This window comes from Nylanderia fulva, unplaced genomic scaffold, assembly GCF_048542155.1.
Source record: "Nylanderia fulva isolate GAGA-0341 unplaced genomic scaffold, ASM4854215v1 Scaffold61, whole genome shotgun sequence".
Taxonomy (NCBI): domain Eukaryota; kingdom Metazoa; phylum Arthropoda; class Insecta; order Hymenoptera; family Formicidae; genus Nylanderia; species Nylanderia fulva.
In genome coordinates, this window is record NW_028190710.1 from 81,442 (window position 1) to 658,157 (window position 576,716).

Sequence of the window (576,716 nt, forward strand, 5' to 3'; positions counted from 1 at the left end):
TGCCACCGATCCCCGGTCGACCGCATGACGCTTTTCTTGGTCAAAATGTTTTTACCCCACCCCGTCTAATATCGACCATTTGATTCGACGAGCTATCCTTGCCATACGTATACCCTAACTGTTTTTACCCCACCCCGTCCAATATCGACCATTTGATTCGACGAGCTATCCTTGCCATACGTATACCCGTACCCCCATACCGTACCCTACGCAACTTTAGCTTAAATACCTCATCTAATCCTTAGACTAGTAAGATCTCGTTTAGCTCAACATACTAGGACCCTGCTCGGAAACACGAAGGCCCCAGGTTCAAATCCAGAGGAAATCAGAAAAAATAAAAAAAAAATAAAAAAAATTCTCATCCCCACCTTTCGGGGCCAAGTCGCCATTTTTTTTCCCCCAACACCCTCTCCCCCTACACCCACACTCGGAAAAACCAGACGCCGGTGATGGGGGAAAGATAAGATAAGACTCGGCGCCAGACGGGTCGGTGGTGAGGGTTTGTTATGACGGGCCATAGTGCCCACTATACTACTGGTACCACACCTGTAATGTGGACTAATCACACAACAGTGATTGTGTCTAATTACCTATTCAGACTTGATAGAAAAACTCGAATCATTAAAATGCGGTACAGAATTGATACTAGATTTGACATGGAATTTGCAAAAAATGTAGCTGAAAATATCACGTTGTTTTTTGAAAATGAATGGAAACATTCAAACCATATTTCGATGATGGATCATCTTGCAATTCCAAATTTCCATGACAAAGTTTTCCGACTTGTTCTTTATAGATAAGTACAAATGCTTAATATTACATTAAAAATAAAATTATATTAGTATGTAAAATTATAAAATTTAAATATAGGTATATCTTTTGTTTTGGTAAATGTTAAAAATAAGGAATAGCGAAAATAAACAATTTTAATAGAATTAAGTTTATTCATATTATTAAAAAATCAAAGTTTACTCTTTTAATACGTACATAAAGAGGAAAGTATGTATGCTAAATCATACCCCACAAGATAGATGTTAAAACTGCAATCAAGTTATAAAAGAAATAACATTTTTTTATTTATTTCAAACTATTGTTCTTTGTGAACAATATACTCATTAACAGAAATTTATCGTTGTTTCATTTTGTAAATTAAACATAAAAAAAAATTATTTTATACGATTTACAATAGTGATTTGTTAAATTATATCCATGAGTTTGTAAATCATACATCTAACAATAAAATGTTAATATCCTAACAAAAATATAGTTTTATTTTTTATAAAAGTTCTCAGTCTTAACATTTAAATATAATTTTCAGGGAAACAGATATCATCTACGATAAAAATTTATATCCTGTTGCTCACAAAATCCAAGTAGCTCAATTAGTAGGACATGAAGTGGCACAGCAATGGTTTTATAATCTGAACAAACCGTTTCCGTCAATTTTTTGGTTTAATAAAGGTTTAACTACGTTGCTTGCAACGTATGCTGTCAATAAGGTTATTCTATTTTCAACGCTATCTCGCTCCCATTTTCTCGCAAACGATAACAAGCTTTAATTTATATTGCAAGATTTTCGTATATCAAACTCTTTTTAGAAAATGTACATAAACTCTTTGTAAATTGTCTTAGAAACATTTAACATTATATAAAATATTAAACTGTTATTTAAAAAGTACTTTTTCACATACATATAATTATAATGTAAAGTATTAGAAATGTTTTTATTTTTTAATACCACTTAGATATTCTTAAACTTTTATGAAATCTAAAATAAAATAAATTAATCAAAACAAAAACTAGTACACACAATATTTATGTAAATATATATGATAAGGAGAACTCTGCAATATAATATCGTGAGATAATAATTTTAAACCTATATAATATTTGCTAATTATATATGTACAAAATTTTAAACTTGTTATTATATTTATTCGTATATCAAGGTATTTTTGATTTATTAATTTACTAGCAACAATAAAATTATTAACTATTATTTATGCGTTTTTAAAAATAAGAAAGTGTGTCTTTTTAACATAGAAGTAACGCTAATAATATTAGTATTTGTTTCTTTTGCAAGTAATTTCAGAGTGATTATATTGATATAGTAATTTTTTTTATAGATTTATCCAGATTATTGAATAATAAATTTATTTGTTGTTCAAAATCAACATTATTCTTTTCATTTGGATGGTGCTTATAGTATGTGGAATTCTACTGCAGAAGATATGAGTTTACCCAACCTTACAAAACTACATTCATTAGTATTTATACATCATATTGAATATTAATAAGCTTAAAAACCTTGACTTTTGTATTTATCAAAGTAGAATATGCAAAATAAAATAGATTATTCATTCAATTTGAATTAACACATTGCATGCGGTATCAAAGTTTAACGGATATTATTAGAATTTTGAATTTAAATAGGTCAAAATAGATATAATGCGACACAAATATTTTAATGCTACGAAGCAGCTTCTATTGTATTGCAAGAAAATGTATTTAAATAAATGTAAGATTTAAATAAATCAAAGTTCAACGGATATTATTAGAATTTTAAATTTAAATAGGTCAAAATAGATATAATGCAACACAAATATTTTAATGCTGCAAAGCAGCTTCTATTGTATTGCAAGAAAATGTATTTAAATAAATGTAAGACTATACTTCCATAAAAAAACTTACCTTTTTTAAAAAAAGGTAAAAAAGCACCAAGTAAAAATATTATATAAAAAAACAATGTTATTTTTTAATTACTAAGAAATTGTCCCACAAAAAATTGTTCTACAAAATTCAATTATATAAAAAATTCTACAAAATAATTATGACATCAAAAAACTGCGCCAAATAAAAATTAAAGTATATAAATAAAGTTTTATTATTTTAAATATTTAAAAAAGCTACTCAGCCATATATTTTGTATTACTTTTGCAGATTCTAATTTTGCAGATCTGATCTGAAAAATTTATCACAGAATCATCTATGTATTTTTATGTATGATGTTATCATCTATATAGTCAAAACGATTTAGATCTTGTATTAAAAATTAATGTCATTTTAATGTCGAACTTAAAAATTTTAAGTCTTGGTAGTATACACGCCGGCGAATAAGCATCATTTAGAGTATAAGCAGAGAAAGGTATAAAATCGAAGGTTTACCAAAACTTAAAAATTTTAAGTCTTGGTAATACACCGAGAATAATACGTGCCTTGTGCAGGATTTATTTCCAACAAAAACTTAGTTTCGTTGGAAATGTACGCAGCAACATTCGCGTATGGCTCTTTACTCCTTTCTTGCGCTTTTAGATTTATATTTAATATATACAGAGCCGTAATTTAATCTTAGTTGTTAATCATTGCAAACCCATGTAGAATTCTATGAAAAATTAATCATTGCAAACCCATGTAGAATTCTATGCAAAATAAATCATTGTAAACCTATGTAGAGAATTATATGAAAAATTATTCATTGTAAAGCCATGTAGAATCTTACTACAAAAGTAATAACATAAAAAAATTGCACCAAGTGAAAGTAGAGACTTGTAGCAGTGGAACATTAAAATTGCAAACATATATAGAGTCGTACAATGAACTAGTAAAAATTTAAAATTGCGCAAATAAATAAAAATTTTTACAAAAAATTAATATTTAAAAACTTATGCAAATTTATAATTAATATAAAATAAAAAAAATAAAATTTTTGTTAAAAAACTTGGCGCACTGCTAAATAATATTCTAATAATATTAAAATTAAATTATTTGTTACTTTAAAACTTATTGCAATTAAAATATATTTTAATATATATTGCAATTTTAATTTTCATCTGGTACAAGTTTCTACTTTCACTTGGCACAATATTTTTTATATCATTACTTTTGTAGTAAAATTCTACATGAGTTTACAATGGATAATTTTTTATACAATTCTCTACATAAGTTTACAATGGTTTATTTTGCATAGAATTCTACATGGGTTTGCAATGATTAATTTTTCATAGAATTCTACATGAGTTGGCCATGATTAATTTTTCATAGGATTCTACATAGGTTTGAAATGAGTAATTTTTTGTTACTGGCCGTTAACTGGGCGCCGTTAACTGGGCGCCTTTTTTTACCTTTTTTTTAAAGATAAGTTTTTAGAGATTATATCATTCATTGTATATGATAAACATCTAAATAAATGAGCGAAGAACCCGTCACCACTTCTGTCATATTTCAAATCAAAATACGACGGTCCTCTTTGCTTACTATAGATAAAAATAACTATCTTGTACAACCATTTTTATTAAAAATATTTTTAAAAGTCTTAGGATTTTACAATTAGTCTTAGGGTTTGCAATGGGTAATTTTTTGTTACTAGCATGCCGTTAACTGGGCGCCTTTTTTTAACCTTTTTTAAGGGATTACACAAATGTAAATATGAATATGTATTTATATTTGTATTTATACACTTATATACGATTTTACGACATTATTATGTATAAAGATATATCTAGAGAGAACGCATTCTTTATAAAAATGATTAAATTTTTGAAGTTTATTTATATCATTAGACAAAATTCATATATACTTCTTTGGACAAATGTTGGTGCAGGTTTTAAGATAATAAAATGTACTTATGTATATAATGTATATGTACATATGTATATAAAGATGTGGCCTGTACACATTTGTGTTTTCATTTTTATTCTATTATTTCTCACGAACAAATATAACTAGTTTTGTTTAATTAATACATTGTGCCAAAGATCAGATAATCTTTATGACGAGATTGTAATTAATTTTCTGCAAACCTATCAGTCCCAACTGCCATACATCTGTATGTGAGAATTGTGGCCTGTACACTTTCGTGTTTTTATTTTTATTTTATTATTTCTTACGTACAAATATAACTAGTTTTGTTTAGTTAATACATTGTGCCAAAGAGTCACAACTTTATAACGATTAATTTCCTAGTGCTTGTAATCAAATGATATATATCCATTATTATTTTTGTGATTCACATATTTTATGAGATGTACTATTGATCAAAAAGTCATTTTATTTTATGTCATAATTCGAGTACTATACTACAATTCTACTCCATAAAATATTGTACATGCGAAGGAAGTACATTATCCTTGTTATAATATCGATTTTTACCGAGGTAAGAGTTGTGCGATGTATAAGACTATGATATCTTTTTTGTATTAAATGAGTCTGACGATGAAAATAAAATAGCTAATTCACAAAATATTCTATTCTGCTGATTTTTTATTATTGTTTCACTGCAGATTGGCAAGATTTATGAGACAGTTCCTCGAAATTAAACAACTTTATATTTTATTTTAAAACAACAATCTTATATATCTATCTATTGCATTAATGTTTGTTGTAGATTTTAGAATTATAGAATATGTTAATATTTTCTGGTTATAAGATTGTTGTTTTAAAATAAAATATAAATTTGTTGATAAACTTGTTGATAAATAAATACTTGCAAAACATCAATGTGTATGTATATGACTAATAAATGACTAATATTTATGTATACATGACTAATATATATGTACTAGCTTTTCGGACCGCGCTTCGCGCGGTCCTCAAAGCTTTTCTATTCGGACCGCGCTTCGCGCGATCCTCATATAGCCTATATTGAATCCGTTTTAACACAAAAAATTAAATTTAACGTATAAGACGGGCAACAAGAGCCAAATCGCGGATGACAATGCGTTATCCTAACGAAACTAAATAATTTTTCGTTAGAATTAAATACCGGTGCACAAGGCACCAAATTTTTACTTGGACACGGCCAAGATTTTAAATATGAAATAATCTCATATTTTGAGATTTAATTTCAATACCCCTTTTAACCCCCCCACGGAAAATAAATAAATGAATGCAAGAGAAAAATATAGATCCGAAAATCGCTGAATCGGGAAACGAACCCGAGACCTTTCGCTTGCCGGGCGACTGCTCTTCCAGCTGAGCTATTCAGATCTTTTCGATTCTATACTTTTCTCTGTTATATATATTAATGTTGGTAAACAAATGCATTTTTTAAGCCAGCGTGTATCAATATAAGAGTTTTAACAAGGCTCTGTAATATAAATATAAATTTAACGTATAAGACAGGCAACAAGAGCCAAATCGCGGATGACAATGCGTTATCCTAACGAAACTAAATAATTTTTCGTTAGAATTAAATACCGGTGCACAAGGCACCAAATTTTTACTTGGACACGGCCAAGATTTTAAATATGAAATAATCTCATATTTTGAGATTTAATTTCAATACCCCTTTTAACCCCCCCACGGAAAATAAATAAATGAATGCAAGAGAAAAATATAGATCCGAAAATCGCTGAATCGGGAAGCTTCCGATTCGGCGCGTTCCTTCTTCTGGAGAGTACGCCGCATCTCCAACATCAGGCCCTTGTTCACTAGATAAGACTCTTCGCCGAGTGAAGGTATGTCCTGTTTAGCATAGACGTCATGCTTTATTTCGTCTACACGCTCAGCCAAGATATCATTCATCGCATCGAACTTCTCCCACAGTTTGTCGAGATTCAGAAGCCGGGCTTCCACTGCACCGAGTGTGATGTTGGCCTCGCCGAGCTTACGAAGGTTATCGTATGCGCGCGAAATCTTGCCATATAGCGCGGTGGCGTTGGTAATTATAGTCGTTGTGTCTGCCATCTCTGACACTGTCTTATTTTCAGATGCACTGTTCACCTACACTGAAAAACTCTACGCTTCCGTGGCACCGGATTCACAGGAGGTTCTGGAGGATCCGGCTCGAAGGACCAAAATAATGTGCGCGACGGAAGGCAGGATAAGGATGTCGGAAGCGAGAAGACGGCGAAGCACGACACTCGACACACACGTATCGTTTGATATAACTATATTTTAAACTAAAACGAAGAAAAATACAAATACTGAAAACCGCACAGAATTTACAAAAAAGTTAACTGATTAGGAGAATCCAAAAGAAATAGCCAAGTCGGTAATTAATAATTAAACGTTCCGCAAGCAACGGTAATTCAACGTGGTAAAGAGAAAAAGACAAGCGATCTTTTTCAAACAGTAGCAACACACTCTTGACGCGACGAGCAATCGGAAAAGAGCGTCGCGATCACGAGAGAGGAGGTTTTTATAGGCCCGTGTTTCTAGAATAGTCGAGAATAATCCTCTTTATTCTATCGTTTGGCTGAGGTCGAAAGAGCGTTTTGTGTAATTATTTACTTTTAGAAAAATAATCTTTTTGTTGTTATCGGAACTAAAGTGTATCTCCTCTCGCGCGACCGCGGTGTTTACAATTATCGGTGATTTAACGTAAGCGCTTTCTTTTCGCAGGCGCGGGGTATACGTATACCTGTGCGGCCGAGCGCTATTTTAAAGAATATTAATAAAAAATGATGCATGATGCATGTTGCATGTCACGATTGCATGAGTTTTTAAAGCAATAATGTTCTTAAGTCTTTTCAGTTTGCAATTAGCCGTTCGAACACTCAATTTTTTTTATTTCTAATGTACCCACCGCTAACCCGCTATTATTAGCTCTCATACAATGTCATAATTCTTCAATTTACAAAATTTCCCTGTATATTACATTTTTTGTAAAACATTTTTCACTTTCTTCAATTAAATGTCCTTGATTGCAACATTCATCAATTTTAATTTTTACACTTTCTCTTTTTGTTGCTCTAGAAAATGCCACATAAAGTTGACCATGAGCAAATACAGGATGTGGCAAATAAATTCTAATTTTTTCTAAACTTTGTCCTTGTGATTTATTTATTGTCATAGCAAATGACACTCGAATAGGAAACTGTCTTTGTTTAAACTTAAATGGCAGTTCCAAATCATTTGTAATTAAATCTATCCTCGGAATCATAACAATTTGTCCTCGAGCAGGACCTGTTATAACTTCTACATAAATTATATTATTTTTCAAATTAGTTATAATAAATCTTGTACCATTACAAAGTCCTTTTCTAGTATTTAAATTTCTTAATAAGATTACTGTAGCACCAACTTTTATTTTAAGCCGATGAACTGGCATTCCAGAAGGTGTCAGTGAGTTTAGAAACTCAGTTGGAAAATTTAATTGCTCCTGTGGATCATCACTTACAATACAGTCAATAGAGAGATACTCCTTTTCTTCTCCTTCCATTAGACAAAGAATTTCATCATTAATTTTGAAAGTATCCTCATTTTTAGGACAAAGAATCGCTCGATCTTGATTTTCTCTATTCCTTTTCATGGTAATTCTATCACCAAAAATCTCATTAATAAGAGATTCTTTTGATATAAAATCTTGTGGAATTTTAATCGTGTCTAGATTTAGTCCATCTGTATTTGATAATTTACCATCTCCGAGTTGCATTAACCAATTTGCAAATTCTTTTTCTTCCGCAGTTCTCATATTTTGCTGTAATTTAACCTTAATTACATTCCTCCATATAGGGTTGTATTTTACAGTCGATTCAATTATCGCTGTTTTGTGTACATGAGGTACTACTAAAAATAGATAAATTAATAGATTAATCATTTTCTCTCTCTCTCTCTTTCTCTTTAACACACATAAACACACATGTCTATCTTTTTCTCTCTCTTTCTCTTTTACTATCTCTTCCCCCTCTCTCTCTCCCCCTCTCCCCCTTTCTCACTCTCTCTCTCTTTCTTTAAGACACGCTTCTCTCTCTCTCTCTCTTTAAGACACTCTCTCTCTCTTTAAGAGACACGCTCTCTCTCTCTCTTTAAGACACACGCTCTCTCTCTCTTTCTCTCTTTAAAACACACGCTCTTTCTCTCTCTCTCTCTCTCTCTCTCTCTCTCTCTCTCTCTCTCTCTCTCTCTAAGACACGCGCTCTCTCTCTTTCTCTCTCTCTTTAAGACACGCTCTCTCTCTCTTTCTCTCTCTTTCTCTCTCTCCCTCTTTCTTTTTTTAAGACACACGCTCTCTCTCTCTCTCTTTCTTTAAGACACACGCTCTCTCTCTCTCTCTCTCTCTCTCTCTCTAAGACACGCGCTCTCTCTCTTTCTCTCTCTCTTTAAGACACACGCTCTCTCTCTCTCTTTCTCTCTCTTTCTCTCTCTCCCTCTTTCTTTCTTCTTCTTTAAGACACACGCTCTCTCTCTCTCTCTTTCTTTAAGACACACGCTCTCTCTCTCTCTCTTTCTTTAAGACACACGCTCTCTCTCTCTCTCTAAAATTAAAATCTACTTACATTATGCTGATTTGAACTGCATGCATGCATTTTCGCTGCTCTCTTTAGTCTTACATAGTAAATTAAAGATTAAAGCATTTTCGATCTCGTCACATTTTTCTTTTTAAAAGCCAAAGCCACATGTGTGAATCTGCTTCGGTTCTCTTTACATCCTTCCGCTCGTCGCCTCTCCCTTCTACTCCTATCTCTTTTTGACACCTTTCTCTCCTTTTAAACAAATCGTCTTCTTTAGAGACGGCGGCTTCTTTAGGACCGCTCTCTCTCTTTCTCTCTTTGAAAACAATTTCCTTTCTGTTCTCATTTCTCTAAAATCGTCCTTCTTGTCCATTCTTGTCGAAGAGCGCTCTCTCTCTTTTTTCTCTTTAAGAAACGCCTCTCCTTTCTCAACAATTTCACTCTTTCCTTGTCGTTTGACAAAGCTCTCTCTCTCCTCTCTTTAAGAACACAACTCTCTTCCTCATGCATTTCTCTCCTCTCGAAAAATGCACTACTTCTTGTCCTCTTTAGAAACGCGTCCTACATTTCGATAGTCCTCCCTCATTCTTTTACATGTTGGTTAAGCCGTATTATGTGTCACATTGATTTAAAAAAAGTTTAAGGAAATGTTTGTATAAAATAAGAATATTGAATTTAAATGTTACTATGGCCAAGGCATACAAATTAAAGGTTTATTTACACGAATTGCACACATAATCACAAACACGTACACAAATTTTTTTTAAATTACTTCTTGGTGTGACCAAGTCAATAAATGCGTATGCACATGGGTGCATGAGTGGATAAATAGGATGATATAAATTTGTTAAAATCATAGTAGCCATCCCCGACAAAGTTTAAGTACAAATTTCAAAAAAATCTGTGAATAAATGTGTGAATGCGTGGGTGGAGGTGTAACACTTGAAAAAACCACATCGTCACCATCTCCACAAAATTTGCAACATTTTGGTACCAATTTAAGAAAAATCGGTTCATAAATATGCGATTGCGTAAGTGGGTGCGTGGGTGGAGGCGTAAACTTAAAGAAATAAAACAGCAGTTTTCTCAGAAAAATTTGCAACATTTTGGTATCAATTTTGTAAAAATTGGTCCATAAATGCGCATGCATTTGTGTGAATGCGAGGGCGGGTGCGTGGGTTGAAATGTAACACTTGAATAAACCGCATCGTCGCCATCTCCAAAAAATTTGCAACATTTTGGTACCAATTTAAAAAAAAATCGGTTCATAAATATACATTTGCGTGGGTGGGTGTGTGGGTGGAGGCGTAAACTTAAAAAAATAAAACAACAGTTTTCTCAGAAAAATTTGCAACATTTTGGTACTAATTTCGTGAAAAATGGTCCATAAATGCGCATGCGTGTGGGTGAATGCGTGGGTGGGTGCGTGGGTGGGGGTGTAACACTTGAAAAAACCGCATCGTCGCTATCTCCAAACAATTTGCAACATTTTGATACCATGTGTTCAGAAATATTGCAAAAAAAGAAACATACCCTCCTCTGAAGAAAAAAAAAATTAAAAAATTAAAAAAAAAACCCACAGCAGTCACCCCCGAAAAATTTGCAACATTTTGGTACCAGTTTCACGAAAATCGGTCCACAAATGCGGAAGTAGTTCGCGTACATACATACAGACAGACGGTGCTTATATATAAAGATATATTAGTCATATACATATACATTAATATTTTGCAAGTATTTATTTGTCACTTACAATATCCTTATGACGAGATAAATGCATTTGAATCACATGTCAATTTTGTAATTAATTTTCTGCAAACCTAAAGTATAAAAACGCTCAGTTTGTGCGGAAAACAAAATGTTTAATTTTGTTCATTTATTTATAATAAAACTTCTAAATATTTAATTAGAATGAGTCAACAACATATACCTGAAATTATAGAAATTTGATGAGATTTGTGTTTCTCTTTTGCAATTCGTTCAACTTCCTTCATCAACAGTGTTAGAATTTATCATTTTATAACTCAATTAATTCATGGGTAGTGCTTCTTGTTAATGCTGTGTTGGGTGCTGCTCCCTTTTTTTATTGTATTATTTGGTACTAACATAAGTCTTTGTCTTGTATGTCTGCTCGTTTGTTTATCTCAGATTATATATCTTGTCTCTGAACAAAGTGTCGTTTATCCATTCATTCCACATTCTGCATGATATACCTGCAACAGGTTATGGGCTCAGTCTCGGTAGATACCGGGAATATAATTTAAGTCAAAGAAAAATATACAATTTATCTATTTTTCTGTGGTCTGTTGTTTTTTTGTACGTATCCGTCGAAAGCATGGCGACAGAACCGGCTTCTCGGTCGCTTTTGCGAAGCTCAAAGGACAAGAAAATTATATTAACTGGAAATTCCAAATGAAGAATTATTTGCGGCATGACAATTTGTGAAGTGCTATCAGTGGATACGTCGAAGGAAATAGAACGACAGCCGAAGAAAAATTACGAAGAGATGAGAAAGCTCTCTCGAAGATTAATCTCAAGATTGATCAATGCTGCTTTTCATACCTTATAACGTGTGAAACTGCTAAGCAGGCATGGAATGCACTTGAAAATGCATTTGAAGATAAGGGACTCAATCGACGTGTGGGACTTCTTCGTAGTCTATGTTCCGTAAGATTGGAAAATTTTACTTCAATAGAAACCTATGTCAATGAAGTTATGTCGCTCGCTGAAAAACTTCGTGTTGTAGATAAACCGGTTGATGAATTTCTAGGAGCTATTATGTTACTAGGTCTCCCTGACACATCAATCAATCAACCTATGTGCATGGCACTTGAACATTTAGATGCGGATATCACTAGTGATTTAGTTAAAACTAAACTGTTACAGGACACTAATTGGAATAAAACAAATCCACAAACTGCGATGTTCTCATATAAACAAAAAAAGGAATTTTAACCCAAATAAATCTAAGCCAAAGAAACCTTTTTGTTGGAATTGTCATAAAGCTAGACATTACAAATCTGACTGTATAAAACGTATACAAAATACTGAAACCAAGGCTTCATCGGAGAAGAAATGTTTAGATAAATCTATTGAAAAGGACAAAAAGAACGAAAAAAAAAAGGATTACATTGGTCAAAAAAATTATCGCAACACGCAATTAATATCAAAATTTTGCGTAAATTCAAATAAGCAAATCTCCGCAAAAAATTATCGTATTAAAAATTTTTTTTGTTTTAAAGGATGAAGTCTCTACTTTAAGAAACTTTCGTTTGATTTTGATTTCATCCTCTTCTCCTCTTTCCACTCTTTCAAAAAGTAAGGTGTTTTTTTTCAAAAAATTGCAAAATTTGACGAACTCTACAAAGTAAAATAAATTTTTTTCGCAAATCTTATTATTTGCACATTTTTGTAAAATATGAACTTTTTCGTACAAATTAAAAAAAGCAAAGTTTGTACGATTTTTTTGGGCAGAGTTACGGCATATCAAAGTTATCTATGCATTTTTGTACAATTATCACCAGCATCAGCGATACCAGACGCGCACCAACGATGATTGCACGACAAATTGCTAATGAAGATCTCTCTCACAGGATCAGTGATTACACAATTAGAAGACGTTTACGTGAACGTGGTTTAAGATCGCAACTTCGACATTTTCCTCTTCTAATGTATGAAAAAAATGCATACTTCAAAATTCATACATTTGGAAAAAAAATGTTGAACTCACGATCTTAAACCACGTCTTTTAATTTTTTGATTACTGATTCTGTGAGGGAAATCTTCATTACCAATTTGTCGCGCAACCATCGTTAGTGCGCGTCGGGTATCGCTAATATTGGTAATAATTGCACAAAAATGCATAAATAACTTTGATATGCTGTAACTCTGCCAAAAAAGTCGTAAGAACTTTGCTTTTTTTAATTTGTAGGAAAAAGTCCATATTTTACGAAAATTTGGATAAGATTTGCGAAAAAAATTTATTTTACTCCGTAGAGTTTGCGAAATTTTGATATTAATTGCGTGTTGCGATAACTTTTTTGACCAATGTATATATATATAAAATATATTATTCTGTTTTTTAAAAAGGGCATATTATCAAGATTCAACTAATATGCATTCTTTAGAAAGGGATTCGATAGAAAGGGAACGAGATTCAACTAACATGCCTTTAGGGAATAATAAATATTATAAAGTGCGTATTCTCTTGCAAATTGCTTTCGAGAGTAGTTCTTGAAGAGTGATTTTTGCAAATAGGCATATACCCTTTTAAATATTTGAAGAGTATGTTTATTTGCAAGATACATTCTGCGAGAGCAACGATAAAGGTGGACACCCCATTACATATATATATATATATATATATATATATATATATATATATGTATGGTGGCGCGGGCGCGTATCCTGAAAATAGCCCGGGCATATATTCTGGTGCAGGTACGTATCCTGTAAGCCCGGAGGATATATATCCTGGTGCAGATACGTATCTTGCAGCAGCGGGCACATATTCTAGCGCGGAAGCATATCCTACTGCGCCAGGCACATATCCCGGTGCCGGCACGTATTTTGCGGCACATATTCTGGCACGGGAGCGTATCCTGCTGCGCTAGTTATATATCCCGGCGCGGGAACGTATTATGTGGGTTCGGGTTCACGGTTTTTCATTCTCTTCCGCTCCCGATTTACCGCTTGCCGTACGACTTTATTTATGCGCTGCAAAATGAAACTAGTTAGATATTTTTACACACACACACACACACTCTCTCCCCTCTCTCTTTCCCTTCCACCCTCTCTCTCTCGCACCACACACACACACACACACACACACACACACGCGCGCGCTTGCACGCATGCACGCATATAGACACGCACACTGTCGTGACTCGACCTCGTAAATTTCTTTTAAACAATAATAATATAATAACAATAAAAAAGAGATTAATAATATAATTAGGAAATATTAACAAAAATACTAATAAACAAAATAAGTAAAGTAGGTAAGAGCAAGCGAAGAAAGCGAGTAGCGCGAAAGCGACCTCGATACTAGCCGGACTCCAAGAAGTACGAGTAAGCAAACATCAAAAGAAGAATACGGCATGCTGAGGCTGCAACGCCCTAAATTAAAGCAAATATAAGGAGATTGACAACGATCAACAGGGGTCCGATCTTAGAACGTGCCACGCGCAGTGGTCCGCGCATTGCCAAATTATACTATTATTAGAATAAAATGTTGTTACTTTGAACTCGCGAATGTCTACTTAGTACGTAGATCCTAACCCTTTGAGCGTGACGATCCTCTACCTAAACGTTTCTACCTTCGGCGACGGGCACAACATAATTTGGTGCAGCGGTGAGATCCTCGACGCCAGCACGGGTAAGACCTCGAGAAAAATAAAAGGATGTTACGTCCCGTACGCAATCGCGGCGTGTTATTCACGAAGGGTATATCTCGCGTTACACGTGTTCGGATTGTTGCGTGAGACAACGTCCTATTTAAAAGTTTCCGGGGATACTCACAACGAAGGGTTTTCACAATAATTTGTTAATAAATCCAACAGCGAAACAATAAAATAATTCAATGATCTAATTAGAGTCCCAGAATTATATTGAATTATAAAAATATATGTATAGAAATGTGGATATATTAAATAGACTTACTACTTATTGTGAGCGTTGATTCTTAATTTTTAGCATGATGGAACTTCGGTTGGCTGCAGGTGGCTTGGTGGTCCGTTGGTTCGTCGGACAACCACTTATTGCGCACAAAAGCACTAATAAAGCACTAATAGAGTACTAATTACAATAGTTTCGCCGGAGAAAAAGGTAGTGAGTGCTCCGTGGCAAAGTTCGTGCTCATATCCCGTTTTTTGGTTCATGCTCTCCATTTTATCCTCTTAACAAGATCCTGCAAATGAAAATCCGTAAACGCAATTTTTAATATTTTTACTTTCTCCTACCGCGGGGTGAATTCCAAAGATCGACGAATCGGAAATTTTATTACAAGGATCTTTGAATCGGAGTTTGTTTCCAAAAAGCGGGGATGTCTCATAGATTGAGTATCGCCGGTGGTGTTTGTTGTTAGATTTCCTCGGCGTATATCGCTATGTTTGGCGGTTATTAATGATGTCTTTTTATTGACTGGGTTGCCTATTTATTACTTGTTTGGCAAGGATCGACGGGTCTTAATGTGGTCTAATCTTATTTTTTTGAGAAAAATTTGCTTCCGGTGCGTTATCGCCGTGTTTTCTCAATTTGTACACAAGAATTTTTGCTTTTGCTCTGCACGTTTTATTTACTAATTTATATAAATACTATATATTTTTCTCTCGCTTTCCTCGCTTTCGTCACTTTTAGCTCTGTCTTCATATTTTACAATTTATATTTGTTGGGCCTTCACGATATATCCGGCTGTGTTGGCACGTTTACGATTTTTATCATATGCGCTATTCAGATTATCATTTCCTTCATTTTTATTTATCTAACAATAAATTCTATTCTGGTCGTGAGAAAGAAAAGAATCGTGAAGTCCACAGAACGTAACAAAAGCTTAATTTTTTAAATTGCGCGTGTATATACATAATAATATTTATAACTATAAAACATGTAATATTGAAGTTTTTATTATTTATTTATTTTTGAACCTCATTTTTCATACATCTTTATTTGTTAATAATTTTTTAATAAGCAATGAGTAAGCGATAAGAATAACGGATAAAATCTTTTGAATATTATTTAGAATCACGACATTGAGAATATATTTCAAAGAAATCTGAATTGTATATTGCAATAAATGAATATTTATTCTAATTTATTTTGCAAGAAAAAAATTTACCTATAATTCTTTGTTTTATTTAGAGAAAAAGTATTAATAATATTTCTCTTTCCCCCTCTCTTTCCCTCTCTCTTTCCCCCTCTCTTTTCCCCTCTCTTTCCCCCTCTCTTTCCCCCTTCTTTCCCCTCTCTTTCCCCCTCTTTTTCTTTTTCCCCCTCTATATATAAATAATATCAATAGTATTTAACTCTCGCTGTTGGGTACCGGTTTCATAGTCTTTTGTTATTATCGCTCGTTATTGTAGATTATTTGTCCATCTTTACAATATACATATCTACAGCCAGCACAAGCGACGACGAAACTACCACCGCAAAAAGTAATTGTCGCATATTGGTGAGAAAAGAATCATATTTAACCATATCTTATCTTACTTATCTGTTGTCTCGATGAAAGAAATAATTTAGCCTTCCGAATCAACTACGACTGTGTATGAGGAAAGAGATAAGTTGATACGTTCTATAATATATTATTTCCATTATGCTTATGTATTAGCCTGGTTTTCAACTCCTTGATATAATTGCAATCGCACTTTTTGTCACTAGCAATGAATAACGGCAAATTAATACTCATAATAAACGAATACTTCCGGGCTTTTAAACCTGATGAAGAAAAACATCGTGTTTGTGAAAATTTTAAATATAATAATAATAATATCGCCTTACTATATTATGAAGTAAGACAATCTTTCACGTTGTGACATCATGATTCATTTATCCGTATAATTTCTTAATCTTTGTTTTCTGTATGCGCTGAAGAAGGCTCAAAGAAAGAGCGGAAATCGCGTCTAGATTTTTATAATCAACTTATATGTATACGTAAAAAAGACATCACAAATGTTAAAAAAAGCGCTAAGTATATCTTTCGTCAAAAAATTAACATAAATAGTTTATAACAAAAATTATTAAAATTTTTTTTTTCAAAAATTATATTTATAAATTAAATTTTATATCTTTAATAATAACACAAAAAAAGTTTAAAATATTTGCATCAAAAAATAGTGAAATAAAAAATTATGCCAAGTAAGTCAAAATTATTATTCTTTTAAAGTTTATAACCATCAAAAATATTTAATCTTTTCAAAAATTACATATGTAATCAAAATAATTCTTTACAAAAATTATTTAAAAATTATATTTATAAATTATAAATCTAAATCAAGGAAGGCATAAAGAGCCATACGCGGATGTTGCTGCGTACATTTTCAACGAAACTAATTGTAAGTTTTTGTTGTGTGTGTGTGTGGAAACAAAGCGTGCGCAAAGCACGTATTATTCTCGCTGTACCAACCAAGACTTAAAAATTGAAATAATCTCTTTAATAAGATTTAATTTCAAAAACCCCCTAACCCACCAGCGGAAATAATTAAATAAATGTAAGAGAAAAATATAAATCCGAAAGTCGCTGAATCGGGAATTGAACCCGAGACTTTTCGCTTGCCGGGCGACTGCTCTTCCATCTGAGCTATTCAGACCCTTCGATTCTATACCCTTCTCTGCTTACATATACTCTATAACGCCTATTCGCCGGCGTGTGTATAAACAACCTAAGGTTCAATAACGGCTCTGTAATATAAATATATATCTAAATCATAAGGAAGGCGTAAAGAGCCATACGCGGATGTTTTCTACGTACATTTACAACGAAACTAAATTTTCGTTAGAAACAAAGCGTGCGCAAGGCACGTATTATTCTCGGTGTACCAACCAAGATTTTAAAATGCAGCATTTCAGTCTCGGGTTCGAATCCCGATTCAGCGACTTTCGGATCTATATTTTTCTCTTACATTTATTTAATTATTTCCGCAAGGGGGTTAGGGGGTTTCTGAAATTAAATCTCAAGTAAGAGATTATTTCAATTTTTAAAGTCTTGGTTGGTACACCGAGAATAATACGTGCCTTGCGCACGCTTTGTTTCCAACGAAAATTTAATTTCGTTGTAAATATACGTAGAAAACATCCGCGTATGATTCTTTACGCCTTTCTTATGATTTAGATTTATATTTATATTACAGAGCTGTTATTGAACCTTAGTTTGTTTATAAATTATAATTTATCTTTATTAATAACACAAAAAATTTTTAAATATTTGCGCTGTTTTGCAAAAGGCTATTTTAAGGCTAGTTGAATGCGTTATTATACTACTATATAAAACATTATAAAAGTTACAGCGCTAAGTTTTTTGCTTAATTTTAATTAAATTTGTTTCTTTTATTTTTTAACTTTTATTTTTTAAAACATTATATCTTCCTAAATTTACTTGGTGTGATTTTTTATTTCAATACTTTGGTGCGAATATTTAAAAAATTTTTGTGTTATTAATGAAGATAGAATATAATTTATTGTTCGAGCGCGAACCCGTGAAATTGGAATCACCCGGTATATTTCGTTAAATTTGAAGCAATCATAACCGGTGGAATTTATAAGGTTGTAGGTATTATCTAAGTGAAACAGTGATCGAGTATTTCTTGCGCAGTCATTTCCGCAAATTGTTTGGCTAATTCTAAGAACCTGCCCAACACTCTTCAACGATTACACGTTTTTTTGACAACCCAAACAGCTGACAAGACGAGGCAAACGCTGGGCCTGTTTGTAAACTGAATGCGCGTTGAAAATCGATGCGTGTGTTCTGTCCTCTCGCTGGAACAGCTGGTCGTATATTTTTAAAAAACGAAAAGTCGAAAAACGCGCGTGCGACTAACAAAGGTCGAACAACAATTATCTTTTGTGATCGAGCAATTCAGCTGATTATAAAACCGTCCGTCGCTCGCGCCAGGTGAAATTATTCGCGCATAGCTTTTTGCGCCCTGCGTGTATATTACTGAGAAGTCGCTCACTTCGGGATTTAAAACTGCATTGAGGTTGCTCGTCTCTCCACACGCGCTTTCGCGATTTAAGTCATTTTTTTGTATTTTATTTTTTGTTGTGCGAAATAAACGCTTGTTACTTTTTTGTCCGATAACCGTGTGTGAATGATTTACATTCCATCTTTCTCTCTCATTATCGCGCGCGTACTACTTTCAATTCGCTCTAGTCGCAACATTTATAAATATAATTTTTAAATAATTTTTGTAATACATTATTTAAATATTAAATAATTTTTGTAATACATTATTTAAATATTAAATAATTTTTGTAAAAAATTATTTTGGTTACATATAAAAAAGTAAAAATAAATCTTTAAATTGTTTTATTATTTTGGAAAAAATATATTAATCATTGCTTTTATTAAGGGTAATTCCTTCTTAATTTTCAAGCAGGAAATGAGAATATTATCTTGTAAAATTTGAAATAATCATAGTTATGATACTTGTAAATTTTATTATTTAAATCGATTTTTTAATTTTTTATAGTTTTAATTTTTATCACGTTTTCATAATTAATGTGATAATTTTTCTTATATAATTATATATTCGAAAAACGTAAGCTATTCGAAAATATTATTTTTTAGTGTTTTATTTCTTGCTCAAAAAATTTACATTTTAAATCTGAAATAAATGTAGACATACTTTGATAGTTGATTGTCACTAATCTTAAAAATTATTGTTTTCATATATAATATTAAATTAGATTATCGAATTATATTACAATATATCAAAAAGAGTTCTTAAATTAAAATAATTCAAAACAAAGCATATGTAATGTGTGCTACATTAAAATTTTAAATACTTCAGGTAAATATTTAAAAAAATATGGGGGGAGGGAGAGAGAGAGAGAAAGAGAGAGAGAGAGAGAGAGAGAGAGAGAGAGAGAGAGAGAGAACATGAAAGAACACGGGTAAATTCAGAAAGACATAAGATTCGTATCATTGCATTGAATGCAGCATTTCAGTATATCATCTGTTAATTTGCATATATAAAGTTTAATTTGAAACCAATTTTTAGAAAAGTTGCAACATTCTATTAAGATAACCTATATTTACTGATTTAGAGATCTTCATAAATGGAAATGGCAGTTAATATTTTGAATACGAATCCTGAAATAAATGTCAAGGATATTTTTCAAAATAAAGAATTTTCAAGCATCACAAAGGTTACAAATGATAAAAACGATATGCAGAATCAAAAGAAGACACATGTAAATTTTGAAGGACTATTCACGTTCAAGACTGACTTGAAGTGGTTTAATATCATATATATTATTATTTTACATACTGGCATGTTGTATGGCTTTTTAACTTTTAATTGGTTCGAAGATATCAGAACAACTTTTTGGAGTAAGTATTTTTTAGAAAATTGTTAATTTCATTATTTCGTGTCTTTAATTTATAAAGAATAAAAAATTAATTAATTTTTTTCTGAATAGAACTAATGATTTTTTTACATACTATTTTGTATTTAAATATTTAGAAATAGTTTACAAATATATGTAAATGCTTCACATTTACATTAATTTAATTGGAATATTATCTAGCTTTTAATAAGGATAGGATAGTTGCGAAAATCAGCAATGATTAACCAGAAATTAATTAAATAGACTTTAATAATAAAATAAAAGCGCGATGAAAGCTTGGCAGCTTTCATTTCTAATACATAATTTTGATTTTATTGTTGCGCAAACACTGCGTCAATCGCAACAAGACAACTAAATTATCACAAAGCACATAAGAAAAATAATTTGGTCTATATACATACAGGGTGTTCTATTTTAATTACCACAAGTGAATATGTTAAAAAATATACAAGATATTGGAAAATGTTTTATATAAAAGATTTCGAAGTAGAAGACGTCTTATCGTTGTATTGGAAAATGTTTTATATAAAAGATTTCGAAGTAGAAGACGTCCTTATCTTTGTAACGAAGCACCTTTCCGTACTCCCCACGGATCCGGCTCGTCGGTGCAGGATTCGGGAAAGGGGAGACTCAGATTTACAAGACACACGTTTGCCGCTGGTAAAAGTAGAGTTTATTATTCGGGGCCACCTTCCTGTGGTTTCTCCCGTGATTCAAACCATTATCACAGCACAGTATAAATCGGACGAAACGCGACCAGATGATACAGACCGTACACGACTTATTGCGAGGATTTACAGATAGAAATATACGGACGAGACCGACCAGATTATAACGGCGCGGACACGACTTATCTGCTAGGATTGACTGATGAACTTACGAGACGAGACGGCGACCGATTATACGGACGCGGACACGACTTATGCTTAGGATTGACTGATATAAAATATTCGGACGAGACGCGACCAGATATAGCGGAACGCGGACCCGACTTATTGCTAGAGTTTCCACGCGACACGCGTACGGCGCCCTGAGAAGGGCGAATCTCCGTCGGGGCGCCGGTGACTTTCAGTAGGACCCGGTGATCGAGGAACTCGGCCTGCACGACGGACGCTCGTCGTCCGGGTGATTTACGGACAGGACCCGGTGACCGAGACGCTCGGCCTGCACGACGATAACGCTCGTCGCCGGGGTGAGTTACGGACAGGACCCGGTGACCGAGAAAGCTCGGCTGCACATACAGAACGCTCGGCGGCCGGGTGAGTTACGGACCAGGACCCTGTTACCGAGAACGCTCGGCCTGCACTACGAGAACGCTCGTCGGGCCGGGTGCTTTACGACAGGACCCGTGACCGAGGACGCCTCGGCCTGCACGACGAGAACGCTCGTCGCCCCGGGGTGAGTTACGACCAGGACCCGGTGACCGAGAACGCTCGGCCTGCACGACGATAAAGCTCTTCGGCCGGGGTGAGTGTGGATGTGGGAGTTTGAGGAGTGATCCCTGATTACGCTCGAGGACCAGGACGGGACTGGTGTCGAGGTACTCGGCTGCGCATCTCTTATATACCCGTCGGCCACCCCACTCTAAGACTAGCTTGGAGGGGGGTCGAGTGACGGGTGGGGGCTAAAGGCGAGATTCCCCAACTATTCGTGTGGTGGCCCCCGAAAGGGGCCGTTTACACGAGCGCGGGCAGACTAGTGACGGCTAATCGGGTCGTCACAAATCACCCTCCTTTTCTAGGGGGGGGGTGGCTATTCGACGGATCGTTCGCGGTCTTCCTCGTCGGTCGAATCTGATGATCCACCGGCCCGTCGGGTTGCGTACCTTATACCGCCGTGAGATGGTGGCGGCGTGGTACGGTATGTCGACGGTTTGGCCATCCCCCAGAGTGACCTGGATGGGTCGTGGCGGTCCCGGGCGGTGGTGCTGGCGCTGGTGGGGCCTGGCCGGTTGGAGGTCGGCGTGGTGCCGGTTGGGGTGGCTCTCCCTGGCTGGTGGCGCGACAAGGGATCGCACCTGTTGGCCTGTGTTGGCGCGATGCGCTGGCTGGTCCGCTTCGTCAGGAGTCGCTGACTGGCGCGTGGTGGCTGGCGATGCGACAGCGGATGGCGTGTGTCGGCGGGTGCCGGTTGAGGGAACCGATCGGTTCGCGGATGGTCGAGCGGGCTGGCGTGCGCTGGCCGGTGTCGTCGTGGGGCCTGGTGACGCCGGCGACGGTGGAGGCCGGGGAGTCGGAGAGGACCGGTGGTCGTCGATGCCGGGTGTTCACCGGGATAGGTCGGCGTCTACCCGGGGGAGGCGGAGGTGCCTCCAAGAGCACCAAATTCCGACGTCGCTGCTCGGCGTCGGACCGCTGGATGTGGGTCCCTATTCCCGGTACTGGCCGGGTGGTTTGCCCGGAAACGGGCAGATTTCGTCCGGAAACGGACGGATTTTCTTTTGAGCGCTGGTTTGCTTCTTCGCTTGGTGTTTCCATCGTGACGGGATGAGTTCTGACCCAAGGGTGCCCGTTCTTTATACCCCTCGGTGATCGGGACGCGGACCATGAAGAGTGCCGCTCCCGGTGCGGGACCGGGTGGCAAAAGCGCGGACCATGAAGAGTGCCGCTCTCGGTTCGGGACCGGGTGGCGAAGCGCGGACCATGAAGAATGTCGTTCCCGGTATTCGGGCCAAAGATTTTTCGACAAGACGCGGACCATGAAGAGTGCCGCTCCACGTATTTTGATTCGAAACCGCGAACATGCCTAACGGTTGACCGGCGGCGTTAATCGGCGCGCGTGGCTCGGGTATCGGACTAGGGTTCGGTCGCAGGACGCGGTTCGGAGGCGGATTTCAAGTCCCTCACGTGGACGTGCCGATGCCATCGACCTCGGTCGTCCTTCAGGTCCACGATGACGGGGGAGATGATGCGTCTGATCGTCAACGGGCCACCAAATCTTGGTGCTAGTTTGGCATTAAAGCCGCGCTCTTTGTTCGATAACGGGTGCTCCTTTTTCCATACTCGGTCTCCAACTTGTGGACGCCAGTCGCGTCGACGTAAATCGTAGTTTCGCTGTTGATGTTGGAAGGCGCGGGCCAGGTTGATTCTGACAATTTCGTAGGCGTCTTCGAGTCGACGTCGAACTGTTTCAGGAGCGTTGCTGGTCGTTGCCGGGCGGCGGGTCGTCGGGATGCGGTGATTGTAACTCCCGGCCGTACATCAGAAAGGCCGGGGTGTATCCCGTGGATTCTTGTCGTGCGGTATTGAAAGCGAACTGGAGCTGGGGAATGTGTTCATCCCAACGGCGATGTCGGCCTTCCACATATTGCGCCACCATGGTCTTTATGGTGCGGTTGGCTCGCTCGACCGGGTTGCACTGCGGTGCGTAGGCGGGGGCGGTTCTATGCTTGATCCCGAAGGATCGTAGTAATCCCTCGAGCTGGTGCGATCTCAACTGAGTCCCGTTATCAGAGACGATGATGTCCGGGCAGCCGTGACGATATATAATACGTCCAGCTACTTCTCGTGTGACGTTGGCGGGCCGGTGGCTTGGCGGAGCGGCGTCATCTCTATCCATTTGGAGAATCGATCCTGCATGGTCAGCAGCCAGGTATGGCCACTGGTCGATCGTGGCAATGGTCCGACCAGATCAATGGAGACCTGTTGCCACGGGTTGCGTGACGTTGGTGGCTCGAAGTTTCCCGGCCGGCAAGGTTTGTGCGGCCTTGTGGATGGCGCAGTTTCGGCAGTCACGGACGTATCGAGTGACGTCGCGGAACATTCCTGGCCAATAATATAAGCGCGCTACTCGTGCGATGGTCTTCGCAATGCCAAAGTGTCCGGCGGTCGGGTCGTCATGCAGTCGGTGCAGTATTTCCGCGCGCTGGGGTTTCGGGACGCACTGTTTCCATTGCTCCTCGCTTGGCGAGTCGTGGAAGTTGAGATCATGCAGGATGTGTCGATGCAACTGTCGGTTCTGGATGCGGTAGTCCGCATGTTCGGGCCGGGTGTTGTTGTACCTGGTGATAAAGGCGGCGGTACCATTGACAGTCTGGAGCGGCTTGTATGACACAGGCCTTGGGTTGACGAGAGAGAGCGTCGGCCACGACGTTCAGTTTTCCTTTACGATACCGGATGTCATAGTCGTACTGCTGAAGCTCGAATACCCATCTCCCTAGGCGACCGGTGGGAGCTTCCAGTCTCTGCAGCCATCGAAGCGACTGGTGATCGGTGACAACCGTGAAGTGATAACCCTCCAGATAGTCGCGCATTCGGCGGATTCCCCACACTACCGCCAGACATTCTAGCTCTGTAGCGCTGTAGTTCCTTTTCTGCGCTATTTAGTGTACGGCTGGCGTAGGCAATGACGCGTTCGCCTTCGGATAGTTCTTGGGTGAGCACGGCACCTAGCCCACACGTGCTGGCGTCGGTCTGGAGGGTGAATGGTCGGCTGAAATCGGGACAAGCAAGAACTGGTGCGGTGGTGAGCGCCCGCTTCAGCTCGTCGAAAGCCTTTTCTTCTTCTGGTCCCCCACGCAAAACGTGCTCTTTTTTGGGTCAAGCGTGTCAACGGTGCGGCGGTGGTGGAGAAGTCTGGTACAAAACGGCGGTACCAGGAGGCGACGCCGAGGAATTGGCGCACTTGACGTACGGTTGTCGGGGGTCGTCCACGCGGCTACCGCGCTGACCTTGTCTGGGTCCGTCGAATGCCCGTCTTTGTCTACTATATGCCCCAAATATTTGAGACGGCTGCAACAGAAGTGGCACTTCTGTGGGTTAAGGCGGAAGGCGCGCTTGTCTCAACCGTCTGAAGACCTCGGCCAAATGTTCCATATGGGTCTCCAGTGACGAGCTGACTACGATGATGTCGTCGAGGTAGACCAATACGTGTGGCTTCGAGTTCCGGGCCGAGGACACTATCCAGCAACCGCTGGAACGTGGCCGGTGCTGACTGTAACCCAAAAGGCATGACTTTAAATTGGTAGAGTCCTCGCCCAGGAATTGTAAAGGCGGTGGCTGGACGGCTGACCGGATCTAGTGGCACCTGCCAATATCCGTCCTTTAAGTCGAGTGTTGAAAGTACTGGGCCCCTCGGAGCGTATCGAGGGTAGCGAGGATGTGCGGCAGTGGGTAGGGCGTCTTTGTCGGAGGCTTGATTCACTTGCGGAAATCGATACAAAATCGGTGTCCTCCATCCTTCTTCTTGACGAGGACTACGGGGGAACTCCAGGCGCTGTTGGACGGTTCGATCACTCCGGCTTCCAACATTTTATTCACCTCGCTATCAATGACGGCCTGCATGGCCGGATTACGGGGTCGGTATCTCTGCTTTATTGGGGCTCCAGGCCGCAATCTGATCTGGTGTTTGGTGCGATCGGTGGGCCCCTGCACGGACTCAAATAACCGGAGTTCGGTATCCAAGAACTGCCGGAAACGCTGGTCTTCCTCTGTGAGCGTGGGGAGATTCCGGCGACAGTTTGCCGTAGACAGACGCCACCTGGGCCGGAGCCGTCCTCCCTGGTCGGTTGGATGGGGGAGGCGGCAGCGTAATGCGTAACCGAGCCCATAGGTCGACTCCGATTAGTAACCTCGCTGCTGAGGTTATCCAGGACCTGGAAGCGGTGGCGGACAGAGCGAGGGCCGACTCGGATGGCGAAGCGGATCGAACCGGAGGTGGGTGCCTTGGAGCCGTCGGCTAAGTTGACCGGTTCTTCGGACGGCTGGATCTGGAGGCCGCGATCAGACAAGCGTTTGGCCATGGCGGCGTTCACAAACGACACTTCGGATCCGGAATCGAGAAGTGCCCAGGTGTTGAATCGGTGAATCTGGGACTGGTAAATGCGGCCGCGGTGTGTACTCTATCTGGACGCGGGTCGGACGATGGCCGCCTCGTTTCCGACCCGCCGGTCGTTTTCCGTCGGAGGGTGGCAGTCTCGCGTTAGGACGCCATCCTTCCCGCACTGCGAGCAGAACTTCCGTGCTGGGCGGCGACAGTCGAGTCGTGTGTGCCCTCGCTGTTTGCATCGCCAACAGCAACTCGCCCGGTCATAGGTAGTGGCGGCAAGATTCGCCTCGGTGGACCGTAATGTTTCGCGGCGTTGTTCTTGGCGACGCCGGTGGATTTCCTCCCACTCGGCGGCACGACTGCATAGCGCGGAAACGGAGTGCAGTTCGTCCAATCGAACGTATAGCTGGAGTTCCGGGTCGGCGTTTTCGTATAATTGCTCGAGCCGTTCCTGGCTAGTGTAGCCGCCAGCCCGACGCATCATTGTCTGTACGGCGGTAGCGTATCGCGTAAACGCCTCTCCTGGCTTCTGTCGCCGGCCTTGTATTTCCCGTCGTAATTGTCGTTTGTACCCGGGTGATAGATACTGGGCCAAGAAATCCTTTCGGAACCCGGCCCATGTGGACCACTGTTCTCTGGTGTTTCGCCACCACAGAAGGGCGTCGCCCTTTAACAGCTCGGACAGACCGGTGAGAAGATTGTGGTCTTCCAGACCATAGGCCACACGGAGTTTCCTCCAGATGCTCGAGGAAAGCGAGGGGGTCCTTACCATCAAAATGGCATCCCCATTTGCGTATCTGGTTGAGGGCCTTAGCCGGGTCGGCTTCTGGTGGTTCGGGGGTTCCGCGTGCACTCCGGTAACGTTCTTCGCGGCTAAGCGGCGCGTGGAGCGTTTCGGCCGCTCCGGTGTTTGGCTGATTGGGCCATTACGTGGTCTCTTATGCGGCGGCGGAGGTCGATTAATCTCCCTTCTGGGTCTAGATCGCGGGTGGCGAGGTATCGGACGGCTTCCTCTTTATCTAGGCGGTAGATCCACCCAAGCATGTGGATTGCAAACCGGAGTCTCAGACGGTCGAGTCAGGTCCCTGTTCGGGCGCCATGTAACGAAGCACCTTTCCCGACGCCACGGATCGGCTCGTCGGTGCCAGGATTCGGGAAGAGGGGAGACTCAGATTTACAATGACACACGGTTGCTCTGGTAAAAGTAGAGTTTATTCGGGGCCACCTTCCTGTGGTTCTCCCGTGATTCAAACCATTATACACAGCACAGTATAATCGGACGAAACGCGACCAGATGATACAGACGCGTACAACGACTTATTGCTAGGATTGACAGATAGAAATATTACGGACGAGACGCGACCAGATTATACGGACGCGGACACGACTTATTGCTAGGATTGACGGATAGAAATATTACGGACGAGACGCGACCAGATTATACGGACGCGGACAACGACTTATTGCTAGGATTGACGGATAGAAATATTACGGACGAGACGCGACCAGATTATACGGACGCGGACACGACTTATTGCTAGAGTTTCCAACGCGGACACGCGTACGGGCGCCCTGAGAGGGCGATCTCCGTCGGGCGCCGGTGACTTTCAGGTAGGACCCGGTGATCGAGGACGCTCGGCCTGCACGACGAGAACGCTCGTCGGCCGGGGTGATTTACGGACAGGACCCGGTGACCGAGGACGCTCGGCCTGCACGACGAGAACGCTCGTCGGCCGGGGTGAGTTACGGACAGGACCCGGTGACCGAGAACGCTCGGCCTGCACGACGAGAACGCTCGTCGGCCGGGGTGAGTTACGGGACAGGACCCGGTGACCGAGAACGCTCGGCCTGCACGACGAGAACGCTCGTCGGCCGGGGTGCTTTACGGACAGGACCCGGTGACCGAGGACGCTCGGCCTGCACGACGAGAACGCTCGTCGCCCGGGGTGAGTTACGACAGGACCCGGTGACCGAGAACGCTCGGCCTGCACGACGAGAACGCTCGTCGGCCGGGGTGAGTTGGAGTGTGGGAGTTGAGGAGTGATCCCTGAGTACGCTCGAGGGACCAGGACGGGACTGGTGTCGAAGTCTCGGCTGCGCCGCTCTTTATACCCGTCGGCCACCCCACTCTAAGACTAGCTTGGAGGGGGTCGAGTGACGGGTGGGGGCGAAAAGGCGGATTCCCAACGTATTCGTGTGGTGGGCCCCGAAAGGGGCCGTTTACACGAGCGCGGGCGACTAGTGACGGCTAATCGGGTCGTCCACAATCGTAAGCATAATTTTATTCCAAGCAGAGACATTGGGATTTCGAAGTATTACTTTTTTTTAAACGAAATCATAATTTTTTATAAATTTAACGTATAAGACGGGCAACAAGAGCCAAATCGCGGATGACAATGCGTTATCCTAACGAAACTAAATAATTTTTCGTTAGAATTAAATACCGGTGCACAAGGCACCAAATTTTTACTTGGACACGGCCAAGATTTTAAATATGAAATAATCTCATATTTTGAGATTTAATTTCAATACCCCTTTAACCCCCCTACGGAAAATAAATAAATGAATGCAAGAGAAAAATATAGATCCGAAAATCGCTGAATCGGGAATCGAACCCGAGACCTTTCGCTTGCCGGGCGACTGCTCTTCCAGCTGAGCTATTCAGATCCTTTCGATTCTATACTTTTCTCTGTTATATATATTAATGTTGGTAAACAAACGCATTTTTTAAGCCAGCGTGTATCAAATATAAGAGTTTTAACAAGGCTCTGTAATATAAATATAAATTTAACGTATAAGACGGGCAACAAGAGCCAAATCGCGGATGACAATGCGTTATCCTAACGAAACTAAATAATTTTTCGTTAGAATTAAATACCGGTGCACAAGGCACCAAATTTTTACTTGGACACGGCCAAGATTTTAAATATGAAATAATCTCATATTTTGAGATTTAATTTCAATACCCCTTTAACCCCCCTACGGAAAATAAATAAATGAATGCAAGAGAAAAATATAGATCCGAAAATCGCTGAATCGGGAATCGAACCCGAGACCTTTCGCTTGCCGGGCGACTGCTCTTCCAGCTGAGCTATTCAGATCCTTTCGATTCTATACTTTTCTCTGTTATATATATTAATGTTGGTAAACAAACGCATTTTTTAAGCCAGCGTGTATCAAATATAAGAGTTTTAACAAGGCTCTGTAATATAAATATAAATTTAACGTATAAGACGGGCAACAAGAGCCAAATCGCGGATGACAATGCGTTATCCTAACGAAACTAATTAATTTTTCGTTAGAATTAAATACCGGTGCACAAGGCACCAAATTTTTACTTGGACACGGCCAAGATTTTAAATATGAAATAATCTCATATTTTGAGATTTAATTTCAATACCCCTTTAACCCCCCTACGGAAAATAAATAAATGAATGCAAGAGAAAAATATAGATCCGAAAATCGCTGAATCGGGAATCGAACCCGAGACCTTTCGCTTGCCGGGCGACTGCTCTTCCAGCTGAGCTATTCAGATCCTTTCGATTCTATACTTTTCTCTGTTATATATATTAATGTTGGTAAACAAACGCATTTTTTAAGCCAGCGTGTATCAAATATAAGAGTTTTAACAAGGCTCTGTAATATAAATATAAATTTAACGTATAAGACGGGCAACAAGAGCCAAATCGCGGATGACATTGCGTTATCCTAACGAAACTAAATAATTTTTCGTTAGAATTATATACCGGTGCACAAGGCACCAACTATATAACTATATAATAGTTTTAAAATGCTTGTGTCATATTGTACATTATTATATACATAATATTATATTTAAAATTATGTTTTTTAATAATATCATTCAATATTAATGTTATATGGTTACAAATATTTTATTCTAATATATAACATTTATTTTAAGGAAAGTTTGCTTACTATTACGTCGCAAACAAATTCAGTTTGAATAATCACTCACTCGTCAACATTGTTATTGGATATATAGCTAGTTGCTTAAAATCTTTGTTAATGAATGCAATTATGTTGACCTTATATATATATTTTACATGTCAATAATTTAAAAAGGTAAAACATATATATATAGTTAGAAAAATTTAATTATATATTTCAAAAAGATATATATTTTTTATCTTATCTAAAAATAGAATATAATTGATAAATAGTTATATAACTTTAATAATACCTTTTAAATATTATAAACATTTCGCACAAATTAAACCATATTTTTGCATACATGTATGTATATTTGAACATATGTATACGTACATAAATAAACGCTCACGTCTATAAATAAATTTGTATGTATGTTTGTTTCATAGAAAAAGAAAATTTTAAGAATGTATTGAGAAGTAATAAAAAAATATAATGATTTTTATATACATTTATAATATAAACTAAGAAATATATATTTAACGATTTTTAGAATCGCATAAAGTTGGGATTAATCGGGGTACTTAAAAGAATCAAATATGAAGAAATTGATGATAGTAACGACCCTAAAACATGTTTACGACAAGAAGCTGCAAGATGAGCATGTTTTCTCGGTGACATCGCTTGTAAGAAAGAGGCCAACATTAAATTAAAACAACATTGCGAACAATCTAAAACATACAGGTAAATATTATTATATACTTTTACGCTTTCTTAATTAAATTTTCTTATTGATATTCTCTATAATGTTCAAATGGTTTAATCAAGAGATCTATATGCTAATTTTTAATAGGAAAATTTAATTTTCTTTTTATTTCAGACTTATGCCATGGTAAATGGAATGGACATATTGTAAAGATTGATGATAACTACCGAAAAAGAGAATACTTGGGAAATTGTGTATGTGATAGGTTTGGAAAAAAAATGACACTAAATTTTTAGAATACTTGGCTTGCACTGAAGATACTAATCGCATCAAATCGTATTTAACATTAAAACAAAGTATTTCTACAGAAGATAATATCCAAATTCTTTTAACAGTTTCTTATATATTATTACAAAGCATGCGAAGGATCAAACTATACTGGAGCACTTATTAAGTTATTTTAAAGAAATAAAACCAAAGTAATGTGCTATATTTTATAAATATTTTGTAAAAAAGTTTTTATTTGTATTATATATACATCTGTTTTATCGGTTTTAGACTTGTTATTATACCTGCAGCATTAATTATTATTATTAATAACGTATATTCCGTAAATCAAACTAAGGTAAAAATTTTACATGTTTATAAATGTATACAAAATGTAATAATAATGCAATATTAATAATTATTATATAATGTTTAAAATAATTTTAATAGTGTTATAATGTTACCAAAAACGTTATTTATTAATACCTAATGTTAAAAAAATAAAACATTTTAGTTAATAGAAGAATACGTTGAAAGATGGAAGACGGACTTAGCAGACATAATTAATATAATGAATAATACAAAAGATTTATTTAGCAGTTATCACTTAGAAAAGGTAATTTAATAATTATTATTATGGAAAGCAAAAGAAAAAAATATTGTTCTCTCTTATTAATCTCAAAACATTAATTTTATATTTTTTTATTTATTATATAAACGGTATATTGATTTCATTGTTTTTATATATTAGGATATAGATTTAGATTATATATTAGGAAAGCATCCGTTTAATCAATGATAGAAATAAAAAAATTGCAGCTATGCATAGGTGAATGTATTTTACATGAATAATTTTTTATATTGTATGTACTATTTCTTTTACTCTGCTTCAATTATTGTTTATATAGATGCGTTACTATTCGATGCCTCTATATTTACTAAATTTTATGACCGTTTGCCTCAAGTTTTTCATATTTTTGCAAACTTGCTTGAAGTAGTTAAACTATATATTATACTAGTATAATTACAAGAAAATAACCATATAATATTACAATAAGTTTACTGTTAGATATAATATAATAATACAAATGAATAAATATATAAAAAATATATAAATATATAATATGCTTGTTAATGTTAAATGCACCTAAATATATTATCTATTTATTTTGAATATATTTATTGTGCGAGGTTAATTCGCCGGCCTCGAGCACGCCGAACCCGAGGGAAGAAAAACGCCGAATTACAATCGGGTGACGAGTACCCGATTGGCGGTATCAGATGTATATACGAATAATTCGGTATCCAGAGGACAGAAAAAGTTAATATTCGAAAGGTAACTAACGGTATTTGAATATCGGTATTCACGACAATTCTAAATATTCAGGTGCCAGGCGCGATTCCGCGTGTCACGGTATCAAAATTCGTTCAGAAAGCGTAAATTCTCCAGCTACGCCCTGCTCAGCAGAGGAGCGCGGTTCACAGATATTGTTTTCAGAGATTCTGGAAAGGAGATTTTAATTAGAACACAGAGATTGGGCTAATAAAATATATAACAATGTATTTTAAACAATATTAAGACAATTACATAGACACATTACATACAGTGGATAATAAAAGTAAGATACAGTAATATAACATTGGATACATCGTACGAAACGGCGGATATAAGGACGAATAGTCCTCCGGTACTTTACGAACATCTCTCTATGGACATTTCCCCTAGGCAATGACGAGACTCCTCAAAACCCGGTATTATAATCGGCCGCGTGGTAAACACGGCCGGGCTCCTTTGCAACACGCGGATAACGCGTGATCAGATCGGAATGCGGCGCGTGCGCGGACCCATATAGATCTGTGGATTACGAAAATCGATACAATACATAAACTTCGCAAATATTCATTATATATATAATTACCATATTCACTATCGAAAACAATACACGTTACTCGGCGCAGATTCGCCAGTAAGTCTTAATGTGACAATTTTTCAAATGTTACGCGACCAAAATCGTTATAAAGACGATATCGGGAGATCACACGATAATTTCGCGAATCTCGGATGACTCCCGCAGAGTAACTTAACGCACGATAAACTTTACTCGCGAAGAGCGGCCTCGCGTAAATTTCGATATCTTACGCCCCTAAATCCCATAAACGATACAGTATACAAACATAAAATAAAGTAATTAGTATTATTAATATTTTTATAAATATTTTTTAATTATAATAATTACTGTAGTCTTACTTTAAACAAGATATAACAATTGTGCGCTGCTAGTTTAAAAGTGTCTTACTTATCGAAATAGTTTATACATATAATGTATATCAAAAAATGTCTCGTTTTTATAAGTAGAGTCATATTTAAATTGTAACTTAAAATCAATATAAAACAAAATATATAATATTTAGATTGTAACTTAAAATAATATAAAACATATTATTTTATTTCCAACAATACAAAACTGTATAAAATAATTCTCATATCCCAAATTAATGTTATTCTTAAGCGAAACGGGAACAACTCGTTTTCCAAAAATCGTCTGAAGCCAGTGTCTGATCTTGACAGGATAAAAGGACTAATTACAAAATCATTTATTGTGCGCGACGGAAAGCAGGATAGGAAGGTCGGAAGCGAAAAGACAGCGAAGCACTGCACTCGACACACGCGTAACGTGAACAAAAAATATATTTACACTACGAACAACAAAAATTACAATTGTTTAAACCGCACAGAAATTGCCAGAGAATTAACTGATAAGAATAAACCAAAAGAAATAGCCGAGTCGATAATTAATAACTAAATGTTCCGCAAGCAACTGTAATTAGACACGAAAAAAGACAAGCGATCTTTTTCGTAAAGTAGAAGCACACTCTTGACGCGACAAGTAATCGGAAAAGAACGCCGCGGTCACGAGAGAGGAGGTTTATATAGGCCCGTATTTCTGGAATATTCGAGAACAATTTTCTTTAGTTTATCGTTCGGCTGAGGGCGAAAGAGCGTTTAGTGTAATTATTTACTTTCCAGCACATCGTAGTTTTGTTATTATACGAACTAAAATGTATCTCCTCTCGCGCGACCGAGGTGTTTACAATTATATGTGATTTGACGTAAGCGCTTCCTTTTCGCAGGCGCGGGGTATACGTATACCTGTGCGGCCGAGCGCTATTTGAAAATAATATCAATATAAAATTAAGCATGATGCATGTTGCATGTAAAATGAGAAAACTGCATGAATTTGAATATTTGATGCAATAATGTTTTAATACTTTTCAGCTTTCTTTAGACGTTCGATTTTCGAACATTTATCAACATATGGTTACATGAATTTTTTAAATTATATAATAAAAGGTTGAATGAACTCCTTTACGGAATAAAATCGAAGGTTGCCGAATATCGAACGACAAAAACAAGCGATGAGAATACCCGCGCGAGGGTTTCGGCGAAAGAAGAACGCAGAATTCGTAAAACGCTCATCGAAGACACATGTACTACATAAGACTATCAGAAATACAGTCCACTTTAATGTAATTTGTCAATTTTCTAAAGCCAATTTCATTCCTACTATTATCGATTTGATACAAACTAAGCATTATATTGTTTGCGCCCTAAATACTGCGCTGGCTCTTACTTGCCTTTTTTACCTCTTGATCTATAGTTAAGATTTTTGTTTAATTGTTTTATTATAAAACTTATTTGAAAAATACTTTTAAGAGCATGTTACTTTTTAGGCAGATAATAATTTTAGTTATACTGGTTGTTCTTTCAACATTAATATTTTTTTAAAGCATAAATATTTACGTAAATATTTTAATAACCTTATTAAATTTATACATATATGTTAAATACTGAAAAGATATGTGTTTAGATGTATTACATACTATATACTCAACAATTACAATACTTGCTTTTATTTGTTAACTGTAAAAATTTTAACGTTTAAAAAATGCGATATTTTGTTTTATTAATTATTATTAGAAACAGAGCTAGAAAGATTAATTTTATGTTTTTCGAAAGTGATATAAATTTGTAAATAATACATATTTATTTAATTAATACTAGACATATTTATTTGATTAATTGGTCAGAAATTGAATATGTTTAATTAAGACAACTGTTACAAATGCCAACACACACACACACACACACACACAAATATACATATAACGACCTCAGAAGTTTTGTTGACCTAACACATATTTATCGCGATGACACATACAGAGAATCGGTTAGTCTTTCGTGGTCTTTCGAACCATATCGTGGTAGATATAATAATTGTAATAAAGTGTATGTGAACATTTTATATTCTTCGAACATTGGATGCTGCTAAAGCATTAATTTGTTACAGTTAATTAAAAAAAATAAATTTATATCAATATACTTCTGCAATCAACATACTGTTTCGAAATATTGGGTAAGTCAAAATAAGTTAAAAATATAGAAACATATATTTGTCTGCAAATATCAAAAAAATTTAATCATACAATGTAACGAAATTTTAAAGAATTTCCAACATATAAGCATAAAGAGAACAGCTTTATTCAAAATTATCTTTAAATTTTAATTCAGAGATAATTTCAAATAATGTCAATATTATAATCTTTTACGAATTGTAATGTTGAAATAATCTTGGACCCACAAAAATTTAATATAGAACAAATTATTTCTGAAACTAAAAAATATATTACAATTTACATAACAGATAATAAATATTATAACAAACACTTTTAATTGTCCTCTCATTACTAAATTATTAAAATTCTGTTTTCTAAAATTTGTACTTATTTTTTATAATAAAATGATTTTTAAGTTGTGCTAATATTGAGTAAAATAACTATGAAACAATAAAGAAGAATTCAATATTAATTTTTGTTATTAAAGATTATGTATATAATTAAGAAAAATAAAAAAGGGAACAATTGCTTTCTATCATCATAATAAATGTAGTGTATTATAAAAAAAGTGAACAAATTTTTATAAGTTAGAAATAAATATAAATATAACACTTAGAAATACGTAGAATTATATCAACCATATGTATATATATAATATTAATGTTAGAATATAAAGACTTATAGTATATAATATATATATATATATATATATATATATATATATATATATATACCATATATATATAAAATTATATTTTTGAAAATTGTGCAAATGGAAATTTGCACACCGCTTCCTCACCATATAATGTTTCACTAATTAGGATGTTTTTTTTATTTCACAATTTTAATACTTTTTGTATTTATTTCTTGTTTATATACAAGAAAGATTTAAAAAGATATCAAAGCTATACTTATTTCTTTATTTATGTTTTGTCTAAAGTTGTGTTTTACAGATCGAAAATAAACATTCCTTTTCTCCGACATGATGATATTTCTAAAACTATTATTAAGCGGAACTATTATTAGCGGATTAATATTTATCGCTGCGACGACTTCTGTTCGTAATGAATCTTTATGCTATCAACCACCAAAATATATAAAACCAATGCATTATGATATCAAACTCATATCATATATCCAAAGAAATATTTTCTACGGAGAATACAATATCAGCATTCTTAACCAAACGCAACACATATATTTATCTTCAGTAAAACTATGTATTGAAAATATAGTTTTATTTACAAATTTAGAAAAACATCATAAGAATGATAAAGATACAATTTATAAACCGACATATAATATTACAAAAGACACAATTGATATTTTCTTTATGAATGAGTTATCACCAGGAAATTACACTTTAAATATAAAATATTTGGGTACTGCTGATGAAGGCTTCAGAATTTTCGACGTGAAAAAAAAATATGCGTAAGTAAATAACTAATGTTAATTAAAAAGAGTACAATATGCAAGTACATAAGACATTGTAAATAATATACTATTTATGTATTAAATGTTTCAATAATTATTATACATCGCGGAATTCAAATCTAAGGATGAACAATCGTTACCTTTATTATTATATACAATAGTAATATGTAATAAAGTCATAAAATATAATGTGTTGACGCATATATAACATTTATACATTTTTTAATTCCCAATATTTTTGTTTGTCAAAAAAATTTCATTAATTTATGTTCTTCGAAATGTAGGTGGGTAGGTGCTCCGCATCTCCAGATAATAGACGCCCGACCAGTGTTTCCATGTTGGCATTCACGTGATTTATTGTTAAAAACAACCTTTAGCATTTCTTTAGGATGTCAGCATTGCACAACTTTGTCAAATATGCCATTGAGAAAGGCGGGAACAGATGAGTACGATGTGAAATGGAAACACTTCCATATTACACCTGTAATGTGGACTCATCACGCAACAATGATTGTGTCTAATTACTTATCACATCTTGATAATACAATCATTACAATGTGGTGCAGAATTGATACTGTACGTCACATGGAATTTGCAAGTAATGTAGCTAAAAATATCACGTTGCTTTTTAAAAATACATGGAAACGTTCGAAAAATATTTTGTACATGACTCATGTTGCAATTCCAAATTTCCATGACAAAGGCACAACAGTTTTCGGACTTGTTCTTTATAGGTGAGTACAAATGCTTCAAATTACATTAAAAATAAAATTATATTTGTATGCAAAATTATAAAATTTAAAAACAAGTATATCTTTTATTTCTGTAAACGTTTAGAAGTATAAGAAATTACGAAAACAAACAGTTTCAGTAGAATTGAGTTTATTCATATTATTACAAAGATAAAGTTTACCGTTTTAATACGTACATAAAAAGTAAAGTATACATATATGTGTGTGTGCTACATTGTACCCCCTCAGATATGTTAAAACTGTAATAAAATTATAAAAAAATGACATTTTTCTATTTATTTCAAACTATTGTTCTTTGTCAACAATATATACATTAATAGAAATTTATCGTTGCTTTATATTGTAAATTAAAAAATAAAATTATTTAGTACGATTTACAATATTAATTTGCTAAATTGTACCAATGAGTTTGTATATTGTACATCTAACAATTAAATTAAAATATTGTAACAAAAATAAAATTGTATTTTCTATAAAAGTTTTCAATCTTAACATTTAATTATAACTTTCAGGGAAACCGATATCATCTACGATAAAAATGTATATCCTATTGCTCAGAAAATCGAAGTAGTTCAATTAGTAGGACGTAAAGTGACACAAGAATGGTTTTATGATGTGATGAACAATGCGTCAGGGTCGGATTTTTGGTTTAATAAAGGTCTTGCAACATTGCTTGCAACATATGCTGTCAATGAGGTACTTTAGTTTAAATATTTTCAACACTATCTCGCTCCCACCTTCTCGCAAACGATACAATACTTAAGTATTCAGATTGCAAGGTTTTCTTAAATCAAACCCTTTTTAAAAAATCTATATGGATTCTCTGTCAATTATCTTAAAATTACATTATTTAAATTAATTAATTGTTTATTAAAAAATACCTTTTTAACATACATGTAACTATAATTTAATTATTAAAAATTTAATAAAATAAAATGCTACTGTATAATAATTTTTTAACACCACTTTATTAGAATTATAAATTTCTATGTAATCTAAAATAAAATAAATCAATCAAAGACTAGTACACACATGATACTTATTTAAATAAATTTGATAAAGAGAAGTCTGCAATATGATATCATGAGACAATAATTTAAAAAATATGTAATATTTGCAAATTATATTAATACAAAATTTTAAATTTTATTATTATATTTGTTTTAATGTGAGTTTTTCAAAATGAGAAAGTGTTTCGTTTTAACAAAGAAGTAACGTTAATAATATTAGTATTTGTTTGTAATGCAAATATCTTCAGATTGGTTATGTCGATATATATTAATTATTTTCTTCTGTAGACTTATCCAGATTATCAAATAATAAATTTATTTGTTGTTCAAAATCAACATTATTCTCTTAATTTGGATGATGATCATATGTGGCCTTCTACTTCACAAAATGACAGTTTATTGAAATATCGCCAATCTATCAGAGGTATAACGTAATATAATAGAATAGTCCGCGTAAATTTTTAACTACTAATATTATTTATAAAATATCTGTTAAGTTGGAATTAATTCTTTATCTGGATTTTAATTAAATATCATTTTTATAAAAATACACACATACGCGCACACACGCACACACACACGCACACACACACGCACACATACACGCACACACACGCACACACACACATACACACACACAAACACACACGCACACACAGTGTCCGGCAATCGCGGCACATATGTAATTAGAGAAAGTTATAATTGAATGGTCCTTTGAAGTTTTTTTATATATATTTATAATATATCTAATTTGTAATTTGATGTAAATTGTAGCACCTTTTATACTGCGTATGATGCAACATGTCTTGACCGAAGAAATATTTTGGAAAAGCGTTCGCTTATATGTAAATAGCACGTGAGTAATTTAATATAAAATATAATATTAAAAAAATAAAATTGTGTAATATAAATAATGTTTAATAATAGAAGTTTTATAAAATGTTCCTTATTTTTTGACTTCTGACATTATTTCCTAATGCTTTTTTTTATTATAGTATAACAATTCCGCTATTTTCTAAAGCTGCTACTAGATTTATTTTTAATTTCATTATTTTTCCCATAAAAACCGTTTTTGTAAAAAGAAATTGTTGTTTTATCGTTGTCACCTTTTTATATACATACACATTGTTATTTTACTTGGTAATTATAGAGATATAGGGAGCCACCTCCGATTTCTGTGATCTTGACATATGTTGTCAATGTCACTGTCGTGAGTAAGTATAAAAAGGTTTTAAGCGTTGCTCATTGTTTATAAAAAAGTTATTAACAAAAAAAGTTTTTTAAATATAACAGTTATTCTGACCATAAAGGCAAAAGAATATTTATATAAATATCAGAAACATTGTTTAAAATTCATTCTTCGGACATATGTTGGTAAAAGGTTAGTTTTTGAATAGGCTTTCCTCTTCCCGGCGCAGCTCCAGGCTCCTTCTTGACCCACGCGTTTACTTCATTATGCATCCAAACATATAATACATTTAAATATATATGTCATAAATATTAGTAATATTTAGTAAACTTGTCTTTTAATAGCTTTTTTATAAACAATGAGCGACGCTTAAAATCAATTTGATACTTTTATTACTCAGGACAATGACCTTGACAACATATGCCAAGGTCATCGAAATCGGAGGTGGCTCCCTATATCTTAATAAGTAGCATTTCTTTATCGTTTTTAATTCTTATAATTTCTTTTGTTTTTTAATTGCATTTTGTGCTACATTTGTTTTTAACCTTATTTAACAGATTTTTAAATATCTAAAACACTAATATTTCATTTCCATTACACTTCTATTTTTATTTTGGTCTCTCGTAAATCGATCTCTTTTATATTATTTCTTTTAATTTCGTTTTGTCTTCAACTTCTTATTTGTTTTATTTCTTAACTATTCTATAACTCTCTCAATACTTTGCACAAATATAATCTATGTTAATGCTAAAAATACCTAAAAAAATTAATAAAATTATTAAATTTTATTAAAAATTACGTTATATTCTTTATAATATAAATATAAGATATATAAATATATAAATAGAAGAGCAATTTCATATTTTGCTTTTTACAATTAGTATTTATTAAAATTTTATATAATATTAACATTACACAGACAATTTTAACATATTTCTTTTTTATGTATATTTTACATAATTTGTGAATTTAGACGACCACATGATCTAGACTTTTTGAATTTTATAAAACAAGCTGCTTTAACAAAAAATCTAAATATTGTTCCACAACTAACAAGAATGGTAGATTGGGCTTTGGAAAAGTATTTTCCTCTCATTAAAGTAGTACGAAATTATCATGATATTATAAGCGAAGCAAATGTATCGCTACAATATATCGACACATTAAATATCGACTGCCTTCCTGTAACTTTTACTACGGAAATGTCTCTCGATTTTAATAATTTTATTCATAATATGGTATGCGTGTCAAGGGATTTAAAATTATCATTACCAATATCACTTAAGAAGTATGATTGGGTAATATTCAATATACAACAAATTGGTAAATATCAATCAATGGACTTATCATAACATATATTTCTCGTTTTTATTTTACACACACATAATTGACATTATTTCATATTTTTATCTATTTTACTCATTGTCCTATAAAAATCTGAAATATTCATTAAATAACTATATAATAGTTTTAAAATGCTTTGTGTCATATTTTGCAATATTATATACATAATATTATATTTAAAATATACGTTTTCTAAATAATATCATTCAATATTAATATCATATTTTTACAAATATTTTTTTTTTCTTATAATAGCAAAAATTATTAAAAAGATAATTATATTTATAAAATTTATTTTATTTTATTACAACAATATCTTGCACAGTTTCATTTTTTCTACTATTTCAAGTATTAGGATGACACTTTTATAATTAATTTTCTACATATATTTTCATTTTATTTATATTAAATTTTTAGTACGTTCTTCATTTATAAATGATATAAACAAAAGTATGAAATGGAAATATTTGAAAATATATTCTGATAAAATTATTCGAAACAATAAAAATTGATCAAATTTATTTACTACTTGACAGGATATTATCGCGTGAACTATGATGATGAGAATTGGCAAAGAATTTCGAATTACCTAAACTCTGATGATTACACGAAAATTCATGTTCTTAATCGTGCCCAAATTATCGATGATGCATTTCATTTAATGATAACAGGCCAACTCAATTTCTCTATATTCTTGAATCTCACATCATATCTGCATCAAGAAAAAGATTATATAGCATGGTATCCTATGTTCAAAGCTCTGGAATACATATTTAGTACTTTTCCTGTAGCCATGCTGGAAGATGGTACTTGGAGTTTTAAGGTAAATATATTAATAGATTTCAATAAAAATATTATATTACAGATATTTGCATATATACACTTATTAACTACAAAAAGTTTAAATACTCAGAAAAATATATACCGCAATGATAAACGAATGTTTTGCTTATTGTTACGTCGCAAACAAATGCGTAAACAAATTCAGTTTGAATAATCACTCACTCGAAAAATGGTCCCAAAAGTGTATGATTTTCACTATTGCCAATATTATTGGTATAGGTATAACATTGTTATTAGATACATAGCTAGGTGCTTAAAATCTTTGTCAATGAATGCAATTATATTGGACTTATATATAAATATTACATATTAGTAATTAAAAAAAAAAGTAAAGCACACATATATATAGTTAGAAAAATTTAATTATATATTTGGAATCTTATTTTACACAACAATTAAATAATTAAATTATAAAGCGTCGTCTTTATTCTATTTAGCAAAATTCGATTTAATACAGCTCTTATACAATTTATTAAAAAATACCTTTTTAACATACATGTAACTATAATTTAATTATTAAAAATTTAATAAAATAAAATGCTACTGTTATAATAATTTTTTAACACCACTTTATTAGAATTATAAATTTCTATGTAATCTAAAATAAAATAAATCAATCAAAGACTAGTACACACATGATACTTATTTAAATAAATTTGATAAAGAGAAGTCTGCAATATGATATCATGAGACAATAATTTAAAAAATATGTAATATTTGCAAATTATATTAATACAAAATTTAAATTTTATTATTATATTTGTTTTAATGTGAGTTTTTCAAAATGAGAAAGTGTTTCGTTTTAACAAAGAAGTAACGTTAATAATATTAGTATTTGTTTGTAATGCAAATATCTTCAGATTGGTTATGTCGATATATATTAATTATTTTCTTCTGTAGACTTATCCAGATTATCAAATAATAAATTTATTTGTTGTTCAAAATCAACATTATTCTCTTAATTTGGATGATGATCATATGTGGCCTTCTACTTCACAAAATGACAGTTTATTGAAATATCGCCAATCTACGCACACACACACATACACACACACGCACACACAGTGTCCGGCAATCGCGGCACATATGTAATTAGAGAAAGTTATAATTGAATGGTCCTTTGAAGTTTTTTTATATATATTTATAATATATCTAATTTGTACTTTGATGTAAATTGTAGCACCTTTTATACTGCGTATGATGCAACATGTCTTGACCGAAGAAATATTTTGGAAAAGCGTTCGCTTATATGTAAATAGCACGTGAGTAATTTAATATAAAATATAATATTAAAAAAATAAAATTGTGTAATATAAATAATGTTTAATAATAGAAGTTTTATAAAATGTTCCTTATTTTTGACTTCTGACATTATTTCCTAATGCTTTTTTTTATTATAGTATAACAATTCCGCTATTTTCTAAAGCTGCTACTAGATTTATTTTTAATTTCATTATTTTTCTCATAAAAACCGTTTTTGTAAAAAGAAATTGTTGTTTTATCGTTGTCACCTTTTTATATACATACACATTGTTATTTTACTTGGTAATTATAGAGATATAGGGAGCCACCTCCGATTTCTGTGATCTTGACATATGTTGTCAATGTCACTGTCGTGAGTAAGTATAAAAAGGTTTTAAGCGTTGCTCATTGTTTATAAAAAAGTTATTAACAAAAAAAGTTTTTTAAATATAACAGTTATTCTGACCATAAAGGCAAAAGAATATTTATATAAATATCAGAAACATTGTTTAAAATTCATTCTTCGGACATATGTTGGTAAAAGGTTAGTTTTTGAATAGGCTTTCCTCTTCCCGGCGCAGCTCCAGGCTCCTTCTTGACCCACGCGTTTACTTCATTATGCATCCAAACATATAATACATTTAAATATATATGTCATAAATATTAGTAATATTTAGTAAACTTGTCTTTTAATAGCTTTTTTATAAACAATGAGCGACGCTTAAAATCAATTTGATACTTTTATTACTCAGGACAATGACCTTGACAACATATGCCAAGGTCATCGAAATCGGAGGTGGCTCCCTATATCTTAATAAGTAGCATTTCTTTATATCGTTTTTAATTCTTATAATTTCTTTTGTTTTTTAATTGCATTTTGTGCTACATTTGTTTTTAACCTTATTTAACAGATTTTTAAATATCTAAAACACTAATATTTCATTTCCATTACACTTCTATTTTTATTTTGGTCTCTCGTAAATCGATCTCTTTTATATTATTTCTTTTAATTTCGTTTTGTCTTCAACTTCTTATTTGTTTTATTTCTTAACTATTCTATAACTCTCTCAATACTTTGCACAAATATAATCTATGTTAATGCTAAAAATACCTAAAAAAATTAATAAAATTATTAAATTTTATTAAAAATTACGTTATATTCTTTATAATATAAATATAAGATATATAAATATATAAATAGAAGAGCAATTTCATATTTTGCTTTTTACAATTAGTATTTATTAAAATTTTATATAATATTAACATTACACAGACAATTTTAACATATTTCTTTTTTATGTATATTTTACATAATTTGTGAATTTAGACGACCACATGATCTAGACTTTTTGAATTTTATAAAACAAGCTGCTTTAACAAAAAATCTAAATATTGTTCCACAACTAACAAGAATGGTAGATTGGGCTTTGGAAAAGTATTTTCCTCTCATTAAAGTAGTACGAAATTATCATGATATTATAAGCGAAGCAAATGTATCGCTACAATATATCGACACATTAAATATCGACTGCCTTCCTGTAACTTTTACTACGGAAATGTCTCTCGATTTTAATAATTTTATTCATAATATGGTATGCGTGTCAAGGGATTTAAAATTATCATTACCAATATCACTTAAGAAGTATGATTGGGTAATATTCAATATACAACAAATTGGTAAATATCAATCAATGGACTTATCATAACATATATTTCTCGTTTTTATTTTACACACACATAATTGACATTATTTCATATTTTTATCTATTTTACTCATTGTCCTATAAAAATCTGAAATATTCATTAAATAACTATATAATAGTTTTAAAATGCTTTGTGTCATATTTTGCAATATTATATACATAATATTATATTTAAAATATACGTTTTCTAAATAATATCATTCAATATTAATATCATATTTTTACAAATATTTTTTTTTTCTTATAATAGCAAAAATTATTAAAAAGATAATTATATTTATAAAATTTATTTTATTTTATTACAACAATATCTTGCACAGTTTCATTTTTTCTACTATTTCAAGTATTAGGATGACACTTTTATAATTAATTTTCTACATATATTTTCATTTTATTTATATTAAATTTTTAGTACGTTCTTCATTTATAAATGATATAAACAAAAGTATGAAATGGAAATATTTGAAAATATATTCTGATAAAATTATTCGAAACAATAAAAATTGATCAAATTTATTTACTACTTGACAGGATATTATCGCGTGAACTATGATGATGAGAATTGGCAAAGAATTTCGAATTACCTAAACTTTGATGATTACACGAAAATTCATGTTCTTAATCGTGCCCAAATTATCGATGATGCATTTCATTTAATGATAACAGGCCAACTCAATTTCTCTATATTCTTGAATCTCACATCATATCTGCATCAAGAAAAAGATTATATAGCATGGTATCCTATGTTCAAAGCTCTGGAATACATATTTAGTACTTTTCCTGTAGCCATGCTGGAAGATGGTACTTGGAGTTTTAAGGTAAATATATTCATAGATTTCAATAAAAATATTATATTACAGATATTTGCATATATACACTTATTAACTACAAAAAGTTTAAATACTCAGAAAAATATATACCGCAATGATAAACGAATGTTTTGCTTATTGTTACGTCGCAAACAAATGCGTAAACAAATTCAGTTTGAATAATCACTCACTCGAAAAATGGTCCCAAAAGTGTATGATTTTCACTATTGCCAATATTATTGGTATAGGTATAACATTGTTATTAGATACATAGCTAGGTGCTTAAAATCTTTGTCAATGAATGCAATTATATTGGACTTATATATAAATATTACATATTAGTAATTAAAAAAAAAAGTAAAGCACACATATATATAGTTAGAAAAATTTAATTATATATTTGGAATCTTATTTTACACAACAATTAAATAATTAAATTATAAAGCGTCGTCTTTATTCTATTTAGCAAAATTCGATTTAATACAGCTCTTATACAATTTATTCGCGGGCGGCGGTGTGCCTAACGTTCGCTCGAAGATTTTTCACGCGCGTCTATATTCTTTCGCGGACTCTTATCGTCTGACTTTTCTTTCGCCAACGCTCGCCAAAACGGTTCCGCGTCTCGATCTCGAAAAATCCGCCAGCCAATCCGGCAAAGACACGCTTGCCTCCTTGTTTGGGATTTTAGCCGTTGCGAGACAAACAAGAGCACGAGTCTCTTTGAAAACAAAACATTCGGCTTATCCAAATACTGACATAAATCAATCATTTACCCTGACAGGGACGTCCGAACACGCTCAATAAGAAAAATAAATTAAACATATAATAATACGAGATAAATTCGGATTTTCGATTCCTACAACTTGGCCATCCTGCGCTAATATCTGCCCTCAGATATTATCTGTCTCTTCGTCTACGCAACGTTTAAGATATTCGGCCGCTGCGGACGTCTCGTAGGGCCCTTCATGCTCACCCACCTTCTCGACGATGTAGCGGTCATTCCTTAATGTTTTCTTTATCCGGTACGGTCCTAAGTACTTGGCTGCAAACTTCAGCCCAGGGTTGGCCTGCGTTCTTTTGATAGCGACAAGATCACCGATCGCATAAGTCCTAGCTTCTTTCCTTTTTTCATTAAAGCCTCGCCTATTTTCTCGCTGTATTTGTTGGATAGCATTCTTGGCTCGATCCCTTATCTCGTCGCGACTCTCCTCGAACATCGAAATCAATTCTCTCTCTACCAATTCGCGGATAGAGACGTCGTCATTCATTCGTATATCGGCCCCGAAAAGTAATCGAAAGGGCGTTGTCCCTATACTTCTATGCGGCGTAGCCGCGATTTAAGTATTTCTGCGCTAAGTCTAGATATCTGTGCTAGTTCTCGGGTTGAGGAGCGGATAACTTCGTTAACAGCGGGATTAATGTCCGGTTGACTCTTTCGACCTGCCCATTCGCCCTCGGCATTCCCGTCGTGGTGAGGACGTGTTTCACTCTCTCCGCTCTACTCTCGGAAGTCATTCGAGGTAAATGCCGAACCGCGATCCGATATAATTCTTCTCGAATTTCCAAAGACGTGCGACTGCTTTGTCAAGTACGTCAAAACTTCCGCCGCGCTCGCCGTTCTAACCGCGTAAAGCCACACGAATTTGGTGAAAGCGTCCACCACTGCCAGCACGTAACGATAACGCTTACGCATCGAGGGGAGCGGTCCCAAATGATCGAAGTGAAAAGTGTCTAAGGGAGCCTCACCCTTCTCAATAGGGTGTAACAATCCTTCTTTTTTACTGCACTTTCTCTCGGCTAAAATGCACGCTACGCAATTTTTTTACAATTTTGTCTACTCTCGCTTTCAAATCCGGTATCTAATATTCTCGCGCAACTATACGCTCCGTCTTACTCGCCGACATATGACCTCTGTCAAGCACATAACGTATTATTTGCGAGTGCATCGATCGTGGGACTACAATTTGTTCTTCTTTGTTAGTTAATTTACATAAAATTCCCGTCCGCAATGCAAAAACGTCTATTTTTCTTGTTTCCGCCAATTCTATTATTTCTTGCAAACGAACGTTGTTACGCCGACCCTTCCGAATTTGCGCCGCTACGCTGCGCTGTCCTCACGCTCGGCCAGCATACACGTCGGCATCGGATTTCTACTCAGGGCATCGACGTGAGTCATCGACTTTCCCGGACAATGTTCAATCGAGTAGCTAAAATCCTCGAGTTATAACGCCCATCTAGTCACGCGCACGCATAAATCCTTCTTGCTCATCGTCAGACTGAACGCTTTACAGTCGGTTATTATTTTAAAACATATCCCTATCAGATATACGCGGAACTTCTTCAAAGCTTTAATAATTGCAAGCACCTTGAGCTCGTAATTACTGTATTTTTCTTCTGCCGCAGTGGTACGGCCGCTCGCATAATACACGGGATGTAATAAATTGTCGCCGCCATATTGCAATAAGATAACACCGTATCCGTATTTAAACGCATCGGTATAGAGCTCGGTGGTCGCATTTACATTATAGATTTTTAAGACGGGCTTATTCGCCAAGGCAGCCTTCAGCTCAACAAACGCGTTTTTCTCCCCTGCTTCAAAACAAATAGCATTATTTTTTCTCAGCAAATTAGTTAAGGGCCTTGCGATCGACGAATAATTGCAAATAAATTTTTTGAAGTAACCCGATAATCCTAAGAAGCTCTGGACTTTCTCTCTCTCTCTCTCTCTCTCTCTCTCTCTCTCTCTCTCTCTCTCTCTCTCTCTCTCTCTCTCTCTCTCTCTCTCTCGAAGGAGCTCCGCCTCTCGCCGCGCCATTGCGAGCTCTCGCTCCAGGAGTTCCCGCTCTCTCCTGAGCATCTCCAGCTCTCGTCGCGTCATCTCCGTCTCACTCATGGCCGAGGCGCGAGATACGTCTGCCTCTCTCTCTCCGTCATGCGACAGATTGTTCTGCACCACGTCCGTTTCGCGAAGCCAACCACCCGCAGGATCCGCCACCGTCATCCGGTTTATCAACTCGTTTTTGCACCCGGTCGTGCTTAGTCCCAAGGTCTTCAATTTGTCCTTTAGCGTCTGGACTGTAAAATCGGCAGAATTTCTCGTTGCACTCATCACCCTTCCGTCGACTCACACGTTAAACGTGTTTAATAAATGCAAGAGAAAAATATAGATCCGAAAGTCGCTGAATCGGGAATCGAACCCGAGACCTTTCGCTTGCCGGGCGACTGCTCTTCCAACTGAGCTATTCAGATCCTTTCGATTCTATACTTTTCTCTGATATATATAATAATGTTGATAAACAAACGCCTTTAAGCCAGCGTGTATCGCTGGATCTATATTTTTCTCTTGCATTTATTTATTTCCGTAGGGGGGTTAAAGGATTATTGAAATTAAATCTCAAATATATGAGATTATTTTATATTTTAAAATCTTGACAGTGACCAAGTAGAATTTGGTGCCTTGTGCACAGATATTTAATTCTAACGAAAAAAATTTAGTTTCGTTGGGATAACGCACTGTCTTCCGCGATCGGCTCTTATCGCCTGTCTTATACTTTAAATTTATAATTAAAATTGTCTACAATAATTGGCGCTTTCCAAGAGGGTGGGTTTTCCTCGGGAAAACCATAAAAGAGAGCTCACACCCGAAATTCGCGCCTTATCGTATTCCACCGTGAACCGCATATCGCTAGTCCGCTTATCGCTAAACCGCCGAAAATTATTTGACGACCGCCGCTTATTCTTTGTGATTACGAGTACATCTTCTGAAACTGATCAAAATTCTGTGTTAATTTTCTTGTGCGTGTATTTTGTCGAATAGTGTGTATTGTCAATAATTAAACGCTCTTTGATACAACGGGTGACTTATCTATTTAACGCGACCATTTCTTACGCGAGGCACGTTGTCGAACATATTTCTGGTCCTTCAAGCCGGATCCGTCGCACCAGCATCCGCAAGTTCGTGAACATGACTCTTCGTGCAGTTTAGTGAGTGCTCGTAGATCATCATGGATGTAAACACGTTGATCAATTGCCAACGCGAGATCCAGGTCCCCATTTCGCGCTCCGTAGAATATTTGAAGAAGTTGGGCACCACCAACATCACCGCCAGTGCCGTCGCTACACGCACCAGGATCCTGGATCAACTGTGGACGAAGTTCGAAGCACAGCATGATCTTATTCGCGCGGCCCTGAAAGAGAAATTCTGTGAGAGCGACTACTTCAAGTCAGAGTTGCACGGAGACACCGAAAACCTCTACGTGACAGCGAAGTACATTGGATGGCTATGCCGAACACTTCCAGAAGCCAAACGTACCTCCATCAGTCGATGCCACATCAAAGTCTTCACTGCCACGCATCAAGTTGCCGCCGTTCTCTGGCGCCTACGCCGACTGGCCATCCTTTCGAGATCTCTTCCTTTCCGTGGTGAGCAGTAATGCGATCTCTAACATCGAGCGTCTTTACCACCTCCGCTCATGTCTGACAGGGCAAGCTGAAAGGTTAATAAAATCACTACCTGTCACCAGTGACAACTATGATCGCGCTTGAGCGATCTTGGACAAGCACTACAACAATAAGAGAGAATTAATCCGCTCCAACTTTGCCACGTTCACCGCCGTACCAAAGATGAAGGGAGATACCGTCGAGGAGCTGAGCCGCATCCACAACGCTGTCACCGCCGCCGTCAATGCACAGGAGAGTATCGGACGTCCAATCAACACTCACGGGATGGACCTGTTCAACCACCTGGTCATCGAACTGTTCGACGCACGCACTCGCCTCGAATGGGAGTCAGCCACGTCAGACTCCACCGAACCACCACAGAACGAGGCACTTCTCGACTTGATAAGTCGACGGATTCTAACACTCAACGCCGCACGACCGAAGAGTGTCACCAAAGGCTCCGGAGAGGCATCACGAGTCGTCAAAGCATACGTCACAAAGCACCAAGGCACGGATTCACCACAATGTGCACTGTGTCGTGAAAAGCACACACTGATGACCTGTAAGGGGTTCAAGGCCAAGACCGCGGCCGAGCGGAAAACGTTTGTTGAGATCAACAGACTTTGTTTTAACTGTCTGGGCAATCACTTCCTATCACGGTGTCAATCTAAGAAGAACTGCCTAACTTGCAACGCACGACACCACACCATGTTGCACGGAGCACCCACGTCAACGCCGTCAGCTGAGGCTACCACACTCACCACCACACTGGCCACTGCACGGCAACCCGAGGACCACAAGGCCGTCCTTTTCGCAACCGCTCGCGTCAAGGTCGCTGATCGATACGGATCATCACACGCTGTTCGAGTCCTGATCGACCAGTGCTTCGAGGTGTCCATCATCTCCGAGGCCCTAGCTCAGCGTCTCCGTTTGCCTCGAGCTTCCACGGATTTATCCATCTTCGGCATCGGAGGGACTCGTTCTGGATCAGCTCGTGGCAAGGTCACACTGCACATCACGTCAGACGTGACCAACGCCGAGCTCCGCGTGGTGGCCTTTGTGATGCCTCACATCTCGCTGTAACAAGACTCAGTTCATCGCGAAGACCGCAGCTGGTCTCATATCCAAAGACTCCAACTGGCCGACCCGCGCTTCCTGGACGACGATCCTGCGGAGCTACATCTTGGAGCAGAGGTCTACTCCCTGATTCTTGAGGAAGGCCTTCGCAAGGATGGATCACGAATGCCGATCGCCCAGCAGACCAGTCTAGGATGGATCCTGTCCGGGGACTACGACGCAGCAGCAACCGATGGACATCGCCGCACGTTCCAGTGCACCGCCGATGACGACGCTGACCTGGTTCGACGATTTTGGGAGCAGGAGCGCGAGCCAGTAGCTGGTGCCCCGCTCACCTCCGACGAAGCCAGATGCGAGGACTTCTTTGTGCGCACATTTACACGCACGTCCAGCGGCAGATACATGGTGAGGCTGCCATTTGCTTCACCGTCGACACCGCTCAGCAAAACTCGTCGACCAGCAGAGCGCCTCTTGGAAACGATGGAGAAGAAAGGCGTACACGATTCTCGGTTCGGTGACCTCTACTGAGACTTCATGCAAGAGTACGAGGACCTGCAACACATGAAGAAAGTTAGCACGCCTACAACCGCTTCCAGTCCCAAGTGCTACTTACCACATCACGGGGTCCTCAAGGAATCAAGCACTACCACTGTAACGGCGTGGCCGTTACTAACGCCTCGCGGGCCGATCACCCGCCCGCCACTTGAGGCTATGGCGCCTAAGGCGCCCCTAAACACAAAAACATAAGCGATACACGGGTCACCCTACCCCAGGGGCGCCCCACTACAACCCCCAGAGGCGCCCCACTACGACGCCGGCATTACCCCCACCACAGCCTCGATGTAGAGTGGGGGAACCGCCGGCAGGGTATATAAGCCGGCTCGACGGATGAGCCGGCACCAGTCCTGTTCCGGACCTCCTAGCCAGGCAACGGGCTTCTCGTTGTTACGCCGGGTTTCTCGGTTTCTGGCCTCCTACCTTTAGTATCGGGCAACGGGTTTCTCGTTGTTACGCCGGGTTTCCCGGTTTCCGGTCTCTTCCTGCTATACACCGGGTGACGGGTTTCTCGTCATTACGCCGGGTTTCCCGGTTTCCGGTCTCTTCCTGCTACACGCCGGGCAACGGGTTTCTCGTTGTTACGCCGGGTTTCCCGGTTTCCGGTCTCTTCCTGCTACACGCCGGGCAACGGGTTTCTCGTTGTTACGCCGGGTTTCCCGGTTTCCGGTCTCTTCCTGCTACACGCCGGGCAACGGGTTTCTCGTTGTTACGCCAGGTTTCCCGGTTTCCGGTCTCTTCCTGCTATACACCGGGTGACGGGTTTCTCGTCATTACGCCGGGTTTCCCGGTTTCCGGTTTCTTCCTGCTATAAGCTATACGCCTCCGTACACCATATCTCTAAGTTATACCGGGTAATTTGTAAATCTTTTCCGGACACCGCTACAGGCTACACGCCTCCGCATTTTGTTTATACCGAGTAGTCAATAAGTTTCTCTATTTAAGGCTTTATGCCAACAAACATTTTGTTTATACCGAGTAGTCAATAAGTTTCTCTATTTAGGCTTTATGCCAACAAACATTTTGTTTATTTGTTTCTTTTTGAATAAACCAAAGCATTGTTAATAAGGAATAAGCGAGTCTGAATCTCCCCCTTCCTCCCGAATCCTGGAACCGGCGAGCCGATCCGCGGCGTCGGGAAAGGTGAACCGTTACATGGCGCCCGAACAGGGACCTGCCCAGTGGAGATCCCGACTCGCTTAAGCCTATCCAGATGCCCGCGTGGGTAAATCAATTATCAAAATCCGAAGCTATTGCCTTGGCCAAAAGACACGGAATCGATAGCCAAGGAACTTTAGACGAGGTCCGCCGACGCCTCCGCCGATTTGTCGGGCAAAACCCCGCGCTATTTCGAACTCACCTACCTGTGCCCACTATCAACGTCGAAATGGCCACCGGAAGCCCAACCAAAGACGAAGAAGCTACCACCCCGACACCTGTTGAACCGGCCAGGATCATGGATCAGATCCGAAAATGGGAGTGCCACTTCGAGGGCAAGGACCCTCTGGCATTCCTCGAGCGTACGGAAGAGCTGTGCCTGGGCTACGGCTACACCGACGCCCAGATGCTGTTAGGGCTACCCGAACTCTTACGGGGAGACGCCCTACTGTGGTATCGCAACATCCGCGATACCATAGCCAGCTGGGCCGACTTTCGCCAAGCTGTCCGCCAGCAATACCTGCCAAGCGGGTATGAGAGACAGATGAAAAGGACGATCCAGGGACGTCAACAACGCCCTAAAGAGTTCTTCCAAAAGTACGCCACCGAGGTTTTGACCATGATGCGGCGCGCCGGAGGATATTCACCCCTAGACCAACTGGAACAGCTGTACGAAAACATGGATCCGGAGTACCAATTGTACATCCGTCGGGCGGACGTGCTCAGCGTCGGGGATCTGAGCATCCAAGCCACCGAATACGAAGAGGCCGACCGCCGGAGACAGGAACGACGAAGGGACGTGCCGCAAAGCCACACCCCGGTCGTAGCTTCTGCGGTCTACAGTCGGGAGGAATGTTGCTGGAGGTGCAAGCAACGAGGACATACACGCCTGCACTGCCAGCGACCTCCGAAGAAATTCTGCTCGAGATGTGGCAAGGACGGGGTCCTCACCCGTGACTGTCACCCCCCGACGGGAAACGGGGTGCGGGCCGGAGACGTCGCGGCCGTCGTCCAGCCCGACTCGGCCTAAAATACAACCCGAGACCGCACCTCCGGATCCAGATCGCCGGACAACATTTGTGGGGCCTCCTCGATTCCGGCTCAGAGATCTCATTCGTAAACGCTGAAACGGCCCGCCGAATCAACCGCACACCGTCTAGCCCAGATCTCAAGGCAGCCCAGATACGCCTGGCCGACGGGACGCAAGTCCCCATTGCCGAGACCATCGAAGCAACGGTCAGGTTACGAGAAAAATCGTACCGCCACCGCTTCTCCGTACTACCACAACTAGACAACGCCGTACTAATAGGCATAAACCTCTGGGCGAAATTAGGAGTCGAGCTGCGCCCGCCGCCCAGACCTGTCACCGAGACAACAACCAAAGATGGAATCGCGACAGCCAGTATCAGCCCAGGAACTACCAGCGAGGCGCTAAGGCTACAGGCCTTTCTAAATAACGAACTTCCAAAGTTCGAATCGGTCCGCGGCCCGACCGACAAAGCCACGCACCAAATTCGGCTAAAACCGGGGCCGCCCATTAAACAACGATATCGGCCCCGTAATCCGGCCATGCAGGCCGTGATCGACCAAGAGGTCCAAAAGATGGAAGCCGAAGGAGTCATCGAGCCCTCCACCAGCGCCTGGAGCTCTCCGATAGTGCTGGCAAAGAAGAAAGACGGGACCTACCGATTTTGTATAGACTTCCGCCGATTAAACGCGGCCTCCGAGAAAGATGCATACCCGCTGCCTCACATTGCCGCCACCTTGGATAAGCTACGAGGCGCACACTACTTGTCCACGTTGGACCTACGCAGCGGGTATTGGCAAGTGCCACTAACTCCGGAGAGCCGCCCCGCAACCGCCTTCACGGTGCCAGGGAGAGGGCTGATGCAGTTCCGCGTCATGCCATTCGGACTGCATTCAGCACCGGCCACCTTCCAACGGCTGCTCGACACCGTGCTAGGACCCGAATTAGAGCCACACGTCCTCGTCTACTTGGACGACATAGTTGTCGCATCCCGTACTTTCGAGGAGCACCTAGGCCACTTGGCCGAAGTCTTTCGCCGCCTCCGTGACGCCCGACTTCGTCTCAACCCAGAAAAGTGTCACTTCTGCCGGCCAAGTCTCCGGTACCTCGGACACGTTATCGATCGGCACGGAATCCGGACGGACCCAGAGAAAGTGCGAGCCATTACCGATTGGCCTGCCCCCACGACCCTCCGCAGGGTTCGGCAATTTCTGGGGGTAGCGTCATGGTACCGCCGATTCATCGCTGACTTCTCCACTATCGCCGCCCCTCTCACTCGACTCACTAAAAAGAGAGCGCGCTGGACCTGGGCAAAAGAAGAAGAAACCGCGTTCCGGAAACTAAAACAGGCCTTAACCACTGCACCTGTCCTCGCCTGTCCAGATTTTGCGCGACCATTTCTACTACAAACCGACGCCAGCGCCCACGGGTTAGGGGCCGTATTAACCCAACACCTCGGCGAAGGAGAGCGGGTTATCGCGTACGCCAGCCGGACCCTCAACGCAGCCGAGAAGAATTATAGCGCTACCGAACTAGAGTGCTTGGCTGTCGTGTGGGGTATACGCCGGATGCGGGATTACCTCGAGGGCTACCGATTCACCGTCGTGACCGACCACCAAGCTTTAAAGTGGTTACAACACATCGAGGCCCCTACCGGACGACTAGCCCGCTGGATGTTCGAATTACAACAACATGATTTCGACATCCAGTACCGGCGCGGGACACTTAACCAGGTGGCAGATGCCCTCTCCCGCCTCCCGGAAGCTTTGGCGGTAACCCGGCCGAAATGCCGGTGGTACCACCGTAAACTAGCCGAAGTACGGAGACATCCGACCGATCACCCGGACTATAAAATCCAGGATCAACGATTGTACAGGCATATACTCCACGATCTGGACTTCCGGGAAACACCAGCCGAAGAGCAATGGAAGCAGTGCGTGCCTACAGACCAACGACCCGCCCTGCTTCAGCGAATGCACGACGACCCGGCCGCCGGGCACCTGGGCATTTCCAAAACATTGGCTCGGGTGGCCCAGCTATATTACTGGCCCGGCATGTTTCGGGAGATTGCCCGGTACGTCCGAGGGTGCGCTAATTGTGCGCGGCACAAGGCCAGTCAACGACGACCGGCTGGACGGATGATGGCCACCCCCGTCCGCGCACCATGGGAACAAGCCGCCGTAGACCTGATCGGTCCCCTGCCTCGATCCACTAGCGGCCATACCTGGCTATTAACCATACAAGACCGGTTCAGTAAGTGGATCGAGATGGTCCCGCTTAGAAAAGCCACCGCCGTAGCCGTAGCCCGAGCACTCACCGACCGCCTGATATACCGGCACGGGTGTCCGGTCGCCCTGGTGTCCGATAACGGGACTCAGTTCGTCGCGCAACGCATTAAGGCCTTGCTAGCCTCCTACGGGATACAACATCGGACATCCCCCGTGTACACTCCGCAATGCAATCCGGTAGAGCGAGCGAACCGTACGGTTAAAACAATGATCAGCCAGTACGTAGGCCGGCGGCACAAAGACTGGGACGAGCGAATCCCCGCCTTACAGTTCGCCATCAACACCGCCCGACATGAGGCCACCGGATACACTCCGGCCTACATCCTGCACGGCCGAGAGCTCGCCCGCCCACATCCAGAGGATCGACCAGGAACCGCACCAGCACCAGGACCAAGCACCCGCCAGACCCAGTTGGAGGACGCCTACAAGGTGGTCCGAATCCACCTCGCCCGGGCCTTCCAGCGGCAAGAGAAGCCGTACAACCTACGGCGACGAGACTGGCGACCGCAGCTGGGCGAACGCGTCTGGAAACGCGACCGCCCCCTGTCCAGCAAGGCCAACGCGTTCAACGCCAAGCTGGCCCCGAAGTACAGCGGACCGATGACTGTCCGGAGGATCGTATCCCCCGTAATCGTTGACCTCAAGGACGCCCGAGGACGATGGCACCGCCACATCCATGTGCAGGACCTCAAGGCGGCATCCGAGGAAGAGGACGAGGAAACCATCGGGGCGTAGGACAGGGCCAGCCGCCGTGATTCCTCCAGCGCCATACCGCCCACGCCACTCGAAAGTTCCGAGCCACCTTCCCTACTGGACGGTGGATAATACGGTTCGACCGTTTCGGCCGACCACGTACGATCCGCCGTCTAGAGAGGGGGTAGTGTAACGGCGTGGCCGTTACTAACGCCTCGCGGGCCGATCACCCGCCCGCCACTTGAGGCTATGGCGCCTAAGGCGCCCCTAAACACAAAAACATAAGCGATACACGGGTCACCCTACCCCAGGGGCGCCCCACTACAACCCCCAGAGGCGCCCCAATACGACGCCGGCATTACCCCCACCACAGCCTCGATGTAGAGTGGGGGAACCGCCGGCAGGGTATATAAGCCGGCTCGACGGATGAGCCGGCACCAGTCCTGTTCCGGACCTCCTAGCCAGGCAACGGGCTTCTCGTTGTTACGCCGGGTTTCTCGGTTTCTGGCCTCCTACCTTAAGTATCGGGCAACGGGTTTCTCGTTGTTACGCCGGGTTTCCCGGTTTCCGGTCTCTTCCTGCTATACACCGGGTGACGGGTTTCTCGTCATTACGCCGGGTTTCCCGGTTTCCGGTCTCTTCCTGCTACACGCCGGGCAACGGGTTTCTCGTTGTTACGCCGGGTTTCCCGGTTTCCGGTCTCTTCCTGCTACACGCCGGGCAACGGGTTTCTCGTTGTTACGCCGGGTTTCCCGGTTTCCGGTCTCTTCCTGCTACACGCCGGGCAACGGGTTTCTCGTTGTTACGCCGGGTTTCCCGGTTTCCGGTCTCTTCCTGCTATACACCGGGTGACGGGTTTCTCGTCATTACGCCGGGTTTCCCGGTTTCCGGTTTCTTCCTGCTATAAGCTATACGCCTCCGTACACCATATCTCTAAGTTATACCGGGTAATTTGTAAATCTTTTCCGGACACCGCTACAGGCTACACGCCTCCGCATTTTGTTTATACCGAGTAGTCAATAAGTTTCTCTATTTAAGGCTTTATGCCAACAAACATTTTGTTTATACCAAGTAGTCAATAAGTTTCTCTATTTAAGCTTTATGCCAACAAACATTTTGTTTATTTGTTTCTTTTTGAATAAACCAAAGCATTGTTAATAAGGAATAAGCGAGTCTGAATCTCCCCCTTCCTCCCGAATCCTGGAACCGGCGAGCCGATCCGCGGCGTCGGGAAAGGTGAACCGTTACACCACAAAGCTCCGGGTCGTGTTCAACGGCTCCCAACGCACACGGTCCGGAGAGTCGCTGAAGGCACGTTATCAAACACAGCTCTTATACAATTTATTCGCGGGCGGCGGTGTACCTAACGTTTGCTCGAAGATTTTTCACGCGCGTTTATATTCTTTTGCGGACTCTTATCGTCTGACTCCTCTTTCACCAACGCTCGCCAAAATGGTTCCGCGTCTCGATCTCGAAAAATCCGCCGGCCAATCCGGCGAAGACACGCTTACCTCCTTGTTTGGGATTTTAGTCCGTTGCGAGACAAACAAGAGCACGAGTCTCTTTGAAAACAAGACATTTGGCTTATCCAAATACTGACATAAATCAATCATTTACCCTGACAGGGACGTCCAAACACGCTCAATAAGAAAAATAAATTAAACATATAATAATACGAGATAAATTCGGATTTTCGATTCCTACATATTTCAAAAAAATATATATAGGTATTTTTTACCTTATTTAAAAATAAAATATAATTGATAAATAGTTATATAACTTTAATAATATCTTTTAAATATTATTGTATAAACATTTCGCACAAATTAAACCATATTTTTGCATACATGTATGTATATATGAACATATGTACGTACATAAATAAACGCTCACGGTTATAAATAAATTTGTATGTATATTTGTCTCACAAAAAAAAATATTTTTAATAATGCATTGGGAAATAATAGAAAAATATAATGATTTTTATATACATTTAGAATATAAACAAAGAAATATATATTTAACGATTTTTAGAATTGCATAAAGTTGGCATTAATCAAGGTACTTGAAAGAATCAAATATGAAGAAATTGATGATACAGACCAACTTAGAATATGTTTACGACAAGAAGCTGCAAGATGGGCATGTTTTCTCGGTGACATTACTTGTAAGAAAATAGCCAACATAAAATTAAAACAACATTGCGAACAACCTAAAACATACAGGTAAATATTATTATATACTTTTACGCTTTCTTAATTAAATTTTCTTATTGATATCCTTTATAATGTTTAAATGGTTTAATCAAGAGATCTATATGCTAATTTTTAATAGGAAAATTTAATTTTCTTTTTATTTCAGACTTATGCCATGGTGAAAGGAATGGACATATTGTAAAGGTTTGATGATAACTGCCGAAAAAGAGAATACTTGGGAAATTGTGTATGTGATAGGTTTGGAAAAAAAAGACACTAAATTTTTAGAATACTTGGCTTGCACTGAAGATACTAATCGCATCAAATCGTATTTAACATTAAAACAAAATATTTCTACACAAAATAAATATCCAAATTTTTTAACAGTTTCTTACATATTATTACAAAGCATGCGAAGAATCAAACTATACTGGAGCATTTATTAAATTATTTTCAAGAAAAAAAACCAAAGTAATGTGCCATATTTTTATAAATATTTTGTACAAAAGTTTTGATGTGTATTATATATACATCTGTTTTATCGGTTTTAGACCTGTTACTATACCTGCAGCATTAATTATTATTATTATTAACGTATATTCCGTAAATCAAACTAAGGTAAAAATTTACATGTTTCTAATGTTTACAAAATGTGATAATAATGCAATATTAATAATTATTATATAATGTTTAAAATAATTTTGATAATGTTATAATGTTACAAAAACGTTATTTATTAATAATGTTAAAAAATAAAATATTTTAGTTAATAGAAGAATTCGTTGAAAGATGGAAGACGGACTTAGCAGACATAATTAATATAATTAATAAAACAACAAATTTATTTATTAGTTGTCACGTAGAAAAGGTAAATTTAATAAATATTACGAGTAAATTATGAGTTGCCAGTGAATTAAAAATATAAAATGTGTTAAACCGACCACAACTGATCGTTTTGACGATTATGTTAAACGAACAGGATTTAGATTATTAAACTTTGAAATTAAAGATCTAAATTGTAAGTTAAAGTATTTACATTCAAAATTACATTTCATCGTAGAAAGGTTATATGGCAGTTTACCACGGTTTTTAATTGATAGATTCTTTGAATCTAATTATCATAAACTACGTAATTTTAATCGAACAAAAAAGTATAATGCTATAAAAAAGTTTAATAATTTAATTCGAAGCAATAGAGTTAATGTTAACTTTTTTAGTATGATTGACAGATCAAAATGGGTTAGAAACTTTAGTAATACAGTTATTCCTGAAAATACTCTAGATTTTTTAAGCTTAAGTGAGAAATTTGGCATGCCCGTTTTACAGAATAACAAAATTGACCGCATTAATACTGTTTTAGATGTTATTAATAATTTAGAAACTAATTGTTTTAAAATCCCTAAGGACTTATTAAAATCAACTTGAAACGAAGTTACAAAAGCGATACATGGATTTCTCAGTAGAAAGAAACACACTAGCTTCATAGATAGACACATCATTAATATCTCGAAGGAATGTAATATGTTTATACGCGACAATGATGATATTTTAATTACAAAAGCGGATAAAGGACAAACGACGGTAATTTTGGATAGGAAAGATTATATTGAAAAAATGAATGTTTTTCTTAACGATCAATCAACTTATAATAAACTGAAAAAAGATCCGATTAAAAAACTATTTAATAGAATAAATTCTTTAATTAAATCATGGCGTGATAATAAATTGATTGACGACGTAACATATAAAAGACTTAACACCACTAACGGTAATCTTCCACGTGCATACGGTTTACCGAAAATACATAAAGTTAATGTTCCTTTACGAATTATTGTCTCGTCAATTAGGAGTCCAGCTTACAATATAGTGTTGGCGCAGGATAATGGGGAGCACGAAATTGCTTGAAGAATTAATCAATAGTCCGATCGTATAAGTAACAAACTTTATTAGACCTTTGGTGAACGTGTATATATCACGACGACTCTCGGACAAGAATGGGGAGAGTGATCGAGAATCATGACCAATATAAATGGAACAGCAAAAGCGCGTCAGCACGGACAAACGAATAAACATATTTTGTACTGAAACGCGCGAAGAACGAAAACAATATATAATCAGAATAGGATACAATATAATAGAAAGAGAATGCGAATCTCAACATATAGCACGTTTTTTGCACGATATTTTAGAAAAGTCAGTCTTGAAATCTGCTTCCCACATTAAAAATGGTTGGAATTTTGTGAATAAAATTAAAAACTTTAATATTGACGATAGTGAAATGTTGATTTCACTTGATGTTACTTCTTTGTTCACAAATATTCCTACAGACTTAGTTTTAAAATCAATTGAAAAACGTTGGACGGACATTTCTGGTAACACCAGTTTTAGCTCACAATTTTTATATGGAGTTGAAGTTCTTTTAGAGTCTACAAGTTTTTGTTTTAATGATCAATTTTACGAACAGATTCATGGTACCTGAATGAGCTCCCCCCCTTTCACCTATTTTGGCTGATTTAGTTATGGACAATCTCGAAACGAAATGTTTAAACGCTTTACAATGTAAGGTTTCAGTTTATTATAGGTATGTTGATGACATTTTTGCAATAATTCCACGTTCTGAGATTGATAATATCCTGACTACATTCAATAATTATCATCAACGTTTACAATTTACTTATGAGATTGAAACAAATAATATGATGAATTTTCTAAACACAACGGTTATTAGAAACAACGGGAAACTTTTAACAAATAGGTACCAGAAACCCACATCTTCTGGTAGACATTTAAACTTTTATTCGAATCACCCATTTAAGTATAAAATTATTAATAACTTAGTTGATCATGCTATTTTGTTATCTGATGATAGTTTCCATAATAAAAACTTATATATAGTCAAAAGAATTTTATCTAATAATTGTTTTCCCAACGCAATTATAGAACGTTTTTTACACAAGAGAGTTTGTTTTCTTAAAAAATCCTACGTCGTGGGGGATAAATACAAAATAATAAAGAATTTGATATTTCAAATTGTATTCCAATGCCGTATATCAAGAATTTTAGTAATACTATCGAGCGATCTATTGTAAAAGCAGGCTTAAATGTTATCTATACGATACCAAAGAAATTAGATTATGTAATAAAAAGAGGAAAAGACAAACTTCCCAAAGCGGAGATGACTGAGGTTGTTTATAGACTTGACTGCAATGACTGCAACGCTACATACATCGGACAGACTAAAAGACATTTAAATACTCGTATAAAGGAACACATGAATAACATAAAAGTGCACAATAATAACCATAACATAATAAGCAAACATAGAAGTGAATTTTTACACGACTTTAAATGGACAACCTTTAATATTTTACATCGGGAAATACATATGAGAAAAAGAGAGTTAGCAGAAATGTTTTACATTAAAAAATTTAACAACACGATCAACCTTCAGAAAGACACAGAGAATTTAAATCCTATATAGTATATATGATTTGGTTATTAAGGCTGCTTAGTTAGTTCGTTTTCCAATATAACGACGTTAATGTCCAACAAACATAGGATGAACTTTAGTATGAATTTTATTATGTAGAAGTTTGTCAATTTATTTCTTAGCAGGTATGTTTTTATTTAATTTATTTATATACATTAGTTTACGCTATTTTTCATTTTTTAAAAATGTGTTTCTTATTATTAATTTATCAACATTTATAATTATTACTTTTTGATTGTAGACTTGATAAGGACCTGAACTAAGGTTAAAACGTTGTCTGAATTTTGAATAAATAACTAAATAATAACATTACCAGTTGTGGTCGGTTTATTAACACATTTTATATTTTTAATAAATATTATTATGGAAAGCGAAAGAAAAAAAATTTTGTTCTATCTTATTAATCTCGAAATATTAGTTTTATATTTTTTTATTTATTATATAAACAGTATATTGATTTCATTATGCAATTCATTGTTTTTATATATTAGGATCTCGCAACGCAGAATTTTGACAGAATTAAAAGGAAGATATTAATTCGCAACAATCAAATCAACAGACAGATACAATTTTATGAAAGCATCCGTTTTAATCAATGATGGAAATAAAAAAATTGCAGCTATGCATAGGTGAATGTATTTCACATGAATAATTTTTTATATTGTATGTACTATTTCTTTTACTGCTTCAATTACTGTTTATATAGATGCGTTACTATTCGATGCCTCTATATTTACTAAATTTTATGACCGTTTGCCTCAAGTTTTTCATATTTTTGCAAACTTGCTTGAAGTAGTTAAACTATATATTATACTAGTATAATCACAAGAAAATAACCATATAATATTACAATAAATTTTACTGTTAGATATAATATAATAATACAAATTAATAAATATATAAATAATATATAAATATATAAATATGCTTGTTAAATGTTAAATACACCTAAATATATTATCTATTTATTTTAAATTATATGTACTGTGCGACGTTAATTCGCCTGCCTCGAGCAAGTCGACCAAAACAGAAAAAGGTAATATTCGAAAGGTAACTAACGGTATCCGAATATCGGTATTTACGACAATTCTAAAAATTTGGGCGCCAGGAGCGATTCCGCGCGCCACGGTATCAGAATTCGTTCAGAAAGCGTAAATTCTCCAGCTACGCCCTGCTGAGTATTTGGCAGAGGGACGCGGTTCACAAATATTGTTTTCAGAAATTCGGGAAAGGAGATTTTATTATTAATTAGAACACAGAGATTGGATTAATATAATATATAACAATGTATTTAACAATATTAAGACGATTACATAGACGTATTACATACAGTGGACAATATAAATTAAAATATAATAATATAACATTAGCTACATCGGCGGATATAAGGACGAATAGTCCTCCGGTATTTTACGAACATCTCTCTAGAGACCATGTCTAGAGACATTTCCCCTAGACAATATCAAGATTCCTCAAAACCCGGTATTATAATCAGCCGCGTGATAAACACGGCTGGCCTTCTTCGCGACACGCGGATAACGCGTGATCTTACGCCCCTAAATCCCATAAACGATACAATATACAAACATAAAATAAAGTATTATTAATAATAAGTATTATTAATATTTTTATAAATATTTTTTAATTATAATAATTTCTCTAGTCTTACTTTAAACGAGATATAACAATTGTGCGCTGCTAGTTTAAAAGTGTGTCTTACTTATCGAAATAGTTTATACATATAATATCAAAAAATGTTTTGTTTTTATAAGTAGAGTCATATTTAGATTATAACTTAAAATCAATATAAAACATATTATTTATTTCCAGCAATATGAAACTGTATAAAATAATCCCACACTGTATAAAATAATTTCCCACATCTCAAAATAATTTTATTCTCAAGCAAAACGGGGACAATTTGTTTTCCAAAAATCGTCTAAAGGCAGTGTCTGGTTTTGACAGGATAAAAGGATTAATTACAAAATCATTTATCAACATATGATTATATGCATTTTTTTAAATGATATAATTAAAGGTTGAATGAGCTCCTGAAAATAACGAATCTTTTTATGTTATATTCTAAATCTGTGGAAAATTATATTTCTCTATAAATATTATTCTATAATTATTTTATATATTTTTAATTTTCAATTTTTGCTATTTTTGCGCCGATAATTTAACCTTTCACAATAAAATTTAACCCTTCTATATATTTCGCTTCTTGAGGTCTAAGTTAATTTTTATTGTAAATTCGGTCGAAGGACACCTCATCTAGAGATTGTCTGTTATAAACAACACATCGCTATTTCATCTACATACTTAATTATATTTCCAATATGTACATCTTGAGTGCGAAAGTGCTTTTTTGCTGCTGTAAATAATTTGAATTATTATTACAACAGAAGAGAGAGTCAGATCTTTGTGGGTTCCGCATACTTATTTCTGTCTCACACATAGTTACACATTCTCTGGCTTATCAACTGCGGAGTTGGATATCTGTGTATATTTGTGTAACTATCGACTGTAGTACGTATGAGGGTAACATGACTGCTCAGGATACCCATAAATTTTTACTGTGCTTTCAATATCAGAATTATTATGCGCGATTTATTTAACGTATTCCTGATTCGTACTATGCGCTGAAGATGGTTTAAAAATAGACAACAACGTTTGCTTTTTATTTATAAACATTTGATATTGTTCTAATTAAATTATATATTTTTCAACTAAGCATTATATTGTTTGCGCCCTAAATATTGCGCTGGCTCTTACTTGCCTTTTTTACTTCTTAATCTATAATTAAGACTTTTGTTTAATTGTTTTGTTATAAAACTTGTTAGAAAAGTACTTTTAAGAGCATGTTACTTTTTAGGCAGTTAATAATTTTAGTTATACTGGTTGTTCTTTCAACATTAATATTTTTTTTAAAGCATAAATATTTACGCAAATATAATAACCTTATTAAATTTATACATATATGTTAAATACTGAAAAGATATGTGTTTAAATGCGTTACATACTATTTACTCAACAACTACAATACATGCTTCTATTTGTTAACTGTTGTGTAAAAAAAATTTTAACGTTTAAAAAATGCAACATTTTGTTTCATTAATTATTATTAGAAACAGAGCTAGAAAGACTGATTTTATGTTTTTCGAAATAAATGATATAAATTTGTAAATAATACATATTTATTTAATTAATTGGCCAAAAATTGAATATATTTAATTAATACAACTGTTACAAATGCCGATACACACACACACACACACACACACACAAATATACATATAATGACCTCAGAAGTTTTGTTGACTTAACACAACATATTTATCACGATGACACGTATAGAGAATCAGTCAGTCTTTCGTGGTCTTTCGAGCCATCGTGGTAGATATAATTGTAATAAAGTGTGCTAACATATTTTATATTCTTCCAACATTGCATACTGCTAAAGCATTAATTTGTTGCAATTAATTAAAAAATAAATTTATATCAATATACTTTTGCAATTAACATATTGGACCGAAATATTGGGTAAGTCAAAATGATTTAATAATATAGAAACATATATTTGTCTACAAATACAATAAAATTTAATCATACAGTACAACGGAATTTTAAAGAATTTCCTACATATAAGCATAAAGAGAACAGTTTTATTCAAAATTATCTTTAAATTTTAATTCAGAGATAATTTCAAATAATGTCGATATTATAATCTTTTACGAATTGTAATGTTGAAATAAGCTTGTACCCACAAAAGTTTAATATCGAATAAATTATTTCTGAAATAAAAAAAATACTACAATTTACATAACAGATAATAAATATTATAACAAACACTTTTAATTGTTCTTTCATTACTAGATTATTAAAATTCTGTTTTCTAAAATATGTCGTATTCATATTTTTATAATATTGTACTTGTATTTTTTATAAAAAAATATCTGTGTATTTTAATATTTAAAATAATTTTTAAATTATGCTAATACTGAGTAAAATAACTATAACAATAAAGAAGAATCAAATATTAATTTTTGTTGTTAAAGATAATTATGTATATAATTAAGAAAAATAAAAAAAGAGACCATAATTGCTTTCAATCATCAAGATAAGTGTAATGTATTATAAAAAATGTGAACAAATTAATTTTGTTAAATGAGAAATAAATATAAATATAACACTTAGAAATAAATAGTATTATATTACTCATATAAGTTAGAAATAGAATATTTTACGTAATATTTTTACGTAGAATTATATATTTTACGTTAAATGTTTTACATAAAATATTTTATAAAAAATAGTCAAAACGCATAAGTTAATAATAAATTAAAAAAGCATAAACAATATAATTTATATCGATTTAATAAGGTACTTCATTAAAGTTGAAACATTTTCAGATATTTGAATTAAATTTAATGATTAAAATTTAATTTTTACTTTTATAATTAAACACAATAATGTTACATGTATATTGATGATGAGAGTATATAAAAAATTATTATCTCCATTAGAAAGATTTAATAAAATAAACATTAATAAAGATTATAGCTTTAGAACTTAATAACAAAATAAAGCTATGATGAGAAATTGAGTCAATGCAATTAAACATTATAATAATGATTTAATAATTATAAATTATAGAGTAAAATATGATAGAACATTCTAGTGGTCAATCGAATGAAGAAATCCATAATGTTATAGATTTGAAGCAATTGTTAACACATCTATTTTGATGCGTTCAATCTGATATATATAAAAAAAAACCATTATGTACGGGATGTCCCAGAACTAGTAAACCTGTTTTTATGTTGATTATTTTATTCTCAGTGATTGTCCGTTTAGAGTTTATAATACATAATTTAAGAGAAGAGATAATACAGACCTTTAACGGAAAATATTAATAAACATGTTCTCTCTCTTTCTGTATATCACCGCTGTTTAGTCTTTCTTAATGTTACTGCCTTCTTATTTCGAATAAGCACACAGGTTTATATTCATGTAAAAATAGCTGGTCTTGTGTTTATAAATGTAATTTGCTTCAAGCAAATAATACATCATATATGTATAAACAACTAATATATCATATATATACTATAAATCGTTATATTCTAACTTTTATATTTTATTATTATATAATTTTTTGACAATGAAAATAGTTATTTATTGAAAATATACATGTTGTCAATTTAATTTTTGTATATTACTGACAATTACAATATGTGCAACACTTAAATACACACACACACACACACACACACACACACACACGCGCGCGCGCGCGCGCGCGCGTATTTTTTAAATAAAATCATATGTATACATATTTTAATTTAAATATATTAAGGCTCACAAAATCAATAAAATTTGGATAAATAAATGTGCTATTGAGCAAAGCGCTGTTGATTGAGCATTAACTTAAACATTGAATTTTATTCAAAAAACATCGTAAAACGTTTCAACCCTTACTAGGTCCTCTTCAGTTACATACAATTCTATGGAAAACGGAATATATTATAAGATTAATTTCTACATTTCAAGTGAAATTCACCTACTATTACATTAAATTTCAAAAACCTACATTACATATATCAAACGGACTTACATTAAATATTTCAGCTTGTACATGAAAACCGTGTATATTTCATTTTGAGTTTGAATGTCTCGAGATGTGTGTACTTTGTAATATCTTAATTTATTCAAACAATTAGCTTCCATATTAGATTATTAACATATTTTATCTATAGAAAACAACGTGTATTATTTCATGTGATGCAAGGAATTTTTTCAATGTAAACCTTTAACTCTTTACTCACTTAAACTGCTGTTTGTTAATGACGCTCCCAACCATCCTATTCCTGTTGTGTCTAGTTTAAAATTAGGTTGGGCGAGGACAGGTAACTTATATTTATATTTTTTCGTTTTAATTATTCTAAGAAAAAAAGAGAAAGGAGAAAGAGACGTCGTCATGTCTTATTCTCTCTCCAAATATTCTATAATCTGTAAATAACATTCTGGTGGTTTATCCGTGTCAGTTTGTTTATTTATACCATTTTCTTGTTTTTTTATATGTATCATTTCAGATGTCAGTCTCATGTAATATGTAGGTTCTTCATCTAAAATTTTTATGTTGTCCCAATCGAAATTATGATTGTATTTGCTCCTGTGTTTGTTAATCACTGACTCTTGGTTATTATTTTTTTATGCTCTTTTATTCTGGTTGCTAATTGTCGTTTGGTTTACCCTACGTATGTAGCATCACGTTCCAAACATTTTAATTTATATACCACATTATTATGCGCGAATTTGTTGATGCTATCCTCTTTTATGTGCTTTTATATATTTATTCAATTTGTCAGTTGAATAAAAGGCTATGCAAAAATTGAATTTTTGTGTGCATTGTTTGATCTGTTTAAAATGTGAATCTGAAAATGGGGTTACAAAGTATGTTACATTATTATTTTTACGTTTGTGAAGAAACGAATAAATTGGTTTGTCAAATAAATATTTAAGTCTCGTATTAATAATAATATAAATATGAAATTTTTAAATCGGTCAATAGAACCCAAGCGCGAAAAATTAATTCTTTGGAATTGTATCTCTTGGTTTGAGATTACTAAGTTCCATATAAATTAATCTCGAACTTACATATGGAGAAAAATATAGATCCGAAAAGTTGCTGAAGCGGGAATCGAACTCGCGTATTTCACTTTCCAGGCGACTGCTCTTACCAACAAAGCTATTCAGACCCTTTCGATTCTATATTTTTCATTTGCCTTTTTAGTAGATGTTAGTAAATCGTATTAATGTTATTAAATATAAAATCTAACGAATAAGAATTTTCCATCAAAATGTTAATTATATTAGTAATGTTCTTTTGGTAAAAACTTGGGTGTGAGAGTAAAAAAAACTTTATCTATCAGTCCATATACTATGATTTTTTTCTGTGAATACGAATGGTTCGAATAAAAATTTAAAAATCTTCCCGAAAAAGTCGGTTTTTTGAACCAGTCAAAAATTCTTTATAATGAGCGTGACATCTTTCTCCTTTCTCCTTTTTCCTTAAAATAATTAAGACGAAAATATATAAATATAAGTTACCTATCCTCACCCAACTTAATTTCAAACTAGAACAGGAACAGGATGGTTGGGAGCGTCATTAACGAACAGCAGTTTAAGTGAGTAAAGAGTTAAAGGTTCACATTGAAAAAACTCCTTGCATCACATGAAATAATACACGTTGTTTTCTATATGTAAAATATATGTTAATAATCTAATTGGAAGTTAATTGTTTGAATAAATTAAGATATCACAATGTACACACATCTCGAGACATTCAAATTCAAAATGAAATATACACGATATCATGTCCAAACTGAAATATTTAATGTAAGTCCGTTTGGCATATGTAATGTAGGTTTTTGAAATTTAATGTAATAGTAGGTGAATTTCACTTGAAATGTAGAAATTAATCTTATAATATATTCCGTTTTCCGTAGAATTGTACATAACGAAGAGGACCCGTAGAATTGTACATAACGAAGAGGAGTAAGGGTCGAAACGTTTTACGATGTTTTTTGAATAAAATTTAATATTTAAGTTAACACTCAAACAACAGCGCTTTGCTCAATAGCACATTTATTTATCCAAAATATATAATTTTATTTAAAAAAAATTGTGCAAATAGAAATTTGCACCTTGCTTCCTAACTATATCATATTTTACTAATTAAGATGGTTTTCTAATTAATAATTTTTATATACTTCTTCTATTTATTTTCTTGTTTATATACAAGAATGATTTAAAAATGCATCAAAGCTATATTTAATTTCTCTATTTATATTTTGTCCACAGTGTGTTTTACAGATCTGAAATAAATATTCCTTTTTGCGGACATAATGATATTTTTAAAACTATTATTAAGTAGCGGATTAATTTTTATCGCTGCGACGGCTTTCACTCGTAATGAATCTTTATGCTATCAACCATCAGAATATGTAATACCAAAGCATTACAATATCATGCTTTCAACATTTATTGAAGGAAATATTTTCTATGTGGAATATAATATCAGCATAAACATTTTGAAGAAAACGCAACACATATATTTACATTCAGAACAATTATGTATTAACAATATAGTTTTATTTACAAATTTGGCAAAATATCATGAAAATAATATTATTTATAAACCGACATATAATATTAAACAAGACACAATTGATATTTCCTTTATGGATGAGTTATCACCAGGAAATTACATTTTAAATATAAAATATTTGGGTACTGCTGCTCGAGGCTTCAAAACATTCGACGTCAAAAAAACTGTGTAAGTAAATTACTAATATCAATTAATATAAAAAAGTACAATATATTAATAAAAAGAGTAAAATATTAATAAAAAGAGTACAATATGCAATTACATAAGACATTCTAATTAATATACTATTTTGTAATTAATATACTATTATGTATTAAATGTCCCAAAAATTATTATATATCACGGAATTTAAATCTAAAGGCAAACAATCTTTATATTTATTATTATAATAATCTTTATATTTATTATTATAATAATATATATAATAGAGACATAAAATAATATGCATTGATGCATATGACATTTATGCAGTTTTCAATTCCCAATATCTTTATGCTTGTCAAAAATATTTCGTTAATTTATGTTCTTTGAAATGTAGTTGGATAGCTACTACGCATTTCCAGATAATAAGCGCCCGACGATCGTTTCCATGTCGGGATCAACAGAATTTTTGTTAGAAGCAACCTTTAACATTTCTATAGGATGTAAGCAATGCACGGCTTTGTCAAATATGCCATTGCAAAATACGGAAAAAAATGAGAACATTTTATGGAGACACTTTGATACCACACCTGTAATGTCGCCATATCTTGCAACAATGATTGTTTCTAATTACCTATTCCTACATGATCACATAACTGAAATCATTAACATGTGGTGCAGAGACGAATCTCGATTTCACATAAAATTTGCAGTACATGTAGCTGATCTTATCACGTGGTTTCTTGACTATGAATGGAGATATTGGTACACATTGAAATCAAAGGTGGATCATGTTGCAATTCCAAATTTCCATGACAAAGACATGATAGTTTTCGGACTTGTTCTTTATAGGTGAGTACAAGTGCTTCAAATTGCATTAAAAATAAAATTATATTTGTATGCAAAATTATAAAATTTAAAAACATGTATATCTTTTGTTTCTGTAAACGTTTAAGTTTAAAGTATAAGGAATTGCGAAAACAACCACTTTTAGTGTAGAATTAAGGTTATTCATATTATTACAAAGTTAAAATTTACTGTTTTAATACATATGCATAAAGAGTAAAATATGTGTGCTAAATTATATACCCTAAGGTAGATGTTAAAACTGTAATAAAGCTATAAAAGAAATGACATTTTTTATTTATTTTAAACTATTGTTTTTTGTCGAACGATATACACATAAATAGATCGTTGTTCCATATTGTAAATTAGAAAATATTATTTGATACGATTTACAATACTAATTTGCTAAATTGTACCCATGAGTTTGTAGATCGTACATCTAACAATTAAATTAAAATATTGTAACAAAAATAAAGTTGTATTTTCTCTAAAAGTTCTCAATTTTAACATTTAATTATAACTTTCAGGGAAACAGATATCATCTACGATGAAAATTTATATCCTATTGCTCAGAAAATCGAAGTAGCTCAATTAGTAGGACGTAAAGTGACACAGCAATGGTTTAATAACATGATGAACAATCCATTAATATCGGATTTTTGGTTTAAAAATGGTCTTATTACATTGTTTGCAACGTATGCTGTCAGTGAGGTTATTCTAAATATTTTCAATGCTATCTCGCACCGACATTTTCGCAAACAATACAATACTTAAGCATTCATATTCCAAGATTTTCTTAAGTCAAATCCTTTTTTATAAAATCTATACGCATCGCTTACCTTAAAAGCATTTAGCAATATATAAAATAATCAAATGTTTTTTAAAAAATACTTTTTCTCACACATTTACATACATATACTTATAATTCAATTTATTAAAATTTTTTATTTTTTAACACTTTATTAGATATTTTTAATTCTTTATGAGAAATCTAAATAAAATAAACTAATCAGAAACTAGTACACATAATATTTATTTAAATAAATTTGATAAAGAGAAATCTGCAATATAATATCATGAGACAATATAATTAAAAAATATGTAATATTTGCTAATTATATTAATACAAAAAATTATAGATTTCATTATTATATTTATTTCAATGTGTGTTTTTCAAAACGAGGAAATGTTTTGTTTTAATAATGAAGTAACGTCAATGTATATATATAATATTAGTATTTGTATTTAATGCAAGTATCTTCGCGGAACGGTTATATCGATATATTAATTATTTTTTTCTATAGACTTTTCGAGATTATCGAATAATGAATTTATTTGTTGTTCAAAATCAACATTACTCTTTCAATTTGGATGGTGATTATTATATGTGGCCTACACAAGTCAACAGTTCATTGGAAATTCCCAATTCTATCAGAGGTATACGTAATACAATATAACTAGCTTTTTCGGCCCTTTCATTTTACAAAACTTTGTACATTTACTTTGTATAAATTTACTTTGTATAAATTTGTCGTAAAAGATTTCGGAGATTTTCTTTAATGTTGCAAATTTTTATACCAATTACGTGAAAATCGATCTTGAGTGCGTGAGTGGGTGGGGGTGTAAAACTAAAAGAAACCACCATCGTCGTCATCCCCAAAAATTTTCAAGATTTTGGTACCGAAAATAAATCAATATTTATGTGAGTGCGTGGGTGCAAGTTTAACATACAAAAATTTTTTTTAAATATGATTTCTCGATATTTTGGAACATTCGAAACACACTGGCATAGAAATCTGCAAAAAATATTTTTTCGCGAAAACATAGCCTCTTTTATGTTAAAAAAATTAAAAAATTAAAGAACCACCATCTCATCGCACTCCCTAAAAAATTTGCAACTTATATATGTAGATATAAATATATAACCAATTTCAAAAAAATTAATCAATAATTGTATGAAAGCGTGGGTGGATGCGTGCGTGGGATAAAAAACCACACAGCAGTTTTCTCTGAAAAATTTGCAACATTTTGCTAGAAATTTCGTGAAAATCGGTCCATAAATGCGCATGCGCGTGGGTGGATGAACGGATGGGTGCGTGGGTGGAGGTGTAACACTTGAAAAAACCGCATTGTCGTCATCTCCAAAAAATTTGCAACATTTTAGTGCCAATTCAAAAAAAAAATGGTCCATAAATATGCAATTGCGTGGGTGGGTGCGTGGGTGGAGGCGTAAAACTTACAAAAAATCACCATCGTCACACTCCCCGGAAAATTTGCGAAATTTTGGTACCAATTTGATGAAAATCAGTCCACAAATGTGGAAGTAGTTCACGGTCAGACAGACAGACAGACGGACGGTGCTTATATATATAAATAGTCCGCGTAAATTTTTAACTATTAATGTTTTAAAATGTTTAAAATTAAAAGATAATTAATTCTTGATCTGGCTTTAGAGTTAAATATTATTTTTACAAAAGTATACATAACACGCGCGCATGCGCGCGCGTGCACACACACACACACATACGCACACACGTATGTACGAGTGTGCGTATTTATATGCATATCCTTCAATTAATATTTAAAGTATTTATACATATAAACAATATATATGTGTGCGTGTATGTAATTTGCAACTAGCAGCCACAGATTTCCATAGAAACCATACGGTTTTTTTGCAAAAATATTGATTTTTCTCATTATTTTATATACAACATTATCAGGCAAGATCAACGAAAAATTAATATTTTGTGAGACATTTACGTTTATGTAAAATAATGTGTCAAAGATATAAAACCCATACAACACCGTTAGATTGCAAAAACATTACAACAATCTTTCACCGCAATATTGCAATATTGCAAATTTACTGCAAAATGTTGCTTCATCATTGCTGTTGAATTGCAGCAATGTTAAAATGTCCGCTTTTTGGAAGATAATAAAATTATTGATTATCGTTAACATTTTTTATTGTACAATATTGCAAAAAATTATTTTATTACAGTATTATACCCAGTAAATACCAAGTTACAGTTATATAACTGTTAGTTGTAATTTTCCACTCAACAATATAATTGTTATAATACACGTATTATATTTTTGAGTGGAAAATTACAACTAACAATTATATAGCTGTAACTTGGTGTTTGCTGGGTATATGTATATATATTACAATATATAAATTATAGAATTTGGATTACATGCAATATTTCCGAAATATTAATGTCATGTTGCTACAAGTGTGCTGGAATTTTGTGCACCTATATCTCTGCAATGTCTTTATAATGTTGCATTGCAACTTGCAACATTGCAACGTTGCTGCAATATAATTGCAATAATCTGTGCTGTATGGGAATATCTAGTAAAATATACTCTTTATGATTATCTTATCCTTACAACATATTGTTGTGATAATGAATATTGAGAGATATTGAATTATAAAAAAATTAAGATAGATACATTTAAAAAGACAGAAATAATCTTCAAATGACTTGAACAATCATCCTTTAGGAAAAAGTCAGTAGTGTTCACTTGTTTTTTGTAAGATATTATACAACTTCTATCTAAAACGTTTTTCCTTAAAATAAATTGTTTAAAAAATCTATGTATAGATATTTTAAAATGAAATAGTTTGTAAATGTAACATGCGCGCGCGCATACACACGCTCACGCTCACGCGCGACGCTCGCACGCACACACGCGCGCGCGCGCAACGTCACGCAATGAACACGCACACGCAAACATACTCTCGCAAACGAACACGCACACGCTCACACACAAAGTGTTCAGTAATAGTCGCACATATGTAGGTAGAGGGAATTAATTAAATAATCCTTTAAAGTTTTGCTATCTTTGTAAAAAAAAAAGAATTAACGGACAATTGATAAAATAGAATGATAAACGGTGCGGCAATAAAAACCATTTCACTCTTATGCGATTACTACTCTGTATACATTTACAATATAATTCTCCTTTAAAAAATCACTATGTTTACAAGTAACCATTATAGTAAATATATATTTGTAATATATTTAATTCATAATTTTGATGTAAATTGTAGCACCCTTTATACTACGTATGATGCAACACATTCTCACCGAAGAAATTTTTCATAGATTCATAGGTTTATATGCATATAACATGTGAGTAATACAATATAGAATATAATATCAAAAAGATAAATATATACAACAAATAATGTAAAATAATAGAAGTTTTATATAATGTCCCTTATTTCCTTTCGTTTTTTCTGACGTTATTTTATAATGTCTTTTTCTTAGTGTTACAATTCCGCTATTCTTCTAGATCTTCTACTAGAATTATTTTTAATTTCATTACTCTTCCTATGAAAACCGTTTCTGGAGAAAGTAATTGTTGTTTTTCCATTATTACTTTATTATATATACATATTCATTGTTTTTTAATTTTTGTTTCATGATTTGTTATTCTTTAAAGTAATTTTTGAAATAATTTTTATTCTCTTTATTTATTTCCTATATTTCATTATATCGTCTATAATTCTTATATCTGTTTTTTTAATTGCATTTTGTGCTACATTTATTTTCTAATCTTATTTAACAGGTTTTGAAATATGTAGCATTTAAATCACTTTTCTATTACTTTCTCTATTTTTATTTCCTTCTCTCGTAAACCGATCTCTTTTATATTATTTTTCTTATTCTTTTTGTTTTCAACTTCTTATTTGTTCTATTTTTATTTGGTTATTTTTTTATATTTGGTTTCTTCTTTTAATCATTTTATACTCTCTCAATACTTTGCTCAAATATAATCTGTATTAATGCTAATAATACCTAAAAAATTAAATAAAATTATTAAATTTTATTTAAAATTGTGTTATATTATTTATTATTAGAATATAAATATAAGATGTATAAATATATATATAAAAATGCAATTTTATAAAATGCTTCTTAGTATTTGTTGAAGTCTTTTATAATATTAACATTATATACAGACAATTTTAACATATTTGTAATGTTTTTTATATATTTTACATACTTTGTGAATTTAGCCAATCACATGATATAGGCTTTGTAAATCTTACAAAAGTTGTTACTTCAACAATGAATCCAAATATTACTCAACAACTAACAAGAATAGAAGATTGGGCTTTGGAAAAACATTGTCCCGTGATTAAAGCAGTACGAAATTATCATGATAGAAAGATAATAAGCAAAGTAAATGTATCGATACAGTATATCGACACATTAAAAATTGGCTGCATTCCTGTAACTTTTACTACGGAAGCGTCTCTCGATTTTAACAATTTTACTCATCATATGGTATGCGTGTCAAAAGATTTAAAATTATGATTACCATTTAAAAAGAATGGTTGGATGATATTCAATATACAACAAATTGGTAAATATCGACCAATGGACCTATTATGACATATTTTACGTTTTTATTTTACACACACATAATAGACATTGTTTTATATTTTTATCTATTTTATTCATTGTCCTATAAAAATCTGAAATATTCATTAAATAACTATAATAGTTTAAAAATGCTTTTTGTCATATTCTGCATTATTATGTCCATAATATTATATTTAAAATGTACGTAGATGTTTTCTATAAATATTATTATTCAATATTAATGTTATATTTTTACAAATATATTTTATTCTAATAATAGCAAAAATTATTAAAAGGATAATTATATTTATAAAATTTATTTTATTTTATGATATACAACAATATCTTGCACAGTTTCATTTTTTTACTATTTCAAGTATTAAAATGACATTTTTATAATTAATTTTTTATATATATTATCATTTTATTTATATTCAATTTTTGGTACGTTTTTCATTTATAATTTATATAAACAAAATTATAAAACAAAAATATTTGAAAATGTATTCTGATAAAATTATTCAAAACAATAAAAATTGATAAAATTTTTTTACTATTTGACAGGATATTATCGCGTTAACTATGATGATGAGAATTGGCGAAGAATTTCAAATTATCTAAACTCTGATAATTACACGAAAATTCATGTTCTTAATCGTGCCCAAATTATCGATGATGCATTTCATTTAATGATAACAGGTCAACTCAATTCATCTATATTCTGGGATATCATATTGTATCTGAAACGAGAAGAAGATTATATAGCTTGGTATCCTATGTTTAAAGCTATGGAATACGTATATGGTACTCATCGTGCATGGAGAAACATGGAGGGATATATTACGGTAAATATTAATAAATTTCAATGAAAATATTACATTTTAAATAAAAATAGTAATTAGCTCTGTTAAACTTAATAATTGTAAACAAAGAAGGGCTATAAGAGCTATTAAACATAATACAGTTGTCAGATGATATTAATAAAATTCATTTAAACGAAATAATAAATACATTAGAAATAAACATTTATGCGAACGTTTCGGCTGACATTTCAAGCCTTCTTTCAGCGCAATACAAATATTTTAATATAAATTGAATTGTAATATTAAAACATTATAGACGGGTAATTAACAATGTCAAGATAATAAATATATAAAAAGTCAGTTTTTTGTCTCGTTACATATGTTGCTAAACAAGTCATCGTGTATGACAACCACCATTACTGATACATACTGAGTTCGAGCGACCGTACCATGCAATCACTTATGAGTATAGACTTCCTGATTTACTGGTCAAGGAAGATATTTTGATTGAATCCTCATGATGAAATGTTGTTAAACATTAAATTGAAATTCAAACAAATTGGTGATAATTTTACAACAGTTTTAAGTATCAGATTCGACGTCTTTTTAACAAAGTTTTTTACTGAAGACAAAACAGAACGTTTAACCGTCACAACTCTCAGATCTCAAATGATTACATTTTAAATATTTGCATATACATTCATTGATCACAAATAATTTAAATACTTAGAAAAATATTTCCAGCAACGATAAGATTTTACATACTATTACGTCGCAAACAAATGTGCAAACAAATTTAGTTTGAATAATGACTTGAATAATCACTCGAAGAACTGTCCAAAAAGTCTATGATTTTCACTACTCTACATATTATTATATATAACATTGTTATCGATATGTAGTAAGGTGCTTAATCTTTGTCAATGAATGCAATTATATTGGCTTTACATCAATTTTACATGTTAGTAATTAAAAAAAAATTAAACATATATATTGAGTTGGAAAAATTTAATTATATATATTTTAAAACGATATATTAATTTTATATCTTATTTAAAAATAAAATATGATTAATAAATAGTTATGAAACTTTAATATCTATTAAATATTATAAATATTTCGCACAAATTAAACCATATTTTTGCGTACATGTATAATACATATATATATTTGCACGTATATGTATATGTACGTGAATAGATAAACGTTAGCGTCTATGGCTTAAGTGAATTTGTATGTATGTTTGTTTCCTAGAAAGAGAAAATTTTAAGAATCTATTGGAAAATAATTAAAAAAATATAATAATTTTTAAATACATTTATAATATGAACAAATAAATGTATATTTAACAATTTTTAGACGAGAGTAAAATACATTTTACGCGCGCTACTTGAAAGAATCAAATATGAAGAAATTGATGATAGAGACCAACTTAGAATATGTTTACGACAAGAAGCTGCAAGATGGGCATGTTTTCTCGATGACCTCAATTGTAAGGAAGTAGCCAACAGAAAATTAGAACATCATCTCCTAGATCCTACAAAACACAAGTAAATATTTCGATATGTATATATTTTTTTAGCCTTTCTTAATCAAATTCTCTTGTATCGCCTATAATGTTCAAATGATTTGATCAAAAGATCCGTATGCTAATCTTCAATTAAAAAATTTAATTTTTTACTATGTTTTAGACTTTTGCCATGGTGGAAAGAATGGACATATTGTAAAGGTTTGATGATAGCCACGAACGAGACTTGGCAATCTGTGTACAATATAGGATTAAACAAATCTGACACTAAATTTTTAGAATACTTGGCTTGCACTAAAGATGATAATATGATTAAAAACTATTTAAGATATCAATCTATTAGCAAAAAAGAAAGTCAATATTTTCTTAATAGTTTCTTATATATTATTACGAAGCATTCGAAGAATTTAACTATTCTGCCGTACATATTAGATAATTTGTTGAACATAAGACCAAAGTAATGTGACATATTTTTATAAATATTTTGTACAAAAATTTATTGTGTTTTATATATACATTTGTTTTTTTGTTTTTAGACATGTTGATATAACTGCAGCATTAATTATTATTATTAATAACGTATATTCCGTAAAACTAATTCAGGTAAAAATTTTACATATTTATATATGTATACAAAATGTAATAATAATGCAATGTTAATAATTATTATTTAATTATAATGTTTAAATAATATTTATAATGTTATAATAATGTTAAAAAATAATACATTTTAGGAAATAAACGAACACGTTAAATTTTTTAAGGTCTATGCAAAGACATTATTTGATGAAATAAGAGAAATGGTAAATTTAATAAATATTATTATGAAAATTGAAAGAAAAATAAATATTGTTCTATCTTGCTTATTAACTTTTGCGTATTAATTTTATATTTGTTTTGTTTATTATATAAACAGTATATTGATTTTATTGTGCAAATTTTTGTTTATATCTATTAGGATTCCATAATGCTGAATTCTGACAAAGCTGAAAGCAAGATATCAATTCGCAAAAGTCAAATCGAAAGACAGAGACAGTATCTTAGGTTTTTCTTAATGTTTAAATAATTTTTAATTATATTATCATCGTCAGTCTTGATGTGAAATTAAAAAAATTGCAGCTTTGCATGCATGGATATACTTTATATGAATAATTTTTTTCTATTGTATGTATTATTTATTTTACTGCTTTAACTATTATTGTTTATTTAAATGTATTACTATTCGATGCCTCTGTATTTACTAAACTTCGTGACTTAATTAATAAAAAATTTTTCATTTTTTTTTTTTTTTTGCGAACTTATATGTTCAACGATATATTATTACCTGTGTTGTCACAAGAAAGTAGCCATGTAATATTACAATAAATTTTACCGTTAGATATAATATAATAATATAAATATATAAATATATAAATAATATGAATATATAATAATGCTTGTTAAATGATAAATGCACCTAAATATATTATCTAAATATTTTGAATTATATATTGTTTTGTTTTTAATTTAATAAAATTATATGTTTACGCACACACATACACACAAAAATACATATATGTATATATATATATATATATATATATATATATATATATATATATTTAAATATATATATATGTGTGTATATAACAAATTATTATTTAAATATTATAAAAATTTACAGCTAACATATTTATGTTTATATGTATTATTAAATTTGTTATTATCTATGGTATATATGTACATGTAATCACGCGCGCGCGCTCGTGTGTGTGTGTGTGTGTGTGTGTCGATGTATATAAATATTACAAACCCATGTAGAATCCTATGAAAAATTAATCATTGCAAACCCATGTAGAATCCTAGGCAAAATTAACCATTGCAAACCCATGTAGAATCGTACCCATTGCAAACCTATGTAGAATCCTATGAAAAATTAACCATTGCAAACTCATGTAGAATCCTATGAAAAATTAACCATTGCAAACCCATGTAGAATTGTATTAAAAATTATCCATTGCAAACTTATGTAGGATCCTACATTGCAAACCCATGTACAATAGAATTGTATGAAAAATTATCGATTATAAACTTATGTACAATCGTAACAAAAGTAATGAAATAAAAAAAAAATTGCGCCAAGTGAAAGTAGAAACTTGTACCAGTGGAAAATTAAAGTTGCAGACATATATAGAGTCGTATAATGAATCAGTAAAAATTTAAATTTGCAAATGTAGAATCGTACCATAAAAAAACTTATCTTTTAAAAAAAAGATAAACAAGATACCAAGTCCATGCGCCATGTGAAAAAGAAATAAAAAAATTTTAGTTAAAAAAACTGGGCGCGCTGCTAAGTTTCAAAATTACAATGCACCTTAAAGTAACATTAATTAATTTAAACACAAAACATATTTTAACTGTAATGAGTTTAAAAGTAACAATTTAATTTTAATATTGTTAGAATATTATTTAGCAGCGCTCCCAGTTTTTTTAACTAAAATTTTTTTATTTCTTTTTCACATGGCGCATGGACTTGGCATCTTGTTTATCTTTTTTTTTAAAAGATAAGTTTTTTTATGGTACGATTCTACATTTGCAAATTTAAATTTTTACTGATTCATTATACGACTCTATATATGTCTGCAACTTTAATTTTCCACTGGTACAAGTTTCTACTTTCACTTGGCGCAATTTTTTTTTTATTTCATTACTTTTGTTACGATTGTACATAAGTTTATAATCGATAATTTTTCATACAATTCTATTGTACATGGGTTTGCAATGTAGGATTCTACATAAGTTTGCAATGGATAATTTTTAATACAATTCTACATGGGTTTGCAATGGTTAATTTTTCATAGGATTCTACATGAGTTTGCAATGGTTAATTTTTCATAGGATTCTACATAGGTTTGCAATGGGTACGATTCTACATGGGTTTGCAATGGTTAATTTTGCCTAGGATTCTACATGGGTTTGCAATGATTAATTTTTCATAGGATTCTACATGGGTTTGCAATAGGATAGGATTCTACATGGGTTTGCAATGGATAATTTTTGTTAATGGCGTGCCCTTAACTGGTCGCCTTTTTTTACCTTTTTTTAAAGGTGAGTTTTTAGAGATTATATCATTCATTTTTGTATATTTTTATGACCGGAATAGAACAATTATTAAACATGTTTATCTAAACTTCTTTGCTTAAAATGATGTGTACAATCATATCCTAGAATCCTGATTATTCCTCCTAAAGCACCCTATTTATATAAATTTACCCATATGTGTGTGTGTGTGTGTGTGTGTGTGTGTGTGTACTAATGTCGAGCATTTTTTATACATTTTCTATTAAATTTAGATAAAAGTTGCAGGATTTCGAAAAAGAAAAAGTTGACACAGACTTTTTCCTAAACGGCGATTTTCAAGGTTATTTAAAGGTCACTTATATTTTCAAAATAGAATTACCTTAATTTTTCTCATATAAATCGATTCCTCGCAATATTTACTATAAAAAGTTGTAAAGGTATAATTTTTACATAATCTTACATAAACTTCGAAATATTACAAATATTTTATTTTATGAAATATTTCAGTTTATGTAAAATTATGTTAACTATCTTTTAAATTATTCACTTTTAGCCATCTTACCCTTACAACCTTTTATAGTGAATATTGCAACAAATTGGTTATATATATAATATATATATAACATCAGTTATTATTAATTGATGTTTACATTTATTTTTAGACTTACTAGAGCTCAAATGCTCCACATTTTTTGCAAAAACTGTTTATTCTACAGATTTCAAATATGCTTTTAAATGATGATTGAATATTTCCTTTTTTTAATTATTTTTATTATTATTTTTCAATCTCAATCAACTTTTATAACTTTATGCCAGCACGATACAAATACATGTGTCTTTATTTTTTTTATTATTTTCATTATTATTTTTCAATCTCAATCAACTTCTATAACCTTATGCCAGCAGGATACAAATACATGTATGTCTTTATTATTGTATCAACTCTTGTCTTTTCCATGTAACCATGTCTTCATAGTTTGAATTATCCCTTCATCTTCTCAATCTTTCGCAGAGATTTAATTAATTAAATACACTTCACACGAAATAAAGTTTGCTGGAAGATATACAGCAAACGATAACTGTAAAAACATGATTACGTGGAAAGAACAAGAGTTGGTACAGTAAAGGCAAGTAAGTAAGTACATGTAATGTATCGTATTGGCATAACGCTATATCCGCGGAGCAGATAATGTGGCTGTAGAGGTAGTCTGCAGTGCAGCTAATGTGGACGTAGATGTTGATTGAGATAATTGTCTAATATAAAATAGAATTTAAAAATTTAGTTTAAAAAGCTGTTGCATATATAAATAAAGTTTATTTTTTCTAAATTTGGAATATGTTTAATTAATTAATTTTTTAAGTCTATGTTTAATAAATTTTTTAAGTCTGTATTCAATAATTTTATTCATTTGATAAATACATGTATGTCTTTATTTTGATATGTTTAATATAATTAGAAATTCATTATTAATTAGATATGTAAACTATAAATTCATATATAATATTTGAAAATATATGTGAATATTTAAATTTTTATCTTCTCCTTCCTCTCCTTCAATCTCTTTAATAGCAATATGTGTATGTGTGTACACGCGCGCACATTTGTACGTATTTATTTAATTATTGGATAGTTGAGAATACTTAATTGATAAAAAATTATGACAATAATAATCCTTGTTTTTTTTCTTATTATTTACTCAGATTTTTTTGTCTATCTTATAAGATAAACACTTTAGAGATTGAATATTTCAAGTAAACTAATTGTAAGTAAATTTCACATTAATGCATATAGATGTTTAATCATGAATGTACTAAATAAGTACACAAGACGAACAGTGAGTGAGTGAGTGAGAATGAGAGAGAGTGTGTGTGTGTGCGTGTGTGTGTGAGAAAGAGAGGAGAGAGAGAGAGAGAGAGAGAGAGAGAGAGAGAGAGTTAGCCAACATAACCCCGCACGCTGCCGATCATGAATGTACTAAATAAGTACACAAAACGAACAGTGAGTGAGTGAGTGAGAATGAGAGAGTGTGTGTGTGTGTGCGTGTGTGTGTGAGAAAGAGAGAGAGAGAGAGAGAGAGAGAGAGAGAGAGAGTTAGCCAACATAACCCCGCACGCTGCCGATATGGCGGAGCGCCACTATCGCCATCTGTTGTAAAACGTGCGAGATGGACAAAATTACCACTACATGCATCTTGCATGTGTTGTGTACGTGTGATATATGTGTGCGCATGTGTTGTATACGTGTGAATACGTGTAGCACGATACTACTATGTATGCGTGGTCGATGATGATAATGATGATGATAATGATGATAATGATGATAATGATGACGGGGACGTTTCTTAATAGAAATTTTTCATATTTCGACTTTGCATTTATATATCTCTGCTTACAAATCACGTAGAGCAGAAATAAAGACACTTTTATTATATAATTCGAACTCAATCTATCGATTAAGTCTAGTATAAACTCGATTGCTTCAGCCATTATTGAGGATTCGAAATATTATAAAGACTCAAATGTCCGACTCGCGTTAAGATACACGGTGTCTCCGCTACGCCCTTAACTGGTCGCGAGACACTACCGTGTCTCTTGATAATGTAGAGATGAAGCAATCGAAATAAAGACTCTCTTGTGTACTTGAAGTAATTATTTAATTTAATGTTACTGGCATGAAAATCGTGCGAGAACTGTGTCGTCTGACTGTTTCCCGGTTTATTTATATCTTTCCGTTCGCGCCTTTGAATTCGTCTCGAACCTAGATCATCTCTTTGTTTTCTCGAGCTCGCCAGGTTAATCGTACAGTTTATTTTCAAGTTCGTCTTTTCGCAAAATACACAGGTCGACTTACAATGTTTTGTTTATTTATCGCTTATACTGACAGTATTTGTCTTAAGCAAATAGTCGGTTAAGAAAACACTTTTATAATCTCTTCAATCTTACCTATATTTGTGCGCTATAAAAATTTACGAAATAAATTTATTCTTACACTCGGCCGTTCTGACAATTGAATCTGTCCTCAGATTTCGTCCTGAATATCATCATCGTCGCAAAAATCGTCACTCGTTAGCCACGGTTTCATATAATCGGCTGTTGTTGAGGATTCGATTGGTCCCTCGTGATCGCCTACTTTCCTAACTATATATCTATCGTTTCGCAAAGTTTTAATTATCTGATACGGTCCTAGAAATTTAGCAGCGCATTTCAAACCTGGCCCTTACTGCGTTCTCTTAATAGCTACCAGATCATCTTCACAGTATTGTCTCGCCTTTTTACGACGCTTATCATAATTTCGCCTGTTTTCTTCTTGCACGCGCGCTATAGATTCTCGCGCCTGCTCTCTCAATTTATCTTGATCAATTTGGAATGTCGCTTCCATCTCCTCCTCAATAAAGTTTTTTATTTCGGGATTATCTCTCAGTCTCATGTATGTACCGAACATAAGTTGAAACGGAGTTTTACTCGTGCTACGACTCGGTACCGCGTTTAAGTATTGCTGCGTTTTATTTACATACTTATGCCACTCGGCCGGCTTCGAGGCGGTCAATTTTGTTAATATCGGTATTAGCGATCGATTTATTCTTTCGACTTGTCCGTTGGCTCGAGGAACGCCTGTAGTAATTAGTATATGCTCGATATTTTCCTTTCTACAGTATTCGCGAAAATCATTTGAAGTAAAGGCAGTTCCTCGATCCGAAATTATTCTTCTCGGATTTCCAAAATTAACTGCTAATTCATTTAATTTGTTTATTACTTTTATCGCACCGGTCGATCGCGTCCCAAAAAGCCAAACAAACTTAGAGAATGCGTCCACCACAACAAAAATATAACAATATCTTTTTTTTGTCGACGGAAACTGTCCCAAGTGATCTATATGATACGTCTCAAGAGGTATATGATCTTTAGGTATCGGGTTTAGACAGCCGTCGAGTTTACCTGTCTTTCTGTTCGCCAATATACAACTCACGCAGTTTTGAATAATTTTTTCGACTTTAGTTCGCATATTAGGAAACCAATAATTTTGTTTAATTAATGCTTCTGTTTTCTCGACCGCAAAGTGAAGTGCGCTTGTATGCACTTAGGCACAATTAATTGTAGATCACCTTTTGTTTCTTTAAATAACAGCCCGCCTCGCACAACATAGTCAACGCTCTGTCCTTTGTCAGCTAACGTATACATATCTCGCACATTTGCGTCCTCTTTCTGCGCTTTACGAATTCTCGCAGTCATACCTTCCTCCGATTCGTTTACTAACAAGCTACAAGGCAAAGGATTTCGACTTAATGTATCAACGTGAGACATGCTTTTTCCCGGACGATGTACGATCGTATAATTAAATTCCTCGAGTAATAGCGCCCATCTGGCGACACGCACGCACAAATCTTTTTTTTTTTTTCATCGTCAACGCAAATGCTTGACAATTTGTCACAATTTTAAAATTAATTCCTAACAAATAAACTCTAAATTTTCGTAACGCCTTTATTATTGCTAGTGCTTCTAGCTCATAACTCGTATATTTTGCTTCGACGTCAGTTGTTTTTCCGCTCGCATAATAAATCGGGTGTAACGCACCATTGTCATCGCATTTTTGAAATAAGATAGCGCCAAAACCGTACATAGACGCATCGGTGTGCACTTCAGTTTTCGCTTTTTGTTTGTACAGTTTCAGCACCGGTTTCTCGCTTAATATAAATTTTAATCTATTGAAAGCCTCCTTTTTCTTTGTGCCAAACTCGAATTTCGCGTTCGCTTTCAGTAAATTGCTCAACGATCTAGCTATTAGCGCGTAATTTTTTATGAATTTTCTAAAGTATCCGGTCAGTCCTAAAAAACTTTGAATTTGTTTTAGCGTCTCTAGCGTGTTTTAGGTTGTGGGAATTTCATTACCGCTTTCATTTTATTCTCAGTCGGGCGTATCGAACCATTCTCTATAATGTGTCCCAAAAATTCGACTTCAGTACGTAAAAATTTACACTTCTTCCAATTAATATTTAACCCAAAACTCTCGGCGACACACAAAACTTTCTCAAGGCCCAATAGTGCGGTTTCAAAATTCGAAGACGGAATAATCAGGTTGTCCACTTAAGTTTCAAAACCACGCCATTTTTAATTAGTTCTCTATAAATTTAGTTTATGAACCTCTGGAACACCGCCGGGGAATTACATAAACCGAAGGGTACAAAAAGAAATTCGTACTGTCCGTCGGGAACCACGAATGAAGTGTACTTTCTACTTCCTTTCTCTATCGGCACGTAAAAGAATCCGTTTTTCAGATCAATTGTGCTAAATATCGACGCTCCTTGCAATGCATCTAACTGATCATCTATTAATGAAAGTGGATAGCGGTCTTTAATTATCTTTTTGTTTAATTGTCTGTAATCAATACACAACCTCGTCTCTCCCGTTTTTTTACTAGTACCACCGGACTCACGTAATCTGAAAGCGAAGGTTGTATAAAACCTGCAGTCAACCATTCATTTATGTGTGCCTTAACCTTTTCTTTTTCTAACGGAGACAAACGCTTAGGTCTCATGTAAACAGGTTCGTCATCCCTAAGCACGATAGTCATCTCGAATTCGGTTTTATTTCTTTTATTAGGATTATATTTCTTAATCATCTCGCTCACATTTTCTCTGCGCTCATTGCTCAAGTGAGATAAATCAATATCACTAGACTCGCTTGACAATTCGATTTTAAATATCTCGGGGAGATTATTTGTCGCTCGGATCTCCGCACGCGGTTTTCGCATTGTGATCTTTCCCTTTTCGATATATAAATTTACTTTGTCCAACAGATCGATTCCCAAGAGCAGATTGTATTGCAACAAATTATTTGGCACCACCGACAAGTTTATTACAAAACATTCGCCGTCAATCTTAATTTCGCTATCGAATTAGCCTATTGTCTTAAAGTTTAGCGCGCCTATTCCGCGAAACACAATTGCTCGCTGTGTCAAATTCGGCGATCCTACTTTTACGTACTGATCTTCGCGAATTAATGACAGATCGCTGCCTGTATCGATTAGCACGACTAGCTTTTCATTATTAATATTTACATCTTTAAAATATTTACGTTCCGTTTTCAAAATATCGGACATATTTTTAACTTCGTTTAATTTAGTATTTTTCACAATTCGCCGCAATATAACCAAATTCTCTACATTCAAAACACAGCGTATCTTTCGCTTTGGATGGACAATCTGCTGCACGATGTCCTTGCGCTCCGGGTTGATTTTTCCCGCGCAGCGACACTCTCTCGAACGCTCCGAGTAGCGCCTTCTTCGTTCGCAGTTGTTGCACTCGAGCCTGGTCCCGTAAAGCTGGATCTGAAATTCCTTCGATCACGTACTCCACCAATTCGCCTTTCTTCATCTTAATACGGTTGCCCAGGATGACCTTCTGGTGCAAATATTCGTGAAAGGTTTCGTCTCTTCGCCAAACACGCTGCTCAAACTGTCTCCTCATATATACTTTTCCCGGCTCATGGAAGAACATATTTTTCAACTCGTGCAACAGCTCGTCAACGTCGATCTCAGTATATGTCGGATTAGAATGGAGCCATTCTTGTGCCTTGCCTTTCAGCCTCGCTCCGATCAAAATTCTTGTCAGATCGTTCGTCAAATTATATGCGTTCCTCAAGGATCTGACGCGCTTTTTCCAGGACTCGAACATGTTGCTGTCGCCCTCAAAGTGTCCCAGCAAACCCGCGACTGCATTTATATTTGTTGCGCTCGACTCGTGGGAGATTGCCGGACTCCTCGTCACCAAGTCGTCTCTCTCGCTGTCCTCATTTTGTGCCCGTCTCAATAGCTCGTTCTCCTGCCGTATCAGCTGCAGTTCACGCTCCATCAATTGTTTCTCTCTCCGGCACAGCTCCATTTCTCGCCGCAAATACTCGACATCACGTCCACCGGCACTCATAATAAATAAATACATATATATAAAATATGTTTGTATAAGAATTAGTAATGTTTGCGTTATATGTAAACTAATTATATGTGTTATATGTTCAATACTTAAATACTTTTTTTTACATTTAATATGTTGTTATATAAAATTTGTAATTGATTAGCATTTCTTAATTTATAATAAATTACATAACACAAGTTCTCCCTTTTCCCTTCTACCACCTCCCCCCCTCCCACTTTGCTCTTCTCTTTACTCTCTTTCTTACGTAAATCCACATTCTAATTTCACAAAGTTATTTATATACAATATTAATCTTATTGATAAATATAAATATTAATATTTTTAATAAACTTAAAATGCTGCAAGATGTGTCAATCTAAATTGTAAATTACAATTATATTTAAAAAAAATATAAGCATAGATAAAAAGTATAAATTAAAAACCTTTTGTCTTCAAATTCATGTTTACAATAATTGCGCGTTTAACATATATTTCTTCCAATCAATACGACGAATTTTCTATTATTTATCGCTTTTTACTACTTTTAAACGATAAATGTCGGATCTGCTTTAGCAACGTAAAATGTGTACAACAGTGTTGCAACATATAAACACAAAATTCGAAAAAGATATCCGTCATACTATGTACAATCAAAAAGCTATAAATATTTCTTGAAAGCAAATAGCTCATCAATTAGAAGATAAAAAGGCAGCTACTATTGTATAACACATGCTCATACGTATGTACATATAATATTTTGTGTATATCTTATACCCTAAAAAAATTACCTTTTTAAAAAAAGGTAAAAAAAGATGTTAAGTCCGCGCAATTATATTGGCTTTACATCAATTTTACATGTTAGTAATTAAAAAAAAATTAAACATATATTGTATATAGTTGAAAAAATTCAATTATATACATATGTATATACATATGAACGTGTATACATACGTGTGAATATATTAATGTATATATAAAAAGTAATTGTTTAATTTAATATATGTTTAATATTTCAAATATTATTACAAATGTTATTACAATGATACTATATAAACATAAAATAAAGTATTTAGTAGGTATTATTAGTATTTTCATAAGTATTTTTTAATTATAAAAATTACATTAGTTTTACTTTAAACGAAATATAACAATCGTGCGCTGCTACTTCCAAAGCTAATCTTACTTATCAAAATAGTTTATACATATAACATGTCAAAAAATGTCTTGTTTTATAAGTAGAGTCATATTTAGATTGTGACTTAAAGTCAATATAAAACATATTATTGTTTATTTCCAGCAATATGAAACTGTATAAAATAATTCTCATATCTCAAAATAATTTCATTCTGAAGCAAAACTTGGACAATTCGTTTTCCAAAAATCGTCTGAAAGCAGTATCTGGTCTTGACAGGATAAAAAATCATTTACAAAGTCATTTATGAACATATGATTATATGAAATTTTATATTATATAATAAAAGGTTGAATGAGCTCCTTAAAGTAACGAATTTTTTTATATTATATTCTGAATTTATGGAAAATTATATTGTTTTATAAATATTTTTATAATTAAGATTTTTGTTTAATTGTTTTGTTATAAAACTTTTTTTGAAAAGTATTTTTAAGAAAACGTTACTTTTTAAGCAGTTAATTTTTGTTATACTGCTTGTCCTTTCGACATTAATATGTGTTTTTCAAAAGCATAAGTATTTACGAAAATATTTTAATAATTTTATTAAATTTATACATATATTAAATACTGAAAAGATATGTGTTTAAAAGTATTACATACTATTTACTCAACAATTATAATACTTGCTTCTATTTGCTAATTGTAAAAATTTTAACGTTTAAAAAATGCGACATTTTGTTTCATTAATTACTATTAGAAACAGAGCTAGAAAGACTGATTTCATGTTTTTCGAAATAAGTGATATAAATGGCACACACACACACACAAATATACATATAACGATCTCAGAAATTTTGTTGACCTAACACAACATATTTATCACGATGACACGTATACAGAATCAGTCAGTCTTTCGTGGTCTTTCGAACCATATCGTAGTAGACATAATAATTGTAATAAAGTGTGTGTGAACATTTTATATTCTTCGAACATTGGATACTGCTAAAGCATTAATTTGTTACAGTTAATTAAAAAAATAAATTTATATCAATATACTTTTGCAATTAACATATTGTTTCGAAATATTGGGTAAGTCAAAATAAGTTAAAAATATAAAAACATATATTTGTCTACAAATAAAAAAAAATTAATCATACGGTGTAACGGAATTTTAAAGAACTTCCAACATATAAGCATAAAGAGAACAGTTTTATTCAAAATGATTTTTAAATTTTAATTCAGAGATAATTTCAAAATGTCGCATTTTTTAAACGTTAAAATTTTTACGTTTAGCAAATAGAAGCAAGTATTGTAATTGTTGAGTAAATAGTATGTAACACTTCTAAACACATATCTTTTCAATATTTAATATGTGTATAAATTTAATCAAGTTATTAAAATATTTGCGTAAATATTATAATGTCAATATTACAATATTTTACAAATTGTAATGTTGAAATAATCTTGGACCAACAAAAGTTTAAAATCGAACAAATTATTTCTGAAACTAAAAAATATTACAATTTACATATGTACTTATTGTTTATAAAAAAATATTTGTGTGTATTTTAATATTTAAAGTGATTTTAAAGTTGTGCTGATATTGAGTAAAATACAATAACAATAAAGAAGAATTAAATATTATTTTTTATTGTTAAAGATTATGTATACAATTGAAAAAAATAAAAAAAGGAACAATTGCTTTCAATCATATTATATAAATGTGACGTATAAAAAATGTGAACAAATTAATTTTTTTAAGTCAGAAATAAATATACATATAACACTTAAAAATACGTAGAATTATATCAACCATATAAAGTATTACAAATATAAGCGGCTAATAAGAGCAGATTCAACATCAAAGTTAAACAACTAATTTATTACATCTAATCCATGTATACTAATACAAACAATACAGTTTAAATTAAAACTATAAAAATAGACTCGAAAATTGAAACAGATTAGGAAGCGAACGTTTCGATCCAATTTTTCGGATCTTCTTTAGCGCAGTATAAAAAACAAAATTAAATTCAACAAAGTCTAAATGTTTTTAACGTATAAACGTCTAATAAACATATTTAAACGCCGTTACATCAGTAAACGAAATAAAACGTCGTAAGATTAATATGTGACTCTCGCTAAGCTATCACATTTACGTTACTGTGGGAAGCGATCCTCTCTAGTTTTCTGACTACGAGGTTGGCAGGTGTTAGAATATAAAATATTAAACGCATCCTATAAATTAAAATAATTTTCTCAATACACCTCAATAATTATAAGATCCAAAGTCAAGTGCGTTATAAAACAATAATCTAACATATGGTATAAAAAAATGCTAATAAAAACTTACATGTATTTATGATGTGACAATATTTTAATTGTAACAGTAACAACGGTAACGCTAGTGAAATCCTCATGTCAGTAGAACGGCTCAGAGGAAACTAAAGCTCAGTTGGAAACGAAAAGTAACAAACAATTATAATTATTTTATATTTGTTATTTAACCTTAGAGTTTAGGTAATCTCTCTATAGCTTCAATATAAATATCGGATAGATTTTCAGTATCAGTCTGTAAATTGAGACTATTATTTTGTCTTTTTATGTATATCATTTCTGATACTGATCTTTTTCCGTAATAAATTTCTTTATCTAAAATATTAATGTTGTCCCAATCAAATTCATAGTTAAAATTAACGCGGTGGTCCGTTATTACTGATTTAGTATTAATATTTCTAACAATGTGTTTCCTATGTTCAGAAATTCTTGTGATCAGTCTTCTACTAGTCTGGCCCACGTAAGAAGCGTCGCAGTTTGAACAATTAATTTTGTAAACAACGTTTGTATTATTCATTGTAGAAATAGTATCTTTATGTACTCGTATGTATTTATTTAATTTATTAAAACTAAAGAAGGATAATTTAATATTCATGTTCCTAATAATATTTCTAAATTGTTCCGTCAATCCGGGTAAAAATGGAATAGTGAAAAAATTAATAAACGTTGGTTAATAGTATTAAAGATCACGTCAAGCGGATAACAGTTTTCTAAAAGTATGTTGACAACGGTAACGAGATTTTTATAATGAAATCGTGGATGTGACAATAAAATTGTTCTATCCACTAGACCGTATATAGTTCCTCTCTTTTGACACAAAGGATGCTGAGACAAGTAGTGTAAATATCTCCCCGAGAATGTCGGCTTGTGATACCAATCAGTGATTATCTTGTTGTTTTCTAAAATTAGTGTCAAATCTAAACAGTTTATTTTATTATTATCGTCAGTTTCCAGAGTGAATTGGAGTCTATTGTGATAAGAATTAAAAGTCATAAGTGTGTGGTCAATTAAAGTCAATGGAACAGTCAATACAATGTCGTCAACATATCTAAAGTAAATCGGGAGTGTGAATTTTAATAATCGTAATGATTTATTCTCAAGATCTTGTAAAACTAAATCTGCAATCACTGGTGAGAGAGGAGAACCCATGGGCGTTCCAAAGGTTTGGCGGTAGATAACGTTATTAAAAATAAAAAAGGTAGAATTTAAAACTAAGCTTATTCCATTTAAAAATTCTGATTTTGATAAGTCACAATTCTTAGAAATAAATTCCCATCTGGAGGAAATACTTTCAAGAGCCAAATCAATAGGAACGTTAGTGAATTTTAAGACTATTAAGAATAGAACTTAGAGATGTATATATGTCTACTAGAACGGCTCAAAATCAAATATATAGATTCTCAATAGATCTTTATAATAACATTCCAAACATGGGTTTGCAATGTAGGATTCTACATAAGTTTGCAATGGATAATTTTTAATACAATTCTACATGGGTTTGCAATGGTTAATTTTTCATAGGATTCTACATGAGTTTGCAATGGTTAATTTTTCATAGGATTCTACATAGGTTTGCAATGGTTAATTTTGCCTAGGATTTTACATGGGTTTGCAATAATTAATTTTTCATAGGATTCTACATGGGTTTGCAATAGGATAGGATTCTACATGGGTTTGCAATGGATAATTTTTGTTAATGGCGTGCCCTTAAACTGGTCGCCTTTTTTTACCTTTTTTTAAAGGTGAGTTTTTAGAGATTATATCATTCATTTTTGTATATTTTTATGACCGGAATAGAACAATTATTAAACATGTTTATCTAAACTTCTTTGCTTAAAATGATGTGTACAATCATATCCTAGAATCCTGATCATTCCTCCTAAAGCACCCTATTTATATAAATTTACCCATATGTGTGTGTGTGTGTGTGTGTATGTGTGTGTGTGTGTGTATATATGTGTGTGTGTGTGTGTACTAATGTCGAGCATTTTTTATACATTTTCTATTAAATTTAGATAAAAGTTGCAGGATTTCGAAAAAGAAAAAGTTGACACAGACTTTTTCCTAAACGGCGATTTTCAAGGTTATTTAAAGGTCACTTATATTTTCAAAATAGAATTACCTTAATTTTTCTCATATAAATCGATTTAACTCGCAATATTTACTATAAAAAGTTGTAAAGGTATAATTTTTACATAATCTTACATAAACTTCGAAATATTACAAATATTTTATTTTATGAAATATTTCAGTTTATGTAAAATTATGTTAACTATCTTTTAAATTATTCACTTTTAGCCATCTTACCCTTACAACCTTTTATAGTGAATATTGCAACAAATTGGTTTATATATATAATATATATATAACATCAGTTATTATTAATTGATGTTTACATTTATTTTTAGACTTACTAGAGCTCAAATGCTCCACATTTTTTGCAAAAACTGTTTATTCTACAGATTTCAAATATGCTTTTAAATGATGATTGAATATTTCCTTTTTTTAATTATTTTTATTATTATTTTTCAATCTCAATCAACTTTTATAACTTTATGCCAGCACGATACAAATACATGTGTCTTTATTTTTTTTATTATTTTCATTATTATTTTTCAATCTCAATCAACTTCTATAACCTTATGCCAGCAGGATACAAATACATGTATGTCTTTATTATTGTATCAACTCTTGTCTTTTCCATGTAACCATGTCTTTATAGTTTGAATTATCCCTTCATCTTCTCAATCTTTCGCAGAGATTTAATTAATTAAATACACTTCACACGAAATAAAGTTTGCTGGAAGATATACAGCAAACGATAACTGTAAAAGCATGATTACGTGGAAAGAACAAGAGTTGGTACAGTAAAGGCAAGTAAGTAAGTACATGTAATGTATCGTATTGGCATAACGCTATATCCGCGGAGCAGATAATGTGGCTGTAGAGGTAGTCTGCAGTGCAGCTAATGTGGACGTAGATGTTGATCGAGATAATTGTCTAATATAAAATAGAATTTAAAAATTTAGTTTAAAAAGCTGTTGCATATATAAATAAAGTTTATTTTTTCTAAATTTGGAATATGTTTAATTAATTAATTAAAAAATTTTAGTTAAAAAAACTGGGAGCGCTGCTAAATAATATTCTAACAATATTAAAATTAAATTGTTACTTTTAAACTCATTACAGTTAAAATATGTTTTGTGTTTAAATTAATTAATGTTACTTTAAGGTGCATTGTAATTTTGAAACTTAGCAGCGCGCCCAGTTTTTTTAACTAAAATTTTTTTATTTCTTTTTCACATGGCGCATGGACTTGGCATCTTGTTTATCTTTTTTTTTAAAAGATAAGTTTTTTTATGGTACGATTCTACATTTGCAAATTTAAATTTTTACTGATTCATTATACGACTCTATATATGTCTGCAACTTTAATTTTCCACTGGTACAAGTTTCTACTTTCACTTGGCGCAATTTTTTTTTTATTTCATTACTTTTGTTACGATTGTACATGGGTTTATAATCGATAATTTTTCATACAATTCTATTGTACATGGGTTTGCAATGTAGGATTCTACATAAGTTTGCAATGGATAATTTTTAATACAATTCTACATGGGTTTGCAATGGTTAATTTTTTATAGGATTCTACATAGGTTTGCAATGGGTACGATTCTACATGGGTTTGCAATGGTTAATTTTGCTTAGGATTCTACATGGGTTTGCAATGATTAATTTTTCATAGGATTCTACATGGGTTTGCAATAGGATAGGATTCTACATGGGTTTGCAATGGATAATTTTTGTTAATGGCGTGCCCTTAACTGGTCGCCTTTTTTTACCTTTTTTTAAAGGTGAGTTTTTAGAGATTATAATGATGACGGGGACGTTTCTTAATAGAAATTTTTCATATTTCGACTTTGCATTTATATATCTCTGCTTACAAATCACGTAGAGCAGAAATAAAGACACTTTTATTATATAATTCGAACTCAATCTATCGATTAAGTCTAGTATAAACTCGATTGCTTCAGCCATTATTGAGGATTCGATATATTATAAAGACTCAAATGTCCGACTCGCGTTAAGATACACGGTGTCTCCGCTACGCCCTTAACTGGTCGCGAGACACTACCGTGTCTCTTGATAGCTTAGCGAGAGTCACATATTAATCTTACGACGTTTTATTTCGTTTACTGATGTAACGGCGTTTAAATATGTTTATTAGACGTTTATACGTTAAAAACATTTAGACTTTGTTGAATTTAATTTTGTTTTTTATACTGCGCTAAAGAAGATCCGAAAAATTGGATCGAAACGTTCGCTTCCTAATCTGTTTCAATTTTCGAGTCTATTTTTATAGTTTTAATTTAAACTGTATTGTTTGTATTAGTATACATGGATTAGATGTAATAAATTAGTTGTTTAACTTTGATGTTGAATCTGCTCTTATTAGCCGCTTATATTTGTAATACTTTATTTGAATTAAAGAGCATTTAATTATTATATTGTCAACCATATAAGTTAGAAATAAAATACCAAATATTTTACGTAAAATTTTTCACATAAAATATTTTATAAAAAACAGTCAAAACGCATAAGTTAATATTAAATTAAACAATAGTATATCAATATATCAATATAGTACATAAACAAATAATTTATATCAATTTAATAAGGTACTCCATTAAAGTTGGAACGTGTGTTTTCAGATATTTGAATTAAATTTAATTATCAAAATTTAAGTTTTATTTTTACAATTAAACACAATATATAATGTTACATGTATATTGATGATGAGAATACATAAAAAAATATCATCTTAGTTAGAATGATATTTGATAAAATATACATTGATGAGGATTATAGCTTTAATACTTAATAATAAAATAAAGCTATGATGAGAAATGGAGTCAATGTAATTAAACATTATAATAATGATTTAACAATTATAAATTATAGAGTAAAATAAGATAGAACATTCTAGTTGTCAATTGAATAAAGAAATCTATAATATTATAGATTTGAAGCAATAATTAACACATTTATTTTGATGCGTTCAATTTGAAATATCTGAAAGAACTTCCTACCCCCAGGATGTCCCAGAAGTAGTATACCTGTTAATAGTAGTTTCCAAGGATTATTTGAAGTCTATTTTTCTTCCGCGAAAATGTCGAGAAAGGTTAATATATTTTGCATAGTCCCAAATTTGCCATCATCTATCTTTGCAGTCAAGTCTTAATTTAAAATTCTATTGAAAATATAGTCTACTTGAATTTCATTGACGAATGTGTTTTGTTAATATTTTTATAACGCTTAGTTTATGAAAACACATTTAATTTTGTTCGTTTATAATTCGAAAATTATTGATACTTCGACATTTTCGTTTAAGAAAAATCGTCTCCAAATGATCTTAGTTATCTGCTATTAACAGGTTTACTGTTAGTTCTGGGACACCATATACATATGTATATAATATGTATTATCAAAAATTTCAAGTAATTGATACAATATAATAAATTGATTTTATGTTGGTTTTATACACAGTGATTCCGTTAGAGTTTATAATACACAATTTAAGAAAATGTGATAACACAGACCTTTAAAGAAAAATAATAAAATCTCTCTCCCTCTCTCTCTCTCTTTCTCTCTCTCTCTCTCTCTCTGTGTGTGTGTGTGTGTGTGTGTGTGTGTGTGTCACCGCCGCTGTTCAATCTTTCTTAACGCTACTGTCTTTTTATTTCGAATAAACACACAGGCTTATATTTATGTACAAATAACTGGCCTTGTGTTTATAAATGTAATTTGCTTCAAACAACTAATATATAAAATATATATTAATATATATATATATATATATATATATATATATATATACGAGGGCAGTCCGATAAGTACTTAGCCTCATCGCCCGATGGTGCCAGTATCGCAAGAGAGTTTTACTATCGTGTAGTACATTCTCGTAGAGGACTACTGTCAAAATTTCAGCCGAATCGGACTCGTAATTTTGTTTTGACCGCGTGTGGAAAGCGGGCGTATCTGCGGATTTTAGAAAAATGGAAAAAGAGCAATATTGGTCGGTGATTCGATTCTTGTTTTTGGAAAGGAAATCGCGCAGCGAAATCAAAGATGTCGAAATGAAGAATCTTTGATTTCGCTGCGCGATTTCCCTTCCAAAAACAAGAATCGAATCACCAACCGATATTGCTCTTTTTCCATTTTTCTAAAATCTGTGGACACGCCCGCTTCCACACGCGATCAAAACAAAATTACGAGTATATATATATATATATAATATATACTATATATATAATATATACTATAAATCTTTATATTCCAATATTAATATTCTATAAATTTTAAAACGTATATAATTTTTAACAATGAAAATAATTAATTAAATAATGTTTCGCTAATTAGGATGTTTTTTATTTTATAATTTTAATACTTTTTGTATTTATTTCTTGTTTATATACAAGAAAGATGTAAAAAGATATCAAAGCTATACTTATTTCTCTATTTATGTTTTGTCTAAAGTGTGTTTTACAGGTCGAAAATAAATATTCCTTTTCTCCGACATGATGATATTTCTAAAACTATTATTAAGCGGAACTATTATTAGCGGATTAATATTAATCACTGCGATGACTTCTGTTCGTAATGAATCTTTATGCTATCAACCACCAAAATATATAAAACCAATGCATTACGATGTCAAGCTCATATCATATATTGAAGAAAATATTTTCTACGGAGAATCCAATATCAGCATAAGCATTCTTAACCAAACGCAACACATATATTTATCTTCAGTCAAACTATGTATTGAAAATATAGTTTTATTTACAAATTTAGAAAAACATCATAAGAATGATAAAGATACAATTTATAAACCAACATATAATATTACAAAAGACACAATTGATATTTTCTTTATAAATAATTTATCACCAGGAAATTACACTTTAAATATAAAATATTTGGGTACTGCTTATCAAGGCTTCAGAATTTTCGACATAAAACAAAAATATGTGTAAGTAAATAACTAATGTTAATTAAAAAGAGTACAATATGCAAGTACATAAGACATTGTAAATAATATACTATTTATGTATTAAATGTTTCAATAATTATTATACATCGCGGAATTCAAATCTAAGGGTAAACAATTGTTACGTTTATTATTATATAATAATATGTAATAGAGTCATAAAATATAATGTGTTGACGCATATATAACATTTATACATTTTTTAATTCCCAATATTTTTATATTTGTTAAAAAAGTTTCATTAATTTATATATTCTTCGAAATGTAGGTGGGTAAGTCCTTCGCACTTCCAGATAATAGACGCCCGACTAGTGTTTCCATGTTGGCATTCACTTAATTCATTGTTAGAAGCAACCTTTAACATTTCTTTAGGATGTCAGAATTGCACAAGTTTGTCAAATGTGCCATTGAGAAATACGGAAAGAGATGAGTACAATTTAGAATGGAAACACTACGATACCACACCTGTAATGTTGATTCCTTACGCAACAATAATTGTGTCTAATTACTTATCCCGTCTTGATTACGAAACTCGAAACATTCATATGTGGGGCAAATTTGAATCTAAATTTCACATGGAATTTGCAATAAATGCAATTGAAAATATCACATTGTTTTTAAAAAATGAATGGAAACGTTCGAAAAATATTTTGTACATGATTCATGTTGCAATTCCAAATTTCCATGACAAAGGCATAATAGTTTTCGGGCTTGTTCTTTATAGGTGAGTACAAATGCTTCAAATTACATTAAAAATAAAATTATATTTGAATGCAAAATTATAAAATTTAAAAACAAGTATATCTTTTATTTCTGTAAACGTTCAGAAGTATAAGAAATTACGAAAACAAACAGTTTCAGTAGAATTGAGTTTATTCATATTATTACAAAGATAAAGTTTACCGTTTTAATACGTACATAAAAGGTAAAGTATACATATATGTGTGTGTGCTACATTGTACCCCCTCAGATATGTTAAAACTGTAATAAAATTATAAAAGAAATGACATTTTTCTATTTATTTCAAACTATTGTTCTTTGTCAACAATATATACATTAATAGAAATTTATCGTTGCTTCATATTGTAAATTAAAAAATAAAATTATTTAGTACGATTTACAATATTAATTTGCTAAATTGTACCAATGAGTTTGTATATCGTACATCTAACAATTAAATTAAAATATTGTAACAAAAATAAAATTGTATTTTCTATAAAAGTTTTCAATCTTAACATTTAATTATAACTTTCAGGGAAACAGATATCATCTACGATAAAAATGTATATCCTATTGCTCAGAAAATCGAAGTAGTTCAATTAGTAGGACGTAAAGTGACACAAGAATGGTTTTATGATGTGATGAACAATGCGTCAGGGTCGGATTTTTGGTTTAATAAAGGTCTTATTACATTCCTTGCAACGTGTGCTATCAATAAGGTACGTTATTCTAAATATTTTCAACGCTATCTCGCTCCCACCTTCTCGCAAACAATAAAATACTAAAGTATTCATATTGCAAGATTTTCTTAAATCAAACCCTTTTTAAAAAATCTATACGCATTTTTTGTGAATTATTTTAAAAACATATTTAGCATTATTTGAAATAATTAACTGTTTTTTAAAAAATACTTTTTTCACATGTTTACATACATAAAATTATAATTTATATTCTTGAAAATTTTATGATAAAAAATGCTATTGTTAAAATGGTTTTTTAACACTTCTTTATTAGATATTTTTAAATTTTTATGTAATGTAAAATAAAATAAATCAATTAAAACTAGTACACACATGATATTTATTTAAATAAATTTGATAAAGAGAAGTCTGCAATATAATATCATGAGACAATAATTTAAAAAATATGTAATATTTGCTAATTATATTAACACAAAATTTTAGATTTTTCTATTATATTTGTTTTAATGTGAGTTTTTCAAAATGAGAAAGTGTTTCGTTTTAACAAAGAAGTAACGTTAATAAGATTAGTATTTGTTTTTAATGCAAGTATCTTCAGAACGGTTATATCGATATACATTAATTATTTTTTTCTGTAGATTTATCCAGATTATTCAATAACAAATTTATTTGTCGTTCAAAATCAACATTACTCTCTTAATTTAGATAGTGATCATATGAGGCCTTCTACTTCACAAGATGACAATTTATTGAAATATCGTCAATCTATCAGAGGTATAACATAAAATATAATAAAATGGTCCGCGTAAATTTTTAACTATTAATATTATAAAATATGCGTTAAGTTGGAAGATAATTAATTCTTTATCTGGATTTTAATTAAATATTATTTTGTATTACACGTGCAGGCAAAGTGGCACTTTGTGTGCGTGTTTTCTGTGCGGAAAGCGGCCGATTTCCTACGCCGTCATCTAGCGGCGACGCGGTGAGTGAATAAGCCGCATTCAAAGCCATTGCCTACGGCTGAGCCGCGTTCAAAGGCTATTCCCGCACTGTGCTGTCGCAAGATAGCGGCGTGCGATCGGCCACCTCGCGCACAGAAAACGCGCACAAAGCCACTTTGCCTACACTTATACAAAATATCGTGTGTATCAAGTGCGGATTGACAATTGTTCACTCGTGTGGGGTGGTCGCACTCGCCTTCGGCTCGTGCGTCCATCCCCCGCACTTGTGACCAATTGTCAACTTTCCGCACTTGATACACAATATACTATTATAAAAGGACAACAAAACGCGCGCGCACACACACGTACACACACACGCGCACGCACACGCACACGCTAACACGCAGCGTCCGCCGATAGCCGCATAAATGTAATTAGAGAGAAATAATTGTATTGTTCTTTAAAGTTTTGCTATCTTCGTAAGCATTAACTTATGAATAAAATGACAAACGGTGCGGCAATGAAAATCATTTCACTCTTACGCGATTATTACTTTGTATACATATACATAATTCTTTTTTTTTTAAATTACTATGTTTACAATAACTAACCATTGTAGTAATATAAGTTTGATGTAAATCGTAGCACCCTTTATACTGCGCATGATGCAACATGTCTTGACCGAAGAAATATTTTGGAAATGCATTCGCTCATTTGTAAATAGCACGTGAGTAATTCAATATAAAATATAATATCAAAAAAGTTAAAATTGTGTAACATAAATAATGTTTAATAATAGAAGTTTTATAAACTTTTCCATTTAAATGTATATGTATTATATGTTTGAACGCGTAATAAAATAATCGCGTGTGTCAAGAAGGAGCCATAGGGCTCCGCTGGGCGGCTAACAAGCTCTGTTCCTCCCCCTGTACCGCAACCCCACTCAAAAACTAACCCTAACCAACCTATGTTTAAAATTAAATCTTCGACATGACATCTTGACCCACGCGTTTACTTTATTACGCGTCCAATCATATAATACATTTAAATATATATGTCATAAATATTATAATTAGTTTTATTTAGTAAACTTCTCTTTTAATAACTTTTTTATAAACAATGAGCGACGCTTAAAATCTTTTGATACTTATTACTCAGGACAATGACCTTGACAACATATGCCAAGGTCATCGAAATCGGAGGTGGCTCCCTATATCTCAATAAGTAGCATTTCTTTATATCGTTTTTAATTCTTATAATTTCTTTTGTTTTTTAATTGCATTTTGTACTACATTTGTTTTTAACCTTATTTAACAGAATTTTAAATATCTAAAACACTAATATCTCTCATTTCCATTACATCTCTATTTTTATTTTGGTCACTCGTAAATCGATCTCCTTTATATTATTTCTTTTAATTTCGTTTTGTCTTCAACTTCTTATTTGTTTTATTTCTTAACTATTCTATGACTCTTTCAATACTTTGCACAAATATAATCTATGTTAATGCTAAAAATACCTAAAAAAATTAATAAAATTATTAAATTTTATTAAAAATTACGTTATATTCTTTATAATATAAATATAAGATATATAAATATATAGATAGAAGTGCAATTTCATATTTTGCTTCTTACAATTAGTATTTATTAAAATTTTATATAATATTAACATTATACAGACAATTTTAACATATTTCTTTTTTATGTATATTTTACATACTTTGTGAATTTAGCCGACCACATAATCTAGACTTTTTGAATTTTACGAGACATGCTGCTTTAACAAAAAATCTAAAGATTGCTCCACAACTAACAAGAATGGTAGATTGGGCTTTGGAAAAGTATTTTCCTCTCATTAAAGTAGTACGAAATTATCATGATATTTCGAGCGAAGCAAAGGTATCGATACAATATATCGACACATTAAATATCGACTGCCTTCCTGTAACTTTTACTACGGAAATATCTCTCGATTTTAACAATTTTATTCATTATATGGTATGCGTGTCAAAAGATTTAAAATTATCATTACCAATATCACTTAAAAAGTATGATTGGATAATATTCAATATACAACAAATTGGTAAATATCAATCAATGGACTTATCATAACATATTTCTCGTTTTTATTTTACACACACATAATTGACATTATTTTATATTTTTATCTATTTTATTTATTGTCCTATAAAAATCTGAAATATTCATTAAATAACTATATAATAGGTTTGAAATGCTTTGTGTCATATTTTGCAATATTATATACATAATATTATATTTAAAATATACGTTTTCTAAATAATATCATTCAATATTAATGTTATATTTTTACAAATATTCTTTTTTGTAATAATAGCAAAAATTATTAAAAAGATGATTATATTTATAAAATTTATTTTATTTTATTACAACAATATCTTGCACAGTTTCATTTTTTCTACTATTTCAAGTATTAGGATGACACTTTTATAATTAATTTTCTACATATATTTTCATTTTATTTATATTAAATTTTTAGTACGTTCTTCATTTATAAATTATATAAACAAAAGTATGAAACGGAAATATTTAAAAATATATTCTGATAAAATTATTCGAAACAATAAAAATTGATCAAATTTATTTACTACTTGACAGGATATTATCGCGTGAACTATGATGATGAGAATTGGCAAAGAATTTCGAATTACCTAAACTCTGATGATTACACGAAAATTCATGTTCTTAATCGTGCCCAAATTATCGATGCTGCATTTCATTTAATGATAACAGGCCAACTCAATTTCTCTATATTCTTGAATCTCACCTCATATCTGCATCAAGAAAAAGATTATATAGCATGGTATCCTATGTTCAAAGCTCTGGAATACATATTTAGTACTTTTCCTGTAGCCATGCTGGAAAATGGTACTTGTAGTTTTACGGTAAATATATTAATAGATTTCAATAAATATATTATATTTTAGATATTTGCATATATACACTTATTAACTACAAAAAGTTTAAATACTCAGAAAAATATATACCGCAATGATAAACGAATGTTTTGCTTATTGTTACGTCGCAAACAAATGCGTAAACAAATTCAGTTTGAATAATCACTCACTCGAAAAATGGTCCCAAAAGTGTATGATTTTCACTATTGCCAATATTATTGGTATAGGTATAACATTGTTATTAGATACATAGCTAGGTGCTTAAAATCTTTGTCAATGAATGCAATTATATTGGACTTATATATAAATATTACATATTAGTAATTAAAAAAAAAAAGTAAAGCATATATATAGTTAGAAAAATTTAATTATATATTTGGAATCTTATTTTAACAACAATTAAATAATTAAATTATAAAGCGTCGTCTTTATTCTATTTAGCAAAATTCGATTTAATACAGCTCTTATACAATTTATTTGCGGGCGGCGGTGTGCCTAACGTTCGCTCGAAGATTTTTCACGCGCGTCTATATTCTTTCGCGGACTCTTATCGTCTGACTCCTCTTTCGCCAACGCTCGCCAAAACGGTTCCGCGTCTCAATCTCGAAAAATGCGCCAGCCAATCCGGCAAAGACACGCTTACCTCCTTGTTTGGGATTTTAGCCGTTGCGAGACAAACAAGAGCACGAGTCTCTTTGAAAACAAGACATTTGGCTTATCCAAATACTGACATAAATCAATCATTTACCCTGACAGGGACGTCCAAACACGCTCAATAAGAAAAATAAATTAAACATATAATAATACGAGATAAATTCGGATTTTCGATTCCTACATATTTCAAAAAGATATATATAGGTATTTTTTACCTTATTTAAAAATAAAATATAATTGATAAATAGTTATATAACTTTAATAATATCTTTTAAATATTATTGTATAAACATTTCGCACAAATTAAACCATATTTTTACATACATGTATGTATATTTGAACATATGTACGTACATAAATAAACGCTCACGGCTATAAATAAATTTGTATGTATATTTGTCTCATAAAAAAAAAATATTTTTAATAATGCATTGGAAAATAATAGAAAAATATAATGATTTTTATATACATTTATAATATAAACAAAGAAATATATATTTAACGATTTTTAGAATTGCATAAAGTTGGCATTAATCAGGGTACTTGAAAGAATCAAATATGAAGAAATTAATGATACAGACCAACTTAGAATATGTTTACGACAAGAAGCTGCAAGATGGGCATGTTTTCTCGGTGACATTACTTGTATGAAAGTAGCCAACATGAAATTAAAACAACATTGCGAACAACCTAAAACATACAGGTAAATATTATTATATACTTTTACGCTTTCTTAATTAAATTTTCTTATTGATATCCTCTATAATGTTCAAATGGTTTAATCGAGAGATCTATATGCTAATTTTTAATAGGAAAATTTAATTTTCTTTTTATTTCAGACTTATGCCATGGTGGAAGGAATGGACATATTGTAAAGGTTTGATGATAACTCCCGAAAAAGAGAATACTTGGGAAATTGTGTATGTGATAGGTTTGAAAAAAAATGACACTAAATTTTTAGAATACTTGGCTTGCACTGAAGATACTAATCGCATCAAATCATATTTAACATTAAAACAAAGTATTTCTACACAAAATAAATATCCAAATTTTTTTAACAGTTTCTTACATATTATTACAAAGCATGCGAAGAATCAAAATATACTGGAGCATTTATTAAGTTATTTTAAAGAAAAAAAACCAAAGTAATGTGCCATATTTTTATAAATATTTTGTACAAAAGTTTTGATGTGTATTATATATACATCTGTTTTATCGGTTTTAGACTTGTTACTATACCTGCAGCATTAATTATTATTATTAATAACGTATATTCCGTAAATCAAACTAAGGTAAAAATTTACATGTTTATAATGTTCACAAAATATGATAATAATGCAATATTAATAATTATTATATAATGTTTAAAATAATTTTGATAATGTTATAATGTTACAAAAACGTTATTTATTAATAATGTTAAAAAAATAAAACATTTTAGTTAATAGAAGAATTCGTTGAAAGATGGAAAACGGACTTAGCAGACATAATTAATATAATTAATAATACAACAAATTTATTTATTAGTTGTCACGTAGAAAAGGTAAATCTAATAAATATTACGAGTAATTTATGAGTCGCCAGTGAATTAAAAATATAAAATGTGTTAAACCGACCACAACCGATCGTTTTGACGATTATGTTAAACAAACAAAATTTAGATTATTAAACTTTGAAATTAAAGATCTAAATTGTAACTTAAAATATTTACATTCAATGTTACATTTTATCGAAGAAAGATTATATGGCAGTTTACCACGGTTTTTAATTGATAGATTCTTTGAATCTAATCATCATAAACTACGTAATTTTAATCAAACAAAAAAGTATAATGCTATAAAAAAGTTTAATAATTTAATTCGAAGCAATAGAGTTAATGTTAACCCTTTTAGTATGATTGACAGATCAAAATGGGTTAGAAACTTTAGTAATACAGTTATTCCTGAAAATACTCTAGATTTTTTAAGCTTAGGTGAGAAATTTGGCATGCCTGTTTTACAGAATAACAAAGTTGACCGCATTAATACTGTTTTAGATGTTACTAATAATTTAGAAACTAATTGTTTTAAAATCCCTAAGGACTTATTAAAATCAACTCGAAACGAAGTTACAAAAGCGGTAATGGATTTCTCAGTAGAAAGAAACACACTAGCTTCATAGATAGACACATCATTAATATCTCGAAGGAATGTAATAAGTTTATACGCGACAATGATGATATTTTAATTACAAAAGCGGATAAAGGACAAACGACGGTAATTTTAGATAGGAAAGATTATATTGAAAAAATGAATGTTTCTCTTAACGATCAATCAACTTATAATAAACTGAAAAAAGATCCGATTAAAAAACTATCTAATAGAATGAATTCTTTAATTAAATCATGGCGTGATAATAAATTGATTGACGACGTAACATATAAAAGACTTAACACCACTAACGGTAATCTTCCACGTGCATACGGTTTACCGAAAATACATAAAGTTAATGTTCCTTTACGAATTATTGTCTCGTCAATTGGGAGTCCAGCTTACAATATAGTGTTGGCGCAGGATAATGGGGAGCACGAAATTGCTTGAAGAATTAATCAATAGTCCGATCGTATAAGTAACAAACTTTATTAGACCTTTGGTGAACGTGTATATATCACGACGACTTTCGGACAAGAATGGGGAGAGTAATTGAGAATCATGACCATATAAATGGAAGAGCAAAAGCGCGTCAGCACGGACAAACGAGTAAACATATTTTGTACTGAAACGCGCGAAGATCGAAAACAATATATAATCAGAATAGGATACAATATAATAGAAAGAGAATGCGAATCTCAACATATAGCACGTTTTTTGCACGATATTTTAGAAAAGTCAGTCTTGAAACCTGCTTCCCACATTAAAAATGGTTGGAATTTTGTGAATAAAATTAAGAACTTTAATATTGACGATAGTGAAATGTTGATTTCACTTGATGTTACTTCTTTGTTCACAAATATTCCTACAGACTTAGTTTTAAAATCAATTGAAAAACGTTGGACGGACATTTCTGGTAACACCAGTTTTAGCTCACAATTTTTATATGGAGTTGAAGTTCTTTTAGAGTCTACAAGTTTTTGTTTTAATGATCAATTTTACGAACAGATTCATGGTACCTGAATGAGCTCCCCCCCCTTTCACCTATTTTGGCTGATTTAGTTATGGACAATCTCGAAACGAAATGTTTAAACGCTTTACAATGTAAGGTTTCAGTTTATTATAGGTATGTTGATGACATTTTTGCAATAATTCCACGTTCTGAGATTGATAATATCCTGACTACATTCAATAATTATCATCAACGTTTACAATTTACTTATGAGATTGAAACAAATAATATGATGAATTTTCTAAACACAACGGTTATTAGAAACAACGGGAAACTTTTAACAAATAGGTACCAGAAACCCACATCTTCTGGTAGACATTTAAACTTTTATTCGAATCACCCATTTAAGTATAAAATTATTAATAACTTAGTTGATCATGCTATTTTGTTATCTGATGATAGTTTCCATAATAAAAACTTATATATAGTCAAAAGAATTTTATCTAATAATTGTTTTCCCAACGCAATTATAGGAACGTTTTTTACACAAGAGAGTTTGTTTTCTTAAAAAATCCTACGTCGTGGGGGATAAATACAAAATAATAAAGAATTTGATATTTCAAATTGTATTCCAATGCCGTATATCAAGAATTTTAGTAATACTATCGAGCGATCTATTGTAAAAGCAGGCTTAAATGTTATCTATACGATACCAAAGAAATTAGATTATGTAATAAAAAGAGGAAAAGACAAACTTCCCAAAGCGGAGATGACTGAGGTTGTTTATAGACTTGACTGCAATGACTGCAACGCTACATACATCGGACAGACTAAAAGACATTTAAATACTCGTATAAAGGAACACATGAATAACATAAAAGTGCACAATAATAACCATAACGTAATAAGCAAACATAGAAGTGAATTTTTACACGACTTTAAATGGACAACCTTTAATATTTTACATCGGGAAATACATACGAGAAAAAGAGAGTTAGCAGAAATGTTCTACATTAAAAAATTTAACAACACGATCAACCTTCAGAAAGACACAGAGAATTTAAATCTTATATAGTATATATGATTTGGTTATTAAGACTGCTTAGTTAGTTTGTTTTCTAATATCACGACGTTAATGTCCAACAAACATAGGATGAATTTTAGTATGAATTTTATTTTGTAGAAGTTTGTCAATTTATTTCTTAGCAGGTATGTTTTTATTTAATTTATTTATATACATTGGTTTACGCAATTTATCATTTTTTAAAAATGTGTTTCTTATTATTAATTTATCAACATTTATAATTGTTACTTTTTGATTGTAGACTTGATAAGGACCTGAACTAAGGTTAAAACGTTGTGTCTGAATTTTGAATAAATAACTAAATAATAACATTGCCAGTTGTGGTCGGTTTATTAACACATTTTATATTTTTAATAAATATTATTATGGAAAGCGAAAGAAAAAAAATTTTGTTCTATCTTATTAATCTCGAAATATTAATTTTATATTTTTTTATTTATTATATAAACAGTATATTGATTTCATTATGCAATTCATTGTTTTTATATATTAGGATCTCGCAACGCAGAATTTTGACAGAATTAAAAGGAAGATATTAATTCGCAACAATCAAATCAACAGACAGATACAATTTTATGAAAGCATCCGTTTTAATCAATGATAGAAATAAAAAAATTGCAGCTATGCATAGGTGAATGTATTTCACATGAATAATTTTTTATATTGTATGTACTATTTCTTTTACTGCTTCAATTATTGTTTATATAGATGCGTTACTATTCGATGCCTCTATATTTACTAAATTTTATGACCGTTTGCCTCAAGTTTTTTATATTTTTGCAAATTTGCTTGAAGTAGTTAAACTATATATTATACTAGTATAATCACAAAAAAATAACCATATAATATTACAATAAATTTTACTGTTAAATATAATATAATAATACAAATTAATCAATATATAAATAATATATAAATATATAAATATGCTTGTTAAATGTTAAATACACCTAAATATATTATCTATTTATTTTAAATTATATGTTCTGTGCGACGTTAATTCGCCGGCCTCGAGCAAGTCGGCCAGAACAGAAAAAGGTAATATTCGAAAGGTAACTAACGGTATCCGAATATCGGTATTTACGACAATTCTAAAAATTTGGGCGCCAGGAGCGATTCCGCGCGCCACGGTATCAGAATTCGTTCAGAAATCGTAAATTCTCCGGCTACGCCCTGCTGAGTATTTGGCAGAGGGCCGCGGTTCACGAATATTGTTTTCAGAGATTCTGGAAAGGAGATTTTAATTAGAACACAGAGATTGGGCTAATAAAATATATAACAATGTATTTTAACAATATTAAGACAATTACGTAGACACATTACATACAGTGGACAATATAAAGATATAATATAATATAACATTAGATACATCGTACGAAACGGCGGATATAAGGACGAATAGTCCTCCGGTACTTTACGAACATCTCTCTATGGGCATTTCCCCTAGGCAATGACGAGACTTCTCAAAACCCGATATTATAATCGGCCGCGTGATAAACACGGCCGGGCTTTTTCGCGTCACGCGAATAATGCGTGATCGGATCGGAATGCGGCGCGCGCGCGGAACCATAGACCCGTGGATTACGAAAATCGATACAATACATAAACTTCGCAAATTCTCATTATGCCGGAGGTCTCGTCCGGATGAAATACAATGTAGTCGTGCCTTTAGCGCGCATCCACAACAACGTTCAGATTTCGAAACATCCGATCGTAGTAGGCGCCGGGCGTACATAACAACGGGTTTCAAAGTTCAAATCTAAAAACAAATCGCAAGAAAACATAGGGGAGGGAAAAAGATTTTAACAAAGGGAGGGAGGTTCATCCGGACGAGACCCCCCGCATAATTATGATCGAACTTCACTTGGTAAGTTTGTTTAATCATTAAATTATGCCGGGGGTCTCGCCCGGATAAAATACCCGGATAATATCTGAAAAAAACTGGTGTTTTATATAAATAAACATTACAAGAGAGACCAGCAGATGCAGTCATAAAAGAAAATATATTTAAAAAACGTGAACAAGTACAAAGTTAATTTAATATAATTGCATTTGAAAACGCGTCGGGGTTAACAATTGGTCAATGGTTATAAAATTTAGCGAAAATTTGAGAATCGGCGGACCAACCCGCCATTCTCTTAATTAAGTCTATAGAAATGCCTTTTTTGGCCGTGAAAGAAGTCGATGCATGACGTGTGCTATGAGCTGAGAAAGAATTATTAACCCCACAGTCGATTAAAGTCTCGCGAATCCATCTACTAATGATTTGTATCCCAACAGATTTGTGAAGAATTTTGAAGGAGATGAAAAGAGAGTCAGAATCTTTTGAACGAAGTTCAACTGTTCGGTATAAGTAATGTTCTAGTAAACCAACAATGCAAAGATTAATACGCTCATTAAAACGCGAGAAAGACAAAAGAGGTTGAAAATGATCCGGAGCGGAAGTCTTAATACGATCTGGAACTCTGATAACCATCTTATTGACGGAAAAGGAAATAAAAGGAATTAGCGAGAGTTTGACAGCATTGTCCCGAACCGAGAGCGAGGAGAAGGATCAGTTTCTTGATGATTTTTTCAAGAGAAAGGTCTTCGTGAGGGAAAAGAGACCCGAGTTTTGAAATGACGAGTGCAGGATTCCAAATAAAATCGTAACGAGGTTTAGGAAGTTTTAAAACACTCACGCCTTTACAAAAGCATCTGATTAAAGGGTCATTTCCGATCGCGTTATGAGATATCAAAGAGATAGCTGATCTCGCAGTATTAAGGATGGAGAAAGAACCTGCGACATTTAATACATTTGAAAGAAAAGAAAGAACATCGCTTGACTTCGGAGAAAAAATTGAAACTTGATGTATTTGGCAAAAATTCCACCAATCATGAAGAGATCGTGAATATTGTTTCAGAATTGATGAGGCGAGGGATGCTAATAATGCGTCTAACAATGAATCCGGTACTTTGCGGTTTCTAAACGCTTCCCTGATAATTTCGATGCTCCCAGGAAAAGTGTCTTGTAGGAGGGATGATGGTTCCTAAGAGGAGAAGAAAGAAGAGATTTAGAAGGATGTAATATAAGAAGTTCTAAAGCTAAAAAGCGTTGAAAGAGAGGGAACCAAGATTGTGAAGGCCACCAGGGGACAATCAAAATTCCTTCCGCTTCATTATTAATAATCCGTAAAACTTTCGGTATAAGAATGAAAGGAGGGAAAGCATAGAACTAAAAATTTTCCTAAGATAAAGTAAAAGCATCGACGGCAAAGAAGCCTGGGTCTGGAATCCAGAAGACGTACAGATCGTACTTAGCATTGAGAAGCGAAGCAAAAAAATCAACGTCGAAAAGACCAAATTTTTCCAAGATAAAGTTAAAAACCTTGGGAAAAAGTGATCATTCCGTGTCAGCATCAGGACGACGGGACTCATAATCAGTAATAACATTTTCACCCGAAGCGATGTTAGAAGCATAAAGAAAAATGTTTCTATTTTCACTGAGGTTATAGATTTAATCTGACAACACTGGCCTCAATTAGCGTTGTTAATATATATTTATTTTGACGTTTCGACCATGTGAGTTGTGGTCTTTTTCAAAAATACAATTAGAACTTTCTAAAACATATAAATACAATCAGACACTTTAATTAAAACGAAACGGGAACTGCAAATTTGAGACTTACAATGAGTTACAGCATTTTGTCTTTAAGATATAAGAGCTAATTATGATTCGGAGAGAATTAGCTTATGTCACAATAATAAAATTACATATCGAGTTACGTTTTTGTCTTCATACTTTGACAGAACACACTGTACTAAAATTAATAACATCGCCAAGGTAAATATGTCGAAGGTTACATCAATTTCTAAACAAACAATCATACGTAGTGCTAAAACTTTCTGTGTCTTTTTGTAAATTAATTGTGGAATTTAATTTCTTAATAAAATACATCTCGGCAATTTCCCTTTTTTCTTCTATTATTTTCTTTATGCAGGACAGAAGGATTTTTCATTCCTGGCGAACGAAATTAATTTTTATCGTTTCTATTTTTACACCATTGCCAAATATCTCTGGAGATGGATGAAAAAAGTCGATGTTGAACTGAACCAAAACGATTAATATATGAGAGAGTTGTTGTGTTGTCAATCCTAAGAAGTATTTCACAATTAAGTAGATTAGCTGCAAAACATTTGAGAGCGAAAAAAGCCGCTTTGAGTCCAAAAGCGTTAATATGAAGAGCTTTGTCATCTTCAGACCACCAGCCATGTGAGCGTAAAGATCCGCAAGAGGCACCCCAGCCTGTTAAAGAAGTATCAGAAAAAATTTCTAAAGAGAATCGACCCGTGCATATAACATTAGCTTGAAGTGGGTTAGATAAAACACTGCGCAACCACTGAAAATCCTCTTGAAGAAAAGGCGGGATGAAAAAATTTGCAGAGAAAATACCATTCGATTTTAACAAAGCAAGATATTTAACTCTTTCAAATAATTTAGTGTAAATGAATCTGTAACGAACGGCTGGATAAGTTGAGACAAGTGAGCCAATTATTCCTGCAAAATCTCGAATAGAACAATGAGATTTTGAAGAAAAATCAAGGATTATCTTGAGAAGTTTTGAAGCCGAGGTATTTTCTTCTTTTAGATGATATTAACTTTGATTTACTGAAATTAATTATAAAGCTGTTCGATACACGAACTATATAATTTACGCCGAACACCGCTCGCGATGATATCACTGTTTTCGTTTTCGTCTCATCTCGGTCAAATTCGGCGTATTCCGAAAAACACGGACGAGTGGGAAAATGAGCCTCGATGATCTCCATCGACGTGTCCGTGAAAACACTTCGTTTCAAACAGTCGCGCGAATAACAAATAAAACAGTCACAATAGGCGAGCGAAAGAACGACATTGTACATCGATCTACTCGGCACCGTAACAATAAATCTCGATCTTGAGAATTAAAATTAATTGCATGTGTTACGTGGATTCCCCGTCACATCACAGTTGGGCGAGACGATACGATTAAAATCATTACGGACAGCAAATTACTCGCATCACACATACGAGATCACATAATATTTCGTACAAATTATTGGTCCTTCGAGCCGGATATATATATTATTCTGAAAAGACGGTGTATACGAGTGATAAGGTCGAAGCAAAGGTGCAACGGGCACGAGGAAGTTCGTTCGTCTACAAGGCAGACAATTTGACTAGGAAGGAAGTAAATAAGGCGCGTGCTGCCGGGCGTCGGGTTGCATTGCGATACATATTCGCGGATCGCTGAGGACGATTCCGGATTCGGAGCAGCATCCCGAGCAGTAACGTGGCACATAGACGCAAGTAAGGTGACGACGTGACTGGTAAGTCTGTTTATCTGCACCAATCAATTATTACGTATTCAAGTTTGGATCACGCGATTTTGAAATTATGCCTCTCGGTCATAGCCCAGCGGCGGGCTCGTCCAGCGCAGAGACGCCTCGTGCATCGTCTAATTTAGCCGATTACAAACGACGGCGCGGAATGGTTAAAGGCTCATGCACGCGTATGGAGACTTTTTTAAACAATATAGTCACATTAACCGACGATACCCGAGCGCAGGTAGAAATTCGTCAAACCCGTCTAGAATCGTTCTGGGAGGATTATTGTAAAATACAAACGCAAATTGAAATGATCGACGCGGAGGAGTCAAACGATAGAATCGAGTTCGAAGATTCATTTTATGCATTATGTGCGCGATTTCGCCGACTTTTACAATGCGACAATCAATCGAGCGCGCGAAGAGGTTCCACGCAGAGTTCGACAAGAGTCGAGAGCGAGGCTATATCTCATGTACGATTACCAAAAATTAATTTGCCAATTTTTTTCGGGAAAATACGAAGATTGGTTTCCGTTTCGAGATACTTTTATAACGATAATTCAAAATAACACGTCGTTGAGCGATGTTCAACGGTTTCAATATTTACGGGCATCGTTAACGGACAAGGCACTCGACATTGTGAAACCTTTAGAAATTTCTGGAAACAATTATGACCTTGCGTGGAGCCTCTTAAAAGAACGATACGATAACAAACGCGTGATTATACAAACTCATGTGCGGGCAATATTTGAATTGCCAGTTATAACAAAGGAAAATGCGATCGACCTTCGGCAATTAGCTGACGGGGCATCGATACATATTCGCGCGTTAACGGCATTAAATTGTAATGCCGATAAATGGGATGCTTTGCTTATTCATATTATAACGTCTAAATTAGACGCAATTACGTCGCGTGAGTGGCATGCTTCGTTGCAGGGCTCTGAATTGCCCACATTTAAGGAGCTAATTACCTTTCTTTCACATCGCAGTCAGATTCTGGAGGAATCCGCGAGAAAGAGTTCGATCTCGTCCGTTCGCTCCGACTCTCGATCGCAATCGCGTTCTAACGTTGGACGTCAAGCATTGCACACGACTGTCGAGAGGGGCAAGTGCAATTATTGCGCCGGCGAGCATTTAATTTATTTTTGCAAGGAATTCTTGAAACTGCCAATCAGCCAGCGAATCGCGGAAATGCGTAGCAGGAGAATGTGCCTCAACTGTTTGCGTAGTCAAAATCACATTGCAACCAAATGCCCTTCTGGCAGTTGCAGAACGTGCAATTTAAAACATAATACGTTATTGCATATACCCAAGAATGAGAGAGAGATAAATAACGCGGGCGCGTCGTCGGTGCCGATCGACTCGTCGCCGATCGCGGACGGGCGATCGGCCGTCGCGACTCACAGCGCGGTCAAGCGAAGCGATACGGAGGTGTTGCTCTCGACGGCGATCGTTTATTTATACGATGCGAACGGTGCTCGCAGGACATGCCGTGCTCTGTTGGACTCAGGGTCACAGGTGAATTTCGTGACAGCCAAATATGTAAGGTTGTTGGGTTTAAAACCGCAATCCGTAAATTTCTCGGTGTCAGGCATATACGGTGACACATCTATTTCGAACGAAAACGTAGACATCAAACTACAATCGCGATTCAATTCATTCGCGGCTGAGATCGAGTGCATCGTGGCGGAGCGAATCATAAGGGACAAGCTTCCGTTAAACACTATTAAACGTGAAAAATTCAAACTGCCTTCCAGCGTCGAGTTGGCGGATCCGCGATTCAACGTGTCGTCGGACGTCGACTTGTTAATAGGCGCCGATCTATTTTGGCGATTGTTGTGCGTGGGGCAGATTCAGGCGACTTCCGGGTATCCGATCCTTCAAAAAACACGTTTGGGGTGGATTGTGGGCGGACGCGCACGCGTCGGTGCATCGCGACCGGAGACTGGGCTGCACTCGTTTCACGTATCAATTAGCAATTTAAAACTTCACGAACAAATCGAACGATTTTGGCGGATCGAGGAGTTAGGCGATTCGAGTCATTACACCAAGGACGAGCGCGCATGTGAAACCCATTTCATAAACAACGTGTCAAACAATAACAAGGGCAGATACATCGTGACGCTGCCCATCAAAAACGATATTTTGCAAAGGCTGGGAGACTCGCGCGAAATAGCAATGAAGCGATTCCTCGGTCTTGAAAGGCGACTTCATCGTGACTCAAATATGAGGACTTCATATGTTCAATTTTTACGCGAATATTTAGCCTTGGGACACATGCGACTCGTACCCGCACATGCGGTCGATAGGGAATCCGTTTATCTGCCTCATCATGGGGTGTTTAAGGGGATCGGCCGGAATGCAAAGTTACGTGTGGTTTTTGACGCATCGTGCAAAACCACGTCGGGAATTTCTCTGAATGACGCCTTGATGATAGGTCCTACGGTTCAGCAGGATTTAATATCAATTATCACTCGTTTCCGCACGTTCGCGTACGTCTTTACTGCAGACATAGTTCAAATGTATCGACAGATACTTATCCATGAGTCACAGCTACATCTGCAACGAATATTGTGGCGCGAGAACTCGAATTCGCCGGTCGGTACTTACGAGTTGCTTACCGTTACTTACGGCACGAGCTCGGCGCCGTTTCTCGCAACGAGATGCCTTCAACATTTGGCACAAAAACATGCCCTCGATTATCCTGCGGGGGCGCAATGCGTTCTTCGGGATTTTTATGTAGATGATTTACTCGCGGGCGCCAATACATTGTCCGAAGCGGAGCGCATTCGTGACGAGGTGATAGCCTTATTAAAGCGCGGACAGTTTGAGCTCGGCAAATGGTCATCGAATTGCCAAGAACTGTTACAGGGCATTAGTGACACAACGAGTGCGGAGGTGTTATTAGGCGATGAATCGAGCTCAAAAATATTGGGAGTCGCATGGGATCCGTCCAGCGACGGATTTCGCTTCGGATACAATTGCGGCGCACCGACGAGTAGCATAACGAAACGGACGATCTTGTCGGAAATCGCGAGTCTTTTCGACCCTTTGGGTTTATTAGGGCCACTGACAGTTGTGGCAAAAATGATTATGCAAGATACGTGGCAGTCTAACGTCGGGTGGGACGAGTCGTTGCCGCAGGATTTGCATCATCGATGGCTGAACGTAAAGCAACAATTGACGCGCCTTTGCAAATTGCGTGTGCCGCGTTTTGTCGGATTTCGAGCGGACACGCACAGATCACAGGTACACGGCTTTTGTGACGCAAGCGAGCGTGCATACGGCGCGTGCGTATACATAAGAACGCGCGATTCCGACAGATACCGGGTGGAACTTTTAATTTCTAAATCACGAATAGCACCAATTAGAGCAGTTACCGCGACTAGAATTAAATGCCGCGTTATTGCTATCACATTTAATCGAGAAAATTCGCGCATCGATTGATTTATCGAAATTAGAGATAATTTTATGGACGGATTCCACAATTACTATTCAATGGATATCGTCGCCGTCGCGTAAATGGAACGCTTTCGTGGCCAATCGCGTCGGTGAAATTCAGCGCCTTACCAGGAGATCGAGTTGGCGGCACGTGCCGTCCGCTCACAATCCCGCGGATATATTATCGCGCGGCGTCGACCTGGCGGGCTTAATGCAATCGACAATTTGGTGGAACGGACCTGCATTCCTGCAGTTAACTGAGGAACATTGGCCGGTCAAATTATGTGTCGACTTGTCGGGCGAGTTACCGGAACAAAAAAGGGTAACCGCAGCGGTGATAGCCATACAACAATCGATCGTACTAAATTTGTTGGACAAACATGCCACTTTAGACAGGGCATTGCGAATCATCGCTTACTGCCTGAGAATAGCGCGTTCGCGTACGATCAAATATCAAACAACGTTTATTTCGCACCACGAAATAACAGCAGCTCTGCGAGTCGCGGTGAGATGCGTACAGAGACATGCCTTTTCAAGAGAGCATAAACAGTTGACCGAGGGTCGGAGCGTTGACGGCGGAAGTCGCATTCTGTCATTGACTCCGTTTATGGATGAACACGGGATCATTAGAGTGGGGGGCCGAATAAGCAATGCAGCATTGCCATACGACGCGCGGCATCCCATGCTATTGCCGAAGAGTCATCGATTGACGACCTTGATCATACAGCGAGAGCATGTAAAAAATTTGCATTCAGGCCTACAGGCCACAATGCATGCGATGCGTCGACGATTTTGGCCTCTGGCGGCGCGTTCGGCTGTTCGAAAAACAATTTACAATTGCGTAACCTGCTTCAAGTGTAAGCCGGTTGTATCGCAAGCATTAATGGCAGATTTGCCCGCGCAACGCGTGACGGCTTCGAGACCGTTCACGCATAGCGGCGTAGACTATGCCGGGCCCATACTCTTAAAAGAGGGCAAGAGACGTAATGCCAAATTACACAAGGCATATATATCGGTATTCGTTTGTTTCTCGACCAGGGCCGTACACCTCGAAATTGTAACCGATTTAACATCGGAAGCGTTCCTTGGCGCCTTTAAACGCTTCATATCACGTAGAGGCAAACCGGCGTGCGTATATTCAGATAACGGCACTACGTTTGTCGGCGCGCGCAAACAAATAAAGGAGCTGTATGACTTGATTAACGACAACGACACGCAGCTTGCAATGCGGCGTTTCATGCGTGATAACGAAATCAATTGGCATTTTATACCACCCCACGCTCCACATGTCGGGGGCCTGTGGGAGGCGGCCGTAAAGTCGGCGAAATTTCACATTAACCGAATAATAGGTAACGCGAATCTCACATATGAAGAGATGCAAACCGTGTTATGCGAGATAGAAGCGGTTTTGAATTCGCGACCGTTGACGCCGTTAAGCGAGGATCCAAACGATCGGCATTGTATTACGCCGGGACATTTCTTGATTGGTGCAGCGCTAAACAGTTTCCCAGTTGCAGATCTTACGAAGGAAAATCCGAGCCGACTACTGCGATGGCAACGCGTAGAACAGCTTCGGCAACATTTTTGGAAACGTTGGAGCGCCGAATATCTACACACTCTAATCGAGCGACAAAAATGGAAAGCTAGCAAGGGCCAGCAATTGAAAATCGGTCAGCTCGCCATGGTACAGCAACCAGGCTTGGGACCGCTGCAGTGGTTAACAGGCAGGGTGCAACAACTTCATCCGGGCCCTGACGGTATCGCGAGGACGGCCACATTAAGGACCGCAAAGGGTCAATTAACAAGGCCGCTAACGAAGCTAGCTATCCTTCCGATAGACGAGGCATCTGCCGATTAAACGCGTGTTACATATTGTAAAATTTTAATCATGATTTATTTGATCAATTTTGACTTCGAGTAGATCGATCGCGAGTTAATGAAGACAACAATGTATTGAGACAATTTGACGAGCCAAATTTGTTTATTGTAAATTATGATGTGCGAGTGTGTCATTTCAAGTTCTATTTATGTTGCTATTTATTCTTTATTTATATTTCAATTTAGGACACCACATGTGCATCGAGAATAATAATTTACGTGTTGAAGGCATGCCCTTCAAGGGGGGCGGGATGTTCGATACACGAACTATATAATTTACGCCGAACACCGCTCGCGATGATATCACTGTTTTCGTTTTCGTCTCATCTCGGTCAAATTCGGCGTATTCCGAAAAACACGGACGAGTGGGAAAATGAGCCTCGATGATCTCCATCGACGTGTCCGTGAAAACACTTCGTCTCAAACAGTCGCGCGAATAACAAATAAAACAGTCACAATAGGCGAGCGAAAGAACGACATTGTACATCGATCTACTCGGCACCGTAACAATAAATCTCGATCTTGAGAATTAAAATTAATTGCATGTGTTACGTGGATTCCCCGTCACATCACAGTTGGGCGAGACGATACGATTAAAATCATTACGGACAGCAAATTACTCGCATCACACATACGAGATCACATAATATTTCGTACAAAAGCCTAAGGCAGACAATAAGTTAATATGAGCCTGAACATTATCACTACAAGAATCTATAGACGATCTTAAAAGCAAAAAGTCGTTCAAATAAATGATGGATTCATAACCTTCTTCTCGAAGAAAAGAAGTGACTGAACGCAGAATTTTGGTAAAAATAAATGGTGCAGTGGAGAGACCGAAGGGAAATACTGCAAACTCGTAGATTAACACGCGCCTGGAATCTAAGAAACTTCCTGTGAGAGATGTGTATTGGAACTAGTAAATACGTATCTTCGATGTCTAATATGTGTCTTCGCGAATTTCCCGCTTTCCGCGCCGAAGGTGTGCCGTCGGCCACTTACATCGGCCCTATTTCTCGGATCATTATCTATCCGACTGTATAAAATAATAAACGGTTACAATGTATATCGTTGAAAATGACATTTAAAATTCATAAAGAAGAAATTTATGAGCAATAATAAATTTGGAATGCAAAATTAATTCATTTTTATACTATTCATAAAATATTGCAGAATATTTCTTATTTTCGAATTTTATTTATCCGAATATTTATCTGTCCGATTTCTTCAATTAATTCAATATCTAAATTCCTTGTGTTGGGATCGTATCAGAATAGTTAAACTCATCAAAATAATTATAACATATTTAACTGTAATAGCCGCTTTTTGCATGCGCTTTATAATTCTCATAACTATATTTAATAATAATGTAGACAGCGCATCTTGCGTCGCATAGCGGCAAATGAATAAGAAACTATTACAAGATAATATTGGAGTATATTTTGCAATGTCTCCAATAAAATATTAAATTCATAATATTTGCACAATGTTGCTTCAATATTTATAATGACACAATGAAATGAAATATTTATGCAATATTTTAGCAATATTCGTGCTGTAAGAGTATTACTATATAATTTGAATAGAATACAAATATAATTTGGTGGACATCCCGTGGACGTCCAAATATTAATCACTGATGGATGTCCGAAATCGGATATAAAGTGGACGTTCATTTCATGTCCATGGATGTGCAGAGGTAAAATGGATATAAAATGAACGTGCAATATAGTACATCTTATATATAATGACAATCAAAAGAAAAAATGAAAAAAGGATTTACAGATATATATATTCTTATATGTTTACTAATATGGCTATATTTAAATTTGTTTAATATATGTATATTTAACTCAAAAAAACGGTATTTTACTTATTTCTTAAAAACAATATTTATTTATTTTACTCGTTTTTTTAACAAATAGAGTAAAAGCAAAATTCGAAATTGAGCAAAATTATTATTGAAACTCATTACTAATATTTAATATTTATAAATATAAAGAAATTTTATTTAATATCAATAACAGTTACGCAATTATAGTTTTTGTCATTTATGCTGACGAGTTTATGTCATAAATTAAATACTTTTTATGTGCATGTATACTAAAACGCGAAACAATTTCCTAAAATAAAATTAATTAAGCAATTTTTTGACAATTATAGTAGTAGTTGAGTCTACACTGTTTGAATCTAACTTTCAAGACTTGCCACATAGTAGTCACTAAATTCGAAACAGCTCAAGTAGAACAGAAAATCAAAATCATAATATCATTTTGACGTCATATGATCAAATTTGGAGTTCAAATTTAGTTAAGATGACGTCAAATTGACATTATTTTTCTGTTCTACTTGGGATATACTTTCATTTGACTACAATATATATAATAATAACACAGAACAAGTATTTTTGCGAAGCGGTATGTATTTAGATTATTATATCTATTCGATAAGTCGACTGCTGAAACGTGATTTTAAAGAAACTTTAAACTCACCAATTTTATTCCTCTTTTCACGACCCATTTCAGTTTTTTGAAACCACTCTTTTACCTAACTTTTCTTTACCCTAAACTAAAGACAATTATTTTATCAGAATCATAACATGCATATACATATATATAAGCGATTACACATACACACTCACGCACACATATACACACGCCTATACACGCACACGCGCCCACGCATATATGCGCGCGCGCACACAAACTCACATAAAGATAACACATCAAAACATATTGTTTAATATTAATATGAAATAAAAATTTATTGAAAAATTAATTAAAGTAATTATAGATAAATTTGCAAACAATATATGATCATGGAAATAATATAATAAATAACGTGCTTTAAATAATCGATCTAAATAGAGATGCCAGAAAAATATATACATACATATATATTAGGAATATAAGAATATTCAATAAATAACTTGATTAAGAAATAAACATAATTTATTCACATGTAAGTAAGAATGCAATCTACATCCATAATGTATAACTATACATATATACTATATAAGTCCGCACAATAGTAGAAGTAACAGATATTAGAAACATATCTCAAGAGGTATTACTTATTGAATTCATTTAAAGATCTGACAGTACAATATCTGCTATATCTGACCATAAAACAAGGAAAATATGGAGGAGATTAATATAATAGGATACGAAGAATGTTTCTATATAATCTAAATCATCTAAAAGACATCATTTTATCTTTAAACAATTTTAAGATCTAATAAAATATATATACATTCTGTAATCCTTTTTTCCATATTACATTAAAAAGAAATATAAAGTATATATATTATATAATATAACTCTGTATATATAGACACAAAAATCTCATTATTTAAAGACATGAGTTAAATCTCCATAATAACATACAACGCAATGTTCAGGTGTCATGTACCTATATACATTAAAAATAACACAACTTGTTTAAAATTTATATAATCAACTATCATATTATATATTAACAATGAATAAGTGGACATCAACATTTTGAAACTCGTCCATTAGAATATCTAAAATTTCAAAAAATTTGACCTATATTACGACATAGTCAATTGATCCCTATTAATTATCGTGTTTTTGTTAATTATATTGATAATATCGTGATATCGCAATCATAATAAGTCTTTATAAACAACAGAATAAATGATATCATGCTTATTGGCAGGTACAAATTTTAATTTGCACATACATTTTTTGGCCGCAAATTGACATTAACAATGTCATTACACATAAATCATATTATATAAATTTCAGTAATTTTTATAGAATTGAAAGTTTTTGAGCGCGTTATTGCAAAATTAAATTATTCACTTTTGCTAAGATATATATATATATATATATATATATATATATATATATATATATGTTTTGAACAATTTGTGTGTGTGTTTGTGTATTTTATTAAACCTATTTACATATACGAAGTAAGAAATAATCGATTATGTGTATAATCACAAAGAATGCGATACCGAGAATTATTTTCAAATAAACAAAGATATACATAATATCCATACACATACACATGTATATATATTAAAATTAAATATATATAATACAGAAAGTTTGTACATAGTTTTACAAATGTATTTATAAACATATTTTTAATTATATATTTTATTTTAAAAAATCTTTATAATTTACGAAAACAAAATTCGTATAAACACAACCATATGGCTTTAATAACATAAAATAGAAATATATATAAAGTTCGTAACTGTTGTAAAGTGTTGATACTATAATTTATTTAATGTATCTTTTATTTAATATATCCACACATGGATATATATAAATATTATAATAATATAGCTAAAACATAATGGATTGATCCCATAAAAAAAGAATATTCTAAAACACATTAGAATATTACTTTATGACATTTTAAAATTTCCAACAAGTGGAAATTTTAAATATAATTTGTTTTTTTATATTAATCTCTTTTATATGGATACGCTTAATTCTTCTATTTGTGTAACAATTTATACATTGGTAAACAATGCAATTTACGATACATACAGATTCCTTTATGGCTAACTGATAAACTGGGTTGAGAGCTTATATGATAGAAAGGAGAATGATAATGTTTAATGCCCTAGGTGTATTTTACTTTCATTAAAATTAGGAACAAAACCGTAAAAATGCCTCGGGTTATCCACTCGATACATTTTCGTGTCTTTAAATGCGTGTTTAGAACACATGATGATCGCTACATACATATTATATCTTGGAGTATCAAACTGAGATTCGTCCGGAATAAGACGCAAACTGCAAAAGATGTGCCTTAAGTTTACGTAGATATATTATGTAAAACTGCAGAGGCAGAATTCAAAAGTCCCAGTCGCTGCTTTTGCTTTCGTTGCTCCGTCATCTTTTAAAACAAAATAAAACAAAAAATATATGATATATATATATATATATATATATATATATATATATTGTATATAAATTATAGAAAAATATATAAATATATAAATATTATATAAAAATATATATGTAATATATTAAATTTGTATTTGAATATTGCTTAAATAATTTTTTGTTAATGTAAGAAATAAAATTTAAAGAATATTTTCACAATTGACGTACCTGATCACGAAGCTCCATCAGTTGTTGCGACAAACATTTAACTAACTGCTGCGTAGATTCTAATTGCGATTGTAAACTTCTCAATTCCACTTGCTCACCTTCACCTTCGTCCGCTGCCAGTGATTTGGCCCGCAATCTCGGGAACCATTCCAGATTTCGATCCTGTGAAAGTACATAGAGCTTAAAGACATAAGCATCGCCCAAATTTTTCAAGCTCTATGAACTATTACCTTAACCATAGAGTAAACGTATGATTCCGGCCCTGTAAATTCTGTCGGATCCTTCACCTTCACTAACACAATGAAGTAGAGATAATGCCACATATTATGCTCATGCTTTATGTGTTCCTCAAAGGAAACTGTTTTGTTATCGAAAGCCGATCTATTCAAACCTATAAAAAAATAGAGAATATTTAAATACCTGTAAGATATATCCTATATGATATGCGAAAAAAATAAAAGTATAAAAAATGCAAAACAAATAATATAATATAATAAAATAGATACTTGCCGCAAATGAAACAAGTATTTTTCAAAATCAATTCCTTCTGCTGCTTCTCTGATCTAAGATCCGCAAATGTATCGATAATCACACCAAAGATGAGATTCAAAACGATAATTATTACAATGAAGAAGAATAGCAAATCATAGACAACTCTTGCAACAAATAAAGGTTCCTAAAAGATAATAAAATTATTGCATATAAAATAAATATATATTTCATTATATTTTTGCAATAATCCCGTATACTTACAACGCTGGATGGTGCTCGTAAAATATCCCCGATACCACCACCATTCCTCAATCCTTGATTTAACGTGGTGACTATACACATAATGAGTGAATCACAAGTACGTTCCTTTAATTCTCCGCCGACGCTTATCACTTCAGCTTTACTTTCTTGTTCATTTGCTGAATTATTAGAAGAATTATTTCACAATAAATATTATTTTTACATATTCAAAGAAAAAAGTATATCAATTGCGATATATCTACCTTCACGAGCATATTGTGATATAGTTTCTGTTACTTCGCACTTTTCCTTGTCACCAATGCTACAAGTATCTGCAACTTTCTGTTCAATGGAAGCTATAAATCGAATAAATATTGTTATTATATTTATTAAAATTAAGAAAAGATTTATATAAATTTATGTATCATACCAAAGGATTAAACTTACATATAATTTCCTCATCCACAGGAACGAGGAAATCGTCTTTAAAGAACATAAAACCAATGATGGAAAACATGTACACTAAAATCAAAGCTAAGACAGCAGTGAGTATGATAGATCTTCCATTTCGAGTTACAGATTTTATTACATTGAGCAAAGTCTCCTCGCGGTAAACCACATCAAAGAGCTAAAAGAAAACGACAATGTTACAATTTGAAAAAGAGTAAAAAAAAACAATTCATTAAATTTTTTGTCACTTACTAAAACTGAATAGAAAAATGGATGCATAAAAATCCCCAGAACGCAGAATATTAAATACAATATGTGATATAAAAATTCGATATTAGTTATTATTTGCTCTACACTTTTAGTCAGGGTACCCTGATTACCCATAATACTTATAAGATGTACACTTTTTAATGTAATCTGCAATACAAGTAATACATATTTAAAAATAGATATTTAAAATCACTATATATATATACACATATAAGCTTTATTATATTTACCGTAACAAAACCGAGCAACCATAACGTTGGTTCTGGACCTACAGAGAAAATCAATCGCAATATCGTTGATGCAACTAACGTACGTATACCGGATTCCCTTGGTAAAGTAATAACGATAGCAGCAGATGCAAGCATAACTGTCCAAATTAAAGCTGATAAATGATAACTGAGTTCTACAAATAGAGAACAAATAAGTATCGTGTTATGTATCGAGACAATTTAAGAAATTCAACTCTCTTAATTGCAAACTCACTAGGCACAGAATCCACAAACGGATAGAAAAAGGCTACGATCAGATTTATAAGAACGGCACAATTGAATAAAATGTTACTCCATAATGACATATAACTGCTCATCCAAAACAACATTGATTGCCCTGTAAGTTACAATCGATTTATTATTAGGAATGTTATTACTATCTAAATTTATATGTTTTAATCAATAGACATACCTCTAAGCTTTTTTTGCCATTTCATCTCATTAAACATGTCTTCTGTCCTTTCGAAGAAATCGGAAACTTTCGACCCTTGATCATCTCGTTCCGTAGTGTTCAGTACTCTTATTTTTGTATCGACAGTTATAAGTTCGCAGATCTCCGGAATCGGAAAGACAATTTGTTCGAGTGTTCTATCGTGTCTCACAATCTAAAACGTAAAAATATTTTATTGATCTTTCTCTCTCTTTCTCTTTAAAAATTAAAACTATTTTAATTTATATATACAAAACTATAGTACCTCTATTTGAGCTGTATGAGATGCATAGTATTGTAACGCTTTATTAATTTTTGGATCCGCATTATTCTGCTCCGATGGTTTCAGTATCACTGCCAGTTCTTTATTGTGCTGCGCTAATTGATGGCACAAGATGTAAATATTATGTCCAACCTGAAAAAAAATAAAGTAGATGATCTTTTTAAATTTACTAAAATCGCAAAAAAATCAATAAAATATCTGCGTTACACATTTCCTCACCTCTTTGGGCGATACTCCTTCCTCTCCGTTTGTCGAGGTGTCGTCGACGTCGCCGGTGTCATCCAGCGATTCCTGATGGAAAGCCTTGCACGCCACATCAACGAGCTGTTTCGGATTCATATTGTACATGATCCTCTCGGCGTTTTCGCTGTCACCTCTGCTCTCCATAATCGCCAGCAGTAATTTACTTGCATTATTCTTTAATTCCAATACCAGATCCATTCTGGTCTTTTCCAAAGGATTGATATCGTTCAGTATCAATGCCGTTATAATATCTAAACCGTTGGACTCATGCGTGGCGATGCAGTTTTGATTATCGTGACACGGTCCTTGACAGTATTCCGTCAATGTTTCCAAAGTTTGATTGATCAGCGCTACATTGTACTCGTTGATGTACAAGCCAAGGAGACCCAATCCACCGGTGGTAGAACCGCAAATGCAGTCCAAAAACATGAGCGTCTCAGACACCAGATTGAAATTTGTCTTATTATTTTGATTCCGTAGGAAATTCTACATGTGAGAGCAATGAAAATAATTTATTAAAATATCAGAATGTATCAGAATACTAAACATATAAATTTCGGATGGACGTTAGCACCTGTAATTCTCTGTTGTGATTCTCGCAAAGTAGCTGCAAGAAGCGTAGAATCGGTTGCATCACCAAAACTTTAGGGCTCAATTGACCCTCGTCCTTCTCGGTGTCGGACGCGTTGCCGCTTTTGTTTCTGTCCAACTTTTCAGCCATATCCTCCAATACATTATTAGCTGCGTCTTCGCCAGGCGCAAGACCGTTCTGCATGTATGCTTGTGCATTGGACACCTGATTCAATTCCTCGCGAAGCTCTTCGGTTATCACCATTCCATTGGGCTTCCCTATACATAAAATGCTTATGCAATGAAAATCTATGGCGTATAATTTTAACTCATTAACTTATACATATCCTTAAATCGACGACCCTAACAGCACATATATCCCGAAGACGTTCAGAGAACATCCTGAGGATGTTCGAATATATCCTGGATATCCTCTGAATATCTTTCGAATATATTGTTCTATTGAGTATATTAAATTAAAGGAAACGTAATAGTTTGCAATAATTTATTTTATCTTATACCTGAGCTGCGTTTTCGCGACAGCTTGTCTACCTCTTTACCATCTTTATCCTCGTGTGCTTTAACCGCCATATCAGATGTATTTACTGTCACGGTGGATTTAATCTCTTGCTGAGAATCCTTCATTTTATCGTAAAATACCTAGGGAAAGAATAAAACCATGAACTCATCGCTGTATATATTCAGTGTTTGCTGTTATCTAAATAAAATTACATAGATGATCATCTAAATAATACTTTGGCGTTATCTTATCTTTATATAGATAATAAAAATATGTGTTATCCATATTTGTATCTTAAATTTAAAAAAGTATTATCTTTACTAAATTATCTAGAATAATTTTCAGATAATTTTGGTTTAGAATCATAGTACATAAAAATACTTAAATAATAGGACTTAAATAGTAAGTGATAAAAATTTATAAATAAAAATATGAATACATATATTTTTATATCTATTTACATTTTTTTTATAACTGTGTTTACATAAGCAGTCTTAAAAATTATTATCTAGAAAATTATCTAGACGAATCACCATATCATTTTATCTTTTATCCAAATATATTTAAAACAAAATTATCTTTATCTTATCTAAGATGAATTTACACATTTTTATCTCATCTTTATCTAATTAATTTTAAAATCATCTAAGCACAACACTACATATATTTGTTTATATCATAGTAATGAGATATTACCTTGAAAAACGATTGACTCAAATCGCCGCCCATCAGTTTATTAAACATACTCTTTTGTATGATGGGATTGCCACCTTCTAATAAGGCGATACCCAATTCCACAGCTTCTACGAATATACTCGGGGAATGCACACTCTTAATCACCAATTCTACCACTAAATCCGAAGTTCCCTCGCGATCAAGATGGGTTTGCACTTCGTGTAATGTTCTGCCAGCTCGGCTTAATATCTTTGCTGTAAATTAGCAATCCACTTCCCTTTGTAAGACATTCCGAAACTAATAAAATCTATCTGATAAATAAATATTTTATGACATTTTTTTTACCTCCTGGACCATGGGTGATAGTCGCGCTACGGGATACTCCGATATCGACATTTTCCGGTTTTTGTATAAAACCTTTGCCAAAGTAACGCGCCAGAAGATTATTTCTCAATACATCTCCCTGCGGAAAAAGGGGATACTTTACGTCAACATTCCACTGTATATTTGAAATTAAAATGATGTACCAATACATATAGTGCACAACATTAATAAAAAAAAGGAAAGTTTTTTAGTACACATTACAGATATTCTCTTTATATATTCACAAACATATTTTATCATAAATATGAAATATGTATAAATTTCAATCATTATTTACATAATCAGTGCTTCAATGTGCTTAAAAGTGGATAAGAAATACTAGTGCAATTTAGGATGCGTGTAGAAAATTTCCATATATTATTGATGTAAAATTTGTATTATATAACCCGAAAAAAGAAATATATGATAATTAAAGTGCAACATGTGAGAGAGGATAAAAATGAAGTTAACGTGTATATTAATATTGTTGAATAATGCAAACCACCATTCACATATTTGTACATTAATAATTGGTAAAAATCATATAGAGATCGAAGATTTCGATACAAGTTAAATTTATGTTTAGATAGATAATAGTTTATATATAATATAAAGGTGTAAGAGATTATATATAAAGGTGTAAAGCACGCAAAGATGAATAATAGCAGCACACATATTTTGGATATTATACATACGATAATAATTCAATACATTATAATAAGTTTACCAGGGAATTAATTGATTTGCAAAGGGACACAGAAAACTTAAATGATATGTAACATATGATACTATTTTGAATTTATTTTAGATATCGGTATTTATTTTATTAATTTTTAATTTCTCCTTTTTATTTTATTTTCGTTTTTATCTAAATAGAGTTTATATATAATTTGTTTTTATCACCTATGAAGTGTTTTAGAACTGTCCTTTTGTTTATATATTTTTTGCTTATTTAATTTTTTTATTTGGTCGACTTGTATTTCTCTTTTTAATTGTATTATTTATTCGAGATATTGTCTTTGTTCGTTTTAATTTAATGTTATATGTCAGAGTGAGCACTTCGGTTCGTTTATTATTGATATCTTGTCATGTTCTGATCGTTTACAAAAAAACGGACATTATGATCATTTAGTTTTTACCACTTACTTGTAACAGGTATTTTTTAACACTATTATATGTATGATTTTCCGTATTCGATTTTTACTATCATTTTAATTATTTTAACTGAGATTTATAATTTAATTTATAGCCTGAAGAGGACCCAATTCGGGGTCGAAACGTTGCGTCTTTTTCAATAAAATATTTTTCACCTTAGCCAGTGTTGGTCAATTAATTCCCTGATATCTTTATTTCAATATTTCAATCGGATCACTTTTTTATTATAATAAGTGTCGATACCTCTATTATGAAATGTTTAATATAATTCAATATACTAACAATATATCTAACAATAACATTCATGTTATTGGAAAGGAAAAACCAAGGAAAATAAAATTCACAATATTCAAAATATCACACATTTACGATTCCAATCTAAGATAATTAAAAATGAAATATATGAGATGTGTATGTGTGTATATATATAAGTAAGAGTAATCATATCATTAGAGTCAATGTGTATTCATTATAAGATGTTAAAATCTATATTATATTGTATTGGTACATCTTACTATATAATTTATATACAATTAAATCTATTTCTATGTATAAAAACTTTATTATATTTTCATTCTTCTATAATAAAAGATTAAGAAATACAATATATATATATATATATATATATATATATATAGTTATATATTATTTTCTCAAAATAAAGTTTTATATATGAATATATATATATATATATATATATATATTTTTATATATAAAAATGTCTTATATTTAAAAGTAAAATATTGCAAACGAGATGAAAAATGACAGTAAGAGATAAATGGATATATAATAAGAAACGATGATAAATAAACGTGCATAAATTAAGCGACATGCATGAAAGATCTACACAACGTACATTATATTCTCTACTTTACGGAATTTTACCACACCATTTACGACTTGATATGTGTATATATAACATGTAATGAACAATCACTTAGTCAACAACTTATTGTCATCACAAACTCAAACAGTTAATCAAATATAATTATTAGCAGTATTTATTATTTCATTAGCTCTATAAGATGAAAGGTAAATTATGAGATTTGTTATGATTTGCACATCACCGAGAAGTGTTTAAAATGAGTTAATTAGATTCTTTTTTTTTCTGGTGAATAACTACCCTAGATGTATTTTTCCTTATTTTTAAAAATGCATTTAATATGTCGTAGTGGTGTTAGAAGTATTATTTCTTGTTCGCGCGTCCTAAATTACATCTCGCAATATCATCATTCTTTCTTTTTCAGCATATTAAAATAATTTCGTTTCATATACGTTGTGCCCACTTTTTTCTATCTACTTTAATTTTTACCGGCTCTTGCTGAGTTATTTGTCGATTCTCAGACTGATCATTGGAATCTGTTCCAACTTGTGACTCGCTCTTCGTTTCAGACTCCTTCTCTTCCGAGATACCTTCGTTCTTCATTCGCAGCATGAAAACATCTTTACCTACAGATCTATTCTACCAGATCTACTCACCCGCAGCTAAGACTTTGTGTGGCGTATATTGAGAAATCTTATTAACTTTTACATTATTCTCTCGTAATTATGCAACAAGCCAAATAAATATTTAATCGCGTATTTAATCATCTAATGTGCTTGTGAACTCTCAGGCATTCAGCTTCATTACAAAGAGTAACGCGTCGTAAATTCACATATTTAAATATTATTTAAGCAAAGTAAAAAATTTTTTAATTTTATAAGTGAGTATCAAATCATCTTCTCTCGGAATACAACAATGTGTTTGTATTCCGAGATACTTTTTATATTATTTAGATAAACCTATCTATGTATACATATATAAAGAACTGAATGCCTTTTTTTCGCGATGCTGTGTTATCTTCCTTAATATGAAAAATGATTTATATAACTACATGCAAGACATGATTGTACGACGCTCACCTTTTCTCCGTACTCAGGATCGATAGCCATCATTTCTCGAAGTGTCCTCAAAACTTTCACGCATAATTTCTCTTCCGTTTCTTCTAACAGCTTTTCAGTATGCTTAATTAATCTGCAAAACAAGGATACATAAATATATTTGTATTATACTAAATTACTAAAATTAAAAATTAAGAATTTTACCTTTTTATAAAGCCACCATTTTCGCATCTCTTTCTGGCATCAGTTGCTGCAGGAAACAGTAATTCCGGTCGATAGAGAATATCGACTAATAAGGATAATTCGGACTGTACTAATGGCTTCAATTGTTCCTCTAATAGACATACTATGTCTTGCAGACCTTCGATAATACTTCGATCTAAACGCATAAGCTAGACCAAAACATAAATGGTTAGTAAATTGGACTATATCTTTAAAGACTCAAGTTGTCTTGTATATACAAAAGAGTTTTCGTACAATCTACACTATGGAAATTTTTTTTAAACTAATTTACGATTTCCAAAAATTTAAATAATGCAATCTCCAAATATAAAATGTCTATATATCTCGCATGACGTATTTCTAATATTCAATAATGTATTACACATTAAAATAATTGATTTCCTACTTGTAATTACTCTAATTAGATATTACTAGTTAAATAAATTCTTATTTTATATTTAGATGTAATTAAATTGTAATTATACATTTTGTATCTAATGTATTGTATATATAGCTATGTCAAACAATTAATTTACGTCTTCAGAAGTACATGAAGTCCATATGTAAATCTATATGTAACATAGTATACTAATATATTAACAATTACACGCTATATACATATAGAAATTCTAGACTAATAAATATGCTAAACTTTTGTGAGTGACTTTTACCTCATTATTAGAGCCTTCCATACAAAGTAAGTCACTCTATGCATTTAAGTAAATTTATTACACAATTGCTCTTTCGTGGAACTTAAATGTGAGTATATAATTATTATGATCTATTCGATAATGAATAATAAATTACAAATTACCTGGCTTTGACTACGTTCTATTTTTGGTTGTTTAGCAGCTTGTAGCCATTTGCTAGTCTGTCTGCTGAGCATAGCTGCTTTGTTGAACATAGAAGCTACTTGGCTTTCCAAATCAGTTGGTATAGCGATACCTCTTCCTTTAGCTAAAATCAAGAGAGAAAATTTTATTCAAATAAAAATTAACACTAATTTCTAAAAAATAAGTTTCTTCTTTTACAAGTTCAAAAAATACTACCCACCTACATCCGATAATGTTCGTATACAATTCTCGACGTTAAATCTTTGTCCAGCGTTTAACCATGCACATTGTGATACTTTAAAAGCTGCATGAAGCAACTGAACAAATATGGGTTGCCTTGTCTGTTTCATGAAAAAATAAATGCGAAAATATTTATTAAAGAGTTATACATATTATAATAGCAAAATAAAAAAAATTATATACATATATGGGTTACTTATAAAAGATTTTTCTTAAATATTTAATCATATTTAAATTCTGCAGAAACATGATAGTATATAATATGAATTATTGTATAAAACAAATTATTTTAAATTTAAATTGCTATGTCTCGTTATTTTATAATTATTTACATATCCAGAAAATTTTAGTTACCATCATTATAAATCCTAATTTCTTAATTGTTATTTACATTTAACAATTACTATTATATTATACCCTTACATTAAAAACGTCTTGTATAAAGTATAACACACTCACTGCCAGACAGTCTGAATAGAGAAACATTATATACATGCCATATATAAATTGCAAACTTTTCTTTATAAGTTAGGAGAATTTGGAAAACACATAGATAGAATAAGATAAAATATATTTTGAGAATAACAAGTGGGTATATAATAATCATAATTAACATCGAGAAATGTAGTTTACAAAAATGGTCACATTCAACAATGACAATGAATGTGTTAATTATATGCAAAGACATATGTGGTATGTATAAAGAAGAGAATGCAGTTTGTATTTACAACATCAATCACTTTGTGCTGCTAAAGTATTTCTAGCTAACATCATCTATATATATATATAATTTGTGAATATAATTTAATAGTTTTATATTCTTTCTTCCCTTAAAAACAAATTATTATGAGTTTTACAATTAAGTGTAAGTCACTTTCTCAATTCCATAAAATATTTTTCATAGCATTATACATGGTTTGTCCGGAAAATAAGTGTACTGATTTTTTCCCGCCGCTCCAGGCGCGCCCAGCACCGCTCTGACGGGCTGGGAGTGAAGGGGGGTATGTTGACAAGCGACGCTGAAAACGGCAGCCGGCTCTGAGCTGTGGTGTAGTGAGGAGCTCCGTTAACGCGAACCTCTACGCTCGACCCACGTCACGGAACGCGATGCCGAAGTTTTTGGAGCAGCGTTATTCCATCAAATTTGCGGTAAAGCTTGGGAAATCGCCTACCGAAACTGTCGGTATGATTAACCAGGCTTACGGGGAGTCAGCCATGTCCAGAAACATGATCTTTCAGTGGCACAAGATGTTCGTGGAGGGCAGAGAAGAGGTCGACGACGAACCACGGCCTGGACGCCCATCAACGACACTCACCGACGAAAATGTGCAAAAAATTCGCGATAAACTGAACTCTGATCGTCGTCTTAGTGTTCGGATGATAGCAGAGGAGTGTAATATGCCAAAAACAATAGTGCACGAGATTATTAGGGACCAATTAGGCATGCGTCTCACACCGCGCTTGTCGTGTCGGAGTTCTTGACCAAGCACGGCGTGGTAACGCTGCCGCACCCGCCCTACAGCCCGGACTTGGCACCACCGGACTTCTTTCTGTTCCCCAAGATAAAGAGGAGTTTGAAAGGAACGCGTTACGGGACTTTGGACGCCGTCAAAGAGGCCGTGACGACGTGTCTTCGAGAGGTCCCCGATGATGCCTTCGCGAGAGCGTTCCAGGAATGGGAACGCCGCTGGGACAAGTGTATCGATTCACAAGGGTCCTATTTTGAGGAATATTAGCTTAAAGTATGGAAAAGTACAATAAATTTTTTTTCCCGAGCTCAGTACACTTATTTTCCGGACAAACCATGTATATGACTGTGATATTATATTGCAATCACACATATACATAACATATATATATATATATATATATATATATATATATATATATATATATAAAGTAACATTATATTTATTTAAAATAATACAAATTTTATTTTTCAAGAAAAAAATACATAATTTAGTTATCAAAAATGATTTTTACATGTCTCCAAAAAGATATTGAACATGTAAAAATAATGTCAAAATCTTTGAAATCTTTGCTCTCCTACAAAATCATGTTTTTCGATCTTTATCTTTACGCCTTTTCTTGAAAATCATTAAATCCGATTATTTTTTAATTTTTTATTTTTTAAATTAAAATCATCGATTAGAAACTGAGAAAACTTTTATTAAAATTTAAACTAATTATAATTCAGAAAAATATCAGTGTGGAAAACATCAATTAAAATGTGTCGCCAAACATATAAGAAAAAGAATGAAAAAAATTATTCAAATACATTAACTCAGTACTGAGAAAAAAAGGAACATAAAGATTAAAAAATTTTGCCGTATGATCTCGTAACTGCACTCGCCCCCTTAAAAGAAAAAAAATCCTAGCATTCGATACTCACATAGCCAGAAAGATTATTATCTGTATTCCGATCGCACTCCTTGATGTTCCAATACAGTCTAGCCTCGTGCAGATGTTTCTATTAGTAAACCAACCCACCACCATATAGACCGATAGCACCCATAGACCCAATAAACCAATGTTGTTGAATCAAAGAAGACCAGGTGTTGCATGCCAAAAACACAGAACATGCCGCTGATGCAATCAGCAATGACCAAGCACACATCATACAATTAAAATAATTGATATCTATTGTATTCGTTAATCTAATTGCTCTCTCGCTCTCTCTCTCTCGCTCTCTCTCTCTCTCTCTCTCTCTCTCTCTCTCTCTCTCTCTCTCTCTCTCTCTCTCTCTCTCTCTCTCTCTCTCTCTCGCTCTCTCTCTCTCTCTCTCTCTCTCTCTCTCTCTCCTCCTCTCTTTCGTTATGTATATATATGTATGTGTGTGATATGTACTTGGTTAATAAGTGAACTTAATTAAATGTGTTTACATGCAAAGCGAGATTATTAAATAAATACCAATTGTATTTTACATATATATTGTAATTAGAATGTATATATTTACTATCTTATAATTGTGCCATCTTGTTTAATAACTCCTTTAATTTAAAAAAGCGTAAAATATATAAATATATTTATATAATTTTATTTTACATTCTGTAGCAAATATTTCATTATGCCAATTCAATCGTTATATTTAATTTTTATATCATTCATACATTAACACAGAAATATAAACTTTTTTTATTATATAAGATTTCCAGTATGTTTTTTCTTTTATAACATTAATTTTGATAAATTTTAGAGAATTTTGTAACAATAATACAATAAATATTAAAACTTTAAAATAAAGATTTTTTAACAGTTGTACTGTTATAATAAATAATTATAATAAAAATTGACAAAAATAATGAAATACTCCCTAAATATGTATAATATGAAATATATTAACTGCAAGCAAATATCTCTTGAATACACGTTCCTCTTCTATAAAAGATTGTTATAATCGAAATAAATAAGATTAAATTAATCCAGTTTTATGAATAAAACTTGTGCAAGAAAATTTCCACCAAGAAAATTTAAGTGCGAAAACAACACCACAATAAATCTTATTAATCGATATTAATTTTGAATAGTTAAATAAGCGTGAATCCCAAATTTCGCTCAAAATGAATAAATTTGTATTTAATGTAGTGTTAAACAATATTTTATATAAAATATGTTATCCCATCAAATAATATATATATATATATTTGTCGAAAAAAATTTAATACATGTATACCGAGAAGATTTAACATGTAGATTAATTAGATTAAAAAGAGGAGACATAAGTATGTGTCTGAGTGTATATATACACTATGAAAGAAAATATTTTTTTTTCTTATATAATGTAACGAATGAAGACATTACCTGCACGGTGGTGCTTTGATCGGAAAATGGACTGCTGAAAAATGTAGATATAATGTTCATTAGACAACTCGTCACGTAAGTCTCTAAGGCTGTATCCGCGTGATTTCGATCGTGGGTAGACGTGGCAATTAAACCCATATCAACTATAAAAGATTTTTCAAACAAGGACCACATATGATTTGAAGTGTAAATTTCCTTCATCTCAACTTCTGTATCGATGTAACAGTGATTGAGAAAATTGATGTATGCCTCCTTCACCTGAGTTATAAAATATGCCAATGTAATTTCCTATATCTATTTTAATAAAATAGAATATATTTAAAATTCAACAGTAGATTCACCTCAGGTATACAGTCTGGATGTGATACCACAGCAACGATGTCGTCTAGAGGTAAGAGACTGTGACATTTAATTTCAGTATTGACATTCTTGCCCATCGTGCAGCAAGCTAAAAGTTTTACTAATTCTACATGATACCTAAAATACGATAGTTTCTGTGTATATTTTCATTTCAGAAAGTCTTGTCAAATATTCAAATAAATTGATAAAAGATACCATACAATGTATAATACATATATCTCATGTTGAAATAACTTACTGAAGTGGACTACTCTCATCCATACGATGTCTTTCAGATCGCATCATTTCCACAAAATGATTAAAGGAGGCTCTATCATTATAAAAGATTAAAACATCTTCTCCTGATTGAACCATCTAGAACAAAAATGAAGATAAATAGAAGAATATTCCACAAGAGTTATGTATATATATATATATATATATATAGTATATCTTACCTCCTGCATCACCATCTCTTGACATTTTCGAATAAACTGATTTTCAGCTTTCACTATAGTTTGCAAAAATTTCAAATATTGCACATGCTTTCCATGCGTTTCTATGCAATGTACAAAGTGCTGTATGACTTTTGCACTGACTTCGTTGCAGAGAACAGAATTATCTTGGAAGATACTGCATACTGTTTGCGCTTCTCTTATACCAGGGTTCAAGAACAGATCCAACTGCTTGTGCAGAAGAACCTGATTTTGTTGATTGGACAGGCAAAAGTTTTGCAGAAAATCGTGCGCCAAACGCATCAACTCGTTCATTCTGATATCTTCCTTGGCATCAAACGGAACTTGCAACAGATCTAAAACGACAGTGTGTACCCCGACATTGCGCAGAAGTCTCTGTTCATGTTTGCGTGCCTTCACCTGACCGCCCGGCAGATTTTGAATGCACAATTTATTCATTCTTATTAAAATCTGCTGAATTTTTTTGTATTCCTCAGCTTGCTCGGGATGCAACGGTGGACCGATGTCCAAATCAATAGCAGAACCTTTAAAAGAGACAATTAACTGTTATTATTTACTTCATATTATATATATATATATATATATATATATATATATATATATATATATATAATATCAGCGTCATTTCTTTTAAATAAGGACCTAATGTATAATATGGTTACTAACAACTTTTTCATGTTAAAGCGATATAATTATTGAGACGGAAAAATTTTGAGAAGGACCCCCCACAACCCGTATAGTCGAAACGGAAATACATCAATATCTATTAGTAATTGCCAGTGTGTCGAATTAATTTTTAAAACCTTTCATTATTTACTTCATCTCGTTTAAAAAGTATTCATACAAAACAATAAAATAATTGACTTGTATATAATTTTAATCACCTTGTTTATCCGTTAGAGATAATAAAGGTGGTTTACGAGAAATTATGCTTTCATCCTCCTCTTCTTTACTTTTCTTTTTCTTATTTCCATGTTCCTCTGTCGCCTTAGATTTATACACCCAAAGTTCAGATTTCTCGACAGACTGGCGTAAAACATCTAAGTCCGCTTTTATCTGTTTGTAAGATTCTACATCGCTATCCGAAACCAAGAGCTGCACCTGTTAATCAATCACAATCATCAAGTATCAGTAAAATCTTACCTTTGACAATATGTTTTAGGATACTGAATATATAAGAAAGGAATCTCACCTGTTTAAATGCTTGTAAAACTTCTTGTCTTTGGCTAAAATGCCTAAACAATAAATGTAAGGCTCCGGAAACTAACGGAGGATAATCGTGCATCGCTAGATGCAGCAGCACACGTAAAAATGTTCTGCCTCCTTGACCATCTAAATCTAGTGCCGCACATTCTTCGCTAAAAGGATACAATTTCTCTAAGATACTAGCTCCTATATAACACATTCAAAAATATATTACCTGCTCCCAAATATCCCTTCCGCTTGTGTACCAATTGCTTCTAAATCAATAGTCTTCTGTCCTAAAATCACATCTCCAGTCTTCTCGGAAGCAGCCGTCTCGTCAAACTCTCGTTTAAATATGCTCAATAGACAAGAAATTCTATAATCCAATCGCACATCCAGAATAAACTGCAGAATCTCGATTATCTTGAGCTTCGTGTCCATCACCAAGGGATATTCCTTCTTCATTAATGGCTTTGGTCTTGGAGAAGAACTGGGTAGTACTTGACCGGCTGGTCCTAATGTTAAATTTGTCATCACAGCACCCATGTCACCGATGCATCTAAGAATGCCTCCTTCAGCTATTTGAACATACCACAACAAATAAAAAAATTCGTATTAAAAGCCAATAAATTTAAAAAAATAGTTCAACACATATGCAATATATATTTATGTATATCATATAGTTAAATCATATTGTGCAGCAAGCAAATTTAATTCGTGTTAAAAAAATATTTTTATATTAAAATGACATATTATAAACTAATATATAAAATAGCATGATTCTCTGTTTATTTATGCCTTTATTTATTTTGCTATTTACTGTGTAAAAGATAAAAAAAATTAACTTCGAAATTGCTAAATAAAACAATACTTATAAACATTCAATAATTAAGGATATTACATATATTGTATGTTAAATTTTTGTATTTTTATGTTCACATTTTTTAAAATACTGGTTTCTATAAGAAATTATGGTTAAACAATGTTTAAGCAACAAAAAGCTTTTATAAACCTACATTGTACAATGCATAAAATGACATGCTATATCTTCTTAATATCCATTCCACACATCACACAATTTAAATAGCTTTTAACAAGCTTTCTAATAGGATATTACCTGCCTCCTCAGGATCCACCGTATCAGCTGTGATGAAATATTTACAAGAGTAAATTTATTAGTTTCAAACATTTATTTCTCTCACTCTACATATGTTATAAATAATTTAACATATAATTGCGCAAAAAGATATTTTATTTTTAAAGGAGTTTTCCTAAAGCACGAATCATATATGTATATATGTATATCAATATATATTACAGCCCCATGAAAGAAAATGTTATATATACAAATTTCCAAAAGCAAAGCTTGAAATCAAAATAAGTTATCCGTACAAAAAATGTTTAAAAATAAGAAGAGGAAATTTATTACATCAATATATTATATAATAATGTAAAAAAGTAAATCAACCTTTATTACAATTATAGATTACTACCATGCGCGCGAAATGTATATATATAGATGAAGTGAAATGACTCCACTACAAAATGTTACTCTAGGGTTCATTAAAATTTAATCAGTAAAAATATAAGACATAGTTTGTAGATTATGTCTCATATAAAGTGAAAAATGAAAAAATAAAGAAATTAAACTTACAATCAATATCTCCCGTAGGTATTTTTCCATCGGTGGATTCATTTTCCGATATACAATCCAAGATACTAAGCAATGTCTTCGTTAAACTCAGTAAATCGTTAAAACTGTAGAATCCAAAGTAAATTAGATCACGTGCTAATTTAACAACCTACAAACAGTATATAAAAACGAATAAATATAATTTATTCTGTATATTTAGAGAACAGAAAAACACAAAAGAGAAAACGATTGTATACCTCAAACGTGAGCTTATTCTGTTCTTGATCTCCAAAGGACCACATTTTCGCAACAACATTACAGAGATAATCTTCAACAAACATAATTGTAGAACTAAATTTAGTACGAACAGCCTCTTTATTTTGGTCCGGCATTCTATTCGTGTCATAACTAAAATTGCAAAAAAAATGATTTTTTAAGTATTTTTCTTGTATATCCTGCTGATGCATCTTTTATATGTTTACATACTCGTTTATGCTCATTTTTGACGGAATTTCAGACCAAAGACGAGCATATTTAACAGGGGTTACTTGTTCTTGCGGATCTCTGTCTACGTGAAGATGTAGCATAAGTCGGCAAAATGATGCGCGTAATTCGTATGGTACTGTTTCGTCTTCCATACATCTGTAAGAAATGCAAGATACAATTTACAAATAATTCTCAAAAACGTTAAGGATAAGCGCACAATGCTTACTTAAGTATAAGATCAATGTCCAAATGTGGTGACAGATTATTTAGCGCTAAATATTGCCTATTCAAACACATATTACTAAAGAGATTTAATTGGTGTCTATAATAGTCTAATATTGCAGCGTCTACATTTCCCGCTTTCCCTCCTCTGGACAGCTCACTCAAAGACATTGATTTCTGCATTAAACGTCACATTAATTTGTGTAATACATATTATAATTTCAATAACCTATTATTAAAAATGTACTAACAGTTCTATTATTCCATTCTAATAGAACTTCAAATTCTTCTATGACGGTAATTCTTGGTTCGGCATTTTCTTGTTTCTCATCAATATCTTCAACTTCTACCTGGGTCTTCACCATTCTAAAATAAATGAAAATGTATTAGAAAGATTAACATCGTTTACGCGCCTTATCATTTATCACTTACTTTGTTTCTAACAAAATATCCTTGTTCTTTTCGCTAAGCACACTTTTGCAAATTAATTCTTGTGTTACAGCTATTGCTTTTTTATTAGAAATACATAAATCCGACAAATAATCCAGAAATCTCGACTCCCAATTACGCATATTTTTTCTGACAAGACCGACAAACGTTTCAATTTCAGCAGCTGTTATATGTTTCTCCAGCAATTTTCTATTATTGTGTAAAAGTGCGGTGATGGTATCTTCCGCTAATATATCATAGCCAATTTGTTTTTGCATAAATGCAAAATATTTAGCAATGTATTCCTGTACGTGTGTGAAACAACGATATAATATTTCAACAAAATAATTGTAAATACATATATATTTATATATATATACAAAATATATATTATATCATTTAATAGTACGATACCTGATTCTTTCTATAATCTTGCTGAGAAAGCCTGAGAATTCGATAGCACAAACGAAACATATACTTGTATGGCGCATGTCTTGGATCGTTAAGCTCGTCTATCCTGAGAAACGGTCCTTCACCCTCTGTAGTTTCCAAAGACGGAGCCTGTAATAATTAAATCTGTATTTTTTGAAGACGTTCCTCGCGAAAGTCTATCTGTGCGCGATCAACACATCACGAATACCTGCAATATTTTGAACAACTGTCCAAGGATGTACTGCTCGCGCAATAATTTCTGACGATCCCTCACAGCATTCGTAACGATTAACTCCAACGCCTCAGATTTGTTCTGTTCATTCTCTAAACCAGCTATAAAGTATACAATATCCTGTAGCAAGCTGGTGACAGCTCTTCGTTCGTTATGCGAAATGGTTCCCTTCTCCAGCTTGCTGTTCATAGCCGTCAACACTTTGCAGGCGTCGTTTGCAAAATCCAAATCGCGCACTTCGACCGGCGACACGGATCTCAAAGCGAAGGCCTCCTTATCCTCTTTACTGATTGCACAACCGACCTTTAAAAAGTAATTAAATGACCAAATAAAACACATTTATTCAATATTTTCTCAATCAACCTCCCCTCATAATTTCCATTCATTTTTCTAATGCACAAATTATAATCATTAAAATATGCTACAATACCTTCGACATCACAGGTTTCTCGTCATCCTTATCGATCGGTACGCTTGTTGAATGGACCCAAGTATTTGTGCATATGTGGTGTAATCTAACAAAGGACGATTGCGGAACTAGACTATCTCCTCTAGTTAAAGTTGTAGGATCCAGTTCAAATAATGAGCTAATCTCGTTGCTGTGCGGCACCGACACTAATCTGAAGACCGGTCCAGGTGGATCTGTATTAAATCATCAATATAAATAATCGATTTGTTTTTATTTCATTAATCACAAACGCTAGGCGCAAATGTTTAGTCATTATAAATTATAATCAATCATTTTCCTTAATATAATATTGAAAATCTAATCCTTAAAATATTAATTTTGAAATATTTGTATATCATACCACGCTTCCCTTTTACAGGTTCCGGTGGTTCATCCGCATCAATCTCAGCAGCGAGATATTGGCCAGTCGCTAGGTGTTTAAATCTGAAAATTGAATTCCAGTGGCCAGCGCCTCCTCTGCACGGATCGTGTTGTACCACCTAGTCATCGACAAATAAACGAAGATGATTATATATTTACATGAGAAGATATGGCAAAAGCGTCAAAATATGCCGAAGAATGTTTTCCGCACAATAAAAACTCGAAAAAAAGAAATCTCGCAACCTCTCATGCGTAATGTGTTGTATACATATATAAATAAATTTTAATAATTACATAAAAAGTTAGATAACTCACCTCAACTTCCCACAAGGCCTTGCTGCTGGTGGCCGCGGTAGCGCTGGTTCTGCCAGTCGTCCGCAAAAACACGTGCTGCTTCTTTTTGTACTCGTCCATCGTCAGAAACTTTTCCTGCTCAGCGTGAAACAGTCGCACGACATCGCCACCCTTGAGGATCTCTTCTTGGTTCTCTCGGTGTTCCATAAAGAGGGTCACCTTCCAGGAAGTGGACGAGTTCACGACGTTCACTTCCTTGCAGCCAGGATTGTCGCTCAGTTCGTAATTAGCAGCCACGTGAAGGCCTTGCCGACCCGCGTTTACCGGTTCCATGATCACCTTGTCGCCGACGACGACGCTGTCGCCGTCGCTTCGCAGCTTGTAGAACGGCATTATGTAAAGCCATGAGCCCTCGTTGCCGTTCGCGTCCAGGTAAACCCTCATCGCGTTCTTCTCCAGCAACGCCGGCAGCCTCTTGTTTACCGTCAGATATTTGTTGGACTTGAGATGTAATAACTGCATAAAAAAATCAATGAAAACATCAGTACATGACACGTAATCATGTGTGTGTGTGTAATATAATCGGAGTTGAGAAAGTCATTTTGTAAAAGTATCTAGTTACAGTTTTTTTCACTGAAAAGTAACTAATTACAGTTAACAGTTACCGACTCTGAAAAATAACTTATTGTTACAGTTATTATAACTCAAAAAGTAACGAATCGTTACTTTTTTTTGCAATGAGTATATATCATATTTTAAATTAAATATAATAATTTTATGTATCTCAAGCTTTACTAAATTATATATTACATATTTGATTACGTACTATATTATTTTATACGCAATAAGTTGCAACTGTTTTAAATTTAAAATGAAAATACATTTAATATATTAAAATATAATTTAATACATATATTAAATATATTAAATTAATATATTATATTAATAATTTGTAATTAAATTAACTTCTTCTAACACAATAATTAATATTATTTACATAGAATAAAAATTAGAATTCAGATTTTTCAGTAAAAAAATTCAGAAAATTTCAAATAGTCGTAACTTTCCGAAAAATTGTTAGACCTAAATTTTAAATAAACTAACGATTAAAAAGTAACTATATTAAATTAGTTACTAGTTATAAAAAAACTGTAACTATATAATTGTATAAGTTAAGTTACAGTTATAGATGCAGAAAAAGGAACAAAGTTAAGTTATAAATGATATAAACTATGAAGTCACCAGATGATAATTAAAAAATGGTAGTAATTCAATCGACCAATTCTGGCAAATAATTAAATTTATTGTATTTTCACAACGTTTCGGCCCTTATCAAATGCTATGTTCTTAAATCACAACTTTTTTAAAAACAAAAATTCGATCTTAAAATATAACATTATATAATAACATGATAGTATAATACGAAATAACTATGTTAAGTTATAGTTATCAAAAAAATTTAACTATAACTATACTTCGTTACAAGAAACGAGTTACTTCTCAATATAATTTATACATGCGCACAACAATATGAGTTAATTATTTCTACGTTAATTATTTTTATTAGAATTGACATCATAAAACATATATGCAACATATGTACGCGATATGTATAACCCGAATGTATTATTATGTGATATATATTTTATGTCAGCTCTATCTTTATAAACACATGGAATATATGATATTAGAATAACACACGAGCGCCATTCTTCAATTTTATATAGATTAATTTAAAAAAAAATGATAAAATTAAAAAAAATAATATAAAGTTTATTTAAACTCGATTAATATTTTTTGACAGAAATCAGCTGATAACTGTCAAAAAATATTAATCAAATTTAAAGTAGTATAACATATTATTTAAAACTTTGGATATTTTATATAAGTCGTTAATAGAAAATTATATAGATTTGTTTTTTGACAAAACTAACAATTATTTATTCCTTTAAAAATACGATGTTTCAACCATAGAGTTGTGGTTCTTTTCAAGTAAAATACAAATTACGATAATAATACAAACGCTTTTTCATATGTATAATCAATAAGTCAAAAAAGAGAACATCATGTTACTATGAAGAATTATCAGAAAATAATCGTGAAACCGCTAAATTATGTTTAACAAGTCGTCTATCATAATTTAGCAGTTTCACGATTATTTTCTGACGATTCTTTGTAGTAACATAATGTTCTCTCTTTTTTATTTATTGACGAATTACTACATATGAAAAAGCGTCCGCATTAATGTAATTTGTATTTTATTTGAAAATGACCACAACCACATGGTCGAAACGTCATATTTTTTAAAGAAATAAATAATTGTTAGTTTGGTCAAAAAATCAAAGTTTATATATTATTTAAAATATGTTATGTTAATTTTTAAACATATTACTATTTTAAAATACAATTAGTAAGTTAACGCTTTAATCAGTTGAGTTCCGTAAAAAAATAGTAATAAAGCGTTAATTTGCCAATTAAATTTTAAAATAATAATATGTAAAAAATATTAAAATAATAATATGTTGTAAATAATATCTTATAATACTTTATCCACGATTAATATTTTTTGACAGAAATCAGCTGATAACTGTCAAAAAAAAAAATATTATCGAAATTAAAATATTATATTAATCAGCATCGCTGAAAAGCAACAATACCGTTCCTTTAAAAAAAATGTAAATTGAGATAATATTACATAATAATTTAATAAAAATTTATACACAATACATCAACTGAACGTATATAAAACATATGCGCTTTAATTCAATAAAATCTATATATTATAGCAGATATTAATTGAACATAATTATCGAGAATATAATCTGTAATTTATAATATACCAATATATATATATATATATATATATATATATATATATATATAATATATATAAAATACGTAGAATACAATCTATATGTTCAATTTACGATGACGTTGTTTAATTTATCAAAGATTACAAGGTGCTACAGTTTTTTTTAATTTTCTCGCAACAATGGCACACTACTAAAGAAGAAAAATTGAACTATTTGCGAGAAACTTAGCGTTTATAGCGCTTGCTTCTATTTTTCGACACGGCAACGATATCGCGGAGGAAGGAAAACTTGTTAATTGGCAAGCACTTATCGCGTTCTCTATACAAGGCAGATAACTATGCCAATACGGATGGATGTACCAGACAGTTTTTATGATCGCTTTGCGAAAAAAGAAGGCGTTAAAGGGAAAATTACTCCCCTAGCGGTATTGATAAATCTATTATTAATCACATACCCTTTTTACTGTTATAAGAATATGCGGTCAAGCATAAGACGTTCAAGATATACTTCAGTAAAATAATAATGTCACTTGGAAGTGATTATATGTAAAGATAGAAAAATATATATAATAGTCTTTTCTCTTCTTACCTGTATGACATTGCCGTACGAAACCACGGTGCCCAATAGTTTTTTGTTTTCAGTCTCATTTTGCTTTTTCTCAATTTCAGCCGCATGCTAAGCTCGAAATAAATTAATTATATAATTATTTCATTAAACTAATTTATATGTGTAACATATTCAAATATACAAATATGAAATATTATAATATTATTTATTTTTCGAAAACAACACTTTCATCTCCCCTGCTCATTCCCTGCTCTCTCTCTCTCTCTCTCTCTCTCTCTCTCTCTCTCTCTCTCTCTCTCTCTCTCCCCTCTCCCCCCCCCCCTCTCTCTCTCTCTCTCTCTCTTGCCTTTCGTTAACCGAAAATAATAAATTCTGATTAAATAATATTCATATAATATGAAAAACAAGTTTGGATATTTTCTACTTTTAAATACATACATTTTTTTGTAAATATATTTATATTATATATATTATATTTTTTATTTTTTGTTATAAAAATGGACCAATTGTAAGAGTATTTTCTTATGTGTAATCTAAAGTGACAGAATCGATTAAAAAGTATATTATTCTTACAACTCACATGAAGCCTTTTAAGTAGTATAGCGTCTGTACCCGAACTTGCGCTTTGTTTTGCTGCCTTCCAGAATTGCTTTTGAGCAGAATATCGGTTCATAGGACATATTTTGAAGAGGCAATCTAAAAATCAATACGATTGCTATCGTTCAATATTGTTACAGTATATATATACTTATGTTAACATTACCCACTTTATAATTATTCGCGGAATAATATTTAATTGAGAAATATATCTAATACAAAAATTGTCAGTAAACTCGACATAATTTACTTCATAATAAGAGTCAACAAAAAGAGCATAAATTATTTGAAAAGATATAAACCTCTTACCTCTGAATTTTTTCGGAGGATTTGATAAATCTCCAGCTTCGGGACATACTACACATCTGTCGTCGACCAATCTGGAAATAATACGCATTGTCATAATAAAAATGGTATATTAAACATTAAACAACGAATAAAACATTATTATAAAATTCCACAGCGTCAATTATTTCTTATAAAAATATACGTTTCTCACAGAAGCCATATATCATATTCTACTACCAAAAAATGTTTTTTCATTATTTATTATATAAAAAAAAACATTCTTTATCTATATATATATTTAATATATATTATTTTCGTTCCTTTTATTTTTTGTGCAATGACTAGTGTAATTATATCGCCCTGCACATTATACGTGTCACGTAACATTAATAATACATGAAGTTTCGGAGTGATACAGATACAATAGCCGCATCTCTGGCTTTGCAGCTATATGCAATGCCGACATTACGGGCGAACCATCATTAAATAACCATGGTCCAAGGGAAGAGAAACGACAGGATGTGGGTCGATAGCTAGTCCCTTGTCTTGCCCTGGCAGCTTTAAAGCATTGCGTAAAAGGGAAAAATAGCTTTCATCTTGTAATTACCACAAGAATTGCTTAGAAACCTCACTACTATAAAAGCGTTATATGAAATGAGATGTCTGATAAAATGAGATATATTTTAGCTATATTTTTTATTGAATTTTTCCTTCCTATATTTTTATTGAACTTTTCTTTCCTGTCATAAAATCTTATCAAATTTGTTTCATGATATATGAAACCGCATATATGCATCATCACACGGTATTAATCCTGTTTTTTATATTATGCCATATATCATATATCTCGATTTTGTGTAGCGTCAGATATACGTTTTATTCAGAAAAAAAAGTACGATATAAATGTCAAAGTAGAATGTGGCTTCAGCAGACAAAAGACTCCATCACAACTCGGTAGACAACCAGGCAAGCTATTGATCCATCTATTTCGTATTAATGGAGCACGTAAAGATAATCCCTTGTCTCTTGCATAATATAATTACGTCTTACCGGCAGAAACCCAAGTTCGGCTAATTAGAAACCTTGTTGAATTAAACTTGTCTTAAATTCTGCTGTTACACAAAACCGTTACACATTAACATTACAAAGAAATTACAGCATAGAAAGCGTAACTTGTACGAGTAGTTAGCACGTGTTCGGATTGCGGCTCAATCTCGAGTGCAAATCGAGATATCGTCGCTCCGTTATCTGGGCTCACAACACAAGCCAATAATTAAGATAACGAGAGGCAAGTTAAATATTACACGCCGATTAATATATTATTAATTAAATACCTATTATAATATGTAGATCATATATCTCTAAAAAGTGTGTTTCCAGAATGTAAATTGTGGACTTTATCATCCAGTTTAAATTACCGTTAGATTAATCATTTGCGCCGTTCGTTGTATTCGCATTAATTTCATAAATTATTGACAAATTGCATTTTTTCCATGTCACTAAGAATTAACTATTTGTTAATCACTATTATGCACATATGGACACAAGTACTTTCCCGACTTGCTATAACAAGATTGAGATTAAGCTTCTTTCCGCAAAGGTAAGCTCTCTACATATTGTAGAGGAGAACGTTAGTCACACCTTATTCAAGTTACAATCCACATGAGGATGCATTAGAAACTATTTTCCTCGTTATATTAATAAGAAAAATAGATAAATAATATATATATATATATATATATATATATATATAATAATTCAAAACTTTAAAAAATATAATAAAAATATCTTTTAAACAAAATTTGTGTACCAAAACATGATGTAGATTTTTTACGAAGAACCGCAAATAATTTCACATCTCGGTATCAGTCTTATTTTAGGAAAGCATCAATGTAATGCAAATTTCATTATACGTGCTTTTACGTGCGCGCCTCTCTTTCTACAGTAAATTAATAATAAACCTAATAATCACGAGTGCAGAGAGAAAGAGGACAAAACCTCGCTTCCGACGAGTGTATAAAATTTCTAAAAGAAACTATTATTTCACGATTTTCTCAAATTATTTGTTCAAATTACAACGTAGAATAATTGCGCGAACGGTCGTGTTGCGATTCGTGTAGCTTCTCCAATTAATCGGGAGCGATTTTTCCCATTCGGAGTGTATGTACAATCAACCCTTTCGATCCCTTCACGCTCCGCGAATATATCGGATGTCGCGATGATGAAATAGCGAGGCTGCCAAAACAATAGATCAATCGTATACGATAAACTTCCCGAGTATTCGTGCCATCGAACGAAGCCGTTTCCATCGAATGTGTGCAAACACGAGATATATAGAGGACTCGTGTGAGCGCGATCGTGCGTGCCTGCGGTCGCAAATACGCGTGTAGTTGGCATGATTAACGGCGGCGCTTTGCATCGCCGTGATTAACGACGCTTTGCGTTTCTGGAGCCGCCGCGCCGCGAGGAAGAAAATACGAATTTGCTTCGCCTTACGTAATGAGTCAAATAGCGCGAGAGATATTCAGCACTCTTCCCCTTTAATCTTTTGCGCGAGTAAAAAATTATATAATACATGGAGAGAATTTGAAAATCATGACAATCGTGGGATGATATGTGGTATTGGAAAAAAAATTTTTTATAAGTTTTCTGTAAATAAAAATAAAAAATATTATTATTTACATAGTACAATTATAATCGAACATATTTTATATCTTATTGTGTAAATATTAATATTTTTTATTGTGTGGCAAATATTAATCAGAAAAACTCATAAAATTCTTCCAATATATATCATATATTTTTCCATGATTTTTAGGGTAAATTCTAAAAGAAAACTCCCTCTGTGTATTTATTGTTTCTTTCGAGAAGAAAGCGCAGCTTTGAAATTGAATTACAATAATGGAAAAATTTAAATTTGACAATCGTGGGACAATATATTAGTATTGGAAAAAAAATTTTTAATAGTAAAAATAATTGAATATATTTTATATCTTTTATTGTGGCAAATATTAATCAGAGAAACTCTTACAAAAATTCTTCCAATATCATATTGTCCCATTACCATGATTTTTAGGGTAAATTCTAAAAGAAAATTCTCTCTGTCTATTTGTCTCTTTCGAGAAAAAAGCGTGGCTTTGAAATTGAATCACAATAATGGAAAAATAAAAATTTCTTATTCTATATCTAATTTTTTAAATTATATAATAGATCTCTTAAAATCTTAAAGCAATCTAAGGAATACAAATCGTGGTTAGATTAGACATTAATGGTTATTAGGTTTGGCATTAAATATGTGCATTATTATTGTTGCATTTGTATGCGACACAGAAATATATATAAGTTCCAACGGTGTATTCTTTCTTTGTTACTTTGTCATTTTCTTCAAGAAATCTATTTTCGCGGAATATTGCGAATATTAATATACTGTATGGAAATAACCGTCGGCCTTGAAATATCGTACTGCAATTCAAACAGAGTCTACGTAAACGATAACATTTAAGTTGTAAGAGAGACACCGTACTTTAAATGGAAGAATAATATTTGACGTATCACGGAAAAGCGAAAAATATGACGAAAATAGTTCATTTCAGCCGAGACGGAACACCATCGAAAAGGATATAATTCAAGATATTATTTAGATCGGAAGACGCACTGTATGACGGCTATAGGACGGCAAAATCCGATATTGTTATTTCTAGCGACATCGTGTCACCGTTGCTGCTCTGCATCGTGCGCAGCTGGGATTACAAGAGGATCGTGTAGTTGTTACTGTGTTTGTTGTTGGAGTATCAGAAATGAAGCGGAAGGCGAGCAAGTCGAGCGTGCACGAAAAATTGCAAATATAAAAATATAAACTCTTTAGAGAGGCGGCCGATATAAAATTCTCATATTTTTATCTATCAAAGCAATTAACAGATGTGAAAGAATAGGAAATTTAAAGCGGCGCGATCTAAGTCATTTCTTTTTCACGGGCGGCAAAAATAGATTTTTTTTCTGTCGTGTAATCAAAATCGCGATTTGGGATAATATTTAGAGCAGACGAAAATATATTCGCGATGGATTTTAGCCCGTTTATTATTAACAATTTCAGCGCATAATGTTCGATAATAATAAACGAGTAATATTGCCTGGAACGTGATTCAGATTTCTATCATGATGCACATATACGTAATATATGCGTAACGCAATCAATTTCTACCTAAATTATACGTTCGGCGTACATTTGCGTGCAATTAGAAATTATGATGTGATCCGCATTAAAGGAGATGCTGACCATGACTGTTTTACCGACTTTGAGTTCAAGGGCTTTTCTTTTTATTGGCTGTACATATTAAAAAATCCTTCTCCATGATTAAAGTACTGATAATAATAAACGGGAAACGCTGTAATTTCGTATAAAAAAACAATAATAGTTACAAAATTACAGTTTTTCGTCCTCTTGCATCAACTCATAACAATACTTATTTAATACAAAAGTTCAGCAGTTTATTTGTGCACAAAATATGGCGCTTCCAATAGAGATGACATGAAAGAATAATACAGAAGTAATAAAAATGAGATTAAAAACCTGTATCAAAAGATTCGTACTCGAATTAATTATGTATGTATATTTGCGTGCGGAATCAATGTCAAGGCATACAACAGCAAAAATTAATTGCAGGACAACGCTCCCCATTCATTATTATCAGTACTTTCATTGTAGAGAATTTTTCAATCTGTATATTCAATAAAAAGTGAACCTAACCTAACTTAAAGTTGGTAAAACAGAACTACGGCAGCATCCCCTTAAGCCGGCGACAGATGTCTCTCTTTTCATCGCATATCGGAGCAACAACAAAAAATCTCAATAATATAAAATTTTAATAGCATATTTACAGCGTGTTTACGCCATAATGCGTAATAATTATTATGCGTGAAATAAATGTTAAAATATTTGCACGAGCGAGGAGAATTAAATGCGTGAATCGCGTGATCGATAGAAAATTTCTTCTTAGAATTTATCTATCACAAATCGCGAGACAATATGGTATTGGAAGAATTTTATAAGTTTCTCTGATTAAGTATATTCGATGTGTAAAATCAACTGTGAATTTATTACAACCCACGAAGAACAAGTTTTGCGCAGTTCGCAATTATTTTCGCCCCATTACTCGCACGGGCGCGCATTAATTATGGCCCTTTCATCCGCAGCAAGTTACCGTGTTATCGGTCGTTCCGTTAATGACAAGCGCGCGCGGAATTGAGATGTCGTATCGAGATCGAATCGTGTTGCTCTACATCCGACAACGACGTTGAAATCAGCCGCAATGGCGACGCAACAAGACAAATTACACATATCATCGTTTCCTGCATTCGCCTGTGATCAATCTCAAACAAACGCCGCAAATTTATCGTATAGAGTTTAGACGACAATAGCAGGGATCATCATACAGAGAATGCAGAATGTATAATACATAGAGAGAATTTCCTCTTAGAATATACCTTGATACTCGTGGGGCAATAATATGGTATTGGAAGAATTTTGTAAGAGTTTCTCTGATTAATATTTATAATACTACAATAAAAATAATATTATGTATATGTACATAGTAAATTATATTTAATTATACACGCAGAAAATTTCTTCTTAGAATTTATCCTACAAATCACGAGACAATATGGTATTGGAAGAATTTTATAAGAGTTTCTCTGATTAATATTTACTACAATAAAAAATAATATGTATGTACATAATGAATTATATTTAATTATATAAAACATACGCAGAGAAAATTTCCTCTTAGAATTTATCCTGCAAATCGTGAGACAATATGATATTGGAAGAATTTTATGGAAGTTTTTCTGATTAAAATATTTACTACAATATAAAAATATGAATATCTATCACAATAAGATATAAAATATGTTCAATTAATTTTACTATGTATATTTTACTATTAATATTTTTTTATTGTGATAAATATTAATCAGAGAAACTTATATAAAATTCTTTCAATATTATATTGTGCTACAAGTATCATGATTTTCAAGGTAAATTCTAAGAGCAAATTCTTTCCGTGTACATAAAAAACAACATAATCCTTATAATTTAGAAAATCATTAATAGTATCTCATTATAGCGTCTCTTATTAATTTATCACGCGGTTCTTTTCTTCTGCAGAGGTAATACTATGAAATTATTAATCTAGTAGCAAAATATTGACTTGTGTAACAGTTGCACATGAATATATGCAACAACATAACTGCAAAAAGAATGCTGGTATTATACGAATCAATGTCACAGAATTATTGTCCCGATAGTGTATGATTATTGATTTATGATACTTATGATGTGCGTTAAAAAGCGCAGCAACTAGTTCTGGAACAAACTGGTTCATAAACAGTAAAGTGACAATATGAATTAATGATCGTCACAAATTCATCCGGCGTCATTCAGTTTGCGTTGCTCGATTAATATCTAGAATCTAGGAATTATCATCTGCTCGTACGATAAAATGTATAACAAGCGCATCACGTTTAAAAAAAGGTGTAATTCTAACGAATATAAAATGATGTAAAGACGAAGTAAACATGCAAACATCATCTTTACAAATTGGTCTTGCATAATCCACAGTGTACTTGGTAATTTTTATGCTAGAGATGACGAGCCGATTTGCAGTTTGTAAAAATCTATACGATTCCACCGCGTTCGTCAGAATAAAAAAGTATTTATCCGTGTAAAGTATAATCGCGTAATAATATCAATAAATGTCTTTATAAATTGATCACGCGTAAAATGTTGATACACTCATGAATTTTTTATATATGTCCCATAGCCGAATATATATGCTAACTCAAAGACACAAAGAGCATTTTCTTTCAGAATATACCCTGCAAATCATGTTAATCGTAAAACAATTGGAAGAATTTTTGTAAGAATTTTTCTGATTAATATTTACCACAATAAAAATATTAACATCTACCACAAGATAAGATAAAATATAATATGTTCGCTTAATTTTACTATGTAACATGGTAAAATTTACTTTGTACATATTATTTTTTATTGTGGTAAATATTAAATTCTAAGAGAAAATTCCCTCCGTGTAATTGATAAAAATAGCGATCGAGTGTATCCTGCAGAGCTCTAGATCGTTCTCGTACCTTGGACGCGAAATTTTGATGAAATTCCGACCTGTTTTGTGACCGGAGAATAAGGACAATCTCATCACAGCTATAATCGCGCTTCTGAAAATAGTCCCGTCATCAACGTCGTTAAGTAAGTATATATCGTGGACGGCCGCGATATATACTCACATCATTATTATATCAATGATTTCGTGCGCCGACGCATTTATCGAGCCACAAATTAGAGGCTTTTCATTAGCATGCACCGAATCATGCAGATTCCAAAATTCACTTTCTTTCTCTCTCTCTCTCTCTCTCTCTCTCTCTCTCTCTCTCTCTCTCTCTCTCTTTCTCTCTCGTCAATTTTTGTATCCACATGTATGTTGCAACAGAATGCGGTAATTAGAGAAGTGAAAGGTGGCACGCAATCGCGTCCCTCGTTACATGTTTGCGTACGCCACGCAATCTTAATCGTGATAAATCTAAACGTTTAAGGGGACTTGAAAAGCCGCAGTCAATGGAAATATCCTCATAAAACTTTAAGCGTATAAGATATACGGGTACAATCTGCTTTGTATAGCTGAGAGAGCTGAAAGGATATAAATCAAAATCGTTTCTTTAGAACGAGAGCCAAAAATCAGAGCTACATTTTCACGATATTTTATAAATATGGATAAATTTCAGCCAAAAAGTTGTACATAAAATAACTTGTAATTTCTGTTTTAAAAATATGAATGATCTCTGCCAAAAGAAATTGCGACAACTCTTATTTACTGATATGTAACATCGATTCACTGTATACCGCATTTTTTCCTAACTATCGTATTTACAGCTTTCATAGTTAATCATGGGTTTATAAAACTTTCTGTTTTTCTAATTTTACGAAAACATAAATACGTCAAAACCGAGTTTGCTTCCATTTGTTTCTCAAGTGTCTCATATTAGAAAACATAGCACAAAAACCAGATGACTGTACTCTAAGTCTGCTCCCAGCCATCTCTAACAAAACATTTCTGATCCGATATGATCAGTTGCAATCTTACTCGAGTATCAGAACAAGCATTCATTCACGAGAACAGACTGGGCGAAACGTGCGTGACCTATTTCTAGGCAGCGTCGAAATTCGCTTAATAGATGGGTTCCTGCTGCTCCTTTCGCGGATCGTCGAAAGAAAGAGAGAGAGGAATATTTACGCAATGTTCCTCAGCATCAAACGGCCACGTGAACGATAAAGTGTAATAGTCCAGTAAAATTAGACTTGAAAAGGGCAAACCTTCATAAATATTACGATCAAACTGAATTTTTGTGGAGACTTTCATTTCGATGTTCTAATGAAATCCTGAAAAATACCCTTAATTTCATCCAGAGCGTTTTTTATGGAGGGTAAAAGGGGGTAATTTTTTGCCATTATCTCGAAAAAATCAATTTTTCAAGAAAAATAGTTATTATAAAAATTGTAGCTCATAAAATTCTCTTAAAAAAAAAGTCAATATACTTTTTTTCGTACAACTAATTGTTCTTGAGTAAAACGGTAGAGTTGGAATGTCTGTAGTTCGTAAAAAATACGTACTCCTTTCCACACCACCGCGGGAGTATTTTTATTTTCTTTTAATTCGCTCTATATCTTCGAAACAGTTAATTCCACGAAAAAAAGTATAATGACCTTTTTTGTAGGAAATTTTATGAACTACAATTTTGATAATAACTATTTTTCTCGAAAAATTGATAGTTTTCGAGATAATGGCAAAAAAACTAAAATTTACCTTTTATCCCCCATAAAAAAACGCTCTGGATGAAATTAAGGTGACTCTTCAGGATTTCATTAGAACGTCGAAATAAAAGTCTCCACAAAAATTCAGCTTGATCGTAATTTTGATGAAGTCAAAGTCTAATTTTACTGGACTATAAAGAGCGAGACTTCTGAAAACGCGCGCGAACAGCGACGAATTACGAGGTTCGTGGGGTCCCTGAACGATGGACCCCTGACCGCTTTACGTAGCATCCGAAAATATATACCGTGGTTTCGAAAACACGCGACGCTTTCTCATGCATGATCAGTCATACAAAAGGCTGTGCCTCCTTTTTTCTCTTATTTCTTTTTCTCGTCGCAGATTTTTTACGCAGGTCACGACTTTCCTTTCACGATCCGTCAAATTCTATAAACACTGACTGATAAACTCCGAATTTAAACGGTGCTCGACACGTTAACGCAGTCTGCTATCTATTCGTTGACCCTATTTGTTTTGCATAGAGAGAACATTCGTGAAATTATTATCAATCGAAAGACGACAACAAAATCTTCTTTCAAAACCAGATAAGCGCGTATCAATAATATGCAACAATAACAGGAATAAAAAGAAAATAAAAAATAGAAGCGATGCCGCATCGATATCACGGGTTAAAGGTTGTGTTAACACATTTGGTTGATCCGTTTTGTCATGCATATATGCATGTGTCAACATACATAAATAATCCTCTGTGGAAATAAATAAACATTTATATAAATTCTCTCGCAGAACACAGCAGATATTCTTTAATAGGATACCTTTTTTACTAGCCATTCGCACATTAATTCGAAAAGAACAATAAAGGAATAATAAAAAAATATCGCCCATTTTAAAACGCTGCTAAAGTTAAGATTACTCTTTTTATGATCAACTAGTGGCGCTGATGGAGTTAAAATGCTCCAACTTTACAAATGTTTATGTCGCCGGTATATGTATGCGGAATCGCTTTTTTAGCCACTAAAAAAGCAATTTTCCGGTATGCTTTTAAACAAGCGGAGTAATAACCATATATCAGAGAAAAAAAAACACATCGCAAAAACTACACCATACACCGGAAAGATAGTCATTATATATATTCACAATTAGCAATCAATGCGAACATCATCAATTATTTGCGCTCTTCGTCATTTATTTATGCGTATTTCATAATCAAAATAAGATCGAGACTATCAAAGATATTTTAACGCCACGTATAGCTTTTGAGAAAAATTTGCGCAGTTGAGTACGCGAGATCGACGACAATGTTGCATTATACAAAGAGAGAGAGAGAGAGAGAGAGAGAGATCTCGCCTTATTACCTGATAGCCGTGTGATGTCGTCGGGTTCATCAGTGCGAGTGTAATATACATCTACATACACGAGCAGCCATGACGGTAACAACGTTGCTAAAGTCGGGTGAAATAATTGCTCATCGATCGCGAGTCTTATACGCAGGTGCGAATTTAATAATACGCCTGCCTGCGAAACTCATATTGACGTAGGACCTTGGTGCGGCATTCGCTTTAACGTCGTTCTCCTCAATAAGAGACTGCAATACGGAAGAAACTTTAAACGCGGATCTCTTAGCAAGAAAGATGAAACTTCTCTACACGCGATGTATATAGTTATATCCAGTAAAATTAGACTTTGACTTTATAAAATTAGGATCAAGCTAATAAATTTTTATGGAGACCTTTATTTCGATGTTCTAATAAAATCCTGAAAAATACCCTTAATTACATCCAGAGCGCTTTTTTTATGGAGAGTAAAAGGGAGTAAATTTTAGTTTTTGCCATTAAGCTCGAAAATTGTCAATTTTTCGAGAAAAATAGTTATTATCAACATTGTAGCTCATAAAATTCTCTACAAAAAAGGCATGATACTTTTTTTCATACAACTAACCGTTTTTTAATAAAACGGTAGAGTTGCAATGTCTGTAGTTCGTAAAAAATACGTACTCCTTTCCACACCAGCGTGGGGATATTTTTACTTTTTTAAATTCGCTCTATATCTTTGAAACGGTTAATTCCACGAAAAAAAGTATAATGATCTTTTTTGTAGGAAATTTTATGAGCTACAGTTTTGATAATAACTATTTTTCTCGAAAAATTGATAGTTTTTGAGATAATGTCAAATAACTAAAATTTACCCCCCATAAAAACACTCTGGATCAAATTAAGGCTACTTTTCAGAGTTTCATTAGAACATTAAAATAAAGGTCTCTACAAAAATTCAGCTTGATCCTAATTTTTATGAAGTTTTGCCCTTTTCAAGTTCTAATTTTACTGGAGTATTAATGTTACAAAGCTCCGTGCAATCGCATCTGCAGCTGAAACACTCTCGCTAAAAACGTCAAATTGTAATTAAAAGTTGGCGCGCCTTTTAACGTCGTAAATTATGGGAAAAAAACTTGGAAACAGCCTGATACATAATCTCCCCCTCTTCCGATAAAAATAAAATTTCCGCACGATTTAAAATAAAATTCATACTATATATTCATCCTACTTGTACAAATTTCATGAAATTTCATACGTGAAATATTACTTACAAGCAATGTAAGTTTAATTAACAAAATGCACATAAATGTCATAGATATTTTTTACGGGTATTCTTTTAACTACAATTTCTTTAAGAAATTAAATACTTCTTTGGTCAAAATTTTATAATAAATGAGTCGAAACTTGTTGCAATTTTCTAAAATTGAGAGAACAGAAAATGTAGGTCACATTACAAATAATTTATATAATTACTCTCAGATTAAAAAAGATCTTTCTTCTATTCAACCTGACAATTGACTAAAATATGTATATAATATACATATAAACAGAGTTTTCGTTGTTTCAAAATAGTGCATGACAGAAAAACAAGAGTAAACAAATATAATCTGCTTCTAATACATTTGTTACGTGAAAAAAAAGTACTTTGATACAAATCTATCTGGTGCAAACTTTTGCAAAGCTATTATATCGTTAAAACCCGCACAATCTAAACACGAAACGCGACAAACTATATGTAACATAATAAATAACTGTGTAAACATTATTGTTTTCACAAGGATAATGTATGTAATACTATGAAACATTTATGTAATAAAAAAAGTAGAAGCAAGAATTTTCTTTAAATCAATAATAAACTTCACATATCAAAGAACGCATGTTAATGCTATGCAATTGATTCGTAGCTTAATTTTAAGAGAATGTAAATTTTTTCTTTCTTTCCTATCTCATCTATTATATTGTACATACATAATCTTAAAAAAAGTAAATAGCCTTCATACATTTATAAAAATCAGACACGATATTAATAAACATCTTTAAATAATCCGATATTATTTCATGAGGAAACATCTACATAAAGCATTGATATTCAATGCTAATAATTATTTTTGTAAAATATCAATTTATACATATTCAATAGTTTTAATGAGCAGTAATATAAATAAACATTAAAAATCATGCAAATAAAATAACTTTGATTTAAAGCTAATATATATGCTGATATGGAATAGATATAAAAAAAAACTACGGAAATCATAGTCAGTAGCCTCGGACAGAGGATGCAAACAGTCCTACATAGATAAATATCTAAAGTCGAAACTCGTTGAACGAGATGTAAACAGGATCGAGATGCTGCAAGAATCTGTCTTGAAGCTACCTGATGCTGTAAATTATTGAGATAGGCTTTGACAAAAAACACTTGGATCTATATCTTAAAAAATATAACAGCGCTTGTTACAATCTGATTACTAATTATGAGTAAACTAAAATTTCTACTATTTCATTATATTATGTTCTTGCACTAACATATATATAATATTCATGAAAGATATATTTATAAAAAAAAATTAATTTCTTCACTCAAAAAAAATTTTACGGAAAATTCACGAAAAATTATTAAAAATTTTACAATAACCTATTTAATGTATATAAAGTATTGACAATTTAAATTATATCAACAATTTTATATTTTACATCCGTCGTATATGTAAAATGTAAATATAAATTTTTCATTAAAAGCTCTCAACGAGAGAGCTATTGAAAAGTTATTTTTGACTGATACGATTCGTTGTAACTATACGCGTTTAAAATTTAAAAAAAAAAAAAAACGAAAAAATTTGCCACTATATTTTCTCAAAAGAGAAAGTGAAATAAAATATACTTTTCATGGTTAAAGAAGCTGTCACATTCTGGCACAATTAAATGACAACTGTACCAAGAAATGATATTCATCGCTCATGTTTCACTTACCCCAATGTGGAAAGGAATCCGGACACATTTCCCTCGGCGTAGAGGCTGACGATGTCGCCGAGGTGAAGAAAGCTCGCAGATCCTAAAAGCTCGCCCATCTCGATGCCGTTTTAGTCTCCCTTCCTCAAGGTCGGAGAAACTACTGTGTTGGCCACTTTAGCCGAGTGAATTATTCATGGCTATACCTGAAAGTATAAAATAAACAACCATTATAGAGAAAACCAACAGAACGGGTGCTATATATTGTATAATGAAATCGCTTCTGATAGAATTATATAATAAAAGATACATGCTTCCCTCTTTTTATTTCGCAACGCTTATATAGCCGATAAAATAGTAGTAACGAAAATATATAATACTATATAACTGCAACTGTTAGATCTGTTGAGAATTATTCGTAGGAACTAGTTACTTTCGTGAAAATAGTTTTTAGAATTTATATCATGGAAAATACCACGTTAATATTAATGACACGATAAAATAAATGTTAAAAAAGGACAATATTTTTATAAAAATATATTTCCCTTATTACAATCTATTTCTCTCTCATTAAAACAAAAAATTTTAATAACGTAAACTTTAATAAACATTAAACTTTAGTAGCTTTAAATTGCACACGTTCGTGAAAGATATTTTTATTATAAATGTGCATTCCGCACTCCTTGGTTTGCTTAAAAAAAACGTACATTTACATTTTTAGTTCAAAGAAAAAAAATATGCTCGAACACGATTCATCATAATGTCAATGCCAAAAATGCAAAAATATGGTATGCAGCGTAAACAAAATAACTAAATATTTTTCAAACATTCTACAATATTTCAGTTGTACAAATAATCTTTCATCTCGCAATAAACGCAATTCATCGAGGAAAGAATATTATTAAGAAATTTTGTTATGTTAATCATTTCAGATATAGAAAAATAATATGCAAGCTGAATCATACAGATGCAACAGGAGAACGAGACTTAATTGCTCAATGGTGCGCCAATGTAAATTGCTAGATGAAGTTATCTATCTATCTATCTAATAGATCCGAGACGGAAGGACAAACAAATCGCGAGACTTTTTTCTTTCCTCTGTCGTCAATGTAAAGTAGAAATATTTCTCACGCGATAAATATCAGTCGCATGAGAAAAATATTTCTTTACCATGCGTAGTAATTAAAAACTATTTTATTAGCAATTAAAAACTATTTATTTCCTGCAAATATTCTCCACGACAGTCATGAATTTTCATCGTATCTTAATCTTCATATCTTTATGGCAAATATTTTAATATGCGAGCTACATCTGCACATACCTGATTCTTATCTTATGTTTCTATAGACCGCGAGTTTTATATGAGATAAATAATATTTTAAATATCGAGTCATCTACTCAGCGCTTAATAATAAAGATCTTAATTTCAATTTTCATAATCGCAAGTCTTTAATTAAACTGCAAAATCTTTAATAATCTCTTTAATTATCTGCAAAATCAAATCCTTTCGATTTATCGAAAATTAATTGTAAAACCATCTTATGTGAAATACTATCAATGTCACAATCGTCTAGAAATAATCTACCGACAAATCGCGTGATACAGCTTCTCGATAAATTCATTTACTTCGATCGATTGTCTTCAACAAGAAAGACTTTGTCCGAGCTCTACCCTTTAAATTAAATTGACCCTTAACCTTAGCATCCATGTAAACAACCATAAGGCACTACCAGGTTCGCTTTTACGGAAAAAGTCGATTAAACAAGTCCTGACACTGTGTGTAATAATCATTTGGCGTAACTAAAATGTAATTTAAATTATATAAAATAAAGAAAGAAAATGGTAAACTAAAAATCCGAGTAAAAATCATAACTATTGATTATTTGACTACTGTATTTTTTTATTTTACATTGGAAAAGAAAATATCTTGTTTGGACAAACAACCGATTTGTTGCAAACAAGATATTTGTTGCAATAAAAGAAATTCTGATAGATTCAACCAGTAATTCTGTTTCGTCCATTCTCGAACAGAATTTTTGTTAATGCGACAAATTTTTTTCCAGTGTAAGATTTCTATATCCGGTATTTATTACATTTATCTCTGCATAAATATAATTTTATTCGTATTATTAAAAAATAAAAACTCATCGAATAATAATGTTCAAGTAAGTAAAACATATAACATTTCAATTTAAAACTCTAAAAGTTCAATGGAAATATATCCAACGTAGTATATTTTTAAAATGCGACATAATATGTTCAAACTCTTACAAAAAAGAACTATCGATTGCTTTTATGTAACTATACGCTTATCTCACAGTTTACCTCTTTCACAGACATACATGCTATTTTTGGATCTCATTCATAGAAAAATCACAAAGAAGAATCACACGCATGTTTTTTTGCTGATGAGTTTTTCAGTCACAAAATAAATAAATACTTACTGAAAAAAAATTAATAAACATCAAAATATACCGAGAAATTCTTTCAATGCGAGAGTTATTCGTACTTCTGAAGAAATTGAATTCCTTTTTGCTGTTAATTTGTATTAAAATTTATCGAATTTAATATTAAAAAAAATTAAGTACTTTCTGATCTTGTATTACATGGTATACACATTGTTGAATATTTGAACATCTCATCCTAAAAGGGTGACTCTTAAAAGAAATATATAAGATGCAACGAGATGAACCAACAAAATTAATTTTAAGTCTTGGTAGTATACCGAGAATAATACGTGCTTTGTGCACGATTTATTTCCAACGAATACTTATTTTTCGTTGGAAATGTACGCAGCAACATCCGCGTATGGCTCTTTACGCCTTTCTTACGATTTAGATTTATATTTAAAATTAATTTTGTACTAAAATATAAAAAAGTCTTAAGAACTTACATTAATAAATAATTAATAATATTCTTGAATATTTTGTAGATACTAATAATTGAAATTTATAAAATTCAAATTTTTAAACACAAAAATCTGAAGAGTTAACTCATCTAATCTATAATCATTTTATATCATTATATATAATTATACATATATAATTGGAAAATTCATATTAAATATATTTTTTGTATATATCCACTTAAAATACTTGTGTACATTTGTATAGTACGTTTATATAAATCCTCCAAATTATTATATAAATAGTTATATATATTCAATTTCCAATTTTTGCATAAAAATTATGAAACATAAATAGCAGATATGTGTTGGCTTTTATCAAGAAATGGAACGTTTAAAAAGCGGCACCATATAACAAATATAAGAACAAATTGCCTCACGCGAGATATCACGTAATAAGTGATTTAGATAATTCTACAGTTGATATATATATATATATATATATATATATATATATATATATAATTCATATATACTAGAACGTAATTATACGAGACATTTTGTTAAAGCATCACATTATTGATAATCGCGCTATGCAGTGCGTGATCTATCTTCTACTGCGTAAAAAAGTTATCATTAAAGATTCTGCATTGCAGGCACATTAAAATATTATTAAAACAATAGTCGCCATGCATGCATACAGATAATATTACACATATCACATGATACACGAGAATCCCTTTAGTTCCAACGATATAACATGCTATTGTTCATTTTAACAGAAATTCTTTCCATAAATGTGGAAAGTTTCTGCTTTATTATTTATATATACATACATATATATATATATATATATATATATATATGTGTGTGTGTGTGTGTGTATGTATATATATATATGTATATATATATATATATATATACAGGGTGTCTGATATAAAGTGTCATACCGAAAATATACAAGTGGATCTTGTTATTTAGAGACGATTTTTTTTCAGAGAAAGGAGGTAGGCTATCTATATTTTTGAATGTTCCCAATTTTTGCCATTATGTATCTTTATAACTAAACCTTAAATTAAAATTTTATTAAAGTAAACTCTACTTGAAATTAATCGAAGAATGTGGTTTTGTTAATATTTTATTTGCACAAGACTTAGTTTGCGAAAAAACCCTTTATTTTCAATCGCTTACAACTCGAAAATTATTGAGGCCTCAATATTTTTGCCGAAGAAAAATTGTCTCTAAATAACAAACTCTATTTATATATTTTCAATGTGACACTTTATATCAAACATCCTGTATATATATGTGTGTGTGTGTGTGTATGCAAAAAAAATTTTATTTTTATTTTAATTTTTAATTTCTTTGATAGAAACAAAATTTTGATTTTATACAATATCCTTTCACATTATCTAATTATGTAGATTGTATTATTAAGCAATATTCCGCAATGATATTGCGTTATTAATTATTATTACAAACTAATTTCAACTAAGTTATCAATTTTTCCCTCCCAATTTTAATATTTAATTTGTAATTAAATATTAAAATGAATATGTATTATAATCAGTTTTCACACAGAGATTTCTCATTTAAGAGTATGAATTTAATTTTTCACATTTATGCATATTATATCCGCAAAAGTATCAAAATAATTAAACAAATTGTGTAATGCAACGAAAAAGCGAGCAAAGATGTTTGCTCCATTTTCGCATCAAACAATATAACCGTCCGACAATAAACTGCCAATTGACTATCAATATCGTCTAATGAAACCGTATCGTTACATCGCGATATGAGAGGACATGCTGCAATTCTATCCACTCTACTATTATTCATTGAACAAAACGTTGCTATTAAACGATATCTAATACGATCTCAAATACACACAGTATGTTATTACATATAGCGCCCACATAAGAATCATCGTATAATTCTTCTTCGACATAATCGTGTAATTCTTCTTTATACAAGGAAAAATATATCAACTACCATAGCTAAATTTTTATAAGTACACTGAAAAAAAATTTGTTAAATTAACAAATATTTAGTTCAATACGTTTAAATTTGAAACAAATAAATATTTATGTTTTGAAAAGGATTTTCTTATATCAAATACATATTTTTCATATCAAATAAATATTATTAATTTCAAATAAATGATTTATTTGAACGTATTGAACTAAATACTTATAAGAATTAACTAAATTTTTTTTCAGTTTATCCCTACATTACACTTGAAGTTTAGTTATCATGCCTAAATTATAGTTGTGGTAGTTAATATTTTTTCTGTGTTGTTTTCATATTATTGTAAAAAAAACTTTGTATTTTAGCGCGATAGAACGTTTATTAATTATGAAGATAGCTAATGCAATTTTCTGCTCAAGATTATGATATTTTAATATTATAAGTCTAAAAGCGTTAAATCAAGAGATTCGCTAAAATAAATTAAACAGCTATTAAATATTCTGAGAAGCTGTCCGCAAAATGTCATAATTAAACATTGCCTCGTTATACGAAAGATCGACAAACTAATTGAAATATTAAATATTAAATAAATTAATAATAGCTTTCATCAATATTGAAAGAAGTAAGACTTTATATAGCTGCATATATTTTTCACACGACCCACGAGACTTGCTATCGGTTTCTTTCCTTTCTATCGGAATGGAGCAAACTTATGTATCGGTCGTTACGGACAAGTGCAACTAGCTTATATCCTGATTTATATATACAATGCGCCAACCGAGGCTGAGATTCAACTTGACGCCTATGATGCACCTTGACCTCAGATTGTTGTGTGCCCTCAAAAGCCATGCGCGGTGTTCAATTTCACGTGCAAGGGGCAGAGGAGATATCGGGTTTTCATGAATTACGCAACCGAGACTCTCGCGGAACGAGGAGACGGAATGTCACAATATAGTGTTCGTGTTACGAGACCAGCAGTTTCATCCTTGCGACGATCCTCACCGGGATTGGTTTATATTTCTCTCCGTCACGATTCCCCAAAGATCGACACGACTAGAAAAAAATATATATATGTTTTATATATGGTATAAAAACCTAATTTTCGAATTTCGCGCAAATAATTTATTCTACATTAAGATAAAGATATCGATGTCGACATCAAATCTGCTACATTATGCATCCGGATACATTATGCATATGGACAAGAATAATCATGTGCATATCTCGGAAAAAAACTCGCTTTTTTTACTTCTTCTACATTATCTCTGAAATTATTAGTTTCGAGTAAATAATTAAAAATATTGCCGCGTTATGAAATTAAAAAATGCTAATACAGAAAACGATACCGAAATGTGCCTGATAACTTTTGAAAAAGTTAACTTTATATTCCTCAAATTATACAGGGTGTCCAGAAAAAGGGCGTAATACTTCGGGAGATGATTTGGGACCCAAAAAGAAGAAAAAAAAGTTATATAAACATAGGTCCGGAAATAAATCGTTTTCGAGTTATAGCCACTTTTATTTAATTTTTTTTTAATTTTATTTTCTAATATTTTTTAATTTTTCGATATTTGTAAATACGATTACATAATTTTTAAAAATCAAGGATAAACATGAATAAATATTTAAATCAAATTAAATAAGATGTTAAAAATGGCCACCTTCAACACGAATGCAGGCTCTTATTCTTCTATCAAAGGAATTCCGAACTCTTTGAAAAACATTTGGATCCTTCCTTATTCCTTCGAATTCATGAATTATTCTTTGTCTTAAGTCAGCAGTATTATTGGGAAAATTATTTAATTTGATTTAAAATTGAAAAAAATTAAAAAATAAAATTTTTTAAAATTAAATAAAAGTGGCCTATAACTCGGAAACGACTTATTTCCGGATCTATGTTTATATAACTTTTTTTCTTCTTTTTGGGTTCCGAAACACCTCCCGAAGTATTGCGGGCAATGTTCTGGACACCCTGTATATATATTTATACGAAAAGTATATCTTTTGAACATTTAAGATTTATATCAATCGTAAAATAAAATCAACCTCGAAACTATAATATACGAAAATGTGCTACATTAAAAATATTTTCAAGCGATAAAATACATTAAAACCATCTCATTTTCATGTTATAAATTACATTTTTCACATCGCATTTTGCACATTATTTCCTGCTTGTTTATAAAATTGCACATAACACAAATAAATGTATGTAAGTATTTTAAGCGCGTTGAATCGCGAAACATTACCTTAAAATTGTTGTATTTTAATATTATTCAATAAGATTGATTTACATTTGTTCTACAACTATAATATAACTATTATTATTATTATTATTATTATTATTATTATTATTATTATATGTAATTACAAAAATAATATTTCTAGCACACAAATATTGCAAACATAATAGTTAATTGATAGGATATAATTTTTTTTAGTCGAAGAAAATTTATATATTGTAATATAAAAACATAGAGAATCTAACGATCCTTCGCTGGGTTATGACGTTTAATGTTTCGCATTTTTCAATTAATTGACATGTATAATTTCAAAAGATGTTACTGACAACTATTGTATAATGATGTTTTAATTTTAACTTCATTCATTTTGTTTCACTTGAAAAGGACCACAATCGTATGGTCGAAACGTCGTGATAAACTATTTACTTGCTAGTTTGATCGATTATTTTTTCCACTCCTATTTAAATACAATAGTGACTGTTATTAATAAATGGAAATTTATATATAATTTTCAATTGAAAAAAGAAGAGCTTTTTAGCGAATCTGATACTAATCTTGATCATGGTAGTGATATTTAATAATCAGTTTTACTGCAAAGTGTTTGACCAAAACACTTTTACGTTACCTTTTATAGCTCGCCTTATCTGAATCCGGATATGAAAAGGAGGAAGCAATGCACTATTCGCGCGCAATGTCATTAACCCTTAGGGAAAGAGAGGGATTTATCGAGCACGTTTGACCCATACCGGTTGGTCAATAAAGTATTATATCCGTTTTACGGAGAACTCGTGTCATGATGAAAACCCATCGAACCGTCGTCCCGGATACATTCAATCGATACTCGAAGACTCCAGAATCAGCAAATAATAAATAATAAATTTGAATACTCTTCGATGACTTTTTCATTCAATACAAATCTTATCGCGAGAAAATATTTGAAAAAAGTTGCAATACGATTACTTTTACAATATTTATTTTTTGTAATCATATCTTTCATTAAAGTACAGAAAACAGAATAATAAATATAATCAAAGAAATATTGCTTTTACTAAAATTTAAATTTGTAAGTAAAATTTTTTGTAAAAACAAATTAATTAAGTGCATTTAATCTATATTATATTACAATAAATATATTAAGACAAACAGAAAGAGAGCTTTGTATTTTGCGCATAATGTGGTAATGAACAATTATGTCATCTACAAAGATATGGTATACATTATCTCTGTTAATGTCAGTTGATTTAGCACTAATGAAGAAGGACAATCTCGTAATTGATGCAATACGCGTAATTGTGTTCTATTAACTAACAATAGCAAGATTTTAGATTTAGACCTCATTGAAACATACATAGGTATCGAACACACGATTTTTATCAAATAAAAAAAATATATAACATATAAAAAAACAGGATAATTTAATTATATTTATTTTTATTTATTATTTATATTTTATTTATTAAATATTATTTATATTTATCAAATACACTTTTATATTTATTAAATTCAATTTGCATGCTTTTATCCACTTTTATGCTCCGATTTCTAATATTTTTCGAAAAATAAACGTCAAAGAAAAAATCAACCTTCCACTCTGTTTTGTGTACGTTCAGCGTTAAATGTGACTGGCCCAATCATATAGTTTTCATTGACGTGTTATCAATAGGAAATACATATACATGCGCAAGAGCCACTATATCAGCGAAATTCACAACTAAGCATTCGAAGCGCTGAATATGAAATATAAATATTTGTTACTACACAAGCAGAGTGAGAATTTCACATACGTGTCAAATTCGGGCTGTTACGTGCTCAAGAATCACGTACGTGATAATGAACATGCCGAAAATACTATCGATAAACGTGGAAAGTCGGAAATGCACGCATGTGAAAGAAATATAATTCTCTATTCTGTCTTTCTCTTCTTATCGCACACTTTAATTTCCAAGGTTAATTCCGTTATATAACAGTTATAAGACATTTCAAGAATGTTTCCTCAAACAAGACATGAATTTCTAAATTCTATTTGAAAGTTCAGAAATTTTATAAAAGCACACCGAGAAAAAATTGTTGACTTGACTAAACCGTTTTCAACTAAATAATATTTTGTTAATTAAACATATAAAAATATTTAAATTAAAATATAACATATATTAAATTTAACAAAACATGTATTTGACTTAAATACTAATATATGTTCGGTTGACAAAATAGTAAATACAGATTTTAAACAATTATTGGTCATTGCAAAAATTTAAAAATGGTATGTCAATTTTCAAAAAATGTCAAGATTTAATCGATTATGTAGTCGATTTCTTCGTCTTGCAAAAAGCAAAATATATCGCGATTTCTATGTCTAGATGGGAGAGAGAAAGACAGTTTCGATATAGAAAATTTAAAAATAAAAATAGGAGGAAAAAAAGAGAAAGAGAGAGTGGATTCGTGTCACGAAAGGATGCCTTCCTGGCTTTCGATAATCGAGATTCGATCTTCTGCGCGTTTAGAGATTACTCACATATTGCAACGGAAGATCCGATTCGGAGTCTTCGAGCAAGCATCGACGAAAGAGCCGCCGGCGCGTATCTCATTAACGATAGAAATAATCACAATCGAAAGGCAGTCATTCGTTCCAGCACAGCCGCCAGAGAGTGGAAAACACACACACACACACACACACACAGCATCCTCTTTCTCTCCCTCTCTCTCTTTCTCGCCGGACAGCTGAATAAAGCAACTTCAGCGCGCATAAACGCCCGCGTAAAAATACTCTGCGATTATTTCCGCCGTAAAATCCCAGCCTCGCTTCCGCTTAACATTCGCGGAAGAGAGAAAGAAGAATAATCTTGCGACGTTGTCTCGAGGACGCGACGAAGTCGACTCTACAAAAGTCAAGGCCTGCACACTCGCGAATATCGCGAATCTCGCTCACTCGCTCGCTCGCTCGCTCGCGCGCGCGCGCGCGCGCGAGCGAGGAAGAGGTAAAAAAGGAGAGAAAATAAAAAAGTGTTTACTCACTTCCTCGCGGTGGCGGCGGCGGCGACGGCCGCAGGCTCCTCGCCCAGCTCCGCGCGCTGTCGCGATGAATCGAGATATATCGTTCCCGGAACAGGAGTCCGCACGGTCCGACCGTTCGGCTCGTATATGCACGTATGAGTGAAAACGCCGGTGCACTTCCGTCTCTTGATATGCTCGTGCCGAGGAGATGCAGCTCCTCTTCGCGCGAGGACTGTCGACGACAACGACGGGCGTATATAATTTTTTTTTCGTGTAATAATACGTGTAGAACGCGCGGGAAAGTGCGTGCGTGCGTGAGCGTATATATGATGATAAGTTAACGCGAGAGAGACAAATCGAGACGTTCGACGCGGCAGATTTTTACGTACTGTGAAGTGTCGTGACGTGCGTATACATATGTATATATATATATATATATATATATATATATATATATGTATGTGTATGTGTTTGTGCGTGTGTGTGTGTGTGTGTCTATCTCCCTCGGCGTCGATCCTGCATGCCTCGGCGCGGACAGCAACCGACCAAGTGTCACTGGCACGTACGCGATCGAAACAACGAGTGTTTGACACGCGCGACGCTCGAACACGTCCACACCGCTCGGTGGTCCCGACACGACTGCCGCCGCGCGCGCGCGGGGCGCGAGCGCGTCCGCGGTGAGGCGCGAAATTCATCTGTCGGTCACCCGAGCGCGCCGCCGCGTCCCGCCGGCAATTCGATTTTCATTTACAATCGCGACTGATAAGTCACGGAAATGTCGTGATGGCGGAATAATCGTGTGTATTATATAAGTGAAAACCAGTTCCAAGCTGCTCCTCCCTGATGTAAACATTCAAAATAAACGGCATATAAAAAATACATATATACATATTGCTCTCTTGCATAAAAGTATGCGAAACACATATGATAAATATTAATAAATATTTGTAAATACAAGAATTATTTAAATAAAAGAGAATATATACAAATACATGAGAATTGCGTATTTCATTAACTTGTATGAAAGAAATAACAGATACAATAATATAAATAAATATTTGTCGATAATATAGAGATCTTTAGAATACAGGTATATACATTTTAAATAAGCGTATAAGATCTTTCACAATCATTGTATATTTTTTTTTTTAATTAAATTAAATCACTTTAATCGTATCATAAATGAATTCCATAAATAAATATTAAAATAAAAATACAAATGTCAAATTCGTCATAATTCCAAATAAATTGTAAAAAAGCGATTGATCTATAGTGACAGAGAAATATGTACACACATATATTATAAAAGTGCATACACACACAAATTATGACAGAAAAGTTATTTTAAACATCTCAAACATAATATAATCAATGTCACATGCGTGGATTCTTCAATAACACACTCGGACAATATTTTTTGGTTCTTTTCATTTTATTGTACCAAAAAATTGCATCTTGTTCAATCATCGTTAATTCAATATAATATATATTTATATATATATATATATATTTATATTTGTTATATCTTATTTATATATAATAAATATTTGTAATAGCGTAATGTTCATTGTTTGTCATTGTTTTATTGTGTTCATGAACCATGAAAACGTGGATTCAGCGAGTTCGTAATCATCGTCATGTGCTAACACTAGAAAGACGTTCTGTGTGATTGGTCAGATTTGGAAAATCTGTTTATTAAAACGATCTGATATGTGTCAGATCGTCGAATTGTTTTGTCTCATCCTTGTTTTTTTTTTCAGAGAAAGGCCGGATTATTCGAGATAGATTCTATTCTCTCGGCATACTCGTCGTCAACATTTTTGTTTCTAACAATACCAGCATCTTACATAGACGATTCATACATCGAAATAATAGATACCTAAGAAAATTACATCTAGCTTTTGAGGAGCCCGTTCCCTTAAATTCGTCCTTTAGAATTTTTTTCATTGGATCGGTATGAATTAAACCAAAGTCAATCGCTTTTTTAATTTCGAAAAGATAGATCTATACTTGGAATTATTAAATAATTGTGTATTATTATTTCTCTTCCAGCACTTCAAAAATAATCATCTCTTAATTAAAAAATATGTTTCATATTAAATCTTGAATTTAAATTTATTAAAATTAATTTTTAAAGTCCCACTTTATTTTGTACCACATTTTTGGACCGTTGATTATTTAAATCTTTTATTTTTGTAATCTTTCGCGCACATACTTTGAAACTAATAAAAAAATGCATCATACATGTCTGTCTGAATTATTCTAACTTGTTGCGAATGCAAATCTAAACTCCACTTTTTGACGTCACTGCGACGAAATCGCATTATGAAAGTAAAAAAAGTCTATCAAACAATTTTATTGCATACATTTACTTTATGAGATGCTAATATCATTTCTAAGCTATCTCGCTTTCTTCGATTCATTATGACTAATTCAAGGGTGGCGGGTCCTTCACGAGCCGAAGCAGCGCAGCTAATTACCATATGTATACCGTAAGAAAATATATGTACCTCTACAGACACCAATAATTCGATCTTCACGATTGTACATGGAACATAGAAACGGTTCCCGAACAAATCCTTCGAACAAGTGTTCCAAACTCCACCGTCATCGTCATCATCATCATCATCATCTACGTTAGTTTATAAAGCTTTACTTTGCCAATGTTAATTAACGGATATCTCGTCGATTCCCCGTAAACCCTGCAGTACAGCAGTCTTTGTGCCAATTTTTTTTCTCGAGAGCTTTTTAACAGCTAATAACTCGAACACATTATGAGATATATATTTTTCTCTGTTGCTTTTTTTCTCAATACTGTTCGGCAAGAATTTTCTTTAGCAGCTCTCCGGTCACGCTCTTCATGATATCGTCGTCAATAGGTATGGCAGTGACTAGGAACCACTGGGGAAAATGTTAAACGTTACTGCAGAGTTAATGACGATCGTCGTCACTACCACAACTCCTTAACTTTTTTTTTATATGTCGCTACATGTATTACGTTTGAAAAGGATCTGTGTGCTACCAGCGATATCGAAGTCTATATCAAAAGAATCCGTCTCACTGTAAGCTGATCGATTGAAGGATCGCAAACGCATTTTCGGAATCCTTCAATCTTTGAAATTCTTTGCAGCGCGCACCAAACAACGTTTTTCTTTCTTTCTTACAAAATTGTACAATAATTGTAATAATATATATCTGGCCTAAATACGTTATTTCAATCTGTGGAATATTTTTTATATAATTTTGATTTTTTTTTTCTCGACAATACAACATTTAATTCGGTTTATGTCTTGTCCGCCAATTTGTCGCTTTAATAATTTTCTTATATCTGCGTATAATTTCCATGAACACACTTGATTATATTTCTCATTATATTTCTAATTTTTCTAATTAGACAATTAAAAAACATATACGTTGCAGTGCGGACCGCTAAGAAAATATCCCGTCCTGTAATTATAAATGTTTCCGCCTCATCAGTCTCTCTATCACCATAGTTGAAATATTAAGTTCTCATTTCCAGATGCATAAGCGAGCGTAAACTTTTTTGTTCGGGAGAGTATATTGTTTCGTTCGTCTCACAGAATGGTTAATTACATATCGTATTTCGCGGTCTCCCGTTCGCAATTTTGCTTCTTCGCGGCGAAATAATTTTCCCTCTACGTGTGTGAGCGTAAAATCCCGCAATAATTTATTTCGTTCGAATGTAAAAAATGTTTCTCTCGATAATGGTCTCGCTTATCTACGTGGAAATTGTTTAGGTATGTTCTCGCACAATCGATGAGTAATATAAAGCGGTGTAATAACACACGTGAAAATCGTCCATTGCATTGCAAACGCCGATATTGCTAAAAAACAATAGCTTATTATTGATAATACGTAATATTTTAAAAATTCGACGAATAACAGAATAGGTATTACACGAAATTATAGTTGCTCTAATTTCATAATTGCATCAACAGATGTTAAAAAAAAAAGAAATAAATCAATAAAACACGTAATGTTGAAATATATGGTACTTAAAACACCATTTTTACTCGTGTTTTCCACACTGTTTAATTATCTCACTATCGATTCGTGGCGATATCGACGTCCACGCCGTCTAATTTGCAAATGCATACTGCTAGATCATTCCCCTTATCGCTGAATCTAAGTCGGGAGATTGGAGAATTAATTGGGTTTGTGCAGTCCCACTTTCGGCTGGATAGAATAGATAGAGAAACGAATTGCCATCACACGGTCGCGAATATTAAATAATTTGCCAAGTGATAAATATATAACTGCATCATCGTGTCGTTGTCGGACGACTAGTTTTTCCGATCGTCACGATCGGTTTAATGTAACAAGATTGTATCATCTTTATTACAACTTTAATCAACCTTCATTATTGCAAACGCGTCTGACGCTCGTGCTAATCCTAGGCACGCTCGATAACATTGATTGAGATATAATTACGAGATATAAGTAGCAAAAATATTGCTGTTTTCTTGTCCACCGATGAAGAGTACCCATACAGCACACAAGTTTGCAGCAATATTGCACATTGCATAGCAATATTGTATAGGCATGAATTTGCAATATAGTTTAAACAACGTTGCAGCAACATTTCAGAAATATTATGAAAATAATATTCACGCAAAAAATATTAGGTACAGAACATTCATCCAATCATGTATATTTAACACATTTCCAATAATCCAATAGTAATATTACATATTTATTTATTGCATTATTGCTGCAATGTTATAGAACAATATTGCTGAAAGCGGACATTTTACAGTTGCTGCAACCTTGCAGCAAGATTGCTGCAACATTTCACAACGTTTATGCAATGTTGTAATATTGCAATGAAATGTTGCCACAATGCTGCTGCAATCTTGTTGCGCTGTATGGGATATATCTGAAAGCGAAAAGGAACATGCGCGCACAAACTCCTCTCGATTTATCTAATTTAAATAAGAAACGGCAACTCAAGGAAGTGTATTCCGCCGGCGGAACACCACCACGAGAATAACAGCTGTTTATTTGTCCTTTTTCACGATGCAATGGAATCTTGTGAACGAATATTTTCATCGATATTTAATAGTACTTAAAGGAGTTTCTTTGATAAGCGCTCTATATCTCGACCTCTCTCTATCTCTCACATTCTACATTATTTCAAAATGAAAAAAGACACTGAATTAAAAATGTCCCGTACAGTGAAAAACCCGACTATATGTTCTATCTTCGACACATCGAATATCTTTTTTCTTTCTTCATTCTTTTTTATATTGAAGTTGCAGCTCCAAATATAATTGTCACAAAAATCGTAGACAATATAGGCTATATAATTGTAGCGCGACACTTTTTGATAATTCTATTTAGATAACGTATTTCACACTGTACATATATGTATATTATATTTGTTGGATGTTTAAACTGAATCGAGCAAAACGAATCCCTCGCCCTTCGAATTATTGACATAACTTTGGCAAATACGTGGCATCACTCGTCGCCGGTTGCTCTCTATATCGGAAAATTGTCATCCATAAAAGATACTTACGCATTTTTGCGAGCAAGATTTACATCATTTTGCAATACTAAGAACACATATGCAAAGAGCCAATCAATTACAATAATCGTAGTTTCAAATTCTCTCGTTTCAATTCTCTAGAGCTAAAAATTATATTTCCTGTACGTAACAACTCCTTTGCATCCTTTAAATGTACAATTATTCATGTATTCAGAAAATATTCGACGTATCCTACAGAGTTAAAAGATCGATATAAACTATGTAAGGATTGCTTATATGATTATAAAAATAAATGATATATATATATATATATATATATATATATATATATATATATATGATGTATATAATTACAAAGGAATAATTAAATGGTGATGAAATTCGACATATGAGATAAAGGGCATGCAATATATCGCTATATTATATCATTGCAATACATATGTATAAAAATATACCTTTAGACATTAACTGTTACAGAAAAATTTGAACACAATAGAGGCAATGGATCTTGGTATTAAAATAAAATATTAGTAAGTATTGATCTACGCATTAACTTGATTAAGCCAATATCAGTTTATATACGCCGCAGAATATTCTTCATCTTCGTTATAATAATAATAAGCGAAACAAAAATAAAAAAGAATAAAACGCGATAAGATATGAGTTGACACAAGGAAAAACAAACAACACTTGCAAAAAAAAAATAAAAAAATGATTATTGAAATTCTTTCGCTTACTTGAACAATTTGTTAGTAAAATCATACATAATATATAAAAAGTTATGCAAATATGATTGATAATTATATGTATAATATATATATTTATGCGTATAAAACTAGTCAATAATTCTATATGTTACATGTACAATTAGCAACGATGTGAGATCTGAGAGCACGACTTCAAAATCAATCGACTATGTGAAACGCACATTCTACACGATGATATTTAATTTTTGATCGACAAAATCTAACAGTAATATTGTCGATGAGATCGGCCACATTAATGAAATGCGCGTGTTATAATGCTATTAGCTAACTTATAAAAATAAAATAGAAGAGATGCGTATTTATATGCGAAGAAATACAGCGTGAATAAAAAAAAATAACAGAGGTCTTCATTCTCTAAGTACGACTGATAATTTACCCTGCTAAGAGTATTCACACCCTAAATAAAAGCTGTACATTTTCTGTCATACATTCAAATAACGCATATGCTTTGTTGATTGCACACCGAGTTTCAAAGTTTAACGAAACTAATTTAGACGAAGAGCGTGATATATAACTGTATAAAATGAAAAACAATTGAGACGAATTTTTAAAGAAGATATCGTACTGTACATAATTGCACGGACTAAAAAAAAGACATTTAATAAATTATATAAAAATCGTATCTAATTTCAATTAATCTCTTTAGCAGTGTTTTTACTTTGCAAACGGAACCTGGCCGTGTATGTGTTGATGTAAAAATATATCTTAATTAATCGTAACGACGCTAAGGATAAATATATACATTTCTTTTCTATATAAATTGTATATTCTTCTCGGCGCTTAAAACAAAAAAACATTCTTTAAAGAAATATGAATGCAACTGTTGCATAAACTTTATCAGCGTGATGAACAAAGTTGTGAGTTTTTATATCGAGAGAGAGAGAAGCTTTTACATATTATATTTAAATTGCAAATATATGCTATTGACTGAAAAACACTGGAACTTTCATTTTACTATATACATTTAAATTTAATTGTTGTCATTACCGCATTTATGATCGATGTGCTTGCAATGTATTTATAGCGAAATTTAAATTATTAGATATCAATTCGATCAAAAGGAAGAATGTGAAAGTAACCAAAGTTTCTGAAAATCAATAATTTTATCAATGAAATGTTTCTTATGCTTTCTTACATTTTCTCATTTCGGTTCAATCGTCCTATACATTTTAATTATCATCGATTTATTGAAGCTAATTATTACAGTAATTGCTTTCAATATATTTATCCTTAATTTCGAAAGTAAACACATATTATATTAGTGTGCAATGCTTTAAATAATGAATTTTATTCACAGATTTATTAAATGCTCGTATGCACTCATATATTCCAATGCAATTTTTCACGAGAGACCCATTATAATAAGGCACGCTTTTCTGCCTGAGAAGGCACTGAAATATAAACGTCTATACTTACGTATAGTTGTAATCGCATTGCATACATCATTGCGTAAATCATGCAAAGGAGGGAGATCAATTTGAAACGAGATACTATTGATCGAAGATTATTGTGCATCAAAGTTTGTACAATTTTATATTCTCGTAAACTTTTACAATTTTCCTACACTGCCAAACAATTCTTCACTCTACTTGGTTCTTTTTGAAAGCTCAAAAATTCGCTGATATATATATTGTCAATCATAAAAAAAATAAATTCTGTTGTTTCTTTCCTCGCGTGCTTTCCATCTCTCATACAGAGTTGTTTTCCTTACCTCAGCGATGTTACAACCACAAGTTTTTTGTTTTCCGAACAGAAGTTCCCTGAGATCTTTGATTTCATTTTCTTTTAAGTTCTAATGTTCGAAATAAAACGTAAACTGCATAGCAAACGGAAATAATGACAATTAAATAGATATTCTTTCTTTTCTTTTTTCTCTTTAACGCAAGGATGTTTCCAATTTTCGTTGTTCGAAAAGCAAAGTATTCTCTAGATTATTATAACAAACCAATTCAGTTTTAATGTATATACGTCCTTCTATTAATAACATTAATCTATATATAATGAAATCTATAATAATTCAATTAACAATGATTAAAATAATACAAATTGACTTAAAAATGTTCGCGAGCGATCGTTGAATCGCGTCCGAATTCGCACCCATCGGAATCGACTGCAATCTAGTAAAATTCACTTCCAAAGAACGGACACATCGATGAGGACGGTCCTCCTCCTGCAGGCTCATTCGTCTGCGTCTCTTCCGCATTTTGCCCGCCCGATGCGCGCAGTTCGAGACAGGACGCCGAGGATGCTTGAAACGTATTCAGAGTCTCGTTTGCACTCATTCTCCCGGGATAGTTCCACGATCGCGCAGTCTTCAACGGCGGCTGCATTATCCCGACATCGTTCGCGTCACGGTCGTGCGGCCGTTTGCGTGGCAGATTCGATCTTTTTCCCGCCGACGACGACGACGACGATGACGAAGACGACGTAGCGATCGGTCGCTGATGCGCAGCCCTACGAGGGAAACGTTTTGGGAATGGATGGCAGGAAAAAGGAAGACGGTGCTAGTACCCATACTCCATCACATTTTATGTGTCTCACTGTTGCTTAAATAAAAGACCTGCCTTGACGGAGAACCGTAAAAATTGACATTGACATCGACTTTTTTTTTAATCCATCGATCGCGAGGAAAAAGAAAACTATTGCAAAGATAAGTTTTTAAACTCTCCTTTAAATAATTTAATTGAGGAATATAATGATTATTGAGGAATACATATTAGTGTATTCCTCAAACTTAAAAAAATGCAGAGAATAAATAACGACTAATAGTGATTTTCTTTTGCAAAAATATAATTTTCTTTTTTTTTTTTTTTTTTTTTTTCAAATGGATGCTAATGCAGTCTAAAGTAGCAGCAAAGGAGTCGTTAGCCGTGGAGAAGATGCGATCGCTGTATGGATCAAATCGGCTCGTTGTTAAAATTTCTCGTTAAAATTTCTCGACGCATCTCTCCGGTGCGGGTTCTGGTATATCTATCTGAGGAGGAGAGAGAGGAGAGCGAGAGGAGCTAGAAGAGAGCGTAGAGCGAGACGAGAGAGAGACGGGGCAGAGAGAAAGCTGATCGAGCTACTCTCTATCTCTCTCCTGCTCGCTGCTTCTCCCTCTGAGGGATATCTCTCTCTCCTCTCTCTCTCTCTCTAGTCTCGCTCTATCTATACTCTCTCTCTGACTCCCTCTCTCATCTCTCTCTCTCTCTCTCCTCTCTCTCTCTCTCTCTCTCTTTTTCGACATATTTTCGAAATATCACAACAATGAGCACGCCTGCGGCACTCGGAAGAAGAAACGAGAAATAAATAAGGGCGAGAGAATCTTGAAAACAAGGGAAACGTAACCGGATGAATATATTCTGTGTAACTCTTGGTCGTACGATAACGTTACTGATTTCGGTCGCTTCTCGCAATCACACAGAAACGCATCGTAGATACATGGTAGATGACGCATTGTCCGATCGATGCCGAAACATTGTACGAGCAATTTCGAGAATCCAAATTGTGAACCTCAAACTGACAGACCCGTAAATCCGAGCAATGAGTTCTCTCTCTCTATTTTTCTCTTTTTCATTTATTTACCTTCTTTCTTCTTCTTTTTGGAGGACAAGAGCATTGATTCTGTATTGCAAAAACAAAATTTCGTTCATGCTGACAGATTGTTTCAACCATGATGATGGTAACGCGTTCATCCATGGAACGCGCTACCATCATCATAGTCGTCAATCTATCGGCAGAAACGAAATTTTGACTTATCATTTTTGTTGAATGCAATAAACGAACGGAACCAACTCAAGAGAACTCAGACGATCATAAGAGATATCGCCATCGTGATCGAAAAACGCCCCTCGATGCGCGTTCGATGTTAAGAAAAGCGCACAATACACAACCACCCCGCATACGCGATTCTCCGTTTTTACCTCGTTCGCTTCTGTCGCTTTCATCACTCTCGTAGAGAGTTGGGGATCTCCCTTTGTTTGGGAGACACGAGCTACGCCGGCTACAAACGAGCGACGGACGACGAGAGCAACGACAAGTAATAAGGGCTCGTCACCGTCACCAAAAGTGAGGCTCGGAGTCTCGGGTGTAAGCATCTATTTGGTAGTAGGACGACCGATCGGGGATCTTACAAGGAATCGAGATGATTAAGGATATGGGTACGGATGGTAATATATTTGGTTACAACTCCATGTCCTGCGCCTCGTCCTCGCTGAAGTCGCTCATCGAGGACTCGCTGTCGGAGGACATCCCGTTGCCGGTGCCGCCGTTCTCCTGGTCCCTCAGCGCCTCCTCCGTCGCGTACTTCCTGACGTAATCTGTCGAGATAGAAGGCAGAAGAACGGGAAATTGCATTGCGATGTTCTGCAGAGTTTTACTTTGAAGAGAAAGAGACGCAAGCTCTGATCAGCAGCGATCGTCAAACTCTTCTATCGCGGAGAATCAACTTATTAAGGCAATATACTCACCTGCTACTTTCTTCTTGTACTCTTCTGGTTTGTGAAGGTACATCGCGGCAGCGTCGCCGTTCAGGGGATCGATTGGGTTGGGATATGTTAACAACTGAGGCAGGAAAGACTCGAAAATATTCGACAGGTCTGAAACAATAAAAGAGCATGTCAGTATAATCCTTCGTAATTTCGTATAAACTTTTTTTCGTTCTCCACAAAGCGGATATACAAAGATTCATTTTTTACATTTCTTGCCAAGCTCAATTTATAATATACAGTACCCTCCACAAGTCTGGAAACATCTTACATTTTACAGTTAAACAATTTCATGGCAGCGATCTGTCATAAACAAAAATGTCATTTAATTATCTTACGATTTATTCATACACAAAATCTGTACAAATCGCTGCCATACGATTGTTTAACTGTAAAATGTAAAGTGTTTCCAAACTTGTAGTGGGTGCTGTATATAAATATTAAATATATACCTACATCTTGCTGAACACATAGAAACAATGTATATCTCTCTCGACATTACGTCTGGATTAAATTAATTCTTGTATGAAAGTTAAGTAGACGGTGAAGCGGAAATTGCGCAGATACTTCTATTTAAGGATTTCGTGCAGCAAAATTTTACGAGGCTAAACGAATATACGTACCGTAAAGGGCAGTCCAAGCCTGGTTTATAACGTCTAGACACACCGTGCCTGAGACTTCATCAATGTTGGGATGGTAGACTTTGTTCATGAAACCAATCGAAGGTGACTTGAAGGGATAATGCTCCGGCAGATGAACCCTTACCTTCCAAATTCCACCTTCATATGGTGCTGAAACGTGATAATAGCACAGTATCGTTAATTATTATTATAATAATTCTCCGTTTCTTTACGTTTTAACGACATATGTCGACGAACAAAATACTCTCGTCGTAATTAAAATATCAGCTGAAAGAATTGAACGTGTGTGATCTCGCGAAATATATTTTGATTAAAAGCGCACAAATAGTGTGTATATAATTATGGATTAAAATTTATAGTGTTCATATATAATGTATATGTGGCGAATAATAAATTATAATAATCTCAGATTTGCTTTTTGTGCCGGTGTTGCTAATTATTGTTGCATCATTATTATTATTACTTTTGATTCAAACACGAAAATAAAACGCATAAAACGCATAAAACGCGCATACGCACGTAGAATTTCAGCTCGCTCGTTAATTGTTTACCCGAATTTCATGCGCGAGCTGTCAAACTAGACAAAAATCAAACAACGAAATAACAGAGAGCCGTAGTCTCGAAAAGCGGTCATGTCTTCGTTGGAGAATCGTACACGGAGAGAATTTTTGCGTTATATTTTACAGCAAAATTCACTACAAATTTTATCATGTTTGGTAATAAGTGAAAAATTATCATGCTGCGCATTAAAATTATCATAAACTGAATTGAAAATGCTGGTATTGCAAAATATTTTATGTTTATCACTTAATATATTTTAAAATTATTGAAATTTTATTAAATATTTTAATCAAACATATTTTATATCTACTTATAGAGCTCTCATAACCGAGATTATCTTTCATTAAATTTTAGTAGAACCATAAAAATAGTTTTATTTAATTCAATCAATTTTATTTTAATTTTTTTGTATCGTGATAAATATTAATCGGAGAAACTCTGATAAAACTCTTCAAATACCATATATGTCCCGTGATTACCATAAATTTCAGGATGGATTCTAAGAGAAAATTCCCTCTGCATATATAGAGGCGAATAATCGAAACGTCAAAATAATTCGTGAAAATTCGCGAGTTTCGAGACGCGTCGATTGCGCGCACGCATATAATCATTCCTCAGCGCGATGATTCGACTTCCAGAAGAGGAAAAAATCTCAATGTTAGCTGCGACCGCGATTTCGCAGCAATTGCACGTACAGTTATCGGCGATACACGATTGCAGGACACAGGACGATCATAGCGAGAACGCGCTATCTCATAATTCGCGATAGATCCGCGAAACTGGAACGTCCAACGGTAAAGCCACTCTCCGGAATACTCCTTTCGTCCGAAAAGAAGAAAATAATATCTGCAGCAACGCGAAGAGGAACCGTCCATTGTCGTCGAAGAGTCGAAACGCAGCTGTTTTCGATCAAAAGTTCGCCAAGAGCTTTCTATCCTGACAAAGTAAGCTTCGCGAAGCTTCGCATGGAGTTTTATAGATCTCTTTGGTATCTCTTAACTCACGGCAATGAGACTTTTAAAGAGCGTACTTCTCCCTTTTGTCTTAAATAAAATACGCTCTATCTGTGTTCTTTGCGATCCAAGGTGTTTTTCCCCCAATTTAAATTGCAATTGGAATCGGATTATTAAAAAATTATCTGCGCGTCGTAAGCTGCAATTATCGATCTCTGATTATTCATATTAAATTATATTCTTTCATTCAAGGAAATAAAATAAAGTTGGATAAATATATAAAGAGCTTTTCATTGTATCTACAATGCAGTGTGAAAATAGAACAATTCGCAATTCAATTGACTTATCGATTAGACTTGACGAATTCGATACTTGACATTTGTAAAAATATTTGCACACAAGTCACGCGTTGTAAAAAGAAAGGAAAAAAGTCTTTAAAAGAGAAAACGATTAACGATTATTCGATTTTTCTACTCGACACAACAAAAAATAGCAAAGTCGAATTGTATATGTATAATCAATATAATTAATTAACAAGAATGCATAATTAATAATTGATAGAACACAGGACGATAATGAGAGCTGAAATCAAAAGATAAAATAAATGTTATCAAGCAAAGTATAGAAATAAATTGTGTATGCCACAAACATATAAATTAATTAATCGAATAAAAAATATAGAAATTGGGATTCCCTTTGCAGTATATTCATCCCGTCCGCAGATATTTAATTATTTCACAGAAATTGTAACACACGTTGATGTATTGCCTCGGCAAACTGCGCATATCGGAAAACGGAAAAATTAAATCGTACCCCGGAGTTTCAATTCCCATTTCAATAAAAAGCTAAATAGAGTAAGACAACTTGTACATACGAAATTTCGTAAAACTTAAAAAATAAAAATTTAACAAATATATATATATATATATATTTTTTTTTATTTATATATCCTTTGATTTCGTGTCGATTCCAATTCTCGTATATCCAATAATTCTCTCTCCATAATTTATAAATATTTCGTTGAAATTTTAGATAAGGAACATTCCATACATATGCACATTTGGAATTTAAATCACAATCCGAAACCTCATTAATCAACATGTCTTGGCATAAAGATGCACAACGATGAACGACAAATCCACTATTTACGCATGTCCACGCATTCTTCTCTCCCTTTTTTTTTTTTTTTTTTTTTTTTTTTTTGCGGTCATGTCCGACTGATTTTTGCCTTCGAAACACGGGAGTTAAACACGCGTGCCTCGGGAAATGTGATTCACCTGTGCGTAGACGCACGTACGTACTCATCGCGTGTGCACGTGTGCATTCACGCTTCCTGTTGCCTCGTCATTCTAATGCAAAAAGTTTCCATACTTCTTTAAATGCCTCTACTTAGAAAACTATTATATTCTGTAAGAAAAAGGGAACGAGAATAATTTCCCAAACAGTACGCGTGAATTATACTGCGAGTCAGCATTTTCTCATAATTTGCAACATTAATAACGTTTAAAACCCTATAAAAAGAAATGAGATCCACGACAGCTTGGGAAAAGTCTACCAGTTGAATGACCGGTTCAGGAATGCATGCATCTTTGACTCTCTCATTTTCTCAATCGAATATTCGTACGAAAACATAAACAGGTATCCATTTTACGCTCCATGAATGCATTATTCTTTTTTTATTCTTTTATCGATCAATGTTCATCTAACGTTAGCGACAAATCAAATGAAAGACCATGTCCGCTTGTGTTTGAAACAATCAAGAGAGAAAACGCTGAAAAAAATATCATTTTTCTGCTGAAAACGTGTGAGAAAATTTTTTCCAAAATAGATAGAACGTCTAAAAAAAATTATTTCTCTCTTTAAATAAAAAATGGCACTCAAATAAATGGTTTAAATAAAGAACTTCGAAAATTTCCCGATAAAAAAGTTACAACACGAGAATATTTCTGTTACTATTCGCGAGCAAATAAAAATTTACGAGCAATAAGTGAAAATCAATCAAGCACGGACGAGCGAGTCCAAGTATGGACGGTTGAAATTGAACAGAGGGAACATAAATTTTTGAAAGATGCAGAATGCAGATTCTGCACATTTGTGCATGCAAGTTCATCGCGCGTGTACAATGCGAGAGAGTTCGCGTCTCATCGGTATGCCGGGCTTACAAAGTGAGTTTTATTTCTATCTAGAGACGCGTGTTATCCACGTGCAGCAACTGGCAACAACAAAAAAATCGCAAACAAGGCAGTCCATTTTCGCTCGTTGCGAATTGCATGCATATATCTCTAAACCCAGGAACAATGCAAGTTTACATTATTCCGCAGCGCACGCGATGTATTTTGCGCAAAAGCTCTTGTGTACAAGCGCGTTTTCGGCTTTTATCCGCCGGAATAGCATTAATCCATGGTCTGTAATGAGTAGAAACCAAGCTCGTTATTGCTTCCATCCAGGTGTCACGACCAAATAAAAATACCGAAAGCTTAAAATTGTATTTAAAAAAAGGAGGTAACGGGATTCCTTCTATTACGAAAAATTAAACTTGCTATTGAGGATTAACATGTCCTCAATAAAAACATCGCACCATATTATGAGTTTATCGGTTAAAGGATTTATTTTATCCGGAATAACAGTGTCTAGTAAAATTTGAAAATAAAATTTAAGGACATTTCCAGAACATTTCAAGAAAATTTGCACGATTTACCAATAGTATATGATAAAAATGTACAAGAAATCGAAAACTTTTCTTGATCAAATCGATATAATTGCGCATGTTAATGAAAATTAATATATGTATTACAAATATTACTTATATTATATTTGAACACTTAACATCCATAAATAACTCATGAATAATGCACATATTTTTGGACTCCTAAATAAAAAATGTATTGTATTATTTACAAAAATGAAATATTTTTTACTCGAATAGAGTCTCAACTGCTCTTTTAGTTGAATGTTAGACGCAACGAAAAAATCAATGATCTACGAAAAATTTAAATACAATTCCATTTAAATACATTTTCAATTTTTTTAAAGAACAAATAAAATTCCAAAACATTTCAACACTGGAAAAAAAATTTTGTTATATTAACAAAAATTCTGTTCAAAAATTGACGAAACAGAAATTGTATTGGTTAAATCGACTATAATTCCTTTTAATGCAACAAGAATCTTGTTTACAAATCAGTTGTTTGTGCTAACTAAGATTCTTGTTACATTAAGACTCCTGGATACCTATCTCGGCCATCCTGGATTGTGACGTCAGAAGCGAGAAAATACACCATAAAAATTCTTGCAATGTACGTGAAAATAAAAATGCTTTTCAATAAAATAGCGGTTGAAATGGATAGAACAGACTTATAAAATAAGCCGAAAACTCCTTTTGCTTGGGTAATCAATAAATAACATGTATATGTCAAATGAAATTGAGCCTAACCAAGGACGAAAATCAGCTGTTTGACAGGTATTGAAAAAAAATTAATATTGGCTTTCACATATTAAATTATGCCAAAATGAGAGTCTTCGGTATATTTTAACACAACGACAATTATTTTAAACACAAAAACACTGCACTAAAACGAAAAATAACACTGTACGTCGCAAGAATCTTTTGGCTTGCTAAAATGTCATTTATGCTTATTTACTAATAAACAAAATCATTATTTATTAATTATATTATTTTCGTTCATTTTGTATATCTTTTATCGATAAATCAATATAAAGATTTTCATTTCCACCATTTTGAAGTAAGTCGTCACTGTCAATCAAGGATTTGGCAATCAAGTATGCAGGAGTCTTAAAAGGAATTCTGGTCAATTTAACTAATAATTCTGTTTCGTCGAAAAAACAAAACATTTTTTCCAGTGAAAGATTTCAAGGATTTCAAGGGCGGCTAGACACTCTGAATAAAGAGAATTTGGCGCAATTTTATTAGCTATAATTAGTTCCCGATTCAGCCGACTTTCGGACCAATATTTTTCTCGCCTATTTCTTTACAGTGCGATTATAAAAGAGGAACAAGGGGTTTTCTGAGATCTCAACCATAAGATACGAATTCTTAAGTTTCTTAATTTTCGCAATGACATCGCGTTTGGCTCTATTGTCCGAGATGGATGTATATATTAGCTAATTAGTTGTTTCCTCGCAGAAGAAAATGATTGCCTTTCTGTTTATAGTAAATACACTAAGTGCTCGCGATTTTTCCCTCGCGACGACTGCCGTGCGTCATCGTCCGGGGGCATATCGGGAGATACGGGCACCCTCTCGCTCGCGCGTGCATCAGATGCGGATGCAGTTCGATACGGAGAAGCTCGTGCCCGCAGCCGCGCTTGGCCCACTGACCCACTTCCTCGCTCTCTTCCGCAAGTGTGTACCGCACTTTGTCACGGTAACGCAAAGCCACACTGGAAAAAAAATTTTGTTGGATTAACAAAAATTCTGTTCGAAAATGGACAAAACGGAATTACTAGTTGAATCTACCAGAATTCCTTTTAATGTAACAAGCATCTTGTTTGTACAACAAATCAGTTTGTTGGTGCAAACAAGATATTTGTTGTATTAAAAGGAATTCTGGTAGATTCAACCAGAATTCCGTTTCGTCCATTTTCGAACAGAATTTTTGTTAATCGAACAAAATTTTTTTTTCAGTGCACGATATACAGGGAAACAGCTCAGTTTCCGCGCGAGCGTGATCCGAAGCGTGATGGACGCCGTTTCGCAATTTCGATTCGAGATGCATCGAGACGACTCCACAATTGCAATTATGTAAATGGCCGGCGATACACGCGGCCTTGAATAACGTGGGTTTGTTATACCAGCCGAAAAAAGGCTGACAGGCTCTTTCACGGATATTGAATGTACTTTGATCTGACGAAAGAAACAAGCGCGCAAAATATAAGTAAAATAACACTGGGTATCTTAAAATTCGTCTGAATTTATTATTCGGACTATTTGACCCAATTTATATGTCAATTAATAGTTTAACAACAATCGATTATCTTTTCTCTACGTGTTTTCAAATTAATGTTCTATTAAATGTCACCAATTATAGAATAAAATAAAATAATTCGATATTCGGTTATTTTAGTTTCATACTTTAGAAGGTAGATTATGACAAAAAATTATAAGGAAAATTATACAAACGTTATACGCATAAATATAATACACTTCCTGGTGACTTGACAAATCGTTTTTACAAGTCCACGTGCAGGTTTTGTATTTAATCCTATGTTAATTCGTCCGATCAATTCATTTATAATGGACTCTACAAGACGAGGCCTTATGCACAATATAATTTCCAGTATGACGCAAACACAGCTTCGGCTTTGGTAGAAACTAGGTCGGGTGGAATTCTCGTCGAAAAAGATCCGTGGACTTTTTTGTATCGGGCGAAGGAAATAGATCGCTATTTTTCATCGGTTTCAGCCGTTTTAACGAACGCTTCGCTCTGACTCTTGTCATTAACACCGCCTGCATTCGCCGACCAAAAGAAAATAACCGGGATAAAAATCGTTTCGAGAGCATATGCTCTCTGTGACTGAGATATTTTTGCGCGCAATTACAAACGGATCAAAGGCTTAGCAGATGATTCTAGGAAAAAATATATGTATATATTAGTTACAAAATTATTAAAAAGATTTGAAAAGTCTATAAAGTTTTAGCAGAATAAAAAAGGTAAAAAGAATTAAAAGAAGAGAGAATGGAGAAAAGAAAAAAATATTTAATAAAATAGTCAACAAATTATTAAAAATTAGAAACTACGTATCATTAATTAAGAAGCAAATTTTATTTAGCTTGTTACAAGACTACTGGAATTTATATACAAGCTGACCTGGTATTAATCGATTTTACCTTTAACTAACGCAATTATAATATGTATGAATGATGTTGAAACTTGGTCTGATAGTTGAAATCTTAAAAAATAAATCATTACAGAAAATGCGGTGTGATTTATTATTGATGACTATATGTTTGTGACTTAGTTAGACGGTTCAATGCCTGATAAGTCTAAAAGAAAAAGACAAGATACGTTTTCTTCAATAATTCCAATTAAAAGGACATTGACGCGTCTGCGTAAGCGTGTATAACGAGACGGATAATTCCCCAAAGGTTAAAGTCATCGGGCTATGTAAACAATTTTTCTCTACCGCCGAATCGATGTGCAGACGGTTCATTGGAAAAACGAACGGCGAGAAACAGGCATAAAGTTTCTCCCACGTCGCACAATGTGGCACAGAAACGGAGTTATTATTTGACACCAGTCGATAAGTGCAGTCGTCCAACTTTTTATCTATAGCTGAATATATAAAAAGACTTCATTCCCCTCGTCGATCACCGATCACGTGTGAATGAAGTTTGCGTGATAGGGATATCCTCTCGATAAATTCACCAAGTAAATTCTTCTTCACGTGAATAATCATAATCATTATTTATCACGCAACTCGCCAATTTGCATTATCGACCGACTTGTATGTAATATTATAATTCAGTTTGTTAAGAAAATTGGTTGACGAGATGACGAATATAATGAGAAAATTATTAACGAAATACTCTGTTACAATAAGCATTCCTCGCGATATCGAATCATCGTCCTTACAAAGTTACACAATAATAATAGCTCTCGTCATCATCATTTTCTCGAAAATCTCACGATTCGATGAAATCGACCATATTTCCCTGTGGGTGAACGTAATTGAATCACGTTAAAAACTCACGACAATATGCCAAGATATTCTCTTCGCGAGAAAATCCAAACTCGATTGTACGAATCGTAGGCGGGAATAAAAAAAAAAAAAAAGAGGACGAGAAATATTAATATCTTCTCTTCGCATTTCTGAGAATCATTAAATATTCGTTCGCAAACATTTTTTTCAACAAGATAATTTGCTTAAGTGACATCAATGTCAATCACGAAGGAATATAAAACGGAAAAAGGGAAAACGGATAAATATGTGAGCTCGGAGCTCCACGGAATAAGACTCTCGATTTCTGGGTAATTCCACTGTGAATTCCACATAAATCCTTCTCTGATCTACTTTTCTGCTCGACGACAACTACTTGCCGCTTCAAGAATTTTCTACACTCAAGAATCAGACGAGGATACGACATCGGGAGATTTCCGCTTCGCGAATGACATATGCTAATTAGACCTTGCCACTGCTTAACGACGCGCTAGGCTCAACAACGATTAGAATATACTCGTGTAAGTTCAGAAGCTCTGACATGTGTATTTCTCTGATCTTCAATTTCTCAGATAATCATAAAATCTAAATCTTTAAAAAATAACCGGCTGATATATCGTTTGTGAAATACAATTTTGTAATATTTACGACGTGAAAAATTTTTATTGATTTAATCTTTAAGCATGTCTTGATTTTTATTTCACCAATGACACAATTAAAACAATGAGTCCAATATTGTTAATGTATACGGAAAAAAAATTAACCACCATAGCTAAAATTTTATAAGTAAAAAATATTAAATATTATAGTTAAAATTTAGCTATGGCAGCTAATTTTTTTTCCATGTAATTAAAATGAAATTACTAAATATATAAATAATATAGATATCGCGAATTTTTTTAGGTACCATTCATTTATAATGACAAATTTGTAATCGCTCGCGATTTTCATACCATACATCGATTATTTTCACTCGTGAAACATGGAACAAAAATATAGCACACGGCTTTCTATATCGATGCATGTTTGCCTAGAGCGCAACCGCTTCGAGAGAGTTTGCGACGTGATAGAGCAACGTGGTAGAGAACTATTAATGGAATTGGAAAGACTGCCACCGGAGAGACAGAGTACGTCCGCTCTTTGTCAAGCGCTTGCTTCAAGACTGCATATATAATTTCAGTAACCGCGTTAAAATTATCCGCCCGCGCTTCAATTAAGACAGAATAGCGTGCTAAAATGACGCGTTTCGGAGTGCATTTCGCTGTAGATTTATACCGATACCGGAGGATAAATACACAGCGATATTTGCATGCGTAAAGATGATGCGTCGATCGCGTGCGGAAAACAAACGAAAAATATATTTCGTCGAAATATTTTTTGACAACATATAATTAGACTGATACAAAGATATCGACGACAGAATATCCGGTCGCGCTGAATATAAAATTAAGCGGATGATAGACATAATTCGCAATAAAAAATATATTCGTATTTTTCTCTTTCAAATCTCTGTTAAAAATTTAGCACACAGAGAGAATTTTCTCTTCAAATTTATCCTGAATTTATCATGATAGTCGTGGGACAATGTATTGTAGTATTAAAAGAATTTTATCACAATAAGAAATATTAATATCTCAATATAAATAAAATATAAAATATGTTTGATTAGTTTTACTATAATATATAATAAAATTTCAATAATTTTTAAATATATTAAAACTGTGTTGAAAACTTATAATTCTTTGAACACAGAATAGATGCCAAAAGAATAATAAATATAAAATATTTTATATAAAGTTTACAATGCAGCATATTTTCAATTTGGCCTAATTGTTCATAATAATTTTAACATGGTAATTTTCGAATTACCAAACGTAAAATTTGTAGTAAATTTGGCGATAAAATAACGAAAAATTCTCTCCGTGTAAGTTTATTTTTCGATTCAAACAATGAACTGAAGATTCGATTTCCTTCTGTCATCCTTTCTATTTCTGAGACATATATGTGTGTGTCAAGAGACATATTACTTCGCCTCGCGACTTGATATGAAACATCCTGTATATTTTACGGAATACAGCCGGCGTGAGTTACATTCCCCGTAACTCTCTTAACAGTCATAGTATAACAGGGCCGGCTCTCCTAGGGCGAGTGGAATCCTCGGGCGTGTTGGAGCCTCGTGCTAAAGTGGGTCACCTCACGAAGCGGAGCGCACGGTATCTCCGATGTAACCATCGTCAATCGCTCGTTTACAACCATTCCCAAACGACCGTAGCGCTTTGTGCACTAAAGTGTACCCATATGTGCGCGACCGTATTTATTTACGTGGTAAACCGTCGCGGAATATTGTCGTCGAAACGTTGCACATGACTGAATAAACTAATTCTTGCGACCTCAGTTCCACCGACGCGTTCTCACATTGTAAAAACGCTGGCAAGGGTCATGTATTAGGATCTCGCATATTAGGGTCTTGTACACAGGGTGTAAATAAACAAAAATATACGAAGCACACCATCTGGTGCAGGACGAGAAACTAAAGCAAAAAGTCCTGAGCCATTTTTTAATCTGAGCTTTATTTTTGACGCTATAAATTGTTTAAGTTTGCCAATGAACGGTGACTACGCCTTAGGCAACGCCTACTAAGGCGGCGCCTACGCTGTCTACCGTTGTAGCCGCGCGCTAATTGGCAAACTTTAACCATTTATAGCGTCAAAAATAAAGCTCAGATTAAAAAATGGCTCAAGACTTTTCGATTTAGTTTGTCGTCCTACACCTTATGGTGTGCTTTGTATACCTTTGTTTACTTACACTCTGTATATACCTCAAACATTCTAGCTCCGCTAGCGAGTCTCATATATGGATTCTCCGATAAATTATTTAGATTCGAGATTTTCTTCTCGGGGAGATTGGAAATTGGAAATATCTTTCGATGTGTGAACAGTACTTAAAGCAATTCCTCACGCGGCTCAATCTTATCGACGTGCGCTTTTGTCGGTCTAATAATAATGCTTCGCAAAAGACGCAGTATCGGCGAAACTCGACTAGAGCATTACATATTTAAGTTGTGCTATACTTGTCCCTGTCGGAATGCTCTATCGGATTCAACGAAATATTACTCGGCAAACTATAAAAAAATGATATAAGTTTTTAACGCAATTTAATGCATTAAATAACTGTTTCTGTACAAAGAGAATTTTCTCTTAGAATTTATTTTACAGAAGTTTCTCTAATTAATATTTACCACAATAAAAAAATATTACTATTTACATAGTAAAATTAATCGAACATATTTTATATCTTATTGTGATAGATAATAATATTTTTTATATTGTGTTAATTAAATATTAATCAGAGAAACTCTTATAAAATTCGTTCAATACCATATTGTCCCACGATTACCACGATTTTCAGGGTAAATTCTAAAGAGAAAATTCTGCCTCTGTGTACCTTACAAAGTCGTAATAAATATGCCATCTAACTGAATACTAACGAACAACGAAATGCGACAGGAACTGGTTAATCAAACAACCGCGCCTAAGCGTCTCATTATGCAGCAAGTTTTCCATGCATCCGCTTGCACGCGTAATATGCATACGACGTATATATTATTGCGGCAAACTATCGACAAGCGAGGGAGATGAAAGGAATACCTCTGGTTGGATTTCTTTCACTCACTTACTCTCTCGCCCTCCCTTCCTATCTCTCTCACTCTCGGTTTCCCTCTCTCTCTTAGTGGCAGGAAATGAAATAATCTTATCATTCAGTAATCTTCGGCCTGGTTCGACAGCCAATTACTTTTCTCCAAACGGAATAATTGACACATGACAAATGTCACACGATTTCGTTTTGAAACGATCGTATGTAGGCGATGCACGCAATCGTGAATTAATTATTATGAATCATCTATTTTTTACTTTACATTATTTTCACTTTTACAATCGTTAATTCGATTATTAATTTTATGCGACATCAATATAAAAATCATTGATGTAATAAAACGCGACATGTAAATTATTTTAATTGGTCAAAGAATAAATAGGTTTTATTATTAAACAGAAAATTACGCGAAACTAGGTCGACGGGAGATAAGATAAGATTGAGAGATTAATTTGTAGAAGTGGAAGCAAGAGCATCTATTTTTAACATTTTTTGCAAGAGTCACGGCTGTGAAAATTCAGCAGTATCAGTGATGTTAATTTTAATGTTGGTGTTACACGAATCTTACGACAGTCAGCAGCAATTAACTGTATCGTAATATAAATACAATTTTTTGTTTTAATGCAAAGCGAGACGTCTCGCGAAGTAATGATTGGGCAAGATTGTAGAAACTTTTGCGCATGCCTCCGATACAGAGGCACAATTTTAAACGGAGCCGGCAACCGTTCAAGGGCTCCGATACATTAGTACGAAGTCAAGGTGAATGCATTATGCAATCTTAAAGCGATTAAAAACAAAGCAGAAAGCGACGCGATATCAAGCGAGACATTCAAAGTGCATTCCAAAATGTTAAATATAATCTACTTTTTACCTTTTTTAAACATGAATTTTTTTTACACACATCGTCCAACAAATAACAAATATCTGCATCGCGTATTACATTATTAAAAAAATATGTAATATATTACATAAAAATATGTAAAATTAAGTACATAAATAATAAGTGTGTAAAATTGCATGACAATTTTACAATTATTATTTATGTAATTTTACATATTTTTTTTACAGTGTATGCAATTTTTCATGTCACGATGGGATTAATAAAATAAATATATCTCGGTTAGCTCTAAATATGCAAAACCAATCAAACATGTTCAGATAAATAAGACTATTCAATCGACAGATTTAAAACATTATCTAACGTGTGCATGTACAATGTATATTTATGTCGTAACTCGATCAATATATTTAGATAACCAGATATCACAGACCGGGACTTCTTATTAAAGATACGTAATTTGTAACACCGATATCGGTCCGGTTCTTGTAATTGGCAATTCCGCAACACGTTATATCGTTCGAAACAGATTATATGCATGTTATATACGTTAAAATAAATTTGCAACTTTTATGGCCTTATATTCGCACGAATGTCGCGTATATTGTATGCAAAATTACATTTTTATCTCATAACCTGATAGGATCAATCGGGATAGATATGGTTTTTTTTTCTCAATCAAGTCACGTACATAAAATTATTCAGCATACGTTTTTCTTTTCATGGAAATCGTATAACGATGATGCAATAAATTCTCACTTCTCTTTAACAAATTTCAATTATATATCGATTCCGAGAATGATCTCGAAACTGATCTATCGCGTTTAGAACTTCTATGAAAAAAATAAATTTCAACTTCGTCGAATCATGTAATCAAAGACTACTGTCGAATCGCGAATAATAAGCAATTAGAATATTCTGCAGTAGCACTTGCAGAATTTCAATTCAATGAGAAAACCTAACATAGTCATATAGTCGCGAATTTCTCGTAACCTATGCCATACGTTTAAATGCAATCGGGGAGAAGCTGTTATGCCGAAAACCTTTGTTCACCGTCGACATCCCGCAATTCGCCAATCACCGAATCCATTTTCAGCACTCGTGTACAGAGCGTGAATATCCGATATGTAACTGGAATTTAACTCTCACGTTCGAGCGCTAATAGACCACCGAAGCGATTCTCGATCGGAATTTGATAATTATCTTCAGCAATTAATAAAGTCGCGGAAACTCATTGACTCGCATGTGGATTTATGCGGAAAATTGTGTAACGAAATGTGATACTAAAAGTGCTATTCCATATAATTACATATATACATAATATATAATGTATATAATTTTATATACATGTATACTTATACAAAATATTAAAAAAATAAATTCAAATAGCAGTGAATTGAGAATAATCAACATTAATCTAGTAATGTCGAGATAAAAGTATTAATGCTCTACATCCATTCGAAATTACGAGGAATATTCAATATCGGTCCAAAGTAATTAAATGAATAAATTGATCAGTTTTTGTATAACTTTGTATGTTTAATATTAAGACTGATTATATTCTATTCATTTACATAACTTGAAAGACCAAATGTTCTAAAAATATAAGAGAACAAAATAATTTCACAATTATCATCAAGATGTTAGAGTGCGATTTTGCTAATACAGTTGGAAAGAATTAGCGTATAAACTATTTCACAATCTGTTTTAAAACACACTATACGAGAGTATCTAAAAAAGTTGTTTCATTAACATAAAGCTTATATAAGCTTGTCTCGCAATAAACGCTTTGTTGCATTTTATACTTGTTTAAATACTTGTTTCGTACATTTTCATAATTCAACCGAACAAATTAAAGCCGATAGAAGCAGCTCCGCGAGCAGGCAATTATTTTATTTCTTGTTTAAGAAAAAAATCACAGAAAATTATTCGATGTACCTATTTCGATAATTCTAATATTTCACAAGACGAGATTCAAATGTCGCTCGAAAGGTTTTCCGATTATTGCAGAGGCACAGAGAGAGTTATATGTTCCTTTTTTTCTCGTAATTAAAAAACTTCAACAATATTCCATGAATAGATGCGCTTTCATCTATTTTGCGACTGGAAAATGAACGCATGTAAACGAACTCGCGCAGCTGCATAGTTTACCGAAGGAGGGGAAAAGGGGTTGAAACACGATCTGATTTACATTGTTCCGGGAGTAGTTCGATGATGCTAATTCGCGGACGGTGGCAAGTGAAGGGTTGGTTGGACAAACGAAGCCTTATGCACGCGTATATGGGAGAAAAGAGAAAATACGTAAAATTGATTATACAATTACGAGACTACAACGATCGATCGCGAAATAATCGAATAGTCTGTATTATCGGCATCGCAGACCCAACGGATTGCCAAGTAAGCTCTTCCTAATCTATCGCGAGCCTTACAATAGATTCGAGAGCAGATGCAAAATTTAAGATCGAATTAAGGGGATCCCTCAGCAAATGACGAACTCTGACAAAATAGCAGCACACATATCCAAAACATATGTACGTATGCACAACGCACGCACACATACGTACGAATCATATTTCTAATTACAAATTTTTATTAGACTTCGAATCTAGGTTTAGAGGGTAACAATGCTTTCTTTCGTGTCCTCTAATCCTAGGGAATGTGCATTTTTATTCGTACAAAGTGCATATGTTTTATATAAAATACCTATTAAGATGAGATTGACAGTTCTTCTGCAATTCGAGATGTCATATCGAGATGAAAATAGATGAAAAAAACTGTTATTTCACGTTTTTCATATCAAATCGAGTTTCCCTGGAATTATTGATACATGTATTGCAATCGTAGAGAAGCATTTTTAATTCTATCAAATTAAAAAAAAGATATACTAGAAGTACGAAAATATACGACTGCGTTGATAAAACAGAAATCGAGAGGGATTCCCCTTAAGGGAATCCTAAATGTCGTTGAGAAGTCTATTGTTTTTTTCTGTTTTATCGACAAATGTGAGGTTATATAAATTATAAATCTATTTATTGACTATACGGATTGTTTTTTACCTGAAATTAGAGCGCTTCGCCCTTTGTTAATATTAATACTTTAATTTGTACAGGAAAAAGATTTATCAATCTGTATAGTCTCACATATCTTGATTACAGAATTATGAATTCTAAGCATTCATGAGACTATACAGATTGATACATTATTTCCTGTACAAATTAAAATATTAATACATTAACAAAGGGACAATAAATAGATTTATAGTTTAATCTAACTTCACATTTTGTCGAGAAAATAGGAAAAAAACAACAGATTTCTCAAGGACGTTTAGGATCCCCTTAACGTTTTATTATTGCTACAACAAATTGCATTCTTTCGTTTGCCAAAGAAAAACATGTAGATAAATATTTAAAAAATGTAACATATTTTTTTTAATGTACGTACACGAAGAGAATTTTTTCTTAGAATTTGCCCTGAAAATCATAGTAATCATATATGGTATTGGAAGAATTTTATAAGAATTTCTCTCTGATTAATATCTACCACAATAAAATTTAAAATATGTTATATTAATTTTAATATGCACATTAATATTTTTCATTTGTGATAAAAAGAAACTCTTATATACAATTCTTCCAATACAATACTGTCTCACGATTATCATGAGATATAATTTTCCTAAATTCTAAAAGAAAATTCTCTTTGTGTACAATTTTAATAAGGAAAATCAAATGTTTTAAGAGTTTCTTTTAAAACAACATAATATAATGAAAAATGATAATGTCAATCTAAGTTAAAAATACGATCCTACACAGATGTAGAGATTTAATCATTTTAACTCGTGCAGATCTTTTGCATATACGATATTGTAGCGATACACAACGTAAACGACAGCAGATCCGATTGCGTTGAATATGACGTTTCTACAATTTGCTCGGGCAATCCAGGCGAAGATTATCCTGCGGTACATTCTGCCGCAAATGTAGCATATCTCGTCAGAGTATAAAAGCCCAAGTCCCGGAGTCTGGGTCTTAAGCAAATGAAGTTATACTCGCGCGGATGCAGCTGCGCAATTTCAAAGGACCTATCTGAAAAGTGATCTAATTTAAAGAGTTTACGAACGAAGGTAGATATAGTTGCGCGCGCGATTTCAAATGATTCACCGACACGATCCAAAGGTCAAGAAACTTTCATCTTCAGACGATTTGCTTTCCACCGTGGCAGAGCGAAATTCATTACGCGATTATAGAATTTCAGTTCGAGCCGCTAAAGGTTGTGTGAACACAACAAATTGATGAAATCACGAATCCGTAAATTGGTTCTCATTTGCGGAATCGTGATTTCTTTATTCTGAAACAACAAATCAATCTCGCGGCTTAATTATCCTCAATTAATTATCCACATTTAATTATCCTATTTCTCGATCATGGTCGATTTTGCGAATCATTTTCTGTGATAAGAATTTGCACAAATAAATTCTAAATTCCTGCGAGACGATCTCCGTTTTAATTGCTGTCTGCAACCTGTTCCTGTGTGCTATCCGCATACAGTTGTGTCATTAACGAGTATCTTCGACGCGATCTGCTTGAAAGCGTTCTCTTAAGGACAGCTGTTTTAGTTGTTCGCGTCTCTTTCGTCGAGTCAAGGAACTTTCTTTCGCGAGAACCGTCTGCCAATCGATAATACGCTTCACACGTATGTCCAGCAAACCGAGAAAATCGCAAGTACGAAGCAGTTGCATAAGCATTTCCGGTTCTAAGAGATGCGCATAAACCTTGAACCGAAATATCACGAAGTGAAAACGTAATGAAAAGACTCTTGCCGTCGTGTTTTAATTATATTATTTCTACGGTAAATGCGAAAACTTTAAGATAGATAGTGCTTCGAATTTCACGATATAGATAGCGTTTAATGTGCAAAAGAGAAACAAAAAAATTCGCACGGATGGATAAACTACACGCTGCCAAACGTGTCGTAAAATTCGTAAAATTACAACCTAAATTATACAGATGGTAATTATGGCGCGTCTTCTCAGTCGCGTATTTTAATTCCAGTAATAACGTAATGTAATAGTGATAATAATAGCAATCCAAGGCGATACGCAAGAAACTATTAAATTGAGAGTGACATAAAAAGAACGCGAAGGACACCCATTGAGTGCTGCATTAACGTCGGCTTCAATGTCAGGTAAGATTACAGTGATAAACATCTTTATCCGTAATTGCACTTTGCCGATTGTAATAAAATTATATCACACAGTATCTTATTTTCAGGCAAAATTGAAATTAAATATTAACAAACCAAATTATATTTAATATTCCTAATTATCATTCTATGTGGCCTAATTGAATCGATTGATTGCAAAATAAAGATCGCAACGCTAATTAAATTAACTGCTACACATTATTGTAAACGATAACGATCATGGAACAAGCTGTGCACAGTACGGAATTATAATTCAATTATACTCAAATAATTTCTATTCCAAATTGATCTCAAATAAAATTTAATTCCATATATTGCACGAATGTTCCTTCATATGATACAAAAATAAAATAATGTACTCACTCCCTCGTGGACCGTAGAACTTGACGGAGAATTCATTTAGTCCTCCTAGGATTGTCACCTCGTGTTTGCTTTCTATTCTGTTTTGGGATTAAAAAGTTAAGGAAAATCTTTCTTCTTTCTTTTCTTTTCTTTTCTTTTCACCACTTTACACGCGAATCTGCGTCTTTCTACGACGGGAGAGACAAATCACAGGTTAGGCTGTTGACGGCGAGAAATAGAACGGTAATCAATGTAACGATGTACTTGGAAAATTGAAACAGGTATATGAGAGAAAAGATGTAAAACTGTGCCACTGAGACCCCGGACCGTTACAGCCAGCATACGATCATCTAACTGGCACAATACATATATGCTCGAGTGACAATGCGAGACCGTATCATTTTTTTTGTCTTTCCCCTTTGTTTGTTTTGTTCAAAGTTCATATGTGGTTCAAATATGAATTTATAGCCCGACTTAATTTATCGCTTTACTGGCTCGTGCTTTATATACATCTGAATATAAACAAAAGTGTATAAATTTTACAGTATTTAGAATATGTAAAATTTTCTGTTACTTTGATAATATAATTTCAATGATGAATATTTAAATTTAAACCACAATCTACACTTCATTTCTCTCGACCAATAGAGCCAAACGCGATGTTATTGCGACAATTGAGAAAGAAAGAAAATTTGGAAACTAAGGAATTTGAATCCTATGGTTGGGATCTCAGAAATTCCCCTTGTTCCTTCTCGTAACATCCCCTGTAAAGAAATAGGCGAGAAAAATATTGGTCCAAAAGTCGGCTGAATCGGCAATTCCTTAGTTTCCAAATTTTCTTTCTTAATTGTCGCAATAACATCGCGTTTGGCTCTATTGGTCGAGAGGAATGAAGTGTAGATTGTGGTTTAAAAATTAAAGAGCTGACTTAAAATATTCTTATTATTTAAATTTAAATTTCTAAAAAATGTATGTCCGTAATTTAAAATTGTTCCATATATAATGTTCTAGAAATTTTGTCTCAAATAAAGCACGTTCTATTTCTCATAAAGTTTGATAAATCAATTATTTCTTCAGAATAAGAGCATATTAAGAAACTGTAAAAAGAAATATCGCAATTTCATTTATCACATGCAAATCTATGACGATGTAAGAGTCCATGTGTGCGAACAACACGCGTTTAAAGGGACAGGGATTACACCGAGGATAAACTCTCACGCATACACAAACACATACATACATCATCAAGTGGAACGTACTAGCGGAGGTCGCTGGCTCGCTTATCGCTTGTGTAAGAGCAGAACTTTCGATGCGTGCATTAGAAAGTGCTTATCTAAACGGCGTTTCGCGTAGAAAAAAATGAGTTACCGTTTTTCTCTGTCGAGAGACCAAACGCGAACCAAACTCTCCGTTGCGTATGTATGAAACGCGATTTTTCAACGATGATTATGATGGGTCGGAGCAAAAGGAGGATTTTGTTCGGAATAAAAATTTCGAACAATTACATGCAATGCAAAAGTGCCAAATTATTTGTCAAGTTCCGTGCATATACGGTATCGCGCGATAATCTTGTTGATTTTCTCGTGATAAGCTACCACTGTTGTAATATTTATAAGTCATGCATTTATCGTAAAATCTGTACTGTGCGCGGTGCGGCAATAAAACCCATTTTAATTAAATTATTCAACAACCTCGCCACGCGCATGTAAAACGCGGAAATACTTTTTCAACGCGTCGGAATAAAAATGTCAACTTAAAATCCCCGTGTTGCATTTTGTCAGCGAGACCGACGCGACATAAAGGTTGCCGAGATATATTCAAACGTGCACATTCATCGATACGATTAATTAATATCGTAACGACTCTTATGTTCATTTTTCATACGTCTACATGTTTACATACACAAAATCTACTAAAATAGGCAATTTTACAAAAATTGATGCTTGCATCCTCTCTGAAATCGTCGAATTTTGTCGATATTAGACGTAATATCTTAGAACTATAGATATGGAAGGGGAATAGGAGCGCAAAACTGTGTCCAAGTTGGGTGCGAGAGAGAACCGTTTTTAAGGAAAGAGAAGGGTAGATTGTTACCTCCGTTCGCAATGCGCAAACGCGAATTAGCGAAAGCACCAATTACATTTCCAGTTTCAAACGGCGCGGTGAGCGTGACGTCACCGTGACGTCATCTACGTTTGCGCATTGCGAGCATAGGTTAAAAGCTATCTTTCTCTCTCGCACCCAACTTGGACACAGATTTTTACCATGGAGAACAATAGCAATTCCCCTTCCAGGTATATATGTTCTAAGATATAAAGCTGCGCTTTTTACGAAGTAATGAAATATCACACTTGCAATTCTTGACCTAGGTCGTTCGTCAAAATACTACACTGAAAAAATTATTAAATTATTAAATATTTATTTCAATCCTGCGCTTTACAAATAAATATTTATGTTGTAAAAAGGATGTTCTTACATCAAATAAATATTTTGCACACCAAATCAATATTATAGTCTCAAATGAATAAAAAAACATTTGTTTAATATTTGTATTCGATAAATGTTTTCGGCGTGCGGGAAAAAAAAGAAAAAGGAAGATCGAACGTGCGTGACGCGTAACGCGTTATCCGACTTACGGTAACCACCTTTCCTCGATGTTTTTCGCGGTGAACGGTCTGCGTTCGAACGGCTCTCCGCTCTCACCTGCAGGGGCAGGTTCGAGAACTTTGTTATTCGCGAGATCACGCTCCGTGAACGCGCCCGATATTCCGTATAGCCGTTCTCAGACCCGCGGCGAATGGCGGGCCGTAAACACACGCGCAGCATCGCGAACAATGAACGGATGCTCCGCGAGAAAAGGAAATAAACCGTGATTGTGAATCGCACGTGGGTCTCGCCCCGTTTTACACGCGCGCAACTTAATCGTTAATTTCTCTCGTCTTACGACACGCGATAACACGCCCTCGTCACGCGGCATCGATTAGAATAACTATCCCTCCGCAATTTCAGGGGTGCCCCTGCAATTGAAGCTATATAAAACACTCGCTCTCCTCTATTGCAATATCGTTTAATTCAAGTGTAATAAATATACTGAAAATACTGATAAAAAATATTAATAAATAAATTATATTACAAGTATACATGTAATTTTATATACAAAAATATAATAATGTTATTATACACAGAGTTTTCTCTTGGAATTTATCCTGAAAATCACATGATATCACGTGGGACAATATATTGATAGAATTTTATGAGTTTCTCCTGATTAAATATTTACCACAATAAAACATATTTATATATGTACATAATAAAATTAATCGAACATATTCTGTATCTTATTAAGGATAAATATTAATCAGAGAAACTCCCATAAAATTCTTATTCAATACCATATAGATATACTATTCAACGATTTTCAGGACAAATTCTAGGAGAAAATTCTCCCCGTGTATATAATTAAATAAAGTTTTGAAATTTTTTATATAATCTCATAAATGTCTAAAGAATTTTTATGAATTTCATAATATATTTATTTTCACGGCGGCACATCGTTGTTTCAATCGCGTTAAAAGTCACGAATGAAATTAAGTAGAGAAGCAGAAGTTTGCTGAGAAAGGGTCTGGAGTTAACGTCACGCGAAAAATTGCAGTCTATACTTCAAACGGAAAATACCGCTCGTGATATTTCTCCCGATGGCGAGACACGTGAGAGAATACAAAAAAATATACAGGGTGTCCTGCAACGTGATGTCCATACTGAAACTGTGTATTCTTGGTGTCATTCTAATGTAAGTCAAAAAGTCTTAATAAACATATGTCCTAAAGTCAATTGTTTTAAAGTTTATAGTAAAAAAATGCAAAAGCAATTATTTACTTCTAATTTTTAATTATTATTTACTTATTTATTTATTATTTATTTTTTTCACTATGGCAATTGTTGCCAGTCGGGAAAGATTTTCTATTGCTGTTTAGTGTTCAGAAAGTGGCTTATTTTATTTCTCAACGATTCAATGTACGCCTTACTTTACTGCACTAGTGCGAGAAAAGCATCTTTTTGACTTACCTTACCGCACAATTAAATAAAGTAATTAATTATTATTAAATATTATCGTTCAATAAATAATATTGTTCTTGTTTTATGCGATTTTGTTTCGTTTTTCTTTTGCTGTAACTTTAAAACAATCGACTTTAGTGCATAAGGTAATCCTAAACGTCCTTGAGAAGTCTGTGATTTCCATCCTGTTTTATCGACAAAATGTGAGATTAGATAAACTATAAATCTATTTATTGGCTATACGGATTGTTTTTTTACCCGAAATTAAAACGCTTCGCCTTTTATTAATATTAATACTTTAATTTGTACAGGAAAAATACTTATCAATCTGCGTACAGTCTCATATATCTTGGTTACAGAATTATGAGTTCTAAGAACTCTAAGATTGATGTCTTTTTCCTGTACAAATAAAAGTATTAATATTAACAAAGAGCGAAACGTTCTAATTTCGGGTAAAAAACAATCCGTATAGTCAATAAATAGATTTATAGCTGAATCTCACATTTTGTCGATAAAACAGGAATTAAACTTAAGTTAGCTTCGGATTCCCTTAAGACTTTTCGACTTAGAATGACACCAAGAATACACAGTTTCAGTATGCACATCACGTTGTGGGACACCCTATAAGCGCGCTCCAAAGATATACGAGGGAAAATTTCGCGACGAGGCAAGGGTGGAAAGGAAAATCGCGCGGAATCGGAAATCACAGCGCGTGATTCCGATTCCAGGCAATCTCTCATCGCGAATCGTCGAACAATCGCTTTTCTCCATATACGTAAGTTATCATTACCGCAACGAGAGATAGAGAGACAGAGAGAAAGAGAAAGAGGGACACCGGAAAGTGCATACTGAAAGTCGTAGTTGCTTTTTTTAGCACAGAATCCGCAATCACAGTCGGCCTTTCCCCAGCGCGTTACACCTATTATCGTAGAATAATGGAGATCATCTCGTGTGTGTGTATCTGTGATATGTGTGTGGTCTCATCAAACGATCATCTCTATTCATGTGCTCTAATACACACAGCTGAATTAGCGCCGCGGCAAGCATCCTGTTACGAGAAACAGCGGCATGTGCGTTTGACAGACGCGTATCCACCATTATTAGAGAACAAATAGCCTCCGTATTTCCAACATTGAACATCGACAAGGCTGGAAATTGGAGAAAAAAATATACAAGAAAAAAGTCTCGACTCGCCATATATGAAAAATATCGAGAGACAGATAAACAAATAATATTTACCTCGAAAATCTTTATATAATTCGGGATATTCGGGTTTTAATTTCGAATGTTTGCTTTTTAAACGCGGCGCGTTACACGAGAAACGAGATGTGCGTATAGGTACATATATATTCGAAAATATGGTATATACGAGACGCGCGGAATTAAAGGAGAAAATTATTTCGGAGCAAATTTACTATACGCTTCTCTCGATGTTTTGCACAAACGTCGGGAGCGAGAGAGAGATGATCATTTTCGCCAAGCACACAACTTGCTCAAAACAAATTCACGCATCGACGAACGAGCGAAATGCGTTACAGCGATATACGGTAACACAATCCTACGTTGTGCAAAATGAGCGTAACGTTGATTCCAATTGAATGGCACGCCCTTCAAAATTGTCCGGAAGTCTCTCTCTCTCTCTTTAATAACGTTCCAAGGATCTCACATTCCCATATCGGTGAGAGAGCCGTGTAATACACCATAAACGCATAGGGACGGAAACGATTGCTCAATCCCGGGGGATTCCGTTACATTCTCTCTCTGTCTCTCAGACCCGCGCAATGTTGCTGTTTACAACGTTGAACGAGCCGGAGGACGCGTCCGCTTTTCTTTCCACATCTACATATAACCTCTCCGCTATCTCCCTATCTTATATATAGGTATTACTCTAATGCCGCTTTATCGAACGGTTTTCGTCATTCCTTTTCATCTATCGGGCTTCCTCAATACACGGAGAGAATTTTCTCTCAGAATTTATCCGGAAAATCATAGAAATCGTGGAACAATACGGTATTGGAAGAATTTTATGACTTATAATTTTATAATTTATCTTTTTCCGATGAAATATTTACTACAATCAAAATATTAATATCTAAAAAACACCTATTAGATACCTATTATAAAAAAAGAAATAAAATATATATAGAAATAATAATAAGTAGACTCAAAAACGGAGCACAATATGATTTTTAAATTCCAACATATTTCTTAAATAAAAAAAAATTAAAATCAGATTGCAAATTATTTTAGATGATAACTTCTACACACGATAATAAAATATAATAAATATTAATCAGAGAAACTCATAAAATTCTTCCAATATACCAATATTGTCCCACAATTATTATAATTTTCAGGATAAATTTAAAAGAAAATTCTCTCTGTGCATGGTCGTATATTAACATAAGAAAAAAGTTCAAGCTAGATTTATGCCGGAAAATTTAAAGAAGAGGAAAGAATCTGTGATTAAAATATAAACACAGTTATAAATAAAATGAAATAAAATAAAAAGCGCGATTGAATGTTAAAGCAACGTAGAAAGAAATTCTAGGAAAAAAAATATAGAAATGATTAACCGCGATGAAAGTTAATGACATAGGAGGAATAAACGACGGAGTAAACCTCCTACTTTCTAACGTAAGTTAATATAAATTATGTTTGGATCTGAAATACAGCCACATGGGTATAGAAGGTATCGCGATACAGATGAAACGTTGTGCCGAATCGCGGGAGGAATCGCGAGATGCGTAATAAGAGACTTCATTTTCTAATGAACAGCGTTTCACGTTGCGAGAATTGGCGACTCCGCGATCGAATCCGCAGAAATTACGAACGGAGGATTCAATTTCTAATTTCGCAGTGCGGTTTGAAAAAAAAAAACAGCGCGACCGGAACTTGCGGTAAAATTATCAACGAACGAAAGGAAAATCGTTGCGAATTATTCTCTTTCATCCCTCTGATGATACGTATATTTTTCTCTTGACAAAAAACAATGTTTTTCGATATATTCAGAGAGAAGAAATATAATATAACGAATTATTTTAAACATAAAATTATTATCAAAATTGGAAACCTCGTATAAATTAAACAAATTAAACATAAAATGATATTTAGGCCAACTAAACGAGCAAAAAATCTAAGATTTACTAAAAAAAAACTGTTGACGTGATAAGCAATTTGACTAACATATTCTTCACCTACAAACGACGAATTGTTATTTTGTGAATTGTTGACCGCATTAATCTTATTGTCTAGTGACCGATTATTTGACTTTTTTTCATAATTGCTTTCGTGAGTTTTATAATATCTATTATTTATATTTTGCGCTGAAGACGACTTGAAAAATCAAGTCAAAACGTCCATTCTGACTTCGTTCTAACGCTCCATTATGAGTCTATTTATTTAATTTATTTTATTGCAATTGTCAAATTCCATATATGCGATTAACCATGTTTTATTTAATTTTTTGCTTGTATTTTATAATTTCTTATTATATGCGTTGATTCTTATTAAATTTAATTGCCACTTACACAGCTCTTACAAACTTTTTATACTCCTTATTTTTAATAAAAAAGAGCTTTTTCAATTGTTATTTATATCTGTTTAATTTATAATTTATTTCACAATTAAAATGTTTTATATTTGCGACTCGACATCTGTTACTAATTGCGAAGTGTTAACATATTTTATTGCCGTCCGTTTTTATAATATCTATTCTATTATTTATATATTACAACTTCTTGTCCCACATTTGATAAGAATAGGGATTTTACCGCTTTTATTTGCGCAGTTTTAACTGTTCTTTATTTTGTATATTAACTTTATGATTTTATAGTGTGATCATTATCTATGCTATTATTATTATACTGAAGAAGACTATAGTACAGTCGAAACGTTTGCGGTTTTTTAATGTTTATAATTTTATAATAAATAAATAACACCTTAGATTTTTTTTGCTCGTTTAGTTAGCGTAAATATCATTTTGTATTACACGTGCAGGCAAAGTGGCACTTTCGGTGCGTGTTTTCTGTGCGGAAAGCGGCCGATTTCCCCCGCCGCCATCTAGCGGCGACGCGGTGAGTGAATAAGCCGCATTCAAAGCCATTATCTACGGTTCAGCCGCATTAAAAGTCATTGTATACGGCTGAAGCCGTAGGCAATGTATTGAACACGGCTATTCCCCCACCGTGCCGCGGCAAGATGGCGGCGTGCGATCGGCCGCCTCGTGCACAGAAAACGCGCAGAAAAAGCCACTTTGCCTGCACTTGTAATACAAAATAGTATGTGTATCAAGTGCGGAAAGTTGACAATTGGTCACGAGTGCGAGGGATGGACGCACGAGCCGAAGGCGAGTATACTATTATGTTGTGTACTATTATGTTATGAATATACTATTATGTTTAAATAAAAATATTGTAATTAAAAATTATAAAATAAAAAAATATATAAAAGAGAGAGAAAGATTCTTTGCAAAATATCCTCGATGTTCTCTCGCTGTTTACGAATATGTTCTGTATGCTTCTCGCAGAGAGAGACAACACGATGCATTCCGTTTAGATAATCGCACGTGCGGAAAGACCTTCGACTCCATGATAGATTGTCCACAAGGAAGCCACAGGCGAGGCGACCTGCACATTTTTATGGCGCGCTCATCATTAATTAACATCGCACGCGCGAAACCCGCTCGATACGCACCGAAACTCGCGGTGAAACCGCAACATGTATGTGTATAGTGTATATGCGTGTGTGATGGCCTATCTGTCCCATTCCATTTGTATGTTTAAGCAAACGCGCTGGCAAACCATTATGTTAAGTCATTAACGATCTGTCTCTCTCTCCCTTTATCGAGTATTTCGTTAATTACGCAATAATTGATTAATTTGATTTCGGCATTGTTGGATACACAAGGAGACTTCTCTGACGCAAATAACGCGTCCCAAATTACATTAGTTCATGAAATCTATATATCCACGTTGCAACGGCGATCCCGCTGGGATTCGTACATATATATATATACATATATCGAAGTGATTTATCGCGATCGAGTATAACCTGGACGACCCCGCTGCCATCAGAGATTTCAAACGACGGAATCGGGCGAATCTGAGGAACAATATCGTGGATCGTTTCGCGATGTTACATTAATGAATCCGGACGATTTCGCTTTGCTTGTGACGATATATCGATTTACGACTAGGATGTTCGAATATAGAAAGAGATGAATTTTATTAAAAAAAAAAAAAAAAAACATGGAAAAAATTAGCTACTGTAACTAAATTCTGGCTGTTCCTACACAGAGAGAATTTCTATCCTGAAAATCATGGTAATCGTGGGACAATATGGTATTGAAAGAATTTTATGAGTTTCTCTGATTAATATTTATCACAATGAAAATATTAATATTAACCATAATAAGATATGAAATATCTTATTATTCGATTGATTTTACTATTGTACATATTAATATTTTATACCATATTGTCTTATACGATTACCATAATTTTCAGGATAAATTCTAAAAGGAAATTCTCGCCATATATTACACATAAAATTTAGTTATTACTATATATGTTTAAATTTTCATTATAACAGCTAAGATTTTTGGTTACAGAATTCTCCGTTAAACTATAGCTAAAAAACATTAGTTACCATATAGCTACAATTTAAGCATAACTAAATTTCAGGTTGTAATATAGAGACAGTTAAAATTGAGCTATAGTGGATATATTTTCCACGAAGAAAATTCTTAAATAAAAAAAGAATCGTGTTAAGAAATGAGCAAAGCGTACGAGTCATCAACGAAGATGCTGTCGAGTAAAAAATATCTTCTCTGGATTTTATACTATGATTATTATAAATTTTAAATATATCGGAGCACTCTGCTGCGCTTGCATAAAAGCTGCATCTCCTATAAACCGGAGTTATTATCGTTATAACTCGATGATCTGCACTATATATAGAAAGACCAATTATCCATACGCTAAGTATTGAAAATACTCTGATGAGGATAGCTATGAAGCCTTAAAGAAAGTATATGACATTAACTCTCGAGCGACAAATAAGTATTGCGTAACGAGCGATAATCCTATATAAGCGGCTTAAACTGTATTCGCGATGGAATGGGAGAAAGCGAAATTTATCTCTGTAATATGAAGATCCGCATATCTTTTTGCAATTATATTCGCGTCGAAACACAATAAAAGGAACGGATCGTGTGTGCACAATTTTCCGCTGCGCACAATCATTGTCTCGTACACAAAAAAATGTTCTCTTAGAATTTACCCTGAAAATCATGATAATCATGGTACGGGAAGAATTTTATAAAAGTTTCCCTGATTAATTAATATTTACCACAATACAAATATTAATGTCTATACTACAATAAGATCTAAAATATGTTCAATTAATTTTAAATTTACTATATACATACATATTAATATTTTTTATTGCGGTAAATATTAATTAGAGAAACTCTTATAAAATTCTTCCAAGTCTTCCATATATTATCCATGATTTTCAGGATAAATTCTAAGAAAAAATGTTCTCCGTATAGAAGTGCCTGCATATGTGGATGACGTTTCCATCGCGGCTTATTCCCACGAAACGCGTACATCATCGACATTAAACGAGGGTCGCGCCTAATTACTCTAATTAAAAACAATCCGCGATGCGCGCAAAAGGATTCGACTTCGAAGACCCGTTAGGAATATAAACGTCGTAAGTCGCTCCGTTTAAGGCGCGCGCTCGTTTCCGTCATCTCAAGAGGCCTTGGAACGAATCGTTAACAATCCGAGTATCGCCTTCCGATATATGCAATATTACCGTACCAGAATTATTCTATTTTCTTTTTCGATCAAGTATTGGCGACAAAAATGACACACAGAGAGGGAATTTTCTCTTAGAATTTATCCTGAAAATTATAGTAATGATTAATATTTATCACAATAAATAATATTAATTATGTACATAGTAAAATTAAACACATTTTATATCTTATTGCAGTAGATAATAAATATTATAATAATCAGAAAAATTCTTATAAAATTCTTCCAATATACTCCATATTGTCCTACGATTACTATATAAAATTCTAAGAGAAAATTCTCTCTGTACAGCAGTCAACTTTCAATACGATATTCTTTTGATATGTATGTAATTATATAATTAAATATTTCAAGACTTTAGTAGAGCAATTTTCAAGAATCTATTACAAGTACTAAAATTTAATTTTCCAGCTAATTTGTTAACTAGAACTTTACTTTATCGAATTTTAATATACAGAGAAGAAAGTTTCATAATTTTCCAAGAATTTTGTACAAATTTGATCAATGTTTAATAAAAAAAGAAAAAGTTTTCGTAATTTTTTCAGGTATATACTCAAATCTTAGAAATAAATTCCCTGAGGATTCCATGATTTTCCAGATACTTTTGTTCAAAATTCCAGATAAAATTAAAGTATTTCAAATAATATTTATAGAATGCAATTTTAAAGTATAATTTCATATGTTACATAATTTTTTATAAATGCAATATTGTTTTAATATAATAATATAAAATATAGTACTTTATTATAATAAAATATATTTTAATATATACTTTATATCAAACTAATAAATTTTATATATTCTTTAAAATTATTTTAAAATCAAAGGGGCAATTTAAAAAAAAAATTGCCTGAGTTAAAAAATTCCATGACAATTCCAGGATTTTTCAAGGTAGAACAAAATTCCAGATTTTCCAGGGAGTATACACCCTATTTTTTTTACAAACTTTCTCCAACCCTCTGTCTATTTGTTGACTTATGATTTCCCAGATACTTTTGTTCAAAATTCCAAGTAAAATTAAAGTATTTTAAATAATACTTAGAATACAATTTTGAAATATAAGTATATATTAATAAGAATATTTGTAAGTCAGCTCTCCAATTGTTTTTAAAAACTCCATATTCATCTCGACTAAGAGCCAAACGCGATGTTATTGCGACAAATTAAGATAAAAAAATTTTTTGGAAACTGAGGAATTTGAATCCTATGGTTGGGATCTCAGAAATTCCCCTTGTTCCTTCTCTAAACATCCCCTGTAAGAAAAAGACATAAGTATATATGTTATGATTTTTTAACACATAAATGTAATATTATTTTAATATAATAATGTAATATATAGTACTTTATTATAATAAAATATATTTTAATATATACTTTATATAAAACTAATAAATTTGATATATTCTTTAAAATTATTTTAAAATCAAAGAGGCAATTTAATAAAAAATTGCCTGATTTAAAATCAAATTCCATGACAATTCCAGGATTCTTCAAGGTAGCACAAAATTCCAGATTTTCCAGGGAGTATACACCCTATTTTTTTACAAACTTTCTCCAACCCTCTGTCTATTTTTCTACTCCTAAAATATCTCTCCGGTCAGCTCTAAAACACTCTGGATGAAACGATCGGCACTTCCCACGCGATTACGCAGCAAAACGCAAAGTCCCCGTGTTTTGCGGCCTGTATTAAGCGACGTCGTTCGCTTAATACAGTACGGGAGAGGGAAAAAGCAGAAGTAAGACTACGACTACGACGATGTCGACGATAGTGGGGGAAGGTCGATCAGCTGGCGAACGAAGCAACGGGGAAGGAAGACAAAGAGTGCACACGCGTAGTCAGGAGGAAAGGAGGTTTGTACGCAAAACTTTGTAATTCAACTGAATATATAAAGCATGTGTGTATAAAGCACGACGTAGGCGAATTCACCGAGCTGCCGAGCAAAGTGGGCCGCAACTTTTACGCGCCGATGCTCTCTCGCCACGGGAGAAATAGCAAAAAAAATATCGGGACGATGCTTTCGAGCGTGTTTGTCCTTTTAAAGTCCATCGAAGAATAAGAAACTCGAAAGGCGAAAATATGACAGTGATAGAAACGCGAGCGAACGCAAAGTTATTATGAGTCGATTTTTTATGTACATCTGTAATTATAAGCAATTTCGAATTTATGTTTCATAAAAAATTTTCTCTTCAAATTTTCTCTTAAAATTTACTCTGAAAATCATGGTAATCGTGGAACAATATTGGAAGAATCTTATAAGAGTTTCTCTGATTAATATTTACCACAATAAAAAATATTAATATGTAGATAGTAAAATATTGTACATAGTAAAATATTATTAGGATAGATATTAATAATTTTATTGTGGTAAATATTATTTAAAGAAACTCTTATAAAATTCTTTCAATATTATATCGTCTTAGATTACCATGATTTGCAGGGTTCTAAATTCTAAGAGAAAATTCTCTCTGTATAGTTTTCGTTTCGAACAACAAAGTTAAATTAAAATCGCGAAACGACCTGCACATATCGCTGAGAATAGAAAAAATGATGGTGATGATGATCCAACGTACGATAATCTCTCTCGCGAAATAACGATTAATTATATACAATGCAAAAGTGAGGTAATAAAAGTCCATGAAGAGAGACGAGCAAAAGCGCGGAATAGAGCGAACACACAGAGAGCAGGGCTTAAAATAAACTAACTGGTCACTGCTATGACTAATACATCGTTTGCCGTGCAAACGAAAGACTTTCCAGAAACTCTAAAACGCACTAGCGGAACAAACGCGAACGCGGACGCATCCAATTTGTTTCGCTCGTCGAGGCGCTTCCAACATTAATATATGCTCCAACGTAAGGTAATCGATATATCGTGTACGGAAAAAAGAACCATCGTACTAGGAAGATATGCATCTTCATTTAAAATCGATACGCGTCTGTAATTTCTTCATTTGCTTAAAGAATAACGTCATTTATTATCAATAAATTGTTTAACCCTTTGAGTGTCACAGGCAAGAAAAACGCTTGTGTGCCAAGAATGCTATCAACGACATAAACTTAGAAATATAAAGTAAGTCACTTTTCCGGGGTTTTTTGTGGTGCCGATCAGAAATCAAAAATTCAAAATGGCGGATCATAACCTCAAACATTTTTTCAATTCCCTGTATTGCTAATTATCGATTTAATTTTACATTTTCAGTATGAAAAAATGTTTTATCCGATACATTGAACCGGTATTTGAAAATAAAATAACTTTTCAACTATACTAATTTTGAAAAATTGTTATCCGCCATATTGGATCCGTAATCTTCAATTTCTAAAATCCGACATTAAACTTATAATCACCTTAAAAACATTAAAGTATACTTTTTCAGTTCAATTGCTGCACTGCAAAAGTGATTTATTGGCGTTATGAAATATACGGATTTTTTCGTCATGAAGTACTTTTGGCCAGTTTTATTTTGACGGATTTTTCCGTCATTGATACTCAAAGGATTAATATAAGGCGCGAAAAGTTTCGGCCGCAAATTTTCATACGAAACACATCATTTGTGCGATGCGAGTTCGACCGGAAATTTATTGCGTTCGAAGCGCATCGCTTTTCAAAAACAAACGATTCATTTGAACGGAGAGCTATGTATATCGTGCTGGTGCGCGAAATAAGAGATATCGCGCGATTTAAGGTCAGCTTATACGTCGCTAGCAGTTTATTTTATATCCGTTCGTCTTGGTTTAAAGATATAAACGCGCGTCGATTCCGCACTATATCATTCCAAAATATTGCGAAATCGTAAACATCATCACACAGTACACAAAGAGAATTTTCCCTTAGAATTTACCCTGAGTAATCGTGAGACAATGTGATATTGGTAGAATTTTATAAGAGTTTCTCTAATTAATATTTACCACAATAAAAATATTAATATCTAACAAATATCTATTAGATACCTATTAAAAAATAAGAAATAAAATAAAAACAGTTAATCTCGGCTCGAATTATTGTGTTACAATAAAAATAAAATCTCAACGGCAATCGGAGCCTGTGCGGACGACATGCACAAAATTAATAAATTAAAATGAGATCTCAAATCAAACTCATTTATTAAATTCTAAACGTTTCGACCCACTTCGGGTCTTCTTCAGTAGAATCCGCAAATAAATTAAATATCATTCTCCTCCCTATTCAAACCGTCCGGCCGTCGGAGCGTCTCCCTAACGGTGACCATCGTCAGGAAGGAAGCAGAGCAGTGACTCCCTTACCAACACCCGACAGTAAAAACAGAGAGAAGACGATGCTACACGTGACACATCACTCTAACGACTGTAACTCTTATAAAATCTTTCAATATCATATATCGTCCTACGGTTACCATGATTTTCAGAGTAAAATTGTAAGAGGAAATTCTCTTCGTGAATCATAATATATATATATATATATATATAAATTTAAATGTGATTTTTAAATTATATATATATATATATATACACATATATCATGCACGTCTAATTAATCCGCCATGTTCCTATGTTACCACGATAAACAAAGAATGTTTATCAGTAACTGAGTAGATTTCGGTACGCTGCCCTCTTTGAGATAAAGTGCAAATGTTCTTCGGAGAACTAACGTGATGTTTCTCAATCGCGACAATTTAATCACTCTCAATACAAAGTAATCATATACTCTCTCTGATATATATTCCTATATACAATTTTTCATGCGTCATACAAAAGAAAAATACTTATAAAAAAATGTATAAATTGAAAATATATATAGAAAGAATAACAAGAAAATGGAGCACAATAAGATTTTTCAATTCCAACAATTCTTTTAGAATATAATAATTTCTAGTGACTCCACTTTATCTATGTATTAATTAAAGATCGAGAGAAATTCATAAAAATGTTCAGATAAGTCATCATTCAAAAAATCGAAAAACCGAAGAAACGATCGATCAAAGTCTTTTGCCGGCAATTTCGCATAACATTATCATTTTCCGCGCCAGAGCTTTAGTGCAGCGAGAGGGAAATGACAAAAGCGCGCAAATGTGTATAGTAATAGTATCATAAAACACAGCCATTCCTCATATTTCTGTATCTCGTTTAGCCGTAACCTCTGCCGAGAAAGCGAATTTAATACGCCGTTACGGCGAAAAGGGCTAACGAGCTTTGCCGAGCGATGCAATGTCGAGGTGCCAGTAAATTGGATTATAAAGCTTCGCGAGATATTCCACCTGTTTTGAATAACAGCGAATACGGGACAATGTTATGATAAAATTAAACGTAATGAGAGAGGAAGATGACGTGCACATATGTATATATATATATATATATATATATATATATATTGATTAGAGGTATATGCATATCTCGTATGCTCATTCTACGCACGCTCGTGAATACGAGAATAATCTCGATTCGCGACTCGATACACAGACACGAGAGCTACGCATTTCGCGAAGATTCCGCGGGAAAACCTCCAAGAAAAACGACGAATGCGCACACGATGTTTACGTTTGATTTTCATACTATATATCTCGCAATTAGAATAAGACGCGTTCGCGAGCCGAAAATTCTATTTTTGATCGTCCATGAAAAAAAAACGGCTGTATCTACGCAAAGAAAATTTTCTTTTAGAAGTAAGTTACCCCAATCATGTCAATCATTGGGACAATTTGGTATTGGAAGAATTTTATAAGACTTTCTCTAATTAACACGATAAAAAAAAATATTAATATCTACCACAATAAGATATAAAATATGTTAGATTAATTTTTATAAAATTCTTTAAATATCATGTATTGTCCCACGATTACTATGATTTTAAATTCTAAAAGAACGACGACGTGTTATGTATAATTAAAATTTATAATTAAAAATAAAACTGTCTTCAAAATTCTTCAAAATCAATCTTCTTCAAAATTGAGCGAAGATATCCGCTTTCAATGTGCTTATTTTTTATCTTTTTGATCTAACACTGTTTTCTTCAATTTTAATAGTTATTTTTAAGCCTGTTATACGTTATGTGTCTTCTTTCTTCTGTTTCTTTTATATGTCATGTTGTGTATGTGTGTGTATTTATTTCGACAATGTATAACAATATTGTGCAAACGTCGCGCTGTCAGTCTCGCTCGCTTGCTCGAAATGATTTCTCTCTGATATGATAATTAAACGCACAATGTATTTCTCGAGAAATATATCGACTCATATCGCATTCCTGTGTATCTTTCTCTCTCTTTCCTGGCCGCTCTATAATAATCCTCGACCTTCCAACCCGCACATTTACATTTATCGCGATAAATAAAAGAATTATATTGCACCAATGTGCTATTATTCATGCTATACACACACACACACATATATATATATATAAATATATATATATATATATATATATATATATATATATATATAAATGCGGTAACGCGCAGAAAAAAAAGAAAAGAAAAACTCGAGGTGTAACGACACAACAAAGCATCAAGAATTGGAGCACGTTCTCTTCTTTGCCTTTTAGACGAAGCAAAGTAGCAAAGGCGTATCGCGAGATTACGGAATTAAACAATAAATGTCGATTACAGGCCGAGACGGAGTTGGCATTAATAAAACTTTCTTTCTTCTCCCTATCTATGTGTTATCTCTCGAGCGAATCAACGCTTCTCGTCAGAGAAAGGAACGCATCGTCCGAACAGTTATCTATTTCAAGTTCTTCTTCAAATTGTTCGAAAAAGTTATTTTTCTAAAATTCATGTACCAACAAATCTGAACCTTTTATTTGAACAAAAGTGACGCATTGAACGATTATTCTTATTAAAATTACAGAATTTTCTCTTCGAGTTTACCCTAAAAATCATGGTAATGTCGTGGGACAATATGGTATTGGAAGAATTTTGTAAGAGTTTCTCTGTTGTTAATATTTACCACAGTAAAATATAAAATATGTTCGATTAATTTTATTATGTATATAATAATATTTTTTGTAGTAAATATTAATCAAAGAAACTCTTATAAAATTCTTCAAATACCATACTTATTGTCTTACGATTACCACATAAAGAAAAATTGTTGACTAAACCTTACAACTAAATTACTATTTTGTTAATTGAACATATATACAATATTAATATTTAAATAAAATATACGTTTCGTTAGATTTAGTGTTATATTTAATTTAAATATTTTTATATGTTTAATTAACAAATTAATATTTGAAAACGATTAAGGTAAGTTAATAAATGTTTTTCTCAGTACATGAATTTTAAGAGAAAAATCTCTCGGTGTAGTTTTGCTCCAAATAGAGAGAAAAAAATATAGCCCCGAAAGAATATATATATATTCGTCCAATATATATCGTTCTTGTCGTCATAATTCATCGCTCGCTGATTGGAATTAATAAGATATAACTGACCTTCGACAGTCGAAAAAAATGGCCCGTCACGTTCATTACATGACGAACTCTCGTCGCGAAATATTGTGCATATCGACCCGTCCCTCGTACGTGCGTCAGTGCGACAAGAGATCGCACTATACACGTTAGAGACCATCGTCGCCGTTTTATTTTTACATGCGTACGCTAAGACGTTCTGTCACTTCTCTCGCGCTTCAAATTCGCCAGATTAGTGTAACGTTTCAATTAACGCTGTTCTCTTTCCCTCTCTCAGTCTTTCTTTTTCTATTTGTCTCAGTTTCTTAAATTCCCGACATCGCAGAATTCGAAGAAAGTTAAAGCGAAAACTCCAATTTCTTCGAAAGCATCGTTCTATTTGTAGAAAGGGTGATAAAAAATAAACACAAAAAATAGAAAAAATAGTCAAAAAATTATTTTCCGCACTCTCACACTGAAAAAAAATGTGTTAATTTGACTAAATGACTTTCAACTAAATTAATATTTTGTAATTGAACATATATTAATATTTAAGCCAAATACACATTTTGATAGATTTATTGTGTTATATTTAATTTAAATATTTTTATACTTGTATTCAATAACAAAATATTTAGTTGAAAGGTTTAGTCAAGTTAAATTTTTTTTCAGTCACTTTCTGTTTTTCCAAAACTTATAACTGAACTTTGGTTCTTCGATTGCATCATAATATTCAACACTAAATAAAGCTTCCTAATAGTTTAACAAAAGAAGAGTCGAGAAATAAAAATATTTATCTCAACAAAACAAACCGCTAAACCGACGTGCGTCCTCGACAATTTATGACATACGAGATCATTTTACAAGCGTAAATAACGAGACAGGTGTAAAACCAGTGTCTTCGAGTGTAGGAGAGAGAAAGCTCGAGCTAGAGAAAAAGAGAAAAAGAGAGACAGAAAGGGAGGGAAAACAAAAGGAGTAGCGACGAGGCCAAACGAATGTGGTCTCGCACTGTTAACGCGCGAGCGAACAAGATAAACACGCGCTCGCGCTCGCTCACGCTCACGCCTGCCTATGCACGCACACGCGCAAGCGCCTAGAAGTCAGCTGGTTAAAAACAGCTGTGCCGAAACGTCGAAGCGCGGCGGCGCAATGACGGATTAAATGTTCCCGCGACGATTGCGTGAATAAAGCTAGATACTGTATGTGACATCATCATCACGTCAATATAATGTCAAATATTCTAATAGGAGTCTCAAATGCAACAAAATATGCATTTCAAAATCTCTTTAAAATCTCTTTAAAAAAATACCTTAAAAATCTCTTTAAAAATACCTTAAAAATCTCTTTCAAAATACATTTAAAATCTCTTTAAAAATATACCTTAAAAATCTCTTTAAAAATCTCTAAAAATTTCTTTAAAAATACCTTCAAAATCTTTTTAAAGATCTCTTTAAAATCTCTTTAAAATACCTTAAAACCTCTAAAAAAATCTCTTTAATATCTTAAAAATCTCTTTAAATCTCTTAAAAATAAATATCTTTTTTATTCTTTTAACATCTTTCGTCAGTTCTCGTGCATCAATATAAGATTATCATGCTAGATAAGCGAGCCAGCGAAATTTACCACATACATACATTCACAAAATCGTATATATGTACAAATACATGCTAGAAAAGCTGGATATATACAAGATTGTATCGAGAATCGGAAATTATGAAAAAGAAATATTAATATATCTCTTTGTGTAAACTCAGCGAAACGTTCATCATTATTCAAGATTACTTTTTGCCTATAATTTATTAAGATATAAACGTGTTTTAAACTATCAAAAGAATGATTCAAAAAAACAAGCTTGTTGTCCACAAAATATAAATATGACGAGGCTCATATGTATACAAATTATATATTTTATATATATATATATATATATATATATATATATATATATATATATATATTCTTTATTTACCGACATCTGACCGCAAATTTGAATATAACGTTTAATCATCGTTCCTAGAAAATGGACAACAAAGAGAAACTGGAGAAAATGGTGCTCAAATCGAATTTTCCAGAAGGAAGAACGAGTCTCAAATAACAATGATCAACCGAAATCCGTGGTATACTTTCTTATGCAGCTTTTTCAGCACTCTGCACATACACACACACACACACACACACACATAAAAAGGCGCACGCGTGCGAGGAGGACAAGAGACGCTTTTGCAAGATCGCGTCCCGCTCGCACACGTGTGCGCCACTACTACGCAAAAACGAAAGGATGACAAGGGTTACTTATCGTGGTGTAGAGAGAGAGAGATAGGAAAGGGAGCTTTTTTAAAGCTGCTCTCCAAGGATACAGTTTGATAACGTCCGTGTCCATACGTCGCTTGCCGGCGCTGGGGGACGACATATTTATCGGTGCTCGTCGATCGTCGCGGTGCTGAATTCGGCAGGGGATCTTCCTCGCCCAGCAGCGCTGCTGTTAGCGTCCAACACCACAACCACCACCACCACCACCACCTCCTCCTCCACCGACCTCCACCACCTCCTCCTTCTTCTTTCTTTTCCTCCTCCTCCTTGTTCCTCTCGTTGGATCAGCTGAGCCCGACAGACGGTCCGCCGTGGCCCGGGAGGGCCTTCTTAGACGAACGTTTCTCGCACAATTTTTTTTTTTTTTTTTTTTTTCTTCTTCTCGAAAAGTTCACGCTGGGCGACCGTACTCCGACACTGTGGTAACGCGCACTTCTGTCCCCCGACGATAATGTAAACGAAGCGTTATATTCAGCACACTGTGAGCGGCCGAGAGAGAGAGAGAGAGAGAGAGAGAAAGAGAGTCAGCGTAAGAAAAAGAGGGAGCCAGAAAGAGAGACCGAGGGAGAGAAAGAGAGACGCTCGCACACACTGACGTATATATATATATATACTCACACATACACAACATGGACGAACGGACGGAGGGAAGGAACGAAAAAAAAACAAAGACAGCGCTCGCAAGCACGACCGATCGACCAGTCGATCGACCGGATTCTCGAGCTCGAGCGAGGCCCTAACCGAGAAGGGCGAGAAACGCGTTTACGATTCGACGCAGATAAACGCGACGTGGAATAATCCAACTCGGTCCGCTCATAATCCTTTCTTCCTTCCTATCAGCGTCGCATGTCGCGCGCGTGCATATAAGTATATATATATGTATATATATATATATATATACACATACTTATATATATATATATATATGTGTGTGTGTGTGTGTGTGTGTGTGTGTGTGTGTGTGTGTATATATATATATATATATATGCGTATATGTGATGTATGCAATCTTTCTCTCTCCCTCGGTCGTCCCGAAGAAATAAAAACTCGATTACTACCAGACGAGGACGATTCGCCTTCTGCTCCGCCTCCTTCGCGTCGTTGTTGTTGTCGTTGTCGGCCTTCCTTGTACGTGGACCAGAGGCCAGAAAGCACGAAGCTAGAGGATCATTTCGTCACCGTCGTCGATGACGAGTCCGTGTTTCACTCGCGGCTTGTCACTCTCTTTCTCTCTCTCCCTCTCTATCTCCGTCGCCTTTTTTTTTCCTCTGCTCGCTTTATCTCTGTCGTTCGCGTGCGCGTACACACAGAAAAGAAGTGTCCCCGTCCTCCTGCCAGAGAGAGAGCCTATGCCAATACCACCGTCGCGTAAACGCCTGTTCTTTCTCTCTCTCTCTCTCTCTCTCTCATACACCCCGCGACCTATCAATCCGCGATCTTCGCCACCATCTGATTCCGTTCTCGTCGCTTGCACACTGGACTCTCCTGGCTCGACCGACGCTGCTGCCTCTGACGAACGACGGTGACATTGCGCGCATGCGCATGCCGCATGACCGCTGGAGAATCATTCCACTCTGAAGTTTGCGAGAATTTATTTGATGCGCCATTTTCCATTTTAGGCATGTGGCGGGAATTTTGAATTTATTCGACCATTTATTACGTATTTTAATTTTATTTATATATGTCATTAATATAATTATTTTACATATATACTTTATATATATATATATAAAATTAATATTTTATATATATAATTTATATATATATATATATGTATATAATTTATATATATATATATATATATATAAATATACATTTATATAAATAATTGATATATATATATATATATATATATTTATATTATGATTTCAAAACTTACTAACACTTGCTAATAACTATTAAATGCGTCGTGTAAAATGGAGGAACGACTGCAACAAATTTATTTATTTAAAAAATGATTATATAATATATAGTGTGTATAAAAATTATTAAATTATATAAAACGTTGGTCGCGCAAAGTAAGATAATACTATACGTCAAAATTGCTTATAAATACAATTATTTTCAATACAATACATAGCATATTTCATAGAGATCTCTCTCATAATGATAAAATAATATTAATTAAATCATTAAAAGGCCCACATGTTGTTATCATATATATGTAACAATTTAAGTTGATTATACAAGCAAAGCAATCTTACATAAACTGTATTTGTATTCTTAGTTTAATAAATAGTACTAAATAATTTAGTGATTAATAAGCATAATATTAAGTCGATATATAGAAAAACTATTGCACGTTATTTGTAAATGCTATTTTTTATGATTACTACTTTATAAGTACTACATTAAGAGTGCTTCAGTGAATACATACAATCATTTGTAAAATATTATTATCAAACAATTTTTAATCTTTTTGGCTACAGATTCATGTAAAATGTCTTAGCTTTTTATAGTGCATATAAACAAGAACTTACATTGTATATGTTTAATAGTATATATGTAATAGAAGACTAATATTATTAAATAATAGACTTAAGTGGGTTGGCACATTTCGTACTATTTGTACGAAACTTTTGCATTTAACATGTACTTATAATATACAATTATATTATGTATACCATAATAAAAGATAATAAATACTGACTTTTAATACTATTAATCATGATTGAATGCATTGTATTGCAATGATAAAGATGAATGCCTAATAATGATATGTATAATATAATAAGTTATAATACAAGTTTTATAATTCGAATTGAAGTAAAGATTACATTCTTTTCTTCGCGTCTTATACATAATGTATATAATGGTAAGAGATAAGAATATACTTTCGCGAATTCTTAAGATAAATATACTACTAAATATACATCTACGTCTATTTCATTACATTGCTGATTAATTGCAATAAATCACTTATACAAATATCTATTCGGAACATCCTATAAGAAATGGAATGCTAAAATATTTTTTGTGTATTATTTTTTTTTAAGAATAACTATTTAAAATTGTTCTTCAGCTCATGATAAAATATATGAAGGTGCAATATTAAAAAATGTTCTAAATTAAAACATTCCAAAAAAAAGTTTTTTAACTTTTTTTCAACATTGAAACTTCATTAACAAACGAAATAGGTCTTTATAAGCTCTGTAAAAACTAATTCTCCTTATTAGATAGTCTACATGTTAAATACAGAAAATGTATATAATTATATAATGTAATATAATAATATTATATATATATATATATATATATATATATATATATATATATATTATATATAACTATATAAATTATATATGTTTATCTAAATCTTATTTCTCAGTTATAAAAGAGTTATTTGCTCTTTCTACATAAAGTCATCTCATCATATCTGCATATAAAATATTTGATTCAAAAACGTTTGATTGTTTATTTACTATTTTTACCAAATTTAAGTACTCTAGAAATGTAAAAATATTCATATAACAATAATTTCATGTTAAAGAAAATATATTAAAATAAAACATGATTTATATCTACTATTATACTCGTGATTTTTTCAATATATTTCTAAGTACACAATTTAAATTGTTATACATCAGTTTTTGTTTCAATATAATACACACACACATACATACATACATACATACACATATATATATATATATATATATATATATATATATATATATATATATGCACATTGTGTGCATTATGCTATAAATGATTTATGATTTTATAAGTAATGTATAAAAGTAGATCATATTCATTCTAGGGCTTGTGCTTATGACATATACTAATAGAAAGATGAAATGACTTATATATTTTCGTCTATTATAGATAATATAATACTATAAATAGAGGTATATAACATACAAAAACATTGGGAGCAATAAATAATTGAATTTGGCATATAAAATTGTTACCATAAAAAATATTATCAGTCACTGCGTTCCTAATAAATAGTGAAAAATCTAATACAGTTCTATTTATAAATTCTAATTATAACAGTTAAGTACATTAAGTATAAGAAATTGCCATCTCTTCCTGCTTCTTACAAATGTACATAAATATAAATATGTACTTTATTCTATTGCTGTTTTTCGTGCAAACGCAGTTAGAGACACCATTTCATTAGGATCAGTTGGCAAAGGGGAAAATTCGATTTCCTCGCTAATACTGTTCTCTGGAAAGTTGAAATATATCTTTGCTTATTCTATAGTAGAATAAATATGTCAGAACAGTTTGGATCAAATTTAAAATTCAATATTAACACAAGCACAGAACATAACAAATCTCAAATATATCCTAATATTAAAAATATAAATATGTACTTACCAGATGGTTCAATTGGCCATTGCTTATGAGAAGGAGCGTAGAGACATAATAATGCAATGATGTAAATGTTCCACATACCATATACACCAGTGAAAAAGGCAGAAGTCATTTCCAACTGTAAATCTTCATCCCATTTCCACTGACCTTCTGCAACCTATGTCAGAAAAAATGTTACATGATATTAATTTCATATTAATTAATATAATTTATATGTAATCAAATATTTCATCAATTTTTTACCTGTCCTAATATAAAACCAACAACAGTTAAGGATGCGCATAATAACGTAGCAATCATCAAGAATTTGAAACGATATATAACTCCTTCGTAATGTAGACGTCGTGCTGAGCTCATACTGGGTAAAACAGCCCTCTTTGCGCTAATGTTCATAAATACTTTCCATATCATATAAAATAAGAATAACAGGTATATTCCGGCCGAGATACCAGCTAAGATAATAAAGGATAGCTATCGTTTATTCAGGAAAACAAATTTGGAAAATTATTTTAGATGTATTTTTGAAGATTTTAAAGTATAAAAAGCAATTTAAAGAAAAGGATACTGCTAATTTCGTTCCAATATCGGTGACCCAAATTGAATAGAATGGATTTCTCAATTGTACACCACGTTCACACATATCAAATATAAATAGTGAGAGACATCCAGTACCTACTGCAGAGAGATGTCGCCAATAACATTTTAATGAATTACTTTGTTCACCCTCCTAAAATGGACATTATAAAATTTTTAATATCTTTCAATGAGAATAAAGATTAATTATAATAGATAAAAAAGCTCACCTGAATCTAATGAAGAATAAGATGCATACATGAAAAAAAATAGTTTATGATTATATGATTATCCTAATATAATTATGACAATAAGAATTGCAAATAATAATTAAGATTTTCTTACCATTAAATGTTCACCAGCAAATACGAGCCAGAATGATAACAATGTCGCATAAAATACTCCTTGTCGAATATCACCCAACAATAGCATAAAGGGCATATCAAAAGCAAGTGTCAAGTATTCCAAAGGCACTAAAATTATAATATAAAAAAAATTTATAAATAATTATCGTGATAAACAGAAGAATTTAGAAATGTGTAATATATAAAGTAATAAACGTACGATTTAGAAATGTTAAGGCAGAACCCAAAGCCAAGAGCATATATTCCAAAAGTGCGGGCGATCTAGATAGCATGTACACTCTTCTCCAATACCAAGCCAAAACTAGTAGTACTATAGGGAAATAAACGGTCTTTAGACTCACCCACACTTTCGTGAATCCACCGTTTTGATTAATAGCCTACATCATAAATATATCAAGTTTAATAATTAAAATTTTATTAGCACTATACTAAAATTTTACATTTTTATACTCACTGTAAGCCATAAATCAACATGTCCCAATCCCTGGTTTTTAGTGTCAGAGGGAAGACGAATATTTAATAAGTAATAATCATGATACAAAGATCCCAATTCAAACAATGGTATGACATGACAATTGTAATTATACTTTTCTAGTGGCTAGAAAAAAATTACAGCATTATGTTTTTATATTCATATATGATTATATATAAGCATGTATAAAGTACAAGCTTGAAATAGTAGTACTAAATATCAGACATGTTTACCTTATCTATACTGCAATCTAAAATTCTTTCTACAGTAGAAGCAGCATATGGTTTCCATACATCTTCCGGATCACCCTCATTTCGATAAGCTAGTCGTGCATCCAATGTTATTATTGTCCTAGGAGCTAAAAATAAAATAAAATGTCAGAATAATAATTAATAATTAAAATGTTAATAAAATGTTAATAACTGTTATATTACCAATTTCAATCTGGCTGTTATACGATATATCCACTTGTAAAACTCCTATCAAATTTTGTTGCCATCTCGAATAATCGAGTATTATACCGTTCCGAGGTATAGGCATCTAGAAAGAATGTATTTATAGTATATTTTTTATAGTCAAATAGTATTATTTTATAATATAATTCTATAAATTATGTACCTGAAATGTATACACAACTTGGTATGCTTGCTGATAATTAATTTGATCTGCCAACTCTAAGTGTTGCATGTCGACTTGAGTACAAGAATCATTTCCTCTAGAATAAAACCATTCATTTTGATCAGATCCATTAACACTAATATCTTCGCACGGTGTACCAAGAATGTTTTGGCTACTAGCAGGTGTAGGTGCTGGAAAAAAGAAAAAACATGTCTACACATATTTTACTATATATTTTTTTACACAAATTTATCCCAAATATAACATCTTATATATTTTATTTTATTTATTTCCATTACTTGTATTAATTTCAATTTTATATTAATAATATGAGTACAATAAATTATAAAAGAAAATTTTCACACTTAGCAGCAAAAACATCAAATAAATATATTCCTAAAATTTATGAAAACCAGTTTTTCATTACTACTTTATCACATAAAAGCTATATATAAAATAAAATGCAAAAAAATACAAAAGAAAAAAAAAGAAGAAATATATACTTAGAACATAATACACATTTCTTATAATATTAACAAAGACACCTGTAAGCATAGTTATTAATGATGCAAGAATTAATTTGCTTAACAAATTGCTTACCAATCAAGCCGCCTATCAGAAAACAAACAATTTGTGCGATGATCAAAAGCATCACCAGCACTGAGAGCTTCTTGCCGCTCAGGTTCTCGATTATGGTGCCCTGCATTTTCGTATATTCTCACGTGGTTGTCCAGCGACTCGAATCGCGATCGATTTACACAAAAATCTTGAAAGCGTCGCGACGCCGAATCCCTACGACCGGATCGGATCAACGCGGACGCGAACAGACAGACGCGGACAGGAATAAATTCGTCTTTCGGCACCGGGGTGGTCTTTCAAGATGGAAGCCGCCGTTACCACACAAAGGAAAATATTCACCAACTCGCGGCATTCGTAAAATTTCGAATTTCGAGATATCGAACTTCCAAAAACTTTTAATCGATGTATCAATGTATCAATATTGCATCTTTAAGCGACGTATCGATACATCGATATCGCACTCTAAGGGAGGATTCATAATTCGTATTGAGTTAGCCGACAATCAACGCAATTTAAAAAAATCTCCTTATGGAATCGTTTGTATTTCGTATGAAGATGTTTGAAGTGAGATTAAAAATGTTTGTGAGTAATTAGAATAATTATAAAAAATTGTTCTTCTTTACACTATGTATTTAGCCGATATAACAAAATATTGAAAAATTTTTTTACGGAATCGTTTGTATTTCGTATGAAGAGTTTTGAAGTACAATTAAAAAGGTTTGTGAGTTATCCAATTAATTTTAATTAAATATTTTTAGATATTAAAAATTAGCCGGAAGATATGTAAAATGGCCGCCGCCCATGCTCAATCGTGATTCGTTGGCTATATTACTAGAATTTTCTCATGAGTACTGATCTTAAGTGTAACTACACATGCATATACATACTAAACGTACAGTTTAACCTTAACCATGGTTGGTGAAATTGGCCCTAATAAAAAAACTTATTATATTTTTTATTGCAAAAGCTGTGTACAAACTTTTCTGATTACTTGATATTAAGAATTGAATATTTAATTTTTACCAAGAATGGTTATACAGTATAAGTAAAAATAAAATATTCAATTCCTAATATCAAGTAATCAGAAAAGTTTGTACACAGCTTTTACACAATAAAAAATATAATAAGTTTTTTTATTAGAGCTAATTTCAGTTCTGTGAAGTTAGCCTACCAAAATTAGATTTCCAAAGTTTCAATAATTGAAATCAATAGTTGGTCTTTTATTGATCATTGTTGGTCATATTTTAGCTTTTGTTGGTTATTAGTTTGATTGTTATTAAAAAAAGAAATATCAATGTGAAATTAGCCTACCTAAATATACAATTTTAATAGATTTTAATTAATTATACGTCAAATCGATAGGAAATCGATTGTTGATTCCAATTATGTCTTTAGAAATGATTGTTGGTCGATTATTTACTAATTATAACAAAATAATTATTTTTCAATTGCTCACATATACTGCGTATGCGCATATATACTGCACATGCTGTTTCCAATCATTAAGGTAGTTCTATCGCTACAATATCAACTAAAAGTTTTGCCTCTAATCGATAAGAAAATTCATCGTTTATTACCATCGACATATAGAATGGACTGAGCATCGCGATGGGTAAGCGCGCGCCTGCTTTAGAGTAAGAAGTACTACATCTGAGGCCTATGTTTGTCTCTCTTTTTGCAGGGCCGTCTAAAAAAATTGCGGACCATGTGCATTTTTCTATGAAATGTGTAGTCAATAGATTTTTTTAGAATTTATTTTAAAATTTGTTTTAATATATTTAATATATTTATAAATAAACAATAAATTTGCTTTAATTTATATTATATTTATATTAATATTTTATTAATTATAATTATTATAATATTTTATTAATTATATTAATATTTTATTAAAATGTTTTGAACACACTCTTGCATTTGGACTAATCTGCTTGATGTTTAATGCAGATAACCACAATTTCTTTATGTGTTCTTTTTCTGGAACTCTGAAAATAATGATAATGTATTACTAGCTTTATATTGTATAATTCAATTATTATTATATTACAAAATATTTAAAATAATGTTCTAAATATCTCTTATTTGTAAAACGCATAATCTAACCTAACTTTTTATAATTTTACTTTACACAATTTTTATTACATACTATTACATATCTTAATTTTATTATATAATATATAATTTTAATATATATTTAACAAAACTATGCAAGTTACGTATATATAATATAATTATATACAGCTTTAAAACAATATGTTTAAAGAATGTGTTACAATAATGTCCTATAAAAAATACTTTTAATGTACTTACTTATGCATCTGTATATCCTTTTTATTTTTATCATACGTAATTTTGCACACAAAACACCTTAAAACCATTTTTTAATTTTTAAAGATAAAGATAAACGTTTCACGTTATTCCAAAGCGAGTAGGCGAAGGTGAGGTGTCAAAAATTTAATGCTATGTTACTGCTAGAATTCTGGAGGGGGACGAAATAACAAATCAGAAGCTTGCAAGAGAGACAAACATAGGCCTCAGATGTAGTACCTCTCACTCTAAAGCAGGCGCGCGTTTACATATCGCAATGCTCAGTCCATTCTATATGTCGATGTTTATTACAATGTTACCGTAGCAACAATTTTAGTTGAATCTGTACAGTCTGAACCTCTTCACATAGAAACAGCTCATGTGTGAATACACATCATCATCGCAATTTCTCTCCATGTTCCGTTTGGAAAAAAATTCATTTCTTTAAAAAGTAATATCTTTGAAACTAAACGGTAGAAAAAATTGATTTTTTTTTTAAATAATCCCACACTCATATTGTATACCCCACTGGTTTTTTATTAAAATCGTAAGATCCGTTCTATTGTTATATATTAAAATGTGATGAAAATGCCATCCTTTTACGTGGTGTATAGAAAAAATGCTATTTTTAATTGTAAATAACTGTTAAACTAAACGGTGAATCGACTTCAAAATTTCGTAATCGATAGATATTAACTCCGTCTACAACATATTAAAATTTCTAAAAATTCGTAAGAATTGTGAAAAACGATAGAACTACCTTAAGTTAGCTCTCTACAAATATATTATTCCGCGATCAGAGAAATGTACAATTAGATAAAACAGGTATTTTATACAAATACGTTTAAATTGACACATTTATAATTAGTCTTAGTGTATTTATTAGGATTTTAAGTAATTGTACTAACGATATAAATTTTGTGTTGAGAAAATCAGTTATTAGAAAATTTATGGTTATTACAGGTGAAAAATTAAAAAAAATTATTATTGCTAAATAATTAAATTGTTATATTAATATTTCTTATTTTACAGATATTTGACTATGGCTTCACCAGCACGGACCAGGGAGCACCTTTTATTAACCTTAACCTGCTCCCGTTGACAACAGCGAGTATTGCTGATAGACAATTCCCACATCATCCGGTAGTTTTTCAATTGAAAGAGAAGTTGTTGACTATAAAAAGACCAAACTACAGCAGTGAGGATTTCGAGAAACTTATCAAATCTGAAGTGAATGCAAGACCAAATGATGTCGCCCTTCCAATCAAATTGTTAAAATATTAATATACATATATATATCAGGCGCATATTCAAGATCTTTGAACCGCAAAGGGTGCATTCGTTTATGCAGTGATTAGCGCATCCACTGCGTCTATTATCTGCGAGTCACGTGACATCATTTACCGAACGATCACCTGCGTGAATTGACTGCTCAGATTGTAATTGGAGTGCGTAAGTAAAGAAATTTTAAATAAATATGAATTAACTTAGAAATAAATATTTTTTATCGGCTCTCAATATAAACAATATAAATATGATGGTTTCTAAATCGGCCTAAGACCCATAGCACGAAAAATTACAAAAATTAATTATTCGGAACTGTATCTCTTGGTACGAGATTACTAAAGTTCCATATATTAATTAACCTCGAACTTACATATGGAGAAATAGGCGCGAAAAATATAGGTCCGAAAAGTCGCTGAAGCGGGAATCGAACCCGCGTCTTTCACTTTCCGGGCGACTGCTCTTACCACTAATAGCTATTTAGACTAAAAAATATTAAAGAGAGCCAAATCCGAATTGCTCATTATGTCGAATTTTCGTTCAAAAGAATGCCCTACTGCTTGCATGCATCCAGTGCACTGAACTGGCACCGTCAAAATATCTCGTGCCACTTAGTGCGCACTGAGTGCGCACTATGCGAGTGTTGTGCGTTCAAACGAACACGCAACACTAGTCAAGTGCGCATTGGCACTACCAATCGAACACGCGCCTGACATTCAGTGCAGCTAGTGCACCCCAATCGAAAACGCTATTAGTTACGGCTATCGGTCAACGCGTTGCTAAGGCCTCGAGCGCGAGTGGGGGTCGCTGGGCGGTGAATCTCGGAAATCGGCCGAAAAGAGCAAAATGTGGACAGCTCTGAAATAAGGTATGGATGGTGGAGAAGAGAGTAGAAGAGGGGTATGAGAGGAACGAAAGAGGAGGTAGTGGCAGAAGAAAAGATACGAATTGTGGAGAAGTAGGAAGTAGGTTTTGTTTTTTGTTAAAGGAAGAAAAGGAAAAAGGAGGCGGAGGTAATTCGAAAGGACAAAGAAGAGAGAAAAAAGAGGAGGAGAAAGTGACACTGGGAGGAAGAAGAGCATAGAATGTATGGAATTTAGTTATAGTAAGATCGCAAATCTATCTATATAATAATGCAGAATATTACACAAATTATTTAAAAATTATTATTATAAGTTATAAAATAATAGGCCAACTTAACGAGCTAGTTAGTATGGTGTTAACAATTTATTCTAAGTCATGAAAATAATACAATCAAAATGATAATTAGTAAACGTTTCGACTGTACGACAGTCTTTATCAATACAAATATCGTTTTGCTAACAAATCCATAAATCAAATAATTTGGAAAGACAGAACTTATATCATACACGTAAAATATATAGACTTAGGGTGCCGTCACATGAGGCGTAACTTGCGTACGCGTAACTTGCGGTAACTTACGCCGACCAATCACATCGTCTCATTTCAGTATCAGCTTCTGTCTAGTTATTTTATGCTTTGTACGCTATTATCGTTACGCCGAATTCAATTTCTGGCGGAAGAATAAACACTGATGCGTATTTGTAAAATAGTAAAGCACTTGAAGATCTTTGCCATCTAAAATCGCTTGTATTCATATATATATATATATATATATATATATATATTACAGAAAATAGTACATAATTAATAAAATATCAAATAGCGCAAACATACCAATAAAAGTGCATCAGTTGATTGTCTGCTAATATATTCTTATAAATAGACTTCGATCAATCATGCATTTACCATGATTCACAACGTCTTGAATGCCAGATTGCAAAGGGTGATTTCAGCGTAGCTGGGAATAATCGCAGCAGCATCACCCGTTGCCATATCCTGTGGAATATTCAAATATACAATAATTACAACATTATGAATCAGAGAGGACATATGTTGCACAAATTCTTGAAAAATTGTATCATTAATTAATTGAAAAACATAACGAATTGTCGCTGATCTGAACGGACAGACGTTGTTGATTGTGAAACGCCACAAACGTACTGGTTTCGTCTATGTCGTGAATTGATGGTACTACAGCAACGCGTTGACCACCAGACTTTCCACATCCAGCTGAACACAAATGGTGGAGAAGGTGCCCGGAGTTCGCGGCGCAACTCAAACTTTCCTCGAAATCCGTTAGTAATTTGTTGTCGTCGTTCTCACTGCTGCCTAAATCAGGTTTCTTTGTAGGTGAGCACCACAGGCCAAAATTATTTCTGTGCAAATGTCTGGTGTAGAATTTAAGAGGACAAAAGAGACGATGAGAAGAGAAGACAAAAATTAGACAAAAAGGACATCTGCATTAATCTTTTTTATGGGACCCAGAAGGTTAAATTTAATATGATTATTAGAAATACAATAGATTATTACCTTAAAAATCGATCAATCGACCATTTTCGGCAGGGTATCAACTGTTCTGACCTATTTCAGATGGTGCTTGAACCATGTATACGTTTTGATATGTTTCTTTAATTTCGCTTTTTAGGAATAGTTATTGACACATTGCATATATCAGGGTTGGGTATATCGATCTAATTATATATTAGAAGAAGTTGTTCACAATTTTTCTTCACCACACAATAATCATTACTCTTAATCAGATTCAGTAGTCGGTTTTGAGCCATTGTAGTTTGTTTAGGCATGGAAAGAGTCGGGATAGAACTGGGGGTCGATTGTGTATCTCAAAACCTAGTGAAAATGACAAAAGTGAGCATTCAGTTGATTGGCTAATTTTCACTATAGTGAAAACACGAAATATTTCACGTGAGATTATTCGACAAGAATTATTGTGTCGAATAATGTCAAAATGTGTCGTATATCCTACTGCATTATATGTTATGTAGAGTAGAGCGCGATTAAAATACGTATTAAAATACGTATTAAAAGAGAGGACATTACATTATACACCAGAATTTGCTGGTATGTAAATAATTATAGTGCATAATTGAGATAAGAAAAGGTATTTTTTAAATCTATTCTTTACAGCTCTAATTGTAAATGCATGTTGTGTTTTACATAATATTGCTTATAAATGGAGAATTCCATTAAATGAAGTATATTTGGAGGAAAAAGGAGAAGTGCCGATACCATTTAATGATATAAATATAATGCAAGCAGAAGAAGTACGAATTAAGAAATATTGTGCGATGGTATTTTGAATAGGATATATATTTATATATATATATATATATATATATATATTTATATATATATTTATCACATAAATTGTATCGCATAAAATTAGTACATTTCATAATCTTATAATAAATTAATAATTAAGATTATCACAGTACATTTCTTAACTTTATAATAAAAGATTTTTAAACACTATTTTTTTATTAATGTATTATTTTATATCAATTCTCATAACACGTCGCGTCAATTTTATTCAAGCATGTTCAAAAATGTATCCGCCCCCGACCGAAATCCGAATGTTTATTCATAAAATTTAACATAATTTTTTTTTGTTTCTCTGTAACATTCATTCTTATTCACACCGTTCAAACTGCAGAGGTTATAAAGATAAAGGTATCACTGAAACATATATGCATGCATATACGCTTTACGGAATGTTCACTATGGTTTGTGCTCCCGTGAATCTAGAGATATCGTATTTTCATCTTGCTCATAGCCAATCGCGTGTATTTCTTCACGTGAAATGAATGTGCAAAAAGTGAGAAAAATCGACACAAATAGACAATCGATCCCCTGTTCATTGATTGTTTTTTTCTTGCGTTTTTATGACACTTGCAATCTTCGGTCTGTATGGAACATTATTAACATGTGATTTCCTCTGTTGAATAAAATAGCGCCATTATTTCCTGCCGAAAATCATTTTTGCAATATATTGTTTAAATAATCCTGAGCACATAAATAATTTCTGAGCACATAATAAAAGAAAATCATACTATAGATTAGGAAAACGTAAAAATTCTAGATAGAGAATGTAATTATATATCATAAGAGACTTGTCTCTGAAATGTTACATATCGAGGAACAAAAAAACGGCCTAAATTCTAACAAAAATACCGGTTGCTGAGCGAATCTTATTTTGATTTAAACATGTTAGCAAACATAAGATAGATAATATACAAGACAAATAGGACATCAACAATTTATACATACGTAATCTCAATATATATAAACGCACTCAATTTTGTGATTTGACACAGTTTGGAGATGAAGTATCTTACCATACAGTTAGTATATCGTTCCATCTAAAAAACGTGAATTTAGTGATGAGGGACATACAAGTAACCCACACAACACATAGACGTAATTACAACATAATTTGGATGTCCGAAGCGAGCACCAAGGACATCCGATGGACGTCCCGTGTACATCCTGTGGATGTATTAAGGATGTCCTATGTTCCGCCTAACAACATCCATAGGCTATAAATGGGACGTCCAGCGGATATCCTTAGTGCTTACTACGGACATCCAAAGTATGTAATTATGTGGATATAATGACTGCATTCAACAGAAAAAGAGCACAATGGCCAGTATTCATAGTCAGATCTTATATTTAAGATCGTCTTAAGATCTCGTTCAACCAATCAAATGACGTTATACGGCTATTTGATTGGTTAAACGAGATCTTAAGACGATCTTAAATATAAGATCTGACTATGAATACCGGCCAATGAGTGCTTATTAATTCTTTAATGTGATTAGTTTCTATGTTTAGATCCAACGAAGAACTAAAGGAAATAATCACATTAAAGAATCAACAGTCGCCGCATGAGCTGCTTTTTCTGCTGAACGCAACAAATGTTTCAATAATGCTCATTGAAAACTATTAAGACCATATTATATATTTAGATAGTTAGAATTTATTTAAATCAATAAAATACATGTATATAATTTTTGCAATATTATCTTAAGTATACTACTTTCAGCATTATAACCAGTAGCTCATCAAAATTATCAATATGTTTATTTATAAAATTTATGTTAGTGTAACAAAAACAAAATAATATATTACTGACGTGCTATTTTTTATATGTTCACGCAGTTTACTTAGTATAAAAAAAATTAAAATAAAAACTCCAATTAAAGTGTTCAAAGTTAACGTATACAATTATGTGTAAATTTTTATAAACTTTCAGTGTTTTTTGTCAATTTAAATTCCTTTATCATTTCTAGAGTAGTAAAATATGAAAATAACCCATGCATTACTGTTTTCAGAATTCTAGAGTACGTTATATAGTTCAATTTTTACATCTATGAAAATTTTATCATAGAAAGTTTCGGCTATCGACTTATGAAGAATAATAAATTGTTAACATATTGATATTTTATTTATTAATCAAGCTCTAGGCTAAACTTTTTGTAAACTTGTTACTGTGTTTTATACATAATTACATGCGTTAACTGTGAACTATATATATACTATATAAACAAAGTAAGCAACAAAAGAATGCATTACAATATATTATACAAACAAAATAATCAATAAAAGATATGCATTGCTATACTATACAAACAAAGTAAACAGTGTTAATATAAATAAAAAAAAATGCATTATTATGCTTAACAAAATAAGCTATAAAAGAAAGTTTTTTTTCATCAAATGTGATCATATTTCACATTACTCTACCTTTAAACTTGCAATTTATTGCCATTTTTTAAAAAACTAAAAAACAAAAATAAAATATTAAAAATGACACGTAAAAATAATAACATTAATTGTTTGTCAGATACTTTTATGTATCACTATTATTGTCTTCCGGAATTTTGGAGATCCTCTCAGATGAACGGCGGAACCAATTAATTATTGCTAACTCTATGTTCCTATCATCAATTTTAAAATGTTGCTTTACAGAATCTGTTAACAAAAAGTTACAAATATTATATAATACATAATATACATTCCACTTTTGTCATCAATTATTAAATATACATATGATATTTACCAAATAATACACATGAAACTAGAGTTCCATCAAATTTTTCATTATTTTTTAGTCCTTGCCAGGATATTTTTTTGGCTAGACATGGCTCAAACATAGCTCGCAGTATTCGTCGAATATGCTCACCACCATTTTTTCCTCCACGATTGAAAAACATGTTTTTCTGAATCAAAGATTTAATTCAACCTGTAGCGTCGAATCTCATTTTTAAGATTGTTACTTCATTTGATTACTTACAAGCTGTTCACGCGCAGTCTTGCTGTTTGACAATAATGTTTCAAGTTCCTGCCAATTATTTAACGTTTTTAACGGAAAATCTGGTAAAATGTTTGTCAATTCTTCTTCCTGTGCGTTTCGGATATTTCTTTGAGGACATTTCTTGACATCTGGTGTATTGCGTAAATACTTCTCTTCATAAATTTTTTCAACAACATCACGAATTTCTCTGACGTCAATTTGTAATCGTGTTATGCTACAAAGTATTCGCTTTTCGAATTCTAAACAAGAAATTATGTAATATTCATAAAATATTAACAATTATAAATACTTAGCTTTTTCTGATAAATAAATACGTGAGCTGCTTTGACCAAGTTTATATTAATTAATCGACGATTAACTTACAGTATTATATATATCAACAGAATTTTTAATGTAATCGTCTTTCTCTTTTTCTAATGTCAAATATGTTTTACTTTTTATATTGGCAACTCTGTGTAATCATCGATTAATTTATTGGAGCTTGATTGAATTGGTCTTTAATGAGGTGTTTGTTATATATTGTATCAGAATAGATATTTTACCAGTTTCACCAATATATGATGACGTCTGGAATTTCAGTTTACTAATCGACGAATTTGCTCGTTGATCTTCTTGATTATCCCACATACTGCATTCTTGACGAGTATTGTCTAAAGTAGAAACAAAAATTTACTGTTTTTTATGATTCAATATTTCAAAAGAAACAATATCATTTAAAAAAATTTCAATTAAAACTTTTAAAATATTATAAAATGTATTCATATACGTATAAATATATGTCAGTTTCATCTCGAAATGTCCAATTAAAAATTTTTTAATTTATTCGATTTAATTTTTTCATTCATTTACGATTTTAAACTAGATAATGTGATAAAACTAGATTAAATTATGACTGTTTACTGTAACTCCGAATTCAATTTAATATTACTAGCTAATTCATTTATAATGTCCTGAAATCTTTATATGAAACTTTTTTTTCAAAACTGATTATTTTTGAAAGCGTGGCATCTCGGATTTCACTGTTTATTTTAAGAAATGTGTGTATATATTTTATAGATAATTTGTTGATTCTCTAATCATTTTTGGATTTTATAAAAAAAATTGTGATTTTGAGTTTGATTCATAATTTATGTTAATCTATTATTAAAGTTCTATCTATTATTTTTATATTATTTATTTATTTTTATATTTACATTATATTATATTTTTATATTATATTTATTATTATTTATAGTATATCTATTTATAGTATTTATTATTGTTAAAGTTTTACTTTTTTAAATGTAACGTTATCAGTAAATTTTGAACTTCTATTAACGCCTTAGAAAATAAGTAAGTTAATTATACTTTTACCTTCAGCAACATGTTTACGATAATCTTCTGATGATGAAGAATAAGATGACTTGGGCAAAGTTGCACTCTTTTTTGTCGGTGCTTCATAGGAAGGAAGAATTGCCTTCTGCACTTGTTTGTGTTTATCTTCGAAAGCTTTAGGTAATTGAATATTTGATTTATTTGGCCTTCTATTTTCTTTTTGTTCGTTTGATGAATTGCTTGAATCTGACACATATATGGAAGTCTTGGTAACCGACTGATTATGCGAGGAACCTGGTTTCTTCTTTTTAATGTTCACTTCATCGCTCAATGAATCATCGTCACTGAAATATCGAGGATTACGTTTATGTGATCGTTTGCTAGATTGAACATTTTTCGACGGAAAATCCGACAAAACTTCAGCCTCTTTTAAATTTAAACGAGCTGTGTCGTAATCATCTGAAAAGTGATTACGATTATGTTATTTTCAATTCATGTAAATGGACGCAAAAATTAACTATTTGAACATTTAGAAGCAGTAAATTTACTAAACACATATTTCAAAATTTTCTTTATGATAAATATCATTAACTGTATTTTAAATTGCATACCAAATGTGCCAAGAATTCTGCATTGATAAACTGGCCAATCTTGATGAGGAATTGTTCTTCGAATAACACTCTTTGCTGGAAAAGATGTATTAGGCCACTGACATTGCAATATTCCGGCTGATTCCTTAATCCAAAAATCTGGTACAACCTCTACAGTATCTTCTTCCATAAAATGAACGATGCAAAATTTTGATGAAGTCATCTCTGAGGAGCCGTATATTTACATATTAAACATTTTCTTGACTATGAATAAGTGGAAAAATTACAATATTGCGGCGGTGTTCAGATTGATAACGTTCATCAAAAATAGGTAAAACGACGGCTTTGTTTTTTAATTAATTGAAAATGCTCGCAGGGAACTGTATATATTGGAAAATTGCACAATTCCAAAGCAAGTGGAAGGCGCAGGAGAAGTAAAGAAAGATGTTCCATTTTTCAACATTTTTCCAATAACTACGATATCATTATTCATATGACATATATTTTGTACCATAACAATGCTCTCATCAGTCATAATGCAGTAATTATTAGGAGTTTTTGTAGTAATTGTAAAATGTTTAAATTTGATCTTCTTGTACATAGGCGATCTGCATCCATTTATCAAACATCCATTGTAACATTCAGCACCTAATTTGTATGTATTAATGGTATTATCAATACTGTAAAAATTATTTTGATTTTTTCTTATTTCAAATATTCTATTGCTCAGTTGTTCAAGAGGTTTATTGGTTTTTCTTATCAATTTTTTTATTTGCTGCAATTGATTTTCAAAAATAAAAGCTGAAAATTCATCTAATGCTCCCCATTTCAAAGCATCATCAGCGAGGTGCAGCAAACCGTGGGTATTATATGTAACGTTGTTTTCTCCGTACAATTTTATAAAATCCATAAAATATGCTTCCAATAAGTTTTTTGCATATCTATTTTGTTCCACATTTATTTCAGGCGTTGCTAAGACACATATTGCGACAAACAGTTTAAGAAAATGTTCATATACATCTTGTCGTATAATTTTACGCAATACGATTGGTCCAGTGTACAAGATAAATTCTCGAAATTCAGTCGCTTTCATACGATCGAGCTCATATAATGCTCTTGGTTTATGAGCAAAATCAAACGGGATATATTTTCTTAAAGCAATTTGTCTCTCTGAAATATCGCTAACTTGTTTAGCCCCCAGTTTCATTGGATTTAATTTTCCTGTCATTATCTTTAGCATTTTTTTCGTTTGTCCTAGTAAAACTAAGTGCATATAATCGTGAGGTATGTCCGAAACCATGTCCTTGATAATATTTAATAAGGGACTTACTTCATTGTGATGTTGCTGCTGAGTTTGATTAACAAATGATTCCGCGGTACGTAACGGAGCATTCATTTCTGGAAACACTACTTTTCCTCTGTAAATACCTTTAGTTTCACATTTAGGACACCCATAGTATCCAGTGTGAGCTTTTGTGCAAGAAATATAAGCCCTTGCAGGCGCATCACATATGAAGTTATCAATAAAAAATTTAATCCTGTTATCTTTCCAATTGAATCCATTTTGCATCAGATTTTGAGCTTCTTCGATAAAATCGTGTAAAAATACAGCAGCAGATGGCGCCTTTTTAAATCCGTGAAATGCTCCAACGAGAAAAGGTGTCTTATCAACAAAGTTGCGAAAACTTGCAAGAATAGTCCACAGTCCGCTCCTGGAACTTTTTACAAGCGGTAATCCATCTACATTAACAGACAGATGTATTTCTTCAGGTATACATCTGATATCACATTTTTTCATAGTATGTCGTAAGCCTTCTTCTATTCCAAAATAACGGAAATGGCCGTATTCCATTTCAATTACGTTTGCTTTCCTGGGAGTCCTTAGAAGTGTTCGACCATCTGTTGGGAGGCAGCTCATAATTTCTTCTTTCTTTAATACACGCAAAAGATTAGTTACGGCGGATATACTTATGTTATTGTCATGAACCCACTGCACTAAATTTTTGCGTAATCTAGCGATATTAATTTCATTATTGATTTCGTGTTCCGACTCAAGTAAATCTTCATCTTCATCTGATTCATATTCATCTGATGGTATGCCAAATTCAACATTTTCATTAATATTTTCATTTATATTAACATTTTCTTCCTCTTCTATTGCTATTTCCTGTTGTATTAATTGATAATCTGCATTATTTTCATGTAACTCGGACAAAGAATCTGAATTTTGCTGCAGTTGTCTGTAATTTACAATGTTTGACTGTGCCGCGTCAGGTTCAGTCAAATAATCCACTTCATCACGATCTTGTATATTATTCAGTTCAAAATCGTGTATTGCATGTCTTACAAGTCTATTCTTATGCTGACGACTATAAAATGTAGGTTTCCTTGATTTTGGCATGTTTACGTTAAAGGAGTTGAACTGCAGAACATAATAAATAAATATACATAATATATGTATATACTTTGTTTTTAAAAAATTGCACACTTAAGCACGTCGAAAAAAATTAAAGCATTTGTATACAATTTAAAATAAGTAAAGAAGATTTACATTATTTACAAAATAATACTAAGTATGAAATAAAAAATAAAAAATGTACCAGTACAATTCTAAATGTACAATTCTAAAAATTAATTTTGTAAAAATTACGTACAAATTGTTATAATAAAAAAATTAGTTGCTGAAACCTGATTTTGTTTTTAACGAATACTATAGAGAAATTGAATTTTTGTTTATTAATGAACTTTTTGGACTATTACAATTTATACATATATATACTTATGTTAAATGAAACATCTTTCCTTGCATTATAACAACTTGTTTTCATACAGTATATTCAGTTCTGCATAAAAGGGAAAAATCTTTGTAAAAATACACAGTGACTCTATAGCTGATACATATTTGAAGTGCAAAAATAGCATTTTTTATTATTAACGCATGTTTTACTCTAGTCGGTAACGTATACTAATAAACAAAAAATAAGTTCTTGACATTTAAAAAAACAAAATTAACGGTATTTTAATCGTCTGATTGTTCAATTCCACGACAGTGGAATTTTTTTCGGACAAACGAACGGTCAGACGATTGAGCTGTTGGACATTAAACGAAAGAGAGCTATTGAACAATTCGAATATTCAGACAATTGAAATACATCTAATTAAATTTTAACTTGATAACACGAAAGTACAAAAAGCACAGGAGATAAAATGATAGTAAATAACTTACCGTTTAATCAACACAAACTGTAAAATCTGAGGTTATGATTGTTGTCATTCAGTAGTATTTTGGCGGTGCGTCACTGACTTACACAGAATCCGGTATTCTTGATATTTTCACTAAGACTTTTCTATATATTCTCTGCAATAAATATCTCTTTGTTCAATAACACGAGGTATGAGAGATACGAGCGGCACACGAGAGCACGAGCACGAAACATGTTGTGACACGTGAGAACCCGGCCGACCAGGACATGCGCAGCGCATTGCGCACTAGCGCCTAAAATTATCAGGATTAAAAGTCACTCTAAAAAAATTGTAAAAAATAAAAATTATTGTAAGAAAATTATAATTAATAATAATAATAGAATTAGAATCTTCAGCTCAGACGTCCTCACAGAACTAAACGGAGGATGTCTACAGGACATAAAATAAACGTCTTATTTTGGATATAAAAAGACACAACCAAAATTTATATGTATTAAACGAATGTTATCGATAAAAATTAAGTTTTCAACTACAGGGTATACATATACTCGATATATTGTAAGATGTCCGGAATATGTCTTTTTAAAGTCCTACAACTGTCCATCGCAGTTGAAATTTTAACAGGACGTCCGACTAACGTACTTTGGACGTCCCACAAATGGGGACATGTGAGGACATATATCGGACGTCCGAATAACGTACTTTGGACGTCCCACGAATGGGGGACATGTGAGGACATATATTGGACGTCCAAAGGACGTACATGTGTTGTGTGGGAAGTTTAAAGTTTACAATTTTTGGCATAAAATGTAAAATATCTGTAAATGTAAAACGTTCAGTTTAAATCAATGACACCATCTTATGTCCCCCTCATAATCAAAAAACTTGTTTGAGACATTTTTTCCATCTTACTTACTACGAGATATTGACGTGCGTTGATTAAACTGACTCACCCTGCATATTTGTACATATGTATATGTGCATGCATGCACAAAATTTCTTTTTTATATAAAATATATCTATCATGATCAGCATTATTATAGGTACTGTACATATAATTATACTAATTACTCTTTATTCAAATTCAAAATAAAAGCATTTTATAGCATTATAATCAAGATGTAATTTTATTTTAATGTTTCAGAGCAATAATGTTTGCCATGCTGTATACGAATCGTTATGGTATAAGACAAAAGTATCATTACAAAAAGATTTATTGTATGTTGTATCGCGATGTCAACAGCCCGTATCTGTAACAGTACCATGCATGCTACCAACTCTTTCACTTAATTACTATGCTTCTGTAAGTCATATCATATTATTACTACAACATTCAATGAATAAATAAATTGTCATGAGATAATTCCGATATCTTTGGCGATATAATTTAATGAATATTTTTAATCATTTTTTTTACAAAACAAACAAAGCAAAAATTCTTAGACCACAGTAGTTTTTTATTTTCAAATTATAATTATTATTATTTATATTATAAAAGAATCACAAATTTTTATAAGAATATATTTTTTATTAAAATTATAAAATTAAAAATTATTTTTATATATATGTATATTGTGAGAAATTAAATAATTTATATTTTCATCTTGATTCTACTAATTATTTATAATATATTATATAAAATAATACAAAAGCTAATTTTAGCTTTATTTTACTTTATATTATATTGACTCACTTTTATTAATAACTTAAAAGTAAATAGTTGTAGTGCGATGTTTTGTTTTTATCAAAATCTTAGTATTTGAATAAATCTTTAGAAAATATACCGTATCACCAAAATTATCGGAATAATTCCTCTTCTCTAATATTAATATTCTCTAATAATAATGTGTTTTTTTGTTTATATTAGTATATGTTTGTGTACGCACATTTAAAGTAAATACTGAATAATTTAATATATATATATATATATATCTAGATTTAAAATAATTTATAATTGTTAATATTTTATAGTCATTTTAATGATATATACAATTAATAAAAATAATTTATTTATATATATATCTGACAGTATTTATCAACTACGTTTTCTTATTTGACAACTTTCCGAATAATTTTCGCCGTAGAAGATGGGCCAGATATATAATGCATTGTACGTTATTATGCTTTTCCAATATGAAAGAAATATATGGTACACTGTAAATATTAAGTATGTATACTATTAATATTTATAATATATATAATAATATTTAATTTATATTATGTAATAGTGACAATAATTTGCAAAATATTCTTTCATAAATATAAACATACTTATTTTCATATAAAATATTAAAAATTCTATATAACTGAATACATATATATTATATAAGAATATTTTGTTATGTCATATAACACGTATCGACCTTTAAACTATAACAAACATGCAACATTAAAAGCTAATAATAAATTGATTGCACAATATACGTATATTATACAATACAATTTTATTAAGATTAATGGTTTTTAGTTCTTATACATATGTATTTCATATACATACACATATATGTATATTTGTATATATATATATATATATATATATATATATATATATTATATATAATCTTTAAATATACTTGTCTACAATATATATATATTTATATTTATACACACACACACACAATATATATGCGTGTGTGTGTGTGTGTGTGTGTGTGTGTGTGTGTGTGTGTGTGTGTGTCTGTATTCCAGTAAACACGCAAGAATCATTTACGAAAAGATTACATAGTATTCTATTATATGTATATGTTATAGATCAGCAAAACGAAACTATGACGTATTGTTTATGTCAATAACGTAATAAATCTATGATTGTTACATATGGTATAATTGTTATGTAATTTTAGCGTTACTTTGTTATGTAACATTTATGTATTTTGGTTATAATGTAAATGTGTATATGGTACTCTAAAAGTTTCGTAAATGCTACGTAATTTTAATGACATAATTGTAACGTTATGTTAAATACGTAACATTTATGTATTTTGTTCAATGTAAATGCGTATCCTTTGTAAAAAAAGGCATGTAAAGTCGATGCTCGCATGTATTGATGCCGCTTTTTTGCATTGCTGATTGGTTGTCTTGATTCGCACTGTGTTATATTCATATCAAACAACTGTCATTGCGAATGTTAATAGTTTAGTAGTTGTTCAAAATAATATATATCAAATCAAAGCACATAAAATCAATTGCATGCGCTTATGTTGTTTAGTACTCTAAAGTTTTAATGACATAATTGTAACGTTATGTGAAATACGTAACATTTACGTATATTAAAGATGTAAATATTTATATTTTAAAAACTTTATTAATGCTACATAACTCTAATGACATAACTGTAACGTTATGTTAAATACGTAACATTAATATTATTTTGTTGACATCTACCCAGCAAACACCGATATATGATTGTTACATTGCTATAATAAAACGGAATATAACAAATAATATAACGTGTATGTTACATGTAACATCCATGTTAGTTGTAATTTCCCACTTATAGATGTAACATTTTAATATAATATATATTACATTGTAGTTATATTGTAATTATATACCAAATAGCACATCGATATATTGATAAGTCAGTGCTATCTTGGGATATAATGACAATATAACTACAATGTAATATATGTAATATTAAAAATGTTACATCTATGAGTGGGAAATTACAACTAACATGGGTGTTACATGTAATGTACACGTTATATTACCTGTTATATTCCGTTTTATTATAGCAATGTAACAATTATAAATATACATTTAAAGATATAAGACAGGCAATAAGAGCCAACTCGCGAATGACAGTGCGTTATCCTAACGAAACTAAATTTTTCGTTAGGATTAAGTATCTGTGCACAAGGCACCAAATTTTACTTGGTCACGGCCAAGATTTAAAATATGAAATAATCTCATATTTGAGATTTAATTTCAATAACCCTTTCACCCTCCTACGAAAATAAGTAACAATTATATATCGGTGTTTGCTGGAGTGTTTACTAGTTTTACGACAACACATTCCAGCGCTCTTACACGTCGGGATACAAGGCTCCGACAGCCGATCACGTAGTCTCTCTCCGAGCTTGGTCACGTACAGATCTGTTCGTTCTACCTAAGCTGTATAAATTACTTAAAATATAAGTAATCTTGCTAATACATAAATACGTTCCTTTTATACGCTTCCTTATAATAATAATAATGTGTAATTAAGAACTATTAAGATAAAACAAACTTAATGCGAATCATAAAATAAACGACTTTGGCTGTTAATTGTTTTACATAATAACTGTCATAATATTTCTTTTCTTTTCACGCTCGTTAAAATAATCGTTCCATCAAGCAATCACTTATCTAGTTATATGTCATCTATATATAATACTAGCTTTTCGGACCGCGCGAAGCGCGGTCCTCATATAGCCTATATTAAATCCGTTTTAACACAAAAAATTAATTCTTTTTTCTGTATTACCGCGAACTACTTCTACATTTATTGTCCGACTGTCACGAAATTTATACCAAAATAAATATTTAAATTTTTTTGTGGATAACTACTATGTTATCTATTTCTTTTTCCCAGATATTTTATTTTACATCGCGTTTCGCATATATTTAAATATTTATTATATATTTTTATTTTTATTTTCTTATTTATTTTAATTTCCACACAATTTTATATTTTTTAAATATAAAACATTATTTTAGTTAATATATATACTTTAAATATTTTTTTTATTACTTAATTATTATATCCTTTTTTAAATTTTACTCAATTTTTTTATGTCTAATGTACCCACCGCTAACCCGCTATTATTAGCTCTCATACAATTTCATAATTCTTTAATTTACAAAATTTCCCTGTATATTACATTTTTTGTAAAACATTTTTCACTTTCTTCAATTAAATGTCCTTGATTGCTAAATTCATCAATTTTAATTTTTACACTTTCTCTTTTTGTTGCTCTAGAAAATGCCACATAAAGTTGACCATGAGCAAATACAGGATGTGGCAAATAAATTCCAATTTTTTCTAAATTTTGTCCTTGTAATTTATTTATTGTCATAGCAAATGATACTCGAATAGGAAACTGTCTTCGTTTAAACTTAAATGGCAGTTCCAAATCATTTGTAATTAAATCTATCCTCGGAATCATGACAATTTGTTCTCGAGCAGGACCTGTTATAACTTTTACATAAATTATATTATATTTCAAATTAGTTACAATAAATCTTGTACCATTACAAAGTCCTTTTTTAGTATTTAAATTTCTTAATAAGATTACTGTAGCACCAACTTTTATTTTAAGCCGATGAACTGGCATTCCAGAAAGTGTCAGTGAGTTTAGAAACTCAGTTGGAAAATTTAATTGCTCCTGTGGATCATTACTTACAATATAGTCAATAGAGAGATACTCCTTTTCTTCTCTTTCCATTAGACAAAGAATTTTATCATTAATTTTGAAAATATCCTCATTTTTAGGACAAAGAATCGCTCGATCTTGATTTTCTCTAATCCTTTCCATGGTAATTCTATCACCAAAAATCTCATTAATAAGAGATTCAGTTCTCATATTTTGCTGTAATTTAACCTTAATTATATACATTCCTCCATATAGGATTGTATTTTACAGTCGATTCAATTTTCGCTGTTTTGTATACATGAGGTACTACTGGAAGATTTTGTCTGAAATTTCCTGCAAATAAAATTACTTTTCCTCCAAATGGTTGATGATTCTTTATTAAATCCTTGAAAAATTTATCAACTGCTGTTAAGGCATGTCCAACAGTCATGCTCACTTCATCCCATATGATTAATTTGGCATTGATCAATTCTCGTGCAGCTTGAGAATTTCTTCTAATATTTGATTTAGCTGCATCATCAATTGGAATTGTAAGCTTAAACAGAGAATGATAAGTTCTTCCTCCTTTCAGAAGTGTGACTGCAATTCCAGTTGAAGCACATGGAAGAATTATTTCGTTTTTTCCTCGAATAACACTTAGAAATGTGTTAAATAGATAGGTTTTACCACTTCCTGCAAACCCGTCAATAAAAAACAAACGCTTAGGTTCATTTTCATTTTCAATTGCTCGCATTACTATATCATACACGTGTTTTTGCTCATCATTTAGTGTCGATAATAAATAATCACCACGTATTTTTTCTTTATCTACATTATACTCTGTTTCGTAAATATTTATTTTAGTTGGATTTGGTAATTGAAATTTCTCACAACTACTTCCATTATTTATCAGAATTTGTTGTATATAGTTTAACGCCATATTTTCGGGATTTACAACATTATTATTTACAAAGTCCTCAATCATAAAATCTTTGTATTTATTTCAAATTGTTGGTACATCTATTGGATTTCCAAAGATGCAAATGTAAGCAAATAATTCTCGAAGTTGTGCAGGCATATTCGATTCTGTTGCTTTCTCCATCGTTTTTCCCCAAAAGTCATCAGTTTCTACTAAATTTTTTGCAATTGCTGCATCCTTAAACGTATTATAAATAATTCCATTTACATTTCTCAAATCTTCAAAACATTTTACTCCAGTCACATGTAGTAGAAGAAGACAGAGATAAAATCTTTCAATATCTTTTATGCTTACTGTATAATCTTGAAATTATTTTTTCACCACCTTTTTTACGTGGCTTCCACTTAGTTTCTTTTTTATTATAAACATAATGATAAGAAATATCTGTATAAAGATAATTTACTGCATTTTCATCATATTGATTTAATTTGAACCATGCAGTCAGCGTAGTATCTCTTTGAGCAGCTTGTTCTTCATTTCCTGCTCGAAGATAAACCATTTGGCGATCAGGCAAATAAACTGCCAATCTTATTACTGTATGAGATTTCATGAACAGATCATATCCGTTAAGTCTCCACATTGCTTCTGGAGCACTAACATATCTTGTATCCATGAATGAGTTAACCTCATCTATTCTAATGAATCTTGTACCATCTCGTGCTTGCACTTCAATTGCAGCACAATCAAATCCTTTATGAATATATTTATATAGATATTTTACGCTCTTCACTGATGAACATATTTCTAATTAATATGTCGATTATATTTCATGATCAAATATGGTGAATACGGCACCACTCATTGATTATCCACTTCTTTATTTCTAACGATGTATTTTATTCCAATATTCCTACGTTGATAGATGGGATATCCATTTACATTAGCATTAGTTTTATCACAAAATTCTTTTGGAAAACTTTTTGAACATTTTCCATCGTCCCCAGTGCAAGGATATCTCCTCGAGGGATCTCCACATGGACCGTGAATCATGTGTTTCAAAACTTTTTTATTAAGTTCTGAATATTTTTCTTTATTAGGAATTTCAGCCCATACCATCATATCAATGACTTCTTGAAGTCGCGGCTTATCTTTATCGTTCAACATTGCAAGTAAATGCAAATGTGGAAGTCCTCTTTTTTGAAATTCAATCACACCTGCATAAGCTATAATATTTCCAAAAATTTTATTTTGAATGAAATCCTTTAAAATCTCTTTGACATCCAAATTAAATGTTTTAGCGACTAAATCAGGTCGAAACTCTATTGGACATCCATCAAGATTATCCTTAATTTCAAGACATTGAGGATTGCAAGTCATGATTAGAAAAATGTCTGGTTCACCATACTTTCTTACCAAAGACATGGCATCTTGGTATCTTTCTTGCATGTTCCTTGGACTGCCCATAAATGAAGATGGTAATATTACAGGTACACTAACTGTAATTCCCTCATTTTGTGCTCGATTATCAAGGTGATCCATTAATCCTGAATAAAGTTCTGCTCTTAATTGAGGTTGATTTAATTTAATATAATTAAGTCTATTGGCTTCAGTTTTCATATAGGCATCAAGTATAAATTGACATCTCAATTTGCTTGCTCTTTTAAATTGGCTAAATTCGGCTCTTGATGCCAACAGGTGAGCATAATAATCCATTTGAGTTACTTTGAATCCTGATATTTAGAATTATAAGATTTCATTTCTGAATGCCATCCATCATTACCATATGGATATAACAAAGGATAACACATTAGGTCACACCTTTTGTCCAGAATTGATATTTGTTGAACATCGTTTGAATTTTTATTATAAATCCGAATTCGTCTTTTCAAATGGAGGTACACCATCTACATTCTGAAAGACCACAGCTATTTCATTAGCTTGTGGAGCATTATATCTTCTTTGATCATGTTGAGGATCGTTTCAAAAGGACAACATTAAATTTATATTTTTATTGCCTATCGGATTAAGATCTTGTTCAACTTGACGTATCATCTTAAAAGTCTTTGCAAATTTATTGCATTGAACCATAAAACTTGACAAATTTTTTATTATTTCAAAATCACACTCTTGATTAACTTTGTTATTCATTCTATAATTTATAGCTTCTTCTGTATCTAAAAAGTAAAGCTGCGCAAAGCGCAGAGCTTGCCCATCCGCTGGGCGCATTGCTGTCGAAGTCAAATGATGATATTGCCCATGAATCTTCAAGCAATAAAGAGCATTGTTCACAACATCCAATGGATTTCTATTGCCCGGGGCACCCATAAAAGCCATAGCTAAAACGCTATTAGATAAACGAATATTATCAAGAAAATTTTTCGATGCATAATCATTTCCCATGTATAATTTCTTAAGAAAATCAGGACAATTTATTAACTTTAATGTAAGCTTACCCTTTTGACAACAATATGTAAATTTCCCATATTTCAATAACATATATTTTAGGTTTTTCACATGCAAAATTTAACGATTTGCAAAATTGGCATTCTATATTCATATGGCCAAGTGTATGAACTGGCACATTTATTTCATTGCCCTTGGCAATTAGCGCAATATGATGATTTAATTGTCTAGCTTGTTGCCTTCCCTGAGCATGTCTCTGAGCATCAGTTTCGAGTCGTTGAGACCTTGCGTCATTATTTTTATGAGCCCTCTGCTGAGCATGTCTCTGGGCATCAGCTTCGAGTCGTTGAGACCTTTCGTCATCATTTTCATTGACCCTCTGCTGATAATTTCTTTGAGCATTAGCTTCAAGTCGTTGAGATCTTTCCTCCAAACTCAATTTTTCGTATTTGTCGTAAGCGCTTGCTTTCGCGACTGATTTTATATAAATTTTCGCCTTTTCTCTTTTGAGGCATACTTATCTGCGTCGTACCGTATTTTAGCGTATACGTAGGTATATTATACGAAATGTTAAATAACAATGTATATTTATAGTTATTTTTCAAATATATTATATAATAGTAATTTTTGAATATATTGTTTGTTATTTTCATTATTTATGTTAGTTTATTTTTTTAAATTAAGTTTTGTAAACTCTAATTATTATATAGTTTATATATAGATTAAATATATATGTTCTCAATTATTGCCTAATTTTATATTAAAAAATTATATATATATATATATATATATATATATATATATATATATATATATATAAGTACCGCCTGTCTGTCTGTATGACCAAGAATTATTTATTCATTAATTCGATTTTCTTGATAGAATTTTTCTTTTTCGTTCTTATTCTGTTTTATATTAATTCTTTATATAAGCACACAGCAGCCTTTTTATACAGGCGCACAGCAGCCTTCTTTTACAGGCGCACTGCAGCCTTTTTTACAGGCGCACAGCAGCCTTCTTTTACAGGCGCATTGCAGCCTTTTTTACAGGCGCACAGCAGCCTTTTTTACAGGTGCACAGCAACCTTTTTTACAGGCGCACAGCAGCCTTTTTATATAATTTTATATATTTTTCTATCTATATATTTTTTTTTTTATATAATTTTTATATAATTTTATATAATTTTATATAATTTTTATATAATTTTATATAATTTTATATAATTTTTATATAATTAAGTTTAGAATATCTAAGAAATAATTATTTTTTATATGGCTTCCGGTTCCGGTAAGAGAGTGAGTGACAGGTGTGTGAAAGCGTGGCAGGTATTTGTGAGGAAAGAGTGAGAAAAGGGGTGAGGTGAATAGGAGATAAGAGGTGAGAGGGTGTAGAAAAAAGAGGAGGAGAGATTGAAAGGATAGGAGAGGATAAAGGGGTAAGGAGTTAGAAAGGAGAAAGTAGGAAAAGGTGAGACACGTGGACACGTAGACACGTGGAAGAAAGAGAGTAGAGGAGAGTAGGTGTAGGGAGTAGGTGCAGTAAAGTAAAAAGATAGGGAATTCACTAGGAAATTCACTAGCGAGTTGGAGCGAGTTGGAGCATAGAGTAGGTGAATCGAAGAAAGAAAGCGATAAGAGGGAAATGATTAATGAAGAGAATATTAGAGATAGGAGGATAGAGATCAATAGAGATAGGATGTTAGAGGAAGGGGGAAAAAAGGGAGATGAGGAAGAAATAAAAAAGAAGGCAGGGAGGCCGAGAAGAGTAGAGGAGTTAGGGAAGGAGAGGAGGAGCAGTATGGGATGTATAGAGGATTTTTTGAAAAGGAAAAGAGAAGAAGGAGGAGAGGAGGATAAGGAAGAAAAGGAAAGAAGCCTAAGAAGGAGCAAGAAGACAGAAAGGCTGAATAGAGAGGTAGGGGGGATAGAAAAGGAGGAGTTAAGGAGAATGATGGAAGAGATAGGGGAGAAGATAACAGAGAAGTTAGGCGAGGAAATGAGAAAATTGAAGATAGAAATTTGGAAAAAGGAGGGGGAATGGAGAGAAGAAAGAAGAGAATTGAGAAAAGAGATAGAGAGCCTGGAGAAGAGAGTGATAGAGTTGGAAGCAAGAGTAGAGGAAAGAGGAAGAAAGGAGGTAAGAGAAAGAGAGGGGGGCGAAGGAGGGAGTAAGGGGATAAACGAGACAATAATAGGAAAAGTGAAGGACATAGGAAAGAAATTAGAATGGAAGGAAAGAGAAGAGAGAAGAAACAACATAATAATAAAAAGAATGGAGAAAGGGAAGGAAGGTGTAAAGGAAAGAGTAGAGAAATTAATGAAAGAGATAGGAGCGAAAGCAGAGATAGAATGGATAAGGATGTTGAAAGGAAAGCAGGGAAAGGAAGGTGAAATGGTGGTAGTAAAACTAGGAAGTGGAGAACAGAAAAGACAGGTAATGGAGAGGAAGAAGATATTAAGAGGAAAGAGGGTGAGAATAGAAGATGATTTAACATGGGAAGAGAGAAAGATAAAATGGAGACTAATGGAGATCGCGGAGATAGAAAGGAGGAAAGGAAACAATGTATGGACGAGCTATGGAAGGATAAAAATCAATGATGTATGGTGGTGATGGGAAGAGGAGGAAGGTGTGCTAAAAAATTGGAAAGGAGAAATTAGAGAAGGTATAGAGAAAATGAGGGGGGAAGAAGGGGGTATGAAGACAGGAATGGAGGAAAAAAAGGGATAGAAGAAGAGAGAAGAGAAGAAAGGAGGAAAGGAGGAGGGGAGAACAATAGTAAGAAGAGAAAGGAGGAAGGAGAAAGGGGGACGGAGGAAGGAAGGAGAAAGGAACAGGAGAGAAAGGAAAAAGGAGGGGAAGTAAGAGAAGAATGGAAGATAGGTTTTTGGAATGTGGCAGGGCTGAAGAATAAGGAAGAAAAGTTCTGGAAGGAAATAGAAGATTGGGAGGTGGTGGTGATGATGGAAACATGGATAGAGGAAAGGGGTGGGAGGCGATTAAAAAGAGGTTACCGAAAGGATATAGATGGGAGAAGCAAGCAGGAAAGAAGAGAAAGAAGAAAGGAAGACCGATGGGGGGAATGATCATGGGGGTAAGGGAGGAGAGGGGGAAGATAAAAGTATCAGGAATGGGAGAAAAGGCGGAGGGAATAATGATGGCGGATTTAGAAGTAGGAAGAGAGAAGTGGAGGGTAATAGGCGTATACATCAACGGGGACATGGAAAGGAAATTGGAGGAAATGAAGGAATGGATGGAAGAGAAAGAAGAAAATAAATGGACGATTTTGGGAGGAGATTTCAACGCAAGGACAGGTAGAAAGGGGGGGGGTGATAGGAGGGGAGGAGGAAGAAGAAAGAAGATCAAAGGACAAGAAAGTTAATGAGGAAGGGAAGAAGTTGATAAAAGAGTTGGAAGAGGTGGGATGGGGAATTTTTAACGGAGTGATAAGAGGGGATAGGAAGGGGGAGTACACATATACAGGAGGAAGAGGGGAATCGGTAATAGATTACGTGGTGGGAGAGGATAGAGTAAAGGAAAGGATAAAGAGAATGGAGGTGGGAGATAACATAGAATCGGACCATCACCCATTGATTGTAACGCTAGAAAGAAGAGGAGGAGCTGAAAAGGGAAAAAGGGGGGAGGGAAAAGGAATAAAAAAAAGAGGGAGATGGACAAAGAAGGGAGGAGAAAGAATAAGAGAGGAAATAGAGTGGGGAGAGGGGTGGAAGGAGGGGATTGAAGAGGAGCTAGAGGAAAAAATAGGAAGAATAGAAGAGGAATTGAGAGAAGGAGAAAAAGAGAGTGGAGAAGGGAAAAGGAAAGGGTGGTGGGACGAGGAATGTGAGGAGAAGAGGAAAGAAGTGAGGAAAAAGTTAAGGGAATGGAGGAAAAAAGGAGGAGGAGGAGAAGGATATAGAAAAGTAAGGGCGGAATATAAGCTAATGTGTAAAGGAAAAAGGGAGGAGGAGAGGCTAAGATGGTACAAGGAGGCGATAGAGGCAAGAACGGAAGGAGAGGTATGGAAGATTATTAACAGGGAAAGGAAAAAGAGAGAAGGGGTGAATGAGGAGATAAAGGCGGAGGAATGGAAGGAATACTTTATGGATTTATTGGGAGGGATAGAGGTAAAAGTGGTAAGAGGAGAAAAAGAAAAAAGGGAGAGGGATGAGGAGCAGGAGATAAGCAGGGAGGAAGTGAAGAGGATGCTGGGAAAACTGAAGAAAGGAAAAGCAGCGGGGGAGGATGGGATACCAAGTGAGGTATGGAAATATGGAGGGGAGAGGGTAGAAGAGTGGGTATGGGAAATGTGCAACAGAGTATGGAGAGGAGAAGGATGGCCGAAGAGGTGGAAAGAAGGGATAATAGTGCCACTGTTAAAAAAGGGAACGGGGAATAAAGTGGAAAACTATAGAGGAGTAACATTGATGCCAACGCTATACAAGATATACGTGGGAATTTTAACTGAAAGGTTAAAGGAAGAAATGGAGGGGAAGAATATGATACCGGAGAGTCAGACAGGTTTTAGGAAGGGAATGGGGGTGATGGATAGTATCTATGTGTTGAACTATCTGGTGAATAAGAGGATAAACAAGAAGGAGGGAAAGGTAGTCGCGGCATTTATGGACCTGAAGGCGGCGTTTGATTCGGTAGATAGGGAGGTGTTAATGGAGGCAATGAAGAGGAGGGGAGTGAGGGAGGGATTAAGGAGTAGGATAGAAGAGGTGTACAGGGAAACGAGGAGTAAGGTAAGAGTGGGGAAGGAGGAGGGAGAAAATTTTTGGACGGCAAGGGGGGTGAGGCAAGGTTGCCCAATGAGTCCGCACTTATTCAGTTTGCTGATAGCGGATATAGAGGAAGTGCTAAGAAAAGGAGGTTGGGGGGGGGTGAAACTGGGAGGGGAAAAGGTGCATTGCTTGGCGTACGCAGATGATATGGTACTGTTGGCGGAGGATGAAGAAGGGATGATACATATGTTGGGGAAAATGGAAAGTTATATGGACAAGAAAAGGTTAAAGGTGAATGTGGATAAGACAAAGGTAATGAGGTTTAAAAAGGGAGGAGGAAGAATGAAGAGAGTGGAGTGGAGATGGAAAGGAAAAAGGTTAGAGGAAGTGAAAGAATTCACATATTTAGGGTATAAGCTACAGAGGAACGGGGGGCAGGAGGCGCAGGTAAAGACCAGAGTTAGGAAAGCAGGAGCGGTGATAAGACAGGTGTGGGGAATGGGAAAGAGAAGGTTTGCAGGAGACTGGATGAAAAGAGTATGGCTAATGGAAAGGTTGGTGGGGACGGTGTTGGAATATGGGGCGGAAATATGGAGATGGAAGGAGAGGAGAGAGGTGGAGGCAATGCAGGAGCGATGGATTAGGTGGACGTTAGGAGTAGACTGGTGCACGCCGGGGTATATGGTAAGAGAGGAGATAGGAAAAGACAAATTTAGGATAAGGGCAGGAAGGAGGGCGGTAGGGTATGAGAGGAAGTTTAGCGAGGAAATGTTTTGAGGATATGAAAGAGAGGATAAGGGGAGGAAAGGAAAGAACGATGTGGGAGGAAGAGGAGGGGAAATTCTGGGAAGAAAGAAGAATAGAAGGGAAAGAGATGGAGGAAAAAAGGGGAAGGGGAGAGGAAGTATATGAGGGGTGGGAACAGAAAGACAGGGAAAGGCAGAAGGAGGAAAGATGGGAGAGGATAAGAGAGTCGAGATATAATAGATGGTATGGGGAATGGAAGGAGGAGGGTTTACCGGAATACCTGAGAAAGGGATGGGGGGAAAGTAGATGGAGGAGGATAGTAAGGTTCAGAATGAACAATGAGATGAGAGGGGCGAGATACTGGGAAGAAGAGGGGAAAAGAAAGTGTAGGTTATGCGGGATAGAAAATGAAACATGGGAGCATGTGATAGGAGAATGTGGGGGAGAAGGGGGGAAGGGAAACTGGTGGGAAAAAATGAAGGAAATACTGCAGGAAGGAGGAGAAGGGGAAGGATGGATGAGAGAAATAGAGAAAAAGAGGGAAGAGGGGAGAACGGAAGAAAGGAGGGAAGGAGGGGAAAAGGAGGAAGGAAGTATGAGGAGGAGAATGAGTGAGGTATGAATGAGGTGGTGGAGAATGTATGGGGAATCGGAAGCCGAAGTGAAGCGATAGGTAGGGACGGCTCTTTCTCTCTCTAAAGTAGTAGATAAGTAGGTTAAGGTAGAATTAAGTTATTTGTAAATTAGATGTAAGAGTAGAGTTAAGAGTAGATATAAGTAAGATTGTAAGAGTTTGTAAGGTTGGGGAACGCTCCTTCAAAAGCGCCTTCAATCCCTTAGGGAACGAATAAAGAATTGAATTGAATTGAATTGAATTGAATTATTTTTTATATAGAAAAAATGTAATAAAAGTATAATTATTATAAAATATTAATTACAAATATTTAAACACATTTATTACAAATATCTATAGATATAAAGATGTAAAATATCTACCGTCTCTCTTTCTCTCTCTCTCTCTCTCTCTCTCTCTCTCTCCCTTCACTCTTCCTCTTCAACATTTTAACTTCGTTTATTACTAACTCCCTTCTCGTAAAGTTTTACGTCTTCGACTCCTTTTTTGTTGTGCTGATTTCATTTATTATAATATTTTCTATTTTATTCGATCTATCCATTATGACATTTAACGTAATTTAATATGAAACCAGCAACTTATATAATCATTTATTAAATGACTTACGTTAAAAAATCGAAACTCACCCCTAAGGAGTGATTTTTATAAAATTACACCAAGAAGTAATTTTTAAAAAATTTGTGTACGTGTTTGTGTATATGTGTGCAATTCGTGTAAATAAACCTTTAATTTGTATGCCTTGACCATAGTAACATTTATCTTCAATATTTTTATTTTATACATACATTTCCTTCAACTTTTTTTAAATCAATGTGACACATCTCTAATAACCACGTATAATCGTATAAGTCAGCTTTTAATTAACCAAGATGTCTAAAGAGAGCAGCGAAAATGCATGCAACTCAAGTCAGCATAATGTTGCAGCAAAATTTTGATATCGATTTCGTGCAAATCGGTCCATAAATGCACGCGCGCGTGGGTTGGTGACGTGGGTGTAAAACTTAAAAAAAATTAATAGCAGACTTCTCATAAAAATTTTCAAAAATTTAGTACCGATTTCATTCAAATCGGTTTATAAATGCGCGCGCGCGTGGGTAGATGCGTATGTGAGATAAAACTTTAAAAAACTTAGTAGTCCAAAAAAATTAATAGAAAACTTCTCAGAAAAATTGCAAAATTTTGGTACTGATGTCGTGCAAATCATGATAATGGTGATAATAAAAGTGCAAGTTCTCTTGAAACCGACTTTATTTGTTTTAAATTGAATTTATTTGTTGGGCAGTCGCCCCGAGCTATCTCTCGCACGATTCCCTCCCCTCATTGCTCTTCACTCGCGCTACAAGTCCGTCCGCGAACAAAATATATAACATACAGGGTTTGTCCGGAAAGTAATGCGTCGCATTTTTTTGTGACGCGACTATACATCGCAGAGCGATGGGACCGGTTGGGGAGGAAGGGGGGTACCCTTAGCTTTCCAACGGTAGGTCGCTCAATTGTTTCCATGCGCTTGGAGGGTTAGGACGGCTTATTCTGTGAACCTCTGCTTAGTGGTCGCGTCGAACTTGTGATGGAGAGAACGATAGAGCAACGCTATGCGATAAAGTTTTGCGTGAAGCTGGACAAGACGCCGCTGGAAACTTTTGAAATGCTCAAGAAAGTTTTCGGGGACGATTGCCTTTCCAAATCGCAGTCAAACAGATGGCACAAGATGTTTAGAGAAGGTCGGAAGGAGGTCGCCGACGAGGCCCGCGCAGGACGCCCGTCAACATCGCGAACGGACGACAATGTGACTCGTGTGCGCCAATTATTGAATTCAGACCGTCGAATGAATGTTCGCTTAATGTCGGAATTATTGAACTTGCCGAAAACGATTGTTCACGAGATTGTATCGGAAGACTTGGCCATGCGGAAGATTTGCGCAAAACTTGTGCCCAGAGTGTTGACCGATGCGCAAAAGCAACACCGAGTGGAAGTTTGTGAAGAACTCAAGCAACTCTGTGCAGATAATCCCAATTTCCGGCGGACTTTTTTTTATTTCCTCGGCTGAAAAGGGAGCTCAAAGGACAACAGCTCGAGTCGGTTGACAACGTACAAGCTACTTCGACGGCCTCCCTGAACAGCATCCCAGTCAAGGAGTTCCAGAAATCTTATGACGCATGGAAATCGCGTTGGCAAAAATGTATTGACGCAGAAGGGTCATACTTCGAACAATTTTAAGTTGTTTTACCTATGCGATCAATAAATTCTTTTTTAAAAAAATGCGACGCATTACTTTCCGGACAAACCCTGTATAACCTAATATATTTTATTTAAATTATTATTATCACATCTATATATAACTTAATATATTTTTTTATTAAAAAATTTCAGTACTTGAAGATGGGCTCGATGACGTTTTATTAAATGCATTAATTGAATTTGAAAATCAGGAGGTTAAAAAAAAGAATTTATTGATTTTGAAAATCAGGAAGATAAAAGAAGAATTAAGGGAAAAAGTGAAAAAAGAATATAAGAAACGAAAAGATATTAGTGATGACAAGAAGAACAAGAAAAATAAAAAAAAAATAAAATTTGATGTATAAAAATGTTTTTTTTTATAATAATTTTTATATTCAAATTATATGTAATATCTATTTATATATAAGTATATATGTATCTATATATCTATTTATTAAAAATAATATATGTCTATATATACTATGTATCAAATATCTAATATTTAATTTATAGATATTTATCTAAAAAAGTAAAGTGTGAGAGTGAGAGAAAGAGGGAGAGAAAGGAGAGAGAGAGAGAGGGAGAGAGGAAGAGAAAGGGAGAGAGAGAGAGTGTGCGTCTCTCTCTCTCTCTCTCTCTCTCTCTACTTACATTATGCTGACTTGAGTTGCATGCATTTTTGCTGCTTTCTTTAGAAAATAAAAATTAAATAATTTTAAAAAACCCCACAGCAACTACCCCCGAAAAATTTGCAACATTTTGGTACCAGTTTCACGAAAATCGGTCCAAAAATGCGGAAGTAGTTCGTGTACATACAAACAGACGGACGGTACTTATATATATAGAATAGATATATATATATATAGAATATATACTTATATATATAGATGATATAACACACAACAAACGAATACTTGTTTGTTGTCAAAATACTTTCTGAATCATATATTGTATTTTTTTGTGAAATTTTCTATTTAACAACAATTTATATTTGTGTAAATGTGTGAATTAAAAAATAGTATTCAATTAATAGTATGTGTAACTAAAAAATTGTATAAATTTTACTCAATTAACATCGTCTTATTTTTGCTATATCCTGTATGGTGCATAATTTATAGCGTTTTGTTCCAAAATTTTTCAAATTTTTAAAATATAAATAGTGTGCAAATAGCAACATAAAATATGATAGAATATTATATGCGTTACACATGTGCGGGTTGTTTATTACTATTTGGTTGATAGACTCTAAAGCTGGCAAATTTAAAACTTTTTCTTACAATATTCTATGGTTTATTTATATATTAATAATGATAATTCAAAAATATATAGTGATTAAATGTATACGTCTTATATATCGAGAAGACTACATCCAAACAATGAAGATTTTAGTGGAATTGATATTTGCCATGGAAGTAATGTTTAATCTCTTTTATTCAAGAATGCAAAGAAAACGATTGCAGGTTAATATTTTGTGCAACTGAACTTTAGTATTTTATATTTCATTTGCAGTAAACCTCAATTAGACATAAAATGTAAACGTTTTTAAGAAATTTAAAAAACAAGTAAAATAAAGAAATGTTTTCATTTTTTTTTTAAATATATACTTTTCTTATTTGTTAAATAAAAAAAATATTTTTCTAAACAACTGATTTTATCTTATTTTATTCACAAAAATATGTATATAAAATGAAAAAAAGTAACAAAATGCACTGATATTTCAAAAATCATAGATTTTAGAAAACGGTTTAAAGTCGTTGAACATAATGAGCTCCATTTAACAATTCAATTTTTTATATTAAATTATTTTGTAAAAATTATGTAACAGTTGTGACGACCCCTTAATGGTCGTCACTGATTACGCCGGGCCGGACATCTGCCCGACGCGCCGAGCCGACCATCCGCCGGTCGCGTGATTCATCCCCTCCGAGGGGATGCCCGCTACGCGAGAAGAAGCGCGTGGGGGGAACCGCACTGGTATATAAGCCGGCTCATCCGAAGAGCCGGCACCAGTCCTGTCCTGCAATCCGATCCTAGCACCAGGCCTCTGGGTGTCCCCGAGGCTTCCTAAACCTGATTCCCGACAGTCGATGAAGACGGGAGTACCCTCTTCAGAGCCTGGGAGTTCCCGGCGTTCGACTTTCCTTTCTGCGACCGACGAAGGTAGTTGTAACCCCTTCGCTGCCTGGGAGTACCCGGCGTTCGGTTTTCTTTTCTGCGACCGACGGAGGTGGGTTTAACCCCTTCGCTGCCTGGGAGTGCCCGGCATTCTGTCTCCTGTGTCCGGCCGACGGAGGTGGGTTTGACCCCTCCGCTGCCTGGGGGTACCCGGCATTCGGCTCCTTTCTCCGGTCGGCAGAGGTGGGCGTGCCCCCTCTGACGCCAGGGTATACCCGGCATCCAACTCTCCCGCAGTGCGCCGCGCCGCCGCCCGCGGTTCCGCGACCGCGAGATCGTTCGTCCGTCCGCGCGTTAGATATGAGTTTATGTATAAAGAGGTGTGACCGTCCGCTAGGCTAAGTGTGTACATAGGGTAAATAATAATTGAATAAACCATTTGTAACTTTGAAACCGTGTACGCAAGTTTGGCCTTCCGTTCCCGAATCCTGGTTCCGGCGAGCCGTCCGAGGCTAACCGAAATCCGTACCGTTACACAGTTATGTTGAACTTCTTAATTTAGAATCTCCATTTTTTTATTATATAGTTATCATAAGTACTGTACTGTATAATTTTTTATTCTGACAGTACCACAAATTTAACTGTTTATAACTAAAGAAATTCTTACGCAATAAAAATTCGAATTTTTATTTAAAACATTGAAAATAATATATAATCTTCACAAAATTTAATATCAAAGTAACAAATGAATAGGACGTATTAGCACTGTAGCACATTATCCTATAATTTTTATTTTATGTATACTTTTATATGTAAGATATTTTTATTTTTGCGATTATATTTTATATATTATATTATTCGAATCTTTGTTATAGTGTATGTATTATATTTAACTTCTCGATTTGACGACTTTATTATTATAAACAAGGTTGATCACGCGCGCTGTTTTTATGTATACATATTTATTTGTCGAACAATACTCGTTGTCTTTGTCCGTGTATGTTTTTTCGTTTTCTGTTTTCGCGAGGCGAAATAGATATCGGCGAACGAAAGTCAGAGTTGTTGGAAAGTTGTCGAGCGAGTAAGACGGACCAGCAAAACGTCGCGCGGAAATAATTAGAAAACGAATTTCGACTTCAATCCGAGACCTTTTCTTCTTTTTTGTAAAATTCTATTAATAAAGTGTCAAAAAAATTATTTCTTGAATAAATAATAAATTCTTTTAACACCAAATAAGAATAAAATTCTACATCTTTTTGGGGGCTCAGTCCGAGATCCGATCGGGTGAAATTCGAGACTGTGTGTGCGAGAAGGACAGAGACAGTTGCAAGGAGAAAATTAGTGGCGGAATTTCGAGAGGTTGACGACAATTTTAAAGTGTGCGAGATGTTCGACCTTAATGAGCTTACGTTGGTCGTTCTGAAAGCAAAGTATAAAGACCGCTGATTAGCGATGTCGGGGACAAAAGCGGAGTTGATCATGCGACTAAACGAGGCTGATCCGACGCAGTCGTGGATGACGGAGGACGAGCGAAGCGGAGACCGCAGTGATGCGATCGCCGGAGCCGCGGCTCCCCCGGATGTACCGCATCGGCGAGAGCTCGAGCTCCTTACACGAGAGAGAGAGAGAGAGAGAGAGAGAGAGCTTGTAGAATGCGAACTTGAGTTAGCCAGACGCGAGATGTTACGTGAGCAACGACAACGAGATCCTGTCAACGACGAGGAGGAGGCTAGCAGCGAAGGAAGGAGGACTTCGTGTATGCAGCCGCGGATGAGCCTCACAACAATCGGGGATCTGCTGAGCGATTTCGATGACGTGTCCGGCGACTTTAACACTTGAGAGAAGCAAGTGCGATTTAGGAAGCAGACCTATCGATTAGAGGACGATCACGCTAAAATCCTGATTGGCACTAAATTGAAAAAGAAAGCATTTGAATGGTTTCATTCAAAGCCAGAATATGTGAGCCTGTCTTTCGAGGCCATTCTGGAAAAATTAAGAGCGATGTTCCAGCGTCGCAAGAGCAAGCTGACAACGCGTAGAAAATTCGAGAGCCGTATCTGGAAAAGAGAAGAGACGTTTCACGAATACTTGCATGAAAAAATAATCATGGGAAATCGTGTACCGATCGATGAAGATGAGCTAATTGAGCATGTTATCGATGGTATTCCAGATGCAGCATTGCGTGATCAAGCGCGCATACAGGGGTTTGAGTCGACGATGGGCGATAAAATTGTTTCGGCGTTAATTAATACGGGTAGTAATATTTCGATCATGCGGGCTAGCGACTACGCGGCGGTGGGGACTCCGAAACTGCGAGCGTCTAAGACAGAGTTTTGCAGAGTGGGAGGCTACCGTGCATCGGCCGTCGGAGAGTTTCAGGCGCGGATTACGATTGATAATCACGAGTACGAGATATTAATTTGTGTTGTTCCCGATAAGGTCTTGTAGTACGGATTACTTCTCGGAGCAGATTTTTTAAGTACGGGTGACGTTAACTTCAAACAAGGTTTAATTACCATTAGTCCGGGACACGAGGAAATAATTGACAGCGAGACGCGCCCGGAAATATTCGCGATCGACGTAGCACATGCGGATGCAATAGATATGTCATGCGTGCAGGACGTTGAACATAAGCGCGTTATAACGAATTTAATCGAGAATTATAAGCCGGATTTGTCACGAAAGACTAGTGTAAGAATGACGCTTATATTAAAAGATGACGAACCCATATATCAGAAAACGAGGCGTTTATCTCATTGTCAGAGCGAGAGAGATGTAGTCAACGCTCAAATCGGCGAGTGGGAGAGGCAGGGCATAATTCGGCCTTCTGTCTCCGATTACGCGAGGTGGTCCTCGTGAAAAAGAAAGATGGAACGACTTTGCGTTGACTCTCCGATGCAATAAAAAAAATTATCAAAGATAGATATCCGTTCCCTTTAATCGAGGATCTGCTTGACCGACTTTAGGATGCGCGAGTTTTTAGTACGCTTGACTTAAAAAATGGTTTTTTCCACGTGCGTGTTGACGACGCGAGTATAAAATATACGTCTTTTGTCGTGCCTGATGGACAATACGAATTCCGTTCGGTTTATGCAACTCTCCATTTGTGTTTCAGCGATTTGTAAACGACGTGTTTAGAGATTTAATGAAGCGCAAAATTACAATATTTTAATTTACATGGACGATTTGATTGTGCTGTCCAAAGACGAAATAAACGGCTTGAAAAATTTTGAAATTGTTTTAGAAACCGCTAGTTAAGCCGTATTAATTATTAGTTGGAAAAAATATAATTTGACTCAGATAAAGCTCCACTTACTTTAGTCACTGTCAAGGGAAATTAAAGAAATTTTTGGAACGACGGAGACAAAAACAGCTAAAAGTCAACGACAATTAGACAAAATTATAACATACGAGGAGTAGAATCCTGACGATATTATTGAGCATGACTTTCTTCTGTCCCCCAGCATTAATTGTATTATTTACTACGTCACAGGTTATTTAATTTTTTTTAATTTTAATTATAGCTTTAATTATTTTATTAATATAATATTAACTTATTAATATTAATATTAATATTAATATTATTATTATTATATTCTCACTCTTTTTCTTTGTTTAAAAATTTTCTAATTCAGTAAAAATATGTAATTTTTTTCAGGATATTTGTGCAAGCAGCTCTTACGTCGCTACAATGCATGTGAAACTTGCAAACATTTTTTCTCAAGTGTGAACGGTAATGCTGCATCTTCGTTGTCAGCTTTAATTAATCTCAAGTCTCGAAGATGACTCATTCATTCGAATTTGCACATTTTTAATCTTGTTTTCTATATCGAATCCTGCTTTGCAAAACATGCTACCTTGACTGATGTGTTTGATTTGACTGATGAATTTGAACATGATTTTGATTGGAATAGATTTAACATTTTACACACGGAAAAACATGTAAGGAAGAGAGAGATAGCCGACATGTTTTATATTAAAAAACTAAACAACAACATAAACTCACAGAGGGATACAGAGAATCTTAACAATATATATAATAAAATAATTATGGTCGTGTAAATTATCCCACTTAAAATACATTAGAATCTGACAATCCTTTGTTGGGATATGTTGTGGCTGTCTCACAATTTAAATTTTATTTTAATTTTGACTTGTATTTTTCACTAAAAACTGATATTGATTATTGCTGTATGATGATTTAATTTTTACTAAATTTACTTGTAAGTATTACGTGCTTTTCCAATTGCAAATTTTATATTAGTGTTTTCGTTGATGATAATAATAATATATGTAATAAATTACTTTGTAGTCTCACTTGAAAAGGACTACAACCATATGGTCGAAACGTCGTGATATTCAATAAACGATTATTACTTGTTAATTTAGTCGATTATTTCCAAAGTTTATATTTAAATACTAGTGACTGTCATTAATAATTGGAAATTTATTAAATAATTAGTTTTTCAAAAAGCGCAATCTACTCGCACAATTTAAATGCTCTGTCTAGAGTCTAGAATATATGTATATATTTAACTTTACAATTAAATTACTATAACAAATATATATATGTATCATTCTTTTTAATTTAAAAATAGCAAGAGCATTGATCACTTTTCTTATAGAGTTACAATATTTCTCGGCAACTTTATAATTCTCCATGGGTAAATGCAGCCCGAAATATACGTCAAACAATTTTTATGGTCATTCAACGGTGTCAGAAACCAGTTACACTTCGCGGCATTTCTTTTATACTTATTGTTTCAATAAGATTTTGTGGAATGGTAGATATTATTATCAAGTGTGCTATTCTTTTATTAAAATATATTTGTAAGATTATTGCTTTTTTTATTTTGTTAGATCCTCTGTGCTACGTTCTCATATTTCATGGCATTGCGAACGATATTTGGACGTAAAATAGATTGGTAACATTTTATATACGTAAGTCATTAAAAGTTTGTAATTATCTTAACACATTTGTAACAATACTTGCAAAAATGCTAACAAAAATAAAATTTATATAAAACTGATTTTTTTTTTTAATGATTAAAAAGATTAAAACTTATAATTAAATATGAATACGTATCAAAAGTTAATAAAACAATAATACTAATAAAGTTACGCCAAAAAAATACATTTTAAAAAATATAAATTTAAAAAACACTTATTTAAATTATATGTATATGAAATAACGCATTGCTATTTTTTGTAAACCACTTCCATAATTGATAATTGTTTTACACAAAAGTTGTAGAATTTTGAAAAGAATGTTTTGTCGTAAGTACTATTGTATTCCAGATAGAAGCATTTTTTGAGATTTCAATATTATCATTTTACATATTTAAACGCCATTATAATTATCTTACTTGAATCGATTTCTCATAATATTTTGCGTAAAACATTGGTATAGTAAAGTAGTCGAAAAATGAATGTTTTACAAAATATTTTATTCTGACATATTCTGACACATTTCAAGAAGAAAAAAGACACAGCGGGAAGAACAAATATCGCGTTCTCTTTCTAATAATTACATACAAAGATAAAAAAAGTCAGCTGCAAAAAGTCAGCTGTGCAAAAAAATCAATATCACTGACTTGAAAAAATCAGTAGCAAATGACAGATCAATACGCGTGTATGTGTGTGTAGTTAGTGTCCACTGAAACGCGCGAAATCTATGATCGCTTACTGCTCAAAAAAATTACTGATTCAACATTTTTGTATTGCACTTTTTTACTCTATTTCACGTCTAGAACATGTTCGTAAAGTATTATATGAAGATTGTAAAACAATCTGTATGTATACACATATGTATTTAAGTGGAGTAAAGTATTATATGAAGATTGTAAAACAATCTGTATGTATACACATATGTATTTAAGTGGAGTATGTATGTGTAGTGTATGTTACTAATTTTTTATGTATTATATTATATGAGGATTTTATTCATAAAGTATATAAATGTAAGTATTAATTTGATAAACACACATAAATGTCTAACAATATAATATGAATTGCTTATTTTTTCGACATAAACGACAAAGAATATGGAAAACGCTTCAAATAATGAGTTAAATTGAAGAAACTTTTATATGTGCAATTAACAACTATCAAGATAAAACAAACTTAAAGTGAATCATAAAATAAACGACTTTGACTGTTAATTGTTTTACTTAACAACTGTCATTATATTCCTTTTCTTTTCACGCTCGTTAAAATAATCGTTCCATTAAGCAATCACTAATCTATTTGCTGCGTATGTCATCTATATATATAACACACGACACACGAATACTTATTTGTTGTCAATATGCTTTGTGAATCATATACCTATTGTGTTTTTTTGTGAAATTTTCTATTTAACGACAATTCATATTTGTGTAATTGTGTGAATTAAAAAATAGTATTGAATTAATAGTGTGTGTAACTAAAAAATTGTGTACATTTTGCACAATTAAAATCGTCTTATTATTTATTATTCTTATTATTACATCTAGTATAGTGCATAATTTATAGCGTTTTGTTCAAAAATTTTTCAAATTTTAAAAATATAAACATTGTGCAAATATTGACATGAAATACGATAGAATATTATATGCGTTACACACGTGCGGGTTGTTTATTATTATACTATTTGGTCGATAAACTCTAAAGCTGGAAAATTTAAAACTTTTTCTTACAATATTCTATGATCTATTTATATATTAAATATGATAATTCTAAATTATTTACTTATTAAATATATTGTATATGTCTTACAAATCAAGAAGATTACATCAAAACAATGAATATTTTTGTGGAAATGATATTTGCCATGGAATGTTTAATCTCCTTTATTCTAGAATGCAAAGAAAACGATTGCAGGTTAATATTTTGTGCAACTTAACTTTATTATTTTATTTTACATTTATAGTAAACCTCAATTTGAGATAAAATGTAAACGTTTTTAAGAAATTAGAAAAAAGGAAATTAAAGAAAATTTTTCACTTTTTTTAGATATATACTTTTTTTATTTGTTAAATAAAAAAATATTTTTCTAGACAACTAACTTTATCTTATTTTATTCACAAAAATATGTATATAAAATGAAAAGAAGTAAAAAATACACTGATATTTCAAAAATCATGGATTTTAGAGTAAAATGTTTTAAAGTCATTGAACATAATGTGTTCTATTTAACAATTCTGTTTTTTTATATTAAATTACTTTGTAAAAATTATGTAACAATTATGTTAAACTTCTTAATTTAGAATCTTCATTTTTTTATTTTATCCCCAGCAAACACAAAGTAACAATTACATAACATCAATGTTATAATTTCTCACTCACTACTATAACTGTTTCGTACAAGCCATCTTATATTGTGGTTAAATTATTGAGTGAAAAATAACATTGATGTTATGCAATTGTTACTTTGTGTTTGCTGAGATCGTTATCATAAGTACTTTACTGTATAATTTTTTATTCTGACAGTACCACAAGTTCAATTGTTTATAACTAAAAAAGTTCTTATGCAGTAAAAATTGGAGTTTTTCTTTAAAACATTAAAGATAATATAAAATTTTCACAAAATTGTTTAATATCGAAATGACATAACAACTGAATAAGACATATTAGCACTATAACACATTATCCTATAACTTTTATTTTATGTATAATTTTATATTTATAAAATATATATACATATATATTTTAATATTTTATTTTAAGTTTTATTTAAAACATTTATTAATCTGAAGTTTTCAAAATATTGGAGTATAAATCGTTGGGTTTCTTTTTTGCCATTCTATATGTTACATTCAAATTTATGAACAACTAATCTAATCATAAATTTATATGTTTCACTTTATGTGTATGTATAATTTTGCATGCATTCTTTGTTGCATCTATATTAATGTACAACATAATGTATGCAGTAATTTGTGGGTTTGCAGAAATTGTTATTCGAGATATATCAACTAAATAAAATATGGATGCCACATGAAAAAAATGAATGGTTGAAATTTATGTATCATATAAGTACAAAATATTCTTATTTAACGATAATGTACATCTATGCTACATGTTTTATCAATATTTGGCTAATAAGAATTGATAAATATTTACAAATTATAAATATGATGTTTTCTAAATCGGCCAACAGAGCCAAAGCACGAAAAATTAATTATTCGGAACTGTATCTCTTGGTTTGAGATCACAAAGTTCCATATATAAATTAATCTCGAAACTTACATATGGAGAAATAGGCGCGAAAAATATAGGCCCGAAAAGTCGCTGATGCGGGAATCGAATTCGCGTCTTTCACTTTCCGGGCGACTGCTCTTACCAACTAAGCTATTCAGACCCTTTCAATCCTATATTTTTCATTTGTCTTTTTAGTAGATGTTAGTAAATAACGCCGTGATTAGGCCAAGGCGTGAATAAACTCAGAAATAAATATTTTTATCGGCTCTCAATATAAAGAATATAAATATGATGTTTTTTAAATTGGCTAACATCTACTAACAAGGCAAATGAAAAATATAGGATCTGGACTTACTATTAATAAACTACGAGCCTCCATCATGATGTATCAAAATACGCTCAAGTAAGTTAACCCAGATAGCACAAGCTATTTGAAAAGAATTCATCTGTATGTCACCAATTTTGAGTCTCTTTTCAAATGCATATAGAATTTATTTTATAAAATAGAATTTATTTTTATAAAATAAATTTTTTATAAAATAAATTCTATTTTATAAAATAAATTCTATATGCATTTGAAAAGGGACTCAAAATTGGTGACATACAGATGAATTCTTTTCAAATAGCTTGTGTATATATATGTATAAATATATATGTATAAATATATATACAGGGTAGTCAAAAAGTATCGGACCCCCCCAATATTTCCGTTTCCTTGCATTTTACAAGAAAATGTTTCAGACAAAAGTTGTAGGGTTTAAAAAGATCTATTTACTGATCTTATCAGTTTGACCTTGGATGGCGTCGCCAAGGTCAGATCGAAATTACATTAACTTTTTTAAATAGAATACCTAACTTTTTATTGCATGTTCTTATAGCTTATCTCGAGACCTTTCCAAAACACTACAAGAAAGTTTATTTTCGTTGAGTACTTTCCGAGTTGTGAGGCTTGAAAGCTACAGTGTACTGTAGTGTGGGTCCAGCCAGTTAAGGCAAGAGTGGCGTGTGGGTCCGACCAGCTGGACCTACACGCCACTCTTGCCTTAACTGGCTGGACACACGCCACACTTGCCTTAACTGGCCGGACCCACACGCCACTCTTGCCTTAACTGGCTGGACCCACACTACAGTACACTGTAGCTTTCAAGCCTCACAACTCGGAAAGTACTCAACGAAAATAAACTTTCTTGTAGTGTTTTGGAAAGGTCTCGAGATAAGCTACAAGAATATGCAATAAAAAGTTAGGTGTTCCATTTAAAAAAGTTAATGTAATTTCGATCTGACCTTGGCGACGCCATCCAAGGTCAAACTGATAAGATCAGTAAATAGATCTTTTTAAACCCTACAACTTTTGTCTGAAACATTTTCTTGTAAAATGCAAGGGAACGGAAATATTGGGGGGGTCCGATACTTTTTGACTACCCTGTATATAAAATCTGACATATTTTTATATGTAAATATAAAATTTGAGATGCTCTTTTATATATTTATTTAAAGAATAATGAATAAAATCGATTTGAAATTATTTTTGCGCAAGTGTAAAACAGGTAAAATGTGTACTTAATTACTTTTTTAAAATTTAATGTTTTCTTTATAATATTTAATTTTTTGCAATGCCTGTCGCATAAGTTCGATTTTCGATTGCTGTTTAGGGTGTGGAAAATGGCTTATTTCTGAACTATTCAATGTATGCCTTACTTTACCACACTAGTGCGTGAAAAGCACCGTTATGATTTACTTTACCGCACTAGTGCGGTAATATGGGTTACTTTACTGCACTAGTGCATAAAAAAACCTTCTTTTTAATAAAAGATGTAAAAATCTCTGAAGTCACCAGATAATTAAAAAATGGTAGTAATTTAATTAACCAACTCTGGCTATTTAATGATCTTTATTTAATAGCCAGAGTTGGTTGATTAAATTACTACCAATCTTCTTTTTAATGGTTAATTGGTTGATAGTTGTTGTTTTACCATTTCTCGACTGACATAACAAACTTGAACGTAACGAAATTCACGTGAGACAAAATGTCAATTTATTATAACCTTTATTATTCAAGAAAGATTAAATAGATAAAAAAAACAAGTGTTCAAGACCGTCCATGCCGCTAGAACTTATAGAAGCAGCTGAATCTACCACAAAGGGCGGTATTCATAGTTCGTTCTTATATTTAAGATCTTCTTAAGACCTTGTAGTAGCGATGAGATAATGCACATAACAGACCTCGTTCAACCAATAAAGAGATGGTATACGGCCATTTGATTGGTTGAACGAGATCTTAAAACGATCTTAACTATAAGAACTAACTGTAAATACCGGCCATCAAAAAAATCGAGAGATAAATACATGAGTAAAACATTCCGTTTCATATCAATAATTGTTCAAATGTCACATTTTATTTTGATGATAAATAAATATAACAATATATAATACTAATTCTTATTTGAATTCAATTTCAATTAATTCTTTAATTTTAAATCAAACTTCCGCGATAGGCATTACAAAAATATTGTATATGATATGTGCGGAGGACAACAAATACATCGCGCGTAAAGTTGTCGCATTTGTCTCAACTTTTGATGCATTCACACTTGTACTCGTGTGGTTACAGCATTCGTTTTCGGTTCGTGCAACAACTTCACGCGTGACGTAATTCGTTGTTTTCTGCACTTGCCAAATATAATACTATTTCTGGCCATTCTGTTTACAAAAATATTAAAATTAATATAAAAATAAGAAAATTTTTTAGATTTTTTATGTAAAAAAGTAATTAAGAAAACATACTTGTGTGTACAATTAAAAACAATTTATTTAAAAAATTATAAATAATTTAATTTACATAAAAATATATTTTATTATATTTATTATATATTTTATTATATATTTAATAATCTTGAAGCAAATTATAAAAATGGCAACCTTTGTTAAAGCATTTTATTTTATTTTTTTATTTTAAGTTGATAATTTCTTCTTATCAATTTTAAAAGCAAAGGTGATATTTTAGATAGTCAAATTAGTTATAATATTATAATATAGTGTATATCATTTTTATATATAATTTATTCAATTGTAGTTTAATTAATTATACACTGAAAAAAAAATTTTGTTGGATTAACAAAAATTCTGTTCGATAATGGACGAAACGGAATTCTGGTTGAATCTACCAGAATTCCTTTTAATACAACAAATATCTTGTTTGCACCAACAAACTGATTTGTTGTACAAACAAGATGCTTGTTACATTAAAAGGAATTCTGGTAGATTCTTGTTGCATTAAAAGGAATTCTGGTAGATTCAACTAATAATTCCGTTTCGTCCATTTTCGAACAGAATTTTTGTTAATCCAACAAAATTTTTTTTCCAGTGTATAATCAGGTATAATAGTTATTTAGAATAATTAATTATAATCAATTTATTTTAATAATTAGTTCAATTAAAATGTTTTGATTATATATAAATTAACATCGTTTTATATTTTTCTAATTTAGCTACGCACAGGAAATTAATTATTTTACTAGATATGTAATCCTCAAATTAACGGTTGTTACTTTTATATACGGAATCATTTGCGGTCTGCTGATTTTAAATGTGAGTATAATTTAATATAGTTTCAAATTAGTATAAATTATCATATTGTATAAATAACAATAAAAAAATAAAAACAATAATATTTTATAATCCTCTTATAATTAACACTTATTTATATAATTAAAATTTATTTGTGTTGCACATAATGTCAATTACTTCTATTTCTAATTATAATATAAAATAAAATCTCATTTTATAATGTAAACAGTCAATTATAATTTTGATAATTAAATTAGCTAGAATTCAAAAAACATATGTTATTTTTATCATTATTTCCAATTTCTTGTACAATTGCGATTTATAACTAAAAACATATATTATAACTTATTGCGAAACGCGTCCATTTCTTTATTACAATTTCAAATTTTGAATATAATATATACATATATTAATTATTTATATATATTAAAGTGCGATCTCAAGTCTTTGAAATTTTTATTTATTTTTGTTACGTTGGCAATATGCAAAATGTCCTAATTGTGTTTTATATTTCCAGGTTAGCTACATGTATTTTTTTCAGTGCTGTCTTTTTGTTATTCTATTGTACTGTACGCATTTCTTTCCCTAAAAGTAATATAATAAAATAAGCTTTTATTAAACGACATCTGAGTCTTCTGTTGCGCATAAAAGCAATATATCGTATTAATGACATAAATAATATATCCATATTTTTGATAATGTATTAATTGAATATGATACATTAAATAATTAATATTTCAAAAGGCGCTATCTATTCACAATTTACATGCTCTGTATAGAATATACGTATTTAATTTATTACAATTAAATTAGTATAACAAATATATGTATCATTCTATTTAATTTAAAAATAGCAAAGGTACTGATAAATTTTTATCAATTTTCTTATAGAGTTACGATATTTCCTGGCATATTTATAATTCTCCATGGATAAATGCATCCCGAAATAAACGTCAAACAATTTTTATGGTCATTCAACGGTGTCAGAAACCAGTTATACTTAGCGGCACTCCTTGTATACCTATTGTTTCAATAAGATTTTGTGGATCGGTAGATATTATTATCAAGTGTTATATTTTTTTATTAAAATATATTCGTAAAATTATTGCTTTTTTTATTTTTTTAGGTTCTCTGTGCTACGGTTTCATATTTCATGGCATTGTGAATGATACTTGGACGTAAAATAGATTAGTAACATTTTATATACGTAAGTCATTGACAGTTTGTAATTATCTTAACATATTTGTAACAATACTTGTTAAAGTGCTAACAAAAATTAAATTTTTATAAACTTAATTTTTTTTAACGGTTAAAAAAGTTAAAACTTATAATAAATAGTATCAAAAGTTAATGAAACAATAATAGTAATAAAATTACGCCAAAAAAATAAATTTAAAAAAATATAAATTTAAAAAATACTAATTTTATATATATTAAATAACGCATTATTGTATTTATAAACCAAAGTTTCTATCGCAAAAAATATTTCATACAAAGTCAAAAAGTTGTATAATTTTGAAGAGAATGTCTTGTCATAAGTATTATCGTATTGCAAGTTCAGGCATTTTTGAAATTTCAAGATTATCATATTATATCATTGTTAGACGGAATCATCATAATTATTTTACTTGAATCGATTTCTCATAATATTGACGTGAAACATTAGTATAGTTGAAAAATGAATGTTTGACGAAATATTTTATTCTGACATATTCTGGCACACTTTAACAAAATATATGAACATGCTTCTAATATATTCATTTTCCATTATATATCTTACCTTAATAATTTTCTGCGCACATTAACAAGATAAATTAATTGATGTAAGAAAAAATTCTTTTGTGATTTACTTACTTCTTTTTAAAAAATATGTATATGTTTTATTATTTAATTTAAACCCAAGCAGCATCAATTATGTCTATTAAAAAATTGAGCGACAGGAGCATTACTGAAATTTGATAAGTCTAAGGTATTTTCATTAATCCCGTTGTTACTGCACGTGATTTGAAATTTCGCAAAACCATATTTCTTGATAAAGAAATTTTAAGAAATTGTTACACTTTCTTCTCTAATGTAATAATCAATAAGAAATATAGACACAGAGGGAATAAGAAATTATATATATCGCGTTTTCTTTCCAATAATTACATACAATTACATACAAACGTGTCGGTAGTACTTATATCGAGAGAAGAGATAAATTAAATATACATCTGTAAGTGGCTTACACCATTTTAAAACCGCCACCCTTAAGCGGAAGTGATGTCAATAATAATAACAAATGTACCAAGTGTTATATGCTTTATGCATTTAGGCATCTCACAATATTGCGCAATTATTGTATATTGATTGTGAGATTATAAAAACCCATTATAAGAAGGAAAATGTAATAACAAGAGAAAGAGAGACGCGTCTCTCTTTTTCTCGCTTGTTTCCACCTAATTATTCATTCAAGTATTTCAGTGTTTTACAGCAGGAAAAGAACATTTATCGTTCGCCGTACATTTATTTGCAGGGTTGCGTGCGTCGTTTTTACATCCATTATCTATAGTCTAAAATGTGATACCAGTTGCTTTTCTTTCTATTTATCGCGCTCAAGTTTCTCGTGCGATTAAAAAGTATCATGAGGCAGCTGGGTTTAAAGTAGCACAAGAACGTGTAGTGAATTTTTATGAATTTTTTGCGAAAACTCACCGAATTAACTATATCATGGCGTGCTCTGTAACACTCGAAAAACTCATCGCCTTCTTGAGAATGCATTTGTTCTTCGCGTGCTGTTGGCCGTTACCACCCACTGCGACAAAAACACAAATCGCTTACGACAAATTTTTTCGTTTGCTCAACGGTTTGCATTCGGTGCTGATGATCTGTGCGGTGACGTATAGAATTATTACTCAGTATGACAATATTTTGATCGTAATACAACTAGGCTGCGTCTTAGGCACCTTATGCGAAGTTCCAATGCAAATATATCTGTTTGTGCGCCAGTACGATCGTTTGCAAGTAAGAGAGAAACGAATTGCATTATATGTTTATTATCACTGCATATCTTTATATACAGAGTGGACAAAATAGTGTTACGATTTTTTATCTTCAAAAATATTGTTTATAGAGAAAAATTTTTTAAATAAAAATTGTAGGATTTCGAGAGAGAAAGAAATTGATGCTATTGACTGCTTCCTAAAGGGCGATTCTCAAGGTCATTTGAAAGTCATTCGTATTATTTTAAACGGAACCATTATATTTTTTACATAAATCGATTTCTTGTATAATTCTGCATAAAAAATAATGAGAGTAAAATAGTCAAAAAGTGAATAGTTTACAAGATATTTTATATTTAAGTTTAACATAATCTTACATAACTATGGAAATATCTCATAAAATATTAATTTTCGACTATCTTACCTTAATATTGTACTTTTATAGCACAAATAATGAGAAGAATCAATTGGAACAATGAAATCATATAGTTGTTTATAAGAAGTATGTAATTTACAACTAGCAACTACATATTTCCACCATTCTACCCTCTTATAATATTTTTATGCAGAATTTTACGAGGAATCGATTTATGTAAAAATATAAGGTGGTTGCATTTAAAAAAAACATAAGTGATCTTCAAATGATCGTGAAAATCGCCCTTTAGGAAAAAATCAGTAGCACCAATTTTTTTCCTTCTTAAAATCATACAACTTTTATTTGAAACATTTTTCTAGAAACGATATTTTTGGAGATAAAAATTCGTAATGCTTTATTTCGTCCACTTATACATGATATAATTGTTATGAGTAGATGTAAATCGTTAATCTAATAATAGAATCGCTATAAAATAAAACTTTAAAAACTTTTAAAATGTTCTATATGTAATCTATAAGCACTATGCTTTTTGGAAAAGTAAATCTAAAAAAACACATTTGAGGTATTAGACATAAATTATACTCGAATTTATACATATATATAAGAAATATTTTTTATATATTTTATATATTTTTGTTTTTTTTATTTTCTATCATTTTATTAAAAATTGTTTATATTATATCTATAATTGTTTTGTATATATTTATAACTTTCATTTAAGTTAAATAAAATTGCAATATCTTTTTATTATTATAAATCAAATAAGGGATTTCTTATAGATTTTTGGATGCTGAAAATAATGTCGCAAATCAATTTTCATAACATTAGCACGTCAGATTTTCGAAATAATTGAGGTTTAATACCTCTATATATGGAAAAAATGTTTTTTTTTACAATATTTAAATTTTTTTATGAAACAGATTAACGTTATCTAAAAATTTTAATGAGAAGTCATGTATGTTCATCCCCTATAAAATGCACTTTTTTATTTTAATATTTTACTTTTTGTTACGTTAGAAAAAATTAAAATATCATTTTGCTGAGATAGCCTGAAATATTCCGTCTATGATGATAAAGTTATATAATTATACTCATAATTTATAATTTAAGGCTATCGCAATACACACAGTGTAACTTTTCGTGATTTCACTAAATATATAATTTATATATAGAGTGTCTCACACATTTTAATTGCCCACCTTGAATTTTTCAAAACAATTGCATTTTTGAAAAAATATTCCTAGCAAAAGTTGTATGATCTAAAGGGAGACAAATAATAAAATCAATTTCGGTAAAAATAATTTTTTTCCAAAACCTATTTCCTCAAGAACATGAGAAGTAGTTTTCAGCTTTAATCTTTTATTATATGGCTAAGAAGCATAATACTGAAATTAAAAAAATACATTTCAGCATAAAGGGATAAACTACAGAGTTTGTCCGGAAAGTAATGCGTCGCATTTTTTTGTGACGCGACTATACATCGCAGAGCGATGGGACCGGTTGGGGAGGAAGGGGGGTACCCTTAGCTTTCCAACGGTAGGTCGCTCAATTGTTTCCATGCGCTTGGAGGGTTAGGACGGCTTATTCTGTGAACCTCTGCTTAGTGGTCGCGTCGAACTTGTGATGGAGAGAACGATAGAGCAACGCTATGCGATAAAGTTTTGCGTGAAGCTGGACAAGACGCCGCTGGAAACTTTTGAAATGCTCAAGAAAGTTTGGCCCCGGCGGACTTTTTTTTATTTCCTCGGCTGAAAAGGGAGCTCAAAGGACAACAGCTCGAGTCGGTTGACAACGTACAAGCTACTTCGACGGCCTCCCTGAACAGCATCCCAGTCAAGGAGTTCCAGAAATCTTATGACGCATGGAAATCGCGTTGGCAAAAATGTATTGACGCAGAAGGGTCATACTTCGAACAATTTTAAGTTGTTTTACCTATGCGATCAATAAATTCTTTTTTAAAAAAATGCGACGCATTACTTTCCGGACAAACCCTGTATACATTCATAATGTTTGATCAGAGAAAATCTCAAATATCGTAAAAAACTATTTTTTATATGTCAAATCTTAATTATTTTGGAAATCTGACATGTTAGTAAAATTTGGTTTATGGCATTGTTGACAGCATTAAAAAATCTATAAAAAACTTTTTGCCTGGTTTAAAATAATTTTTGGCTATAAATTAATGTTATTTTATTAACACAAAGTTAAACGATAATATAATTGTCTAAAATAATATGTGTTAATAACATTGCAGAATATAATTACGAAAATAGAAAATTACAACAAACATGCGAATTCAACAGAAAAGGATATAATACAGGAATATATAAATAAATATATAATGATTTATAGCGTAATGCTAATATTGATGACCGCAACTTTAGTTGCTTTGATTTTAATACCATTGGTACTGGCCCATCCCGTATTGGAGTTAGAGTATCCATTTTCTATTGATTATCAGCCGATGAAAGGAATTATTTATTTACATCAGTCATTTGCTTTGTATCAAGTCTATGCTCAGGTCTGTGCCACCGTTTTTCTTGCTCTTTTGCTTTGGTTCTCAACAGCTAGATTTGAAATTTTGGCCAACAAATTTCAAATGATTACGGAACATTCTGACTGGAAAGCATGTATACGAGAGCATCAAGAGGTTTTAAGGTAAATCTTAAATCATTATCTAATAATATACATAATAAATATAAATATTTATTATATAAATGTAAAATTAATACACATATATAATTAAGCAATTAACTAATTATGTAAAAAACAAAGTTAAAATTGTTTCCTTATTAAATTAATTTTAATAAATTTGTTTTATATATATATATATATATATATATATATATATATATTATATATTGTATGTCTAACATCATTGAAAAAAGTATACAATTTGCAATATAAACCTACACATATTTTTTCTTAAAAGCAACTATGCGTCTTCTTTATATTAATTGATTCATCTAATTATTCTATAGATACAAATTTTAAGATAAGATTATCGAAAACTAAATATTATATAAGATATTTTTATATCAAAATTAATTTATATCAAAATTAAGAAATAAAATATTTCATAAACCGTTCAATTTGTGGCTATTTTACCCTTATATTTTTTATGTAGAATGTTACAAGGAATATATTTACATAAAATACTTAGGATAATCCTATTTAAAGTAATCAAGTTGTTCTTCAAATGATTTTGAAACCAGCACAAACATTTCTATAACATCAACTTATATTAGATTTTTCAATACATTAAATGTATTTTTCTGTCAGCCTGGCATTAAGTTTTTTAATAATTGCTGTCCTATGCTCTCTATTCTGAGTCTCATAATTTATTTCTTTGCAAATTAAAAAAGATATAAAATCGCGAATTTACTTATCGAAAAAGAGGAAAGAATCGTGGAAAACAAAAAAAAAAGAATCTACAGAACATAGCATACATTGTATTAAATTAACAACGCTTTTTTCTCTAATAAGATTTATTCTTTTTATTTTTTTACAATTATAAAGCATATTTTTATTCCGAAAATTAGGACTCAATTTATTATAAAAAATATGGTGGTTTTAATTAAAAAGACATAAATGACCTTTAAATGATTTTGAAAAACGCCCTTCAGACAAAAAGTCAATAACACCATCTTCTGTCCCCCTTCAAATCAAACAATTTTTGTTTGTAACATTTTTTGTTGTACATATAATCAAAAATAATCAATAATAATAAATAATTTTTGTTGGAAATGTACGCAAGGAACATTCGTGTATGGCTCTTAGGCCTCTCTTATTTGTATTTAAAAATAACAAAGTTTTTGAAGGTGATCGCGATTAAAATGTAACACCCTGTATATTTATAGGTATTTGTGTATTTACATGTATAAGTATATCTATGTATATGTATATATGTATATATACATATTTATATAATTTTTATGTAGCAAAAAAAATCATTACAGATTCGCAGAACAAGTAACCCTTTCCATTTCACACTTAACGTTATCATCGCTAGGTGTTAGCACTATAACGGTAATATTCAGCGGTCTTACCTTTCTTGGCGTGTGTATTAATTTATTTATTAATTCATTTTTTAAATAATTATTAAAAAATAAAATCTATTTATAAAAAACCAAAATAATTCATATTGTTATTGTTTTTTATACATATATGTAATTTCGTTTTATTTGTGCACAAATTAAGATAGAATTCTTTTGATTTCCACTTAAATTTACATATATTTGTATATATCTGTGCGTTATCTTATTTATATATTATTTATTATAATATCAATTTTTAAAATAGGACTTTCCGTTATTTGTAAAACTGCAGTATTCGATCGTATGTTGTTCATCATTGGCAAAAGTATTTTTATGTACTTGGCCAGCTGATCATTTAATGAGTAGGGTATGTTTTAACAAATAAAATTAAATAACTGCATGTTATTATAACATATTTATATATACATTCAAATTCAATATTGTAGAGTTCTTATGTGGGGGATGCTGTATATAATTCATTATGGTATAAACACGGAATTGCTACACAGAAGATTATGTTGTATACTTTATTTCGAACTCAACGGCCTGTTATTGTATCTGTTCCTGGTTTAGTTGCTGCTTTAACTTTGCAACATTATGCATCTGTAAGATAGTGCATTGTGTCACGTTAACATAATGAACAATTGCATTTTATCTTTTAAAATATACAATGAAAATAACAGAAATATTTTTATACCCTATTTTATTTGGAATAATTTTATATAAAGTAGGAAAATATTGCTACAAAATGTTTCTATTGGAATATGGGTAATATTTTTATTTATATTTTATTATATTGTATTTTTGTATTGAATAAAGGAACATAAAGAATCAATATTGTTATTTTCTTAAATTATTAAACAAAATTATTCCAAAAAAGATAGAGTATGCAAATACCATTTTGTTGCAAAATTATCATTATCACTGATACTAATGCTATGTATTGCTAATATCTATATTATCATTAAAAGGTATTGCAGTATACAACATGCACAAAAATACATATGCATATGTTTTGCATAAAATATTAATGAATAAGTGTGTGCGTATGTGTATGCGCGCGCGCACGTGTGGGTGTATATGTGTGTGTATAAATACATAGATTTATTTATATTTTATATTTTATATAAAATATAAGAAATATAATCAGAAGATAGATAAAATATTATATTTTTATTATAAAAATAAAATTACGCATATATATATATATATATATATATGTATATATATTATATACAAATATAAAAATATAAATTATTGTAATTATATCATTTATTTTAAATTTTATTTGATTTTATATAATTTTATATAAATTTTTATATTTTTATATTGTTTTAATCTTATATCTAAATAAAAGGAAACAAATTTTAAACTTTTATTCTGATTATATAAGTGCAATTTTTAATTACGCAATTAATATTTGTCTATTTTTGCAAAAAATCTAATATTTTAATTTAAAAATGTAGCAAGCTTATAAATTCCTTTAAATATTCTATAATTCTTACAGTATGTATCCATGGCATTTTCTTATCTGACGTCATTTCGAGCAATTCTTTCTAATGGTGTGGATTAAGTCGAAATAATAAGTGTGCACTTTTTTCAAATAAATGTATATGTAATAAATATAAAAATATGTATCAATCATGATAACATTCTTTATGTAAAAAAATAAATATATATATAAAATATCTGGCAAATTGTGTGTCCTAATTTAATTACACACCACAAATATCTCAAAAACAAAATATTGTAGAAAAAATACATATGTCAAACGATATTTTCAAAGTTTAAAGGGAGAAAACTTATAAACACATTAAATATTTAAATGGTTTTCTTTAAGGTCATTTCAAAGTCAATTCTCTTTAAGTGAAATAAGTCATTTTTATTTAATATATTATTCAATAAAATATGAAATTTTACGTAAAAGTTGTGTAAAACATATGTAATATAAAATTCATATAGTTGACGAGATATTAAATAATTATTATTTTTTATTTAAGTACTTACTTATTTTGTTTAACATATATCAAAAACATTTAAGATAAGTTTTTTTTATAAAAACTAGGTGTACGAATTTAAATATATTTTGAAAAGATTGAGAAAATCTTAAAAGTCATAATTAGTTTTTTTTTTAAATTTTTACAAACAATATTTTTTTTGTTATCGATTTCTCCAAATTGTAATAAATCAATTGTGTTAAATTGCTATTATTATTAATTTATTCACATTATTCTTCAAATATAACCGTTCAAACAAACAAAACAAGCAATAATTCTATTGTTACATGCTCGATTCATTTTACTGTATTTGTACGTATTTCATAATATTCTGTACGTATTTCTCATATTCTGTAACAATTTATTAATCGCGTCTTCATTCTGTTCTATCATTATAAAACATCCCACAATAATTCAAGAGAGATATAATTGCTATAGAGCACGTAGCATTATACCTCTCTTTATACCCCTCTCAAAATACTTGCTAGTCTTATAATTTATTAATCCTTAGGCTTACACATGGTGTTGAAAGGCAAGGAAATGCGAATAAGAAATAATAAACGCCGCAATATTACTCTCGAGATACATAATGTTACTGATGAGCTATTACACACATTATCTCAGAGTTTCATCACTTATAAGCTACGTTTTGCATTTTTTGCGCAATTTTTTGTAAAGTCGTGACAAAACCACAAGGCCAGTTGCGTTTCAAACACTGATGTAAATACAAGAAAATACAATAATAGTTAATATGAGCACCGGACCGACATTGGATAAAATTATTGCTTTTCTTAAGGTGAATTTATTGTTTGCTTGCTGTTGGCCTCTATCACGAAATTCCACGAAGTTTGAAATAATTTGTGATAGAATATTTCGATTCTTGTCAGGCCTTAACGGTGTATTTATAATGATCGAACTGATATATTCAATCAATAATCATCTTGACAATATTTTCTTGCTTATGGAATCAATTTGTGCATTAAGTATCTTTTATGAAATTCCATTGCAGATATTTTTATTTACGAAACAGCATGATCGCTTACAAGTAAGAAAAACCATTAGCTTTATATACATATATACATACATATACATATTGCATATATTTTATTATACGTATATTACAATTAAATAAACAATTGTATTAATCCTTTATAAATTATTATATGCATATACACGTACAAAAAAACAAACATAAAATCTGAATATATAAAATATATAATATATAAAAAATAATACACTTATATGTATAGAATATAAATATGGATAAAATAGTAGATATATAATAGTATATTGTGTTATAAGTGCGGAAAGTTTTATGTAATTTTATGTAATTCGCCTTCGGCTCGTGCGCCTACCCGCACTCGTGACCAATAGCCAACTTCTGTACGTGCAACACATACTATTTTGTATTACAAGTGCATTCAAAGTGGCACTTTGAGTACCTGATTTCTGTACCTGATTTACGCAGTAGACTGATATATGAATAGCAGGGTTAGGTGCGTGTTGGGAAGGCGCGAAGTGGCGGTAGTTTGCTAGTTGTTTTTCGTGTGTGCTGCGAGATGGCGCTGAAACCTGTGGGCAATAAATTGTCCACGGCTTGGAAAGCTATTGTATACGGTTTTGAATGCATTGAACATATGTATGTAATATATTGTAGGTCGATGTTGGGAAATTTGTTACTTTCGGCACAAAAATTGTGCATAGAAAGTGTCATTTTGTATGCACGTGTAATACAAAATATATTTATTTTATCTATATTTATTATATTTATCTATATTTTATCTATATATATATATATATATATATTTCATTTATGGTTTATTTATCCCCTTAGGGATTAAAGGCGCTTTTAAGGAGCGTACCCAAACCTTACAAACTTCTTACAAATTTAATTTATAACTACTCTTAAATCTACTCTTACATCAAATTTACAATTAACTTAATTCTAACTTAATCTACCTATCTATCTAACTAATGAAGAGAGAGAAAGAGTCGTCCCTATCTATTTCCTCGCTTCGTCTCGGCTTCCAGTTTCCCATCCTTTCTCCAACACCTCATTCATACCTCCACTCATTCTCCTCTTCATACCTCCTTTCTCTTTTTCCCCTTTTTTCTTTTTCCCTTCAGCTATTCCCTCATTCCTCATTTTCTCTAAATTCCTCATCTATCCTTTCCCTTCTCCTCCCTCTTGCAATATTTCTTTCATTCTTTCCCACCAATTTCCCTTACTCTCTTCTCCGTCACATTCTCCTATTACATGTTCCCATGTTTCTTCTTCCATCCCACATAGCCTACATTTTTTCCCCTCTTCTTCCCAGTATCTCGCCTCTCTTATTTCATTGTTTATTCTAAACCTCATTATCCTTCTCCATCTACTATCCCCCCATCCCTTTCTCAGATATCCCGGTAATCCCTCCTCCTTCCATTCTCCATACCATCTATTATATCTCGATTCTCTTATCCTCTCCCATCTTTCCTCCTTCTGCATTTCTCTGTCTTTCTGCTCCCATCCCTCGTATACTTCCTCTCCTCTTCCTCTCTTTTCCTTCATTTCTTTCCCTTCTTTTCCTCTTTCTTTAAAGAATTTTGCCCTCTCTTCCTCCCAAACCGTTCTCTCCTTTCCATCTCTTACCCTCTTTTTCATATCCTCATAGTATTTCCTCGCTAAACTTCCTCCCATTCCTTCCTCCAATTTCTTCTCGTACCCTACTGCTCTCCTCCTTGCCCTTATCCTAAATTTATCCTTTCCTATCTCCTCTCTTACCATGTACCCCGGCGTACACCAGTCCACTCCTAACGTCTACCTAATCCATCTTTTCTGCTTGCCTCTACTTCTCTCCTCTCCTTCCACCTCCATATTTCCGCCCCATATTCCAACACCGTTCCCACCAACCTTTCCATTAGCCATAATCTTTTCATCCAATCTCCTGCAAATCTTCTTTTCCCCATTCCCCACACCTGTCTTATCACTGCTCCTGCTTTCCTTACTCTGTCCTTTACCTGTACCCCATTCCTTTGCAACTTATATCCTAAATAAGTGAATTCCTTCACTTCCTCTAATCTTTTCCCTTTCCACCTCCACTCAACTTTCTTCATTCTTTCTCCTCCCTTTTTAAACCTCATTATGTTTGTCTTATCCACATTTACTTTTAACCTTTTCTTATCCATATAATTTTCCATTTTCCCTAACATATGTATCATCCCTTCTTCATTTTCTGCCAATAGTACCATATCATCTGCATATGCTAAGCAGTGTACTTTTCCCCTCCCAGTTTCACCCCTCCCCAACCTCCTTTTTTAAGTATCTCCTCTACATCCGCTATCAACAGATTAAATAAATGTGGGCTCATTGGGCAACCCTGCCTCACTCCCCTTGCTGTCCAAAAGCTTTGTACCTCCTCCTTTTCCACTCTTACTTTGCTCCTCGTTTCTCTGTACACCTCCTCTATCCAACTTCTTAATCCTTCTCTTTTATCCCCCTATTTCTCCATTAACACCTCCCTGTCCACCGAATCAAACGCCGTCTTTAGATTTATGAAGGCCGCCACTACCTTACCTCCCTTCTTATTTACTTTTCTATTCACCAAGTAGTTTAGAACATAAATACTGTCTATCACCTCCATTCCCTTCCTAAAACTTGTTTGACTCTCTGTATCATATTCTCCTCCTCCATTTATATGTGTATATATATATATATATATATATATATATATACATATATATGGTTCTTACCTGGTAAGAACAGTCGCCCGAAAAGTAAAAGACGCGGGTTCGATTTCCGCTTCAGCGACTTTTCGGACCTATATTTTTCGCGCCTATTTCTCCATATGTAAGTTTCGAGATTAATTTATATATGGAAATTAGTGATCTCAAACCAAGAGATACAGTTCCAAATAATTAATTTTTCGTGCTTTGGCTCTGTTGACCGATTTAAAAAACATCATATTTATATTCTTAATATTGAATGCCGATAAAAATATTTCTTTCTGATAAATATAATATATATAAAATAAAAATATATATTCGATTAACAGGCTCCAATTATTCTGACATAATGTTACATACATATGTTATAACTTTAAATAATCATTAAAAAGTTACAGAGATGGCATCTATTATTCATTTGATAAGAACTTTGTTGATGTAGAATAAGAACATACAACAAACCCATGTTGAACATAATTATAGGTTTCGTTTCATAAAACCATCGCGTGATGTTGAGGTAGACTTCCCTTGTATGTGGAGTAGTTGTAAACTCATGTAAAACTATATAATTATAGATTTTGTTTTTTCTGCACAATATAGGATTTTACATAATTGCAACCAATATAATTATAGACTTTTACAAGTTTTCTTCTAACATTATATATATAATGTTATATATATATAATTATGGAACACTATATATATTACTAGTTTTTATTTTATATTTGCTAAGAAATGTTTCATTTATTTAACACTTATTTAGAGAGAGAGAGAGAGAGAGAGGAGAAGGAGAGAGAAGAGAGAGAGAGTAATAACTTTTAAATAAATATTGAACACTATTAAAGCCTTTCAAAAATTATCATTATTAGAACTGTAATTTGGCAATATACATATATTATATATGTATATTATATAATTTTGCAATATATATAATATTAATATATACATTATATATAAATTACAATTCTAATATAATAAAAAATATATATAAATATATATATATATATATACCAAATTACAGTTCTAATAATAATTTTTGAAAGGCTTTAATAGTGTTCAATATTTATTTAAAAGTTATTACTCTCTCTCTTCTCTCTCCTTCTCCTCTCTATTAATATATACATTATATATATATATATATATTTATATATATTTTTTATTATATTAGAGAGATATATATGTATATATATATATATATATATATATATATATATACACAATTCAAGATTACAATTATTGCAGTAGTTTTAGCAATTAAAATATAAATATTTATTCTTATTTTATGTATATAATACATAGATATATGTATAATATGATTATATATGCAATAATGTTGTATGTATGTACAAAATATATTCTATATTTTATATATATGTACGTATACAATATATATTTACTATAAACATTACTATTACAGGTTATTAAATGTTCTACAAATTAATATACAAGGTGGCCCACATAAACCCAGATAGCCACAGTAATTATTACGACATCATTTTGATGTCAAAATGCATAATTTGCCATCAAAATGATGTCATAATAATTACTGTGGCTATCTGGGAAGTGTTATAAGCTGTTTTCTTCGCCATTGCTAAATATACTAACTTGAATTTTTTTAATTAAATGTTACAAAGTATCTGAAAATTTGATAGAGAAAAAAATGTTGGGTGCCTTTAAGGAATGAAAGGAGGCCCCCAATTTTTTCTTAAATAGAACCACTATATATATATATAGTGGTTCTATTTAAGAAAAAATTGGGGGCCTCCTTTCATTCCTTAAAGGCACCCAACATTTTTTTCTCTCAAATTTTCATCATTATATATATATATATATATATATATATTTTTTTTACATAAATCGATTCCTACATAAAAAGTTATATAATATTTATTTTTGATAATTTTACCTTAATACTTTTATGCACAAACTAATCAGAGAAATCAATTGATGTAAAAAAACACATAGCTGTTCTTAAGAAAAAAATGTAGCTGCTAGATAAAAAATATCTCGTAAATTATTTTTGAACATATGTATTATCTTTATAACTTTTTGTGTAGAATATTGCAAGGAATCAATTAATGTAAAAAAATATATATAAGTGATTTCATTTAAGAAAAAATGGAAGGAGGAGTCCTTTTGTTCCTTAAAGGCCATCAACATTTTTTTCTACATCAAATTTTCAGACATTTTATTCCATTTAATAAAAAGAAATTCAAGTTAATATTCTAGCAGTGGCAAAAAACAGCTTGTAACACTTTGTGCCACCTATATATTTATCGATAAAATTGATATCAATAAAAATCAATATTGAAAATTTATATTTGTAAATTTGTTTCTATTAAAACCATAATAAAATTTTAATTAACGAAACTGTGATATTATTTTTGATATGTTTTTTTTTTATTGATTCAAATATCATTAAGCAGATATGGAATAAATTAATTTTTATATTAATATAAATTACTATATGTATATGGAAACATGAATGGTATAAATCACTAAATCCAACTCTAACTTAAATAAATTTTTATTGTCTTGAGTGATCTATTGAAAGAGATAGTGTATTGAAGTCATTCGAATTTATAATAAAAATATAAAAATATCTATGTATTATCAATTTTCCAATTCTTTCTCAATTTAAAAAAAGTATCTCATTAAAAATTTGTATTTTATATTTTTGACAAAAAATCGTGATCTTTTTTATATATTATTTTATATATTACGTTAATAATGTCTAGATACATAAGTAAATAATAATTGTATCTTTTTCTCTTATTTAAAATTTACAGGATGTGATTTACGAAATGGAAGATTGTTATAAACGAGCAAATGCTGAAGAAAGGAATGTGTTTCAACAATATATTAATAAATATATATTACTGTATGGAATTGCCTTGGGTTTTTCTATGGCATCCGTAATTGGTTCACTCTTAGTGCCATTCATTCAATCCCGTGTGTTTCCACTAGAGGTAGATTATCCATTTCATGTTAACTATCAACCTATGGCAGCGGTAATCTATTTTCATCAAGCACTCGGTGTGTATCAAGTTTCTTGTCAAGTAAGTGCTAATGTTTTCCTTGCTCTTCTACTATGGTTTACGGCGGCACGTTTCGAGATTTTGTCTAACAAATTCCGTACGATTACAAATCTTTCTGAATGGAAAATATGTATACAGGAACATCAAGAAGTTTTAAGGTATGGTATTTAAAATCGAGATCATGTTATAATATAATTTAATTGTTAATAACTTTGTAAGAAATAACGAGCGACGGCTAAAATTATTTGCAAATTATTCAGAGTCATATGTCCTTGACAACATATGTCAAGGTCATTGAAATCGATTAGCGCTAATATCAAGTTTTATTTAAAAAGTTCTTTTTTACGAAAAAGTTTTTTCTATAGAGAAGCAATAATCTTTGATATTTCACTTTCTGCGTTTTTATATCACTGAAAAGAATCTAATTTAGGACAGAAACATTTGCATTTGCGTATTATTATTACTTAAACTCATTTTATCTATTATAGTGAAAGTTTTACACTAATGTTTAATGCAATTTTTTATTACAAAGTTTTTTCCGTAATTCACGATTTAATTAACTACAAAATTCTTATTATAATAAATCTGTATTATAATAAATCGTTACAGATTCGCGAAAAAGATGAGCAATTCTATTGCACATGTAGTGTTATCATCACTAGGTGTTAGTACTACAGCGCTAGTATTCTGTGGTGTTATATTTCTTAGTGTGCGTATCTAAAAGTTTTTATTATAATCGTTATAAGTAACACTGTTCAATAATATTTATTTATATAATATATTTTATCTACTAACATTTCTAAATATAGCAATTAGCATCATCCTTGAAAGTTCAAATTGTGATTCTATGTTCTACGTCATTAATGAAAGTGTTTCTATGTGCTTGGCCAGCTGATCATCTAATGAGAACAGTAAGCTTGAATAATGAAAATTATTTTTTAAATTTTCTTATCAAAACAAATCAAGTTCTTTTAACATTGTATACGCATGGACCATTTTAAACATACAAATCATTATAAAGAAATTATCACAATAAATTTGTGTTTTGTCGTCAAATTTGGAGTATTAAGAAGCACAAAAATTTTAGTAAATAAAATTTATTTAGTCCTTGTAATTTTTTTCAAAGTTTAAACAAAAAAGAGAAGACGCGCGAATTTTTTCAATATTTGTATACTTCTATATAAAAAGTTCACGAATTAAAAAAAATTCGGCCTCTATATCATACTATATAGAACAAAGATTCAGTTTTAAGAATCCAATTTTAAAATTGTTGTAGAATAACTTTTAACAGAGTTATGAACAATCAAATTAAAAATGACGATTTTCTCTTCAATTCTCGATAACTTGATAAAAAAAAATCAAAATTTAAATTAAGAAAAACAATTCTGCAGGGAGAACTTCAGGCTTTAACGCGAAAAAGTAAAAAAAAATTTTTGAATCTTGTACATACACTTTGTAAACATACATCTATAAAGTAAGGAAAAAATATTCCATTTCGTTAAGTGCATCATTTTTAGTATGTAAAAAATACCAGAATTGAAGTAAACGGAAAACAGCTGTGATCCTTCGAAAATGGAGATTTCAACCTTTAATATTTTTTTAAATTAAAAATTTTTTAAAAATAAAATTACAGCTATTTAAAATTTGTTAGCTTTAGACAATTTTATTATCTCTTAGTAATTGTGAGTACTGTATGACAAAAATGATACATTTGTGCATTTAAATCGTATTTCAGAGTTCGAACATTGCTGAAGCAGCTTATAATTCATTATGGTATAATCAAAGTATTGATTCACAAAAGGTTTTGTTGTACACCTTGCTACGATGTCAACGAAATATAGTTGTATCTGTTCCTGGATTATTAGACGCCTTATCTCTTCAACATTATGCCTCTGTAAGATAATACATTGTAACATCATTTTAATTACATAATACAGAGCATCATACTTCATTATATAATTATGAACAATATAATTATTTGCGCAAAAAAATTTAATTTAAAATTTTTTTATAAGATTATAAATGTATATGATATAAAGAACTAATGTGTTTTAAATTACAAATTAATAATGTTTATAGATAATTTTCAACAATATTTTTTTGTGTTTTTGATAAACAGTTTTTAAAATATGAATAAAAAATCCGATAAAGTTTACACCTAATTATGCCACAGTAGATTTGATCAAGGAAGAGTTAAGCTATTTAATATTTCTTTCACTGATTGGCCCTACACGATTATTCGAGTATCGCTTCCGATTCTTCCAAAGCAGTTAAAAAAATCAAAACTGGTCCAAAATTCGTCGGTATAGCATTATATTTCAATTTTTAATGACCATCAATCGTTGTTTTTTCCCACATGTTTGATTTAAAGTGGACCTAAATAATAATAAATAGATATAATAAATAAGTTAATACATATATACAGGATGCTCTAAATTTCTATTGATTTTAATATTTGTGTATTATTATTATAAAATATATTATCATTATTAATATTATACAGTAAGCATAATTTATTTATACTTACAAGTTAATTTTAATAATTTTACAGTATCTCTCGACGGTATTTTCATATTTAACAACATTTCGAATAATTTTTTCTGAAGATAAGGAAACATCATTCAAAGGGATCCATTAGATAGATTTCATAAAATCTACTTTCTCTATTATAGTGAACAATATAGAATAGATTGTTTTTGTTCAGAGTAATAAAAAATATTAAAACAATTATGCAAATAAACTGTTATAATTATTTTCTTAATTTTGTCCGCAATTTTAACTTTAAGATATATTTTTATTATATATTTTATTAAAAATTTTTTTACATTAATGTAACAAATAAAACAATATGTTAAATACATTTTAATTTTTATTCTTATTTTTATTTAAACATGATAAAAAGTGATAACTACAAGATATATCATATCAGATGAATTTTCGATGAGAAAATGAAAAAATAAAAAGAAGAAAAGAAAAAATACATTTTGATGATACAATAATTTTTGTTTAAAGGAAAACAAATTCAAATTGATACTATGTATTCAATATCCAGTGCGTCGCATACTTATTTAAAATTAATTATAAAAAACAATTATATATTTAATAAATTATATATTTTATAATGATATATTTAATTATTATATATTTAATAAAAAAATATGTATAATATATAATATAATATTTTAATATTATTATTTATTATACTTTAATTAAAATATTAAGTTAATAATATATTAATTATTAATTTATTAACTGTGTAAAATACATATGGCTAAGGCAACAAATTTTTATACAGATTTCTTTACATAATAAATATATATTACATAAATATAATATAGTATATAATATTATACATATTTAATATTTATTATATGTATAATAAATTTATTTAATAAAATATTTTTTATTTTTTTAATTTTTAAGTTTTTTATATTGATTTATTATTCATTATATATTGATTTATTATTCATATGCTAAAAATGATTATTTTCTCCCAAATCTCGCCATGTTACCAGTAATTCCAACTCCAAAAAAACGTGCAATGTGCAGACAAGCTATCAAAAGTTCAAATCTTATGGATTTTAGGAGTTTGGTAAATGCAAATATAAAATAAAATAAATTCATAATTAAGTATCTAAAGTCTCAATTCTCTTTATTCCAAATCCGTACAAAATTCTCTTCGTGCGGCGGGAGAAGTCTTGACGGCAGCAACAAAAATAAATGAATATAAAAAAAAAGAATAAAAAACGTAAACGGCAGCAATCTAGGAGAACTTCCTTGTCCCCAGATGGCCCCTTTCGGGGTGATACGGCCCGAGATTCTTCCAATCGGGGCCGCAGACCGGGCACAATCTCAATGTGACCCCGCGTCGGCCACATCCGTAGCAAAAAGGGTCGACTCTAGGATTTGGGCATCTTGAATAAAAATGATCCGTACTTCCGCAGTTCCAACACATGTTCGGTCTCCTAGTTAGCGTGGATGATTGAGTATGACGGAAAATTTGCATTTTTGGCAATTTTTCTTGCACCGGGGACGGACTATGGTGCGGGCGTTTTTTAGGAGAAATCGGAGATCGGCTATGATCAATCCACGCTTCAGTTGTTTGAGTCCCTATTGTGCGTTGATACGCATCGGTCTGTGTTGTCGCATCCTTAGTTTCGACAAAATACCGATCAAAGAACCCGCACAGGGCTTGATCCACGGACAAGGTCTTCTCAGTTCCACAATCCTGATACCGACGCAAGTTCTTCATGAAATCGCTACAACGTTTGGTAAAAAATTCCATCATGTGTCGATCCATGACAGAAGTTTGTGCAGTCTCATTTTTGGTCTTGGCGAAATTCGGGCCAATGACGTCGTAAAGGGCTTGATCTACGGACCAGGTTTTTTCAGTTTGTATTCCGTAGTCCCGAATGGTCGGGAATTTTGCCTTCAGAACTTTATAAACTGCATAAACGTCGTATAAGCGGAACAAACTGTCTTTCATCAAATCGTCAGTGTCCATAGGATACTCCGGCAACCTTTGCGCTATTTCGCGGAGTGACTCTGCATGGCGGCGTTTGAAATTTTGCCAAGGATCGGTCATGTTCAACGCGACGTGCTCACTTCGACAGCAATAAGTAATTTCGCAACGATCTGAAAGTACAAAAATGGTAGGGTTTAAGACCTTTTATATGCGATTTCCCAACAAAATTATCGTTTAAGTCAACAAATTCGTATACGGTCAGAAATAGAATTTTACGTCCGAAACAAACTAGAATTTCGATACCAGTTTGGTAGCAATGGTCTGTGAGGCCGATGACAATACATGCATTGGTAACACTAGTTTCTACCGATCCAGATATCAGATACAATAGTTTTTGGTTTATAGAAATAAAGCTAATTATCCACGATCCGCCAATCAGTGAAATCTGACTTTATTTTCTACGTCTGCGAAACATTTTGTATATCAGTCGTTATTGGTATTTGCAATAATACCACCTCTACGGCAACTATCATTGAAATCCTGGTATCAAACATTCTTGATAAAGCATCCAGCACATGGCAACGCCCCTTTTCAATGTACGATTTAATAATCATATTTGAGAGTAAATTTCAATGGTTTGTTACGTCCGTAAACTTATATCCTTCCAGATATAGTCGAAATTTCTTAATATCCAATACTACTGCTAAGCATTTCTGTTCAGTTACCGAATTTTTCTTTACGGATCGGATAAGTTCTACTCGCGAAAGCTGAGTGCTCTCGTTGATATTCTGTGTAAGCACAATTCCTAATTCGTTTGACTAATTGACAATTATACACGTTCTAGTTGCGCATCTTACTCTGAATTTATGCTTTTTATGTTTTCAAACAAAATGCAAACACGCGAGATAATCATTATTTAACGAAAACGAGATAAATATCAAAATTAAAGTTTATTTTCCTAACATACTGTAAATCCTCGAAACCCAAATAATTAACGATCTAAAGTAGAATTTTATTTGGAAATCGGTATTAAGTAAGCAAACAATAAGCCTATCACATACATATCAGAACACACGTCGAACAACCAGGCATAAAAATACGCGAAAACACAGTAACACAATCATCCAATATTATTCTCGAGCAAGCTCACAATAAGTCGATTAAATTTCTTTATTTCAATAATAAGTAAAGATAGTGAAATAGCAAAAAAATTCCACGAAAATCCGTCTTACACACTTTAATTTTACAAAAATTTTAATGCACATAGACGAAATATAAGAAAGTATAATGTCGAACAATATCTTAAAAAAAATTTGATTAATGCACAATACATAAGAGAAAGGCTGTAGCCGGATAAGATGGGGAGAGTGCTCCCGTGCGAAATAATTTAAAAGTATTTGCGTATTTCTAAATAAAAAAGTTTTTTAGCATAGCTAATCACCACCTTTTCTCTCATACATAGAAAAAAAATATTTTTTAATTTTTCTTGACATGTCTATGTTTATCAATTCTTGATATAAAAAATACGTTAATAAAAAATGTCTTTTACAAGAAATTGTTGTAAAATTCTTTTATTAAATTGTGTATTTAAATTAACATTCATAAAATAAAATAAAAATTCACAAAGTTGTTGTAGAAGACGTCTTGAAAAGATTCTCAATATTTCTTTCAAAAAATGATTTGTGCAATTTATTTAGAATTCAGAATTATTGAAATATGTTATAATAAATATAAACAATGAAAAATATAAAATAAGCATTAAAATAAATGCAGATATTTTGTATTTATAACTAAAATACATAAGTTTAGACTTATATTACATTTTATGCAAAAAAAAAGCGTAAAAATATGGTTTAAAATTTTTTAAATATGTTGCATCTAATACCAGAAAAGAAATTCTATATAAATTGCATAAATTATCATTTTTTCAGAGAAATATTTTTTGCAAAGCGTCATCTCTATAAGAAAAGAAACTTTGGAAAAATTGTATTTTCAATTTTAGAAAATTTTTTTAAATTAAAACAATTCAATAAGTCAATTCAAAAAGGTTTCTTTAAAGAAAAAACATTTTTTCGTATTATTGTTTTTATATAAGCATTTATGAACAAATACGTAAAGAAAAATTAAATTTAAAAAATCATCTTTTTATTATGTAAGAGACCGAAGGGGGGAATAGAGAATTATGAACAGCGTTAAAATTTTTTTTGTTTAAAAATATTATGCAAATACTTTTAATTTATATCGCACTAGGATACTTTTTACTTGATTTTACTTTATTTTTATTTGATTAAATTTATAATATTTTAATAAACGTAACGTTCAATAAATATTATGTATTCATTAATGCGATATAAATTTTCAGTACAAAGGCAGAAGGCAATTTATTCAAAAAGATGAAAGAAAAAAGTTTTAAATAATCTATATATATATATATATATATATATATATATATATATATAAATCATAAATTAAGCAATTTTGTTAATTAAAAACAATAACTAATTTATACAACAAATTTATACATAATCAATAGAAATTAGATAAGAAATGTGGTAAATCAATGAAGTTTTAATAAGCCAATTTCAAAAAAAATTTTATAATCAATTGTGATGGCAAAATTGTAACTCAATTCATGGAAATAATAAGGTAAACAATAACAAATATAGTAAAAAGAACAAAAAATAGAAAAAAATATTAGAGAACAGATAACAATAGATTATCCCCGTAATTACTTATAGTTGATCGAGAACAAAAGAATTAATAAATTAAATTGCAATCTTGAAGATCATAATTGATTGTTTAATGAGTGCACAAATTTATTGTTAGCTGTGCTAATGTAGCGAGTATCAATTTCTCCTTCAGTAACTAATTTGCTCTCGATCATACGCTGAAAGAAAATTATTAAATTAATAAATATTTATTTCAATATTGCCTAATAAATTATTTTATTTGAAACAAATAAATATTTATCTGCCTTTAAAAGGATTTTCTTATATAAAATATTTTTTACATCAAATCAATATTATTAGTTTCAAATAAATGATTTATTAGGCAATATTGAAATAAATATTTATTCGTATTCAATAATTTTTTCAGTGTAATAACAACGAAGTATAGAAGCGTAGAATATTGCAATAAGCTTTAATAGCAGCCGTATAAATTAGTAGCTATATAGTAATAAAATATACGTGATCTCAGTAATAGATGTAATTTTTCTCTTTCAATCTTACAAATTTCTTTCTGCGCAACGAAGATAATTCGGTAGCGACAAAAGTATAACGCACGATGACTTTCGATAAAAAATACGCAATATGCAAATATGATTTCGAATTATTCTCAGCAGTATACGACGACACATGCGACAAACGAAATATACGCAATATACACTAGGAAAAATGTCGAATAAACGAAATACACAAAATATATTGATATATAAGATGTACGACCTCAACGCTTCGATATGCACGATAATAATACAGAGACGATAGAATAAATACATATACGAAGTAGAAGCGACACAATATATAAATTGACTGATTTGCTGGGAGAAAGAGCGTCTCCGTCGTTAACATTTTAACCGCGACAACAATATAAAAGTAGGAAATATAACTTACAGCGACGATCTAATGTACGATATTATTATGATATTTAAAATAATTGACTGAACGATATGACGTAATTTGTCTTACCGATTTCCGAGTCTCTAAGAATCCACTCGTAATCGCTCTCCTCAGACCTTCTATCTGCTCACCGGTTCGCCGAACAATAGCGAGCGATTGACCTGCAGAAAACATGCCGTCATTAATATTTCAACAGGCCACCAGTGGCGCTTCCGGGTCCTCAGGGCCGTCGCGATTTTCGCGATTAATTAATTTAACATTGATGGTCCCCTCGGTTTCAAATTAGGGATGAACGATGTTCCTCAATTAATCGAAATAATCGATAGTTTTATTTTAATCAATCAATATTTTCAATCGATTAATCATATATTCGATTTTTATTTATTTAATACTGCCACATAAAAAAATTTATATAATCTTATACATAACATTACATTTTTTACTCTTAAAGGGATGCCGGAGAGACGGCCGAACTCCAATAGGTTAGCACCACACATATCTAAACATATGCACGTATACACATATACACATGATAGGTTAGCACCACACATGTCTAAACATATGCACGTATACAACACATATGCGTGAAAATTTTCTGCATTGTTTTCTTATTTATTAGGCTTTTAAACTTATATTTAAAAATATACTAATACTTCTTCATTCAATTTCTAGTCGGAACCTATCTTATTTTGTACGTACAAACAGCAGAACTTTTATATTAAACAATTATTTTTTTTGACCTGACGACAGAAGTCGATAAAGAAATTTTAGTTTTTAAATTTTTTCTTGTTTTTAACATAAAATCAGTAGGTTCCCACTTTGTTTCTGTACGTGTTTTAATTGTGGAAAAGTATTTATTATTTTATTAAACCAATAAAAAGATTTTGGTGCAGAAAAATCTATAATCATCTGATCGATAAAACAGACATCCGGCATCCCCTTAACAGCACACATATCCCGAAAAGAATATCCTAAATTATTTTATTAATATAATCGATACTTTCATTTTTTTCTTTTAATCAATTTTTTAAATATCATTTAAATCGCTTTATCACTAACATAAAACAAAAAAAAACAAACCTCGAAATACGAGCAGAACCTGCGCCAACAATTTACTAGAAATAACGTCGAGTCAGAACGATCGAAACTTGGATTCACAGAGCGGATGTATTAATTATACAGTAAGAATAGCTTCACCAGAAGGAATCTCCTCTCTTATCGTTCTCGCGGTAGCTTCCGGGTCTCTAGCAATCTCTCTTCTCTTTCTCGGCAGACGTCTTTCGGGGTCGAGCAGTAGCGCCAATCTACCGAAAATGTCCGCTCGCAATCGATATGGTAGGGTCAATCTGGCGAGTCGGGGGTAAGTACGCACTCGCTAGTCAACTACGCAGATTTTTTGCGAGAACCCCCATTCTCTTCTCGCAGTCCGCTCCGGCCGAATTCCTTTCTTTCGGCCGCCTTTGTTCTCGTTAGTTTGCACCAGTAATCAAGGTCGGCCTCGTTTATTATTGACCTCGTTTTTGCCTCGATATTTGATTCCCCGATTGTTTTTCCTGCCTCCTCAACAATAACATTCTTTCTTTCTTGGCAAGGCTCCCGAAAATAAAATAAAATAAAATAAAACGCATTAATAATAATTATTATTAATTTTCGCGGCGCTAAGTCTCTCGAAGATCTTGTTCTCGCTCATTTTCGCTCTCTTATTCTGATGCGACTACTCATCAGCCTTTGCCTCGCGTTAAGAAGTGTACGTGACGTCACATTTTTCTTAACTATATTATATATAAATAACTATTATATAAACTCAACGAAAAAGTTAATATTTAGATATAATATTATATATTTAGTAAAATTAAAAATTAGCTATTGAAAATGAAAAAATAAGCTATTAAAAACCAGGCATAGTCAACAAAAAATGCAAATTTTTTTTTTTTAAAGAATTGATTTTTAGAAGCTTTTAATAATCCGTTTTTTCTTTAAATATTTAATACCAAAATTTAAAAAAAAATTTAGTTTTTTAATACAATTACATATTAGCATTACTTGAAAAAAGTTCTAATGTAGCGAGTAACAATAAACGTAAATAACAAAATAATCTACAAATTAAATTTTACTACAATTTTAGTAATAATATAATATTTAATAGTAATTATACAATATAAATATATTAATAATAATATATAATAATTTATTTTTTGAAATAAGTTTAAGCAATATAACAATAAATGGAAATAACAAAATAATATATTTGAGAATTGTTATTATTACATTTATATAAAAACAAAGTTGTAAATTTAAATGTAAATCCAAAGAAATTAATAATAATTTTACATAAAACAAATATTAATAAATAATTAATTACTTTAACTTAATTGTAATTAATATATAAAACTTATAGTGAAATAGGTAAACTTCAAACCTTTTGCGTATAATAATTAACTTTTGTAACACTAACATAAATAATTAATCACACACATACACATACACACACGCACACATCCACACACGCCCAATAAAGTACATTAAACGTATGTATATTAAATTTCTCAAAAGAAATTATATGACAATACTAACTTTGTATCAATATTGTGTTCATAATATTATTTGATAGTTACGTATTTTCCTTCATTACCGTCCACCATTTGCCGATACTTATAGAAATTAAAATTATGTCTAGTAAAGTAAGGAAGATAATTGTACAATTATAGTAGAGCTCAGCGTCGATACATTATTCGCTGGTTGAATAATTTGTAGACTTAAACACATGATTCTCTGCTAGAAGCAAAACTACAAGACAGGAAATGTGCGTCAGAAGGGTTGCGTGCGTTACATTATCTAAAAAGTTTCATGCTTACAGTTGATATATCTGGATAGTAATTAAATTATACGTAATTCTTCGCGCGAAATACACGATAGATATCCTCTGTCGACAAAGACAGTTTGAATCTTGTGCATCTCATGTAATACGATAATATAAGAGAATAATCCTAACACAATTGTTATGGCAAATACATTGACAATCGAGAAACTGATCGCGTTTTTGAAAGCGGATTTGTTATTTGCCTGCTGCTGGCCATTACCACTCACTGCTACAAAAGGAGAAAAGATATGTAATAAGATATTTCGCTATTTTTCTATCCTGCATGGATTGATTATGATGATTGCAATAATATATACAATTTATGTCAATCGATCAGATTTATTTCTGATAATGAAATTATGCTGTGAGTTATGCACTACTACAGAAGTTCCACTGCAAATAATTTGCTTCTCGAGTCAATATGATAGTCTCCAAGTAAGAAGCTAAACGGTATTATTTTAAATAATAAACACAGTTTTATAATAATAAAAATAGAATTTTATATATACATATATATATATATTGTTAATTCTTTTGCAAAATAAAAATAATGACTTCCTAGATAGCACAAACTATTCGAATAGAATTCATTTGTATGTCACCAGTATGTCACTAATTTGGAGTCCCTTTTCAAATACATATAGAATTCATTTTATAAAAATGAATTCTATTTTATAAAATGAATTCTATATGTATTTGAAAAGGACTCAAAATTGGTGACATACAAATGAATTCTTTTCGAATAGCTTGTGCTATCTGGGTTATCTTTGTTCAAATGCAATATTCTTCAATTTGAATTGAATTATTTGTAATTTATCTGTAATGTAATAAATTAATATAATTTAATATATTAATTATACATTTAATTATATATTTAACATTGGAAAATTTATTTATTACTCTATTTTTTATACGCATATATCATGTTTTGCTCTTTTGTATAAAAATTATATTTTGAAATTATTAATCTTGAATTCATATATACACGCACATATATTTTTGTAAAAAAATATTAATTAATATAAAATATAAACTATATTATGCAAAATAATATTCAATTGCATTATATTTTTGTTCATGTCATGAACAATTATCTAATATTATGATTCAATTACAGTACGTAATTTATGAATTGGAGAATTATTGCAAGCATGCGAAACCAACAGAAAGGAACGTTTTTCATCAATATATTGATAGTTGTAAATCAATTTATGTAGGTTCAGTATGCGCCTTCACTGTAACCGGTCTGCTGCTTATTATTAGTCCTATCGTAGAACCGCATCCGTTTCCTATCGACATAGATTATCCTTTCTCTGTAGACTATCAACCTTTGAAGACCATCATTTATTTACATCACATACTACTTATATATCAAAGTTATACGCAGGTATGCTCAAATATATTCATCGCGCTTCTATTGTGGTTCGTATCGGCGAGATGTGATATTTTATCGAGCAGATTTCGGGCAGTCACAAAATTTGCCGAGTTACGTGCTTGTATAGAAGAACATCAAGAATTACTCTGGTAAATAATAATACTCAATACTATATGTATATACACTATATATTCAGAAAAAAATAGGGAACACTTCCCATTTTGAAAATTATATTTTCAAACCTCTAAAACTCGACGAAAAATTATCGTTAGATTACAAATTAAAAACGCATTTTTTTAAACTTGAAGTTTTAATTTTAACGTAGAATCAGTGGTTTTTAAAAATTTTCTTATTTTTCCATTTTATGCTTTAAAAAACACATTGTTTTGCTTCTTAAAATTACGTATTTGTAGATTAAAATTACAAAATATAATTACGAAATAAAATTTTCATATAATATAAATTTTTCTAAGCAAGTTCGTTTTTGTTGAAAATATATATAATACATAAATTTAATTTATATGATATTTTCTGCTTAAAATATACATAACAAACATTTATATGACTGTTTTGTTTCATTATATTTTATAATATATTAATTTATTGCTTTAAAAATATAAAACATTTTCAAAAAGTCGAATAATTACAAGATTTATATAAATATAAATGTATTGTGTGTTCCAGGTATGGAAAAAAAGTAACTCTTTCTATTCGATATGTGATGTTAGCATCACTGGCTGTCAGTACAATAGTTATCATATTTACTGGCTGCACTTTTCTCAGCGTGAGTTTCTACAATAATAAATGTTTATTATTGTCTTTCCTAAAATGCAGATACAATTTTATAAAAGTGTATTCTTAAAGTATTTTGTTTATAAGCACTAAACAAAAAATTTTTATAACAATATACCACATTATTATTTTTTATATTATTTTAACAAAATTTTCTTTTATAAAAGTGCACCTTATTCAAAATAACTCTTTCATACGCATCGTGTAATTTAAGAATCATCTCCATATTATTTGACATAATAAAACATAAATATACCATAAAAGTTATTAGCATTATTTGTTATATTATAATTTCTGTTTTAATAGCGACAACCAATGTCAGTAAAATCAACATTTCTAATCTTCTTTATTTCATCTCTCGCAAAAGTATACTTATGCGCGTGGCCAGCTGATCATCTGCTAAGTGCAGTAAGTTACTTATAAATGTATACTTCTCAAAATAATTAAGAAATAAAAAAAAAATTGACCAAAAAATAGGCAAATTTTAAATAGCTGTAATTTTATTTAGAAAAATAATAATTTAAATTTTAAAAAAGAATTTTAAAGCTTAAAATCTCTACTTTTGAGAGGTTATAGCTTTTTTCGTTTTCTTCAATTTTGATATTTTTTATATATAGAAAGCGACGAACATAACGAAATGGAAAATTTTCTTTTATTTTGTAAACATGTCGCATATACAGGATAATTTTTAAAAAATGTTTTGACATTTTTACGTTAAAATCTAAAGTTTTCTCTGCAAAATCATTTTTTTAAAATTTAAATTTTGATCTTTTCTTATCAAGTTATTGCAAATTAAAGAAAAAATGTCATTTTCACTTTAATCGTTGATAACTCCGTTAAAAATCATCGTACAAGAATTTTAAAAATGAATTTTTAAAGTTGAATCTTTGCTCTATTATATAAGTAAAAAGAATTCAGTCTGAATTCTTCTTAATTAGTGAACTTTTTACAAATAAATGGAAATAACAAAGAAATTCGTGAGTTTTTCCTTTTTGTTTAAACTTTAAAAAAATTATGCAAAGTGTTATAATCCTTAAAGCTATAACTATAATTACTAACATTATTTATATTAGTAAGATGCATACTTGCGAAAGCGCTGAAGCAATAAGAATTTCGACATGCATACGAAATCCAAAAAATGAGGCTACGCCGAGTAAGCATACGAAATCCGAAAACGAGATTAACGTCGAGTAAGTGCTTATTAAGAAAACATCCAAAGTGCAAACAAAGCGTTCAAATAACCTTCATTGTTTGCGTTTTGTAACCTAATTATCCGATATAAAAAAGAATCCGCTAACAATACTCGATCGCGGGTCCAGTTAACTTGTAAACAATATGCAATAAAATTACGATCAAGATTGTGAATACAAGTAAAACACACGAAACGTGTAAGAATAGAGTAAATCACGCCATCTCTGGACTACTGTAAGTTATAAAAAAACTAACTGTTTATATTAAAATTACTGTAAAACTACAAAACGGGTGTAAATATCTTTCTGACCTTCCTGAACTTCCTAGTTCCAATTCGGCAACGATTTCTTAACTATCCTGTGCCTCTCACGGGCATAACATAATTTTGTGGCAGCGGTAGGATTGCCGAAAGTACGTTTTGTCAAAAGGGTAACAAAATACGCCCGAATTCTAAACAGTGAAATCAATCACAAAAACTGTCAGTTCAAAGTCTCCCTTTAATGCATTTAGCCCTAAAAGAAACGCGTACCATGAATCCTGAATTTGATGGAACATCACATAAACTTAAAAAATTCCTAAACGTGTATACTTACGCTATGCAAAATATTAATCTCGCGAACGAAGAGTCTTTAATCCAAGAAATCTTGTTCACAAAATTTGACGGAAAAGCCCTCCAAGACCTCGAAACGCACGACGTCCAAACATTCGCGAAATTGAAGGAACAATTAGAGAAATGCTATAGATCCAAACGCAGCACAGCGAGCTTATAATTAGAATTCAATGCGTTAAAACAAAAATAGAACGAAAGCACACAAGAATTCGGTCAACGCGTCGATCTATTAGCAATGAAACTATACAACTTAATGATTGAAGGAAGGAACTACACCCCGGCGAATAAACGTAAGATTCAACAAACTATTAAAGAACAGACATTAATAAACGTCCAAATAGGGTTACGCCATGATCTCAAAATTCTCACCCGGGTGTAACGATTCAAAATCTTATCGATTCAAAATCTCACCGCCGTTAATGCCTAGTTTACCTCAACGATATCGTCATATACGGAACAAGTCTAGAGGATCACAACAAACGACTTAGAGAAGTATTACAGAGACTTCGAAAACACTGTAACTTAAAGTTACAGCCAGATAAATGCAAATTCTTACGCAAAGAAGTAATTTATTTGGGTCGCATAATCTCAGAAAATGGAATATCTCCGGATCCATCGAAGCTAATAGCGATAAAAGAATTCCCAAGGCCACAGAAGGTAAAGGATATACAGTCCTTTGTAGGTCTCGCAGGATACTATAAGAAAATGGATGATTTTTCGAAGATAGCCAAACCACTAACAAAGCTCACGAAAAAAGCAAAAAAATTTGAGTGATCGACGGACCAGCTTTTGAAACGCTTAAAGAGAAATTGATGACTGCACCAATATTACAATACCCGGATTTCACACAAGAATTCATAATGACCACCGACGCTTCCGACTATGCAATTGGAGCAGTATTGTCACAAGGAAAAGTAGACAATGACCGACCAATTGCTTATGCCAGCAGACTTTTATCGCGAACTGAACAAAATTATAATACAACCGAAAAATAGTTACTTGCGATAGTATGAGCCGTAAAACATTTCAGACTATACGTATACGCTACAAAATTTAAAATCATAATCGATCATAAACCATTAATATGTTTATTTAATGTCAATGACCCCGGGTCAAGACTAATGGAGACTCAAATTGGAAGAATATGACTACGAAATAATACACAAATCCGGAAGCGCTAACGTAAACGCTGACGCATTAAGTCGCAACGTAATTTGAGACGCGACCGACAATTAGAAAGATCGCATTGCACGCTGACTAAATACCTACGACATTATATTAACGAAGATCAAATAAACTGGGATGAATGGATACCGTTCGCAATATTTAAGTATAATACGACACCACACACAGCAACGGGATGTACCCCGTTTGAACTAATGTATGAACGATAGACGGAACTACCGACACCACTGACAAAATCTCCGAAACTAACATATAATTACGATTATTACGCACAAGAAATGAAAGAAAGAATACGGACTATTGTTATAGCCTTAAAACTATAACTAGAAATATATAAATAAAAATATGAACATTACATCATGTATTATATTTCAAAAGACATATGCTAACGCAACATGCTGGTGCAGTTTTTGCGCGCAACAGCTGCGAAATACAAACATCAAGCGTTAGGCCATTTCCGAAAAATGCACGCAAAGCGTCCCATTAACCTTTTTTGCGTGCACCTAGACCGCCTAACCGATTAGAAGATATAAAAAGGCCTCACCCGAAACACTCGGGGGCTCATTTAAAAGTATCAATAAACATATCGAGACGTATAAGTGTATTTCAACGTGATAATCATTAGTGCGCACAGCGAACCAAGAGCAAACTACAATTGTACGCCAGCGACACTGACATTCTAAATAAAATACATTGATAAAAAAAAGCAGAAAGATGTTTCTTCCTTGAACGACGTCCGGACTTCCCAGTTCTTATTCGGCAACAATCCCATAAAATACTCCCGTGTCTCACACGAGCACAACATAATTTGGTGGCAGCGGTGAGATTGCCGAAGAATCGTATCTTAGAAGATCTGCTGAATCATAAGTACTACCAAGACGTAAAAAGGATAAAATACCTTTAAAAGCGGGAACCACTCACCACGGTCAACTGCAGGAATCGTCAGGACAGTGAGTTAGTGACAAGTGTTTAAGACAAAGCGGAAAATTGCCAGCCTACCACTGCAGGACTAGGGCCGAGTCACCGACAACCCTAACACCGAAGGCAGCAGCGCCGCATTCGTAGCAGAGTAGCCGAAAATGCGAGCCGTACTCCTACTGTAAGTGCGGAAATAATTATTGTAATAAACCGGGGAACTACCTCCTCAGCGAGCGTAACTAGGATTAAGCGCGGAAAAAAAAACTATTTTAATGTCGGAACGACCAAAAAAACGCGTCACTTTCAAACCGCGATTTTGGAGCGGACCAGCTCGATTTATATATAGATTCGGTACGGTAGGCTCCGTGCAGATAGCCAAAGAAGCTGCACGAGACATTCGCAAAAACGTACGCGCAAACCTCAATAGACTATATTCAGGCACTAGCTCCGATTCCGAAGTTGAGCAGGTCAGGAACGAACCCCAACCGACTAACCCAAACAATAGTCAGGGAATATAATCCGCGACTTGCACATCTAGTGACCACGTTTCAGTCAGGAGAAATTATTCACCCGTATTAGTAGACAGTAGTATAATAGGAGACGAAATGAGACGAAATATCCCAACATGCCCCCCCCCTCTTCTCTCCCCCTGAAGACGTTGACAGAGAAATCGAATGTTTAAGAAACATAATAGATAATAATGCCGCCGCACAATATGTCGACGCCGGACATCCCGTCTCTAGTCCGGTCAACGAGCTACTTCACAAATTTATCCAAGGACAACAGGGAATGAGGGACGAATTGGACCGCTTACGTAACCAAAGATACAACCACCCTGCACATACAAGGAAACCAAGGTCAACACGAAGCGGGCAATCAGTCGGAAATACGCGACACATGGATCAACCCAAAACGAATAGCGACGACCTCAACGCAACGTATACATACGGAAGATCCGAAAATGACATAAGGAATCGACGAAGTATTCCGTCGAGATATTTAGCTTTGAAGGAAGCTCGCGCACTGATCTCCGATTTCGATGAGACACCACATAAGATAATTAATCCCGCGGATGAAGAATTCTTAGTACAAGAAATTTTGTTCACCAAATTCGACGGGAAGGCTTTACGAGATTTCGAGACGCATGACATACAGACATTCGACAAATTGAAGCAACAGTTAGAGGAGTGCTATAGAGCTAAGCGCAGCACCGTGAGCCTGCAATGGGAGTTTAACGTTTTAAAACAGAAACCGAACAAAAACACGCAAGAATTCGGTCAACGCGTCGATTTATTAGCAATGCAATTGTACGATTCAATGATTGAGGAACGAAGTTACACCTCAACAAATAAATGTGTGTTATAGCCCTAAATAGCTATAACTTCTCGTATTACACCTGCCTGGCGACGGGCACTGACCGCGTATCACACATGAGGCAAGTACCGTAGGATACCACGGGCTTAGATTTGATTACGATGCCGATACGCGAAGCGCGGAACAACAGAGTAAAGATGCTGTTCGATTCCGGGGCCACCATATCCCTCATAAAGCTCAAGCATTTAAAGGACGACACATTAATTTATAAAGGCAAGCTTACATTGATAGGGATAACAGGGCATAAAGCGCAAACAATTGGAAAAATACGAGCAACTGTCAACTTAGGAAAACAACGGATCAAACACACAATCTACGTTGTCAAGGACAATTTCCTTATGGAGTATGAAGGGATCCTCGGATTGGACTTCTTATGAAAACAGGGAGTAATGTGTAATTTCAAAAAACGGGAGATAGAACTCGTAATAGGAGATTCTGTACTAAATCTTCAATCATACAACAAAATCCGGTTGCCGCCGCGCAGCGAAACAATCATTCAAGCCGCCACGAATCAAAACACTGTAGGAGTCGTAAGGGCCGCAGAAACCGCACCTGGTGTATATATAGGGCGTTGCCTAGTCGAGTCGAAAAATTTTGTATGTCCGATCAGCGTCATCAATACAACCAACGAAACGATTGAAATCCGTACGCCATTAGTAACGATAGACAACATAAACACGGACCAGACATACGGAATTAGCGCCATAGATACCGAAACGCCAAGATATTCATCCAAGCGGAATAGAGAAATATGACAACTACTACGCACAGAACATCTCAATCAAGAGGAACGACTGGTTATACACAGGATATGCGAAAAATACTGCGATTTATTTCTTTCGAATGGAGAATCACTGAGCTGCACCGCGACCGTGGAACATGAGATAACCACGCGTGCCGATTCAGCACCGGTCAACATACGACCGTACCGCCTGCCGGAGAAGCATAAGGCGGAAATAAACAAACAGGTTAAAGAGATGCTAGATGCCGGCATTATCAGGTCAAGCGTTAGCCAATGGAACGCCCCGCTGTTAGTAGTACCAAAAAAAGCTGACGCATCCGGAAACTGAAGACTCAGGATAGTTGTAGATTTCCCAAAGATAAATGACCTTACAATAGGCGACTCGTTCCCGCTACTAAATATTACGGACATTTTGGACCAACTGGGGAACGCTAAATATTTTACAACGCTCGATTTAGCATCAGGTTACCACCAGATACCGATGGCTGAATACGACAAAAATAAAACGGCCTTCTCAACTCCTTTTGGATACTACGAATTCAACAGAATGCCATTTGGACTGAAGAACACACCTGCGACCTTCCAGCGGCTAATGAATTCAGTATTGATCGGGATTCAAGGGCTCAAATGTCTTGTATATCTCGACGACATTGTCATATATGAATCAAGTTTAGAAAACCATAATAAGAGGCTTACGGAAGTATTGCAGAGACTACGGACACACAACATAGAATTAATAGAGTTAAGAACAAACATAAACGACATAGACAACAATTTACGAAACAACGAACAGAAGTTTTACACAAAGAGACAGTTTATTTATCCCATGACCTCAAGCGGAATAATAATAACTTTAATCGTAATATCTAGTATTGCCATTGTAGTTTGGAAAATAAAAAACAAAAAAGACACTAAAAAAGACCGAGAGTAACAATACTTGACAATGACTAGAATTTACCTAGATCCATACTAAAAAGAAGTAACAGTACACGTTTTTAGAGTTAAGAAACAATTGTAAATTGTAATTGAAAGTAACGATTGTAATTTAGAAGACTTGATTCAAAGGCATAAGCAACTTGAAGAGTACATTCAGCAGCATCAGCAAAAATGTAAGACATGAAATTCCACGTCCAATATCAAAATGATGCGTGTGTTAATTTCGAAAATATTGCGGAAAGAGAAATAAAATATTTAAGAAACCTCATGAATCAAATCCAAACCGTATACAAACCACCGGCTGATAAACGCCGGGGAATAATAAACAGGATAGGGTCAATTGCAAAAACGTTGTTTGGTATGCTGGAAGCAGATGAGGAAAACATAAATCAACAATTAGAACTAATAAATAATAATCAAGAAACAATACAGTACGCGATAAAAAACCAACTAAAAGTAGTAAATACAACAATAGCGCATATAAAAACGCTAGAAAATATAGTCCAGCGAAACGAGAAATTATTACGGGAACAAATACAGGCATTCTTTGAACGCGAGGACATTACCAAACATTTTTTAACAACGATAGCGGTTATTACCAAACTGATACGTGACGCAGAAAACGTGCTAGACTACCTCACACATATACAGCAAGGTACAATACAGTTAAAACTAATGTTAGTAGAAACAATAATCGCGCAGTTGAAGAAAGCTATACATCAAATACCGCAAGGCTCATATTTTCCGTTCCCCATACACGCTGAGGACTGGTTACAAATAGAAAAATATATTACATTAAGCGCGTATTGCGACAAGACGAAAATTTTCACGATACTCCATTTCCCGCTGATAGCAAAACCGACATACGAATTTGGCGATAAAATTGCGACTTACAATCACTTATGATCATCTACTTTTAATTCCTATACTGAAGAAGACCGCGTGCGGTCGAAACGTTTGTACTGTATTATCTTATATAGAATAAATACTTAGCTTATATCATCTAATAATGCTCGATTAGTTGGCCTTTTTATATACTAAAAATTTCCATTTTATGTTCGTCATTTTTTATATTTAAAAAAATATCAGAATTAAAGAAAATGAAAAAAACTATGACCTTTCGAAAGTAGAGATTTCAATCTTTAAAACTCTTTTAAAATTTAAATTCTCATTTTGCGAAATAAAGTTATAGCTATTTAAAGTTTCATGGAATTAGAAAAATTTTGGGATAATTTTTCTGATTCTTTAATTATTTTGAGGAGTGTATATATTTATATACATATATATATATATATATGTATATTTAGAACTCAATATTTTAGAGCACTAATATTGCACACGCTGCGTATGAATCAATGTGGTACAATGGAAAAGTTGATTTTCAGAAGAATTTTGTGCACACTTTATTACGTAGCCAACAACCTATAGCTGTGAATGTACCCTGCATGTTACCGACCGTTTCATTAAATTATTATGCGTCTGTGAGTTTTCATTAAATTATTATGTCTCACTGATTTTATCATAATATTTTTGTTATTATTATAATTTTGTCTGTTTATGAATATAGTTACTATTTTTTACACTACTCAATAAATATAATATGCTTGAAACGATGTATTAAATGATCTCTTGCACCAACATTTTTATTTACTTTTATTTTTAAAATATAAGTATTAAATTATTTAAAGAAAGTCCTTATATGCAATATTTTTGGTAATTATATTCTATAGATAACATATTTTATTTTCAATAATAAATTTTTAACAATTTTTAATACTAAATCTATATGTATATTGGCTTGTGACAACATTTTTATAATTTTCATTGCCATACATAAGCAATACAAATAATTACTTAAATTATTAAATATTTATTCAATTTTTAAAACTTTTTAGTACGTCTCGACTGCTTTTTCCTATCTAGCTACGTTTCGAGTTATACTTGAAGAAACAGACGATTAATTTAACGAGGCGGATACTTATGTAATACAAATATTTCTTGTATAATAATTGTATCTGTCAATTATCGAAAAGTGATTTTCTAAAATCTGCATATATATTATAGCGATTTATGATATACTTATGTTACAGTACTTTGCATTTTAATGGATTGTTTTAGCAAATAAATATTATAAAATCTTATTCTTAATTTAATTTTAAGAAGATTTTATTCTATTATAGACCTTATTATAGATCTTATTTGATATTAAAAATTGAAAAATTGTACAATATAAATATTTGATAATAAATTTTAAAAAATTATTTTGAAAATAATATATGTAATTAATAAAATATTAATATAACTACCATATGATTTTATTTTGTAAAAACAGATTCGGAAACTTTTCTTATATGCAGTTTGCTGCATAAGCTCGCATTGCGATAAATTTAAAAAATACACAGAAATATACGCAGATAATATTTACTTAAATATTGTTGTGTTTTGGATGAAGCATAGAATTAGGATCATTGCCGAAAAGAATGTTAAATTGGATTCTATACTAGAATTTTATGGAACTTGAAAATATATTACTCTATGATAATATATTTAATTATAATTAAATCGGTTTGTTTAATTTTTAACTAGACTGTCTTATTTTAATACTGCCTTCCAATACTGATATATGACAATTTCAATTCTATCGGTAACCGCCTATCGATTATTTATTGTAATTTTACATATTTCCATTCTTGTCTTCTTGTCATTATTGCTATTATTATTGTTTAGCCGCGACAGACGTCTATAGTCTAAGTAAAAAAATAAATCTAAGTTTTTATCATTTACTGTTTAAATTTCTATTACTTAAGTATTTTTATGTGCTATGACTAAATCAAATTATCTGAACATTATTCTAAAATTATTTTAATTTAGTAAAGATAACAATATTTTTCATGTAAAATACGGATATAGATAATATATATTTTTATAATATCTATATAAAAAAATGAGATACCAAAATTGCATCTAGATGATCATCTATATAATTTGTCGCGTAGAAGTGTAATGCCGACTTCTGATAGATACGTCTCTATTTCTTGCAATAAATTTTTCTTCCCCGCTCGCGTTGATTATCGCTTCTCGAAGCGTCGCGTATTGCTGTGAACGGACGAGTATCTTCACGTCGTCGTTGTATAATCTGATTTGAAAGTTTATCAACGCTTGCTTTTGTACAGTTTGAAAAATCATTCGTTTTTCTGCGGCGGAATAATCTTCGTCCTCTGTCATGGACTCATATAATTTCATAGCGAGTTTATCGACGCGTCACCCGAATGTTTGTACTGATTCGTTACTTTTTTGTTTAAGCGAATTGAATTTGATTTGTAAATGGCCGTGCTTTCCTTGTTTGTTTGGTAACACACCTTAAGTTGTTGCTTTAGTTCTTCGAACGTTTGGATATCTCGCCTTTCGAAATCTTCTAAGGCTTTACCTTTTAACTTTAGACATAAAAGTGCTTGCACCAACGATTTTTCTTCCGCGGGATTAATATTTTGAATGGCGTACGTGCTGATGTTTAAAAATTCTCGCAGTCGTTTTTGCGACGTACCGTCGAATTCTGGTATCATCTTCCTCGCTTCTTTCAACGATAAAAAATACGATGAGCTGCTTCGTCGATTCTTTCTTATGTCGTCGTGTGATTTTATATTTATTTTATTCTCCAATTGCGTTATTCGCCGATTGAGAGAATTTACTTTTGCGCATATTTCTTTCAAAATGTTGAGAAGCTGCAGGTCGGTCCTATTTTTGCTTGTACCTCGTCCTATTTGGTTGCTAATTTGTCGGAGTCCGTTTGTTTCGTCGTCTACGATGGTGACAGGTATATTTGCAGCAATGTTTCCCGTTTGAGTATTTTCGTCGAAAATGTTGCTTGTGTAAGAAGATAGTAAAAATTCCCTTTTCAAAGATACTCGATTTGGAGCTTTGCTAACATACGGTTTTTTCTGTCGACTTTCATATGGGGTGAATGGGCTTCCGTCAAAACTAGTAAACGGAAATTCGCGTTTGTTAACAACGTTCGAGGATAACTCGGTTTCGCTGTTGCTCGAATATTCTAAATTTCTACGCACGTTATTTTGTTGCGTTACTGATGATTTTCTGACAGCTCGTCTCGCAGGTTCGCTCGGTAACCACAATGGGTTCGCAGTCGACTGTCTAGTTGTTAGTGCTTTCTGACATTCGCATCTTACAATAATAAAATTCCCGACTTACGGTACTTGCATCGCTATACGTCGACTGATGACGCTGCTGCAGGTCATTTATGGGTGTTGATGTAGCTGGAGGTCCAACATTGACAGATGATACTCCAGTTCCTTGCTCCACATGATGCGTTGCCCATGACGTTGTCATAGCGGCCTTGGTCCTTGGATTAGGGATACCAATTTTTTTCTAAAGAAGTGTTTTTTCTAATCGATTCAGATCGCCAGGTTAAAAATCGATTCACGATAAAATCGAACCTGAAACAATCGATTCAAATAAGATCGCAATTCAAAATCAGTATGTAGAAAGACAGTTTAAAAATTTAAAAGCGCATATTTTTGTGCAAATAATAAAAGATTGACAAAACAAATACAAGAAAGTAGAAGACTCTTGGTGATAACTCATTGTCAAATTGACATTTATATGTTAAGATTTTGAAAAATTAGTTATATTTAAAAAAGAAGGATTAATATTGTTGGTTTATATTTTTAAAGATTATTAAAAATATATAATAATATTAATATACTTTATTAAAAAATTAATACATTGTTACATAATACATACTTTACCTACATTGAGAAAAAGTTAATTTTACTAAATGCGTTTAATTCATTTTGCTATTTTTTTAAAATAAAATATTTAATTTAAAAATATTTTCAATTTAAGTATTTGAATCAGATATATAGATTTATGTCATGTTTAATATCAATACAAAATATTTCAAATGAAGAAAAGTAATAAAGTGAACGCATATAAAATTAAAATAAAATTAAAGTTAAAAATAAAATTCCCGCTTTATATATGGAACTTAGTGATCTCAAACCAAGAGATACAGTTCCGAATAATTAATTTTTCGTGCTTTGACTCTGTTGGCCGATTTAAAAAACATCATATTTATATTCTTAATATTGAGAGCCGATAAAAATATTTCTTTCTGATTAAAAATAAAAAATGCAATATAGTTTCAGTGAAAATTGATTCACAATTTTTATGATTGTATCACGATCTAATCGATCTAAAAAATCGATATATGGTGACACACAAATCGATCTTTAAAAAATCGATTTTTTTTTACATCTCTACCTTGGACGCTATCATTTCTACTCTGGTTTCAGTCGCTTCCCTTATGGAAATTTATTACTAGTAAATTTAAATAATCACTTATTTCGAGTATTTAAATTACTAATATACAGTACTTAAATTACTGATATACAATACTTAAATTACTGATATACAGTAATTTAAATACTCGAAATAAGTGATTATTTGGACTTACTAGTGATAGATTTCCATGAGAGTTGATCCTGATGATTTTCTTACTGTTTGGATTGTCCGCTATTCTTGTTGCTGTGTTGTGGCGTCAGTTGGTTTTTCATCAGTTTTGTACTGACATGTCTATTTTAACAGTATTTGTTTTTGTAGGTCTTAGTTTGTTCAAGAGTTCGGTGACAATCCTCTGAAAAGCCACCAATAATTTTATTGTGCCACGAAAATGTTAGAATCGTTGCCGAAAAGGAGATTGGAACTTCCAATATTAGGATTCTTTACACAGTTGGAATTTAAAAATATACTGACAATATTTTTTATTTATTTATTTTTTTTTTTCAAATTGGACTGTCTTTCACAAACATCAACATACAAATTTATTAGAATCGCACACGACTGACTTTGACCGCAATTACTTATCGCAAGTTTTACGTATCTCTGTACTTGTCTTCTTGTTACTACTGACACTACTGCCCGGTGCGCGATCGCGACTGGTCTTTCATTCTTTGCTGTTCTGCAGATTTTTGGTAGGGATACCTAGATACAGGTCCCTGTATTTTCGAGCTCGATGTGCGACCAAAGTCCAGGTGCAAGTAAAGCAAGTTCAAAGTCGAACATCTTCGCTTGCACTTTTACAAGTTTCTCAACTTCCGCGCGTAGCGTGCTGTACTGGCAATTCCCTAATATACTTCAATAAATAATAATAATTATAGCTTATACTCTGTCAGGTAGTAACCGTATAAAAATAGTATAAATATATGCACACACATACAGTTTTACATATATTATTACATATGTATCTATAGCAATCTATATTGAAATTATTATATTGTTATATTATTTTTATAGTTTGATAAAAACATAATTTAGAAATATGAAATTTCTTATCAATTTAATTTTATGTGTACTAGCACTAAAAAAGACACCGAGAATTATAGACATAATGACTACTTTTTAAGTAACAATACAAATTACTTTGTACAAAAAGATATGTAATAATAACAAATTATTTTTATGAAATAATTTTAATAAATAATATGTACATATATATATATATATATATATATATATATTACATGTACATATTTATCGAACAAATAAGAAATAAGTTATATATGTATTTGTAATTGTTAGTAATATTAATAAGTACAATTGCATTTTTTCTTAAATTGTATTGCCAAAACCTACTATTTTATTCAGTATTACAATTTTTATTCAATATTTGATTGTTTATTATATTCTGCATTTAATAATAAAAGTAACAAATTAAAGAAAAATATAAAAGTGTAACATTTAAAATTTATAATCATTAAATAAAAATATGAAAGCCGTTCATTAATTTTACAGATCATTCCTGTCTACATCATATTACTACTAACAATGAGTTAAATTTGTTTTATTTAACCACCTTATTATAATAGCTTGTAATCGCTATTGCTATTACACTGGATTTAATTATTACTAGACAATTATATACCATTAGATTGCAATTACAAACGTAATATAGTATCTGGAAACATAATATAGTATATGGAAGTGTTTGTAGGTCTGAACCAATGTTAGGTTCGATATCGTATGATTAATTAATGACAATAAGAGGTGGTATTTAGTTACACAGTACCGATGAAAATTATTTCTCCGCGAAAATAACTTTCCAGGTAATAATCAATCGTAATAACTAAGATCGTCAGCAGTTTCACATAAATGCTGTTTTACTTCAGTACATTATACGTAAAACTTCATGAATAATCTTAATGAAATGAGCACAAATTCAAACGTCTTACAAATAGGCTTCCACATTTTCAAAAGTAAAACAGTTTTCGCAACTTCAAAAGGTATCAGTTTCGAATTCATATGTGTATGTAAAACATTAAGTAATTTCATAAAAATATTGAAATATTAAAGAAGAGCTTGCAATGTTAAAAGCTACATTCTATCAAAATATTTAATTATTATATTATTATCATATATTAATTATACAATATATTATATGATTTTTTCAGTACGTAAATTTTAGTAATTATTTAACAGATTAATTTACAGAATTGTAATCATCAAAACAGCCTGTTCTTTAATAGCCTATCACATACACTGAAATCGATGCACTTCGCGCCGAGAATGTAGGATATAATAGATAATGCTGTTCATATCCTATGCAATGCTTGGCGTCTCGCACACGACAGAGTGTCATTACATGTTTTACACGAATATATAAAGCTATCGACATCACGAGAATGATTAAAGTTCGCATTATGTCTACTTGAATATCCCTTGTGAGTCGCGTCGAGGCACTTCCGTGTGTTATTATGGAGAATAAGACAACGCTGGATCGAGTAATCGCGTTTCTGAAAGTATACCTGACGTTCGCGTGCTGTTGGCCTCTGCCGTCGAACGCGACGAGGCTTCAGAGGCTTCTTCATACTGCCTTTCGATACTTTTGCTGCGCGAATGCGACGATACTCAGTGTCGCGGCCGCGTGGACCCTCTATAACCACAGCGACGACGTGCTCCTGGTGATGAAGTTGGGATGTCAAGTGAGCGCTGTCTCGCAAGTCCCGTTGCAGATAATGCTTTTTGCTTGGCAGGACAAACGTTTGCAGGTAAGAGATTTTATACATCTTTTCCATGAAAAAGTTGAAATGCTGTTTTTGCAAAAGACGGTTGACAATTAATAGTAAGACAAAAAGTTAACATAAATTTGTATATAAATACATGTTAAAATTATTTTTTTATTATTGAAAAAGATAAACAAATAAATTTATTATTAAAGCATATTTCTATCTTATTTAATACTGTACATAGGAGCGTTGAAAAATTGGCAAAATGTTTTAAGATTATTTTTTTATTCATAAACACGAAGCACTGGAAGTTCGGTAAAACATCGTATCACTAACTTTTTTTTTTATCGTACCCTAATGCGATTTACTAAATTAATTTTTTTAGGCCTTAGTTTTTTTATATTTAAATAAACGACTGAAGAAAATATAAAATTTTATAATTATATTGAGATAATAATCATTTATATTTTTGTATAACAAAAGTATTTTTTGTTAAATTTTTTAAGAGAATTTATGATTATAAATATAACATTCTTATAGATATGTTTTGTTGCAGACTGAGAAGTTTTGTAGGAAATAAAACTTCATTTTTTACAATTTTTTAATTTTATTGATTAATCTGAATTTTATTTTTTTATTTCATTTTTTATAAAAATACAATTTGAAAACACATTGGTATAATTTAGCAAACCGGTATAATATAAATCATACCAAATACTATCTTTTTTTAATTTTTAATTAACAATATAAAACAATGATAAAGTATTTATGTTTAGCATGTTTATGTATATTATTGACGAATAACCATAGTTTTAAATGAATAAAAAAATTTTGTTATTTCTTTGATTTTATAATAATTTTAATATTTATCTTAGCTAGTACGATTTAGCATACCTTTCTCCTATATGTATATCCTATTCTTCTAAAAGTTTAACAAAATTTGTAATATATTTGTATCCGCATATATATTAAAGCTAGCTTTTTGTACAATTATATATATATTTATGTGCGTATAAATATAATTATAAATTTACTTATCTTATATAATAAATAATTTTTAAACGTATTTTTGTGATACTTGTTATCTTTTATGCATCTTTTGCAATTTTGTCATATATAAACAAATATATAAGATTAATTAACACATAAAGAGAAAGAAAAAAAATAACTTAGTAAAACCTTTATAATAATCATTGTTTATAATATTATTATTATTATTTATAAAGCAGTAACAAAACTATTAATATCAGTTTCGATAAATTTGTAGTTTATTGTTTTGGAAATGGAGAATTATTATAAGCAAGCGGAAAAATATGAAAAAGAAATTTTTCAAAAATATGTTGACAAATGCAAACCATTTTATGGTATGTATATATAAGAGTACAATTATTTAAATATATTATATATATATAAATTAGTTACATTTATTTTTCTAACGTTAAAACAAGTCAAATGTACATTAAATAAAATACTTCATTTTTTATTCATATTTTTACACATATTTACGATAATTTACTAATATAATGATTGAATAGCTATCATAGTATTCTTTTTTTTCTTATAAAAAGAAAGATTTTATATATTTTTTAAGTATAGATATTTATTATATTACACACATACACAAAAATGACAGTGATCTTACTATTAAATACAATAAAAGGATACTATATTAGACATATTATAAAAAGTAAAAAATTACTGAGTATTATCATAAATAATCAATTAATAATTTTTATACACATACACATATTATATATATATTTGCTATAGGTACCATTCTTTGCTGGTTGGCAATGACAGGTATTAGCGTGATAGCCGCACCATTGTTTTCGGCGCAATCGTTTCCGAGTGAAGCAGAATATCCATTCAATGTACAACATCAACCATTGAAAACTCTCATTTATGCGCATCACGTATTGACGGCTTATCAAAGTGTGATACAAGTCAGCGCTAATACTTTTCCTGCTCTTCTACTTTGGTTTATAGCAGCTAGGTTTAAAATTTTGTCCGACCAGTTCCGTACGGTGACGAATATGAAAGAACTCATAAAGTACACGCAAGAACATACTATATTACTCAGGTACATAAGAAATATGTAGAAAAATTACAAGATTACAAAAAACAATATATTCTTTCTGAATTAATAGCAAGAATTGGAAAATATAATATATATATATATATAATATATATATATATATATATATATATATATTCTAATGCATTCAATAGATGCATTTGTAAGAACATTATATAAGAAAAACTAAATGAATTAAATTAACAGGGCTACTAGAGTAATGAGCAATATTTACATTCTCATTAAAAAAACTATGTACATATACCTATGTATATTTTTATTTAATCTTATGGCTTCTATTTGATTTTCTTTTTCGCTTTCCTTTAATTTACCTTGTGAGTACTTATGTTTGTATTGATTTAAATTTTAAAATTTGTTACATCTAAACACACTTAATTATTTTTTACTAAAAATATATAAAATTTATAAAAAATAAGAGAAAGATTAAAAAATAAAGATATTACTGATTATCTAATATTATTATATGATTATTAGTAAAATAACATTAGTAAAATATTTAATTTCGATAACTTTTTAATTTATAAACTTTTTAATTTATAATTTAATTTATAAAAAAGGATTAAAGAATAAAAAGAATTTAAGAAGAATCTACACAATATTTAGTTTAACTTTTATAAAATTTATTAAGAAAACGTTTCAAATTTGAATATTAATAATGCGAATACTTATTTAGTCAGCTCTTTTAATTTTTAAAGCCACAATCTCCACTTGATTCCTCTCGACCAATAGAGCCAAACGCGATGTTATTGCGATAATTATGAAGGAAAGAACATTTTTGGAAAGGAATTTGAATCCTATGGTTGGGATCTCAGAAATTCCCCCTGTTCCTTCTCTTAACATCCCCTGTAAAGAAATAGGCGAGAAAAATATTGGTCCGAAAGTCGGCTGAATCGGGACTTTCCCGATTCAGCCGACTTTCGGACCAATATTTTTCTCGCCTATTTCTTTACAGGGGATGTTAAGAGAAGGAACAGGGGGAATTTCTGAGATCCCAACCATAGGATTCAAATTCCTTTCCAAAAATGTTCTTTCCTTCATAATTATCGCAATAACATCGCGTTTGGCTCTATTGGTCGAGAGGAATCAAGTGGAGATTGTGGCTTTGAATATTAATATTCTAAAGGAATACAAAAAAAGATAAAAAATGTGATTGCAAAATTAAAGATTTATATGCATGCATGTTTGATTATTTATTAATAATAATGAGAAAACTGAATAATTTAATAGGATATAAAAATGTTTAATAAGATAATATATAAAATATTTTCAAAAATGTTTTAAAAAACATTTTATAAACATTATCTTAAATTAAATTTTAGTTATGCTATAAATGTTTCTACATACATTATATATTTATCTGGAATTGTTTGAGATAGTCTTTAGTTTTGAAAAATAAAGGTAACTTTTTTGTAGTTATATTTTATGTTTTTACTAATAATTAGATAATCTTTATTAATGTTTATTATTTTTTATTGTTTAGTATTTAGTGTTTTATAGTGTTTCGTGCTTATTACTTCTATAGTAATATTTTAAACAATTTAAAACTATTTAAAACGATATAAAAAAAGTAATTATTCATAATAGGGCCCTTTGTAAATTTTTTGAATTTTGATGTTTTTGTTTATATCATACTGCTTGTAACTTTTATTTACAGCATTACCCTGAAATTAAATTCTCTTTTACAGATATGCACAAGAAGTTACACTTGCAGTACGTTATATAGCATTATTATGCGTAACTTTTAGTACTGGCGCTGTAATATTCGGTTACCTTACCTTTATGAGCGTAAGTAATTGCACTATAATCTCGTGTGAAAAGTATTTTACACATTTTTTGCAAAAAATTGTCATTATATTTATTTATTTAAATTTTTATTATATTTATATTTTTATTATATTTATTACTTTTCTCAATTACATGGATAGGTAGGTACATATACCTATACACATGTATGAAATTTGTTACAATTTGTTTTTTATTTAATATAATAAGTGACGAGACATATTATTATATACATATGTAAGTATATACAATGTATTGATATGTTACTATACCTTATTATATTAAACAGAAAATAAATTGTAACAAATATAAACGTGTATGCATATGTATGCATGTAATTAAAAGAAGTAATCTGCTATATACATATGTATATATATTATTATCTCTTTCCAATATTTACATATAATAGCGTCAACCATGGTCAGTGAAATGGACGTTCCTCATGATAGCTTTTTGCGGTTTTGTAGAACTTTATATGTATGCCTGGCCAGCTGATAATGTAATGAGCACGGTTGGTTATTTATAAAATGAATTGTATGTTATAAATATAAATAATGTGTTTCAATTTTTTAATTAATGTGCTTCTTAAAATTTTTTTACTAGAGTAGTGATATTGCGTCTGCTGCCTATGATTCATTATGGTATAACAATGATTTGGCCACGCAAAAGATTTTAATACGTATTATACAAAGAAGTCAACGTCCGGTCACTATTTCAATTCCATGTGCATTACCAAATTTATCCATGAATTATTACGCGTCGGTAAGAGCATATTATTTAATAATTATATTTTAGCTATATTATATCTATATTATATGTATTATGTGTATGTATTGTATTGTATATGTATTTATACATTATATATACATTATATACATTATATATATTTAATATATATATACATATTATAATATAATATACAAATCGTTCAATTTTTGCATTTTAACAACAAGATTTGCTCCAAATTTTAATTCATTTTTCAAATAAATAATTACAGTGTCTTACAATTAGAATTTTAAAAAATTATTAATAATATCGATTTTTTTCTTTTATTTTTTTAGTATATCTCAACTGTTTTTTCATACATGGCAGCTGTGCGACTTATGATGGGTCAAGAGTAGAAGAAAAATTTTAATTATAGTAAAAATTTGAGCAGCTGTATTTTTTATGAAATGTCTGCTATGTTATAGACCTGCAGGATTATAATAAAATTTGCACATAAAGATACTTTAATGGGAGCTTTTAATTTTCATACATGAAAAAATTTGGCATAATGTTATAATATAATATTATTTAATTACAAAATATCCATAAATTACAGAAAAATTATTTGTTTTATTCGTAATATCAGACGGAATGATTGCGTATGTGCAAGAACCAGACAGATTGCACCTTTTATAGTCATTTTACAGCTGTTGATTGATTATAAAGAGAAAAGGTTAGTTTTTGTACTATTTTAAATGTGCTAAAGCCATTTAATGTTTCATAGAAATATCTTTCTTTCTAAAAATAAAACGCAAAAATTTTTAGCATTTAGTGTTTTCTCGTCTTTGACGTCAATTCCAATATGATCGGTGAGGAGCTAGGAGCTTCAAATCCGAAATTGAACTGAATTCGTTTTATACACATATGTGTATATATATACACACACACATATACACACATTTTTTTATCTAGACAATTTAAAAAATTTTTAAATATAATCAATTGCTAGAAAGAAGTTTTACAATTGTGTGTCTGTTTTATTGCTAATTACACTTCATTATATATTATATTTAATTATTACCAGACAATTGCCGTTAGTCTGTAATTACATAAACGCAATGTAAAGTCTGAAAGCGTTTGTAGGCAGAAGATAATGTAATGTTCGATGCACATTATTAATTAATGATCATTACCTTCTTATACAGTGGGAAAGCAATCCAAGACAAGATATCTAGTCAGTATCGATGAAAATTATTTCACCTGCATAACTTTCCAGGTAGCAATCAATTTAACTGAGAATATAACATTTCTCTCGCCAGTATTACAAATTCAATATTGTACGCAAAACTCTTCCCTCAAAGTTTCTCTTAATAGTCTTAATAAAATAATAAAACAGGAATCATGTCCTACACATAATCTCTCACATTTCCTAAAGTAAAATAACTTCTGCAAATTTCGAAGTATGAGAATTTCAAAATATATTTTACATATATATATATATATATATATTCTAATATATATATATATATATATATATATATAAGAATATTAAGTAATTACACAAAAATATCAAAATTATGAAAAGTATTCAATATTAAAAGTATATATTTTTTTCACAAAATATATTTTTCTTTTATTAATTTTATTTTAGCAACTATTAAGATTATTATTTTATAAAATTGTAGCCAGAGTGTGTTAAGAATCAAAAAATTAAATTTAATATTTTCTAATATATCACTTGTTGAAATCTTTCGCAAAATTGATGCGTTCTATTTCGAATATAGGATGCAACGCGTTACTTATATTTTATGCACCGCGCGATAATTCGAGCAAATAACCTCGACGATATCGCGAGGGTGATTAAAGTTCATGTGTTATGCCAGCTTAAGTTTTCGCCGTGAATTAGCAAGAAGAACACTTCCGTGTATGTTATGGAGGAAAAGGTAACGTTGGATAGGGTGATCGCTTTCCTGAAGATATACCTGAGGTTCGCCTGCTGTTGGCCGCTGTCGCCGAACGCGACGAGACTTCAACGATTTCTTCACAGTGCCTTTCGATATTTCTGCTGCGCGAACTCGACGTTATTTATCGTCGCGGTGATATGGACAATCTGTAAGAATAAGGATTACATGACTTTGATGAAATTGGGATGCGAATTGAGCGCCGCCTTACAAATTCTACTGCAACTGATACTTTTCGCGATGCAGAACAAACGTTTGCAGGTAAGATATATAAAATATTTTAAGGTGTTAACGCTGTTGTATAAGCAAATTTTTTTTCCAAAGCATTTTTTAATTTTATTTAATCCTGCATATGGAAGCGTTGAAAAATCGGCAAAATGTTTTAGGATTATTTTTTTATTCAAATTTGATGAAGCAATGGAAGTTTGAACGTACAATTTAGTAATATTGTAAAACGTACTAAATACTACTTTATTACAATTTTTAATTTATGATATGAAACAATAGTTTGAATTTATGTTTAGCATGTTTATACTTATATATCATTGACAAAGAACCATAGCACTAAATAAATAAAAAATGTTGCCATTTCTTTGATAGTTTTATTACAATTTTAATATTTATTTTAAGGAGTACGATTTAGCACACTTTTTCCTACCAAGTATATAAAAAATAACTTATAAAACAATAGTTCAATATTTATCTTAAAAAACTAAATTTTTATAAAATTTTTCCTCAAAAAACAATTTTTCCATACAAATAAAGATTAAGGAATAATTTTGTTCTAAAAAGTAATGAAAACTAAATATGAAATCAATAACTAGTTAAGTATTTAGAAACTTATTCTTTGTAAGGATATGTAATTTCAAATTGTAGAAATAGATATCCTATGAAGTTTTATGTATTTTTATTTGTATTGATTTTTGAAAAAAGTATGTTTAAAAATTAAGAGAGTAAATATATTTATCTTTATACATATAGAGTGCCATTTTAATATTCTCTTAAATATCTTTTGTTCTATTTACAGATGACGCCATTTTTGGCAAATTCACTAATTTTTTTAAATAAATAAAATAAAAGTTGTTGATTTCATAGAGACAGATCCAATTATATGTATTAATTGAAGTTTTTTATTTTTCTATAAGTCATAATATTTTATAATATTGTTTAAAAAAATCGGTTTATCTTTAAATAAAGTAATTAGTTAATTTCTAGAAAGTGGTACACTTGATAAACAAATTGATATTGCTACCTTGCCCATCTTGACCACCTTTCCCTTCTTCCCTCTTAAAGATCTTTTTTAAACAACTTTTATACGAAACATTTTTTTATAAAAGGCATGAGAAAAAAATATTTAACGTAAAATTAAAATGATCCATTTTGTATAAATTAATAGTAACATATAAAAAATATGACAACTGAAAATTTAGTAAGACTCAATATTAAGCAAATTTAAATTTCAACAAATTAAAAAGTTTCGACCTAAATGTCGGAACTTTTAAGATCAAAGTAATATTTGTGCTACGTGGACGACGTAATTTAATTTAATTTAACGGATTTAATTTAATTTAACATGTCGCTTTTATATATGCATATAACTGCTGACACCGACCGTTTGCGTATTTATTATGTTATTCGTTTTTACTTTAAATTTTTTCTTTCTAATATTAGTGACATGTCTATATTTATTTATTATATTATCTTTTATCCAATTTTTTGTAATTATTTATAATTTTGAAGGTGATCTAAAGATTTAAAACGTCCGCTAATGTTTTTGGATATATAAATGTAATAAAGTAATTACTTTCGCGTTTTCCAACATCGTGCTTTAGCCATCCTTTATTTTACCTTTAAATTATAATTATCAAGAGTCTTATACATTTCTATTGATTAATAAAACTTTACATTTTATAAAATGAATATTTATTAGACATAATTATTCTAATACTTATTATTTTCTAGATTTTGCGCCATAAATTTTGCAACTTTGTCATATATAATATGAACTTAAGTTGATTTATTAATCAATAATAAAATATTCCAATATTAATTCACACGCATTCATAAATCAATAACAAAATTATTAACATACGTTTTGATAAATGCAGTTCATTGTTTTGGAAATGGAGGATTATTACCAACAAGCCGAAAAATATGAAAAAGAAATTTTGCAACTCTATGTTGACAGATGCAAATCGTTTTATGGTATGTACAAAAAACTATATCTTTTAAATATAAACTTATGAAATTAATTCTGTGGATGTTAAGCCTAATTTATTTTAACGAGTTTATATATATATCTATATATATAAGCACCGTCCGTCTGTCTGTCTGTCTGTCTGTACCCGAACTACTTCCGCATTTGTGGACCGATTGTCTCGAAATTGGTACCAAAATGTTGCAAATTTTTCGGGGGTGGCTGCTGTGGGTTTTTTTTTTTAATTTTTTAATTTTTATTTTTTTTCCTCAGAGGAGGGTATGTTTTTGCAAAAAAAATTTTTTTTGCAATATTTCTGAACACATGGTATCAAAATGTTGCAAAATTTTTGGAGATAGCGACGATGCGGTTTTTTTAAGTGTTACACTTCCACCCACTCACCCACCCACGCATTTACCCACATGCATGCGCATTTATGGACCAATTTTCACGAAATTAGTACCAAAATGTTGCAAATTTTTCTGAGGAAACTGCTGTGTGGGTTTTTTAAGTTTACGCCTCCACCCACGCACCCACCCGCGCAATCGCATACTTACGAACCGATTTTTTTTTAATCGGTACCAAATTGTTGCAAATTTTTTGGAGATGGCGACGATGCGGTTTTTTCAAGTGTTACACCTCCACCCACGCACCCACCCACGCGCATGCGCATTTATGGACCAATTTTCACGAAATTGGTACAAAAATGTTGCAAATTTTTCTGAGAAAGCTGCTGTGTGGGTTTTTTAAGTTTACGCCCCCACCCACGCATCCACCCACGCAATCGCATATTTATGAACGGATTTTTGTAAAAATTGGTACCAAAATGTTGCAAATTTTTTGGAGATGGGGGCGATGTGGTTTTTTCAAGTGTTACACCTCCACCCACGCATTCACCCACACGCATGCGCATTTATGGACCAATTTTCACGAAATTGGTACAAAAATGTTGCAAATTTTTCTGAGAAAGCTGCTGTGTGGTTCTTTTAAGTTTTATCCCACCCATGCATCTACCCACGCATTCAAACATTTATTCACAGACTTTTTCGAAATTTGTACTCAAATTTTGTCCGGGATGGCTACTATATGATTTTAACAAATTTTTATCACTTTATTTATCCACCCACGCACCCACCCACGTATCCACGCACCCATGTGCATACGCATTTATTGACTTGGTCACACCAAGAAGTAATTTTTAAAAAATTTGCCTTTATTGACTGTATTGTAAGTGATGATCCACAGGAGCAATTAAATTTTCCAACTGAGTTTCTAAACTCACTGACACCTTCTGGAATGCCAGTTCATCGGCTTAAAATAAAAGTTGGTGCTACAGTAATCTTATTAAGAAATTTAAATACTAAAAAAGGACTTTGTAATGGTATAAGATTTATTATAACTAATTTAAAAAATAATTAATATAATTTATGTAGAAGTTATAACAGGTCCTGCTCGAGGACAAATTGTTATGATTCCGAGGATAGATTTAATTACAAATGATTTGGAACTGTCATTTAAGTTTAAACGAAGACAGTTTCCTATTCGAGTGTCATTTGCTATGACAATAAATAAATCACAAGGACAAAGTTTAGAAAAAATTGGAATTTATTTGCCACATCCTGTATTTGCTCATGGTCAACTTTATGTGGCATTTTCTAGAGCAACAAAAAGAGAAAGTGTAAAAAATTGATGAATGTAGCAATCAAGGACATTTAATTGAAGAAAGTGAAAAATGTTTTACAAAAAATGTAATATACAGGGAAATTTTGTAAATTGAAGAATTATGACATTGTATGAGAGCTAATAATAGCGGGTTAGCGGTGGGTACATTAGAAATAAAAAAATTGAGTAAAATGTAAAAAAGGATATAATAATTAAGTAATAAAAAAAATATTTAAAGTATATATTAACTAAAATAATGTTTTATATTTAAAAAATATGAAATTGTGTGGAAATTAAAATAAACAAGAAAATAAAAATAAAAATATATAATAAATATTTAAATATATGCAAAACGCGGTGTAAAATAAAATATCTGGGAGAAAGAAATAGATAACATAGTAGTCATCCAAAAAAAATTTAAACATTTATTTTGATATAAATTTCGTGAAAGTCGGACAACAAATGTGGAAGTAGTTCGCGGTAATACAAAAAAAGAATTAATTTTTTGTGTTAAAACGGATTTATAATATAGGCTATGAGGAATGAGAAAGGCTTTGAGGACCGCGCGAAGCTAGTATATATATATATATATATATATATATGTATATATATATATATATATATGTATATATATATATACAGGGTTTGTCCGGAAAGTAATGCGTCGCATTTTTTTGTGACGCGACTATACATCGCAGAGCGATGGGACCGGTTGGGGAGGAAGGGGGGTACCCTTAGCTTTCCAACAGTAGGTCACTCAATTGTTTCCATGCGCTTGGAGGGTTAGGACGGCTTATTCTGTGAACCTCTGCTTAGTGGTCGCGTCGAACTTGTGATGGAGAGAACGATAGAGCAACGCTATGCGATAAAGTTTTGCGTGAAGCTGGACAAGACGCCGCTGGAAACTTTTGAAATGCTCAAGAAAGTTTTCGGGGACAATTGCCTTTCCAAATCGCAGTCAAACAGATGGCACAAGATGTTTAGAGAAGGTCGGAAGGAGGTCGCCGACGAGGCCCGCGCAGGACGCCCGTCAACATCGCGAACGGACGACAATGTGACTCGTGTGCGCCAATTATTGAATTCAGACCGTCGAATGAATGTTCGCTTAATGTCGGAATTATTGAACTTGCCGAAAACGATTGTTCACGAGATTGTATCGGAAGACTTGGCCATGCGGAAGATTTGCGCAAAACTTGTGCCCAGAGTGTTGACCGATGCGCAAAACATCTTGTGCCATCTGTTTGACTGCGATTTGGAAAGGCAATCGTCCCCGAAAACTTTCTTGAGCATTTCAAAAGTTTCCAGCGGCGTCTTGTCCAGCTTCACGCAAAACTTTATCGCATAGCGTTGCTCTATCGTTCTCTCCATCACAAGTTCGACGCGACCACTAAGCAGAGGTTCACAGAATAAGCCGTCCTAACCCTCCAAGCGCATGGAAACAATTGAGCGACCTACCGTTGGAAAGCTAAGGGTACCCCCCTTTCTCCCCAACCGGTCCCATCGCTCTGCGATGTATAGTCGCGTCACAAAAACATGCGACGCATTACTTTCCGGACAAACCCTGTATATATATATATATATATATATAATATATATATAAAATTAATTAATTAAATAAATTAAATATTAACATTTTTTATTTATATCAATAAAATTTTTTGTTCATATCATCTTAATTATACTATTGTATGCTACATACAAGACATAAAATCATGGCCGGATTAGGAGTTAAGTCTTTTTTGTCTATTTTATTTTGAATGATAATCCATACTACCAATATTGTTGCAACAAAAATAATAATTATTCTACTCAATGCCGTTAAGATAAATAAATAAATTACTTTTGAAAAATTTGTCTTTGTTATTTTGCTGTTATCTAAATAAAATTATATAGATAATCATCTAGATAAAACTTTGGTGGCATCTTATCTTTGTATAGATTATAAAAATATGTATAATCTATAACTGTGTGTGTGTGTGTGTGTGCAGCTTAGATGAAAAAATGTTATACTAAATTATTTAGAATAATTTTCAGATAATTTTTGTTTAGAATCATAGCATATAAAAATAAACATACTTAAATAGTAAAACTTAAACAGTAAGTAATAAAAATATAAATACATATATTTTTATATCCTTTTTATAATTTACATTTTTTTATAATTGTATTTCCAATTTTAAAAATTATTATCTAGAAAATTATCTAGATAAATCGCCATATAATTTTATCTTTTATCTAGATAAATTAAAAACAAAATCATCTTTATTTTTCTTTTACTCATCTTTATCTAGCTAATTTTAAAATTATCTAAGCATAACACTGGTTATTTTGTACATCGTGTTATTTATGTCTTTTAATTTGTTTTTCTAGTTCTACTTATTTGGAACGATATTGTAAAATGTTTTGTTGTTTTCGGTCTAGTGTGTCCGTATATATTGCCTTGTAAGAATGTTGTGTTGACTTTTATTCCTCAGTCTCTGTTTGTCTCTTTTTGACATACATACGACGTTGATCATGTGCAATTTATATTCTAATTTTGTCACATATACGGATATCACTTACGCCCGAGAAGGCGTGTCCCTCTCTGCGACCTCTGTTGTATGCACCATAAACGCGAACCCGTTGTGGGTTTCGAGTTACTGAGTGACCCCGTCGAACGTGCTTATGCCGCGATTTATCGAAATCCAAATACTCCGTACTCATTGCGGGTAACTGTAGATGTTATCACTGGCCGTCGAAGAGTGATAGAAGTGCCCCGGCCCAGCTGGAACGCTTTCACCATCCCCTTAAGATATGCAGTAACAACTTTCGAGGAAGGACAACCCTTCCCTTATTACGGATGTTTGCCTAAAAGTTTGCTCAAGTATGCAAATATCGATTCGGATGGATGTGATGATTCTGAGATTTTGAGCTTCCACGATTTCCTAAAAAGCAACCGTTATTGAGCTGAGTCGCGATAAAGATTTATATTTTAATATTTTAATTCTTTCTTTTTTTTTTACTTTTCAATTTTCTGAATGTTTTTAGTTTATTTATATGTATGCATGTTTTATCCATTATACTGTCCGGATGGTAGACGGTTTGTATTTTATTGATTTTAAATAATTTATTTCTAAACATTTTGCTCGTAAAATTTGTCGTGATCTGTTAGTATTTTCTCGGAATTTCCGTGTTGCAAATTGGCCAGCCTCTATTGAAAAAAGATAGTATTGAACACCTGGTAAAATTGAAAACGCGTATTGCGAATTTTTAGTAAATATAACTAAATTTCTAAATTAAATACAGATTACTCTTAACTTGGACAAATTAAAGACAGTAATAGACAAAATGCGTGAAAAATTGCACAACAAAAAGAGTATTATATTCTACTTAAATACCAACATTTCTTTGTTTACTTATTAAAGTATTATAAATTTTGACATTATCCTTATCTCATGTCATTTATTATATTTAACTTTATATCATCAGATAGACTACTTATTTATTCCTTACATTATTTAAATATTTTAAATAGAAAGGAATACAAAAATTCGAATATAGTCTGCTCCAAACTATAAGTTTTTTTTCAATAAGAAAATGGGAAGCACTCTTTAAACATAATAATAAAACGATCAGAAAGTTAACAAAAGTCAAATAAAATATTAATTATATTATTTAATATTTTGATTTTAGTTAGTATTTCCCATTTCACACATGTAGCTTATTTTTATAAAAAATTTTACTAAATCAATAAGACTCTTTTCTTATAAAAAGAGAGAAAAAGGAAAGCGTAAGGAATAGTAGGAAAGAGAAGGAAAGAGAGAGAGAGAGAGAGAGAGAGAGAGAGAGAGAGAGAGAGAGAGAAAGGAGAAGAAAGAGGAAGGGTTAATTTTATATTAATTTATTATTTTTATGAAATTACTGAGTACTAAGTACTGATTTTAAATTACTCAGTACTAAGTACTGAGTAGTTTAAAATAATTACTGATGACATTAAATATATTAATTTAATCTTTAAATAAGAAATAAATTATTGTTATTATATAAATTATCAAAAATATTTAAATATAGTAATTTTGTTTTAGATATTATTTATTAAATATAATAATCTTTAAATGTTAAATTAATGGTTATTTTATAAAAAAAATCTTGTTGATTTCAATATTATATAAATATCGATTATCATAGGTACCATTTTTTGCTGGGTATTAATGACAGCCCTCAGTATGATAGCTACACCCTTGTTTTCGCCACAACCGTTTCCCAGTGCGGCGGAGTATCCATTTGATGTACATCATCAACCATTGAAAACTATTATCTACGCACATCATATGTTAACTATTTATCAAAGTGCGACACAAGTTAGCGCCAACAGTTTTCCTGCTCTTCTACTTTGGTTTGTAGCTGCCAGATTTCACATTTTGTCCGTACGCTATCGTACAATGACGAATATGAAAGAATTCATAAAATACACTCGAGAACACTACATATTACTCAGGTACATTATATATATTATAATGAAATTACTTAAAAATAAAAAATAACACTCTTCAATTCGACACACTGGCAAAAAAATCTAAATTACTTAAAATTACTTAAAAAATTGATAATATGTTTACAGTTTTTATTTTAAACTTGAATGACTTCAAATATAATCTTACGTAATATATTAGTGAATTTATCTCAATAGCTGATTAAATTAAATACAAAAAATAAAATGTTTTGAATATATACAGGATATCCCCTTAGACTTATTGTACCGCTTTGTTAATGGAAGATTTTTTTATACGATTTGGAGACGATTTTTCCTCAGCGAAAATATCCAAGTGCTAATAATTTTCGAGTTATAAACGATTGAAAATAAATTTTTTTATCAAGTCTTGTAAAAATAAAATTTTAATAAAGACACATGATTTCAAAAATTGGAAATATTAAAAAAATTATGACCTTTCTCAACATTTTCGCTCAGGAAAAATCGTCTCCAAATAACCTTAGAAATCTTCCATTGGATGATACAATAAGATTGGGACACTCTGTATATATATTTTTAAATGTTTTAAAACAACATCAATTATCAGAAGCAATTTCCACATGATTTAAAGTACATTATTTTCACCTCTTCAGTCTTTACATAATATATTTCAAAATCAGGATTATTTATAAAATGTATGTTTAAATAATTATTTTTATTAATTTAACATTATCTTTATTAATTGCATCGAATTTTTTTATATTTATTTGGAGTTAGCTAAAATATTTTTATTAGTAATTTTTATCATTGATACCATTCAATTCTCTTAAAATTTAATTAAATTATTTTTATTATTAATATGAAACTTTTCGAAAAATATTAAAATATTCATCTTTATAAATGATAAAATTATTTGTATAACAGCACGTTTTTATTAATATAAAAAAATATTAAATAATTAATGCACACTAATTTTATATACAACAAACATTATATAATTAAGGATATAATTAGAAAATATTCTGAAAATGAGTTACTTACAGATATGCAAAAGAAGTAACTCTCGCTATTCGTTACATAGCGCTATTATGCGTAACTTTTAGTATTGGCGCTGTAATATTCGGTTATCTTACATTTATGAGCGTAAGTATAATATATGTATCCTCTTTTGAGTAAAAAAATTATTACATATTTTGCATCATTACCGTTTTATAATAAGAAGTAAAAAGAATACTTTAATTATTTTATTGTATTACTTTGTAATATTACTTTTTTTATTTATGTTCTCATTTATTTTATTATAGAGAACAAAATACTTTCTCTAATTATACATATAAAAATATATATATTAATAATTATACATATATACAGATATTAAAATATTCATTTCTCTCACTTATTGTTAATGAAATTTGTCATACAGTATATTTATGTGTATGTATATAATATTATATACATGGTAATGTATACAGAAGCAACCATGGTCAGTGAAATGGACGTACTTTATGATTGCTTTGGGAGGTTTTGTAGAACTTTACATGTACGCCTGGCCAGCTGACAATGTAATAAACACGGTAAGTTAATTAATAAATAGATTATATTATAATTTAGCTTATACATTATAGATAACAAATTCTTACAATATTAAATTAAATGATTGAAATATATACAATCTTTTTTTTCGGCTCTGCTAAAATTTAATAAATAATTAATTACGTCTCAATAAGATGAGTTGACTATGAGAGCCCGAGCGCAATTAAGGCTCCTGGATACTCGCCGTAGAACTCCAAATTTTAACGGTAGCGACATCAGGCGGATTATAGTTCTGTCTCTTTTTCTAAGCGAGAAACGACAGCCCGAAAGATTCTTGCGACGTACAGCGTTATTTTTTATTTTAGTGCAGTGTTTTTGTGTTTAAAATAATTGTCGTGTTAAAATATATCGAAGACTCTCATTTTGGCATAAGTTAATATGTAAAAGCAAATATTAATTTTTTTTTATACCTATCAAACAGTTGGTTTTCGTCCGTATGGTTAGGTTCAATTTGATTCGACATATACATCCTAGATAGCCACAGTAATTATTATGACATCATTTTGATGTCAAAATGCATCATTTGCCATCAAAATGATGTCATAATAATTACTGTGGCCATCTGGGATGTTATTTATTGATAACCCAAGCAAAAGGAGAATTTTCGGTATATTTTACAAGTGTGTTCTATCCATTTCAACCGGTATTTTATTAAAAAACATTTTTATTTTCACGTACGTCGCAAGAATTTTTATGGTATATTTTCTCGCTTCTGACGTCATCAATCCAAGATGGTCGCGGTGAGTATCCAAGAGCCTTAATAAAGCGCATAATTAATTGAGTGAATATAAATGTTATAATATTTTTTAAAATAACGTGTTATGCAAACTTTGTTTAGAGCACCGACATTGCGTCAGCTGTTTATGATTCATTATGGTACGACGACGACTTGGCCACGCAAAAGCTTTTAATATATGTTATATTAAGAAGTCAACATCCGGTCACTGTTTCAATTCCATGTGCATTACCAAATTTATCGATGAATTATTACGCTTCGGTAAGTGTGCTATTTAATGATAACTGATCTTTTATAGTGTATATATATATATTATATATATATATATACTTTGTATAAATTATACTTATATATTATTATTCATAATATCATTACTACATCATTTTTTTTATTATTTTATACACCCAGTGAGAAATCCACTAGTTAAGAGTAAGCGACGTCGAATCAACGGTTTTTACACCAAAACCATTTGATTCAAAGCTGTTGATTCGACGTTTTTAACTAGGGACTTCTCGCTGGGCAATTAACCGCGCGCGATATATATAGCCGTCGAATGATTTGGCTCACGGGTGAACGAACTCGGCGTGCGTCGCGTAGCGGCGGCGCCCGTACTAACGGTGCGGCCGTTTGCCTGGCGTTTTATTGCTGCGTTAATTATTTTTGTGGTTTTAATCATCACAAATGGAAATTCATGAATTAAATTTATGTACATCGCGCGCTCCTTTGATATCATTTTTTATTGTTTATTTTACAATTTTTTATTGTTTATTTTGACTCACCCGTGAGCCAAAGACACTCGGGCGGTTAATATGCCGCAGTGAATCCACTGATCGCGTGACCTCGGTCTCGCGATACCTCGAAATAAAATTCAAATTATTTTTAAAATAAAAAATAAAAATGCTATAGTATATTATATTAAAACAGCTATATCTTAATTTTATTATATATTTTTATTTTAATTCTCAAATGTCTATTACGTACTAAATTTTTATTATGTATATAATCTTAAGGCTTCTGCACACTCAATTGCCAAGTCCGCGTTGACAGTAACGACTAATTGAAAACGGTGAAAATAAAAATCTCAATATTGTTTTATCGATAAAAGATGTACAATAATGAACAAAAATAATATAATTAATAAATAAGCAAAAATGACATTTTAGTAAACTAAAAGATTCTTATTGCAACGTACAGCATTATTTTTCATCTTTGATGCAGTGTTTTTGTGTTTAAAATAATAAATTGTCGTGATGTTAAAATATATATATCGAAGACTCATCTCTATTTGGCATAATTTAATATGTGAAAGCAAATATTAATTTTTTTCTATATCTGTCAAACAACTGGTTTTTATCTTTAGGCTCAATTTTATTTGACATGTACATGTTATTTATTGATTACTCGAATAAAAGAAGAGTTTTCGGTATATTTTACGGATCTGTTTTATCTATTTTAACCGGTATTTTTAAAATCTTTCTATTTTCACGTACGTCGCAAGAATTTTTATGGTATTTTTTCTTCTGATGTTATCAATCCAAGATGGCTGCGGTGGGTATCCAGGAGCCTTAATATAACACACAATGTTAATCGAGACAACAACCAATCAGTATCGCGAAAAAACAGCAACAATATTTGCGATAATCGACTTTGCATGCCTTTCTTAGAAATGGATAAACAGGGTGTCCCGCAACGTGATGTCTACATTGAAACTATGTATTCTTGGTGTCATTTTAAGTAAAAAAATCTTAATACACATATGATACAAAAGCAATTATTTACTTATTTATTTATTATTTTTGTATTACACGTGCAGGCAAAGTGGCACTTTGTGTGTATGTTTTTTGTGCGGAAAGCGGCCGATTTCCCACGCCGTCATCTAGCGGCGACGCGGTGAGTAAATAAGCTGCGTTCAAAGCCATTGCCTACGGCTGAGCCGCCGCAAGATGGCGGCGTGCGATCGGCCACCTTGCGCACAAGCGCGCTTTGCCTGCACTTGTAATACAAAATAGTATGTGTATCACGTGCGGATTGACAATTGTTCACTCATGTGGGGTGGTCGCACTCGCCTTCGGCTCGTGCGTCCATCCTCCGCATTTGTGACCATATGTCAACTTTCCGTACTTGATACACAATATACTATTAATTATTATTAACACATTTATTTATATTTTTTTTTCTATGACAAGGCAAGTAATTGTTTTTCATAATGCTACTCACAAAAGTTCGATTTTCGATTGCTGTTTAGCGTGCAGAAAGAGATTTATTTCTCAACGATTCAATGTATGACTTACTTTACCGAACAAGTGCGAGAAAAGCACTTAATTATTATAAGCAGTTAATTATTATTTAATATTATCGTTTAATAAATAATATTATTAACTTCAATAAATAATTAATACTTACCTTATTTTATGCAATTTTGCTTTTTTACTATAATTTTAAAACAATCGACTTAAAGACATATGTGTATTAAGATTTTTTCCTTAGAATGACACCAAGAATACATAGTTTCAGTGTAGATATCACGTTGCGGGACACCCTGTATATACAAGGTGACTCAAACCACTCGTACATGCTGAATATTTTGAAAATGATTTTAAAGTTGACCTTGAAACTTTTTTCATAACTGCTGCCAAGGTCAAATATTTATCATCATTATATGTATTTGTTAAGACCCTACAACTTTTGTTTAAAACATTTTTATCTGTTGTGCTCAGTTTTCGAAATATTCGGCATGTACGGGTGGTCTGAGACACTCTGTACATATATATTTTTTATATTTCTTTGAATTGCATATTATTTTTTAGATTTTTTATATGCAATAGCAATTTATACATTATTGAAAAGTAGTCAATAATTTAGTTTCTTTTTATTCCTCAGTATGTTTCGACCGTTTTTTCATACATGGCATTTGTGCGTATTTTAATGGATCAAGATTAAAAGGAAACTCAAATCTAAAATAAAAATCAGTGAATTCTATTTTCATAAAACATTTGCTATGTTATAGAATCACAGTATTGTAATAAAAATTTGCACTTGTTAGTAACCAATTATTCTTATATACTTATTTTATATGTTTATGAAATACATTTAATTTATCTATCGCAATTAAAATATATTTTAATAAAACATTTAACAAGTAATATAAATTATACTTTTCTTGTTATTATTTACTATTTAACACAATAATCATAAATACATATTTATTGTAACTTTCAAATTATTCTGTTAATAAAATAATATGTAATTTGACATAAAATATATGTATATCTGTTACTTTTACCTATTATGGATTTTTTTACAGAAAAATAATCCTACGTAATATAATCATATCTATTAATTATATTTCTTAAATTCTTCTAATCATGTCTAATTTTTATTATTCTTTAGTTCCTATCTAAGAATCGAAAACGTAATGATTTGTTTGGCACATTAACCATAAGAAATTGACTTTGAATATCAGCATAATCGTATTCAATTGTAAATTCTCGTACCAACTGTAAAAGAAAATATTAAATTATGCCATTTTCCTGTTACATTATTATATGCAAAATTTACCTTTGCAGTGAGTAACATCATTTGCATTTCAGCTAAATCTTTTCCTAGACAGGATCGTATACCATGTCCGAAAGGTAGACATGCATACTCTTGATAAAAATTACTCGCATTTTCATTCTGTTTTAGCCATCTTTCTGGCTGATACTTGCCAGGATCCTCAAAATACTCCTCGCGTTGCGATGTTATTTGATTCGCCATTATAATGAAGGTCTAGAACGCAAAAATTATTTATTATCTTCCCCCATAGCAAAATACCAGTGATATCACAGTGATATGCTGTGGATGTCATAGCAATGTGCGAATGTCCGCTTTGTCACAAAGTGTGATGTCACAATGATATCATTGTGATATTACACTTGTTTGTCACAAAGTGTGATGTCACAATGATATCATTGTGATGTTACATTGTGACAAAGCGGACATTCGCATTCGCACATCGCTATGACATCCAGAGCATATCACTGTGATATCACTGGTTTTTTGCTATGGAGGTTACTTATAGAGTTAAAAACTGGTACTTTCAACTTACTCCCTTCGGTATCGTGTATCCATGTAGCGAAATTGTCGATGATAATAATCTCGTCAAATAGGGAAATGCTGGTCGCAACCTTTCACATAAAAAATTTATACAATACATATAATATTAAGTGTGGGCGTGTGCGTGTGCGTGTGTGTATATATAAAATTCACAAAAATATATAATATATTTTATGTACAGGTATAGGGGGCCCCATAAGTATGAAAAATTTTAGATGATTCGTTGTCAAAAATTGACGGAGATTTTTCATATAAACATATACTCCTAAAAATAAAAATCTAATTTTCATCTGCGTCCTAAAGAGAGGTAAAAATTAAGTTATTTTTTTCTTGAAAATTATTGATTTTACGAAAAAAATTAAAGAAATAAAAAAGTTTCTAAAGGAATCAAGCTTTCTAGCACATATTATTTTGATATATCACATTCCGATTTGCTAAAAAGTTTTAATAGAAAAATTGGATAGGGATTGTTAATTTCATCCTCTTATAATGAAACGGGAAAATTTTAAAAATGTTAATAAGGATCTTTTTTACTAGTATAAAATATTTATCAAATTTCATTTTTAACTTGTCTAATTTTTAACTAAAAGAGAAAAAAATAAAAATGTGATTTTTATCTTCTGTTTGAAGAAATGTAACTTCTTAAGGAGGAATATAGGAGTAAATGTTTATATAAAAAAACTTATATAATTTATAACAAAGAATCATTTCCAAAAATAAATAAAAGTATGACACTTCTTGTTTATTATTCTATTAATTAGCTGCTTATTATAGATACTAATATATGACTATTCAAAGTTTTTTAAATTATAATGGAGAAAGACTATATAAAATAACCATTATTTTATTTTTATTAATTATATTACCTAAGGCTTTCCTTTATGCATGCTTTTAAATATGGCATATTTTCCAAGGTTTTTTTTGTTATAGCTTTGTCTGTTTTAGGTATAATAGAGATAATTTCGTTATATAAACGTTTCTGTATTCTAGGATTTCTTGCTAAGAAATAAAGCAGAAACGCCTCACAATTAATAACCTAGAAATAAAAAATTATTTATTACATATGTTTATATATTTATTTTTTGTTTATATCAAATATTATATTGCATATTACAGCCTGGACGCCTAGAATAATCATGTCCATCAAAAGGATAGCAATATCTTCCGAATTGATACCCCGAATCATCATTTTTTCGAGCAATGATAATGTTTTTTCTTCATTCATAGATTTTTCTTGTTTTGATAGCGAAGAAATCTGCAGTTTGCTCTGCATTTGGCGAATATATTTTTCAATAATCCTAAAAAGATCCATATGTGTAAATGTTCATCAAATCAACAAAGTAAAATATTACTAAAGGATAAAAATTTTGTGGTCATTGCACAATCAAATAATATATTTAATAAAATTATAATTATATTAGGTCCTTGAATAAGTTCTCGCTGTTTCTTAAAAGATGGCGTAGCGGCACTCTGTGCATGGAATTTCGTACGGAAACGCATCAGCTAAGTAGTACTATATGTAACCTCAAATTCTAGTAGATACAGTTTACCACAGTGTCAACCACGTGTTTAATTACCTATTGCGAAAATGTCTACTTTTGTGCCAAATAAAGTGTTTTTGCGGGGAATTTTATTGCACTGCTTTATTCAAAAGAAATCTGCAGCTGAAGCACACAGAATTCTTGTTGAAACATATGGTGACAATGCTCTGTCGAATACGACATGCAGAGACTGGTTTAGGCGCTTTAAAAATAATGACTTTGACCTTGAAGATAAAGAACGTTCTGGAGCACCGACAAAGTTTGAAGACGAAGAATTGGAGGTATTGCTGTGTGGTCTCTAATGATAGACAATACTTTGAGTAAAGTTATTGTAAGCCTTATATTTTAAATAAATGTTTTTTTTTAACAAAAAAAACAGCGAGAACTTATTTAAGGACCTAATATAATTATTGTTAAAAATATAATTATTATTATACAATAAATATACACAAAACGGAATACTAATATATTTGATAAGTTTTTTGTTGAGATATTTTCTCTAATCAAATTTTTCGTGACTCACTCGTCAAGGATGTCGCAAGCTGTAAAAAGTTTTTTGGCGAATGGAGTTTCGAAAAATCTCCAAACTTGAAATCCAGTTTCGCATCGACTCATATACGTATGAGCTGTACTTAACGCATCCATAATTTTTGTGGCCTCGGATGTTGATTTCGAAGAATCGAGGAAACCAAGATGCCTATTGAACATCATTACATAGAAACATTCCAAACCCCATGCGGTAAAATCCTGATGAAAATTTGTTGGTACCTGTTGTTCAAATAGTAATTAAAATACTATTTTTCAAGTGTATACCATTATTATATTAAGCTATATTTGATAATAATATTATGCTTGTGCAATCAAGCACTGTCATCTTTGAAAATTTATTCTCATAATTATCGTACACTGATATAATTTTATAAGATTTATGTACATAAAAGATTGTTTTTTCATAATTTTCCTCTATTCTTTAAACGTTTATTTTGTGCGCTATTTAATTAACATTATTTGATTAATATTATTATTATATCAAATTTTTTACATTAATCTATTAAATTTGATTTATAATTAAATTAAATTTAATTATTAAATTTAATTTGTTAACATGTAGCATACCTCGCTTTGTCGATTGCGTATTCTACGAATTTTGTTAACTAATTCGTCACACACTGAATTCAGTTTTCCGACATAATTCGAAGTTGTTTCATGTAATGGTTGATCAACTTTCTCTTTCAGTTCTAACCATTCTAAACCTTGCCTGGTATTTTATAAAGTTTACAAAATTACTGCATTATTTAATATCTTACAAAAACGTTAAATATTTTTTTCTAAAAATTATATAAATATTGTTATATAAATATTTTATATAAATTCTTTTACATAAATAATATTTTATACAAAATACTTTCATATAAATACTTTTATATAAATATAAAAAATAAATATGATTGTATATTTATTTAATTTAAGAAAAATGTTTTGCTTATGATATCAAATGTTTTGTAAATATACATGTAATTAGATTTATTATTATCTTATATATTTTATATAAGTATATTCATATTTTATATGAATATAAAATATATAAAGATATTTTGAATATACAATAAAATATATAAAAATGTTTTGTAAATATAATTAAATTAGATTTCTTATTATTTTGTGTATTTTACACAAGGTGTTTTTAAATACGTGCAAAAAATTTTGAGATATGATTCTTTATCGACAATTATATAAGAGCGGTTTTTCATATAAACTTATACTCCTATACTTATACTCCCTGTCTGAATAATTACATTTCTTCAAAAGAGATGAAAATTAGGCTTTTATTTTTTAAAAATTGAAAAATTATTGATTTTGCAAAAAAGAAAAAAAGAAAAAAAGAAAAAAAGAAAAAATTTCTAAAGGAATTTAAAACTTTTTAATACATATTTTTAGATAATCACATTCCGATTGGTTAAAAAGTTAATAAAAAATTAAATAGGGATTGTTAGTTTCATATAATATACTAAATACGGAAAGTATTTAAAAAATATTCATTAATATTCTTTTTACTAGAAATGAAAAATATTTACTAATTTTTTTAACTTGTCCAAAAAATTTAAGAAAAGAATTAAAAACCTTATTTTTACTTCTTTCTTTAAAAGAAAGTAACGCCTTAGGGACGGAGATAGAAATATATGAAAAACTTTTCTTTTAATTATCGACAAAAAATCATCTCTAAAGTTTTTTGCACTTATGTATTTAGAAATACTTTGTATATATTTTAATGATTAATATTTAATGAATTTAATGAAAATAATTTTAAATTAAAATTTATTGCAATATAAATTGTGTTATATATTCTATATATAAAATCAGTCATATTTATACTTATGCAGGGAGAACGGTCCAGCGGAACGACACTTGCGATGATTAAGCCGGTAATGTTGAAGAATGTCGATGCCACTACGAACAGGCGACTCACTCTCTTGCTTGAATACTTCCGCTATATGCTCAGACCTAACAAACAATCGATGAATTTGCTTGAAGATGAACATAAAAAACAATTGTAATATCTCACCTGTGAATCATAACTATGTCATTTACAAGGGGACCATTAATTCGCACGATGCATCCATACTCATCGAATAAATACTTAATCGGCGTGACATTGCGATTCCAAGATAATCGTCCTACAATATTAACCCATAAAAAATATTTTCAGTCAGAATATAAAATACACTGTAAATTTTATATTAATTTGTTTTAACTTTTAATTTATATTTAATTTTTAATTATATGTAATTAATTTTAATGTTTCTTTAAATTTGCTCGTCCAAGTGGTTTTAATAATTGATTAATTATTCTAATAATTTCAATTTTGTACTGCATAATTTTAAAAAATTATATTATAATATTATATATAGTTATAAATATGTATATCGATATATATGTATATATAAATATATATATATAACATTTTTATCTATATACATATATGCATACATTATACTATATTTTATCATATAATATAAAATATTTTTTTTATTATTGATAAAAATAAAATAGTTTATTTTATAGTTTATTGATCTTTTTCCTACGAACAATAAACATATAAATAAGCATTTGATTGCTTATCAATCTAAATTTGAATATAAATAATCAATTTAAAAAATATATATGTATTTATACAATTTCGGAAAACTTTACTACCTCATGTTATATGTTTATGTATAATTTCTTGAGATTTTAACGACAATTTGCTTAAAATTTGAAGAATTGAAATTTTATTTGCATTCTGATCAAAAAATTATATATTCTTCTAGCCACCGTTAATTTAGAAAAAAAAAAATAATATAACTCTTCAAATTTCAGGCAATTGAGTTACAAGGGATCATACCCTGGATAAATCTGCTGATTAGCAGACTGCAAAACAGTTGCGTACCCAAAAGTGGCACGTATCTCCAATACTTTTCCCATAATTTAAGTATCATCGGACCAGGAATCTCCTCGAACGGCAACGAGGTTTTATCTACATGACCAAATGGTTCAATCTTTGATGCAGAAATTTCAATGTCTTCCGTAACTATCTCGGGATTCACTGTCTCCAATAATGGCATCGCTTTTGATGACGTCACAGGTGCAGTTATTGCCGGAATTGCATGTGATTGTGTTACTGTGGCAGCTAATAATAATAAAAAAATTTAAACGAGATCAATGGCTATTAATATTTAATTTTATAATTTACTTATTGCAGCAAAGTATAATTCTTTTTTTAAGATTTGCAGATGCAACAATTTAGCGAAACACAATTTATAATTTAATTTGAATCTACTGATAGTTATTATACATAAAAAAATATGTATATAAATATAGTGTTTCAAATAAGTGCGAAAAATTTTAAGAAATGATTTTTTGTCGAAAATTATAAGGATTTTTCATATAAAAGTTTATTATATTCTTTCTAAAAAGTATACTCCTCTAAAGGAAGAGGTAAAAATTAGATTTTTAATTTTTTCTTAAATTTTAAACAAGTTAAAAAAATTTGGTAAATATTTTCCACTAGTAAAAACGATATTTATTATATTTAAAAAATTTTTTCTGTAACGTTATAAGAGGATGAAACTATAACAATCTCTATTTAATTTTTTATTAATATATTATTTTTATTTTATATTTTATTTTAAAACTTTTTGACCGATCAGAATGTGATCAAAAATATGCGTTAGAAAGCTTTTCATTCCTTTTTTATTTCTTTTATTTTTTCGTAAAATCAATAATTTTTAGAAAAAAATATCTAATTTTCACTTCTTCCTTTGAAGAAGTGTACTCCTTAGGAAAGAATATATCTTTATATAAAAAAATCTCCCTTTTCAACAAAAAAATCATCTAAAATTTTTCGCACTAATTTAGAAACACCCTATATTTCTTACTTATTATGTCATTGGAGTTAAGTGATACGCATTTTCTTTCCTCGTTAGCTGCTAATGTGTCCGCTAATTTCGTTGTCGAGCGATAGAAACATGTTCCATATACTTGCAAAGAAAGGTATCGGGTAACAAAGGTAGATCGCAAGCAATGTATCATCTTTGCGATTATGATATTGTTTGATCTCCTAAAATCAAATAAATGTTTATCAAATTATAATTATTTGTAAAATCACAATTATGCAAGTAAATATACAATTACAAACACAGACGCAAGTATATATATATATATATATATATATATATATATATATATGTAATACACATACTTAGGAAAGTTTAATATTTTTTCCGCTACCCTGCTCCACTAAAATATACAGCTTAGAAATACTAAAATAATTGTGAAATATTATCGCATATAACCACCTCATAAATCTTTGCATCGATAAAGAAAGAAATAACAAAATCGTTGCCGCGGAAGTATATCGACAAAAAAGAGACAATCGTATCGATTATAAATTCATTCTTTGACATTAATATATATATAGTTGTCTTATATAATTTTCGAGATTTAATACAAAATATTAAAAAATATTTTTACGCGTATATAAAGTATTAATTAATAAAAAGATAATAAAAATAGCAAAAAGAGCTAATGCAGTAATTAGAATCCATATAATTTTTTTATGAGCTGGCTCTTATATTATCTTTTTATTATTAGCCTTTATAATTATAAGTGGACGAATTTGACAAATTAATAGGAAACTATATTAATGTAAATATGACAAGTCTATTATATTGTAAATTACTTTCATACATAAAATATTTTTTATAATAAAATTTTTTTATTACATTATAATTTAATCCAGTTATTATTTATATGTTTGCAAAATTGAACTTTAAAGTTGTATACTGTTCTTTTCCTTTAAAAAAATACGTAATTATTCCACACATTATTAACACAGTGACATTGCTTACACATTAATATACATTGTAATGTTGTAATGTTATTATTATAATAATAATTCTTTTAATGCTAAAATTTTTTTGATACATTTTTTAATGTATTATTAAATAATCAAATTATTTATATATGTATATATATGTTTTATAAATCTACATCGATTTCTACGTCTTCTTCGTTTTGTTGTGTCGCGTCATTAGCGTTGGATTTAACTAATTTTTGCGAAAAATCTTTCTGCGTGGAATCTGGACCAGCCAATGCAGCATTTTCGCTTTCTCTTGTATGTCGCCATTTCATCCGACGATTTTGAAACCAAACTTTGACCTAAAAGCAAGTTCTATTAATTAAAATAAATAAATCACTATTATTAATATTATTTTTATATGCAATTATAATGAGAGAGAATATTATTATTACGAGATTTTGTTTTTCTAAAACTTATACTAGAAATCTTATGTTTTATAAATAATACAACCTGTGCATCTGTTAAGCCTAAAGTCGCTGCCAACTGTCGTCTGTCTGGCTTTGTGATGTACTTTTGTAATGAAAATCTTCTTTCCAAGCCTTTCCGTTGTAAAGAACTAAACACGGCTCTGGACCACGATCTTTTTCTTCGCGTATTTGTTTCGGAAGAATTCATTGTTGAGGATGAAGATGATATAGGTGCTGGAAAATGTGTTATCTGAATTTATCTTCTGTATTATAGTCATGAATATTAGTATAACATTTAAAAAACGATCGAGAGAAAAAATCTTGATGCAGATCTCTTTCCTTTATTTTAAATTAAAATTACAAAAATATTAATCCATATAAAATTTATGAAAAACATTTCTTATTAATTAATTATGACCGTTTACAATAAAGATAAATAAAATTCTGAATTTTTATTTTTCTTAGTCTACTTTTTTAACTGTTTATTTTTGTGTGCTATAATTTTATTTTAATTAAATTAAATATTTTTAATTGTCTTTGTTATAAATATAAATAAATGTAAAATAGAAATTTTTTATATAAAATATTTATTATAAATATCATGGTAATTTACTAATAATAATATATATTACAAATATAATTCTATTAAAATATTTATTACAAATACGTAATTATAACATATTTATTGCAAATATATTCCTAAACTTTTACAACTCATTTATAATTTAATATAAACATTTACAAAACATTGCAAAAAAGAAAAAAAGATCTGTGAATCAGGTGGACAGCGTCATAAGAGTTACTTTTGGCTCTATGGGTATCAGTTTCTACGGATCTCACAATCAGTCCAAAGAAGCCTCCAAGATGGGATACTTCGGGCTGATTTACAGCCGCACGAAAGTATACAACATCTGTACGTATTTAAACAGTGTGGTGCTCCCACTCAGCCAAATCTTTGTACAGATACCTCTAACATCACAGTTATTTTGGGATTTTCATGTGTTAATCTTTGAGCGTATATTTCTAATTCATGAATTCCGCTACATTTTATTGATTCACTTTAAATGAAAAATTAATATAATTATTCAAACAAGTATGTGTTGATATAAAATGTTGAAAGAAAATAATAAAAAATAGATGTATCTCAAATAATCCTATTAATCACACATTATAAATTAATAATGATTCAAATATTATTGTTTTATATATTACATATTTATAAATTTATTATAATATTTAGTATATTAAATGCAGATTATAAAGAAGTGAGTTTAAATTCTGCATATATTTTTTTATTGCTTCTTATCTCTCTTCATTTATATTTATTTTAATAAAAATATAAAAATAATTTTATTTTATAATTCTATTTTATAAAATTTTATAACATGTTACATTAATAACAATAAAATAATTAACAAGAAAACCAAAGAAGAGATGCGTATATATGTTTGTCAAATTTTATAATAATCGACTGAGAAAATGCATTGAAACCGCCGTTTATACCATACGTGTAAACGCTCGGTGGCACTTAAGATGTCGTTTAAACACAGACAGGAAACACGAGAATACACTGACACGTAAATATTTTGCTCTACTTGCTTCTGGATATCAGAGGGACAAAATAATGCGTCCATATGGTAACATTTGTCAATGACGTAATCTGTGATCTTTCGGTCAGACCCTTTTAAAATAATCTGGTAAATCTGTGCAAAGACTCACATTTCAATTTAATTAATAAATCGTTAATTAATTAAGAATAAAAGATTTCAACGTATCTACACAACGTTCTCATTCAAAATAAAGTCTATCTTTTTCATGGAATTTTTAAAAATAAAATATTGCTTTATATTTATATTATTTATATTTATATTGCTTTTTATTTATATTAAAATATTATTAAGATTTACCTTTAAAAAAATTATATTTACATGTTATATTTTTAAACGTAATTATATATGTATATATAATTTATGTCTATCACTGGATGTGTATCTTTTTCTCATTGCAAATTTTTTTACGAATATAAACTTTATTTTTTTTCTATAAAAACATTGAAGTATTTTTATGTATAATTTTTGATTGTTTTCGATAATTTGTTGGTAGATCTTGTAATTAACAAAAAATTAATATCTTTTGACAAATTTAGTTTTCAAAAACAAAATCATATAATTTTATTGAAAATTTATTTTTCTCTTTCTTTGTTAATTAGAATTTTAATTTAAAATTTATGAAATTACAAAATATATTAAATGTAATAAAAATAACAAAGGTGCAATAAAATAATACAGTTATTGCCAAAATAAATTTTGGTTAAAAAAATGTTTGTAATTTTTCTATAGAATATATATAGTTTGCAAATTTTGAAAAAAATTATACAATTATAAATGTTGTAATATAACTTAATATAACTCACTTCTTAGTACAGGACGTAATGATGCCGGCCGATACAAAGGTGCTAACTGCATTACTCCAGTAGACGTAGATGTGATGCCCTCGGATAATGATGAATGCACATACGGGAATGACATGCAAGCTCTGATATTTTTGCATTGGCCGCAACTTTCAATACAAGCGCAACACATTGGCGGAAGTTGTATCGCAAGTGGCTTAAGAATATCTATCAACGTACATAAGTTTTGAAGAATTAAAAGAAATCTCCCTTTGAATACGAAATATGCAATATAAAGCGCATAAAATATGTTCAAACCACAATTAAAACTTTTGTTTGACAGAAAACTAATATATAAAGTAGATTTTTAATTAAAGAAATATGAAATGAGTTAATTTATTGAAATTATTCAAAATATGTAGTTTAGTCATAAATTAAATATAAAAAATAATATTTTACTTTATTAGATATATAAACCATCCAAAAGCAAGATTCTATTAATTATATAATTTACAAATTATATGTATATATATATATATATATATATATATAACTTCTAAATATGTGAAGTTTTACCTGTTTTCTTTGTGCGAATTTCATTTGATAATATCCGATCCATGCCAAACTTTAATTGTTTAGAACTAGAGTTATTCATAAGATGAGTATTAATTCCAATCATCTTCTCTTTCTTACGAGTTCATTCAAAATACAAATGGCACTATCAATTATTACGCTCACGTCACCAATTGAAAGTATGCGTTAATATTTTACATATGTTACGTCTCTGTACACCAATATATTGCTACATTATATGATTAAAAATATTATTAAATACTAGTATTAAATAAGTTTTAGCGATATTTATGAATAACAACTTCTTCACTGTTTATTTGAACTCTTCACTCAACTGTTCACTCTTTATCATATTATTATTATGTGGAATTACATTAATTGCACCTTTGATAAAAAAAAATAGTTTGACTATGTGGAATTCAAATCACTTCATAACAAGGAATTATTACTTTCGGAAAAATATTCAAGAAAGCTGCAGAACAGCATAAAAGTGAATGATAGAAGACAGACTGTGCCATGTTAAGAGAAGATTTCTGGTCGAAAAAAAATCAACGCGCCCCCAGTTGTATTTTAATTGGATTAACTGGATTGGTCCACGAAAATACTGGTAGGCGGAACCTGAGAGAAGATTGGTCCGACCAAATGATGCGTCGGAGGCAGTTTAATACAAGTTTCAAATTAATATTCTTCGCGTCACGAGAAATACTCGTTGAAAAGCTAAGGAGTCAATAATGGTATAATAATTCCGTTTAAAATTGACTTAATTAATTAGCTGATTTTTTATTCTATGAATAAACTCTTTATTTGACAGTTTCTGTCATAATTTTTGACATTTTACAATTTGACATTTCTTTACTTATTTAAACATTTAAATCTTATAAATTTTTATTTGCCTTATTTTTTTATAGTATATAATACAAGATTCAGATCTCAAAGTTTCAAATAAAAAAATATTAAATTACATTCAGAAATTTTCGAGCATTAGTAATAAAAAAACATTAGTAATTAAAGATATAATATTGTTTATTTAAAACCACGCTAATTAAATTAGACTAATTAAAAAATTCGGCTAATTAAAAAATAAAAATCTTTATATGTAGATTAATTAAATGTCTATAAAAAATGTAAAATGTATAGTCGCTATTATACTTTCGAACATGATTGACACGTAATCAGAAATGGATTGAATTTTGAAGAGTATGTTACAAATAATAATTGCATGTATTGATGGAACAATGATATGATAGAGATGTATGTGTGTGGTCGATGATATCTCTGGAAGAGCCATATGGTTATTTTTGCGTGTAGAGGTTTGCGAAGTACACAGTCACTTAGGTGTTTATTTGAAGAGCCATGTTTGAAGCTGCCTTTCTACCCACACGCTAAGAATATTCTTCGAGATATGTACACATCGCGGTCCTCTATTCGATTTTATTAGGTTTTAAGATTTTCAAGGGTTTGTCAGATTTGTGCGATAAGCATTCTTCGAATTCAGTAAATCGATTGATGCAAATAATTCTTATGTTAGTCAGACTGCAAAAAAACAGGAAAAATTTTTTTGAAAATTAATTATCAAATACTTACTCTATTTGATATAAAATTATATTACAATATGCTTTATATACATATACATATATGTATATAAGTTGGTTTAATCCACAAAAAAATAAATAAAATTTATTGAATATTTAAAAATAATATTTTATTAAGTTAATTGTAATAAAAAATTAACATTTTGACACAAATTTGTTTTATTTTTTATAAAATATTTGCTATTATTATTGATTTATTCTATTATATTAGATTAGTTATAAGGATAAAACTCTTTGAAAAAATTTTTTAGACGACCAAACTAGGCAAAAAATGTTAATTTATTAGATCTTCCTCTTCAACAAGTTGTTAGCTAAATGTCTCAGTAGACACACGTGATTTTGCACATATATTTTTATAATAATGACTATTATACATATTTTATTATATTGACATCAAAAAATCTTGCATTTTAACATTTAACGTTTGTTCATTTGATAAGGACCTAAACCAAAGGTCGAAACGTAATGAGGAAGATCTAATAAATTAACATTTTTTGCCCAGTTTGGTCGTCTAAGAAATTTTTTCAAAGAGTTTTATCCTTGTGATTATATTTACTGGCGCTTTACGAAATATTCTTGTTTTCTTATTATATTAGATTAGTTATATCTTTACTAATTGTAATATATATAATATGTTTGAATAATAAATCTTAAAATAAAACATTTTTATACACCTTATAATTAATTGTATAAAGCATAACTTCTTGAAAGCATAATCATTCCTTCATAAAGTTTGTCAGTTTCAAAATTATTCTCCATTGGATCAAATATTAAAATGTTACGCCTTTGACGATTTAATTTTTGTAAACTTTGCAGATTCTAGAAAAAATAATTAGTAATTTAAGTATGATCGATTAACTATATATTTATCAAGAATCTATATATATATATATATATATATATATATATATATTTATATTTCTTATAATATATTATAAGTCAAGATTTTGTAAGTTACATCAACAATAAACTAAAAAAGACTTTTAAAAAAAATTTCTTAGAAATTTATACATATATAATTATATTAATTTTAATATACAGAATGTCTCATTTTAACTTTTGGATTGAAATTTCTTAAAAATCAAGGCTTTCATCAAAAAATGTTTTATACAAAAATTGTAGGACGCCGAGGAAGACATTTTGTTGTAAACATAGTCTTATTTGGTGAGACATTTTCGATATTTCAAAGGTCATTATTTTGATAAACATATTATTACGTATTACTTTTTTAAGAAAAATATATTCTTGTGAGTAAAAAAAATGTATTTTGCAATGTGTGGAGGGAGGAGGGCAACTGCAGATTTTTTAAAAATAACTATGTTTTTCTGACATTAAAGATTATATTATAACTCCGCCATTTCATTGATTTCTCTCATTATTCTATGCAGAAAGTTATTAAAGTAAGATTATCAAGAACTAAATATTTTACGAGATATTTTATATTTTTTGTCAAAAAGTGTCAGAATGAAGCATAAAGTATTTCTAACCATTTTTCAACTATTCATCTCTAACAATTTTTACGCCAAATGAGGAATAAATTTATGTAAGAAAATTATATAGTAATTCCATTTTAAAAAATGATGATTTCGAAAACGCCTCTACTTAGAATAAGATTATGTTTACAATAAGATGTCACCCTCGAAATTCTACAACTTTTGTACATAACATTTTTTATGAAAACCTTGGTTTTTAAGAAATTTTAACCCAAAAATTAAAATGAAACACCCCGTATATACAAAAAATATATAATATAATTATATATTTAATATATAACATACAAATATTTTTAATACATAATAATATATATTTAATATATATATATATATATATATATTTTTTTTTTATTAATAATATATATATTTATAAACAGATGTGTCTTACCGAAAATACGACGACATTCCCGGCTGTAGCATTATTAGCCATATTGCGACGAATTGCTGTTATTATAAGTGTAAGGAGATAACCGCCAAATGCAAGAAACGAAAGCGCAGTTACTGCCAGCTGAAAGATCTTTGAAATCTTCGAATCCTTGCCTTTTTCATCATAGTGCTCATATCGCCGCATAGGTTTCTTACTACTTCTTTTCAATGGCAACGCCATTGGCATTGTCACCGATAATCTTCTACTAGATATATCTTCGCGTGCATTTTCAATTTCATCAGTATTATCTGCAAATAAAAATAGATTTTAAAGAAATATTTCTGCATAACATTATATACTATTTAAATTTATTTATTTAGAAATAAATTATATAATATTATAATATATTATATAATTATATAATTAAATAAATTATATAATTATACAATATTATCTGAATTTGTTTTTAAATATAAAATTATAATAAGTAATAATATATAATAATATTAAAAAATAATTTTGCTAATATTAAATCGTAAATTATTTAACGAATAATTTTTTACCATATCCCGTGTTTTCAAGAGAAGATTTTATTTGGATCAGTTTCTCCAGTGGCAATTCGCTTAAACTGCGAACCTCATCTAGATATAAAAGTGATCGTTCCCCGGATGCCATTTGTAAAGTGCAAGATGCACAAAATATTAGGAAACTGCAATACATAGCTAAAAATATTTTAAAATATATATGTAGATAAAACAAAAATTATATATATGTATCACATATATGCGTCGTACAGAACTGATACAAGCGAGAGGAAAATTATAAAATAAAATAGATCAAGAAATGAACAACTTAAAAAAAGTGATTTGCCGCATAAAGACCAAAAATGAGTAAAATAACATATTTACAATTTTCCTAAAATTGATGAAAATTGACTTTTTGAAAATTTGAAATTAGAAAAACGCTTTTTTAAACTTAAATAAAAGGTCTAATCTTCTGAATTATTGAATTTACCTCAATAGCCAATTGCACTGAAAAATACAATATTGAAAAAATAATTTTTAGACTACTAATTTATTCTTCTTAATTGAAAAAATAATTTTATAAGTTAAAAATAATTTATGTATTTATTTTGATAAATTTATACATAATTCTCTCTTTTTTCTTTTTTTTTGTTCTCTTTTTCTTCCCCCCCCCCCCTCTCCATCCTCTCTCTCTCCTTCTTTTATCTCTCTCTTGTTTTGTAATTTTTTCTTTAGTAATTCAATTTATTTTATAATTCTTTTTAATTAAATAGAAGGTTAGATTAATAGAATAGATATTGTTAGATTGCTACATTTATCAATAATTACTCGAGACAATATGTATATATATGATACAAAGTCATTAGGGGTCATTTAATTTAGAAAAGGAGAAGTAAATATATAATAAATATTCCAAATTTTTAAATCGTTTTTTTTTTCAGAAATAAAATCTTGCATAAAAAATTTTATTTTACATTTTTAGTTCTTATCATAAAAAAACGATATTATTTTAGATCCTATTACATTTCTCGACTTACCTTGTATTTATTCACACTTTGTTTATTAACTTTTATTTGTTTGATTTCTGTTATATTCTAATGCAACTTGCTAAAAAATAAAAATATTTATTATTATACAGAGTATTCCAAATTTATAGGATCATCTGTTAATGGAAGATTTCTCAGGTTATTTGGAAACAATTAATTTTGTGAGTTGTCAGTAAAATTGTTCAGACCGTTATTTTTTGCAAATTTTCAATTTTTGCCATTATGTATCTTTTATAACTAAGCCTTACATTTAAATTCTATCAAAGTAAACTTAATTTCACTGAAGAATATAGTTTTGTTAATATTTTATTTCTTACAAGGCTTAGTGATTTACTAATTCTGGGATACTCTGTGCATACTTTTTTTTTAAATATCCCAATTTCTAATAATACATTTTAAAATTATTACTGCTTAATATATTTAAACACTCTTTCCAAACAGATTCTATAATTGAGATGATACAAACTTGAACTAGTCCTTCTAGCACTTTCGTCGCCTTAGCCAGTCTTTCTACTGACTTATAACAAGAATGTGACTAAATCATGCTGCGAAACATGTCACGAAGGATGTCGTTTTCTCATGCTTGGGTAGCGAAGCAAGAAGAGCAACAATCGCAAACGACTCAATTTGAGCACCGTTGGAGACGCAGCAGAATAGAAATAAATGCACAATTAACGCAAAACACCCGTTATAGTCTGCTTTCAGCAAGAGATCCTCGATATAGTCTCAGTCAGATAGTTAGAATCAACAAAATGTTCAGCATCTCGTGCCTCCTCTTTTGTGTTATTTGGATAACTATATTTGATAATGTGCAGCTCGCAAAAACCGAAGGTGAGAGATTATTCTTAAAATAAATCTGTAAAAATATATTGTTATTATTATTATCTTTTTTCTAAAAATTAATCTGTGTAACTACAGAATTGTTGCTGTGTAATGTTTTATTATATACAGAAAGGGGCAAAAGTTCCGGAACGGCAAAATATCTTCGAAAATCTTGATTTAATAAAGAAATGTTTCAAACAAAAAACAGTAGGACTTAAAAAAACTATTTGGTGATGTTATCTGTTTGACTTTGAGGTGACCTTGAAAAGCCCGGTCAAAGTCAACATGAAAATTTTAAATGGGACTTCCTACTTTTTATTACATATTCTTGTACCTGATGTCGAGACTTTTTCAAAACACTATAATGAACCATTTTTTCATTGAGTATTGTTTGAGTTGTAAAAGTTTGAGAAAAGGATGTATCTAATTTGCAACATATTTTTTGAAAAACAGCTATGTGTTTTCTTCATACCAATTGAGAATTTAGAATGTGAATTTTCAAATTCATTAGATAGCCTTTAAAAAAAAAATTTTTTTTAATAAAAAATAAATTTAAAAAATTTTTGTTAAGTTTGAAAAACGCGTGTGTATATTTAATTTTAAAAAATTATAAAAACCATTATTGTCTATAAAAGCAATTATGTCTTAATTTCAGATGTTCTGGATAAGATAAAAACAGGATTGCAATACGCAAGTAACTATTTGGAAACGGCTAAAGACATTGCCGATCTAGTATCTAAGAGTTTAGGTCACAAACAAAAGCAGAAGCGGGGTGACGATGAAAATAATGATGCAAAACAGCCATTTGGTCCTTCAAATCTCGTTTCTGCATTCTTTCAGCTTATTGGACTTGATTCGCAAAAAGTTGCAGCAATCGCGGTCAACAGTGTCATATTTCTTACACAGATGGTAAATATTACTATATTTAACTATTCCTAATATTTTTATTATGCAATATTATGTAGTACGAACATTTATCATATTTACTTCATATTCAGCATTTTTTTCTTTTTTTCACAGATAAGTTCGCTCTTTGGATTAAAATCACAAGAACACATTGCCAAAAATATAGATGACGAAGTACTCACTTGGGATCCTTTAAAATTCACTTTAGAAAATAAAAATGAAAAAGTGAGTTGTTGTAAACAAAATTTTAAACTTTAAACCTAATTTTTTATTTTAATTTAAATAATGATTAGAAGAATTGGATTTAGCTTATTCACATTTTTATCGATCTTTAACCAATTTTTCTATCAATCCTAAAATTTGAATAATTTTAAACAAATATTAAATATAAAAATTTTACTCTATAGTATATTCATAATTCATATATAGTTAACATTATATATTGCACATGTCATCAGATAATAAATGCACATTTAAATCTGAAATAAATCTAAAATTAAAATACGTTCAAAAGAATGCAATACAATTATAATTTGTTTTTTAAAATTCTGTTTGATAGATTCAAAATTTGATTGATCAAGCGAGAAATCCGAATCTGCCAAATCAACTGATAGCAAGAATAGCTGCTCCTGATTCTGCTTGTATTAGATTACTGATATGCAAATCATCTCCGGTGATAAGAGCGGCGCAAAATTCCCTTAATAATAAATCGCAGGATCATATGCAACGATTAATCGCGTGGTTACCATCTAAAGAAGAATTTGAAACAAACAGTAACGAATGCGAGGATAATCATATCGATTGTAATTTATTTCCGTCATAATAACAGTTATTGTTGTCTGGAAAAAATAAAATTGTTTTCCACAAAAAATTTTTAAAGATTTCTGCTGTAATCAAAGAAATAATTTCAATCGAATTTTTTGATTTTAGAATAAGAAAGTTTTTTCTTTCTTCTTTCATATACATATTACATATACATATATATGTATAACATATTAAAATGTCCTAAAATTAATACTTAGTATTCTTATTTTATATAAAAAAAACATTCATCGAAAACTATTCATATATAATAATTAAAATGTACAATAAATAATTATAATATTGTATTCTATGTATAAGGTGTCGAATATGTTTTTAATAAAATATTCCATAATCCAATATTAAAGACAATTTTTCCCGAGAAAATGTCAAAGTCAATAATTTCTGAATTATAAACAATGAAAAACGAAGATTTGGTAAATTAAAAAGTTTAAGAAGTTAAATAATTGACAAAATTTTATTTTCAGTTTATTTTAAATAAAGCTTTAATAGAATTTTTATTTTACTTACACAAATATATGCAAAACTAAAAGAAATATAAAAAATGATGACTTTTCGCAACATTTTTATTGAGGAAAAATCATCTTTAAATTGATCTAAGAATTTGTAATTAAAGTAACGTTCAATATATGTACGTATATATGTATATACATATATATATATATATATATGTATATATATATAATATAGAAATAACAAAAAATGGTAAATATATTACATAATATAATTGTTTTATATAGAGATTCTCTATTCATATTGCTTTATCATTTTTTGCGTATTAATATTTATAATTCTCATCGAAAGCTATTCATTAATGAAAAAAAGATATCTTTGATATAATGTATACATAAAAGTAAAGTATACATGTTATCTCACATAATGTCTTCCGTTTGAAAAGTATACATTTTGCGTATATGTCACGTAATCGTTTATTAGATATCCCAAAAATTAGGGAAACATTATTTTTCATAAACTAAATAAAAATTTTACTAATATTAGATAATTGTATATTTTATATATAATAAAAGAAAATTTACTTTGTAATTTCTCGACTTAACACAAATTAAAAATTACACACGCACACATACATAAAGTGTAATTATTCAATTCAATATTATATATCTACATTCCAAAATCATACAATCGTCAATTAATCTACATCGTACATTTAATGAGATCACGATATTTGAATATTTATTGATTGACATTATATATATACGCTATATATGTGTTTATATTATCATCTTTCTCTAAAGATTCTTTGTCCAAAGAAGTAATGAAAATTCAATCGCTGAAAATTCAATCGACATAAAAAATGTTTGGCATAAATGTGTTTAATTCTCTATTTAATATATATAATTTACATTATATATATATTTATAATGTGGTATCTAGCACTCGCTAATTAAGAGAAAGTTTTGGCATTTGAAAAATGACTGATTAAGCATAGAGGCATTTTATTACGATTGCGCGCGATATTCAAAATATTCATTAATGATAAATTGTCAAAAATACTAGCAACATTTTGTGCATATTTTATAAATTTCTTATTACACAGCAATATACATTTTCAACATAAATATTCAAAATTTGGCTTATGTGTGTGTATAAAAGATATAAATTATAGAAATTTATATAAAGTCTTTTATAAGTACATATATTATATATAATAGAATTATCTATGTTTTCTTTTGATTCGTGTTCCATAAAATCACAAGGTAGTCATTAGAATATCGCGCACGATCACAACTTTATAATATATATATATATATATATATATATATATATATATTTATGATGTAGATATTCTTCTCGAACGCGATTAATAATTTTTTAGACTAATATATAATATATTTATATCGCGCACATGTTACATCCTAATCAAAAAATCGATCTCGAAAATATACAGAGAATCAACAGATTATCGAAGAAATGAGACGTTATATCATGCATTATCATACATTATAACGTGCATTGTATTGCATGAAAGAGAAAGATATCTTTCTTATATACAGAATGTCTTATTTTATAATTTTGAATAGTCAAATATCTATCTCGAAATAATAAAATTTTAGAAAAAATATATCTTGTGTAAGAATTATAAACTTTCGAAAGAGATAATATTATGACCTTAAATTGCCTTTTTCAAGGTCATTTAGAGATCAATTTAATTGTTTTATATGAAGCAAATTCTCATAATATTTGACACAAAAAGTTATGAGGGTAGAATCGTCAAAAAATGAATAAAATATTTCGTAATATTCATTCTTCTATGATCTTATTTCAATACTTTTATGCACAAAATAATAAACAAAATCAATTAATGTAAAAAATACATAATTAAAAAAAAAAATTATTTGAAAGTAACAGCTATATATTTCTTCTTAAAATCATTTATTGATAACCTCGATATTATTTCCCCCTCAAAAGCGTACAACTTTTGTTTGATATATTTTTTTCTAAAACCTCGTCAATATTTAGCTGTTTAAAATAAAATAAGACATCCTGTAAACTTTGGTAATATATATCGAAATATGTATATTTACAAACGTGTTCATCCACAAAGATCTCCATAGATACGCGCATACGCATCTACTCTGCATCATCAATTTTTACAAACTTTACACACAGCATAATATGTATATATAAAGTTTATATTTACCGAAAGTCTCAAAGCACATGTGTCAACGCGCATATATGTATAGATTACACTTATATTCTAAAGGTAGAGCTGATTAAATTCAAAACACGCGCGCTCTCTGGAAGACAAAAGAGGAAACTAACTTTTCTATAGGATACAATTTTTTCATTTTTCTTAATATCGTGCAGAACAATATTCACTTTGTTTATTCACAATATTTCGTTCTAAAAAACTCAAGAAGGCAAGAGTCTCGCCACTTGAGACGCTTTATTTTAATTAGTAAACATTTACACATATATTTCTTTTATATTATATGGATTCGTTCTCTGTGTATCAGATGAAATACGAGTATAGAAAAAAAATTATGCAGTGCTGTAACCTCGATCTATAAAGATTCGAGGAACTCATAATTAAATTTATCGTTTCTTTGTATCGTAATTTATTCGAATTAATCCAAATTTATTAAAGAATAATTAATTAAATCTAAATTAAGAAAAATTTATTAAAGAATAATTAATTAAATCCATGATTAAAGCTCGCAAATAATATAAGGAACGACTAAATGAAAATTACATATATATGCATTTACATCTGTCACAGCTGTCACGTTCAACGTTTATTCTCTCTTACACACGAATTATTTTTATTTCGCAACGACACATATACAATATATTCTTGATATAAGTTTTGATCGTCGATTCAGTAACGAAGGAAACAAGATTCGGAGCAGCAAGCGAGCGCAAATTTGAAATCCGTACAAATCGGGATATATGATAATATATATATGTATATATATTTGTGTATCGGACAGGATTTGTATGATCACACACTCTAAAAAGATCTGACGATTCCTAACAAGAAGTTGCAAAATTGTTTCCAAAACTGATTCTTATAATTATACATATAATTCACGTGAAGAAAATAAATAATAGACTTGAGAATTATATTGCACAAAATAAGCTATTCTATAAAAATATTACGCTAATTAATTATTACTAATCAAGTACTGATAATATTATGTACTTACAACTAATATTTGATTCAAAGTCATACGTTATTTAAATTGAGAATTAAGATTAATTTCGCAGAAGGAATAATAGAGATTTGGAAAAAGAGAGAGAACCTTTTTTTCTGGACGTTAATTTTTTTCTTTTTGGTTTTTTAGAGGGTTGCTTGACCCGGACTGATCAGGTCCGTAGTTTCGACACGAGCTTGGCGTAGCCAATCCCTTAGGTTTCTGGTCCTTTCCATCAAATTCGAAGCGTTTCTCTCGACTGTACCAACGCTCGTGGTAAAACCGCTATTAGGGCCGTATTGAGCGATAATATTCTGAGTCGTGGTAGTGGGAGGTTGCGCAGCGGTTAATTGAGATAAAATATTGGATTGTATATTGGGTGTACCAAAGGCACCTAAAAAAAAAAAAATAGACGTATTTACAATCATTCTTACAAACAAAAACAAATAACCAGATTACAAATAAAATATTTTTTTACAACACATATGCCAATATATACTTAAAAAAATTAAATTTCTTCAAAAAATGTACATAAACAAATAATATTATTATTTTAGAAGAAAGTGCTACATCGTCCCTTCTAAGATAAATATTAAAATTGAAATAAAACTATTAACAAAATGACAACATTTTTTTATTCATTTGAAACTATTCTACGTAGCACAATTAATCATTTTGACGTCATTTTCACATAATTTGACCTGAGATGGCTCCTTTTGTCAACAATATGCGCTAAATATTAACACAAATGTCATTGTTTTATATCGTAAATTAAAAACTAAAGAAAGTATTTGATACGATTTATAATACGAGTACCGGTTTGATAAATTGTATCCATGAGTTTCTAAATCGTATCTCTAACAATAAAATTAGAAAATTGTAACAAAAATAAAGTTTTAATTTTCTACAGAAATTTCTCAGTCTGCGACAAAACATATCTATAAGAATGCCATATTTATAAGCATAAATTCTCTAAAAAAATTTAACAAAAATACTTTTTGTATAACACAAAAATATAAATAAGTATTATCTTAATATAATTATAAAATTTGATAATATTTTCATCAGTTATCCATTTAAATATAAAGAAAAAATATATACCTAAGTAAAATTTAATAAATCACACCGATACGATTAAAATTAGTAGTACGTTTTATCGAACTTTTATTGTTTTGCCAAATTTGTAAATAAAAAATAATCTTAAAACATTTTACCGATTTTTCAATGCTTCCATGTACAAGATTAAATAAAATAAAAAAATGTTTTAACAATAAGCTTTATTGTTTATCTTTCTCAATAGGAGATCTTAACATGGGATGTCAGATATTACATGAAAATCATATAAAATACAAAATAAATTTATGACCGTCACTAATCAATGGATCGCTTGATTCGTGTGAAATTGCTGCGATAAAACAGCATTAACATCTTAAAATATTGTAATTCTGTTTAAAAAATATAGTAGAGGTACGATTTAGCGCATACTTTTTCCTATATAGATACATTATTATTTTTTATATAATTAATCCTAGCAGATCTCATATATAAGATTAAATTACTTTGGGGAGACATCTTATATTTGGCACAAAATAATATTCAAGTTTTTGTGCATATCTCTTTTTTCTTTACCTTGCATGCTGTTAGGCTGCACGGTGAGATGATGAAACCGCAACCATCGCAAATAAGAATACATAAGAGCCGGTGTTGGGGGTATAGTACTACTATCCTGACGTTTGTTCAAAACATCCCAAATTTCTCGTATTTCTGAGTTCAAATTTTCTAAACTTGCGATGATTTCAGTAGATTCTTGATAATGATCTGGCTTATCTAGATTTCCAACAACAGACTATATACAATATAATGCATATTTATGTCATTCATGTAGCAGTTATACATGAGATATAATTTTTTATCCAAAACTTTATTGGATATAATTTTTTTTAATTTATTAAATAAACTATGCGATTTCTTTGTTTCTTTATGAAACTGACGGTAATCTAGGAAACAAACATATTGGATATAAAAATAATTCTGTAAAAAGAGAAATTAACATTTTCATTTTTAAATAAATATTTATCTTGACACTCTAACCTAACAGATTGAAAAGATTTTTTATTGACATATCTTTTTAAAATAAATTTGAATAACCTTCAACAAACTATAATCAGTTCTCATTATTTATTAAAAATTATTAAAAATAAAAATATGCACACAATGTAAGATTTAATTTTTATATATTATTATTTTATAATATATTATATATATATATATAATAAAATTAATATATTATTTAGATATTAAATTTATTATAAATATAATATATATAATTTTATTATATATATTAATAACAAAATTATTTAATAATACAAAGATGGACTGGATTTTAAATCACTTGCAAATGATTACATCTGTTAAACAATAATGCGTTAGAAGATGCATTTAGCGATGATCTTTTGAAACTCTATGATCCTCTTTTTTAAGCAGTAATGATTTTATTCATGTTCGTGGTTCCAGAAAGACAGAGATTTGAAATCGAGTCCACCTTTTTGAAACACCCTGTATAATGACATAAATATTAGTTAAATATTTTCACGTTTTTTTAAGCAAAGGATTTCTTTCTAAAAATTAATGCATGGGTGGGAGAAATTCTACTTTTCTTCCTACGTTTTTTTTCTCGAAAGATTCTAACTTATCTCAATTAACTTTAAATTAGGATTAAATATTAACTTTATCAATTTTATATATAAGAGAATTATTTTCAAGATATTATATTTTTACTTTGTAAATTTCTACACAGATGTATTTGCAAAAGTATCCATTATCTGTTATTGATAAATTTAATTATCAGCGCCATCTTACAACAAAAATTATAAAAGTACATTAGCTTGGAATAATCTTATATTATTGTGATCCAAGGCGATCAAAATAATAATAATGATGTTTCTTAAATTGGAAATTTTGACAATAATTTGCATCATATAAATTGAGAAGAAACGGAATTTTTTTCTTGCATTCACATCCAAGACATTTCTAATCCAATTCGACCTAATTTTTTATATAAATCCAATTTAATTAAAGTTGAGGAGGAGGAGTATATTCCTTCTCGCATACGTTTACTTTTAATCTTTAATAAGTACGTAATGTTCAAGTCCGGTAGTTAGATAATCAAAAATAAGTACTGAAACATTCAAATTTTTATTCTTCAATAAACAATAAACAATCGGCTAAAGCCGATTTGAAGATTGTTCTGAATCATGACTTTGACAACACATATTAGTCGAAAGTTTGTACTTTTGTGTACGGATTGTGTACGGATAAATATTATCATAATTTCTAACAAATACTTAAATTGGCGACTAAGAATTACGACATGCAATTAAGAATTATAAAGATTTATTCAAATACAAAACAATAAATAATTAAATGAAATATTTTTTCTTTTATATTTATTAATATTAATATTAAAAATTGGTCTTCTGTTTATTTAAGTCGTCTAAAATTTATAATATTTTAATAAATAACTTAAGTTTTAAATTTTTTCTGCAACATACCTATAAAAGTGTCAGTTCCCAAATCAGTCGAGCTGAAACCGCTGCTGGCACTCGACATATCGCTCAGTGTTAATTCATCATTTTTTGTGGAAGACACGTCGTTTTCGTTTCGCTTGTCGTTTGCCACTCGTTCCAGAGATTGTTCCAAATGTCTTAAATGGATGACCTTCTCACCCAGAAGACTTCTGGTACGATGCAAACTCACCTCCATATCAGAGAGCTCGCGTTCCTCCTGTGAATAAATATTGAAGATCTTTTTACTTTTAATCAATAATACTATTATTAAGAACAATATTTTCTTTAGAATAATATAAAAAATATTCTTTTTAATAAAATTATTGAAATTATTTATTAAAATTAATAAATTAATTATTAAAATTATTAAATAATAGTACCCTTTATATTATTTAAAAAATATTAAATAAAAATAAATATAAACGATTTTCAACATATTTGAACAATCAAATAATTTTTACTTATAATAATATTATGGAGATATAGTAAAAAATTTCTCGTCTTTTTCTTACAGGGGATGTTAAGAGAAGGAACAAGGGGAATTTCTGAGATCCCAACCATAGGATTCAAATTCCTCAGTTTCCAAAAATTTCTAATCTTAATTTGTCGCAATAACATCGCGTTTGGCTCTTAGTCGAGATGAAGATGGAGTTTTTAAAAAATTGGAGAGCTGACTGACAAATATTCTTATTAAAAAATTTAGATCTGCATGAAGTTAGCACCCCATTTTTTAAATTAAAAAATTCTAAAAATTGTTCCAGATTGTTTTAAATTTATTCTAAATTATTCCAGAAAATCAAAATGTAATAAAAATTTTTTGCAAAAAATAAAAAAAAACAATTTTTTGATCTAACATTTTTAAAAAATTGAACTTTTTAAGGTTATTTTAAGTTATTCTAGTTGTTCTAAACATTGTTCCAAAATATTAATTTAATTGGTAAAAGAGTTGAAGAGATATTAAAGAAAACAAAAATTTTTAATTTTTTAAAACAATTTTTTTTTTGTTTTTTTACATAAAATTGGTAGGTTTGCGCTTTGTTTCTATATGTACTTTAACCACGGAAAAGCATTTATTATTCTATTCAACCAATAAAAAAAAAAGTGCGCAAAAATGATGTTTTATCACTAAAACTGGACGGCATTTAGGATCCCCTAAAACCTCAATTATTTCGGAAACGTGTTGGCAAAAATTGATTCGCAGCATCCAAAACAAATTTAGAAGAAACATCTTATCTGATTTAAAATAATGAAAAAAAATATATTTTGTAAACTAATGTTATCGTTTGATTCTCATAATTAATATTTAACATTTAGGGCTTACTCTGAAAAAAATGGTGATAGAAAATAAAATTTTCTATTGATTTTAGTTCGTAATAATAACAATACCTGCACCAATTGTTCCAGAGTGGCTCTCGCGCTCCGTTGTTTCCAAGCTCTTTGCCTACCCTGAAAGGCACTTCTCTGTTGTCTCAGCGCTTCGCGAGCCCTCCTCACCGAGTCCCTCTCCACATGAATCCGATGTCGGAAGAACTCCAGCTCCGAAGAGGCGTTTGCCGGTGCTGTAAGAGAAAACGCAGTTGCATTCAATTTGTGAGACTAGGTCTCCTGTCTCTATAAGTTTTAAGCTTCATATGTTCAAAGCCTAATATTGAAATAATGAGACAGGAAATGATGACAGGATATTTATGAATACAGCGTGCGAAAGCAAAAAATTGGTGCACTTACGCGAGCAAGTTGAAAGATATAAACCGGATTAACCAAAGTAAAATGTATATAATCCTATGAAACAGAAAAAAGAAATGGTGTACAATAACATATATATAAAATTATAGATATAGTCTATAATAATATAGAAATAATAGATATAAACATAATAAAATATATACTACGCTATTATTCAATCTAGGGAGATTGAATATTAATTATTGTGGTTGTTTCTTGTAATCAAGTTACGTATACATTTACAAAATATGCAATTAATAATAACTGTGCAAAAAAATAAGACACTTACAATTAATGGATAATCAAATTAATACAATCGGAAAGAAATAAACTACATAAATACATATACATGTATACCATTTATACAAATTATTTTGTTAAAAACATTTTAACAAAAACAAAACAAAAAGAGAGGAAGAGAAAAGACAAATATAAAAAAAAACTAGAATAATATTTCATTAAAAATAGAGCATTTTACAATAAAAGTGTGCTTATATACAGTTGTCAAAAATATATATACATGTATATATATATATATATATATATATATATATATATATATGTATGAATAGGTAACTCTCTTTAGTTATTAATACAATTTTTTAAACTGTAAAATACGATATAAAAACATTAATTACATATTTTTCCAAAATTCAAAATATAATATTATTTTACAATTAATTATAAACAGCACAACTTGAAAGATAACGTTTAACTTGCATCAACACTGTAATCTTTGAAAAAAAAGTAATGTGCAATACTATCCACGAAACATTGCAAAAAAAGATTGTTTATTTTACAAGAAAAATTGATAACTTTTTCTACATCAGTGCATTATTAATCTTACAATGACGAAATCTTGTTTATTCACAAGTTCTATTTATATTTATTTAAAAAAAAATAAGAAAAAAGAGAAGACATTTCAAATATACTCTGCACATTGAAAAGAATAAATTGTCGTTTCTCGCTCTCCGACAAAGTTATATATCACTTTGTAAAAGAAAGAGCAAGAACCGCCGTGAACTGACCCCGATCTGCAACCTGGTTTAAATCTTTAGAGACTTTGTGAGTAGAATTTATTATATTGCCTCGAAAATATATAGGCCAAGTAACGATGCGCGGGATAGATTTAAGACAATCACCTTTATCTTGGAAAGGATATCGCACAGTATAGGCCGTTTCGTTGCTCGGCAGCTGATCGCCGAGATCTTCCAGCTTCTTCAGCTGTTTCCTGATATTTTCCACGGGGTTCTCCACGTTGTTGTTACTGCCGCTGCCACCGCTCGAGCGACCCGCGCCCGAAGCGACCTTCTTACTAAAACTCTTCTTCTTCTTCATCATCATGTTAGTGTTAGTCTCGCTAGCGGTTGTGGTGTCGTCAGACTCAAATTTTGCCGCGCTCCTCGAGTCAGCGATGGCGGCTGCGTGTTTGGAAAACCCCGCAGCCGCCTTCTGACTCCTCGAATTGTCCGGATTGTTTTGATCTTGATTGATTTGTTCGCTCGTACTCTGCTCCTCCTGCGATTTCGCGTTTGTCACTGGGCTCGAGCTCGCGTTCTTCAGCGGAGTACTGCGAGCACGATTTAAGGCCTATAGCCAGACATTAGGGCAAATCGCATGAACATGACGAAGCACCTTCACAGTCCGTTTAATCAGGATGCGCCGCGTGAGAGGCGCTCGGCAAATTAAAACTGATGATAGACTGCGAAGGTACTAGTGAGGATGATATTGAAAATGAATGTGCAACATTAATGTTTCAATATAGAAACTAGCGAGAAAACATTTATTTATTTAATTAAGTATATATTTTTTCTATGCAGAGTATAACTAAACAAAGGTATACAAAGCACACCATCAGGTGCAGGACAACAAATCGAAAAGTCCTGAGCCATTTTTTAATCTGAGCTTTATTTTTGAAGCTAAAAATAGTTAAAGTTTGCCAATTAGCGCGTGGTTACAACGGAAAACTGCGTAGGCGCCGCCTTAGTAGACCTTAACGCCTACTAAGGCGGCGCCTACGCAGTTTTCCGTTGTAACCACGCGCTAATTGGCAAACTTTAACTATTTTTAGCGTCAAAAATAAAGCTCAGATTAAAAAATGGCTCAGGACTTTTCGATTTGTTGTCCTGCACCTGATGGTGTGCTTTGACCTTAATTTAAGACCTTAACGCCTACTAAGGCGGCGCCTACGCTGTTTTTTGTTGTAGTCACGCGTTAATTGGCAAACTTTAACAATTTATAGCGTCAAAAATAAAGCTTAGATTAAAAAGTAGCTCAGGACTTTTTGATTTAATTTATTGTCCTGCACCTGATACCTTCGTATACCTTTGTTTTGTTACATCCTGTAAGGCATCCCAAGAGTTACTGCACTATCTACTAATAGCATTTGGAAATGCTTTTTTCTGATTGTGAACGAAAATATGGAGAGCAATCATAATTTATGCAAATATATACATATAATAACAAAATATCTTTATAAGTCATTTTTCTTAAAGAATTTAAATACTAATTTTTTGAGTGCATTTTCACATTAGTTATTTATAACTTTAACGATTCTATATAGAGAGTAAAACTGTAGCAAAAAGTATATATATATATATATATACTTTTTGCTACAGTTTTACTCTCTATATGGAATATATATATATATATATACCTATATATATATATATATATATATATGTATATATATATATATATGTATATATATATATATATGTATATATATATATATATATATGTATATACAATATATGTATATTTATATACATATAACTATTAAGTGTAAAATAAACTTTTTATATAATTTTAATATTATATATAATATAATAAATTATGTGAATTTATATTAAATGTTAATTTCTCGCTAATTACCATAAAAACATCAAGTAATTACATTAAGAAAGAAAAATATCAATGAGATATAATATGAAATAGCATGCTTGTGCTGTACGCAAGGCGTGCTAATATTAAGAATTACAGAGGTTGATTATTACATTATGACTATTTTTGTTAATTATGAACAAAGCTGATAGAAAATGTCAATAAAAATTTTGTTTATTATACGTGGGTGGTCTGAAAAGTAACGCACGCGCTCATTTATCTCATAAATATAAATAAAAAGAGGTATGAAAAATACAATAAACAGAGTAAAAATATAATATATTGATTAATAAATCTTCTCAACCCACCCACGCATCGCAAATGTATGTCCGCAGAAATAGATGAGGAAACGAAGAAATAAAAGATAATTTAAATTTAAATTTTATCGGGCTAATAGGAACTTCCCTAAAAAGAATTTTGTAACAAAAATGACGAAATAATTAATTAACATTAAAATTATTTAAAAAAAATTTTTAAGGAATAATGGGATCCGAAATTTTTTTATTGTGACGTCAAACAAATATTGTAAAGAAATCTCAATTGCCGATTCATCGATTTGATTACAATATTTTTCTTATTTAGGCTTCTTTAGGTGGGGTTTATTATATAAAATAGATGGATTTATTAAAATAAATTAATCTCGAAATGAGATTTATTTTAATTTCAATAAAAAATTTATTTTTTTTAAATTAAATGATCTTACTAGCCCATTAAAATTTATACTATCAAATTGAAAGTCTTACTAATAAATAATTATTATTTAAAGTTTTATCTACTTATTCAAAATGTATATATCTAGGAAACAAAAGGCTCAGATATTATAAATTTAAAAATTTAGATAAAAATAATTTTAAATTTTTGACTTTATAATTTTTGATTGTCTTGATTTTTTGTTCAATCATAAACATATGCATATATGTATATCATTAATATTGAACGTTTTTTCTACAGTTTCTCGAGCTTATTTCAGCCATGCAAATATTATTGGACGTATGACATAAGTATTGCGATTCTCTATTGTTGCTTATGTAAGTAAAACTCACTTTTGTTCTGACGACTCGGTTCTGTCCGTCTTCGTCCTAGTGGATGTCGATCTCTCGGTTTCCGAGGCCGTGGTATAACCCTCTTTTCTCCTACTCCTTCTCTCGACTGCGAGACGAACATCGTTCTTCAATTTCATGTACTTTTCCTTGAGCGCCGTGTATTTGTCCTGCAGTAGCCGCTTTTCGCAACGCATTTTTTCAAAATCGATGCTATCCTGAAGCACGCGGTCGGTTTGTTTCCTCGCCTCCTTCTCCGTGTCTCGAGCAAAATCAGCGCGAATTTCTTCCAATCGCTCTTTGTACATCTTACGAGCGAGAGCCTCCTATAATATCACAATAAATAAATTACACTAATTTATATAAAAAAAAATTTTATTATTCAAATCAGGAAAGATGTTTCTTATAGATTTTTGAATACTGAAAACGTTGCCGCAAGCCAATTTTCACCAAATTTAGGTTTCCTAGATTTTGAAATTAAAAAAAAATGCATTTTGTAGAGGATGAACAATACATTCATGATATTTGATCAGATAATGTTAATCTTTTTTACAAAAAATCTTAAGAATCTCAAAAAAGGCATTTTTGAACATAATTAATATAATAATTATTTTAGGTGTATTAGTAAAATTTGGTTTGCGGTATTATTTTCAACAGTCAAAAATTTATAAGAAACATTTTGTTTAATTTAAAATAATGTTTGGCTGTCAACTATCCTATTATTCTTAAATATCTTCTCATTGTCAGTATCTTATACAATATATTTTACAAGATATCCATATAATCGGCAAATTTACTTATTAAAAAAGACGCATAATTATAATATAAATTAGAATCTATATAAATTATGATATAAAAAATTTCAGATAAAAAATTAGAAAGATCTTAAATTTTAAATATTAGAATCATAAAATAAATAATTTTTATTATTCACATATTTAAAAAACTACATTCTATTTTTGAAATATTAGTTATATATTGCACATAGAAATATATATGGTAAAAACTTAAAATTTATAGTATAAAGGGAAGATTCACAATATCACATTTCTTTAGTCTTTTTCTTTAAATGATATAAAAATTATTATTTTCAATATATAATTTTCCATAAATTATACTATAATATAAATATTTGGGAATTAGAAACTGAAAAATTTATAAGATACTGAAAAGATTTTTCTTTCCAAAAAGATCGTTCCTTCCAAAAGTGTTACAATTACCTGTATAATGAATTTTAAATCTACATTTTTTAATATGATTATCAATTACTCACATCCATTCTAAAATCACGAAGGATCTCAGCTAGGCACTGCTCGTGATCTTCCGTGAATTTAGTAATTTTCTCTCGTTGCTGTAATCTTAATTCGTTTCGTAAATCTTCAAGTTCTTTATCCAATTCTTTCTTCAGAATCTCAATACTTTCCGTCTGTTGCTTTCTTAACTCGAACTCGTTCAGCTTTGCTAGTTTTTCCTCGCCCAGATCGCGTTCGTGCTCATTTTCTAACTTGCCCATCTCCTGATTTCTCAGTTCCAGAAGCTCCCTTTTTCTCTCATCAAGCTCTGTTTTCAAATTGGTCAATATCTCTTGTCTCTCTTTCTCATAACAGACCTCCAACTCAGTACGGACTTTCTTCAAGTTCTCTATCCTAGCTTGATCCATTTCAGTAATCAATACTTGAATTTCTTGCTCTTCCTACAAAAAAATTTAATAGATATTGATCAGATATTGATGAGATAAAATTTTAAAGTCTTATTTTTAATTAACAAAAAAGATACCATATCATTTATTGATTTTTTAAGTAAAAATATAGCGAAAAAACGAAAAATATAGCGAAAAATAGTTTTTCAGAAATTAATAATGATAACCTAACTTAAATCTAATCTAATTTATATATAATTTTATAAATGTCGGCTGTAGAAGCTTAACGCAAAAGACAATGCGTTAAGCATTCTACAGCCGACATATTTATAAAATTATATGTTGATTTCGAGAGCCAAATAATATTCTTAATATTTTAACCTAATTGAATTTAATTCTCCTTAGCAATCTGGGGTTTTTAAGCATATTTCTATTTTTTTTATCAAATTGTTGTTCACATTTTGCTTTGTGTAAACAATTGGGTTTAATATTTGACTTTAAATCTATTAATTATTGTAATATAGAGATATTAACAAATAATCCAGAATTTTTTTGGATTTTGGAAGTCTTGAAAGAACATAAAAGTATAATATGTGATAAACTTAAAAAACCTAGTTTTTTGTGTTAGTAAAAAAATGGATTGCTAACGAAGGATTATTCTTAACAATAGTATTAAATTACAATAATATTACATTTCAGAGAAATATAAGTCTATCTATAATAAATTCTTTTATCAAATAGAAAAACTTATACTAATTTATATTATTATATCTCAAAAATTTACAATGTACCTTTTGAGCCATTTCCTTCTTCACCTCTTCTAATCTTTGATCAAAAAATTGCTGCATTAAAAGCTTCTGCTGCGCAAAATTTTCTTCAAATTCTTTCTTCTTTTCCTGCAATTTAACTTCAAGCTCGAGCTTAAAAGCTTCGATTTCTTTATCATATTCTCTGTTCATCTTCATTTTTATATCATCAATATTTCGAGAATATTCTATTTTAGGTCTAACAAATCGCTCCTTCTGCGCATAATTCTGACCGACTCTCGACACATCGGACGATTCGTCGTCTTCAAGTTGCCAATTCGACAAGCGACTTGTCACGTGTTTCGCCCTTTCAATGATCGATCTCGTTCTACGCATCTCATCGGAATCGCTGCTTTTTGCGGTGCTGCAATCTGTCTCGCTTTTCGACACCAAGTCAATATTCTTCACCTTTTCACTTAATTTGTTGGACAAATAATCAAGGCTATTGTCCCTTTCTAAACTATCCCTCGTCATTTGATTACGATGCTCGTTCTCCGAAACGTTCTGCACAAGAAACCTCTTACCGACTATCCTCGTGTTCTTCGACACGGAATCGGTCTTCTCGACAAGCAGATGTTGTTGTTTGTCGTTTTCGGATTCCATTTTATCCCAATCTTTCTCGTCAGAATTGTTGTCGTTCTTGTTGTCGTCTTCGTTGTAGCTTTGCGAAGTCGGTTTGAGCGGTGATAAAATGGAACCAGTAACTTTATTGCTGACTACGGCCGATATCCGCGGATTCTTATCTTCGGACTCGGATTCCCATTCCTCCTCGGATTCTGAATATGTAAAATTGTAGTTGACCTCCTTCTCCAAATCGAACCGCACGCTTTTGCGTTCTTCGTCCAGTGGTCGATCGTCTATCATCAAATTGAATAAAGGTCAAGATCATCAACAATAATTGTTAGTGAATTGTATTAACATTAACTAAAGATTCAAAATGTTATTTAACATTTTTGTTCTATACGTTTAAATTGTTACTTAAGGTGATCTTAACGCTGTTTTATCGATAGCAACGCAAAGTTGTATTCAATCATGGATCTTTTTATATTGGCTATAAATTATATAAATTCAATTACTAATATTTTGATTAACTCTACAGATTGATAAATCCTTTTCTACAACCCTAACAGCACACATCCCAAAGATGTTCAGAGAATATCCTGAGGATGTTTGAATGTCCTCTGGATATCCTCTGTATATTCTCTGAATATCTTTCGGATATGTTGTGCCATTAGGGCATTAAGGTGTTAATATTAACAAACAGGGAAATGTTATAATTTCAGGTTAAAAGAAATTAAAAAATTACATTTTTTACCGGGTTTTTGTAAACTTTTTTATTTTTTACATACAATTATAGCATTCACAGTTTGTTATTATTAGCAATATAATGAAAAAAGATTTTTTAGAATAAAAGATCTTTTACTAGAATTTAAGTATTTATAATAACAAATCTGGACTACTACATATGTATATTAAAAAACAAGAAAGCTAAAATAATTACAGTTATAATAATTTTTATATCCGTCTTTTGAATTGGGTCAATCTAATCTAAACGATAAGAAAACTGTAATTATTTAATTTTCTTGGTTTTTTTTTAAATACACATATAGTAGCCCAGGTTTATTATTATGAATACTTTAATTCTGGTAAAGGATTTTTCATTCTGTAAAGCCAATAAAGAATTAAATAAAAATAATATTTGTCGGTAAAACAGACCTAGTCAGCGTCCCCTTAACCATCCCATTCAATGAAAAATAAATACTTGTGTTTTTGATATTTTAATGAAAACTTATTCTGAAATTATTTTCTAAAATATATGTAAATTGGCCTTACCATCGTCCAATTGTTTCTCTCTTAGAATGGATTTGGGCCTATCTTCGGCAGCATTATTAATTTCGTCGGAGATCATCAATGTCTGGAAATCCTCTAACTTGCCACCATCTTGACTAGGCGTGTTATCCCTGCTTCTATTACTTTTCAGAAACATCGAGCCGCCACCGCTGAGGGTTAACTCTTTTTGTTGGCCCAGCTGACTCGGATGCTTTTCCTTGTCAAATTTTTCGGGCCTGTCCGGCCTGGCTAAGGTGCTGGCGCTAAGTTTATCAATATCAATTATGTTTTCTTCGGAACTAAACTTGCTGGACAGCTGTTCCCAATCCTTCTCGTGCCACGGGCTCAGCGATTCGGATCTCTTCAGTACTTCCTTCAAGTCAACCTCCTTCTTTGCAGATGTTGTTGTGTTGGCGGTTGTTGCGACTGCATCTGTTGTCTCCAGCAGTTTTGGACATTCATAAAATTTTGGATCTTGAAATTTCAAGTTTGTGTAATCCCTGGCGGCTCGGTCACTCGATAAGGACGTTATATTGTCAGATTTCGAGTCACTTTCCCTTCTTGATTGGAGTCTATCAAAGGACGCAGGACGATTTCGTTTTTGCGAGCCGTCTATTTTTCGTAGAGGCGCCAGTTTCATGGGAATCCTGGTGCCTGCCATACCAGGTTTTGGATGGTTAGTTTCTTTAGTAGGTTCCTTTATAGTAGCAGTTTCTTTTAGAGTTTCTTTTGGCAAAGTTGCGTCCTCATGAGACTCAAGATCCTTTGCTGTAGTCTTTGAGTCTTCTTCTACAGCATTAAAAATAATATTTTGTTTTTATTATTGTTATAATATTTTTGTTAAATATTCAACAGAATTTTTTCAGAATATTTATATGCCATTAAATATATTAAAACAAAATAAATGCATATAAAAAGCAAATAAAAGTATATAGGATGTTTTTGGAAAAAATGTTTTGTATTAATAATGTTGTAGAATTTCGGACATTCAGAGATTATTCGAGGTCATGATATTATGTCTCCCTCGAAACTCGAAGCTCAACAATTTTTATATAAAATATTTTTTTTTTAAACATTTTATTTTTAAAATAATCGATTATATCACTTAAAATAAAACAACCTATATAAAACATATATGACATGTGACAATAAAGTCTTGAGAATAATTTGATTTTCGTCAAAGTGTAACATTGTAAATCATTTCATCCCACTGTTGAATCGTGTAACCTGAATTCTTTTTCTATTTGCATGCGATTGTTAAACATTGTCAATCGTTTCAGTTATTGTATACAAGTTGGTTCGCGTAAACGTGTGTTGGTGTTTCCTGTTACGAGAAAAATGGAACGCGTTTCAAGCGTCCTTTAAATCGTAATCTGTAATTGGTCAGTTTTAAATCTTTTAACCTCAATAACTATTTGGAATGAAAAAATGGTAGACACTTTTATAATTTACTTTCTCGAGACCTTTCTTGCTATAGTATTTTGATTCGTGAATTTCGGGACATCCTGTGTACAGGGAGAAAACGATAGGTTATTTTAATGTCTTTCTTTTAAATATCTCTTTTTCCTATATCTTTTATTAAAAAAAATGTTTTGTACAAAAGTTATTCTTTCTTAAAAGGGACACAAGTAATAAACAATATTACTTGCTTACAGATAGCACCAGTTTCGAGAAGTTCACCAATCATTATTTTCTTTGAAAACCGATTATTTTTTAAACAAAAGTTGTAGGTCTCGTTGACAAAATTAGTTAAGAGTTTTTTATTCTTCTATAAATTACATAATTTTGTAATTTTGAAATATTAGTGTTCTATAAACATGTCGAGAGGTACTTTATCCTCAAATTAAATTTTATTTTATGTTTTTGCTAATAATATTCAATGGTTATTTTGCATAATAGTATTAAATCACATTGATGAGATCAAAATGGATTATCCACTGCGAGAAATAATAGAAATGTTTATAGTAAAGTAGTGGGATTATGTGGAAATAATTTCAAAGCTACTGAAAAAAAATATGCTCGCATACCTAGAAAAATGTTGCATAAGAAGACAAATTACAATTTTCATGAGTCAAAATGTACAAAATTGTTTAAATAGAACAGTAAAAAATCTTAATAAATATAGTTAAATTTGTCTCAATAAGATAACTTTAAAAAAATCTGTTTTTACTTTAAAAAAATAATGATTAGTAAAATTCTCGAAAGTGGCATCATCTATATAAATAAATAATAAATTAATATTGCAGTTTTGTAATCCTTTTAAAATTAAACAAGTTGTGCAAAACTTTTTTGTAAGAAAGATGCAGGAAGAGATATTTAATATAAAACATTAAAATAACTCTCATCTATAATTCTCTCTTTCATAAATATACATATTTTCAAAATATTAATATATTTTCAAAATATTTAAAAACTATATTTTTAGTTTTAGTTGCCGGGTACATTCAAGTGTAAACATACAAAATTCAATAATAAAGATTATAATAGCCAAGAAGATAGTTAGTATTTTTTGCTGCAGAGCATTGATTTTTATTAAAAATTTTAGATTAAAATTGAAGAGATAATTTTCATCTCAGAAACGTTCAATTACATAAACAAGTTAAACGCGCGTCACAAACTGATCTTTATAATTATTGCAAAAAATAAGGAGCGACCGCAAGCATTCGAAGTCATTGCTTCAAGGTCTTGAAATTGTTACTCGTTTACGTAACGTCTATGAATTGCATATATTCCAATCCAGTTAAAACGAATACTGGCAGGCTGCTTATGAACAAATCTATTCTGTCGATCTAGAAAATAAATATAGACGACATAATTATAATAAAATTATCACAGTTGAACAAAACTGAAATATAATTATAATAATCCTTTTTGTACTGTTTAAATCTTTTAATGTGTGAAATATTATATATAATTACTGTTTTATATATTGCTAAGATTATGATGTACACATTTCCTATTGTTCTTCTTGTCTTTGATTGCTTTAAAGATTTACGGAAAATTTAAGGCGGAGCAGATGAAGATCAAAATAATAATTTATAATTATATAAATAATATAGCATACATTTTTTATTAATAAATAAATCTGCTGAAAAATGATCCAAAGGAAGAACCAAAATGTTCAAATCAAATAAAGAAGACAAACATCTAATTTATAATTCTGCGCCTGACACAGCCTATTTCCTATTTAAATTTTTGTATTGATATATAATATTATTTACACATATGTATATAATATTTTATATACATTTAATTTTATTATTTTTTCTTAATTTGTAAATTAATATTATGTATGATATTAATTTAACTGTATATTCTATTGCACATATATTTTTAACTGGAACTTCAAATTATGTGACCTACAAAAATTAATGTAACATTATTACAAATTAATCCTGCAGAAGTAATAATAATCCTAAACGTAACTATTTCTATTGTTTTTCTCAGCTTATACTTTAATTAAAAAAAAAGTGCATGCAAATATATTTTTTTTCAATAACATCAAGAGAAAATTGATTTTTGCAAAAGAATATCAGAATAAGAAAGTTTACACATTTTTTTAAAATGTTGTAATTATAATATTAAAATTTTACATAATATTTTACTAATATAAACAAATTTTTTATAATTTAAATTTTATATAAAAATATTCTTATAACATTTTTTTTATTACCTTATATCTATAATGTACTAATTCATATAATGTGTTAGATTGTAATAAAAAAGTTTGTTATTTATTCATAATAACAATATTAATAAAGTTTCCAACTTATTTATTTTCGTCCCAAATAAAACGACATATATTATTTTAATTAAGCCTTATTATTTGTTATATAATTTATGTATAATTTATATCCTTTAAATTTGCCAATTATTATTTGCCATCAATTACAAAGATTTTATTGTAAAATATGTTCACCAACTTTTGCTAATTTTCTCTCTGTGTAATAATAATAATCATATATATATATATATATATATATATATATATATAAATATAAAATATAATAGAAATATATATATTATATATTTGTAAATTTTAATATATATAAAAAAATAAATTATTTTTTATATAAAAAACCTAAAAGCACTGAATATTTATTAAATGATGAGAAAAACATTTGCGGAAATATAGTTGAGAGACACTGCATTAAATTCTCGCTAACGGCCGCAGCATGATATTCATGGCCGATATTTTGCGGAAGAATCTAAAAATATGGCTGCGCTTTTCGTAATTTTGACGCAAAGCCAGAGGCGCATTTTGCCAAGTTGCACCATTTTACTGATTACTGTGAAGCACTTGGTATCGCACTAACAATGCCGAGAGTTAGACGTCAAATGTACAATGCGTGATTAACACGAACTAGATTAAATTCCCGGAAAAACTAAAATAGTCATAATTCACAATCAGACGAAAGTGGTTTTCACGGGAAATATCAATATAATCACATTAATGGCAATAATGGCAAGGTATGAAAATTGAATCGATTTAACAAACGGATGAAAAAAAAAAACAATAATTAAATTGATTAAAAAAAATATTTATTTTTTAATGAAAAAACCTTCTATATAAACACTTCTTCCAATTATTATATAAAAAGCATTTCTTGCAATTATTTAATTTATATATCTTTTATATAATTGACGAGTAATTCTATATAAATATATTTATAGCATATAAATTTAAGTATAAAATATCTCATAAATTATTCAATTTTTGACCAATTCTTGTAATTAAATATTTTTATGTCAAATAATGCGAGAAAGCAATTCATATTAAAAAATTAAGCTAGTTCCATTTAAAATAATTAGATTAATCTTTGCATAAACTTAAAAAAATAATCTTAAAATTCAAGCTCTATTATTTTTTCTCTCTTTAAAATATTTCTTCTGAAACATATTTCTATACGTTTTTCTAAAACGTATTTTTTTATCTTAAGATTAAAAAATATATACAGCTGTTCCCATTAAAATAAAACACTTTTTATAGACTAAAAAAATAAGAACAACAAAAATTCATCTAAATAAAAGAAATATGTATAAAAAAAAAGCAAAATTTTAAAAAATGTTATATTTATTATACATACTATTTAAAAATTAAAATATATTAAAATGTCATTAGAATTATATTTCAAAAATAAATAATATGAAAGCACTCCTTTATATATTTCTAGTATCATGCTACCCCATTCATACATTATAATGTCACAATTAAAAAAAATAATATATAGCCGTGTGATCCTACTCAAATAAGATAATTGTAAAACAAATATGAAGTATTGAGACGCGTACCAAAACTCATTTGTCTCTTATTGCCGGATCTAGCCTGCTCCACAAGTCCTCTGTAAACTGCATCGAGAGGGTGTTCCCAGGTAGTGGTGTTCGTGGAGGCCTCGTAATAATACCAGGCACCGCTGGCCTCGTGAAAGCATGGGGACCAACCTTTGGGTAGGGCCGCCATGAGACCCTCGCGGGCCAAGTCCAGAAGATGCGGCTCCGCATCGGGATTAATTCCCAGACGTTTTGCATAATCCAGCAGCTCTGGAATTCGTGTTGCTGATTAATCAATTAGTACATCGCTAATCAAGTATACAACGCCAAGTCTTGTCGTCGATTGAACAATCGATATTTCTGCGATATTATTTAATGAGTTCCAAAGAAAGATTTATTTAATTATTCATGCGCTACTCTTTTGTCCTTCGTAGAAAGTAATTTCTGTATTAATAAACAATGCACAAAAATGCATAAATCTTCTATATAATAAAGATACACTAATACAACTTTATCTATTTTTATAACGCAAAACACTTTTAAAGAATAAATAAAAAAATATATAATTATTTTATAAAATAAAATCTGTGCATATTTTATAACAATTTCAATGGAATAATTCCAAGCACTTTATTGGACAAGAATGAGATAAAAAGTTTTCAATAAGTTCAATATAATGTTTATTAATTTATTTATAAAATTTAGTATTATCCACAACACGTAGCAAATTTATTAATAACACCCTTGTAAACTTAAATGACTAGAAAGTAATTAGCCTTGCTTCTTTATTATATCTAGCTCATATAAATTATACAATTCATTGATCACAGGTTAAAAGTATTAAAACACGAAGTCTTTTTTGCTTTTTTCATAGCAAATGCTGTGACAACAAAATAAGCTTACGTCTATTTAATTCAATCACATGTTTGTTATTAAAATGAAATTATTGATATAATAATATTAATTTTTTTATAAAAATTTTTTATAAAATGGAATAAATACTTTTTGATAATTAAATTTAATGATTGATTTACATATCTATTTATATTAATTAATGGTGTTTACTTTTAACTTAGTAAAATCATATAAAGGTATAAAAATATAAAACAAAATATAAACATTTAATTAATCTTTTATAAATGTTATTCTTTTTAATTAATTCACAGATATAAACACGGTATTACTAACATGCTTGCTACGTGCATATACATTTTTTCATCTGCGATAGATTAATTTCTCAAATATGTCATAAATAAAAATGTAAAAAGAATATTTCTGATAATTTTATATCATATTTTTGTAATAATTTTGTATTACATTTAACGTAAAAAATTATATTTATGGTAAAATAATATTCAATTTATAGTAATATTTAAATAATAAACAGATTAAATTAAAACACATTTTTTGTTATAGTATACCTATTATATTAATTTTCATAATTTAGTTAAAAATCACAAAATCTGATTTTATATAAAAATAAATAGGTATTATATACATTGTATATGTATGTGTTTAGATGTATATATTCTTATACTCTCTACAAAATATATACAATAAATTGTATACAATAAATATATACATGTATACAAAAGAGAGTAATTATACAAAATATATTTAATAATAAAAAAATAATTGCTTTATTTTTATCTTTCGTTGATTATATTTAAAAAATGTAAAAAAAATGTATAATATAATACTGACATACAACCGACAAAATTAATTAGCATTTTAGAACATCGAAAACAAGATAAGAATTGGAAAACATAAATATTCCACAAAATTTTCCATTTTTGCGCGCAAGAATGACACACATTCAACTCTTTTCATAATGTAAATCATCTATTAAATATCAATAGCCTCTAGAGTGTTATCCAATTCAAAATATTTTTCAAATATTCTCAATTAAGATTAAGGTCAGAAGCTCCAAAAGAGGGTAGTGACTTTGATTCAAACGCCGGGAGACCGTGGAATATCATAAATGCAAGATCTCTGCTTACTGCAAGGCTTTTGGGAAAGAGCGCCCCCACAAATGTAAAGGACCCCGATAAAAAATTCCATCAACCCTGACGGATGGACAGGTGTGATGTGATGGCTGCCGTATGGGGATAAGAGACCGGAGAGCCACCATCTGGCCTCGCATCGCCGGTTAAAGTGTTGGTGCCTCCTTTTTTTTATCTCGCCGATCCAGCCCGGATTTTTCAGCCACTTTGGCAAGGAAGTCAAGAAAAATCGCACACCGTTCTAATAAATTCCGTAAGCGGTCTGAAAAATTTCGACCATCGTGACCCCAAAATGAGTTTATTTGACTCCGGAGTGCGACACCAGGGAGAACACATAGTCCAAGTGACACGACAAAACTTTCGCCGCACTGCGAATTATTGATTTTCCTGAGCGCGCACGGCTGGGGAACGGGCTCGGTATTCCCGCCTGATGCGATGTAAATAAACAAGAAACTCTTGCTTCGCCGGATCTCTTTTTTATGCTCCTACTTCTTTTCAGGCTGATTTTGAGGAGCAAGAGTGAGTTTCTGTAAGACGCGACGTGTGTGTTTACTTTGTTTTTACGCGACTATGAACTTTTTCTTGCCGTTCGTAGGGTCATTCTGAAAATTTGCATTGACCGATATAATGTGTGTCATTGTATGAATATATAATAAGACAATACATTTAGAAAAAAATTAATTCAAAATTTTCTAATTTCATTTTTATGACGAAATAAAGAACAAAAATCGGAACTAAGATATATATGTAACCTTTCAAATTATTTTTTTGAGATAACAAAACAGAATGTTTTTACATCAATATACATGTATGCATAGAATAGATTTTTTGTGCTTGCAAAGTTGAGATGTCAAAATATGTTGAAATAAAATCGGAGCAAATATGTGTACTTTATGCTCCAGGACAAAATGATCATATTCTAAATGTGTTTTGCCTTCTGTAGTAAAAAAAGCTTTATTGTTTAATTTAAATCAAAATGCTAATTAACTCTCTTGCACAATTTTGGATTTTCACCCTTTTTCTCATCCTGACATTTCCGATTAATCAAGCCTCTCTAAACCTCTTGCACAATTAATTTGCCAATAAATCAGATCAAATTTTTTAGTCAAGAGCAATATATATATTTCAATAAAAAAGATGGATAGAAAATATTCATACTCGATAAAATCCACGTAAAATTACCACATTCGAAGGACACAAGACTTTGCTGGGAAGAAAGGACGAGACATCGATCAGTTCAACAATGAACGTTCCGTTCCTAGGGTAAACGTCGCTTCGCTAAACAAGGTGAGTTCACCTCGACCTAGATTAGCACCCGGACACGACGATCAAGTCATCGGGAGGCCGAAAGCAGGGAACATACGAATATTCTGCAATTCTGACAGATCTGACGTACCTTCATTCGTCGGATGGGACGTCTCGTCGAAAACCTCCCTGCACACGATCGTAGCGGCGCTGTCTTGAGAAATGCTCATGCTAATGCGACACCCCGACACCCCATGAACGTAATGTTCGCATTATACGCGATTATTCGCACACGACACACGAGAAGAGGACTGGCCAATTCATTTTTTTCATAACGCGGCGATACGTGCGCGCCTTTTGCACTGCGCGATGCTCGCTTGTCTCTCGGCGGTCAATGTTGAATTCAACTTGAACGTAGGTGGTGGTAGATCAGAAAAAAGAGGGAAGAGAGAGAGGAAGTGAGACAGAAAGAGCCTAGTATCCCTAGTGATATATTCTAGGGACTCTAATAGAATCGCGCTGGCCGCGCTTTCTGGTTGCCAACTGAGGAATCAGATGGTTGATAAGGAATGCTGTCAACGATGGTAACTTTATTCCTGTTGTCGATATGCTCTTCGAGAGAGACGAAAATAAACATATATAATGTATGAAATAATGTAAATAAATGTGAGAATAATATTTCAAGTAGTTTCTTTTATTATATTACATACACATTTATAGTAGCATTTAGAATCGATAATATAATTGAATTATTATGCATAAATTTTTGTATTATTTAACAAAAATAACATTTCAATAATTGCGTTTAAAAATTTTTTTATTATTAATAAAAATATTTTATTATATATTAATTTAATATTATTTAAAATATACATTAATATACATAATATATACATTAAACGTAACATACATAAAACGTCTATTATGTACCGACTAGAAATAATAAAGTTTTTGTTGAGTCAGTAAAGTCAAAATCTATATTTCTAACACATAAATAAATATACATAGTCATAAATATGTATAGATTTCTTAATCCGACAAAAAATTTGGATAATTGATATACATTTATCATTTTATTATAATAACGTAGTGTGTTATAAAATAATATAAAGTATAATATACGTTTGTTTACTAATATATTTTATTATATATATAATTTATTTAAGCAGATAGAATTGCACAATTTACTATTATTTTTTATAATAATGTAAACTTTTCCTTCAAACTTTCAAAACTATACTTACGTTAGTACATATTAAAAACTGAGTTAACGCTATTTGACTGTCGGCTGGTGGTAAATGTAATGCTTCACTGTTTTCGAGTCTAATACATAGAGGAAGCAACTATATAGTTTAAGGATTGAAATCAATAGAAATAGTTATATGGTAAATAAAATAATTATCGTAAAATATGTTTAATAAACTATATTTTTCTTACATTTTTAAAATGTATTATAATAAAATTAATATAATAATATTTAATATATCATGGGTTATAATAATTTTTAAAAATTATATAAAAATTACAATAAGAAATTTAATATTAAAATAAAAATCAATATTTAAAAAACAAAAATAATAACATATAAATATATTCTTTATTTTTAAAATTTATAATTACATATAATTAATATTAATTAATATTAAATATAATGAATATTAATTATTAATAAATATATTAATATTATAGCCTTATATCTGATTATAAAATCAATTTAATTTTTCAAAATATTTATAAATTGTCAAAATTTTATCTTTTAAATATCATTGTTCCTTTTACAAATATTTAAAAGTGCCTTATGTAATTAAAAATTATAATGTTGTAATTAAAGTACGCATTTATATGCAAGACATAAAATTTATTTTTATATCTAACTTAAATAAAAAATACAATATTTGAAAAAAATTTTATTATTTTTGGGAAACAATATATTTATGAACATAAAACTGTGTATATACTATATTTATAAATATAATAATTAACTATATACATATATATGTATATTGTCTATGACCTCTCTTGTGCAACACAATATACTTGCTAACTTTTTCCATATTTTATGCATATATATATATATATATGCGTATATGCACTCATATATTTCTTATTGCATAATTCATTACAAATAACATACAAAATATTTTAAAGTAAAGATTGTATAACCAACTACAAATAATGAATATTTTTGAAGATGCAATATTGATCTTTTACCAACAATATACTCATTAATAATCATATTTTGTTCCCTCTGAAACAGCTACCTTGCACACTAATACTATTTACCAATAACTACGTTAACATTCATCCCTTCAACGTATAAAATTTGGTGAATTTAAAAATAAGGCAAAAGTATCATGTAACAAATAAAAAGCCTGCGATTTATTTTATATAACTAAAAATTTTTCGCGTATAATGTTAACAATTTTCGAGGATATAACAATGTACATCCGTTTGATAAATAAAAATAATTCGAACAATGCAAATTACTCAGTATTATTTATTCTGTTCTCGTTAAATTTGAATAGAAATATAATATTTAAGTTTAGGTAAAATATGTTTATCTGTTTTATTTAATTACTTTGTACTTAAGTAGATATTAGTATTTCTAAGCAAGTTTTAATTGTTTAATAAATGTATTAATGTAAATAATATTATTGTAGAAATTATTTATATACTACATATTTAATAAATAAAAAATTGCTTTTAATTTAAAATTTTATTTTGAATCTAAATAATTTTGTCATAATTGAGAAGGTAATATGTGAAAAGAGTGTATACATTTTACAATTTATATATTTGCTATTGCTAATAGGTGACTATATATATTTTTTTTAATATTTTAATTATACATATATTTGGTTTCTAATTCTGATGTATTCTTTTTACTCTTATTTTTATATCACCATTCTCTGATGCATGTAATCAATATTACACTTTAATTAATATGTCGCGCATTTAAATTTTATTAAAATATATTAATATAACATATATGTATTTCCGCTAATTTTATTTTAATAAAATAAAATAATAAATAATAAAATAAGATATCATAATACATATCCAAATATTATTTTCTTCTGCTTTTTGAATAAATAATTTAAAAAATTAATATATATTTATACAAAAATGCTAACACACTTATTTATCTTAAAAACAATATATATATTTATCTGTTCCAATGTAACAAACATTAATGTAATGAATGTACAGAATAATTTCTCTTATTCGAATAATCGATCAAAAAGAATTATATCTTATATGTACATCTATTCATTATTATTATCGCTTTATTTGTATAATATCATTATATATACAATTTTATTATAAAATAAATTGTTTAAGGATAATTTCTGTTGAGAGACTATCCTGCTTATTGCTCAGAAATGTTATTTCTCATAACTTCGATATCCGACCATTTTAAGACCAAATTTTTTTTTAACGAACGGCGGCTTGCTTCCACAATTCTCAACCGATAGGGATGAAAATAATAATCAGAAGGCGGATATTATTTGTCTGAGAAACCGTGCCTGCACACACGCACATTCTCAGAAATGTTCATTAAAATAATAAAAACCCAGCTTGTGTTCGCAGCAAAAGAGGGAAAGGTAAAAAAGAAGGGGGATACCAATTTCGAAATGCTTGCGAGCTGATAAAAATAATGATCAGATATCGGGTATTTTGCATTCATCGATCATAGGCATAAGAATATTTAAATTTCACACCCCGCGGCAAATAAGGAAAAGTCATCAATCCCCTGTGTTAATGATTGCGTGATGAGAATGCAAAAATTAAATGATAATGATATATCGCTCATATTATTCTCGGGCTCGAAATAGAATATTTGTTATTCCACGCTTTTCTCCTTTCCTTCACTTTCTTGCTCTTTTATATGTGTATATCTTTTTATATTATATTACTTGTCAGTCAAAACAAAACACATTAAATAAAATATATTTTTTTCTAATTAAACACACAAATATGTAAGTGCTGTTCTGAGATGACGTTAGAATAATGCATTCATATATATTATTTTTTCGCTTTATTATAAAATATACAAATTGTATTTTGATACTTATAAATAGGAGAAAGTATGCTAAATCGTACATCTACTGTATTTTTTTAAACAAAGTTAAAATATTTTAGGGTGTTAATGCTGTTGTATCGCAACTAGACCTCACTCGAATGCCATAATATTTGTTTTCTTCTTAAGCGATTTGTTGACGTTCAGAAATTTATTTTGTGTGATTTTAATGTAATATTTAGCATTCTGTTTAAGCTATCACATTAAGAAAGACAAGCGATTAAACTTATTTTGTTAAAGCATTTTTTCATCTTATTTAATCCTGTATATGGAAGCGTTGGAAAGTCGGCAAAATATTTTAAAATTAAGTTTTTATTGATAAAATTGACAAAACAATGAAAGTTCGATAAAACATACCATTAACTTTTTCCTGTATCGTACTGGTACGATTTACTAAATTAATTTTTTTATTTAGTATTTTTTTACTACTATAGATTTTTTTATTTATAAGGACAACTAAAGAAAATATCAAATTTTATAAATACTTATAGTAATGTAAATAATACTTAATTTATACTTTTGTGTGTGATACACAAAAAGTAGTTTTGTAAAATTTTTAAAAAAAATTTATGATTATACGTATAATATTCTTATAAATATATTTTGTTGTAGACTGAGAATTTTTGTAGGAAATAAAACTTTATTTTTGTTACAATATTTTAATTTTATTGTTATAGAAGTAAAGAGAAAAATTTTAAAAAATTATGGGTACAAACCAGTATTGTAAATCGTACCAAATACTACTTTCTTAATTTTTAATTTACGGTATAAAACGATGTGAAATTTGTGTTAATGTTTAGTGTACATCATTAAAAAAGAACTACAGTTTTAAATTAATAAAAATTGTCATTTTTTTCATAGCTTTATTACAATTTTAATATTTACTTTAAGAAGTATGATTTAGCATATTTTCCCTTATTATAGTATATGTAATATATAGTACATTTGAAGAATATCAAGAAAAGAAAGAGAACATAATTTTTCTCGATCTAAAATATTTAATCAAGAAATAAGTTTATAATTTTTTTAGTATTCGCTTTTATTCCTTTAAATAAATATAGAATTAAATTGTCAGTAAAGTGAATACATTATTAAAAAGGCCTAAGAGTAAGATAATAAATAATCATCCTTAAATTATATTTATTTAAATTATAATTTTTATTCAATTAACAATTATAAAGCAGCAAGGATATCACATAATAAAAAATAATTTTAAGTTTTATCACTAAAAGTACTGCGGAAAGGTACATTATTATGAAGAATCCATATATAAACACAAAACATATATAATAAAATTAATTTGTAAAGATAATAATTGACGTATTATTTTTACCACATATATATATATATATATATATAATATTACATTAATTAGTTATAAAAACATTCTCTTTTTAATGCTGAAAATTATCAACATGCGGATTAAAGAACAATAAGAATGCGCAAAAAAATTCAAATGCGTGATGATGCAACAAGATTCGTTAGTGGCCATCGTGAAAAATCGTTGCAGCTGAAAATCGCTACTAGTAATAATAGATCCTATTGGCCGTTAGGTCCTTGAATTCACATCGAAGAATCCCCTAATTCAGCCTAACAACCTAACACCGTTACCTTGTTAAATAAATGTCACACTACGAGGGGTGCCTAGGGGTAGGATACTGGACCCACGATAGACCAACCCTTCGAAAATGGGACAGCGCCCGCATCGTTCAAAATGGTGGACGTTGACAATATAAATTACATATGAAATAACAATAGCGAAAAAAAGAGAGGAAAAGGAAAAGGAAAATAATGTGTATATGTGTATATGCTTGAAAACAAAAAAAGGAAATATACAGAAGAGGATATTTGAACCAAAAGCTTATATGTATTTTTATCACAAACTAAATTTTTATTTAAGAAATTATATTAAATATATGATTCATGGCTATTCCAATAAAAATTGCGCATTATTTAAAACTATGCAGTATATAAAAACAATAATTTGTAACACATATACATGTTTCTATTTTGAAGAACGAAAAGTTTTATTATAAATTTTTTATCTGTAAACTAAAAAAATATTTATGTTTCTTATATTATTTAAAAATTATATCCTTGTAATTTTATTTTTTTTTCAAAGTATTTAATGATATCTTTATTAAATTATTTTGATTAGTAATTATTATAGTAACATTATAAATAAATTTTTATTACAATTAATACTAATAAAAATATAATTTTTACGTATTATTTAACAATATATATTATTATGATGATACATACATTATTACATTATTACATTCCAATGTATGCATTACTATTTTTCTTTTATTTCTATTTAATTGTTATCATATATGTAATAAAATTATATTTGCCGAAGTTCTTTGAAAATTGTTTTTCTAATTTTTACATAAAATTTTAATAATTTTACAACAGATCTATCATAAATTTTCTATCAGAAGAGAGAAAGAGAAAGAAATAACTATAACTTTATCATCGCATTGCTTTAATAAATATTTCTCAAGAATAATCTAGAAATCGCTCTGACAATATTTTTCACGGGGTTCGAAATAATAATGCACGACGTTTTGTTAGTCACTAAAGATGCTTATCTGAAAATATGGTGGCCATTGTCAGCAGATGTCCGCTTCTCACGCAAATGACAATCGAGATTACAATCTGTATTTCTCGCCCGACTTTTGATTTGAGATTTCTACCGAAATAAAATCCGTGCTAATATTAAGCAAAGCGTACAAATCTGATCAAAATTGCATTGTTATAATTAAAACTTTAAAATTTCATTAAACATAATTGCAATCAATTATTAAATATGAGAATCAAGTAATTATGAATATGAGGATAAAGTAAAATTAGTTTTAAATATCTCAAATTTTGATTTTTTTTCCTCGTTTATTTTATAAAAATTTATAAGTTCTAACATTTTTATGTCAAAGTTTTGTAATCATAATAATTTTACTTTTAATATAAATTAAAGAGCATAAAATGTTTATGACAAACTCAAAATGTCAAAAATAATCAATATAAAGTATGAATAAAGGAGCTTATATTAACTCTACATTCTTTACATCATTTTCTTGAAGAATAAGGTTTATTCAGAAATAAATATTTTTATCGGCTCTCAATATAAAGAATATAAGTATGCTGCCTTCTAAGCCGGGCAATAGAGCCAAGGAAACGAAACGAAAAATTAATTAAACGGAACTGTATCTCAATTTGAGATCCCAAAGTTCCACATATAAATTAATTTCGAAACTTACATATGGAGAAATAAGCGAGAAAAATATAGGTCCGAAAAGTCGCTGAAGCGGGAATCGAACCCGCGTCTTTCACTTTCCGGGCGACTGCTCTTACCAACTAAGCTATTCAGACCCTTTCGATCCCATATTTTTCATTTGCCTTTTAAGTAGATGTTAGTAAATACCGCCGTGATTAGCCCAGGCGTGAATAAACTCAGAAATAAATATTTTTATCGGCTCTCAATATAAAGAATATAAGTATGCTGCCTTCTAAGCCGGGCAATAGAGCCAAGGAAACGAAACAAAAAATTAATTAAACGGAACTGTATCTCAATTTGAGATCCCAAAGTTCCACATATAAATTAATTTATATGTGGAACTTTGGGATCTCAAATTGAGATACAGTTCCGTTTAATTAATTTTTCGTTTCGTTTCCTTGGCTCTATTGCCCGGCTTAGAAGGCAGCATACTTATATTCTTTATATTGAGAGCCGATAAAAATATTTATTTCTGAGTTTATTCACGCCTGGGCTAATCACGGCGGTATTTACTAACATCTACTTAAAAGGCAAATGAAAAATATGGGATCGAAAGGGTCTGAATAGCTTAGTTGGTAAGAGCAGTCGCCCGGAAAGTGAAAGACGCGGGTTCGATTCCCGCTTCAGCGACTTTTCGGACCTATATTTTTCTCGCTTATTTCTCCATATGTAAGTTTCGAAATTAATTTATATGTGGAACTTTGGGATCTCAAATTGAGATACAGTTCCGTTTAATTAATTTTTCGTTTCGTTTCCTTGGCTCTATTGCCCGGCTTAGAAGGCAATAAGGTTTATATTTACTTACATATAAAAAAATTATAATAAAAATAAAAGATTTTATAAGAGTAAGTAATATCTAAATATTTCTCTAAGGTTTTACACACAACATAAAAAATGTTATTAACTTTTAGAAAACAATTATTTTTTTCGCAATTGATTATAATATCTTGCTATTATATTAATAATAAAAATGACAGTTGAGAATACGTCATAACAAACGTAATATTGTACGTCAATCAAAGTCGAGACACGCAGGTGTGATGTTGAATTATCTTCATTCTTTAAAAAGATTATCTTAAAGTTGCAAAGTCATGATTTCCCTTATGCTTAGTTAAATTAGAAACTATTATATTAATGTGGATATACAAATTATATCTAGACAAAATTGATAGCATATATATATATATATATATATTAATGTGGATATATAAATTATATCTAGACAAAATTGATAGCATATATATATATATATATATATATATATATATATATAAGAAGATTTTCGAATAATAGCTTTATTAATATTTTTATAATATACTTAAATATTGTTTTTAAATGTAATACATGTAAGTAGTTTCATGCAAATTATAATAATATGATTATTATTATAATTTGCATGAAATATGAATACTGATACTACACAATAAAGCATATTGTTGATTTAAATACTAACACTATACTGCAAATACTTCGTTATTTATAGTATATCAAATCATCAAAAAATAAATTTTAATGACAATTATTTGCTAACATAATGTTTCAGATATAATTTTAAAGAATAATACATAAATATAAATGCTTAAATATTTATCCTCTATTAATATAATTATAAAAAAAATGAATATTTTCTGGGATAATAATTAAATACACATTAAAGTTTAATAAATATTAAATTTCAAATATCTTAATTTACTTCAGTTTGCCTTACTCCTATCTTTTTATCGTCTTCATATGTAATTAAGAAATTTAATTAATTAAATTTATTATTTAATTAAAGATAAAATTTCATAATATTAAATAATTAATATTACGTAATGTAGAACATATTTGGCAAAATGGAAATATTTTGTATAAAAAAATTGTTATATACAAAGTATTTTATATAAAATATTTATTGTATAGTTTATATCAAACAAAACTTTATTATGCATCCCTTCCCTCTGTCTTTTTCCTTTCTTCCTTCTTTCTCTATTTAAATTATGAGAAAAATAAAAAAATTATTAAAAGCTGGATGCTATAAAACACGTAATAAGTTCTCAACCTTATTTATCTGTTTAAAATCTATTTGAGAAAAACATGGAAAAAATGCAAGAAAATTTTTTATTAAAAACACGTTTAAAGAAATTTTATACAAGAAAAGAGAAAGAATTCTAAACGCACTTTCATGAAAGTCTTTCATGTTTTTAATTTTTTTTCGGCAAACGCATATTAACCACCATAAGATGTAATGATCTTTCTCTTCTTCAATTTTCTCTTTTTCCTTAAAATTGAGTTGTTCTTACAACTCGCAGTCCATGAATTGTTGTTGCTTTTTTAATACTCCTTATTCCTAATGCTATATCTATAATGTTATCTGGAGACTTCGTATCACGAATATAAGAAAAAAAAAATAATTAAGTATAAGAAGAAAAATATTGAAAAGAAAGAAAGCCGATTTGTCATGTTGTGGACAGAAATTTTACAGTGCAATTTTTTTTTTTTTTTTTTTTTTTTTGCGAGAAGAAAGAACTGCGAAGATCCGTCGGAACGAGATGAAGTGAGGGAGTAAGTACTTTGGCGAAGCTTCAAGCGATTTTCTTCGTCGAGAAAAAAAATGATATCACGCATTACCTGGTGCGTAGCGAAAACACAGTTATTGTTTAAAAGTTAGAGTCAGGTCCAATAAGCCGTTTTAAAAGTAGTATAAATGCATTTTTTTCTCGTTTCTCTCTCAAGATTTTTTTTATGAAAGAAAACTTAATCTCAATTTGTCAGCAACAATATTTTCGATTTTCTCGAAAATTGATTTATATCACTTTCAAAATATATAAAAAAATATATAAAACTAACTCCTCAAATTCACGATATTGGCTCTAATTCTAAATTTGATTGGTTTCATTCAGAAGAGAGATGACGTAAACAATATTGTTCGAAATAAAATCGCCGGAAATAGTTGACAGAAGCTTCGCGTAATCCTTCCGCGTTGATTGTCGATTGACGTGATCTCGATATAGACCGTAAATCGGGACTGGAGATCCTTCGATACGTATCTCGGGTTTCCCGCGGTCAAAATATCTTCCGGTGGTCGCGAGCCACGCATTACAAAACGCCATGTAATATGACACGTATCCCTTCTATAAGCAAGCACGTGGGAAGAAACCGGCCGAAGGAGGTAAAATGCATTCTCCGTAATAGAAATCCAGAAACTCTCAGGTGAAAGAGGTATGTTTCAAAACATGTCAGCTTCAATATCGGCGCTAGCCATCGATCCTACTGTCGCTCGTCGACAGGCAGCTTATCTCGCCGACGATATTCCACTTCCAAGATCGGATCTCAGAACAAACAGTAGGTACACTATGCTTTGTGGTTTATCTTCAAGTAGTATCTTTTTGTATTAGTAGTTTTTCTCAAACAACATTTATTGACATATTTATGAACATAATAAAGGATACGTTTTTTTTGTATGAAAATACATTAGTTAACACAAAATTTTTATTTATTAATTTAATTAATTTATTAATTTTTAAATTAACTAATATACCTACTTCTACTTCGTTACACACCAATTAATTCCTCTCATTATTTTGTTAATAAAAGTATTGAGGTATAATAAGATCATTGAAAAATAAATATTTTACGAGATATTTTATAAATATTACATTCTTTTACTTTATAATTGAAGTAAAATTATGTTAAATTTAAATATAAAATATCTCTCGTAAACTATTTTGGGCATCCTATAACTCTCGAAAGAGAAACAAGAAAAAGTAAACTTTCAAAATTAACAGCATATGAAAAATAACATCACACAAAAAATTTTTTTAGAGTTAAAAATTTACTTAACAAAAATATTAATAAGAAAAGAAAACATTAGTGTGTATTAGGTAATTTTATTTCTAAATAAATATTTCTTTTTATTGATTCATATTGACATTTATTATATATATTTAGCCTATTTCAAACTTTATTGAGAAAATATGTTTATATTTCTCTTGTAATAAATTAAATTATCCAACGCTCAATATTAAAATTTTATTTTAATTTAAATTATATATAATGATAATGTGTGTTTGTGAAAACACCATTTTTTAATCTATTATAACGTAAGTGTAAATACAAGATTATAATAAATTTGTAAATAAAAATTATGTCAAAAAATATATAAATTTTTAACTATATATATATATTCTTTTTTATCAATATTATATACTCTTTATACATATACATACAGTAAAATATTTTAAAGCAGAAAATATCTCTCTCTTCTTTAAAGATTGATATCCTAATAAATTTGGCGATAAATTTGGACAAATTTAAACAGAGTGAGAAGATTTTAGATAATCGTTCAATAAAACACAATCGATGGCGTATGGAGCGTTCTTGTATATAATACAGGATCATCGTGTGACCTGCCATGTATCTCAAGAAACCTATTTAAACGTCCGCGACGCTGACATAACATATCCGGCCTTATCCTTTGAATAAGTTAATTAGAACAGGTACAGCTTTTATAGTTGGAATCAAAACAAAAGAGCTCACTGGCGAACTTAACCAAAATAGAAACCATTCAAGCAGCTAGAACACCCACACTTTACTCGTTTTATTTTTATTAAAAAAAAAAAAAAAAAATATATATATATATATATATATATAAACCTTTGAACCTAAATAAATATGCTGTTCAATATATCTTTTAACATCACTGGATTTTACTGTAAAACTATAATTAATATAAAACTATTTTCACTCTTAAAATAATATAAATTATATTGTTATTTGTATCTTATATGCAATCTATCTGCTAAAAATAAAAATGGAATAACATCGAATCGTCACGATATAAAGTCACAAAATTTGTATTCTCAAAATTTCTATAAACACGAATTCATGCATGCTAAAAAATTATGCAATACAAAATTATACAAAATTTCTGACATAATGACATTTATTTTAAATTTTGCATCAATTCTACATAATTTTAATTGTGATACATTATATGTTATTTTGAAGATTTTTTCCTAAATATAAATAACAATTTATATAATCATTTTTGTTGTATTGAAGAAGCGATATTACAATCTGTAATATTTATTATTTTATATGTATAATCTTGTGCAATCATACATAAGGGAAAGTACGCTAAATCGTACAGTTGGTTAAATCATAACTCTACTGTATTTCTTAAACAAAGTTAAAATTGTTAACGCTTATATCGCAACTAGTCTCACTCGAATGCCATAATATTTGTTTTCTTCTCAAGCGATGAATGACGTCATAAATTTATTTTGTGTAATTTTCGGCATTCCATGCCTAAGCTATCACATTGAAAAAGGTAGACAATTAAACTTATTATATATTAGGTCCTTGAATAAGTTCTCGCTGTTTCTTAAAAGATGGCGTAGCGGCACTCTGTGCATGGAATTTCGTACGGAAACGCATCAGCTAAGTAGTACTATATGTAACCTCAAATTCTAGTAGATACAGTTTACCACAGTGTCAACCACGTGTTTAATTACCTATTGCGAAAATGTCTACTTTTGTGCCAAATAAAGTGTTTTTGCGGGGAATTTTATTGCACTGCTTTATTCAAAAGAAATCTGCAGCTGAAGCACACAGAATTCTTGTTGAAACATATGGTGACAATGCTCTGTCGAATACGACATGCAGAGACTGGTTTAGGCGCTTTAAAAATAATGACTTTGACCTTGAAGATAAAGAACGTTCTGGAGCACCGACAAAGTTTGAAGACGAAGAATTGGAGATCATTGCTTGATCAAGACCGGGCGACGGACAATACTTTGAGTAAAGTTATTGTAAGCCTTATATTTTAAATAAATGTTTTTTTTTAACAAAAAAACAGCGAGAACTTATTCAAGGACCTAATATATATATATATATATAAAGTATTTTTTCATTTTATTTAATTCTGTACATGGAAACGTTACAAATTGATACACAAAACATTTAAAAATTATTTTATTCATAAATATGACAAAGCTAAAAAAATTCGGTAAAGCGTATCACTAACTTTTTCCTACATAATACTAAATTTATTTTTTTATTTAGACATCAGTTTTTTTCCTTACATTTAGACAACTGTAGAAAATATTCAAATTCTATAATTATTGAGATAATACTAATTTATATTTTGGTGTAAATTCAAAAAGTATTTTTGTTAAATTTTTGGAAAGAATTCATGAATAGAACTTTTCTAGAAAATTAAACTTTATTTTTATTGCAATTTTTTATTTTATTGTTAATTGCATGATTTTAAAACTCGAATACAATTTAGAATAAATAAGTATTTTAAATCCTACACTAAATACTTTTTTAGTTTTTAATTTACAATATAAAACAATGATAAATTTGTCTTAATGTTTAGTGTACATCATTAACAAAAAAATCAATTTTAAATGAATAAAGAAGTTTCTTTCATAGTTTTATTGCAATTTTAATATTTATCTTAGGAGATATGATTTATCATATATTTTCCCTATATATATATATATATATATATATATATATATATATATTCCGTTAAAAGATTCGTTAAATATATTTGTTTAAAGAACGATTTCGAAAGAGCAACGCGGGAACCATAATAAAATGTTTATGAAGTCGCGAAATTTGTGCTGAAACACATTTACATCTTACAATGAAGCCTCTTTCGAAGCTTCTCTCGCGTGCGCGCACACATTTTTTGAAAGCGAGATATATGTATAATAGGGTGCGTCTCTCTCTCTAAGACGGTTCTTTTCACGTTAAATGAAAAAGCTGATGTCACGAGTGGAAGCGGTACATCAAAGCGTGCTTTTCAACGCGCAATGTCTCATTGCGCAAACAAAATAATAACCGGTATCTCAATTTTAATGAGATGGCTGTTGCTGCTTCCCTCGGCAGTGCATCACAAGGATTTCGTTAATTTCTTTTGCAAACGTATATGCTATGCAGACAATAAGTGACGCATGCCGTCGCGTGCAATGCATTTATTTTCAGGAGATTAATGGTATAAAAAATATTTCTCTGATAAATATTTTATTTACTTGAATTAAGAAAAGAGAGAAATCTATGAAAAATATGATATAGAATTTCATTATACTCAGTCGCATTTTATTTTGAAGCAAGTTTTATTGCACGTCATTTTACTCTAAATGTTATTTGTGTCTCATATTTGATCTATATCTGCTAAAAATAAAAATGAGGAAATATTGATAAATAAAAAAAATTTGTACTCACAAACTTTCTATAAATTCTAGCATTTAATAAAAAAAAAAAATTATGCATGATACAATATATACAAAATAAAAACAAGATAAACGTGTTTTTTGAAATTTCTGGCAAGATATAAAATATATTTAATTGTTCTGCTTCATTCATTTTTATTATTTCATAAACGGTTTATTATTTATAATGTTTAGATTGTCCGAATAATCATAAATTGAATGATTATATGATTTAACAAAGAAAAATTTTAAACACAGGAAAATAAGTACCTAATCACTTGTCTTTTTTGACACTAAATAAATGCGATTCCGAATACTCTATCACGCAATTTTGAAAAACTTTTGCGATTAAATTGTAAAAATAGTTTATTTCCCTAACAGCAAAACACATCCGAAAAACATCCAGAGGACATCCGAACATCCTCAGGATGTTCTCAGGATGCTCCCCGAACGTAGGGTTTAATATATGTATTTTAGCTATGATTTGTAAAATTGAATAAATTTTGTTGAAATCAAAATTAACATATATTGTTAGCTTTCAAAAAATTTGTTGTTTCAATTATAATTGATAAATATTTATATTTTCAGGCTCAAGTGATTTTTAGTTAACATATGTATTATTAAGTTATTCTGAATAACCTTTAAAAAATTGTAACCAACACACGCACACATGCACAAACAAAAATGTTTATTATAGAAATTAAGATAAAGAAAAAAGTGTAAAATTACACGATAAATAATAGAAATGATTACTTTTTCATTATTTATCATGTAATTTTACATTTATTATTTATGTAATTTTACATATTTTTAATGTAATTTTACAAAATTCTTTTACAGTGTATTTCGATCAGAATAAGTCATTTGATGTTGTCTAAAAGTGCAAATATAAATATTTATTTCATGATTAATAATAATTATAATTATAAATATTAGATTTGTGAGAAAATTATATTATATATTGAATAATTAAAGATTAACCAAACACATTTTTTAATGTTAATTTAAACTTAAAAGTTTTTTAAGTCATTTAATACAAATCTGATATAAAAATTGACAAATTCAAAATGGTGAAATCAATATGACAAATGTTAAAATTTTATAAAATTTTTTAATTTTTAGTTTTTGTAAAAATTTTATATACAAAAATTTTTTATGTTACGAATATGAGAATTCAATTCGATATATTTATTATATAATTTTTACTTACTAACATATACACACATATATCCAAAAAAACTTATTTTATAGATTATATGTATATGTATATAATTAGGTAATAATTTTTAAAAATTAATTAATTAATAATTTGATGATGACAACAAAAAAGCATATAGAATTTTGTTATTATGTATAATATAATATCACAAATTAAAATATTTATTTTTAATGTTTCGAATTATTGCACATTTTGGAATATAGAATGGATTTCAAATAAAATACTTACTATAAGATCTTGTAATTGTGATTATAATTCTAATTCTATTTACAATTATGATTCTAAAACTATGCACACACTTATATATAATCTTAAATATTTTAAATTATGCAATCAATTTGTATGCAATTCAATTAATAATTAGGATTTCGAGAGAATAATCACCGAAAATTGAACATAACTATATAAAACTCATTATTTACGTCGCTATTCATTTACCTATATTTTTTCGTATAATTAAACGATATAAATAATTGTATATTTAAATGTATATTTATATTTAATGGCATATATTTTAAAACTCTATTTATGACATATAATGTACATAATATGTTTTATTATTCAAGATGCAATCTAGACATAGATAAGATAAGACGTATAAAAATTTATCTTATTAGAGAGATAAAAATAATTTATTCCAAATTTATCTAGATAATAAATAAATTTGTAGATATTGTAAAACTTAAAACTTTTATCTAGATAATATTAAAATAACATTGTAATAAAAAATTAAGAAAAAAAATGAAAATCTTAATCATATTTATAAATTCTTATTTTTCAAAAAAGAATCTTTTTAAATGTTTTATCTGACAAAACTATTTCTACATGGTACATATAGTTATCCACGACTAAAAAGACTCAACTGGCGCTGTATTATTTTTTAAATTATGTATTTGAATGAGCAGTATCGTTATCTTAAATAAAATTAAAGGCAGTTGACGCATTTTTCCATCCAATTATAAAATAAAAATATAGATATACAGGATGTAACTGAAAAAATTAAAGGATCATAGCATCAAATTTTCTAGACCAAATTGGAGATTATTTTTCTCTGAATGAAAATGTCAAGGCACTAATAAATTTCGAATTATAAATGATTTACTCGCAAACTAAACTTTATAAAGTTCAAATATCAACAAAATTACATTCTTCAGTTAATTTCAGATAGCATTTTACTTTAACAGAAATTTGAGAACACACAAAAAATGATGACCTCCCTCGACATTTTCGCTAAGAAAAAATCGTCTCCAAATTAGCCAGAAAATTTGATGATGTGCTCCACATACGAGAGTGGTCTGAAAAGTTTCTGACCTTAACACGAAGACGACAGCACTCATCAATAAAAGTTAGGGAATGTGTTTGCGCATCTTTTGAAAAATACTCACCAAAATTTCAGCCATTTTGGACGCGCAGTTGTTTGACAATCGTTTGAGTGAGTCGATGTGAGTGTTTTTATAAAAATGGAAAAAATCGAATATCGAGCTGTCATTAAATATTTTTTTTTTTTAATAAATTTAAAGAAAAAGTGTCTTGTATCTTTGTTAGGTCGGAAATTTTTCAGACCACCCTCGTAGTTTTTGTTTTCAGTTTTCTTTATCCTGTATAATACATTCCATTACTATCTAAATAAAGATGATACAATTGCTTAATCTAAATAATTATCTAGATACAAGTAAACACTGCCTAGATGCAAAGTTAGGATTGTAGATACCTTTCTCTCCTGAAAAGAGCGTCTTACAGTATATATTGTCGTTTGTAATTGCATCGCGTCGATAAGAGTCGCGGAGACAGGAGTTGTGCGCGATACGTAACGTGCAATCGAAATGCCCGGGTATTTTGCAGCACAGTATATGTATATAAACATGTGTGTGTGTGTGTAGTATATCCGTGTGTCTCTCGCTCGTGCCGTTGCATACATTATCCACCTCTACCTCCGTCCCATCCGACTTCCTCATCTCGCTTCCCATCTCTCTCTCTCGTCATCGTCGTCCTCGGAGTTCCTCGGGTACCTCCAACTCCCGCGTTTTTACTGCTGGGCGCCCATGCGGAGAGACGAGCGCGAGAAAAATGTGCGTTATATAAAGGGAAAAATTTTTCTTTCGCCCTGCGATTGGCGGTCGCCATGGCAACCCACCCAGGCCCACCTCGGCTTCTAATTATTTCCAGACACTGAGAATCGAACGAGCTCTCCTACGAACCGCCAGAATAGCCACCCCGGCACACACATTTTTCCGGCGTATCTCTCTCCCTGTCCTCGCTTTATCCCCGACAACCATCTTCGTTTCCCCCCTTTTTTCCTTCTCCACCCCACCGTACTTCGCGCCATCCTTGTTTTCGAAGGTGTTGATTGTTGATAGTCGAGACACGAGAAATTCTGCGTGAGGATATGTGTGTGCTATAAGAGAAAAAGAAGAAAAGGTTGGAAGAGTATAGGAGAAAGGGGAGAGAGAGAGAGAAAGGTGGAGAAAGGGAAATAAATATATAAAAGAATCCACCAATCCACATCAAGGATCAAGATGATTCACCGACGGAAATTGTGATCCGGAAACTGCTAATGGCAACGCGACGATTTTAACAGTTGGCTACGTTCCGAATTGATTCTTAAACGACGCTGAATAAAATCATTTGGCTCTTGTTAGCAATGAATGAAGATAAACGTCTCCATTAATTTAGGTTAAAATATGTAAATAACGCAGATATATAAACTTCTTATTTTATTAGTAATTCATAGATTGATTATTATATTAAAATTAGTTTTAATAAAGGTAAGATGTATAATGATTGTTAATAATAGCCTAACATTATAGTTACAAAAATGTACAATATGGGATTCTTTATATAAGTAAATATTAGTTTAATATTATTGTAATAATTGCATATTTATATATAGCACATGTTTATTATAAGTATATATCTATTTTTTAAAAATTAATCATTAATTTATATAATAATAAAAGCTGTGTGTTGTGTGTCTAATTTAGTTTTTTGTTTTTAATTGAGATTTCCAAAACTAGCAATTAATCGTTCATTTTTATATATTAATCGCTTTTGAATTTATTACTATTCTTGATTAAATCAGTCTTTATCTCATTAAATATTTCAAACCCTTAGATACACACAATATTTTATTATTAGTTTTGAATTTTAGAAATCTATTATTTTGTGACAACCAAAAAATCCATTAAACAGATTAACAAATCAGCTGTTTGTTGCGTCAGGTAAAAAACGTATCAAAATCAAGAAGTAATAACATATTAAAGAAACTGAAAAATGTCTGAGAAACGCCTAAAGAATGTTTAAAAAAGTGGAATCGTAGTAGTCAAGTTTGTATATTTAGATATGTGTATTCTCTTTATCATATATGATAATGCTATTATTCTCCAAATATTATAATATTTACTATTTAGATATGTTAACGCAAATTTCATTTTTACGAGGATGGCAATTATTTACTTCATCGCCTATGCAAAATAGCTCACAAAATAAGCTCGCAGTTTGCGGAACTCACAACAATAACATTCACAGCTCGCGGAACTCACGAACAATAACACTCACAGCTCACAGAACTCACGATCAATGCTCGCAATTCACAAAACTCACAAGCAATGCTCGAAATTTGCGGAATTCACGAGCAATAATGCCCATAACTCGCGGAACTCGCGAGTAATAACGCTTGCAGCTTACGGAACTCACAAGCAATAACACTATCAGCTCACGGAATTCAGAACAATGCTCGTAATTCATGGAACTCATGAGCAATAACGCTCGCAGCTCGCAGAAGTCACTAACCATGCCTGCAATTCGCGGAACTCACAAGCAATAATGTCCGTAACTTACGGAACTCGCGAAAATAACGCTCGCAGCTTACGGAATTCATAAGAAATAACACTAGCAACTCATGAAATTTAGAGTAATGCCTATAATTCGCAGATCTCACAAGCAATAACGCTCACAGTTCGCGGAAGTCGCGAACAATGCCTGCAATTCGCGGAACTCATGAGCAATATAACGCTCACAGTTTGCAGGATTGCATAGTCGCAGCTTGCGAAACTCACTTCGAGCGTTACATTCGCGCTCCGCCGCTCGAAGCCCGGCGGCATCTCCGATTGCGCGAACGTCCTACGGACGCAAATACACTTTTCGAATCCCGTACATTTGCAATTTGCTTTGCACTTCTAATTTGCTTCTGAGGTAGTGACGAGATAAACACTCCCGGGAAAGGCAGGTGAACGAGGTGCAACAACAGATCCGTTGTTTTCCTCACTCCCGGACTCTTGTCAGAAGGTAGGAGAGACAGAGCGAGGGGGAAGAGGATCGCGAAAATGAGTACACAAGAGATTGCGTGCCAAAAAACAAGTGTTCAGAAAACTGAGAGAGAGAGCAAGGAAGAATCTTAACGCGATAAAATCGGATAAGCCGCTATAGCCATTTCTAGAAACTTGACAAACGCGTTCATCGTACACGCAAAGAAAGGTTCTCCTATAGGTATGAAAAAAATAGCATCTAGGCAATTTTTCTTTCTTTTCCCGTTTCGCGCGAATAGCGCGTGAACACATTGTTTGCAAAGAATGTGCGTCTGTTCGAGCATCGTTCCCCTCGAACCTGTAGAAATAAAAAAAGCAGAGTGCTAGGAAAGAAGCATTTTGTACATTCTTTTTTACTTTAAATATTTACTAATTTAAATTTTAGTAATTTAATTATTAATTTACAATTCTCTTACTTAGCTTACAGTTTACATCACTTTATTAGAATGCCTTTTTATATTTTAATGATGTGATATAAATTACAACGTGATTGAAAAATTGTATAGATTTATAAAGTTTAAAATAATAATTTTTAAATTAATATTTAAATTAATTAAATATATAATTATATAATATTTATGTTTATATATTATGTATATTTTCTAGTATAGTTATATATAATATTTATAATAATATATGCAATAATAATTAATATTATATATACAATTATTATTATTATTATAGAATTTCAAATTATAGGATATTATTGATGACAATAAATTCGTCAATTGTCGTTCAATAGAGAAAGAGAGAGTGAAAAAACGTTACCGTCACCAACTAGAGGAGAAGAAAACTTCAAATTTCAAAATATCCTACAAACACGATGGATCAAGCATTTCATACTGTGATGAATGGTGAACAAGCTGAAGTGAAGGGATGGCTTGACAAATTCTAGAGGTCTTCTCTTGTAGCCGGTTAGATCTCACGTTTCAAAACTCAATTCTTCAAAACAAATTAGCTTGTACAATGCAATGGAGCTCTCGAACGACCGTTTTTATTAGATTATTCACGAAATTTTTATATTAGGAATTTGAGTTGATCGACAGAAAAAGAAAAAAAGAGAGGGGGGAAGAGAAATGTCAGTATAAAATAAAAAACATGGTATGAATAGGCGACGATGACACAAGGATTCGGATTTCTAATAAACTTCTACATCGTAAAATAAAATTGCCTTTTTGACAAAAAATAATCACAATAATATACATATATGCATGACAATATAATGTTTAAAATATTAATTGCATAGGATGTGGATATTCATATATGAATAAAAAAATTTAATGGCAAGTTTAAATCTCAATATGTCATCTTGAAAAATGTTTTTACTATATAATCCATTAGTATTTGAAACATTTTATTTTAATTAATTTCTCAAATTAAATTAAATATGGAAAATTTAATTAAAACAAATTTATAAATAAAAATTATAACGCATTGTACATTTTCTTATTTAATTGGAAAAGCATGAAAATTAAAATTTTCTACTCTTCATGTCGATTGTAAATGTAATCCGACAAATTATATTGTACTATAATTATATAAATTTTCTATTATGCTTCATGTTGCTGTGCAATAATTCTCTTAATAATGTTTAAAAAAACTTAAACAATATATAAAATATATTTTCGCATTTCTTTAATTATTATCACAGGAGATCATCTTATTATCTTTGCTATTTATTATATGAAATAATTCTAGTGTAACTAAATTACGATATAATAACGTGAATCTTGTCGAGAAGGAAATTTGTCGAATTCCACAGTAATGCAATAAATTATGAATCGTAGGGCAGGAATGCAATTTCGCGTAAATTGCGTTTCGTAGTATCGAGACTGATCGCAAGTTCCGGCTCTGACGACATAAATCCACAACGAAATCACGTCTCCTCTCGCTGCAATACGACATGTCTCGATAGGAAAATTGGGAAATTGAATTTTCCGTCGTTCCGTGTCACGCAAAAAAAAATTATAGAAATCTCGCTTTCAAAAAGAGCTTATTAGAATTCTTTCTCACAGAAAATGCCAATTTTTCACTATCATCAACTTTTACGAATTTCAATAAAAAATCTGTGGCAAATTGTATCTTTTTAAATAGCAATAGATTTTGCAAATATTTTAACAATTACTATTTATTTTTATTAATTTAAAAATTGCTATATACACCAAATATTCTATATAAATTTTTACGTTAATATGAATTTCCAAGAGTTTATATTTTGTAACGTCCAAGGAAAATTTGAAAGCAATAATATATAATAACATAATTATATAATCATATAAAAATGTTTTATTCTGCTTTATCTGAGCTATACTTTAACAGAATATACATATATACATTTTTTTAAATCTTTTGTTAATTGTAATGTTCAAGCAATACTAATAAGATCAATTAGTGCAGAAAGTGATTTTTACATCATATTCAACTAGCTTTTTAAGATATCATTAATAAAAAAAATGATGCACACAAAAATTGGATATTAATATTATTTATTTATTAAAATGTATTCGAACATTGTCATTAATTATAACTTATTATTTGCAACACAATATTTATGACAGTCAAAGATGACATTATGTTTAAAAAAAGAAATGCAGATATGAATTAATTTAAGGCCATTCTTCGTAATAATTTACCAAATCATTGTCTCTTCTTCAATATACAGACGTTTAAACGTTTATTATATATATATATATATATATATATATATATATGTATATATATATATATATAGAGAGAGAGAGAGAGAGAGAGAGAGAGAGAGAGAGAGAGAGAGAGAGAGAGAGAGAGAGAGAGAGAGAGAGAGATAGTAAACGAGAAAGTGCAATCACGTGCCGACGGCAGACGAATGCCGTCGCATGACATTTCATCACCTAAATTCAAATCTTTTCCTTGAATTTTAATAATATTTTCTGAAAATATTATTAAATTGATTTATAGTACGTTTTGTGTGCGTGCACTCAATCATTACAGTGAACATAAAACTAAAAGTTAAATCTTCATGCAAACTTTTAATATATCGCTCACGATAATTTATTAGAGGTTTGATTGTCTATTCTCGAATGGAATATACACATAATAAATGCAATTGTGTCATTTATTTGGCATAAATTTGTCAAAAAAAATTTTTACTTTGTAAACAAAAAATTGCAAATAAAATTAACATCTAATCAAATGACACAATCATGTCAGTATTAAATAAAATGTTTAAAAGAGATTTATATTAATTATTCTTATAAATTTAAAATTATTATTATAAATTTAAATTTTTTAAATATTTAAATAAAATTCAGTTAATGTTAAAACGTTGTAAAGCATTATTCTTCTAAAAGATAATGTAAATACTAATTGAAGAAAAATATGTGTCTCTAAATGCTCTCTAAATTTTCTTAATATTAGATTATTTAGTATTTATACAATAGCATTTTAGTATTTACACAATAGTATTTATTTTAAATAAATATTTGATTATTGAAATCAATTACTAAATATATCACTTGAAAAAAGTGAAGTTTTTGTATTCGTTATCTATGTATCAATATATTATAATTACTATTTATAATAAATATCTAAGAATTTTCTGTTTAAATAGTTAGTACAGAAATATTTATGAAGATAAAATATTTGCAAAAATTTAATTCATAGTTTTTCTCAATAAATTAAGAAGAATACAAAATTTTGACATAAAAACCTAATTCTTTCATGTATATACAATTTTTATATATAAATTTTATTATATATAAATTCTTATTATATATAACTGTATGTCTAAATTATTCTTGAATAAACTTATGATATAACAAAGATTGCCTTATTCTTATTAAATTGTTTAGAATATTATATATAAAATGTTTATGATAAATAAAAGAAATTTCTCTCTTAACAATTATCAATTGCCAAAAAATCTCTCACTTCTTTGAATTAAGTAAATAACTTTGAAAAATCGAAGATTTAAATATCTTCCCTGTGACACTTAAATAATTTAATATTATTAGAGAACATCAATATATGGCTAACTCTCTCTCTCTCTCTTGCATAACGCTCTTTGTTAAACATACGAAAAATTTTCCGATACTCCTCGACGAAACGTCACACCTTTCTCCGACGCACACAGAGAGCGTTTCGGATTTTCATATTTACGACATATTCCATTATGCTTTTCGGAGTTTGAGTGGAGGCGTTCGCATTGAAATCCCAATGGACAAAAGTTGCGTGTCGTCGGCGACATGTCCAAACATTGTCGAGAGCAGATGTCTCGTTCGCCTTTTTACCACCGCGTCGTTCCATTCAACAACGCACTCGCGTTGTGCCAAAAGTTTTTGAAATACACCAAAACGCGTTTTAACATCCGCAGAAACTAGCGGGCCGCCTGATAGCTCGTTCCTTTTATTAAAAAAAATCAAATCTCTTTTTTACTTCGTAGATTTATTGTATAGCGTTACGCGTCCTGACATATTCGCGATTATTAGATTTAACTGTAAATTATATTAATTAACACGTGATGAAACTTTCAGTACATTTAACCATTTCAAAGAATGTAATTTGTATTGATGATTATAGAATTTAATATGATATTTTGTATCTATTAATCTATATTTTGATTCAGTTTACTTTATATGTAGATTTGTAAATTCTGGCTTTGAAATTTTCTAGCGTTGCTTCATAATTATAGTAACAAATTATATTTAAATAAGAAAGACAATTTTTCTTCCTTATCTTTCTTATTTATTCTTTTAATGAATTTATTGCTCATAAAATGAAAGCAGTACAATCTTGATAGATATACTTTAAAGTTTGTAAATTTACAAATGGAAAAATATTTTATAAATATTTAGAAAATTAAATAATAAAAATTTAACTTTTGAGTGTGATATATATACGTACATGTATATATAATTATATTTAAAATAAAGAATATAAATACAATATAAATAAAAATATAAACAAAAATTTCATAAAGTTTTCCTTAGATCTAAAAACTGAACCGTTTGAAAATGATATAAATTCACTTTTTTCGAAATGTCTTTTATAAACAAAAGTTAAACGATTTTTTTGAAAATGAACTTATATATTACTTTTAAATTAAACAGCAATTAGAATTAAGATACATTGAGAAAATATATTCCTCTTTTTTCATATGTTTTTTAATCGAATTTATATGTCGTATATTATATATTTTCTGCTTTTTTACTTATATTCTAAAATAAGAATATTATATAAAATAATCGCTATATCCATATTTACATTTCATATCTTTTATTAAATTTACGTTTAGATTCATTAGTTTTAGATAAAAAGTGCAGAAAAAATTTTCTGACACACACTCACATAGAAAGCAGAAAAACACAGGGTTGAGTAAATTAATGATTTTTTAAACTAAGTTAAGTTAAAGTTAGTTGGTTATAAAATTAATTTAGTTAAGTTAAAAGTTGCATGAACAAAAAATTAACTCAGTTAAAGTTAAGTTAAGATTAAATTAATTAAAGTTAAATCAAAAGTTAATTTTTAATAACATTATTTATATTAAATTAGAATTTTGTTTCTTAATTCTTTTAAAATTTATAATAACAAAGAAATTTTTATTTTTATATAGAAATATATTTTTTGGCAATTACAATTTATGACAAATAAACATAAAACTTAAGAATACTTTAATTTAAAAATAATACGTTTTGTAATTTATATAAAAACAATAATTCAGAGATAAAAAAATTTAACTTAGGAAAAAAATTAATAAATTTCAAGTCAAAAATTACTAATTAAAGTTAAAAATTAATACATCTTAAATTAAGTATAAGCCAAGTTATAAGTTATCAACTTTTTAACTAATTAACTTATTACCCAACCCTGAAAAACACGTAAAAGGAAGTGAACGTACACATATAAATAAACATAAAAAATACACATATAAATAAACATAAAATACATACGTATTCCAATTCTCTCAATACATCCTCATAATCAGGAATCGATTGATGATATCGTAGCTCATCCCAGGTACATAGGAAAAAGAGATAAAGAGAGATGAGATGTGCGAAGCCAAAAAAAGAAGAGAATAGAAGTGTATTAACGTCATATAAACTGCGTAACCTGATGCCACGCACTCCTGGCAAAAAACTAAACGCTGAAAAGGACAGACAGGGTCTACCAGAGAGGAGAGAACGTGATCGTCAACTATTTTGAAAAAAAAAAAAACCAATGCCCCTTACACATATACATACCCACACATACGATCCTTTTCTTCTTCTTTTTCTCCAGAGCATAGCTTCATATCTTCTCTCACTCCATTTTTATATCTCTCTCTCTCCTTCTCATTTAAATCCACATCCCTCTAGTTTATTTTTCCTGTTTTGTTTCCCTGTCTCATTTCAATCACTCGCACATGTTCTTTTCTTTCCCTTGCCAGTCTCTTTCTCTTTCTCTTTCCACGTCTTCAAGTTTCTCAACCTGTTTGTCTTTCTTCGTCTATCGCGCGCGCACTTTGCGCCGATTGACATTAGAGCCCTCTCTCTCTCTCTCAAGACGAGCGTGCATGTGTATTTACATTTACGTACGTAATGTGCATTCGCATATACATGCATGATAGATGCTAATGCGAGAGGTGGTAACCGCGTAAATTTTTCGACGTAGAGAGAGGGAATATACATTGGGTGGATATGCGAAAGAGAAGGTAGGGAAGGATAAAACGATAAAGGAAAAAAAAGATGGAGGAAAAGAGGGAGAAAACGGAAGGAAAGAGGAGTCTGCAAAGGAGAAATCATTAAAAAAGTCCGAAAACAAAGGAGAAGGGGCGTGCTTGCTGCCAAGATGGCCGTACACCCATCGGCGGAGGTAGGGGCTTTTAATTAATGCAAAAAAGTGCCGTGGAACGCTAAGAGTGTCGGCAGAGGGGTGACGAGAATCTATGGTAAGCGCCTCCCGCTGATTTTCGCGAATTTTTTCCCCCACTTTATTTGACTCCACCTCGCACAAATCTCCTCTGTGTGCCATATCTATTTATAATATTTTTCTTTTTTTTTTTTTTAGATACTACAGTCGAGCAGAATCTTGAAAAGGAACCGTAATTAGAGATAACGAGAGAGAATCTTCCTGATCGGTGGCCTCTTTGCGCGGATTCTGGGATAATAGGATAGATACGGGTTTATATATACTAATCGCTGTTGGAGAAGGCTATACAAAGGGTTAGATACAAACAGCAAAAGAATGTAAATTTATTTGTAGTAATTTTCTCCTATCAGAGATTAGATTATACAGAGATTAGAGACTCTGTATAATCACATATATGCAAAATGCATAAGGAAAATTAACAAAGAATTTACGCGCATGGGGGATGAAATCTTTTATATATTTATATAAAAACGATATAGCAATGTAAAATTTAAATTTAATAAAAATAACATTTAAATTTTAATTTAAAATATTTTTTATTTAATTTAAAAATAAAAAACCATAAAAATTTAAATTTTAATAAAACTATTAAAAGTTTGTCACACTTATTCTAATTTTTTATTAATTTGTAAATTAACAATCTCTGATATAATTTAAAGAAAATTATTTTTATTTTTAATTATTTAAAAAAAAAATATATATATATATATTCATTTATTTATATTTATACATTATATGCACATGGAAGAACATGCAAACAAACACACACACACACACACTTCATAACTCATAACTTAACATTTGAATATGTTCTTGTATGTTTCAACATTGTTAAAAACTATTGTGTAATATTGTGTTATAGAATTCTCACTTGATAAGGACCACAACCAAATGGTCGAAACGTCGTGAAAGTATTGAATAAAATTGCTAGTTACGTCGAAATCAATTTTGCCAAGTTTATTTTCACCACTAGCGTCCAATATTAATTTTGATTGATAAACAAAAAGCAAAATTTAATATTATTATAATTTAATATTATAATATTATAATTTAATATTATTAAATTAATATTATTGAAAATTATGTAATTATATTGATAGCTTATTATTTCTTAAAATAAAACAAAAATGTTCCAAAATCTCTATAATCAAATTTTAAAATATATATTGATAATATAATCTTTTATTTTATATGATTTTTTTTGCAACGAAAAACGACAGAGCGAACCGCTGACGCTTGTGCAAAAATCAACATGGCAGGAAGAATGCGGATTACTATGGCGGTTTCGGTCTTGCTGTGGTATATAGCAGGGTCACCCCGTGTGCAAACGCGATTATGAAATTTAAATGTCAAATGGCGAAGGCCTCGCGATTACTCGAAGATCCGAAACTATGTGCGAAGCAGAGCGGGTGAAGCGTAAATCGCTTCTAAATAACGAGCTAACGAGCCGACTTACAAGGGAATTCTTCATTTGCGGTTAGGTTAGGTGACTGGCGACGCGCCGAGGGTGTCGCAATGCGATCACATTTGCATGAAGCAAGTCGCGAACGACTTCTGACCTTTGTGTTCCAAAATTTTCAATTTTATTACTTTTAACACTTGCCGGATATTTAATCCAATTTTCTCTCTTCCTATCTCTCTTGGAATATTATTTTATTTTCAGCACTATTTCTGAAAATTCGGTACGTCCAAATTATTCAGTGCGTTCTCTCACTGGATATGTAAAATCACATGATCTGATTTGAAAAATTTTATATATTATTACAAATGTGCAAGAACTTTATTCTTATTTTAACCCCTAGAATACGCTCTTATAAAATGTCTGACCTAGACTTAGAAACACCCTGTATAGTATATGTATATTTAAACCAATATTTTTAAATTTATCTTGAATACTATCAATGCTATCGTAATTTGCACTCATAACTTCAAAAATCTTTAATAAAAAGAATTTAATTATTTTAAAAACATTTTGATATCAATTTAAAAAATATGTGATAAAGAATTTTGATTTTCTGTTTTAAAAGTTCAAAATAACTTTGATAAGCGCATAAATAATACAAATGTCACTATTTTTCTATAAAATCAAATAACTCTCTAAAATATTAATTAATTAGCAGTGTCACTCTTCTAGTCTCGTCAGTGAGAATAAGAATAAAAATAAGAATAAATTTGTCAGATTGGTCGAGAGAAAGTTGTTTCAAATTTATTTATTTTCTAAAATATGTTTTATACTATATTTTACTATTAAAAAAATTTTTTTCTTATTTATAAAATACAATATATAGGTACATATACAGATATTTGTTATTTTTATCATATTATAGACTCATTACAAATATATATATATATAGATTAATATGACGATTTATTTTAATTATGGAATAATATTATATTTTTTATCATGAAATTAAAATAAGCATCTTATTACTGCATTATTTATAATTTTTATTGTATTTTTAGGAAAAATCTATGACACTATGAGTAGTATTAGCATCAAAATTATTTATGCCGCTTATTTTATATCTATAAATAAATGACATTCATCATCAAATGCCTTTAACTTCTTCAAACAAAAAATATTAAATTTAATAAACTGATCATTGAAAAAGTATTAAAATTATTAAAGATAAGTTAAATTATAAAATTTGAATATAAAAATATGTATAATTTTGGTTTGTTACATGTAATCTATTCCTAAAACTGAAAATTTTATTTGTATATGAATTTTATAGTTTTGAATGACTTTTTCAAAATGCCAAAAAATTTTTTGTTTTTTAATATACTGTATATTTGCTGAGTATATAGCAAATATAAAAAAATATGTATGTATATGCAAAACTAAATTAAATCTTAAACTGAATTAACATATATATAATTTGACTATTATTTTAGAGAACATAAAAGGCAATTTTATTTTATCATACAAAAAATCGTTTATAACTTAATTGCATATATTTATATATTTATTTATTTTATATGTGTATATCTTAAAAAATATTTATATTTTTATAATTTTAATTTTTATAAAATATTTATTTTTCATATCTTTATATTTTAAATATTATTTTTTAAGTTAACGTAAAATTTTAATCTTTTAGAAGAGTTTTATATAATATATTATTTATTAAAATATCTATAACAATTTCTATTATTAGTAAAATATCTGTAATGATAATGGAGGGGGACTTAATGTCTTCCATAGAGGTGTTTCGCCGTCCTCCATCTTTCTTTTCCCTCTGAAAGCGAACGTTCACCGGATTACAGACTCTCCTCTTTGACTACCGATGGCTGTATGTACATGGGGGGGTTGCTTTACTTGTACCCGCTCAATTATATGTACGCAAAGGGGAACGCAAAGCAAAGGGGGTGGTTAGGTTTAGGGTTGCCGCGTAGATCGAAAGAGTCGCGACCAACCCGAAGGGTTGGCAGACCGGAGCCATTAGTAAAAAAATGTTTTCCGAAGGGTCCTTTCGAGTACTGTACGGGTAAAGCAAATCCTTTAGAAATGTGCGCGACGAAATGACGACGGTTATAAACTCCTCTAAATGACTTATGGATTTAAATTGAAATCTTAATAACAAAATGGCAGCGCGCAGCATGTGGTCCATAAACAGGATAACGAAGTGATATACCGTTAAAACACAAAACGGAGTTAAAACATGGCGAACATATAAGCAAGATTGATAAAATACTGGATTATAGGTGGATATACTTGTTGCTTCCAGGTTGTGTATAAAATAATTGTGGCAACCTTTCAATTTTTGAGTAGAAGTTTTTCAAAAGATTTTCTTTAATCTGACATTTTGTTGGAAAAAATCTTGAATAACGATATAGATATTATAGCTAAATTAAAATGAAATACATATAGATGCTCTTAAAACTGACCCTTTCTCTGAATTTTTATTCCTTTATATTTTTATTAATTTTTATTTTTACTTTATTTTTATTTTTTATTTTTTATTTATTTTTTATTTTACAAAATAATGAAAAGGTTGACTTAAAAAAAGAATTTTATATAAAATAATAAGAAAAGTTGTTCTAGAATTCTCTGAGAAAATACTGCAACAATTAATTCATTAATTAAATTTGTCACAAAGGGACCCATTAAATATTAAAATACAAAATGTTGTCTTGTTTTTTCTAATAATTTCCGAAAGTAATTTGTTCAATAATTCTTTATATGTATATGTCTGGATCTATAATAATATAAAAATAATAGGTTTAGAAATATTGGTACAAGAAAGTTGAAAAGAAATAATTAAGTAAATTGTGCAGAGATGAATCAAAAAGGATAACTTTGCCCTGTACAAGATTTTATTTTTAAGAAAATTAAATTTGATATTCGACAAATTTAAAATATATTTGAGCTTTTATTTTAAATGACTTCTAACGACCTTATGTCATATATCATCTAATTTGTTTTAATATATCAACTATTAATGGATATATCAACTATTTATAGAAATATAATATTCCATTTAATAATAAAATATTTTAAATACAATATAATTTAAATTAAAATATATAATATACATATATAGGTTATTTATAAAATATTAAGATAAATCTTATTTTCCTCAATAAAGATAATGTTTTTCTATACGATTTGTGTATATTTTAATAATTATTGACATTAATTTGATGTATAACACAATCATTAAAGATTATTTGAGCTTAAAAAAGCGTAAATGTTATCAATTTAGTCAGTTATCTCAAAAATAAAAGTCAAGAATATAAGAAATTGTATTCTTTATTATAAATTTATTTTTGTATGAGGAGTTACCCTTTTTTGTACTTATTTATCGTTCCTTAATCCATTTAAATTAATTTATAACGCGATATATGTATCAGATTTATTTAATCTGTTGTATTGATTCATATTTAGCATTAAACAGTAAAACTGCTGCGATAAAGATGGCGACTAGCCGCGCGTTGTCCGTGACAAATAATATCGCATATGAGCCACGATATTTTGACAAAGGCATGTCGAATGAAAATTTCAGCATATATCCCTCAGGTAAGAATCATTATTCGGCCAACACGCGTTGAAAATTATAATGGCGCGCTTTCGAGCTTGACATATGCGCATAAATCCATTATTAAAATTCATCGTCTTTGCGGAGGTACCGGGTCGACAACTTTATCTCACACCCCATCTCGGCACGGCGTACATATGGAGCCTCCGCGCGAATTTGAGAGCTGTATTAAAATATCGTACGATCCATATGCCATCACAGCTCTAATCGCAGCTATTATCGTAACAGACAGCTTAACACTTCTATCCGCCGTATGTTCATTTTTCTTGTTTATTTTTTGTTTAAATACTTTTATCCTCCCCACATTCGACAATATTACTACTATAAAACAGACACTCGGCAAAAATAATTATAGGCATAATAATGCTTTTTTACGGGTAGTTATTATATTTATGCGCACATCGCATATGTAAAAAAAATTTAATATCGCAATCGGCTTGTCACTTGGATGGTATTTTAATAAAGGAAAATGTTAAAAAAGATTGATTTTAATAAAAAAAAATTTTTTAATAAAATACTATAACAAAATGGAGACAATCACCACGTCCTCGTTCGTTTTTCTGAGTCTGGCTAAGTGGTATTTGTGACAGTACGAGATATTACAAAAAATTAATATAATATACATCTTATTTAAATGTGAAATCAGATCTTTTATTCGGAAGTAACTACAATCTAGCATCTAGTTTTTCTAAATACTGATCGACCATATTGAATCCGCAATCTTGAATTTCAGAATCCCGATACTGAAACATTATTAACGATCTCAAAAACTATCAGATAAGTGTTTAACCATATAAGCTGGTTTGATCGAAAATTCTTCCACGTCGTCAATTTTAATTGCGTTCAGATCGATCAAATGACGCAATTTTCAATAGTTTTGATAGATTTTCAATACTGTTCACTTTAAGAAAAAAGGCCATCATTTTCACATCTTATATATGGTCCATAGATATCCATAAAACTCGAATTTTAGGTTCCATTGATAGTCGGGAAATCGAATCTTTTTTAGCATCCTCCTTTCTTGTTATAAAATTTATATATAAAACATTTTTGCAGAAATTATTTGTTTATATATTTTTAATATTTTAATTCTGTTACATTTAGATTAGATAAATTAATATTATATATAAATTAATTTAACAGACTAACAAGATTAACAAGATTAACAAGATTATATATAAATTAATTTATTATTATTAAATTAATACAGATATAATAATTAAAATTATTCCGTTTAAAATAAATTAAAAATTTACTTAAGTTCTAATATAATTTATTATATAATTTTACACATTTATTTGTTAATTTTTTATATAAATTAATTCTGGTTCAAACAAAAAATAATTAATAATATAAGGCGGGTTTTTTAAGTAAGGTTCGTTTTAAAATAAAAAAAAATTTAACATATAAAATTTATTATAGCCAAAAAATTCTATAACTTAAAAATTCTATATCTTACTTTTTTCTATAATTATAACTAAAGAACGGTGTTATTAACTAGTTCAAGATAAAAGCGGCAAACGTTTGCGACAATGGAGTTAAGAAGCTATTGAAACGATAGCAAAAATGCGTAAAAGAGTCAATGATAATTATATGAAAAAATAAAGTAAGCTTGTGGAATTTTTTTGGTTATATAATAAATTATTTTTATATGTTAAATTCTTTTTCTTATTTCAAAACAAATCTTACTTTAAAAACGCGCTTTGTATATATATATAATATTTTATTTTCTATTTAATTTTTAGAAAAAAAAGCAAGAGATATATACGAGAAAAGTATATATAAATCATATATATTTACTGTAATTTTTAATTGCAATTAAAATATTTAAAGGTGTTAATGTTATTTTAGCGTAACCTCACTCGAATGTCGCAATGTTTGTTTCTTCTTCAAGCAATCCGTTGATGCGTGACGTTCATAAATTTATTTTGCGAAATTTTCATGTATAATATTCCATCATGTAATATTAGGCATTCCGTGCCTATATGCTATCACATTGAAAAAGATAAACAATTATACTTATTTTATTAAAGCATTTTTTTATTTTATTTAATTCTGTATGCGGAAGCGTTATTGAAAAGATCAGCAAAATGTTTTAATATTATTTTTTATTTACAAAATTTAACAAAGTAATGAAAGTTTGATAAAACATACTACTATTGTTTCCTATATCATATTGGTACAATTTCCTAAATTAATTTTTTTTACTTAGGCATTTTTACTTAAACAGATTGTTTTTCCTTTGTATTTAGATGGATAACCAAAAAAAATATCAACTATTAAAATTATATTTAAATAATATTTATTTATATTTTTGTGTAATGCAAAGAGTAGTTTCGTTGAATTTTTTTAGGAGAATGTATCATTATAAATATGACATTCTTACAATAGATATGTTTCGTTGTAAACTTTTGTAGAAAATAAAACCTCATTTTTGTTGTAATTTTTTAACTTTATTGTTAGAGATACAATTTAAAAACTTATGGGTACAGTTTAGCCCGTATTGTAAAGCGCGTACCAAATACTATTTAAAAAAAATTAATTTACGAAATAAAATATGTTAAGGTTTAACGTATATTGTTGACAAGAAACCATAGTTTCAAATAAATAAAAAAATTTTGTGATTTTCTTGATAGTTTGATTGCAATTTTAATATTTATCTTACGGGGTACGATTTGACATACTTTCCCCTATATATATATATATATATATATATATATATAGAAACATTTATTTTTATATTATTAATTTGTAGCAATCATTAAAATACAGTAGTAAACACAGTATAATATCTGTTAATTCTATTTATACTTGTATATCGAAAGGTATAGATCTAAATGATGAAATTTTTACTTAAAATATATTTCATTAATCAAAGTTGTACTAGGGTATTAAAAGCAACATTAGCGATAATGTAATTACACTTAAAGAAAGAAATCTCTCTCTCTCTCTCTCTCTCTCTCGGGGAAAGAAAACCTAGGAAAGCACGAGAGTTTAACCGAGAGGAAACGAAGAAAGGAACCGGAGGGCGTCTTCTCATTCGCGAGATATATCGAAGAGTACAACACACAATTTTCTCCGGACCACTAGCCCGCTACAAAAGATGTCTTCTGCTCCTGACAAGCATTCAGTGAAAATCTCCTCTCCCTTCCGCGCAAGGGAAAGGCAGGGGAAATTCGTGCTGCGGAATCGAAAGAACATCGGCCGCAGGACGATATACGCTACAGCGATAGCACCCTTAAGAGATCCATAGACGAGGACACACGACAATGGCGAGGACGCAACGACTTTACCGTATCGAACCTTTGATGGTTCTAAGCCCCGAAGATACAGAGTGTCTCATATCGCGCAAACTTTGATAATGAATATTTTAAAGCAATCGCTTTTATTAAATTTGCATCGGCAATCATCCATTTTAATCATATTTTTACGTCAAAATATTTCAATTTTTTTTCTTTATTTTTCTCATTTTTTTTATCCTCCTTTTTTATATAATTTTATTATTTTAATTATAATAAAATAAAGATATGAAAAAATGTGTAAACGTGTAGATTTAATTACTAATATTGTGTGATTTATCTTCTATTAAAAATAAATATTTAAAATTGCAACAAAAATATTAATTATATTTATTGATCATCTGAGACACAAATCCACAATTTGATTTCCAGTTTAGCTACCCTGTATATCATACTAATCGCGAAACTTTTGCGTCAAAATATTTCAATTCTTTTTTCTTGCTTTTATCCTCTTTTTAATTTTATTATTAATTTAATTATTAATTTAAATTTTATTATTTTAATTATTATGAAATAAAGATGTGAAAAAAATGTAAAAATATATATTTAATTATTAAAGTTGTGTAATTTGTTTTTTTATTAAAAAGAAATATTTTAAATTGCACCAAAATATTAATTAATTATATTTATTGGTTATCTGAGATACAAATCCACAATTTGATTTCTGGTTTAGCCACCCTGTATATCATGCTTCTTGCTTTTATTTTATTTCTGTCTTTGTTGATGTGGCCTCTTCACCTTTCATTCGCGTAGATAGACTCTTTCGGAAAATTGCTGATCAAAATTTGCGCAATTTTCTAGATAAATTCTTTCTCAACGAGAAATCGAACAGTCAATTAAAAAGACGATCGGTTAGAATAGATAATCGGTCAATAAAATTCTTATTAAGAATATTAACTGCGGTTTGAGATGACTATACAATCTGTAATTAAATCGCTACAAGTTAGTGAATTAAGTTTACTTGATCGAATTAAAGTAGTGTAGCTTTTTATAATTATAGAAATATATTATTTGTTTTTAACGTTTTACTTTCTCATAAAATATTGAATATAATCACAGAATAATTTATCGCTTCTTACAATTTTTATTTGTTAATTAAATTTTCTTTTTGAATTAAAAAGAAATTTGTTTGCTTTTTAATATAATTAAAACTTACATAATAATAACAAAAAGAATATTTAAATATATGTGTTTAAATAATTACATTTTTCACGGAAATATTTCCAAGTTCTTTATTTATAATTAAATCATTAGCTATCTTAATTGAATGCATTGTTATTATATTTATTACATTAATCTAAGCAGAAAATATATTCTTTGGCAATTTTTCATTTATTAAGTAATTTTCTAACATTGCTTTTTAGGAGAAATATTTCTGTGTTTTATTTCTTAATATAAAAGTAAATAAATAAACAAACTATCAATCAAAGTGTACTTATAGATGTTATAATCTAAATAGTAAAAAAATTACATAATTGTACTCTCAGAAGAAATTTTTTGTATCTTATGCGACAATATAAAAAGATTTATAACACAAGGCGAGAGATGGAAGCAACCATAATGGCTTTACTGTTTGCAACCAACGGAGCATACAGCCATTTTCTATTGAGAGTTAGCTCGTTAGCGTTTAAACGTAATTGCATCACTCGTAACTACTGTGTCCCGAGGGTGGTTGAACTGCCTTACGAAGTCATTTTGATTGGATCCAGAAATTAAGGGTGGTAAAATGGCGACTGTGAATGTAGTGACGAAAGTGCTTTTGGCGATAGACACAATAATACTGAAATAGTGAAATGTTATCTTATGCTTGCTATGACAGAAATTTCATGCACAGAAATATGTAAAATGCATATAAAAAATATTAATCAATATTTTTTTAATTTTTATTAAATTTTTTAATTTTATCAAAATCTACTATGATAATTGGAAATAATTATTAAAATTTTGGAATTGCAATTATAATTAATAATCATTTACAAAAATTAAAGGTTTGTTGCTATATACATTTGTAAAAGTATAATTAGCAGTAATTAATTTAATTTTTATTTAATTTTAAAAATATAAATTAAAGAATAAATATTTACGTTTTTATTGTAAAATATATATTTAATTTCAAAATATAGAAAAAATATTACCTTGTGCACAGGTATTTAATTCTAACGAAAAAATTTAGTTTCGTTTAGGATAACGCACTGTCATCCGCGATTTGGCTCTTATTGCCTGTCTTATATATGTTAAATTTATAGAAAAAATATGTTTATATGTTGTTAAATCATCAATAAACATTGAGATTTTTGAAATAAATATATTATCGCATGTGTTATTATATAGGTATTTTGTATTATTTATATAAATAGTTTTATAAGTTTATTACATAAAGTTAAAAAGCAATTGTCAATTTTTTATATGTAAATAATTTATAATTATATATCACAAAATCATAAAAAATATAAATATTTTTACGTCAAAAAAAATTATATTATAACATTAATAAAAACAAGCATTTGTAATACGATAATATTTTGTTTCAAATTCTTTTAAAATCTTACAAATAATTAAGTAATAAGATAATGCTGATGCATATATATATATATATATATATATATATATATATGTATATACAGTAAAGTATAATGTATACCGACAAAAGGTTTTTGATAAATCTTTAAATTAAAGATGGCACAAAATGAGAGACGTAAAAAATTCAATATAAGTACCATCCAAAGCCGTTAATATAATAAGTATCAACGGCGATAAAAATAAATAGAATAAAAGGCAAAGAAGGCGCGTTATATATACATATATATATGTAGCCACAAAATATCTCGGTATTTTATCTCATTTGATTACCGGCACAGCGAATCGACTTTATCGAATTTATTATCAATTTTTCGTGAACGGCAATTTTATCTCGACACATCATCCCCTTGCCTATACTTCTTGAAGTAGGGACTCCATTTCTGTCTCCAGTCAGCCGGAAGTCGGACGCAAATGGCTGCTCAGTCATTTCCGCACGAAGAAGAAATTAAATGAACGCACGATGGATGCCGCGAGGAAAACCGAAGGAGGCGGAGAAATGGGTTTTTGGGTAATGTACTTACAGATATAGGCAGCAAGGAAGAAATAAGAATCCCCTTCGACATTCTCGACGTACCCTTTCGACAATTTTACAGAATGATTCACCATTTTTTTCCTCACTATCCTTGCAATCATCTGCAAGACGACAGAAGCAAAAGCAACCCCTGAGCGAAGACGTCGATACTAGATCGATCACAACGAGATTATGTGGTCAAGCACATATCAAATATTAGCTATCTACCCTTAGATAACTTGGTGTTAAATTACTTTAAGTCCGCTTCGTGAACATTTTGGTCGCGCTTAGATGTGTTTATCTAATCTTATAATATTTCTCGCTACAAAAGGGCGGAAATATATTTGCTTATTTATACTTACAAGGTTTCTTATCTAATCCTTCAAATAATATAAAATAATTTAGTAATACCTATTTGTTTTTCTTTATATACTTTATTTTTCATTATATAATTCTATAAGAAAAAAATAGTTTTTATTTTTAGTAACATGTATTATTGTTTTTCGTTCATCTTACATACAACAATGTTTAATATTTTTAATTTTGAATCCATAGTAAAAAGTAAAACTTTTTAATAATAAAAAAATAATCTTGTAACTATTAGTAAGTAAATTTTGTATAGTAAATTTTGTATACCTAGTATGTTTTTTTATTTTAAAATAAAAAACAAAAATATTAAAAAATATATAAAAAAGCATGTTCAAAATATTAGTTCTTTAAAGTAAAAAATAATTTAGAAAAATAAATTAACTATACATATACATGTTTCACTAAATTATATGATATTTTTTATAGTAACTGTAAAAATCCAATAATAAAATTTAATACATTTAAGAATTGAAAAATTATTATATTACTGTCAGATTTATTGTAAGTACTATTTTTTTATTATATTATAACAAAAATATTTATTTTGCAATCTATACATGTACATATATATATATATATATATATATATATATTTATTTATTTATTTATACATATATTTTAATTTTAATTTTCTATATCTATATTAAATATTGATGCTATATATGTGTGTTTGTACATAAATCCCTAAAACATGTAATTACATAAATATTTTTTTATCTGTTACATTATTTTCTGTTTTATAAAAAATATGTTACAGACAGAAACTATATATTTGATTATCATTAGCAGTGCAACAGTAAAATATACATTAATTTTAAAAAACTATTAAAATTATATTATACAAATTATATATACAACTATCCGATAATGATTGCATGATCCCTTGTGTGTAAGTAAAGTAGACTAAATCAAATAAAAAAATGTTTTAACATTCTGTCATTTTTTGCAATAATTAATAAAAAATAATTTAACAAATTTGTCCAATCCACGCAAATAAACACGTAAAGAGATGTTATACGATTGCTAGGCGTTTGAAGCTTCAATGTTCGCGCCGTTTTTGTATACATTGCTATTTGTAGAGCGCTTCTCCCACCACTTTGTCGCGTCCCAAATAACCCCGTATCATTGGGTTGTTTTCTCTTGCCACACGCTAATTGGTCAATTTTTTAAAATTAGTTTTTTATTATTGCGTAGATCTCAAAGTGATACAGAAATTTCCTATTCAATTTAGTCTGCTCTACTTGCGCGCGAGAGATACAATAGAATTATTACCAAACATTTTGTAAATATATAAATAATTATAACAATTTAACGGAAAATTTTTATTGAAGACATCTTAAAAATTAAAAGATGTTTAGCTTGTTTCTTGTAATGTATATATATAAAGTTCAAATTTATATTGATTTAAATTGTGTAAAAATTATATATATAATACAACAATTTTATTTAGGTACTAAAATAGATTATATATTCTGTTATCAAATATATTTAAATATAATATTATTTTTCCATTTATCTTTGTATATTATATACACGTATATATGTAAACATATATATTATGTAGAATCTTATTAGAATGAAATTATACATCTTTGTATAAATCTTTTCTTTTTATACAGTTTAACAAAAAGTAACTTTTTTGAAACACAAGATTAATCATTTCTTATAGTTTTCTTGACGTTAAATATTGAATACAATTCCGTTCTCCAAATTGTTCCATCACATCACATTTTAGAAAATAGTTAAATTTGCAAGAAAGCTATTTTTATCTTTATGCCATTTTATTTGTTTCCAATCACGAGAATTTCTTAGATTTTTTTGTCATATCATATAGCTTTTCATATTATGACGTGTTGAAGAAATTTTATTTTAATCAAAATTTACCTTATTAAAACTCTCAGCTTTCAAAAGAAGTTTATTATGTCAACTGTGATTAATAAAATATTTTGATTAAATTTGGGATCTATTACAGATTAGATTATTAAATATTTATGAAAACTCTTTTATTATATTTATTTGAACTTAAGACTTTTTAAATCGTTAAATAAATCTGTTGTCGAAATTGACAAATTCAAATTGTATACATACATTTTTAGATTTATATATATATGTATAAATTTTAATCAAAAACCAAATATTTTTTTAATTTTAACATTTATAAATCCGTTATTTTAAATTTGCCAATTTTTATATTAAACTCGTATTTAACAATTTATTATATTTAAAGAATCCTTAAAGTCAAATAAACACAATTGAAAACCATTTCTTAAATTTTATTTTTCTACAATCTAATAACTTACAATAGCTCGCATATTTAATTAAATATCTTATTAATCTTAGTTGACGTAACAAATTCATTTTGAGGATTAATAACCTACTTAATTTTTATTTCAATAAAATTTCTTCAACATGCATCACGTAACAATTATAATTATTGTATCATATCACAATTATAATATGACAAGATACATAATAACAATTAAAATATATGTATAAATAAATATATATATATATATATATATATATATATATATATATATACATGTATAGATTGCAAAATAAATATGTTTGTTATAATATAATAAGAAAATAGTACTTACAATAAATTTGACAGTAATATAATAATTTTTCAATTCTTAAATGTATTAAATTTTATTATTAGATTTTTACAGTTATTATGAAAAATTATTTCTTGCAACTTTAATATATAAATTTTTCGAAATTGTCACATGATAAAGAACAATTTATAAAAATCAAAATCGTATTCAATTGAAAGAAGTGATAGTAAACTACTTTTTCTGAAAGCTGTTCCAGCTTTTGGAAGTGCATCATCAATAAAAAATTATAGTTGGACGCCACCATCTCTCTGATATATCTTCAACATTTGTAAAATAATTACTATTGCACCGAACAATTTTATCCACGTTCTCCTAACAATCTTTATAATTTACATATACAAAATTTTTCAGTAACAGCATTGTCAACGAAAAAAAAAAAAAAAATTGAATTGGGGAACGCAGTTCCTCGCGCGAAACATACCTTGTATCTTTGCACGACATTTCCTCGCCGGCGCACAAACTATCAATCCTTTCCATATAGACCTACCATCCTTGAAAATTCTCGACACTATCGAGAGCTTTTTTTTCAGCCGCTTCCCTGTTATCCCTCTTCGCTGGAATGGCCGATTCTCGCGTATATACAGGTAAATATAAGTGCACGCGTGAATAACGACACACGTAACCCTCGTAAAAGGGGGTTGATGCCAAAGGAGGAGGAGAGAATGTCCCAAAAGAGGGGGAGAGATATCACAGCCGAGCACCAACCTAAAGGGAGGAGAGAAGGAGGCAGGAAAGGGAATATTCATATTCCTATATTCCTGATGTTGGCGCAGCCTGGAACTCTGGGGTGGCCCGCGACACTCCGCCTGGTTGATAAAAAAAAACGAAGAGAGAAGAGCGAGTCGACAATGCAACCGGGGTTGCGATTTAAATGCACTTTGCGCCGATTGGCGGACGCGTGGGGTGGTGGGCGTGGCATCCACCCGACGGTGCCTTATGATTTTATATGTAGCCTCTTGATAGAGCATAGCATTTCCCCTACGCGCGAGTCCATCTATCCGTTCCCCTTCCCTTTTTTGCACCCCTGCTCTTACCCTTCTCACCCTCGTCATAGCCCGCCTGCATTTCGAACGAATGCATAAAATGCACGTAACTGCAAGGAGCCGCCTGCACCTCAAGTATAACGTGCATAATAAATGTGGAAACGCCTGGCAACCTCCCGGATGGGGAACACAAAGCGAGAGGGGGATGAGCAAAATGAAAAAAAATATTATTTTGCCGAAGGGGAGTGTGCACGCATATAAGGACACGCGCGATCCTTTCTTGCTGCACTTACAATTAGACTTTACTCGCGTATACGCGATTTTTCTTCGGACGAGATCCCCAGCTTCTCTCTTCCGAGCAATTAATGCGAGGGTTCGTCGTCAAAAATTGATCTGTCTCTGTCTCTCGCTCCGCGACGAAGAAAATCACGATCATTCGCGAGATAATCGCGCGACGCCACTTCAAAATTTCCACTCAGTCTCGCATATAACGCGATAGAAGGGTAAGAGAAAATTCAGAAAATCTTATATTCTTCCGGGTTTATTGTTCGAAATGGATTCTAATATTTTTTCGAGTTAAAATATTATAGGATGCCCCTTTTAAATGACACATTGCTATTTTGGCGTAAAAAATGAATGGTTTACGAGATATTTGATTTCTGATACATTTTTGACGAAAAATATAAAATATCTTTTGTCATATACTCATTTTGCGATAATATTTTTCGGCATAAAATAATGAACATACTTTTGTGATATAAAAAATTTGTAACTGCATACCTTTTTAATAATAATTATATGTTTTCTTACACCAATTGATTTGTCTCTATGCAAAAAATTATTAACGTAAAATTATTGAAAATAAGTACATTAGGAACTATTAATTTTTTTCAAAACTAGACAACACAAGCGCGCGCCATTGATTTTATGTGCCTTGATTTGATATATATTATTTTGAACAACTGTCAATCGAGATAACCAATCAGCAACGCGGAAAAGCGACAACAATATATGCGAGAATCGATTTTGCATGATTTTCTTACAAAAGGATGTGTCAGAATAAAGCATTTATTTTTTATTCCAACAATTTTTTACGCCAAATGTACTAGAAATCAATTTATGTAAGAAAATTATGGTGGTTTTATAGTGGCGTACAAAAATATATGTATAATGGTAAATTCGAAATCTTAAAAATGTTTTCACCTGCATATAACTACACTTACGACAAGACATCCCTCTCGAAATTCTAAAATTGTTGCAGAAAATAAATTCTAATAAATAAGAAATTAAAAAATGCCAGATATATTCAGCAATGATGCGAACAGAATATGAGTTCAGGGACACACATGGTTTTAATATACTTACACAGTCTAACAAATATGTTTCAAAATTTATCCTCCAATTTATAAAATTAATTTAATTTAATTTACAAAATATGTTTCAAAACTAATTTACAAAATTATATAGTTTGTAATTAATATGTGGAAGAATTTATGAGTATTGTACAGGTTAGGTCTTGCACATGGTCTTAATATACTTACAGTCTAACAAATATGTTTTCAAATTTATCCTCCAATTTATAAAATTAATTTAATTTAATTTACAAAATATGTTTCAAAACTAATTTACAAAATTATATAGTTTGTAATTAATATGCGGGAAAATTTATGAGTATTGTACAGGTTAGGTCTTGCACATGGTCTTAATATACTTACAGTCTAACAAATATGTTTCCAAATTTATCCTCAAATTTATAAAATTAATTTAATTTAATTTACAAAATATGTTTCAAAACTAATTTACAAAATTATATAGTTTGTAATTAATATGTGGGAGAATTTATGAGTATTGTACAGGTTAGGTCTTGCACATGGTCTTAATATACTTACAGTCTAACAAATATGTTTCAAAATTTATCCTCCAATTTATAAAATTAATTTAATTTAATTTACAAAATATGTTTCAAAACCAATTTACAAAATTATATAGTTTGTAATTAATATGCGGGAGAATTTATGAGTATTGTACAGGTTAGGTCTTGCACATGGTCTTAATATACTTACAGTCTAACAAATATGTTTCAAAATTTATTCTCCAATTTATAAAATTAATTTAATTTAATTTACAAAATATGTTTCAAAACCAATTTACAAAATTATATAGTTTGTAATTAATATGCGGGAGAATTTATGAGTATTGTATACAGATTAGGAAATCTCTATAATAGGGAAGAAAAAAACTATTTCCCGGAAATCATTATTTTTCAATAATAACCCAGAATGAATAGGCTTTTATCGAGAGATAGAGCGATATAGCAGCACTCGTAAAGAAGAAAAGAAAAATCGGAATAGAGGATCTTCGGGGTGAGCCGAAGTAACGAAGTCACAAAAGCTCGATCGAATACTCGACAGGAGGAAACGACATAATATCGTAATAGATTTGCCGGCCGCTTCGAGAGGATCCCCATTCTTTTCTCCTAATAGTCGCCGCAACGTGATCCCTCCGACCGATATAAACCGGTCGACCAATGCAGATTGCAGTTAAGAAATAATAGATAGCTGGTATAGCTAGGAGAAGAGAACCCTCTCTCGCTTTTCTTCCATTTAGCTGCTTCAGCACATTAATATTCATAGCGTTTCGATCCCTCCATCGCGGTGCATCCGATACGCAACTGCATTTTCAAAATTCTTCGAGCACCCGGGAAAGGGAAGGTGTATACAAACACGCTTCCCTCCTTTCTGACCGGGATATGACAAAATTGCTGGTCTGTCAAAAGGGGACCTCGTAAACATAATTCTCTTGAGTACCTTTGGAAATCACGGCCGAAGAGAGATCCCTTCGATAAATGATTCAGAGACAAATTGTGCGCTTAATCTTTAGAGTATATAACACGATTCTCTCGTCGTAAGATAACTTTTCATTCGACAAACAATCGTGTTAATTTTAATTGTTATAATTTTACATAAAAAGAAGAAACGATTGTGAAAATATTTATTTAAATCAAAATTCTCTAGAAAAATGTATTATGGATAAAAGTAATATTAAAAAATTGAAGAAAAAAATAGAAGGACAAGAGAAAAAAGTATTCTTCTTTGTCTACCGATTAAATTCAGTCTTCTTACATTTTTTGTGTATTGCATATTTTATATAGAATCTCCTATTTTACTATATTTAAATTAAGATTATTATATATTTTAAAATATTTATTATAGCATTTTTATAATTGATGCAATTATAAAAAAAGTACTTGTCAAAATTTTTTTTAAATAAGAAAATGTTGGAAGATATTATTTGACAAACTTGTATATATATATATAAATACATATTAGTAAATTAAAATTTTATGCATAATTTTATATGTAGTATTACAATGAGGATTACCTATGTATAAATTGATTGTTGTTAATATTAAGTTTTATTACAATGTGTATAAATGTGTATGCAGTAACATACTTATAAATATATTATCAGACATTATTTATATATGTTTTCGCTCCAATTCTATCTAATGTAGAATTATTATTATATTAATTTATATTAAATACAGCTGTTAACATAATAATATATATTGCTGTAGACATATACATATATTTTAATAAGATTAAAATATATATTATATAAACAATTTTTTTATGTATAAATTATTATTTTGGGACTTATTTTGAGCAAATGTTAATTACAACTAGCATTTTTCAAAAATATGGCACACATTATGTTAGAAAAATAAGCTAAACAATCTTTAAAATCTTCAGTCTTTCTTAAAGATGTATATTATTCTGATATTATAATTAATATGTCATAGTATAATAAAAAATAGATTTATTAATTCATATAAATAATAGATAAGGAGTAAAAATGTACTTTCAAATGTCATATTATCTTAGACACTAAAAGAGTCGTGATTTAAACTTCACATGATTCAAGATTCTATTCACTATAATAAATGTGGCAAAGAAAAATCCAAGTGATCGGCGATATGTGATATTTTTTCATTCTTATTCTTTTCAACATTAACCTATATATACCTATATATATTTTTCTTAAATTATTTTAATTTTAGATAAATTATAAAAATCTTAAGTAGTTTTAAAAAGTTAAATGAAAACATTAAAACATTTTTTGCAAACAATATTAACAATTGATTTTCTTTTGTAATAAAAAGGTTTGGCTCAGAGTTGAATACCGTTATTTTTATTCCTAAGTACTTTTACATAATTTTAATTTTTAGAGTAATATTATTAGGTGCAAGACATATGATTTTTTTTACATTTTTATGACAATAATATTCTAATAAATGCGACTAAAAAATAGAAAAAAAAACACTTTTCGCGTAATATAAACTATATTCGAAATTTATAGTACACAGATGAAAATTTTTGTCAAATTTAACAAATATCACATGTCCCAAACAGTCGACAGAAATTTATTTGTTAATTTAACTTAATACGGATAAATGGAGATACAAATACTGTGTTAACACAAAATACATTTTAACACAAAATAAATGCAAAACTTCAAGTAATTAAAAATAAATTTTGTGTAAAATTAACATAGTTTTAATGTAAGAATTAACTAAAAAAAATATATTTTAGATTTTAGCATCCTCACTTATATTATAAAATAAAAAATCAACATTTTTTTCTGCAAATTTTAACAGATAAATCTTGTCACTAATAAAACAGAACATATTTATTATATAAAATTAAAAATAGATGCACATTGCGTTACTTTTACATCTTTTTTCAGTTATTTTAATAATTTAACATTTAAGTTTAATTAACACAACAGTAATATGTTAAATTAACACATGAATTCATTAAATATTTAACACAAAAATTTTAACGAGGACCATTTTTAACAAGAAAACACAAATTTTCCTATTTTTCTATTGTGTGGTTGAATTGCATTTATACGATACACACTGTGCAGCAAATGAAGCGCTTTATGTGAATTAGCACTATTGTGAGCTGACAACAAGAGTGTGTTGAAAGAGCCAGACTTGCGGCATTCTAATGCATCTCGTTCTCGAAATAGTTTCTTTTCCTCGCGAAAGTAAAAGCGAAAGACAAACGTCGCGGAAGCCTAACTAGTGTGCTTCTGTGTATGACACTACACGCGTCGAGGCTACTAGAGCAGAAGTGCCACAAGAATCTCCAAGTTTGTTAGTAGAGGCCTGTTGCACATCCTCTTTAGCCTCGGGTCACGCTGAAAAAACCTCCGGACGGAGGTACGTGTACCTATATATAGGTGTGCAGGACCCGTCACACGTCACACAGGGGAGAAAGAAAATGTCGGAAAGTGTCGAAAGCGACAGAGAGAGATCCTCTTCTCGGCTCTCGAGACACTTGAGGCCACGACACGTCGTCTGAGGCTCTAGTCCAAAACTTGCCTGGCACAAAACACCATTCTTGGCAGCAGTTTGACCGGAAGAGATTTTCCTCTGCGGTATTTACATAATGCTCTTTAGAATATTCATGTATTTCTAATTTGTATATAAACATGGTAAAATTCAGAGAAATAATTATTATTGAAAAATTACGTGTTAGTCTTATTATGACGTTATTGTTGTAACTAAACTTTTTTTTATATTTAAACGGTGTTGTAAGTTTTATCTATAGGGACAAAAAATAATTTTGACTACAATTTTTCAGTCAAGAAATCACGCAACATTAAACAATTATTTTTATTATTACACTTCGAATTTATGCGACATGATTTCTAGATAAACGAATATACATAAAAGGTATTAAATTCTTTTATTAATAAATAAAAGATTTATATATGTAGATAAGGTTCATATAAAATAATTATTTTATAATAAAAAATTTATAATCAAATATCAATAAAATTAAATCAAGTTATGTAATTTTTACAAATTTTTATGTATTACAAACTTCTAAAAATTAGAGTAGAATTTCAAAATTACATGAAATTAAAAATGTTACATTAATGACATATCTTGTTATTCTATATGCAAAACATTAGTAGGTAAGATTATCGAAAAATGAATATATTATGAAATATATTTTATATTTTTAAAAAATGTCAGAATAAAGCAAATATTTCATAAACCGTTCATTTTCCAACTATTTGACTCTAACAATTTTACGTCAAATACATATTATAAAAAATCAATCTAAGAAAATTATGGTAATTCCGTTTGAAAAATATTATTTGCTATACTTTACTATTTATGACTAAATAGAGTAACAGCAAAAAATCGTGAAAACGATCGTCTTAATACTCAAACAACTAATTCTTTATTACATAATAAAAATAATAATGGATAAAATAAATATTAAACTTTCTTTAATACAATAGTAAAAAAATATATATATGGGTTATCTTAGGTTTTACTCAGTCACTTTGGATTTTGGAATTTGAAAAAGTTATCTTTTTATTGTCAAAAAATTAATTTGCCATTATAATACTAATTTTTATGTTTTGTTGTATATCTATATCTTTATAGTATATTATATACATAGTATATTTAATTTTATATACCTATATAATATACAATTTAATTAAATATAATATATAATCAAAAATTATATACAACTCTAAGATTTGTAACATAGAGAACTATAGTTGTATATTGTGACTAAACTTTTGCTAAGCGAGTTTAAGTTCGCGTTATTATAATAAATCTCTTTATATATATATATATATATATATATATATATAGAAAATTAACGAGTTAACTTTACATGTGTTTGTCAATAGAATTTTGAAATTAAACATCGATTTATGACAATGATAGAGAAGAAACTATTCTTCTATAATATATACATATGTATATACGCATCCGTTTAAATTTCATATGTCAGATGAAAAAAATTAACTACTATAGCTGAATTTTAGATGATTGCGCTTAAAATTTAATTATCATGCTTAAATTTTAGCTACTAGGTAATATTTTTCTAATATTGTTCACTATATTTTAAGAAAATTCTCTGTATTATGGTAACTAATTTTTAAATATAATATAGACACATATAATTTCGTATATAACTTAAAATTTAGTTATTAATTGATATTTTTTTTCCATGAATGATACATAAAGTTTAGATATTTATACTTATAAAGGAATATTACAATATCATGTTATTGTTGCACATAATATGTATATCAACACACTATTATTTTGTATTTTAATCCGCAATAAATTAAAACGTATTTAAAATGCTCGTACAGCTTCAACATAATAAAATTGATCCAAGTATACATCAATTAGATTGTATGGAAAAATTCCTGATTTTATACAGTATAGTAATGATATATATTTGATGTCTTTGACAAAAAATATAATAATGATGAGAAAATATAATAAAAAAGAATTAACGTAAATCGATTGATTCAATGCACATCGCATATGGAAAATCGAATTATTAATCGCTATTCGATAGTTTGTGATTCTACACCCAATCTTCGACATGATGGACATGCCTGATTGGAAGTGATGGTGCGTGATGGGAACGTTGAAGCGTTCGAGGGAAGATGCAATTATACGACTGACTTACTTGATTAGTTATTAGGGGAACGTTCGAAACTGTCAGCAGAACAGAGATGACGTGGTCTCTCTTCCTGCGTGTCTTCAATTTTTTACACTCTCTGCAATGCTTTTATTGAAGTACGCGTATCCCATTAATATATGAAATATATGGAATGATATAAACGTACGTTTAATGTAAACAAAAATATTTTTATACGAATGAGGCGATAATAGGATATAACTAAATAATTTCATAATTTAATATATTCTAATTTGAGTAATTTTGAGAAAAATAAGCTTAAAACTTTTAATCCAAATACATAATTTAGAAGAAAAAACGACAAAAGAAAATTTATTATTATTTTATTTATGGCCACAAGTTTATTTCTATACAAATAAAGAAAAACTTAGCAATTTTTTAAAGATAAAATCATCTTTGTGCTATTATTGCATTTAATTTTTCAATTACTGATTTAATTTCTTTCTCTATTCTTGATGGAAAAAGAATAACTTAATTTAATAAAAGAGAGGAAGCGACAGAGAGATACTACATTTATAATATTAGCACTAAACTCGTTCCTGCTTTAAAAATGTTTTTAATCACATACAAAGTTTTTTAGTCGACGAATCTTATTTTTTATAGTTAATATACAAGATAATAATAATATAAATTATTTAACAAAAAATTTCTATTCTGACAAATATACGAAAAATTCTGACGAATATATCAAAATTTCAAATATTGTAATAAAAGCAATATTTTTACATCTTTGATAATGATTGTAAAAAATAATTTTGTATTATCTACATGATATATTACAGTAATTTTTTAAACATAATAACATGTATATATGTGTGTTATATTGAAGACTTTTCTATAAACATATTAAACTATATTATTCAACCTTAAGAATCTTGAATTTTTATTAACATGACATGCTAATTAAAAATTAGTAAATATAATATTGGTATATAATATTCATATTTTTATACAAAAAAAAATATGTTTTCTCCTTGTTTTTAATTCAGATAATTTTCTAATATAATGTCATTATACATCTTTTTTTACGAGTAAATATAATAATTCAAAATGCTTTATTAATATAATATTCCAAAAATATCCTCTTTTTCGAATATTACTGTATCTTATTTAATTTCAAATACACATACATATAAATTGCATTAAAAAAATAAAATTTATAAAGAAACGTGTGCTGAATTTATTTTCCATAAAATCGACATTTGAATAAGTATCAAACAACTAACGATAAAAACGATCATGACGCTAAGAGGATTTTTTCACCTCGATATATATATATATACTTTTATCATTATTCTTATCGTCTGGCTGTTACAACAAAGATCCCAACAAACGACGAGGCCATGCGCTGTCAAAAGATGAGAAAGCGTTCTGAACGCAGTTAAGGCGTCTCTCTTTCTCGCTTTTTCACACACACAGCTCCTTTCGTCCTTCTTTCGTGTTCCCACCTGGATCTTTGATCTTGGGCAAACATGGCCGCTGTAATTTTGTCGTTAGGTAGGCGTGGCACGTGTGATACCATCATGTCAGATGGGGGTCGCGCAAACAAGAAATGCATACTCTTCGGGAGGTTTTCCACCCCTGAAGAGGATCGCTCGAACGCAACGTAATTGCGCATAGATGTTTGCGGATGTGTGGGTATGTAAACGTCGATGTTATGCTGATTGTGTGCGCTCGCGAGTGTGTGCATTAGTAGACTGCGTAGTTGTACCGTGGCGTGCATAATTATTTCTTAGCGGAGGCGTGCAACCCATTGCTGCAATTAAAATGCCGAAGAAAAAGGCGCGAGATGCAATAATGAGAGCGGCCAGAAAACACGAAATCCCATTAGATATTTCCGCGCAGATATCTTCTGAGCCGGATTTAAAACAGCGCCGCTGAAAAAGACATTGTAGGTTTGCTGAAGGATATCACTAAATATTTCGTCGACAATTGCTTTTTCAATCAAAATCAATGTTAATATGTATGAATAGATTAATCATCAATTTTTACAGATATACGAGTGTATGGCTAGAAATATATACATATTTGTACATGAATGTCCTCTTTTAAATTGCATTTTAATGAAAATGTTACTAAGAAGAACTGAAAATCAGTGAAATATTTGTACTTTGCTCTTTTATCTTTTTCATTGATTTTTTTCACTGAGATTTTACTGAAAAATCAATAATATAGTACATATTTGCAAGGTGTACTTTTCAAAGTTTTCTCTATTTATTTTTAATTGCTATTTTTTTAAAAAAAGCCTTCACATATTTGGATTATCATGTATAATTAATATTTAAATTTAAAATTATTTATGTATATTACATTTCTTACAATATGTAATAAATCTATAGAAAATGAACAAGATCATTCTTGATCAAGAATTATTCAGATATTTCTTTAATAATATATATTACTATATTTCGATCTGACATATATGTATATATAATATTATGATGTAAGATGTGTTTTAAAATATTATAGATTTAAACAACTATTTAGTATTTGCGGGTTTAATGATATTTCCGTAATCGACAATGTTCATAACTGATCATTGCTTGTGATAGTACTTGTAATACATTGATTCCATTTAAGAGAACTGATATATTAAAAAAAGCGAGAATTTAAGATTGTAGATGCTTAATATATTATTCAAATAAATTTAATAGTATATCACTGTAAAACTGGGAGAAGCAATTTTATCAAATTAGTACACAATTACCAATGAATTAAAGTTTATAATGAATTTATGAATTTAATAATATATCACCAAATGAGAAATTATAATTATATCACATTAATAAAGGATAAATAACAAGCTATAAATTATGTGTATTGTGACGAATTAATAATATATAAATGTATTATTATGGTATTAAAAAACTTATTTTTACAATAACATTTGTTTTAATTGCTTTTGTAATGATTTGCATAATTTTAACTTACACTGCAATTCTATTACCATAATTGATACAAAAATTATATTTTTCTTACTTATTATTACGTAAAATGCATTATTATACAAATAATCTTAATAAGCACATATCCAATCTAATTTACAGCCAATATTAGCATTATTTGTTTAAACTATTAAATATAAAATATAAATTGTAATATGAGAAGTAAATATGAGAAGCAATTTTTTTAAAACAGAATTTTTTAATATATATTATTTATTTACATTCATGAATCATTAAGTGTAACAAATATATATATATATATATATATATATATATAACTTTTAACAAAATATATTTCTCATAATATATACTTATAAATACATTTTGTACTAAATATCTATAAAAATAAATCTGATAAAAAGTAATTGCTTTATTTCTTATCCCTTATTTTGCTAGAAAAAAAAAATATATATATAATTATATATAAAATTATATAATATCTTATATATATCTCGACACAATATACCACGGTTAACAAGTAATAATATAATATATTGTAAAATTCTTATTTAAAAAGCTAAAAAATTATAGAAAAAAATTGATATAAGTAATCAAATTATATTTTTGATGCAGAAATATGTCGAGCGTTTCTTATCTATGTTCAATAATTTGTTTTGGTTTTATTATTATTTTATTATGCATAAATATCATATATATGTAAATCAATTTTTGCGATAAGAAATGGTATATCTTTAATACTTCAGTTTTAAATAATATTATTCAATAATAAGATACGATGTATTTATTTAATTTTCACGTAGTTTTATGTACAGGTACATATCAGTATTTCTAGATATAAAACTGAAATAGGTATGTAAACATTATAAATCATAAACTTTATTAATTGAATAAATCAAATTGGTATGCGTGTGTATATGTGTTCAAATAAATATTTAAGGTTTAATTATTTCAGTAAGATATAAAAATTAAGAAAGAGAAATATAGTATCAAACCAATATAAATCTGTAATTAAAACGATAAAATTCTATTTACGATTAAATTGTATAAACTTTAAATCTATTTCTATCATATAATCTATCAGTTTCTTTCTTTATTAGGGATATTGATTCGGTTACATAAGGCATTTAGGCTAGAGATATTGATTCGGTTACATAAGCACAAAACAACAAATTCTTGTCTTCCACGAAACTAATATAAATGAATTATATACTTATAAAGATTTTATTAACTTGCAAAAATATTCTGTATATAGAAAATCTAATATATTACATTTGTAATGTAAATAAATCAAGTGAAAGTTAAATAACTAATAAGAATTTTAATTTCATAAGGCAACTGAGTATGCGAATTTTTTAAAATGCACCCTGGATAATTCAAATCAATTTATTTGAAACAAAAATTAATGTAAATGTACGTATATGCAGAATAATAAAAAAATTTAAATTAAGATGAAAATGCAGAATAATAAAGAAAATCATGAGAATAAAAATGTGCTAACTGAAATCGCTAACTACGAAGTGTTATGTATCGTCGGACTGTCATCGGGTCTGATCTCCGCGAAACGCGGCGGCCAGCGAGCGCGGCGGCCGGAAATTAGAACGCCGCAATTTCTCACGAAGAAGGGAGGCACGGATCGATTTAATAACTGCGGGGGCCGTGACTGTCGAGAAATCGTGGAAAGCGACGAGGAGCGACTTCGATCGGTCGCAGCCCGAGGCGCCCATAGGAACGCGTTGTCTTCGAATAGGGCCAATCTCACGCGGACAGAAGGACTGTGTGATTGTTGCCGTATCGCCGGTCCCTGTATCCCCCTTAATTGGATCGTATAATGAGCGAATGACGTGCCGATCCCCGGCCAATACCGGGCGTGCTTAGACCAAGATCTGACACGGGCGACAAATCAGGCCAATTGACAGCGCGCGAGGACGAGCTGGTCCGCTTGGTCAGCTGATGACGTGCCGATGCAGAACAACTAAAACGGAATCGTAAAACAAAGTCGTGACGCAAAAGCTAAAAGCCCCTGGAGGTGCTTTTTGTATAAGCCCGATTCCCGTTCTCGGTGTATAGGTGATATTTTGGGGAAAGAAATAAAATGATGACCTTTTTTCTTCTGCATCTTCCTCTCGTTCTAAAAGTTAAAAATAACATCTTCCGCAACAGAAATTTGTGAAACGTATAGATAGATAGGGAAAAGTATACTAAATCGTATCTATAGAGTTTTTCTTAAATAGAATTAAAATATTTTAAGATGTTAACATAGCTAGCATCATTAGAATATCGTTATGTTTGTTTTCTTCTCAAGCAATTCCTTAATGAGTGACGTTCATAAATTTTATATGATTTTCATGTAATATTTGGCATTCCAAAAGCTATCACGTTGAAAAAAGCAATTAAACTTATTATTAAAGCATTTTTTTCCATCTTATTTTGATCTGTATATGGAAGGGTCGAAAAAATGTTGACAAAATATTTTGAGATTATTATTTTATTCAAATTTGTCAAAGCAATAAACATTCGATAAAACGTACCACTAACCTTTTCTTATTATTGTACTGATACAATTTATTAAATTTATTTTCTATTTAAGCATAATTTTTTTCTTTATATTTAGATGGACAACTAAAGAAAATATTATAAAATTTTATAATTAGATAATACTTATTAAGATAATATTTATTTATATTTTTATGTATAATACAAAAAAATATTTGTATTAAGTTTTTGAAGAGAATTTATGATTATAAATATGACATTTTTATAGATATATGTTATATTGTAGACTGAGAATTTTTGTAGAAAATAAAACCTTATTTTTGTTACAATTTTTAATTTTTTTTGTTAAAGATACGGTTTAAAAATTCATTGGTACAACTTAGCAAACCGGTATTGTAAATTGTACCAAATACTTTTTTCAATTTACGATATGAAATAATAAATTTGTGTTAATGTTTAGCATATATTGTTGACAAAGAACCATAGTTTCAAATGAATAAAAAATTGTTGTCATTTCTTTGACAGTTTTATTGCAATTTTAATATTTACCTTAAAGAGTACGATTTAGTATACTTTCCCTCATATTTCAATATTGTAAGAAAATTGAAATTGATGTGGAAAAAAATTTTCAAAGAAATTAACATTTTTTTACAACGCTTTAAAGTAGTTTCTGTTTTCTCCCGAGAGATATAAACAACAAACAGATATTAGTCTCTCGAATTGATAACAAGAAGATATATATTCGGATGAATTATGTAAAGTACGAAACACTTTTGAATCAACACTCTTCGGGAATTTCAATGTCAAGAGCAAACAAAAGCCATCAAAAGACATCTTGATTACAAAGAATCCACCTTTTCCATCTTGATATAATTTTTGTTAAAAAAATAGCGCGATTTTCTCTTGAAACTAAATTTTTAAAAACTTGACTTTCTTCCTTATAGCATGTTTACGCTATAAATATTAAATGCATAAACCCTTCTCAATGAACAAGTAATCTTAGGTACCCAAAGCAATTCTAAATGTTAAAAAATGAACAGTCATGTGGGTATCATCCCATACATTGACAAAAATGTAAAAAAAATTATGCATGAACTACAGAAGAGTTAGACGCAAAATGTCACGCAAAACGACATCAACAAATCAAAAATAAATAGTCGATCTGGAGCTAAAGAAGAATTGCTCGTGTCTTCCTTCCAAGAAAGTGCGAGCGTTGGATTGGCATAATCTCTCAAATGTCTCGTTTCCAACGTTCACGCGATGTCGTTACGGAAGAAATGAGAGAGGAGAAGGAGACTCTGGCTACATAAAGGCCGCAGAGAGGCACCGTGGGAAAGCCAGCCTTAAAGTTTAATATTTAACGAGGGTGCTTCATCTCTCTCCTTTTCTTCCCGCTTTTTCGCATCGGCGACACTTCCCCTCTCTCTTTCCTGCAGCTCGCGATCGGCTGGTGCAAAAAAGTATTACGTAATTTCTTTTGAAGCCGTATCCAGTGCGCCATTAAGAACGACCGTGATCTCCTCGAACTTTGATGAACTTCAGAATATTCGCCTTCGTGGCTTCGTGGTTCATGTTACTTGTCTCATTGTTAGAGAGGTGCTTTTTCGAAGGAGTTTCAAACGACTTCGCGACATTGATAGATAATTCCAATATAGACACCTTCTAATCTGAAAATAATTAACACATTTCTGTAAAATGTCTGAAAACAAAAAGAAGAAATATAGGTATCGCGTAAAATATTTACTGATGCATGTTTGTCCTAACAACTTTAAATGGCAATCCAATTTAAATGTGATTAACATTTAGCTATATTTAGATGAAGAACTTAAAAATATCTTCACATTTTTGTAATTTATTAATGTTTCTGTATACATTTTTTATTTAATTTATTAATATGTCTATTCAGCTTTGAGTTATTCGGTGGTTTAAATAGAAGTAAACATTAATTTTCTACGTGTAGGCAACATGCAAAAATATACATTTCAATTTATAATAAAAGAGCAAATGATGAAAACAAAAACATTTTTTTTCTTATTTTTAATGTTTAAATTTCTGCGCATGAAAGTAATATTTAAAAATATTAATATTCAAAATTGTGTATTACAATCAAGAAAAATATATAAATACAAGAGCATAAGTATGGATAATATAATCTGTAATTATTTAAATTTAGAAAAACAATTAGAAAAACAACTTTCCATGTGCTGCTAATATATATCTGCTCATTTGTTTTAAAAGATAAATTAATAACAGTTTTAGTAAACATATGTAGCAAGCAATTCTACAAAATATCTAATTATGCAAAACAAATTGTTATTTACTGCATATTTTGCGCCGGTTTAAGGAAATTTCAATAACAAAACTTTTACAAAAAATAAAATATGCAAAATTATTTACGACAATACGATAATCCTGATGTGCATCAGAAGCAATCGAGGGCGCGCAGTTGTACATACAATAATTAACGAATCACGCTTTTTCCATCCATTTTACAAAAATCGCTTTTACAGAGATGTTAATCGACATGTAACGAACGCTGACAAACTGATCGTTTATCGCGAGAGAAAATATTCAAATATCAAGCGTCAAAATGATGCAAATTGTTCCATTGTCTGCGTAAAAATTTTTTATATGTGATCAAGAGACGTGCACATTTCATATAAAATAAATATTTCCGAGATATCTTAATCGAGAAAGTAGAGTTGAGTAAGAGTTTTATATATATAGATAAGAGAGTTAGTTAATAGTTTTTGCTAAATCTGTAATATATATGATGTATAGTCTCATGACTACTCAATTTTTGTATTATTTGGCCTTACCTGAATATTGTTTCACTTACAAGTGTATTTAAACAAAAGATAATGTAAAAAGATGTTATGAATAATATGAAGAAAGGAGATTATAAAATATTATAAATCTATATTTTTCTGTAAAAATGAAGTAATGAGTTATTTTATATATATACGTAATCGAATAAAACCGAAATTCAGTTCACTCTCGCACATGTAGAAGGCAGCACATCCAGAATTACCGACCAGATATCTGCTGCCATCTGTTGTAAGTCCTATCACTTAACATTTTAAATAAAACAATTATTTGAATTATTTTAATATTATGTGTGTGTATGTGTGTAATTCAGTACAGATTTTTTGAATATTTAGATATAGATATATATATATATATATATTTATTAGTTTTTTTATCGATTTGAAAATATTACTGCATATCAAGCGAAATAATTTATATTTTTAATGACTACAAATTTATATATTTAAAATTATTTAGGAAAAATTAAAATAAATTTATATCGCAAAAATACAGAAAACTAAATATTTTCTATTTAAAAAAATGTTAAATAATGGAAAATTTTTAATTTATTAAAATTTATCAAGAATACATTCTTTTTTAAAAATCTGAGAAAAAATTGCACTCTCCAAGTATTGTTTATTAAGTCGATGCATTGTAGTTCACTTTTCGAAAACTAGATTGTAGGCACGTGATTGCGTCAGTGTGGCCAGTGTGAAAATTTCAAGTGGTCGTGGATACTCGAAAGGAGCGAAGATTAAGAGAAAGACTACCAGTTACAGGCGATGACTGGCTGACTTTCTTGAGAGGCAAGAATTATCTTGTCGTTCTACTCGAACAATCCTCTGGGTGGTCCGATTCTCTCTCTTTCTCGCGCATCGAAAAGTTGCGAGACGCGAGGCTAGCATTAATGGACTGTTTTAGTAACAAAAGAAACGTGAGAGAAGCTCAAATCTTAATCATCTATCACGCGATAGAATATAAACATAGTCATAAGTAATCATATGAAATAGTTGGATAGAGATAAAATTACACATCATAAAAAAATACAAATAATAAGTGTCATTGAAAATTATACTATTAAATTCAAATAATTCAACACACATACCATCAATATTATATATATATATATATATATATATATATATATATATATATAATTATAATTCATAATTTAAGAAACTATAATTTTTAGATACGTAATAACAAAATTTTTAATTATTTTTTTATAAAAATAATTTAAAAATTATATTAATTTAATAATACATAATAAAATTGTTTTAATGTTTACTCTTTTTTAAATATCTCACAATTTATACATTATTAAATAATCCATAAAATAATATTATTTTCAATAGATAGGGAGAGGAGAAAAGGTTTCATAGAAATAATGAAAAAATTATTAATTTTATAATACGTAATAAAATTATTTTAATGTTTTTCTTAAATATCTCACGATTTATACATTATTAAATAATCCATAAAATAATATTATCTTTAAATAGATAGGAGAAGAGAGTAAAGTTGTTAAGAAATATCGACGATATTAGCGAAATGATATCGATATTATTTATTCTCAAAGTATTTGATTGCGATTTAGGAAGGCGTAATAATCTGAATGGCGCACAATCGAGTATCTATCCAGTGGTGAAAACGGGACAAGCAAGTTTTAATGATCGGACATCCTTCACAACAGTTATTCAACTCAAGGACAGGCTAAACCGAAAGAGATCCGGCTCGTCCGAAGAAAAGGGATCCGTGGAAGGAGAAATAGCAGGCGTCCTTCCTTCGGCAAAGGATACTTAGGATTAATCAGGAATGCTGTAATTGAATTTAACGTCCGAATTCAATATTTTCGCTTACAAAGAGCTGAGAGAAAGAGAGAGAGAGAGTAACAGTGAAAGAGAAAAAGAGAAAGAGAGAGAGAGAGAGAGCGCTGGACTATGTAGATGGAGTATGGGCAAATCCGTGTAATTGGAAAAGCTTGGGATTAACAATTTTGCAAGACTCGGCGAAAATGTTCTCGAAAAGAGGATTGGTAAAGCAACGAGATCCTTTCGACGACATTGCATTTGAGTCTGCGAGAACGTAACATGTGCAAAAGAGAGATGAATGTAGTTTATCGATATTGGTGAGTGAGCTTCTTCGGAGAAATCTGATTTGAGAAATTAATTCATAAGACTCCTCTCTTCTCTCTCTCCCTATATATGTATATACAGGAAGATAAGTTAAACAAGTTAGTTAAAATGGCGATCATGCAGAAATTTATCAACACACACACACACACACACACACACACACACACATTTTTAGAATTTTTTGCAGATAATATAAGAATATTTTATTAGCAAAAAAGATTGTAAAAAGAAACAATAAAATCCTGATTTATTTTGTTTACAATAAAGAAAAATAAATTTTAATATATTATAATTTTCAATAGAAAAAATTCCTTATAAATCTGTTGAAAATTTTTAATTAGATTCCAAAATTATAATAAATTATAAATCTGTATAAATTTAGCCTATTCTACATGTTTGATACGAGTGCTCGAACTCATGCAATATATGCATGTATATATCATGCAATACAGATCATCTTTTCCATATCACAAATTGTGCTCTTTTAAAGTTTAAACTTCCTTCAGTAGGATTATACACAAGCATCTGACTTTTACTTCAATATTCGTTACATTATACATTCATTATATATGTATATGTATATATGTAATTCTTATAGAATTTTTATAGGATTTACTGAAAACAACGTAATGCGGATCGAACAACTGCCTAGAGATTTCAAATGCAATTTAAAAGAAATTACTGATACAATTTAAATTGAATGTTTTCTGCTTTAAATCTTAACAACTGCGATAATATACAATTTTAAAGAGAAACAGTTGTTTCAAAAAATAATAACTTAATTAAATAAATATTAGATATCCAAAATTATTTAATGATACACAACCGCAACATAAAGTCAATTTTTATATTTGTTTGGATACTTTTTTTGGTATCTATGCATTAAATGATATTAATTATACATGACCACACAATGTATATTAATTAATTAAATAATTAATAATTTTTGCGCAGATTAATAAAATTTTTGTAGATTCTTTAAAAATATTGAATAATATCGAAACAAGAAAATATATATTTTTTGAAAAAAGTAATTGTCATTTTATTAACTGCAAAAGTCAATTATTATTATTAATTATTATAATTAAGAATATTACTTCATAATTATATCTTATTCAATTCATAAATTAGGCGGCGATAATAGATTTAAGCTAACTGGATTCTTCTTTCATTTCACTAAATATATAGTTCCACGTTCCGTGCGAGCACGATGCTTCCGCCCACGGTCTGTTAATTTATCTAATTATGATAGCAGAACAATTTACTCTAAACGACAGGAAATTCAAGCCAAATGCTGTCAAGATGTATAAAATTAATCGCAATATTTTAAAAATGTCATTTTAGAATTTAAAATATAAGACGCTTGAAACATTACTATATATTAAGATTGCTATTAATTCGTAATTAAATTAATTATAAACTGTACAGATAATTTTATCTTTTTTTTTTAATTAACATTACACATCGCAGAATTTTTTCTATAATTAAAAATATAAAATTTTAATTATAACATGAATATATATGTATAAACTGCAATATGTCAAAGTACTAAAGGTACATTCATATATTCAAGTAGTAGCTGCAATAGCTTCCTAACCAGCGACACGTCAAAAGCGGAAGCTCCCTCTCTCTCTCTCTCTCTCTCTCTCTCGCTCTCTCTCTCTCTCTCTCTCTCTCTCTCTTTCTCTTTAACTCCTATCACGGAGTTAGCGCTTTCACAAATACAAATATGCAGCGCAAAGTATACAATAATTTTTTGCTGCTAGTAACAAAATAAAAAAAGATCGCGAAGAAAAGTCCAGTTCTTTTCTGTACATGCCTTTCTTAGGAACCGAGGGAATGAAAAAAAAGAAAAAGGTAAGTCGGAGATTTTTCAACGAAACAAAGCGCGAGATAACTCTTTGGGATTGTAAAGAAGCTTGCAGAATTCCTCTCTATTTACTCACTTCACTCACTTTTTGCTATTGTGCTGCTTTAAAATAGGTTTTCTGTAACCATTTACGTATACGTTAAATACTGTGCTTGAATATCATCAAGGAATAGAATGTCGACCTTCCACATATGTGTTACAATTTAAGGCAACCTAAATATTACTTTATACTCTGTCATCATTAATTTCGAAAAAATGTTATATCTTGATTATTATATAAACTAGTATAATTTATATATTGTTATTACTTATTATAATTAATTAATTATAATTTATTTATTAAATATGATTTTTTACATGTATAAGTATAATAAATTTAAAACTAAAAACTGTAATACATAAAAAAATATGTAATAATTATAATAATAAAAATAATATAGACGTGTGTCCTTTTATTCTTCCACACATACATACGTATATATACAATAATCAATAGAATCAAATATTTTAAAAATTAAATTAAGTTTAATATTTTACTTCTTATAGTATTTTACAAGAGGGAAATAATTTAATCAAAATAATTGATATAGATAAGGAAGTGTCAAGTGTAGTTTTAAAATCACTTTTTTAAATTAAGCCATATAATGTTCCATGATATTACAGCAATTCTTTTATTCATATAAGAGTATTAAGATAAAATTATTAAAGAATTAATAATAAATAAAATATTTTGTAATTTATTTTGACATATTGTTACATTTAAAAATTTAAATTTATATTTTAAGTTAGAACGTTTAATCGTTAAACACCCTATACATTAGTTATCAGTTAATAGATTTTTCTTTAGAATAAATTTTTCCTTCGAAAAAACTGTCAAAAAATCAATTATTTTTAAATTATATAAGCAATTAAAAAATTTTTTAAAAAACACTCATTTTACTATCATGTATCTTTGTTGAGCTTTAAATTAAAATTCTATTAACTCTTTCTGAAATTAACTGAATGCGGTTTTGTTAATATTTTATTTCCACAAGACTTAGTTTACGAAAAACCCTTTGTTTTCAATCGCATATGTCTAATTTAAAAATTATTAGTGCCTTGATATTTTTGCTGAGGAAATGTCTCTAAATGACACCCGAAATCTACTGTGAATGTCAATGATTCACTAGATACAGAACATCTTATATTTATGAAAACTGTTTTTCATTATTTTTGTCTTTCATTCACTGTTAAAAAATTTTACGTATTATAAAATGCTGTATAGGTATATTATGAACAAAAATTAAAAAGTTGCAATAAATATTTTTTTCATTAAAGACAAAAATAGATTTCTAAATTAATTAATTTGCCATTAAAAAATTATTCGATTTTAATATATTCTATAATATTTATTATATATAATATATATATATATATATATATATGTATAAATATATAAGTAAAAGAAGGATAAGAAGATAAGAAGATAAAGAAGATAAAAATAATAAGAGTAGAAAGAAAGAAAAGAGAAATAACGCTAAGGATGAGAAAATCTCGTTTCTCAAAAATGGCTTAATTTTGATTTCGGATCTGATCGCACATTAGAGGCTTTTGAAAAAAATATTATCTGATGTTATCAGAAATCTGGTCGGGGATCAGAAGTTTCTACCCTTCCCACTATCCCTTCCTGGTTAGCAATCACCACCAAGCTCACCACCTTCCTACGATTGAATTGGTGATGTTGAAGAGCTTGCGAGAAGAATCGACCTTAAGCAGAACGGCTTTAAGGGCGTGTATCCGCTCTCGCTCACCATCGGAGTGAGTTATAAATCGATTTGTATCCTGGCCAATGAGGGTTGGAAGTGGCGTATTCTGATTGGCCGGTGCCCAGACCACTCCCACAGTATTAATAAAGGCTCCGAACGAAAGCCAGTTTCACAACGCCACAATCGTTGCTTCGCAAGATGCGGTATGTGTATGTGTGTAGGTCAACAATGCTAAATATCCAGATCTAGTATCCTCTATGTATCTCAATAATAATTGATGATATTATTTAGTAAAATTTAAAACATGTACATACTGTAAATATAACTTTAATCTATAATTGCGTAAATAAGCATAATTATATAAAAATTAATTTATAAACAATAAATGAAATTATTGTTATTATTATAACAAAAATTAGATCACGCTTTAAAAAAAGTTAGGGTAGTATGAATATCAATATTGCAATAAAAGATTATACTTAAAGTATACTTAAAGTATATTTATGTATATAGTTGATACTTATGGAAAGTGCCTTCCAAATAAAATCTATTATAATATCTATTGTAATATATGATATTCGTAATTCTGTAATATTACTGATGAATTATTTAACAATAGAAACAAGAGAGCATATATTTGTAATTACCTGAAAATACCGATAGCTTATGATATAATGGCAGTGCAATGAATTCAATACGATCTACATCATTTTCAGCTCATGTTGTCAATTAATTAAATAAACAATTTCATCACATCATGAATCCAAATAATCTAATAAATCTAGCTATTATTAGATCTGCGCTAACAACAAATTAATAAATTATTTGCCTAATTATTATCATATATTATATTAAAATCCTATTTGTGACATTTCTCTTTGCACGATGCATTGTTGCACATCATGTATATAAAAAATTATAATGTATAAGATAAATGATCATTTTTCTCTTCTCAGCTTTAACTGAATTTTAAATGTAAAAATGAAACATCATTTATTGAAAATTATCATCGATCTTGCAAATTTATAATTTAATTAAATCTATTTGTACATCTATAATATTAACAACACAAAAAAATCAATAGAATAACAAATGTAAATGTCACACAAATAGAATAATAATAATAATATTAATGATAAAATTTTAATAAATAATAATAATACTAATAACAATTCGTATATATATAAAGATAATGACAATAAAAAGAAAGATTGAAGGAAAATATAAGAGGTCACAGGCTGACTCTTACTTTACCACCTCATGATCCAGGCTCGTGTTTATTCACGGTTGGCTCGCGTCGTTCGAGCTCTCCAAGTATCTCACGATTGTTGCCGAGCGCGAAAAATCCCTCTTTTCTCCATGGTGAACCGCTCCCGCCGTAGGCGTAGCCACGTCGAGGCGTCGACGTTGCTAGACCCCACCTTCTCGCTGGTAACTAGGGCTATGTCTACTTGGCTGGCCGTCTCAAAAAGCCGACCAATCCGCGATACGAGACGGCCACTGCCGACGCGTAAAGTAGCGGAGGCGCCTTTATCGCCCAGGTACGCAAGGGATCGCAGGACGGAGGGTAGAAAGATCCGGGGGAGGTAGAGAGGGAAGCGAGTCTGCGGGCACGGCGGAGGAGAAGGGCCAGGCAAGTGGGGCAAAACACCACCCTCCACGCGCGCCAAAGGGTACGTGTGTGGGTTCGTGTACCCATTCGTAGTACCCAGCCGCCCCCGGGGGGGGTTTCCTTTCTTCGTTAGCCCGTCGTGCACAGCCGAGCACAACCCCGCGCTGCACGACGGCTCAGTTGCCCAACACCGCGAGGACGACACGGTTGCGCCACGAACGGCAAACACGCTGCTCTATATCGGGACCATATACCCATACCGAAGCAATCTACCGCCGCGATATTCACTTATCATTAGCCTCCTTTGAAAATGACGGAGTCGCAATCGGGTGTTGATTGAAGAAAAGTTAATGTCCGCGGGCGTACTTCAGCAGAGTTGGATCTTGAACAAAGGCGCCTACGGGTTTCGCGTACAGTTCAAGAATATCTGAAAAAAATCATTTTGTGATACCTAATCCACGAAGACATACCCATTTGACGCTACACAGTAGCATGATATCAGTCATCGGGGAGAGAGATTGTATGGACATTAGACTTGTATGAACTTAGGGATTGTATGAACATATAGAAAGATTCTGGATATAATCTGTGTTAGAAATGTCCCCAAGACATACTTGGGTTTTTTATCGGGAGTGTCGATGAATCCCGTTCAAAACAGTTGGGATAGTGTTAAATTTGACTTTCGGATCGTCCTGTTTGCGCCCTTCTCAGGACGTAATTACCATCATAGGTTTCAATGTGTCGGTGTTATCCCAATCGTATCTGAAAAGTCAAATCTCAACAGTTATCTTTGAAATCTTTTTCTCTTTCTCTTTAAAAATAAAATAAAATGATTTGCAAAGCACGGGACGATTCGTTCAAGCTTGCACATGTTTCTATGAGTGAAACTTGACTACTATGTGCGACACTCTCTGTGTGTATTGTTTAATATTAATGTCGAAAGAAGAGACAAAGCTTCGAGTTACACTGAAAAATCATCGCATATATGTACGCGTACGAAATAGTGTCGTGACAAACGACAGATAGAGTAATCTGTACCTGATCACAACGAAATATTTATTTCAACGAAATGGAGAACACAGGAGTACGTTGTCACGATATGGGCAAAAATAAATAGGATTTTCTCGTATTCTATTTACGGAACGGTATTGTTCTCATTGCCGCTGGTCAACGAAACATTGACAAGGAAGATCGTTTGCTAGTGATTATCTTCCACGCATAACAAAGTTAAATCGAAATAAATTATAAATTCTGTCGTTGCTGAGTACGTTATATTGTATTCGCTAAGAAAGCTTAGTTTTCATAAATATATATGAAAATACCTTATAATTTGTTAGATATACGCATCGCTAGGCCTTCTTTCACGAATTACACATAATATGACTTCACCAAAGAATTAAGTTTTAAACGGCCTTAAAGCAAATATTTCCTAACTTCAGAAACACACTTGTAACGACAACAACCGTCGCAAAGAGTGATGTCAGAATCTATCAGATTCAAAAATCTTATTACGTTGTCTTTCTGACAACTTTTCAACAAATCCTACTGAAACTAACATCAACTTATTGTAAAATTGCAAGAATTTTTTAACATATTTACTGATTTACGTGGTTAAGTTACAAACTAATACCAGTTAAATTAGAATCCAAGAAATATACAACGATTATCTTCGATTAAGTTTTCAACGTCGGAAGAATCTTCCGAGGAAACCGAACAACGATCCTAGAAGACCTAATCCTTATAATCACCCGGAACAAATAATCACGCAAAGCTAAGATATATAAGTTCGTTCTTTCGAAAGTGCACATTTATGTCAGCCGACGGCTTCAACCCAATATCCGCCTGCTGTATCTTCATATACGTGCCTATCGTGAAATTCGTGGATCGAGGATCGACACAGATCACTCGGTTCCCGTGAACAAACAGCGAAGAATGTTGCTTTGAACCTCGTGGGACTCTCAGTCAAGGAACACGAAGATGCCGCAACAACAGCAACGGTCGGCTTTCGCGATTCAAGAGCTGCTGGGCCTAGATGGTACCGGAAACAGGAGCGGGACCGATCGCGGATCCCCGCAGGACTCGCCGCCCGCCGGCGTCTCGGCGGTTTCCTACGCCCCGGCCGCGCCTCATCACTCGAAATTATGGGAATACATGCCCAGCTTAAATCATTTAGGCAATCTGGGGAATCTGGGAAATCTGGGGAATCTGGGCAATCTCACGGCCTCGAGGATGGCCTACCTGAATGCGCAGGCGGCCGTGGCGGCCGCCTTTCTACCGCCGCCCCATCCCCACCCGGCTCACCATGTACCGCATCATCAGGTACATCAATCGGGCCAACTTCCGGCATCGCCGCCCGGCGTCAATCTACATCCTGCGGCACATGCGCAGCACGTACTTCCTGGTACGGCTGTAACTGCGAATCATCATCAGCACAGCCCGACTCAACACACACCACCTCATGGTAAGTCGATGATTTTGATTCTTCGATTTTTAGTGTTAAAGTAAAAAGTCACTAGTAGACTTTAGTATTAACTAAAGTTTATATGTAGTTACATTTAGTATTAAGTTAGTTTCTTTTAGTATGAGTTTTTTTTGTTTCGTCCTACAGAAAAAAGGTTCTTCCTTTTTAGGTTGGTACTCTAAGAAAAAAGGAGACGTATAAATGCGTGGATACATTAGAAACTTTGTTTGTTCTTTTTTGTATGTTTATTAAAAGTATAAGCCATAGAATAAAATACTAATCTTATAAAACAGTGACGCAATTTATTTAAGTAATACCACAATATTTAGTAACTATCTATCAGTTGAACCCATATCTACATCCCTTTTTCTTTTTGATTGAAAATATAAATAATAGATTACTGGAATTGGTTTTCAGGTTTAAACGCGTAGACTTTTTGTTTAATTTCAACATTTCGTGAACATTTTAGCTCACTTCTTCAGGGAGAATCAGATTCTTAACTGATAATGATGAATAATAGATTATTTAGAATTTTGTGATTTTATACCTTAGATACGATTAATATTTCAAACAAAGAACTTTATACTTCTTAAAAGCAATACAACGCAATACTCTTCTATTCGATCTATATAATACTTCTCTTTGATCTATAATGTTTTAATCAGTTTAATAAGTTATAATGTAATACAATCATAGTTTCTCTACAATATTGTAATATACAATAATTAATAAAAATATTGCTTAACGATAAGACTAATCGCTGATGGCAATGCTATATTTTGACATTTATTTAATTTTTTAAATACCAGCGAAGCAACCTGTATTTGCTATTAAAAAAAAACAAAAAGCTAATTCTAATCGACATATAATCATAATGCATTGTCTTTATTTGATATATTTATATATATGTGCATCGTGAACGGTAATTGTGGACAAGATTGAACTTATGACCCCTTGTGTTTCACAAGCAATGAAGTAAATTAATAGGCGTATCGTCGTTCTGGCGTGAAACAAGCACTTAACTGCCACTTATAGCTATCACTTAACAGAGAGCCACTCAAGATCAAGTTACTGAAAATCGACACATCTTTGTGTCGCGTGTCCACGCGCGCCGTCGGCCGTATTGTGTACACGCCAAGAATCCGGGGGAATTTTTCGGAAAAACTGTATTCAATCGTCAGCTGCTCTTAGCTCTATCTTACATTCCCAATAATAACACACAAACCCTAACCGAGTACACTCGAATATCCATCACTCAAAGCAGAAGACTTTTATTTGCCGAGTTTCTGATTTGCCACTAAATTGAGCACAAATTGATGCATTCACGGGCAAAAACTTGAACTGTTTTACATGTTGTAATTTGAAATTATTTCTCTTATAGCGTAAAATAGTTATTTCCTTATTAGTTAGTAAGGATCTGTTTGTGCATTTTATAAGTATATAATTTAATATATTCTATAATAATAGTTTATATATAAAATTGTTCATATATTAAATTGTTAGTTATTCATTTTCTCTACATATATTGGCTATTTTGACATAACTATTCAATAAATTTAAAAACGTAGTTAATTGTTAATGAATTTCATATGCGATAATTCCAAATAAATATAAATAATTTAAAAAAGTGTTAAAATAGTGTTAAAAAAGACATAAGATAAAAGATACAAATCAATAAGAATATAGGATAAAAATGCAAAAAAATTAATACTTATTGAAAGAAATAAAAAAGAAAGATATAAATACAAATTGTAGAACCTGAAACATGGAAAGATTATTACAAGAAATTACAGGAAATTGATTAAACATATTTAGATAACAATATAATGAATTTGTCACACACTAAATGAAAATAGTAGGAAATGAAATAAAAATAGAGATTGATATTATCAATAGAGCTTTTATGTGTGTCTTAAAAATAAATAGGCCAATGGACTTGAAGGCATCTGTGCGGAGATGTTAAAAGAATTTCAAAATTAGTTAAAATGATAACCTACGTCTTTAATTAATTGTGCATCAATAAGCATCTTTTTTCGGAAGAATAGAAAACAGCCTGTATAACAAATATGCTATCTATTATAACAGAATATATGTTACGCAAGCATAATGAAATTATATCGTAGAATGTTAAGGTATCTGATTGAAAAGAAAATCCAGGAGAATAAAGCAAGCGATCCTGCATAGGCGACGTATTTTGTCTCGCAAATTATTGAAAAGAAAATAGCAATAAATAGAGACGTTCACAGATTAATAGATTTACATTTAAAGATTTGTAAAAGATATACGATACAATATTAATAATAAAATTCTGGCAAGTTTTGGAAGAATTAAATATAAATTATACACTTATTCATGCATTGAAGAATTTTTATAACAATATGACATCGAGAATTAAGATTGATAAGCTTTTTATTAAAGAAATCTCAGTAAATAAAAGCCTTAGGCAAGATTACTGTATTTTGTCTATTTTCTTAAATCTACGTTGTTTTTTATTATGCACAAATTGATAAAAAAGGGGGGGAATTAAAAGTTAATACTGAGATAACTAAATATCTTTATATTAGAGAAAAATCAAGCAATCTTTATCTAGAAGCAATTTAGAAATCTCACAATATCAGAAGTACACCTACTTGGAAGTTTTTTTTGACACAATCAAAATGGATAACAAGAAAATAGAGAAAAGAATTATTCAAGCAAAAAGAAAATCATCGTTTGTCTCAACAATTGCTTTAGATACACAAGTATTATAAAAAAAAATATAAATGTAACATCTGCAAAACTATAATAAAAAATAATTTATTCTATATACAGAACAAACGTAGCAATTAACAAAAAATGGAAGACAGAACTATAAATTGTGGACATAGATATTATATATCAAAAAATCGATAAGAATTTCATGAAGGAACTAAATAAATAAGACGGATATATCAAAAAGTAAACTATTTATAAAAGTAATGAAATTATTATTTGTAGTTGAGTGTCGAAAGAGAGAAAACCTAAAGCAAGGTGCAAAAGAAACTATAAATATCAGAAATCTTTTAAAAAAGGAATAGAAAAATAGAAAAACATATAGAAATTAAGTGTCGAACAACATCATAAGACGTTCTAAATCAAGTTATGATATAATATATATTTATATTCTAATATCATTAATAAAATAATAAATAACACGTAATGTAATACTGATAATAACGCGAAGATAGTGTAAACAGCTTCTCTTGAAAAGAGAAGCATGCTTTCATGATGTTAGAAATAAGAAAAGAAGTAGAAAGAGAGAGGATAAAAAAAACGAGAACACGCTGTGGGAATTGATTTATTTTCGTCAGAATAATTTCCAACGTTATAAATAATTAGTGGTATAATGAGTTGAGTGTTAGGCAGGCCTGTGCAATGTCTCACCAAAATACAAAGACCATCGACAAAACTGGCCGTCCGTCATACAACTGTTCTCAACCTGTTTTTAAGTTATATTAATATTTTAAACATAACACTGAAATATTGTTGAAGCATATATGTATATATACTATAATAATATTCCTAAACATTAAATATTATATTTTACTTATTTATTATAACAATTAAATTATAATTTTCTAAATTATAGTTTATGGAAAAGTAAAGAAATAAAACTAAATTATTATTTTAATAATTAATAAAAGATAAACATATAAAATTAAAAATTAGAATTCTATTACTATTACATACACATATATAATACTATTTACGTAAATATATTATCTTGCTTCTGTATGTATGTGTTTATACATGTTGTACGTGAAATTATACTGTAAATACAATATTGGCCTTTAATTATCGAATAAAAAGTACACAGAATAAATTTACAAAAATAATAAATATATATTGAATATATTCATATATAAGAAAAAGATTTGTATATATTTATACACATAGAGAATTCTTTTTTCAAGAATTCATTAATTTCTTTTTTTCATTACATATTTCATACAAATGAGCATTGTTTAATGTTTGTTTTATATAGTATTTTGAAAAATTTAATTATATGTATATTAAATTATACAAATATATTAAATTATAAAAATTGTACTTATATTAGTTTAAATGTTTAATTGTATAATAAAAGTTACAACACACACGCATACACACTCTATGTGTAACATATTTTGATTTCACAAAACATATAGCTTTAACATAGTGCATTATATTATCATTTAACGTTGGAAATTTCGCGTAGAACGAATTTTTGAGAACGATTTTCAGGTGTCGAGTTCCAGACAGAACATAAAAGATCTACCATTCCATTCAAATGTCACTCTGGCACCTCACAGCATTTATTTGATGTGTTCCATTCATTCGTTTTTGTCTTAAAATTTAAGGCTTAAAGACGAGAGCACAGACTAAGACTTATTATCGCTAGATTACCAACTGTTCAATTTGTGTTTTTAATACTATTTTAATATAATTTATAATATTACGTTTTTATAATATTACGATCTTTGTTTAATAATATAATTATGATCAAAATTTTTTTAATCCAAAAATTTGTGTTTTTTAATTATTATTACATCAATCTTTGACCAAAATGCAATTTCAAATTTATAAAGAAATCTAAAAATTTATTCTTGACAACGCATCTACTCTGTTAGATAGTATATTCAAAATTTTCAAGTTCTTTTATATAAAAGAAATAATGCATGTATATGTGAAAAATCACACGTAAAAGCAATTATATATTAAAAATATCTAAGCTATTGGATTTGATATATTAAAAATATCTAAGCCATTGGATTTGATAAATTAAAAAATGTAATTCCATCACTAATTAATTTAATTACAGTTTATTCTCTTCTTTAAAAGAACAGATCGATATCAGAATTAAAGTCAATGTCTAAACTAAAGGATTATTTAACTATAAAAATTATTATAATCACACACACATACACACACAATTTTAATATTTTTATTTATAAAGATTACAGTAAAACTATAATAAAAGAGAATATCTAACAACGAAATACATAAACACTTATTTATTGGCATATTTTTATAATCATTAAATCTATTAAAATTACGGTGAACTATAATTTTCTCAATTTGGCACGATAGAGATTATATTTAACTATGAAAATATGTAATATTTGATTTCCTGCCTTATGAGATGTAATATTATAATGCCATGTGAGAAGATAAAAACATCCGCAGTAAAGAATCTGTCTACACTGTAAAAAAATTTTGTAAAATTACATTAAAAATATGTAAAATTACATAAATAATAAATGTAAAATTACACGATAAATAATGAAAAGGTAAACATTTTTATCATTTATCGTGTAATTTTACACTTATTATTTATGTAATTTTACATACTTTTGTGTAATAAATTACATATTTTTTTACAGTGTATATAGAAATAGAAAGCTATATAACGATAATACTAACAACGAATAAGGAAGGAAGAGAAAGGCACGTGTGTGAAAGAGAGAAAAAGGAAGAAGAAGGAAGAAAAGGGAAGTGCGTGAACGGGCTTCTCAGGCGTTGATAGGCAATTTAGTTGATTGCTGACTTCAAACGATCCGAAAAAGCTTCGAATTCGAGACGCGAGTGTGATGCGACGCCCCGAAGCATGCGGAAGGCGTGAGAATCAAATAATTTGCGTACGCAAATCTCGGAATATTCCGAACAATGCATTTCTTTTCTTTTCTTTTTTACGAGATTTTTTCTATCCTTTGTTTTTTATTTGTATCGAATCTTCTTACTTGATTTGCGATTTGATGAAAATAAATAAATCTACATACAATTTTATGATATTAATGAGATTAAAGAAATATCAAGGAAAAATCAATATTTTTGTATCTAGAATTAATCTTGATATATTTAGATGCTATTATAAATACATGAGTCGTTTAGAAAGTATAAGTCCACTTTTTCTTGTTTCTCTCAAGAATTATTTTATAAACAAAAATCTAACCTTAATTTATAACCATAGAAACAATATTGTCGATTTTCTCGAAAATGGACTTACACTATTTTCAAAATAAACAGTGCGTATGTATAGTTGCTGTAAATTTATTTCTAAATTTCTACATTTTTAATTTATTAATTGCGCTGTTAGTGTAAACTTGTGTCAATTATATGTAAAAAGGTTTACCCCAATAAGTATAAATTATCATTATAAAAAAATTGCAGTTTATCACTATCGATATTTGTGCAATTTTTTATTTCAAAAATTTTCAGACATCTTTTATTATATTTTGTAAAAAATAACTTTTTCAAAAAATTGTTAATTATATTTTTGAAACTGTATTCAACTGAATTAATCGATTTAGTTTCGATGATGCAAAAACCTTTTTCATTCGCTTTAAATGATTCATTTGAAAGATGATGATTAAAAGTATAAAAATGTGCTTAAATTTGTTGTAATCTTTTTTCACATTTGTTTTCACTTTTTCTCAATAGTTTCCGGAATGAGATTATGCATGTATTATATAAAAAAAAAGTAAGGAATTTATATAACATATACAACATAAGAATTTATCTTATTTTTTTATTAAATTTGATTATTTAAATTTCTGAAATTCATACACGAGAAAAATGTAATGTCAAAATTCGAAAATGTGACATAATAAACTCAACATAAACTAACAGTTAAAAAACTGGCATTTCATGCCAAAATTTATATTCAATAGTGAAAAAAATTATATACTGCTCATGTTCATCGCGCATGTCAAAACTCAAAAATTTAACAAACTCACGCTAAATTGAACAAACTCAACATAACCTATCAGTTGAAAAAAAAATGTATCTGCTAACCAAAATTTGAAATTGGAAAAACTATATATGCTCCTCATATTCGCGCATGTCAATGTCGAAAGTGTCGGAAATTTTCAGAGTCGCATATCCGCGTTTCAACCCTAGATGCGTAGTCAGACATTCGTCGTTGATTTTCGCGCGCAGTCACGCCTCTGAAACGAAATGGTTTCCTCTGAAAAACCCGCGGAGCGGAAAAAAGGAGCGCGGAATGGCATACACGCGCGATACGTGGTGTGCGTTTGCGAGTGCAGATCGATACCGATTAGTACTTCAAAAAAGTGTGGGTGATCGTGCCCTTCACACGTACTATACATGTAAGCTTCGTTTCACAGAGGAAAATATGCTAAATAATGCCGTTTATTAAATAATATTTCCACTGTATTTCTTATATATATATATATATATATATAAACAGAGAATTAAAATATTTCAAACTTTCTTCTCAAGCAATCCGTTGATAAGCGACGTTCATAAATTTATTTTTTGTGATTTTCATGTAATATTTGATACCCCGTACCCGATGTATATGCTATCGCATTGAGAAAGATTAGACAATTAAATTTATTATTAAAGAATATTTTTCATTTTATTTATCTTGTATATGGAAGCGTTGAAAAAAAGTCGAAAATGTTTTAAAATTATTTTTTATTCACTTTGACTATTTATTTGTGTATTTAGGCGTTAGTTTTCTTCTTTATATTTATATGAACAATTATATTTTTGTGTAATAGAAAAAATATTTTTTTTTAATTTTTAAAGGAAATTTTATATTATATAAATATGCCATTCTTATAAATATGTTTTGTTGCGAACTGGGATCTTTTGTACACAGAGAGAATTTTATCTTAGAATTTATCTTAAAAATCATGGTAATCGCGGAACAATATGGAAGAATTTTATAAGAATCTCTGATTAATATTTACCACAATAATATATACATCTTTGACAAGAAATTATTGTATCAAATACAAAAGGTTTGTCATTTCTTTGAAAGTTTTATTGCAATTTTAATATTTACCTTAGAGGGTACGATTTAGCAGCTTTTCCCTACATGTGTATACCAGGGTTGGGAAAGTTACTTTGTAAAAGTAACTAGTTACAGTTACAGTTATTTCATTGAAAAAGTAACTAGTTACAGTTACAAGTTACCGATTTTAAAAAATAACTCGTTACAGTTACAGTTACTCTAAAAGTAACGAGTCGTTACTTTTCAGTTACTTTTTAAAAATAATTATACATTGTTTTAAATATAAGGAGCTTACATTTTATGCACAATTACAGTCAAGTATTTAAAAAAATTCTTGAATGTAATATTGATCGATTTGCTTGCGACTTTGCAATTAACATCAATGTATGAATGACCTTTATATACAACAGTAAAAATAGTTATAGTAAGTTACTAAATGGTAATCGCAAAGTCGCAAGCAAATCGATCAATTATTACCTTTAAGAATTTTTTTAAATATTTGACTGTGATTGGTCGATCTTAATTATGTGTTATATTATTTTATGTACACAAAATGAAAATTTTAGGTAAAAGATTAAATCATATAAAGATCCATATGCTACTGTTATCAAAATTTAATTTAATAATATAACGGCTACCATACTTAAACAATACTTTTAGCGCATGTTTCCAAAAAAAGTAACTAATAAAGTAACTATTAAAATAGTTACTAGTTACTAAAAAAATGTAACTAAGTTACAGTTACAGTTACAGATGGAGAAAAGTAACGAAGTTAAGTTATAGTTACCGAAAAAAAGTAATTGTAACTGTAACTTCGTTACAAGTAACTCGTTACTTCCCAACCCTGGTGTATACATACGTATACGTTTGCGCGTGTTTGATCGTGTCCGCGTGATAGCGCTCGAGTGCAAGAAGTCTTGAACAAATTAGCGGGTTTACAAACTCGTCAGCGCGCTTTGTTTCCGAGAAAAGTGCCGCGCGCGTCTCTCTACACATAAGAGACTCGCGGCGCCGACTACGTTTGCATAAATTTGCGCACGAGAATATGCGATTTTTTGCACGACCACGAATAAGTGGCTTGTGAGCGCCAATTACCGCAATAAAACTGATAGAAAATAAAATTCTCGTGAAAGAGTATCGTTCGATTGATGCAAGATAGAATTTGTAATTTTCGAAAACAATTGTGCAGTTGTTCCGTTTTACGTAAAATAATATGTAATGTATAATGCAAATAAAATAATTTTATAATAAAAGTAAAATAAAGTAATATATATATATATATATATATTTATTTATTAAAAACTATTTATCGCACAAATGTCCGCATGATAAGGCACTTGCAATAATCTGAAGAAGAAAGTTACAGACAAAAAAATGATCTGCTTTATATATATTAGTTATTACTTACAATTTTAAGAAATCAAAGATTTTTTTCTAAAATTTTAAAATTATCTTAAATTTTTAAACAGAATCATACAACTATTATTTTACAATAGTGTGAAGAATATAAAACTAATAATTACAATTCTTCATAAAACATTATTCTTTAAATAAAGTATAAATATGTACTATAGCAGATATTAAGTTATTTGGAACCAAAATAAATTATAATAAAATTATTCAAATGTACGAATATAAACAAAATACTGCTTAAAATTGTATGTTTATATATATTTTCTATATATTAATACATTTTTCATATATTAACACACAATGTGTTAACACAATCAAAACATTATATTTATCGACATAAATTTAAAATTTAGAGAATCTTAGTTTAGTTTTACAACGAGATTAATATTTATTATGTGTAATAATTTATTGACATAATTGTAATAATATTAATAATATTGATAAGATTAGTATTTTTATAAACAAAATAATTTTTAAATTTGTATTAATATTATTTACAAAACAATGTTATAGTTATATGATTATTAATATTATTTTAATAATTCTACTTTAAAAAGATTACCTCAAATTTTTTACAAAAGAATTCTTTTGTAAGTTATAACTAATATGTAACAAATTTTTGTCTGTAATTTTTCTTTTGTAGATTATGTGTCTCCAAAATTGTGCACATATTACAATAAACACACTGCATAAACTACACAGACTACAATAAGAATTAGTTTTTAGAATATTTTTGAAACCATAGGAGTTAGAGAAAAATTTTTCAAACAAAAAAGAATATTCTTTTTTGTTTATATATATAAAAGCACTTATCATATAATATAATATTTTTTTATGCTTTAAAAACTTCTATTTTTTTAAGAAAAATATATGTTTATAATTATTATAATCTTATGAAATTGTTGAAAATTATAATACGGTATTTTTTTAATTATCGATTATTGAAATTCATTAATGTTTACTATTCACTCTATTCTAAATAAATATATGCACGTATAACTGCAAAAAGTTTATATTGATTTGATAAGATATATACGTTTTTTTTTTTATGCTTTCTAGTTTTAATAAGTGTAATTTAATGAATGTATGTAGGATATGGAACTATATAATTAAAAATTTCAACATAAGAATTTTGATTATGCAAATAAAAAAATTTTCCTTTTTTTTAAAGAGTAATCTTCAAAATTATCAGAAGCAGCTCTGATGAAAAACGTAAAAAGATGCAATTTCACACAAAGTACAGAAGCGTTTGAAACTGTATACTAATATATCTGTGAAAAGGAAAATAAATGGCATTTTCTTTATAACATAACGGAGGGACATCTTGTATTTTTCGATATAATTCAAATATATTCCGAGGGTTTTTCATTAGTTTTGCAAGAAAATGCAACGCAGTGACGGTACTCAGCCTGGCTTATGCAATTGCGAATGCAAATTAAACGAAATTAAACAGTTAATTAAAGTACCGGCGCTCCTAGAGAAGTTAATTGAGATTCTTGGGAGATTTGTCGCGCGGAATGTCTTAATTTAGTCCCTTAAGCGCCCTAACTCGCCTTAACAACTTAGAATAATTGGATAACACTGCCGAGACGCACTCACACCGTTGGGAGGAGAAAAATGTAGTCTTCCAGCATTGACGTCTCTTTTTTTCTTAATGCGTCTCAATTTATCTTATATACGTACAAAGTAATTCTGTCAGTTTCTTCCTTGTAAAAAAAAAAAATTCTTCGATCAAAAGTAAAACAGATTTTACATATTCTATTGTCTCTTAGTTCTTTCTTCTTTTCTATTAATAATAATTCTTAAATTAAGCATCGAAATCATCATAAAGTTTTTATTTTCAAATATAATAAAAATAATTATGAGCATATCATATGTTAAAAATTAAGACAAAGAATATCTTTCATATTCTAGTTGTTATATTATTACATCAATGTAACTATTTCATTTATTTTAATTTTTTACATTTAATTAACAAAATTTTGAGTTTTAGCTTTGTATAACATTAATGTAAAAAAATACATGTAAAAAAATAAAAGTAATGAAATTACAAAATATATTTATATATGTATGTATATATATATATATATATATATATATATATATATAAATCTGTGTAAATAATGTAAAATTATTTCAACAATAACGTTTGTATAGAATTCGTTATTTTATTTTTCCAATTCTCATATAACAAAAGCAAGAACTTCCTATACATTGTATAATGCGCATTTTAATGATTACATTTTGGTTTGCAGAGCGTATAGTTTTACCGCAATTATTATTTTTAATAATAATTAAAATATAATAATTAAAATGCTTCTCTTTTCTTGTTGGCTATAAAATCAATATTAAATAAAATTGACAAAAAAAAGTAAAAAAAACTTGAAAATATTAGAAATTATTTTATTAAAATTGTTTTAAAAAAGGATTTGTATTAAAATCAATTTAACACTAATTTTATGATATTCATATTTAATAAGTTCATAAAATTTTATAAAGATATATACTTTTATGTAGTATGAGGCATTTCTTATCTTACGCGCATTTCAGTTAATACGTATCTAAATATATCATCAAGTTAATATCTAAATATCATTAACTTAAAAAATAACTTTCGTCAATGTCAAAATTGATCATATAATAAATCATATATACGAAATTACCAATTTTGATACTCATCTGTATATTTTTGCTCTTCATATAATAATAATCTAATTCGTATCTGATTGACACGAGTTTTTCCTCGATTTGGGCGGAGAAATAATTTTCTCTCATTATACTCTTGTCGCGCGATGTCAATCATTTGACCCTCGTCGCCGCAGTAGTTCACCTAATCGCCTAATCGTATAATCCGCTTCGACAAATCAATTCGGGTCTCCGACTGAAAGCGCCACTTCACGCTCTATAGCTTTTGCCTGGCAACTATGCCGATTATTGAGAGATACGGAGAATTTTGCTCGGATTATTCGACATAATATATTTTGACGCAAGATAACATTAAAGTTCCAAATTTATTGATAGCCTGATACGCGTCGCGAATAATAATATTTTAGTCATTGAATTTACAATAATTTGTGAATCTTTCAAAAATACGTAAGCGATATAATTAAATAGTAGTATTAAATTTATAGTATGATGTATAGTAGTAAAGAGATCGATGAAACACAAGATATAATTATAAATTAAATCTTATTAATATTTAATGTCATAGTAATGTAACATGGTACAAAAAACTAAATTAGGAGATTTGTCGCGCGGAATGTCTTAATTTAGTCCCTCAAGCGCCCTAACTCGCCTAACAACTTAGAATAATTGGATAACACTGCCGAATAATGTCAATTGACAATAAATTTTGAATTTTTTAAAGATATATGCAATATAATTTTTAAATATACATATATAATAAAAGAAATTGAAGATAAAACACAAGACATAATTATAAATTTAATGTTATAGTAACATTATATAAACATTATATAAAAAGTTGAGTTAAGTAGAACGCATTAAAGATAAAATATAAGTTAAGAAAATTGTACATACTCTTTAGCGTATGTTAAATATAGTAAATTTATACTCTATCGCCATTTTCTCAAAATCTGTTTTGTCTTTAAAACAACAAATGTAATGAATTAAAAGCGCAATCGCTGCGAAATGCTTGTTAAGTCTTCGAAAATTACTTATATTGTTAAATATATCAGTAGAAAACAATAATATAATTTATAATTTATAATGTATTCATACTTATATTAATTCTCCTATTGTGTAATAATTTTATAATATATATAATAGCATATAATATATACTATATACTTATTATAAATTTTATATGTAATACACTATATAATATATAATAATATATAATATATAATATAATATATAATATAATATATAATATATAATATATAATATATAATATATAATATATAATATATAATATATAATATATAATATATAATATATAATATATAATATATAATATATAATATATAATATATAATATATAATATATAATATATAATATAATATATAATATACAATATAATATATAATGCAATATAATACCTATATAATATATGTATAACATATAATATAAATAAAATAATATATAAAAAATTATGAAGTATAATTGAGAAAAAATCTATCGCGCGATCGAGAGTGTTCAATTAGTGAATTATCGGTTTGGGCGTCGCGACACATCGACGAGAACAAAGCGAGTATATCGATCTATTACCCCCAGGGTAAAATTATGCGCGTTATAACGGGGGTCTGCGTGTTCCCGTCACACCGTAAACTTGTCGGCATTGTTTCAAGGCGGCGCGTACATACATACACGAGGCTCGGGCTATCAATCGGCCTTTTCGCGCGGCGCACTCATCTCGTAAATTCTCACCCCTTTGACACGCGCCCGATACGAGTTCCGAAAACTAGAGTTCCAAGGACCGGCGGAAAGAGGGAGGAGGGTGGAAGAGCACTAGTTATATAGCGGTGCGCGTCGGCGCGATAGTGGCAACCCTCGGCTGGCGTAGAAGCTTTAACCCCTCGGGACCTGCGGGACGTTAATGAAATAACACGGGAATTAGTCTCGGACATTACCGACAAACTATGTCCATTACCGTGCCCCCGGTGCGAAAATATAGTGTCTCACGAAAACTGAACTCTGGGAGTTGTTGATGTGAACCGGGGGATTAGGAATTTTTTTTAAATTTTTTATTTAAATCTGCATGTAAACTCTTATCTAAATCAAGATAATTCTTTTTTACATTGTGTGTATGCGCCAATACTTTTTTTCGTAAAATATAAATAATATATAAAATATATATTATAATAATATACACACAGAAAAAACAGTATCCTTGAAAGAATGCAAATATGCCTTGATTCAAGTATATTTTATCCTTATAATAGCACCAAATATAAATAATTTTGGATAAAGGATAATTTATCCTTAAAACAAAGTGCAAAATATTCTTGGTTGAAGCTGAAATTTACTTATAAATATTGCAAGGACAAGTGACAAGTGTGCATCGGATATAAGCGGTACTTTCAAATAAATATAATAATTCTTAGTTCAAATGTGACTAAGTTTGTTTTTACCATATACGATTTTTAAAACAAGAATATATCTTAAGGATAAAATATACTTCACACAAACTTATTTATTATTAAGGCAAATAAAAATTTGTGATTACAAAGAGCATTCTATGCTTAAATCAATCAAATAGCGTTCAAGAATAAAAATATACTTGAATCAAGGATTCCTTTTTTTCTGTGCATATATAATATATATAATAATATATAAAATAAAATATATAAAATAAAATTTGATAATATAATAATAATATATATAATAGGAGAAAGTATGCTAAATTGTACTCCTTAAGATAAATGTTGAAATTGCAATATAATACTATTAAAGAAATGAAAATTTATTTTTGAAATTGTGGTTCCTTGTCAACGATATATACTAAACACAAATTTATCATTGTTTTATATCGTAAATTATTGATACGATTTACAATCCAATTTATTAAATTGTATACCCATGAGTTTTTAAATAGTACCTCTAACAATAACATTAAAAAATTGTAACAAAAATGAAATTATATTTTTTACAAAAGTCCTCAGTCTGCAATAATTATAAATTCAAAAATTTAACAAAAATGCTTTTTGTATCACACAAAAATATAAATAAGTATTATCTCGTATAATTTTAAAATCTCATATTTTATAACATTAAAAATAACATTAAAAATAACAATAACAGTAAAAAATTATAACAAAAATAAAATTATATTTTTTACAAAAGTCAGTCTGCAATAATTATAAATTCAAAAATTTAACAAATATACTTTTTGTATCACACAAAAATATAAACAAATATTATCTCATATAATTATAAAATTTCATACTTTCTTCAGTTGACCATTTAAATATAAAGAAAAAAATAGCCTAAGTAAAAAAATTAATTAAGTAAATTATACCAGAGTACAATATAGGAAAAAATTAAGTTTTATCAAATTTCCATTTGTCAAATTTAGGAATAAAAAACTAATCTTAAAACATTTTGCCAATTTTTTTCCATACAAAATTAAATAATGCTTTAATAATAAGTTAACTACTTATCTTTCTCATGTAATAGTTTAGGCACGGGATGCCGAATATTACATGAAAATCACACAAAATAAAATAAACATCAACGGTCGTATATTTTCGTATTTCTAGTATATCTTTTTTTTATTTCATAGAAAAAAAGGACACGAAAGAAAGCACTGTTATTCTCTAAACCTAGATTAGAAGTCTAATAAAAATTTGTAATTAGAAATACGATTCGTACGTATGTGTGCGTGCGTTGTGTATACGTGCATATGTTTTGGATATGTGTGCTGCTATTTTGTCGGAGTTCGTCATTTGCTGAGAAGTTCCTTTAATACCTTAAAATATTTTAACTTTGTTTAAGAAATATAGTAGAGATACACCATGATTTAGCATATTTTTCCCTTGTATAAAAAAATTCTATCCATTGCTCATGATCCATGAGTCACTCATGGCACTCATGACACTGCGCGTGCACATTCCGCGGACACCGTGTACATATATATACAAATCGTCGCTGAACTCTCAAACGAGCGCGGGTAAGTCGCTGAAATTGGGGTACGGATTTCCAGCCCGACACCTCGATTGTCCGCGCTAAAGAGTACTTCGCGGGCATACATGAATTCACGCCTTGAACACACGTACATATACATACGTCGTCATTGTCCTTCTCACCCTTCATCTCACCTCTCACCAACACGTTTTTTCCGCGTTTCTTTTTCCCAACCCCTTCTCTTTCTCACTCGTTGCTTCGTACAGTTGTCTTTTTTTCTTCTGTTTACGAGATCCTTTCCTTGTTTCCCTCGGGCATGTATCATTCTTTCCGTTCATTTTGCTTCTTTCCTCTTTCTTCCTCTTTTCTCTCTTTTCCTCTTTTATATATCTTTTTATATATTTCTCTTATATATAATCCTTCTATATTATATTTTGCACTTTTGCATTTTTATTTATTCTTTAGCTTTCTTTTACTTTTTCTTTCTATTCTCTTATCATCTAATTTTCTCTTTCATCATTATTTTCCTATTATCGGTATATATAATACTTTTCCTTGTCTATATGTACACGCACTTTCCTTTCTCATTCGCTTTCCTAACAAAATACCTCTTGCTTTTTCTTTTATTCTAGGTATTAATATATTATAATATATGTATATGTATATCGCAATTTTTCTTTACCCCATTCCTCTTAATATTCTTCTTTTTCTTTCTCATTCTTATATACATATAGTTATCTTATCATTTTTTCTTATATTTTAGATATGAATGTACAATTTCTTTTATTCTTTATTAATATTTATTTAATTTTTTATTTATTCTTTTGATGTTACTTTCTTCATTACATACAGTACTCTCTATAAGTTTGGAAACATTACATTTTACAGTTAAACAATCATTTTACAATTAAATAAGTGTGGCAGCGATCTGTGTAGATTTTTTGTATCAATAAATTATAAAATATTTAAATAACATTTTTATTTATGACAGATCGCTGTCATACGATTGTTTAACTGTAAAATGTAAAATGTTTCCAAACTTATGAAGGGTACTCTATATGCAATAAATAACAAATGTCCATTTATAAGACTGTTTTTTGTTATCACGATTAATAATATTTCAAATAATATACTGATAAAAAACATTCCATTAAATTTATATTTTTGCATGTTATGAATATCTAATTAAAGAATATTTCTTTATAGAATTTTTCTCTTAAATTAAGAGGATTTTTTTGACAGATCTGTGCAGATTTTTTGTATAAATAAATCATAAAATAAACATAAAATATTTAAATGACATTTTTATTTATAACAGATCGCTGCCATGCAATTCTTTAACTGTAAAATGTAAGGTGTTTCCAAACTTATGGAGAGTACTGTAGTTTAACAAAAAATATATTAGAATAAAATTAATCACTTCCTGTAGCTTTTTAAACACTAAATATGATTTCGATTTCTACATTGTTACATCATGACACAATTTTAAGTTTGCAAGTAAAAGTTACAAGAAAGGATAATTATATAGGATAATTTTATTAGCTAAGATATATCACATAAATTAAGTTGTTAACACTTTCAATCTTTAAAAGATTTTATTGTTGATTATGATAATAAAATATTCATAATAAGACGTTCATTAATGGCCATTTTGACATTTATGTTTAGCGACCTAAAGAAACTATTAATTTGAAAGAATTAATCTAATTAAAAAATTATTTAATGGATATTTTTAATAATCAAATGTAATCGAACATGTACCATAATATTTTTACAAATGTAACATAATATTTTTCAACAAATGTAACATAATATTTTTTTGAGAAATAGAAGATTAACAACATACTTAATTTTGTGTTTACATTAAAATCTCTTAACAAGTAATAACTATAATATGACAAAATACAAAAAATAGTCTTTTTTGACAATTTTAAGTAAAAATTTTTCAAAGATTGTGACGTGATGGAAATTGGAATTATATTAAAAATCACAGAAAGTAAATCTTGTTCTTATATGTTCTTTAAAAAGTTATTTTTTAATTATGTTATGGCTGAAATTTGGATTTTATGCAAGAAACAATTAATCTATCAATTAAAACAGACACAAAGGATTGCGCAATATTTCTCTAATTTATTCTGAGTACGACATAAAGATAATTTACAATTAACTTACAATAAACTTACAATAAAATTAGTGTTATCAACTATTAAATAAAAATTTATTCATTGAGGGGATTCTTCGTAACTGTCTGTTTTATCGACACAGTCGTATATTTTCGTACTTCTAGTATATCTTTTTCTTAATTTGATAGAATTAAAAATGCTTCTCTATGATTGCAATACATGCATCAATAATTCCAGGGAAATTCGATTTGATATGAAAAATGAGAAATAACAATTTTTCTTATCTATTTTCATCTTGATATGACATCTTGAATTGCAGACGAACTGTCAACCTCATCATAATATATATGCTTTATAAAAAACATATGCACTTTGTACAAATAAGAATGCATATTTCTGGGATTAGAGGACACGAAAGAAAGCATTGTTATCCTCTAAACCTAGAGTAGAAGTCTAATAAAAATTTGTAATTAGAAATACGATTCGTACGTATGTGTGCGTATATTGTGTATGCATGCATGTTTTGGATGTGTGTGCTGCTATTTTTTCGGAGTTTGTTATTTGCTGAAGGATCCCTTTAATAAATTAAACATAGAAAGACATTTTATATGCAAAATAAATGTTCAAAATAATCAACAAGAATTTATTTTATAACCCCTCAATTTGAGATAGAAATCATTTTCGTATTTTTTATCAAAAGAAGAATGCTGTAAATCATGATACGATTTATAGTTTTCGAGATATTGATGTTTCAAAATTTTAATTTTTTAAAAATATATTAAGATGTTTTTAATATATTAATATAAGTCTTGTTATTTTAGGTACGTCGATGATATTTTTTCAATTATTCCGAAAGGAAAAATAGAGGATATGCTTAGGATTTTCAATGATTTTTACACTCGATTTAAATTTACATCTGAATTAGAGAACAATTGTTCTCTGAGTTTTTCAGACACGAATGTTATACGTATTGGTGGCAGATTAACGACTAATTGGTTCCGTAAACCTACGTTTTCAGGTCGATATATAAATTTTCTATCAAATCATCCAATGAGATATAAACTCAGTGTGATCACAAGCCTAGTGGATAGGGCTATTGTACTCGCTGAGCCTATGTTTCATGAAGAAAACATTAATATAGACAGAAGAATTCTTCGTAATAATTGTTACCCGTTAACGATTATAAACAAAAATATTAACAAAAGACGTAGGGCGATTAAATTTGGCGGTAATCTTAGCTTATTCAACCGAAATAAATTTGATGCGCGAACTTGTATGATTGTATGAGATTTGAGCGAGAATATTACGCGTTGCATTAATAAAAATGAAATTGATGTATTATATACTGTTCCAAAAAAATTAGACACACTGATAAAAAGAGGAAAAGATAGGATAGACAACTTAAAAAGAACCGATGTCGTGTATAAAATTGAATGTGCGAATTGTGATTCTACGTATATTGGACAGACAAAGAGACATTTAGAAACGCGCATCAAAGAACATAGAAATAATATCAAAAAAGACACTACATTGCATTCAATCGTTAGTTTGCATCGGACTTGCAACGATCATGAGTTCCGTTGGGATTCTCCGGTGATCTTGCATCAAGAAAAACAAACAAGAAAAAGAGAAATTGCAGAAATGTTTTATATAAAAAAACAAAGTAAAGGCATTACTTTACAGAAAGATACGGAGAATTTTAGTGGGATTTATGATCGTGTTTTTGACGCTATTTAAATTATTTCTTTTTTATCTATTTATTTATTTATTTGACTTTGTTATGAGGTTTTAGATTGCGAAAGACACATTAGTTTTATCTCGATTTTCTTAACGCGTAGTGACTAAGATTCTTGCTAACTGTTAACATCTATTTATTTCTTGTTTACTTCTGTCAATTCAACATTGTTCATTAAAACAATGGTAAATATTGTCGGTGGTATGCAGTGAATTTGATTTACTGTATTAATTTATTATGCATTTACGTTTGGTATGTAACATATTTTTGTATATAAATTTATAATTATTTGTTGCGATAAAATGTATTAAAATTATAATTATTTTTATGTAACTTTTTATAGATTTACTTGAAAAGGGTTGCAATGACAGCCGAAACGTTGTATTTTAACTAATTATTTATAATAAATGATTGCCAGTTTGGTCGACTTTTACCATTGAGAAAAGATTTTTATTAATTATTACTGGCGAACCTTAAGGATTATTATCTGTATTAATATAAGATTTCAAAACTTTTAGCAAGGAATTATTTTCATAGAGATTTTTAATTCGATCAGAAATGGATTTCGATTAGATTAGAAACTTTGAGTGTGCAGGAAACATTTTTTTTGATTAAAAATCTATCAAACCTATCTATCGATTAAAGAGTCCATGAAATAACATTTTTTTCAAATAAAATTGTATAGCTAACAAAAAATAATTTAAATCCATCATAAACGATAAAAATCATAAAATTGTCAAATAAATAGCAAGAGAGGGATATCTAAACGGCAAACATAAGATTTCGAGTGACGACTCTTTTGAGGGAAATCGCATGTCGCGTTATCGAGAAGACACGCTCGAGTGGGATGCTGAATGGACCGACGTGTTCCGCAGCCGTCCGCGTGCACGCCTTCGATCGTAAAAGGAGACCCGTGGAGAGAAGACGCTTCTCAAGGAGTAACCGCAAATCCTAGTATAATACTAATAGGACCATAATAGGGTCAATAGAGCTTAGCCGCGTGACGACAATAAGATCTTGTCAAAATACGCCGGGTAACACGAGACTAGGAAGCGGATTTTTCTCAATGGGGGTCTCCGCCCCAGGGTCTCCACTCCCTCCCTTCTCTCTCCTGCGTCAACCGGTACGAGGTGATGCGCATTATGGGGTTTTCAAAAAATCTGAAACCTTCCCCGGGTGCGTGATTGAGGTTTAAGTTTCACCGCGTACGACGATCCCCGTGAAAGGAGAACGAATGGGAAAAACCGAAGAATGCCGTATCGGCCCTATAACACACGCTATTAGGATCTCAAGTGAACAATTCGACATAAATGTACGCGATTTAGACTCAATACAAGCTCGATTTCCGGTAATTTTTTTCAGATATCCACGTTATCGCGTGATAACCTTTTAGTTAATTGACATTGTAAAAAAAAACAAAACAGGATTTTTTTTACAATGCTATCAATTGCTTCATTAAAAACAATTACATTTCCAATATATATTCCCTAACAGCATACATATCCCGAGACGTTTAGAGAACATCCTGAGGATATCCTCAGAATGTCTTTCGGATATGGTGTGCTCTTAGGGAAGTCGTTTATTTTGAAAGTGGTGTAAGTACATTTTCGAGAAAATCGATGACACCGTTGCTACGATTACAAATTAAGGTTAAGATTTCGTTCATAAAAGAACTTTCAAAATAAACAGCTTCAATTACAATTAATATAATATAAATGCAGAACAAATTATGCATAGAAGCAAGCACAAAAGGATACCGCATAATCCTTATGGAAACCAGATTTCGATGAAATTGGCTGGTTTTCTTTATATATTGTAGCTCATAATCTACTGAACAAAAACTGTAATAGTTTTAAAGTTAAATAATGGACAGTTACTGAGTTACAGCCAGTTATGTAACTTACAGAATCCACATTTTTCTTGTTTGACTAGTTGTAAATCAGCAACTATCTATTACGTAGCTTTAAACCTATTACATTTTTTGTTCAATAAATCATGAACTGCAGCATACGAAAAAATCAGCTAATTTTACCAAGATTCAATTCCATATAAATTTTATAAGATTAATGCGCGAGGTTTTGAAACGTATATGAAATCTTAGATGAAACTGACCCCAATAAAATCAGCTGATAATTAAACTATAATAAATGAAAATGTAATTGAGGCTATTACAGCTTTTGTCCATAAGTTACAATATATGAAAAAATCAGTCAATTCCACCAAAATCCATTTTTCATAAGGATTGAGCGAGAGGTCCCTTATTACACATTATATCCCAAACATTTCTATTTCCAAAGCGATTTGCGCTTTAAAGGGAAATATGCCGTTTTTCGTCAAACAAATAAGTTAAGCTTGTTAAACTTCCCATCAACTGTATACCATACCCTTCTACGTTAATTTATCAAACAAACGCGCGAACTCCGAGTCAAGCTTGGCATCCCCATTTTAAGACGCCAGCTCGTTAAAGTCATTTGAAGGGAACAGTTCCGCTACCATCACATCGCCAACCTTATTCCTTCCCTTCGTGAAACGGAATCTCACTTGGACCCCAACTTTCTTAGAAGCCAAGCAAATCTTTTTCAACCCCTGTTTTTCGCTACTACGCCGCAGACGACTTTATTAGAAAATGGCTGCGTCGTGAAGCGTCTCAATATAGAGTGCTTATTTTTCTCCTAACCTCACAACTTTTGTCTTCGTGATATTGAATGTGCGCTTTTCATTATACATAAACGATTTAATCACTAATGTATATGTAATATAAAAAATTGCTCAACATTAAAATGTTTAAACAATAGTAAATAAACAAAAAAACGTATTGTAATTTTTTTTAATAAAAAATGTATATTATACTTTCTTAGGGCAAAATAAATGAGAACGAAAAAATAATTTTTATTTCAGAGAATATTAGACAGAGTAGGCGAGCGACATATAATCGATTTATAAAAACGTAGCTTTATTTAATTACGTCCAATTATTCGTGCGTTATAAGAAAAATGATTAAAAATTATTTGAAAATTCCTCTTTAGGAAATTAATGAGATTTTGGGCGATTTGAATCGATCGGCTTAAAACAGATATAGCCGGAAGAATGAAAAAGGGGACTCCTTTGTATGTGATAATCATTCTAATGAGGCCCCGATCTATGCCACGAGCTTTCTTTCCTCTCTCAAATAAAATGAAATCTTTTTTCACAAGATTATAATTAATTAAATTATAGTTAATTCTCGCACTGAGTAATTTAGTGTGACGTATTCGAGCAAAATATATATTTCTGCAGATAGAAACATAAATTGTATTGATATTTAGACTATATCTTAATAAGCAGTAAAACAAAATAATCGTCGAGTTAATTCCTCTTCCATCCCTCACTCACTTTCTCTTTTTTGCTAATTAGAACTCATGTTAATATATGCTCACTCATTTAAAGATGCATTAAAAGCATGTAAAATTGAACTATTAATTAATTTTTTATTTTATTTTTTAAATAAAATATTATATATCAGTTAATAGCAGATTTAAACTTTCAAAAAAATGTATTAATTTGATATATTGATATCCTAGAATAATTTTCTGAATATAACTAACACCAATTCTGGATATTTCACAATTATAGATCTGTACCAGAAGCGTAATAAAAATTAATTATTGCTAATATTATTATTATCTTTTTCACACACTAATTATAGTTAATTAACTGTAACCTGTCTTGATAATTGATATTTGTATGAATATATATATCACTATACAAAGAGAAAAGTTTTAAACGTTATTAACATATATTATTAATTATGTTATATGTGTGTATGTAATATATATATATATATATATATATATATATATATATACATACATACATACATACATACATACATACATATATATATATATATATATATATATATATATATATATAAAATTTCGGATTTTATTTATAAAATTAAAATTATGAATTTTTTCTTTTTTATTGTTAATAAAATGATATATATTAAAAAAAAATGTATTTTCTGTTTTAGGATTTTCGCAATCAAAAGGATCATTTCCGAATGCGAGTCCAGGTAAGATTTTCATAAAAATAGTTTACTGTATCTAAAATCTTAATTTCTAATTATACAATAATTGTACTGCAATAACTCGAAGTACGACGCGAATTACATTAATTATTAATCATCAGATGTGTGATAGAAATAATTCGTGTAATTATATAATAAAACATATGCCTTTAAATATCGCGTCGAACTTGTGATGGAGAGAACGATAGAGCAACGCTATGCGATAAAGTTTTGCGCAAATCTTCCGCATGGCCAAGTCTTCCGATACAATCTCGTGAACAATCGTTTTCGGCAAGTTCAATAATTCCGACATTAAGCGAACATTCATTCGACGGTCTGAATTCAATAATTGGCGCACACGAGTCACATTGTCGTCCGTTCGCGATGTTGACGGGCGTCCTGCGCGGGCCTCGTCGGCGACCTCCTTCCGACCTTCTCTAAACATCTTGTGCCATCTGTTTGACTGCGATTTGGAAAGGCAATCGTCCCCGAAAACTTTCTTGAGCATTTCAAAAGTTTCCAGCGGCGTCTTGTCCAGCTTCACGCAAAACTTTATCGCATAGCGTTGCTCTATCGTTCTCTCCATCACAAGTTCGACGCGACCACTAAGCAGAGGTTCACAGAATAAGCCGTCCTAACCCTCCAAGCGCATGGAAACAATTGAGCGACCTACCGTTTATGTATAAATAATAAATATTATTAATTTTGATTTCTCATAACTTTTTATAATACTGCACGAATCATTTATTGAAAAAAATCGAATAAAATATATACAAAAGGTTACAATAACAAGACAGATGATTTTATTAAAAGGAAACACAAGTATTTTTTTTTCAAAAATCGTAACTCGCTTAAAATTTAACAAGATATAGCCATAAAAAGATAACTTTTATTAACCTAACCATTTTTGTGCGTAATAATATTTACACGAACTCCTACTCGTTTTAACGGAAATTTATTCTTTCTCAAAAGGCAACAAGCGACTATCAAAAAATCATAAACTTATTCATGTTGCGTCGGATTTATTATATCTTTTCGGATGCGCGATTGCTGTGAAAAATTGATTACACCTATATTTATACTTGTGCCTCTCCCTATATAATAACAGTAATGTTCTCGAGTCATATACTTTCTCTACAAGCGTGAAATTATGCAAATAGCGAATTTACGTTAGTCAGCTATACGTTAGTAATAAACGATTATGTTACATAATAATATATCGTTCTTAATAAGGACTGTAAATTTTTTTTTATAAAGCATTGTTTTATAGAGTATAAAGAATATTAATTTCGTTAATGAGACATCAATACAAATGCAGGAAAAAATGGAAAAAAAAGTATAATCAGTATAATGAATACCGACTATCGTCATTCTAATAATAATTTTTCGATAATGAGTTCTACAGATGCCATGACCATTATCACCATATGATGACATCATGTGCACACTGAAGAGAAAAAAACTGCTTATGTATTCATGCGCGCGATGATTTCGATTTTTCCACACCATTAAACGCGGCCTGTTTGATCCGCAAAGCGATGTCGCTCGAAACAAGATACGACAAGTTGAAAATGATTACCGAGGATGAGTTTCGTATTTAATGGGGATGTGTTTCTGCATTACTTGTTACGGATATTCATTGTCACATCGTATAACCATAGTCAATTAATTATCATTAGCAATTTTCGAATGACTGTACGATTAATCTTCCAATACTACTACTATATTCTTATTAATATTAAAAAAAATTATATGTTAACATTATAAATTAAATGTATCTATATTTAATAATTTCCATGCTCTTATTATGATATAAAAAAAGGATATAATAAATAATCTCTTAATATTAAATTTTTAGAACCGTTTGATTTTTTCCTAAATTGGCTAATTATTGGTTCATTAATTTATCAGCATTGCTTAAAGATAAAAATAAACAGAGATTATTACTTATCGTTTTAAATAATATTATTAAATAATTATTTAAAACAAGTTCGTGTCGGAATTTTTGTACGCTTCAAAGAAATCATTTTCAATTGAGAAAAAATAAAAGCATACAACCATTTAACTTATTTGAGAAATATAGCCCAACAAGAGGTAAAAATATCCTAAAGTGTACAGCACCCTCGAAGGCGATTTAAAATTTGACAGTAGGCGTGGAAATGTACTCGAGTTTCGAGCGAAAAAAGTCTCCTATTACAGATTAGCGTTTCAATGTGTATGTATGCACAGCACCCATTTCTCAAAATATTTTGACATAAAATACAATATCTATATCTATATAAGCTATACAAATTGATTTTAAATGGAGTTACATATTGAATATTAAATAAAGTATAAATAAAAATTTTATTGAATCTAAAAAAGATTCTTCCATATCATTCGAAATTAATTAAAATAAAGATTTTTTAAAGTACAGATTAGTGATGAAGTTTTAAGTATCTTACGAGTTTTTGAATTTGTTTGCATGATTTCAAACTCTCTATGATTACTTTTAAAAAATAGTACTTCATGTACATTCAAAACAAGCATCGCAGACAGTTTCGTCTCAAAAGTATAGAAAGTACTCGACGTGTTATCGTCGAAATATAAACTCTGGCAGTTATAGTTCAACTAACGTGCCGGTAAGATCTCGTGATGTTGTTTACAAAATCCAACTCTTAACCAATATCTTAATCCAACTCTTTGCGATTTAATCTCCAGTTTAGTTACTCATCTGTGAGCTTATTGTAATGTTTTTAATCTTAACCAGTAATTATATGTTTGTAATTATATGTTTAAAATTATATATATTTAAATTATATGTTGAATAAAAATAAAATATATACGCTTTCAATGAAGAAAAAGGTAAGAATAATAAGAAAGAAAAGTAAAGAAAAAAGTAAAAATAATAAAGTATATAATACATAATAATCCAAAAAAATATAGATAACCATGTAAAAATGTTTAGCAAAACTTTTGAGATTAAGTTTCTTCAATAATTATATTCAATGATATTAAAAATAAAAAAATTATAAATTATAACACAAACAAATATAAAAACAACACACATAAAATTTCAATTGTTTTAACATTAAATATCTTTTAAATAAATCGTTCGCAAGAACGGTCTTCAAAGTTGGCATTGACATTACTTGATGTACATTTCGAAGATTGCTCGGTCGGATTTATACATTATAACGTCTCTAAAAAGAATCGATTTTATGTTAGTATATATTTCTTTATTGTCAACCAAAATTCTCTCTCTCTCTCTCTCTCTCTCAAGTAATTTGGAAGTTTTTATGCATACTTATAAGAAATTGTGAGTAAATAAATGAGTGGGTGGGGCTGAGACAAGTGGATGGGGATGAAGAATATAGGTGGGGATGAAAAGTGCGTGCGCGCGTAGTGTGGATATGTAGCAAACATTATAGATTATTTTATCTTAAAATTCAAGTACTATAAAAGATTCGATTTTTTATTGTTTTGAACTTTGCAAATACCTAATTTAAAATGCAAATATAACTGTTCTAGATTCGATTTCTTTGCAAGTACAATATATGGAATTATTTTTCTTATGATTTATATTACATTGGCCAACAGATATGAACTTTTGTTTATTCGCGAAGAATGCTTAAACGAATTTAAGGTATTTTGGGGATGCTGAATTAAAGAATATATTAATATATATATATATATATATATATATATATATATATATTAGGGTGGTCGTTAAATTGAACATCATGTTGGATGGTCATAAATCAGCTCCAAATGTAGAAAAAATAATTCTCTAATTTTTTCAGATTTTTATTTTCAGCCTTGAGTCTCCCTGTTTACACGTGTTATGTTATATTCTTATATCAGTTCATTTATTTATTCATTTATATGTTATTTAAATATTATTTATATTATATTTTTTATAATTCAAAAAAATACTTAATTTACTTCAGTTTTAGATGAAGTCAGCTGCAAAAGTAGTGAACAAAATTATTTAATTTTTCATAAAAGATAGTCATAAATATATTATATGGGCTATTCCGCTATTTATATTATTTAACTATTTTATATTATTTTATATTATATTTTCGGTATTTTCAAATAGTTTCAACTTTTTTTCACTAAAATTTTAAACTATTTACAACAAAAATTAATGACAGTAGCAGCTGCAGAACTGTGGTATTAATAAAATTATTAATAAAATTACATGCCAAAAGGGAGACTCAGGACTTAAAATAAAAATCTAAAAAAATTAGAGATTTTTTTTTCTACACTTAGAGCTAATTTACGACCATCCAACATTAAAATTTTGAAAAAACCTATATAACGACCACCCTAATATATATATATATATATATATATATATATATATATATAAGCAATCAAGATGCTATGTCGAATTGATACTGTGCCCAAAGAAATCTGCGGACGTTTCTTCTCGCGGAAAAGTGACGCCGAACGTTGGTTGAAGATTCCAACATCGTGTTTTCGCGCATCTTCAATTTTCCAGCAGCCCTTTTCGAGCAGCACTGTCGCTGTCGTCAACGGGGTGGGAAAGATGGGAGAAAGAGGGAGGAGACTCTCCTTTTACTCGCAGGATTCTTCGTCGTATTTTCCTTTGCCGGCAAATTGGACTATTACGCTCGCAGAAGCTCGTACCTCAGAAGCGCATTTTCGCGAGAACCGCGTATTTTCTCGCCCATCCACTATTTGGGAGATCCTTCACACTACGTTTCGCTTCCGTACTCATTCTTTCTCCTTCTTTGCTTTATTTCTCTCTCTCTCTTTCTTTCTCCCTCTATTCGTCTCTCACGTAACTCTCGCATCTCAAAGTACTGCACAGTTGTTAAAACAACCAATTCCGACGAAACGCTCCTCGTTACCGGGTGTCTGTCGTTTTGCCGCGGGCAGTTACCATAATTCTGACGGAAGACACAACGGGCCTCTGTAAAAGAAGCCACACCACGCGCTCGTAAAAACGTGCAGATTGCTTCGCCTGATAAATATTGGCCCTTAAAGTTGTTCGTAATCAACGACGTGACGTTTCGTTACATTTTCACTAAATGCTTCTTACTTTTTCTACGAATTGTATAATGCGGAAAATGATATTAATGTGATTGATTGATTTATAGTTGATTTTATAAAAGTGTTTTGCAAATTAATATTTTTTTTAAAACCAATTATGCGTTTTCTTCACAACAATTGATTGGTCGCATTATTCTGTGCATAAAAGTATTAAAGTAAGATTACCGAAATCTGCTATTTTACAAGATATTGTACATTTTATATCCAAATATTGTAAATTTTAAGCTTTATAACTAAAAAAATACTTAATAGAAAAACACTTTATTATAGTGTTTTACAAAAAATTAATTATATATAATAATCTGGTGTTTTAAAATTTGACTTAAAAACACTAATTTGAACAGCTTGTAATCGACACAATATAATTATATATTAAATTAATAATTTCTGATTTAAAAAAAATAATTCCATACATTGGAGACTGAATTATGTGAGGATAATTTGTGAAAAAAAAAGATGCATTTAAATGTTTTATCAATTAAAAATTGTCAAATATTTTCTCATTTGAATATATGCTCAATATATGTTACATGGTAATGAATATTCCCAATTATAATGAAGTCAACAAGAATGGCTCTCTAATTATTTGTTATTGGGACAATCAATTAATTGCTGTCATAACATTGCATTAAATTCTATGGATGTTATTCAAATAGGATAACGTCAAATTATTATATATACATATATTCTACCAATATACATATATTATTATGATTTCGTCCAATATTCTACTTGTGTTACTTGGAAAAAGTTGTATACGTATGTACATATAATCAGATATAATTTAATTTTTTTAAATATTTTATTGTACAACAAAATACTTCAAACTAAACAAAAGTTGTTTGCTTTGAAAGGAGACAGAAGATAACTGACTTTTTTCTGAAGGGCGTTTTTCAAGGTCATTTGAATGTCATTAATTTTTTTAATGGAACTACTCTAATTTTTTTTATATAAATCGATTTCTCGCAATTTTCAGAATGAAAAGTTATAGGAGTAAAAAGATACTATTTCTAATTAGCGAAAAATTGTCAAAAATTAATAAGATATTTTTAGATACTTAAGTTTGATATAATTTTGCACAAAAACTATAAAGTATCTCGTAAGTAAAATATTCATTTTTCGACCATCTTACCTCGATACTTTTATGCATAAAATAATAAAAAGAGTCAATTAGTGCAAAGAAAACACATAATTGTTTGTAAGAAAAAGTATATAAATTGCAATTAACAGCTACACTGAACTATACGTATATATCAAATAAAATTAAATGCGTTATTACGTAAAATTACGTAATATACGAAACACACTATTGCAAAGTACTTTGAAACGGCCCAATGATTATCCCGTCGAAAAGGGGGCTACGCGCTATGGGGGATGGCGTTTAAAGGAACCAGGCATTGCCAAAAGCATTCCCGAACTCCGATCCAATCATCTCGTTTCCTCTCATATCGATTTCACTGTCCGCTGGAAATTTCAGGCCAGAGAAGGGAGAACAAACGACGTGGCAGGGAATTACGGTAGCAACTCGCGAGACAGACGACGAGGAAGAAAAATAAGAAAGACCGTCGGATCTTCTATAAACGATTTGGAAATTGTGTGCATCCCAGGCACGAGACCCAGAGAAGTCTCGAGACAAAGAAAGAGAGAGAGAAGAACTGGGAGGGAAAGCGAAAATCGAAATTGGGAGTCGGAATATATAGAATGTGTTGGCGAAACACCGGGCTGAAGGGTGGCTCTGGGGTATATTTTTCTTCCATGAAAAATTAAGTGCGTTCAGCCATGAAGAAGCTCGTGCCTGATTACTAGCGCCGTTCGAGTGTGGGAGCTTTGCCAACTTTTTCGTCGTCATCATAAACGCTCCGGCTCCGTTTTAAGAGTCGCCACCCTAAGCTAAGCCACCTATATATGTGAAGTTCTGCGACTCGCGCGCCAATTTGACTCACGATCGTCGTCTGTCCGACAGAATAAGCTTTCTTTTATATTTCGAAGCACGCACATGCAGAGAAGTAATATGTCAAAGAGAAAAATATTTTAAACTTATCAAAAATGTGCATATATATATATATATATATATAAATTATATACTTAAATAATTTTTTGAAGAATTAATATATATAAATTAAATCAAATAATTTCATATACCTTATGGTATCAATTACAAGGCGTGAAAGAAGAAAGTTTGTCCTTTTAGATATAATTTTGATTTTAAAAACTCTAAAAATAGTGATCTTGAGAAGATTTTTGCATTACATATATTTGCTTTTAGAAATAATATATTTAATATTATTCTTTTCATATTTTTAAATCTACAGAAGTAGATATTGGTTTTTTTTATTTATTACTCGCGTATGTATAAAATATATACATATTTTACAATAGACGAATTTTCATCATAACTAAAATAAGAAGTAATTAGAAATTAACAAGAAGCAAAACAAAAGGTATATTTTACAATAGTATAATAAATTACAACATAAAATTTATTTTGCAAATAGACAAGTCTAATATAAATATTAAAAGACAATAATGTACAAATGTTACATGTCAAAATAAAATATAGTAAACGAATTGTGAGAAGAAAGCGACTAAATTACAAATAAAATCGAGTTTAATTGTTTCCCATATATTTAATTTTTGATTCTCTCCATTACGCGCATCGGACTTTTCCTTGGTTACCTATAACTGATTGTAACGACAACAACGAATGCATGATCCGAGCGTGTTTTCACTTATAGTCGCTTTCTTTCATCCAGCAAACTCTGTCGAAAGAGAGGATGTTATGACGCCAAGGGTGTCGTGCTAGGGATGGAAATAAACGTAAAGAAGAAAGAGAAAAGAGAGAGAATATAGAACAGAAAGGAAGAGATGTAGCTACAGGAGACAGATGAGAGTATATGTAACTGTCAAAGGCGTCCATATCGGAGGAGACTTGACAAAGATATTAATTGAAAATTAGCATGCATACTGAAAGTATCCTTAATTAGTATCTAATAATCACCGTCGTCCGGAATACTTTTGTATTTGTCTGAATTTACATTGAAAAAAAGAATTTGTTAACTTGTAATTAAACCTTTAAACTAAATATTATTTTACTAATTAAACATACAAAAATACATAACATATCAATCTTGAAGCTTTTTAATATAACATTAGAACCTATTAATTGTATTTAATTGTTTATATTAATATTATTTATTTTAATTTTTTACTATATAATCATAATTACAATTTAAAAAATGTATTTTTTTAATAACATTTAATATTGATTTTTATTTAGATTTTAACAAATCTAATATTATATAATTTTTATTGATCTAATAATATTGATTTTTATTTAGTTTTTGAAATAATTATGGTATATATTTGGCAGTATGTAATAAGTTCTGCATATTTTTGCCTTATTTTTTTGCTGACGTAATAAATTACCCAGCAAATTTACTTTTCCTTAATCTTAATTTGTAACCATAGCAACAATATTATCGATTTTCTTGAAAATAAACTTATTATTCTCAAAATAAACGTCTTATTAGTTAAAACAACGCTTTGTAGCGGGCTTTGTCAATTTTAAAATATCCTTGAAATATCCTTGACGACAAAAATTTAAGGATTTTTAGGCTTCCTCGCTCCTCTTGTTTCTGCTCACTCTACGAGCCTTCCGGTGAGTCCTATTGGTTAGTTCGTTGCTGGTAGAATCTATGTATGCGTTGCGTGAAATATATGAAATTATGACGTCATCGCCTGGAGGCCATTTTAGCTCAGCTGGTCGTAACAAAAGACAGTTTTGAATAGTAGGACGCCATGTCCTGCGTGCCCTATACCAGTCGCACAATAGAGACAACAAAATTCGTGCGCGTGTATCAGTGCTTCATATGTACCCCAAAGACGTGCGTTTTGCTTGTATTTGTTCATACGCACAGAATTATGAACTCTTTCCGCGGTATAAATGAGAGAGAGACTGATATAAAAATATAAATTTATCTAAGGTAAAATGTTTTAAGATTATTTTTTTATTAGCTTTGACAAAGCAATAGAAGTTCAGTAAAATGAACCTTTATATTTTTAAATTATATTTATATTTTTTACATAAATATTGAAAGATATTTTATTATTTCTAAACTATGTAATTTTATATACATGCGTAAACAGAATAATAATAAAATTTCATATTTTAATATTATTCAAGATAATATTTTCATTTTATTTCACACATAAAGTTATACATTAAAATCTATTAGTGCAAGCTATATAAGAAAAGATGCGAACTTGAATTATTTATTTATGGACAAAAATTTGAAAGACACTCTCTCCTGTAATTTATTTAGAAGCTTAAAGGTGAAAGGTAAGAAAACGGAAATTAAGATGTACATATATACTTAAAAGAGACGAGTTCTCGCTTCGGATAATATTTTGACACGTATACAGACGCACGGCGGTGGTTACATGTGGTCTAGTAAATCTTTTACGTTTTGGAAGAGAGAGAAAGAGAGAGAGAGAGAGGGGATTTTAGCTCACACCATATGAATGGCGCTTTAAAGCGATACACGACTCGTATAAATATTGCGCGCCTGAAAATGCGCCGTCAAGAGCACGTCCGGGCCATCCTCGACTCCTCGAGGCAGAATCGAAGCGAAGAAAGGTAGACTGGGGGTGGCGAGGGTGGCGAAAAGGGAGAGGTACCTTTTACACCCCTCTATGCGGATACAGTGACTACATTGTGGGTTTAGGGTTCATTGTGCGTCCGGCACCACCGGGCATTGTCGTGCCTTTTTCGAGGGTCGGAGATTCACACCTTTTCACAAGCGCGATTTTCCACGATGGGCGCGTTCCATTGAGCGAGAGAGGTAGAAGAAGCGAGAGTCAGAGAATGGGACGAGAGAGATCGGAAGGCGAACCTGAAGACGCGCGAGATGCGAATCTTCTCTCTATCTACATAAACATGTCGTGCCCGAGAAATTTATATAGTCTGACTTCTGCATAATTTTGTTCTGCGCGCACGTGATACACAGTAGAAAAATTTGTGTTTTCTTGTTAAAAACGGTCCCCGTTAAAATTTTTGTGTTAAATATTTAACACATTCGTGTGTTATAATTTAACATATTAATGTTGCGTTAATTAAATTTAAAAATGTTAAATTACTAAAACAATTAAAAAAAGATGTGAAAGTAACACAATATGCATCTATTTTTAATTTTACCTAATAAATATGTTCTGCTTTATTAGTAATAAGATTTATCTGATAAAATTTAGAGAAAAAAATGTTGATTTTTTATTATATATAAGTAGGAATAATAAAATCTAAAATCAACATATTTTTAGTTAATTTTTACATTCAAACAATGTTTGCATTTATAATATGTTGTTTAAAATATTAACACAGTACTTTTGTCTCTACTTAACATATCAATATTATCACAATTGAAGTCGCCAGTGATGATTAAAAATATAATAATTCTTAACTTTATTCAATTTAGCCAGTCTGGTCAAATTTAATAAAGTTAAGAATTATTATATTTTTATATCAATATTATGTTAAATTAGCACAAACATTTTTGTGAACCGTTTGGAACACGTGACATCTGTCAAATTTAACTAAAATAATTTTTTTAACTATTTAAAAAAAAAATAAATTTTTTAACTATGCGGAGACAAAAATTTTCCACCTTTTTATAAACATATATACATATAGGGAAACGTGTCATTTATACAGAGAGATCAGAGACTTCGTAATATCACCTATAATCCATTATATATGCGCAATATGGAAGAAATGGAAAATATAAATAAGATATGTATATATTAAAAAGGAAGTAATATATAAAAATAGCAAATATATTATAATAATATATTATAATAAATAGTTTTATAATTTATATAATTTTATAAATAAAATATACTCTTTTCCTCTTCTAACATGTATGTTCTAATATTGATTCTTTAAGTATCTTAAATAAGGGAATCAATTCTGATATGTAAATCAACTTTTGAATATAATAAACATTTCATCAAAATTCCTTGTTAAAATGTATCTGCGACAGTAATATTAAAGAATTTTTATAACTTTTTAATAGCTATAGATTAAAAAGATAAAGTTAATAAAAAAGAAAGAGAGAGAGAGAGAGAGAGAGAGAGAAAGAGAGCAGAATATTTTACAAGCTCATAAAACCAAACTTGATATTATTAATTATTAATATTATAATAATTTGAAACAAATATCGAATAAGTTAATTTAATATTATACAATCTATTCAATTATATATAATCTATTTAATTCTATTCAAAATATAATAATTATATATTATCCTATTGAAAATGATTAATACAAAACTGTATCAAATTAGTCAATAGTACGCATTATTATTATTATTTTTTGATCAATTTTTCAACTATAATTGCCTTACAAATGTTTTATTTTCATTCTTACTTTTATAAGTATATTTTTATTCAGAAAATAAGTACATTTAGCATTTTGATATCAATCGATAAGAATTATCATCAAGACAACGTTTTTTTCTATTAATCTTTTAAGACTTTATTTAACTGGTATTTAATTGCGCTAATTTCCACAAATCTTCTAAAAAATGTATATATTCTCGACTCTTCATGAATTCATAACGAAAGAAGCTCTAAAGCCTGTCAACTCTCCCTCTCTCTCTTCTCTATCTCTCTCTTTGAAGAGACAATTAGACTCTTCTTGCCAACCTTGAGGGGAGTCAACAAGACATTGAAGAGATTGTTCGATCATTAAATTTCTTCCGTAATACCTTATACCCCTTACCAAAATAAGAGAACTTTTACATTCTTTGAATAAAGTGTCAAACAATTGGCGCGAGAGAGAATACAATCCCGAATTATACATATATTGCAATTGTGTGAATTGTTTTGATATCGTAATTAACAATTATTCATAAAAGACGTCAGTACTTTTCAAAATAATGTCAATTATAAATTATTCATTTATGTAGATGTAAAGAGAAATATTGCAAAAAAAGCATTTAAAAAATTCTTGATTATGTAAGACAAATATTAAGTCTTAAAATACTCTTTTACTTGTATTTTTTTATTAATTATTGATCGCTTTATCTTTGACATGCAATATGTTAAGATTGTTAAATTATTTGAAAACAAGGAAAACAATAAGGTACTACACCGAAAAAATTGTATTCTAAGCGCCAAGAAGATTCTCTTAATTTAAGATAATATTCTTAATTTATTCTTATTTTTAGAAAAAAAATACTAAAATTTAGAGGAATTTCTTAAATAAAGAGAATCCTCTTGGCGCTTAGAATACAATTTTTTGGGTGTAACAATAAGTTCACATGCGCCTAAAATATATATACATATATATATATATATATATATATATATAATATATAATAAATAATAATATATAATAATAAATAATAATATATAATAATAATATATATGTATATATATATATATATATATAATAATATACGTAACAATACACGTAACAATACACTAATAACACACGTAAAGTAATTAAACAAAAAATGTATGCAAAAAGTGTGGCGCTATTGTAATAGTTTTTACATATTTTCTTGTATTTTAATTATTTAATACAATACTTGGATATTATTAATAATTTGTATTTGTTATAGCAGTCAAAATGTTAGTTTCAATTTCCATAACAGGGCAAAATCTTGACCTATATATATTAAATTTCCTTATTTTTAATTATTCGAATTGTCCTTTTAGTTATTCTTATTGATATACATTATTTTCACGTTACATTTTTTTAATATAAAATCTATAGCGTTGTAAATATTAAAAAAAAAAACAAAATAGATTGACATAATAAAACTGCCTTTTCTCTTATTTCAGCTTGTATTTAACGGTTCACGAGCTATGTTAAGATTAACATGTGCGAGAGTAACTTTGTCTGGCGCCAGCGTACAAAATGTGCATCATAAGTTCAGAAATATAAAGTTACATCGAAAACAGCCGGCAGTCAACACTTTCCTGAAACGTTACATATGCTTTTGGAATGTCGTGTTACGGCGATTGGGACAGACTTTCGAATTTTATCACAACGTCTGGCATAATGTTAGTTTAATCAAGAGTGAAGTAGAAAATATTAATTAGATTTTATATAAGTATACGCATTGTGTGCGTATTATTTCAAGAAGCAAAAGGAATAGAATCAAACTTTAAAAATAATACAAGAAATATATTAATATTAGTATATTTATGTATTAAAAGAATTGAATTTTGATGAAAGAGATCTTTGATTTAATGACAGATATATATTTAAATATTTACACATATTTTTCAATTATATTTCTCGATAAATGTGTATTATATTATTTATATTAAAAATATACGTAAAATACATATAAAAAAACTAGTAAATAAAAAATTTTTTTTTATTCGAATAATAAAAATTTTTAATTCAAATTTTTTGAAGCTGTCAAAATATTTTTAAATTGGAGAATTTTGCGTTATTATTTTCTAAAAGTCCTACTAATGAAATGATTAAGTCTAGCACTTCGGTAGATAATGATATTAACGACACAATAAATGCAAGCGTGCACTATCCGCATAATTATGAATTTATTGAATCATGAAATTTCTCAATTATATATTCACTCAGTTTTCGACATTTAATGACATTATTTGCAAAAGCTCTGTTATTTATCATGATTATTCCATTTGTGACCATTGATAATTGTTTTAATTGGAATAAATTATCTAAATCAACATGTTAATTAACAAGAAGCATTATGTACAGCCGTCATGCCATTATATCTCTGTTAAAAAACAATTCGCGTTTATAAATAAGAAAAAAAACAATCAAACAATTATTCTTAAATTATAAATGTAATTTTAATTAAAGAGAAATAACAATTTCAATTTTTGTTTAAAAATTTTCAGCTGTTGTAAATTATAAGTATTTTGCTTAACTCAACAAAAATATAAATGTAACTTAAAAATCTAAAGTTTATTAGAAAATTTATTTATTTATTTATAAAGCAATTATTATTAACATTTATTTTGCATGTAAAATCCAAAATCTATGTGCCTTTCTATATTCAGTTTTTTAATGGATAAATTCTTTAGCAGTTAAATAGACAGATCTAAGATATTTTTGTGTTTTAATATTTCAAACATATTTAAATCAGTTTCGTTTGTGTTATTAAAACATTGTATCGTGCTCAGAAAAAAATTCTGAAGATATTGTGCGATCCTTGTGTCTGTTTTATTCTGCACAAAAGGAACTGCCTATTACATAATAATTTTAATAATAAATAATTTAAGTTTAATATGCAAAAAATGGCATTTTTGCAATATTTGAAATTTTTTTATGAAAAAGATTAATGTTATCTGAAAATTCTGATCAGATGTCATGAATCAGATGTAATAGTTTTGATAATATATAAATATTTTCTGTAATGATAAAGTCATATAATTATAATTTGTAGTTTAGGAGTATCGATACATATACACAGTGTAATTTTATGATAACTTCCACTAAATGTATATTTAATAGAATGTCTCATTTTAGTTGCCCACTGAATTTGTCGACAATACATTTTCGAAAAAATATTCCAGACAAAAGTTATATAATCTACAAGAAGGCAAATAAGGAGAACGTCAATTTTAGAAAAAATAATTTTTTTTTTCAAGAAACCTTTTTTTCTCAGGAACATCTGCATATGAATAGTTCCCAACTTCAATCTTTCAGAACAAAGTTAAAAATTAAGATATGAAATTTAAAAAATGTATTTTATAGGAGATAAACAATATACATTCGTGACATCTGATCAGAATTTTCACATAACGTTAACCTTTTCACAAAAAAATCTAAAACATCTCAAAAAATCCATTTTTTGCAGTATTAAACCTCAATTATTTCAGAAACTTACGTGTTGGTGAAAACTATCGTTTTCTGCTTCCAAAAATCTATATAAAACACACATTATCTGATTTAAAATAATTTAAAAAAATATATTTTTATAAACTAGTGTTATATACAATATTTATTCGTAAATCCCGTTTATAGAATCTCGTTTACCCTTCGACGATTCCCCCACGAGAATTCCTTCTTTTGATAGTTCATTAAAAAAAAAACAAAAAATATTGCGCATGTCAAGCACGTGTCATGTTTTCTCACGTGTCGCCGGGTCTGGTTAGCGGGCTAAACTTTTCACGATATAATAACCGTCGACAATTTCCTCGGTCATCGGCGTAAAGTCAATGCTCATTGCGAGCTCATTGCGCGAGGATGGCTTCCGACAGTGCGAACCTACCTACGGAGGTGGACGGGAGGTGGCGGTAGCGGCGGTAGGAGACGCGGAGCGAGCGAGAGGAATTAATGGGGACGGATTGTAGAAGTGGCTATAGCCTAGAGTCGTGTTAGGGCCAGGGCCATTAAGCTTAATGACATAATGAAGTAAATGGCTGTGCATGCCATGCCACGGCCGGGACTATAGCTTATAACCGCCGCGTCTCCATCCCCGCGCAATATACTGCGTGCCAGGAATTCCTGACTTATGCCGGTACTGGCCAGTCGAAAGGGGTAGTCGGGCAGCCCTCTCTTTCTGTCTGTATCTCTTTCTCTCGTTCTGCTGGTATATTACATAAGGGGCGCCCTACGTAGTACCACTGTACCGCACACGTGTGTCTGCTGGAAGTGAATTTATTTCGGGGATTGCCAAGACGTCAGCATCCGAGCCGTCCCTCGTTCTCCGAGAGACTATTCGCTAAAAACCGCATCTCATCCTCCTGACCGTTTAAATATCCTATCCAAAGTACCTGTATGTGTGTGTGTTGAACTTATCGATATATTCTCTCCTCCTCTTTTTTTCGCGCTTCTTTGTTATTTTTGCTCAAAATCAGGAAAGATTTGCTCAGATTTTTGTATAGAAAGAAATTGCAAGACACTGATAGTTTATTTCTTATTTATTAGGATATTAATATTTTCTTTTTTTCATAAAAAGATTATATATTTTGTTTGAAATTTTTATTATTATATTTGATAATTAATCGGATTGAATATCTGATTTAATTAAATAGTTGAGAAATCAAGACCTCGCAAGCAATAAACATAAAGTGATTCTATACATTCAATATTTTTTCATAGACTAATAGATTAAATAGGAAACTAATTTTTAAGAAATAATTATAAATATGTATATTAATCATTTTGAATTACAACTTAAGTATATTAAAAATAAATAAAATTGTTTTTAACTGAACTTGTTTTTAATTGAAACAACGTGTTTTTAATTACATTTTTAGTTTGTATAATGTATATAATAATAAATATATTAATATACATCTCACAAATACACACACACAAATGTGTGCATATAAGCACAAATATATACAAAATTCAAATATAAAAAGAATATTAAAAGTATGTAATGATAATTAAATTTTATAAAATATATTTTGTATAAACATTTTAATTATACATATATATATATATATATATATATATATATATATAATTATTATTTTATTATTAATACGATTATATAAAATATATATGTATAATTATATTGGTATAAATTATTTTTGATATATTTTAACTTTCTATAAGAATTCCTCTTACCTTCCCCCCAAGTTAGTTTTAATATAATATTATTATTATTTAATTTATTTTCAAAAGATAAGCAACATCACGATTGAATAACCAAGTATGGGGGACAGCTAAGAACATTAATAAAAAATACCTTGTTTTCGTGCAATCAACACTTTGCTCTTTGTACTTACTTGGCATTTGAATGCCAAGACATCACAATATTCACACTATTCTTTAGGGTTCGAATTTCGAACATGACCTAACACGAGAATGAGAATGAATTCGTGTACTACGCGTAAAAACACGAGGTGTGAAATTCGTGTTCAGAGAAGAAGAATTAGTGCGAAATGTGTTGTAAATTGAGAAAGGTCGAAGGTTCCGAGAAATATATTCATTGAGGCTTTGAATTTATTATTATTCAATTTGGTCGTATTCATTTATCATTGCAATTCAAAAGCATACTCTCTATTTTTGAAAATCATCAATTGCGTAAAATATTTTCGCAAAATAAGTGTGATAAAATTCATTTAATTTATTGTAATTTAATAATAAACATATATATGTGTATATCTCTAAATATCAATAAAATTCTATCTCATATATATGTATATTCCTAACTAAATAGAATGCAAAATAAAAACACAATATTTTATCTTATATATATGCATATTCCTAGCTAAATAGAATTCAAAACAAAATCACAATATTTTTTCTACAATTTTTATTTTCTTATCTTTTTTATTTTAGAAAATAAAAATATTTTTTATATAGAGAAGAAAATATATTAAATAGTATATCGTTTGTTATATTATACCTCTACTTTATTTTTTAAACAAAATTAAAATATTTTAAGGTATTAACGTTATTATATCGCAGCTAACCTCACTTGAATGCCGCAATGTTTGTTTCCTTCTAAAGCGATCCGTTAATGAGTGACATTCATAAATTTATTTTGTGTAATTTTCATGTAATATTCGCCACCCCGTGCCTAAACTATCACATTAAGACAAATAAAAAATTAAACTTATTATTTTAAAGCATTTTTTCAGCTTATTTAATCCTATATATGGAAGCGTTGAAAAATTGGCAAAATGGTTTAAAGTTAGTTTTTATTCACAAATTTGACAAAACAATGGAAATTTTGTTAAACATACCATTAACTTTTTTCTCTCTCATACTAGTGCAATTTACTAAATTTATTTTTTTATTTAGGCAAATAATTAATTATTTTTATATTTAGATAGACCACTGAAGAAAATATTGTTAAATTCTATTAATTATATTCATAATATTTTTACATTAAAACTATGGTAATTTTACACAAAATTTATTTTAAATTATTTGAAATTTTGCATTTATTTTTTGTTAAAATAGTAACACAGTATTTGTGTCTTCATTTAACATATCCATATAATGTTAAATTAATACAAAAATTTCTGTGAACTATTTGGGTCATGTGATATTTGTTAAATTTAACACAAATTTTTTAATTGTTATTTATATTTTTACGTGAAATACAATAAGTATTTTTGTTACATTTTTTAAGAGAATTTATGATTATAAATATGACATTCTTATACAGATCTGTTTTATTGCAGACTAAAAACTTTTGTAAGAAAATGACCCTTATTTTTATTACAATTTTTTATTGTTAGAGATATGATTCAACAATTCATGGATATAATTTAGCAAATCGGTATTGTAAATTGTACTAAATACTATTATTTATTAATTTTTAATTGACAATATGAAACAATGAAAAATGTTAATGTTTAGCATATATATCGTTGACAAAGAACTAGTTTCAGATAAATAAAAGAATTTTGTCATTTTTTTGATAATTTTATTGCAAGTTACCTTAGAGAGTACGATTTAGCATATTTTTCTCTATATGTGTGAAGCTATTTTACGAATATATGTGGAAGCTATTTTACGAATATTTAAGATAAATATAAAAGTCAATTTATCTTTCACTTTCGCGCGCTTAAATAGAACACATATAGTTATCATCTATCATACAAACTTTACCCCTGTTGAGACACACTTAGCACCAGTTAATCGGATGTGAAAAAAAAATCGCAGGCTTTTGCGCGGTGCATAACTCTCCAGAGAGCTCGAAGATCGAATCGACCAAATTAATTCGACCCCAAAAACATCGCGGATGCATTAACAACTTACCCTAAAGCTAATGGTCGGTCCGTTACAAGTGTTGTACACACACTGTAACACGGTGTAGAAAAATTGGCAGGATGGAGGGCCCCTAATTTACCGAAACATCCCCCGGGATGTATCTAGACTTCGACTACGCTCGAATACGCTCCCTTCCGATTCTGTAAACGACTATGTTACATGTTTCATGCATTCTGTAAATAATTCCCAGTTTGATAGATTTTTAAGAAATGCTTCAGCAATTAGCGTTTAATGTTTCGACATGCAATATATTAAGTATTTATTAAAAAAATTTTAATTTGAACATTTTTTAATATTTATCAATTTACATGACTTATTAAAATTATGTACCAAGTCATATCTTTATGATACATATAAAATATTCGAAACATATAGCTAAATGTATATTATTAGTAGAAGTCAGGATTTATTATTTGACAAAGAATTTTTTAACTCTGCAAACTTACTTTTAGCGAAAAATATTATAAACAAATATTGTAAAGTTTGAATAGAGCTGTATGTGTGTGTATATTACATAATTAAAAATTGTTCATTATTCATAATTTTTAAGATTTAAAAACTACTTCTAAAGTTTTTTAAATCGATAACCAAGTCAAAAATTTTGGAATTTTTTTTATAACAAAAGTTGCGTAGAGAATATTAATACAAATTCAATTATAATAAATAATATATAATCTTCAAGTAATTTTTTCTTCTAATTTATTATATTTTGAACTCAACAAGTTATTGCTACTATTTTTTTTAAATTGTTTTAAATAAGACTTATAACTAGTAAAATTCTTAAGTTTTACTTTTATTTTATAGTTGTCCAAAATGTCATCTTTTATAATTTTTAAATAAAAAAAATCACAAAAAAGTTAAATTGAAAATTACATTATTTATTATTTATTGTTTATTATATTAAATTTGTATATAATTTTTGTTATAAAACTTAATTTCTATCTAAAAAATTGACTTCTATTTGAAAACTAAAGGTAATTTTGTGTTAGTCTTAAATATTACAAAATAATTAAATTATATCATAAATTGTAAAAAAATTTAAGTAATACAATATCTAGCATTTGCAAACTCTGCAATATTTATCTGAAATACTTTTCGCTAAAATCAACTTTCACTTTTATCTTTTTCTTTTAGTAATATTTATTTATTAAAAATGAATTAATGTGCGCTTTAATAACATTTCTTCTTTATTTAATAATGCATTATATAATAATTATACACGAATGTATTTTTTAAAAGTAGGTATTGTTTGAAAAGTTCTTTTCTGAGTAGTTTTCAAATATTTTTTACAGAAAAAATTTATTATGATAAGATGAGTTATAAATAATATTGTTTATTTTTTAAAACAAAATTGTAGAGAATGAAATTGACCTGATACAAAAAATTATTCTCAAATTTATATCAGAATACTGATTTGTTTCTCTTCAATTATTCTTTCATGTATTTCCCTTGTGTTTCATATGTTACGATGAATACAAACTGGCAGAAGGAGAGAAAATGAAAACGTTCGAACATTAACTCGCCTTCGGTAATTTTCATGTAAATTTACAAAAGGCTATTTATCCCTTCTTCGCCACGCCGAACGCTGGGAAGGGGTAGCGAGGAGGAACAGAAACGAATTTTCAATTACCACATACAAAAGGGCAGGTAATTCCCACTTTAAAATGTCTTCGCGTACATTCCGCGAACGACGCGGCCTGAGAGAGTCGGCCTGAAAAGATTTCCAAATTAAATTTCGGGATTAGTACCCGGGTTTAATGCGGACAAGTGATAGCAGAAGACGTCCCAAGGGTGTGCTACACGCTACCTCGATCCTTCTACCACTCTCATGGGACATCATCATACACACAGCGCGCTATGCAACGACACAACGATATGTCGTCTTCCCTAACTCGTAACACTTCACGCGTTTCCATTTGTTAGATGCAAACTCGTTCTCTTTTTTCCTGTTTTTTTTTCCTCCTTTATCTATATCTATCTATCTCTATCTCTTTGGGATGTTGATTTTGGTCCGTGAAATGCTGATATAGATTGAGAGGGACAATCAGAAACGTCATATAAACTGTAATTCCAATATTTAAAAAGCGATAGTTGACCTGCAATATTGATCAAGCAATCGTTTGTGTCTAGTTCAAAGTAGGCCATAACGGAGCAATCTAAAGGTTTGCGATCTGATCGATTTATTTAGGACGAAATTGGTATAAAAAAGAAAAATATTAAAATCGGCTTGGGTCTCTTGAGTCAATGTGCCTTTATTTCTCCACAATTAAGTGTTGCGTTTCATCAGAACTGATGCGAACTTGATCCGCTTAATTCATACCAATCAAAATATCCATAATTTTTTAACGCTTATAGTTCCACAACATTAATTTCATTTGTTTATACATGTTAAATTAATCTGTATAAATATTTTATACCTATTAGATAGTCTTATTTTAAAGTTAACTTTATTCTCTCAAATCTTTCTTAATCACTCTCTTTAATGGAGACGTAGACCTTCTTTGTTTCCTCGATATCTATTGAAACATCACGAGGAACACACGCTTCTCCAATTCTTTTTTCTATAAGAAATACAATCATCTGCGGCGCGCGGCATATCGGATTAGAATATCAATTATCCGGAAGGCTAGAGAAAGCTGAGCTCTGAGAGACCGGGTTTCGAAACGAGCGATCCGACGCGGGGCTTAAGACCTTAACAGCTACTAAAGCGAAAACCTGTTTCTATCTCGCTCTTTAGCACGGGGAAACAAGCCGTGTTAGACGAAGGGGTATTTGGAGAGCCGCCATTGGCTATCCACGCTCCTTATCGCCGGTTGCCTGGTAACCGGTCTAGTACCAACACGCGCGCACCCACCGACACCACCATCTCCAGCCGCCCGGCTGACGCACACTATCACCTTCCCACACACACACACACACACACACACACACACTCCCCTTCTTCCTGATCCCCTCGTCCTCGTCCTGATCGTGGCGCTCGCGTATACCTCTTCTCGAAGTGTATCTAGAGCGCACGTAGCATGAGTACACTTTACAAGGAAGCTACCACTGTGTTTTAATGCTCGGAGTGTCGACTTTTAACGGATACGCAGCGTCTAATGTCTATATAGTTCGTGAAAAAATAAGCGCGAACATGTATTAGAAGATATACGCAATATGAATAAATGTAGAAAATAGCAAAGTTAAGAATTTTTCAAAATTCTTAAATTTAAATTGATAGATTATTAGTTTTATGAAGTTATAGTATTAACAGATAATAAGTATAAAAATCCCTTACACAATCCTTATGGAAATTGGACTTCAGTAGAATTGGCTAGTTCTTTCAAATGTTGTAGTTTATGACCTGTTGAACAAAAGATGTAATAGCTTTAAAGCTAAATAATGGACAGTTACTGAACTACAGTCAGTGAAATAACTCGCAGAGCCCGAGCTTTTTGTGTTTGACAGGCTGTAAATCAGTAACTGTTTAGCTTCGAGCCTATTACATTTTTACTTATTACATTTTACCAAGCTGATTTTATCAGGATTCAATTTTATCTAGGATTTCACATAAGTTCAAAAACCCTACATTAATCTTATATAGAATTCAATCTTGATAAGATCAACTGGTTTTCTCATATGTTATAGCTTAATCTGCTAAACAAAAAATGTAATTGGTTCAAAGCTAAGTAATAGATACTTTTACCGATTTACAGGTAATTAACACGAAAAATTTGGACTCTGCAAGTTGTTTGATTGTAACTCAGTAACTGTCTATTATTTAACTTTAAAGCTATTACATCTTTTATTTAGCAGATCACAAACTACAATATATAAAAAAAAATTAGCCAATTTCATTGAGTTCCATAAGAATAGTGCGGAATCTTTTGGATTGTTAATGTTAACTATATAAATAGGTGTATCATCAATCATATTCCATCTCTGGAGAATGAATTGACAAAGTCAAAATAAAGAAAAAATAAAAAATGACGAAATTACATTTGAGCCTTCTTTATATAAAAAAGGGTTACAATTAAATAATAATCGAAACATTTATTTGTGTGTGTGTGTGTGTGGATTATTTTTTTTATTTGGAGATTAAAATAAGCTTGTAATTGTTTTGATAATAATAAGAACCATAACATTAATTAACGAACAAATAGATAGTAAGATTAGAATTACAGAAGTGTTCAAATAATGCACCCATCATTGTTCGTGACAGAATTTCTAGATGGACATTTCAAACACATTTTGATTATTTTGATTGAATCATAACATCATAAATAAATAGTTATAAAAGTTAAACTCTGACTCATCCTTTGTTGTGCAATGTATTTGGATTTTAAATCTATAATATAGTGTATATTTATTATTAAGAACTAACTATTAATAGATATAAAACTAGCAATATTCTTTTATCGCAAGCTTGTATCTTTTGGGAAAGAGATTTTAACGCAAAGTCAAGAATGTTACACAATTGTGTCCAATTAAACGATCTAACTGACGCTTTCCACATGTCAATAATGCACATGTCGATCCACACGCGCAGCTATTTGCGCGCGTGTAATAGCTAACTAGATTTAATTAATCGATTCGATTTGTGGACTTCTATTTAGGCGACGCGCCGTTTTCTCGTGCGCGCGATATTGATCACTTTCACATCGTTGAACAATAGAACTCGTCTGCTAACGAACATTGGGAACGCAAACAATTCAGAATAAAATACGATATTTTTGAATCTTCCAGATACTGGAATAGATTTATCATCTGCGATGCACGTGCAGTTATGATTAATGTTCAATTTCTAAGAGAGATATCTACAATCCCATTTTTTAAATCACGCTAAATAGCACGCAAAATATACAATCTCATATTAGTTACATATTATTATAGCAGTATTTTTTTTCTATAATATTTCTTTTATATTTTCATTTATTTGACGCAAAAAGATTATAAGATTTTCCAAGTCATATGAAAATATTTATTTGAAAACGCGATGTTGTCCTATACGCAAGCAGAACGATTGATTCGACGCCTTGAGGTAAATGAGCGCACTTAAATACCAGAAACAAGAAGGCAACGCAGAACCAGGGGCGTAAAGAGGCCTCTTTACAGCACTGAAAACAATGCATCGCGCGAACTGTATAAGCGCGCTGCCGTGCATACTCCCCGAGTATATTTGAAATATTTATTTTTCCTTTCCTCGTCCGCCATTTCTCTTCTACTGTTATACCGCATACACAAAATGCACTTGGCCGCATGCGCCAACTACGCGTTCTCGAGTACATTATAATTTACGCGAAAAAATGGCAATGCCGTTTATTCGCAATAACAATAATAAAGAGGCAATAATAAATCCCCCTCGATGCTGGTCAATACCTGTCAGAACATTTCGCAATGATAAGGTTTACTCGCACTACAGATAGATACAACTCGTAAATGATCAGCAAATACAAATCTCTGCACTCTATTTATTATACTTATGCATAATGCAATGGCATTAATAATGGCTACCCAACAAAACTCAATGTATAGCCGATATTTGTTCTGATGAATCACGTGCACATGTAAAACCGCATTTACGAGATGTTATATATATACCTAAAAATTTTCGAAATTTATTAATAAAATGAATTATACTTATTCTGGACATCTCTTATTCACCACCACATCATCATCAAAGTAGTTCCCTTGAGAGCCGTCAGGAGAAAACGTCCAGAGAAGTAGGACACGAAGAATTGTATCCTTTATCACGACAAGCACAAAACTGTCTCTTTTGCCGTGACACAGTTTTTGACATCTAAGAAGATGGCAATCGTCTCCCATATCTTATTCGTCCGATTTGCGGTTTCCTGTAATTTCTACTCTTCTCAAAAATTAAGATAAAAGTTCAAAGATTTTTGAGTCTTTGTAGAGGATATTCAAATTAAATCGCGGATGACAAACACTCTGACGAAAAAGAATTTTTAAGATGAATTCGAATTATCTATATGCTCTCAAAGGAACTACTTTGAAGGTGACGATGGTGAATAAGATCCAGAGTAAAGTTTTTATTTATTTTACAAAACATAAACTTTTGGGTAGTACATTTGTATATAAAATTTAATATTTTAATCGCAAAATATTTGTAAAGACGTCGTATTGAATCATCATAAAACTAATTAAAAAGCAACTCATCATTAGGAATTGTGTAAAAGTTCAAGTGTTTTAATATAAGAAAAACTCCTAATAGCATTAGGTTATTGTGGAATGTTTTAAGAAACATTTTTTAAGAAAATATTTAAAGAAGAACTTTGTATTCCAATTGTAAATCAAAACTGTCTATATTACAAAGTGCAATATAGAAATCTAAAATTCGAAAACAAATACATACATATATGAATTAAACATTTATATCACAAAAAAATAAAATGGGAACGCTCTTTTTTATAAATAGTAAACACATAACTGCAGCCACTGCTTAATTAATTATTTAATAGTAATTATAATTATTATAATAGTCAAACCTGTTGTATTATTATTAAAGTAGAAAATATTATTGAAGAAATTTGTTCTAAAAATTCGTGGATATGTTCAATTGTTATTAATATAAATTTAACTTAATTACTGCTAAATAAAATCGCTTATTTCTAGGAAACATTGTTGTATTGTTTGCGGGAAATATAATTATGAACTACCAAAGACCTTACCTAATTTTTTAAAAAAATATTAGTTGTTCTTTAATGGTTATTTATATACTGTATTTAGTTTCTACAAAAAATGTATAATTTTTATTATTTTTAATTATCTATATCATATAGTATATCTGTTAATTATTTAAATTTAATATATATAAAATATTTAGTTCTAATTATTTGTAACACAAATTCTTTTTTGAAAAGATATAAATATAATAATATTTAATAATCTAATTAAATTTAATACATATTTTAGAACTTAGAATTATAATTGTTTGACACATCTATTCAACCATTATATCTGATAAAGACGAGACAAAAGGAAACAAATATTGCATGCAGTAAGATTGTATATAGAATAATATAGTAATTAATATATCTTTTCTTTCACATATATTCATATAAATATTAGAACTTTAACTTTTTGGATTATCATGTTTATCTTAAAAAATAGAATAATAGAATAATCTAAAATAAATATTAAAAAATTGAATTTAATAGTTGTTTGTTACATGTACATTTTTTGACTTTATTTATTTTAAATAATCCTCCTTTATTTATTTTAAATAATCCTCATTTTATCACAAAAAAGATACAATTGAATTAATAGAACTTTTCTGCGTTCTTATTTGAGACTCTAACAAAAAATTTTAAGTGTATTTTTAACATTCTTTTAAACTTAAACAATAAATATCCATTTACATACTTCATGTTTTACACATCTTAAAATATTATTTATAAAAAATTAAAAATAAATAAAATAGAAATATAATAACAAATAATCTTACTTCTTATTATTTATTCACTTCAAACCAATAAACAACCAATACATGATTCAGGTATAGAACTTTCCTAATAGACCTTATATAAATTTCGTGTATTTTTTAAATTCATAAAAAAATTTTTTAAATGCAAATAGTAAACATGATCTCTTGTAAAAATTGTTTTTTATGTTGAGCAAACAAAATAGGTAATCAAAAATATAAATTTTCAAATTCATATTAAAAGAAATACGTTGCAATATATTTAGTTTTAAATTACAGATTTTTCTCTTGAACCATACATTTTTAGGATAATGTAAAAATTTTGTTCGATGCTCCTTTTCTTGGAAAAAGATTTTTGTTTTTAAAAAGCTTCGTTTATTGAATGTTTTCATGAAATCACTTAATAGTATAGGTATTAAATCACATAAAGATGTGTAAGTTTAAGCAGATTTTTTAAAGATATTTTTGCGTACTTGTTTATCTTATACTTATTTATTTATTGTCTTTAGTTAATTCTATCCTACAATATTAATAAATTTTTGCCAAGAGTGGTCTGAAAATATGGATAGATCAAAATACATCCCGGGAAAAACTTTTTTATATATAATTATATATATACATATATATATATAATTATATATAATTATATAATTATACATGTAATTGTAAAATTAAATGTAAAGATTTCAATTTTTATACATAATTATATAAATTTATATATAAATTATAAGGGTTCATATATAATCATGTCAAATTATATATATGAAACATATATATTTATACATATATATGAAGAAATACTTATTCATTATATAAATATATATATATATATATATATATATATATAAATTTGTTTAATTTATATATAATAAGCACTTTTATCGTATTATGAATGATCTATTTATATAATTATATATGAAAGCACTATCTATTATACTCATATTTTATATATAATTTTGCGATTATATGTAAAATTTTATTACGCATTAGCTTCATTAATTCAATTTTTTAATTCTTTTTCATATAGTGTTCATTGTAGAGCAAAGTTATATCATTTTCAAAATAGAAAAATATTTTTCTCTTCATAAATATCTTTTCTTAAACTAATATTAATAGCATAAAAGGAGATTGTTTTTATAATTTGTCACATTTTATACTTTTCAAACTTATTAATTTTTTATATTTACTCGTATTCTTTATTCACGGCACTTAATCTTATGAACAGGTCAGAAAAATATATAATATTCAGAAAAATGAGCGTGTTACACAATAATAACTTCTCTATAAAAATGTCATTGAATTGTCGGTTAAACGAGAGGAAAGCTGCCGACCAGACTTCTATGTACTAATGGTGACGTCAGCGAACGTTTCAGACTCCAATTAGTCGAGGGACACGCATAATTGGAATTAAGCTTTTAATTACTAGTTAATTAGCCGCTGGCGGTGCCGGTGACAGCAGGAACAGAAACGTAGTAACGAGAATCACCCTTAGAGAAGAGAGCTTCATTGTACGTGCAGGCACCGTTTCAGGGCTGCTTTTCGCTCGTTAATTCGACATTAATTTACAATTGATAATTATTTTTGACCAAAACGAATTCTACTCGTAATCATGCATAGAAGAAACTATTGTGAGCCGTATCGCAACTCGCTACATTAGAGAAATTACCGTTTAAGCATTTCACAAAAATTTCACAAAAGTTTCCTAATTGCAACATACAATTTTTTTTGATAAAAATGTGTGCATAGCAGATAATTATAAACTGATATAATTAATTGATTAATTTTTTAAATTAAAAAAGACTTTATCCATTAAGTATACAATGAAAATATAGACACTATATATACAATATGTATATGATATAAATAATCTCATCTCTCTACATGTCTTCAATATTTTCATATAATACAACATAATTATACAACTTATAGATAGACAGAAAAATATTTTTGTAATATTTTTACTATATTCGAAGAATAAAAAATATAATAATTAGGGAAGAAATGTATAAGAATGTGTAGATAAATAATATTCGCATCTCTTTCATTAAATTTTATTGCGCTCAATATAATCTACTTGATATGTGGCAATATTTTGGCAAAATTTTTATTTCAATTTCTTTGAGTAATATGATTTATATAATATAAAAAATTTTTTATAACACATAACATTTTATAAATACAATTATATATGTATATATATATATGTATATATATATATATATATATATGTATATATATATATATATGTATATATTGTATATATATATGTATGTATAAATTTTTAAATAATTAAATTAAAAATAATAAAAATAGTTTTATGTGTGTAGATACTATGTATTATATAATGTAAAGTATATATTATCTTGTAAAGGAACAACTTTATCAAAAAAATTTATCTCAAGAAAATGAGTATTAAAAGAGTGAACGAGTTAAATTAATGAATTAATTCAAAAGAAATGAAATAAAATAATTAATTTAGCTAGGTCGACATTTTTATCGTAAAATAAAGCGAAAAGGAGAAAAATGAAATTGATGAAAAAGCAATCGGGGAAATACAGAACCCGCTCATTTTTAGGCGCATGCCAGATTGATATCAGAGTCCAGAGAATCATTGCCAAGTCTGGTATAATAGGTAATTTGATACGCGATGCATGCACGGTTTCAGCACACAGAGCCGTATAATTATCAATTATAGATAATGCTATCAAATAATGAGCTGCAAATTCAGTGAAATATTAATCTCGACACGCTCTTATTTTTTGTAGCGCACAAAAATATTAATTCATAACATATTATATTTTATAATTATGCTTTTATTTTTTATCCCAAAAATTTTGCGATGCATAAAAATAATAATAATCAAATAATAATAATAGATATATACAAAAAAGAAAAGCACTTTCGTACTTTATTGATTTCTTAAAATTACGCAAACATATAATATAGGTACATGTATTATTTATGCTTGTTCCTTTTTTATAGGTGTCGGACACAACATAGAATCAGGGAAGGACTTTACAGTGGACGGGCTCTCGGGTTTCAGCAAAAAGAAGAAAAAAAAGCGTCGTCATAGGTGAGTCTCTGACAGAAATTTCAGCTTTTGTGTTTTCCATCTCGGAAGACTACATTAATTTAAAAACTCAATTCAATCACATTTTAATCACAAAAATATATCTGCGTTTATCGATTTGAAGTCGACAAACATTTTGTTTGACTTAAAAAATTTTTTTCATATAGATATACATATAATAATTATACTATAATATATATATATATATATATATATATAGTAAAATAAATTAGAGAGACTATATATATATATATATATATATATATATATATATATAGTCTCTCTAATTTATTTCTTTGTTTCGAAGAAACAGAATAGATTGCATTGATACAAAGTCTGATTTTATAGCATTCAACTAAAACTGGAAACATAGAAATAAAATATTATAAATGCTCGCTCATTCTATCATTATATATTGTACGATAACGATTATAGAAATTGAATCAGCTGCCGATGTAAAATCGAACGTCTGAATGTAATCGCACATTTTGCGGAAGATGATTACGCAGCGCTTTAACAAATCGAAAACTTAATTATACTTTTAGAATATAGCCATACAATTCTTGCCGTAATTACAGAGTCCATGTAATATATATATTCATGAAACATAGTAATATCTTCCATATTAGAGAGATTAATTATTTTAAAATAGTTTGTACAGATGTAATCGAATCATTGTAATAACAAGTGACATAAGGATTCATATATAAAATTATACTGTTATTAGTAGAAATATTATCAATAGTTCTTTCGTACTTAAGAAAATGAAATTATTTTAAAACAGAACAGACAAATTTAGAAACAAAATTTAACTATAGTCCGTACGGGGATGATAATAATTTTATATTTATTGTATATATATATTTTTTTTATTATATTATATTTTATTTTATTAGGAGAAAGCTATATCGGGTACCCCCGATAAAGTAAATATTGAAATTGCAATAAAGTTATCAAAAAAATGACAAAATTTTATTATTTAAAACTATGGTCCTTTGTCAACGATATACGCTAAACATTAATACAAATTTATCATTGTTTCATATCTTAACTTAAAGATTAAAAAAGTAATATTTGATACGATTTACAATACCGGTTTGTTAAATCGTACCTCGAACAATAAAATTAAAAAATTGTAAGAAAATTAAAGTTTTATTTCTTACAAAAGTTATCAATCTGCAACCAAATATATCTATAAGAATATTATGTTTTCATAATCATAAATTTTTTTGAAAAATTCAACAAAAATATTTTTTGTATAATAGAAAAAATATAAAGTATTATTTTAATACAATAATTATAAAATTTGTTATTTTCTTCATTTGTCCATCTAAATATAAAGAAAAAAGTTAATGCTTAAATAAAAAATTAATGTATTAAATTACATCAGAATACAATACAGAAAAAAGTTAGTATAGTACGTTTATCGAACTTCCATTGCTTTATCAAAATTTTTGCAAATTTGTGAATAAAAAAAAACAATTGTAAAACATTTTGCCTATTTTTAAACGTTTTGATAAATAAGATTTAAATAAGATCACCCCCAAAAAAATACTTTATAATAATAAATTTCACTGCTTATCTTTCCTAATGTGATAGCTTAAGCACGGGATGCCAAATATTATATAAAAGTCACAAAAAATACATTTACAAACTTTAACGTGGATCGTGTGAGAAGGAAATAAACATTGCAAGTGAGACCAACACTGCGATGCAACATTAATATTTTATAATATTTTAACTTTACTTAAGAAATACAGTAGAGATACGATTTATTTAGCATATACCTTCCCCTATTATGTTTTATATTGTATTTTATGTTACAAACAACTTTGAACACAGATTGCGATTTTTAAACATATTTTAATACTCCCAAGCGGTCTTTTCTTTAAGGATACTTTAATTTTAGATCGTAATTTTTATATAGACATACCTTTTAGCTTAATTATGACAAATACAGGTGCTATTTACACACAAAAACATTTTTTAATGTACAAAAATAAATTTCAAAATAGCTTATTGGCATCACGAGGATTCTATTCGAGGATTCGAAATCAATCTGGTAGAATTTGAAACGATTACGCGGCAATAATCTTTAAACAAGTGTACACAGAGAAAACCGAGGCAGAATTGTCGACGATTTTCGTGTGTCCGACTTAACAAGCCGATGATCGTCCGGGAAATGACTTTCAATTTCGAAGCTTTCGTTTCGGCCCACAAAGGCCAGATGCCAGCTCGTTCTCTGCGCAACCTACAATTTGTCGAATCGCAAGACTAATTGGACATCTTGCCGTCAAATTCGCTTCTCCGCGGTTTCTGTCGTATCACGTAGCCTACATATGCGCCTTCTGGCGCATGGATATTCATCTTTCATCAACTGTTCATCATATTGCGAGGTTATGCATCTTGCTTATAAAAAAAAGTGAATTATAATCATCGGTTACTGACTGGCTCATTTCTCATACGTACATCGTATCTACTCTATTGACCGAAAAACGTGTTTTTGTTTGTAATTAATCGAAAACCACAATGATAGGAATATGCTGGCAGCTACTTAAGAAAACTAGAATTAACAATTGTCAATTTTGCGCACTAATATTAAAAATAATAATGTAAAGTAGTATATTTTAGACGTTGTCACAATATTTGTTATAATAAATGAAGCACTAACTTCTCTAATCAAATAAGTGAGAAAATTTATTTAAGTACCTCTAATTAAATCTCTAAATACAGAATATATTGTAATACTTGTCACACGAGCTTTCTCGCAAGAATAGGGTAGATTTAAGGTAGAAGCGCTGTAATGGCATATAACTAGGTTCATGTGGTTGTTGCTCCAGGACGATCTTCACATCACAGCAACTGGAGGCGCTGGAGGCAGCCTTCAAGGAGGCCCATTATCCTGACGTCTATGCTCGCGAGATGCTAAGCTTGAGAACCGATTTACCTGAAGACAGGATACAGGTGAGCAAGAATTGAAACATTAATTCTTACGTAAAAATTTTATTTATTCTAATGAAACAGTTTACAAACTAACATTAAGGCGAAATTAAAACTAAAATAATAAATCGAAAAGGCTCTAATATATGTAAATACAAATTAGTTAAGTACAAAATATACTAACCTTTTTCATACCTAAATTCAAAATTAAAATGTCACTACTTGAAATTAAATTTCATTGGAATCGCTATTTAGAAAACATTTAAATATAACTAAATTTCTAGAAATTTAAACAATATTATATGCATGATCAAAGGCAAAACAAATTGAATAAATCATTATAATTAATAATCTATTTAAAAAATCATTGTTTTTTATGATATAATTCAACTTTTATATTATCATGTTCAATCTCTGATCTGTTTTTTTTATAAAATATAAACATAATTTAGAAAATTATGTATATAAAATTACAGTTTTAATGGGTTACATTTAACTATTTCATTTAAAAACATTTATATTTTAATAGTCAATTTTAATTGTCGCATTTTTTACAAACTACAAATCAAATCTTAACAGTATAAATAAAATATATAAATAAAATATAATATATAGAAATTACTGTTTCACACATACACACAAATATACGCACACGTGTACTACTATGATTTTAAAAACAATAATCTACAAAATGACCACGATTTTTCTTTACAAACTTTTGGGATTATCAACGCGATAATTCCAACTTTGGCAAAAAGTGACTTTGCAATAGACGACGTTTCGTCAAGGATAAAATATAACAGCAAACCAGAAGCCGCGATCATAAAAGAGAATTTTCCTAAGAGCTGACGGTTAGTTACGACGAGTCTATGGAATAGTAGGTTGAGATCAGTTTCTGCATGGTGGAACAAGATCTTCCTTTTTCACTCTTTTCCGGTGTCCCTCCCTTTATGTCTCTTTTCTGCTAGTTACGTTCTCGAATTCTGTCTTTCTTTCTCTTCCCTAACCGTTTTCTTCCCAAGAGATTTTTTCTTTCTCATCTGTATTCTCTTCTCAACTACTACACCAAACGAAACAATATACTCTCACGTATCTAATACAAACACATAAAAGATGCGTAAAATGCTCTGTATTTTTTATTTGGCCATTTTGTACGAACTCTCTTAAAACAATTTCACCATATAAATGATATTTAAGCTTAAGAAGATTATTGCAAATGCAAAAGTGTCTAAACATTGTCATTGTCTAAATAAATTTTTCTTTAGTATTATTGGCAATAAAACATTAAGAGTTCATAATTATTTCGATATAATTATATTTATAAAGATAGAAAAAAAACAACCGTTTTTATACAGTCTCCGAAAAATCATTGAAATATCAATTTCTATTTAAAAATATAATACGAGGAACGAGGTTATATAATACTTGTTATGATAATAATTTTTTACTACTCATAAAATCACATGAATATCATAAAAGTTACATCATCACAACACATCTGTTACTCTTTATATAAATATAATATTATATTAAGAATATTTTGTGAATGTTATTAAAAATATTATTTAAAAAATATATTTTTTTACAGGGTTACATTTTATTTTAGCATTTCTGAATATTTCTTCTAATGTTATTCTTACAATAAATGCTCAAATATTCCATCATTACACTTTACACCTTTTCCGACACATTTTTCATAACATATTTTGAAGCTAATTGTTATTTGTACAATTGAACAATGCAGTTTGCTCTTTTAAATTATCCACCGATACGAAAAAATGTCGAATATCATCAAATATTGACTTTTTGATTACTTCACTTAATACTTTTGTACGTAGAATAATGAAACGAATTGATTTATGTAAAAAATATAGTTGATTTAAAAAAAGTGCATTTGCAACCCAGACAACACAATGACGTATTAAAAATGTATTAAAAATATATTACTAGACATTAGATTGGTTTTCGGATTTGAACCGGACAAACTTTTTATTTATTTCTCAACATTTTATAAATATTTTAACTCACTTTATCAGAAAGAAACAACCTGTACTATATCGTACAAGAGACAAGGGATCCGCGGTGTTACCTCTGTATTTTAAAAGTGTTATATTTTTGAATAGTATTTATCCTAAATATATCACCATGATACATGCTATTTGCTTGCGAAATAGAAAAAAGAGGAAAAAAGGAAACGTCGAAAATCAATATTTAAAGTAGAATTCCAGCAGCCCGTAAACAGGTAATCTAGACAATACTCATCCGAGTAACTCAATACTAATTGAAAGATCACATCTAGAGGGCTACAATATTTGTTTTAGATACTAATCGATGTGAACCTACTGTAAGCAACAAAGAACTTTATTGTGTAGACTCTACGAAAATCACTTATTACTATCAGATTGTTCCTCCCTGATGAAGTAAGCTGAAATATTCACGAAACGTTGAAATCGAAAAGTTCAAACCTAAAAAGCATTCTAATATTCATGTATACCGCGAAAGCTTCAAATATCATACATATTGAACGTTTTATATACGTATTTAATACATTCAGATTAGAGTGTTAGATATATCTTTAAGACATTTTAAAGATGTTCAGTGTTACTTTCTATGGATAATGGAAAAGTGTTCATTTTAAGGACTAAGCAGATTAAAACTGGACCTGTTTCGAACATTGAACGTATTTTTAAAGTAGGTAGATGTAAGTAAAGTATTGTACATTCCTAGTATTTTATATAACATTAAAAAGTTACAAAAATATTGCAGACATTCTAAAGACATACGTATTTATTGAAATTTCGACCTAACTGGCCAGTACAATTTGATTTTAAAACACTGTGTTTCGACCCTTAGGTACGGGTCCTTTTCAAGTGTAACTGCACAATAAAAATATATACAATGATTAGGGTATGAAACAATAATTTACAAAGTTGTTAACGAAGAAATTTAAAATGTTATAAAAATATAAATAATAAAAATAATGTAATGTACCTGTCAAGATGTTGATTCGACATAGCAGTAAAATTACTAATGTTAAAACGGAGACAAGTAAGACATTCTAAAGAGATAAGCAAAAATTTGTTAGAACTGTGTTAATTCATTCTGTTTATATCCATGATACTTATTGGATATCCGACTATTTTAATCTTAATAATCGTTTTTTGCAAGTTTTATATCATTCTCAAATCTTAAATAGATAACACATTGTGCGTCGCATAAATGAAGGAATTAACGATTACTGAATACTGTTTCTTATAACATTTTCGAATCTTGCTATAAACATTTTTCATCAAATATTACAGTTACATGTTTTTATAATGTTTTTTCAATATTGCATTATACGACTTGTAAGATTATTACATTGCTGCAATGCAATTAAAATGTTTTGTACTGTATATACTTTGAACGTTTAATAATGGATAATGGATCTTAAAATGTTCATATTATATCTAAATGGACGTTTATATAGACTAAATAAAAACCAAAACTGGACATCCATTAGACATTCTGCTGTGCTGTCTGAGAACGGACAAAAGTATAGTGTCACAGAAAATTAGTCCTCAGTACGTCATGCAATATTTTCCTCTACCTTTTTTTCCCTATCTTCACTTATAAAATAACAGTATATCCCGTCCCAATTATATCCCAGAAACACCCATCCTGTAATAAAACAATTTGTCATATTAAATGACGCAGCAGTGTATTTCAAAAATTCGTTGAAAATCCGGGCTCTGTTCTCTACTATCGTAGACACAGAGGAAAAAGAAATCTCCAAGAGCACATAGAATGTTTGTGACGCCACGATCGCGCGTGCACGCGTATATATCGTACATCAAGATGCTCAAGTGGATTCGGTTAAGAGTCCCCTCGCGCACACCGCGCTCGTACATTCCCACCACCACTAACTTATCACGCTTGTCGATTCGCATCGTAGACTAGGGGAAATGGAGAGGAGGAAGGGCAACGAGTGCGTAGTGGGAGAAAATGGCCCGCGGGCCACGACTCGGACACGATTCTGTACATACGTGAATGAGTATACACACACATACGTATGCAATAAACCTGCACGCGGCAGTCGGTGATTATATTTTGATATAATTCGAGGTACAAGAGAGAACGAGAGAGGGCGGCCGCGCCGCGAACGTTGGGGGTAGTGGCTGATGGGCCAAGTAGGATGAAAGCTGGGTAGGAGGGGAGGATTGGAGAGTCGTAACGGCACACGGGGTTGTCGAGGCTGCCTGAAGCGTGCAGGCGCGTACACACAGAGCACACCGTGGAACGACAAAGCGGCCATTACAGGATGGGTGCGGTCCCGCGGGCCAATCAGAGAGTGGTGCCGGGGACCGGCCGGCCAATCAGGACGCGCTTTCTACCCGTCTTTTGTTTCTAAATTTGCTCGCGCGACGGGGACACAATATAACGAGGCGCGAGACAGAAAGAGGAGCTGATAATCGTTAACGGGGATATTTTTGCTCGGGGAGAGAGAGAGAGAGAGAGCGGCGTCTTTCGCCCCTTTTCCCTCCTCTCATCGCTCAACCCTCATCCCTGCCTGCCTCGCGTGTTTTGCTCTTTATTCTCGAACCTGTTTTTGTCTCTCTCTCTCTTGGAAACTGAATTTACGAGTCACTTAGACGCCACAGCGTCTTTCATACATTATCTGAATTTTGAAGTTTTCCAACTCTTTAGATAAAGAGAGAGATATCTCGCATACAAAAAGAATGTTAAATTAATTTAAAACTCGCAGATTATGTTTCAAGAATTTATAAGCTTATTTTTTTGTTAAAATGGTTTCTTTATTTAGTGTCTTACGTCTTTTATATATAAAAGGACTGATCTTTTTTAATATTGATTAGATTTACAATGTTTTTATCTTTTATCTTTCTGGTAATGACATTTATATATTTTTATTTTGTTTTTTTTTATATTTATAATATTATTATCTGTATTATACATTTATCTTATATACATCTTATTACATTTATTATTTAACTATATTTATTCACATTTGTACTTTTTCTTATTTCTTTATAATATATTATTATTTTGTTTTGAATTTACATGTCAATTTACATTTGATTTGTACATATTTAAAAGTTTTTAAGAAGTAGTTGACACACACACACACACACACACACACTCTCTCTCTCTCTCTCTCTCTCTCTCTCTCTAAAATATAATTGGCTTAAGAGATTTTCAAATAAAAATGCATGTTCCGACATTGAAAAAACAATGAATAAAAAATGTTTTAGTCTAAGTAAAATATTTGAGTAAGACAAAATTTATATTTAATATGTTCAAAATTTTTTAAATTTTCTATCCAATTTTCAATTATACAAGAAATAAAAAAAACTCATTTTCGCGTTGATAAGCTTATATTTATTCGATAATTTGACAATCTTTTATCTATTAGATTACCCCTTAGATTACCGTTTAATTTGAACACATCAAATTGTTGTTTTATAAAATTAATGAAATTTTCACATGCATTAACTTAATCTCTGGATCGATTAATTAGTTATATGTTTATTGAATTTTACAAATAGTTAATTATTGATATTTATATAGATTGTATAAATATAGAAAATAAATGTATAATGTTAATGGAAATTGCTTTAATATAAACATTTATTACTTGTAAATTGTATGTAAAATTATTAAAAGTAGTTTTAAAAATTAGTAAAAATAAATTAATTAGTTTAGATTATAAATTAAAATAAAAAATTAAGGTAAAAAGTATAAATATATAAAATAAGAAAATAAACTAATAAATACAAAAAATCAACTAATATTGAATACATTTTAATATTGACATTTTTTATTTCAAAACAACAAATGTTACAAATGTAAAATCTTAACATTTTTATGAGAATTTTAAAGTCAAATAAAAATTTTTTTATATATGTGTATATATATATATGTATATGTATACATATATATATATTATATATATTATATGTATATGTATATTATATTGTATATATTATTGTACACATTGTATACTATCTATTGCATATAATAAAAAAGAGTATTTCAAATTACAATGTAACAAAATTAAAAGTTAGATGATTTACAAGAAGATAATAATTCACGAATAATAATAATGATGCACAATTAATAGAATAATTAAATTAATTAATTATTTCTGACTGATTGATTGACAACAAGCCTAAACCTTGTTTTATAACTTGTAAAGGCCAATTAATAAAGTTTTATTTGATAATTATTACAAGCATTTGGCATTTAACCATAATATAAAATATATTTTGTTTTCTATATAAGCTCATATAAAAAATTTATATGTATTTATATTCAATATCTCTGCGAAAGTAAACATTATACGTTTAGAAATTCAAAATCATATAACAATATCTAGGTGTAATAATATCTGAGTGATATATAATCGTAATGCCTCCTCGCCAATTAGTTTAATTGATTGTATGAAATGATTTCGAAATTCATACTTCGTATATGATTGTAAGCAATGTAATTTTGTACTGTTACCGAATTCTGCAAAGTGTGTTTTTCGATCATATCGATCATCATTCCTATTATTATAATTACAATAAGACTTAATACAGCTTTGTCTACGTTTTTGCCAATGTTGCTCCCACATTAAACTTACAATACCAAAGAAAAATAGCAGCTGAAACCTCCTACAGCGAAGTTAATCGAAATGTCCTCACCAGACTGTCGCACTGCTTCTTTGTAATCGGCAAAGAGAACTTTATGCGCGAAATACTATTATAGAACAAAATAAATTTGTAAAAATTTTTTGAAGATTGTAATTGTAATAATAAGATTTTCAGTACACATTTAAGATTATAATTTTGATTTAAAAATATTTAACAAACTCGAAATAGATTTATAATTTAAAATAAAAGAATCATATATTTTATTTTTATTTAATATTTTTGGACATTAAAGTGAATTTTTGATGTGATATTCTTATAATGCAATTATATATTTATGTATTAATACAATATAAATATATATTTTATGTATTAATATAATTTATTTTTAAAAAATATTTCTTTCTTTTCAGTAGTATCTTATAAAAATATGGGAATAACATATAAAGCAATTAAAACAACTAAAGAAAGAGAAAGAAGGAACATTGACTATTTTTTTGACAATACAATATGAGCAAGAGATATTTTAACGGTATAATAATATAATAGTATATAAAACTAAATGAGTATACAATTTTTTAATAAAAATGCTATCCTGTGCTTAGTGTAATATTATATGTACGTCTATATTTGCATAAATTTAAATTGTTTACAAAGAAAAATATGAGAAAAACTTTTTCTTCATAATTTTATATTGGGGTGCGTAACACCATATTATATTATTATAGAGGAAAATGCATTTAAAATGCTTGAAATTTCTGATGTACAACCAATTTCCCTGCAAATGACATGAGGGAAGTGACTCTTTATAGCGATAGTATTCGCAATCTGACTGCGTCTGATTGGTAAAATCGCATAACAAACGGACATAATTTCAGCGATCCCGTGGTTACAGAGAGCGCGCGCGTAAATTGCACCCTGTCTTTCTCTATCAGTTCCTTTGGCGCGATCGATATACGCAGGAAGGGTCCGACGTTACAGAATGATTTGAATTAAATTATGACAAGAATGAGTGTGGAGTTATTATGCGATTAGAATCGACCATTACGAGAAAATGAATCGGCTAATATTTTATTTCACTGTCTCGTCATTTCTCGCAATATATTTTGTAGGTATCTATCGTACTTTTTTGTGAAAGAACAGAATTGAGCAAATTTATAGATTATGCAAAAAAGTAAAGACTGAATTTTTATACAAATTATTTTTTATTTAGATAAAAACTTGTATTTGAAAATTCACTTTATTATACACATATATGTATATATATTTATTACTATACATATATAGGTACATATATATATATATATATATATGTACCTATATATAGTAATAAATATATATACATATATGTGTATAATAAAGTGAATTTTCAAATACAAGTTTTTATATTATGATATATATATATATATATATATATATATATATTCTATTTTTTATGTATATTTACTACATATATATTCACTTTATGTAACTTTTTTTCAAAGTTTTAACAAAAGGGAAAAAATTCGCGAATTTCTCCGTTATTTTTACTTATTTGTAAAAAGTTCACGAGTTAAAAAAATTCAGTCACTATATTATACTATAGAGCAAAGATTCAGTTTTAAGAATCCATTCTTGAAATTGCTGTACAATGATATTTAACGGAGTTAAATGAACGATTAAAGTAAAAATGACATTTTCTTTTTAATTTACAATAGCTTGATAAGGAAAGATCAAAATTTAAATTAAGAAAAATGATTTTACAGGGAAAACTTCAAGCTTTAACGTGAAAATGTCAAAATTTTTTTTCAAATCTTTTTGTGTTATGCGACATGTCTACAAAATGAAAAAAAATTTTCCATTTTGTTATGTTCGTCGTTTTCTGTATATAAAAAAATATCAGAATTGAAGAAAATGAAAAAAGCTATATAAACTTTTGAAAGTGGCGATTCTAAGCTTTAAAATCCTTTTTTAAAATTTAAATTATCATTTTTCGAGACAAAGTTACAGCTATTTAAAGTCTGCCTATTTTTTTGAACCATTTTTTGATCTCTTAATTATTTTGAGGATTTTGATTTTGTATAATAATTTAGTAATCAACTAAATATATTTTTATACACACATTCACAGATTAAAGTTAAATAATATATGTATTTTTCGCGTCGATAATTTCTTATAATATTTAAATAAAATCACGCATTATACGTGCGTGCGTATTATTTTTAACATTTATTGACCTTGTCATCGCATCGCAGAACTGATAATCTAAAGAGACTGCGAAACCATTGTACGATCTCTTTCGGAAGGACAATATGACGGTGTTGGTGATGATATCTGAATGATCTATTACGCATAACAAGATCGTAAACTCGTGAAAAGGAAGGCGACGCGCACAGAATTATGCTAGTGTTCCGCCATAAGCGGCCCATTAGCGAAGAATTTTGATGCGATTCACACAATCGTCACGCATCCGCTGACCGAAGAAAGCAGAAGGATGGAAAGTCGTCTTCGAGAGTAGGAGGAGAGAAAAAAAATTTATTTCAAGTAGCGGAGCGAGAGCGGCTTGCGATACGCAAGTCATCCACAGAGCTTTCGAGGGTTCTCACTCGGGGTTTCACGTGAGCTCTCTGACAAAAGTGAGTTTCTCTGAAGGAATCCCCCCTTCCTGACAACAAGGCCCCATTGTCAAGGCCCCGTTCGCGCTCGGGCGCCATTGAAGATTCGTTAGAACAGCACGCCAGGTAAGAGGCGCGAGTCGCTTCTCCGACAAGATGTTCGATATTTCCTTCTCATTCTGCAAGATTACTTGCCACGTTCTACGATTTCGTATCACTCTTTAATAATTAACAGTTCTGTCTAAAACACGTAGTGGTTCTGTACTGTTTCAGTCCTTAAAAAGAGTCAATCTTAAAAATTTTTGAATACAATTTATAGTCTTGGAAGTCTCGTTCTTCTCTTTTTAGTCTTAATATTATTATATAATATTATTTAATTTTGTGTGTATATTAGACTATTTTCACTATTACACTATATTACATTATATTACACTATTTTTCTATATATTAAAGAAGCATATTTGTGTTTCAAAGAGAATAAATTAAGAAAGATAAATAACATAGAAACAGTTTTCTGGCAAATTAATGTGATTTAAAATATATATCTTATTACAATAAAGTTATATTATAAATAAAGATTTATATAAATACATAATTTTATTAAATTTGATTTAAAATAAATTTCTATTTTATATGATTAATTTCTAATATTTTGCTATAATTTTATTATCGTGACATTATTAAAATATTAAAATAATATCTGAATTTTTTAAATTATAGATATATATTGTATATGTACATATATGTACATTATTAAAATATATAAAGGAAAATATGTTAAATCGTACTCTAAGGTAAATATTAAAATTGCAATAAAACTATCAAGGAAATGACTGAAACTATGCTTCTTTATCAACAATACGCTAAACATTAATACAAATGTATCATTGCTTCATATCGTAAATTAAAAAAGAAAAAGTAGCATTTGAATTTACAATACCGATTTGCCAATTTACCCATGAGTTTTTAAATCGTACCTCTAACAATAAAATTAAAAAATAGTAACAAAAATAAAGTTTTATTTTCTACAAAAATTTCTCAGTCTGCAACAAAACATATCTATAAGAATGTCATATTTATAATCATAAATTCTCTTCAAAAATTTAACAAACATGCTTTTTGTATAATACAAAAATATAAAAAAATTACCTCAATATAATTATATTTGATAATAGTTTCATCAGTTATCCATCTAAATATAAAAAACGATGCCTAAGTAAAAAATAAATTTAATAAATCGCACTAGTACAATATATATAGGAAAAAATTAATAGTTTATTTTACCGAACTTCCATTGTTTTGTCGAATTTGTGAATAAAAAATAAATAATCTTAAATTATTTTGCCGATTTTTCAACGCTTTAATATGCAGAATTAAATAAGATTACAAAATGCTTTAATAATAAGTTTAATTGCTTATTTTTCTCAATTGCTTAAGCATAGAATACTGAATATTACATAAAAATCACAAAAAAAATAAATTTATAAACTTTATTCATTAACGGATCGTTTGCGAAGAAAACAAATATCGCGGCATTCAAGTGAAGATAGTTACGCGTGATATAGCAACATTAACATCTTAAAATATTTTAATTCTGTTTAAGAAATACAGTAGAGATACGATTTACCAAACAGTACAATTCAGCATACTTTTCCCTATATATATTTTTAATTAATATTCATGGAATAATCTAAAATCCATCACTATCCTAATCAATTTCTGCAATTGCCGTCGCAATAGCAAAAATTAAAGCCAATTGTGTATGTGTATAATACAATAAGAAAAATTGATGAGCTAGCAAGTATTAATGTGTTAAATAATAATTTAAAGCAACATTTTATCAGGTTTTTCTTTTAACATAGCTCGCATTAAAACTCAATGTCACGCGTCTCGCAAACACACGATATCTCCCAACTCCGGAAAAACAACCGAATGTGCAATCTACAAAATGGCGGCTCGAGCTAGCACTTGCGAAGGCAAAGCGAGGGACATCGCTCGTAAAACGGCTTGTTCAAATTCAGTTCCGTCGAAGGAAGATCTCCCTTTTGGTATGTAGCTTCTGTCGAAGCGCGTTTGTTGCGGCTGCAACTACTGCATTATTTGTAAGATTGAGCCAAAGCTAACCCTAAAGCGAAGAAGTCGTTGCGCCGCTACTACAGTTCTTCTACAACAACCATTTCTATGAAGAATCAATATATTGAAATAACAAATATCTCCAGGCACATTCGTAAATTCTCTTAGTGACAATAAAATTGCAAATCTTTGCAATGCCAGATTTCTATAGCAAACATTTGTTTATTGTATACTTATAAATATTCTTATATGATGAATTGCGTGGAAAAGTAATACAATTTCTTGATTTATAATCGAATTATATAGAATTATAAAATTAACATTTTTTAAAAATAAATCGAATTTATGGTACGCGCTTATATTGAATGTACAATTAATAACATATCATATTATTATCTTGTTTCTAATTCTTAAATGTGCTTCAATGTTCGTATATTTTAGAATTATTTAACACTTGAAATTTTTATAACATAATTTTTCAATCATTATTATAATTTTTATATAAAAATTTGTTCTAAAAGGATAAGTTTCTAAAAAATATATTGTAAGAAACATTTTTATGCATCATATAAAGAACTTTTAAAAATACACGCTAGAAAACTTCAGTTTTCTATAATCTTTTGCAACATTTTTTTATGAACAACAAAATCGTATTTTTCGATATATCTCATTCACATTCAAAATGACAGAACCGAGAGACGAAAACTCATTGGAAGATACATAATTCCTCAGATTGACGTAACGAGTAATCGAATTACGTCCACACTACTAAGTCTTCTCCCTTCTCTTCTTTCTCTTTCCTCTTCTGCTGCTTATCTTTCTCTATTTTAACTTCTTCGATTTTCTATCCACAACGTAACTGCGAGATTCTTCGTCTAGTCCTGAACTTTACAGAGAGACTCTTACAAAGGATTCGCGCTAAGGAAGGGTAATGGCGCGGAAACGGCTCAAATGACCCGCGAATTTTCAGCAGACAGACAAGGATTTCCTACTCGTGTTTATGTTTAGTAGGCATCCGCAATCATAAGTCGCGGAAAATTATGCCGGGATATTACCATTCATACGGGAAATTTATGGTAATTTGTGCGAATCTGCTCTTTCTCTATCATAGGTATTGCACGACATCTTCAGAAATGATGGCTTATACGATTTTCTACAAAGATCGCTAATGCTAGTATTACGTTTTTACTCTGTATTTTATATTTTCTCTATCTCTTCTATGACTATTATCTTTATTATCCGTTTATCTTTATCTATAATTCGTTACTTTTTTTTTAACAAAAGTTTTTGAGGCATAAAATTTGTTACATAAAGTCTCATATAATTGCATTCAAATTATTTTATTGTATAAATAAATCTTAGAAATTGTATTGTTTTTATATTTGCTGCTTCATTAAATTTTTTAATTATATATTATGTTGATATATTAATTTATATATATATATATATATGTTTACATATATTATGCTGATATGAGAATCATTATTATCAAATTACATTTCGGATTATTAATTGTAAACAATCGTCCGTGCAAAATTAGTTATTATTTTAATGCAAACAAATAAACACTGGAAGTCTCTATATTTCTCGAAAAATTCTTTCTACGGTTGTGAGAGAGCACACCGTGACAGGTAGATCCTGATGAGATTAAGAACCTCATAAGGATTCGAATTCGGATATCTAGAGAAGACGTCAACATCTCTAAAGATACGTCTACGGCTAAGTAAATAACACTGAGACCTGAAATTAGCTATTCCCGACTGAGTAAAATAAATATTTTTACATCGGGTCTTTGTTGAAGGATTATGAAAATTTTTCAAAGCTGAATATATCTCATTATTCGACGCTCGTGTGGCCTGACTGCTTCAAATTCATAAATAGGATTTGTGACAAGTTCCCTTTCCATTGTAATTTGACATTATCTTTCAGAAAAAAAAATTCTTTTGAATTGATGTTAGTTTTCTTATAATTTTACATTGCACATTTTATACACACTACGTAGAGCTATTTTTTATCTAATTAAGAATTTGAATAAAAAACGGCGGTAAATATATAGTTTTATCCTTTCTTTATTAAATGCATTTTTATTTTTACATAATTTATTTAGTTTATTTCGCGAACAGGTAGATTTTTTGAGAACATAAAACATCTGTCATACATATAATTGATTATATATATAATAAGACTTTTAGACATTTAAAAATTGAAATAACAATAATAAAAACTTATTAAAAGAATGCGAAAAACTGTTAATGTAATTAACATATAATGATCTAAGAAAAATTATATAAAATATACTATAATAAATTATTTAAAAATATTAAAAGATTGTATAAATATTATAATTTATGACAAAAATTTTAATATATCAAAATTAAGAGTGGAGCGCCGCAATTATTTACAAAAGTAATTACAGAAACTATTTCAAATAGATTGATATATAAAAAAAGGTACACTGGAGAGACATATTTATTTTATTTAATATTTTTTTTAAAATAGAGAAATTACACTCTCTATTTATAACTCACAAAAAATCCTAAAGGAATCAGTGCACATTTAATATGTACAAATTATAAGTGACAAAATATATAACATGCATACGATAACGTAATGACATCCAGGGAATTTTCGGCACCGTTGACCGATTATTGATTTTATCTCTTGGATGTCTGCAACACCGACGCATGTAACAGACATGCTGTGTCTGTATGCGTGTATATGTGGACGCGCATGATACCGAGGGGTTGACAAAGCTACGAATGCAGTAAATACTCGAGGGTGTAGTATCCTCGGATCACACACGGTGACGCGCACAAGAACGTGCAGAAAAACGGCTCCTAAATTGATTACGTCTAAAATCTGACAAAAGGCTCTCGCGTGCTTTTCAATTCATCGCTGAAAGATCTTTACAATAATAAGCGCGGCCAACGACATGTTCGCGAAAATACAATTTGTGGAAAAGATTTCGTACGCTTCCTTTTTCTATACTCGTTCACTTTTTGCTTATTGAATTTTTCATACTCGCATTTTATATATACATATATATATTTTTTATATTTTATAATTTTTTATATTATACCTATATACATATATATATGTATATTTATATGCTATTATTTTTTTCCTTCCTCTAGCTAAGCAAATCGCTTTCTTTGCACAAATTAATTTATAATGATTTATTTGCCATATTTATAACACAATAGTAAAACATGAATTTTTGAACAATACGCAATAACTTATTGAATAATCTTTTTTAGTTGCAAAACTTCCAATTCACAATATGTTAATTACTACTCATGTAAATGCCTGTAACATATTATACGTTACATTATTTTATGAGATATAAATGACAAAAAGTTTAATTTAATTAGAGAGGAACATAAAATAATGCAGTGAAATCATATTTATAATAAAATTGTGGTAAAATGTAATAAAATTTATTACATAATGATTCCGATTGATTATTTGATAATTTTATATCAAATAATAAAAACATATTTGCATGAGTTTGAAAATATTTGCTTTATTTGTTTTAAAACATTTAATAATTTGTAAATATTTAAAAAATAAATATTTTTAGATGTTTAAATACATGCATTCAAATTTGCAATTTATAATATTAAAAAGTATCTTTATTTTTTGCAATTATCTAGATACACATCTGTGTATACATATGAAAATTTTTATAATACAATTGGATTGATAATTCTAAAAGCATAAAAAAATAATATTTGAGTGTTATACCAATATTTGTCTTCATGTTTTTTATAATAAAGTGTAGTACATTACGTTAATATATATAAATTTATTTATATACATACTTGAGATACTTACAAGGGAACCTTTGCATATTCACAAAATTGATTTTGATAAAACTTTACACACATGTAGGGGAGATAAATTTAAAAATTTTTAGTCACAGCCTAAGAACAATTGAAAGGAATGAAACTACATATTTCTTATATGGAGAGCAACTTTTCGCTTTTTTTTATATATCTCGAAAAGGGTTCGAAATATCAAAAAATGTTTTATATACAAAAGTTGTAAGAGCACCTATATTTAATTATATTAATAATTATATTAATTTTAAAAACTTAATTTCTTTAAAAGATAAAATGTTTTTAATATTTGTTTAAAATATTATTAATGTAGTTAAAGGTATTATCATAAAACTTATATACTTTTTAAAATACGCTCTACATATAAAAGGTAATTTCATTCCTTAGAAACATTTTTAGACAACTGAAAATTGCTAAATTCTATTTATCGCTCTTATATGTGCGTAAAATTTTAGCAAAATCAAAATTTTCAAATTCGCGATATTTTCTTGTTAGAATATACATTGAACCATATAGAAAAATAAGATGAAGATGTTTCGTCAAGTCAATATCTACAGAATTACAAATATACGATAAGAATATTATTATATTGCACGCAGACCTGTATTTTGCCTTCTCTGAATTATATTTAATTACGATTCTGTTCGCTGCACACAAAAGTGCCTGCGAGGCTGACCGAAATCAAATTAAAAGCGAATTAGAGGATATACGCGCGCATGATTCAACGCTTAAGCATTCCCATGACGAAGTGGTCATAATCTCTGGACGCATATAGAGAGGAGCGAAACTATCGTTCGCACACATAAAGTCAGGGCATCTCGTCACCCTCGCGTCTAATATATATATATCGTAGACCGAGCAGCCCCCGTAATAGGGTTGCGGCCGTCGGTGACGTCGGGCTCATGAATTTTCTATCCGTTCGTTGTCGAAATGATTAAATGATCCTCGGGTGGAGAGAAGGGTGCCCTTTTTGACTTCTGCGTGTTTAGCGGCAGCAACGGTGACAAGTGGCATTCACATCCTCTTCCTATAATGTGATCATTTATTATTTATATTAATTGACGACCCTTACACGTTCGCGTCGAAAAATTGCCGAGCAAGTTGCATCGCGCGCGCTTATTTCTCACGTCGGCCATTTTAATGCGTCGCTCATCTGTTTCCGAGCAAATTCTTGTAATAATTATCTTTGCCACAAAGCTCAACAAACGTTATAGTAATTAGTAATTAGGATTATTTAAATAAGTAATAACAAATTTTATGTTAATATTTCTAACATATAGAGAAAAGTATGCTAAATCGTATCTCCTAAGATAAATATTAAAATTGCAATAAAACTATCAAAAAATGATAAATATTTTTATTTATTTGAAATTATAGTTTCTTATTAACAATACATTCTTGTAATAATTATCTTTGCCACAAAGCTCAAACGTTGGTAATTAGTAAAATTATTTAAATAAGTAATAACAAATTTTATGTTAATATTTCTAACATATAAAAAAAGTATGCTAAGTCGTATCCCCTAAAATAAATATTGAAATTGTAATAATTAACACTATCAAAGAAATGATAATTTTTTATTTATTTTTGAAATTAGAGTTATTTATTAATAATATACACTAAACATTAACATCATTGGTTTATATCGTAAATTAGAAAGTATTTGGTACACTTTATAATACCGATTTGCTAAATTGTACTCATGAGTTTTTAATACTCTAACAAAATTTATAAATTGTAATAAAAATTAAGTATTATTTTCTACAAAAAATTTTTAGCCTGCAACAAAACATATTTATAAGAATACTTATAATTATAAATTTTCGTCAAAAATTTAACAAAAATATTTTTTGTATTACAACAATAAAAATAAATATTAGTTCAATGTAATTATAAAATTGCAAAATATTTTTTTTAGTTGTCCATTAAAATATAAAAAAAAACTAATACCTAAAAAATAAAAAAATTAATTTAGTAAATCGTATCAGTACGATATAGAAAACAGTTAGTGGTATGTTTTACCGAACTTTCATTGTTTTGTTGTAAATAAAAAAATAATCTTGAAAGATTTTGCCGACTTTTCAACGCTTCCATATACAAGATTAATCAAAATTTAAAAAATGCTTTAATAATAAGCTTTAATAATCACTTTTCTTTCTCAATGTGATAGCTTAGATATGGGGTGCCAAACATTACATAAAAATCACACAAAATGAGCATTATTCATCAACGGATCACTTAAAAAAGAAATTAACATTGCGGCATTTGAATGAAGCTAACTACGACACAACAGCGTTAACACCTTAAAATATTTTAACTCTGTTTAAAAAATATAGTAGAGATACAATTTAACTTTCTTTCCCCTGTATAATTTAAATTTCCACCATCATAGACACATATATAAGATTGTAACTATATATAAATAAATACGTATGTGTATTATTAGATACATATATTAAGTATTGAATAATATTTATTTTGTTTCATATATATTCACTCATAGTTATGTTTAATTGATTTATTACATATTTTTATATAAATTAAAGTACTTACTTTTATTTATCACAAAAATATAAATTTTAGTTATTTAATTCATATACTTTTTAATATATATAATAAACAACTAATAAAACAAACATTAATTTATAAAATAGTATTGCAAAAATAATATTATATATAATGTGCTTTAAGATATATTTATTGCAGTTGATTGTTCAACAGTATTTTTTAGAAACATAAAACATGTTCTACCTTTACGGTCATTAAATTTAGCTTATATAAATATTTTATTTTACGATGCACACATACGATTATTATATATCATACACATCATACACATATATAAAAATCCGGTTGTAAGAAATTTGAATGTGTATTATGTTATTTTATTCTTATATATAAATACATATACTCTTATTTTACCGTTAAAAATAAGCTCCAAAATATTTTAATATATAATATCTTTAAATTAATAAAAATAAATCGAATTTATTTTTATTAGTTTTAAAGTTTTTAACTTGCATTTTAATAGTTTGTAGTACCTAAAATTTATATCATATAGAATAATCTAATAAATAAAAATCTTGGTTTTAAAATATTATAATTCTTTTTTATTGAGAAATTTTTCTGATATTAGATGATAATTGAGGCAACACTTATAAAAAAACTAAAAAAAATAAAACTGTAATTTGAAAAAGTAAAGAGGAAGGGGATATACACTCAATTAATTAATAAAAATGTTTAACATACATGTCTTGTTAACATGTCATTAAATACAATATTATCAAATGCAAAGTATTAAAATATTATTCAACAAAATATTAAAATTATTATTTTATTATTATATATACATATATATACGTTGAGAAGTAACGCGTTAATTATCGCCATTATCGTTAGTTACTTTATTCGGTAACTATAACGGTAACAGTGTTACAAATATCCTCTGTAACGGAAAAAGTAATCAGTTACTTTAATTGTTATTTTTTAAACCTTACACGACATTGATTATAATTTCCATGCAAACAAACACATATAAAGAGCATTAATATCTTTTAGAAATTAATAAAAATTAATAAAAATTAATAATCTCAATAAAATTTAATAATTTATATTTTAAGCCAGGTTATAAAACTTTTGTAGAACTTTTGCATATTAAAAACGAATTAAAAACTCATAAATTAGCGTTTCTTGATTTTAAATAAATTTAAAATTTTTATAAAAATTCTAGCTATATTAACAAATTATCTATTAGAAGAAAAAACTAAGAAAATACTATTTCTATATTTACAACTTACAGAAATAAATGTTGTGCTGTTTTTGAAATATGTATTTTTTGATACGGATAAATTAATATTCAAAGTTATTATTAAATATGTTTTATATTGCTAACAATATCAATATATTAAAATCATATTATTATGTTGTTATATTTTAATATAAACAAGATGCTTAAAAGAATATCAATTTTTATATATTATATATGTGTATATACAATATATATATATATATATATATATATATATATATATAAAATTATGTAAGAGTAACGGAAAACGACTCGTTACTTTCCGAGTAACGATTGCAGTAATGAGTTACTTTTTTAAAATTTAGTAACGAATAACGCTAACGAGCTACTTTTAAAAATCGGTAACGAGTAATGGTAACGAATTTTACTTTCATAAAATAACTTTTTCTCAATCCTGTATGTAATCTTAGTAAAGCAAGAAATTGATATTTTTTTACGATATCAACCATCTTATATTGTTCAACATAACATTACACTGAAGTCTATTTTAAGACTGCTTATAGAGTTTAAGACCGATTGGTCGTATGCGATGACAAATCTTCCAAATCGTTCTCGTAGAACTCGCGCGAGGGAGATATCTTGGTGATTTTTAGGACGAAGGCTTGCCGCCGGTCGTAAAACCACCGACAAACAAAGCGGTGATTTCCGGATGGGCGCGTTTCACCCCAAAAATTGACCAATAATGCACATCGCGGAGTATCCATCGAACCTCCGCTGCGTACCGGGTGGCAAATAAATAAGGGTATACCCGGTGAAAATCGGGGAATGCGAATCGCCGGAATATCCGGTAGTTTGGGCGTTGCGCTACTGTCAGCAGAACCGCTTATAAATTCTAATAATCTCCATGGTCGGAGGAAAACACAGTGAATCGGTGGGGAATTGGAAGAGAGGTTAGGCGGAGAGGAGAGGAATCACGACGACTTTGAACAAGGGAATGCGCTGCTGGTAGCAGATATAAATCTCGCTTAACCGAATTAAGTTAGAAGCATGGACCCAAGTTTTGCCACGCCCACACCGCCGATGAAACGCTATCGAAACCGAGTCTGCAATAGTGAAAATAGAGAACATGAGAGAGAAACAAAAGCATGACTGCGACTTGCTATATATACTAGAAAGAAAAATCAGTAATGAGACAAATATCGTGTACAAAAATATCAATTAGACAAATACATTTTATTTGAAAAATTAGGTTTGTATTTTATATATTATTTGTTCAGTATAAGTTGAAATATGAATAATATGTCAAAAATTGTTCATGAAAAATCAGCACCATTACTCAAGACGAAGAGTTTCGTCTATTTCTCTTCGGAAATATTTAATTTTATATAGGAGAAAATATGCTAAATCGTACCTGTACTGGATTTCTTAAACAAAGTTAAAATATTTTAAGATGTTAACGCTGTTGTATCGCAACTAGCCTTACTCGAATGTCGCAATATTTGTTTCCTCCTCAAGCGATCCGTTGATGTTCATAAATTTATTTTTGTGTGATTTTCATATAATATTCGCATTTATTCATCTTATTTAATCCTGTATATAGAAGCATTTAAAAATCGACAAAATGTTTTAAGATTATTTTTTCATTTACTTTGATAAAGCAATGGAAGTTGGATAAAGCAGATCACTTTTTTCTATATCGTACCTGTACAATTTTCTAAATTTATTTTTTTACTTAGGCATTAGTTTTTCTCTTTATTATTTAAATGGACAACTAAAGAAAATCTTTTCAAATTTATAATTATATTGAGATTATATTTATTTATATATTTGTGTAATACTAAAAGTATTTTTTGTTAACTTTTTGAATAAAATTTATGATTATAAATATTATATTCTTAGAGATATATTTTGTTGCAGACTGAGAATTTTTGTAAAAAATAAAACTTTATTGTGGTTACAATTTTTTAATTTTATTGTTAGGTACGATTTAAAAACTCATGGATACAATTTAGCAAACTATATAGTATTGTGAATTGTATCAAATACTTTTTTAATTTGTAATTTACAATATGAAATAATAGTAAAGTGTTAATATTTAGTATATCTTATTAACAAAGAACTATAATTTCAAATGAATAAAAAGATGCTGTCATTTTTTGATAGTTTTATTGCAATTTTAATATTTTCCTTAGGGAGCATGATTTAACATACTTTCTCCTATACATTTTTTAAAATTAATAAAACATAACATTCGTTACATAGATTTCAAAACGAACACAGGGTATATACTCAAATCTTATAAATAAATTCCCTGAGAATACCATAATTTTCCAAGTACTTTTGTTCAAAATTCCAAGTAAAATTAAAGTATTTAAAAAAATTGTAAATACAATTTTAAAATAAGTTTATTTTTGTTGTACAAAATTTTTTAACTTAAATAATATATTTTATTATATTTTTAATATACTTTATATAAACCTAATTAATTTTATATTCTTTAAAGGTATATATTTGAAAATAAAATCAAAGGGGCAATTTTGTAGAAAATTTTCTGAGTTCAAAATAAATTCCATGAGAGTATTTCAGAATTTTTTAAGGTAGAAAAAAATTTCCTGAGAATTCCAGATTTTTCCCGGGAGTGTACACCCTAGTTTATAATAATGCAGAATCGATAATTCTATATAAGTACAAAAAGAGAATTAGACGAATTCGTTAAAATGGCTTGATCTTGATTATCCCTTAAATCACGATTTACCGCAGCAGTAGCTACCGGTGCTATTAATTTATCGCGGTTCATTACTTCGACGCGCGATCGAGGCCGGTGGTTCACTTGTTAATGCGTCCGTTCGTGTCTGAATTATTTCTTGCTTATCGACGCCGAGTGATGGGTAACGCGCATCCCTCTCTCTCGGGGGCACCCTTCGCTCTGCAAGTGTTCCGTGTAATGATGCCCTGACGCGTGCCGCTTCGCAGTATGGGGCCCCCAACGAGGAGAGGATCCACCCGACTTAACTATTTACCAGCCGCTAGTCGAGTAAGGGACCATGTGACTAGGCTTCTGGGTCTCTTGTACGTGTATTATGCGGCAAATAAGTCATGCGTTTTCGAGGGATGTAACGATGCACGTTTTCTATTCCACTTATTCCCTCGTTTATTTGCCAAGATTGATTAATTTACGGAAATCTTGGATCGTGCGACATTTCTTGTGAGAATCCATTTAATCCGAATCGCAATTGATCTTCGTTTTTTGTATTTTATCAAACAGCTTACACGCAACGATGAAGATCTTTTAGTGTAAGTGATAAATTATGATAGTTTTCAGTTATTTTGTATTTTGACACAAGATATATGTCGCTTTATAAATTTATAATTAATTACAAAATAAATAAAATAAATTTATAATTAGTAATAAAGAAGTTAAAAATAAGTTACGTGAATAAATTGACTTATTATACAATAAGACAATAAATAGATAACATTTATTGGTATATAATTTAAAACAAACAAAAAATATCTAAAGGAAAAAAAATTGTAATTTCTTATATAGCTTCTATAACGTTTTAATATGACTTTGGCTCCAGAAATGTATCAAATCACTATTTTAAATTTAAAATTAAAGAAAAAATATTTCAATATACTTTATCATGCCATAGTTGTATCGCATATATGAAGACAAAGTTTTATTCCAATTATTCCAAATTAGCTTTTACAGTCTCTCGTTAGGACAGAAATTATAAGATGTTAAATAATGTTCAAAAATGTGAATAACACTTATTACAAAAAATAGGAATTCTACAAAACTGTTAATAATATCTTATATTTCTATGTATATAATCGAAGAATTATATTTTTTCATATATAAAAAACAAAAATACTTGATCGTTATATCGCTCGTACACATGATAATTTCTCACAAAAACTATGTAAGAAAACTTTTATTAAATATTACTGAACATTCTGTATTAGTTATTATATTTAATTCATATTTCAATCGTTTCGATTAATGAATCATGACATTCGCGATTTATTAAATCATTTCACGGTGATGGAGAGAAATTCCTTCTATTTGATGTTGCAATATACCAGAAATTAGTGATATGTATAATCTTGTAAAACTATATGTAACAATCGTTTATAATACATTCGTTCATAATTCGATAACATCAATGCTAATAATAATATTAAAATTATATATGGTTGTGAATTATTTAGATATTTTATAATATTCTGATATTGCGCTTATACAAAATTGGACTTTGCTGCGCATAATATCACATTACTACGAGAGTAATGAGATTTCATTGCACATATCGTGGCATTATCATTCTACTAGTACCTATGTATGCATATTTAATGTGTAAGTACTTTCTTTTTCTTCGAGCACCATTCAACATTGTAAATCTGTTATTCTACACATTAAAATAATAAAATTCTTTATTTTAAAGGACTAAAAAATATTCCACATTTTTAAGAAAAAAATTAACACGATAATCATAACGAGCATAAACTTCAAACAGAATGATCTGAATTATAAATTCGTAAACATTAAAAATCGTCTCACTGCAAATTATGTAAATGAACATCCGTAGACATCCAATACATTGAAGAAGATATCTACAATGCGCGAAACGTAGCGATAAATGCACGAAAACATGTCTAGAACCTGGAAGAAAGGTCCGCGCATTGAAAAGCATCACCGAGACGAAGAGGTCCGTAAAGGAGAATCGATGATGCTATATGGAAGTGTCGTAGCATCGGGATTGGAAATCGGGGTATCTGGATTATCCTTTGGCATCTCCTGGTATATCACGAGACGCTGCTGAGTTAGGGTAGAAGGCAGGCAGAAATATAAGGAAGGAGTGCAACAGAAGGCTGCAAGACGATGGAAGAGGATCCTTTATGATCGCCTTGGCTTAAAGAAACGAGAAACTCTGACCGAACATCCCCCTTCCCTTGACAGTCACCCGTTTTTATCTCTTGCTTTCTTCCCCTTCCTCTTCTATCTCTTCTTTTTTTATACCTCTTTTATTGGCACACCCGGTATAATAAGGAGCGTTTGTATTTAGTCGGCCATGCGCAGTACTGCCTGTTGGCGTATCATCGATCAGAGCGGCGACTGACTATTGGACCAAAACAAGAGGATGAGAATGGAAATAGGAATAAAGAGAGGACGTACCGCCTGCCAGAAGGTACAACAGAGACGACTAGAAAAATAGAAAGGGCGGAACATGTCGTGGAACTCGTCGCCGAACGATTTCTAGCTGAAATTAGACTTGCAAACAGAAAGGATTTAAGGAGCCAGGAGAAGCAATAGACGAGTCTATAACTAAATACAATAACTAATATTTTAATATACAAGTATACAATTATACAATATATACAATACAAATATTGTATATATTTCTATATATTTTTTCTTTTTGAGCACAGAAAAAAAGAAATCCTTGATCCCTTAAGTATATTTTTATTCTTAAACGCTATTTGATTCATTTTAATGAAATGCTCTTTGTAATCACAAATCTTCATTTGCTTTAATAATGAATAAGTTTGTGTGAAGTATATTTTATCCTTAAGATATATTCTTGTTTTAAAATCGTTATATGGTAAAAACAAACTTAGTCACATTTAAACTAAACTTTGATACATTTGAACGCAATTTTATTTTTAAATTGAAATAAATTTCAGCTTCAACTAAGAATATTTTGCACTTTTGTTTCAAGGATAAATTATCCTTTATCCAAGATTATTTATATTTGACGCTATTATATAAGATAAAATATACTTGAATTGAGGCATATTCTTTCAAGGATATTGTTTTTTCTATGAGGAGATATAAAAGAAATGAAGGCATAGGAAAAAAATTGAAAGAAAACGAAGCTTTCACTTGTTCGCTTTTTGACACTCGAGTTAGACCAACAACTATTGAAACTAAGGTTGAAAATTCATAGTCAGATGTTATCAGTATGACAACTCTTGAAGATTTATTTTACCATAAGCTTCCTGATTTTTTATCACAAAGAGAAAGCAAAAGATGAAAAAGATAAGATCGTGAAAAATCGCTTGATACGTGACTTGTAGTCTTTTGAGCCAAAATCCTAAGGATTCTGAATATTTTAATACGCCACGAAGTTTAATTATGTATATTTTGATATTTGTTATGTATTTGTGTTGCATTAGCTTATTTTTCTTCTAAACTTCACACATTCAATATAAATGTAATTTACAAAAATCTGAAGATGTTCTGTATTAATTAATAAAATATACTACTAAAAAATCTAAAAATAAAAGAATACAATATTATGTTTACATATATTTACAATAGGATTTGGGTTTAATTCCTCAATTTAGCTATTACATCTCAATGATGTTCTAATCTATGTTTCTTTTAGAGAGATACAGGGAGGAAGAATTATTAAAATATAATTATATTTATATATTTTTCAATTCGCAAAACTCCGAAAGAATTTACAACTAGTGTGTCTTAAATTATAAGTCAACGATAGATAATTAAAGTATAAGTTATCGCTAAACAATTATATCTGTTAGTATCAAAATCTTTCAAACAACCTCGATTATTAGATTTTATTAAGATCTTAAAGGAATCGGAAGTTTACTAATCACATTGCACGGAATATTACGATGGCAGAAAAGATGAAGATTAAGAAATACTATTTGTTGCCTTTCTTCTCGAGACATTCGCGAAAAATACACATATATATATATATATATATATATATATATATATATATATATATTATGATAAGGTAGGGGGATACTGTCCTAAGGATAATTGGAGATCTCGTTACTTCCCACCGGTAACTTCAATTTGTGATCGACCGATAATGAGATATCAAATCCTGATCCTCTATCTCCGGGTCTCTCTTTCCCTTCTTCCTCTTCCTTTTTTTATCTGATGTCTTAGCCAATGTCTCGCAGCTTTCTCGGCTTACGTTCAAACAACGACGTCAAGACGTATTAGGTGTCACCTAGACACTTATTAAACACCCTCTTCCTTCTTAACAGTGCCAATGTTATCATGTTTCGGTGAAGAAAGAAATGAAAAAATCTATATAATTTATTTATTTATACATTCGATGTAACTAACGTATCACAACTGATTTTCTTGTTTTTATTGTAAAAATATTAAAATTACATAAATTGCTAAACGTTTATATTTATAGTGATACAGAATAGTAATAGAATTTTGATCTTTTAAAAGAAAAATGTGTGTATTGCAATAATATAAAAATGGCATATACTTTTTATTTTAAAAGCAGTTTATAAGAGCACACATACATATTGATAAATTTAATTTCTTAATAAAAGCGTGTTGCTGTCTTACCAATGTTTCTGAACATGAACGTGTGTTGTAAATCGTGAAAAACCGCGCGTACATTGAAATCTAAGCGGAAGATAATTTTGGGGTGGCAGCGCAAATTGACAAGGCGACGCGTTTCCATTCATTTAAATTACGCACCAATTCTGCTGGTGACTTTGGCATTGTTGCTACAAATTGGTCCACGCCCTAGCCTCCCTCTTCTGTCCGGTTGTATATATGTATATGCTCGCTGGACAAATCGATGCGTGTCCAGCTTTTTAAATAATAGCCTGGAATTATATATACATATATACAGAGCGCCCTACTAAGCGTTTTAAACTTATGGATTATTTCGTTGAATTCGAATTAATTTTTTTTCTTTATAGAAATGCTGTTGGTTTATAGCATTGGAGTTATATAAATATACAAATACGAATACTAAAAATAAAATGTATCGTTAAAAATTAAATTTTTGTAGGAATAATAAAATAAATTTTATATATATATATATATATATATATATGTATGTATGTATATGGATAATAAAATTTGGCTGAAAATATATTTAAGAGAATATAAATTGAAAAGTCACATGATAAATTATATAACTTTTTGTTGTAATAATTTTGTCATAATAATTTTGCTTTAAAAATAAAAATAAATTAAGTAATGCTTTTGAAATATTTACTATTTTATCATTTCATATTTAAATTACATTAAATTTTTAATTTACTTATATGCATCTTACTCTATCTATGTATTGCTTAATGTTTTTGCACTGAAATGCATATTGTTTCACTGATAACATAAGATTAATTTGGTTGACAATTTTATTGCATAGTTAATAAAAAGTATTAGTAGCGCATATTTCATAAAATTGCTCTTATATTATTAACAGATTAGTGTGAATCTATCAAATAGTTATGTATAAAAAATGTGCCGAATAAAATGATGCTTGTTATTTCTTGGAAACGTAGTTCGTTATATGCGTGAGCGTGCATGAAGAGAAAGCGACACGCGTTTTCGCCATGGGAGGCGAATCATCAGTATTACTAACAAGTAATCTAACAGCCATGAAAAATAGAGGATAATAGCCTTCCGAGAAGGCCATTTGGGCATGATAATTAACTATACAACAGCATTATAGCACGTGTCATGCAAGTGCAAATTGGATAAAGTAACTGATCGTCTAGCACGCGTGATCATAGTGGTCCAATTAAAGAATAATGTAAGCAAGAAAACTAATGTACAAATATTTCTTTAACGCTAATACAATGTCGAGGCAAATTAGGCATTTCGACGAAATAAATGCTTTGTTAACAACCGTAAAGTTTATAATACGAATTAATTGTATATTGACAAAAAACTATAAAAAATTACATCAATCTTACTCTTAAGGAAACAAAAAAAATTAAAATTTAAATAATCAATAAATAAGTTATATTTATTTTTATTTATAATGTTATAGATTATGAATAAATGTTTAAAATTGTCTCTTCTTATACTGTATATATTTATGCAAGTACAAAATAAATATTCTATTTTAAAATATATTATAAATATTACATAATACCAATCGTGCGCGCAGTAAAAATTTGACATTTTTTCAGTTTTGTCACGTTACACATTAAATTAATATTTAATTAACATTTTTATATTGATTTGTAGCAGTTCTTTATTTAAATTCTGCTAATAAAATAAAAAAATAAAAATAGTAATTATACCAAAAATAAAAAGATTAACTTTGTTATTCTTATAAAATATAAATTAATTCACAAACATTTTTAAATATGATTACTAAAAATCAATATTCACTACTCTAATTGTTAAAATTTTAAATCAATATCTGAATTTGTTTTCGAGTTTACAAAAATTTCGAATAATATAACTACTGAAAAATATTTCGAGAAAAACACATTTAAAGTTTGGAAACAAATTTTTAATTTAATAATTGATATTTACAATTCATAATTAATTGATGCTTATATATACATCTTACTTTTATGTTTGCCTGATCTTAATTTTATAAATTTTTAATTGAAATTGATAAGAAACTTAATAGAGTAGGTAAAAAAGTATTTTAAACTTCAGTTAACTTAATTAGAAGAATTAATTCTAATTAATAAACTCTTACATTATTTCATACATGATATAGAAATTGTTTTTTTTTTTAAGTTGCCGTTTATTTTGTTGCAGGTATGGTTTCAAAACCGAAGAGCAAAATGGCGCAAAACAGAGAAATGTTGGGGCAGAAGTACTATAATGGCAGAATATGGTTTATACGGAGCGATGGTTCGACATTCCTTACCACTTCCGGAAACGATTTTAAGAAGTGCCAAGGAAAATGAATCCGTCGCACCATGGCTATTAGGTAAGAAAGAATAAATTCCTTTGTGACAAAGCTTCTAAATTAATTAAAGTAATTTTGAAATTTTAAGTATATAAAATATCCTTGAATCATTTTTTTAATTTGGGCCTTAGATTTAATTATAATTATATCTACAAATCTCTTAATATATAAGATTGGATAAAATTGCATTAACATTGATAACTGTAATTTTTTTTTATAAAAAAGAATATATTATGTATTATGTATAGGAAAATATATATGTCGTTATAAAAATATAAGTATAATGTAATATTTATAGAAAATTTTTATTATATTTATTAATTATTTTGGTAAGCATTTAGATAATTCTAAACATTTTTTATCTCTTTAATTTTGCAATTTTTTATTCTATTTTACAATACATAAAATGACTGAAACATAATAAAAAGGATTATTGAAAGTCGGATCATTGAAAACCGGAAAAATCTTTCCGCCTTGATAGAAACACTTAAAAAAATTAAAACGGCCCAACAAATTCGAATACTTTTTCTGTTGGTTTTTACCAGCTCAATCGTCTAAGACAAGCAGCTTTAACCAAGATTTCGAATGTAATCAAGAACTGATTGACTGTGGACCTGTAGGGATGCATCGAAAGTCGCTCGAGGCAGCAGAGCATCTCAAATCTGGTGGAGAGGACAGCGGTAACGATCAAAACGGAAGCGGAAGCAGCCCCAATCATAATCATCATCAAGGAGGACCAACCAGTTCGGAAAGCGGACAGGAAAGTCAGGATGGTATGGGACCTTCGTCATCTACGAGTAAGTTTTACTCAAAAATATGTCGAATATCTATTAGACATAGGTAGATTAAAAAATTGTATATTAATTTATAATATTAAATTTTATTTAAATTTTATATTAAAATACATTTAAAAAAAAACAATTTTTTTATATATTGCAATGTATAACTTTTATATAAATATTTAATGAAAATTTTCAAAACAAAATCAAACTTTAAAATATTAAATATTTGTTAAAATATAAAATATTGTACAAAGATATTAATAAAGATTTCCCGAAGCACTTTTATCTAAATAAATCTGCTTTAAACAATTGTATTACTAATAAAATATATAAATTGCTTTAATTTTTTTTTATTATTTGTAATTTTTTAGAAATTACGATAAAAAAATAAAATACAATTTTGATACAATAATAAAGAATACAAATAAAGTTTTAATAAAAACAATAAATAAAACTTTTCAAATGAATACACATTACTGTGTTTACAGGTGTTGTACAGGATACAGAGCAACTCAGAAATGAGAGTATTGCCTGTTTAAGAGCGAAAGCGCAGCAACATCAGCTACAGTTGAGCCTGCAACCAACATCAACGCCGCCTGGCGGATCGTATCCGTCAGCACCACAATCCAGCACATTGCACACTTCGGTTTAATCGCAATTATACGAGCTGCTCTTCTCTTGATAGTTCCGTGTCTAATATTTTTGTTGCTAATATACGGAAGCACATCGTCCTACTCGGCAGACTGTCGTAGATGAATCAGCAGTATCGATTTCAAATCAGTGATATTTTTTTATTGGATACCTTCGATGAAAATATATCGAGGTATAAAGTCTTTTTCCGAGGTCACTTTTGAAGTTAACATTTACAGTTAGACTGCGGCGATGATGATCTCGGATTATTCCGAGTAATATGATTCTGATACATACCTACGTTCCTCGCGCCATTTTCGGGCACAGTTTCGCAAATTTTTTTGCGAGAATTGAGATTATGCAGATTAAATCTTTTGTGAAGATTGAAGAGATACATGTATGTACACTCTTAAGGAAAAATACATTCAACTTTGAGTGTTAATCGTAAAAAAACACTAAAAACTCTCAAAGTTGGATGTGATTTCGGGCCAGTTGAAGATTAACCTTCAATTGATGATGATAATTGATGGTAACCTTCAAAATGACAGTAACCCTGAAAATAAAAACCCTCAAATAAAAGTAACATCCAAATGTGAATAAATATATTTAAATGTTTTCAATTTATCAACATCCAACCTATTCATCATTAAGAGTTAATACTTCACCCAGCATTAAGAATTAAACCCACAACTTACATTAAATCTTAATAATCAACGTTCAATAACATGGCAACATTTAAATTTGGATGTTAATACTTAAGTTTGAGTGTCTGTCATAAAAGTTAAATGTTAACACTTAAATTTGGATGTACATTGAGCGTTGACTATTAAGATTTGATGTAAGTTGTGGGCTTAATCTTCAATAATATGTATAAGCTGAAAATTAATCCTTAATGATGACCCAAATTTGAGCGTTAACCATTAAAGTTGAGTGTATTTTTTCATAAGTGCAAGCACAACGAAGCTTGACGAACCAACCGATCGAGCGCCTGTTTTTGCGTTATCCGTTTACATGCCTCGCGCAAGCAATTAACCAGGCCTATAAATCGATACGTATAAATCCACCGCAACGACACTTGACAATGATATAAAAGACATTAACGATATCCTCTCATAAAATGTTTCGAGAGAAACAAAAATGCCGATATAAAAAGAGAATGTGAACAATGAAGCTAATTGTTAAGTTTAATCTTCATCAACGAAATAATAGCCTATCGACGATTAGTATAACAATGAAAGATCTGATGAAAATTCCGTCGTCGACAAATCTTCAGAGAAAAATTTTTCCAAAAAAAAAAGAAAATCGTTGGCAATGGACGAGGCTTGATTATTCCGGTTAGATAAAAATCGGCAGATTAAAAGCGAACAAAACTACTTAAATAGAATATATCGCTTTTCATAATGCGACAGTACATGTATGCGTGCATGTTGCCTGTATGTGTGTATGTGCATATATATGCATGTATGTATGTATGTATGTATATATGTGTGTATGTGTGTGTATGTGTGTGTATGTATGTGTGTGTGCATAAATATGCAAAAAAGAGATAGAATAAAACATGTAAAAAATTGAAGACTTCAGAGCGCCAATCTGCAACGAATGTTGAGCAACGCAAAGAATGACGGAGATAAAAAGAAGGAAATAAAGAAAAAAAGTTGTATGGAATATTTAGCAAAATAACAGATTATATGAACACACATCGAAGAAAATAAGTCCGAAGATTTCATATTATACATATGTATACATAACAAGCGCCCCTATAAAACTTACAAATTTATGACAACATGCAAGCATCGAAAGTTGAATCGACCATTAAATTCATGTATGTATTTGAGAGAAACAGAAATATATGTGTAGATGTGTATCACAAGCAAAGAAAAAATAGAAAGAAAGAAGGAGAGAGGGAGGGGGAGAGGGGAAGAGATGCAAGTCAAAGATTTATTAGCGAAGACTTCCTATATCCAAGTACTTAAAGAAAAACATAACTGTTGTCAAATGTGCAATATATCGATATAAGTTCTAGTTCGATAAGGTATACTTTAGTAACGGATACGTCTCTCTTACGCGAGGTGGTTGCGATGACACCGGTGTCTCATCGGGCGGTTGTTATTATAAACGAATTTTGCAATATGTCTTATCGACAATTATATTATATGAATTGAAAGCTCGTGAATTATCACTCGTCTAATTCTTATGCTTTTTGTTCTTGCTGCAAATAAACTCATCGTCGTTGCACCGTTGTTTCGGGATGTTCGCCTGCTGTATATAAGTATATAAATAAAAAAATATACATTCACACAAACACGCACAGACACATATAGATGCACATTACACATATACACACATATGCGCGTATAATATAAAGGATGACAATTAAATGTGATGGCGAGATATGTTGAGTTAAACGAAAATCTTTTCGCGAGTTTGCAAATTTTGAAATTTTGCGAGATCAAATGAAAATATTGAAATATAAAAAGAATATCTGCTTTATTGCTTTGCTACTTAAATTTTCGCGAAGTATAAATCAATCGATTTAAAATTTTTTTAATAATTACGTTGTATTACTGACTTAATTCTCCGCCGGCGGAGTTCGAATCTTATAAATCTTAAAAATATTTTATATAAAACTAATACGATAAAATAAATATTTTATGTGTGCATTATGTCAATAATTTATAGTTCAAAACTATATTTTTCTTTCAATTGTCAATATTCAAGTAATATTTTTAAAAATATATAAGAATATTATCTAGGATGTCTCAAAATTATCGGATTTTCTTCTAATAACAGATTCTCTGACCAATCTGAGACAATACTTTTTTTAAGAAAAAATAAAAACTAAAATTGAAAAGGATGTTAACCTTTCAACTCCACAAAGTTTAGCTGGCGAAGAGCCATTCTTTTTCAATCATTATAAATCAAAAATTATTGATGCGTCAATATTTTTACTCAAAAAAAGTTGTCTCCCAGTTAAATAAAGAATCTGTTATTAAAAAAATTATCTAAGCTGATTTTAGAATACTTTGTACTTTGAAATACTTGTAATTCTTTAAATCGACGTAAAATTTATTATCCATTTATATTTAAAATGCAGTGTACAAAAATTATACTGAAACAGATTAATAGATTGCAAAAAGACTCATCTAATTCCTAATATAACAGTTCATTAAGACATAACTTAATAATACTATTTTATGTGCTTATGACTAGACTTTAAATATATGAATATAAATTTTTGTAGGAGAGAATCTTGGCTTTCTTGCGAATTAAGATTTTCGTGAGGATTCAAGACTGATAATGAGCAAGCGAAATTTCGTCTGGCTTAGATCAAATTATACACGTAACACACAATATATTATAATTTAAAAGACTATAAAAAATAAACTAACCACATCTTCTCTAGAAAAAAAAACAAATCAAGAATCATAATGGAAATGACACCGCTGTTATTGTGAATATGTTTTAACGATGAGCTCCGGATCTGCAGCGAATTCTCTGTATCTGAATGCTCCAACGCATGCATAGTAGTCGGATAGTATACGTAAGAAATAAAATTTCTGAACAAATACGCATTTTTGAATTTTTATTACCTCGCTAAAAAGTTAATATAAGTATATAAGAAAATATTCAATAGAATAAACACTATTAAGCTCTTATACATTAAATAAAGTGATATTACATTAGGCTATTAAGAGCATTAAACATTGTTACTGTTTTACATTAATATTTCATTATATAAAATTTCATACATTAAACCAACGACCTTTTAACCAAACGTTTCGGTCAATTTTATGACCTTCTTCAGCGACAGCAAAATAATCTTAAATTAATAAACTAAAATCTTATATTAAATTAATAAGTATAAATTCATCGTTATGTTCACCGCTCGCCACCAAAATATAAATTCATCGCATTGATATTTTTCGGTAAAAACAAAGAAATCCTAACGTTAAACGTATACATTTAAAAATAATACCTATATCTTTACAATAATGTCAAACCTTTAAAAAGTTTTTTATATAAGTATACAACAGATGATTTTTCATTATAAATACTTCTCACGCAGACAATTCATTGGTTGATAAGCCAGGATTGATGACATGCAATCAGTCAATTTGATCAGTCGTTGTCCTATTGTTACAAACAGTTAATATTAACTAACAACACTTTTCAAAGATGTCAACTCCATATGTCTATATCTGAACTTACGATTTTTGTTATATCCACTTAATTTAAAAAAGCTTCTTATGAGTCTATATGTGTATTCGTTAAAGAATTTTGAACGACTGATGATCTCCACCGGTTATCACGTCAATATATAGGTAATCGAAAACATGAAGTTTGACTTTCTATATTTTCGGTAAATTTTTTATGATGTTTATATATGTCGAGTTTAAGCTTTCTGTATCTGTCTGCAAATTAATACTGTTAGATTGTCTTTTAATGAATATCATTTCAGATGTCAATCTTTTTTTGTAATAACCCTCTCTATCCAGAATTTTTACGTCTTCCCAATCAAAATCATGATTATAATCCAACCTATGGTTGGTAATTACTGAATTTTAATTTTTACATTTTATGTTTGACTTATATTCCTTAATACGAGTTTCTAGTTTACGACTGGTTTGACCTACATATGAAGATGTGCAGTTTTTATAATTAATTTTGTAAACTACATTAGATTGAGAATATTTAGGTAGAGGATCTTTATATCCCTTTATAAATTTATTTAACTTGTTCTTACTATAGTACGCCAAGTTAACATCAGACTGTTTCAACATGTTTTTAAATTAAGATTTAGAAAGACAGGGTCAACTATAACGAGCATATTAAATTAGAGATGTAATGTCAACACATAATTACTTTATTTGTTAGTATATACTGTGTATATACTATGTTTTTAAATTGTTCAGTAATTTTGGGAATGTAAGGGATTGAAAAGTATGAATTACTTTCTTCAATGTTATTTTTATTGTAATTTTTGGTTTCATCTTTGTTGATTTCATTGTTATTTATTAAGTATTTCAGCCTGTCATTTATAGTGTTGAATATGAACTCTATTGGATAATTATTTTCAATTAAAATATTTATAGCTATGTTAATATTTTTCTTGTGAAATTTAGGATGGGACAACATAAATAATCTATCTATTAATCCTATAATCGTTTCTCTTTTTTGGCATCTAGGATGTTGTGATAAATAATTCAAGTATCTCCCTGAAAATGTAGGTTTATGATACCAGTCTGTAATTAAATTGTTATTCTCACGAATTAAAGTCACTTCTAAAAAATTAATTTTATTTTTATCACCACCTTCAGCTGTGAATTGTAGTCTTTGATGTATCGAATTAAAACTATTTAATGTTGAGTTTATGTCTTTAATTGGAATAGTCATTATTATATCATCTACATATCTATAGTAAAAATTTGGTCTAAAGTTTAAACTATTTAACGCTTTTTCTTCTAAATCTTGTATTACAATATCAGCTATTAGAGGTGACAGGGGGGAACCCATTGGTGTTCCGAATATTTGTTTGTATATTTTGTCATTAAAAGTAAAAAATGTAGAATTTAAAACTAAATTGACACCTATTAAAAATTCTGATGCAGGAATTTTACAGTTTTATGTGATTACAGAAATTCTCTTAGATATACTATCTATTAATAATTCTGTTGGGATATTGGTGAACAGCGAAATTACATCTAATAATATTATAGTATGATTATCGTCCATTTGTATATTTAAAATTTTTTTAATTAGTTCGAAACTATTAGAGATGTGACTTTTTGCAGGCGAGAAATTCGCATACATGATTTTATGTAAAAAATTTGCCAAACAATATGTAAGGCTATTAATAGAGGAAACAATAATTCTAAATGGATGGTCTTTTTTGTGGATTTTAGGAAGTCCATATGCCGTAGGTATATTTCCATCACTTATATATAATGATCTATACCCAGTCATCGAAATAAAACCCAAGTCTTTCCATCTCTTAAGTAGATCATGAACATCATTAGTAAGTTTATTCGTCGGATCTTTTTTAAGTACGCTATAGGTTTTTACGTCTTTTAAAACATTTTCAACTTACTATGTATTCCTTTTTATTCAGAGCGACTGTTATGTTTCCTTTATCTGCTCTCGTGAGAATAAGGTCTTTGTTATGTTTTATAAAATTCTTAGTTTTATGCATTAACATATTTATCTCTTTACAAAATTCTTTGTTAGGGTGTTGGAAATTAGTTAAATTGTTTAAAATCTGTCTACATTTTTCTCTAATATCAGCTCTTTTTTCAACTGGTAATTTCAAAATGTTATGTTCAATACTTTTAATGTATTCCATTGTCAATTCAATATTATTATTAACAGGTAGACTAAAATTACTTCCCAGCTGTATCAATCTTTGGATGTCAATCGGAATGTCTATGGAAGACAAGTTTATAAGCCATTTGTTATTTATTTTAGTTAAAGGTTGTTCAATATCATTAAATTTTGATGGAGCAATTTCAATCTCAATATTATTATTTATGTTATTATTAAATATTTTGTTAGAATCATAAGAAAAATAAAATGTTTTTATTCATTTTTTTATTATTTTTAAATTTATACGTTTGACGTTAGGATTTCTTTGTTTTTACCAAAAAATATCAATGCGATAAATTTATATTTGGTGGCAAGCGGTGAACATAACGATGAATTTATACTTATTAATTTAATATAAGATTTTAGTTTATTAATTTAAGATTATTTTGCTGTCGCTGAAGAAGGTCATAAAATTGACCGAAACGTTCGGTTAAAAGGTCGTTGGTTTAATGTACAAAATTTTATATAATAAAATATTAATGTAAAACAGTAACAATGTTTAATGCTCTTAATAGCCTAATGTAATATCACTTTATTTAAGAAAATATTATTTTGCAAATATTTTTATTTTACAAAATCTCATTACATAAAGTGATTTTTATATAATAATTAGAATAATTTAGAATATCAAATATAAAATATAATAATTTTGAATGTTTATTATTTTAATGTTTTATAACGATTGATTAAATTTAATTTTATTATACGATTTTATGAAATACGACGTATAAATAACAAATTATAAATTATTTTAAAAACATACATATATGTATATATCTGATATTTATAAAAGTAAACTATACTTTTCGCATGCATTAGAAAGTTTGGAAGTACAATATATTCATAAATATTTAATACATTAAGAAGTTTGGAAGTACAATATATTCATAAATATTTAAAAATTCAAGTTTAAAAAACTATATCTATAAAAATTAAAAAATTCAAATATATATTTTAAAATGTTGAAAAATATACAAATATACCTTTTATAATAAAATAAAAATACATTATTATTATAAATGAATAAATAAAGCTTAAACCTGTTTTTGCATATAAAAAATCTGATCTTTGTGTACAGATGAAAATTGTCACAATTACTATAAAACTATTTTCTACATTCTTTACAATATTGCCGTTTTTTATAAAATTTGCATTTTCCTAAAAAAATATTAGTAGATATGTCAGTAATTATTAGTATTATAAGAATTTATAATTGTAAACAAAGAAGGGCTATAAGAGCTATTAAACATAACAAAGTTGTCAGTTGATATTAAAAAACTTCATTTGAACGGAACGAGAAATAAATAAGAAGTGATCATTTATTCGCATTTAAACGAGATAATAAATACAATACATAAGAAATACACATTAAAGCGAACGTTTCGGCTGACATTTCGAGCCTTCCTCAGCGCAATACAAATATTATATAAATTGAAATGTAATATTGAACATTAAAGACGGCAATTAACGATGTCAAGATAATAAAAAGTCAGTTTTTTGTCTCGTTACATATGTTTCTAAACAAGTCATCGCGTGTGACAAGTGCAAATTGTTGATACATACTGAGATCGAGCGACCGTGCCGTGTAATCACTATGTGTATAGGCCTCCTGATTTATTGGTCAAGGGAGATATCTTGATTGAATCATCATATTGAAATGTTGTTAGACATTAAATGGAGATCTAAATAAATAATATCCAATTATTCACTATACTTTTGACAAATAAAATGCACTGTACACTCACTCAAACAAAATTGGTGATTATTTTATAGAAGTTTCAAGTATCAGATACGAAATCTTATAGACACAGTTTTTTCTAAAGACAAAAGTTTACTAAAGACAGAACGTTTTTACCGTCTCAACTCTCAATCCCAAATGAGGCAGTGCCTCGGTGTTTCACCTTTATTATACATATCAAGGTCTGTTTACAAACCCTGGCAATTTTGGTAAAGAATCTATAACATTATTGTATATATCAGGCAAAAATTTAGTGTTATTTTGCAGATTCAATCCATTAGTTTGTCTTTTTATATATAACATTTCTGATATAAGTCTTTTATTATAATATGGTTCTTTATCTAAAATTTTTACTTTACCCCAATCAAATTCATGGGAGAACTCTAATCTATGATCAGTAACAACTGATTTATTGGAACACTTTCTGTTAATGTGTTTTTTGTGTTCAGTTATCCTAGTATTCAGTTTTCTGCTAGTTTGACTCACATATGAGGCATCACAGTTTTTACAGTTAATTTTATAAACTACATTCGTATTCGCTCCTTTAGGTATTTTGTCTTTATGTGTTTTTATAAATTTACCTAATTTATTCATGCTTACGTAAGAGAGTCTAGTGTCAACTTTTTTTGTAATACCTATCAATTGTTCTGTAGCATTCGGTAAGTAAGGCACAGTAAAAAACAAAGAAAAATCCTTCAACTGATTTAGACTGTTGTTGTTGACATTATTTCTAGTATAAAAAAGAGTTTTAAGTCTATCGTTAATAGTGTCAAAAATAAATTTTACCGGGTTATTATTTATTAGGATGTTAATAATCAATTCTATATTATCCTGATAAAATGAAGGATGTGATAATAAAATTACCCTATCAATCAGACCAATGATTGTTCCTCTTTTTTTGACATATAGGGTGTTGTAAAAGAAAATTCAAATACCTTCCAGAAAACGTAGGCTTTCTAAACCAATCACATGTAATTTTGTTATCTTTTGATATTAACTTGATGTCCAAAAAACTCAAACTATGGTTTTTTTCTTTTTTCATTGTGAATTGAATACGCGGGTGTAGCGAATTAAAAGTGTTTAACGTATGTTCAATATATTAGCAGAAAACTGAATACTAGGATAACTGAACACAAAAAACACATTAACAGAAAGTGTTCCAATAAATCAGTTGTTACTGATCATAGATTAGAGTTCTCCCATGAATTTGATTGGGGTAAAGTAAAAATTTTAGATAAAGAACCATATTATAATAAAAGACTTATATCAGAAATGTTATATATAAAAAGACAAACTAATGGATTGAATCTGCAAAATAACACTAAATTTTTGCCTGATATATACAATAATGTTATAGATTCTTTACCAAAATTGCCAGGGTTTGTAAACAGACCTTGATATGTATAATAAAGGTGAAACACCGAGGCACTACCTCATTTGGGATTGAGAGTTGAGACGGTAAAAACGTTCTGTCTTTAGTAAACTTTTGTCTTTAAAAAAAACTGTGTCTATAAGATTTCGTATCTGATACTTGAAACTTCTATAAAATAATCACCAATTTTGTTTGAGTGAGTGTACAGTGCATTTTATTTGTCAAAAGTATAGTGAATAATTGGATATTATTTATTTAGATCTCTATTTAATGTCTAACAACATTTCAATATGATGATTCAATCAAGATATCTCCCTTGACCAATAAATCAGGAGGCCTATACACATAGTGATTACACGGCACGGTCGCTCGATCTCAGTATGTATCAACAATTTGCACTTGTCACACGCGATGACTTGTTTAGAAACATATGTAACGAGACAAAAAACTGACTTTTTATTATCTTGACATCGTTAATTGCCGTCTTTAATGTTCAATATTACATTTCAATTTATATAATATTTGTATTGCGCTGAAGAAGGCTCGAAATGTCAGCCGAAACGTTCGCTTTAATGTGTATTTCTTATGTATTGTATTTATTATCTCGTTTAAATGCGAATAAATGATCACTTCTTATTTATTTCTCGTTCCGTTCAAATGAAGTTTTTTAATATCAACTGACAACTTTGTTATGTTTAATAGCTCTTATAGCCCTTCTTTGTTTACAATTATTAATTTAACAGAGCTAATTACTATTTTTATAAGAATTTATGTTTTAAAAATTTCTAATTTGTTTCAAAAATATTAATTTATCTTTTCCTCGACATTTCTTATTTATTATATAGATATCAATCAATAATTTATATTAAAGTACAATTGTATATATTTTGTTTATATTTTTAATAATAAAACACAATGGTTTTGATATATATATAAACATAAAAATTCAGATAAGAAATTGCTAATAAGAGTTAGACGCAATAATTTTGTCTCAAGATCTTCTTTATTTGATTTATTTGATATAAGAATGTTTGCCGTCCTTTTCTCTTTTTAGATCAACTTCAGTAAATTAATTGACAACAAAATTTATATGCCTTGATCTTCAATTTTGTTTTCATGTCTTCAGTAATCTTCAATCAGAGACAAAATAAAACAAAAAATGGAAAAACGTATACTTTATGACCAACGATATACAAAACAATACTGACTTTGATTGTCAGTTGATCTGCTAAAGATGATACAAAAGAAACTCCAAAATCATTCAAATTAAATTAAAAAATTTTAAAAAGTTTGTTGCGTTCTAATTCTGTTCTTGGCTCTTATTAGCCCATTTTATAGCTAAATATTTTTAATTATTATACGAACAGTTACCACATAACAGTTTACAAATTATTAATATATTTTATATTGTTTTTATTGTTATCATAATAATTATAAAATATGTACATTCACATATATTTTCAAATGCAATATAGTTAGATCATCATACGTATGTTTAATTACATGCAGGTAATTATTATTAAAAGCGCTTAGCTTATTTTCTTATTAATTATTGTAAGTTATTGTAAATTATTATAAATTATCGCAAAATAGAGAACTTTTCTATTCAATTTAATCTGTATTACCTACACGTAGTACGATCATTATCGAACACCCTGTAAGTAATTTTAAAAAGTAAACATTTTTACTACCGACCATGATACGTAAAAAAGTGTAATTGTAATGGTAAGGTTATAATAAATAAATTGATTTCAATCATAATCAAATATTTATTACTTAATTAGTATGTTACAAGAGTGCTAAAAAAGAAAGAAAAATAGTTTTTTTTTGTATTAGATGTTTAAATATTAATATTAAAAAATTATTTATTTATATTAAATAATATTTAAAAATTTTAAGAATTCTTTGTTGTATAATGTTTTGTTTTAATGTTGTAACTCTTACTAGAGGATTTCTCTCTATGATTCTTATATACTATAAGAGACATCTATAAGAAAAGAAATGAACCCATACTGCTCTAACAATGTTATCATAATCTGCAATCAAAAATAAAATCAGATTATTATTAGCATTTAAAAGTGCAATGCAAGCTCAAATCATTTTAAAAAAATTATTCATTTATTTGACTATATATATAATAATTTTCATAAATAATCCAACCGTATATAAAATAATAAAGATTGTTTTATGATAATATTTTTCAATAATTTAAGAAATTATTCGAAAAATTTAATCATTTGATTAAAGTCAAAAAAGCAAAGATTATTTAATTCTGATTAATCACGTTTCGAAGTACTTATATAATTAAAAAGAATAAGTAAAAATAGGAATTCCAAGTTTTTAAATATAAAAATGTATAAATTTATAAAATTAATAAGCTCGTTTAAATATACATAAATATAAAAAAGGAAGGAATACTATAAGAAACAAAGGCCAACTAACGAGCAAACCAAATTATGATGTTACATTAATAAAATATTAAAACATTTATTAATCTTAATTAACTTAAATAAAAATGAATTTAAATTACATGTATATATACATTTCGACTACACAGCAGTCTTTTTCAATATAATATAATGTTAATAGCTAATATAAATTTGCATTGAGCCTCAGATTTGATCAAAACATATTTAATATTCTATCGATAAATTAACGCAGATTTCTAATACGCCTATACTCTCGCTTTTACAATTGTCCTTTTAGATTTTTCAGTGATGTTAGATTGCAGAAGCCATTAGTGTCTACTCTTTCGTTGTCCATCTTTTTATTATTGAATTTTTTCCGAATTATGATCAGGAGTCAATAAAAGTTCCCTATTGTCCTAAAAATCCGTGTAAAAAAAATAGAAAATAAATTTAACAACTTATTGAAGAAATGGCTGAAAGAAGAGTATATCTCTAAAAATGAATTTTATAAATTACGCTCTAGCGATTCTCTCCTACCAAAAGCGTACGGATTACCTAGAATCCATAAAGTAAACTATCCATTCAGAATCATAGTTTCTTCGGTAGATACGGTTTTATACTCGTTAGCTTCTTTTTTGCAAAATATTCTACAAATTAGCCTCCCTAAAGCTAAAAGTTATATTAATAACAGTTTCGATTTGTACAGCATGTTATCTGAAAAAAAGATTGATGATAACGATACGATGTTCTGTTCTCTTTAGATGTCGTTTCTTTATTCATGAACGTACCTCTAGATCTTGCGGTCAACGGTATTAATGATAAATGGGAACATATTGAAAAAAATACTAGAATACCAAAAAGTGAGTTTATACTAAGTATAAAATTCATTTTGACATTTACTTATTTTACATTTAATGACAGAATTTATAAACAGACTTTTGGGACCCTGATGGGGTCTCCATTATCACCAATCATAGCTGATTTGGTCATGCAGGATCTGAAAGACACGGTTTTTAAATCGTTAAATTTAAAATGCACGTTTTATCTCCGTTACGTAGACAATATAATACTGACCACTTCTACGACCAATATGAGTTGGATAGTTAGTAACTTTAACAATTATCATGACAGACTAAAATTTACAGTAGAACAGGAGGTTAACCGCAGCTTGAATTTCTTAGATTTATCAATAAAAATTATGAACAATACAACCCAGCAAACACAATATATAAATGTTATATACTCAAGCATGTTACATGTAACGTATATAGTAGTTGTAATTTCCCACTCATAGATGTAACATTTTTAATATTACATATATTACATTGTAGTTATATTGTCATTATATCCCAAGATAGCACTGACATCAATACATCAATGTGCTATTTGGTATATAATTACAATATACATAACTATAATGTAATATATGTTATATTGAAATGTTACATCTATGAGTGGGAAATTACAACTAACATGGATGTTACATGTAACGTGCACGTTATATTATCTGTTATATTCCGTTTTATTATAGCAATGTAACAATTATATATCGGTGTTTGCTGGGAATATATATAGATTGGTACCAAAAAGAAACTTCCTCAGGAAGAACTCTATCATTTTTTTCTAATCATCCACAATTGGAATAATTTATAACTTGGACACAAAATTGGAATAATTTACAACTTATTAGATAGATGTTTGCTATTATCACACCCACAATTTTTTAATAAAAACTTAGAGATAGTTATTAACATACTTACAAGCAACGGTTACCTCCTGGATCTTATTTTTAACAAAATCAATCATCGAATAGAATACCTCATTGCTAAAAAAAAGCATTACGGAAAGACAAACAAACATAGAAAAAACAGAAAATACAATAAAAGAATTAGAAACTAAAAACTATTTATTATTCCATATATAAATAGGATCTCTGAAATAATTGTCTCCTTGACAAAAAATACAGAATTTTTAGTACGATATAGATGCCTTAATAAACTTGATAAAATTATTAAAACACAAAAAGATAAAATTAAACATCCTTGTAATTCCAATGTAGTTTACAAGATTAATTGCAATAATTGTAATGCATCTTATGTGGGCCAAACAAAGAGACAATTACAGACAAGATTGAAAGAACACAAAAATAATATCAAGTTGGATTCGATGAGACACTCGGTAATTTCTGAACTATTAAAAAAGAACACCATACATTCAATTGGGATAATGTATTAATTATGGACAAGGAAATTAATTATCATAAAAGACTCATCTCAGAGATGTTACATATTGAAGAACAAAAAAATGGATTAAATTTAAATAAAGACACTGAGCTTATTCTTAGCGAGTCCTATTATGATATTTTAGACAAATTAGCAAAAATAAAATAATAATAAAACAAATAGGACATCAACAGTTTAGGCACATCTATCCGATCATATATAAACACACATAATTTGCGATTAAATATAGTTCAAAATGAAGTGTCTTGTTAGACTGTTGGTTTTATCTTTTTATAATATTTTCAATTTAAAAAAAAACTGTGTTAAAACTATGAGAAGAGAAGACACAAAGTAAGCATAATAAATTTATGTAAGGACTTTCATCTATTAATAGACATGCGTTAATTGTTATTTATTTGTCAATCACAGCGTCTATAGATATTAAGAATTTCTCGCTTAAAAACGAAGAAATAATTTACGAGATCCGACTAACATCATAAGATCACATTACGGCAAATGCTTTTATAAATTAAATATGACAAATTGTAACACGCATAAATTTCTTATAAATTCTCGACTCAAATTAACAGACTATTAGTAATCTTAAGAATATTATGATCTATTTTTTTGTAAGAATTATAAATTACGTAACACTGTTATACTGAGAAACACCGCGTACGGTTGAAACGTTTATGGGAGGTTTCTTTGTAATTTTACACCCAAAAAAAATATTCTATTCTTTAGCGGTTCCGTTTCGATTCTAGAAGATTTGACTCTTATATACGGCCTCAAGAAGATACTCTACAATTTAGCGAAATATCCTCTGATCAAGAGATACTGGATTTAAGATTATAATTCTCTTAATGCTAGAGTATGTCTTTTTTTTATTAATCTAATAATATTCTTATGTAAAACATTTAAAACAATACTTTAAGACAAGTATCCTCTACTTTCAACCTTCCTGAGTATTAACTTAAAACTCAAATAATTTTATTTATAGAGTATTAGATTTTTTTTTTTAAGAGGAATTTTCTTGCTCTCTCTCTCTCTCTCTCTCTCTCTCTCTCTCTCTCTGTTTCACATATACACACGTATACATTTTTAAATATTTTTGAGTTACATTTTTAAACCAATCTTGTAATTTTGAAATAAAAATTATTTCAATAAGCAGTTACGTAGTTTTTAAAAGTAATTAAAAAAAATACATATGTATCGTAAAAAATCATAAAATATTTTTACAACATAGCATATAATTTTTACAAGAATATATATAAAATAGGTATAATTGTTTTTTTAATAAAAAAGATTTGAAAATCACGAGTTTCAAACACATATATTTTAGAAAAATTACTAAACTATTAGCGAATACAAAAATGTTTATATATATTATGTATTCTATATACTTATTTCTACTTTCTGTATATATACACACTGCATGTTATAAAGTAAAATATTATAAATATATATGTAATATTATTTTACACTTACGCATGACGAAATGTTATATAATTAGAAAAACTTCTTGCTCCAAGTCTACAGTGAGAGGGTGTAGGTACTATTAGATCATCAAATTTAATAAATTTTCATTCAGAAAAACCTTCAATCACTTCATAACTACAAACATGTTCCACACAAAATTCTCGGTTTCAAACATATTTAAAAGAAAATAAACAGCATTAGATTTTTCACAATACGTAACAAATTTTATTCTACCAAATATAGGATAACTGGTGTCTTTGTGGAACGTTACAGCAACACACATTCCTTCTTTATAAATAGTACCAAAAATTTTGATCCATGAGAATATCTTTATGATAGCATTTAAATCTTTCGGCAGAACATCATGAAAAAATTGATAATTTTTAATATCTTTAATGCTGACCTCTTCTTGAACTCCAAAAGAATATTTTTCACCTACAGGTTTTTTAGATAAAAATCTGGCACATAAATTCAGCTGATGTTTTATTGCCAAAGTCAAAGGTAAATTTCTACGCGAATTTGTAGCGTGAGCTGCCTGCTTCAAAGGTCTATGTTTGACTTCCCATCGAAGACAACAGATAGACCATAAAGGACCAACTCTACGCATAATTTCAGGATAATGAAGCATGTAATGATGCTTAGGTTTGAGTGTAGCTTGAGGAAAAACAGTAAGATACATTTCATGATGTTCTGAAATAAGCGTACTCAGGTAACTAAGTGATTGAAGGTTTACATAAGGTGTAATTACTATGTCTATAATGGATTTTAGTTTTAAGTAAAGATGTCAACTTTCATCATCATCAGGAACTAAATCACCTAGCATTAATCCAAAATATCTAATAAAACAGAACATCTCTGAGGCAGAAAACTTAAGTTTACCAATTATAAGGTGCTCTTTTTTAATTTGTGGCACTGCATTACCTAACTCTACAGGACTATAATCAAAATAAATTATACGATTATTCAGAGTCTCTAAAGAAAAGTATTTTTTATCAAATATTAAATCAAAAAGTATAAGTCCTAAGTCATAACCACATACTCCCTCTAATAGATCATGCATAATATCGAAACTAATACTTTCTATAAAGGAAAAGCTGCGAATAGCATCCCAAACACATTTTTCTTTAATACCCGTCCTGATAAGATCTTGTAACAAAACATCAGCAGCATAATTTTGCTTTGTTTTTAATTTATTTGTATCAATAGCAGTTAAAGATATAGTTTCATTTTTGTGATGCTTGCACATTCTACATGGATAATTTGCATTAAACCTTTCAGACAAACCACAGATAGAATGGATTTCTAAGTTATCACCTAATAAGAGACATAAACTAAAATAAATTTGTTTCTCTCCTAAGCTTGTTTTTAAAATTAATCCATTTTCTTCCAGATTATTCAAATCTTGAAATACAGGTCTAAATAAGTTCATAGTTCCATGTACTTTACATTCTTAACGTGAAAGAACGGTGAGTATATGTATAATTAATGCAAGGATGTTCAGTATATCATCCAGTAAATTAGAGTTCAAATATATTAATATATCAATTTTTTTATTATATATATATATATATATATATATATATTGGAATATAGAAAAATGATAAAAAAATATATTTCGGCGATTTAAAAATTTTTTAATATATTGAAATAAATAAATTTTCCCATGAGTATAGATCTAGTGAAATTTGTTCATCCCAAATATTACATAAAAAAAAGTTACGTAGCTTCGTGAAATATTTTTAAATATATTCTTTATATAATAAAGCAAGAAGACAAAGAGTCGAATTTTGCATTATTGCTCTTAAAAATTTATAATAAATTAAATACGATCTCGTGGCTAACCCAACCTTACCCGCTGCTAGCTGCGCATCTTCCCAAGTTATATTATGAATTTTATATCATTTTTTTTCCAAAAAATCAATGTTTGTCTCCCTGCGGACAATCCTACTGATTAAGAATATCGTAAATTTAATAAGATTCATTAAGTATTTTGGCTAATATATGGGATGAACGAATCCGTAATTCCCGGCCGGCCGATAGGCGTCTCTACTATGTCGCCTGTCAACCCTTAAGAAAATAATATATCAAGAAAAAAAAAGACTAAAGCTTAATAATATAATTAAACATAACACACACACACACACACACACAGGTTTTGAATCTTCTAGTTTTTTTTAACTTTTTATAATTAATATTTTATAATTATATATGATGCTTGTCTTTTGTGTCTTTAGGGGAAGCAATAACCATCATAGATCGATTACTTTTAGTATTAGCTAAAAAAGCTGAGGAATTATTGCCTAAGTGGGGTGATCAAGCTGAATTTTTTAGCAGAAGAAATACTTTGAAAGCCAATACTTCTAAAAATTTATTATTTAATGTAGAGGTACAAAGAAAGAAATATTTAGACTATATTTGTATTTCAATGATTATGCATGCGTAGAATACATGCAATCTTTTTATTTCTTATATTTTTTTAGGTTGATGATTTTGGAATCTGTAGTTTGCCAGTTGTGGACAGTATTGAAACAGATAATCTCAATATTGTGAGAATTTATATGTATATCAGATTATATATGCACACACACATTTTAATTTTTAATATAAAATATAAAAATAGCAGTTAATTAAATTCTTGTATTTATGTGCAATATTAAGGGGCGGTTTTTTCAATAATAATAGTTTAAACTTTGATCGAAGGTTAATTATTGAAAAATAGTTCTCAAGGTTAACATTTGCAGCAAAAAATACATGAAGTCAAGATAAATGATAATTCTCAAGATGAATCAACAGTTGATTTAAAAATAAATAATGCTAATAATTGTGAAGCAGAAGCAGAAGTTTCTCAAGCTGATCAAAACAGAAAAAAATACAACTGTCGAATTTACAAAACCCGCCTAAAAGACTTGCACTGTGGCTTACAAGGACACAATTTGAAGAGCTTGTAAGTAATATATTGAATTGTTGCAATTTGTATTGATATAAGAGAAAAAATAAATATTAATTTCTTTTATAGAGTACATAAATTAAAGAATTATTATCAATGCAATTATTTAATAATATATTGCAATTTTTTATACAAATCGATGCATTTATTACGTAACAGATTTAATTATTAAAATAAATTCCTGTAATTCGTAAATTTGTTTGTTAATGATATAATTTTGTTAATGTGTTGGTTTTTTAAGAGGCTATATTGTTTTATATTAATTTACATGTTTTATCATATATATTTTTAGAATATTAAGAATAAAATAAAAGATCATTTAAAGGGTGATGCCGTTTTAATTTATTATAAAAATAATGGTATTTTAAATGGAGAGGCAAGAGCAATATTAGTAGAAATATTAGCAAGTTGTATGATACAAATTAATATTAAGTAAGTTTTTTATTATATAATATCAAAATTTTATACATATTTTTATTATTGTCCATATATTGTTTAGCCCTACTTTGGAAGAATTTCAAATTGTATCAAAAAAAATATGTGAATTATTTTCAACTAAGACTGAGGTGAAAACTTGTATTTAATTTTGAAACTTAATAATTAATACTATCATAAGTGTAGAAATCATTTTTCTTTTGGTAAATATATTGTAGACTACATACGTATATAAACCCTTTGCAAATGGTACAAATCAGAAAAATATAGGAGGAAAATTAGCAGATAAAGTAAGAAATATTAAATCTATGTTGAGAAGACTTGGTGCACTCAATCCAGCCAACTATCACAGAAATTCAGAAAATAATGTCAATGATGAAAATGAATCCAATACGAGTACGTTCAAAAGTACTTAAATTCAATTTAAATAGTTATCAACTATAAATATTTTTTATATAATATTAATATTAATTTGTGTCATAATTATATGATTTTAGTAAATGAAGATGAAGTTCAAGCAGCAATTCGATGGCTGCAAGTAAGTCGAGAACCTTGGACAGATGTTTTAAAAAACTCGAATATAACTTATAATATTAGATTAAAAGCATTATTAGATCTGAAAGGCGGAGAGGACAAACTACTTTCAGTGACGGATTATTTTTCTCAATGGGAAGTTTTGACTTTTCCTCAAGGATATACTCTTGTAAGTATATATTCTCTCTTATAAGTTAACATTTTAATATTATGCTAGTTTATTAACATTTTATTTGCATTATTTTTTCATAAAAATAAATATTTAAATTTTCCAGTTTGATCGTGATTTAAAAAAAAAAATATCCTGATAAAGATTTAACACTTCTTTTGGATGGGAATTCATTCCCATTCTCAAACAACTTTTAAAAGCAGAAATGAAAGATTCTTATGGAAAAACACAATTGAAGAAATTGAATAACGGTAAGTGTTTAAAAAAAATGAAAAAATGAATAAATAAAAGTTAAAGATTTTGGGAAAAAATCCTTATATGTCGTATAAAATAATTTTTTTCTTTTTGTAGCAAATTCTACTACTGCTATTACTGCTATTATTCTTTACCTACTTCCGCATTTAGTCTCACCGCGGCAACTACAGAAACTTAATTCTGGGGAAAAGGTAAAAGCAAATTAATCTGAAGCAAGAGATGCTTTTGTGTTCCATGTGACAGTAAGTTTTAAGTTTTATTGATGTGCTTGATCATATATATTCTCAATTGACTTTCTTTTAGATACGACATTTGAACGTTAACAATACGCTGAAACTTGTTTGTGCCACAAGTTATTTTATAAATAAATAAAAATAGAGATATACTTTTAATATAATTGTGATTAAAAAATATAATTTCTTTTTTAAATAGAAATTGTTTGATATTTTCAAAAAAGTGATATTTAAAATATTATAGTTTATTTTGAGTTAATATGATAAAATATTATTTATATATTTTTTTTTTTTGTGATTGTTATTAAAAGATTTTTTAATCAATCTACTTTCATATTTTAAACATTACATTGTAAATAAATTGCATTCTCTCTCGCCTTTAGAAAATAGAGCATATACTCAAGTTTCCTGAAAGTTTCTCTAGTAAAATTAAGATGCAGTAATTATCTTATCTTGTTTCTAGGTGCCAGGAGATATAAATCCAGCTATTGAAAGAAGACGTACTGTAGCTGCAAAGCTTAAAACAAGAGTTCAACCCTTTGTTCTTCTTGTTGGACCTACAGTAGAAAACTATGAGATTTGTTATCTCATAATTGATAAAGTCAAATATCAATTTACTAATGTGTTGAAAGCTTTCGATCAGTGTTTCAAAGCAATATAAGTTTTAAATACTGAATATTCATATGAAGCGAAAGGTGCATGGCTTTTTATTCAGCAAGCTCTGTATCGCATCTTCACAAGGTATGATGGAAAGAATTCAACTGTCAGTGCGCTTGCCAAAACCTTTGAAACTCTTCGAACAAAAACCTCACATGAAACTTAGTAAACCTGTGACCACAGTTTTAATGTAAGTCTACTTGTAACTTACTAATTATTATTCAGCTCTGTATCCAGTAAGAAATATTTCTATAAGTTATATAACTTTTTAATTTTTTCTTTATTTTTGCTATTGCTTCCTTATAAAGGAAGCTTTGTTTTCTTTTACTGTACACTATTGTACTTACTGTACGCAATACTAGAGTATACTGCTGTAAAGATGCACCATAATTTATAAAGATACAGCAACTTTAAAGAGCAATTTTAAAGTATATTCTTAAAGTTTACAAGATTTTATTTTAAAATTATTCAATTTGAATATATTTTTAGGTTGATATATTAATATTTTTTTAATTAAATTGTTTTAATTAATTTTATTTATAATGGAGATATTATGTTTTGTATGTAAAAAATAATTCTACTCAATTAATGCTCTGATGGCACACGTCAAAGTTTACCATGTTATAGCTGCTCATACTGCTCTTAGATGTTCTGCATTTAATTGCTACAAAACTTGTCCTTCGTTACGTGCATATAAAAGACATCTACTCAAATGTTCTTTTTTACATAAAAATGGTTCGCAGAAGCAAATTCAATCTTCTGATGCTTGTCATATTAAACCAGAACAATCAAATAATATCCAGAATTCAGATATTGATATGCATAAAAATGAACTTGAATTAAATACATTACAAACTTCAATTTCAGTTTATGATGTTAAGAAAGCCTTAGTAGATTCAACACTTGTTTTTATATCAAAATTATATACTAATAACACTTTGAATCGGGCTCATGTTCAACAGATAGTTGATGCTGTTTCAGAATTATCAAGTGGATACTTAAATATTTTAAAAAATAAAGTTTTTCAAATGTTGAATAAGTTTAATTTAAATAACGAAGAACTTCATGAACTTTTTCTTATGTTCGATGCACACGATAATATTTTTGTTGGCCTTCATAGTGACTATGAAAGATTAGAAGCATTGAAAGAAAATAACTCCTATGTAGCTCCTATAAACTATGTAATTGATAGCCACTACAGAACTAGAACACAGGACAACAAAACAGTAATGAATTATGAACTTGATACTGGTCAATACATTCCTATAAAAGAAGTTTTGAGGCGTTTTTTGGAATTACCAGGTTGCCTTGATGCGATTATATCGAACTATGAGTATTTGTCCCAAAGAGATGAGCCTTTTTCAAATATTGTACAAGGAGAAATGTGGAAAGAAAAAGTAGCTAAACATTTCTATGGTAAAATAGTGCTTCCACTTTTTTTTTCTTTGACGATATGGACCCAGACAATATCACAGGATCTCATGCTGGTCATCACAAAATAGAAGCACTTTATTACAGTATTGCATGTATACCTCAAGCTTATGCCTCAAAACTTGATAACATATTTTTGGCTTTTTTATTTCTCTCTGAATGTAAAGTACATGGAACTATGAACTTATTTAGACCTGTATTTCAAGATTTGAAAAATCTGGAAGAAAATGGATTAATTTTAAAAACAAGCTTAGGAGAGAAACAAATTTATTTTAGTTTATGTCTCTTATTAGGTGATAACTTAGAAATCCATTCTATCTGTGGTTTGTCTGAGGGGTTTAATGCAAATTATCCATGTAGAATGTGCAAGCATCACAAAAATGAAACTATATCTTTAACTGCTATTGATACAAATAAATTAAAAACAAATCAAAATTATGCTGCTGATGTTTTGTTACAAGATCTTATCAAGACGGGTATTAAAGAAAAATGTGTTTGGGATGCTATTCGCAGCTTTTCCTTTATAGAAAGTATTAGTTTCGATATTATGCATGATCTATTAGAGGGAGTATGTGGTTATGACTTAGGATTTATACTTTTTGATTTAATATTTGATAAAAAATACTTTTCTTTAGAGACTCTGAATAATCGTATAATTTATTTTGATTATAGTCCTGTAGAGTTAGGTAATGCAGTGCCACAAATTAAAAAAGAGCACCTTATAATTGGTAAACTTAAGTTTTCTGCCTCAGAGATGTTGTGTTTTATTAGATATTTTGGATTAATGCTAGGTGATTTAGTTCCTGATGATGATGAAAGTTGACATCTTTACTTAAAACTAAAATCCATTATAGACATAGTAACTGTTGAGATTCGCATTCTCTTTCTATTATATTGTATTCTATTCTGATTATATATTGTTTTCGATCTTTGCGCGTTTCAGTACGAAATATGTTTACTCGTTTGTCCGTACTGACGCGCTTTTGCTGTTCCATTTATATGGTCATGATTCTCGATCACTCTCCCCATTCTTGTCCGAGAGTCGTCGTGATATATACACGTTCACCAAAAGGTCTAATAAAGTTTGTTACTTATATTATAATATTTCGTTCTCCTCATTATCCTGCGCCAACAGGTTATGGGCCCAGTCGAAAAATCGTTTAATTAATTGCGATTGAGAGTGAAATTGTGTTACGATATATATATATATATATATATATATATATATATATATTGTGACGTGACAAATTGAAATTGTCCGTCACAAGGGCTGAATGGCCCGATCGGGGGAAGGCACGGGACCTCTGCTCTCCCGAGACAGCGAGAGAGAGAGAGAGAGAGAGCGTGCGTGCGAAAAGCGCGGGACCGGACGCGATCCCGCTGCTACGCGTCTTCGTATATTTTTTGTTGTTAGGAGTTTGTTTTGAGAGTTAGGATTATTTCGGCGGCAGACAGGATGTGCGACGAGTCTCAGCCGAGAGAGAAACCCTGGAGGAAAGATAGGAGAGCATGGGAAGCAGGACGACGGGGACCCCCTTCGTCAGGGACACGCTCGGTAAGCCCAAGATCAAAAATTTCTTCACCAAATATCCGACAACGGAGTAGGTGCCACTGCCTCAAAATTTGTACCTTCCAGGAGCGAGCAGGGGATGGCCACTCGGGTGCAACAAGCACCCGAGTCCCCGCATACGGAGCACCGGCAGGAGAGCTGCCGCCCCCGGGACATCCGGAATCCTGAAGGAGAGCAAGGAGCGGCCCTGCCGTGCGCTGCCGCGACGACCGCCTACGAGGGGCAACCCGCGGATCAGGACTCCGCGGGTAAGGATAATTACGCGCGCGGCCGCAAGGATCACCGAGGCCGCGCGCGCGGCCGACCTGATAGCGCCGCGAGTGGCCTATCTAAGTAATTGGGTCACCGACGTGTCTCCTGAGGGCCCCCGGTTCGGCACTGTCTAGCGAGCGCCCGAGGAGAGCAGAAGTCCCGAACGGAAGCGCAACTCAGAGAGAGCGAGAGAGGAGAGGACGCTAAGGAGCGTCATAGGACTGGTGAGACGACGTGGTCATCCTGCTGTCGCCGAATTAAGGTAGCAGGGTGGATGGGTTCCGAATCATGTATCGTTAATAGATTACGCTGGACTTAGTTGCCGGCCGTTTTAAAATTTGCGAGAGATTCGTTTATTGTCGAGTCGCGTTAGTAACGTAACGAGACCCTATTGGGAGAAATTACGACCCATCCACTCTCTCGCGTTTCCGCATATTCTCTCTCCCGCGTGGACAGTCTTCGCGCGTAACATTGTCGCGCGAAAATTACCGCGATTTACGCGTTGCCGATTATTGTTCGAAGCGAAAAATCAAAGAGCTCATAAACGCTTTCGGGCTCATTAAAGTATTGATAATGTAAAGTATTAATGTTGTAAAGTATTGAGGTTGTAAAGGCTTAAACGAAAAGGCGTGATTACGTTTGATTTTGTGTGTGGAATTTATGTACGGCGCACGCGGTGCGCCCTTACGCCGGCCCCTTTGTTGTCGCGCATACCGCGCGGATCACGCGCCCGCGGCGTGGAGCAATATACCCGGTGGCGCATCGCCGATTTGATTAATCATTTTTTTGTTAGTGGAGACACTACCTCGTTGCCGCGAATTTGTTACATATTATTCATGACTCGGCACGGCGAACCACCGGTTATATTGCCTCACCAAACTCTCAATCGTGCGTCTGTGCACGCCGCTATTTCTATATATTATATACTCATGTGTCTTATGAACACAATTTAAATACATGTTTTATTGACTTTAATTCCTCGGGTTATTTCTTGCCGCCACGCACCCGAACCCTTACCCGTACAGAGGCTAGCCGAGCGGGAAAGTTGCCGTCGCGATCTCTCTCTCTCTCCCGCGATTGACGCCCGCGAAAGGGCTGGGACAAAGAAGCCCGAGTAAATTAAGACTTAGCGTCCCGCAAATTTACTAATTAAGAGACGGTGCGGCTGCCGCACCTGGCGCCCAACTAAATTGAGATTTTAGTTTTCTCTTTATTATTTTTTTTTTGTTGCAAATTTTTTTTGTGATCGAACGGAGAGATCGCGCCGAAGATAACCGATATTCCGCAGAAGACTTTTCTCCTTCCGCGACGAATGGATATTCGCTGCGAATTCCGCGCGATACGGTTATAATATATATATATATATATATATATATATATATATATATATCCCGGTACGGTTGCCGCGTACCTTTTTCACTTTTTCAAGCACGTGCTCCGAGAGTGGTCTGCGCGCCTGTGTATCTGCGTGATCATCAAGATTTTTTTTTTCGGCGACAATGTCGAATTTGGTGAAGATTGAATTGCTCACGAAGAACAACTATGATTCCTGGAGCATGCAGGTGAAAGCGTTGATGATCAAAAACGGTACTTGGAAGTATACGAACGGAGAATTACCGATTCCGGCAGCGACGACTGAGAATGCGGCATTCCAAAAATGGCTACAGAGCGATAAAGAAGCTAAGTCTGATTTAATTTTATCTATTAGTCCGTCTGAGTTGCAACAGGTACGCGGATGTACCACATCTCGCAAAATATGGCAAAAATTACAAGGCGTTTATGCGTCAAAAGGGCCAGCCCGAAAAGCCACTTTATTAAAGAAATTAGTCGTGCAAAAACTATCGGAAGGAGAGGATGTGCGCGAACACATGAACCGTTTTTTTGATGCTGTTGACAAGTTAGCGGTCATGGGCGTAGACGTTAATGAAGAATTCCTTAGCATTTTGTTATTATACAGTCTACCGCCGAGTTTTGAAAATTTTAGATGTGCCATCGAATCTCGTGACGAACTGCCAGGAGCGGAGGCCCTAAAAGTTAAAATTCTGGAAGAGAGTGAAGCTCGAGGTCAGAAGAAGCGTGATGAAGAAGCTGGAGCCATGATTGCATGGAAAAAATCTAAAGGTGGGTGGAAAAAGCAAAATTCCTCACAACGATTTGAAAAGCATAATGATTCTAACACAAAGACTAAGATAAAATGCTTTAAGTGTCGCAAACCCGGACATAAGTCTACCGAATGCCCACAAAACACCAAAGGTCACGGGGCCAAAACGACTCAAGCGCCCGATGCGTATATTGTATATGAAGCCGAGCAAAACACGGCGTTCAAAACAAGTTCCAATAGCCAAGACAGCCGTTGGTGTCTTGATAGTGGAAGCACGTCTCACGTATGCCACAGCAAGGACATTCTTGTTGATATTACCAAGGCCGGATACGATCGATTGTGCTTGGCTAGTAACGCTTCGGCCGATATAGAGGCAAGAGGAATCGCTCGATTAAATATTTCAGACGGATCAACAAATCGGAAGGTTAATCTTGAAGATACATTATTGGTACCTAACTTGCGAACGAACTTGATGTCGGTATCAAAGATCACGGACCGAGGATGCGAGGTAATTTTTCGAAAAAATGAAGCAATTGTGAAGGGCTCAGACGGATTCGCATGGTGGCTGATCGCATCGGATGCTTATACTATGTTCGCGGAGCGGACGAGAAGGCTCAGGCAGTTTCAGAGGACCAAGACCAAAAGGAGTTAGACCTGTGGCACCGAAGGATGGGTCACCTAAATGTACGCGACCTAGTGGAGATGACGAACAAGCAGTTTGTCACGGGCGTGAATATTGGACGAGCAGATAATTTACCCCCCTGCAGCACGTGCATGAAAAGTAAACTTACCTTACTAAGCTTTAAACCCAGAAAATCAAGGAGCACAAGGAGACTCCATATTGTTCACTCTGATCTGTGCGGACCCATGAGGACCCAGTCGAAAGGAGGCGCACGTTACGTCCTCACATTTATCGATGATTACACACGCTGGTGCGAGGTCTACTTTCTCAAGCAGAAAAGTGATGCCTTAAATGCATTCAAAGAATTCAAGGCCTACGCTGAGAATCAATGCGGAGAACGGATCAAATACCTTCAGAGCGATAATGGTGGCGAGTACTGCAATAGAAAGTTTGATGCTTTTCTGAAGAAGCAAGGAATCCGAAGACGACTCACTGTTTCACACACACCGCAGCAAAACGGTACGGCGGAACGCAAGAATAGGACTTTAATTGAGATGGTTCGCTATTTTGTTTCAGGTGGGTTTACAGATGTCGTTTTGGGCTGAAGCTGTCCACGCGGCTAACTATTTGAGAAATCGATGCGCATCTAGAAGCCTATAAGGGAGAACACCATATAAAAGATGGACTGGAAAAATACCGGATCTAAGACATCTACGCGTTATTGGCACAAAGGCGTATGTCCTCGATAAAACGCCGTCAAAAGGAAAATTCGACGCACGAGCGAAGGAAGGCGTCCTGGTCGATACTCAGAGATCTCCAAGGGATATAGAGTATGGGTTCACTCTGAAAATCGCGTGATTATCACGCGAGATGTAAAGTTCCACACGGAACTTGATTCAAATTGCACTGACACGGAGAAAGCCATTTTAGAAGACCTTATAGAGGATGATTCCGCAGACGCAGATACAAAAACATCTGCGGTTATTAGAGATTTTGAAGTATTACTTAATGCGATTTTTCAGGAATCGAACGTCAAAATACGCCGGGCACCTGGCAGACCGCGCATTGTCCGCACCGGAAGTCGTGGAAGACCTCGAAAAGAGTTCCGATCGATCGGTACGGGAGACACCAACGACGACTACGCGGGGCAGAATGAAGATTTCACGGATGAGTCAGATCTTGATAGTAACGTGACATCGAATGGTAACAAGGAGTTGGAGGACGATGTATTCCATGAGGCAAACCTTACAATCGCAGCAGCAAATGTAGCAGAAGTACAATTTCAAGATGCTATGACTGGATTGCTGGCGGATAAATGGATGGATGCGCTGGTAACCAAATTTAAAAACATCCTTGCACAAGATACCTGGAAATTGGTAGAACGGCCCAAGGATCGGAATATAATTGGCTGTCGTTTGGTACTGACCACAAAGCTGAAACCAGATGGAACGTTGAACCGGCGGAAGACTCGACTCGTCGTTCGTGGTTTTTCACAGCAACCAGGCATTGATTTTATGCAAACATGTGCACCGGTAGCAAGGTTGGAATCGATGCGATTAATGATGACGTTGGCTGTGCGTCACAAAATGAAGATTCATCAACTAGACATTGTAACGGCTTATCTAAATGATTCCCTGGATGAAGAGATGTTTATGGAAAAACCAGAAGCACTCGAGAAGATCCTCCTGGAGATTGTCCGGCGAGATGGCGAGGATAGTGCCTCCGGTAGTAAAGCGACAAGGATGTTACACGACGCTCGAGACGAGAATAAAGTTTGTCTCCTAAGGAAAGCGCTCTACGGCCTTAAACAAGCTGGACGTCAATGGCACGCGAGGTTGGATGCCGTCATCCGGAAACAAGGATTAACTCCCACCAACGCCGATCCGTGTCTATATAATTTGAAACGTGGCAAAACAATTGTGTTAATTTATGTTGACGATATTTTGATATGTCACAGGATGAAACGTGGATTAATGAATTTTGTCACAGTCTGGCCAGAGAATTTGACGTCAGGGAGCTCGGTCTTGCACGATACTGTTTAGGAATCGAGATTAACCAGAAGGAAGGCATAATCTCGCTTAACCAGCAAGGATACATTAAGGAAATAATCAAACGAATTAATATGGAGCATTGCAATCCAGTATCCACGCCTGGAGAAGTTAAGGCACGAGCGACGAAAATCAAAACTCGAACGAGCAAGGAGGACAAGGACTCGAATATGCCTTACCGTGAGCTTGTCGGGGGCCTAATGTATTTGGCCATTGCTACGCGGCCATATATTGCGTATATCGCAAGTTATCTTGCATAATTTAATAATTGTTTTGCGCAAGAACAATGGGGGACTGCAAAACGCGTATTGCGTTATCTACAGAGCACCTCTAATTTTGGTTTATGTTTTAGAAAATCTAAAAATGAACTGACTGGATATTCGGATGCTGACTGGGGCAATTGTCCAATTGATAGAAGATCTTACACCGGATACTCTTTTATTCTGAGTGGAGCAGCTGTGAGCTGGAAGGTTCAAAAGCAACGAACAGTTGCCCTGTCGTCGACTGAGGCCGAGTACATGGCACTTGCAGAGGCAGCAAAAGAAGCCGCCTACCTGCAGACCCTACTGCACGAACTCGGAGACCCCGAATTTAAAAGAATTACGATTTACTGCGATAATTGTGGCGCGCAAATTTTGACCGAGAATCCAGTTTACCATACTCGGACGAAGCATATAGACATTTGTTACCATTATATTCGACAATCAGTTAAAGACGGCACTTTTACGTTAAAATCAGTACCAACAACCGAGATGGTAGCCGACGTTTTTACAAAGATTTTGCCAAAGTCTAAACACTATCTATGTATAGAGTCTCTAGGATTAAGGAGGATATAATGTATATATATAATGTGATTTTGCGATTCTTCGATTGCGCTCGGATCGAGTAGGGCGTGTTGAGATTCGCATTCTCTTTCTATTATATTGTATTTTATTCTGATTATATATTGTTTTCGATCTTCGCGCGTTTCAGTACGAAATATGTTTACTTGTTTGTCCGTGCTGACGCGTTTTTGCTGTTCCATTTATATGGTCATGATTCTCGATCACTCTCCCCATTCTTGTCCGAGAGTCGTCGTGATATATACACGTTCACCAAAAGGTCTAATAAAGTTTGTTACTTATATTATAATATTTCGTGCTCCTCATTATCCTGCGCCAACAGTAACTACACCTTATGTAAACCTTCAATCACTTAGTTACCTGAGTACGCTTATTTCAGAACATCATGAAATGTATCTTACTGTTTTTCCTCAAGCTACACTCAAACCTAAGCATCATTACATGCTTCATTATCCTGAAATTATGCGTAGAGTTGGTCCTTTATGGTCTATCTGTTGTCTTCGATGGGAAGTCAAACATAGACCTTTGAAGCAGGCAGCTCACGCTACAAATTCGCGTAGAAATTTACCTTTGACTTTGGCAATAAAACATCAGCTGAATTTATGTGCCAGATTTTTATCTAAAAAACCTGTAAGTGAAAAATATTCTTTTGGAGTTCAAGAAGAGGTCAGCATTAAAGATATTAAAAATTATCAATTTTTTCATGATGTTCTGCCGAAAGATTTAAATGCTATCATAAAGATATTCTCATGGATCAAAATTTTTGGTACTATTTATAAAGAAGGAATGTGTGTTGCTGTAACGTTCCACAAAGACACCAGTTATCCTATATTTGGTAGAATAAAATTTGTTACGTATTGTGAAAAATCTAATGCTGTTTATTTTCTTTTAAATATGTTTGAAACCGAGAATTTTGTGTGGAACATGTTTGTAGTTATGAAGTGATTGAAGGTTTTTCTGAATGAAAATTTATTAAATTTGATGATCTAATAGTACCTACACCCTCTCACTGTAGACTTGGAGCAAGAAGTTTTTCTAATTATATAACATTTCGTCATGCGTTTGTGTAAAATAATATTACATATATATTTATAATATTTTACTTTATAACATGCAGTGTGTATATATACAGAAAGTAGAAATAAGTATATAGAATACATAATATATATAAACATTTTTGTATTCGCTAATAGTTTAGTAATTTTTCTAAAATATATGTGTTTGAAACTCGTGATTTTCAAATCTTTTTTATTAAAAAAACAATTATACCTATTTTATATATATTCTTGTAAAAATTATATGCTATGTTGTAAAAATATTTTATGATTTTTTACGATACATATGTATTTTTTTTAATTACTTTTAAAAACTACGTAACTGCTTATTGAAATAATTTTTATTTAAAAATTACAAGATTGGTTTAAAAAAGTAACTAAAAAATATTTAAAAATGTATACGTGTGTATATGTGAAACAGAGAGAGAGAGAGAGAGAGAGAGAGAGCAAGAAAATTCCTCTTAAAAAAAAAATCTAATACTCTATAAATAAAATTATTTGAGTTTTAAGTTAATACTCAGGAAGGTTGAAAGTAGAGGATACTTGTCTTAAAGTATTGTTTTAAATGTTTTACATAAGAATATTATTAGATTAATAAAAAAAAGACATACTCTAGCATTAAGAGAATTATAATCTTAAATCCAGTATCTCTTGATCAGAGGATATTTCGCTAAATTATAGAGTATCTTCTTGAGACCGTATATAAGAGTCAAGTCCTCTAGAATCGAAACGGAACCGCTAAATAATAGAATATTTTTTTTGGGTGATCATAAAGCTAAAAAGAAATTAGAAAGTATGTTACACAGAACTAAAGTCGAAATACTTAACATTGAAATTTTTGACCTACATAGACACATAGAATTGTTAAAAAGGAATTGTTCTAAACATTTCCGAGAGTTAAATAATATTATTCTACCACTTGTTTGGGATGATATTTTATATATCATAGTGCGTCTTTCAATAAATACCATCAAAAAATAAATTATACACACGTCAAAAAATTCACGTGGTTGACACATCTACAAAAACTTGAATATTTAAATAATCTTAAACCTATAGATTTTAGTTGTACTCTTTACGATCCCACAATAACAACAAAAAATAGAAGTTCTCAGATTAATAACTTTATAGCAGTGGAAAAATTCACACATAAGAAAGCGAATCCATTAGAACAAACAAATGACAAGTGGTTTGTCAATCCATCTGATAGAACAATCCCGACAGATGTCATAAATTTATTACAGTTTAGGAGTAACTTTAGTATTCCTATACAAAATGACAAAAAAAAAATGATGCACCAGTTTATCAAAGATATTGAGTGTAATTCTAAAAGCATAAAAAATCTTATCACAATACGCAACATCGCGATCCCTCTGTTTACCTATTATTTAAATAATAAGTCAAAAAGAAATCATGTAAACAAAAAATTACTGGATATGCATAAAAAAACGAAACACTTTTTCAAAGATAATCCGGACATCATATTTACCCAGTCAGACAAAAGTAATGTCACAGTGGCTATGAACAGTAAATATTACATCGATAAAGTCAAAGAGTTACTAAAAGATAAAAATACTTACAAAATAATCAAAATAAATCCGATAGTTAAGATAGAAAAAGGTCAAAATAATTTTTTTAAAAAATGATTAAAAGATGATATAATCTCAAAAAAAGAGTATTATTCATTACATTTGAGTGATTCACTTCTCCCCAAAGCATATGGATTACCAAAATTACACAAAGAAAATGTACTATTTAGAATTATAGTCTCTTCCATTAACACATCTTTATATCGATTAGCAATTTATATACAAAAAATTATTACAGACGCGATCCCTAAAGCTAAGAGTCATGTTAACAATAGTTATGATCTGTGTAACATGCTATCTGAAGTCTTACTAGAGAACAATGAAACGTTAATGTCTTTAGATGTAACATCGTTATTTACTAATGTTCCTCTTGAGCTTGTAATTGATAGCATAAATAAGAGATGGGAATATATAAAGAAAGAAACTAATATTTCTAAAAAAGAATTTACTGATGTTATCAAATTTATTATGTTGTCTACATATTTTACGTTTAATAAGGTTAATTATAAACAAATATTTGGGGCTTCTATGGGGTCTCCGTTATCTCCTGTAATTGCGGATCTTGTTATGCAGGATTTTGAAACGACCGTTCTTAATACATTAAATATAGATGTAAGTTATTATTTTAGATATGTCGATAATATTTTAATTTTTATTCCGGAAGACAACGTTACTAATGTATTACATATGTAGGATCGGGACTCCTCCATAACGCGTAAGTGGGTGATGCGAGAAGGTTAGGCAGAGGGCCTAGGTAGCTTAATGGTTAGAGCAGTCGCCCGGAAAGCGGAAGGTTCCGGGTTCGAGTCCCGGTCTAGTCACCCGAAGGCCCGATTCTTTTTCGCGGATCCCACATTTGGGGGCTCGTCCGGGATGGAGGCAGGGGGTGGGAAAGAGGCCCAAAAGCCCAGTGGCACTAGCGCGTGGCGACATTCGAGGGCGAATGTCAATGCAGGACGGCCGAGTGTAGGATCGGGACTCCTCCATAACGCGTAAGTGGGTGATGCGAGAAGGTTAGGCAGAGGGCCTAGGTAGCTTAATGGTTAGAGCAGTCGCCCGGCAAGCGGAAGGTTCCGGGTTCGAGTCCCGGTCTAGTCACCCGAAGGCCCGATTCTTTTTCGCGGATCCCACATTTGGGGGCTCGTCCGGGATGGAGGCAGGATTCGGTCTGCACGAGGCAAAACGAGTTAAGAGACGATTGCGGGTGTTGGCTGGGGGTGGGAAAGAGGCCCAAAAGCCCAGTGGCACTAGCGCGTGGCGACATTCGAGGGCGAATGTCAATGCAGGACGGCCGAGTGTAGGATCGGGACTCCTCCATAACGCGTAAGTGGGTGATGCGAGAAGGTTAGGCAGAGGGCCTAGGTAGCTTAATGGTTAGAGCAATCGCCCGGAAAGCGGAAGGTTCCGGGTTCGAGTCCCGGTCTAGTCACCCGAAGGCCCGATTCTTTTTCGCGGATCCCACACATAGTTTTAATAGTTACCATGACAGATTAAAATTCACGATAAGAAGAGAAAATAATCACAGAATAAATTTCTTGGATATATCGATCATTGTCATTAATAATACGATACACATTGATTGGTTCCATAAAAAAACCTTTTCAGAAAAAACTTTATCGTTTTTTTCAAACCATCCTATATGCCATAAAAAAGGTGTTATTTATAATTTAGTAGATAGGGCATTATTATTATCCCATCCTATCTTCCATAAGAAAAATTTAGAGTTTGTTATCAACAAGTTAATTGACAATGATTATCCTCTTGACCTCATTTTTAATGAAATAAACCGTAGATTAAAATTTTTAATAACGAATAAATTGAACGTAAATACATCGATTAAGACACACATTAATAATCCCACAAATGATATATCAGAACTAATTGCGTCATCAATTAAAAAATCTAATATAAAAATAGGATACAGATGTATAAGAAGGTTAAATGGTATTATAAAACCTCAAAAAGATAAAAATGAATTATCAAATAACTTGAATGTAATTTATAAAATAAATTGTAATGATTGCAGAGCTACATACATAGGGCAAACAAAAAGGAAACTACCCAGCAAACACCGATATATAATTGTTACATTGCTATAATAAAACGGAATATAACAAGTAATATAACGCGTACGTTACATGTAACATCCAGGTTAGTTGTAATTTCCTACTCATAAATGTAACATTTTAATATAACATATATTACATTGTAGTTATAGTGTAATTATATACCAAATAGCACATTGATGTATTGATAAGTCAGTAAGTATCTTGGGATATAATGACAATATAACTACAATGTAATATATGTAATATTAAAAATGTTACATCTATGAGTGGGAAATTACAACTAACATATACGTTACATGTAACATGCTTGAGTATATAACATTTATATACTGTGTTTGCTGGGAAGGAACACATAAATAGTATTTAAAAAAAGACATTGAATCATTGGAAAGCTGTTATTTTGATGTTCTTGAAAAATTATCGGTGACATGACAAAGTATGTCATTTGATATCGACTTATTATTATATTAGTTTTGTTTGTACGTTGATCAGAGTAACACATCAATAACTTTGCGTTAAAAAGAACAAAACTGAGTTGTTATAAAAAAAATTATATTTTGATAGTCAGAATAAATTATGTAAGTACTTGCTTTTTATGATAATTTATGATGTGACTCACATGTATATGATAGCTACTTCATATTAACAATTTAACAATAGGGAACTTTTATCGACTCCTTATTATAATTCGGAAAAAATTCAATAATAAAAAAATGAACAACGAAAGAGTAGACACTAATGGCTTCTGCAATCTAACATCACTGAAAAATTTAAAAGGACAATTGTAAAAGCGAGAGTATAGGCGTATTAGAAATCTGCGTTAATTTATCGATAGAATATTAAATATGTTTTGATCAAATCTGAGGCTCAATGCACATTTATATTAGCTATTAACATTATATTATATTGAAAAAGACTGCTGTGCAGTCGAAACGTATATATACATGTAATTTAAATTCATTTTTATTTAAGTTTATTAAGATTAATAAATGTTTTAATATTTTATTAATGTGACATCATAATTTGGTTTGCTCGTTAGTTGGCCTTTGTTTCTTAATAGTATTTCTTCCTTTTTTATACTTATATAATGTTATATAGTGCATCCGAAATTTTTTCTTTTATAATGTGCAAATAATGCATAATTGTTCAGACACATTTTACAAAGATTTTCTTCGAATATTTACAATAAAAAAATTTTTTTTATTTTAATATTAATTTAGATAATAGTATATTTTTTATTTAAAAAATATCGTAATTTTTATTTAATAATTGGTTTTACAAATTTAATTTTACATTCTCTTAACATATAATCTTAATAATTATTTTTTAATATTTTATGCTAATGCCTAATAAATAATTTGAAAAGTAAATAATTCTACTATAAAAATATGAAGATTTTTAATAACCATTTTCTAAATAATTATATATAATTGATGGTATGCAGTCCGATATGATTTTCAAGTACCTTCAATCTGACAATTTAAAGCACAAACGAATCTATCTAATAAAGAAATTGAGAATTTATTTATACTTAATACAAAGAAAATATATTTTGAAAAACGGTTTGCTTCTATATTTAGAGATTATAATTATGTCCTAAGTGATGAGCTAAAAATTAGAAATAATAATGAGTATTTTTAATATAAAAAAGCTAATATTTAATATTTGTTGCTTTATTACAGATGCAATAGCACACGCTTTAATATTAGAACATCAAAGTGTTATAAATCTCAAAGTCTATATTGAGTTATAGGAAAATTTATTAAGATATGTCATGACATATGATAATATTGCTCATTATTTCATAGATTAAAATTTATTACTATAAACGATGACTTTCATTCAAACAATAAACATCGTTAGCAGTGTCATAACTATATATATTTTTAAAATTATGCATATAAGAATTTTGATCAAAGCCAAAGTAATGTGTATAAAAATGATATCATTTTTTCAGAGAAAGAATTGCGCATTAAATCAAATAGATCTTACCAGACTAGAAAATTTTAATTTTTTTTTCTTTTTTTTCTCGCTTCAAGATTTAGAAATATTTAGGTACTTGAAGAAATAAAATAATTTTTCATTTTAAAGTATATTTTAATAATTGTAGTATATTTTTAATAATTTATTTTATATATTTTAATTATTTTATATATTTATTTATAAATTTTAATTTATTTCTAAACTTTTTACGAACTTAAATAATAAAACAGTATATATTATCAACATTGAAAATATTATTCGAATGTCGTAAAATAATATAATTATATTGTATAAAATAGTCTATAAATCTATAATCTCTAATAAATTCAATATGATTTTACCAATAAAAATAATTTTTTAAATAAAAAATATTTGTATTATACAAAATGTATGGGTATATATTTATACATTTGTTTTAGTTTCTAATTACGATCAACAAATCTTGCAAAAGAATCTGTTTTAGTATTTTAAAAAATTAAATTTTCAAAGAATATTGTAATCTCTGCTTTATTAATAATTTTTAAAAATATTTAATAACTATAAGAATTAATATTTCTTCAAGATTTAAACATACAGGATGTGTGTGTGTGTGTGTTCGTGTTTGCGTGCGTGCGTGTTTATGTGTATTATATCCCACAAGGCATGCATATGCTTGAATAGATATCTTTAGGCAATAAAATATCTTCGGAATATCTTCTGAACTTTCGAATATGCATGTGTATAGAACATATATGTGCATGAATTTATACTATATTAACGAAAAATTTTAAAAATAAACTATTAAGAAACTTTAGGAAATATGCTAATTTGCGATTTTTTCGTAAAAATTTTCCTTTTTTTAAAAAATTTATTCTTCAACGTTCTTACAAAAGTTAATAGCTTTTTAACAATGTATCTGTTTAATCTATACAAAGTTTTTTTCTTATCTTGCCGTTTTCGTAAAAAACTATTTTTAGAAGAAAATGCAAGAATAATAGTTGCTTCTATACATATATTGTGATGTTTTTTATCAAAAACGTTTCCGTCACACAGGTCGAACAGTCCGGCCACGATTTCAGGGCTTCCTGCTAATTTTTAGATGAGAAAGAGAGAGAGAGAAAGAGAGAGAGAGAGAGAGAGAGAGAGAGAGAGAGAGAGAGAGAGAGAGAGAGCTACGTCCCGGCTCATCAATATACAAGTTAAGCTTTCTCTATGAGGATGCAATAATTGAATTAATATGGCGAAGAAGCAATGTGCAAATTTTAAATTGCATAATTTTTTTTAAATGTTTGGTATTTTTTTTAATTTAATTTATTAAGAAAAAATTTTTTGAATAAAATTGATAATTTTATAATAAGGTTTAAAGCATTCTTTTTACATAAAATAACATTTTTTAAAAAGTTAGATGTATGTGTATGTGTGCATGTATGTACTCACTCCCCTATATTTATTTCGTAAAATCTGAAAATATTAATTTTTTTTGAGAATTTAAAATTTTATACACCAATCCATGTTAAATTTGACACAAAATATCTTTTAATTATACTTTATTCATATAAAAAAATTTGCTCAATATTTCAAAATTTACGAAAAATTTCTTTTATAATTCACACACAATCTATCGATTGAGCGTAATAAGAACTCGATCGCTTTAGCCGTTATTGCATAATTGAAATATATGATGTTCTCAACTGTCAGACTCGCGTTATAATACACGGAGTGCCTCGCTACGCAAAGCTACTTGGCGCGAGACACTACCTTGTCTCTTGATAAACATCTTTTTGTAATTCCACATGTAAATATATTTATGTAATTTTTTATTTTTTGAATAAAAAATTTTTTGCTTTCTCATAGAGGAAGCTTTGTTTTGGTGAAAAAATTTGTTTTCAGGTTTCGATACCAATGTGTTTAAAATATTCCAAAACACATGGAAAAACACATTTTTAAAAAATGGGTATGTATGTACGGATATATGTGCACATCCACATTTGTGTTTTTTTTTTTTATATCTCAAAAATTGTTTGACTTGAAGCGCTTTAATTTAACATAAAGTAAAAAAAATA

General features: G+C 30.5%; 23 protein-coding genes, 3 long non-coding RNA genes and 2 pseudogenes across 43 annotated transcripts; 16 read left to right on the forward strand and 12 right to left on the reverse strand.

Annotated features, from left to right (window-relative positions):
* The first annotated feature begins 16,220 nt into the window (after nucleotides 1-16,220).
* On the forward strand, nucleotides 16,221-30,810 carry LOC146720772 (uncharacterized). The gene is made up of 4 exons (XR_014925951.1): nucleotides 16,221-16,341; nucleotides 19,935-20,220; nucleotides 30,445-30,635; nucleotides 30,772-30,810. It is a non-coding gene; the product is annotated as an uncharacterized LOC146720772 (long non-coding RNA).
* Nucleotides 30,811-35,115: 4,305 nt separating this feature from the next.
* Nucleotides 35,116-63,086, forward strand: LOC114928278 (aminopeptidase A-like). The gene is made up of 13 exons (XM_085488039.1): nucleotides 35,116-35,279; nucleotides 36,200-36,690; nucleotides 36,978-37,427; nucleotides 37,958-38,141; nucleotides 38,744-38,879; nucleotides 39,230-39,311; nucleotides 40,045-40,088; nucleotides 45,308-45,594; nucleotides 58,858-59,048; nucleotides 59,185-59,489; nucleotides 59,570-59,636; nucleotides 59,785-59,886; nucleotides 63,000-63,086. The coding sequence occupies exons 2-10, from the start codon at nucleotides 36,242-36,244 to the stop codon at nucleotides 59,198-59,200; spliced, it is 1,839 nt and encodes a 612-aa protein (XP_085344165.1). The 5' UTR covers nucleotides 35,116-35,279; nucleotides 36,200-36,241; the 3' UTR covers nucleotides 59,201-59,489; nucleotides 59,570-59,636; nucleotides 59,785-59,886; nucleotides 63,000-63,086.
* Nucleotides 63,087-71,036: 7,950 nt separating this feature from the next.
* Nucleotides 71,037-80,506, forward strand: LOC114939264 (aminopeptidase N-like; annotated as a pseudogene). Its single transcript, XR_014925948.1, has 11 exons — nucleotides 71,037-71,671; nucleotides 72,193-72,376; nucleotides 72,970-73,102; nucleotides 75,726-75,807; nucleotides 76,698-77,047; nucleotides 77,611-77,891; nucleotides 79,209-79,399; nucleotides 79,541-79,834; nucleotides 79,914-79,980; nucleotides 80,112-80,180; nucleotides 80,336-80,506. The product of XR_014925948.1 is annotated as an aminopeptidase N-like (transcript).
* A 12,480-nt stretch (nucleotides 80,507-92,986) lies between these two features.
* On the reverse strand, nucleotides 92,987-98,722 carry LOC146720773 (uncharacterized). Its single transcript, XM_085488040.1, has 3 exons — nucleotides 98,713-98,722; nucleotides 93,601-94,145; nucleotides 92,987-93,049 (listed from the first exon to the last, which is right to left on the reverse strand). The coding sequence occupies exons 1-3, from the start codon at nucleotides 98,720-98,722 to the stop codon at nucleotides 92,987-92,989; spliced, it is 618 nt and encodes a 205-aa protein (XP_085344166.1).
* Nucleotides 98,723-99,269: 547 nt separating this feature from the next.
* LOC114935513 (aminopeptidase N-like) lies at nucleotides 99,270-110,734 on the forward strand. Of its 3 annotated transcripts, XM_085488032.1 has the most exons (8): nucleotides 101,243-101,304; nucleotides 101,992-102,060; nucleotides 104,870-105,156; nucleotides 106,335-106,525; nucleotides 106,662-106,742; nucleotides 107,048-107,114; nucleotides 107,264-107,365; nucleotides 110,481-110,734. In XM_085488032.1, the coding sequence occupies exons 2-8, from the start codon at nucleotides 102,003-102,005 to the stop codon at nucleotides 110,586-110,588; spliced, it is 894 nt and encodes a 297-aa protein (XP_085344158.1). In that variant the 5' UTR covers nucleotides 101,243-101,304; nucleotides 101,992-102,002; the 3' UTR covers nucleotides 110,589-110,734. The 3 variants fall into 3 exon arrangements, 1 of the variants encoding a protein (XP_085344158.1); XR_014925947.1 differs by lacking the exons at nucleotides 104,870-105,156; nucleotides 106,662-106,742; nucleotides 107,048-107,114; nucleotides 107,264-107,365; nucleotides 110,481-110,734 and adding exons at nucleotides 99,270-99,847; nucleotides 100,134-100,589; nucleotides 102,876-102,957 and having other exon boundaries at nucleotides 101,121-101,304; nucleotides 106,335-106,399; XR_014925946.1 differs by lacking the exons at nucleotides 106,335-106,525; nucleotides 106,662-106,742; nucleotides 107,048-107,114; nucleotides 107,264-107,365; nucleotides 110,481-110,734 and adding exons at nucleotides 99,270-99,847; nucleotides 100,134-100,589; nucleotides 102,876-102,957 and having other exon boundaries at nucleotides 101,121-101,304; nucleotides 104,870-104,935.
* Nucleotides 110,735-115,403: 4,669 nt separating this feature from the next.
* LOC114939126 (uncharacterized) lies at nucleotides 115,404-120,631 on the forward strand. The gene is made up of 3 exons (XM_085488041.1): nucleotides 115,404-115,805; nucleotides 116,269-118,581; nucleotides 118,694-120,631. Exons 1-3 carry the CDS (start codon nucleotides 115,404-115,406, stop codon nucleotides 120,629-120,631), a joined length of 4,653 nt encoding a protein of 1,550 aa, XP_085344167.1.
* Nucleotides 120,632-123,584: 2,953 nt separating this feature from the next.
* Nucleotides 123,585-173,311, reverse strand: LOC114935508 (inositol 1,4,5-trisphosphate receptor-like). Of its 7 annotated transcripts, XM_085488047.1 has the most exons (48): nucleotides 172,680-173,311; nucleotides 168,427-168,477; nucleotides 162,633-162,817; nucleotides 149,531-149,601; nucleotides 149,205-149,320; nucleotides 148,646-148,732; nucleotides 145,266-145,760; nucleotides 144,931-145,069; nucleotides 144,552-144,763; nucleotides 144,098-144,424; nucleotides 143,872-144,018; nucleotides 143,461-143,762; nucleotides 143,280-143,394; nucleotides 143,033-143,205; nucleotides 142,807-142,962; nucleotides 142,578-142,728; nucleotides 142,342-142,489; nucleotides 141,805-141,831; nucleotides 140,923-141,265; nucleotides 140,695-140,860; nucleotides 140,387-140,603; nucleotides 139,485-140,026; nucleotides 139,286-139,401; nucleotides 139,029-139,164; nucleotides 138,688-138,945; nucleotides 137,279-137,356; nucleotides 134,867-134,987; nucleotides 134,628-134,770; nucleotides 133,796-133,983; nucleotides 133,613-133,724; nucleotides 133,023-133,130; nucleotides 130,538-130,655; nucleotides 130,214-130,446; nucleotides 129,519-129,657; nucleotides 129,002-129,276; nucleotides 128,404-128,913; nucleotides 128,167-128,316; nucleotides 127,884-128,076; nucleotides 127,686-127,808; nucleotides 127,433-127,605; nucleotides 127,185-127,349; nucleotides 126,930-127,110; nucleotides 126,746-126,838; nucleotides 126,504-126,661; nucleotides 126,261-126,426; nucleotides 125,981-126,141; nucleotides 125,751-125,912; nucleotides 123,585-125,532 (listed from the first exon to the last, which is right to left on the reverse strand). In XM_085488047.1, the coding sequence occupies exons 3-48, from the start codon at nucleotides 162,728-162,730 to the stop codon at nucleotides 125,452-125,454; spliced, it is 8,373 nt and encodes a 2,790-aa protein (XP_085344173.1). In that variant the 5' UTR covers nucleotides 162,731-162,817; nucleotides 168,427-168,477; nucleotides 172,680-173,311; the 3' UTR covers nucleotides 123,585-125,451. The 7 variants fall into 7 exon arrangements, with proteins under 7 accessions (XP_085344173.1, XP_085344172.1, XP_085344174.1 ...); XM_085488046.1 differs by lacking the exon at nucleotides 168,427-168,477; XM_085488048.1 differs by lacking the exons at nucleotides 168,427-168,477; nucleotides 172,680-173,311 and adding an exon at nucleotides 172,180-172,513.
* On the forward strand, nucleotides 135,873-136,661 carry LOC146720774 (protein GVQW3-like). Its single transcript, XM_085488052.1, has 2 exons — nucleotides 135,873-136,035; nucleotides 136,126-136,661. The coding sequence occupies exons 1-2, from the start codon at nucleotides 135,994-135,996 to the stop codon at nucleotides 136,366-136,368; spliced, it is 285 nt and encodes a 94-aa protein (XP_085344178.1). The 5' UTR covers nucleotides 135,873-135,993; the 3' UTR covers nucleotides 136,369-136,661.
* An 8,875-nt stretch (nucleotides 173,312-182,186) lies between the features above and the next one.
* UbcE2H (ubiquitin conjugating enzyme E2H) lies at nucleotides 182,187-223,033 on the reverse strand. Its single transcript, XM_029308354.2, has 5 exons — nucleotides 222,870-223,033; nucleotides 202,293-202,369; nucleotides 184,027-184,194; nucleotides 183,386-183,514; nucleotides 182,187-183,235 (listed from the first exon to the last, which is right to left on the reverse strand). The coding sequence occupies exons 1-5, from the start codon at nucleotides 222,920-222,922 to the stop codon at nucleotides 183,099-183,101; spliced, it is 564 nt and encodes a 187-aa protein (XP_029164187.2). The 5' UTR covers nucleotides 222,923-223,033; the 3' UTR covers nucleotides 182,187-183,098.
* Nucleotides 223,034-226,609: 3,576 nt separating this feature from the next.
* wls (Wnt ligand secretion mediator) lies at nucleotides 226,610-230,089 on the reverse strand. Its single transcript, XM_085488033.1, has 11 exons — nucleotides 229,771-230,089; nucleotides 229,171-229,361; nucleotides 228,987-229,092; nucleotides 228,786-228,910; nucleotides 228,535-228,678; nucleotides 228,280-228,457; nucleotides 228,061-228,188; nucleotides 227,708-227,869; nucleotides 227,386-227,613; nucleotides 227,146-227,299; nucleotides 226,610-226,993 (listed from the first exon to the last, which is right to left on the reverse strand). The coding sequence occupies exons 1-11, from the start codon at nucleotides 229,874-229,876 to the stop codon at nucleotides 226,893-226,895; spliced, it is 1,623 nt and encodes a 540-aa protein (XP_085344159.1). The 5' UTR covers nucleotides 229,877-230,089; the 3' UTR covers nucleotides 226,610-226,892.
* Nucleotides 230,090-234,641: 4,552 nt separating this feature from the next.
* Nucleotides 234,642-236,523, reverse strand: LOC114935507 (uncharacterized). Its single transcript, XR_014925950.1, has 3 exons — nucleotides 235,735-236,523; nucleotides 235,039-235,580; nucleotides 234,642-234,948 (listed from the first exon to the last, which is right to left on the reverse strand). It is a non-coding gene; the product is annotated as an uncharacterized LOC114935507 (long non-coding RNA).
* A 1,652-nt stretch (nucleotides 236,524-238,175) lies between these two features.
* Nucleotides 238,176-244,894, reverse strand: LOC114935506 (uncharacterized). Of its 5 annotated transcripts, none has more exons than XM_029308359.2 (7): nucleotides 244,667-244,894; nucleotides 241,462-241,665; nucleotides 240,890-241,309; nucleotides 240,079-240,186; nucleotides 239,516-239,775; nucleotides 239,282-239,441; nucleotides 238,176-239,193 (listed from the first exon to the last, which is right to left on the reverse strand). In XM_029308359.2, exons 2-7 carry the CDS (start codon nucleotides 241,661-241,663, stop codon nucleotides 239,072-239,074), a joined length of 1,272 nt encoding a protein of 423 aa, XP_029164192.2. In that variant the 5' UTR covers nucleotides 241,664-241,665; nucleotides 244,667-244,894; the 3' UTR covers nucleotides 238,176-239,071. The 5 variants fall into 5 exon arrangements, with proteins under 5 accessions (XP_029164192.2, XP_029164193.2, XP_085344164.1 ...); XM_029308360.2 differs by having other exon boundaries at nucleotides 241,462-241,704; XM_085488038.1 differs by lacking the exon at nucleotides 244,667-244,894 and having other exon boundaries at nucleotides 240,890-241,194; nucleotides 241,462-241,551.
* A 313-nt stretch (nucleotides 244,895-245,207) lies between these two features.
* On the forward strand, nucleotides 245,208-246,806 carry LOC146720775 (uncharacterized). The gene is made up of 3 exons (XM_085488042.1): nucleotides 245,208-245,312; nucleotides 245,789-245,962; nucleotides 246,674-246,806. Exons 1-3 carry the CDS (start codon nucleotides 245,208-245,210, stop codon nucleotides 246,746-246,748), a joined length of 354 nt encoding a protein of 117 aa, XP_085344168.1. The 3' UTR covers nucleotides 246,749-246,806.
* A 4,174-nt stretch (nucleotides 246,807-250,980) lies between these two features.
* On the reverse strand, nucleotides 250,981-253,665 carry LOC146720776 (uncharacterized). Its single transcript, XM_085488043.1, has 4 exons — nucleotides 253,539-253,665; nucleotides 251,811-252,626; nucleotides 251,360-251,646; nucleotides 250,981-251,133 (listed from the first exon to the last, which is right to left on the reverse strand). The coding sequence occupies exons 1-4, from the start codon at nucleotides 253,663-253,665 to the stop codon at nucleotides 250,981-250,983; spliced, it is 1,383 nt and encodes a 460-aa protein (XP_085344169.1).
* Nucleotides 253,666-275,350: 21,685 nt separating this feature from the next.
* LOC114946347 (uncharacterized) lies at nucleotides 275,351-276,747 on the forward strand. Its single transcript, XR_003822599.2, has 3 exons — nucleotides 275,351-275,505; nucleotides 276,376-276,534; nucleotides 276,611-276,747. It is a non-coding gene; the product is annotated as an uncharacterized LOC114946347 (long non-coding RNA).
* Nucleotides 276,748-277,896: 1,149 nt separating this feature from the next.
* On the forward strand, nucleotides 277,897-284,506 carry LOC114946359 (uncharacterized). The gene is made up of 6 exons (XM_029322811.2): nucleotides 277,897-278,487; nucleotides 281,096-281,499; nucleotides 282,801-282,900; nucleotides 283,144-283,245; nucleotides 283,325-283,483; nucleotides 284,386-284,506. Exons 1-6 carry the CDS (start codon nucleotides 278,194-278,196, stop codon nucleotides 284,449-284,451), a joined length of 1,125 nt encoding a protein of 374 aa, XP_029178644.2. The 5' UTR covers nucleotides 277,897-278,193; the 3' UTR covers nucleotides 284,452-284,506.
* Nucleotides 284,507-285,885: 1,379 nt separating this feature from the next.
* On the forward strand, nucleotides 285,886-294,256 carry LOC114946360 (odorant receptor 10-like). The gene is made up of 7 exons (XM_029322812.2): nucleotides 285,886-285,920; nucleotides 291,370-291,639; nucleotides 291,757-291,776; nucleotides 292,228-292,327; nucleotides 292,428-292,529; nucleotides 293,354-293,512; nucleotides 294,170-294,256. Exons 2-7 carry the CDS (start codon nucleotides 291,385-291,387, stop codon nucleotides 294,254-294,256), a joined length of 723 nt encoding a protein of 240 aa, XP_029178645.2. The 5' UTR covers nucleotides 285,886-285,920; nucleotides 291,370-291,384.
* A 988-nt stretch (nucleotides 294,257-295,244) lies between these two features.
* On the reverse strand, nucleotides 295,245-317,592 carry LOC114946350 (uncharacterized). 3 transcript variants are annotated; one of them, XM_029322801.2, is made up of 4 exons: nucleotides 317,201-317,592; nucleotides 315,893-316,137; nucleotides 299,773-299,864; nucleotides 295,245-296,253 (listed from the first exon to the last, which is right to left on the reverse strand). In XM_029322801.2, exon 4 carries the CDS (start codon nucleotides 296,201-296,203, stop codon nucleotides 295,382-295,384), a length of 822 nt encoding a protein of 273 aa, XP_029178634.1. In that variant the 5' UTR covers nucleotides 296,204-296,253; nucleotides 299,773-299,864; nucleotides 315,893-316,137; nucleotides 317,201-317,592; the 3' UTR covers nucleotides 295,245-295,381. The 3 variants fall into 3 exon arrangements, with proteins under 3 accessions (XP_029178634.1, XP_085344155.1, XP_029178633.1); XM_085488029.1 differs by having other exon boundaries at nucleotides 317,157-317,592; XM_029322800.2 differs by lacking the exons at nucleotides 315,893-316,137; nucleotides 317,201-317,592 and adding an exon at nucleotides 300,784-301,039.
* On the forward strand, nucleotides 302,429-313,682 carry LOC114946351 (uncharacterized). The gene is made up of 6 exons (XM_029322802.1): nucleotides 302,429-302,998; nucleotides 303,681-304,087; nucleotides 304,623-304,722; nucleotides 305,037-305,138; nucleotides 313,009-313,167; nucleotides 313,582-313,682. Exons 1-6 carry the CDS (start codon nucleotides 302,705-302,707, stop codon nucleotides 313,645-313,647), a joined length of 1,128 nt encoding a protein of 375 aa, XP_029178635.1. The 5' UTR covers nucleotides 302,429-302,704; the 3' UTR covers nucleotides 313,648-313,682.
* A 1,785-nt stretch (nucleotides 317,593-319,377) lies between the features above and the next one.
* Nucleotides 319,378-324,802, forward strand: LOC114946349 (odorant receptor 4-like). The gene is made up of 7 exons (XM_029322799.1): nucleotides 319,378-319,746; nucleotides 320,972-321,068; nucleotides 321,475-321,784; nucleotides 323,485-323,584; nucleotides 323,991-324,092; nucleotides 324,185-324,343; nucleotides 324,643-324,802. The coding sequence occupies exons 1-7, from the start codon at nucleotides 319,453-319,455 to the stop codon at nucleotides 324,700-324,702; spliced, it is 1,122 nt and encodes a 373-aa protein (XP_029178632.1). The 5' UTR covers nucleotides 319,378-319,452; the 3' UTR covers nucleotides 324,703-324,802.
* Nucleotides 324,803-326,175: 1,373 nt separating this feature from the next.
* LOC114946361 (uncharacterized) lies at nucleotides 326,176-339,825 on the forward strand. Its single transcript, XM_029322813.2, has 7 exons — nucleotides 326,176-326,508; nucleotides 328,356-328,452; nucleotides 334,274-334,583; nucleotides 335,600-335,699; nucleotides 336,029-336,130; nucleotides 336,988-337,146; nucleotides 339,766-339,825. Exons 1-7 carry the CDS (start codon nucleotides 326,218-326,220, stop codon nucleotides 339,823-339,825), a joined length of 1,119 nt encoding a protein of 372 aa, XP_029178646.1. The 5' UTR covers nucleotides 326,176-326,217.
* Nucleotides 339,826-340,260: 435 nt separating this feature from the next.
* LOC114946352 (putative cytochrome P450 12a5, mitochondrial) lies at nucleotides 340,261-347,110 on the reverse strand. The gene is made up of 11 exons (XM_029322803.2): nucleotides 346,937-347,110; nucleotides 345,904-346,188; nucleotides 345,085-345,196; nucleotides 344,901-345,023; nucleotides 343,638-343,779; nucleotides 343,045-343,289; nucleotides 342,095-342,278; nucleotides 341,847-342,016; nucleotides 340,973-341,051; nucleotides 340,444-340,653; nucleotides 340,261-340,382 (listed from the first exon to the last, which is right to left on the reverse strand). The coding sequence occupies exons 1-11, from the start codon at nucleotides 347,088-347,090 to the stop codon at nucleotides 340,272-340,274; spliced, it is 1,815 nt and encodes a 604-aa protein (XP_029178636.2). The 5' UTR covers nucleotides 347,091-347,110; the 3' UTR covers nucleotides 340,261-340,271.
* Nucleotides 347,111-347,942: 832 nt separating this feature from the next.
* LOC114946355 (homeobox protein DBX1) lies at nucleotides 347,943-351,806 on the reverse strand. Its single transcript, XM_029322805.2, has 4 exons — nucleotides 351,292-351,806; nucleotides 350,740-350,943; nucleotides 348,370-348,560; nucleotides 347,943-348,218 (listed from the first exon to the last, which is right to left on the reverse strand). The coding sequence occupies exons 1-4, from the start codon at nucleotides 351,392-351,394 to the stop codon at nucleotides 348,039-348,041; spliced, it is 678 nt and encodes a 225-aa protein (XP_029178638.1). The 5' UTR covers nucleotides 351,395-351,806; the 3' UTR covers nucleotides 347,943-348,038.
* Nucleotides 351,807-353,560: 1,754 nt separating this feature from the next.
* Nucleotides 353,561-357,634, reverse strand: LOC114946357 (uncharacterized). The gene is made up of 5 exons (XM_029322809.2): nucleotides 356,777-357,634; nucleotides 356,302-356,371; nucleotides 355,304-355,462; nucleotides 354,762-355,048; nucleotides 353,561-353,699 (listed from the first exon to the last, which is right to left on the reverse strand). Exons 3-5 carry the CDS (start codon nucleotides 355,458-355,460, stop codon nucleotides 353,562-353,564), a joined length of 582 nt encoding a protein of 193 aa, XP_029178642.1. The 5' UTR covers nucleotides 355,461-355,462; nucleotides 356,302-356,371; nucleotides 356,777-357,634; the 3' UTR covers nucleotide 353,561.
* LOC114946354 (uncharacterized) lies at nucleotides 357,015-358,870 on the forward strand. The gene is made up of 4 exons (XM_029322804.2): nucleotides 357,015-357,141; nucleotides 357,788-358,041; nucleotides 358,153-358,263; nucleotides 358,598-358,870. The coding sequence occupies exons 1-4, from the start codon at nucleotides 357,063-357,065 to the stop codon at nucleotides 358,859-358,861; spliced, it is 708 nt and encodes a 235-aa protein (XP_029178637.1). The 5' UTR covers nucleotides 357,015-357,062; the 3' UTR covers nucleotides 358,862-358,870.
* Nucleotides 358,871-359,943: 1,073 nt separating this feature from the next.
* Cep164 (centrosomal protein 164) lies at nucleotides 359,944-384,952 on the reverse strand. 2 transcript variants are annotated; one of them, XM_029322798.2, is made up of 11 exons: nucleotides 384,673-384,952; nucleotides 381,295-381,543; nucleotides 376,006-376,791; nucleotides 374,158-375,029; nucleotides 373,001-373,420; nucleotides 371,731-372,053; nucleotides 368,947-369,374; nucleotides 367,469-367,641; nucleotides 366,068-366,299; nucleotides 364,146-364,343; nucleotides 359,944-362,910 (listed from the first exon to the last, which is right to left on the reverse strand). In XM_029322798.2, exons 1-11 carry the CDS (start codon nucleotides 384,749-384,751, stop codon nucleotides 362,663-362,665), a joined length of 4,008 nt encoding a protein of 1,335 aa, XP_029178631.2. In that variant the 5' UTR covers nucleotides 384,752-384,952; the 3' UTR covers nucleotides 359,944-362,662. The 2 variants fall into 2 exon arrangements, with proteins under 2 accessions (XP_029178631.2, XP_085344156.1); XM_085488030.1 differs by lacking the exon at nucleotides 359,944-362,910 and having other exon boundaries at nucleotides 364,278-364,362.
* A 65,230-nt stretch (nucleotides 384,953-450,182) lies between these two features.
* Nucleotides 450,183-541,863, forward strand: LOC114946356 (uncharacterized). 2 transcript variants are annotated; one of them, XM_029322806.2, is made up of 7 exons: nucleotides 450,183-452,450; nucleotides 476,079-476,120; nucleotides 505,313-505,403; nucleotides 508,241-508,364; nucleotides 536,738-536,912; nucleotides 537,437-537,688; nucleotides 538,162-541,863. In XM_029322806.2, the coding sequence occupies exons 1-7, from the start codon at nucleotides 451,967-451,969 to the stop codon at nucleotides 538,323-538,325; spliced, it is 1,332 nt and encodes a 443-aa protein (XP_029178639.1). In that variant the 5' UTR covers nucleotides 450,183-451,966; the 3' UTR covers nucleotides 538,326-541,863. The 2 variants fall into 2 exon arrangements, with proteins under 2 accessions (XP_029178639.1, XP_029178641.1); XM_029322808.2 differs by having other exon boundaries at nucleotides 537,512-537,688.
* A 9,096-nt stretch (nucleotides 541,864-550,959) lies between these two features.
* On the forward strand, nucleotides 550,960-559,278 carry LOC146720777 (uncharacterized; annotated as a pseudogene).
* The last annotated feature ends 17,438 nt before the right edge of the window (nucleotides 559,279-576,716 follow it).

What these genes read in the sequence shown, in the direction of transcription:
- Cep164 (XM_029322798.2), bottom strand. Translation starts at nt 384,751, where the DNA reads ATGAGCATTTCTCAAGACAGCGCCGCTACGATCGTGTGCAGGGAGGTT. An exon ending in TAAGAGACAAATGAGTTTTG is followed by an intron (nt 376,792 to 381,294) that starts GTACGCGTCTCA and finishes TTAATGCTGTAG; the next exon opens with AAGAAGACTCAAAGACTACA. An exon ending in GGGAACTGACACTTTTATAG is followed by an intron (nt 364,344 to 366,067) that starts GTATGTTGCAGA and finishes TTGGAAATCTAG; the next exon opens with ATAAGCCAGATCATTATCAA.
- LOC114946357 (XM_029322809.2), bottom strand. Translation starts at nt 355,460, where the DNA reads ATGTATTGCAGTTTCCTAATATTTTGTGCATCTTGCACTTTACAAATG. An exon ending in TCTTGAAAACACGGGATATG is followed by an intron (nt 355,049 to 355,303) that starts GTAAAAAATTAT and finishes TTTTATTTGCAG; the next exon opens with ATAATACTGATGAAATTGAA. An exon ending in GGAATGTCGTCGTATTTTCG is followed by an intron (nt 353,700 to 354,761) that starts GTAAGACACATC and finishes TATTTTTTCTAG; the next exon opens with AATCTGCAAAGTTTACAAAA.
- LOC114935508 (XM_085488046.1), bottom strand. Translation starts at nt 162,730, where the DNA reads ATGGGCGAGCTTTTAGGATCTGCGAGCTTTCTTCACCTCGGCGACATC. An exon ending in TAGAATGGAATAATAGAACT is followed by an intron (nt 143,206 to 143,279) that starts GTTAGTACATTT and finishes CGTTTAATGCAG; the next exon opens with AAATCAATGTCTTTGAGTGA. An exon ending in GTCGCGAAAACGCAGCTCAG is followed by an intron (nt 129,277 to 129,518) that starts GTATAAGATAAA and finishes TTTTATGTATAG; the next exon opens with GGAAGCCCAATGGAATGGTG.
- LOC114946360 (XM_029322812.2), top strand. Translation starts at nt 291,385, where the DNA reads ATGGAAGATTGTTATAAACGAGCAAATGCTGAAGAAAGGAATGTGTTT. An exon ending in TGTATCAAGTTTCTTGTCAA is followed by an intron (nt 291,640 to 291,756) that starts GTAAGTGCTAAT and finishes ATATGTATACAG; the next exon opens with GAACATCAAGAAGTTTTAAG. An exon ending in CTCTTCAACATTATGCCTCT is followed by an intron (nt 293,513 to 294,169) that starts GTAAGATAATAC and finishes ATAATTTTACAG; the next exon opens with TATCTCTCGACGGTATTTTC.
- LOC146720774 (XM_085488052.1), top strand. Translation starts at nt 135,994, where the DNA reads ATGCCGAAGTTTTTGGAGCAGCGTTATTCCATCAAATTTGCG. An exon ending in GTTATTCCATCAAATTTGCG is followed by an intron (nt 136,036 to 136,125) that starts GTAAAGCTTGGG and finishes ATGATCTTTCAG; the next exon opens with TGGCACAAGATGTTCGTGGA.
- LOC146720776 (XM_085488043.1), bottom strand. Translation starts at nt 253,665, where the DNA reads ATGATGACGAAAGGTCTCAACGACTCGAAGCTGATGCCCAGAGACATG. An exon ending in CAGAGACATGCTCAGGGAAG is followed by an intron (nt 252,627 to 253,538) that starts GCAACAAGCTAG and finishes TCTAAATATCAG; the next exon opens with GATTCAAAGTAACTCAAATG. An exon ending in TGGATATCCCATCTATCAAC is followed by an intron (nt 251,647 to 251,810) that starts GTAGGAATATTG and finishes ATATTCATAAAG; the next exon opens with GATTTGATTGTGCTGCAATT.
- LOC114946352 (XM_029322803.2), bottom strand. Translation starts at nt 347,090, where the DNA reads ATGATACATTGCTTGCGATCTACCTTTGTTACCCGATACCTTTCTTTG. An exon ending in AATCAGCAGATTTATCCAGG is followed by an intron (nt 345,197 to 345,903) that starts GTATGATCCCTT and finishes TTAATATTGTAG; the next exon opens with GACGATTATCTTGGAATCGC. An exon ending in GATACACGATACCGAAGGGA is followed by an intron (nt 340,654 to 340,972) that starts GTAAGTTGAAAG and finishes TTTGCGTTCTAG; the next exon opens with ACCTTCATTATAATGGCGAA.
- LOC114935513 (XM_085488032.1), top strand. Translation starts at nt 102,003, where the DNA reads ATGAGGCCTTCTACTTCACAAGATGACAATTTATTGAAATATCGTCAA. An exon ending in ATATCGTCAATCTATCAGAG is followed by an intron (nt 102,061 to 104,869) that starts GTATAACATAAA and finishes ACTACTTGACAG; the next exon opens with GATATTATCGCGTGAACTAT. An exon ending in TTAGTTGTCACGTAGAAAAG is followed by an intron (nt 107,366 to 110,480) that starts GTAAATCTAATA and finishes TTTATATATTAG; the next exon opens with GATCTCGCAACGCAGAATTT.
- LOC114946351 (XM_029322802.1), top strand. Translation starts at nt 302,705, where the DNA reads ATGGCAAATACATTGACAATCGAGAAACTGATCGCGTTTTTGAAAGCG. An exon ending in CTGATCATCTGCTAAGTGCA is followed by an intron (nt 305,139 to 313,008) that starts GTAAGTTACTTA and finishes TCAATATTTTAG; the next exon opens with AGCACTAATATTGCACACGC. An exon ending in CATTAAATTATTATGCGTCT is followed by an intron (nt 313,168 to 313,581) that starts GTGAGTTTTCAT and finishes AAAACTTTTTAG; the next exon opens with TACGTCTCGACTGCTTTTTC.
- LOC114935506 (XM_085488036.1), bottom strand. Translation starts at nt 243,841, where the DNA reads ATGCCAAAATCAAGGAAACCTACATTTTATAGTCGTCAGCATAAGAAT.
- LOC114946350 (XM_029322801.2), bottom strand. Translation starts at nt 296,203, where the DNA reads ATGACCGATCCTTGGCAAAATTTCAAACGCCGCCATGCAGAGTCACTC.
- LOC114946361 (XM_029322813.2), top strand. Translation starts at nt 326,218, where the DNA reads ATGGAGGAAAAGGTAACGTTGGATAGGGTGATCGCTTTCCTGAAGATA. An exon ending in TGCAGAACAAACGTTTGCAG is followed by an intron (nt 326,509 to 328,355) that starts GTAAGATATATA and finishes TGATAAATGCAG; the next exon opens with TTCATTGTTTTGGAAATGGA. An exon ending in CGATGAATTATTACGCTTCG is followed by an intron (nt 337,147 to 339,765) that starts GTAAGTGTGCTA and finishes TTTATTCCTCAG; the next exon opens with TATGTTTCGACCGTTTTTTC.
- LOC114946359 (XM_029322811.2), top strand. Translation starts at nt 278,194, where the DNA reads ATGGCGTGCTCTGTAACACTCGAAAAACTCATCGCCTTCTTGAGAATG. An exon ending in GAGCATCAAGAGGTTTTAAG is followed by an intron (nt 281,500 to 282,800) that starts GTAAATCTTAAA and finishes AAATCATTACAG; the next exon opens with ATTCGCAGAACAAGTAACCC. An exon ending in GCGGTCTTACCTTTCTTGGC is followed by an intron (nt 282,901 to 283,143) that starts GTGTGTATTAAT and finishes TTTTTAAAATAG; the next exon opens with GACTTTCCGTTATTTGTAAA.
- LOC146720775 (XM_085488042.1), top strand. Translation starts at nt 245,208, where the DNA reads ATGTCCGGAATATGTCTTTTTAAAGTCCTACAACTGTCCATCGCAGTT. An exon ending in CGTCCCACAAATGGGGACAT is followed by an intron (nt 245,313 to 245,788) that starts GTGAGGACATAT and finishes TTAATGTTTCAG; the next exon opens with AGCAATAATGTTTGCCATGC. An exon ending in CTTCTGTAAGTCATATCATA is followed by an intron (nt 245,963 to 246,673) that starts TTATTACTACAA and finishes TATATCTGACAG; the next exon opens with TATTTATCAACTACGTTTTC.
- LOC114946354 (XM_029322804.2), top strand. Translation starts at nt 357,063, where the DNA reads ATGTTCAGCATCTCGTGCCTCCTCTTTTGTGTTATTTGGATAACTATA. An exon ending in GCAGCTCGCAAAAACCGAAG is followed by an intron (nt 357,142 to 357,787) that starts GTGAGAGATTAT and finishes TCTTAATTTCAG; the next exon opens with ATGTTCTGGATAAGATAAAA. An exon ending in TCATATTTCTTACACAGATG is followed by an intron (nt 358,042 to 358,152) that starts GTAAATATTACT and finishes TTTTTTTCACAG; the next exon opens with ATAAGTTCGCTCTTTGGATT.
- LOC114946356 (XM_029322806.2), top strand. Translation starts at nt 451,967, where the DNA reads ATGCCGCAACAACAGCAACGGTCGGCTTTCGCGATTCAAGAGCTGCTG. An exon ending in AAAAAAAAGCGTCGTCATAG is followed by an intron (nt 505,404 to 508,240) that starts GTGAGTCTCTGA and finishes TTGTTGCTCCAG; the next exon opens with GACGATCTTCACATCACAGC. An exon ending in TACCTGAAGACAGGATACAG is followed by an intron (nt 508,365 to 536,737) that starts GTGAGCAAGAAT and finishes ATTTTGTTGCAG; the next exon opens with GTATGGTTTCAAAACCGAAG.
- UbcE2H (XM_029308354.2), bottom strand. Translation starts at nt 222,922, where the DNA reads ATGTCGTCCCCCAGCGCCGGCAAGCGACGTATGGACACGGACGTTATC. An exon ending in GTTCTACGGTCCACGAGGGA is followed by an intron (nt 184,195 to 202,292) that starts GTGAGTACATTA and finishes ATCACGTTTCAG; the next exon opens with CACCATATGAAGGTGGAATT. An exon ending in GTACAAGAAGAAAGTAGCAG is followed by an intron (nt 183,236 to 183,385) that starts GTGAGTATATTG and finishes CTATCTCGACAG; the next exon opens with ATTACGTCAGGAAGTACGCG.
- LOC114946355 (XM_029322805.2), bottom strand. Translation starts at nt 351,394, where the DNA reads ATGATTGGAATTAATACTCATCTTATGAATAACTCTAGTTCTAAACAA. An exon ending in AATTCGCACAAAGAAAACAG is followed by an intron (nt 350,944 to 351,291) that starts GTAAAACTTCAC and finishes GTACGTTGATAG; the next exon opens with ATATTCTTAAGCCACTTGCG. An exon ending in TAGGCTTAACAGATGCACAG is followed by an intron (nt 348,219 to 348,369) that starts GTTGTATTATTT and finishes ACTTGCTTTTAG; the next exon opens with GTCAAAGTTTGGTTTCAAAA.
- wls (XM_085488033.1), bottom strand. Translation starts at nt 229,876, where the DNA reads ATGCAGGGCACCATAATCGAGAACCTGAGCGGCAAGAAGCTCTCAGTG. An exon ending in TGCCTTAACATTTCTAAATC is followed by an intron (nt 228,189 to 228,279) that starts GTACGTTTATTA and finishes TTATAATTTTAG; the next exon opens with TGCCTTTGGAATACTTGACA. An exon ending in TTGCTGGTGAACATTTAATG is followed by an intron (nt 227,870 to 228,060) that starts GTAAGAAAATCT and finishes TGTCCATTTTAG; the next exon opens with GAGGGTGAACAAAGTAATTC.
- LOC114939126 (XM_085488041.1), top strand. Translation starts at nt 115,404, where the DNA reads ATGCCTCTCGGTCATAGCCCAGCGGCGGGCTCGTCCAGCGCAGAGACG. An exon ending in AGAGCGAGGCTATATCTCAT is followed by an intron (nt 115,806 to 116,268) that starts GTACGATTACCA and finishes GCTTCGTTGCAG; the next exon opens with GGCTCTGAATTGCCCACATT. An exon ending in CGGACACGCACAGATCACAG is followed by an intron (nt 118,582 to 118,693) that starts GTACACGGCTTT and finishes AATCACGAATAG; the next exon opens with CACCAATTAGAGCAGTTACC.
- LOC114946349 (XM_029322799.1), top strand. Translation starts at nt 319,453, where the DNA reads ATGGAGAATAAGACAACGCTGGATCGAGTAATCGCGTTTCTGAAAGTA. An exon ending in CAAATGCAAACCATTTTATG is followed by an intron (nt 321,069 to 321,474) that starts GTATGTATATAT and finishes TATTTGCTATAG; the next exon opens with GTACCATTCTTTGCTGGTTG. An exon ending in CCATGAATTATTACGCGTCG is followed by an intron (nt 324,344 to 324,642) that starts GTAAGAGCATAT and finishes TTATTTTTTTAG; the next exon opens with TATATCTCAACTGTTTTTTC.
- LOC114928278 (XM_085488039.1), top strand. Translation starts at nt 36,242, where the DNA reads ATGATGATATTTCTAAAACTATTATTAAGCGGAACTATTATTAGCGGA. An exon ending in ATATCGCCAATCTATCAGAG is followed by an intron (nt 38,880 to 39,229) that starts GTATAACGTAAT and finishes TGTAAATTGTAG; the next exon opens with CACCTTTTATACTGCGTATG. An exon ending in CAAGGTCATCGAAATCGGAG is followed by an intron (nt 40,089 to 45,307) that starts GTGGCTCCCTAT and finishes ACTACTTGACAG; the next exon opens with GATATTATCGCGTGAACTAT.
- LOC146720773 (XM_085488040.1), bottom strand. An exon ending in GAGGAACTATATACGGTCTA is followed by an intron (nt 93,050 to 93,600) that starts GTGGATAGAACA and finishes CTCAATTTACAG; the next exon opens with ACTGATACTGAAAATCTATC.